Source organism: Schistocerca nitens, chromosome 1 (assembly GCF_023898315.1).
Source record: "Schistocerca nitens isolate TAMUIC-IGC-003100 chromosome 1, iqSchNite1.1, whole genome shotgun sequence".
Classification (NCBI taxonomy): Eukaryota; Metazoa; Arthropoda; class Insecta; order Orthoptera; family Acrididae; genus Schistocerca; species Schistocerca nitens.
The window spans coordinates 631,155,489-631,643,075 of NC_064614.1; the positions used below are offsets into that span (position 1 = coordinate 631,155,489).

The following is a 487,587-nucleotide window of genomic DNA, read 5'->3' on the forward strand; positions in this document are numbered from 1 at the left end:
CCACTTACCTCGAGATTGCATAATTAGAGCTGGTGAACTGTTATGGCTATTGGAAAACGAAGCCTTTCAGAATCACTAACAAATCATATGGATTTTAGCAGTTTACTGGCCTGGAGCGAGGTAAAGGTAAAAGTGAAGGGACGCGAGCGGGCCGGCACGCTCTCAGTCACTGAGAAGGGGTGTGCGGAAGTCGCTGGCTAGGGATTGCAGGAGGGTGACGGGGTGCTCCTCGTATTGAATGGGTTAATGTTATGAAATTACAATTAAATCAAGACCCTAAGCTGCCGACAGGCGTTGATATACACCAACGGGGACAGTTGAATATGTGTGCCCCGACCGGGACTCGAACCCGGGATCTCGTGCTTACATGGCAGACGCTTTACCCATCTTTTTTTTTCATTTTGTTTGATATAGTTCGCTGCGTTTGGTCTGGACGGACGTCACAAGACATCCGTTCAAGTTGATCGTTGACTCCTTGACTCAGATTTTTTTAAAATTATTATTACAGAGAGCACCCAGCCCTCTGGCCTAACACGCTGAGCTACCGTGCCGGCATCCATCTGAGCCACCGAGGGCACAGACAAGGGTCGGTGTGCCAGCCAGCGTGGATGTGGTTTTTAATCGGTTTCCTACGTCACGTTAGGTGAATACCTGGCTGTACACCCGTCCTGCCTCACTTGACAGATACAGTTTACGCAAACACTTAGAAGACTTTCTCACTGTTGCATATAGAATTTACTCAGTTCACTAACAGATGAGGTACACTGATTCCGTGCGGGGAGGGGGATTGGCAATGCTCTATTGATTTTCGCGCGTGTCTTGGTATGTACAGTCGTGGACAAAACGAGCGAGACCCCTCGCCTTTTCGTTATGCTGATCCGCACAGCTTTAAGGTCTGCTACACAGCATAACAGGCAAGGCGACGAAGTGCTAACATAGTGTGCACAGGCGTGAAATTGAAAAACCATCCGAAATTTGTCAGACTCTTTTCAATCATGTTTAAGACTATATTAATGTTGATTATTGTGTTAACCACAACACCTAAATATAAGATATAAATGAAAGAAGAAACGCTAATCAGCATGAACTGCACTAATAAAAATGAATTTCATCTTATAGAGATAACATAACTGTTTTAGTAAGAGAAAGTACCCCAGATCTTTACGAATTAGCAAAATATTATGCGCATTCGGCCGCGAAATGGTCTGTGTCAACGTTCAGAGCAGTCATACTGGATTACCGTTGCTGACCTACCATGAAAGTGTGCAAATTTAGCAATGCGTGAAGATTCATAACGAAATTCAGCTAAAAATCATTCAGTGCACACTTAATTCAATTATTGACAGAAGCGGAAAAAGTAGGCAGTAACAAGTATGATATTCTACAAGGGTTTCATATAGACATCCACAGGGCGTCGATACAGAATTAAGGTAGCAAAAAACGTATTGGGGGTGCGAGAATTTCTTAAAATTCCTTTACTGGTAGTCTATCTGCCTCCATGGAGATTTGAACCGAAAACAAACCAGACCTCCCTTGCAGTAGCAAAGCCCTTTCCCTACGCTAGCAGACAACCCAGGCAAACAGCCCTCTATTATTACCCCAGACATGAATAAGCGGGAAATTTCGAAATGAAAATGGCAAAATGATCTGCAGTTTCTGTTGCATAGAGCTTTCTGGACTCAAAAACATGAATTTTCTACCTTTATGCCACCGATTATGTGACAATCATTCGAGATGTTTATCGAAATAACAAAAAACTGTTATTAGCGAGTAAATTTTGTAGGATAATTCTGAACCACCCCAAGAAATAAACAGCGACGTAGCTGCCAAACGTATTCTACAATGTTTAGAATTCTCCATTAGACGTGCCACAGCCGGAAAACGTTCATTAGTCGCAGTGTTCCTTAAGGTAGCTAGCAATGGGAATTCTCACACATCTAAAACGCGGTGGCATTAATAGTGGGATCTGAATTACCACGTGTATAGGGAAACGGGTTTTATTTGCATTCCTGTAAACGTGATTTGGATCGAAAGCGTAGCTACGATTGATATGCTGATGTATCGACTGCAATTGGAACATTTCGAATAAAGAGTAGGGGAAATTATTATGCGGCCCTCATCTTCAGTAACTGTGGTAGCTATTTTCGTTGTTAGGATTTCGTCACGTAAATCGGTGAAAGTGGAACCCTACTAGTCTCACTTTCTTGACCGTCTATCTGTCTACCCAACCCTTAAAACCCGTTTACCTCGAGTACGGATGGACATAATAAGCGGAAATGTATCGCACTTCCTGCGATATACGGTCCCTTGGTGGTGAAAAAAGTGAGCTATGTCAACTCAATCTAAAGATACGGCCGTTTATGTAAAGCAAATTTACGCGAAAGGTAAAAAAAATGGCTCTAAGAACTATGCCACCAAACTGCTTAGCTCATCAGTCCCCTATATCTATAACTACATAAACCCACATAATCTAACACACATCCATGCCCGGGGAAAGATTCGAACTGACGGCGCAAGCAACCACGCGGTCCGCGATATGACGCTGTTGAGCGCACGGCTAACCCGCGCCGGCAAGCTGTTAATGTCATCTGGTGTTGCTGTTATTCAATTCTGGTGAATGATTTTCTGCGCAGTCCATTTAAGAAAGAATAACTAAAGTATTTTTGATGTTACGGAACAGAAAGGACGCCTAATTCACTTCCCCTTGTCTTTATTCATGATGTTAGATTCGCAGTCTGAGCATACGTACTATCCATAACCACACTTTAGATCCAAGTCATAGTCACAGATATGCGAATGCAGCACATTGGCTTATACTTGAGGTATTTCGTTTCCCACGAAGTGGTGGCAGATGATTCTGTGGCGTCTTCGAAGAGCGAGTTTCTCCAGTGCTAGCTATCTCAGCACATCAGCTGAGCGAACTTGCAAGTATGCACTTCGTCGCCTTGCCTTGTCTATTGGTCTGCATATTTCCTTTCTGGTAGCATGAGAGAAAAAAATGTACCCTTTTTTCCGTTTTCTCGACTTACCCGATGATGATAGTCGACTGAAACCCATAATCTATTTGGAAAAATAGTGCTGTCCAGACAGTTCATTCTGTGTAAGTGCTTCTGTAATGTGGTTACGTTTACTGGAGAATCTGTTTTAGCTGTTCTAGTGTGTCTTTTAGTTTCTATTTAGTAGCCAGTTTTTCGTTTTTAATGCCGCTCGCTGGTTTTGTATTCCATTTCGCACTGAGCAGTGAGTTCAGTTTCCTAATTGGTTTTTCTCATACATTGTTTTTCCAGGACGCAATATTTACTCCCTTTAAGCTGTTTGACAACATTTCATGAAGTCCAAAGATATGCTCCATGTATTGTTGTTTTCTTACTTCTTCTTCCCATTACATAGTGACAGACAAAGACTGTTTCTTTGATACTTTTTATGGACTAATTTAACATTTTCGCCGATGTTCACTTTCCTCTTTAATATCTGCGTCTAGTTAGGGACGTATTAAATTCAGATACACATCCCACAGCCCGACTGTTCTGCCCCCATTTTGTGAAACAAAACGAGGGAAGCTATTGCGTGCCTCGAATTAAAATGGAGACAGACATCTTTTATTCAGTTTCATCACGTGACTGAAACAATATTATGCTTCAAAATTTTCTGTTAGCTCACAATCTCGCATTTCTGCAAGTGCAACTGGTAAACATCATGCCCACTGCTACCGTTCCCAGAACCATGTCTCTCTAATGACTATTCGCTATTAAGACACGGTTCCCTTATGGAATGCCATATATGGAATCTTATGGTATTACGTCAGAAGACTCAGTGCAGAAATTTGTAAAACAGTCTAATGGTTAAAAAATTGTATTCGGGATGAGCGTAGTTTAAACCCCACTCTATCCATCTCAGGAAGGAAGGAAAATTAGGGTTTAACGTCCTGTCGATAGGATGCCATTAGAGGTAGATGGTTCAGTTTGTTTGGTTGAGTAGGGACGGGGAAGGAAATCAGGATAGCCGGATGGGGATTTGAATCCCAGTCCTCCAGAATGCCGGACCTGTACATTCCCACTGAGCCACATCGTTCGCTTCAGTCGTGTCCATTTAGATTTTCTTTATTTCCGTTAAATCAGCTGAGGAGAATGCCAAGGTCGATATACGAAAAGGTCACAATGCTATGCAATGACCTCGAGATCAACAATACATTTCCTTCTTTTCATCCTACCCACGGTAAAACTCTGTTCATACTTCTGGTTTTAAGGAGACCACGAGTAACGAAAGATAGCGACAACTTATCGTTAGGCAGTTTTGTTCGTTCCGCACAAATGCGTCCACTTGCTCGGGAAATGTCGAGGACGGCTGCCTGGAGAGACGAAAAGCGCGGACGCGTGCCTCCCGGCCCACAGAGCCAGGCGACCTCGCGCTCACCACTGGCGGTCCCCACCGAGCTCCCGGCTCGCGGCCCCGCCGCCCCGCCACGCTTCACGGAGACCCAGTCGCAATTTCGCAGATGCGGGGGCGGCTTTCATTCACATTTCACTCTGTGCCGCTCCTTCCCTCACTGCTAGCCTTTCGCTTCGGACCGCCTTCCCTTTTTTGCTGAATGTAGGCGAGTAATGTAGTGCCAGTGACTGCATTCCCATTCTTTCACAAGATTTATCAAGTATTTACGTCCACACTTCCTCGCTGTCCTCGCAGACAATTCTTCTTTCTTTCACTTCAACATCCGAATACTAACAGCAGTTAGTAGAGCCATAACCCTCAGCAGCGCATAGCGTGGCTAAAAGAGACAGTATTGTCGCTGCAATACCAATAACACTCATAAAATTGCCATGTAGTTATATGAATCGACAACAGTGTTTGCGCCGGCCGGGGTGGCCGAGCTGTTCTAGGCGCTACAGTCTGGAACCGCGCGACCGCTACGGTCGCAGGTTCGAATCCTGCCTCGGCCATGGATGTGTGTGATGTCCTTAGGATAGTTAGGTTTAAGTAGTTCTAAGTTCTAGGGGACTGATGACCTTAGAAGTTAAATCCCATAGTGCTCAGAGCCATTTTTTGAACAATGTTTCCACGAAGGCCAATACCTGAGCCCGATAATGGGTGTGTTATACACCCAAGGGAAAAAGACATGTAAACAGGCAGAATACGGTTCTGCGGTCGGCAACGCCTACATAACACAACAAGTGCCTGGTGCAGTTGTTAGATCGGTTACTGCTGCTACAATGGTGTGTTATCAAGATTTAAGTGAGTTTGAAGGTGATGTTATAGTCGGCGCACGAGCGATGGACACAGCACCTCCGAGGTAGTGATGAAGTTGGGATTTTCCCGTACGACCATTTCACAAGTGTATCGTGAATATCAGGAATCCGGTAAAACATTAAATCTCCGACATCGCTGCGATCCTGCAAGAACGGAACCAACGACGACTGAAGAAAATCGTTCAGCGCGACAAAATGTAACCCTTCCTCAAATTGCTGCAGATTTCAGTGCTGGTCCATCAACAAGTGTCAGTGTACGAACCATTCAACGAAACACCTTTATGAGCTTTCGGAGCCTAAGGCCCAGTCGCGTACCCTTGATGACTGCACGACACAAAGCTTTAAGCCTCGCCTGGGCCCGTCGACACCGACACTGGTCTGTTGATGACTGGAAACATGTTGCCTGGTCGGACGAGTCTCTTTTCAGATTGTGTCGAGCGGATGGACGTGTACGGGTATGGAGACAACCTCATGTATCCATGGACCCCGCATGTCAGCAGCGTACTGATCAAGCTGGTGGAGGCTCTGTAATGGTGTGGGGCGTGTCCTGTTGGAGTGATTTGGCATCCCTGATACATTTAGATACGACTTTGACAGGCGATACGTACGTAAGCATCCTGTCTGATCACCTGCATCCACTCATGTCCATTGTGCATTCCGACGGACTTGGTCGATTCCAGCAGGTCAATGCAACAAACCACACATCCAGCATTACTACAGAGTGGCTCCAGGACACTCTTTCGGGTTCAAATACTTCCGCTGGCCGGCAAACTCCCCAGACGTGAACATTATTGAGCATATCTGGGATGTCTTGCAACGTGCTGTTCGGAAGAGGTCTCCGCCCCCTCGTGCTCTTACGAATTTATGGACTGCCCTGCAGGATTTATGGTGTCAGTTCCCTCCAGCACTACTTCAGACATTAGTCGAGTCCATGCCATGTCGTGTTGCGGCGCTTCTGCGTGCTCGCGGTGGCCCGACACGATATTAGGCAGGTGTACCAGTTCTTTGGCTCTTCAGTGTATAAGCACAACTATAGAAAGCTATTGGTGTAGCACAGTACATGATGTGTACACATGAATGTTTTTAAGCTAGAATCCCTCCTCAATATCAATGTTGAATTGCTACCATAACCAGAGAATGATCATCTACGTTACTCGGTCATCTGCGTTACTTGCGCCGGCCGAAGTGGCCGTGCGGTTAAAGGCGCTGCAGTCTGGAACCGCAAGACCGCTACGGTCGCAGGTTCGAATCCTGCCTCGGGCATGGATGTTTGTGATGTCCTTAGGTTAGTTAGGTTTAACTAGTTCTAAGTTCTAGGGGACTAATGACCTCAGCAGTTGAGTCCCATAGTGCTCAGAGCCATTTGAACCATTTGCGTTACTTGCAGCGGAGAAACTGAGTTCTTACAGATCAGAAAGAAAATATATTAACGTGGTAACAGAAAACAGCAGGAGCTACATGGTACGAATGTGCGGGATGGGAAAGACCAAACGTCGTTCGGCAGCCGTCTTAGAAGTTTGCTACGAACGCAAACAGAGCTTCATCACAGATTTAACCGAATTTAAAGTCTACTTGACAAACAAAAGCTAAACAAATCCAAAAAGAGTACAATGAAACAAATGAAAGAAACATACAATAAATTTGAAAGTAAAATTTAGTCTGTCGATCTCAGAGAAAAACCTAAGAAGTGTTGGGGGTAAGTAACCGTAACTGAAGATGACAGGCAAAGGAGCGAAATTCTGAATTCGGTCTTCAGAAACTGTTTCGCTGCGAAAGATCGTAACACGATACTTTTAATCATGGTACAATCGCCGAAATGTCAGATATCGCGGAAGAGATAATCAATTAAAATCGCTCAACGGTGGAAACCTATGTGGACCAGATGAGGTGCCAGTGTGATTATATAGAGATTATGTGAAAAACTTGTTCCCAATCTAACAGCACTTCATAGTAGCAAGGACAGGTAACTAGCGATTGGAAAAAGGTGCAAGTCATTGGCATTAAGAAGTAGGATCATCGGACAGATGCACATAATTATAGCTCTATATCACTGACGTCACTCTGTTGTAGAATTATGGAACATGCCGCAAGCTCCAAAAGGCTGTTTGCAGACTATGCTGTTGTCTATAAGGAGGTTGCAAAGCTGAAGCTTCTAGCGAAATGCTGTTAAAAGGGGCATATGAGTGCGCAATGCTGTAGCCAGGTCCAATACAGCAAGTGTGAAGACCGTCACACCTGGGACAAGTACAAGAGATATAGCAAGACCGACGATACACATTCCATTAGGAAGAAATGGCACACTTCTGCAACGAAATACGGCCTGTCCTTTAAACAAACAGAAGCTTCAGTAGCAAAGTGATCGTCTGCAAGGGTGCCAAAAACCAGGAGCAAGTCTCCTACACGAACTGTCGATATACATGCCATACATTGTTGCCCTAAGTGAAACTTCAGAGTTCAACAACACATAATATTTTGCGACTACAATTTAATACGGCGTAACTGGCAAGACGGCGGAGGTGCTGCGGCACCCTGGACTCGATCTGACATCCACTTCCGTGAATTTCAACTGCAGGCTCTGACTCAAGACTTCCAGACATTGGCAGCAAAAGTTAAAGACGGAACCTCAGATCCCTGTGCCAACCACCTCTTGCTCAATTGCAAAGCGGCGATTGGTGTAATTTCGCTAGTAAACTTGCAGCTTCTTTCATCATATCGACCAACTCGCTCCACTTTATACGGGAAAGTCTTGTTAATAACTGGAGTGGACCAGAACTCAGCACTGCCACAGAAGACAACCACTGAGTTACAATAAACGATAGTAAAAAAATCTATGTAGAAGGAACTTGTAGTCTATTTAAACTTGAGCGCTTCCTGCTTTCAATTATTAGCGTCTTGGAAAGTGTGATCTGTTTCTCTCAGACCTGATCACTTCCCCATAGGAAAACAATGAATTCGTCTCTACCATAATAATGAGCAGAAATTAGGTGAGGCATATTGGCCAAGGAACTACCACCATGGAAGTGCCGGTGAGCAATTTTGACCCAACGCTGTTTGCCAAGAAAATCTGTTAATTCATCTCTATCATAACAGTACCCCTCCCCCCCCCCCCCCATGAACCAAGGACTTTGCCGTTGGTGGGGAGGCTTGCGTGCCTCAACGATACAGATAGCCGTACCGTAGGTGCAACCACAACGGAGGGGTATCTGTTGAGACGCCAGGCAAACGTGTGGTTCCTGAAGAAGGGCAGCAGCCTTTTCAGTAGTTGCAGGAGCAACAGTCTGGATGATTGACTGATCTGGCCCTGTAACACTAAGTAAAACGGCCTTGCTGTTGTGGTACTGCGAACGGCTGAAAGCAAGGGGAAACTACAGCCGTAATTTTTCCCGAGGGCATGCAGCTTCACTGTATGATTAAATGATGATGGCTTCCTCTTGGGTAAAATATTTCGGAGGTAAAATAGTCCCCCATTCGGATCTCCGGGCGGGGACTACTCAAGAGGACGTCGTTAACAAGAGAAAGAAAACTGGCGTTCTACGGATCGGAGCGTGGAATGTCAGATCCCTTAATCGGGCAGGTAGGTTAGAAAATTTAAAAAGGGAAATGGATAGGTTAAAGTTAGATATAGTGGGAAGTTCGGTGGCAGGAGGAACAAGACTTTTGGTCAGGTGAATACAGGGTTATAAATACAAAATCAAATAGGGGTAATGCAGGAGTAGACTTAATAATGAATAAAAAAATAGGAGTGCGGGTAACCTACTACAAACAGCATAGTGAACGCATTATTGTGGCCAAGATAGACACGAAGCCCACGCCTACTACAGTAGTACAAGTTTATGTGCCAACTAGCTCTGCAGATGATGAAGAAATTGATGAAATGTATGATGAGATCAAAGAAATTATTCAGGTAGTGAAGGGAGACGAAAATTTAATAGTCATGGGTGACTGGAATTCGTCAGTAGGAAAAGGAAGAGAAGGAAACGTAGTAGGTGAACATGGATTGGGGCTAAGAAATGGAAGAGGAAGCCGCCTGGTAGAATTTTGCACAGAGCATAACTTAATCATAGCTAACACTGGTTCAAGAATCATGAAAGAAGGTTGTATACATGGAAGAACCCTGGAGATACTAAAAGGTTTCAGATAGATTATATAATGGTAAGACAGAGATTTAGGAACCAGATTTTAAATTGTAAGACATTTCCGGGGGCAGATGTGGAACCTGACCACAATCTATTGGTTATGAACTGTAGATTAAAACTGAGGAAACTGCAAAAAGGTGGGAATTTAAGGAGATGGGACCTGGACAAACTGAAAGAACCAGAGGTTGTACAGAGTTTCAGGGAGAGCATAAGGGAACAATTGACAGGTTTGGGGGAAAGAAATACAGTAGAAGAAGAATGGGTAGCTTTGAGGAATGAAATAGTGAAAACAGCAGAGGATCAAGTAGGTAAAAAGACGAGGGCTAGTAAAAATACTTGGGTAACAAAAGACGTACTGAATTTAATTGATGAAAGGGGAAAATACAAAAATGCAGTAAGTGAAGCAGGCAAAAAGGAATACAAACATCTCAAAAATGAAATCGACAGGAAGTGCAAAATGGCTAAGCAGGGATGGCTAGAGGACAAATGTAAGGATGTAGAGGCTTATCTCACGAGGGGTAAGATACATACTGCCTACAGGAAAATTAAAGAGACCTTTGGAGTAAAGAGAACAACTTGCATTAATATCAAGAGCTCAAACGGAAACCCAGTTCTAAGCAAAGAAGGGAAAGCAGAAAGGTGGAAGGAGTATATAGAGGGTCTATATAAGGGTAATGTACTTGAGGACAATATTATTGAAATGGAATAGGATGTAGATGAAGATGAAATGGGAGATATGATACTGCGTGAAGAGTTTGACACAGTACTGAAAGACCTAAGTCGAAACAAGGCCCCGGGGGTTGACAACATTCCATTAGAACTACTAACAGCCTTGGGAGAGCCAGGCCTAACAAAACTCTACCATCTGGTGAGCAAGATGTATGAGACAGGCGAAATTCCCTCAGCCTTCAAGAAGAATATAGTAATTCCAATCCCAAAGAAAGCAGGTGTTGACAGATGTGAAAATTACCGAACTATCAGTTTAATAAGTCACAGCTGCAAAATACTAACACGAATTCTTTACAGACGAATGGAAAAACTGGTAGAAGCTGACCTCGGGGAAGATCAGTTTGGATTCCGTAGAAATGTTGGAACACATGAGGCAATACTGACCCTAGGACTTATCTTAGAAGAAAGATTAAGGAAAGGCAAACCTACGTTTCTAGCATTTATATCCTTAGAGAAAGCTTTTGACAAAGTTGACTGGAATACTCTCAAATTCTGAAAGTGGCAGGGGTAAAATACAGCGAGCGAAAGGCTATTTACAATTTGTACAAAACCCAGATGGCAGTTATAAGAGTTGAGGGACATGAAAGGGAAGCAGTGGTTGGGAAGGGAGCGCGACAGGGTTGTAGCCTCTCCCCGATGTTACTCAATCTGTATATTGAGCAAGCAGTAAAGGAAACAAAAGAAAAGTTCGGAGTAGGTATTAAAATCCATAGAGAAGAAAAAAAACTTTGAGGTTTGCCGATGACATTGTAATTCTGTCAGAGGCAGCAAAGGACTTGGAAGAGCAGTTGAACGGAATGGACAGTGTCTTGAAAGGAGGGTATAAAATGAACATCAACAAAAGCAAAACGAGGATAATGGAATGTAGTCGAATTAAATCGGGTGATGCTGAGGGAATTAGATTAGGAAATGAGACACTTAAAGTAGTAAAGGAGTTTTGCTATTTGGGGAGCAAAATAACTGATGATGGTCGAAGTACAGAGGATATAAAATGTAGACTGGCAATGGCAAGGAAAGCATTTCTGAAGAAGAGAAATTTGTTAACATCAAGTATTGATTTAAGTGTCAGGAAGTCGTTTCTGAAAGTATTTGTATGGAATGTAGCCATGTATGGAAGTGAAACATGGACGATAAATAGTTTAGACAAGAAGAGAATAGAAGCTTTCGAAATGTGGTGTTACAGAAGAATGCTGAAGATTAGATGGGTAGATAATATAACTAATGAGGAGGTATTGAATAGAATTGGGGAGAAGAGGAGTTTGTGGCACAACTTGACTAGAAGAAGGGGTCGGTTGGTAGGACATGTTCTGAGGCATCAAGGGATCGCCAATTTTGTACTGGAGGGCAGCGTGGAGAGTAAAATCGTAGAGGGAGACCAAGAGATGAATACACTAAACAGATTCAGAAGGATGTAGGTTGCAGTAGGTACTGGGAGATGAAGAAGCTTGCACAGGATAGAGTAGCATGGAGAGCTGCATCCAACCAGTCTCAGGACTGAAGACCATAACAACAACAACATAACAGTGAGCAGAAAGTAGGTGTAGCATATTAGCCAAGGAACTACCACCATGGAAGAGCTGGTGAGTAATATTGACCCAATGCTGTCTCCCCTTGAGCTATGTGAAAAACTTATAAATGCAGTTAACAAGGCAGTAAAAAAAAAGAGAGTCCAAGGTGCTACTCCAGGCGGGTGTAAATGTAAATGAATGTGCGCAACGGAAAATAATAAACGCTAAAATGATGATTTGGACCTGTCTGCCTACCCCCTGAAGCACATCTTAGGATCTCTTAATTCTTTTTAACATATAGATTACAATGTAAACATAAATGAGTGACTAAGGCAACTAACACTACTAAATGATAAACGTTGTTTCTTATTATACATTTATTGTAGATTTAAAAAAACACCCGTTATTACAAATGTCAATATTTGCTAAGTAAAATTATTAATCAATTGCCAACTCTGCCCCTTTTTATGGCCATGCGATCTAACATAACTAACGCGTCATGACTGACATTATATATGTATCAAACACTAGAAGAGATACTTCCAAAGATGATCTACCGTGGTATGGAACCTCAGTGGAAATAAACTAACGTGTTCACAGCTGTAGCTTTATAGCCCAAATAAGCCGAAGCAAGTTGCGATACACCGTATGTACTGCGTCCGTTGCGTCGAAGTGATGTATCTCGTACTCGTCTGCGACGATGGAAGACCTCCAGCACAAAATAAACTCTTTCAAACACTAGGACGGTAGAAGGCGGTCCTCTGACTAATATAATACTGTGTCCTCCTCTCTGTGTTCTACAGATGAGAAACGCGAACTCCCAGCCACAAGGACGGAGTTCAGATAACGTCTCAACGTGAAGTATAGGCAGAAGAAGTGCTCTCAATTACTGAACGCTGCTTACTCAACGACGGCTTCCAACCCGGAGGTGAAGTCCCGAATCGTATAGTTTCGCAACAGTACAGTGCCTAACTGTACTACCTATAAACTCTACTGAGAGCAAAGATAGCAAGTCCGTCTGTACCAACAAAGCTGTTACTGAGCGACCGTCACACACGGGCGCTCAAAAGAGAAGATCTCGTTTCTCCACCACTGGCTTCCCAGCTCGGCTCCCCACCCTCGTAATTCCGAAAACGAATCATATGCCCGAAACCACGGAATGTTCTCCCTCTTTACAGATTCTTCAGAACGCCGACCAACCATATTTTATGATTCTTGAGTTTCTCCCGGCGTATTTGATAATCAAAATATCCATGGGTGTACTGCCGGTCTACAGTGTCCAACGGGCACAATATTTCGGCGATCATACATGTCGCCATCATCAGGTGAACTGACGGACTGAGCTCCTGTGAACGTGCCGGCACGGAGATCCGTACGCTATGGCTGCTCAGAGGGAGGCTCCCTCTGAGCAGCCATAGCGTACGGATCTCCGTGCCGGCACGTTCACAGGAGCTCAGTCCGTCAGTTCACCTGATGATGGCGACATGTATGATCGCCGAAATATTGTGCCCGTTGGACACTGTAGACCGGCAGTACACCCGTGGGTGTTTTGATAATCATATTTTAGTCTTTTGTCGTCCAGCGCGGAAAGTACAATGGTACGCTTCTGAGTAAAAATCCTTGGAAATAACCCAACCTGCGACGTTTCCGAGGTGCCGCTTCTTCGTTCCTCTCACCTGCGTCCAAGATTAGCAAAGTTCCCGGTTATCCCTCCGGTCCTGCTACAATAGCGGCCGGCCGTCACCCTATTGTGCTCCAGAGCTCAGGTGCCACGACGTCCGTCTAGCTACTTCCTGTTTTTAAGCAGGAGCAACAGCTGTGCGCTCCTTCCAGCCCAGTTGGCCGGAGTGGCCGAGCGGTTCTAGGCGCTACATTCTGGAACCGCGCGACCGCTACGGTCGCAGGTTCGAATCCTACCTCGGGCATGGATGTGTCTGATGTCCTTAGGTTAGTTAGGTTTAAGTAGTTCTAAGTTCTAGGGGACTGATGACCTCAGAAATTAAGTCCCATAGTGCTCAGAGCCATTTGAATCATTTTTGAGCCTTCCACCCAGAACTTGAGCTCTGCCTGCCGTTTCATCTCCTCTGGCGTTCCAACCTCTACTAGTACAGGCAATCATTCGTTACACGATTCTGATAATAAAGACAATCCGTCACCTTTCATGCAATAAGCGTTAACAATTATTTACAAGGCGTACGTGACAATATCAGTCTCCTTTAAATATTCATATATACGATGTACAACCTGTCAAATGATACCTAATTGTGGTTGTAGTTCAAGGCAAAGTATGTGGATGAGTGTTTGTAAGGTGCGAAATTATAACCACCTTACAATACCCCCACCTAACGAACTATTTTGTACTAGGATGGGGTAAATCTTATAGTATTATCTCATCCAGTAAAAAATTGTATAACCATCAATTGTCTGTACAAGCGAACTTCCAGCTCTCTTAACCCTGTGGTGCATGAATTTCACTGCAGTGTACAACTTTCAATGATCAATTCTCTGGCACTTCCAATGAGTCATGAGGCCGCAAACGCACGCAGGACACAACACCAGTAGGGAGTGCTCACCGCGTGCACCTGCAGCCCCAGGACCGATCGAAAACGCCAAAGAAGCGACCACCAACAACTGTCCACTGCAATGGACGCCATGCGCCACAAGGTTAAGGTTAGGTTAGGTAAGTGTTTAACGTCCCGTCGACAACGAGGTCATTAGAGACGGAGTGCAAGCTCGGGTTAGGGAAAGATTGGGAAGGAAACTGGCCGTGCCCTTTCAAAGGAACCATCCCGGCATTTGCCTGAAACGATTTAGGGAAATCACGGAAAACCTAAATCAGGATGGCTGGAGACGGGATTGAACCGTCGTCCTCCCAAATGCGAGTCCAGTGTGCTACCACTGCGCCACCTCGCTCGGTCCACAAGGTTAAGATACCCTTGAATCCTTCTACGTCACTTCCACATCGGCCGACGAGCGTTTGCTGGTAGGAAATTGGCAGCTTCATGTAACATAATCTTATGATCTCAGCCGGTGTGCATGAGTCGTCCAAATACTGATTTTTTTTTTCGTCAAATTTTCAAAATACTTCACCGGACTACGGAACCCTGAACTCTCCAAGTCTCTGCTCATCTTTATTTCCTGCTTGATCCTGTCCTGTGTCTCCTTGGACCAGTATTTGTTTAAAAATGCATCACGAAACTCTTCGTATGACGTGCACGTTTTTGCAATGTTTCGCATGCATTCGGCCGTTGTTCCCTCGATATATGAACATACGAAGTCCACTTTGTACGTCAGAGGCCACTGAGGAGGTAATGATAAATCAAATTGTCCAATGACAGTTTTCCGGTGTAAAACATTACCCTTGTCTTTATAATGCTGAAACTTTCGTACAGAGGTAAAATACTTAAAATCGAAAATTTCATTAGAATTTCTTCCCGCTCGGCCTACCACATTCTCACTTGGCGCTAACGTTTCCTATACACCATTACCTTGGGCATCACCTCTTCTATTCCTTGCCACGTTTTCCTCACTGGAAAAATGTACCGTGGTGCGCATTATCGGATAACAATTAAGCGTATGAAATATTTCATTGCTGTTCTCCGTATTCGCAATTTGCGATCCAGTCATGCCCTGTGTAGACGCGGGGCCCATATCTCTAGCGATATTTCGTTGCTCTGCAGACACGCTTTCAGTCTGCAGTTTGCGAGCAACTCTTCTTACATTCGCGCACATTCTAATATCGTCATATTGTTACAACTCGTGCCCTGTTGTCCTACTAAGCGCGTTTTCGCCCTAGTTAACATGGATTGGTCCCTGATAACAATTCTCTCTTAAAATACACTCTATTTACAATACCCACATTTATTATGTAACGGTGTGTAAGATAAAAATCTACAACAAAGAAGCTAAACTAATGGCAACGTCGTGAACGAGCAGTGTTGTTACAATACAAGCAAAATACACTGACAAATGACATCCTAAATCAATAAATTGCAGCCAGCTGGCTGAAGCGCAACGTCTCTGAAAAGCAATACAATAAAATACACTAAGATTATTTTTAATTTTATCGCGTGAATTTACCACTGCAAACTATCACGCAAGCTGGTGATCACTACAATAACACCTAAACATTATAAACGGGAAAAAAAAATTTGAAAATTTCCGAGGTTTCAAACCACTTTATGACTACTATCGGTCATGACTACTACTCGTGAATTTGTGCATGTATGGAATGGAAATGTCGCATTAGCTCAGTTGTAGGTAAGCAGTTAGCAGACTTCGGTTCAGCTGTGGGATATTGGGAAAAGGTAATCAAACACTCATGAGAGGCACTCTAGGACATCGCTCAAGTTGTTAAATCCTTATTGAATAGGGATAACTTTGGGTATTGAACTTCTACAAAAGAGGACACGAATGGTGATAGCGGTGACAGACAATTAAGCCACGACATTATACTTACGAAATTCCAAGAACTACAGGCAAGTGAAGAATATAGGAATATACTACAACGCCTTACGCACCGCACCTGTAGAGACGACGAAGAGAAGATTAGACTTATTGCATTAAGTAAAGGTATTTCGATATCCTTCCCGCACTCCATATGCAAACTGAACAGGAATAAACGCTAAAACACGGTACAATGAAAACTTCCCTCATCAACAACTTCAGAAGTGGTTTAGATGCAGACATAGATCTCAGTTGGCAGTCATGATCAGCATATCTCTTGGCCACCCAGCACGTACGGGATATAATTCGATGTTATCTGGCGCAATTTGCTTTGCCGGAAGCATCCGTTGACCTAGTGGAAATAAAATGCTACACTGTCTGCAACATATTTATGGTGGCCTCGATGTTTGATTAAAGGAGTACACTGCAGCAAGACCAGGATATACAAGATGGTGAAATTACTTTTCACTTAATTTTGTGCATACGTGTAGTATCATCTAATTATGGACACACATTGTATACAGCATGTACAACATGTGAATAAACCTTCATTCAGGATACTCGTTTATCAGTTCTTTACTGGCGAGTAAAACAAAACGTCGCTTGACGATGGCTATTACCCAAACAAAACTAGTGATGCAGGGAAATGAACGAGGTAGATTAATATAGGTTAAGTTTCGTCACAGTATCTATACACTTGTCTAGTAGCCTGTTTCCGTGACTGTCTACTTAAAATACAAATACACTCCTGGAAATGGAAAAAAGAACACATTGACACCGGTGTGTCAGACCCACCATACTTGCTCCGGACACTGCGAGAGGGCTGTACAAGCAATGATCACACGCACGGCACATCGGACACACCAGGAACCGCGGTGTTGGCCGTCGAATGGCGCTAGCTGCGCAGCATTTGTGCACCGCCGCCGTCAGTGTCAGCCAGTTTGCCGTGGCATACGGAGCTCCATCGCAGTCTTTAACACTGGTAGCATGCCGCGACAGCGTGGACGTGAACCGTATGTGCAGTTGACGGACTTTGAGCGAGAGCGTATAGTGGGCATGCGGGAGGCCGGGTGGACGTACCGCCGAATTGCTCAACACGTGGGGCGTGAGGTCTCCACAGTACATCGATGTTGTCGCCAGTGGTCGGCGGAAGGTGCACGTGCCCGTCGACCTGGGACCGGACCGCAGCGACGCACGGATGCACACCAAGACCGTAGGATCCTACGCAGTGCCGTAGGGGACCGCACCGCCACTTCCCAGCAAATTAGGGACACTGTTGCTCCTGGGGTATCGGCGAGGACCATTCCCAACCGTCTCCATGAAGCTGGGCTACGGTCCCGCACACCGTTAGGCCGTCTTCCGCTCACGCCCCAACATCGTGCAGCCCGCCTCCAGTGGTGTCGCGACAGGCGTGAATGGAGGGACGAATGGAGACGTGTCGTCTTCAGCGATGAGAGTCGCTTCTGCCTTGGCGCCAATGATGGTCGTATGCGTGTTTGGCGCCGTGCAGGTGAGCGCCACAATCAGGACTGCATACGACCGAGGCACACAGGGCCAACACCCGGCATCATGGTGTGGGGAGCGATCTCCTACACTGGCCGTACACCACTGGTGATCGTCGAGGGGACACTGAATAGTGCACGGTACATCCAAACCGTCATCGAACCCATCGTTCTACCATTCCTAGACCGGCAAGGGAACTTGCTGTTCCAACAGGACAATGCACGTCCGCATGTATCCCGTGCCACCCAACGTGCTCTAGAATGTGTAAGTCAACTACCCTGGCCAGCAAGATCTCCGGATCTGTCCCCCATTGAGCATGTTTGGGACTGGATGAAGCGTCGTCTCACGCGGTCTGCACGTCCAGCACGAACGCTGGTCCAACTGAGGCGCCAGGTGGAAATGGCATGGCAAGCCGTTCCACAGGACTACATCCAGCATCTCTACGATCGTCTCCATGGGAGAATAGCAGCCTGCATTGCTGCGAAAGGTGGATATACACTGTACTAGTGCCGACATTGTGCATGCTCTGTTGCCTGTGTCTATGTGCCTGTGGTTCTGTCAGTGTGATCATGTGATGTATCTGACCCCAGGAATGTGTCAATAAAGTTTCCCCTTCCTGGGACAATGAATTCACGGTGTTCTTATTTCAATTTCCAGGAGTGTAGAAAACACAATGTAATAAGTAATCAACTTTTTTCTTAGCATGTTTCGAAGACTTTGCTCATCATCAGCTGGCAGTTCCACTGTTAAGTTGTGCATTGATGTTCCAGATACTTCTGGTTAAGTTTGTAAAAGATAAATACTCTCGTGGAAATCAGACAACGCACAGCACTGCAAATATTCCGACGTCATTGGTTTCCTGGGAGCAATGCATCTAAATTAAACAGCGGAACTGTCAACTGATGATGGAACCAAGCCTCCGAAACTCGTCATAGATTTTTAAAAAATCTTTAAATTAAGTGACTGGTTACGTTGTTTTTATTTATTTATATTTTACGATGTCTACAGCTTCTGTGCAGTTTGAGATTACACTTGAAAGCGTGTGTGCTGTACCGGCCTCTGTTGTCAGCGGCGTCGCGCCTCGCTGACCAGAGACAAGACAGGAGACGGTCGCAGGCGCCACCCACGCCCGCAGCCGGCGAAAGTGTTTGCACTGCGGGCCGCGACTCGCGCCGCACGGCGCTTGCGCAACACGCCGCGCCCACCTCGACCACTGGAGCAGCCGGGTTATAGGCCGGACGCAGGGGCGCCGGAGGTCTCCACCGGCTGCCATTCGCCGGAAGCCCGCTTCCAGCTCCTGGCGGCCTGTTTCATACCTAGTGCTAGCTTTCTAGTTCTTCCCCTGCGTTGCTAGTTTGGTGCCCGGCCCTAAGTTGGAGGTAGCTAACGCACACTACATTTGATTAGACACAAATTTAACCAAACCACGATGCTCAGTAGGCTGCTCTAGCGGTGTGCTAAATAAGATGTTGTGGCGCGGGATTTTAAATTTGTAGCTGGACTGCAGGCATGTACCTGAAGAGTCAACAAAACCTTAACTATCATACATAGTTTATTTTTTCGAATTGATATTTCAAAGTATGTGATTACCCATCGTATATCTCGCTTATATCCACCAACCCTAAATTCAGTACAGTATGTCATATATAAGAATTGTCTCCGCAATATCATTTTCTCAATCGATGTTGATTTACCAATAATCGTCTGTCCACAAAAATGGAATTACAATTTCGAACCTACGTATTCTAAATGGTCGCAGTGCACCACGTGTGGCGATATAAGCGCTGTATTATTTGAGAGATACATAGGCAAGCGAGTGTTCCAGGATTTACCCCAGTTCACTGCTAATACCGTCCGCCTGCTTAGCTCAGTATGCCGGCAGGGTACCTCAGCATGTTCGGTCAGAGGATTAGCTCCGCTCTGTAATATAAAAACAGAGTGAATGGATCAACGGCGCACTTGAACGGATGTTAAGGAACATCCGCCGCGAACAAATGCAACGATCAATAACAAACAAAATGAGACCAATTAATTTTTTTTTTTTTAATGTGGTAACGTGCTTGCCTCCCGTGCAGCGGGCGCGTGTTTGATTCCCGGTCAGATTGGAGATTTTCTCCGCTCGTGGACTGGGTGTTATGTTGTTCTCATCATCATTTCATCCTCATCACCGGCTCGCAAGTCGCCCAATGTGGCATCGACCGATATAAAGACTTGCACTGGGCAGCCGAACTTCCCCGAATGGGGCCTCCCGCCTAACGATACCAGACTCTCATTTCATTTTTTTAGTGCTACTAGCGCCACGTCATCATAACGCGTCTGTGCGTAGCATACAAAGTATTGCGCCATAACCTAAGTATGAAATTAAAAATTACTGTTGCTTTTCCAAACTTCGTCAATATATGCTTCAGTATATTAATGTTAAAATTGTTAAATTTGAAGATCATCAGATGAATGTATTTCGCTAAATACATTGTTTTCGAGAAAAAACAAGTGGCTCTAAATAATAAAGCTAGAAAGCCAAAAATAGTTCAGAATATGCAAATGTATTTCAAAATCAACTGTTACAAGTCTCAACTTGATCGGAGCGATATTTTGGCCAAAATCGGCGTTTTTACGAAAAATTGAAGGCCCAAAATATTGGAATCAGAAAGATGAAAATTCGTATAAAGCTTCAGTTTGATATAAAATCATTAACTATGTAACTTCATTGAACTACCTCTAATAGTTTTCACGTAAGTTACTAAAAACTAAATCTGGAACAAAAACGTCATTATTTGTAATTGGTTAAGCATCATTTATATTAATAATAGGAAGTTCTGATTACAGCACTTGATTACATCCATTAAATAACAAGTCTATAACAAGTTTCAACACTTTCGTGTAAATAAAAATCAATACAAGATCTCTTAAGCATGTGATTCAGAGATAGTCTGTATTAACCTTCTCGATCTCGGACTTTATTGTGGTCATGTCTGCTTTGATATTAGTCACGTCTGTTTGTATTTTAACTAAACTCGATATCTCTGAATTTATTGTTTTCATGTCTGCTTGTATTGTTTCTAAACTTGACAATTTTTAATTTAATGTGTTCGAATTGGTCTCGAAACTTGACATTTCCAAATTCATGTCTGTTTTCATTGTTTTCATGTCTGTTGGTATTGTTTCTGTTAAGGCTAGAAATAAGGCTTGCATATCTTCCCTAGTCACTTCTGCCCTACGCCTGTCAGCATCTGCATCTGTACTATGTGTACTACTTCCACTTAAAAGATTCCTTTACCTTGAGGTGTCATTAATTTCGTCTACTGTAATCAACGTATTGTTTGTAACGAAAGGTGCCATATTCGCGGGTGTCAAATGCAACAATGGCATGTCGCTCCAGCAACCAAATAATAACCACTTGACAATTCCAAACCACTCATTGTTACGTTTTACAAATGCAAGTCTACTACATTGGTATTTTGATTTTGAAATGACATTTCGTTATCGTTTTGTCCATCCATTATGAAAATCTTTATGTCCTGCAGTTACCAAAATTATTATTTTTTCTATTTGGATTTTACTTCCACACTATTTGTCGCACAACAGAATGCATGTACGGCTATATGTAATGGTAATCTCAATTCTCGTTCACACAATATGCTTTTTGTACTGATAAAGAAATGTCATTCTCTCTACTTGATTGCAATTGTGTTCACCTCTGAAGCTGTAGGTTCTGGATTTTAGGAAACTGGTGCCTGGATTTTCTAATAGCTCTGCTAGGAATCCATTCTCTACATGCATTGCGCGTTCCCACCTTATTGTTGTGTTGTAACAGGTACTTCCCTCTATTGTACTCTTAGTTGTTCATTCTTGGTATTGTTGTCATCTTCCTTCTAATTTATCTATTTTTTTCAATTAGTATTTTTCCATTATTACATTACTGTTTCCAACATGTCGTCAGAGTACATGGAACATAAAGAAGTTATTAACATACTTGTTTACACATTGTCTTAACAATACTAATACTTACTGTTTTGCCCACTACGTATCTTACCTGTCATTTGTTGCCACTTTATAATATAATATTAAAAATATAATGATTAGATATATGTATATAATGACTTTATTTTTCCGGCATGTCGGACAATATGCTGAACTATGCCTGTGAATGGGTAAAGAATCTTTTCGTATTAGTTCCACATAGATGAAATAGTCTTTCTCTCGCTGTAGGTTTATGCTTACCAATTAATAATACTATGTCCGATCACCATATCCACCTACTAAATCTTGACTGTGTTCATAATGTTGTAATTGGATCTTCGTTACACAGGTGGGCTTCTTGGATTTTTATGTATGACAGTACTACTTAGGACAATGACTCATACAACTTCACTGGTAAAATAATGCTATATCTTCCTTCAAGCACATCAAAAATACAGACTTTTTACTTATTCTTGCAGACCATAGCGGCCACCGCTGATTACGCTCTAAAATAATGTGCATCTACCTTCGTTCATTAACAGAGAGCGAGTCTCTCTTCTTACCGAGGAACAGGAAAAACATCTGTTTTTTTTTAAACATTTGAAAATCAAAAATACATGACGGTAGGTGCAGGCTCAATACTGGGCTACCACTTCACATTTTCTCTTGTCCTTTGAAGAAAACGAAAACATAAAGGAAAGAAATGCTAGAGGTACATCATAATTTCTTCAATCTCTTCATCATCTGCGGAGCTGGTTGGCATATAAATTTGTACTACTGTGGTAGGTGCGGGCTTCGTATGGATCTTGGCTACAATGATGTGTTCACTATGTTGTTTGTAATAGTTTATCTGTGCTCCTATATTTTATTCATTGTTAAACCTACTCATGCATTCCCATATTTGATTTTGTATTTATAACCCTGTATTCAACTTACCAGAAGTCTTGTTCCTCCTGCCACCAAACTTCACTAATTCACTTTAAACTATCCATTTCCCTTTTTACATTTTCTAACCTAACGGCATGATTAAGGAATCTGACATTCCACACTCCAATATGCATATACTACTCAACAAGTTTAGTAAATACATCTAGGATGGCAAATAGGAAGCATACCCCTCCTGTAACCACAAGGAGGCTGCCCATTACATTGACGGATATAAGATCATGTGTGGCTGATGGAGAAACATGCAGCATCAGTCCTGTTAACCTTTCTTTCACAAAGTTTGTCCTTCGGCACAGGATACACTTGGCTAGCTGTTTACCAAAAGTAGCTCTGTCTTTTCATAGTGAATGTTCTGTTTTAGAATCATGAGTCATGTTGCAGCTTCATAATATCCAAATAACAGGTTGATCCAGTTGCTAAGATCATCCTACATTTGCTGCAGTATACAGAGCTTTCTAGGTATTCTGATTGGTTCAGATACACAGTGCCCCATTCTATAACTTCATTAAGTACATATAGCCTCACTTTCTCGATCTTCAAGAAGCATATTCTGTAGGCATAATAACCTAGTATCATTCGATTGATACAGAGCTGTTACCTGGAGCTTTGCCTCATCTTGGACTCATTTGGTATATTTTAAGTAGATACAGTTCTGTCTCTTTGCTCTCTGGGTGGTCCAGATCTCCATCAAACATTCCAAGAGGAAGACATTGCACCACACTTGGAACCACATTGTCCTTGCTGGACACATACTGTATAGTACAATCAAATTGCCAAAGTGCAAGTACCCAACTTAGTAGTCTGGTACTCAGATGACAACAGTGGTTGAGGAACATTAGCACCTTATGGTCAGTCACAAATGTTACCTGATGACATAAAAGGTACTACCATAGCTCTTCCTCTATCATGCTGAAGTGTTGCTCACAATTGCTTTTCATATGGCTCACAAAACAAATCTCATAGTGATCCTTTTGTCCACCCTCACCATGTTCTTAATTACAATTGAGTCTCAACAACATAGCGTAAGCTATTAACTGCCATGAAGAACCTTTTAGTAAAGAATGGATGGTGTAGTGTAATGTTCTCAGCTCACAAATTCTTTATGGTCCGAAACTCACTCTCATGCTCTTCAGTCCACAGAAGATGGCATTCTTCTTCATCAATCATAACAGACGAGTGGTATTTCTGGTGTAATTGTTTACATATTAACAGAAAAATCCTGTTGACTCTAAGAACACTCTTAACTGTTGCTGATTTCTGGGCAAAGGAAACTGGCAGATAGCTTCCAAGTTTTCCTCATCTGTATGTAGTCCATCACTAATCAAAATGTGAACTAGAAATTTCACTTCCTGACAAGTGAATTTGTGCATCCCTAGATGGAGGGCCATGCCAATCTGAGACACAGCTTGTAAAATCTCTCGCAGATGTACACGTTTTTTTGAAACACTATGAACACATCACTATGTCATTGACATACAAGGTGACTTATCTAGCAAGATCTGGACCCAAAACAACATTCAGCATATGGATGAATGTAGCAACAATTAGATTTAATCCAAATGGTAGCATATTTGTAGCTTTTATTGTTGACTAGGAATGCTGTATAATTCCAGGATCCCTTCCTTCAGTTGCATATGACAAGTATACTTCACACCTTCCCAATCAGGTCTGAAAGTCTTCTGCATATGGATATATCATCTGGTACAACTGCTACTGCTGCTCAGAGCTTAGGCAACTGCTAACAAGGATTCTCTCATCCAATTCGTGTCCTTTGAGAGGCATTGCAAGTGTACCTGCCACTTGGTGCTGGTCTCAGGTAGTTCTAGAATCATAGCTGAAGGGTGCCCAACCCGTGCTTCATGAACACACAAATGTTCACATAGAAGCAGTATAAACTACAACCACAATCAGTTAACTTAATTTTGTGACTGCATCTCGTCTTGTGTGTACATGGGTGCAACTCAGTCTTCCTGATGCAAAAGTGATGATGTCCTTGCATTCTCCACATTGCTACAAGACTTCTACCTACTTTAGAAATCAGGCTTAACTTATTAATTTTTAAGTAGAAAATTTTGTGGTATAGGGTGCTGGGGGTGTAAGATTTGTATCTACTTTTGAAATCAGGCTGGATGCAGCATTTTTTAAGTAAAAAATTTTGTTATACAGGGTGCAGATATTTTTATTGGTGATGGAGGACAGTGTAGTGAAGAACATTACATCTCTATTTACTTCATTTACAGACTAATAATTGCAGCTATTAGCAGCAGTATGTTTTTAGGTTGGTTAGTTCCTCCAAGCATATGTGGCAAAAGCATGCCATTAATGCTTGTTTTCCCCTAGGCAGCAGGTCTTGTGTTGGAAATGTGGACGCTTGGACACCAAATGGTTAGTAAATACTGGAAGGTGTAGTCCACTTAGTTGTGCAGTAATGATTGCACAGAATATTTGAGTGATGTGTTTACAGGAGACTTAGATGCAGAGAAAAAACAACTGACACACTGAAGTCGGTACATATTAAGGTAACAATGATCACAATATTCACACATAATATCCTGTATTTTCTGAAGCAATTTTACAGGTATGTACAATACTGAGCTTGACGTTGCTTCCACAGGCACGGACATAACCCAAAGCTTTCCACAAAGATAGTAGTTCTAAAAACCCATTTGTGTCATGATACTCAATTACATAAAGTTAACTGCAATAACAATGACAGGAATAAAAATACAAATTACTGAGACATAACAGTGAATTAAAGGCTTCTGAAATGTTGTAGGCAATTTTGCATCAAATATGGTGGAATCTCGCATAGCGAATAATTCATTCCATAATCTTACTCATAGTGTGGAACAATCATTAAGAGAAACAATTTATCCTTTAAAATTAATGTAAAATATGCAAATGCATTCCATGCAGAAAAAGTACTAATAGTTTTATCTTATTCATGCCATATATTCAAAGAAAATTATACATACAGTATTACGTACTTTATTATTTACGATACGTAACTAAATTCTTTTTTACTAGAAAGCTATATATGGTCACTTGTTTCTGCCAATGCTTCAACACTTGGTGAAAATAGGACACAGCATTATCATCAAATAAATTTACAATGCATGTAGCCAATGCTTTATTGGGGTGGTGATTTTCAATGCAAAATGCAACCTATTCCTATTCTTTCAGCATTTTTCGTGTTGCACCAGAAGTTTGCTGCTTTGCTGTTACCGCCTCCTCCTCCTTCTCCTCCTCCCCCTCCCCCTCCTCCTCCTCCTCCTCCTCCTCCTCCTCTTCTGAAGAACTCCTCTCCACAGCTTCCTCTTGTGGACACAATGCAACTCCATAAGCTCTTCGGTGGTCATTTCTTGGCTGTGATCTTCCACAAGCTCATCACTATCATTGTTACCCAATTCTCTTCTAGTCCCATGCTCTTGGCCAAAGACACAATCTCATTGACTACAGGCTCTGACTCAGATGCCTCAGAGTCACATTTGACAATGAACTCTGGCCAAAGCTTCTTCCAAGCAGAAGTTCTCTTGATAACTCGTTCTCATCCCTTTTCAATCATCTTGGTGCAGGCAACGATGTTGAAGTGATATTTCCAAAATTCCATGAGACTGAGATTTGCAGTTAAGTCAGCTGTAAGCAATGCTCAAAGAGTTCTTCAGTGTAGAGCTTCTTAATGTTAAAAATAATCTGCTGGTCCATACACTGGAGTGACAGCATGGTGTTGGGAGACAGAAATTGGATTTTGATTAATTGAAATTCTTCAAGGAGGTGGTCTTGTAGGCCTCGAGAATGGACAGGAGGGTTGTCCATAACAAGCAAGGCATGGAGTGGCAGATTCATCTCAACCAAATACTTTTTGACTGAAGAACCAAACACTTCATTGACCCAATCACAAAAAAGATCACGTCACTCAAGCTTTATTGTTTGACCTCCACATCACATTTAACCTCCTGTTCTGGGCTTTACACTTCTTGAGGCTGGTGGAGTTTCTGAATGCTAAACAAGCAGCTGTTTAACTTTCAAATTGTTGCTTGCATTGGCACAGAATAGCAATGTCAGATGGTCTTTCATTGGCTTGTGACCAGGCAATGCATTTTCCTCTGCTGTTATAAAGATACATGTCAGCATCTTTTTCCAGAATAGACCTGTCTTGTCACAATTAAAAACCTGTTGAGGGAGATAACCCTCAGAACCTATGAGCATCTTGAAGTTATTGATGAAGTTCACTGTTGCCTTTGTGTGAGAGCTGGCTGCTTTGCCATGTCTCACATTGTTGTGGATGACTGTTTTTCTCTTAAACTTCTCTAACCACCTACAGCTTCCCTTAAACACTTCTTTGGCTGCTGATTATTCTTGCGTCTTCTTAACAAGGTCGGTGAAAGTCATTCTTGCCTTCTCATAAATGATGTTCACATTAATAGTGTTGCCTTGCAATTGTTTTTCATTTATCCACATAAGGAACAATCTTTCGACATCATCCAGAATATGAAACTGTTGTTTGGATACTCTTGTCATTCTGTTTGAAGCATCTATCTCCTTAACCTTGTCCTTGTTCTTGAGGACAGTGCAAGTAGTTGATGTAGACTGATTGTATGTGTGTGCTAAATCAGCAATGCTCACCCCACAATCACATTTTTCAATGATTTTACGTTTCATTTCTAAGGTCATTTTCTTTCTGTATGGTTGTCTTCTAAGGTTATTAAAATTTGCACACAAAAGAAACTGTGTGAACAGTAGTTTAGAAGAATGCATGATCACAAGCTGCACTAAGATGATAGCAGAATGAGTGCTAAACTCAGACTGCAGCACATTCTAAAGACATAGTTCGTATGCTGCTACCAACAAGGAAAGATGTCCATATTGTTGAACATTTCCCCCACCGCGTGCAAACAGCTGGTGATGTCACATTAAATCGTCATCACTTGTTAATCGCTCATTAACCAAGTAATTTTTTACAATCTGTTTTGCTCATTATGCAAATTGCATGTTACGGGAGGTGTTTGCTGTACTTTTTACTAAGTTAATTGTTTTTCCTTAGAAAGGATCTGAAATCTAGATTCTGGAGTGTGTTTATGTTCTGACAGTGGTGAAATGTTTTCCAATAGGATACCTATATGATATTGCAGTAGTTTAATGACAGAACAATTAAATACACGTTTTCAAGAGTACAAGTGTTTTACTGCAACATATGTGTATGTATTTCAAAGCTGAAAGTAGTTCCCTGTGAATAAGTAGAATGTGCAGTATGAGTATTGTAATCTCTGATAAGTATGTGCAAGCTCTGCCAGCCATGCACTGAGCAAACATAAGCAGGGTGTAACATCTTATAAAGTATCTTTGAGGTATGATTCTGCCACTGTGTTTCCTGAGTCTTGTAATAAGGCTACCATCCATACCTTAAATGATGTGCTACTGGTTACAATCTAAATTCATAAAAGATATTGCTTTGATATATAAACAACTTAATGATTCTGTGTTGCAGTGGTAATAGTTACTGTTGTGGCTGTGCCCTTTTGTAAAGTTTTGTGATTCCTGTCTGGATAAGGGGACGGGGATGGACGGTTCCCTCTCGCTACAACACAAAATGCACACATGATTAAAAGCATTTTATTACAGGAACCAATTGAGTACTTAACTTCACTGACCTCCAGTCTGAAGTTCAGTAGTTAACAGCAATCCAATAACGTGTAATAAGTCTTGTGTCTTGTCCATGTCCATATCACAACTATATACAATGACCACCGTTCCCTCACAGCTAGCTAAGGTGCGAGGCAACGACTATCACTGTGGAAGACTAGAGCACAATGCAACATATTGAGGTGCAATGCGAACTGGCTCCCAATGTGATGTACTGAGTACTGAGATTGTTATTGAATGATTAAGACAGCTCAGGCGGTGGTGGCGGTCTATATGCACACTGCCCAATGGGTGTTATTGGCACTTAGCCTGGGAGCATGTCTTTGTCTTCTCTTGTCATAGGTGTGCATAGTTCAGCACCTGCTGTACAGTGTTTCCTAGTTGCTGATGAAGGCATACACCAGCACAGTTATATTCATTAAAATGTTTCGTCTGTGGAAATACTGTTTAGAACAATTATTTGAAGCATGTGCAATAAAAGTTACAGTAGATACCTCCCCAGTAATAGCAGTGGTAATTTACAGGATACCTGGAGCTAACTTTATGGTCTTTTTGGTTAAAATAGAATTATTGTTTTCTGCTTTATTTTCTAAAAAATAATGAAATTATCATCCTTGGGGACTTTATTGTATACTTTTTAACTGAAAACAACAACAAAGTAGACTCCAACACCTCATGAATTCATAAAATCTTCTTCCAGTAGTTGGCTTTCCCATCAGAATCACACCTGAGAGTCAGACTTTGATAGACAATATATTTATAGATTTAAGTAGGTACCATAGCTTCATTGTCACCCATTGGACTTTCTAACCATGATGGATAACTCCTCACTGTACATGACAGCACACCCCTCAAGAAATTAATCCCCACCTGGAAATCTATTAGGACTAGTGAACACTGGAAGTCTTTAAACACAAACTGCATCAGATGGACTGGAGCCCAGTATACAGGGTGGATGACATTAGCCCAGTATACAGGGTGGATGAGGTTAGCCCAGTATACAGGGTGGATAAGGTTAATGCTAAATTTAATGTATTCATAAATGAGTTCTCAGCCATCTTTGAAGAGGTATTTCCAAAAACGTTTCTTAGAAGCAATGCTGGTACATCACTGAACAAATCCTGTATCATGAAGGGAATCAAACAATCATGTAAAACAAAGAGTGAACTTAATACATTGCAGTTAGAATGTCTAAGGACACAATGAAAACTGGTCATTATAAAATTTACTGCAAGATACTAAAGAAGGTAATATAAAAATCAAAAGCACTGCGCTATGAGCAAGAAATTGATAACTTTCATGACAAAATGAAGACTATTTGGAATATTGTTTGAAGGGAGACAGGGAAAACCATAAGAACTTTTAAAGAACTCAAATTAAACATGAAGGAAATCCAGTACCTGATCCCAAAAACATAGCCAATATTTTCAACAACCACTTCTTGTCAGTTTCAGGACAAATAGGCTGGAAGGGCTCTGTTAATGAAGATCTGAGCCATAGGCAAGAGACTGTGCCCAAACATACAGGTAAAATTCATATTAGACCTGTCACAGAATCTGAAATTAAAAGAACAGTCATCTCTCTCAAGAATACATATAAAACAGAACTTTGATTCTATTTAGTGATGTACTTAGGCACAATTTCAGTGTATCCTTACTACAAGGAACTATGCCTGACAGACTCAAATCTGCTGTCATAACACCATTTTTCAAGAAAGGTGACAAAACAAAAGTCACAAATTACAGGCCAATTTCCCTTCTAACTGCTTTTTCAAAGATTATGGAAAAATTTATGTATACAAGAATTTTGGAACATCTAGACAAATATAAAATTCTCAGTAAAAGTCAGTTTGGTTTCCAAAAGAGTCTGTCAGCCAAACAAGCAATCTATGCATTCACAAATAAAGTTTATTTATTTATTATTTATTTTACCTGTCTTTGAACATTAACATGCAATCGAAGTCATCAGAAGAATTACAGCTATTTGTAAATTATGTTTTACATGACAAAATATTACATGGTAAAAATATAGCACTGTTGTACCCTGTCAGCATTAACATGCAATTGATGTCATCGGAAGAATTATAGCTATTTGTACATTATGTTTCATATAGCAAAATATTACATGGTAAAAAATATAGCAGTGTTGTACCCTATTAGCTTATAGCTGCCTTTACATCTATATCTATACATTACAGTAAGCCTTAACTTATCGATAAATTAGGTCATCTTTGCAACTATTCTGAAATTCTTCTATACTATAGAAAGTATTTTCCTTCATCCACACTTTGGTTTTAGTTTTGAAAATATCCAGTGAAACCAATTGAGCCTGTATGGGTAAATTTTTGAATTATTTTATGCCTATGTATTCATAGCTAGATTGAGTTTTCTTAAGCCTGGTTATGAGTATATCAATCATATTTGTTTGTTGAGTATTGTGTTGATGAACACATTGCCTTATAGTGTAGTGGTTTAAGTTTTCTTTTATGTTTAATAGGCAACAATATATGTGAAGAGATGGGACTGTGAGAATTTTTAAGTCTTTAAATTAAGGTCTACATGAGGTCTTGTTGTCAGTGATTCCATAAAGACATCTAATTGCTTTTTTCTGCCAAGTGAAAATTTTTTTGGCTCATGGGGAGTTACCCCATAAAAGAATGCCATATTGTTTATTTTTTGTTTATTCATTTATTTGTCCATATAAAACTCTTTTTCAGATATTGGACAGAAAACATTTTTATGTTATTGGTTTATCAAACATCAAACATACATTATTTAAATTTTTATAACAAATTGGATTTATACAGTTAATAATTACAAATTTTTTAAATACTGTATATTTATAACTTATTTCTACAATTAAAGATACAAATTACATTTTTTATATCTAAAAACAAAGATGATGTGACTTACCAAACGAAAGTGCTGGCAGGTCGATAGACACACAAACATACACACAAAATTCAAGCTTTCGCAACCAATGGTTGCTTCGTCAGGAAGGAGGGAAGGAGAGGGGAAGATGAAAGGATGTGGGTTTTTTGTCCATCCGCACATACACAGACACAAGCAGACATTTGTAAAGGCAAAGAGTTTGGGCAGAGATGTCAGTCGAGGCGGAAGTGTAGAGGCAAAGATGTTGTTGAAAGACAGATGAGGTATGAGCGGCGGCAAATTGAAATTAGCGGAGATTGAGGCCTGGCGGATAACGAGAAGAGAGGATATACTGAAGGGCAAGTTCCCATCTCCGGAGTTCTGACAGGTTGGTGTTAGTGGGAAGTATCCAGATAACCCGGACGGTGTAACACTGTGCCAAGATGTGCTGGCCGTGCACCAAGGCATGTTTAGCCACAGGGTGATCCTCATTACCAACAAACACTGTCTGCCTGTGTCCATTCATGCGAATGTACAGTTTGTTGCTGGTCATTCCCACATAGAAAGCTTCGCAGTGTAGGCAGGTCAGTTGGTAAATCACGTCGGTGGTTTCACATGTGGCTCTGCCTTTGATCGTGTACACCTTCCGGGTTACAGGACTGGAGTAGGTGGTGGTGGGAGGGTGCATGGGACACGTTTTACACAGGGGGCAGTTACAAGGGTAGGAGCCAGAGGGTAGGGAAGGTGGTTTGAGGATTTCATAGGGATGAACTAAGAGGTTACGAAGGTTAGGTGAATGGTGGAAAGACACTCCTGGTGGAGTGGGGAGGATTTCATGAAGGATGGATCTCATTTCAGGGCAGGATTTGAGGAAGTCGTATCCCTGCTGGAGAGCCACATTCAGAGTCTGGTCCAGTCCTGGAAAGTATCCTGTCACAAGTGGGGCACTTTTGTGGTTCTTCTGTGGGGGATTCTGGGCTCGAGGGGATGAGGAAGTGGCTCTGGTTATTTGCTTCTGTACCAGGTCAGGAGGGTAGTTTCGAGATGCGAAAGCTGTTGTCAGGTTGTTGGTGTAATGGTTCAGGGATTCCGGACTGGAGCAGATTCGTTTGCCACGAAGACCTAGGCTGTAGGGAAGGGACCGTTTGATGTGGAATGGGTGGCAGCTGTCATAATGCAGGTACTGTTGCTTGTTGGTGGGTTTGATGTGGACGGACGTGTGAAGCTGGCCATTGGACAGGTGGAGGTCAACTTCAAGGAAAGTGGCATGGGATTTGGAGTAGGACCAGGTGAATCTGATGGAACCAAAGGAGTTGAGGTTGGAGAGGAAATTCTGGAGTTCTTCTTCACTGTGAGTCCAGATCATGAAGATGTCATCAATAAATATGTACCAAATTTTGGGTTGGCAGGCCTGGGTAACCAAGAAGGCTTCCTTTAAGCGACTCATGAATAGGTTGGCATACGGAGTTTCAAGTTCCTCACTGGAACATGACTCTACTGATTCTTATCTAGTTTACGAAACATATATATCTTTCTGTTTGCGTCAGTTGTCCTTTGTACTTTGGTAATCAATGCTGCCACAACCTCATCATGGTCACTGATTCCAGATTTGATGTGGACATCCTCAACTAAGTCAGGTGTCTTTTTTGCCATTAGATCCAATATATTTCCATCATGAGTGTGATTCCTAACTGTCTGTTCTAGGTATTTTTCAGAGAAGGCATTAGTAAAGTTTCACAGGATGTCTTATCACACCCATCACTAACAATACTGTAATTTTCCCAATTAATTGTTGGATGATTAAAGTCTCCATTGATGATTGCAGTATGATTCTGGAACTTATGTACAAGTGAACTGAGGTTTTCTCTAAAGATTTCTCTTAGAGCAGGAGGTGAGTCTGGTGGGCAACAGAAGGTTCTAATTATCATTTTATGCCTACCCCTGATACTGATTCTTGCCCAGACTATCTCACATGCAGCCTCAATTTCTACATTGGTGAATTTGAGTTTCTTGTCTACCGCAGCAAATACATCACTCCATTTTCCTATCATTTTGATATATACTTAAATTTTCCCTAAATATCTCACTGCTATCAATTTCAGATTTCAATAGTTTTCTGTATCCAATATTATGTGAGCTTCACTGCTTTTCATGAGTGCTTAAAACTCTGGCATTTTGTTGTGATTGCTTTGGCAGTTTACCATTAGGTTTCAATACTCCCATCTGTGGGAGGCATTTCTTACACAGATACTGCTGTGTTTCCTACAACTATCTTTATCTGGATTTGATAGAGAGTCACCTAATCAAAAAAAAAAAAAAAAAAAAAAAAAAAAACCTTGTGTGCACACCACACACAGTCAGTTACCTGAGCAGCAGCCTCTAATGCATAGTGCACACCTGATCCATTCAGGGGGCCCTACAGTTCTCATCCCTATGATGCAAGTACAGGAAAGCACAGCCTAACTTAGCATAGAACATTCAAAGTCTCTTTCAGTCCTTCCACTTGACTCAGAACCATCATCAGTTCTGCAGAAAATGCTGCAAATTGTGAGCTTCGTTGAAACTCTATGTGCAAGTCTGGTTCTTTCAACCTTCTCTGTCAGTGACTGGAATGACCCAAGGCTGATGTCAGAGCCCAGATAATCGGCATTATTTGTTGAAATGTGAACCATAATCTGCAATTGGTGGCACCCTGTTCCTTCAGTGGCTGCTGCAGTAGCCTCTTCAACATGTTGAATGAGGCCCCTAGGCATACATTCTGAGTGCACCTAGTGTCCTTTCCTGTCCCTTGTTGCCATTTCTCTAAGGGATACCATCATTCACTGTGTATTTGAACTGCCAAAGATTTTTAGACCCCTACCCTTTTGTGTTTGGCTCCTCCTGACACCAGACAAAAGAGCTTTCCTCAAAACAGGTCAAGTGAGCCCCACTGGCTCAGTTTCAGTTTCACAGAAAGACAGCACTCAATCTTGTTGGTTAGAGGGATTGGTACAACACCCTGAGTCCTCCCTGGTCCCTATCCACCCTTTACAGGATGCCCAGATCTACCATTGACATGCCACTCACTGTCAAGTGGATGAGTAATGACAGATCCAATGCTTTCTGCAGAAGAAACAGGATCCGCAGGAGAGGCTAGTACTTGAGATACCTCTTGTACAGGTATCACAGGTATATAACTCTTGGGTGTTCTTCCAACACACCAATTCACAGCAACTGCCAATTGTTTGACAGTAGTCAGGGCGATTTACAGCTGCTTACAAACGTCAACCAACTCATCCCATGTTCGAGAACAGCATTCACATGGACTGCATTTTGGCTGGTGCAGTGTCGGTTAAATCATTGGCTGACTAACTAGTATTATTAATAATATCTAACAGCAAAACTATTTACAAGATTAGATAATTGTGAAAAGATCAGCCTGCCAAGCAGTGGCCAATGTTTTTGTATAACATCAAAGTACCAGTATATATGTGTACATATACTCTTTTCTTCACATTATTATCTCTTCACGTTTATGTTCATGAAGTATACAAGTACTCAAATTTCTTTTTTGATGTGTCTCTCTTGTAATGCTTATAGTGTATTATAATTGCCTTTGCAAGTCCAACACACCATCAGGAGGTATCCTTATTGATGACCAATAATCAATAACATGTTTCTTTTATGTCGTTGTGCATCATATCTCACTTTATATGCTGTCTAGTAACATTATGTAATGTATTGTTGTGTGAAGAACATGAATACGTATTAGCTATAAACGCTTTGCTATATCAGTAGGTTCATGAACATGTGTTTATTTGCCAAAGTAATGATTTGAAATATTTTCTAAGAAAAAACATCAGAGACCTAGAATTAATCATGAATAATATGGAGACATCACTCCAGATAAGTAATAACATGTGAGACCTATCATGAGCATCTTCTTGCACAAAGGAGCATCTGTCACTAATGTGACAAAAATCTGGGTATTAAAGAAAAAGGTAAAAGGAAGGAGAGCTCAGAATTTGACAGAGAACAACATGTGAACAATTTTTCATATTAGCATTGACATATCTGCGGAGTAGATTATAAATGTCATTCTCTAAAAATGTAAGGCATCTTGTCCATAACTTTCATATTGTATAAATACTTGTTAATACATTGATGATTAAATTCCACAATTGCGTATAATATCTCATATATGTAAGCAATGCAAAGTACAAGTTCAAATTGAAACAATCAGCAATACTAGGTACACCTTGTGATTGCCTTGCCTCTTTCCCCAGGAATATTCCATGTATATACAATTATCTGTAAATATTAGAGTAACAGACAAATTTACAACACACTTCACTTGAGCAATAATGTACATAATGTTCATATTAATGTTCTGCCTAAGACATAGAATACTCTTGTGGCATATCTACGATGATGCTGTCATTTTGATCATTGGCTGCAAACTGGGCCAAGTGTTCCTCCACTTAACTGTCAGTAGACCTTTGATTGCAGTAGTGTAATGAAGCTCTAAGAGGTGTGGCTAGGCTGGTGTTTGTTGGTGCAGCATGCAGTGACTATACTTGCCAACCTTGCTTCAGCATCCCACTCTTTGGATGACACCACGTTATCCTCATCTGATAGTGTTATTTGGAAATAAATGAATAAAGCTGTTAAGTAGTGTGAAAGCATCATTGTTGAGCTTGGGCTAATTTCAGTGCATAATTAAGACAAAATTATGAAATGTACTCTGCATCTACAGAGCTAGAGCCAACTATATACAAACACCTTCTCTTGTACATATATATCCATAATTATAAACTCAATTTATACTGAAGTATAAGGAGCATAGACATGTCATGAAACAATCAGGTTGGATCAGTTTCAAGTCCCATCAATGTGTGAATAATCATCATGTAATTTGATTGCATAATAAATGTCTGAAAGCAATATTCAATTCATAGAATCTTAGACTTGTGTTGTGGCAGACTTTGTTAAAATCATAAGTTATGTCCATTAGTAATAAGTGAGCACAGTACCAAAATGTGATAATGTACTGATAAGTTATTAAGCATTTTGATAATGTGAATAAAACGTCAATCCATGGTTCAACAACATTTTCACATATTCCATGTTTGTTTGAATCTGTAACTCATGGTGTTCAATGTTAGATAGAAAACAAAATGAATGTAATTGCATCTTTACTTGACTAATATTTTACCACAAGAAAATTCATATTCTGTAATACTTCTGTTGTACGCATAATACCCTGGTTGCAGAACAGTTTATTATACAGTATGATGACATATGGCTTCCATAGTTTAAAGTTAGTAAATAACTGTCTGAGTATCTGAATATAATGCATAGGGTAATATAAATCCAGAAATAGAACTGTTATGTTGTTTGTTGTTTGAGATATACATTCCAATCTAATTAATCAATACCTCCTATCACTCCAGAAAGTAATTTTAGAGCTATGTTATTTCCAGTAAGTTAAATATACTACCCGACATTAACTCATAAACAGGGTTCCATAAATTATATTTGATATGTATTCAGTCTGGCATGTACAAATTTCATTGACTGAATACATTAATCACTTGTTTGGCCTATACTTGAGAACTGCTCATCAGTGTGGTATCCGTACCAGGTCGGGTTGACAGAGGAGATAGAGAAGATCCAAAGAAGAGTGGCGTGTTTCGTCACAGGGTTATTTGGTAAGCGTGATAGCATTACGGAGATGTTTAGCAAACCCAAGTGGCAGACTCTTCAAGAGAGGCGCTCTGCATTGCGGGGTAGCTTGCTGTCCAGGTTTCGAGAGGGTGCGTTTCTGGATGAGGTATCGAATATATTGCTTCACCCTACTTATGCCTCCCGTGGAGATCACGAATGTAAAATTAGAGACATTCAAGCATGCACGGAGGCTTTCCGGCAGTCGTTCTTCCCACGAACCATACGCGAGTGGAATAGGAAAGGGAGGTAATGACAATGGCACGTAAAGTTCCCTCCGCCACACATCATTGGGTGACTTGCAGAGTATAAATGTAGATGTAGATGTAGAATTGTTTGGGCTTCAGGTCAGTGGTAGTCAGGAAATCATTGAGTTAAAATCAATTTGTTGAAAATAGTTTGCTAGACACTAAGCAACAAGATATACAGACATTTTATTTAGTAACTCACTGATATAAGCAAATGCACCAGTCTGCTTTTCATAGTTAGTGACAACTAGGGTACTAGCACATATCTATACTGGATCTTCATGTTAGACTTTCTGGTAGGTATAAATGTAGATAGTAGAAGTGTATTAAGTGTGTTTTGTATCAGTAGATATTTTCATTTCACTGTGAATGCATTTACATATAATATATTAAACTTCAGTATACAAATACGGGCATTCCACCCTACCACTGAGTCTGTAGTTACTTGAACAATAAATGTGAAGCTTCGTCAGGCAAGACATATAAACGTAATTAACAACTTGTGGCTTAAGTCCAGTGTCTTGTGTTACAACACAGATAATCAATTTCTGAAGCCAGATTAAGTCAAAAATAGCGTAATCAATATACAGCATCATTCTAGAAACATTACTAAGGTATAACAGTGTATTGTTGAAGTCGAACAGGATGTAAGAACAGAACAGAAATAAAAATAAAATGGAGAAAAGATATGACGTTGGAAATCAAAATTCAGACGAAACTATCACATTGCTAGGGCTACTGTACATGCCACACACATAAGTGCACAAAATTGGTGTGTTCCCATGAGGGTTATATCTTTCTAACATAGTATAAATTCATTGTGTATGTGCATTTAAAGATCTTTCAAGATTTACACTTTTAGATATTTTGGTTCTGATAAGAACACTGCCAGCTTGCTTATAAGGTTTCAACTGTGTTATATCTCTTAGTTCAATTTCCCTGATTTTCTACAAACCAGACTATAAGCATTTGGATGAAGATTTTCTAAAATTTCAGTTGTCCAATATAAATGTCACAAAAAGTCAAATAGCTTTGTCATTAGTTTTCTCAATAACAAGATTACCTGTGATAAAGTCTATCACCTTTACCCTCTTTTCATGTCTTTGCTTTCTTTTGTTGTATTTTCCTATCTCTTCCCTTCTGTGAGCAGTAAGACTTTTACATTTTGGGTACTCTATCAATTCATTAAATCTTAGCTTGATCGATAAGTTAGTAGCATTTTTGTTTTGGATGTTGGCATTTTAGTTTGTATGGGTTTATTTTATTGATTGTCATTCTTTGTTTGTAATTCACTGTTGCTATTTGGTTTACATATTGTCATTTTGCCATTTGGAGATAGTGAGTGGAGCTATGAATGCTAGAAAATGGACTCTCAAGTGGATAAATTGGAACATTTCTGACATTCTTCCGTTTTAGTTTAATAGAGGGTTGACAGCAATATATTCAGCCAGAAACATTTGTGCCATGTATGGGAATAATGCTGTCAGACACAGCACGGCAAAAAAAGTTTTCTCATTTTAAGGAGGACCATTTCGAAATTAGTGTCTTTCCATGTTCAGGAAGATATTTGGGTTTTGACAAAGATCATTTACACACATTAATCCGCAATGATCCTAGAACTGACAAATGTGATGAACTGTGATCATTCTATCATTGTGTAACATTTCCATGCAATACGGAAGGTTCAGAAACCATGCTCCAAGCCAAAATCAGCAGTTGGCTATATGTGCATCTCTACTTGTTCATCATCAGTTGGCTCATGAACAACACCAGTCATTCCATCCTGCATCATTACTGATGATGAGAAATGGCATCTTCATGTGAACATAATGGAAAGAAAGGAGTGGTTAATTCCAAACAAAGCAGCAACTCCCCATACAAAGATCTATGTGTCCTCCACAAAAGATGATGTTGTGCTTCTGGTGGACTGTGGTGTACTACAAATTGCTTCCCCAAACTGTAACCATCACTGCTGACATTATTGTCAACAACTGAGACTTATTGCAGATGCAGTTCGAGAACAACGACCAGTAGGACTGCATGAAGTGATGCTATTCCTTGATAATGACTGCCCGCATTTTGATAGACTGGAATATATATATATATATATATATATATATATATATATATATATATATATATATATATATATATATATATATATATATATAGAGAGAGAGAGAGAGAGAGAGAGAGAGAGAGAGAGAGAGAGAGGGAAACATTCCACGTGGGAAACATATATCTAAAAACAAAGATGATGTGACTTACCAAATGAAAGCGCTGGCACGTCGATAGACACACAAACAAACATAAACATACACACAAAATTCAAGCTTTCACAACAAACTGTTGCCTCATCAGGAAAGAGGGAAGGAGAGGGAAAGACAAAAGGATGTGGGTTTTAAGGGAGAGGGTAAGGAGTCATTCCAATCCCGGGAGCGGAAAGACTTACCTTAGGGGGAAAAAAGGACGGGTATACACTCGCACACACACACATATCCATCCACACAAGCAGACATATTTAAAGACAAAGAGTTTGGGCAGAGATGTCAGTCGAGGCAGAAGTGCAGAGGCAAAGATGTTGTTGAATGACAGGTGAGGTATGAGTGGCGGCAACTTGAAATTAGCGGAGATTGAGGCCTGGTGGATAACGGGAAGAGAGGATATATTGAAGAGCAAGTTCCCATCTCCGGAGTTCGGATAGGTTGGTGTTAGTGGGAAGTATCCAGATAACCCGGATGGTGTAACACTGCGCCAAGATGTGCTGGCCGTGCACCAAGGCATGTTTAGCCACAGGGTGATCCTCATTACCAACAAACACTGTCTGCCTGTGTCCATTCATGCGAATGGACAGTTTGTTGCTGGTCATTTCCACATAGAATGCATCACAGTGTAGGCAGGTCAGTTAGTAGATCACGTGGGTGCTTTCACATGTGGCTCTGCCTTTGATCGTGTACACCTTCCGGGTTACAGGACTGGAGTAGGTGGTGGTGGGAGGGTGCATGGGACAGGTTTTACACCGGGGGCAGTTACAAGGATAGGAGCCAGAGGGTAGGGAAGGTGGTTTGGGGATTTCATAGGGATGAACTAACAGGTTACGAAGGTTAGGTGGACGGCGGAAAGACAAAGACACTCTTGGTGGAGTGGGGAGGATTTCATGAAGGATGGATCTCATTTCAGGGCAGGATTTGAGGAAGTCGTATCCCTGCTGGAGAGCCACATTCAGAGTCTGGTCCAGTCCTGGAAAGTATCCTGTCACAAGTGGGGCACTTTTGTGGTTCTTCTGTGGGGGATTCTGGGCTCGAGGGGATGAGGAAGTGGCTCTGGTTATTTGCTTCTGTACCAGGTCAGGAGGGTAGTTTCGAGATGCGAAAGCTGTTGTCAGGTTGTTGGTGTAATGGTTCAGGGATTCCGGACTGGAGCAGATTCGTTTGCCACGAAGACCTAGGCTGTAGGGAAGGGACCGTTTGATGTGGAATGGGTGGCAGCTGTCATAATGCAGGTACTGTTGCTTGTTGGTGGGTTTGATGTGGACGGACGTGTGAAGCTGGCCATTGGACAGGTGGAGGTCAACGTCAAGGAAAGTGGCATGGGATTTGGAGTAGGACCAGGTGAATCTGATGGAACCAAAGGAATTGAGGTTGGAGAGGAAATTCTGAAGTTCTTCTTCACTATGAGTCCAGATCATGAAGATGTCATCAATAAATCTGTACCAAACTTTGGGTTGGCAGGCCTGGGTAACCAAGAAGGCTTCCTCTAAGCGACCCATGAATAGGTTGGTGTACGAGGGGGCCATCCTGGTACCCATGGCTGTTCCCATTAATTGTTGGTATGTCTGGCCTTCAAAAGTGAAGAAGTTGTGGGTCAAGATGAAGCTGGCTAAGGTGATGAGGAAAGAGGTTTTAGGTAGGGTGGCAGGTGATCGGCGTGAAAGGAAGTGCTCCATCGTAGCGAGTCCCTGGACGTGCGGAATATTTGTGTATAAGGAAGTGGCATCAATGGTTACAAGGATGGTTTCCGGGGGTAACAGATTGGGTAAGGATTCCAGGCGTTCGAGAAAGTGGTTGGTGTCTTTGATGAAGGATGGGAGACTGCATGTAATGGGTTGAAGGTGTTGATCTACGTAGGCAGAGATACGTTCTGTGGGGGCTTGGTAACCAGCTACAATGGGGCGGCTGGAATGGTTGGGTTTGTGGATTTTAGGAAGAAGGTAGAAGGTAGGGGTGCGGGGTGTTGGTGGGGTCAGGAGGTTGATGGAGTCAGGTGAAAGGTTTTGCAGGGGGCCTAAGGTTCTGAGGATTCCTTGAAGCTCCGCCTGGACATCGGGAATGGGATTACCTTGGCAAACTTTGTATGTGGTGTTGTCTGAAAGCTGACGCAGTCCCTCAGCCACATACTCCCGACGATCAAGTACCACAGTCGTGGAACCCTTGTCCGCCGGAAGAATGACGATGGATCGGTCGCCTTCAGATCACGGATAGCCTGGGCTTCAGCAGTGGTGATGTTGGGAGTAGGATCAAGGTTTTTTAAGAAGGTTTGAGATGCAAGGCTGGAAGTCAGAAATTCCTGGAAGGTTTGGAGAGGGTGATTTTGAGGAAGTGGAGGTGGGTCCCGCTGCGACGGAGGACGGAACTGTTCCAGGCAGGGTTCAATTTGGATGGTGTTTTGGGGAGTTGCATCATTAGGAGTAGGATTAGGATCATTTTTCTTCGTGGCAAAGTGATATTTCCACCTACACCCGTACCCTCTGCTGGATACTTCCCACCAACACCAACCTATCCGAACTCCGGAGATGGGAACTTGCTCTTCAATATATCCTCTCTTCCCGTTACTCACCAGGCCTCAATCTCCGCTAATTTCAAGTTGCCGCCACTCATACCTCACCTGTCATTCAACATCATCTTTGCCTCTTCACTTCCGCCTCGACTGACATCTCTGCCCAAACCCTTTGTCTTTAAATATGTCTGCTTGTGTCTGTATCTGTGTGGATGGATATGTGCGTGTGTGCGAGTGTATACCTGTCCTTTTTTCCCCCTAAGGTAAGTCTTTCCGCTCCCAGGATTGGAATGACTCCTTACCCTCTCCCTTAAAACCCACATCCTTTCGTCTTTCCCTCTCCTTCCTCTCTTTCCTGATGAGGCAACAGTTTGTTGCGAAAGCTTGAATTTTGTGTGTGTGTTTGTGTTTGTTTGTGTGTCTATCGACCTGCCAGCGCTTTCGTTCGGTAAGTCACATCATCTTTTTATATATATATATATATATATATATATATATATATATATATATATATATATATATATATATATATATATATATATACGAGGGCCGTTCAGAAAGTAACCTCCGGTTGATTTAAAAAAATACACCAAGATAAATAAAAATATTTTAATATACACTCCTGGAAATGGAAAAAAGAACACATTGACACTGTTGTGTCAGACCCACCATACTTGCTCCAGACACTGCGAGAGGGCTGTACAAGCAATGATCACACGCACGGCACAGCAGACACACCAGGAACCGCGGTGTTGGCCGTCGAATGGCGCTAGCTGTGCAGCATTTGTGCACCGCCGCCGTCAGTGTCAGCCAGTTTGCCATGGCATACGGAGCTCCATCGCAGTCTTTAACACTGGTAGCATGCCGCGACAGCGTGGACGTGAACTGTATGTGCAGTTGACGGACTTTGAGCGAGGGCGTATAGTGGGCATGCAGGAGGCCGGGTGGACGTACCGCCGAATTGCTCAACACGTGGGGCGTGAGGTCTCCACAGTACATCGATGTTGTCGCCAGTGGTCGGCGGAAGGTGCACGTGCCCGTCGACCTGGGACCGGACCGCAGCGACGCACGGATGCACGCCAAGACCGTAGGATCCTACGCAGTGCCGTAGGGGACCGCACCGCCACTTCCCAGCAAATTAGGGACACTGTTGCTCCTGGGGTATCGGCGAGGACCATTCGCAACCGTCTCCATGAAGCTGGGCTACGGTCCCGCACACCGTTAGGCCGTCTTCCGCTCACGCCCCAACATCGTGCAGCCCGCCTCCAGTGGTGTCGCTACAGGCGTGAATGGAGGGACGAATGGAGACGTGTCGTCTTCAGCGATGAGAGTCGCTTCTGCCTTGGTGCCAATGATGGTCGTATGCGTGTTTGGCGCCGTGCAGGTGAGCGCCACAATCAGGACTGCATACGACCGAGGCACACAGGGCCAACACACGGCATCATGGTGTGGGGAGCGATCTCCTACACTGGCCGTACACCACTGGTGATCGTCGAGGGGACACTGAATAGTGCACGGTACATCCAAACCGTCATCGAACCCATCGTTCTACCATTCCTAGACCGGCAAGGGAACTTGCTGTTCCAACAGGACAATGCACATCCGCATGTATCCCGTGCCCCCCAACGTGCTCTAGAAGGTGTAAGTCAACTACCCTGGCCAGCAAGATCTCCGAATCTGTCCCCCATTGAGCATGTTTTGGACTGGATGAAGCGTCGTCTCACGTGGTCTGCACGTCCAGCACGAACGCTGGTCCAACTGAGGCGCCAGGTGGAAATGGCATGGCAAGCCGTTCCACAGGACTACATCCAGCATCTCTATGATCGTCTCCATGGGAGAATAGCAGCCTGCATTGCTGCGAAAGGTGGATATACACTGTACTAGTGCCGACATTGTGCATGCTCTGTTGCCTGTGTCTACGTGCCTGTGGTTCTGTCAGTGTGATCATGTGATGTATCTGACCCCTGGAATGTGTCAATAAAGTTTCCCCTTCCTGGGACAATGAATTCACGGTGTTCTTATTTCAATTTCCAGGAGTGTATACATCTTACAACTACATCTTTGCACTATTTTTCTACATAGTCTCTATAGCGATTGAGGCACTTATCGTATCTCTTCACAAGCTTTGAAATTCCTTCTGCATAAAAATCACCCACTTGTGCCTGTGACCGCATCTTTGAGCTCTTCGTCGTCATCAAACCGCTGTGACCCGAGCCATTTCTTCAAATGCATGAAGAGGTGATAATCACTTGGTGCCAGGTCTTTTGCATCAACTGTCTGAACGAGTTTGTCAGTCACCAATGATGGTCTACCACTCCTCTCTTCATCATGAACGTTTTCTGGTCCACTTTTAAATAAACATACCCATTCATGGACAACTCCTTCACTCATAACTCTTGGTCCGTACACAGCACAAAGCTTACGATGAATAGCTGCTGCAGAATATCCTTTGGCTGTAAAAAACCTTATGACAGCACGCACTTCACATTTGGCGGGGTTTTCTATTGCAGCACACATTTCAAACTGCCACAAAAACTAAACTAGCACAGGTACGACGTTCACTCGACCACGGCTTGATGCCGAATGACCTGTTGAGTGCGTGAACGCACAGATGGCGTCGCTACTCCCCCCACAGCCCGCACTGTGACCAATCGGAGGTTACTTTCTGAACCGCCCTCGTATATATATATGAGTTGTTTGTGAAGTTATTCTGCATCCACCTTATTCACCAGACATTGTGCCCTCAGTTTTTTTATCTTTTTCACTCTCTATGGAATAACCTACAGGGAACTTCTTTTCTGGAAGAAAATGTGCTCCAAACATGACTCGATTACTCCTTCACCTGAAAACCGCATGTTTTCTAGAGTAACTGATTTGAAAAGTTACTCTAGCATTGGTACAGTGTTGTAAATAGTGAAAGAGAATAAATTATTGATGACTAAAGTCTCTGTTATGTGTATCTGTTGTGTCAATCAAACTCATGGAAATACGCTATGAACTTCTGCACCAAACCCCAGATTGGCAGGTATCTTATCATATAAAATCGCATAAGACGAAAAACTATTAGATGAATATTGTAAACTGTTTAAAATATCCTAAAAGCTACTCACATATTCAGCCCAGCTGGTATGATCCTTATAGCAGTAAGAATTTCTCTGAAATATCTTTCTGTTGGTTTAGAATTAGGGTAGTATGCAAAAATAAGTATATGTTTTATGTTTTCATCTTTTATGAAGTCTTTCCACCTCTTTTAGAAGTAAACTGCGATCAAAAAGTACAGGTTTTGGAGTACTTACATTCTGAAAATAGTCTCTACTGATTTTCAAGATGATCTTTTTGCTTGTAGCTTTCTTCAACTTTATAAATTAAGAGAGTAAATCAGCTACAACAAAAATGTGGCTGTACCCTCCTGTTGTCTGAATAAATCCATTCCCACCTGATCTATCTGACTTTCTAGCATTATGTTTTGCATGTAGCCTCTACATGTTTGATTACCAACTTTCGCACATTGTAATCTGTCACAAGTGGCTAATTGGTTCCTAACTCTTTGGATAAGGTTATAGAAATAAAGAGTGCTTCAAAAATAATATACAGATTTTGAATGTGTTTATTTATTAAAATGTAGGACATGCAACTATGAACCTTGGGACACATATTTACGAATCTCTCAAGTTTAGATTACAGATGTTCAATTTGTCCTTCACCTGTGACACAAACAATATCATATTGACACTCGAATTTGTCCCCTACTTGGGTAGGCATGTCTATTGTCACTGATGTTATGCCAGTACAGGTCCTGTTCTTCAATTCTTCTAGGTTCTATGATCGTATTGAGACATAATTGTTGTCCTTAATGAAATCCCACATGAAGAAATGGAGGCCAGCTGAGAAGTGTAAGTCACTGAACATTTGACAATTAATCCAACAGCTCAGTGGAGTTTCATTCAGATATTCACACACTTGGCGACTCCAGTGAGGGGGTTCACCACCTGTTGAAAATTGAATTTGTCCTCAATTAGCCTCGGAAACAGACAGTTTTCTAACTTAGCGAGAGACTACTGATCATTGATCATGTTTCCATCAAATAAGACTGGGCTGTAAACAGATGAGTGAGATATCACACAAAAGACTTCGGCTTTGTGTGATTCTTGTACATGTTCAGTGCGTGCATATGGGTCCCGTGGGCTCCAAATTCGAACATTGTATTTGTTTACTTTCCCACTTAGGTGGAAAGTTACTTCATCATTGAACATGATGTATTGTGTGAAAGGGTTAGTTTCAGTACCATATTGAAGCTCATCAGAAAATGTCACACATTTTCATTTGTTGTCATGACATATATCCTGTAACATCTGTAACTTGTAGGGCTTCATAAGCAACTGACATCTCAAAACATGTCAAATTGTTGTTTGCAAGCAGTTGTAATTCACAGTGGCACCACAAGTTGATTTTGTAGCACTACAATGGAAAGTGGTTTGAATTTGCGTGACATTACCATCAGAAACATGAAAGCAACCAGGACTCTGTCCTTTACATAACATCCTGTGTCTACAAACTGTCAATACCATCTGCAAATGTTCCATCCATTTGGAGAATCAGCTTGGTACCTCAACCAGAAGAGTCCGTGCCCAATCACAGAATTACAGTTTGCAAACTTGAGAACACAAAATCAGTTCTGCTGTGGAGTAGCTATTTTGCAATATGTGATTGTAACGAAGCAAACAGAAGACAACCAACTTCTGGCAAGCAAACAGAAGACAACCAACTTCTGGCAGAAATGAATAAAAACTATGCTACATATTTGTTGCTCCAATAACTGAGTCATGGTGGAGCAATCAACAGTTTTAACAACACAATTCTTCTGTATTGCATGTATTCTTTTTTAAACACCCTGTAATTTTTTTTTAATTTTCTGAATATAATTTAAAACTCCACAGTGTCTTAAACTCTCATGTACATGCCTTATAAAGGTATCAGTATACTCTTCTGGCCAACACAGTTTCCAGATATCAATTTATGGACTATTTCTCCAAAACAGAATTCCCTTATAAGCTTTATAGTACTGTCCTATTATTTCTTTCCCTTTCTTTGCCAAGTACCTTTTTACAAGCTTCAATTTCCTTCTCATCCTTGATTCACTGTATATACATAATTTTAAAATTCAATTCCTGTCACTTTCACCATGACTGTTTTCATTTCCAGAGCCCCTCAACCCCCCCCCCCATCCCCACCCCACCCCCCCACCACCATCCCGGAAAAATAATTGGTAATCTATTGGCAATCTTGACAGTGCATCAGTAGCAAGATTTCCCTTCCGTCCTTCCGTTGATGTATTTAACTATTTAACTGTGTAATCAAACAGTTGTAGAAAAAGTGCAATACTGTGATATAATTTGCTTTTCTGTTGGTAACATAAAGTCTTATGACCAGAGTAAAAAGTCCTTCTCGGTTACAAAATACTTTTCATATCTCTGTGAAGACCTACTTACAAGAGCTGTGGTGTGAAGTTCTACTTTATCATCTGTCACATTCTCCTGGAACAGATGAGCCCCACTCCTGTATCTCTGCTATCAGTCATCAAGTAGAAAGGTAATGAAGACCTGGTCTATGTAAAATTTCACAATTGCAGAGCTGTGTTCTTATCTCATCAGAAGCTTGTTGACAATCTTTATCCCATTCCCACATTTTATTATCCTTTAATAAATTGTTTAAACACAATGCTTTAAATGATTGAGTTTTAATACATTTTTCTATAAAAATTTACTCACCTGAAAAATGATTTTTACTCCTTCTTATTCCTTGGTTTTTCTAAATTTTTCTATGACTAAGATTTCATTTCATTTCCACGCAAAATTCCTTTTTCATCATGGTGTGGTCAAGAAATTTTAATTGTGTCTCTGTAAACTTACACATTTCTAACTTTAAAGTCAATCTTCCTTCCCTTAACTTTTGTCCTACTTTCTTAGAGTACCCAGATGTTCTTCCCAACTTCTCCCTGTAACCAGTTTATCTTGCACTGAATCTCCACCTTCATGAAACCTTCTGTGACACTTGAAAACAACTCCTGGAAAGTGCCTCACTCACACATGCTTGCTTATGCATTGTGCATGTTTCACTAGGGGTTCCCCTGAGTTTAATACAGAACTTGATGTTCACTCTTTGCTCACAATCAGCATCTGTTGTGTTACTGTAACTAATGCACCAAGAACCCAAACAGTGTGTTGCTAAGCACAGCCATGCACAGTGAGAGAGAGACAAGGCCAAGGTCATTTCAAGGATGCACCAGGTAACAAAAACAACATTAGTTCCTTTATAGTATTTCTGACTCATAAATAAAAAAAAAACTTTCCTGTAACTTTTCTGACAATGGGAGTACAGTAGTTACAACATTGATCTTGATTTTCTCAGATGGATCCTAGCTCCTCTACCAAATTAAAATGTGACACACTCAGTACTTTTAACTCTGTGACTGCATCTCGTCTTGTGTGTGTGTGGGTGTAATTAAATCTTCTCACTGCAGAAATTATGATATCCTTAGATTCTCCATGCTGCTGCAAGATCTCTGTCTACTTTTGAAATCAGGCACAACACATTAATTTTCAAGTGAGCAATTTTTGTATTTTCTGAAACTGTTTTACCACTATATACTAGGCTGATTGTGACACCAGTTTCTTATACTTAACACTGCTCTGGCACTGCTCAACATGGCTTCCAACATGCATCTTAAATAATTTTACAATAATGATTTCCACTGTTGGTTTTATATGTCATGCAAAATTGCAATTACTTTTTTTAGGCCTGTATAATGATTACAGTGGTGAGATAAACATTGACATAACCTAAAGTTTTCCATGGGATTATAATTTTACAAATCTGTTCACTTTGTGATACTCAGGTTCATGAAGTCAATTACAATAAGAATACAATAACAATTATTATTAAGATATCATGGTGAACTAGAGGTTACTATCATGTTTTACATAATTTTGTACCAAGTACTTTTTACTAAATTAATGCATTTTACTCAGAAGGGTCATGAAATCTAGGTTCTGTATTTTGTTTATGTTCTGACAATGATGAAGCATTTTGCAGTATCATATTTTCATGATTATTTTGCCAGTTTAACCAGAAAATAGTTAAATACAAGTTTTCAACAGTACAAATGCTTTACTGTAATGTACATGTACCAATACAGGGCCAAAAGTTGTTCCCTGTGACTAAATACAAGGTGCAGTTTGAGCACCATAATCTCTGATTGGGTGCAGTATCAGTACATTTGTTTTGGCCATCCCCTTTCTGTCACATTCCAAGGACTAGATTTCTTCCACCTATATTGACACAAACTTCATCGTAATTTCAGTCTATTACTTCATCTGCAAAGCTGCTGAAACTAGGTAACCCCTTGGGTGGACAGTTCTAGTAACAACTGCTTGTTAAATGGCTTTGGCCTTTGATTCTAATGTCAGTTGCAGGAAAAACTCCTAATTTCACTCTCTCTTTTGGGATGTTGAAATACAATTCTGAAATTGTGGTAATAACTGCACCTAAATCAACAAAAATATTCATACTAGTTGCTGATCATTCCAGCACTATCCAATGTCTTCGATAAGCCTGCACTGTCAAACAATTCTCTTCAGAAAGAAGATGCACTAATGAGTACTGTGGGCAGCTACTCTCCATTCATGCATCATGTGACACAGTGAGCAGGAGTAACTTGAGTGTGTTTCTTAGTTTCCCTTACTGGTGCCCATAACAGCTTCTGTCACAGTATATGGAGTGCAGTGTATGGAACTTTTTGGTGGTGCATGTCACCAGTGAGCAGACTTCCATTTCTTACATCTCACATTCTTGAATTGCATGAATATTACATTCCACTTAGTATGGTTCTCATGATGGTGTTGTTATTGTTGCTTCCTCCTAACTAGTTTTCTGACCCACCAGATATTGCTTCTGTTTGTGACTGCCAGTGATGAGGGTTTCGCCTTCCCCAGAAGAAGAGTGGTGGCCCCAAGCGAAGCTTGTGACCAATTATTTATGCAATGTAGTCCCTTCTTAGTGGCATACTGCCACATTTGCTCCTTCTAAAATTCATCAAATATGGACAATATTTCAAGAGACTTCTTGATGCCCACACCAGCATTCTTTGATAGATGAGCAGGATAATCTCCTCACTGTCTATCAGCAGATCTAAGTGATGTACTGCAAAGACTTTCCACAGACAGAACTCTCTGAAAGTTTCTCCACTAGGATTGTACAGCAGTCCATCATTAGCACATATCTGACTCTTTCCTGACGTGTCCAAATCCAATACTGTAGCAGGAACTTCTTTCCTCTCTCGTCTGTACACAATCCTTACAGTACCTGTCTGTAATGTACATCCACAGGCTTGCTTTGGATGTCAAGTACTGTTCAAATAAATCCATCTGCTGTTGTGGACTGACTCATATTGTTTCAAACCAGACATCAAAATTGTGATGAAATTTACAGGGTGATTTGTTGAATTTATTTCTTCTGAATTTTGCTCAAGGTTTAGAAATGTTTATAGGGGTGTGCTAGGTCAGAAAGTCATCTACCAGTCACAACAATCATTCTCAATCAGAAGGTTGCTGGTTCAAAGTAACTGCAACTGTTGTCACTGTTTCAGTGAAAATAAATGAATTAACTTGGGGCCTACTCTCTTCTTCTGGGAAAGACAAAACCCTTATTTGTGACAGTCGTTTCAGATGCTACACATTGAGGTAGCAGTCTGCTGACAAGAGCAGCTACTAGCTGGGCATCCCTTCCACATTGCCTGCCTCTTTGACCTTCCGACACAGGGGACCCAGTTACTTCAGCAACCAACAGAGATGTAACCCCACAAAGTTCTGAGATGCATTGATCCACTGTGATACTCTTAATCTCAGCATTTAGTTTATCTGTCAGATTTTTGCTTAGTTCACTATATTCACCTCAGTCTGTTCATTTATCCCATTTTCAGCTCATCTAATTGATCTGTTTCTTTCTCAGTCATTGTTTAAATTGAACATAACTCCTCAGTATATCCCAACATAACTACAATGACTTCATCCACCTGGTCAGCCAGTGACTCCAGGGCGCAATTCTGTACAACTTCTTTATCAACAATCAAGATGACTTGCTGGTCTACTCCCATGAAGCATACAACAGTACTTACTCTCTTTCTGATGCAGCTAGAGCCTCCCAGTTAACCAACAGCTTCTTATCTACCAACGCTCATTGCATTTTTAATCCCTGAGCCTGTATGTCTAACCTGCTGTTGAATTCATCAAACAGTGCCTGAAGTGTTTCAATGAACAAATTTTTCACGTCTAGGTCACATTTGCAAATCTAATTTTGCACCTTGTGTAGCTACTTTTACTCTCTGTGAATACATTGTGGCCATAAACTGAGCAAACACTGTTTGATCTGCTTGCAAAGTGGTACTCAGCTTTTCAATGTTACATGTGATGGTCAGCAGTACAATGGCTCCTATGACTTCAATAGAAGGTGTCACACACAAATGGTCGTGGAGGATGACATTGCACATCTATCAGGCATAATGGGTGTAGATACAGATTAGGGGGCCCTATCAGCTAGTATAGTGGGTACAGCAGGCAGTGACACATTGCCAGTTCAAAGGCTTATTAGCTAGCCATAAGCTTTTTGCTTTCCTTTCCTCTCAAAAACTGTTCAAAAACTTGTAAATCTTATATGGTCTTTCCCTAACTGTTGCTTCCTTTCCTTCTTTCAAATAAGTAATACCTTAACTCTGAAGAAATTCTCCTGTCACCATGACCGTAGCTGTGCTAGACTTCTTGTCTTACTGAAAGTGTTTCTGCTGAAACTTCCATATGAATATAATGGAACAGGTGGGATGAATACAGACAAGAAGCACTTAGTAATATTTTAACATAATTTGAATATATTCTTCTCTACAAATGAAAGTTAAGGCAACCTTTCAATTTTGGGACACACTAATCCACAATACCATATTAGTCATGGAAATAGCCTGATCACACGTGGTAAATTATAGGAACAGAAAAAGTATTATAAAGATCATGAAGTTTACTTACTCCACCAATAGTACGTTAGAAACATAACAACAAGATGGCAATAGACCAATTAACTACTGTGGTTGTGTAAGAAACAAAGAAAATTGTTAGAATTGCAATTGCATCTAGGAGAAAACTGCAGAGAGTTAATGTGAGTTGTTGACTAGCAGTGAGAGTTCAAGGGTTTTGTTGCAAGTGGTGGTATAGAGTGTAGTGCTTACTAATGCATCTATGGCATGTAGTTGGGCAGAAACCCCTAGTGTCAACCTCAGGCCTGTGTAGTCTACTCTTGCATATGTCAATGCTTTTTTCTTATGACCTGATGGAATTAATAGTAAGCCTGGACTCTGCACGGGTGACTCCAGTGTAATGGAAAGAGCATGCCCTTATCTAGCATGACGGTGGACTGCTGTGCTGTGCCAATGTACATATTGACAAGAAACAAATCTGGCGAATAAGGAAAAATGAGTGAGAGAACTTGAGTTAGTGAGCCAAGTGAATGAAGAAGAATGCAATGTCAGCAGAAGTTTTTTAACCTTAGTAGACCTCCACAGCTAAAAATACAGTCCCTGTTGCCAACCTTACACAATAGCTGTACTGATCCACCCTTGTTACGTCTTTACAATGTCTGCTTGTGTCTGTGTATGTGCTGATGGATATGTGTGTGTGTGCGCAAGTGTATACCTGTCCTTTTTTCCCCCTAAGAGAAGTCTTTCCGCTCCCAGGATTGGAATGACTCCTTACCCTCTCCCTTAAAACTCACATCCTTTCGTCTTTCCCTCTCCTTCCCTCTTTCCTGATGAAGCAACCGTTTGTTGCGAAAGCTTGAATTTCATGTGTATGTTTGTGTTTGTTTGTGTGTCTATCGACCTTCCAGCACTTTCGTTCGGTAAGTCACATCATCTTTGTTTTTAGATATATTTTTCCCACGTGGAATGTTTCCCTCTATTATATTCAAAGTTTATTCTTTCAAATACAAAAGCTTTACAGGTAAAAAGTAAGAACATAATCTGAGAGCAAGTGCCCACTGCACTGTGCTTATATAGAGGAAGGCACAGGTAGAAAGTGCAATGGATATTGTGCCATATGCACCAGTCACATGGCCCACCACAGGTGGCTTCTGGTGGCTGGCCTACACAGATACAGTTGGTGAACTATTTGAAGTGCTGTGAACTAGTGGTCTAGTGAAGCCAAGTATTACATACAGGGTTATAACACCCCTCACCCTTTGGGGTAAGGGTGCTCTTCCAATGTGGACATCAAGACAACTGTTAAAACAACCATGGTCTCTGCAGCAGATGCCCCAAGAGATGATGGTGGTGGCAGAGGGAGATTCCGGGCTGGAACTGGTGAGTAGGAGCAGATGTGGTGTGCCCGTGGAACATGTAGTGGCCACTCCCTCATGAAGTACCATAAAAGAGGACTGATGAGAAGAGTACTGATAGCATCACAATGTCCAGGTCCTCAATGTGGTAGAATTGTGCCTATGGTGAAGGTGTCAGCCATGCAGACGGGGACACAAGGGATGGTGAAGGTCCTGCCAGCAGTGAATCCATAGTGGCAGTGAAGGAAGCATTAAGGGAAGGGGGCCTGCTCCAGGCACTGGGGCCCAGACCCTGGAGGAGAGGTGGGAGGCAGCAACATACACAAGGTGGTTGCGCCTGCCCCTGCAGCAGGGATGCCTCGCAAGGTCTGGACAGGCACTGAGGGAGGAGCTGAAGGTGGTGGCAGTGGATCCATGGCCTTAACTTTTTTTTTTTTCAATTCCCCCCAAAGGGGGCGGGCTGGCAGCAGCTTACTACGCTGCTCTACAGCCTTCACTATGGTGTGAGGATGCAGATGGTCACAGGGCATGCCACCAGCCCCCTTCACTGGTGCACACCATGCAGAGACAATGGGTGCAGCAGCTGTGGACTGGTGGACTGTGACTGGAATCCACTTCAATTGATGGCCAAACCCCTAGACAAGTTTGTGAAGCCAAGAGTGAACCACAGTGAGGCCATACTAATAGACATTGGTGGGGCAGTATGAGAAGATGCAGGAGCTCAAAATGGCTCTGAGCACTATGGGACTTAACATCTATGGTCATCAGTCCCCTAGAACTTAGAACTACTTAAACCTAACTAACCTAAGGACAGCACACAACACCCAGCCATCACGAGGCAGAGAAAATCCCTGACCCCGCCGGGAATCGAACCCGGGCGTGGGAAGCGAGAATGCTACCGCACGACCACGAGATGCGGGCATGCAGGAGTATTTGTGGCCTTCAACCATGGAGCATCTTGGCCGAACTCTGATCTTTCACCAGTGTAAACCTGTAGGAACTCAAGAATTGTGTCAAGGCATTGCCTCTGGAAGAGCTTGCAACATACTTCTTCATTTTAAGCTGGAATGTGCAGACAAGACGTTCTGCCTTGCCTTTAGATTGGGTGTGAAAAGGGGGAGCTGTTATGTGGTGAATGCCTTGAAGTGCAAGGAAATGTGGAATGTCTGGGACACAAACTGTCAATTGTTATTCATTGCAAGCATATAAGGCAAACCTTCAACAGGAAAAATTTTGGAGTGGGCCAAAATCATAGCGACATTTGACATCTAAGGACAGAGGATAAGATACGGAAATTTAGAGAAAGCATTGACAGCCAACAACCAGTAAGAATTGATGAAGGGTTGTGCTAAACCAACAAACCTACTGATGCTGCAGTCCAGGCCATGGAGAAAGTGTCACCTGCAGTGCCACCTGTTGGGTGGCATACTGAGAGCAGGCTATATCAAGACACAATGTTGCTGATGATGCCAGGTCAAAACATGTGATGATATGCAAGATCCCCTAGCCCCCTCACCCCAGTGTCCCTGATATGGGACCTGGAGCTCATCCCACTGTAGAGTGGCTGAAATCACAACCCTGGGTGACAGTCCTTCTGTATCTAAGATAACAGCACCATCAAATACTGAAAAATGGTAATAGAAGGCAAAATAGTTATGCAAGGTCTCAGAAGCACTGGCCAGAGATCTGTTTGGCCAACCATGCGGAACGAGGTGAACAAAACTTGACGCAAAACCAGATTGGCAGTGACAGCAACTGTGATCCAAGAGCCAATAATAGAAAACCCTTCCTCTGTGTGTTGTGACTCAACATCTTAAGTGAAAACAAAGGGGTTCATCCCAGTCAAAAGTGGGATCCAGGCCCCACTGAAAGACAGGAAAGCAAGACAGAAACAATGTACAACGTTGGAGACAATGTACTGTTTTGTCAGGCAACAAAGCAGAAGGATTAAAGAACGAACCCAAGGGATTGTGGTCAATAATCAGATGGAACTTAGATCCATCGAGGGAGAAATGAAACTTTTTGAGGACATAAAATGGTAGCAAGCACTTCCTTTTCAACTTGGGATTAGCATTGCTGAGTGGGTTGAGTGTTTTTGATGTGTAAGTTATTGGATATTCAGATCCATGCTCATAACAACATGCAAGAATGGCCCCAAGGCCATACTGAGAGATATCATAGCCAAAACCAGGTGATGGTCAGGATGGTAAACAGCCAAACAAGGAACAGAGTGTAATTTAGATTTCAAAAGTGTGAAATCACTCGCAGGTCAACATCCATCAAATAGTAACATTTTGTGGAGCACCTTATGGAAGGATGGGCCAATGTGACCTCACTTGGAATTAATTTTTTACCAAAAATGAGTTTTTTATATTGGTATGATGAAGCAGAGCCTGGACAGCGGTGACATGATGATGTAAATGTTTATCGCCATCCTGATAAACCTCAAATCCCAAATACACAATGGACAGGTGGAAAAAGTGGGACTTGACCAGGTTGCATTTCAACACTACAGTGTGCCAAAGTGACATAAATTATGTAAATGTTTCTCCATGGATGCACCCATAGTGATGTCACTGAGATAGTTGATTCAAACTGGAATGGATATTGTTAGTTATGCCAAAATACATAAAAAAAATTGCCAGGGCACTAGCCACACCAAATGGAACAGATATTGCTACAACTCAAAGGGCATGTTAATCACAAGGAGCAGTTTAGAATCCTTGTCCAATGCAATCTATAAACAGGCTTCAATTTTGGAAAAAGCTGGCTCCCAGAGAGTTTAGCTAATAACATACTGACAGGGCAATGGTTGGGTGTCAGTGATAGTCTGAGCATTAACTGGAACTTCAAAAGTTGCTACAGAGGTGAAATGACCAGTTGGTTTTTTAACATCACGAGGGGTGTAGACTGATCACTAAATGTAATAATCTGTATGACCCCAAATTATATCAAACTGCCCAGGTCTGATTCTTAATCATGCAAATGCTGCTTTTTGTATCTCAGCAAATGTTGAGTAGTGGGAAATTGCTCTGGAGATTCCAAATCCACATAATTTTGTGAGTTCAATAAATTCACATCTATCCCCTTGGCCACTTGTAGTCTGAGCACTTTTTCCATCACCCACATTTCAATTAACAGTTTGTTATGAGCTGTAAGCACTGGAGACACACAACTGACATTCATGACCATATCCACAGGAGGAAGGAGGAAGGGAAGCAGGGAGGGAACAACACACAGACTGCTTGTCCTTTTTCCCTACTGTTGTTGCAAGCTGCCCAGCACTTATGGCATGCAGCCCTGTCATGTACAAAACAGTATGGGAAAGATGGGTGCATGGAGTGCTGCGATTGCTGTTGTTGTTGTTGGTTGTTTTGGGGGAAGGAGACCAGACAGCGTGGTCATCGGTCTCATCAGATTAGGGAAGGATGGGGGAGGAAGTCGGCCGTGCCCTTTCAGAGGAACCATCCCGGCATTTGCCTGGAGTGATTTAGGGAAATCACGGAAAACCTAAATCAGGATGGCCAGACGCGGGATTGAACCGTCGTCCTCCCGAATGCGAGTCCAGTGTCTAACCACTGCGCCACCTCGCTCGGTTGCGATTGTTGTTGTTGTTATGGTTAGCATTTGGCATGTTGCTGTCCAGTGTGGCATGAAGGCCGCTTTTGTATGGGTGCCACATGGTCCTCCCCCTGAGAATTAACTGACATTCAATGACCAGGAACATGAACCACTGTGGGCACACCAAGCCTCAATCTGATCATCCATAGTATGAGATATATAGAAAGATTGACCAATATTTAACACTTCAGCCAAAGAGGGATTCTTGCACTCTAGTGCATGTTGACACACCTCCTTGTCAGGAGCCAACCAAATGATGGTACCACAGACCATAAAATCTATATAGGAATCAAGATGAGCATCAATAACAAACTACAGCTGTGACTAAGGCTGAGGAGTTCACCTGGCCAAGAAAGGTAGGACTGCTTGGACTGTTTGTGACAACAACAGAAGTCCACACATGCTGCAAAAACATGTGTGTTTATGGTGATAATTTGGCAACAACTTACAGATTTTGTCGAACAAAAGACAGGTTCCTGGAAGGGGCTGACTGGACAAATATCTGGTAGATTTGAGGAGAAATCCAAGAAAGGAACAGAGCCTCCAAAAGCAAGAAAATGTTTCCATAGCCAGTCATAAGCCTCCCAGTTTTCACCCGCATCATTGCAGAGGGAGGGGGGATAGGCTGACGGCATGGAAGCCTGCAACCATAAGAGCCTGCTGTTGCTTGAGGAGGGATTTGAACACTGCATCTAAGGCCAGGAGAACCAAAGGAACAACCAAATAGACTGAGCACACAGAGGTGAGCATCTTACTCATTGCCGAGTGCTGATCACACTGTGCATATATAGAGGGGGCTCCAGTGGGCAGTGTGGTGGATGCAGTGCTGTGTGCCTTAGTTATGTGGCCCACTGCAGGTGGCCTCTGGTGGCTGGCCCACACAGATGCCATTGGCAGACTATTTGCAGTGTAGCACTCCAGCAACCTGGTAAAGTGGCTTGTGTCCCGGTATTACATACAGGATTATAGCGTATGGTTTTCCCTTTCTATACTTTGTCTTTAGTATTAGTAATAACTGTTAAATCATCAGGGAATAATGAGAATTCAACACTGATATAGCATACAGAATTTTATATGTTTGTTTCTGTGAAAACTATGTATGTCAGTCTGAGAATTCTGCCTAGAAAAAACTAATTGTGAAACACCTATACATTTTATAAATGCTCACATTTTACACCAACCAATTTAACTTTAGATGTAATATTTGTAAAAGTCTGGTAGATTACTTATATTACAGACTGCAACATGCATTTTGTTCTTCAAAAAAATTCCTCCGAAATTCAGATGCATCTTATACTCTGGATTAATATAAAAATGTCCAGTGTTTGGTTTAAAATCCCCACCAATGTTAAAAATGGCTATATATTTGATGCTGTGAGAAACCTATCTGTTGTCTGGCAACAATGGGTTGGGGATTGTTTGAGGAAGAGACCAAACAGCGAGGTCATCGGTCTCATTGGATTAGGGAAGGATAGGGGAGGAATTCGGTCGTGCCCTTTCAAAGGTACCATCCCGGCATTTACCTGAATCGATTTAGGGAAATCACGGAAAACCTAAATCAGGATGACTGGATGCGGGATGGCAACAATGGATTCAACATGCAGCAGCAGTGCACCTATGAGACAAACATGAGTTGTGGGAATTCACATGCTTACTAACACTATCTCCCTCTCACCCCACCATCACAAATTGAGAACACTGTCTAGCTTATGGTGCTCCATTACAGCCTATGGTTGAACTGAAAGTGATTTGTGTTATCAGTAACAGTTTACGTTACTAGCTAGTTTCATAATTGAAAAAATAAAAGTTATTTATATGATGTGGGCTGTAAATTGAAAGTAATAGCATATGCAGAAGAATATGGAAACAGAGCAGCTGAGTAGCATTTCAACCCTCCACCAACAGAAAAACCTTTTGCAATTGGTGGGCCAGTAAAGATGAACTGACAAAAATGAAGAAGACTAAATGTGCAAATAGAGGACTAAATGCAAAATGACCAAAACTAGAAGATGGTGTATTGAAATGGATTGAAGGACACTGTCAAAATGGCACTGGAATTAATACAAAAACAAAATAAATACTCGTAAGCTAGTGATACACTAGAATTTAACAGACTTTAAGAGTGGAGTTGGTTAGTGCTACAAGTTTATGAAGCATCATGAACTTAGCATGCAAACCAAAACCAAATAATCTCAGAAAAATGGCACTAGAGTTTCCATCACTTTATTATCCAACCTTGAAGGAAAACCAGTGTAGAACTAAACCAAATAGCAAATATGGGCAGTACTCCTTTGCCATTTGATGTGCCAAGTATCAGAACTGTTGCCATGAAAGACGCAAAAACTGTAATTATAAAAAGAAGTGGACATGAAAAAATTCGCTACACTTGTTGTCCTTTCATTTTAAGATAAACTTAATCCAATGATCATTTTCATGTGCAAAACAATGACAAAACTTTCTTAAATACCACCAGGTGTTGCTCTTCATGCACATGACAAGGAATGGATGGATGAGGCAGGTATGAAATTGTGGATTAACAGAGTGTGGGAGAGAAGGAAAGGTGCTTTATTGAAAAAGAGTTCTCTTCTTGTGCTTGATCTGTTCAGTAGCCATTTGAAAAATTCTGTAAAATACAGAGCCTGCTATTATTCTGGGAGGACTTACTTCAAATGGCATCCTCTTGCTGTCATAATAAATAAACCATTTAATGTTTAAATGAGAGAGGAATGGAACAAATGGCTGATGGATGAAATCCAACATAAATTCACGCCAAAGGGAGCTTTAAAATGATCTATAATCAAACAAGGTTGTCAGTGGGCAAAACAAGTATGGTATAGAATGAGAAAAGACAGTATTGTTTAATCTTTCAAGAAGTGCAGCTTAAGTAATGCTCTCAATGCCAGTGAAGACCATCTTATTTACAAAGAGAACAATGATGACAATGAAGAGCAAGATGAAGAAGAATGTTCAGATGAAGATTTTTCAGGGATTTTAAAGATCAGTTCAGTTTTACAAAATAAGAATTTTTTTAGTGTGGCTTTGCAATCTAATAGTAGGAATCATAAAAATGTTATTTTAAAAAATTGCCTAAAAATTAAGATGCATCTTATAGTCCATAAAATATGGTAGTTATCTGGTCTTTATGTCCACTCTGAGCATTTCTGTATTGCCAGAAACAGTCTGTCCACCAACTGAATCACAGATCTTCAAGTTTACAAAATTGACAATCATTCTGGGAGGTCAATAGGTTCATAATGTTGTGTTTAGATTCCCTATCTGTCTTGCGCAGAATTTACTTCTCTTGAAAGCCACTTGGTATTTATCTAACTCTCAGGCTTCCTGTTGTGCTAATTAGCTTAGTAGAATTTTCGAAAACATTTTTTGAGTGACCTACAAAACAGATAAGCCTTTGTTCTTTGATTTTTCACAATCTCACATATTATGAGCCTTTTGGAAAGCAGAAATCTCTCTCTCTCTCTCTCTCTCTCTCTCTCTATATATATATATATATATATATATATATATATATATATATATATATATATATATATAACAGAGGGAAACATTCCACGTGGAAAAAATATATCTAAAAAGAAAGATGATGAGACTTACCAAACAAAAGCGCTGGCAGGTCGATAGACACACAAACAAACACAAATATACACACAAAATTCAAGCTTTCGCAACAAACTGTTGCCTCATCAGGAAAGAGGGAAGGAGAGGGAAAGACGAAAGGATGTGGGTTTAAAGGTGAGGGTAAGGAGTCATTCCAATCCCGGGAGCGGAAAGACTTACCTTAGGGGGAAAAAAGGACAGGTATACACTCGCACACACACACATATCCATCCACACATACAGACACAAGCAGACATATTTAAAGCAAATATGTCTGCTTGTGTCTGTATGTGTGGATGGATATGTGTGTGTGTGCGAGTGTATACCTGTCCTTTTTTCCCCCTAAGGTAAGTCTTTCCGCTCCCGGGATTGGAATGACTCCTTACCCTCACCTTTAAACCCACATCCTTTCGTCTTTCCCTCTCCTTCCCTCTTTCCTGATGAGGCAACAGTTTGTTGCGAAAGCTTGAATTTTGTGTGTATATTTGTGTTTGTTTGTGTGTCTATCGACCTGCCAGCGCTTTTGTTTGGTAAGTCTCATCATCTTTCTTTTTATATATATATATATATATATATATATATATATATATATATATATATATATATATATATATATATATATATATATAACAGAGGGAAACATTCCACGTGGAAAAAATATATCTAAAAAGAAAGATGATGAGACTTACCAAACAAAAGCGCTGGCAGGTCGATAGACACACAAAAAAAACACAAAAAAACAAAAAACACAAAAAAACACACAAAAAACAAAAAAACACAAAAAAACACACAAAAAAACACAAAAAACCACAAATATACACACAAAATTCTGTGTGTGTATATTTGTGTTTTTTTGTGTGTCTATCGACCTGCCAGCGCTTTTGTTTGGTAAGTCTCATCATCTTTCTTTTTATATATATATATATATATATATATATATATATATATATATATATATATATATATATATATATATAACAGAGGGAAACATTCCACGTGGAAAAAATATATCTAAAAAGAAAGATGATGAGACTTACCAAACAAAAGCGCTGGCAGGTTGATAGACACACAAACAAACACAAATATACACACAAAATTCAAGCTTTCGCAACAAACTGTTGCCTCATCAGGAAAGAGGGAAGGAGAGGGAAAGACGAAAGGATGTGGGTTTTAAGGGAGAGGGTAAGGAGTCATTCCAATCCCGGGAGCGGAAAGACTTACCTTAGGGGGAAAAAAGGACAGGTATACACTCGCACACACACACATATCCATCCACACATACAGACACAAGCAGACATATTTAAATATGTCTGCTTGTGTCTGTATGTGTGGATGGATATGTGTGTGTGTGCGAGTGTATACCTGTCCTTTTTTCCCCCTAAGGTAAGTCTTTCCGCTCCCGGGATTGGAATGACTCCTTACCCTCTCCCTTAAAACCCACATCCTTTCGTCTTTCCCTCTCCTTCCCTCTTTCCTGATGAGGCAACAGTTTGTTGCGAAAGCTTGAATTTTGTGTGTATATTTGTGTTTGTTTGTGTGTCTATCAACCTGCCAGCACTTTTGTTTGGTAAGTCTCATCATCTTTCTTTATATATATATATTGTGCAATCAGAGATATTGTGAAACTCAACTCTCTTTGTCCATCTGCAGAGCTGCCCTGGTTGCTTCAGTGTCCCATGGCTTCTGGAAGGCACACAGTCCATTATCACACTATATTTATGTTGCAGAGTTATGTAGTATCAGATTAGCTTTGAGACTGGATCAAGATCTTTCTTGTAGATCTAAGTCAGTATTTCATTTCTAGTGGGGTGAAATCGATAGATCTGACATTAACTTCTGACGTACCATAATATTCTGGGGCAATTACTGTTCGTGATGTATATAAATTTTCCCAAGGATCATGCCAGAAGCTTGATCAAGCTGGTCACTAAAATGGTGCTGCTGCATTATTATGAGGCAGTGATAACTGTCCCTTACTGTGACATGGGGAAGGATATCCAGTTGCAAGTATGGCACAACCACTCTCCCATTCGGACATTAAGGGTTTGATCTGATGGGGCAAGGAACGCAGGAGTCTGCCAGAGGTGTTCCAAGCTACAGCAAGATAGATGATGTTGAGGAAAACTCTTTATTTTCACATCAAGCCAGAACAGATACAGGTACACACCCTCATTTAGTGGGTGTAGGTTAGCATCAGTCGATGGCATCTTCATGCTGGTGCAGTGGAGGCAGTCATTGCTGAAGACTATTCACACTGCTGGGAGGCAGTATGCTGACACAGCACTGAGGTTGTGCTGATGGTCAGTTTGGGCAGCATACATTCTATCTTGGATTTTTCATTGTTTGATTTTGTTCTTGCAGATTGGAGTGACTGTGCTTAGCACATCCAGCAGAGTCACATCCATGTTTTAGGGGAAATAGATGATGGAGAAGACAATGATGATGTAAGTGAACATAAGTGTTGGGCCCTCAGGAGGAGATGGGTTCCCTTCTCTATGTATGACTGGTGATCACAGGGCTCGAGCACTATTTCCTGATTTTCATTCTTCTGTACTGAATTATTTCCTCCACTTTTCTGTGCACTCTTTCAAGTTATTTTCTTCTAGAACTCTATCCTCTCTTCACCATGTAGAAAGTTTGTTGTTAAGCAACAAGTGTAAAAATACTGAATGTCATTAAGTATAATCTCACAGTGTTTTAATGGAAAATTTATTTGCATTTAAGGCAGAGAAGTTAGAATTTTTCTTTTGTTTTGAAAATGGGACTAATGGCTTATTGTTTTTGATTGAATAGATTTCAGAAAATAATAACATTTTATGGTGCTTTATACTTCTGTTTTGTCTGGTTCCATAGAAGCTTAGATGCCTGAACATCATCATCATCATCATCTGCTTGGGAATTTGCCCTACTTCAACACGGGGTCAGCCTTGTTACTATGGAGTTGGCAATGTTGGTGTAGGAGGGTGGCTGGATGCCCTTCCTGTCGCCACCCCATACACCCCCGGGATGGAACTAGTGTACCCCAGTTGCCTGTGTCTACTGTAAGCCATGAAGTAGAGCAAACGTTTTCAAATGTCTGCAAGTTGTGTAACTGAGGCAGGACATGTGGACCAGCCCAGTATTCACCTAGTGGGATGTGGAAAACTGCCTAAAAACCACATCCAGGCTGGCCGGCACTCTGGCTCTCATCGTTAATCTGCCAGGCAGATTCAATCAGGGGCCGGCACACCTACACAAGTCCAGGAAGCAGTGCATTAGCGCCCTCAGCTAACCTGGTGGGTAAGCTTACATGTTTGAACATTGAGTATATTTAGGAAATTATTATGCTTTATTAATGAATTTTGACTGTATGTAGAAAATTTTGCATTCTATTTAGAAGAAAATAGACATATTGTGGATTATCTAAGGCAAGTAAGAAAACATGCTTGATGGTGTATTATTGTCATATTTTAGAATTACAGTCAGAAAATTGGATAAGACTTTCATGGAAAAACAAAAACCATTACTAATATTGGTCTTGGCAGAAAACTTTTAATGGTATTTTGTGTGTTTTGGCAATGTTATCTGCTGTCCCATTGAAATGCAGGTTGATTAGGTTTGTTCAGGCTACTAATGAAATTTTGTGTGCTATATGATCTGAGAGTACCTTCTGTGAGTAAACTGGAGTAACACTGAAAATTGTTTGGTTAAGATATTGAAAGTTTTGAATATAAGCTAGAGAGTTATAAATGAAATTTGAATATACTATTTTCAGATTTTTTTAAAATGATGAGATGATGTGTTGAGAATTATGATGCAATGTTGGAATTTTTCTTCATGTGCTCTGATGTTGTATTGAATGTTGATGTGAAGTGTATATTGTATTGAGAAATTATGAAGATACGGATGGTATTGGTAATGATATTATTATTATTTTTATTATTATTATGTGCGATTGGACCCATACGGATCACGCAAAGCTTTTCCGATTCAATTTTTTAATTCTCCAAACTTCTCTCATTCTTTCCCCATGAATTCTCTTTCTTTCCTCTGTCCATTTTGTCCCCTGTCTCTTGCAAACTTCATTCTCGGGTTGTACTTTCCAACTATTGATTTTTTGCCTGTATACATTTCTGTTTATAACTTCTGAAGAATTTATTTGTGCATTTGCTAGATCTGTTTTGGTTTCTTGTATCCAGGGTATGGTTTTCAATTTTTCAATGTATATTAAAATTTTGTGGGAGAGTCTGGGTGTTGGGAGTCTGTGGATATGACCGTAAAATTTTAGTCTTCTTTTCCGGATGTCTGCGGCGAGGTTAGATAATTTTTCTGTAGTTTTCCGAGACTGTAACCTGTATCCATCTTCAGTTCTTTTTGGGCCAAGAATCTTTCTGATAATTTTGCGTTCCTCTTTCAGGATGCCTTCCAGGTCGCCTTTTCTATGGAGTGTGAGTGTTTTGCTGGCATATAGTGCTTCGGGCTTCATTACTGTATTGTAGTGTCGTATTTTTGAGTGAATGGAGAGACACTTTTTATTGTAGATGTTGTGGGTTTTCCAGTATGCTCTTTTCAGTTTTTGCAGTCGAACTTTTTGTGCAGTTTTCTCTCCCCCTGTGGGTTCTAGGACCTCACCTAAGTATTTAAAGAATGGAACTCTCTCAATTTGTCCATATTTTGTAGTCAGTTTTTGAGTTTCAAATTTTGAGCAGATGAATTTGGTTTTTTGGAAGGAAATTTGTAGCCCAACTTTTTCGGTGCATTCTTTGAGAATGTCTATCTGTTTAATTGCTGTGGTCTCGTTTTCTGCTAGAATGGCCACGTCATCTGCAAATGCCAAGCATGAAATTTTAATACCATCTTTAGATCTTCCTAGTTGTATAGGCTTCCAGTAATTTTGATTCTTCAGTTCTTTTTCCGATTCTCGGATGACTTTGTCTAAGACAAGGTTGAAGAGGAGTGGAGACAAGCCATCACCTTGTCTGACGCCGGTTTTGATCAGGAAGGGCTCTGATATTTCACCCAGGAATTTTATCTTAGAAGTTGTGTTTGTGAGCGTTTCTTTGATAAGGTTTAGGGTTTTCGGATCGAGTCCTAGCTCCTCAAGGATAATAAAGAGAGATTGCCTATCGATTGAATCATAAGCCTTTGCGAAATCAACAAAGGAACAAATGATCGGACTGTTTCTGACTGCTTTGTATTTTAGTGTTGTCTTCAAATTGAAAATTTGTTCTGCACAGGATCGGTGAGGGCGAAAGCCAACTTGGTATTCACCAATACTGTGTTCGAGTTGTTCTTGTGTTCGTTGAAGAAGACAAGCTGAGAGGATTTTATAAGTGACTTGGAGAAGGGAGATTCCTCGATAGTTGTTTATATCTGCCATGTCTCCCTTTTTATGCAGTGGATGAATTAGGGCGCATTTCCAATCTTCTGGTAGTTTTTCTGTCTGCCAAACGTCTGTGATGATTTGAGTGAGTTCTTTGAGGGAATTTGGTCCAAGATTTTTAAGTAGTTCTGCAGTGATATTATCTTCTCCGGATGCCTTGTTGTTTTTCAGTCTATGAATATGTCTTTGGATCTCCTCTAGTGTAGGTGGTGGGGATTCTGGATTTGTGTAGACAGCAGTTTCTTGAGGGAATCTTGAAGAAGGTTCAGGGCAATTGAGGAGTCCGGAAAAGTATCTTGCCAGCTCCTCACAATTTTCCCAATTTGTGAGCGCTAGTTTTCCATCTGGTTTTCTGAAACATAGATTTCGTGAGCTGTATCCATTGATTCTCCCAGCAAAGGTCTTATAGAAGTCTCGTACATTATAGTTACGGAAATTTTCTTCAATAGACTCACACTGTTCCTTGAGGTACTTCCTCTTGACTTGTCTGATTGTTTTTGCCACTTGTCTTCTGGTGTTGTGGAAGTGATCTAGATTTTCTGGGGATTTTTTACTGTTATACTTCAGAAAGGCTTTCTTTCTTTCTTCCAGCGCTTTTTCACATCCAGAGTCCCACCAGGGGTGTTTTGTGTTCTTTTTCAATGGGATCAGTTCTTTTGCCTTCTTTGTAATTTTTGTTCGAAATTTTTCCCAAGAGTCAGCTGGTTCCTTTTCCCACTCCTCCTTCAGATTGGTTTCTTTGATTGTTCGTGTGTCAAATTTCATCATGTGTGTTTTCTTCGGATAGCATTTTTTTGGGGTGAATTTCACTTTAATGCGTGTTAAGTAGTGGTCTGAGTCAATGTTCGCCCTTCTGCAGACTTGGAAATCATGGATCTCTTTCTGTACGAAATAGGAGATGGCAATGTGGTCAATCTGATATTCGCCGATCTCTTGTATGGGGGACCTCCAGGTCTTTTGTTTTCTAGGTTTTTTTCTCAAAGATGTAGACATTATTTTTAGATTATTTTGTTGGCATAGTTCAATAAATCTCAGTCCGTTTCTGTTGGTGAATATGTGTGCTGGATATTTTCCTACAGTTTTTTGGTGTTCTTTCTCTCTGCCAATTTGTGCATTGAAATCTCCCATTAAGATTTTGATATCATCCCGGGGAATTTTGGCCATGACATCTTCAAGTTTAGTCCAGAATTTTTGAGTTTGTAGTTGGTGTTTTTTGTTGTCTATGTTTGTGGGTGCATGAACATTTATCAATGTGTATTTCTTGTTGGCGCACTGGATACGCATGGTCATGAGGCGATTATTTATGGAAGAGACCTCTCTAATTGAGCCTAATATATTTCTGTGTACCGCAAATGCCATGCCCAGGAGTGGCGTACCATTGGCAATTCGTTTGTCAGTCTTGCTCTTGAAGATGCGATAGTTTCCATAGTCTATTGTATTTTCATCCGTGAATCTAGTTTCTTGTAACGCTAAGATCTTAATTTTTTGTTGGTCTAGCTCTGTTACTAAGTTGTGTAATTTTCCAGGTTGAATTAGGGTCTGAATGTTAAAGGTACCAATGTACATGGGAACCTTGGGACGAAGTTTGCTTGAGAACTCTGATCGTGATGGCCCGGGTTCCCCAGAATCCGAAAACCCAGTTGTCGTCTGTCGACGAGTGGATTGGTTACCACCTGGGGTAATTCTGTCATTACTCTCACGAATCATGATAGCTTGTAAGTTTTGGTCCAGTGTTTCCACTGGGTGTTTAGAACCAGGGATTGTCAGTTCCTGGAGCATATAATACAGCCGCACCTACTAGATGGACAGACGCTGACCTCGCTGCCGCTCGACTCGAGTACAGACGCATTGAGGATTTGGAATGTGAGATTTTTTTTCAAGGTTTTCTCCTATAGATCCGCCGTGTTCTGCGTTAACAGGGTCACCTTGTGTAGGATATTATTTATAATTATGCTAATGATGCTGATGTCAGTATTATGAATCCAAAATGTGGTGATCCATATTCATTTGTGTCATGCAATACAAATTTGCAGCAGGAAATAAGATGAATGTGATGAGATAACTGCAGGTGTGATAAATGAAATATATGAGCTACAATCAATAACATTACATAAATGAAAACATGTTGACAGGGTAATGAAAATTAATAGAAATTGTTAATTATGGAAAACATTTTGTAAAATAATGTTGCTGCTGACCATAAACAAGCAGTTGATTCCTCAAAAGAACTGCACATAAATTAGAAATGGAACTTATTAACACAGGAAAGATATTAAAAATTGAACAATGGAAAAACCAGGATGGAATGTGAAAATATTGTGAAACGGAAAATTGCTACTCACCATATTGTGGAGATGCTGAGTTGCAGATAGGCACAACAAAAAGAGCATCACAAATATAGCTTTCGGCCAGAAGTCCATCATCAGAATTAGACAGCAAACACACACAGACACACTCACACAAACACAACTCACACACATATGACTGCAGTCTCAGGCAACTGAGGCCTCAATGAGGTACTTAAAAACCCCTTATTTGTCCAATTCTCAAGTACTGCACATCATTATGGGCTTTTTATCAGGTAGTGTTACTACATATGTAAAGAAGAACAGAACATTTAGTGAAAGTGTTGGCTCGCAAGCAGGTGACTGTCATGAAGATCCTCATAAAACAACATATTAAGCCCTCTCACATACATCTCACAAAATTCAAACTCATATTGTGATGCTATGACCTTTAATTAATTCCAAAGAAGTTCTCTGTTCAAGGTAAAGTTGTTTATAAAAAATGAAGGCAGTATTCTGTAACATTTTCTTTTAATGGCATTTATTCAGCAATGAGCACATCAGTGGATGGTTATCCCAAATACAAGACATAAAACAGTTATTTTCCACACAAAAATATGGTTTTGAAAGGTTCTTATACGCAATTCTGGTCAGAAACCTTAAGTGGCAAGTGACATTCACAGTCAAAAATGGCCTTCACCTGTTACATACTGAGCATCACTGGTTACTGCCAACAATACAATGTCAAACCACTCAACTCTCTTTAAGGGAGTGCACACACTCGCAAGCAGTATGTTCATGGGCCACTTGGGAGAAACTGATGTGGGGAGCCTCACCAGAACATTCTGTGAACTGCATAGTTTGCAAGTGCACAGACATTTCAGTAAGCAACATTGCTATCCTCAGTGAACCTGTGCCTAAGTGCTCCTTTGTACACACACAAAAACAAATTAGCTCATTCACAAGAAATGTACACACTTGTGAGCAATGTAATTATAAGGAGCTCATGATCAATGTAGCTTGCAGGTCTGTATGTACCTTAATAATTTTACAGATAATTTGCATTATGTTGGTGGTTCAGCAATATTCATTTCTGTCAGCACCTGCCTTCTTTATTATTGAGACTATTACAGTATTTTTTAAGTATGGAGGTATTTCCTTGACTCATGCTTTGCATACCAGGTGTATAGTTTTGTTACTGTTGGTTCTCCCAAGAATATCACAAATTCTGAGGGTATGTGGTCTACTCCAGGAGGCTTGTTTCAACCTAGGTATTTCAGTGGTCTGTAAATTCTTCTCATAATGTAATTTACCAATCTGCTCCATATGCCTGCACCTCGTAAGTCTCATGGAATCTTTGCTTTGATCTCCTTTCTGTATTTATTTATTGTGATGAATGTTTACTAAAAGGTGTACACAACACTATAGAAAAGATTTTCATTTCTTTTAACATTTATTAACACACAGTTTAGTTCAATGATCAGCATTGCAAACTATAATACATCTATAACTTGAAAAATGTTTGGTCCCTTCACAGGTGAAAATGATTAACAAAATAGTTGTACATATTATTGACTCGTCATGTAATTTACCAAACTGACACAAAAAAAACTGATATAGGCATGTGTATTCAAATACAGAGCTATGTAAAGAGGCAAAATACAGCACTGTGGTCGGCAACATCTTCATGTCTGTTTTATAACTGGTAATCATAGGACAACGGTCCACTGATCTGAGATTACTTTCTTGAATAAACATTACTCAGTAGTATTCTCTGGTGTCATCTGTCAATGCCTGATGTTAGAATAAAACCTTTCCACCAATTACTCATTTATCCATTATTTAATATTTCTGTTTACCTTATCAGTTCACAATTCTACCCAGTGCATAGAATATCTGATTGCAGGATCAAAGGCATAGTTTTCTTTTTTTTTTTCAGCGAGTTAGCTGCTGGGCATGTAAGCAGATGTGCTCGACTCTGTGACTACATCGAGCTGGTCTTTTTTAAACGGAGGCACACGTAGCCCAAATACGTGAGATTCAAGTAACTGTAACTAAAGTCGCCACATCACGTGCATCCTTGTCGTCAGTGTGCCCCACATGTTTCGCTGTCTACCTAATTTTCAATATCCTTCTATAGCATCTCATCTCCAATGCTTCAGTTGTCTTCTTTTCTCAATTTCTCATAGTCCACGATACATTAGCACACAATGCTATGTTCCAGATGCATATTTTCAAAAAAAATCTTTCCATAAATTAAAATTGATGTATGATAGTAGTAGGATTGTTTTGGCCAGGAATACCCCCTTTGCCTGTACTATTCTGTTTTTTATGTCCTCCATACTTTGCCTGTCATGGGCTATTTTGCTTCCTAGTTAGCAGAATCCCTTAACTTCATCTGCTTTGTGGTCCCCTATTTTGATATCAGCTTTCTCACTAATCACCTTTCTGCTACTCCTCATTACTTTTGGCTTTCTTCACTTTACTCTCTATCCATGTTTTGTGCTCAGTAGATTGTTCACTCCATTCATTTATGTCCAATAAAGCTTCCTCACTTGAACAGCAATAACAATGTCATCAGCGAATCTCAAAGGTGCATTGACACTGTGCGTCTTGCGGCTGTATCTTGTCCTATACATAAGAAAGGGCACCCAGAGTGAATACATGTGTGAATGATAACCAACAACAACAGCAATAGATGACTCAGGAGCAACTCCACCAGAAGAAAAGGAAACAACAGCAAGTGAAATGCACAGTGTAGCAAGCAGATGGAAAACAGTGCCTCCACACCATCTGAAAGATTTTTTAACATCAAGCACGAAGAGGAGTAGGCCACCACTATAAGTACAAGTAAATGTGTAACAGTACTTCAGCAGAATATACAATCCATAAAAAACAAAGTTCAGCAATTAGAAGTAAATTTACAAACATTAGACAGTTAAGTTGTGTGTCTTATGGAATACTGGTGCAAAGGGAATTAAATCTCATATTTAGCCTTAGCCCCATATGAACTTGCTTGTTTCTACAGTAGACTCTCTGTGAATGGTGGGGGTTCATGCATTTATGTGAAGAGAGGTATTTCATTTGAAGACAGAAATTACCTTATTGTATTAAGTGCTGGTAAACATTTTGAACTCTCAGCTACTGAAGTAAAAGAACACAATATGTCAAAAAAATTTATGGTAATTTGTGTGTACCAATCACCAAGTGGTGATGTGAATATTTTTTTCTCAAAACTAAATCAGACACTAGCTAAGGTATCTTGCTCAAAAACAAGCATAATCATCTGTGGGGATCTCAATATCAATGTAATGAAATCAGATGACGTCAGCCATGCCTATTTAAATGTTTTGTATAGTTATGGCATGACTTCACTTGTACACTGTCCCACTAGAGAAACTGAATAGTGTTCAACACTGATAGACCATAGACAGGAAAAAATGCTATATACATTTTCAAGATCTAGGCTTATCAGATCATTTGTGTCAGATATTAAAAGTAAATTATTGTACAGAAAAGCCCCCTAAATTAAAAGTGTACAAAAGGCTCTTCTCAAAGTCAAACCTGCATGAATTTTCATCCCAGATGCAATATGAAGGGTGGGAGGAAGTCTACACAGGAACGAATGTGAACAAATTGCTTAATACTTTCATGTCCACTTTTAAACTAAAATTTGAGGAAGCATTCCCCAAAACTTTCCATACCTATGTAACTTCAGAAAAAATATGTGGATAACGAGAGGGATCAAAAAATCCTCTGAAACTCTTAGGTATCTCTCTTCAATCAAAAATAGACAGAGTGACCCAGCCTTTTTCCAATTTTATAAAAACTACAAGAAAATCTACAGAAACGTACTGCTAAAAAACTCACAAACCATAAAATACCATTGCAGGCAGAAAACAAAAGCAAAGCAGCCTCTAATATTATCAAACAGTAAACAGCAAACACAGGGCAAAAACTTTTGAATTCACAAATTAAGATCAAAAACAGACAAGTAAACCAACCAAAATTAATAGTTAACTTTGTAAATGTGTACTTCAGCAGCATTGTTAAGAAATTACAACAGAACTTTCCAGACACGTATGTCTCACCCACCCAGAACCATCCACCAAACTCAGTGGCACTCTATCTGGCAACTGAGGAAGAGGTCGCACAAGTTATACATCAATTAAAAATTAAAAAATCAGCTGGTCTAGGTGAAATCCCAGCTTGTGTCCTTAAAGGATGTGAAAATTCCATAAAAGCTCCATTAACAAAAATAATCAATGAATCTTTCAAATCTGGCTGTTTTCCAGAGCACCTAAAGCAACCAAAAGTAATACCTATACTTAAAAATGGTGATGCAGAAAATGTAGAAAACTACAAACCAATCTTCCTACTGTCCACCATTTCCAAAATTATTAAAAAAGTAATGAAAAATAGGTTAATGCAGTATCTAAAAGAGTTTAACCTTATTTGCAAAGAACAACATGGTTTCAGGCCCAAAAGAGGTACAGAATCAGCTATTGCACACCTTACAAAGGTCATGATTAAGCACTGGATGAAGGTGACCATGTGAATGGAATTTTCTTGGACTTATCAAAGGCATTTGATACAGTGGACCCATAATTTTATTACATAAATTAGAGTTATTAGGTGTAAGAGGTGTGGTTAAGAAGTGGTTTAAGTCCTACCTAGAAAGTCGGATGTAGCATGTTGAGATTTCACATACTTCAGAAGAATTTCTAGTAAAACACTTATCAAACCCAAAAAAATATTAAGATAGGTGTCCTGCAAGGTGGTATATTAGGTCCAATCCTTTTTCTTATTTACATTAAAGATTTCTGCAGAGTATCAGATGTTGGGAAGAAATACTGCTTGCTGATGACAGCAACACAGCAATCACAGCCAAAACTCTGACACAGTTGACAGAAAAGGCTAATGCAGCCCTCAAAGATGTTCACATGTGGTCACTGAAAAATAAAGTAGCTGTAAACGTAAAGAAAATTAATTGTATGTATTTCCAGTTGAATAAAAAAATGATGATAAATTAACAATTAATGATGATGTCATGGACTGTGCAATGGATACCAAATTTTTGGGATCGAAGGTAGATTGTCAGTTAAAATGGACAGAACATGTAAGAGATTTAACAAAGAGACTATCCACAGTATGTTATGCTCTATCAATATTTGTACCAGTGTGCAATATTTCATGCTTCAAAATAACATATTTTGGAAAAATACACTCAATCCTCAGTTATGGAATCATGTTTTTGGGGGGTTGGGTTGTTCGGGGAAGGAGACCAGACAGCGAGGCCATCGGTCTCATCGGATTAGGGAAGGAAGTCGGCTGTGCCCTTTGTAAGGAATCATCCCAGCATTTGCCTGGAGCGATTTAGGGAAATCACGAAAACATAAATCAGGATGGCTGGATGCGGGATTGAACCGTCGTCCTCCTGAATGCGAGTCCAGCATGTTTTTTGGGAACAAGTGATGGGAATATTCAGTCTGCCTTCAAGGTACAGAAAAAAGCTGTACAGATAGTAACAAATAGAATCTATAGAGCCCACTGTACTGATTTATTTAAAAAACTAGAAATTCTGGCTGTCCAACATTTTCCAGACTGTAATGTATGTAAGGAAAAATATTCATCTATGTGCTACAAACAGCTCAGTACATGACCACGAAACTAGATCCAGCCACTACTTATATCTAAACGGAAAAAACAAGTCCAGAACACGGAACAGTATTCTATATAAAGGTCTAAAACTGTACAACAGACTGCCACAGGAAATAAAATGTGTAAATGAACTTCATATCTTTAGCCAAAATCTAAAAACATATTTATTTGACAAAAGTTGTTACAAAGTAAATGAGTATTTAGAATAATTGTAGATAGCTATTAGGTAGACACAGATACCACATACACCTATATAAAGCCACAGCATATGGCTTAATTATAAATATTGTAAGGATTGATCTGTAAACATTTTAAGAAATAACGTTATAAGAAACCACGAATGTTTTAGTTCACAAGACACAATTGACAACATCCATACAATTTGTATTGTTGTACAGATGAATAAACAATTCATATTGAGGACGATGCATGCAATGCACCTACCGGTGCACCGACTGCTTTCGTGTGAGGCAAGCACAATCGCACACTGACTAGATGCACAGGTGTAAATGCACCTTAACGTTGATATCCGACCGATCACCACTGACACGTAGATCGCTTGAAAGATCATTTCCACCAAATATGCTCTTTTTGGTAGAGCAGTAATAAACTCAGTTCGAATTTCACAGATAATTTACACAGAATGTCAGTTGAGATGGAATTTCTCAGACATGGAAAGTAAAACGAATGACTTTTTCCCTAATCCTAACGATACACTCCAGCTACATACATCAAAGCAAATAGGGACTGATTCCGTTTACTCTAGGGTCGTGGGTCTTAGATACCAGCGCAGAGTTGATAGAGGAAGAGTAACCGGCTCTACTTGCGGTGAATTTGATACAACGTTTGCGATACAGTTCTCAGAAATGTTGTTTAAGTCAGTGATGCAGCTTGAGACGTGCCATTCTGTATTGTCTTTTCTTATAGCTTCACACTAGGCGCAATTATAACAAGGATGCATGACGTTAAGTTTTTCTGTGTAGATTAGGTTTATTACTCCCAGCGAATCTATTTTCCATTTAAATATTATTGTGCATTGAGACATAGTTGTGTTTCAGATTACGCAAATGTCGTGAGGACGGCGTTGGTCAGGAGAGCGTGCATGAAGATGGCGCGACGTCTCAAGGAAGTTAAGAGTCTCCTTGTGCCATCTGGTAGGCGCTGCGCCAACCACTGACTACAGAAAAGCAAAGGGGAAGACGTCCCATTACCTGTAGGAAAAGAGCTGATCACCACAATCACCGATTGTCATTATTAACAGTGTTAAAACCTAGTGTAAAGAGAATATTCGTCGCGCACTCCTTTATAAGTCTATTTTAAGATAAAGTTGGCGTTCAAGTCTTGCTAGAGGGAACATGTATTATGACAAGGGCGGAAACTAAGTGCTTCTTTCCTCCTTTCCAGATTAATAATTTACAATTACTCTGAACAAGACGATGTATCTTTCAAATTTAACAGTTTAACGATGAGTTGGTGAGAGAATAGTTGAGAGGAACGTACGCCTGCAACATTGACCAGCATATTTTTATTCTGTAGAAAAGTAATGGAGGTGATTAATTATTTGACCATAGTTAAGTATTCTGAATTGAGCATTTCGGAATTACGACTCGTATAAGTACCCTGGTCTTATTAGAAGTGAAATACAAATGGCAGCCAAATGAAAACGAGACAGATGGGAAAAAGTAAGTAAATTGTTTATTATTTCAAAAGTAGTTGTCATAACTGTTAAAACAAATATCCTACTGTGAGACTAGACGGTCAATGTCTTCATGGAAAAATGTTTGCGGTTGCCTACGAAACCGTGATTGTACCCAGGCATGCACCTCTTCGTCCGAAGCAAATAGATAGCCACAAATGTCTTTCTTTAGGGCTCCAAAAATATGGAAATCCCGTGGGAAGAGGCTGGGACCGTATGGAGATGTGTAAGGCCTCCCAGCGAAACTTTTGCAGCGTAATGAAAACGTTGACAACAACTGGGCGGGCATTATCCTGCACCAGAATGATACTGTCAGTCAACATTCGTTGGCGTTTGGACTTGATGACGCACCTGAGTTTTTACTAAGTGTCCACATAACGCTGCATGTTAATTGTGGCATCGCGTTCCAGAAAGTAAATGAGCAGCGGTGCTTTGCAATAATAAAAAAAAGTCATCACCATGACTTCCCTGTGGTCAGCGTTTGCGGCTTTGGAAATTTCGGTAGGGGCGCTTCCATTGTTGGCTCTGGCGCTTGCTCTTCCTGTCCAAATGATGATACCATTCATCGCTCGCGACGGTATCGGACAGGAATCAATATTCTTCATCGTGATAGCGTTCCAGATGCTGCAACGATGTAGATATTCTGTTCAACTTCTGCTCTTTCGTCAGGTTGTGTGGAAACTACTTCGTACAGATTTTCCGGAACTTCAGCTGCACTATCATTATGGAGTGAGCGGTACCGTGGCTGATACCCAACATGGGCCGAATGCCTTCTACCGTCCGCCTTCGGTCATTTCTGACGGCAGCAGCCATTGCAGCAATGACGGAAGGGGTAGTGGGGGTAGTGACTAGGTGAGAATGCCCTGGCCGACTGCTGCCCTTCTATAACATCTGACCTCGACATCGTTTGTTCCGCGCATAACATACTGTTTTCGCTAGATACAGCAGACATTCGGGTGTGAATTGCACTTCCTGACACTTCTTCTGCAGCCAAAAACCGCACTATACCCCGATGTTTCTCATTCGCGGCCTCCGTAGTAAAGTCAGACGCACACACTACTAGTTGACCTCACGTCGAGAACATCTAACAGACAAATGGCATAGTAGTGAAGGTTCGCACTGTTCTTTCCTGGTTCCGAAAAGCACGAGCATACCTACCCGTATTAGCAAAATAAACAGTAGGCCTATAGCTTATGCGGTTAACTTAGAAATGCGTAACACCGCCCTCCCGTGTGCCATTACGTTATAAATTCACAGCTTCGAGTGGGAGTTCTTAAATTTTTATCAGGCATGTGACAAACGCTAATTGCTGTCAAAGTACTTTATGAAACTCATGATGTATAGCTACAAGTTTACATTTTACAAATAGCTACAAAGCGTTCTATATTATATTTGATAATGAAATAGAACATCCTATGTAAGAAATTGGAAATGGCTGGTTCTCTATTTTCTGGAGCAGGAACGGACAGAGACAGAAAAAAAAGACACCTTTAAAGTTATAAAGATTTATTCAGCGATTTCGAAAATGTGTAGTGGTAAGATCCTTGAGAGCCATCATGGCATGAACTAATAATAAAACTGGAAAATAGATGCACCGTACATTAAGGTCTCCTTACGTTCCGTTCGCTGACGGAACGTGGGGAGTATAACTACGTTTTCTGCGATTTGTTAATCTCATCTCGGTCGAATTCCAGAGCAGCTCCTTTAAATATGGCCAGGAATAATTGCTGCCGCATCCTTCTCCAATTCGAAGTTGAGTTCTCTGCTTAATGATTTTATAGTCGAATGAGTGTTAAGCTCTACAAATACTTCCAGGTTTTGTGTTTGATATCCTATGTTACTGACCCCACAGAGTATTCGAGCGCATCCTTGTCCATTTCGAACTTGAGTTCTCTGTTTAACGACTTTATAGTCAAGTAAGTGTTAGGCTCTACAAGTAGTTACAGGTGTTTGATATCCTATGTTATCGACTCCACAGAGTATTCGAGCGCAAGTAGGAAATTGACTTGTCGGTAGTTCATTCGTAGACGAACTGCAGTTTCCATGTTATAGCAAGGAATCAAAGCCCATCATTATCTGGACTTCAACGTTTTTTGTAGAACCAACTGGTGGTATCATTTTCCTGTAGCAGGAAAGTCCCTGGTTAGTCTAAAACCAGCACAGTAAAACATGCTTAGCCCATTATTACTACGAGGAAGAGTTATTCTTGGAAGAGGAAAGACGTCAATAGCGTCGTGAGACACGTGGTTTCAGTAGAAATATTTTTTAAAATGCAGTCCTGACGTAAATGCAACCACAAAATGCATATACGAACTGAAAAAGAATCGAGTTTTTTTTTTATATATATATATATAATTGTGGGCGAGCTGTGACCACTAATCAGCAAACAGTCTCTTCGTTGCTCAAAATGGAACTTCCAAATGTCACGAATTAACGATCAAGGAAGAAAGTAGCCCTTTAAAAACTGTAGCCACGACAGTAAGACTAAGAATGTGGAATACGTACTCCCTAAGTACAACAAAATTTGGAGGAGGGTACATCCAAGATGATTATCTGCTGGGGAACTGTGTCATTTAGTCGAAAAAAATCAATGTGCTTAAATGCGGGAGGTTGTGTTGTGTGTCATCGGAGACAAAATTCTAAAGACTATATTCCTTCACGTATGACAACGGAATATGATGTTTCGGTGCTATGAGAAAAAGCAGTATAATAAATGTTCATTTTGCAGAAACTGCAGTGACGCGCTCTTTCCATCAAGCGTTACGACAATGGCAGCTAAAGAAGTAGGAAACGTAGGATAAATTTCCAGTTAAAAATTAACAGTGCTTTCTTTAGCAGTTCAAAAATGGTTCAAATGGCTCTGAGCACAATGGGACTTAACTTCTAAGGTCATCAGTCCCCTAGAACTTAGAACTACTTAAACCTAACTAACCTAAGGACATCATACACATCCATGCCCGAGGCAGGATTCGAACCTGCGACGTAGCGGTCGCACGGTTCCAGACTGTAGCGCCTAGAACCGCTAGGCCACCCCGGCCGGCTCTTTAGCAGTGTTATACTGACACCACCGAGACTAGGTTTTGCCTTTGCTGCTTTGCCTTTGCTGTTTTGCCTTTGCTGCTTTGCTCGCTTTGAGCGAGCGTAATGGTACAAGAGACCACTACCAAAATCGTATCTCATCGTTTTACAGCAAAAAGCATATAAAGCTGTTAGATTAGATGATCTGAACCTGGCTATGTGGGCAACAACGGTCAAAAACGTCACAGCCTAGCGGGGGTTCCATTTCTGCTATGTCAAAATAAACAGACAGGTTGTATTTTCACAATATGTCTGATATTAAAAGCGTACATAGGCTTTGTCATTTTATTACGAAAATAATTTTTTTGAGACATTTTGAGCGTAGCATTTCGTCTGAGAGCATTTTCAAAATCTCAACAAATTTTATCGGACTGTTTTACAGGGACCCGGTTCAATATTTTTTTAAACCTCCTGAATGGCATCAGGATCACAAAAATACTGTTTGCGGACATTGTCACCTATAATGCCAAAAACGAAAAGAACATTCCGGGGCTTCTTACCCTCCTGTGATGAAACAAGCCGGAATCTATAATGTTTTAATTGCTGGTGGATTATTTTTACTGCATATCTCACGAGACATTCCAAAAACATTCTGAGATGTCTGAAGCAAATATTCCATATCTTGTGTAAACATGGTGTTTAATAAGATCGATCTAATATATGAAAGATGTTTTTTCCCGTCTACCAGGAACACCGAACATAGATTGTGCGAAAATGTAACATTAACAGATGTTCACAACTCAGGACCTCAGCATGTTAGACCTTCGGATTTCTTGAAAAAAATTAAAATGAAAAATATAAAGAAGCTCTGGTCAAATTTTTAAGTAATAATTGGTCACAACAGGACATGGCCTAGATCATCATTAACAAAACCATCCATATTGATCACGACATGTGCTGTGAATATTGGATTGAAAATGGCATTGTTAATCAAACAATTAACGAATCCAACTTGTCAAGAACAGACCGGGCAGGTACCAAGATTGTGTACCATGTTTGCCATATCAATCAACGAGGTCTATTCGATGTTTTGACACTGACGTTTTAATTATATTTTTTGGGAATGTGGAACTTGTAGGAAGTTTCGTAAATATTCGGATGGATGTTGGTGATGGATGATCCCAACCGTTACATTGCCGTTACGTGTTTGCATGAAACGCTGGGATCACCGCTAGTAAAATCTTTACGTGATTTTTCACACTATGACCGATTGCGATTACAATCCCGTATTCTAGTGGAAGGGAAAAATAAGGCTATTGACAATGCTGAAAATTCTACACGCTACTAAAAGACTTTCAAAGACTGTACAAATGGACAGTCTTAGAATAATTCATGTGCAGATTATACAACGAAAAAGTAAATTAATGATGTCGATTCGGCTAGATTACATATTTTTACAAAAACACATAAAACCAAAAGTCAGCACTCTTTCACAACTCAAAATCAGTGTTATTTAATTAAGCGCCTCCAATCTACCGCCGTGTAAAACAGAACTGGAACAGAATTTATTGAGCACAAGATATATTTTTGCAGATATGGAGCAACGTTTATACGAGAAAGTTAACAGATCTAAACCCCACAAATTTCGGTTGGTTTGACAAAGAGGGACATTTCGATTTTTCTTGGTTCGTCAGTACCCAACTACCAGAAATGAGCTACATTATTTTAGAAGAAGACTCAACATCCACATAAGGTACAGTTGACATGAATTTTACTGTAAGATTTTTTATAAAGAAAAGACTAATTATATTTCTTTTCCAGAAGAAAACATTCAAGATCTTGGTAGAGACCTGGAGAGTAATTTTGATGCTGGTGAAACAGATGATGAGTCGGACAGTGATTAAAAACATTAACATTTTTCTGTTTCATATAAGGTGTGTTTTTCAAATTTCACCCCAGTTTCCTTTTGTTCAGTCAGTCTGTTTAAAAAACCCTTCAATTTCATCACGTCGATTTCAAGCAAGTTCTTTATTAATCATCTCAGGATTTGAGGGTTGCAGCTATTTATCGGATTGCAACATACACTTCCATACGCCTCAGTACGATCTTTTATTGTTTTTTATAGCAATTTTTTCCATATCTGAGCAACCAATTTTACCGTGTCCAACAATTTTCAGACGCAATGTTTCGTTACCGATTAGTAAACTTTTTTAACATTTTCAAAACGATCTCAAAACAGTAGGTGCTCATATTTTCTTCTAAAAATGACTTTTTCAGACGGTTTACAAGTATTTTATTCTTGGCCTAATTTTCTATTTATTCAAATGGGTTCCTAGATTTGCGCTACACTACAGGTGTTTGAAAAACATGTTTTCGATACCACACATTTGTTATTCAACTACGCTCCAAAAATCAGACGTATTTCCATGACAGTTCGGTAAAATTTGCTGACATTTTTGAAAATGCAGTCATATCAGATGTGACGTGAAAAATTTCTAAAATTAGCATTTTTTATCGATTTCATATGGTTTAGGCTGTATTACTGTAATTAAAAAAAATTTTCGTGGGCTGTCATACTATAAGTATTTATGTGAAATGTCGCAAGGAATGTGGGGAACATGAAGAAAGCATTACTTGTAAATGGCAATATCTTTGTTTACACTCGAAAGTGAATATGACTGCAACTCCTTCCAAACGAACTTGAATACTGGACTAACTTGCATTGTTTTTCAAGAGTAAATCGCAAGTTTGTGCAACGTACAATCTCTGCATTTTCACTAGCCTCAGCTTTAAGGGGAGTACAAAAGGTGGTGTGGGTATAAAATGTCGATTTTTATTTTTTATGGCAAATTGTTGTTTGGAGTTTTCTCTTTCATTTGATGTATGTTTCATTGATTTTGGATGACTTTAAGTATTTTTAATTTATTTTGAAATAATTTACTGCACAAATAATTTCTGTAAGTCTCATGAGCCCTTGTTCAGTTACAACAAGATATCTCGAGAAATAGTTGCTGCAGAAGGCGGTGATTTGTGTTGATTTATAGTATAGCTCCTGATGCATAGGTTGGCTGTACTGGTTGCTGTGACATCACGTCTCGTTTTTGGTACAATGCACGGTATCATCCACTTCTGTAAGATGCATTACACCTTTTGTTGTGTATGTTTAGATGTGTTGTTCATTCAGTAGCTTCTCTCTTTAATTGACTCCACCAAAGGGAGTATTTAAAAAGAGTCATATTCTGTTGGAAGTTTACATCCAGAGAGAGGTTAGGACAAGCAACACTGAACAAAGTTTTTCACCATTAACAAGGGAAACTCCCCAACGCACCCCCTCAAGTTTATTGGTAAAATGGCCCATTGCATAGCCCAACAAAAACTGAACACAGATCAGGCATGAAAACAAGAAGAAATTGTACTGAACTGTGAAAAAAGACGCAAAATAGAAACAGTGGACGGTCAAGCTCAAGCTAGGCAACATCGAGTGGCTTGCAAGTGCCTTGTGTGGTCACTGTCTTGGTCTGTGAAGCGAGAGATACGTAATAACATCTCCCTCAAGCTTTTTGTTTCACAAGTTTATGAACTGTCAGTCTGGTCATTGACATGTATGCACTTCTGTAGTCTTGGTAATTGTCATTCTGTACACTGGTTATAGAATATGAGTCACATGGTAAGAATATATTGCTGTCGCAAGTAAATCTGATGAATAGTGAGAGCAGTCGAGATGCAGCGTAGACCTCTCACAGAAATCAGAACGACAAAGAAACGGGTATGAACTAGGTTGCAACGAAGGAATTCAAGAGTCAAAAGTTCCAAACTGAGGCTCAAGAGGCATAACAGCTGGTACTTTTGTTGAACAAATACCAGGTACATACGTCTGAAGGTCCTTTCGTTAGATGTCGCTGCTGCAAACGAACGTTACAAGACGACACAGAAAAAAATTTAGATACAGCGAACAGACATGTCAATAACCGGACGGACAGATCATAATTTTGTGAAAAAAGTGGTCAGTAAAGAGATTTGAACCCGAATACCACCCTTCGCAGTCCAACACCGTGACCACATAACCGCGACGCCACGGGCACACAGAGTTGCTCGATGTTGCACACATTGATTTTGGGCCGTTCACTGCTTCTATTTTACACCTTTTCTCCACAATTCAGTACACCTTCTTCCTGTTTTCGTGCTTGATCTGTGTCCAGTTTTTGACAGGTCATCCAATGGCCATCTTACCACTAAAACAGTGTACAGTGAAACCAGTGCCAGTGATATCGGTTTAATATCAGCTTTCAGTGGTGGAGAGATTATAATTTCTGAAAAGTCTTCAAAAGAAACAGTTTAGTTCTTAGTTTGAAAGTCTCTTGTTCGATTTGTGAGCGTAAGGAAGAATTATGGATATCTGAGAAATGTAAAAACAATAATCTTTTTGAGGCAAACATCACGTCGTTCTGTGGGCTGAGATGCATTGGTAATGGCCATAGAGCGGGAAAAACTTAGCGTGCTCTTATGAATCTGTCATACTCCCCTACTAATGTTTCAAGATGCACAGATACTTTACGGAAAACAATAAAAGTAACTGCAGACGCATCAATGAAATTTACAACAGTGGAAGCAATTGAAGCAAATGACGGTAACAACGACATTTGCATAGCATTTGAAGGATCATGATAGAAAGGAGGCCATCGATCTAAAAATTCTTGGTTCAAATGGCTCTGAGCACTATGCGACTTAACTTCTGAGGTCATCAGTCGCCTAGAACTTAGAACTAAGTAAACCTGACTAACCTAAGGACATCACACACATCCATGCCCGCGGCAGGATTCGAATCTGCGACCGTAGCGGTCGCTCGGTTCCACACTGTAGCGCCTAGAACCGCACGGCCACTCCGGCCGGCAAAAATTCTTGTGCAGCTGCCTTAAGTACTGATAATGGAAAGTTGCTTGATGTTAAAGAATTGTCAAAACATTGCCATGGATGCCCAAAAGTGGGTACCGATAATGAAAAGAAACAATTGCATGAACACAACTGTCAGTAACATGAGCGATCCAGTGGAGGAATGGAAAGCACCTCACCTGTGACGATCTATCAGTACTGTCAAGAACAATGTACCATTTAATGGTGCTGGTGATTCCAGTTCATTCAGATCAATAACTGACGGCCAGCCCTATGGTGACGTAACACAGCAAAAGTCAGAATGTGTCTATCATGTGCAGAAAAGAATTGGTACGTAATTGCATAAAATCAGGTAAAACTCTTCGATCAAAAAGCTTGAAGATGGCAAGACTATTAGAAGACATTTGACTGACAAAATTTATGAGCTAAGTGAATACTATGGCCAAGATATTAAAAGAGTACAAAGAACTTGGAAGGAGTGAGTAAAGCAATATGGGCTACGTTTCTCCACAAGACTTCAAGTGATGAGAGAACCCAATACGCCACAGGTGCTCAACTGATTGGTGTAAATACCGCAAAGCTGATGCAGCAAGAACCGAATATACCCACAGAAACACCATCCCTGAAGCTGTTGGACCAGTAATACAGCCTGTATATAGAGATCTAGCACATCCAAATCTTCTGGAGAAATGCTTCACGGGACAAAATCAAAATGTAAATGAGTCTTGCAGTAATGTTGTATCGACCACAGTGACCATAAACCTATTTGTGAACTTTAAAACACTGAATAGTAGGAACAATGATGCTGTGATTACCTTCAGTGATAGAAATGCAGGCAGAATAAAGGTTCTGAAACAATTTGGAATTAAGTCTGACTGTAATACAAAAGCAATCCTGCAAGAACTGAATAGATGGCGAGTCTCCAAGGCAGAAATTATGGTCAAAAATAAAGCAGAAGCAGCAAGGCTCCTCAGATGGAGAAAGATCTTATCCTCAAGAAGATAAAGATTACAAATCTGGAGAGTTTTAGGATGTCTCTTCATTAAATAATCAATTTTTCTTTACTTTAACTTTCAGATGCGATTTCTGAAAAACTACTTTTTTGCAGTTGTGTCCCATTCTCTCAGAAACTACTTAAGCTCAAGCTTTTAAATTTTTACCTGTTATTGACAGTTGTACTATGTTCATTTGGATCTACACTGTTAAGAGTTAGCACTCATAGTTTGATCATAAAAATCCCTTCCCCCAAATCAACCAACCAAACTGTATTTTTTTAAAATTATATAAATTCTTAAAACCTTCAATAAAAATTTTTTATCTTGATTTGTAACAAAGTTAGATACTTGGTACTAGATCGGAGAACGTATATGATATGACTCTACATCCTGTTAAAGTTTGTCAGTGTAAGGAAGACAGAAAAAAGAAAAGTAAGAGAAAATGACAAAACATTCCATCTGATTGGTAAAGTAGGAAAATTGGTAAATACGATAGGAAATAAGCGTTACTGCTGCTTAAGACAAAAGGACACATAAAGAAATAAGACCAGAATGGCTAAGAGACAAATATTAAGAAATTGAAAATAAGTAGGACCAGAATTGGCTAAGAGAGAAATGTGAAGAAATCGAAAATAAGTAGGAATAGTTATTTTGTGATTAGGGAAGGCTATAGCAAGTTTTGGAAAAGGAAAGGTGGTAATATGACGAGTGCAGACGGAGAAACACTGTTCGGTACTATGTAAAGACAAGTAAATGCAAAACTGCTTATGAGGAGGGGGGAGTGGTAATACACCGTCGTGTGATGTTAGAATAAACCTGATGCGAAATAAGTTAGTATTTCAGTTAGGCAGTAAGCATGTGATGCCACTGAGAAGGATTTCAGTGAAAGAAGACATCAGGTATCAATGAAATACCTTACACATTTTAAAAGTCGCTGGAGGATTCAAGAGTTATAAGATTACTTGTTATGATGTCCAAAATGAATGAAATAGGAAGTTCCATAAAAACATCTCCCTCACACTACTGGAGAATGCATGAACGAGTAGCTGTTAGACTTGCCACAGGATTAGCTTGATATCAGAAGCATGGTAACTATCTATTAAAACAACACGTAGAACAAAAAATAAATTAAAATTAGTAAAATGATCAGTTCAGTTCAAGAAAAGATAACGTATCTGGGAACCGTTCATAACAGAGAGAATGAAGAAAAACCAAACCATTTTCATGGAATCTGCAGATGCAGAGAAAGCTTTCGATAACTTATGACGGGAAAAAACGTTCAGAAATCTCAAGAGAATAGCAATGAAGCACAACGCATGGAATATTTTACAATAGTTCAGAAAACCGAATGGGAAAAATTTATGAAAAGAGTCAAAGGCAAATTTGCGATAAAAATGATAGAGAAAAGGTTATATTTTGGCACTGTTGCTATTATTTAATCTGCTGAAGAGACAATGACAATCATGAAAGAAAACAAGAATTAACTATCCCTGTCCATCCTATTCATCATCCTATCCATCCCATTAACTCTCTGCCCATCCACCGACTACTGAAGATGTCTTCCGTTTCCTCACCATCATCCTCCAAAATATCCACCTTCTCCAACAGCTGCATTCCCTACAGCAAATTTCTCTTGCTGTCCACTCCGTTTTCGATGTCAATATCCAAGCCACCTACTTCTGAAAAACAGTCCACTTCGTTTTCACCCATCTTAACATCCTTATTTAAACCTCACCAACGCCTACCCACACAACCCACTCCCTAGGCATCCCATCATGGTGTGACAGCAATACAGCATCCTCTATCACAATGTCCACTCTCTAGCCACCAAGCCCCATTCAATGTATGCCCTTTCCCAACACAATGTTGATACCTTCATCATGAATAAAATGTTTCTCTAAGCATAGCACATGATCCCAATTTTTCCCTACATCCTCCATCATACAGATTATCCCATTTCCCTGGCTAATCTCTTTCTCCTGGCCAGAAGTGGATTGCAGATGACCACCACAAGAACATCCGTGCATGGTCACAACTCTTACTCATTAATCCTTAGATTCTTCTTTAATCCCGAACTGTTACCTGTTCTACTATCTATATCCAATGTAATAATTCCTTCTTCTATTATTTTCTGCCCACATTGACCATACCTTTTCCACCTGTGTTATTGCTGCTGACCTCAACATCCATAGTAGATCCCCTGCAGAACTCTGGCTGTAATATCAGTTTATAGACTCCCTCCAACATAACATTATCTCCATCCCATGGCACACCTGTCCTGGAAGCAACACCACCCCAGATGTTATCTTAGCATCTCCAAACCTTCTTGGACACCTCTCTGCAGAAGTTCTCGATCCATATGGAAGTGACCACCTCACAATATCTGATACACAACTTCATTCCCATGCCCCCCCTCCCCAACCCAATCTTCATCCAAATGTTATCCATGACTACTCCCATGCCAGCTGGAATGCCTACCAGGAATACACAGCTACCCAGACTGGAAGCCATCCACTAACATCTAGCAACCTGACTATTGCCCATACCATGGCCTTCCTGCAAAAGACCTTACCACATGCAATATCTGCCCACATCCCCAGCAAAGCCATACATCCCTATGCTTCACTCTCCCCCACAAGTCCTACTCCTTCTCCAACAATCCCACTGTTTATACTGCTTCTTCATAAGGACTCACGATTGGATACACGCATTCACCACAAGCAAACACAAAGACACAACTGAAATTTACTAAATGCTAAAAATCGCTGGGACTGGCACTAGACACGCACCAGACTCAACGCTACACTTCCCATTAAGTATTGGAAAGCATTCCACCAACTCACTGACAGTCATTCTATCCCACAATACCTGTTCCTCCGTAACAACCGTACCTGACAACCTGAGCAAAGCTAACCACTTTGCATCCTGTCTCTCCAAAATCTTCTTCATACCCGATGAATGTCATTTTGATTACTCCCTGCACCTCACCCATCTCCTACCCTCTCAACTTAACAGACATAAATCCACTATTTTTGTCTCCATTCTGGTTTTTCTTTTCAAACTACAGGCTTACACAATTCCAGTTCATTATATCTGCCTTATAAGATGCTTCCTCAGTAATCACCCATCCTTTTTCAACATTAACAACACCAACTCCAACACCTTCTATCCAACTGCAGGTGTGCCCCAAGGATCTGCCTCCTCTACACTGCTGATATGCCCAAACCACCTTCACCAGTCCATCTTCTTCAGTATGCTGATTACATCACTCTCAATTCTACACACCAAAATCCCAATAATCCCTCCAATCTACATAAATGGCTTCTCAAGATATCAACCCTTCCGAAACCCAGGCAATAATTATAGGATGCACCACCCACACCTACCATCTCCATGATTTCTACCTTACCATTTTTGACCATCCTAACCAGCTAACTAATACTGTAAAATATTTTAGACTAACCATCGATGTGCAGATAACATGGAAAGTTCACTTATTAACCATCCAACAGAAAGCCAAAAACAGAATTAAATTCCTAACTTGTCAAACTTGGGGACTGCGCCCCTCCACTGTTCTCCACGCCTACAAAACGTTGATCCAACTCATCCTTTGCTATGCAGATGTTGCATGGATCTCTGCCCTACCAAATTTCTATAAGTTCCTCCAAGATCCTGGAACATCATACACTCCACCTTGCTTTTCCACATTAGTTTACCTTCCATCACAAGGATCTTTTGCCAACTCATCAATTTCAACCTCTCCTCACTCACACTGAACACCTCTGAACAACATACACCGTTGGCAAACTTGACTCCAATAGTGCTATAGTTTCCCCTCTACTTTCCAAACCTCGAATACTTACACTCCTTTACCAACACATCCCACCATCCCTACATTACGTATCCTCCACATACTCTCCCAAGAAAACTGCAATCATCTCCCCCTCCCAGATCATGAACTCTGCCCTGACATGTACTCTAAGTCCACCCCACCCATTCCACCTCGTCAGGGTACCTCTCTCTCTCCTCCACATATTTTCTTACCCCCTTTTTTCCTGTACACCTTTCTTTCCCTACCCTCTTTCCCTGCCAACTTTTAGCCTCACTACTACCCCCCTCTTCTGTCCCAACAGCTTCTCCTACCCCATCGATACTACGCACCAGTCTTCCATCCTTATACCACTGTAGTCCTACCCTCCTCACCGACCAACCTTTTCCTGTGCAACGACGGATTTCCTATTTCAGGGCAGGTCCTTTAAGTTTTAGTGCCAGGAAAGTGTTTCTTTTAAATATCAGTGTTTTGACACCATGTTTTACATGCTTTTGAATTGCTCCTTTTGTATTTTTTTTTACCTTTTATTACTACCGTTTTTGACTGCAAGTGCAGAAAGACATATCTCTTGCATATATAAAAGGTTCAAATCTATATTTCACTTTTAAAAAGTTTTAAATTCATTGTAAATATCTCATCCTTCTGTTTCTTGTTGTTTTTCTCATTTAGTTTTTGTTGTCAATTAGCTGAAGATCAGGTTGACTGTACCACAGACAGCCTCCTCCCCCCCCCCCTCCCCACTATATAAGGTGCGGGAGGATGAAATAACAATAAAGGAAGGGAAAAAAGAAAATGGCTCTCTGATGTTTGGTTATGCTACATTTTTTGGTGAATTTTACAAGCATAGTAATTAAACTTTCTTTTCAGAGCCACCACACAAGTGTCCCACCGCCAGGAAGACGAATGTGCTTCTCTATATTTTTTCAGTTATCTGCAGAACGCATGTATGCTGCCACAACAGGAATCGAAACTTCTATGCTCCACTTCGCGTAAATTGTCGAATCAGTAGTATGTGTGTGGTACTTGTTTGTACAGAGCTGCCACCGTTGAATGGTGTTCTGACTACAGGACAAGTGTGATTTGTGTGTCTTACACGGTACAATGGTCCAAGTGGCCGATGGGTTGGCCCTGCCCCAACTTTTGGGAGTGGCAGTGGTGCACTGTGACTTGGCTCTTACTTGTTAGTGAGGTACCGCAGATAGGGTGGGTGTGGATGGCTCGACCAGTCTGCTGATCATGAACTTTGCGACCCCGTAATAGGGAGCTCTCTCTGGCAAGTTATTTGTTTACATAAAGACGCAAGGGTACCTACTACACATCATATAGTTTTAACTTTAACTTGGGAGAATAAGTTGGGGCAATGGCACAGGGGCATGTCCGGAAGGCTCTTTCCCTCCTCCAGTGTTTCTTTAAAAAAAACTCAAGTGGAGAATTAGGAGAACGAGTACGCAGTGACGATGCCCTCTGAGTGAATAGTAGCTTGGGGAAAATATGTTAAGTATGATAATTGAGCTTTGTCTAACAGACAGGCCTGGACCGGACCAAACACAATTTGTCTCAGGAAATCAGATAGATTGTCGTAGTGTTCTAGCTCTTGGACCCTGACATCTCAGAACCTGTGCCAGTATTACCGGTATCGCATTCTGACATCGCAGAGCATGTCCCAGTATTCCAGGTCTTGGATTTTAACATTGCATAGCTGTACCAGTATGCCCTGGTCACCAAGGTGGATCGCCATTTTTTATTCCAGACCAACCATCTTGGATTCTGGCATCATAGGGCCTATACCAAGTATTCCACGTCTTGGATTCTGACGTCACAGAGCCTGCCCCCAGTATTCCAGGTCATCCAGCATGCGCCATCTTGGACTGTTGAACTTCCCACCAATTTATACTTAGGATAACTGGAATTCCTCAGATGTGGGAGGGTGTAGGGGTGAGGAAAATTCCATGACTCGTTGATGACGATTGTGTACTTACTTGCCGGCCGGTGTGGCCGAGCGGTTCTAGGCGCTTCAGTCTGGAACCGCGCGATCACTACGGTCGCAGGTTCGAATCCTGCCTCGGGCATGGATGTGTGTGCTGTCCTTAGGTTAGTTAGGTTTATGTAGTTCTAAGTTCTAGGGGACTGATGACCTCAGATGTTAATCCGTCACCTGCTCGCTCGTAGTCGTTTCCACTGCGCTATGACTGATTACTGCTACTAGGGCCGTGATTTAATCTTTCGTCATAATTATCTAAGCAGCAGATAAGGAAGCTAACATGGAGAACAATGAAGAGGCAATTAACCAATTCTAAGGTTAATTTCAATGTTTATTTTGCTCTCTTGTCTCAGAAACGAGATGAATAAGGAAAGGTTAGAGGCTACTTTTAGTTAATGCCTTCCTGACAGAGCCCAGTTTCACTTAGCCTACTCCGCTAGAATCTATTTTCAAAACGTTAGAAAATCGACAGGCATACTTTCAGTTAGCCTAAACTCCGAGGATCTATTCTAGATACTAGCAGGTTTCTTTCAATTAACGACTTTCCTGCCAGGGTGTATCCTTCCCACATCCTAGGCAATTGAGCAACAATAGACTTTCATAGTGTGCTTCCAGGTGTTTTTCTGAGTTATTTTCTCCATTTTATGCACAACATTTCAACGACCGGACCAACGTCTTCAGGTTCTACCAGTTTTGCTGTTATTTGTGCTCACCGTCTGGATTCCAGTCACACTGTGAACAGTTGTTGGTCTGACGCTGCTATTTATAACCGAGTTCGATTCCCAACAGCTATTTGCCCGTTGATGCTCTTTTGCTTTTCAGAGCTCGCACTGATATTCCTTGAAACACATTAAACAGATCGGGGTTTTATGGAAGAGGTATAAGGGCTTTCCAGCGAAACTTTTACAACGTACTCGACAGAACAGGTACGCTATCTCCGAGAAAATCATGATGACCTTTTACTTTGACTGCAAGATACCGCTGCTCATTGACTTTCTGGAGCACGGCGCCATAATGAATGCGCAGTGGTATGCGGCCACTTTGCAAAAAGCTGAAGTACGCCATCGAGTCCAGACGCCCAGGAATGTTAATGGGCGGAATTATTCTGTTGCAGGATAATACCCACCCACTTATTGCCAACGTTCTTCACATGACGTTGCAGAAATTTCACTAGGAAGCCCTTACATGTCCTCCATACAGTCCCAATGTCTCGCCATAGGTTTTCCATATTTTAAAAGAAAGATATTCGTAGCCGTCAATTTGCTTCGGAATACGAGGTGCACGCCTCGGTTCAATAATGTTTCCGCGGGAAATTGCAAACGTTTTTCCATGAAAGCACTGAACGTTTTGGATAAACGTATTAACAGTTCTGGCGATTACCCTTTACGTAATAAAAAGTCTACTTATTTGTCTCTATTTGACTTGTTTTCATTTGAACGCCCCTTATAAAATCTCGCAGGCCATCACATACATCACAGTTGATAAATGCTGAGAGAATTCGCGTTTCTCAGAATATCAATGCAAGCTCTGATAAAAAGGGCGTTGTAGGTGTCGGAAACCGAACTTGGCTATTAAAATAGCGACGTGAGATAAGAAAAAATTCACAGCCTGGTTGGAGTCCAGGCAGCGAGTACAAATAACAGCAAAACTCGCAGCAAACTTAAGAAGACGGCTATGTGGTTCGTCAAAATATTGTGTATAAAATGCAAAAAAACAACTGAGGAGTATACCGGGAAGCAGGCTGTTATGTTAATCAATCGCGCCGAAAAAACTTGAGATATCAGTAAACTTGCAGTCAGCTCACCCAGCCAGAATGTGAACTATAGAGGTAAACTTTCAATACAATACTACGTTTTATCGTTTTGTAAAGTACACAGTCTTACATTTTTGAGCATTTAAAGCAAGTTGCCAGTGTTTGCACGACTTTGAATTCTTGTCAAGATCTGACTGGACATGTTTGCAGCTGTTTTTCAGACAGTAGGTCATTACAGACAACTGCATCATCTGCGAAAACTCTGAGACTACAATTAATATTGCCTGCAAGGCCATAATGGACAACATGAACAGCAAGGATCCCAAAACATTCCCCAGGACACAGCCGAAGACACTTCTACATCCGTCGATGACTCTCCATCGAAGATCACATGTTGCATCCTCCCAACCAAAAAATCCTCAGTCGATTCATAAATTTCGCTTGATACCCCACACGATCGTACTGCTGGTAATAAGCGTAGATGTGGTACTGGGTCAAATGCTTTTAGGAAATCGAGAAATACTGCATCTGCATGAGTTCCTTGATCCATGGCTTTCAGTATGTCGTATGATAAAAGTGCGAGTTGGGTTTCACAATACTGACACTTCTTGAAGCAGTGAAACACGTGACCATAAAACCAAATGGGTACCTTTGCATTCGCCGGGCCCTTGCTGTTGTGATCGCCTGACTCTGAACCACCTCCATCTTCCTCTGCAGCTCCATCACTGTTGTGGTCGCTCACCTCTGGTACTAATTTTATGTTCACATCCTCTTCTTCTAGTTGAAATACTAGAAGATTAATAAATTTACCCAACATTTTCCCCCGTGGCCTAGGATCCAAACAACCAAGTTTGTATCTATTGTTAATAAGGCCAGTTTAAGTTAGTAAACTGTTCCCCCACCCCCACCCACTGAATAATAAAATTGTAAGATTTCTTTGAGACTAAGCTACGTATCTTTATCTATTTAGCATGAAACTTCAAACAACTAAAATACAGCATAAGAGCATGCACACAACAGAAAGGACAAGTTATGTTTAAACTCGGGAATGCTAGGAACGTACAGCGGCCTCCTGCAGTAACATAAATGATCTGGTCACGTGCTGCTACAGGTGACATCTAAAACAAGATATGAACACACATATAACACTAAAATACAATTATTTTAGAGTCCATACTCGAAGAGTTAAAACCCGCCCCAAGCTCAGGAATCTGGATGAACAAATAAAGAACCTAAATCCTAGCATACTTTAGTTAAAGAATATCTTGTGCACTGCTAGAAGCTTTACATTTCTTTAAAACAAAGCTTTAAATTAAAATACACGGCATCTACTAAATGGTGACGCAATAATCACTCAACAGTTAATTTGCTTTCAAGAAAGTAAACACTAGCGGTAACTGTCGAATGCCAACAGTTTACGATCACTGTCGTGAATTAATGAGCTGATGATTCCAACTTGCAGTAATTAATTGACAATCTCTTTCAGTAAAACACGGCACCGCTTAAAACCGCTTTGTAAAATGTAAATCACTAAAAGACAATTTAAATGTAGAACCCTCTTTTTTAATGCAGTCAGCACATTGGCTAAAGAACGTAACATACAAGAAAGATATTAACGTAAAACTAATAAAGCTCATTGCAATTGAACACAGAACGATATCCCACTCAATCAAACCATAGACAAGAAACAGAGTTTATATCACAGACATGCAAATGCTCACCATTATAAATGCATAGTCATGTTTGTCTGTAGCCGACTTAATACAATAACTATCCACCAGGCAAAACACCTCCCAGCGTGAAGACATCTAAAGGCGCATAGCACCCACGGTGCACAACATTTTGCGGGCCACACGACGACACAGCCCGGTGCGGTTACAACGGCTGACTCAACTCCAGCCAACGTGGAGGACGGCATATCTCAATACAAGCCCGCGCAAGTCTGGTAAATGACACTTCACACTGATACACATTCTAGACATCATGCTGCCAACATAGCTGTCGTTACATATGCATCCATACACATTGCTCGACCCCGACGGCACACTTTCGCGCCACACCATGAAGTCACCGTCCAGAGGCCAAGAATCGCGCGGAGTACAGCAAGCCGCTCGGTCCGGACCTTGACATTCGCTTACCCCTCCAGAAATACACCCCCAACACGCGCTCTGCGTCTCACCCCGTCATACTTTCGGTGCACAACGCCAGCCACCTAGAAGCAATCGAAAAATCGCGCGAGGGAAGCCAAACAATCTCTGGAATTGGTTACACACCGTCTCAGTTGGAAGCAATGAATTTAATGTGTTGTATCCATAAATCACTTCAATATCGCTTTAAGTTCTTGTATTATCAGTATGCTTAAATTCACATCTGCATAAAAACTACGACACACTTCTTTAACAAAGTCTGTAAGAGCCATGAAATTTTCTTAGCTTAAATATAGGAGGTGGACAAAAACATGGAAACACAAAAAAACAACAAATTTCCATGTCTAATACGGTGTAGGAAACCCGTTGGCATTCAAAACAGCTTCAAGAAGTACCGGAATGAATAAATACAAGTCCTGTACGGTTTCTGGCTTTCAATTGATTCTTATAGTTCAAGAAACGACGGTGAAGATGATAGCAATCACGCACCCTCCTCTCCAAAGTAGACCACAAAGGCTCAATACTAGTTCGATGTGGTGAGTATGGTGGCCAGGGGAGATGCGAACATTAATCCTCGTGTTCATAAAACCAGTCCCGGTCGATGCCAGCTGTGTGAACATGGACCCCGCCGTGTTGCAACACAGCATCGCCGTTGGGAAACAAAATCTGTTGCATGGGCTGGACCTTATCAGCGAAAATGGTGGCTCAACCCTTGGTAGTAAAGCGATCATTCGAAGTAATAATGGATCTCATTACATATCACAATATGGTTGCTCAAATCATCACCGAAACCCCGCCATTATTCAACTCTTGAGACGTAAAATTGGCTAGAAGTTGCAAACAGTGTGCAACAAGACTAATCCTTCCATTGCTCCATAGTCCAGGGTTTATAGCTCCTCTACCACGTTTTCCTACTATGGGCATTTGCGCCACTGATGGATGGTTTTGAAAATCCAGCTCTCGCTGCAGCTCCTACCTTACGGAGCTGCTCTCGTATGATTTTGGTGCCGGCAGGGTTCGCGAGTGCAACCTCTGTCCTGCAGTTTACTTTTGCAGCTGTCGTCCGCTTATTTTTCATTAAAATCCTATTCACTGACCGTCTGTCACGGTCACACATTTTTGTCCGCGTTGGCTTTATCGGAAGATGTTTTTCCGCTTTCCTTGTATGTGGTATAAATCTTCGGTACAGTGCCTCTTGAAATGCCAAACACTTCGGCTACCTTGGTTATGGAAGCTTCCACCATAAGAAAACCAAAAATTTGCTCACTTTCGACACAATCTTCGACACTGTGCACTCACTACTACACAAAACGCTGTTCTGACCGCAACATTGCAACGCATTGAGACCATTGCACAGTTGCCATTCGTGGTCAAATATAACAGCGCAACCTGTGGGCTTGAGTAGCATCTGCACCTATGTTCAAGCGCGCATTTCCCGCGGTGTTTCCATATATTTGTCCATCCACTGTATAGACTGGCGTGATGATGTAACATTCTAAGGCAAAGGTGACCTTGGTACCTTTCTCCTCCCAATTTACATAGCGAGCGACGGATTTCTATTTCACATACTATATATGTACTGAATTTTGGAAGAAGCACGTTTACCGTTTTTTGGGTAAATATCTGAACCACTGGCTATTTGCTGACTGGTCGTATTCAGTACCGTACCGTTCTGGCTGTTTTAACAGCGGAAAGTTCCACGGGACTGGAAAAAGGCCCAGGTCATAGCAATCTACAAAAAGGGCAGAAAATCGGATGCACACAATTACCGGCCAATGTTACTGACATCGATTTGTTGTAGAGTCATGGAACACATTTTATGTTCGGACATAATAACCTTTCTAGACTCTGAGAAGCTCATCTGCAGAAACCAGCACGGTTTTAGGAAACAGCGGTCATGCGAGACACAGCTGGCCCTCTTTGTGCGTGATATACAACAGGCTCTAGATACCGGCTCCCAGGTTCATGCCTTATTTCTCGATTTTCGAAAGGCGTTCGACTCATTTCCGCACTGTCGCTTGCTACAAAAAGTGCGCGCTTACGGTCTATCCGATGACATATGCGGTTGGATAGAAAGTTTTCTAACAGACAGGGGGCAGTACGTCGTCCTGAACGGGGTGATTTCAACAGAAACAAGCGTAACTTCAGGTGTGCCCTAGGGCAGCGTAATAGGTCCTCTGCTTTTTACGATTTACATAAACGATCTGGTTGATGGTATTGACAGTGGCCTTAGACTGTTTGCCGATGATACTGTAGTCTACAGGAAAGTAGCATCAGACGAAAGTTGCGAACAAATCAATGAGGATTTGCAGAAAATAACTGCGTAGTGTAATGACTGGCAGTTATCTCTCAATATTAGTAAGTGTAAGCTACTGCGTATAACAAGGCGAAAATCCCCATTAATGTACGAGTACAAAATAAATGCCCAGTCTTTGGAAGCGGTAACGTCCGTCAAGTATCTGGGTGTGACTATTCGAAATAATCTCAAATAGAATGATCAGATTACAGTAACGGTAAGGCGAACTCTAGATTGCGGTTTATTGGTAGAATCCTGAAGCGATGCAGTGCTTCAACAAAGGAAATAGCTTACAATACGTTAGTTCGTCCAGTCTTGGACTATTGTTCGTCTGTATGGGACCCTTACCAGTTGGGTCTGATTCAAGAGATTGAGAAGGTCCAAAGAAGAGCGGCAAGATTCATGACTGGTACATTTAGCCATCGCGAGAGCGTTAGAAATCTCATAGAAAGTTTGAAGTAGGACACACTTGAAGATAGATGGCGCGCTAAACGGAAGGGGCTGCTCACTAAATTCCGAAATCCGATCTTCACCGAGTATGCAGAGCATATATTATTACCACCAACTTTCAGATCGCGCAATGATCACCATTCAAAGATAAGGGAAATAAGAGCTCTTACTGAGGCGTTCAGACAGTCGTTTTTCCCTCGCGCGATCCGCGAGTGGAACAGAAGGGGAGAAATACGATTTTTGCGCGAATTGTGCCCTCCGCCACACACCGCTTGGTGGCTAGCGGAGTATATATGTAGAATACTACAGATAGTGTGCCTCTGCAACTGAGTGGTGCCGGCCAGTGTGGCCGAGCGGCTCTAGGCGCTTCAGTCTGGAACCACGCGACCGCTACGGTCGCAGATTCGAATCCTGCATCGGGCATGGATGTGTGTGATGTCCTTAGGTTAGTTAGGTTTAAGTAGTTCTAAGTTCTAGGGGACTGATGGCCTCAGCTGTGTTCCCATAGTGCTCGGAGCCATTTGAACCATTTTAACTGAGTGGTACACATGTCTGAATACCGTGTGAAGGATCCAGGGTCAAGTTCCTGTTTTGCCAGGGATTTTCCTTCATCGGAGGACTGAAACAGGATCCACTCAGCTTCGAGCTGCCAGTCCAAGAGCTGCTTCAGTGAGAAGTAGTAGTTCCAAGGTTTGAAAAGCCGAGGAGAGTGGTGTGGGGAACCTATGCCCCCCCATACCACAACCCTATAACGCCACTTGATGACGTTGCGGTGAGTCTACATCGCGCAAAGAATGGTTCAGATGGTTCTAAGCACTATGGGACTTAACATCTGAGGTCATCAGTCCCCTAAATGTAGAACTACTTAAACCTAAAGATATCACACACATCCATGCCCGAGGCAGGATTCTAACCTGCGACCGTAGCAGCAGCGCTGTTCCAGACTGAAGCGCCTAGAACCACTCGGCCATAGCGGCCGGCTGACATCGCGTAAGCCTCTGGGCTTTATCGCGAAGCTAAGTTATACTTTTCCCTACGTTTCATATGAAATACATGATATCTTTAATTATGTGTTGTCTGCGGATATTTCCGCCTACTTATGAGCAAACGAGAAAGTAGCGAGAAGGGAATAGTACAAAAAATCACAAAAAGGTTACGTGTCACTAACATATGGTACCTGATAGACTCATTTGAAATACTCTGTATCCTTCATGTGGATTAATCATCCGGCAGTGGGTACTGTACGCGTACGTGCGCTGGCGACGAGTGGTAAGACATATGGTCTGCGTCAGATATCCTTGTGCGGACACAGAACCGGTTGTGCGGTAATCTCTCGTGCGCGTGTCGGCGTTCCTACGGGACTCGGACACCAGCAAGACTCGCCTGCTGTCCGCCGTACTCTGGTGTCGGCGGAGAATTCTAACGAGAAATGAGCGTACCGCAGAAATGCTGAACAAAAGGAGACCTCGACACCAATTACACTGGCGTATCCAGCAGGGTAGAGTCGAAACAAAATGAAGGATCAAGCGACTGAGGCAGGCTAGTGTGTGCGCATTTACATCTTTAATCTTTCACAACCAATATTTATAGACCCGTAAATGGAGGGGGGGGGGAAGAGGAGAAATAAAAAGATGGCCGTTGCTAAACGTTACGAGGACAAGCCTTCGTCTACGTTGGATAGTATTATTACTTCAAATGTTCAGTTGGATGGCTGGTCCTGACGCCTTACGTCTTGTCTAAGAAGAGTAATGCGAAGAAAAACCTCGAAACCTTTGAAGGATCGTTCCTAGTATGATACAGTGAATAGCGCCGCTGTCCTGATCTACGCTTCATACTGAAAAGGCTGCAAGAAAGAGGATAAAAGCCGTTCACAAGTTTAGAAGCTTTGAGTTACAATGACGATCCCAAGATTCGATGGCACAACATTGACACAAAAATCATTTCATTTTTGCAAATATGATGATACACTGAAGAGCCAAAGAAACTGACACACCTGCTAACATCGCGTAGGGCCCTCGCGAGCACGCGGAAGTACCACAACAAGACGTGGCATGGACTCGACTATGTCTCATGTAGTCCTGGAGGGAATTGACACCATGAATCCTGCAAGGCTGTCCGTAAATCCAAAAGAGTATGAGGGGGTGGAGATCTCTTCTAAACAGCACATTGCAAGGCATCCCAGATATGCTCAATAGCGTTCACGTCTGGGGAGTTTGGTGGCCAGCGGATGTGTTTAAACTCAGAAGAGTGTTCCTGGAGCCACTCTGTATCAATTCTGGAAGTGTGGGGTGTCGCGTCGTGCTGCTGGAATTGCCCAAGTCCGTCGGAATGCACAATGGACATGAATGGATGCAGGTGATCAGACGGGATGCTTAGTACGTGTCATCTGTCAGAGTCGTCCACCATTACATGGTCTCCACCACCTTGAATAGCCCCTGCTGATATGCAGGGTCCATGGATTCATGACGTTGTCTCCATACATCCATCAAATTCAAATGGTTCAAATGGCTCTGAGCACTATGCGACTTAACTTCTGAGGTCATCAGTCGCCTAGAACTTAGAACTAATGAAACCTAACTAACCTAAGGATATCACACACATCCATGCCCGAGGCAGGATTCGAACCTGCGACCGGAGCGGTCGCTCAGCTCCAGACTGTAGCGCCTAGAACCGCACGGCCACTCCGGCCATACATCCATCCGCTCGATACAATTTGAAAGGAGACTCTTCCGACCAGGTAACTTGTTTCCAGTCATCATCAGTTCAATGTCGATGTTGACGGGCCCAGGCGATGCGTAAAGCATTGTGTCGCGCAGTCATTAAGGGTACACGAGTGGCCTTCGGCTCTGAAAGCTCACATCGATGATGTTTCGTAGAATTTCGGTGAATGGATTGCACACTGACACCCGTGGACGGCCCAGCATTGAAATCTGCTGCGATTTGCGGAAGGGTTGCGCTTCTGTCACGTTGAACAATTCTCTTCACTCGTCGTTGGTCCCGTTCTTGCAGAATCTTTTTCAGGGTGCAGCGATGTTGCAGATTTGACTTCTTACGGGATTCTTGATTTCGCGGTACATTCGTGAAATGGGCGTACAGGAAAATCCCCACTTCATCGCTACCTCGGAGATGCCAATGTCCCATCGCTCGTGCGTCGAACACAATCTTCAAACTCACTTAAATCTCGATAACATGCCATTGTACAAGCAGTAACCGATGTAACAACTGCGCCAGACATTGTCTTATATAGGCGTTGCCGACCACAGCGCCGTATTCTGCCTGTTTACATACCTCCGTGTTTGAATACACATGCCTATACCTGTTTCCTTGGCGCTTCAGTGTATTTTGTAGAAATGTCAGATCACAGAAAACTATAGTCTCCGAGTAACTAAAAAATCAGGAGACAAGCTCTGGCGAACTGTCACGATTGCGGAGATGTAAAGCTGCATTGTGTTGTAGATAGTGTTAAAAGATTTTATCATAACAGTTAAGAATGCTGTCAATTGAACTGTAGCATATAACATTTCTGACATTAGGAAATGCACTGACGGAAAAAAAATTTCAACACCAAGAAGGACACGTGAGACATGAGCGACAGTTGTTAGGCGTGGTTCTACATCTGAAACATGATATCTATTCAAATTTCGTGCTAGTCGCGTAAGAACGTTAGTAGCGCCACTATGAGAATGAAAATCAGGTTTCCTTTAAATAGATGCAGTAACGGTCGTGAGCGTTAGTTGCCCTTGGGATTGGACCCGGTTAGTAAAGAATGCATTTAAGGGGATACGGAATCACCTATCCCCGCAATGTTAATATATGCCTACTATAGGGAACATTTTCTCACAAACTACTGGAGACAGAGAGGTAAAAATTTTACTGTATGTGCATTCATATGTTACAACAATACTGAAACAACAGTTTATTGTCAAAGTATTTTCTTACAGAGATATTGTACATTTATTTTTAAGTAAATTTTTTCCATCGCTTTTTACTAGACTATCACCCCTAAGTCTTTTGTAAATCAAGTAATTAAAAAATCGTTGTTTCAGTATGTAATAGGGACCTATGTCACTACGTCATAAAAATTTCAGACTTCTAGGTTGACCAGTACCTGAGATAATGTTCCTAGATGAAGTAAAAAGTAAACTTACGGGAAACGGAGAAAGAAGATTAAAACATTCCTGATCCGTAGCTAATACCCCCTTCACAGTCTTCATAATCATCTTCAAGTCTTCTTTTGGCACCCCTCTGCACCTGTCTTGCTTTTTTCACTAATGTCTTGATTATATTATCAGCATGCCTTAGTCTGTGCTGATCTAAAAAGAACATAGCACGTACCGTACGGGAACCAACACACATACCCAACTTTTGAAGGACCTGGCATTTAGTTATATTTCCAAGATTGAAGGTTGCCACAGCATCATACACACCAAAAAGTAGTTTATTAATTCCGACAAACACTGTTTTTGGGAGACGATGCCATATCACACTATTCAAGCACTCGTTGGGGTTCTGCGTTTTTCCGTGAAGACATTTCATCAGAATACTTCTGTCAGCCAGATCTCTGAAAATGGGCTTTATTTCTGCCATGATGGCTGATGGTAGACTGTGGTGGTGAATGTATTTCTCTCCTCTTGTTAGTCCCCTATTGTATTTACACCAGCTGTTTTCACCTTTGGGGCACAAACCATGCTGTGGATGCTCATCCGTGGATGCGGTGTGGAAATATAAAGCCCATATGGCTCTCCTCATTTCTTCAAGATTGCCTGTATTTTGCCTGATTGCAAGGCCATAGCAGTTCTGAATGTGGTCTATTATGGAATCAGTCAATCTTCCTCTGCCATCCAAGGTTTTCCCATCATCTAGTTTTTTCCCTTTCATAACTGATTTTAACCTTCTCAGCCTGGCACCCATTCTCTTCTGCACATGTCCTATACATTCAAGTTTGCTTATATTTACACTGTTCCCATATGGTTTGCTTTCCAAAACTTCTTTGAATGCTTTAGAGTCACCATCTCCCAGATATTTGACATAGCGAACATTATACCACTGTGAAGAGCGCAATACCCGATCTCACAAATACAGGGCGTTTCAAAAAGAAAGAGCAGATTTCAAACATTTATTTCTCAAAAACTACAAATGATAGAAACACAATTCCAACGGTCCTTCACTCAATATGAGTACCAAATGTTACACAACAAATATCAAAACTGTACCTCAATATGAGCACCATTTGTTACACGACAAATATCAAACCGGTATCTCATTTCTTGCCACACACGACGCAACTGGTCTTTAGTTACCGAATTCACGGCCGCAACAATTCGATGTCGTACCTCTTGAAGAGTAGCGGGCATAGGTGGGACATAAACACAGTCCTTTATGTACCCCCACAAATAAAAATCGCAGGGTGTAAGGTCTGGTGACCTGGGAGGCCACAGACGATGACATTGATCTTGTGCTCCTGCTCTTCCAATCCACCGTCCTGGAATGGTGTTATTTAGGTACCGTCGTACAGGTTCAGAGAAGTGTGGTGGGGCGCCATCTTGCATGAAGATGAAGTGATTTGAATCTTCCTGAAGTTGAGGAAATAGCCAGTTTTCTAACATGTCCAGGTAAATGGTTCCTGTGATAGTTTTCTCCATGAAAAAGAAAGGTCCATAAACTTTGTTTACCGAAATTGCACAAAAGACGTTAACCTTTGGTGAGTCTCTTTCATGTTGAATAACGTCCCTCGGAGTTTCACTCGCCCAAATTCGTACGTTATGCCGATTAACTTTACCAGAAATGTGAAACGTTGATTCATCTGAAAAAATTAATCGTTCGGCAAAATTGTCCTCTTCCATGTCCTGTAGAATTGCAGTTGAAAAGTCGAACCTTTTGTTGTGGTCGTCAGGACGCAATGCTTGCAATAACTGCAGTTTGTACGGCTTCATGTGCAGACGGTTACTCAGAACGCGCCATACCGTTGTTTTAGACATGTTTAGTTCGTGACTTGCCCGTGCCGTGGATTTTCTAGGGCTCCTTTCGTAAGCTGCACGGACACGCTCGACATTTTCATCCGATGTGCGTGGACGACCCGTGCTTTTTCGCTTGCAGATGCAACCATCTTCTACGAATCTGTGATGCCACTCATAAATTTGCTTATGACGAGGCGGCTGTTTGTTGAATTGACGGCGGAATGCACGTTGCACACCAACAATGGACTCTAACTTTGCAAATTGCAGCACACAAAATGATCGTTCCTGTGGTGTCGTCGCCATTTTCCTACAAACAAACGCCAGCGCCACTGCGGATTTGCATGGAACTTCTGCGCGGACCATTGAAAAACTTTGAACCTTTCTCTGACAAGAAACGTTTGAATTGTGTTTCTATCATTTGTAGTTTTTGAGAAATAAATGTTTGAAATCTGCTCTTTCTTTTTGAAACGCCCTGTATATAAAAATAAAATAGTTATAATTGTAGTAGAGCTATGTATGATACGTCATTTTAAAGAGGAAACATGGCAGAATATAATACGCCAATAAAAAAAATTCGATTTTTTAACCCAAAATCCGATTCCGTATCCCCTTAAGGCGACAAAGACGCCGTTATCAACACTTCACCGAGATTGAAACAGAGGCTCGATGCTACTCCTGCGATATTGCAGAAAGACTTGGCAGAATGGCGCCACTGTACATAACTGGCAGCGGAGGTCACGAGAATATAAGGCCGCAGGAACACCGGACTCCGGCCGGCCGCAGGAACACCGGACTCTGGCCGGCCGCGTGCCGCTGCCGAGAGGGAAGGCGATCGCGTTGGGCGTATGGCTTTGGCAGCAGCAATCTGAGCAGCACTTGGCTGCGCACTGACACAAATAACTATTACAGATCAGTTAGTCAAGGACAGCTCCGAGACAGAGGTCCTGTAGCGTGCATTCCACTACCCCAAAGCACCGCCATTTACGACTTCAGTACTGTCAAGCGAGAGCTCATTGGAGGGCAGGATGGAGGTCTGTGTTTTCTGAGGAAAGCTTGTTCTGCTCGGTGACAGTGATGGCCGTATGTACGTTAGGAGGAGGCCTGTTGAGGCCTGCAACCAACCTGTCCGCGTACTAGACACACTGGACCTACAACTGAAGTTATGGTCTGGGTTGCGATTTCATGTGACAGCACGAGCACTCTCGTGGTTATGACACGCAGCCTGGCTGCAAATTTGTACGCCAGTCTGATGATTCGATTTGTTATGTTGTCATTCATGAACAGCATTCCAGGGTGTCTTCGACAAGATAACGATCGTTTACATACCATTGCTGCAACCGAAAATGCACTGCAGTGTGTCGACATGTTGCTGTGGCCTGCTCGATCGCCTCAAATGCCTCCAATCCAGCACGGCAATTTCAGCGTCATCCATAAACAGCATTAACCTGCCCTGTACTGACCGACCAAATGCAACAGGTCCAGAACTCCAGCCATGAACTGACATCTGGCACCTGTATAACAGTAGGGGAACAAACTGCATTCTGTCCCACATTCCGGGCGCAAGTATACATTCAGCGGCAAACCTATTGTTCTCTTTTAATTGACAGGTACTTAACCTATCGTTCTGCTAAGAGGATTAAGACTGCCTGGACTAAGTCCACATTTTGTTTGACAGGTTATGACCTCCAGGGGATAATCCTTCCTTTGGACTGACAGGTCGTTAACCTAATGCTCCCCCACCCCTCCACTTTCTCCTCCATCCCTCTGGGAACTCCCATCACCAATACAAGCACACTATTTAAATCAGTTTGATTGACTACTTAATTAAATCGATCAGTTAATTAAATCCACGCTCTCAGAAACCCCCCCCCCCCAGCCCTCCCCTTCCAAAAACTGCGGGGAAAAAGACTCAGTTAATCGGCCATTTGGTTCAAAATGGTTCAAATGGCTCTGAGCACTATGGGACTTAACATCTGAGGTCATCAGTCCCCTAGAACTTAAAACTACTTAAACCTAACTAACCTAAGGACATCACACACATCCATGACCGAGGCAGGATTCGAACCTGCGACCGTAGCGGTCGCTCGGTTCCAGACTGTAGCGCCTAGAACCGCTCGGCCACCCCGGCCGGCCGGTCAGTTAGAGGGAAATCGATTTACGATGATCCTTCTTCATAATAAAACTGATTTTCAACAACAATTTAGGCAATGTGGGGAATATTGTTTATTTATGGCAGTGTATAGAATATAGTTTATTTACTTACTTAAAGAATTTGTCGGCAAATGGACTTCACTGTATGGAATACTATTTATTTAAACAGTTTGTGGGTGACAAGGCAGTATGGAATATTTAAACAATTAGGACGCTGTTTTATTCTGATTGAGTATGGTAACGCTGATTGGCTTAGTTTATATTTATTGCTGGAGTCGGGTATGTTAAGGCTTTTATTTTTTATTTTCCTCACTCTTTGAAGAACACTGGTGACCAAGCAATGACGGGAAAATCAGAACAATTACGTATCTAAAAGTTCATGACATATTTCTAAATCCACCACCGCTTTCTGCAGACGGACAAATTACGAGAATTTCAGCTGCAAAATATTTTGTACAGATCGAGAAACAAACATACATATTGAACTGACAGTTAAACCATGCAAAATGGGTCTACAATCATGAAAGGAAAGAAGTGCAGTATAGTAGCCACCATTTGAGACTTCCAGTGTGTTTGTCTGTCGTCAGGACGCCGCCACAAAGGACAAAACAGCCCAATGTCCTAACTACAGATCAGGGAAGGAAATACCACCGACCACAGACTAGATATCGACCTCCTTTGATCTCGTGCCCCCCCCCCCCCCCCAAACAAAGCGTCAAGTGGCGGTATTATGTTGATCTGCAAATTCCAGACTCACTTTATGTCTCTGTCTCTCTCAAGACGTCACTCCCTGTTTGTCTGTCTCAACCAACGTATCCCAATACGAAGATGGAGGTTTTCATCTCTCCTCAGAATACTGTATTCCTGTTGCCTAATGCTAGAAACAAAGGGAAATCTGTCGCATAATCCGTTTGCACTACCGCGTCAGATTAATTGTTTAACAATTTGCAGAAATCATATAGATCGCTTAAAACACTCATCTTCACCTTACGATGATCCACTTCATAATAAAACATATTTTGAGGGTTTGAGAATCACACGCAAACATTATGCTAATCAGGTAATGAAATTTCCATCACAAATAGATCGTAGCGCTAAATGTATCTAAGGGCTTGTATGCACCGACGTTTGAGAGTATAAACACCCTCCTCCACCACTACGTTTCCACTAAACATATCTGATGACTAAAAAATCCTGCCCATCCCACAAACTCGCGATCACGAAGCGCACGCGGTCCGCTGTCTACAGCACAACATCCGTCCGCACCGGCCAAGAGAGAGAGCCACGTCTGAACGCATGTGTACATGCATTACAACTATCGGAAACAATAAATTGATCAGTTGGGGACTTGACATCTTGATTGGGTTTTTAAAAGTACTAAATTTGTTCTCTCCACTACATTCAGAAGGAGGGAGGAAGGTGCGTGATACAGTAGAGATAACAGTAAATACCACTGCAAGATAGATCCCATGCGATACATTAAGAAGCAGCAAACACAACACACTCAAACAACGATCCGGTCCGTGGCAATAAGTTCTCATTCCCAGATGTCAGAAACAGCCTTCAATCGGGAAACTGATGTCGCCATTTGGTTTTTTCAAGCGAAATAGAATTCCTAAATTGGTTCTCTCTACAACATTCAGAAAAAGGAGGATGAGAAAGGTTCGAGTGTGTGATTGGATAGAGACAACAGCAAATACCTCTTCAAGACAGAGTCCTCTGCAGTGTAATGAGAAGCACTAATCACGACACACTTAAACCACGATCCAGTCCGTAGCAATACTTGTCATGACTAGATATCGGAATAGCTGGAATCACACGCACACCCCGTGTGCTTCTGTCCTGAGGTCCACACGTACTGTGTCCCCCCCCCCCCCTCCACCCCCCAGCCCCCACCCCTTGTACAGTCGTGGACAAAACGAGCGAGACCCCTCGCCTTTTCATCATGCTGATCCGCACAGCTTTGAAGTCTGCTAAACAGCATAACAGGCAAGGCGACGAAGTGCTACCAACATACTATGCAAGTTCGCTCAGCTGATGTCTGAGATAGCTGGCACTGGAGAAACTCGCGCTTCGAAAACGCCACAGCATCGTCTGCTACCACTTCGTGGGAAACGAAATACCTCAAGTATAAGCCAATGTGTTGTATTGGCATATCTGTGACTATGACTTCGATGTAAAGTGTGGTTATGGATAGTAAGTATTCTCAGATTGCGAATCTAACATCATGAATAAAGAAAAGGGGAAATGCGCATGTATGCCAGAGTGCACCATCCCATATCCGGGGATGATTGGAGTGGTAGCAATTCGGATGTTGTCAATACGTCCATATTTTTGAACCTTCTCTCAAACAACCTACACACGTCCGCTTCTGTCGCACTCACCCAGCATATTGGTCTCTTCGCCAGCCCTCGCTGCCGCGGGCTGGATCAGAAAGGTAGGGTCATCCTCTCTACACGTCAAATCCTGAGCTAATCGGTTACTTCCGACTGGTGACTCCTCGTGACAGCCCTTGCAGGCAGTCACGGTGCACTGGGAAACAAGCAACTGCAACTTGGATGTACGCAGTAGTTCTAAATAATTCCACCCCGACATAGACCCATCATTTCAAAAAACCTACTTTACCCAACCTGAAGCAATGATGTTGTTGACAACAGACCTCGAATTTCTCACGCAAAATGTAGATTCCTTCCGTTTACACGAATGATTTTCGAAGATAGAAGAAATCGGATAATACAGGGGCTTTCAGCTCGCTAAAGTATTGTTACTTGTTGTGAAAATTCTGTACACGACTATGGCATAGGCTGTATTCCCTCTAAGCATTCTTTCATCAGATAAAAAATATCTTCCCTTATCTGTCACGTCATGCATCACAGGACTAGAATATTAGAATCATTTTCGGCTCATGATGTACTGCTAAGATCTACCACCGTCACAGGACGCCTCCCCACTTTCGAACTGTCTCTTAAGGTAACCAAATATCTCGCCACATACAAAATCTCTTAAGGTAATAACGCAGAGAAGTTGTAATTATAAGTTTTATACTACGTATCACTTTATAAATTCGGTAACACATCTGATTTTATTACGATGGTTGTCTCTCCCTGTATAGGTGGACGAATGAAATATTGTTAAAAGATATCGCCGCAACGAAAAAAACACCAAGTGAATAATCATATCCGTGGCGCCCTAGTCATCACCTACACCTGCCAGGCGGTATGTCACTGATATCAAATTGATAGGCTGATTCATTATATTGATTATCAGAGTCACTTTGCATGGTGAGTAATTTTTATTTTTCAGTAGTCGGATTACACTCACCAGGTAGTTCAAATGGGTATCCCTCGATGGAAGGACGATGGTCTTTTCAAGAAACACTGTTGAGAACCGACATTTGAAGCTGACCACAGAAGGATTTTACCCCTAGCAACATACCTTACGCGCAAGGACCGCACTATTAAAAACATTATCACAACGACTATGTTACCATCACCCTGCATAAAAAGCCGTCTTGGTTCTACGCAAGTCGCTGATAGTGTTACGCTTTCTGGTAGAAATGCTGTATGCGATTTGGAATCAAGTCTTTCCATTCAATCACAAACCTGCGTTGGATCCTGTGGAGACGTCTTTTAATGATAATAGGCACTCCTGGTATGTTCCCGCGGTCTAGGGGTGCCGGCACGGTAGCTCAGCGCGTTCGGTCTGAGGGCTGCTCGCCCTCGGTAATTAAAAAACAGAGTAAAGGAATCAACGATCAACTTGAACGGATGTCTTGTGACGTCCGCCCAGACCAAACGCAACGAATAATACCGAACAAAATGGAAGAAAAGGGGTAGAGTCTTTGATTCATAATCAAAATGTCTTCGGTCCCGGGTTCGAATCCAGCTGCTGCTTAAATTTTGATTAATAATCAGCATTGGCGGACCGAGGTTCAGGGCACTCTCTTGTCCTAGGGGTGGAAGAACCAGCAATGATCAACGGCATGAGGATTCAGAAGGCAATGGAAACCACTGCATTCAGGATACGTCACGTGTATCCACAGGACATGTGGCCTGTAATTGAAGTGTCATGATGATCTCTCCATTGGCAAAAGATTCCGGAATAGTCCCCCATACGGATCTCCGGGAGGGGACTGCCAAGGGGAAGATTACCATGAGAAAAAGATTGAACAACCAACGAAAGGATAACGTTCTACGAGTAGAGGGGACTGCCAAGGGGGAGGTTACCATGAGAAAAAGATTGAATAACCAACGAAAGGATAACGTTCTACGAGTCCGGGCATTGAATGTCAGAAGCTTGAACGTAGTAGGGAACCTAGAAAATCTGAAAAGGGAAATGCAAAGGCTCAGTCAAGATATAGAAGGAGTCAGTAAAGTCAAGTGGAAAGAAGACAAGGATTTCTGGTCATATGAGTGTAGGGTAATATCAACAGCAGCAGAAAATGATATAACGGGAGTATGGTTCGTTATGAATAGGAAGGTAGGGCAGAGAGTGTGTTACTGTGAACAGTTCTCTGACAGGGTTGTTCTTATCAGGATCGACAACAAAGCAACACCGACAACGATAGTTTAGGTATACATGCCGACGTCGCAAGCTGAAGATGAAGAGATAGAGAAAGTGTATGAGGATATTGAAAGGGTAATACAGTACGTAAAGTAGGATGAAAATCTAATAGTCAGGGGGAACGGAATGTTGTTGTAGGGGAAGGAGTAGAAGGAAAGATTACAGGAGAATATGGGCTTCAGACAAGGAATGAGAGATGAGAAAGACTAATTGAGTTCTATAACAAGTTTCATCTAGTGATAGCGAATACTCTGTTCTAGAATCACAAGAGGAGGAGGTATACTTGGAAAAGGCCGAGTGATACAGGAAGATTTAAGTTAGTTTACATCATGATCAGACAGAGATTCCGAAATCAGATACTGGATTGTAAGGCGTACCCAGAACCAGATACAGACTCAGGTCACAATATAGTAGTGATGAAGAGTAGGCTGAAGTGTAAGACATTAGGAAGAATTAATGCGCAAAGAAGTAGGATATGGAAGTACTAAGGAATGACGAGATACGTTTGAAGTTATCTAAGGCTAAGATACAGCAATAAGGAATAGCTCAGGAGGCAGTTCAGTTGAAGAGGAATGGACATCTCTAAAAAGGGCCATCACAGAAGTTGGGAAGGAAAACATAGGTACAAAGAAGATAACTGCGAAGAAACCATGGGTATCAAAAAATACTTCAGTTTATCGATGAAAGGAGGATGTACAAAAATGTTCCAGCAAACTCAGAAATACACGTCGCTGAGGAATGAAATAAATAGGATGTGCAGGGAAGCTAAGACGAAATGGCTGCAGGAAAAATGTGAAGACATCGAAAAAGAAACGATTGTCGGAAGGACAGACTCAGCATACAGGAAAATCAAAACAACCTTCGGTATAATTAAAAGCAGGAGTGATAACATTAAGAGTGCAACGAGAATTCCAATGGTAAATGCAGAACAGAGAGTGGATAGGTGGAATCTATTTAGAAGAGAGAGGGGATCCAGTATTAGAATCACAATTTAAAAGAGCTTTGGAGGATTTAAGATCAAATAAGGCAGAGGGGATAGATAACATTCCACCAGAATTTCTAAAACCATTGGGGGAAGTGGCAACAGAACGACTATTCACGTTGGTATGTAGAATGTATGAGTCTGGCGACATACCATGTGACTTTCGGAAAATCATCATCCACACAATTCCGAAGTCGGCAAGAGCTGACAACTGCGAGAATTATCGCACAATCAGTTTAACAGCTCATGCATCCAAGTTGCTTACAAGAATAATATACAGAAGAATGGAAAAGAAAATTGAGGATGCTGTGGATGATGATCATTTTGGCTTTAGGAAAGGTAAAGACACGAGAGAGGCAATTCTGAAGTTGTGGTTAATAATGGAAGCAAGACAAAGGAAAATCAAGACACGTTCATAGGATTTGTCGACCTGGAAAATGCGTTCGGCAGTGTAAAATGGTGCAAGATGTTCGAATTTCTGAAAAAAGTAGGGGTAAGCTATAGGGAGAGACAGGTCATACACAATATGTAAAACAGCCAAGAGGGAGTAATAAGAGTGGACGACCAACAACGAAGTGCTCGTATTGAAAAGGGTGTAAGACAAGGATGTAGCCTTTCGCCCGTACTGTTCAATCTGTACATCGAGGAAGCAATGATGGAAATAAAAGAAAGTTTAGAGGTGGAATTAAAATTCAAGGTGAAAGAATATCAATGATACGATTCGCTGATGACATTGCAATCCTGAGTGAAACTGAAGAAGAATTACATGATCTGCTGAACAGAATGAACAGTCTAATAAGTACAGAGTATGGACTGAGAGTAAATCGAAGGAAGACGAATGTAATGAGAGGTAGTAGAAATGAGAACAGCGAGAAACTTAGCATCAGGATTGATGGTCACAAAGTTAAGGAATTCTGTTACATAGGCAGTAAAATAACCAATGACTGACGGGACAAGGAGGACGTCAAAAGCAGACTAGCAATGGCAGATAGGGCACTTCTGCCCAAGAGAAGTCTACTAATATCATATATCAGCCTTAATTTGAGGAAGAAATTTCTGAGAATGTACGTCTGGAGTACAGCATTGAATGGTAGTGAAACATGGACTGTGGGAAAACCGAAACAGAAGAGAATAGAAGCATTTGAGATGTGGTGCTAAAGACGAATGTTGAAAATTAGGTGGACTGATAAGGTAAGGAATGAGGAGGTTCTGGACAGAATCGGTGAGGGAAGGAATATGTGGAAAACACTGATAAGAAGAAGGGACAGGGGAATAGGACATCTGTTTAGATATGAGGGAATGGCTTCCATGGTGCTAGAGGGAGTTGTAGAGGGCGAAAACTGAAAAACTGTACAGGGATGAAGAGGTTAGCACAGGAGAGGAATTCGTGGCAGGCCGCATCAACGACTGATGACAAAAAAAAGAGCCACTAGTGAATCATATTCGTGGCACTCTCATATCTCGAAACGAGTCACCTTCTTCGAACCAATCTGCTACAGTAAAACTCCAAATTGGTTTTATACAGTCCCTATGCATTTTGTAACTGCTCCTCAGTCTCCCACCGCCACCACTGTAGATTTGCACATGTGATCGTTCCAGTTTAAGTCGGAAATTTGACGTCGCAACTGATTTTTTCAAGCACTATAGTCTTTCTAAATTGGTTCTCTCCGCACATTTGAGAGCGGTGTATCTACACCTTCTGCAACCCGTGTAGAAACAGGGTGAGTTAATGTGACAGGACCATGTTTTGAGTACTCGATGGAAAAGGGAAGACATTGTCATAGCTCCGCCAACGGTGTTTCGTGAGAGAAGATTCAAAATGATGGACGTTTGCACTGGACGTATTGATAAATCCGAATTCCTACCACTCAGATCATCCACGGATTGGGCTGGTGCACTCCGGCATATACGCGCGTCCACTACTGCGACTGCAGCCGCAGCGGAAATTTACACTGACCTCTTTATGTGGCGCTGGCAGCGTACGTGGGGTGGGCGCTCTGCATGTGGACCTCGGGACACAAGTGCGCAGGGTGTGCGAGTGTTTTCAGCATCTCCGACATCTAGTCATGACAACAACTGCTATGGGCTCGATCACGGTTTAAACGTGTTGTGTTTATTGCTTCTCAATACATTGCAGTGGAGTCTGTCTTACAGTGATATTTGCTGTTGTCTCTATCCTATTATGCAGTAGGCCTTCCACCTTCCGACTGTAGCGGTGAGAACCAATTTAGGAATTCTAACGTACTTGAAAAAATCTGTCGCGACGTCAAATTTCCGACTGATAGCGACCTCCGACATCTAGCCACGGCAACTAATACTACTACACGTAGGATCGTGGTTTCAGTGTGTCATGCTTAGTGCTTCTCAATGCATCGCAGTGGACTCTGTCTTGGAGTGAGATTTGCTGTTGTCTGTATCCTATCACGCACTAGAACCTTCCTCATCCTCCTTCTTCCGAATGTAATGGAGAGAACCAATTTAAAAATTCTATTTCGCTTGAAAAATTCCAATCGCGACATCAGATTCCCGATTGAAGGCGATCTCTGACATCTAATCATGACGACTTATTGCCACGGACCGGATCGTGGTTTAAGTGTGTTGTGTTTACTGGTTCTCAGTGTATCGCATGGGATCTGTCTTTCAGTGGTATTTACTGTTGTCTCCACTGTATCACGCACTTTGCTCCCTCCTTCTGAATGTAGTGGAGAGCACTTTTAAAATCACAATCGGGACATCAAATTCCAGATTGATCACATTATTGTTTCCGATAGTTGTATTGCGTGCAGGTATGCGTTCGAGTGTGGGTCTCTCTCCCTGCTAGCACGGATGGGGCGTATGCTGTAGACCGCGGACGGCGCGCGTTATGATCGTGAGTTTTATTATCTGCAGGATTTTTCTTTTCCACCAGGTATGTTTAGTGGAAATGTTGTGGTCGAGGAGGGTATTTATACTCTCAAACGTTGGTGCGTACAGGACCTCGGATATACTTAGGGCTACCATCGATTTGTGATGGATTTTTCGTAACTTGATTTGCATAATGTTTGCGATTGATTCTCAAAAGTTCAAAATATGTTTTATTATGAAGAAGGGTCATTGTGAGGTGGAGGTGAGTGTTTTAAGCGATCTATTTGACTCATGTAAACTGTGAAACAATTACTTAGACAGGCTAGTGCAAATGGACTATTTCACTCTATTTTTGATGTCGAAATTGCGTCAGATTTCTCTTTGTCTGAAGCATTAGGCAACAGGAATACAGTATTCTGAAGAGAGATGAATACCTTCATCTTCGTATTTGGAGGCGCTGGTTGAGACAGACAAACAGCGAGTGGCCTCTTGAGAGAGAGAGAGAGACATAAATCGAGTCTGGAATTTGCCGATCAACAGAGTGCTGCCACTTGATGCTTTGTTTGGGGGGCACGAGATCAAAGGAGGTTGATACCCGGTCCGTAGCCAGTGATATTTAGTAACGTGATCTATAATTAGGACATTTGGCTGTTGTGGCCTTCGTTACGGTGCCCTGACGATAGACATACACACGGCAGACCCCAAGCGGTGGCTACTGTACTGCACTTCATTCCTTTCATGATCTGTAGACCTCTTTTGCAAGGTTTAACTGTCAGTGCAATATTTATGTTTGTTTCTCGATCTGTACAAAATAGTTTGCTGCTGAAATTCTTGTAATTTGTCCATCTGCAGAAAGCGGCGGAAGGTTTCGAAATATGTTATGAACTTTTAGATACGTAATTGTTCTGATTTTCCCGTCGTTGCTTGGACACTAGTGTGTTTCAAAGAGCGAGGAAAATCAAAAATAAAAGCCTTAACATCCCCGACTCCAGCAGCAAATATAAACTAAGCCCATTCAGCGTTTCCTTGCGCAATCTGAATAATACAGCGTCGCAATTGTTGAAATATTCTATACTGCCTTGTCAACCACAAACTGTTTAAATAAACAGTATGCCATACATTGCAATCCATTTGCCAACTGATTCTTTAAATAAATAAACAATATTGTATACACTGCCATTAATAAATAAACAATATTCAACACACTATCTAAATTGTTGTTGAAAATCTGTTTCATTATGAAGAAGGATCATTGTAAATCGATTTCCTTCAAATTGCCGATGAACTGTCTTTTTCCAACCAATTTCCGGGAGAGGAGGGGGAGGGCGGGGGAGTTTCCCAGAGCTTGGATATAATTAATAGATAGATTTATAATGTATTCCCGAAATGTCATTACTCTTCATTAATTATTTTTTGATGTTGCAATTTTTACCGTCAGTGCATTCCTAACGTAAGAACGTACCTTAGCTGGAATGGATGTAAACGAAACTAATAACGAATTCTCCAGGAGACGTCATCAAGCATACATCTGTGCCATGTCCCGCAACACAGCTCCTAAGACTTTCTAAGCTAGTGACCCACAAATTTCGTAGAAGGCGCTGCGGAAATCCTGATGACGAGTTAGCGTTAACTAGCAGTGTGTGAGCGCTTATCTTCACTCCTTCCAGAGCAGCCTCTTCCATTCTTGTGACCGTACAGGTGCCGGAACCGCGCGTGCTTCAGCGGTGCACAGATATCCTCGAAATAGAAACCGCTTCACACACACGCTTCTCAAAAGGAGAGCAGAGGGGCCTTTTGCAGCGAATCGTATCTTCCCGTGTGACGAGTTGCAGGGCTATCTGTTTGACGTAGACGTGAAACTTGGATTATGTTGGGCTAGTGGCAGACAACGTTAACCGCTTATTCAGCGTGGACATTTAAAACACTGGGAGAAATTCACAAGCTTACGAATTTCTTTCACGACTGTACAATGTCGGCATGAAATATGAAGAAAAAAGAACGGAAGCGAACTTTATACCACAGGCAAGGAATGCAAGAGAGTGGCTGTGAAGTTCATACGGCAGAATTGAAGTATTAACAGATTGATAATTGGCACTGTGTAGTAAGTCTTGTCTGACAGCTAAATCAAATGCATAAAGACAATGTCAATTGACTAGAATAGCTGAGGTTTCCGTCACAGATGGCGCTACTTCTCCCCAATTGCACCCCTCCCCACCCTACCTCCAGAACCACCACTACCGGTACATTGGTAGATAAAGGCAAAAGATAGCGAAAACAGTGTACTTGAGCTGTGTAAAAATTCAGGATAGCGCAAGTAAATGGTTTATCCTAAGTTAAAAAGACTGGAAAATACCACCATGAAAGTTCCCCACTCCCTTCTTTCCTGAAGATAGTGATCCTCACGTGTGAGTTTCCTCGTGGGAAATCGCGTGGTTTGGTTCTGATTATGGCTTTATTTTTCATAGTTTTCCAAAAAAAGTGTTTCCTCGTTGTTTTTTCTGTTGTAAATATTACACATCTACATATATACTCGACTAACCAACCAAGCGGTGTGTGGCGGAGGGCACAAGTCATACTTCCCCCCTCTGTTCCACACGCGTATCGCGCGAGGGAAAAACGACTGTCTGGACGCCTCAGTACGACCTCTTATTTCACTTATCTTTGAATGGTGATCATTGCGCGATTTGAAAGTTGGTTGTAATAATATATGCTCTACATCCTCGGCGAAGATCGGATTTCGGAATTTAGTGAGCAGCCCCTTCCGTTTAGCGCGTCGTCTATCTGCAAGTGTGTCCCACTTCAAACTTTCTATGAGATTTGTAACGCTCTCGCCGCTCTTCTCTGGAACTTCTCAATCTCTTGAATCAGACCCAACTGGTAAGGGTCCCATACAGACGAACAATACTCTAAGACTGGACGAACTATGTATTGTAAGCAATTTTCTTTGTTGAAGGACTGCATCGCTTCAGGATTCTACCAATAAACCGCAGTCTAGAGTTCGCCTTGCCCGTTACTTGTGTAATCTGATCATTCCATTTGAGATCATTTCGAATAGTCACATCCAGATACTTGACTGATTTTACCGCTCCCAAAGACTGGGCATTTATTTTGTACTCGTGCATTAATGGGGATTTTCGCCTTGTTATACGCAGTAGCTTACACTTACTAATATTGAGAGATAACTGCCAGTCATTACACCACGCATTTATTTTCTGCAAATCCTCATTGATTCGTTCACAACTTTCGCGTGATACTACTTTCCTGTAGACTACAGCATCATCGGCAAACAGTCTAATGCCGCTGTCAATACCATCAACCAGATCGTTTATGGAAATCGTAAAAAGCAGCGGACCTTTTACGCTGCCCTGGGGCACACCTGAAGTTACGCTCGTTTCTGTTGAAATCACCCCGTTCAGGACGACATACTGCTCTCTGTCTGTTAGCAAACTTTCTATCCAAAGTCATATATCATCGGTTAGACCGTAAGTGCGCACTTTTTGTAGCAAGCGACAGTGCAGACCTGAGTCGAACGCCTTTCGAAAGTCGAGAAATAAGGCATGAACCTGGGAGCCGGTATCTAGAGCCTGTTGTATACCATGCACAAAGAGGGCTAGCTGTGTCTCGCATGACCACTGTTTCCTGAAACCGTGCTGGTTTCTGCAGATGAGCTTCTCAGAGTCTAGAAAGGTCATTATGTTTGAACACAAAATATGTTCCTTGATGCTACAACCAATCGACGTCAGTGAAATTGGCCGGTAATTATGCGCATCCGATTTTCCACCATTTTTATAGATTGCTATGACCTGGGCCTTTTTCCAGTCCCGTGGAACTTTCCGCTGTTCCAATGATCTCTGATAGATGATGCATAAGAACGGTGCTATATTTGTAGCGTAGTCAACATATAATCTAACGGGGATACCGTCTGGGCCAAATGCCTTTCTGGCCCTAAGGATCTTAACTGTTTTACAATCCCGGATACACTAACCACTATGTCAGCCAGCCTTCGATAATTGAAAGGGGGAACGGTGCTGCAGTCCTCTACCGTAAACGAGCTTTTGAAAGCTAGGTTTAGAATTTCGGCCTTCTGTTTATCATCATCCGTTACATTACCCGTACTGTCAGCAAGAGAAGGTATGAATTATTTGTAGCGTTCATAGATTTTACGTATGACCAAAATTTTTTGGGGTTATTTTCAGAATCTGTTCAAATGGTTCAAATGGCTCTGAGCACTATGGGACTCAACTGCTGTGGCCATCAGTCCCCTAGAACTTAGAACTACTTAAACCTAACTAACCTAAGGACATCACACACATCCATGCCCGAGGCAGGATTCGAACCTGCGACCGTAGCAGTCGCACGGTTCCGGACTGCGCGCCTAGAACCGCGAGACCACCGCGGCCGGCCTTCAGAATCTGTAGATAAAATATTGCTTTCAAATTCGTTAAAAGAATCTCTAATTGACCTTTTGACGGCTGCTTTCATTTCGCATAATTTCTTTTTGTCAGTGGGGCAGTGACTACGCTTAAAACGACTGTGCAAAATTCTCTGCTTCCTCAGCAACTTCCTAATATGTTTATTGTACCAAGATGGGTCCTTTCCCTCCCCTATATTTTTGCTAGGCACATACTTCTCTAGCACGTGGTGGGCAATACCTTTAAATTCCGACCGAAGATGCTCAATATATTTGTGTCCTGCTGTGAATTCTTGGAGATGACTGTGAAGATATTCATTAATGACATTTTTATTTGCTTCCCGAAACAAGAAAATTCTAAGCTGGTTTTTTTTCCCAACTTCCACTGACATAGAAGCCATTTGCTAATACCTTCTTCTAGATTAACTTCCTCAAAAAGATCAGGTCCGTTTGTCGCCAAGATATCTAATATGATCCCATCTCGAGTTGGTTTTCTAATCAATTGCTCAAGGTTGTATGTTGAGAGCCCTCCTAGAATAACTTCACATGAGTCTTTGCTTCTGTCCCTTGTGGCAAACGTGTAATTTTCCCAGTCAATGGATGCCAGATTAAGGTCTCCACCTATAAATAATGGTTAATTTGGATATACATTTCCAATGTACTCAAGACTTCCCCTGAACGTTCTGCGACGTTTGTCACGGATGCTGGTGGTCTATAAAAACATCCTAATACAATGGTCACAGTTATACTACGTCCAACTTCTGTATCACGTTACTACTTCTTCACGACTTCGAGTCCTAGAGACAGCAATTTCTAATAAAATCACAATTTTTACACTTCGCTTGTCGCATCACCCATAAATGTTTTCAACAAAAGAGCTAGGAAACAGTATAGAAAATATAGGGAAAGATATTCGAGAATATAATTGAAAGAAGAGTCTAGAACCGTGTGTTGTATGAAGAACTGTATGACTTCAGATCAGAAAGACCATAGTAGAACTAATTTTTGTAGTAAGACAATTAAAGAGCACTGTTACGATTGTCAAGCGAATGTGGTGAGACCTTTCCTCGAGTTTCCTCGATATGAAATTAGAATTGGAGATATTTAAATTATTGTGTATACATAACATAGTGGGAAGAATACACGATAAAATTTGTAGAGATTTGGGGAGGGGGGGGGGGGTACAGAGGGCGAAATTCAGTACACAAAGCAACAATGGCTGTAACGTGGCTGGGCGCTAGGTCGAACTGAGCTTAGACTACAGATTCGGATACGTCATTTCATACAGCTGCTTGTCAGACTTCATCAACGACCGGCGAATGGTAGCGCACCAGTCTCTCTGCAACCAAGGACCTGGAGGAGGACGCAGCCGCGGATGAGCATAATGACGATGTGATCATTTGGAAACAGGCTTAACAATATTGTGCCAGTTCAAGCTGTCTAAATTACGGGTACACTATGTGCGACAGAGGTCTGTGAGATACGTTGCATTCAGAAAGTGAGGCGAGATGAAATTTAGGCATATCGTAGTCTCATGTGATGCCCAGTGTGAAGTAACATAAAATAACGCTCTCTAAAAGTGCAAGCTTGATTTGATACCATTTAAATTTCTCCTTAAGTCCTCGTATTACCAATTCATTTTCGTAATCTACCTGGCTGGGACTTAAGCAGCAGCAGCTGTCAGGAAACTCTATAAGATGGCTATTTTTTGATGATGTTATTGGATGTGTTAAAATTTATAAGGAAAATGATGTATTTGAAGAACTGTGGTCAGAGAAACAGTTGTTAGGCAACAGTATCTGTGTCTGCGATAGCAGCACTGTGAAATGGTTGAATCTTTGACAGCCAATAGTGGAAAGCTGCGGTGTGCAGCAGGCGCATCTCTTTTCGTTGAGCGTAGAGTGTAATGCATGGACGCATTTTTGGAACTATGCGAGTTGTAGATTTATTACCAGGAGGAAAGATGACTCAGAACAATGGTTGGATAGCATACGGACATAAGAAAGGTTTTGAAATGAAGAACCAGGTGTTATTTGATGAGGTAAAAAGTTTATTTTTATTATTGTAGACATGTATTGTTGGTCCACTTAACCCTCCTCATAGTCGAGTTTTTGATAATTATTCTATTGGTTGATCTTCTGAGTTAATTTACAGTACCATGAAATTTATTAGATTAAATGAATTTTCATATGAGAGTGTATAATTGTTTTCTTTGACAAGTTCCCTCTTAACTGAAACTTGAGAACTTAAATGATGAGTCATGTGTTTCAATGGCATGCCATGTCAAGATTATGAACACAATTTCCCTGGACCAATTATAATTAGTTTTTTCAGCAGTATTTGTTGAGTTATTGAGGAGTCGTTCTGTGTTGCTGTTTCTGCCAGTACTTCATTTTGCAGGTGAGATTCATAATACGTGATCGTTTCCTTTGCGCAATTTAGGTTCTGTCAGTTTATTTTGACAGGGCCATGTGCCTGTGAAAAAATTTTACATTATATATATATATATATATATATATATATATATATATATATATATATATAGAGAGAGAGAGAGAGAGAGAGAGAGAGAGAGAGTTACGTTTCGTTCTTCAAACAGTTCGCACTGACCAGGCCTACTGAGCGTGAAATTATTGGTGTGCTTATTTATTTGCTTATAAATGAGGTCGGTTTTCACACACACACAGTATTCTTTTCAATTGCATGTAAGTGATGTAGCTTTGAGCTCAGTATTACATTCAGGTTGTCAGTTCACATTCACAGATTTGTATTTAAGATGACACGCACTCAAGTAAAAGGCTACTTACTTACAACTCCGATCCGAGGAAACATTTACAAACACGGAAGGTGTTTTTATGAACTCTTATTGTACTATTAATCGAGAATTGGTATCGCCCTCAAGGAAAGATACATATTTCTTCAGGTAAAGTGCTGGCTCTTGTAGAAGGTCTTCCTTCTTCCATCGTGACATTTACTAGAGCGGATACTCTGGAGGATGCGGCCGCGGACTAAGACGTTGTGATCATTTGAAAACCGATTTAACAGTCACACTTTTCATCATAAATATTTGATAAGAAATTCAAAAAGAACGTGACTCTTTTCAGTGCCAGTGAGCTAGAATCAAATTTTGTACTGGCATAGTAAAAAATTTGACTCTAGCTACACTTGTGATAATACTGCAGCATAAATTCGTTTATCTTTAAGTATAAAGTTAAGATGAATTCCACGAACGGTAACGAACTACTTCCCTCTAGAGACATGTATGATGTGGTGCGCTGATCAATAGCCAAGACTACTCTAGTTTCGATCGTTACAGGGAATCTTTTGTAAAATACGGTCCGGTCGTGGGCATATAACAGTTATGAAGTAATAATATTAATTATACTACGATCTTATTATATACCGGATTTTCCATTATTCCTGTTACAGGCTTTTAGGGAGCATAGAACGCTCTCAGTAGATAAAGTTGTGATAAGGAGTCCATGTCCGGAAATGTACCGTTTAGACGTAAAATAAATAACTTTCAAATCTGACGCTTCTTCGTACGCGCACAGCGAAGACAATGAATGAGCTCTATCGTGTGCGCTCTAAAGGAGCCGACGGCTTGGGGAATGTCTCGAGTGCTCTTCGTTGGGTTCTCGTCTACGCGACGAAGAACGTCCTCTTCAAAGTCAAGACTGCGGCGTGTCCGTGGAGCGCTTTAACCAAGTATACTAGTTGAGAACGTACAGGGGGAGAACAAAAATACGGAAACACAATAAACACAACACATTACCATGGATAATGTTGTTGGTATTCAAAACAGCTTTCAGTCATCTCGGAACGAATAAATACAAGTACTATACGGTTTTTAAGGGAATCTTGTACCATTATCCCTGCAAAAAAGTGGTAAGTTTAGGTAACGATGATGGAGGTGCGTAGCAATCATTTACCCTTCTTTGCAAAGTAGACCACAAAGGCTCAGAAACAATGCGATTTCGTGACTGGGGTCCCAGAGGATGTGTGACAGTTCATCTTCGTGCTCATAAAACCACTCAAGGACGATGTGAGTTGTGTGAACAAGGGCTCTGTGTAGTCGAACACAGCATCACCATTGAGGAGCAAACATACTATCACTAGACGGATCTGATCAGAAAAAATGGTGACATAGTCCTTGACAGTAATGCGGCCTTGCAGTGAACCTATGACGCCAATGTAATACCACGATACGGCTGCCCAAATCATCACAGAATCCCCGTCATCTTTCAACTTTTGGGACGTAAACTCGGCCAGGAGTTGGAAACAATGTGAAGCAAGACTCATCCGACCAAATGACTCTCTTCCATTGCTGCATATTGCAGGATTTATGGCTTCGGCATCACGTTTTCCTTTCATGGGCATTCGCATCACTGAAGTTTAGTTTTGGAGTTCCAGCTCGCCCTGCAATCCCCTGATTACGGAGCTCCCTTCGTGTTGTTTTGGTGCTGACAGGTTTCACGAGTGTACCAGTCTCTTCTGCAGTGGCCTTTGTAGCTATCATCCTCTTATTTCTCGTCACAATCATCTTCAATAACCGTCTGTCAGGTTGACTAAACATACAACTTGGTCCGCATTGTGACTTAGTGGTTATGTTTTTCCGCTTGCCCTGTATGCTACATAAATCTTTGATATGCTGCCTCTTGAAACATCGAACACTTTGGCTACCTTGATCACGGATGCACTTACCATGAGAGCACCATCAATTTGCCCAAGTTCGAAGTCACTTAGTCACGACATAATACACTCAACAACTGCACAGACCGCTGTTCCGGCCACAACTGACGCAGCGCATTGAGGACACTGCACTGATGCCGTTCGTGCTCCAATACAAACGCACAACTTGCAAGGTTGGCTAGCCTCTGCATTTATGTTCAAGCATACACTTCTCGCGGTGTTTCCACATTTTTTCCAATCCAAGCACCAGTTTCTCGCAGCCATTTTTGTAGTGGAAAGAAAATGGTACGTGATGTCATAACTGTAACAGGGATTGACGGCGGCGTCCTGTTCTCAATTTGTGTGCGTAGAAGCGGGAGACTTGAAAGCTATCCTGTCTTCAAACTTGTTTTATACCCAAACGATACGTCTACAGACAATCTCTACACCCCTACAAGCCTGTCACAGGAATTGTGAAACGCTGTAAGTACCAAAGCAAACGTGAGCACAGCACGTTCACGAAACACTTCTTTTATAGATTCTAGACCACAATACTCCTTTCTCCATCACCGAGCCCGAACCCTTACGCCCTAACAATAGCCAATACAAACTTTTCCCCATAAACGCAGTTGGTTACATGAAGGAGCGCGGTCTAGAGTCTATGAAAGACCACTTCCTACAACAGTCTGGCACTACACCTGAAGATGACGAATTAATGTAAATGTTAGTTTCAAACGACACTGTTCCTCAGATGATAACTAGTAAGATTTCATCGGCGAACTCCACCAAGTTAACTTGCATTCTCAAGGTTTTAGTTTCTGTCGGTACACGTATTCCATCGCTCATTCCCAAAAGAAAATGACTATGTCGGCCATTCAGTCGACCTATAAAACGGACGTCACTTGCAAAATACAAGCGTCCACCATCCTGTATGATCTGCAGTTACTACCCACACACGATCAAGGAGGATTTGCAGATGTGTTTGGGCAGTTATCATCATTTCCTTGTGCCTTTGTCCCATTTCAACGCGGGGTCGGCCTTGTTACTATTGATTTGGCGTTGTTAGTGTCAGAAGGTGGCCAAATGCTCTTCCTGTCGCCACCCCCAGGACAGAATTAGTGTACTCCAGCTGTCTGTGTCTAGTGTAATCCATGGAATAGTGCAAATGTGTTCAGATGATTGCTAGTCGTGTAACTGAGGAGGGACGCGGAGACCAGCCCAGTATTCACCAAGCGTGATGTGGAAAACCGCCTAAAAACCACACCCAGGTTGGCCAGCACACTGGCCCTCGTCGGTAATCCGCCGGGCGGATTCGATCTGGAGCCACGCGCCTACCTGAGTCCAGGAAGCAGCGGATTAGCGCTCTCAGCTAACCTGGCGGGTGTTTTAGGGCAGTTATCGTTTTACCCGAAAGTAAAGGACCAAACATAGAAGACGCAGTAATGTCTCATCATACTATTACCTTCGGACATCCCTGCACCCTTTGAACAGAAATGTGCTCATTGTCACTCGCTCAAAATAGCAGTTACGTTTATTGACTGAATCGCCAGTAGTCAACAAAGCCTTGACTGTTCCATCATTGTGCCAGGACGTCGGACTGAACGATTTTTCTTAAAATCTTCCATGAATGAATTAGTACATAGAGATGAAAGATGGCAAAACCTTTAATATGTTCCGAATATTGGTTATAAAATAAAATTTATGTGGAGATTAGTGCATGTTTCAATCCAGGACAAACATGCACGATACAACAACAATACACTCAGCAATAGCAGTGCAGATATATGTCTTCAAAGGCCGAATAAAAAGCCACATAATGAATTATATGGTTCAACGTGATCCTTTTGGGTTTAGGGGTTGAGGAGGTGGTGGTAGTATATTCAACTGGCACAGAGGTTCTCATTTAGAAACTCCATGATATCCTGTCGTACCTTGTATTGTATGTTAACCGGGGGCCTAGAAACGACGGAGAGGCTCCGTCCCCGCCGCAGTGGTCCACAACCCCACGGCGGTACCACAGTCCACTTCACCCCTCCGGCGCCCCACATCGAACCACTCATTCAGGGTTAATGTGCAGTTTGTCCCCCGGTGCCCCCCCCCCCCCCCGCCCCCCCAGGGAACGTCTCACACCAGACGAGTGTAACCCCTATGTTTGCGTGAGAGAGTAATAGTGGTGAACGCGTACGTGGAGAACTTGTTTGCGCAGCAATCGCCGACATAGTGTAGCTGAGGCGGAATAAGGGGAACCAGCCCGCATTCACCGAGGCAGATGGAAAACTGCCTAAAAACGATCCACAGACTGGCCAGCTCACCGGACCTCGACACAAGTCCGCCTGGCGGATTCGTGCCGGGGACCAGGCAATCCTTCCCAATTCGGAAAACAGTGCGTTAGACCGCACGACTAACCGGTCGGACTCTCATACCTTACCTTACACTCGCACTCTTATATATTAATTTATCTATGTCTGTGAATCTGTTGTGTCCACTATAACATCTGCGACGTATGCCTTTCGAATTTCACAGTCGATAATCAGCTACTGATACAATTTATCAGAATACTTTGACTCGGAGATGTTAATACAGCTTAGCACTATTGCTCATATTAAACAGATTTTATTATTTTTTGTATTTGGCCCGTTGGATGTGAACACTACAACAAATCATGATTTTTGATACAATTGTCGCATGTATACAAACAAACATAAAAAATAAAATTTCAGAATACATAAAACAAGTAGCTGAAAGTAAATATGTGCAAGTACAAGCGCATGGGAGATTACTCCATAGATGGCCTAAAACCGGCACTCTCAAGCAGATCTTACACGATGCAGGGCATAGGACAGAGCCGACAGCAGAGAGAGTTGTCTGTTATTTGCGTCTCTCTACTGTCTCATTTGCAAATGACGACTGGTAACTCCCATTTCTGGAGATTACGTGTGAATCTTCCGAATGAAAAACGTAGGCGATTGAGAGAACGCCACGTAGTCCACTTCTGTTGCTGGCCAGGAGAGAGATTTTCAGATGGTTGTGTTCGTTAGAGCTGAGGCTCCGACATACTCCTGTGGATGTCAGAATGATTCGTATCTGTTGGACTGGTCGATATTCAGATCGTTCCCCATGAACTTATGTACATACATTAAGTGAAAAAGGCGTTGTGCGATAGGTAACTAATAGGAAAGGGGTAACGCTGGCAAATACTGTATGAAACATAGGTTTGTACCTCACAAAAAATAAAATAACAAACAGGTAGTTCGCCTATCTAGGGTTCACATTGATCATTGTATATTACAAAATTTCCTGCTAGCATACAAGAATAACAAATTATTACAGGGTTTGTTCGATCACAAGAAATGCAGAAAACAAGAAAATTATCAGTAACTGTAAACATCAGTCAAAGATAATCTAACACGTGAAAATCTCGGCAAAGAGGGTCAGGGAAATGAGGGAAGATAGTAATCTGCACATAAGAAGAGAAAAACCTCGGTGGTCATGCAGTGATTGCCCGAATCCACCAGGCGCCTGGAAAAGCATACACGCAACTAACATTTCCGACTGAGCCGTAATGAGCTTCACTCGCGAGAAGTGTTGGCTTCCTCTGTGTGGCTGATCCTTACAGCGCACCTAGAAACGCACTTTAATTCCCGGGCCCTTTCTGCCTAAGCTGCACTCGCTAATCTTATTAAACACTCAGATGTGTGGAGCGTAGTGGGAGCGCGGTCTACTGCATATTATGACACATTAGCTCTCCGTCGGATCTCCATGCGAAGTCTCGTCCATAAATCTCTTCCAAGCCTCCTAATGTCGCAAGCCGAAGTGCGTTCTCTACCGACACCAAGTTCTTTCTTCAGTCTACAAGTGTTCCTAGTTCTCGTGCACATATGAAAACGGCTCTTGAAAGTGCTGGCTAATGATATTCTTGTTAATAAGAGACCAATCTCCCCTCCTTGTGGAAGTTTTGCAACATCGAGCAATCGTTACACGCCGAGGCACATAGTGTTTAAACACTTCTGAGTTACTTCCCCACTCCTCAGCCAAATTTAAAGTGTTAGCCAGTGCGATCGCCTCCATGTCAGACTTATCGGAAACTGGCCTCTTGACTTCTCCTGCTCTGCAGTTTGTTTAGATTATCCAATGAGATACTGTCATACAAAAGCTCTCGCACAGAAGTCCTCTTACAAAATCCCTCTTACAACTTTTGAGGCCAGATGTTATTCACCTCACATAAAGTGGCGGCAGAAAGTCGACCCATGCTTTACAAAGAGAAAAGAATTCCAGGTCACAATGCAGCTCAACCACTTCTCGTGGGCCACCAAAATTTTTTTCTGTTACTGACTGCACCTCGGCCGTACGGGGTAGCCACGCGGTATAGGTCGCCTTGCCACGGTTCGCGGTTAGAGTCCTCCCTCGGGCATGGGTGAATGTGTAGTCCTTAGCGTAAATTAGTTTAAGTTAGAGTAAGTAGTGTGTAAGCCTAGGGACCGATGACCTCAGCAGTTTGGTCCCATAGGAACTTACTGCCCCTCGCAAGGCGACATTTCCGCACAATACAAAGTTCCTTTGAAGTATATTTTGGACGGATGGCCCTACTTGTAAAAACTGAGACTCTGTGCAAGTGCAGGTTTTCCTCACGATACGTTAATTACTTCTGTAAATGTAGCCCTGGATCCCATGTTGTGCAGACCACATTATGCGAAAACTGCAGGAAAGCAGCATGCAAATGCCAGCCCAGACAATGATTGGGTCACTGTCCACTGTCCAGTACCTGATCTTAGCAGTCGCCTCGCCAAGCGCTTTCCCTTGGAAAGGCGGGCCCAATCGTACTGAACTACAAAGCAAGTTACGTGCAAAACAGCTGTCAGGAAAGAGAAGTAATTAATGTAAAAGTCCACGACTCACATCTGGCAATCGCTGTCATTATAAATGAAAGTGTTACTTATTTTATTAATTGACAGGATAAGGTTAAGACAGTAACGATTTTCACTCAATTATGAACAGCACATGACACGTGCCAGTCAGGCAAAGGACTACCGCGTATCAGTTGATATCAGTTGACTTCAGCGAGGACCATTTACAGGTTCTACTTTCCAGATATCGATTCTTGCTTTGTATGGAATCGTTTGCAGGATTTTGCTGATTCTCATGAAGCTTTTCCTAAACCTCAAACTATGAGCTATTGGTATATTAAAAATGTAATGTATGACTGGCCTTGGTGAACAGTTTTGGACTTTTCAGACAGGCAGCAACCTCACGACGGATATACGATAAGCAATATCTGCCATCTGATATATTTTGGCAAGTTGTGCCGGCTGGAAACAGCCAGTAATAAGCCTGCACTTCTTATTCGGAGATTGTCGATCTCTTTGGCAGGGGAAGAACTGTACCAGATAAGGCATGCGTGTTCTGCTGTGGAGTATCAGACTGATAATGCAGGTGTTCTCAAAGTTCATGGCTGAGAGCCTCATGCACTACCAATTACCTTCCAAAGGATGTTATTTCTACTTCTACAACGTTATGTAACCCTGTCCACCCTGAGAGAAAATTTCTTAAAACGTCATCTGATATGTAGCAATTACCATACATTATTACGGGTAGAATCAGGTAAAAATACTGAAAAAATTCGCATAGTGATAGTTCGTTCAAGAAGTCACCAGCATTATCGCGCTACTCAAAATTCAAACATGTATAAAATGCAAATACGATTTCATGGAAGTAACTAGAAACCTTACACACCTTAAGTGAAACATTCTCAGTCTAAAATGATGCAGGAATTTTCTTAAACTAATGAAATGTTGGAAAACAGAATGCATTTATTTCGCTAACGCATGGCTTTGTCTTGTCGTTGAAGTTTTTAATGACCTGTTGCGCTCTGGTGGTCACAAATAAAACAGCTGCCAAACGGAAGCCGGGAGCTCGCACAATCGCTGCAGTCTAGAGTGACTCAGAAACGTGATGCAGCTGAACCACGAAAAACTTGTAACCGAACCCGCACGATTGTGCGGGACAGAGTGGAAAGGGTTGTGTGTCAAGTTGCTTTCAAATGCGACACCTAAAGATTTTTAGATACAGTGTAGCACTGAGTTGCATTCCTCGCCATGAGATACTAATTTTATGATGTGCCTGCCTGTGTTAACAATGGGAAGCACACAATTGGGTTGTAAACGAATTTGGATAAGGCGACTGTTACTGTATTAAACAGCTTCTTCAAAGGACCTGTTGCGTGAATTTCTACTTCTTTTAAGAACTTTGCCTGAATTGTCATATCCATATCATCTACATAAAAAACACTACTAGTGTGCTCTGGAAATGACTGGTAAGAACATGTCAAAAAGAACAGGGACCAATAACCTCCCCTATGGTAACCCATTTTGCAGATATTGCCCTGAAGGAATACATAGAGCCTTCGAGTAATTCCTCATGGAGTTAGGTGAAACTGTAGTCCTTGAAGAGCCTACAGATCTTTTTTATTAATATACGATAACTGACAACGTCATAAATAGCTACCAGGGTGAATAAAGCTACACCTGTTTCGCCCCCATCCTCTACATACTGCGTTAGATTATAAATGTGATAAAGAAATGTGCAGTTCTTTCCTAGTCTGAAACCTGCTGGTTGGTGACATCGCGTGCTGTAAGCGATGCAGCAACATTTTTCCAAAAGTTTTAAGTAAATGACCGAGTAGTTATTTCAGTCTACACCTTTTAGCGTCTGCTGATGGCTTACCTAGCTTCAGAATCAGTATCACACATTATTTTTTGATATGCAGTGTTTTGAGGCATTTATTACAGAGTAAAACAGTACATTCTCTTACTTTTTTGTGCGAAATGTGTATCTATTCCCATGATCTACACTTACTGCTGTACCATTCTCGGCATTGTCAGTGGCTTCTACGTTTACTTCACTTACACTAAAAGGCTGCATTAGTTCATTAGTTTCATTGTCGTTAGTCCGCTTTAATTTACTGTAATATGATGGGCGGACCTAATCTTTTAAACGTTTTCTAACAACACATGAGGTTCCCGGTATGATAAGAATCTACCTAACTACAGAACCAGTGGCGCACGCAGGACTTTTTTTTCGGGGAAGGGGGCGAACTTGAGGAATTGGTAAAATTTAATAATCGGAACTGAAGTAATAAACACTATAATGCCATTAATACAAAGACAGTGACAAAATAGCACTTACAGAAGAAGGCGACGAGGCTTCTTCGACTTTTTATCCAGTACTTCATCAGTTTTAATTTCTATATTTTTGTGAGTATGCCTCAAGGCCAGTCCATTTAATCTGTCCACTACCATTGTGTACCTTAAGTAAGTCTTCAAATGCCGCGATGTTGAGACTGAACGTTCTGGTGTAGCTGTAGTTACTGTCAATGTGCAGAAAAGTTTCAGCACCTCGTGAATGCAAGGACAAATAATTTCATGACACATATTTAAGGGTGTAATAAATCGGTGGTCATTAATTGAAGTAACTGAAGAACTTTCTGGTTAAGGGAATTTCTGCTCCACATCTTTAGTTCATCGAAGAAAGTCTCTGAGAATGCATCAGCATCATTAGGCCATTGGTTTACTATAGCATCAACAGTAGTTTGTAAGTTTTCATCTGATGCTCGCACTATGTTTTTCCACTAACACAGTTTGAGTGGTTTTTTATGATCCCCTTATGATTTAAAAATCTGTCGTTGAACTAGCTGATGAAATAGTCTATGAAAGGAAGAAAAATTGAAAGCCTAAAATCCTCTTCAGAACTCTCTGTCCCGAAGTTAAGGCGCTGGGTTTGCTTCTCCGTGTTTCTTGGAATTTCCAGCTTCATTGCAGTTAAGGTCAGCCACATTTTCTGTCTCCTTGTACACTGGATGGAAACGTGATCGGAAATCTTCCGGTTTTTTTCTACATTCTCACACAGACCTACCCTTATATTCATTTTAGAATCGCTTGTTTGCTATGTTCGCCTTCTCATGGACCGGAAGGCGTTAGTGCGTCAGATCGCCGTCGTTGTGAAAAAAGCAAGTCTGGAGATAATCCAAAGAATTTCAGGCCATATCCTTGCTATATACGTCTACAAATTATTCTAGAGAATGTTATTGACTTATCTGCAGCGGATAGGCACTTGGTGCATGGAGTGGCAACTGACCCTTAACATAAACAAATGTAATGTATTGCGAATACATAGAAAGAAGGATCCTTTAGTGTATGATTATATGATAGCGGAACAAACACTGGTAGCAGTTACTTCTGTAAAATATCTGGGAGTAAGCGTACGGAACGATTTCAAGTAGAATGATCATATAAAATTAATTGTTGGTAAGGCGGGTGCCAGGTTGAGATTCATTGGGAGAGTCCTTAGAAAATGTAGTCCATCAACAAAGGAGGTGGCTTACAAAACGCTCGTTCGACCTATACTTGAGTATTGCTCATCAGTGTGGGATCCGTACCAGGTCGGATTGACAGAGAAGATAGAGAAGATCCAAAGAAGAGCGGCGCGTTTCGTCACAGGGTTATTTGGTAAGCGTGATAGCGTTACGGAAATGTTTAGCAAACTCAAGTGGCAGACTCTGCAAGAGAGGCGCTCTGGATCGCGGTGTAGTTTGCTGTCCAGGTTTCGAGAGGGTGCGTTTCTGGATGAGGTATCGAATATATTGCTTCCCCCCTACTTATACGTCCCGAGGAGATCACGAATGTAAAATTAGAGAGCTTCGAGCGCGCACGGAAGCTTTCCGGCAGTCGTTCTTCCCGCGAACCATACGCGACTGGAACAGGAAAGGGAGGTAATGACAGTGGCACTTAAAGTGCCCTCCGCCACACACCGTTGGGTGGCTTGCGGAGGATAAATGTTGATGTAGATGTAGAATTAACGCTATACATCAAAGCCAATCTTCCTACACGCTAAGCGGATTTTCGAGCAGGTAGAAGTTGTTACGAAGAAGCGCTGTCCCTCACAACCTGTACTGAGAAAGCTTCCAAAACAAGAAGAAAAGTGGCCTACGATTCAGTCTGGATTGAGGGCTACTGCTTAAGCTAGCTAGAATCATCAAATGGAAACAGCCTCACTCTTTACTCAAAAACATGTTATAAGAAAGGAAAATCAAGGTTTCTACTTCGTGGCATTAACAGCAAGAGCATGGTTCATATCTTTATTAATACAATGCAATAATGATGATACAAAATACAATACAAAAACAATAGATGCTACAATACAATACAATTCAGTATGATGATAAAGAATAACCCACCACCTAATTAAATAGTAGGTCTTTTTATGATAGAAAAACCAACAGCAGCTTGTACTTAATTGACTGGCACAAAGCTATGAGCAAAGTTAATCTAATCTGTTAATCTACTCTAGTGCTAATCTACTCTGCAGCGTTACAATTGTGCCAGATGATCAACAAACCTACTTTTGTGGCCTGCTTACCGAGCTAACCCTAGTGAGCGTGCCCTTGGCACTCGGCTGGCCGAATTACTTAAAAACCGCTGCAGTCCCTACCCGTGTTAGTGGTGTTAGTGTTCTAAGTTCCACTTACATCTACTAGTAACTAATATCTAATTGGAAGTGCAGATGTCTCTTTTGGGGAATGATACACCTGCCTGCCTGGTCCTGTAGTGCGGCGGATCCCGGTCGTAAGAGCGACCGGCCAGTTCCGCACCCGGCGGTATTGCGCAGGTTCACCTCAGTCTTCATTGGTTCTCGTGTTGGTATCCACTTTTGTTTCTAATAAAATCCCTCGTTATCTTTTGTGACAACAGTGGGAGCTATTTGTAACAACACAAACAGAGCAAAATATATGGGGGGGGGGGGGGGGGGGAACCATACAAAATACTGACAGAGAAGATAAAAACCCCACTAGTTCTGGGAACGCTAAGGCAGGATGACGGCACGATGACGAGGGGATGGAGGAATACAGCGGAGTTTCTGCTGTATAAACTGCTCCCTGACGACGTTATCGATACAGACACACAATATCATGCAACACTAAGAGAAAACCTACACACACCATACAACACTGCAACTGTCACCTGTCCTTTTGCGCAAGAAGAGGTTGCGCTAGCAATCTCAGAGCTCAAAAACAAAAAAGCACCTGGACCAGATGGTATCCACTCGGAAACACTGAAAAAACTAGCACCGCAGATCACCCCGTTCCTAACAACGTTACTGGACGATGCCTTACGGCTGGGCAGGGTACCTACAGTATGGAAAACCTCCAAAGCAGTCATTATTAAGAAATCAGCGGACAGGGATCCTTCAGATCCAAAGACTTACAGGCCAATATGCCTAATAAACACTCTAGCAAAGTTCCAGGAGAAGCTACTGTGTGTGCGTCTGCAAACACACAGAGCTCTCACGGGTATGAGCCAACACCAGTTCGGCTTCAGATCTGGCAGATCAATAGATGATGCCATCAACCAGGCCCTGCACATAGTTAACACCACAAAACAGAAATACGCCATGGCCGGAGCATTTGATAATCTTTGGTGGCCAGCACTGTTTCAGAGGCTAAGACATCTGGAGGTACCGCAATCACTGTACAATAGTTTTCTGGACTACTGTAAAGACCGAGTAGTCGAATGGCAGATGGACAGCCGGAAAGTAATTAAAAGAATTACCAAAGGCTGTCCTCAAGGGTCGATCTGCGGCCCCATCTTCTGGGACATAACGATCGAACCCCTCCTACAACTTCTGGATGGGGATGACAGGTCAGACGGAATTGTCGCCTACGTAGATGACCTATTAGTTGTAGTCACTGCAAACAACAGAGCCCAGTTAGAAGAGAAAGCCAGTGGATTACTACAAACAATTACTCAGTGGTGTCACAACAACAAACTCAGGATAGCCGAAAACAAAACAACATACACTTTACTGAAAGGATCACTCCAAAGGAATCCTTCGGTTAAAATTGGGGACACAAACATCAAACGAGCAACCATTACGCGCTATCTTGGGGTACACATAGATGAAAAATTGAATTTCCACGAGCACATAAGGCTAACAACAGACAAAGCAGAAAAAATTCTCCACAAACTGGTGAGGCTAAATTCAAAACAGTACAGACTACCTCTACCAGTCATACGTACAAACCACTGTGCGCTCTTCGAATCAGTACTCAGCTTTGCAGCTAGCACGTGGGCACATAGACTGAACGTGGTCACCAACAAAGCATCCGTCAGACGAGGGCAGAGAAGTGTCCTACTTAGGCTATCTGGAGCCTTCGGTACCACCTCAGTGGATGCACTGTGTGTGGTGCTCGGAATATGCCCCATAGATATCACGATCAAATACAGAGCTGCAAGGTACTGGTTAAAGGTGGGGAGACTAGATAAGGTACACACAATAACCGGTGTGCCCATAGAGACGATACGTCACCTTAAAAGTTGGCGTTTGGATACATGGCAAGGTGAGTGGGATGTAAGTGATAAGGGACGTAGACTGCACGACTTCCTCCCTGACATAAGGGAGCGGTTGAGAATGAGACATATCGATCCCAGCCGCGGTATGGTACATTTCTTAACCGGGCACGGACCTTATCCCACGCACTTAAACCGCGTGAGTCTGAGGCAGACAAAAAAAATGGTTCAAATGGCTCTGAGCACTATGGGACTCAACTGCTGAGGTCATTAGTCCCCTAGAACTTAGAACTAGTTAAACCTAACTAACCTAAGGACATCACAAACATCCATGCCCGAGGTAGGATTCGAACCTGCGACCGTAGCGGTCTTGCGGTTCCAGACTGCAGCGCCTTTAACCGCACGGCCACTTCAGCCGGCTAGAGGCAGACACCAACATGCACATGCGGGGAAGAAGGTTCCCCAGAACACACTGTCTTTTTCTGCGGGCAGTACGCGAACAATAGACATACACTACACTTAGATTACAAAGATACAGACATAGATATATACACAGCAATAAGAGACGAAGAACAATGGGCACAATTAAGCGCACTGACAAACAGTATTTCAAAAACAACACATGAAGAGTATAAGCGGACACGACATCACAGACATGCCTATGTGCAGCGTAACAGAAATCTACAGAGGATGGACAGCGATACCCACAGTGACAGCGAAAATAGTGACAATGAGGAGGAACAGGAGGAGGAAGCTGAGATGTGAATGTAAATAAGCAAATTTCTGGCAATCTAGCCAAGAAAACACCAAATGCTGTACATGGATGCGCACCTAATGTAGTTAATACATAGGATTAGTAACAAATAGGATAAGAAACATTATTTCTCTACTAATAACCATTTGTGTGTGTCTGTGTGACTGGCGGTCAACGGCTCGATGAAACCATTCCGAGGTATTCACCGTCAGTCACACTCGGTGATGGTACTAACAAATCTCTCATCTATCCTATCTTCTTTTTATATTCTTCTTAAAAACAACAAAATTTTATTTATATTTCAACCTCAAATTATTGTTATTTTGAATCATTCTTTGTAAATGTTGTAGATAAAACAAAAGGAAAGAAAACTGTAAAAAGATGAAAAACGAAAATTGTAAGATGTACGACCTGTTTCAAACATCAGGTAACAGGTCTATAATTTGGCAATAAATAAATAAATAAATATCTTTTGTGATATCCTGTTTGCCAAACTGCTGAGGACATTAAAAGTGTCAGCACATCGTATTAGTGCATATGAGTCGCTATTCGGTAACTGAATTCTTCATTCATGCGCCACATCACCATATAACGGGCAGTCATAGATGATGTGTTCGGGTGTACCATCCTGAGCGCCACAGTCACACTCCGGCGTCGGCTGTTTGCCAAATCGACAAAGGTATGTCGGATATGGTCCATGTCCTGTGAGAAAGTGCAGCAGGCCCCTGCTAGGCTCAAAATAGCTCATCCCTAATCTTTCCTTGACGTTGGGCAGCAATTGGAATACCCTTCCCCAGTTTCCTCATTTTCCCATAATTGTTGCCATAACTCATCCCCCCCTCTTCTAACAGCAAATTTATCCCCTACCTGTACCCCCATGATTTCCCTAGTCCTTTCTATCTTCCCCTTGGTGACCCAGTACCACGCTGTCTGCTCCCTTATCTTTATGTCTAATGGACATAGCCACATTATTACCAACCAGTAAAGGGCCCCCGGAAGTCGTTCGGTATGCTCCAGCGGAACGCAGTAACATGTTCCGCTGTACCCTTCTCACAGTCGTAGCAGGCATCACCCTCGTGAGCCTGTGTGCCCAGACCCCGCCCGCATATCCTACTATTGACATGAGAATGCTGTTATGATATAGTTTGATTAAATTGGTGGTAAATGGAATCTTTTGTGACCTATATTTATAAGATTATTTAGGACTTCTAGGGCTCGTTGTGTTATGGTGTCTATATGTGCGGTATAGTTCCATTTCTCGTCAATTATCACTCCTAGATATCTCGTCTCGCGGCGCCGAAGAACTGGAGTTCCTTCTATTCTAACTGTTGGGTTTCTGATTAGAATGCCTTTCAACAGTAGGTATGTAGATTTATGTGGTGCAACCTTCATTTTTGCATCTTGGCGCCACTCAACAAGTGATGTTATTGCTCGTTCCACTTTTCGCTCAAGGTCTTCACGGCTACGGTCGCCAACCAACAGGAGGAGGGCGTCAGCGTAGGCTATCACGTCTAGCACGTCAACGCAAAGTTGTAATCTCTCCAGTAGTGGTTCTATGTTCACCTCCCAAAAGAGTGGCCCCAGAACACATCCCTGGAGGTACCTCTTCAAGATGGTTTTACATATCTTCCCGCTAGGCGATGATAACCAGACCTCCCTGTCCATGCAATAGCTCCTCAGACAGCCATAGAGGGGCCCTGGACACTCCTCACGCAAGCGGGAGAAGAGCGAGGGCCACCACAGGTTGTCAAAGGCTCCACTGATATCCACCATGATGCCTACCACATATTGCGCGGGGCTAATCTGCAGACCTCAGCCGCCAGGGCAATTCCGTCTGACGCCGATCGCCCCGGCCGGAAACCGAACTGCCTGTCGCTCATCCCGCGCAGTATCCTGTGTGCTGTCAGTCTGTCAGACAAAAGCTTCTCTAATAATTTCCCCAAGATGTCCAGGAGACACATTGGCCTGTATGACTTGGGTTCCGTAGGGCCCTTGTCTTTTCCCTTCTTTATAATGTCCACGTTTGCCCTTTTCCAAATCTTTGGGAATTTTCCAATCCTAAGACATTCACTGAATAACCCCGTGAGAGGTGCTATCAGCTGAGGGTCGAGGAACTGTACAACCTCCGCTACTATACCGTCTGGTCCTGGTGCCTTTCCCCTTTTGAGTGTTTTTATGTGTGCAGCAATTTCTTCCTCTGAGAAAGGATACACCATGGTGGCATTGGTGTACTCTTCCTCATCTTCCCTACGGATGTGTTGTTGGAGTTCATTTTCCCCGTTTTCCTCGTCATCTGGCAACAGTGTGCGCAGGAGGACTTCAGCAGTCTCCTGCCAGGATTCTGTCATTCGGTCACCATCTCTGATTGTTAAGAGGACCGCAGGAGATCTTATCTTCTCTCTGTCCAGCTTGTAGAGGACTCCCCAAGGGTCAGTGGTTAGCTGATTGAGTACGTACCCCTCCCAGCTGTTCACCCTGGCTTCCTTCTTTTTGAAAGATTTCTCTCGTTTCTCTGTATTGCTGCAACCAATACTGTTTTTCTCACCAGACGGCACTTCGCTGGTAGTACTTTGTCGCCCGTCTCACTGACTGGCGCATACGTTCTAGGGCGGCAATCCATGGTGATGGAGAGGCCGCAACGGCTCTTCTCCTGGTTGGCACAGCAGCTTTTAGCGCTCTAACAACTGACCTAACCAGTTCTTCGGCGTACCTGTCGACGTCTAAGTCACCCTCAGGCAACGGAGGAAAGTCACACTCTCGAGCTAGACATTCCCAATCCGTTTTGTTGAAATTGTACTGGGTTTTCCACCCCAGGTCCCAGCGGCACTCCTCGTCACTAAGATGGAAAACGATGTTCCCTTGTAGTGACATAATCTAAGACTTGCCCGTTTTTGATATGGCTGATGGCACTAGGTGTTGCCAAGGTGACATCTATGTTAGTCCCTGGTCTGCCTCCTCCTGTATAGGTGGGGGGGGGGGGGGGGGGATTTCCTAGCACGTTTGCCACTACAAGCTGGGAGGCCATAATTAACTCCACGGCCTTCTCGCCGTTCGCGTCCCTGATGCCGCTGTACCACAGAACCACAGAGGGGATTTGGCATTCATATCAGCCGTGATAATAACCTTTCGCCCTCGCAACGCCGTGGTGGCTCGTATGAGGTGGTCCAGGAAATCCTCGAAATTTCCTCCATATTGGAAGTACATGTTTATGCTGTATACTGTTCCTACAGGTGATTGTAACTCCACGACGTTGCAATGACTATTTGATAACTACATTATTATTGTGGCCCGCAGGGCCTTTTTTGGTACAATTATGACTGCCTTGGACTCTTCTCCAATGGAGATTACCTGCCAGGTGGTGGACTTGAAAGATATTTCCCCAGCTCCTGCAGGCAGAATACATCCAGTCTCCACTCCCCCATTACCTTCTGCCCCTGCGTGTGCATGGTACACAGACGCCTGGTTTAGTGCAGTTCTTTCTCAAGTGATCTTCAGATCCACATCTGGAGCAAGCCGGATTCCTACTGCAGTATTTGTGTATGTGGTCCCCACAGTTGTGGCAACGAGGTACCACGAGGTAGTACTTCACATTTAACGAATGAAACCCTATGTATACTCTGCCCATAGCTGTTAATTTCCCCGCAAAGTCCCTGAGACTTCAGCAACATGATGAACTACATCCCGGTCCCTTGGTCCTGTTTTGAGTCTTAACCCAAAGTCTTTCGCAAAAGTCTCCTGAATAATGGCTTGCCACAGGGTCCGGCACTGGCACCCATTCTTTTCAGTTTGTATATTGCCGAAATGCCAGACACAAAATGAAGTAAATTTGCGTGCGCGGACGACCTGACCGTCGCATATCGAAGGAAAAAAAAAATCAACGACCTTGACAAGATATTGAATGCAGACCTGGAAGCACTCAACATCTACTATTCCAAGTGGCATCTACAACCAGATCCTAATAAAACGACCAGCGCTATAGTACACCTTAGCAATAGAGGTACAAATAGGAAACTACAACTCTCTGTGAATGGCCAAAGCATCAGGCATGAGGCTAAGCCGAGGTATTTTTTGGGAGTGAAATTAGATCGCACTCTGGCATATATCTCACATTTAGAAGATACAAAACAGAAGCTAAAATCCCGTATGCTATCGTGTCGAAACTATCTGGAACGACGTGTGGTGTGGAGCGAGCACGCTGAGGATTTTATCATTAGCCCTTGTCTACAGCGTAACTGAATACTGTTCGCCACTCATGGTCACCCCATGTGCCTGGCTCCCCGTCCTAGAAAATGTAGAGCCCCTGAAATTAGGCGACCATAGTTAGCCATAAGATCATAAAAAATTAACCTAAACAATCTGGAACTCCCTACATACCAAGAATCTCTAACAGACTTAATTCCAAGACATCTTCGTGGAAAACTGGAGAAGAACTCCAAGGCTTCAACTCGAAGACAGCTTGGAAAGAACTATGGGCTGCAAGTGCACATAAGAACCGAAATTTGGTGGACGAGCCCAACAAGTAGATCGATGGATTCAACCTCCCAAGGAAATTGTGGACAGCTTTGAACCGTGTCGTGTTGGTAGGTGTGAGCAACTAATGAACAAATGGGATCTATTGGAAAGTTCTGGGTGTGAGTGCGGGTAAATCCAATGAATGGACCATTTACTTGTGTGTAAGTGCATGGTTATGAGAGTGATCTGAAGGGCATACACATACTTTCCAACAGAGCCACAGAGTAGCTCAAGAATACTTGTAGTGTTGTGTAGTATTATAAAGAGATGTAAAGAATATAAACGTAGGCATCTGCGGCCATTGTCACAGTCAATAAGCTTGTTCTGGGTCTGAGACCGCATAGTCAGTATGTAAAACTACCGACATTTCGGCCACTGTTGCAAGTGACCTTCTTCAGGGTGTTTTTGTGTGCTGCTGAATGAGAGAACTTTGTTTCTTATATACCTGCAGACGTGGCTATTATCTAATTGATAGTATTTCACGACGAATACAGGCATGGATTAATGCAAGAGGACGTGCTACTGGGTATTACAGGTACCGGTGTGTACAGCAATCTGGACCACCACCTCTGAAGGTCTTGCTGTATGGTGGTACAACATGCAATGTGTGGTTTTCATGAGCAATAGAAAGGGCGGAAATAATGTTTACGTTGATCTCTATTCCAATTTTTTGTACAGGGTCCGGAACTCTCGGAAACGAGGTGATACAAAACTTTTTTTGATGTGTGTATTAAATTGAAAAGATTTAAATATTGCCTATTTCACCTCCGGCAGTCTTTTGCGTGTGGCTCGAAATGCTCAATAATCTGTAGGTTCACTTATAACTGGTCGGACAAGCTGGTTCTTGGACGGAACGTAAGGCAGAATATACCACTTGCTGGATCCGTTTCTAAGAAAGCTCTATTAAAGCGAAACAAATTTCGATTGGTGAGGGGCTCACTTTAACACGATCACAGTGAATGCTGCGATTGTTTCCCACTGGAGACTATCAATCTAACAATCCCAGTCGTCCACTCAGTCGTCCGCAGCTCGTGGTCGTGCGGTAGCGTTCTCGCTTCCCGCGCCCGGGTTCCCGGGTTCGATTCCCGGCGGGGTCAGGGATTTTCTCTGCCTCGTGATGACTGGGTGTTGTGTGATGTCCTTGGGTTAGTTAGGTTTACGTAGTTCTAAGTTCTAGGGGACTGATGACCATAGTTTTAAGTCCCATAGTGCTCAGAGCCATTTGAACCATTTTTTTTCCACTCAGTCCACGAGCTTCGAGAGATGACAAAGCCTCTCCCCACTCCGTAATCAGGAATGTACGTCAGCGAGCAGCCTTAAAGCTGCGTGTTGGCTGCCCCCTGAGCTGTCACGCAGCACGTGACAACGGCACAGCCGGGGCCTTTTCGTGCGCACAGCTCTCTGCAGGCGATTGTTCTCAGCCGCCCCCCTCCTCCCCATCCTTCGACGTCACCACCTCTTCCTTTGTTATGCTTCGTGCCCTCGAAATACATCGCGCGAGTACCAGGACGAGTTGCTCTCAATGCGTGAACCAAACAATAACGAGTAGGCTGGTACGTATTTGCGATGCTCCCTCTTCTCCGAAATCCACCGCTTTGCCGTGTGGTCTAGGGTAACATATTTAACAGAGGAATCTACCCACTACAGTAACTCCTGGAGCTGTAGTTTTAACGGATCGTTCTACTGCAATGATTGTATACCAAAAGTTGTAGAATGAAGTTTTTCTCTGTACAGGGACCGACCCAACAAAAAGGTGTGTGTGTGTGGGGGGGGGGGGGGGGGTTATATAAGGAGGACAAGTTCTTCCCCGAAAGTCGAAGAATGTGCGATAACGCAAACATTTTATAAATTTACAGAAGCGTACAACAATAAGAAATGAAAATACTAACGAAACTGTTTAACAGATGCGGTCCCTGAAAGGTCAAACCAAAAACCTCTCCTACTCAAGTAAATTGGAAAGGCAGCAAGAATGGATATTTAACACAGTGATTTAAGAGTAACCTATGCCATCGTGCACATTATATTTTAAAGCAATGATGAGCCAAATTGTTTTGTGCTCAGACAGTACGAACTGACAAAGCAGATATTCATTCCCCGCCTTTAGAAAATAACTTTCGTTAAACGATAATCTGAGTTTCAATAATAAGGAACAAAATTTCAAAACGTACTTGGTCAAACGTGTTTGATACTACTACTATCTATTTCTTGTACGCTCTTCAACGCCACTTTTACTGACGGCTGTATTATGAAGTAAGCTCTGGATTTTTAGTCTAATTACGACGTCCGTGAAGTAGAAAATCTGCGAAAAATTTTATCGTAAAGAGTTGTCAATCCAGCCCTTGAGACCTTGACTGCAAGTACCAAACCGATCTATTTATTAGTTTCACCCGAGTGCGTTTCACATTACGAATGTGTAGTTGCTACCTGATACTACTTCCTGGTAACAATGGGCGAATAACAGCGACCCTGCCTGAGTCAACATTCTCGCTTTGAGTTAGAGGAATTGCTGGAGTCTGCTAGCCTTACATGTTTCGTAGGATCTTCTGCGTTGGTACCCACTAGGATTACCACTGAGAGGACACAGAGATCGTGGACAGCTGTCAGTAGATGAAGGAGGAAATGGAAATGACGGTAAATTTAGCGCACTATTAAGATTCTCAATCGAGGCAGCAGACGTAACTCTCAGAAAACATCTTGATAGTGCAGATGCTACTGCAACGTATCTGATAAAAGGCATTCTAAATGAAATTATTGACACTGCCCGTGATTCAGTGTGCAAAACACTTGTTGAGAAAATTAACATATCTCAGTTTTTCATTGTGCTGGCCGATGAAACTGCTGATATTTGTAGGACAGAACTGCTTGCGCATTGTGCTCTGTATGTTGATAAAGACAAAAGTTTTCATAATTCGTGAAGATTTTCTCAGGTTTGTTTTCGTTTATGATCTTCGTGGATTCGCTTTGGCTGATGTTTTCAAAGAAAATATTCATGATCTGAGATTGATCCCGCATTGGGTTTCGATGGGCAGTAGTCATGAGCGGCGTGTTCAACGGATGTGCTGCAGAATTGCAAGAGTTCTAACTGCAGGCAGTTTACACTCACATTAAGCTCTTAGCCATTGATGGACTGTTTCTGCATTCCTTAAGGCTTCCCCTAGGAAGGGAAAAATGTTGAAGGATAAAGTATGAGTATTACAGGTTCATGCCAAAGCAATAAGAACGAAGCTCTTGAAATTCTGCGAGACGCAGTGGGCAGAAAGGCTGGATGCAATTTTCTTGTTTGTCGAACTATTTCCTCTTGTCGCAGAATATTTGTGCGAAATGCAAGAATTCCCAGAATGAGAAACTTCAAGCCAAGCGTTTTAATTTTTGGAGAGCAATACAAAAACCGACATTCTTGGTGTCGGTGGTTGTAGCTGTGTAGTTCTAAAGCAGCACTGCACATCGACCAGCGCAGCGCCGCGAAACTGCATTAAGAAGGCGCTGACCCGCGAGCACCGATGGAAAGAGCGGCAGCGACACACATTCAGGAAAGTTTAGCGCCCCCTGTCAACGCTGATTTAAGCAGCCCTCCCCCCCCCCCCCCCCCCATCGCTGGTCAGCCCTGTTCGGTCGCAGTCTTCAAGAGCATCAGCACCAAGTAACAGGAAGACGTTACCTAGCCTCCGTTCTGTGAGTAGTAATAAAGTACTTGCAAGTAGGAGGCACAGGCAGTTAGCTCATAAAGAGAGGTTAAGTTTATATTCTTTGTAGAAATGAAGTGTCCTTCAAATTAGAAAGTGTTTTGTACATATGGTTTTGGATTTCTGTTACCTGCCATCGCAGCTTCTCTCCTTCCTTTCTGTGTCGGCGCTGACTCTCACAGTTGCCAACACAACAGTAGCTGGTTAGATTTTTAGCCTGCCAGTTTACTACAATAAAAATAAGCTGACCTTGATATGAGTGAATTATTTACTCATTCGGCATTTACAAAGGCATTCATCACATAATGCGTTAACTAAAATATTCTGATAGCTCAGTAGCGAGATAAGATACTCTTTACATGTCAAAATTTTTCTGTGTTTGTGACTGCATTGTCAATATGTAAAACTACCGACGTTTCCGTCACTGTTGCAAGTGACCTTCTTCAGGGTGCTTTTGTTTACTGCTGAATGAGAGAACTTTGTTCCTTATATACCTGCAGACGTGACTGGCTCTGAGCACTATGGGACTTAACGGCTGAGGTCATCAGTCCCCTAGAACTTAGAATTACTTAAACCTAACCTAAGGACATCACACACATCCATGCCTGAGGCAGGATTCGAACCTGCGATCGTAGCGGTCGCGCGGTTCCAGACTGTAGCGCCTAGAACCGCTCGGCCACCCCGGCCGGCTGCAGACGTGACTGTTAACTAATTCTGATTAGCTGGTAAGGATGAAGGGGAGGGATGTTACTGGCACACCTCAGCCGGCGCATGTCACAACTGACGCCTACTTTCCACTCGCCGATTTCCACCAATCACAAGCAGTAATGCAAACACCAATCCAAACGTCGGGTTTCCACCAGTCAGACGAAATAATAAAAACATCAATAAAGAACTAACATCAAGGCACTGCTGATCCAGATCGTCACACTCCTCAACGGAGATTCGGCGTAGATCCCTCATAGTGGTTGGTGGGTCATATCGTCCATAAACAGCTCTTTTCAATCTATCCCAGGCGTGTTCGATACGGTTCATGTCTGGAGAAGATGCTGGCCACTCTAGTTGAGCGATGTCTTTATCCTGAAGGAAGTCGTTCATAAGATGTGTACGATGGGGGCGCGAACTGTCGTCCATGAAGACGAATGCCTCGCCAATATGCTACCGATATGGTTGCACTGTCGGCCGGAGGATGGCATTCACGTATCGTACAGGCGTTACGGCGTCTTCCATGACCACCAGCGGCGTACGTTGGCCCCACATAATGCCACCCCAAAACTGCAGGGAACCTCCACCTTGCTGCACTCGCTGGACAGTGTGTCTCAGGCGTTCAGCCTGACCGGGTTGCCTCCAAACACGTCTCCGACGATTGTCTGGTTGAAGGCATATGCGACACTCATCGGTGAAGAGAACGTGATGCCAATCCTGAGCGGTCCATTCGGCATGTAGTTGGGCCCATCTCTACCCCGCTGCATGGTGTCGTGGTTGCAAAGATGGACCTCGCCATGGACATCGGGAGTGAAGTTGCACATTATGCAGCCTATTGCGCACTGTTTGAGTCGTAACACGCCGTCCCGTGTTATTCAACATGGTCTCGTCGCTGTCGGGGTTCCTCTGAGCCATACACCGTAGGTAGCGGCTATCCATTGCAGTAGTAGCCCTCTGGCGGCCCGATCAAGGCACGTCATCGACATCGACAGTTCCTGTCTCTCTGTATCTCCTCCATGTCCGAACAACATCGCTTTGGTTCACCCCGAGACGCTAGACATTCCCTTGTTGGCCGGCCGAAGTGGCCGTGCGGTTAAAGGCGCTGCAGTCTGGAACCGCAAGACTGCTACGGTCGCAGGTTCGAATCCTGCCTCGGGCATGGATGTTTGTGATGTCCTTAGGTTAGTTAGGTTTAACTAGTTCTAAGTTCTAGGGGACTAATGACCTCAGCAGTTGAGTCCCATAGCGCTCAGAGCCATTTGAACCATTTGAACTTCCCTTGTTGACAGCCCTTACTGGCACAAAGTAACAATGCGGACGGAATCGAACCGCGGTATTGACCGTCTAGGCATGGTTGAACTACAGACAACACAGGCCGTGTACCTCCACCTTGGTGGAATGACTGGAACTGATCGGCTGTCGGACCCCTCCGTCTAATAGGCGCTGCTCATGCATGGGTGTTTACATCTTTGGGTTCAAAATGGCTCTAAGCACAATGGGACTTAACATATGAGGTCATCAGTCCCCTAGACTTAGAACTACTTAAACCTAACTAAGCTAAGGACATCACACACATCCATGCCCGAGGCAGGATTCGAGCCTGTGACCGTAGCAGCAGCACGGTTCCGGACTGAAGCACCTAGAAGCGCTCGGCCACAGCAGCCGGCCATCTTTGGGTTTAGTGACATCTTTGTCTGTGATACAATATCCACAGTCAACGCCTATCTTCAGGAGTTCTGGGACCCGGGATGATGCAAAACTTTTTTTGATGTGTGTATTTGTTTACCTTCGAACATTTGTATCTCAACAAAAAGGACAGCTAACGTTTAGGAGCGGAGCATGCAACTTAGCCATCAGATGATTTCCCAGACGAAGATTTCTATCACCGTATACCGTTATAAATATGTAACACGGAAGTCAATCCAAAGGCTTTAAGATGAAGATTAATCGTTACTTTCCTTAAACGTTTGTGTCTTTCAGGTACTATTTCTGTGTCGGTTACAGCGATATTTCTTTATAAGCTAATTCCCAAGTATTATTATTAGTCATTCTGCCCCAAACAGAAACAGAAAGCTTCCCAATAGACTTAACATATAAAATTTTTAAAGTTCAGAGTCATTACTTTATTCGAATAAATGTTTCTGTTGTCGGGTGACATACGAAGACAGAGATTTATTGATACAGGCTGAGGCAAATAAAAGTGGTCCTGAGAGAGTTCCAAGGTACAAAGAAACACAGCAGAGGAAAGTACTAATCTGTCTGTAGGAGATGTTAAAAGTGTCCAACATACATCTCTTGGTACTTCTGGACCCTGATCGGCAAGTTGTTGAAGACGCCTCGGAGATGGACTTCTGGAATAGCTGTAATCTCATCTGAAATTTTCTGCTGCAGTTCTTGAAGGCTATGAGGGTTGTTGCGATAAACCTTAGACTTGAGGGCTCCCCTCATGAAGTAAATGCACACTGACAGATCAAGTGACCCGGGTGACCAGCTAGGGCCGCGGCTAAACTGACTTCTGCTAGCTACTCTGTCAGGCGTGAAGACTGTGTATATATGCTCCTTGATTCGGCCGGCTGTATGAGCAGTTGCTCCATCCTGTTGGATATAAGTGAAGGTCTTTTCCTCCTCCGTTAATTTTGCCACAAATGGTTCCAAAATGTTGGCAATGTAACGTGCCGAAATCAATCTCTGATGAAAGAAGATGGGACCAGAGTGGCATTTGGACACTGCACAGCAAACCTCAACCTTCTGAACATGCAATGGTGTTTCGTGAAAGTTACGCGGATTCTCCGCTGCCCAGAATCTGTGACTCTGTGAGTTGACATAACCGTTTAGGTGAAACTTGATTTCGCCAGACATAAAGAACAGATCCATGTCCAAGCCATCAATTGTCATATCAGTGAACAGCCACTCACAAAACTGGAAGCGCTGAGGAGCATCCGTTGGTTTAATGCATGAACAACAGACACTCGTTAGGGATGAATGCGTAGTTTCAGGTGGAGCATTCTACTCCTTGATCGATGTGATATGCCGGTCTCTTGTGACCGGTGTCAGATTGATTTGGTAGGACTCTGAAGCATTTTCTGGTCAACTGCAGCCTCATTTTCTGGCATGTGGGCACCTTTCGGAACGTTTTTTGACTTGTTCAAAACAGATCCTGTCTGACGCATGGCACCCTTTTCTGGCACTTTGACGCCATTAAACTTCTCAGCAAACAGACCACACCGTTTCCACGACGTTGTTGTCACGTAACTTTACACTCCACTGCGAGTACCATCGTCCCCTTTGCACTGCTCCACTCACACTGGCACAGCCCGTACTACGCTCTGAACCTGTGTGGATAACATGGCGGGCGTACTCGTGGTGTGCGCGTCACGGGGTGTGGTTATGCACATACATTCACTTCACCCCAGTCGTATCCACACGTCCTGGCCACTTTTATATGCCCCACCCTGTATAATAAACACAAAGATTTCTGTGAACTGATTTAAATTATATATCAATGCGTTTTCTCTCGGTGAAGTCAACTGACAAAATTTTCTTGCCCTGCTCAGTCCGGAACCGCGCGACTGCTACGGTCGCAGGTTCGAATCCTGCCTCGGGCATGGATGTGTGTGATGTCCTTAGGTTAGTTAGGTTTAAGTAGTTCTAAGTTCTAGGGGACTGATGACCACAGATGTTAAGTCCCATAGTGCTCAGAGCCATTTGAACCATTTTTTTTTCTTGCCCTGGAAATTAAACCACACTATCTTATAGACTTAAACTATACCGAGCTTTGAGCCGAGTAGGCCAAATTAAGTTTTACAAAGGAGAAAATCGAAAATTCCATTAAACCGAAGCGATAACCGATTGCGAGACATTTTGATTACTTATGGTTAACATATCAACAAGCCCAACACAAACAAGAGTAAACATGGACAGTGTCCGTGACAAACTTGCAGATTACTTTATGAGCAGAGAGTTACAACTATTAAGCGCAGTTAAAAAATATGTCACCTTGCCCTACATCTCATTCAAAATTAAGTGTATTTTGTATCCTTAATCGTTTAATAAAAATGGAAATGTGATACTTATTCAATTTCTTAATCATTGTCTTTATGACGCTAACGAATTGCATTCTTCTACGAATAATTTTGGCTCAAAAAATTCAGCGAAAACTGGATGACTGGCTTCCACACTTTAATGATCTCGAGTTTGTATATTTGTTACATTTCATGTTCTGTATTGCTGAACGTTTCTCAATTCACGGATGAAATCTTCTTTATTGACTTCCATCTCCCGCCAACAATGTAAGCTACTCAACCGTGCGACCAAATGCCAATGAGTAGCGGCACGTCACACACCGACTGCTTATAATGAGGCGTTACCTGTTGCTTGGCTCGTCAGCGGCGCCACTGACAAGGGGAGGCCGCCAATTGTGAAATTCAGATTCGATTCATACTGCGCATAATAAAAGCTCATGGACAGAGGTGTAATGTGGCAAAGCACCAAGATGCACTTCTCAGCCGTTGTCGAGAAAATCGACTGTTAAAAGAAACCGTAGCGGTGAAATACTCTCTACGATTAGTAGGTTTCTACAGCGTCGTGGCACAGCGGTAAGCGCTCGGTTTCGTAATCCGAAGGTCGCCGGACCGAATCTCGCTCCGTGTAACTTTTTTTTAATTAGTATTTGTTTTTTGTAATTCAATTACAAAAAACAAATACTAATTATATATATATATTATATAGAATTCCCGGCAATCAGTTGCAACAATTATGCATATAATAAGTTATTGGAAGTCGTTTATCGTAGAAAAACTGGCGACTTCGAACATGATTATGTTTTCCGCAAACAAAGTTGTATTTCACAAATGTTATTGTCTTATTGTCTTCATAATGTTTATCACGTATAGTTAACGGAAGGCGTAGAAACGATATTCCGAAACGAATACGTATAGTGTAAGTCAAACGTTCGAATTAGAATAGAGACCCCACGATATATATATATATATATATATATATATATATATATGAATTACAAAAAACAAATACTATAAAAAAGGTTGCATGGCGCGAGATTCGAGCCGGCGACCTTCGGATTACGAACCCGAGCGCTTACCGCTGCGCCCCGACGCTGTAGAAACCTACTAATCGTAGAGAGTATTTCACCGCAACGGTTTCTTTTAACGGTCGATTTTCTCGACAACGGCTGAGAAGTGCATTTTGGTGCTTTGCCACATTACACCTCTGGCCATGAGCTTTTATTGTGCACAGTATGAGTCGAATCTGAATTTCACAATTGGCGGCCTCCCCTTGTGAGCGGCGCCGTGCGAAGAATGCGATTGGAAACAATGTCCCGCCAGTGCATCCTGCATGACTAATGGCGTCTATTTACACCAATACTTCCCCAGCGCAAGTCGTACCGAAGAGCACTTCTGACTGCCGCCTTGTGAAGAGGCAAGTGCAAGTGAAGTAAATAAATAGCAGTTGTTTGTAATAAACAAGCGCGACTACAGCTGTGTTTATGTGTCTGTCTCTGTTACTTTCATCCTTGCTGTCAACTGGTTGTACATATGATGATGTTTGGTTTGTGGGGCGCCCAAGTGCGCCGTTATCAGCGCCCGTACAAATTCCAAATCTTTACTCAGTCCAATCTCGCCACGTTCACGAATGATGATGAAATGATTAGGACAACACAAACACCCAGTCCCCAGGAGGAGAAAATCCCCAATGCGGTTTGGAATCGAATCCGGGACCCCATGATCCGGAGGCAGCAATGCTAGCCACTAGACCACGAGCTGCGGACGTGGTTATACAAATATGATTATTGTAAGGGTCTTTTTGTAAAAAACATTATGCATGATTAACGATGTTTCCATGCCTACACTGCGTTCCGGTCCTGATGCGCTATCCAATACCGAGCGGTCGCCGTATCATCCTCTGCCTTACAGCGGCATTTGAATATCGCTTTCTCGGCTTTGTCCGCTTCTCAGACCTTGGACCAGCTACTTCTCACGCAAGTAACTCCTCAGTTGGCCTCACGACGCTGATTCACCCCATTCCTGTCTCCCCAATGAGGAAAACTGTCTTGCAGTACGAGACACTGATCCAGGGTCCTCCGCATGTCAGTTAGACGAGCTGATCACTCAGATACGGAAGAGGCCACGGTGAGTCTATCTAATGATTTATTGTAAAATCATGTGCAGAGCCGTTTTTGGTTTTCACTGTTCTATCGCACTAGCAAATTGGCTTATAGATTAACTTTCTGTAATGGAAGAATACTCCAACTGGTCGACGAAAGAGATACAAATATTATTAGGAAAAGTGATTACAGCAATATGTCACTTGCGAATTAGAATAATAGGTAGTTCTCTGAAGATAAAGTGAAATGTCTACAGAAAAATCAGAAGAAATAAAAAATAACATCTCTGAAGATAAAGTGAAATGTCTACAGAAAAATCAGAAGAAATAAAAAATTAGCATGGTCGTCGAAAGGAAAGATTGAGTATACATAAAATTGAAAGCAACTTTTGATGAAATTGAAAGCAAACGCGTCAGCGGTAATACAGCAAAACTAATTCCACTGTTAAATGGAAAGGTGAAGGCGGATAAGGGGGGGGGAAGTGAACTGAGGGCCTCTGTGAAGGAAAGAATCTGTATGTTGCCGTCATAGAAGAAGTAATGGGCCTTACTTAGGAGGACGTAGTGGATCAAGTTTAAGAGGCAGAGTTTGACAGATTTCAGCAAGACTTACACTCAAACAAGGCAGAAGGCATAGGAAAATCACTGGGGGAATTAGTAACTAAACGATTATTCGAGTTTGAGTACCGTATCTATCTGATAGCCCACGCAGTGAAGGAATTCTTCTAAATTGGGAACAAAACAAAGTGTGACGGGCAAAGAAAGAGGATACAAGAAGCAGACTGGCGTAGGCAGTGAGGACATTATTCGCTAAGTCGTATTCTTAGCCCTAGAGACAACAAAATAAACATGATGAATATAAATCGTTGAGTCTAGCTTACAAACAAACGTACTGCTTGGAAATTCCCCAATTCTTTGTCCCTCGCAGTTTCCAAATGAAGAACACCTTTAGCATGAACCAAACTGATAGTAATTAACCAGTTTCAATCTCATTATAACCAATTTGGAAGGTGGAGCAATTAATTGATGAAATTAATTAACTTACATTTCAATTTGATATCAAAATTGCACCAGGAGCCTCAATGCCCTACTACTCTCGACTACCCAAACAACGCTTACTCCTGATTAGTTCACAGATCATCCATTTACTAAAGTAATATTGTTTAATCAGTAAAAAGTTGTCGAAAACTTTCACGATCAAATGCTTGTAAATTTAGTTCTGTACATTTACTTGTACACATCACGAAAAGTTGTGTAGTCTCAATCTATTTAGGAGGATATGCTACACTGAACATGTGCAACACAAGGTGTTATTTGATATAACTGCTTGCATACGAATCAGAAAGTGAAAAAATTCGTATACAGTTTACGTTGCCCTGTTTGAGGGACCACACGATGGAGTTACACAGTTTGGCTGGTACTAGTGGTTGAGTGGAGTTTGCCTTAACTTTACAGGACACGGTGTTAGCTAGATCTACAGTAGTTTTCTAAAGTTCCGTAATAAAGTCGAGTATATCGCTTGACAAGTGAAACTCGTGGGTCCCGTCAGCGGTCCTTGCTTCCCGTTGACGTCACCGTTCTGTTGTGTTGTGTTAACGGCAGCCTACATGGGGTAGTAAGGTCCTTGTGCTGGTGCTGGTAGTCTTTGACCGATGTTGCTGGATAACACAGAATGTTACAGTTACATTGCCTGTTCTCGGATTTCGGGCGTGGAAATGAAGGGGTTACAGTGTGCTCGGTGCACAATACGGAGATCCTCCCTTGTGATGCTCGGATGTGGCCGACTGGAATCTTGATGTGGAGCCCTCACGGTCTCATGTAAGCCAACATTGCATCATTGTCATACCTAAATGCCTCACAAATCTAGATATTGCACGATTCGACAAGGCGGCCAAATGGAGACCCACAAATTCTGTCAAGGGCTGACAACGCTGTGTTAGGCGAGTACACGACACCTCCATATCCTCCCCGTTGATCAATCAGCATATGACGCCTGTCACACACGTTGTATGCCCTACTAGGCCTGACACGAACAACACTAATAATCACTGGTGGCCATTCCGTCTGTTACAGAGAATTGAAACTCTAATCATTTTCATGTTTGCCAGTGATGTATATGTGTATGAAGATGCATTGTCATCCGACCACGTCTGCTGGGTGCTTCACTGTTTTGCAAGTAGTATATATGAAAAATGCAGAAATGAAAACAGCTTTGTTCATTGTTCCTATTACGGAACTGTTTTAAATATCCACGGGAAATTGCAAATAAGTTTGTGTTTGTATCAACAAATAAAGACCTACTCTTTTCAGTAACTTTGCGAACGATATATAGATAACCAATTAATTTAAATAAATATACATAATCTATTGTATGATGCATTCTTACATCTTTGTACTTAAAGTGAAAAACACATTACTTAAAAGCTCTATACATTATTCATACCAGGAATTTTGTGTCCACGTTGTTAGGCACGTGCAGTAAATGATCTGTACAATTTTACAATATACTTGCACTTTCTTTTCTCAATACCTGATCATATTATTGACAAAACTATGTTTCCAGGAATTAATGCTAAAAAGTCAGCTTTTGTAGCTTCTGGTCCGTTCTCTGACAGTAAAAAAAGTGTAAAAAAGAGAAAAACAAAACATGGAGATCTTATCACGTTAACTTTTAACGGTTGTTTCCGTGTGCAAGTTGCACTGACTAGCTGACGCGAAGATGTATCAGCATACAGGTTCGAATCCTGCCTCGGGCATGGATGTGTGTGATTTCCTTAGATTCGTTAGGTTTAAGTAGTTCTAAGTTCTAGGGGACTGATGACCTCAGAAGTTAAGTCCCATAGTGCTCAGAGCCATTTGAACCATTTTTTGAATCAGCATACATCGTCTGTCCTCATTGTGCTAAAAATAACCTCGTCTTAATTCATAACGGTGTGTAAATTGGCATCTCAGTGACTTGTTTAAGTTAAGGATTCAAAAATTCTGGTTTTATCCCTGGCTGGTGCAGCATTTTCACTTGTACTTAATGCACTTCCACAGATTTGCACCTTATTTATCACGTCAGATAAAGACAGATGTATATCACTTGAAATAGAAGCTATCTGCTGATATGAGCATATCTGAAGGGGGCGAAATTCAGTCATCTCTCGGTCGTCGAGGTTTAGGTTTTCATTGTTTCGTCTAAATCTGTTACGTCTTGGTCCTTATAAAAATAGTGGAGCACCTTCGAGTACATCAATGACCAATTTTCCTTTATATATGATAGTTGATTCAATTCTCTTGGCGACGAAGATTTTTACCCACCTTTTCCTCTAAAAGCAAAGTGCCCGGGATCATATAACAAAAAAATTTTTAAGTTTGAAATCAAAATTTCCAACAGGAATCTGACGTAATAAGACTGGCCATCGTAGAACTGCCCCGCAACAACGCCTGACGCACGTAGTAAAACCCACTCGCGTCATATCTCATGGTGCACATAAAAAGCGTTCCGCATTACTTAAGAAACTAGTCTCGGACAGCTGGTCCTCTCAGCTCTTAGTGTGCTTCTCGTTTTCTGATTGTAAGTGATCCCTCACTAATGGCCGAGAGAGAGCAAAAACAGCTGGATGTAGGTGACAGAAAAGAGACCGACACACCGTAGCTGCGCCTCTCTTTCGCTGCACAAGTGGCAGGAAAACAAATGTGCGAGGCTTATTGATGCTCTCAGTATACCGGAGGCTATAACACGAAGCTCACCAACCATCACACCAGCTTTTTTTATTTAGTTCGATGGTGCTAACAAAGAAGTAAGTGCCATTCACGGTTTTTTTATGGGAAAGAGCTGGAGTTCATAGCTCTAATTAAGGAATTGTTCTAGTTCGCCGAGAAAACTGTAAACATTTTGCTGTTTTGTTCACCGAATGTTGTATAGCATAAAAAAGACTCTATTCTTTTCAGTAGAAATTATGAATGGGTGCGCAGATCTCTGAAATGAAACACGATCGTCTTCCCTGAAGAAGTGCCAGGAGAAAGGAAATCTTGGGACATTAAATTAAACTGACGCTCTCTCTCTCTTTCTCTCTCTCTCTCTCTCTCACACACACACACACACAAGCACACACACACAGAAAGAGAACTCGAGTTTAGCCGTGTCTGTTGTGTGTGTGTGTGTGAGTCAAAGCGCATTCGGAAATACCCTTCGAGAACTCAGAAAACCAGATGACGGACAGAGCAGCGTATATGAGAGCTATTCGGAAAGTAAGGGACGATAGCTCGTGAAACGAGAACAACAGTGAATATCAGAACTGTTTATTTGCAGCAGTTAACTACACTTTCCAGCAGGCTCTATACAAACAGCTGTTGACAAGTCTTCGAAGGAAGCACTCGAACAATGAATTCACGGTATCCAGATACTGATGGCTCCAGTATGTCAATATCTATGCATCAAAATTTATTTACATGAAGTGCATATGGGGCCTGAAGATGGCATATTGAAATGCCGAAACAGGTTGTCAAAGTAAAATAAAATAATTTCTCAAAAAGTGCTGCTGTTTGATAATTTTCCTTGGTAAATATTTCACCAACCGTTGTAAGGCTTTTAACGCTTATTTGTTGCTCAGTTTTCACAGCCCGCACTGATCTGCCTTGAAACGCACATTCTCTCAGGGTTTTCCAGCTTTGATGGATGAGCTGACTAGCAGAGCTTAATAAACTTCGTGTCACAACCCAAGCCTGTCTTAAATTGAAAAGATGAAAAGTCTCGTTTGAAACGTTGAAGACGATCGAGATCTCCAAAAGAGGGTTGTGTATCGAATATGGGATGTTTTACGTGGGGAGGACTATTAGGACAATCGACGAGAATTACAAGGAACATCAGCGACACATCCAGCTAAAACAATCAAGCAAATCAGCTGCCTCGATTGTAACCATGTAATGGAGTGGACACGAATTTCGTAGTGCAAACATCAAGTTTCTGGGGCAGTAGAATTAAGGGGTATACCAAAACACAATCTAGGAAAACCTAATAAACCGGGAAGGAGATTTCAATCTAAACAAAGCTTGGGATCCGACTCTAAATTTATTAAGATCTCGTCAGCCGTCTCATCCAGCAGAGCTGGAAAATGCTGAGATAATGTGCTTTCCGCACAATAAGGATGCCGTCTCTGAAAAATAGTTGAACAAAAAATGAGCAACAAAGGCCGTACAACACTTTTCAGTCTGGTACTGGCCGTCGACCCGACAACCTAAAATTTGTTCATCATAAAAATAAACCTGATGTAAACAAATACAAAAGCAGTGGCAACGTACACTGGTGTTGTTACGCTCTTGGAAGTAGGTCGTATTTATGTATTAGGCATCTTCTTACTGCTTTACGGTAAATGAAACTTAACAACCATCAACGTTTTTCTTACTCATACTTCAGCGACGTAACTTTCATTTCAAAAAACGTGCACAGTCGCAGTCTGCGTGGTGCTGTGCTCCGATTGCCGTGTAGTTGATATGTAGGGTGAAAATGGCTGACGCTGTTCCCTGCTCTGTAGTGAAACACGCATATGGAACATCGTTAAAATTGGTGAAAAACAGATTATTCTCAGTTCCTCACAAATTTACAAAAAAAATCAGCATTGAAGTTTTCCGCTGACTTTATATACAAATTTTCTCAGGCTTTTGTAAATCGGATGCATAGCTGAATCTACGAGAAGAAGTTAAAATCCCGGCGACCGACATTCTCGGCATTCACTTGTCCATTGTGAGTAGTATCGTATATGTCAAGATCATCAACGACGCAACATGTGAACGGATCCTTCGGGACGAAACAGGGCCTCCGTTTCTGCCATGCTGATGGCAATGTGGGGACTGTACACGTCGATTATTCTGGCATGGGACTTCGCACGATCAGAATTTTCGAACTTCCTTTCGAACTACCGGCGGAGGACGTCGTGAAAGCGCTGCGCCCCTACGGCACGGTCCATGATCATATTGCGGAAAAATGGACGCAATTCCAGACATATCCTGTGCTGAACGGAGCCCGCCAGGTCCGAATAGAACTTAAAAGACATGTGCCTTCATATCTGAATATCGGTGGCTGCCGTGCCATCGTCATCTACGATTGGCAACCAAAGACCTGCTCTGGTTGTGGGAAGGAGGGACACCTCAGATCAGAATGTCTCCAACGTCGAATCACTCAACTGCCGCCGGCTGACGCAGACCCGCCATCGCAGCCGACGCTGCTTCCCGTGACTTATGCAGCAGCCCTCACGACAGCTACCACTTCACCACGACAGCCGACATCCACTGTTGGGTCGCGGCTCCATCCTCCAATACAGGGCGATGACGACACACCCGTTCCACAAGCTACGGATTCAATTCCGATGCCGCCGCCCCCGTTGACGGATAACAACATACATGACGATAGCATGGCCGTAGAGTCGCTTATTGTGCCTACGGCTGCCTTTGTGCCGGAACGTCGTGAATTTTTGCCATCGTCTGACACAGAAGGACACACCAGGAAGCAACGCTCTCCGAAGCGACGGAAGCGGAGGCGTAGAGCAACTTCCGAACGGGATGCGACACAGCCTCCAGAGGACGACGACTCCACCTTCAATGACGACGCTACCACAGAGGCAGCCGCCATTTGCTGCAGTGTGGCACCACCGAACGGAACTGAGGACAAACCACATATACCTTGGCAAAATCGGATGCCGATATGCAGGACAGATGCTGCCCACCACCTTCTGGAGTGCAAGCACCCATGCAGTGTCCTAAGGAAGCTAGGGAAGCCGATCTTGCTTTGATTTCCCCGACGTGGGCAGATGACCACGACGACGACGGAACCATGCAAGTTACGCCAACAGGGCCCACGCCATTGGTGCCGGCTCTCTAGAAAGGACGGCAGGTGAGGTTGGGGGGGATGCGGAGCTGTCAATACAGTCAGAAGCGTCATAGGTAATTCCAGTCTTAATGGATAACTTAACACCTGCGGTTCGGCAACAAGCTTATCGTATCGCCACGCTTAACCTCAACACGATACGAACGGCAGTGAAGATCCAGTTGCTGCGTGAGATGCTTCGTTCTTCGGATGTTGACATTGCCCTGTTGCAAGAAGTGTATATAGCGGCCCTCCCCGTTTTCTACGGTTATGTGACATATATGTCACCAGCGGACCGGAGTGGCAGCGGTACGGCAATACTAGTGCGCGACGGAATTGCCATCGAAGAAGTGACTTACCTTCCGTCAGGAAGGGGGCTGGCGATCACAGCACTGGGCACACGCATCATTAACATTTACGCTCCATCAGGAACTGACCAACGCCGCGAACGATCGCTGTTCTACTCGGAGGATATCGCCCCCCTCTTTATCGGCAGCTTCGATCAATATATCTTCGGCGGCGACTTTAACTGTGTGCTACACCCCAAAGACCAAGTCCCACACTTCTCGACTTGTCAAGAACTTCGGCTCCTGGTTCGAGATCTGCTTCTCACCGACACGTGGGAGACAGTGCACGGTGACCGTCCCGGGCAGACGTACCTTACTAGTCACTCAGCCAGTCGCCTAGACCGCATTTATGTCTCACGAGCTCTAGCGCCGGGAGTATTGGACGCCGAACGTTGGCCGCTTGCCTTCTCCGATCATAGCGCTTTCATATGCACACTCACTCTACAACAGCAGCGGATATGGCGCAGTCGAGGACCCTGGAAGCTGAATGTGGCACATCTTCAAGCCCCGGAATGCCGTCGGATTGTCGCCAACATATGGCTGGATTGCGAACGTCGTCTTCCCCGATACCCTTCGACTCTAGCATGGTGGGTAAACTGTGCAAAACCAGCGTTTCGGCGTGTGCTAACTCAATTCGGTAAAGATATCGCAGCTTGGCATCGTCACACATTGGACTTTTATTACACGATGCTTCGCGAACTCGACAGCCAACCGCCATCTCCAAACCGACAAATGGAAAGCCGCCGAATTAAAGGTCAAATATTGTCTCTTACGAGGAAACGTTTGGAGGGGGTCGTCGTGCGATCGCGACGTCAAGACCGAGCGGAAGGAGAAAATCCGTCTATGCATCACATCGTGCTCGACAGCCGCCGACGCCGACAGCAGTTGATCACGGACCTCGTATTGCCAGATGGTAGGGTCGTAATGACTCAGGCGGCGGTTACAGAAGCCTTTGCAGATCACTATCGCCGGTTTTACGACGAGGTGAATACAGAGGAAGAGGAAGCGGACGATCACGACATACTGCAGCACGTGTCGCACACCCTCGACAATGCAGCAGCGGCGACGCTGTTAGGTGGAATTACACGGGACGACATCGAGGACGCTCTTAACAAGGGAGCACTCAACAAATCTCCCGGGCCAGACGGACTGCCACTCGAGTTTTATTGGACTTTCCGCGATCTAATGATGCCCCGATGGATCATCATGTACTGATGACCCCCGGTTCCCACGTGCCACCTGCATTCGTGGAAGGTCTCCTTATACCGATACACAAGCCTTCCAGAGGTCGGACGGTCGAGGACTACAGGCCCATTACAATGCTCAACTCGGACTATAAAATCTTCGCCCGACTACTCGCCAGCCGCATAAAGAAGGTTCTGCCCCTACTCCTCTCAATGGAGCAAACGACACAGGGCGGAGTGACCAACATGCAAACGGCAACCAGCGAATGCAGGGATCTAATAGCCATCGCCACATCCTGTCCGAGCTGCTCTGATCTCCATTGATTTCGACCACGCCTTCGACAGAGTTCACCACAAGTTCCTACTGTCCGTTATGGCCAGCATGGGCTTCCCGCCTGACTTTCTCGACATCTTTCAGCGCCTTTTCCGTGGAGCTGCATCCCGTGTACTGGTGAATGGACGGATTGCGGGTCCATTTCCGATCCGACGGTCAGTTCGCCAAGGATGTCCACTCTCCATGATCCTTTACGTGATCGCACTCGAACCACTTGTCGGAGGGTTGAAAAACAGGCTCTCGGGAATGTCATTGAGGGGTCACACCTTTCACTGCAGGAGATATGCTGATGACCTTCTATTACTTGTCCGATCTGGTGACGAGGTACGCTCGGTGATACAATGGATCAATCGCTATGGATTGGCAGCGGGCAGCCTCATGAATGTGGCCAAGTCGGCAGCGATGCCCATTGGGAGAGGTCTACAGGAGGACGCTTTAGCCCCACTCCCACTAGTTAACAAGATCCGGTTCTTGGGCATAACATTTACACAGGATGTGCGCAGCACGGCTGCCATGAACTATGGACGATTACTACAGGCCATACGCACAGAGGTTCGCCGGAACTTACTTCGACGGATGGACCTCCTACAGCGTGTGGAATACCTCAACCTTCACGTGGCGACTAAGATGATCCACATGGCCCAGGTCGTACCGATACCGACAGCAATGGCACACAGATTGCAAGCAGCGTTTGGATATTACCTTACCGCCGGACACCTGTTCAAAGTCCGCTACGAAACACTCATCCTCCCTCCGCGTGATGGCGGACTGGGACTTATAAATGTACGAGCGAGAGCTACAGCGTTATACTTGTGCACAATGATGAAACTGTGGACCCACAAAGATGCTTCCCTTACGGGACGTCTGTTAGAGGAATTGCTGCCGGCGTCTCTTCTGCCACCTGTCACGGTTGCGCACATTACACCCTCACTCTCGCACCTCTCGGCATTTATTCTTGAGTATAGTTACGTGCACCCAGACCTTCCCAACACTCGCACTCCCAAGGCGAGAGACGTTTACAGACTGCTGCTAAGGTCCATCCCTTGGAATGTGATTGAGAGGAAGAGCCCTACGACCCTATGGCCTGCAGTGTGGAGCGCGGTCCAGAAGCCGTTCCTCCCCACGCGGGTACGAGCCGCGTGGTACCAGGTGGTGAACGGGAAGGTTGTAACACGACAAAGGCTGCACGCTATTGGGATGACGGATTCCCCCCTTTGCCCACGTTGCCACCTCGTGGATACTGACGAACACCGCTTAACATGGGGATTGGCGTTAGAGGTATGGCTGCTAGTGCAGAAGATCCTCGCCTGCTACCTACGTATCGCGCCTCGCACAATTGAGCCACGGCTCCCCCTTTGTCCAGAGGATACTTATTTCCCACCTGCGAAGACTCACGCTCTCACATGGTTTAAAGGCATATCCATATACTACCTCTTTCGAGATAATGAGAAGATGGTGCTTGATTACTGGCAATTTCTCCAGGACAGTCATAGCACACTTGAGTGTACACCCCGATACCGACAACTATTTGCGAACTATTTGCGCAGTGTCTTCGATAACCCCCCTCACAGTTGGGGAGTACCGGGCAGAGGATGACCGCTGACATGGGGCTCCACACGCTGCAAAATGTTGTACCAATTTGGAACATGGAATCTGTACGCAGATGGGCCATGCACATGGAATGGCGTGCGGGATTTGGTTACATTTTTCTTTCTTCATTATCTATCATCACACTATTAGTTTCAAATTCTGTTTCATTGTTTAGAAGGAACTCTTGTTATGTTGTTGCTACGGATGTAATTTTCTAATAAAAAAAATAATAAAAAAAATCAGTAGTGCAGTAGAACGATAATCTGTGATAGTCCATAGGTCGCTGCTTCAGATCTCGATTCGATTTTCTGTTTTCATCTTTTAAATATAAAATTCGTCAAACATACACTACTTAACACGTATCTAATCATCATTCTTACGAAAAATGCATGTATTCTTGTTTCTAATTACATACTGAACGCAAAATTCCAGTTTCCATTGCAAATATAAATTCTTGATTACACAAGATAGTTTAAATTAAGAAAATAACAGAAATTAAATTTGAGGACAAAAATGAAAAATCGGACAGGCTTTATTTGGACTATATCCTTGTTCTATACCAGAGACATGGTCTCACATGAGCCAGAGTGATAAGCGTCATAGAAACATGGAAAACAATAATTTTCAGAGCATCGAGCACACGATACAAATGCAGCATTTTTTCAGTACCACTGCGACATGAACCCAAAAGTACTGATCTGGAGCCAAGTTATGGGATTTGTTGCGAGAAATAACAAGACATTTAAGCTGCCAGACGTACTGGAACTAATGCACGAATCTTTGTCAGATGTCGCTATCGAACGCTGGCAGCCTATAGAACTGTACATCTTAAAAGAACAGGAGAAAATGTGGCGAATGGATAACTTCACGAATTCTATTGGTGATCGACTCGTTTATCAACGTGACAGATGACAGTTCCAGTACCGAAACTTATTTCTCGGATTCGGATATGGAAGCAGCTCAGAATTATCAGACGACAGACTGTAATACATTCCATGGATTCAACATTTAACTGTACGCTGAAACCCCTGCAGTACGCTTTTGAGTCACACATAGCCCGCGCAAAAAAAATTCCCTGCTATTGAGTTACTAATTTTCAAATTACTCTCGTTTTTAATTACAATCCAAGTTAGCTAAGAACGAGAGCGTGTTATGCTTTCCGACTGGTCCCATAATAAACATGCGGCATTGTTGGAATTTTGCTGAATATTATTTGATTCTGTTAAAAAATTAAATGACGTTCGAACCTTTCGAACCTATATTGTTCCTCTGCTCGTGTCTTTTTACATCTTAACTGCAACTGCTCACATCTCAACAGGTTAGGTGGACCACTTGGCTGGCCTGTGCTTTCCAAGTTAGGTGGGCTGGTAAAGCTGCTGTCCCATACTGTAGCATCTTCCAAGTGATCCTCTGACGGTGCCAGACGAACCCTCCACGTCGATGCTGTGGCAAGAGTGGAAGATGGGCTAGAGGTGCGTGTGCCCGTAGTTTCACTGGTAATAACCGGTTGCAACAGTTCGTGTTGACACAGTTTGTCTCACAAGCCTTCTTATCTGTGCTGTATACGAGCTACCACTGCTGCTCTTACAATAGGACGATCAAGGAGGGCGTCTGTGCTATGTGGACGTCCAGAACATCGTCTAGGGGTGTGAGGATGTGCACGTGACTGCTGATACCAGCATCGTTGCACAACTGACACGGCTCGTCCAGCTTATGTGGCAATTCTCCAAAAGAACCATCCTGCCACTCGGGAGGCCACAATTTGACCCCTTTCATACTCGCTCAGTTGGCTGTAGAAACACGAGTGCGTCTCTGAGAAATGATTGCCTGCTTGCTTCAGGCGTTTGTCAACACACCGAGCCTTCTGGCTGGAAGCATACCCTATTACAGGGTAGACACAGATGGCGCTCTGGTAACTATGGCTCTCCGCTATCAGTTGGCGGACGATTTTGGAACCATTATCGGTACATCTACTGTCCTCCTGGTAGCACATGCCACCTTCGAATCAAAATCGGCGTTGTCTTCCAAGGTGTACAAATCTTTTTCGGGCAGTGTAGTTAAAGAAACGACTAGTAAATCATACGTCTCAGATCTCCTAGTAACAGACAGACTCCAACTTTTCGAATAAATTATCTTTGAGAAGAGCACCAGTAATCATTAGGCTGTAATACCATCAATGACCACAGATATTACAGGAATGTTAATAAAGGTAGCAAAATGTTCTTGCTTAACAAGAGACAATAAAAAGCAATATTTGTAGGCCGGCTGTTGTGGCTGAGCGGTTCTAGGCGCTTCAGCCTGGAACCGCACGACCGCTACGGTCGCAGGTTCGAATCCTGCCTCGGGCATGGATGTGTGTGATGTCCTTAGGTTAGTTAGGTTTAAGTAGTTCTGAGTTCTAGGGGACTGATGACCTCAGATGTTAAGTCCCATAGTGCTCAGAGCAATTTTTGAATATTTACGGGTTTCTAGATCAACCATCCTAAGTTCACCGAAAACTGCGACTACATCTATTTTTAGATATGTTTGTTGTAAAGTACGGGATCTATGATCCTTACACAAATAAGCTATCCTCTGAAGTATTTACGACATTATATTCTTTTCCAAATTTGTTTATAACATAACACATATTTGCGAACTACTTCAGGAAAGTACGGCATCATGAAAATTTCTCATCCTACAGATCCCACTTTATAAAAAGCTATGATAAATCCTTTCAGAGCGTCTGGCTGCAATTGTTTACATTAACTTTTAATGTGTCTCAGTTGCAACAAATATTTTTCCCAATGGAACCTGAGATACACATTTGTGAATGTTCAGCCCTTTCGTCACACGCAGGTACTTCCAACTATTGGGCATCACTGTGAAAATATCAGCAAGTCAATGAAGCAGTGCGTAGCAGCTCGTCACCACCAGAATAAACGGTTGTGGTTGGTTCGCTATATGTCACTGTATAACTGAATATTGTTATTGTTATTTTGCACGGTAATTATAGAATGATCATTTTATTTACTACAACAGAGGATATTTCATAAATATTTACTTCAGTTCATAAAATGAAGTAAAGTGCACAAAGTACCTTTTGAAAACAGGTACATATTTTTGCATAAATCTTGCATTTGAAATCATTAAAAAATCACCTAAGAGCATTAACACACAAAGAAAAAAATTGTCTTCTTCCAGAAAAAATTCAGGTCTGAAAGCGTTAAAAGATTTTGTATCTATGAGAAATAAAATTTGATTTCATGATTTCCATATTATTTATAACAAATGCCATGTGGACTTGATTATTTTCCAGATATAATTCAAGTGTACCAAATGGAAATTCATTGCTCACTTGAAAAAGAACGCAGACAACTCTTTTTGTATAGCAAAATAAAAAAACCTTGTGATGTGATATATCTTGAAATTGTGCACTCTATCTTACGACTGTATCAAATATTTTAGTACCAATTTATCCTCAGATTTTTGTAATCATAAAAATATTTCTTTTAGTGGATGCTTACTGGTTGTAGAACTGGGTGTTATTATACAATATTATTTTCACAGTATAGCTTCTAGAACATTCTGAAAAACAGTACTATGAGTATAGCACTAAACGCGCACCAAATGAGTCAGTAACTGGTAGTCTTGGGCAGTCGGGAGTTGTGGGCCAATCTGTCTGCAACTCGCATCTGACTATTCTCTGTGAGCGCTAGTAGTATGCGTTTTGTTCTGAATAGTGTGACGCAGGAAGCTCTCTTCTTTGTAATAATTTGTATGTAGTGTTTTACTTATACGATCAGAAAAATGTGAAATAAAATGTGAATAATTATTAAACAATAGTGCTTTCACTGAAGGATTCACAGACTGATGACCCAAACATCCACTAGTAAAACGACGAGCACTGCACTCTTAACAACGGAAAGATGAGTTCTTACCTTACGATAATAAGATTCATCAAATTTAATTTTCAGTGTCTTTTCTTTCTGTAATTTCTAAATGTATTACATTAGCAAACTTACAACCTCAAAAAGTGCATACATTTTGATAAAAACTGCAAAAACTTTTTATATTTTTGGAATGATGCCACTTCAAGACACAGGACAGAAATTGCAGAATATCTGAGTAATTAACATCAAAAATTCAGTTCGGAGGACGAAGAACGGATGGATAAAATACGAGAGCATTGTCTAAACACCTTAAACCAGAATGTGACGAGCAAGATATTGAAGGTTGACAAAGATCCACAGTGCTTCATTAGTCGTGTGAGACAGTTGCTACGAAAGCAAAGAGAGTATTATTACAGATTAAGAGAAGTCAAAACCTCAAAATTTGGATTCTGGAAACAGATCTTGCTCTTTCGACCTTGGTGGTATTAGATTGCGGTGTCCGAGGGTGTCTTTCATTTTCACTCTCTAGTCTCATCTTAGGGAAGGGGGTCTCTTTAGGTGTAATGAAGCCAACCCTCCCAGGAGAGTAAACCTTAATGCCAAATTGCGGTTCTCCAGGTTGGGGGTTGCGTCAATGAACTAGCACATTGTTGCCCATAAAAACTTTATAAGACTCCAGAATCTAAAGCGAAGCTTCGGAACTTGGATGGAGAAGCATTACGACAATTATTGGCAAGGTAAAGGACACTGAGAGTTGGTACATAGAACGTTCAGTGTATGTCAAGTGAATATACCGAAATGGAGAATGAAATGATTCGAGTGAACGTGGCATAATTGTTTTGTCTGAAACTGAACAAGGAAATCAGAAATTTGGAAATTTAATCCATTTTTGATTTGGAGTTGATAGACATAAACGGGCAAAGCGAGTGTTTCCAGTCTAATTAACGAAGCTCTGAGCACTTACGTCAAGGACTACGCATTTTTATACGAAAGAATTATCACTGTCACCATCAAGTTATACGGATTTGAAACGGTATGATAGGAGTACGTGCACTGAATGATGGTACGCCACAATAAACCAAAGATCATTTCTATCAGAAATTAGACTACATACTCAACGATCAAGATATAATAATACCAGGGGATTTTATTGCAAGAGCGGAGTCACAAGCAAACGATGCAGTGGTAGGAAGATATGCATAAAATGTAGGTAATAGTTCTGTAGAAAATCTTGCAGAATTATGTGACGAGTTTAAGTCGAGTATTCCGAACACGCATTATTAATATAAATATATTGACAAATATACACAGGAAAGATTTGATTATATCATTACTAAGCGAGAATCAAAGCTGGATTGTTCAAGACTATAAAGCCACGCGGCGAGCCACTGTGGATGTGATCAGTACTCAGTTTTATTAAAGATGACATACGTTTGGGAGAAAACCATCTACAATTGGACACCTAATTAGCCACAGCAATGAAGAGAAAGTGGAGGAGGAAGGATACGAGCTCATTCTCTCGAAGCAGTTCGTCATAAAGGATTTATTTCAATGAAGATTAGAGTGTGACTGTATGAACTAAAAATGATGGCAGAAGACGACAACATTGAATCGGAAAATAATTCCGAAAATTGTTCAAGAGGTACTGGGGACTGAGTGTAGATGAGAAGGGTCCTCCATGGATGTCGGACGACCTTAAGAAGATGATTTTGGAAAATAAAAATTTATTCTAAAATTGGTTATCTACTGAATCATCTCAAGATAGACATATTTACCAGACAATGAATTAGGAAATAAGAAACAGCATTAATTCATAAAAGAACAATATTTGGGAGTAGAAATGCATACAGATTGAGAGTTTAATAGGTGGATCACAAGCGACAGAAATGTGGAAGACGATTACTGGCATGAAGAAAACACCGGTAAACAAAGCAGTATCCCTTTAAGGGGACGGAAAAGTCATCATACAGATCTTCTAATTGAAGACAGACCTCAGTACACAAAAGAGGGAGAAGGTAATACTAAAGAAACTGTTCGAAGTATGACGGCTACGATAGAGGAATTGAACAGTGCATTAACAACAAAATGAGGAATGGCCGATTATCTGGTCCTCGAAATACTCCTGTGGAATTATTGAAAACTGGAGGGCACCATTTGAAGAAAAGGATAATGCATCTTGTTAACACTTGTTTCAATGATTAAAAATCCATCAGAGTGGAAAATATAGTATATGGTTTCCAGTTAACTCCTCGATGAGTCGCTTATTTTGCAAAATTATGTATGGGAAAATAAGATAGAATGTTGGCTAACATAATGGAGAAGACCAGAGTGGGTTCAGAAAGAACAGATCCTACACAAATAATCTCTTTGTTTTACAACAGCTAATGGAGAAATTTACGGCAGTGGGAAAGGAGTTACAAGTTGCCTTTGTGGATTTAGCAAAGCTTACGTCACAGTTCCTAGAGCAAAACTGTGGGAAACTTTGGAATATATAGATATGGAGGACGTTTTTGTTACTGAAACATACAGCGATAGTAAGGTGCAGAATGAAAGAGGATCAGAGCTTCCAGAACCTATTAATGTCACGAAAGGGCTGAGACAAAATTGTAGTATTTCATTCGTCTTGTTAAATTTATACGAGTATGTAGAGGTGGCTCTCCGAAGACAGAAGAACAGCTGTGAAGGAATGGGAATCATTGTTAATTATGTACAGGTGTTTTCGTTAAGTTTCGCTGAGATCAAGTCATTGTAGCACAAGATGAATGCGATCATGAGTTCATGATACGACTTTCATAACAGGAATATGACAAATGACTACTACAGATGAGTCTAACAGAAACCGAATATCTGGTAGGGAATAGTGGCACTAAATTTGAGGTTCACACCAATGACGAAGCAGTTATGCGACAGGTGGAAAAATTTAAATATCTAGGGGCATATATTGACAAAAATGGATTGGCTAAACAGAAGTAAAATAAATAATACAGCAAAGCAGAAAAGTAGTATGGGGAATGAATTCTTTTCGGTGGGACATGAACATTTCTAACAACAATAAGAAAAGAGTAGGTAGGCTAATGGTTAAATCTCTCCTATGCTATGAATCAGAACTACGAATTTTAAATGCTAAAAAAGACCAATAGCTGCGAAACTGCGAAAATGGATTTCTTACGAAGGAGTGCCAGAATATCAAGAATAGCGGAAAGAAACTAATGATGAAATAAGAGCTAAAATGAGAGCAAAAGAGACAGTGATAGAACTGAAATAAAATCATCACAGTGGTATGGGCGTTTGTAGACAACACCAGACATCGGAGGCCAAAGAAAATTTTTGAACGGAAAGCGCGGTGTACGCAGAGAGGATGCCATGAATAGAGAGGCTTGGAGCAAGATAACACGAATACAACAAAATATTATTAATTGAGCTCTGTATTAATTAATCCTGCTATAATAATAATAAAACTCCTCCGTCACACACCATAAGGTTGTTTGCGAAGTATACATGTAAATGTAGATATAATTCTAGGTTACTTACAAGGGAACCTCCCCATCGCACCCCCTTCAGATTTAGTTATAAGTTGGCACAGTGGATAGGCCTTGAAAAACTGAACACAGATCAATCGAGAAAACAGGAAGAAGTTGTGTGGAACTATGAAAAAATAAGCAAAATATACAAACTGAGTAGCCCATGCGCAATATAGGCAACATCAACGCTCTTAGGAGGGCCGTGGTCCCGTGGTTAGCGTAAGCAGCTGCGGAACGAGAGGTCCTTGGTTCAAATCTTCCCTCGAGTGAAAAGCTTATTTTTTTATTTTCAGTTTACGTGACAAACTCTTATGTTTTCATTACTTTTTTGGGAGTGATTATCACATCCACAAGAAAACCTAAATCGGGCAAGGTACAAGAATCCTTTTACCCATTCGCCAAGTGTACAAGTTAGGTGGGTCGACAACATATTCCTGTCATGTGACGCACATGCCGTCACCAGTGGCGTATAGAATATATCAGACGCGTTTTCCTGTGGAGGAATCGGTTGACCTATGACCTTGCGATCAAATGTTTTCGGTTCCCATTGGAGAGGCACGTCCTTTCGTCTACTAATCGCACAGTTTTGCGGTGCGGTCGCAAAACACAGACAGTAAACTTATTACAGTGAACAGAGGCGTCAATGAACGAACGGACAGATCATAACTTTGCGAAAATAAAGAAAGTAAACTTTTCAATCGAGGGAAGGCTTGAACCAAGGACCTCTCGTTCCGCAGTTGCTCACGCTAACCACGGGACCACGGCAATCCTGAGCTTACGCTCTCCTTGATGTTGCCTATATTGTGCATGGACTACTCAGTTTGTATATTTTGCTTATTTTTTCATAGTTCCACACAACTTCTTCCTGTTTTCTTGATTGATCTGCGTTCAGTTTTTCAAGGTCTATCCACTGTGCTAACTTATAACTAAATCTGAGGGGGGTGCGATGGGTAGGTTCCCTTGTTAGAACGATTCGGAGCATGCATTCCTCAAGGCGCTGGTGGTGTGAACTACACGGTGGGATTTTGCGTCATCCTGTTGTAATATGCCTTATGGTACACTGGTCATGAAGGTCAGTACAACAGAATTTACAATTCTTGCCACATTATAACGGTCTGCCCTGTTTTACGAAATTTCCTGGAGCTTATAAACAGTTGGCACGCTTTACAATACGCTTCCACTGTAATCGACGAAAATATACTAGCCTGTAATTTTCCGCACACTGAATATAAACTTTGATGTTTGATGTGTCATAGCTCAGTACAGGAAATAAGTATACCACAACACCTGCCTGGCTGACTACTACTTCAGATGTCACATCCCTTCTACCAAAATCAATATCTACATCTACATCTACGTGATTACTCTGCTATTCACAATAAAGTGCCGGGCAGAGGGTTCGATGAACCACCTTCAAGCTGTCTCTCCACCGTTCCACTCTCGAACGGCGCGCGGGAAAAGCGAACACTTAAATTTTTCTGTGCGAGCCCTGATTTCTCTTATTTTATCGTAATGATCATTTCTCCCTATGTGGGTGGGTGCCAACAGAATGTTTTCGCAATCTGAGGAGAAAACTGGTGATAGAAATTTCATGAGAAGATCCCGTCGCAACGAAAAACGCCTTTGTTTTAATGATTGGCACTCCAGTTCACGTATCAAGTCTGTGACACTATCTCCCCTATTTCGCGACAGTACAAAACGAGCCGCCCTTCTTTGAACTTTTTCCATGTCAGCCGTCAGTCTCAACTGATGCGGATTCCACACCGCACAGCAATACTCCAGAATAGGGCGGACAAGCGTGTGTAAGCAGTGTCTTTAGTAGACGTGTTGCACCTTCTAAGTGTTCTGTCAATGAATCGCAGTCTTCGGTTTGCTCTACCCACTACGTTATCTATGTGATCGTTCCAATTTAGGTTATTTATTATTGCAATCCCTAAGTATTTAGTTGAATTTACAGCCTTCAGGTTTGTGTGATTTATCGCGTAATGGAAATTTAGCGGTTTTGTTTTAGTACTCATGTGAATAACTTCACACTTTTGCCGCGCGGTATTAGCCGAACGGTCTGGGGCGCTGCAGTCGTGGACTGTGCGGCTGGTCCCGGCGGAGGTTCGAGTCCTCCCTCGGGCATGGGTGTGTGTGTTTGTCCTTAGGATAATTTAGGTTAAGTAGTGTGTAAGCTTAGGGACTGATGACCTTAGCAGTTAAGTCCGATAAGATTTCACACACACATTCACACTTTTCTTTATTCAGGGTCAATTGCCACTTTTCGCACCATACAGATATCTTATCTAAATCATTTTTCAATTTGTTTTGGTCATCTGATGACTTCACAGGACGGTAAATGACAGCATCATCTGCAAACAATCTAATAGGGCAACTCAGATTGTCTCCTATGTCGTTAATATAGATCAGGAACAATAGAGGGCCTATAATACTTCCTTGCGGAACGCCGAATATTACTCCTGTTGTACTCGATGACTTTCCGTCTATTACTACGAACTGTGACCTTTCTGACAGGAAATCACGAATCCAGTCGCACAACTGAGGCGATATTCCATGGGCACTCAGTTTGGTTAGAAGACGCTTGCGAGGAACGGTCTCGAAAGCCTTCTGGAAATCTAAAAATATGGAATCAATTTGACATCTCCTGTCGATAGCACTCATTACTTCTTGAGTATAAAGAGCTAGTTGTGTTTCACAAGAACAATATTTTCTTAATCCGTGCTGACTATGTGTCAATAAATCGTTTCTTCGAGGTAATTCATAATGTTCGAACCCAATACATATTCCACAACCCTACTGCAAATCGACATCAGTGACATGGGCCTGTAATTCAGTGGATACTCCTACTTCCCTTTTTGGGTGTTGGTGTAACTTGAGCAGTTTTCTAGCCTTTAGGTACGGAACTTTCTGTGAGCAAGCGGTTGTATACAATTGCTAAATATGGAGTAAAATGAAGTGCAGAAAGCCTCCAACTTGAGAGAATGTACATATGCATATATCTGACAGTTTGTTTTTCTCCTTACACCTGACTAAACTGTTACATGAAATATCTAAATATACAACTTTTATAAGTAATGTTCTAGTGATTGTTGATGTATAACTATTAGCTACCGAAAGTCCATGGGAGGACGAGTAATGCAAACATGCTTTATGTAAATTTTATCCACAGACTAAATGAGCAGAATGTATAATTCCTGACATTCGTTAGACTTGTGTCGCTAAGACTCCAGAGCGGTGGTAATAATAAATGTTAATTGCTGCTTGGGCTTGAAGTATGTAGAAATACAAACTGTAACAGAAATTAAATGATTTGTAAAGCTGATAGTACATGTATAAAATAAGGAATAAATTACCTCGGTAAGCAATTTTAATTTAAAGCAGCTAATGGCTGAGCGCAGAGGTAAGTTATATTTCACGACAACTAATTTGTGAAACATATATACCTAACATATAAATTAATATTGTTAGTAATAATCTTAAGTAATATGAACGCTGTTTTGCTATATAGTACTCCTTAGACTGATGCCAGATAAATAGATTAGTTTTGGCATGATACAGCAACATAAAACGGTTCGGAATGTTGCTAGCAGATTTCAGAGATGTAACCTCTGATAGTTCCTGCTTCGTAATGACTACAGCTTATTTAGTCTCTAGACTCGAAGCTCTCCTGTTCCGGTAATATCTCTGAGCTGCTACTAAAATGGCGAAGGCTGCTCCATAGATTTTCAAAATATTCACGAAGCTGAAAATAGAACATTACTGCACATCCGGCGCGCTGTTCCCTGGTAAATCACACTGTCAATTGAACTTTGTTTCGAAAGGTACGGGACGGTGTATGAAGGATGAATATTGCGAACAAGGAATTTTGAAATTCAACAATGGAGGACTGCTTGACTATCTAATTAACTAACAAACCGTTCATTTATTACTCTTCTTAGTATTAATGATCGGAGGCATGATCCTTACACTAATAAAACACAGCTTGAAACAAACCCGTTCACAGTCCTGTGCACATAACGCAGTCAGTCCACTTCCACTTGAAATGCTTTAGAACCATAAAATTCACTTTCTCTATTGAGGCCTACAGTGATCACGTAAATTGTCCGTTTTGCTGCATGAGTGAGCTATGATGTTACAGCGCTCTCGTAACCTGACAGCTGTGTATGTTCGACGGCTCTTCGATGCCCTTTTCTTTCCGTTGTTATGTGCAATGAATCTTCTAAAATCTTCTTGCTTGACTCACTTCCTTCTTATGTTATTTTCTACTCTTGCTTTTCCTCTTCTGCGTCGAGTTATAGACCAGTTCTTCATCTTAGAGAATAAGAAACAATAGAAATAGTAGTGCAGCAGTCGCCTTCTAGATGTTTCCACGTTAGATTCGTATTTCCTAGTAAATAATGACATTCTCACTCTCGAAATTTCTATTTCTGCTCCTTCCGAATTCCTCCTTCCGACACTAACAAAACTCTTCTTTTCTTCAGAATTTAATGACACTCTCCCCGATTTTTATCGCACCCGCGACCGAACATCTCCAATCTCAAAACCACCTCGAACAGACTTTCTCCCGCCCTGAATTGTCTTTCGAAAAGATCGTAAAAAATTAGAACATTGATTACATCCTACCGGTACCGAACAGAGCTTGCAGAAGTACAAAGAGAAGACACAAAAACCACACCGAGATAATAATACAACCGCAAACAAAAACATCAATTTTTCAAAAATGGTTCAAATGGCTCCGACCACTATTGGACTTAACTTGTGAGGTCATCAGTCCCCTAGAACTTAGCACTACTTAAAGCTGACTAACCTAAGTACATCACACACATCCGTGCCCGAGGCAGGATTCGAACCTGCGACCGTACCGGTCGCATGGTTCCATACTGTAGCGCCTAGAACCGCTCGGTCACCCCGGCCGGCCATCAATTTACAAAATAATTTTTCAACACATTTACATACCTAATATCATCAAATGACTCAATAAAGTTCAAAGAAACCAAGAAAGATATGTATAATTTTACATTGCTTCCTAAAAGACGTTGAATTCGTGAAATACTGCCACCAGGAAACCAGACGAGGGGCAAAGTTTGTCCATCACAGCATACTACCGAGCTTTGTTTCCCTTCGGCAACAACAAACTCAATCATGTTGCCACATCCAACAACTCTCCACAGTCCGCATCTCGTGGTCGTGCGGTAGCGTTCTCGCTTCCCACGCCCGGGTTCGATTCCCGGCGGGGTCAGGGATTTTCTCTGCCCCGTGATGACTGGGTGTTGTATGCTGTCCTTAGGTTAGTTAAGTTTAAGTAGTTCTAAGTTCTAGGGGACTGATGACCATAGTGCTCAGAGCCATTTGAACCATTTGAACTCTCCACACCATGTTTCAAGACTTCCCAACATTACCAAGAACCGCTGCTATCTGTGACCTTTCACCAGGTCGTTTACAGGCAAGTGAAAGTCGGTCTGATCGCCAAAAAACGAAGCGAGACTCATCGCTGAGCATCACAGAATGTCACTCAGTGTCCCAGGTAACGACTGACTCTACACCATGTAAATCTCTGTACTCTATGGGGGATGTCAACGACAAATATATGGAATTCAAGATTTCAACCCAGCTTTCAGAATTTTGTTCCCGACGGTTCTTAATGACGTTCTGCTTGTAATCTCTGCCTAGACTTCAGATGCTGTCATCCACCATTTGTCAGAATCAGTGAGAAAATCTATGAGCTCGTCAAGTTTTCGCCTTCGTGATCTGATCGATACAGGTACGGAATTAGATTGCTCCTCAGAAGACAGTGTTAATTAAGTTGAGCAACGGAATTTAAATATGAGAAGATCGTCGCAATTTAAAGAAAGGGGCCCTTAGCACTGTGTCCTGAGTGGGTTCCAATCAACTTTCTGTTAATTCTAACCAACCACAAAAGAAAAATCAAGGAGTAAAATATATTCATAATTTATTCCATAATTGACATGTTAAATATGGAAAGTGTTGAACATTGACTATGAACAGTTCTGAATCAAGTAAACTTAGGTGGTCATATTAATTATTATATCTCATTTTTGGGAACGCTGTGATGTGGATGGTGCAGTAATTTCATCAAGCCAATCCTATCATCCGTATGCTATCACGAAGCTAAACGAGAAGTACGCAGTGACTGCAGGGCGAGAGGATGACAGTAAGTAAAGGGAAGCGGGGCAGAGCGACCAATCGAGGGTTTACAACTTCTAAAAAGTTAATCAGTTAACAAGCCTACTTGGTCTTAACGGAGTCAGAAGTGGCCTGCGTCGAGAATTAATAGGGTCAGCTCGAGGGGACCCTCTGTCTCTCACCACAGTCTGAATTTCAAGTGTCCTCTCTCCCCGTCTATTGAGCCGAAGTGCTCTCTGTCATCTCCATAGCCTGGGTGTCGTCTCCCATTTCCACCAGTTGAGTCCTCATTCCTGGCAATCTAAAAATGCTGCTCCTCTCAGTCTGACAGCTGTTTTTCACGCGGCTAAAATTTTCGAACCAATCATCAAACTTACCGGAACACTGACCAATAGCATGTTTTTCTACTGTTTTTCTTTCTCCCTTCAGTGGCTCCATAAAACTATTCTCCCAATCAACTGTGCTATTGCCGCTCTCGATCTAAAAAGTGGGACTGAAGAATGGTACTGAAGAACTACGTAACAGATCGTCCACCAATATAGGAGCGTGCTTTTCGTGCCGACGCGTTTTAACCACACCGGGAAAACAAAAAGGAAAAAAGTCCTGCTTCCTCGGCGTTGACTTGACGGGCCACAAGCCACGCAATAAAGTCGGATTCTGTGGTGTTTTAGGTATGTTTTCTAAAGGTGTTATCTGCCGCTGGGGCTTATCCTTTTGCAAACCCAGAGATGCCGACAGACCTTCTCTGAAACCCCTAACACCACCGGGCAAGTTGTTCTCATCGACTTATGGGCGCGTGGTATGGCCACCAGATTAGACTGGGGGAACAGGAGGGTGGCCCTCCGCCTCTCTTCTGCACTCGCTCTCCCCTGACAGCATCTTGTCCACCTCTCAGCACCATTACTGCAGCACGTGGGAAATCCATTCAGATTATAAAAGAACAGATAGTTAGTAGTGCCATTGCAATCACTGCCATATCCCTCTTTTAAATTCCAAGTGTATCTATCGAGTTTAATTGTCATGAAGACGCTAATTCGTCCCATCACGTTTTACACGTATGATATGTGGTTACCCGGAATGGTGAGTCACCTCCCACCAGTTACACCAATCCTACGGTATTCTCGTGATGTAGTCCTTCTCTTCTTGCACACTCTTATCTTGATCCCATCTCACCACCGCCTGTTGTGCACCCATTGCACTATAGCCAACAGTTTGTGCGATCTGTCAGTATGATGATCTCATGTCCCTCATGCCAGTGATCAAACCTTTCTCGAGGCCTGAAAGATGAGCAGCACATTCACCTCCTCTTGACATGCTGTGTTGCGGTCCAGTAACGTTAGACCCACGTAATAGCCAGCGTACACTCATTCCATTCTTCATCTGTAGCAATGGCTTTTTTCTGTGCTGAAAATAGGCTGACGTAAGGATGAAATATTACTAAACGCATTTCACGGGCACTGGCATACAGGAGTATCAGTTTGATGGTGTTCGGCCAAGCTACTAACGGTCCAACACTTTCCATTTCCGTATATGTGTCTACTAAGAATTGTTTCTTAGTTTGAAACGTAATGAATACTGTCAAGATGAACAACAAATGTAACTGTTTTCGACATTATTACCCTAAACCCTCTAAATAATTACCTCGCAATTTTAAACTAGAGATAAAGTGAAGCAAATTTCCAACAAATTCCTATACTGGGGCAAGTGAGTGTTAGCTCTATGTAACTCAAAAATTGACAAAGAAATAAATTTATCTCCCTATCCGATTTGAATTGCTTCTAGTTTTACCAGTTAGAGGATTAATTAATGATTTGGTAGATAGTTAACAGTTATGTGTAAATAAAATAATAACATACAGGTGCATTTCACTCTTGTAAGAAATTCATAATGCAGTTCCAAAAAAATAAGAATTAACTGTGATGACACACTTGAACCAAAAGAAAGCCAAAAAACCCGGGATTAGCAGCAACAGAATTGCTCGAACACTGTGCCTCAGGGGAGTGTTCTGCTAGAGAGCCTATATCTAGAGCGCCTATGTGCAGGCTCTCTAGAGAGATCTAACCGCTGTTTTCTCGACTTTGCACGTGCACTCGGTGCTCGAGACAGATGCGTACGAATTTTTTGCCCGTTAAGTGTTAATGCATCCCGTATGAGGTCAGCCCCGCGAGCGACCGCTTGGCCTCTTTCCGATCTGTGGCCGCCACTCCTCCGAACAACGTAGTCGCTGTCCAGGCAGTCGCTTAGGGGAATCTAGGCTGGACGTTAGCTTCTGTAAGTGAAGCGCATCTAATCGGCTCTTTTCTCCTTTCCTTATAGCCTGTACCCTTAGACACTTCTTTCTTAGAAGATATGAATTAAAAATCATTAAAGTAAAAAAGTAGCATGAAGTAAGCATATGTTTTTTATTGTGGCGTAAAGTGTTTCCTCGTATAACCGCATTTATTCGACACTCCCAGTAGAATGTAACCCATATTATCTTGCTGGCCACTTTTTCCTCCAGTGGCTCAAACAAAAATCGTAGCACTGTTCACGGAAGATTGCTGATAACGTCATTATTTACAAACATAATTTATGTCTGATATGTTAGCTTAATCCCAGAAACTAATGACGTGAGTTTTGCAATTAGTGAAAGATATACTTATGTGGCAAAAAATATAAAAGCGTAGTCAAATCTTTTTCACTGGCGTCACTAAATGCACCATAACACATCTGTTTGTCGTAAGACTACGTGTTGCAGTCTTGTTTGGAGTGGAGGTATCATATGTTTTCCCCATTCATTATGCATATCTACAACATTGCTCCTCCTAAGTTATCTTTTCTGCTAATTCTAATCTTTGCTTGTTTCTGGCCACGATTGTTCCTCCAAATGTCAATTTAATATTTCCTGGAGGGCCCAGCAGATATTCTGTTAAGAAGTGTCTTCTTTTCATATGAGTGTCCATAAACTTATTTCTCACCTCCTCACTATTGAACTTCCTCATCTCATACTACTGTACATACTTCAACTGGTCTTTTATCAGTGATGCGGCGCTGTGGTAAGGCACTTGACTCGCATTCCGGAGGACGGAGGTTCCTATTCCCATCTGGTCATTCAGATCTAGGTTTTCCGTGGTTTTCCTAAATCGGTTCAAATGCCGGAATGTTTCCTTTGAAAAGAACACGTCCGATATCCATTCCGAGCTTTCACTCCGCCTCTAATAAGCTACATGTCTAATGACATCTTTCTCACTGGTTTTTAAACATACTTCCGTATCATCAAGCTTCAAAATCCTACAATTTCTTATTCACTGTTTTCCCATGGTCCCTGTAAGTTCAGCGCCTTTTTGAAATTGCAAACGATGGTTTACGTTCACTGGTACAGCGGTATTGTTTACAATTTTAGTACACGTTCAGTTACTTCATTTTACACTCAAATTCATTCCCAGATGCCTGGTTACTTGGTAGCATAACAATGCTGGAAGTATAGTTTTGCGTTTGTAGTACTTTTTATTACCCTTACACTAAGTGATTCCCAACTGTTATGAGACCACTACCCTTGAATGCAAGCAAATAGTAGTTGATACCCCCATTTCTCCTACGTTCCCCCCTTCATCATCATTAGCGACTAACTACAATTTAGAACGAAAAATCAATCGAGTTACAATGTATGCACTACGCTTTGTAAATAACTCGATTGCTGGACTCTTTACTCCTGAACTTGTAGAAACTGGAAGGCTTCAGGCTGCCGACACTTCACGTGTGACCACCGTCACTAATAATAACAACGATAATAATAACAATAATAATAATAACAATAATAATAATACAGTAATAATAATGTGTAGTCATTGCAGGAATGTAGTTGCATTACATAGTTACTGTTTTGGTTTTGCTGTCAATGAATTCGTTTATATGTCGCGAAGTCAGTATCGGGATATCGACGGTAAGATTTGCCAGCGACAAAAGGAAGTAAAACCAGAAAATTTTAAAGATTAAATTTTGTATTTAACCATGACTGCTAGAATGAATTGACACATTTAATTCAAAATTGGCCAGTTGTTCATTTGAAGAATACTGTTTTTCAAGCAGTCATCAAATTCCTCTTGGTCTTCATGGCTAAACAAATACTAAAATTGTAACTAAATGTATGCTACGGTGCTAGACAGTTCCTATAATTATGCGTAACAGACTTTCTCTTCTTTTTTTAAGAATTTTTTAAAATTTTAAATGTCGTGCTGTGAAATGTGCTGAAATTTATGTTCAGACACAACATTTATGTCACAGACATTAAAACAAGGAAGCATTCTTGATACGATTTACTGACTTGTGATGACTGCGTTGTGGCATGTGAGCGAACGTTTCAACCCAAGGTCCAGTCGACAAATGCATAATCAGAGACAGGACACGAGAGAAGGATGGGGCGGGAAATCGACCGCAGCCTTTTTTAAGGACTCATCCGACTGAGAGACGTGAAGCCTACGCAAGGTAGCTGGAATGTAGCCCGTTTCTCCCAAATAAGAGCTCTTCTCGAATGAAGCTCAGTCATTTGCCATAATGCACAATTAACGTATCCTTTTTTCAGACATGACACAGATCTCTATATTCATCGAATCGTTTATACGGTGTCTTCTTTTCGTAGTTTACCTGTAAGTGAATGGTTTCAGTTTTTTCTTCTTCAGACATCTAATTATCCCATACTCTTTCAAAAATTATGTTCTCACTTCACCGCCAGATATAATTCAAGTAGAACGCGTTTCTTTTAGGAAAATGTATTTGTCATCCCCAGTCTGTTATGTTAGTGCGATCGAATTATTAAGTTGCATAGTTCTTTCACTCTTATACTACCCCTTCCTCCCCCCCCCCTCCCCGTTCCCGCTCCCCTCACCGTCTTATGTTAAGCAACAGAACAGTGGAACTATGGTGCAATAATGCCATAATGCCTTATACGAGTATGTTTGCGGTCTGCACTACTTAGCAAAAACTTGACATCATGTTCCATGCCTTGCCCAATACGGTATATATTATGTTTTGTTTGGAAGCAGTTAAGGAGGAAAAATTTAACATATTTCTTCTTTTTCAGATTTATGAAGACAAAATTTGTAACCGAACAACGTGCATTTCAGCAACGTTAAGGCCTCTCTTAAATTATGTTTTACATTAGCAACTGCAAAACCTTTAAAATGTGTAACATCCACACAAGGTGCGAAACATTTTTCATAAAATATGTGTCAGAGGATCTTCTCCCATTTTACCATTTGCTTCGAAATATAAGATAAATGAACAAATGATTATGTTCTGACAAGATGAATAAAACTAATGGTAATTTGTGATACAGTTTGCTTCAGAGTAATTCAATAGCACATTTGGACATGTTTTTGCTCCGGTTCCCTTTAAACTTGAAAAGACTTGAGTCCTTCCGAACAGATTTGTTGATGTTGTGCACATTACGGCCTCGATGGAACCACGCTTTTTTCAAGTTCATTGCATTAGTGATAAAACTGCACTTTGTAGTTCATAGGCACTGCAGTATGCCGTAAGAATGAAATACGACTGTAACGTATTCACTTACCAACCTAGAATATGTGACAAAGCTATTATATCTCTAGGCACTTGACTCTTCTATAATCAACCAGCTGTATTCGAGATATATATTCATAGTCTAATACAGAAAATAGGAAGGGGTGGGGTGAGGGTGTAGATCACCCATCAGGCACTTCCGTGTCTCCATAGACTGCAAATGGGAAAATTTCAGAATTGAGAGCTGCAGGTAAATAATAACCAGGAAAAGTCAAAAATAGAGCTGCAAAGATCGGGAGTTTGAGAAGGACAATACTGCTCTCGAAATAGACATAATATTCTTATTCAGAGATAAAGAGAAAACTAAAGGAAACGAGTGATTTGAGACATTATTCTCGTGAAGTAGCATCAACACTAAGTACTGAATTCAGGAATTAAGTACAGTGCTACAAGTTTAAATTTGTGCGTTTTTGAACCATAATCGTGATAACTGTTAGAGAATATTTAACATTGCTATGATTGTTTGCCTACGTGAGAGGCATACGAAACAGTGCTGTCAGTCCTACGAAATGTTACTGAAACACATGCACACTATCAAATAAATATCCTTATCTAACATTTGAGGAAATTAATGTTGTAGACATTCATGGGAAGGAGGTAGAACTGATGAGGAATAAAGATGGCAAGATACCCACTTTCTCTTCCAGTTAGATGCTCTAATAATAACTGATTTGTAGGCACAACAAGAATCATAAATATACCTTGAGAGTTAAACGGCTTCACGTCAATAAAAGACTACACAATTTCGTCGACTACACTATAGTTAACCAAAAACAACAAGTGATAGTATCGTGTAATGGAGTCAAGACATCAGCTTCGATACCTTTTTATTACTCTTTAACATAAATCTGTTAAGTTGGCTTCCATAAAGGAGGGCTGCATATCAATAAGATCATAGAATTTTATAGTCAGACTGAATCATATCTAGACCAAAGACCCGTCAGCAGGAGTTTTGGATCAAAGCGGAGAGCTATGCGCCAGATTACTTGTGAAATTGACATACACATTTTAGTCCAATAAAGAAATAGAAAAATTAAGTAAAGCCCAAAAATTTGGAACAGTCGCAAAAGAGAAAACCGCGCTTACTTAATATTATCCAACAATAAGTCATAAGTTAACTGTTGCTGTAGTTTCTACGTGCAAGTGCCATAACTGTTATGAACAAATCATTGAAATAAGACTTGGAAAAAATATCAGACGTAAAAGAATGTACACAATAGCAAAAACAATTTAAAACAAATAAAAATATGTTCTTAGTACTGAACATAAAATTTATGGATTTATCAAGATTGGCTATGTTGGTATGAAACTTCTCCGTAAACAAGAGAAACAGTTCGCTGAAACTGTATGGTTAAAACATAACGAACAGTCGTGGATTCTGTCTTCCCGGAAACATCGACACGCTAACAGTGATCTTGTGCAGATTGCGCATTCATAAATAGCACAAACTCAGAGAGTGCAACCGACAGAGATAAACCTAGATTACTGGTTATGTAAGGGCTTTTGACTGTATACGGAGAGGTTTTGTATGAGAGATACTAAAACAAAAAGGGTACCAAGACCACTTTATCAAAACTTCCAATACTCTATGAAAACATATGTTTATAAACTGTTACCAAAGAAGGAAACAGAAAGGGGGTGTACGGTGTCTTTCGCATTATTTGGTACTCGTATCGCCGCAGCTGTCCGTCACTGATAATCACTTGTATGTAAAGACTTTACCCGTGCAAAAATAGTTTTAAATACAATTTTATCAGTGATAATGTAAATCTTGCTTACACTAAAGATCGTCTCCAGAAGTAGCTCATTTACCACAAATTGCTGTAAAAACCTATAATTTTAAAACTTCAGCTCATAAAAGAGTAGAATTTTCAAAGTTAAGGGTGCCATCAGATTAAAGACAATAATAATTAAGAAGACCTTGGAAAATCTTTTAGTTAATTGAGTTCTTTAATTGCCTCTGAGGAAAAGAAAGACCAGGAATCCAAATGTTCAAAGCTTCACCTGATTTGGAGACACATTATGGCTACACCATGCCTAAAAGACAGAAAAGCTAAATCTGAAAGTAAGCTAAACCAGTTACTTCTGGACAACTGCTTCTATTCCACAGCAGAATTATTGTTTACAAATTCACAAGTTCTTTAGTGCAAGAGCATTACATAGTTACTTCTTTTGTTAAACTAAAAAAATCTCTTCTATTACGTTAATTTCACCATGTAACTGCAGTAGTTAACTCTCAAACACTACCGGGTCATCAAGTCTCAGATCCACATCCGAAGGAAGGTGTATGAGCAGCAGTGTTGTATGTGCCGAGAAATGGCACTGGAGCACAATTTGTTGAACAGGAACCATATACAGGCCGTTTCCAGTCGGCATTGACACTCAACCACCTGACACAGAATATTTTGAAAGTATAATTTTGTCATAATTCTCCATGAAATCTTGCGCAATACGTAAAGCTGTAATAAACGTATTCTCACTCAGTATTATTAATAATGATAGCCTTCGTAGAATACCGATCCGGCAACATGGAAAGTGACTTTCGATAAGTTACCTAATTATCTAGATTACGGGATTGGAAATCCATGTTACTAGCACGACAGATAATAATACACGCTGGTAGATAAGCTCCCATTTGCACAGAATTACGTAACAGCTGAAAAATGAAAATACGAGGCGGTCATCAACCTGGAGATTGGTTTGACCACAACAGTACTTTACTCAGAATGGCCTGCATGCCCTTGCCCGCTCAGATCTGCTAACGAACTTATCAGCCAGCTATCGAGGGACTCACGAAATGTGATTCAACCTTTTTCTTTATACTGACGTTCAACGGCAGGATTATGTGGACGAGTGGAGCAGTCAACTGACCGCCAAAATCTAGTGTTAGCAGTTTTCTTGGGGAGACCACGCAAGATAAATCGTTAATTGCACGAACAATGAAACAGAAACAAATGCTTTCTGGCGCTCTACTGTCGGTGATCTATGGCCTCTTTTCTGTGCCAGTGGTCTTCAGATAAATAAAAGAAATAGTTGTTTTCTTAACCAAAGATATGTGATTATGTTTCATAACAGTAGTTTTAAGTTAACTTAAGTGTTTATTTGCAAGTGAAAGATGCAGATTGAGCAACTACTTGTATATGTCCTATCTTTTATGAACGTTCTCTGGTTCTTAGGTAAGCAATTCTGAACTTTTTTGATAAGATTTTACTTAAATGGGTGTCACAACTTGACATTTATTGTCTTCACCTTCTTGTTACGTTAACCGAGAGAACATAATGGGAACTGTGGAGCTTGACAGCGGAGTGAAGTGTTGGAGTGGGAAAAGAAAGTAAATGGTGTGATAGTGATGGCACTCTGTTAATGGTTGTGTATGTGTGTGTGAGTGTGTGTTTGTACTTCTTTTTAGAGGTATATCCTTTCTAGTTACTTGCGATTTATTTTATTATTCTTATTTTAAGATAAGTTTCGGTTTTTTTCTGGTTCGCCTTTGGTAATTGAGTCTTTTTTTATTTATGGCTCTGTGTGAAATACTATCCCTGGAGAATGAAGACGATTTTTCTTCTTATTATGATATAAGGCTGCGGCTTCTGTTTTCATTTCAAGACAGTACTGGTTTCTTCTATTAAATGCTCTGCGTATGTGGAATGAGTACATTCACTCTTCAATGCTCTTATTCATTCTTCGCGTCTAATGTTAAGTTTTGTGGCGATCACACCAATATATTGGGAGTTGTAGCGATTATAGTTCAGTTCATAGCTCCCTGAATTGTCTCTGATTTTAGTATATTTTGAAATGTACTACCTTTATTAAACGCAGTTTGAATTCTATGGTTTTACTAAAGATGTTGCTGGTTTGGTGAGCTCGTTGTGACATTTTATTCTGGATCAGATTTAGTTCGTGTTGTGAGATAAGCTTTCCGGTGTGAGAGTACATTGTGATTTATGATCTTGCCTCGGGCATGGATGTGTGTGATGTCCTTAGGTTAGTTATTTTTAAGTAGTTCTAAGTTTTAGGGGACTGATGACCTCAGATGTTAAGTCCAATAGTGCTCAGAGCCATTTGAACCATTTTTTTGTTATGCTCTGATAAATATAATTTGTTCTTATTTAGGCTATATTCTGCTTATATCTTTTAATGTTATTTCGTAGTATTTGCTCTATCTTACTATTGCATCCATTGTTTTTTGGTATAATATTCAACATGTTTAGCTCTTCTTGATAATTTAATGATTTTAGTACGTTATGCACTGTTTGGATACCAGATATCTGATGGTTAATTGTTTTTGAGAGAGTCGATGGATTTTTTTCTGTACTATCATTTGTATAAATATTTCTTTTCGAGGTATTTGTTTCTGGACATTTTGATTTTGTAATGGAGTAACATACTATTTCTTTTCCATTTCTGTGGTGAATTGACTGTCGTGATGTATGTTACTTACCTGCATGTGTATATTGTTAACTCGTTCCCGTGATTTACCAGTGATATTTGTAGACAACTGAAGATGCCTGAAGCAGTTACACATATTTAGCGAAAAAATAATAGTAACAGTAATAATTATTCTTATCTTCAAGGTAAAGTGCGACGAATTAGCAATTTAGGAGCAACGAGTGCCAATATTAAGAATATGATATTTTCCAAGATGATCGAAATCGTAATGTGAAGTGCGAATTAAAACTACGAAAACCGATTTATGTTTTTGGGTAAGTATGAGAACCATGCGTGTGCGACATGATAGTCTAGCAGGCGTGCTAGCCTAGTCTTACCCCAGCTCTGCACATGTAATTTTCTGCTGTTTGCCTTCGTCTAGTTCATTCTGGTTAAAAACTCTTGTAACGGAAGATTTCGACTGCATATATCAGCGCCAACTTTTTCCTGATCCAGTGGTGTATTTATTCAGCGTTTGGTTTCTTTGCAGCAGGCAACAGTCCATCGATGATTTGGATACCCTTCCTGTTGCTGTTGTCAAATACCATCAGTTGTCCGAAGGGAGGAATTCGTGCCGCCATGTCTAGGTGCATTATTTAGATCTTTTTCAGTATCTACTGTGCTTCTCAAGTGGAGATGGGGATACGACAGGGATTTGTCTTGGCGAACGTACAAACGCGTCCTGGAGCACTGGACAAACGCATCCTGCCCAGTGCCCCAGGGCTGGGTCACCTACTCTCGCCAAGTTATCACGCCATGCGTTAACACATGTGAACAACTACTTACTAATAATTGCTGGTTACATACTTCGCAGTCTTTCGACACAAGATTTGGATGGACTTCACATATGAGTCTTCGATTTCACTCTCCTTTATTTCTAGTAAGGCACTTCGCCAATTCCGTAAATAGTCACTGGAAGGAAGTATGTCTCTAGCATCGTAAGCTACTAGTTTTAACTGTGCATGAATTCTAGGCGTACACGTTATTTCAAGTTTCCTGTTTCGTATACTATGCTCGAAAGAAGTCCAGTGATAGAGTTATGCCTGTAGAATGTGAATCTATAAGGTGATTGTGCAAATCAAATAATTTCTAAGCAGTTTTTGAGTGAATCGCAGACTTCTCCATATAGACATTACATCGGTGTTTGCAGATATTCAGCTTTTTTGATCAGAGAATCAACGTTTTGGTTATTAAGGTCATTGTAACCCCCGCCCCGCTGCCCCACCCCCTCAACCGACACCGTCCAGAAAATTTCGAGATTGGATTAATAAAAAATAGAGAAACGTGAAAGTGATGGTTTTAATACGTCATATGTTCTGCACAGCCTTACTCCACTTGAGTACGACGCACAGAACGTTCGTACAACCATGCGCAACTGTTAGAAAAATCATTATTTGGAATGCTGTTCAATCCGGAAGTGTCTTGAAGTCCCTTATGTCTTCAAAGCGTTGACCCTTCATGTGAGTTTCTGTACTTTATCGTCTTATTGTAGATTCGTATTGATAACACCAAGTCTCGCCACCTGCAAGGAATTTTTCAGAAAAGAATTGTCCGTGTTTTACGTTTCATCAAGTCGCCGCAGGAACCCATGGTCGCTCTTTTCTTTCGGGAGTCAAGGTGCGTGGGACAGACTTCGCACACACTTTTCTCTTATTCACACTCTGTTTAGAGAGGCTATTCTACTGCGATTTGTGATCCAACAACGTTGTCACACCACAGACGTCCAATACTTGACACTGCCTGCAAATGAGGCACTGGTCGAATGCACATCTGTTGTTTACAGTTGTTAGTTCAAGCTATCACCACAGTTTCTGCGCTGACGTCGCTTAGCCTCAAGTTCCGCTGTCAACAGCAGGTGTGAGGCAAAAATCATTATAGAAGATCTAAACCTTTATGTTTCCTTGGTCTATTTTTCTTGTTTTTATGTGCGGCGTTTAAATAAGAAAAGATGTGCTTAATTAAAGTTGACCCCACATAACCAACGCAGAGGACGGAATTAGGCTTGCTTTCATACACACACGCACACACACACGCTTATATATTAACATCTACATCCTATCCTATCCTATCATCCTATAGAATGTAACAACACAGGGATTATGCTATGCACTTCTAGCTATTGGGGTAGTGTTATTAAGGTAGCTGCTGAAATTAAATTAGCAAGTAATTTTATAAACAGAAATGGTGGTTTCTGTTTAAATTCTGTATAGAATGGTTTGTGATGGCGCTAGTGTTTAGAGTGTATGTGAGTGTTACCTTTCCGAAGTTTCTTGAAAACCGAAGTTTCAAAATTCCCTTCACAGTGCTTACTTCTTGTAGTTATGTCTTGAAAATGGCAGGGTATGCTCCTGTGGAAAAGCCAGCGGTTGTCGACGATGTCGCCAGGCAGCATTTCTGTCAGTTACACGGAAGGGAAAAAAATCGCATCATTAAAAAGGAATTGTACGACGTAAACGAAAGATGGGAGGCGTGTTTCTACATCTGAAAGATGATGTCTGTTCAAATTTCGCGCCAGTCGCGTAAGAGTAGCGCTAGTAGCGCCACTATGAGGATGCAAATCAGTTTTGCTTCACATACAAGCTGTATAGTCGTGAGCGATATTTACCTTTGAGACTGAACGTGCTGAGTTGACGTTAGTTAAGGATGCCTTTAAGGCGACAATGACGCCATTATCAACACCCCACTGAGTTTGAGCGAAGTCGTGTAATAGGGCTGCGAGAAGCTGGATGTTCCTTCTGCGACATTGCAGAAAGACATGGCAGGAATGTAGCCACTGAACATGACTGCTGGCAGTGGTGACCATGAGAACGTACGGTCACAAGAAGACCAGGCTCCGGACGGCCGCGTGGCGCTACCGAGAGCGAAGACCGTCATGTTTGGCATATGGCTCTGGAACATAGTACGGCATCTCCTGCAGCAATTTGAGCAGCCGTTGGCACCACAGTGACACAACGAACTGCTACAAATCGGTTACTTCAGGGACAGCTCCGAGCCAGAAGCACTGTTGCGTGCATTCCACAGTCCCCAAATCACCGCCATTTGTGACTTCAGTGGTGTCAAGCGAGAGCTCACTGGAGGGCACGGTTGAGGTTTGTTGTGTTTCCTGATGAAAGCCGGTTATGCCTCGGTGCCAGTGACGGCCGCGTGTTAGAAGGAGATTTGCAATTACCTTCTCTGGGTGCTAGACTTACTGGATCTAAATTTGCCCGGAAAGGTTCCATGATAATAGCGCTGTGTTTTCATCAACATTCGCATTTAAGCTTCCGCCTTCCATTCGCCTACACAAATATTGATTTTGGGTGTTCTGTCCATTTCATATAGCTTCTATTACTGCCTCTAATATTTGGAGGTTGTGACGAATTAAACATGTTTCCTTCTAATCTTGTAACCGAATGTTATCTGGCGCTTTCTCTTTCTTATGAGATGTTGTTGTTGTTGTTGTTGTTTTCAGTCCAGATACTGGTTTGATGCAGCTCTCCATGCTACTCTATCCTGTGCAAGCTTCTTCATCTCCCAGTACCTACTGCAACCTACATCCTTCTGAATCTGTTTAGTGTATTCATCTCTTGGTCTCCCTCTACGATTTTTAGTCGCGCTGCCCTCCAACACTAAATTGGTGATCCCTTGATGCCTCAAAATATGTCCTACCAACAGATCCCTTCCTCTAGTCAAGTTGTGCCACAAACTTCTCTTCTCCCCAGTTCTAATCAATATCTCCTCATTAGTTATGTGATCTACCCTTCTAATTTTCAGCATTCTTCTGTAGCACCACATTTCGAAAGCTTCTATTCTCTTTTTGTTTAAACTATTTATCGTCCACGTTTCACTTCCATACATGGCTACACTCCATACAAATACATTCATAAAAGACTTCCTGATACTTAAATCTATACTCGACGTTAACAAATTTCTCTTCTTCAGAAAAGCTTTCCTTGCCATTGCCAGTCTACATTTTATATCCTCTCTACTTCGACCATATTCAGTTATTTTGCTCCACAAATAGCAAAACTCCTTTAAGTGTCTCACTTCCTAATCTAATTCCCTCAGCATCACTCGATTTAATTCGACTACATTCCATTATCTTCGTTTTGCTTTTGTTGATGTTCATCTTATATCCTCCTTTCAAGACACTGTCCATTCCGTTCAACTGCTCTTCCAGGTCTTATGAAATAGCATGTCAAAATTGTGCTGTAAAATGCAGTGCGATGTAGAGCAAAACAAGCAAAAAAATCTAATTGCTTCCAAAGACACTCCCCTCCCAGCAGAGGACATGTAGGCAGCACAAGGCTTGAGAGTACCCCAGCGAACTTTTGCACCCACTGGAAAAGACATTTCTCTGGGTGAGCTGGGAATAGCTCTCACAATAGCTGCAGCCGGCAGGTGTGGCCGAGCGGTTCTAGGCGTTACAGTCTGGAACCGCGCGACCGCTCCGGTCGCAGGTTCGAATCCTACCTCGGGCATGGATGTGTGTGATGTCCTTAGGTTAGTTAGGGTTAAGTAGTTCTAAGTTCTAGGGGACTGATGACCTCAGCATTTAAGTCCCATAGTGCTCAGAGCCATTTGAACCATTTGAATAGCTGCAGTTTATTCGAGTATGATGACAGAGAACACATGTTCTAGATCCACCTCCCGTGCCCGCATGCAATGTAGTACTGTCCGCTGGAGTAGCAGTTTATTTACTAACAGTACACGAGCGTGACGCAAGGAAAGAGAGAGATTTTAAATGGGGACTCGTAAGACTTGGCATAGGTACAGCGACGCTGGTGCACCCTACACCGCTGCAGTCGGCAGTCCTCGCTGGTGGTCACCGTGTGGGGCGGCCCCGCTGCGCGTAACATACAATTACATCGAAAGACTTAACTACCGCCCAGTAACGCTACAGCTCCGCACGTTTTTGTCAGAATGGGTGCGGCTATTAAGCTACATCAGGTGCTAGTCAGTTCTTACGAATAACATAGCCGGCTGGTTTGTGATTGCTTGCGAGATTGCCCATCTTTCTACGTTCTACGAATTTCTGCGTTTGTAATATCGTCATGTTATATTTTAATAATTTGGTCACCGTCTGCTCCGAAATACTTTTGAAAATGGGAGTGGATGGCATGCATTTAAAACCTGGTAAGCAAGTATGCCTCACCTACAGAACGAAAGAGATCTGCACTGGCTTTGTCCGTGCATTTTTCTATTTCCAAATATATATTTGGTTTAGCCTGTACCAGCGTGGGAAGTACGTCGGTAGGAGTGTGTTTTCGTAGCAGTCTAAAACTGCGATGAGCTGTGCTAATATCTATCACAGTACTGCATTAATACTGCATTTCGTCTCCAGCAGGGTGAACATCGATTTTCGAGACCTTAGTGGTGAGTAGCTCAACGTATCTCGCAAATCAACTGAAGACATAAAGTCTGAAAATGAGTCCGTAACTCGCAAAATTAACCATGTACGGATTAAATTGGTCGTCATAGCGCATGATGCTGTCATTTTTCTACCACTACATAGAAAATAAATCAGAATTCTGAATATTGCAGCTGGAAGAGAACAAAGAGATAGATGCACCGAACTGAAGGAGAAACTATCCATACACTCTTTCGCCAGGAACCTGCTAGAAAGGAAGTGCAACATTGTTGGTAGAGAAAAGCTCTCTGCTTTCCTTGGAAACCAATGTTATTTGTGCGGTCGGAACCCGTTATAGAACCTTATGTTAGTACCAGCAATCGATAGGTAAAAATTAGATGACCGTAAATTACAAAAGTAAGAAGTAAAAATTCGAAGCGAGTCAGTTTGGTTCAATTGTATGTATTTCTAAGGGACCAAACTGCTGAGGTCATCGGCCCCTACTACTTAAACTAACTTATGCTAAGAACAACACACACAAACACACACACACACACACATGCCGTGAGAGGACTCGAACCTCCGGCGGGAGGTGCCGCACAATTCGTGACATGACGCCTCAGACCTCGCTGCCACTCCGAGCAGCTGTCAGTTTGGTAACATGTGCCGGATTGTATAGTAGCTAGTAGTATCAAGGGCACAGAATATTCAGATATGAACTTCTCAGAATAGTAAATGTTATACTACAAAATATTTCATTAATCGCAATTGAATGACTCAGAGGATGGTTTGAAAAAGAATAAATACATCCGAAACTAGTCACCATTAACTCAACATAACTTTTCACTCCCCGATGTTTAAACTTGGATGACTTTTTCCTTCTGAGTGTTTTATCTTTGTGGTAATAACGGGGGGTTGTTAACGGGATGCGTTTCTCAGATAGATGCTCTACTGACGGTATCTTATTTTATGCTTCTTGCGTTACATATTAATGATATTTACTATATTTACTAAGGTTCTTTATGCCATAGTGCTTCATCCTCTGCACTATTCGCTCTAATGCTCTGCCCCTTATTATTTGTTGATTACTTCTCCTCTTCATGGGGTTAGATTCTGTGACTACGAACGTTGGAGGCGTCTGCGTGTGCTAATCTATGTGACACTACTCTAAGTAATTTTCATTTAGGTTTACTTTTATTGGCCTTCCTTAATTTTGTAATTGTATAGATTACAATGATGCTTTCCTTCCTATGTAGTATCACCTGAAGATGCTGCAATAACACAGCGAAACCGATCCTGTGAAAATATCATAAATTTAACAGCTGTGCAGTTTTATTCAAGTTCGATTTACCACGAGTTTCAGCGGCTGTGGCGGCCCTTGTTGTAAAGTTGAATATTCTATAAACATTTTTTTGCAAATTATGGGACTGTTCCTTTCAACTAGAAAGATGTCGATTCCCCTCCCGAATCTTACTCAGCTAGCTTGTCTGTCCTTACTGACATGAAATGCTACGCTCTAACCTCCCTATGTTCAGATCATCATCTCAGCCAGAGAAGAGATACGGAAGGCACTCTGGTAACTCTTACTAAACATATATATAAACCTGATTATTTTCGTGCTGCGATACCTCTTCAAATTTCTCATAATCAACATCGTAAAATTTTCTGATGGGCATGGTTCAGTCTTATCTTGGTAGACGTGTATCTCGAGTTGTTTCCCTTCGAAGCACAACACGGCACAGTGATAACGTACTTACACACACACTACTTACTCTCTGCCTACGACATCTGTTGCGCGTAGTAACCACACGTTAAAACAGTCACACCCCATGGACTCACACCGGTCGGAGTGGCCGAGCGGTTCTGGGCGCTACAGTCGCACGTTCGAATCCTGCCTCGGGCATGGATGTGTGTGATGTCCTTAGTTTAGTTAGGTTTAAGTAGTTCTAAGTTCTAGGGGACTGATGACCTCAGAAGTTAAGTCCCATAGTGCTCAGAGCCGAGCCCATGGACTCACAGACTGTTAGGCACGATAACATTAGTCTGCTAACGGCTGTGGTAACTGAAACCTATGGCTACGCTTCTTAATAGGACCAGAAGAATTCTCCAGTACTCTAAAGACGACAAGAACAGTTCATTGTCAGCAATGATTGTCCGAACAATGTACTGCAACCAAGCTTTCCTTCTAGCCAAACAACTTGTATGCTCTCTGGCATCTTGAAGCATCATATTATTGTCTAATGTTTCACTTCGACAGTATTTGAATACTGGATTGCGAGAATAGGCTGCTCCACTTTATGTTGGGGCGTAATAGACAAAGTTCAGCTTTTAGCTTTGTGCCTTGGACTCATCATTCGTTTCAAGTTGGCATGTGTCTTTACTACTCACAGGCAACAGTGAGATTGGTCAAATGACTCTATATGGTTCCAGAGACCTTTTAAAGTCCCGAACATCTATGATGTATACATATGCTGACTGATGCGGTGAATGAAAAATTGTAGCACGTCTAGAAACCGAAGTCGGGTTACCCGCTCACTAGGCAGATGTGCCGACCACTATGTCACATTGGCACTGTTGCATTCACAACTGCACGCACTACCTTAGCATGCTTCCCTCCTCAATCCAAAAACTCACATTCACGCCTCAACCCATTTGCTATTATCCCTGAACTTGGGATCGTTGGATGCTGTGGTGCTATTCCATTAGAGTTGGAGAGCCTCTGCTGTGCAGTTCGAGTTAAGAGGAAATACCAAGTGGACTGAGGCGTAATGGGAATTTGGATTAAGTAGGGAGGCGTGCTAGGATAGTCCGTGCATTTTAGTGAAGCCACTGTGTCAGCGTGGCATGTGGTAAGCGCATCTGCCCAGCGAGCGGGAACCCGGGTTCGAATCCCGGCCTTAGCACAAATTTTCATTCGTCGCTACAGTCTGCATACACACGTCAGTGAGATTGGTGGTGGTCAGTGACACAGCAGGTACCGTGTGGTGTGAACTTGACGGAGGTCACGTTGCCGAGCGATATCGCGGCGCGATAGCGATCGGTAAACACAGCTGCACTATCTGGCGCCTCGGTGGTCGCATCGGCGGCCGGCGCGGCCTCGTCCCCTTTCACGGCGCTCTCCGCCAGCCCGGTGCCTGGTGGGAGTCGCCGCCAGTTGGCGCTGCCGCTGTGGCCACCGGCGCCGCCGCAGATTCTCGCGGGCCTTCCTCGCGGTCGCACGTCCCGCTCTACTGCAGCTCACCGGCCTGCGCATGCGCTGTCTGCTCCTGCTCCTCGTCACGGCGGCGGGTGAGTTGACGGCACCTCTCGCGGCCACGCGGCGCCTTATCCGCTGTTGTTTACGTATTGTTCGAGGAGGGCGGTCGATGAAACCTGTGGATTATCTGTGGTCTGTTTCCGTCCTTTGGTTCCGATACGCCGTGGCCATTTCTGCTGAGCCCTCGCCAGGGATCAATAATATTGTGCAATATTACTGAAGTTCTCCTTTGCAATATCGTCATTCCGATTGTTGGACGATAAAGATGCTGTTGTACGAAAAATTAGATTCAAGGAGCGTTAAAGATAACTCACGAAAAGTTCTTGAGAGAATCGCGGTTGATCGATAAAGTAAAAGATTTTATGTGTTAATGATCCAACACCCGATATATTACTTAAAATAGTTGCCCCATACATTGGCACCTTCCCCTCCCCACCCGTTGCCCAGAGTACGGGGTCTTTATTCAGTACTCTACATCTACATCCATACTCCGCAAGCCACCTGACGGTGTCCTACGCTTCTAGAAGAGATTTCTAGTGATTCTGCTAAATCTCTCGCTTTGTCGAATGTAGCACATGACTGATCGCAGCGAGACAAAACTAAGCTTTAGCAACACCTTCACAGTTGTTTGTTTGTTGGTTTTAAGTATCAAAGTAATCTACTTATAACAAATACGGTTTTACGTATCAAAGTAATCTATTTAAAACAAATACTGAACGGATAATAATCATTCTCCATAAAATTTAGTTTCTTTGGGAAGACACATTTCGAAACTGACCAACTCCTTTATATCAAAAATGACAATTTTTTAGAGGCTTGCCTCATTCTCACCTCCTTGCGTACATTTCTGCGGACGCCTATATTCCCATAATCAAAACAAAATAGAACAGACAGAATTCCACCAACTCAGCGCTTATCTATTACGCCACGATACCTTGCTACTGGCAGTTCTTTCGAAGACTTGAAATCTGTAACTTTAGTTCCACAATGCAGTAAATGATACATACTTATGGAAAGCCGGCCGCGGTGGTCTCGCGGTTCTAGGCGCACAGTCCGGAACCGTGCGACTGCTACGGTCGCAGGTTCGAATCCTGCCTCGGGCATGGATGTTTGTGATGTCCTTAGGTTAGTTAGGTTTAAGTAGTTCTAAGTTCTAGGGGACTAATGACCACAGCAGTTGAGTCCCATAGTTCTCAGAGCCATTTGAACCATTTGAACCATACTTTTGGAAACGCGTCATGCAATAATACTAGCACTAAAGCTATACACTTTTCATTGATTTTTTGATTTTGGAGATTTAAGAAAACAAGTTCGAATTACGCTGAAGCGCCAAAGAAACTGGTATAGGCATGCGTATTCAAATACAGAGGGGCAGAATATGACGCTGTGGTCGACAACGTCTATCTAGGGCGACAAGTGACTGACGCCGTTGTTAGATCCCTTACAGCTGCTACAGAGGCAGATTATCACGATTTAAGTGAGTTTGAACGTGGTGTTATAGCTGGCGCACGAACGATGGGATACAGCATCTCTGGGGTAGCGATGAACTGGGGATTTCGCGAGTATACCGTGAATATCAAGAATCCGGTAAAATATCAAATCTCAGACATCGATGTGGCCGGGAAAAGATCCTGCAAGAACGGGAACAACAACGACTGAAGAGGGTCGTTCAACGTGACAGAAGTACAACCCTTCTGCAAATTGCTGCAGATTTCAATACTGGCCCATTAAAAAGTGTCAGCGTGCGAACCGTTCAACGAAACATCATTGATTAGGGCCACTCATGAACCCTTGATGACTGCACGCCACAAAGCTTTATGCCGACCTGGGCCCGTCAACACCGACATTGGACTGTTGATGACTGGAAATACGTTGCCTGGTGGCACGAGTCTCGTTTCAAATTGTATCGAGCGGGTGGACGTGTACGGGTATGGAGACAACCTCACCAATCCATGGACCCCGCACGTCAGCAGGAGACTATTCAAGCTGATAGAAGCCGACCGGTGTGGCCGTGCGGTCCTAGGCGCTTCAGTGTGGAACCGCGCGACCGCTACGGTCGCAGGTTCGAATCCTGCCTCGGGCATGGATGTCCTTAGGTTAGTTAGGTTTAAGTAGTTCTAAGTTCTAGGGTACTGATGGGCTCAGATGTTAAGTCCCATAGTGCTCAGAGCCATTTGAACCAAGCTGATGGAGGCTCTGTAATGGCGTGGTGCGTGTGCAGTTGGAGTGATGTGGGACCCCTGATACGTCTAAATACGACTCTGACAAGTGACTCGTACCTAAGCATCCTGTCTTAACACGTGCATGTATTCATGTCCATTGTGCATTCCGACGGACTTAGATAACTTTAGCAGGACAATGTGACACCCCACACGTCCAGAATTGCTACAGAATGGCTCCAGGAACTCTCTCCTGAGTTTAAACAATTCCGCTGGCCACTATGCTTCCCACACATGAACATTATTGAGCATATCTGGGATGCCTTGCAACGTGTTGTTCAGAAGAGATCTCCGCTTCCTCGCACTCTTACAGATTTATGGACAGCCCTGTAAGATTCATGGTGTCAGTCCCTTCTGCACTACTTCAAACATTAATAGAGTCAATGCCACGTCGCGTTGCGGCACTTCTGCGTGCCCGCGGGGGCCCTACACGATATTAGGCAGGTGTACAAGTTTCTTTGGCTCTTCAGTGTATATACAGTCCCACCCAAAGCATGGCGTACGTGTTCTTCGAGAAAAGTCAGCTATATTCTGACCTTCAATGGAGTGCATGTCTCTGATGGGCTGAGCCACGATGTAAAGGCGTGACACATTTACAACATTTTTCACTATCTAACAAGAGTTTCTTCCATATATTTGCATGCTATTAACAGGAACATCTAAAATTAAAATTTTTTGTGTTGTAGGTACAAGTGAAATTTTAAATGATTAAGTACCAGAGATGGCAGATACGTAGTTTCGTGATAGGTGAAAGATGATTAGTTGAGCGCAGTTAGGTCAACAATGTCTGCCAACAATGATGCCCCAGGATGATTACAAGTCGAAGTGTGTTCCCCTCCAAAAAGTATAGTTGCTGTGAGCTAACAATTAAAAAAATCAGTGTTGCCTATGACACGAAAATACCCTCCTATATAGTACATTACGAACAGCCCTAATACCTCCTTAACACTACTCGCCAAGTATGAGAATTCAAAGGAGCGAATATGTAATATGTATCTGCACGGTTCATACTTTTCTCTACATAATTCTAAATCAAGTTGTTTGTAACTGCAACCGAGAGGCGAAAAGAGTTTATTTGCCTTGGTTACAAATCTAAATCAATTACCTGGAATCTATTGGATTTCTACAGCTGGTACAATAATTACGTGTATTGTGGACATTGAGTATGAAAATAAGAGAGAACTTTTAGTGAATTTTAGTGTCTGAATGCAGTGGTTAATAAGTTATGGATTGTAAGTTTCTGAAAGTGAAACATAATTAAAGTAGGGGCGTCTTGTGATACGTAAATTTTGTGACGAAGCTTTCCACAAACAAACAAAAAGTGTCTAGCTAGTCGTGTTGAATATGAAACCAAAACTATCGGTCCAACGGAGCTACGTGTCTATCGTTTTGTAAACGTGGGCTAAAGGGGAGGAAACAGCCATGTGCCAGCAGACTGGCCTTTCCATTCTGAATATGTTTTTAGAGAAACTGGGCGACTCACATTAGTTACTGTTAGTGGTTTTCCGTTTCTCTAAGTTTACCGACTACAGTTAAAACAGTACTCTTAAACGGTATTAGTTCCTGCAATATCTCACACTACTCTTACCATTTTCGTGATGTGATTCGCTAGAACCTTGGTTCGGAATCATGCTTTGTGTGGGAAATATTGTGTCCACGTTTCGCACGATTTTACTGAAAAGAAATATTTCGTGACATCTTGCGCGCATGTGCTACCCGAGAGCGCTCTGAGACATTGCTTTTTCTTCCGCCGAGGGTAACACTTTATGTAGTACCAGTAAACTAATCTGCACACCTCATTTCCTCAGAATTTCCTTCACAGCTGTCCCAACACTTCAGATACGTCGAATCAATCTTGAATTTATTACTACTTCTGTACCATTCTTCGCGAATTTGTAAGCGAGGGCAAAGATTTAACGCAGTGACTACTCTGCCAAACGATACCTTGGCGCGCGTTTGATGCCGAAAAGGGTAGGCCCTAATAATATTCAAGACTACATAGAAAATAAACTATGAACGTTATCAGCCAGCAGATAGCGATGGACGTGCACGAGCGCGTGTGTATGAGCAAGCTTGCACTCTGGTTTCAAGGAAAATTTGGAACTGGGGTCGCGTCTGCATGAGATCTCGCATATTTTTGATCGCCACAGTGCTGTGCTTGATCACCACCTCAGTAAATTACGTTTCACTTAATGTGCCTAATGAAGCTTAATGTACAATTCATCTTTTGTTATATTTACCTGTCAATAAATAACGTTTGAAGTGCTCAAGCAGAACTCGGTTGCACATATATTTAGTATATGTTAAAACTAAGTAGACAAATTTGCAATTTTTCATTAGAAACTGTAGTGGACTGTTAAGGCAGCCAGTCCACAGTGAAGTAGCCGAAAGGGCACGCGTACACACACGCCGACTGGCGCGAAGTCTGGAACAGTATTCGTAATGAATGTGATAAAGAAAAGAACGTAGCTACTAGAACACTTAACTTTTATATTGTCCTTTGGTATACAGCATTCTGGATGATACAAGTGAGACTCTATCTTGAGGTACAGTCGTGGACAAAACGAGCGAGACCCCTCGCCTTTTCGTTATGCTGATCCGCACGGCTTTAAAGTCTGCTACGCAGCATAACAGGCAAGGCGACGAAGTGCTACCAACATACTATGCGCAGGCGTGAAATTGACAAACTATCTGAACTTTTTTAGACTGTATTCCATAATTTCTAAGACTATATTAATGCTGATTAGTGTGTTAAATACAACACGTAAACATAAGACAGAACTGAAAGAAGAAACGCTAATTTGTATGAAACGGACGAATAAAAATGAATTTCAGCTTATCCAGATAACAGACAAAGAACCCCAGACCGTTACGAATTAGCAAAATATTATCCGCATTCGCCCGCGAAACGGTCTGTGTCAACGTTCAGACCAGTCATACTGGATTACCATTGCTGACCTACCATGAAAGTGTGCAAATTTAGCAATGCGTGAAGATTCATAACGAAATTCACTTAAACATCATTCAGTGCCACACTTAAGTCAATTCCATTATTGACAGAAGCGGAAAAAGGAGGCAGTATCATGTATGAAATTCTACAAGAGTGTCATATTGACATCCACAGAGCGCCAGTACAGAATAAAGGTAGCGATAAATAGTATTGGGTGCGCGAGAATTTCTTAAAATTGCTTTACTGATATTCTACCTGCCTCCATAGAGATTAGAACCGAAAACAAACCAGACCTTCCTTTCACTATGCTAGCAGACAACCTAGGCAAACAGCCCTCTATTATTACCCCAGACATGAACAAGCCGGCAATTTCGCAATAAAAATCTGCAGTTTCTGTTGCATAGAGCTTTCTGGACTCAAAAACATGAATTTTCTTCCTTTATGTCACCACTTATGCGACAATCATTCGGGATGATTATCGAAATAACAAATTACTGTTATTAGAGAGTAAATTTTGTAGGATAATTCTGCACCACCCCAGGAAATAAACGGCTACATAGCTGCCAAACGTATTCTGCATTGTTTCGAATTCTCCACTAGACTCGCCACAGCCAGAAAACGTTCATTAGCAGAAGTGTTTCTTAAGCTAGCTAGCAATGAGAATGTTCGTACTTCTAAAACGCGGTGGCATTAATACTGGGATGTGAATTACCACGTGTATAGGCAAATACATTCTATTTGCATTCCTGTAAACGTGATTTGGATCGAAAACGTAGCTACGACTAATATGCTTATGTATCGACAGCAACTAGAACATTTCGAATAAAGAGTAGCGGGTGTTATTTATGCGGCCCTCATCTTCAGTGTTTTCGTTGTTAGGATTTCGTCACCTAAACCGGTAAAAACGGAACCCTACTAGTCTCACTTTCTTGACCGTCTATCGGTCTACTCAACCCTTAAAACCCGTTTACCTCCAGAACGGGTGGACATAATAAGCGGAAATGTATCGCACTTCTTGCTGTAACCGGTCCCTTGCTGGTGTAAAAAAGTGAGCTTCTATGTCAACGCAATCAAAAGATACGACGGTTTATGTAAAGAAAATTTACGCGAAAGGTCAAAAAATGGCTTCAAGAACTATGCGACCTAACTGCTTAGGTCATCAGCCCCTAGACCTAGAACTACTTAAACCTAGCTAGCCTAAGGGCATCACAGACATCTATGCCCGAGGTAGAATTCCAACCTGCGACTGAAGCAGCCGTGCGGTTCGTCACTGAAGCGCCTGGAACCGCTCGGCCACCGCAACGCGGCGAAACCCTACTCACCTCATGTATAATGATAATATATACTGTCTAGTGAGGATAAACTGTATTCTCCAGCAACTCAGATCGTTTGATCACGGAACTTTTACGAAGCTACATTCAAACTTTGTCGAAGTCGTCTGCAATATCCATTACAAACACCCTAGGAACTTCGTATGCGATATCCACTTCTGAATACGCTGGCAGATAATGCAGTACTATAACAAGTAGGTGGGAACTTATTGTTATTGGTCCATGCATGACACTTTATTTCAATATCACTTTAACGCGCCTAGGTGTTCGTATATGGCTGAAATTAATGAACAAAAAGTAAATAAACAGTAAACAACTTCGATGTTCAGATCAAGTGAAAGTCACATGTCGTAATTACAACATAATTTCGTTGTTACATCTACATGACTACATCAACAGGATTTCTTTGCAATCCGGACTTACGTGCCTGGCAGAAGGTTCGGATTATTTCTCTACCGTCCCACTCATTAACAGTGTGCGGGAAAAGGGACTACTTAAATCTTTTCTTGCGAGCCTTGAATTACATTATTACTATGGTTTCTTCTTGTGTAAGTACCCTAGGAAATAATGTTTTGGCATTCAGAACATATGGTGGTGATTGAAATTTCGTGAAAAGATCTCGTGGCAACGAAAAACGCATATGTTTTCATGAATGTTACCCCAACTCGATTATCAAATCTGGGATCCTCTCTCCCCTATTTCGTGACATTACAAAGCGTGCTACCGTTCCTTGGACGTTTTTGCGTGCACAGTCAATCACGTCTGTCAAGGATATTATAGCAGTGGACGGACAAACGTAGTGTAGGCAGTGTTTTCAGTTGGCCTGTTGCGTATTCTTAGTGTGCGGCCAATAAAACGCAGTCATTCGTTTGCCTTCCCCACAAAAGTATGTTTTCGATCTTTCCAGTTTAAGTTTTACTGGGTACTGAGATGAACTGACAGTGCTTCGACTTGTGTTTTGTCATGTAACCGAAAGTTAATTATTGTTATTGGACGCAGCTTTCGTGTTTAATGTATTCCTCAGTCAACAACAGTAGACTCCTCGTACACCACACATAACTGTTTCAAAGTATTAAATTGTTACTGATCTTACCATGTTGCAGTGGTCATCTTAACTTGCCGTTTTGAAAAAAAGGAAAATATTTTAGCGAAATGTAGCAACTAAGAAGCGGAGTATCCAAACAAACAAACGTTTCCGGTTTAAGTAGTTGCAGTAGGTCTACTACACAGTAACGTAAATTAGGAGCAAAGTCCATAAGTAGATCCTCATCAGGAAAACCAGCCCTCATAATGCAAAGTGCAACTACAACAAAGAAAGTTTCCAAACATGTCAATGAGTAGTCGAGGAAAGTGGACGCATTCTGTCTACTGAATCCCAACGCACGCAATTTACGAGGGGGCACGCCAAGTGTCAGACCCCGATCTTGCTTTTAACTACGCTTATTGAAAGAGGGGACAAAATAAGCTTAAACTCTACCGCTTCTGAGAAAACGACGGTCAAAGTGTTCAATGTGTTGTTGCTATAGTGTAGATACCGCTTAGCGGTTAAGGATTCAACTGAAGCGGTGGCTCTGCGGCTACCATAGCGACTTCGGAACTTTGCGCTGCGAGTTCGAAACCCGGTTTTTCCTTTTTTCCCCCCTCACTCTCTGAATTATCTACGAATGTTTATTCCAATTTATGATGAAACACTGTTGTCGTTATTCGTCAGTTAATTTACTGTGTAAAGAAATAAGTTAAAAAGGGAACACACAGTGCGTAGTGGGGCGATCACTCTGTTGTAGAAATAATTCAGAAGCCAAGATCGCTTAAATACTGTCTACTGGATAACCGGTTTCAACACACTAAAGGTGCCATTATCGGATCTAAATGTAGATTAACATTGATAAACCATTTGGATATAACGATACATGAGGCAGACGAGATGATTTTATATCAGCTTGTCTCATTCGTTTATTACTTTTTTAATTCATTAATTACACATAAAGTTAATTGTCGAGTAATGACAACATTATTTCAACATAAATTAGAAAAAAAAAATTCGAAGATAATTCTGATAGAGAGGCAGGAAAATAAAATAATTAAAAAACCCAATATGGTCTCGAACACGGGAACCAATGCTAAGAAGGAACGACGGTAGCCACTGAGCCACCGCTTCAATTGCGTTCTCGGCTGCAGAATGTATCTACACTAGAGCAACAGCGCGTTGATAACTTTGGCCGTCGTTTTCTCGGAAACGGTCGAGTGTCTGCAGATAAGCCGAAACACAAGTTCGCTTATTTTGTCCTCTCCTTCACTGACAAGGGGAGGCCGCCAATTGTGAAATTCAGATTCGATTCATACTGCGCATAATAAAAGCTCATGGCCAGAGGTGTAATGTGGCAAAGCACCAAGATGCACTTCTCAGCCGTTGTCGAGAAAATCGACAGTTAGAAGAAACCGCTGCGGTGAAATACTCTCTACGATTCATAATTTTCTACAGCGTCGTGGCGCAGCGGTAAGCGCTCGAGTTCGTAATCCGAAGGTCGGCGGATCGAATCTCGCTCCATGCAACTTTTTTTTTTTTTTAGTATTTGTTTTTTGTAATTCAAATGTGTGTATAAACACACACACACACACACACACACACACACACACATATATATATATATATATATATATATATATATATATATATATATATATATATAATTCCCGGCAACAGGTTGCAACAATTATGCATATAATAAGTTGTTGAAAGTCGTTTGTCGTGGAAAAACTGGCGACTTCGAACATCATTATGTTTTCCGCAAACAAATTTGTATTTCACAAATGTTATTAATTGTCTTCATAATGTTCACCACGTATAGTTAGCGGAAGACGTAGAAACGATATTCCGAAACGAATACGTATAGCGTAAGTCAAACGTTCGAATTAGAATAGAAACCCCACGAACACAAATTTGCTGTGGCAGGTATGAAATATAAACTCCGTTAATCGCTCGTTACACTTGAAGGACAGATGTTGAATGGGCCGAAACGAGCCGCCGCATAACAGCGTAGTTGCCTGCTAACTTCGAAAGAAGGTAGATGCGGTCCCTAGCACAACTTATAACACCGTCGAAAATCAGTGCGGACGTGAGAGCTTTGGTACACCCTGTTAAACAAACGGTAAAATGGAGGCGGTACAATTGGAGAGCGATCCGCCTTCACCAACATGCATAAGCAATTCATTAATAGTTTATATATATATATATATATATATATATATATATATATATATATTTGAATTACAAAAAAATAATAATAATAAAAAATGTTGCATGGCGTGAGATTCGATCCGGCGACCTTCGGATTACGAACTCGAGCGCTTACCGCTGCGCCACGACGCTGTAGAAAATTATTAATCGTAGAGAGTATTTCACCGCAACGGTTTCTTCTAACTGTCGATTTTCTCGACAACAGCTGAGAAGTGCATCTTGGTGCTTTGCCACATTACACCTCTGGCCATGAGCTTTTATTATGCGCAGTATGAATCGAATCTGAATTTCACATTTGGCGGCCTCCCCTTGTGAGCAAAGTTTCGGGACAATCAGCCTATGACACTTGGCGAGTTCCCCTCGCTCGTCGAGTCGCTTCTTACGCCCGGCGAGAATTATGTATGCCTCCGAGTAAACTGCGCCACCTGGAAACACGGCGAGCGGGGATAAACACGTTTTCCTTCTTATAAGGCAACCCTCTACAGATAAAATTCATGAAGTGTTCTTCAGGTTGCCTCAGATATTTCAGAAATGTTTCTTGCGTCAGGCCTGCCGCATATGCAAAACGTAAACATTTCATTTCATGTAATATTTATCAGGATAAGACATGACAAGAGTGGACCAGTCCCTTCTGAGAAAAATTAGAGATTTTAAGTTGCTCCACTATGTAATGACACGGGTATGGGCTTGCGATCTCTCTTTTATGCCATCGATTTCCGTGTTACACATACTTGGCCACTGCGTTGTGGCTGCCATCGTGGAGGAGGCAGTCTGTTTCCTGCCAGCGCTGTTTCCGCAGCCAATATTAACCGCGACGAATCATTCAGTCAACGCTAAATGGCCCATCTGGCTGAGGCAGACAAGGGCGCTATAATAGAACTCCATGCAGAGGGATCCTCAAATGCCGACATAGCAAGAACTATGGGTCTTCACAAGTCGACGGTAGCCAGGTGGATCAGACGAAAGGAAGAGAGTGGTAACTTGAATGGGAGGCCTCATGGCCGTCGCCGCAAAACAACAGCAGCTCAGGATCAGCAGATACGCCGTTTCAGTGAGAACCACCCATTTGTCAACGCACGACAAATTCAGCAAACTTTGGGTCTCAATGTTAGCAGTAAGACCGTCACTCCTCGTGTAAGGGAAGGTGGACTGAGAGCAAGAAGCGCTGCTGTGAAAGAGACATTGACTGTTTCCCAAAGAGAAGCTTGCCTTGCTTTTGCTACTGAAAATGGCGACAAACCTCTCCAGTTTTGGAGGCGAGTGATTTTCACGCACCAAAAAGTTTTCTCTACGGCATCATCCGGAAAAGTACTAGTTTACCGGCCTAAATGTGCTAGGTATAATCGAAAATATATTTACAGTTGCCGAAGGAGTGGCAGGTTGTCGGTGCCGGCCGGTGTGGCCGTGCGGTTCGAGGCGCTTCAGTCTGGAACCGCGTGACCGCTACGGTCGCAGGTTCGAATCCTGCCTCGCGCATGGATGTGTGTGATGTCCTTAGGTTAGTTAGGTTTAAGTAGTTCTACGTTCTAGGGGACTGATGACCACAGATGTTAAGTCCCACAGTGCTCAGAGCCATTTGTAGTCGGTAACGGTATGGGCGTGGATATCGGCCGAAGGGTGTGGGCTCCTGTGGGAAGTGGAAGGAAGATTCGATGCGCGCAATTACATATCAATTCTGGAGAACGTGATGTTGCCTGCTGTGGCAGCAAGATTTGGCGATGATCAGATCATGTTCCAACAAGATCGCTCGTCTATTCATATGGCACGTGTGGTTAAGAGGCGGGTCGACGACCATAGTAATATTACTGTAACGGAATGGCCACCTAAAGGAGCTGACACGAATCCCATTGAGAATATCTGGGCAGAAATGGTCAGAGTAATACGAGAAAAGGGCAGTCACCGTCGACTCGCCGACAGCTTTCTGATGTGATTCATGACGCTTGGAATGAGTTACTTGAATCTCCTAGTTATGTGGCTCGAGTTGTGGGCTCAATGCCCAACAGACTTCGAGCTGTTGTGGAAGCCAAAGGAGGCTTCACCAATCAGCTGTTTCAAGCTTTGTTTCTTTCTTCTTCGTCTTTTTTTTTTTTTTTTTACTTACAGACGTATATTTTATATAATTTCAAGGAAACGCAGTAAATGGAATGTGGACTGATTTTTGAGGCTTCATTTTGTGACGGCTAAACAGTGCTGCATCATGGGACCCGCTATTTGTCCACATGTGGCTGAACATCAGAGGTGTAAAAAATTTTGAGGTGCCGAAGTTCTCTGGAAGAATAACGTCTTTTAGACAAGGAGATGATTTTTAGTTCATTTCATTTTAACCATTCACACTATGATTTGACATTCTAATCTTTGATTTCATTTTATTATTATGTATCTTTTCTCCAGTGAAAGTCAACGGTAGTAAGTTTCAAGATATGAAGAATAACTGGAAGTTTCTAATTTGTGGAAAGCGTATTTAACAGTTAATATTTTCGACAAATCTGTAGTTATAGGACATATTAAGAAGCGAGTCAAAAATGGCATTGTAGAATGATCAGGTTGGTCTCTAAAGGGTAACGACGATAAAATAGCAAATATGAAACTATGGGTAACAACTATTGTTGATGGTGAGGAGCCATAATCGATATGTCACTTTTCCGTAATTGTATTTCTGAAGTTTATCGTCAATCCTAGGACTGACACCGATACTCTGTTTTACGTAAAGAATACAACCTTCAAAATTTATTTAGCAGCGCAGAATATTAAATCACAGTTTATAGATCAGGAACATAATCCAACTGCCTTTAATTTTATTTTCACGGATGACATTGAGACAGTAAATAACAAGAGAAATAAGAAAACTCTCAGAATCAATATAGAGAATTCAAGTATCATGTGAATTCAAAAGTTTGCTATAATAGCGATTAATTGCTTTTTACAGACCCCTTCATGCCTACGTTTTCCGTCAGACAGACAATGTTTGAAACTAGGACTAACGAGGTAAACAATTTTTCCACAAATTGTCAAATTGGAAGTCGGAGAGCCAGTTACATAAATTACGATGACAACAAACGTTTTTCAAGTAAACTGATCACAGGAGGCATCCAACGCATTTATTGTGAGTTACATGCACAGTATGTAAACTGGCAACGCCACCAACACACAATACCACTAACAAGGGAACATCCCCATCGCACCGCCCTCAGATTTAGTTATAAGTTGATACAGGGGATAGGCCTTGAAAAACTGAACACAGATCAATCGAGAAAACAGGAAGAAGTTGTGTGGAAGTATGAAAAAAATAAGCAAAATATACAAACTGAGTAGTCCATGCGCAAGATAGGCAACATCAAGGATAGGGTGAGCTCAGGAGCGCCATGATCCCGTGGTTAGCGCACGCAGCTGCGGAACGAGAGGTCCTTCCGTCAAATTTTCCCAGGAGTGAAAAGTTTAATTTTTATTTTCAGACAATTATTATCTGTCCGTCCGTCCGTCCGATGCGAGGTAACCGCGCCGTAGTATGATGACGCTACACCTAAAAAACATCGAAAGACATGACGTCAGTCGACTATAGCGCACGGAAGAGAGAGTATTCCTGCTAATGAGGCTCCCTGGCTGGCAGTTAACTGTTCGCTACTTTGGACGAGAGTGCATTAAATACGTGCGATGCATTGCGTGGGCAATATGAATCCAGCAAATATAGCTCGTGACTCCAATAACAATGTCAATGAATATTTTCCGAACTGTAAGGCATCGGAAAGTTCCTTAAGGGATCGAACGATTGTCGAACATTTGTATGATTATTTCCTACATTTGTTGAATAACAGTACGTGTGGTGATGATTGTCTGAAAATAAAAAAAATCAAACAACTAACCCGAGGGAAGCCTTAAACCAACGACCTCTCGTTCTGCAGCTCCTCACGCTAACCACGCGACCACTGCGCTCCCGTGCTCAAGCTATCCTTGATGTTGCTTATCATGCACACGGACTATTCAGTTTGTTTGGTTTGAATATTTTTTTCATAGGTCCACACAACTTCTTCCTGTATTTCGAATGATCTGTGTTCAGTTTTCAAGGCCTATCCACTGTGTCAACTTATAACTAAATCTGAGGAGGGTGCGATGGGAAGGTTCCCTTGTTAGCTATGAAACAACTGTAGCAAAACGGAGCATCCTCGTTATCCATGTGATGGATAAGACGACTAATTCGCAACATAAATGTCAATGTAAGCATCAGTTTCTGTTGGAACGTGCTTCCCGGACCAAATAACATACATTTCCTACGTCTTCAATGCGAATCATGTAGCAAATGTAATTTAAAGGACATAAAAATATCGAGTGAATTTACTAAAATAATTATGAACCACTTGAATTTGCATTCAACAGGCAATGTTCAGAAGTCTGGTGTAGGAGTACTGCATGCTCTAATTCGAAACAACAAAAATCAACAGAGTAACTATTATTGAACGTCATCAGGTCACTCATCGAGCATTCCTATGCAGTACTGTTACTGGTGACGTGTTATGATGCCTTTATCGTTAACTTCCTAAGAAGAAATGAAAGGCTGAGCCCCACCAAAAGACGTAAACTCGAGGAAAGAGTTGCGTGAACATATTATTTTACATCTGATAAATCCAAAAGTGTGTTTTGGGCTACGAATTCTGCCCCCAGGGTGTGTGCAACACAGCTGGAATTTGTTGCCAACAACTGAGACACCTTTCGGTCACAGTGTAAGAAAATCGAGCAACAAAACTACATCACCTGTGCTACTGCATGATAACGCACTATGTTGATTTGAGAAACAAAACTAGCCAGGAGATTGATAGGAAAGTCGTCTCTCAGGCACATTTGTATTGATAGGGAAGTCCTCTCTCAAGCACTTGTCCCTCTCGTCATATATTTGTAAAATTTTACCTTTCCCACTCTAGATCGATCAACCGTCAAGGCAATTCATTTCTAGACGAAAATACTTTTAAAACTACTCTTGTTTATTGACATCGTTAGAACAAGTAGGTTTCTACAGGCGTAGAATTTGTAAACAACTTTAGCATTGTCATATCGTTTTAGATATCGTGAAAGAAAATTCTGCTGCTAATTAATTTCTCTTTGATAATTACTGTTGCGTTTAGTAAACTAATGGAAAATGCAATTAAAATATTCACTGTACTAATACAAACTAAAGTCAGCTTAATACAGAAACATCACGACGGCAGTCTATCTTAATAAAGCATTAAGTTTCTGTGAGACAATTGGGCTTATTTTAACACGAATTAGTAGGATATTACAGACTTTACACTTAGAAAAGATCTGTATTTATTTCATTTCCTGTACCATTCGTAAGTGTTATGAAAATGGGGCTTTTCATAGATAAAATTATGTATTCACAACAACAACAAAATGTCGGCAGAAAACAAAAGTGGCATTATGAATCTGGCAGTACCGTAAGGTTTTCACTCTGACACTAAGAGTTACTGAAAGTAGCAAGAAGAATTTTGCTCGAGCGTTGTCTTACGATTCCCTTATTAAGTTTTTATCTGCCTGCTTGTAGCTGTGCTACAAAAGAATTAAAAATCTGGCTTTCAGCAAGTCTCGAAAGGCGAACAAAAGCAGCTTGCACCTGGTTACTAAGCATGTTACCTGGGGACTGGTTTTTTCTTAAAGCGGGAAGACATCCTTTTGTGGTTCAATTGGCAAATGTCAGTCAGACGTGTGACGTTAGTCTAAGCGTTTCGGTGTGTTGAATTTGTTCCAATGATTTTTCTACACGTTTTTTCTGTCCCAAATAGAGTTGAAGTCTCCCATTAGTATTTTCACGTCATCTTGGTGAATTTTGCTCATGGTATTTTCGAGTGTGTTCCAGAATGTTTCAACATTGTCGATGTTTTTCTTATTTTCGATGTTGGTGGGTTCAAATGGTTCAAATGGCTCTGAGCACTATGGGACTTAACTGCTGTGGTCATCAGTCCCCTAGAACTTAGAACTAGTTAAACCTAACTAACCTAAGGACATCGCACACATCCATGCCCGAGGCAGGATGCGAACCTGCGACCGTAGCGGTCGCGCGGTTCCAGACTGTAGCGCCTAGAACCTCTCGAACACTCCGGCCGTCGATGTTGGTGGGGACACGTGCATTGATGAGTGTATATGTTTTACTGGGGCTCTGAATGACCATAGTCATAAGTCGCTTGTTGACGGGCCAGCCGCGGTGGCCGAGCGGTTCTTGGCTCTTCAGTCCGGAACCGCGCGACTGCTACGGTCGCAGGTTCGAATCCAGCCTTGGGCATGAATTTGTGTGATGTCCTTAGATTAGCTAGGTATAAGTAGTTCTAAGTTCTAGGAGACTGATGACCTCCACTGTTAAGTTCCATAGCGCTCAGAGCCATTGGAACCTTTTGATTGTCGATCGGTGTGATTTCTTTGACAGAGTTGATAGATCGGTGTTCGAGAAATGCAATGCCGAAGATTGGTACGCCTTTCGTTACCTTTTGTTGTATTCTGCTCTTGAAGATGCAATGGTTTCCCTAATGCACGGTTTCATTGTCAGTTAGTCGTGGTTCTTGAAGTGCAAGGATGAGAATTTTTTGTCGGTCCATTTCTTTTGTGAGATTATTTAGTTTTCGTGTTTGGATCAAGGTATCGATGTTTACTTTTAAATGCATGTTTTTTGCTTGTAGGGAAATTTACCAGAGATCTTCGATATTCTCTGTCGTGCTAACCTGGACTCCCCAGAATCCGAAAATCCAACTGCCGCCTGTCGACAGCCGGGTTGTGTACCACCTGGGATAAAGTTGACTTTGCTTGCATAGTTTACGTTTGCTTGTGTTTCATTGGTTGTGCTTGGGTGATACCAGGACCGGACAGGACCAGAGGGTGTTGAAGCCTTTGAAAGCAAATATTTTCAGCCAAGCTCATTGAGCTAACACGGTGACCAGAGTAACGGTGATTTTCACTCAGACGTGTCTGGATTTTGCGTTCAACGGATTGAGTAGCCGTTCAGGATTGTGTTAGTATTTGGTTCACCCCTAGTATTTGATTTCCTCGGTACCACCCATATGGGGGAGGGTTTCCACTATCCGCCACACGCGATTATTATTATTATTATTATTATTGTCATTATGTCTCAGCAAATCCCATATGGTGTATCTTCCCACCACTGAAATAGATGTGTATTGTTCGATTCAGTATTTCCATCACATAAATGTGGTTTATAATTACGTTACATTGCTACTAGTAGACATATTTCTCACTTTTTCTTAGACAGTTGCTACCTGTTACTCCATCATAGGAATTTATGTGCGAAGCATTGTTGAAATACAGACGTTCAAATTATCCGATTTCTGTAATTTCATTTCGATACCAGATCGTTCTAATCGGATTCAGCCAGGTAGTCTTAATGTGGATATCCGACCACGACTGTCATCATATGATAGACTGTGTAAACCACATTCTTTATCGGACTGTTGAATATAGATCACTTATCTATGACAGGACCTGAATTCTTAAACACTGTGGAAAATAATAATCCGATGTGCTTATTACAAATACGTTATTCCAATATAAATATGTGAACTAACGAGATAACAGTTTATTTACAGGAGCAGAACTAATGTTCAAATGTTCAAATGTGTGTGAAATCGTATGGGACTTAACTGCTAAGGTCATCAGTACCTAAGCTTACACACTACTTAACCTAAATCATCCTAAGGACAAACACACACACCCATGCCCGAGGGAGGACTCGAACCTCCGCCGGGATCAGCCACGCAGCTCATGACTGCAGCGCCCCTGACCGCTCGGCTAATCCCGCGCGGCTACTAAAAGTATACTCGTCCACAAAACCCATGTGGACAATTATCTGATAATCGGTCAAGCTTTGCTTTGTCGCAGCTCTTTAGGACAAAAGAATGGACAGCTCCCTGCTTTTTGCGTTTCCGATAGCGCCTACGATAAGAATCTGGTTTCATATTATGTTTCAGAGCCGTAAACTGTTTATTTTTTCTTCTCATACTAAAACAAAAGCTATGATATGAGACGAGGAAATGACTTATATGCTTCTCAGGAACTTAAGTTTTTCGCGTTAATTTTCTCACTTCATTCTAAAACAAGGGCGTTAATATGAGAAGAGGAAATGAAATATACGCTTCCAAGACATATTATTTCCTTGTGTGCTACTACTGCATACATGAAAGCCCTGCAGTTAATTTTTGTATGTTGGATAAATTTTGATATCACCTCACATTCCTTTGTGAGAAGGTTCCTATTTTCTTAGGATTCAAATAGAGTGGACATTTCATCACTGGTTAATATTCTCATGACTAATGACATGATACCCGTTGCAATTGCTCCATGGCACCTGTGAGTAGAGTCTCACGTTGGTTACTATAAGAACACGCAGGCAGTGATATCCGCTCACTGCAGTCAGAGCCAAGGTGATTTCTTTCTGTTTATGGCGAAGCGTCTGCTGCAGTGTCCACGCTCAGCCGACATAAACAAATCGCGGCGCCATTGGGCAGTGCTGATCGCTGCGCTTGTCGCAGGCCTCGACAACAAGAGCGCACTCTCTGCTAACGATACTATGGAGTTAATACATCTTACTTAACGTAATATGCAGGACGTGGGTTAGGTGAAAATTCAGTTTGTAACTTCCCATCGCATTAACATACTTTACAGTCATATTTGATGCCCGGTTGTCTGTCTGATGTTAATAGTATTGATTCAGATTGTGCATTAACACGAAAACTCACTCACACACACACACACACACACACACACACACACGCACACACTCATTGATTCCAGTGAGGGTGACAACTACTGTGTGTTGAACAACACATGCACCAGTCAGTTCCTCAGTTGGCGTCGAGTGGATGAGTTTTTTCAATTACCTTGCATTGCAAGAATTGTATGTAAGAGCCTGAAAGTAAATGGACTTGTATCCTAAAGAGCTACGACAAAGCAAAGCTTGACCGATTATCAGATAATTGTCCACATGGGTTTTGTGGACGAGTATACTTTTAGTAGCCGCGCGGGATTAGCCGAGCGGTCAGGGGCGCTGCAGTCATGAGCTGCGTGGCTGATCCCGGCGGAGGTTCGAGTCCTCCCTCGGGCATGGGTGTGTGTGTTTGTCCTTAGGATGATTTAGGTTAAGTAGTGTGTAAGCTTAGGTACTGATGACCTTAGCAGTTAAGTCCCATACGATTTCACACACATTTGAACATTTGAACATTAGTTCTGCTCCTGTAAATAAACTGTTATCTCGTTAGTTCACATATTTATATTGGAATAACGTATTTGTAATAAGCACATCGGATTATTATTTTCCACAGTGTTTAAGAATTCAGGTCCTGTCATAGATAAGTGATCTATATTCAACAGTCCGATAAAGAATGTGGTTTACACAGTCTATCATATGATGACAGTCGTGGTCGGATATCCACATTAAGACTACCTGGCTGAATCCGATTAGAACGATCTGGTATCGAAATGAAATTACAGAAATCGGATAATTTGAACGTCTGTATTTCAACAATGCTTCGCACATAAATTCCTATGATGGAGTAACAGGTAGCAACTGTCTAAGAAAAAGTGAGAAATATGTCTACTAGTAGCAATGTAACGTAATTATAAACCACATTTATGTGATGGAAATACTGAATCGAACAATACACATCTATTTCAGTGGTGGGAAGATACACCATATGGGATTTGCTGAGACATAATGACAATAATAATAATAATAATAATAATAATCGCGTGTGGCGGATAGTGGAAACCCTCCCCCATATGGGTGGTACCGAGGAAATCAAATACTAGGGGTGAACCAAATACTAACACAATCCTGAACGGCTACTCAATCCGTTGAACGCAAAATCCAGACACGTCTGAGTGAAAATCACCGTTACTCTGGTCACCGTGTTAGCTCAATGAGCTTGGCTGAAAATATTTGCTTTCAAAGGCTTCAACACCCTCTGGTCCTGTCCGGTCCTGGTATCACCCAAGCACAACCAATGAAACACAAGCAAACGTAAACTATGCAAGCAAAGTCAACTTTATCCCAGGTGGTACACAACCCGGCTGTCGACAGGCGGCAGTTGGATTTTCGGATTCTGGGGAGTCCAGGTTAGCACGACAGAGAATATCGAAGATCTCTGGTAAATTTCCCTACAAGCAAAAAACATGCATTTAAAAGTAAACATCGATACCTTGATCCAAACACGAAAACTAAATAATCTCACAAAAGAAATGGACCGACAAAAAATTCTCATCCTTGCACTTCAAGAACCACGACTAACTGACAATGAAACCGTGCATTAGGGAAACCATTGCATCTTCAAGAGCAGAATACAACAAAAGGTAACGAAAGGCGTACCAATCTTCGGCATTGCATTTCTCGAACACCGATCTATCAACTCTGTCAAAGAAATCACACCGATCGACAATCAAAAGGTTCCAATGGCTCTGAGCACTATGGAACTTAACAGTGGAGGTCATCAGTCTCCTAGAACTTAGAACTACTTATACCTAGCTAATCTAAGGACATCACACAAATTCATGCCCAAGGCTGGATTCGAACCTGCGACCGTAGCAGTCGCGCGGTTCCGGACTGAAGAGCCAAGAACCGCTCGGCCACCGCGGCTGGCCCGTCAACAAGCGACTTATGACTATGGTCATTCAGAGCCCCAGTAAAACATATACACTCATCAATGCACGTGTCCCCACCAACATCGACGGCCGGAGTGTTCGAGAGGTTCTAGGCGCTACAGTCTGGAACCGCGCGACCGCTACGGTCGCAGGTTCGCATCCTGCCTCGGGCATGGATGTGTGCGATGTCCTTAGGTTAGTTAGGTTTAACTAGTTCTAAGTTCTAGGGGACTGATGACCACAGCAGTTAAGTCCCATAGTGCTCAGAGCCATTTGAACCATTTGAACCCACCAACATCGAAAATAAGAAAAACATCGACAATGTTGAAACATTCTGGAACACACTCGAAAATACCATGAGCAAAATTCACCAAGATGACGTGAAAATACTAATGGGAGACTTCAACTCTATTTGGGACAGAAAAAACGTGTAGAAAAATCATTGGAACAAATTCAACACACCGAAACGCTTAGACTAACGTCACACGTCTGACTGACATTTGCCAATTGAACCACAAAAGGATGTCTTCCCGCTTTAAGAAAAAACCAGTCCCCAGGTAACATGCTTAGTAACCAGGTGCAAGCTGCTTTTGTTCGCCTTTCGAGACTTGCTGAAAGCCAGATTTTTAATTCTTTTGTAGCACAGCTACAAGCAGGCAGATAAAAACTTAATAAGGGAATCGTAAGACAACGCTCGAGCAAAATTCTTCTTGCTACTTTCAGTAACTCTTAGTGTCAGAGTGAAAACCTTACGGTACTGCCAGATTCATAATGCCACTTTTGTTTTCTGCCGACATTTTGTTGTTGTTGTGAATACATAATTTTATCTATGAAAAGCCCCATTTTCATAACACTTACGAATGGTACAGGAAATGAAATAAATACAGATCTTTTCTAAGTGTAAAGTCTGTAATATCCTACTAATTCGTGTTAAAATAAGCCCAATTGTCTCACAGAAACTTAATGCTTTATTAAGATAGACTGCCGTCGTGATGTTTCTGTATTAAGCTGACTTTAGTTTGTATTAGTACAGTGAATATTTTAATTGCATTTTCCATTAGTTTACTAAACGCGACAGTAATTATCAAAGAGAAATTAATTAGCAGCAGAATTTTCTTTCACGATATCTAAAACGATATGACAATGCTAAAGTTGTTTACAAATTCTACGCCTGTAGAAACCTACTTGTTCTAACGATGTCAATAAACAAGAGTAGTTTTAAAAGTATTTTCGTCTAGAAATGAATTGCCTTGACGGTTGATCGATCTAGAGTGGGAAAGGTAAAATTTTACAAATATATGACGAGAGGGACAAGTGCTTGAGAGAGGACTTCCCTATCAATACAAATGTGCCTGAGAGACGACTTTCCTATCAATCTCCTGGCTAGTTTTGTTTCTCAAATCAACATAGTGCGTTATCATGCAGTAGCACAGGTGATGTAGTTTTGTTGCTCGATTTTCTTACACTGTGACCGAAAGGTGTCTCAGTTGTTGGCAACAAATTCCAGCTGTGTTGCACACACCCTGGGGGCAGAATTCGTAGCCCAAAACACACTTTTGGATTTATCAGATGTAAAATAATATGTTCACGCAACTCTTTCCTCGAGTTTACGTCTTTTGGTGGGGCTCAGCCTTTCATTTCTTCTTAGGAAGTTAACGATAAAGGCATCATAACACGTCACCAGTAACAGTACTGCATAGGAATGCTCGATGAGTGACCTGATGACGTTCAATAATAGTTACTCTGTTGATTTTTGTTGTTTCGAATTAGAGCATGCAGTACTCCTACACCAGACTTCTGAACATTGCCTGTTGAATGCAAATTCAAGTGGTTCATAATTATTTTAGTAAATTCACTCGATATTTTTATGTCCTTTAAATTACATTTGCTACATGATTCGCATTGAAGACGTAGGAAATGTATGTTATTTGGTCCGGGAAGCACGTTCCAACAGAAACTGATGCTTACATTGACATTTATGTTGCGAATTAGTCGTCTTATCCATCACATGGATAACGAGGATGCTCCGTTTTGCTACAGTTGTTTCATAGCTAACAAGGGAACCTTCCCATCGCACCCTCCTCAGATTTAGTTATAAGTTGACACAGTGGATAAGCCTTGAAAACTGAACACAGATCATTCGAAAAACAGGAAGAAGTTGTGTGGACCTATGAAAAAAATATTCAAACCAAACAAACTGAGTAGTCCGTGTGCATGATAAGCAACATCAAGGATAGCTTGAGCACGGGAGCGCAGTGGTCGCGTGGTTAGCGTGAGGAGCTGCAGAACGAGAGGTCGTTGGTTTAAGGCTTCCCTCGGGTTAGTTGTTTAATTTTTTTTATTTTCAGACAATCATCACCACACGTACTGTTATTCAACAAATGTAGGAAATAATCATACAAATGTTCGACAATCGTTCGATCCCTTAAGGAACTTTCCGATGCCTTACAGTTCGGAAAATATTCATTGACATTGTTATTGGAGTCACGAGCTATATTTGCTGGATTCATATTGCCCACGCAATGCATCGCACGTATTTAATGCACTCTCGTCCAAAGTAGCGAACAGTTAACTGCCAGCCAGGGAGCCTCATTAGCAGGAATACTCTCTCTTCCGTGCGCTATAGTCGACTGACGTCATGTCTTTCGATGTTTTTTAGGTGTAGCGTCATCATACTACGGCGCGGTTACCTCGCATCGGACGGACGGACGGACAGATAATAATTGTCTGAAAATAAAAATTAAACTTTTCACTCCTGGGAAAATTTGACGGAAGGACCTCTCGTTCCGCAGCTGCGTGCGCTAACCACGGGATCACGGCGCTCCTGAGCTCACCCTATCCTTGATTTTGCCTATCTTGCGCATGGACTACTCAGTTTGTATATTTTGCTTATTTTTTTCATACTTCCACACAACTTCTTCCTGTATTTCGAATGATCTGTGTTCAGTTTTTCAAGGCCTATCCCCTGTATCAACTTATAACTAAATCTGAGGGCGGTGCGATGGGGATGTTCCCTTGTTAGTGGTATTGTGTGTTGGTGGCGTTGCCAGTTTACATACTGTGCATGTAACTCACAATAAATGCGTTGGATGCCTCCTGTGATCAGTTTACTTGAAAAACGTTTGTTGTCATCGTAATTTATGTAACTGGCTCTCCGACTTCCAATTTGACAATTTGTGGAAAAATTGTTTACCTCGTTAGTCCTAGTTTCAAACATTGTCTGTCTGACGGAAAACGTAGGCATGAAGGGGTCTGTAAAAAGCAATTAATCGCTATTATAGCAAACTTTTGAATTCACATGATACTTGAATTCTCTATATTGATTCTGAGAGTTTTCTTATTTCTCTTGTTATTTACTGTCTCAATGTCATCCGTGAAAATAAAATTAAAGGCAGTTGGATTATGTTCCTGATCTATAAACTGTGATTTAATATTCTGCGCTGCTAAATAAATTTTGAAGGTTGTATTCTTTACGTAAAACAGAGTATCGGTGTCAGTCCTAGGATTGACGATAAACTTCAGAAATACAATTACGGAAAAGTGACATATCGATTATGGCTCCTCACCATCAACAATAGTTGTTACCCATAGTTTCATATTTGCTATTTTATCGTCGTTACCCTTTAGAGACCAACCTGATCATTCCACAATGCCATTTTTGACTCGCTTCTTAATATGTCCTATAACTACAGATTTGTCGAAAATATTAACTGTTAAATACGCTTTCCACAAATTAGAAACTTCCAGTTATTCTTCATATCTTGAAACTTACTACCGTTGACTTTCACTGGAGAAAAGATACATAATAATAAAATGAAATCAAAGATTAGAATGTCAAATCATAGTGTGAATGGTTAAAATGAAATGAACTAAAAATCATCTCCTTGTCTAAAAGACGTTATTCTTCCAGAGAACTTCGGCACCTCAAAATTTTTTACACCTCTGATGTTCAGCCACATGTGGACAAATAGCGGGTCCCATGATGCAGCACTGTTTAGCCGTCACAAAATGAAGCCTCAAAAATCAGTCCACATTCCATTTACTGCGTTTCCTTGAAATTATATAAAATATACGTCTGTAAGTAAAAAAAAAAAAAAGACGAAGAAGAAAGAAACAAAGCTTGAAACAGCTGATTGGTGAAGCCTCCTTTGGCTTCCACAACAGCTCGAAGTCTGTTGGGCATTGAGCCCACAACTCGAGCCACATAACTAGGAGATTCAAGTAACTCATTCCAAGCGTCATGAATCACATCAGAAAGCTGTCGGCGAGTCGACGGTGACTGCCCTTTTCTCGTATTACTCTGACCATTTCTGCCCAGATATTCTCAATGGGATTCGTGTCAGCTCCTTTAGGTGGCCATTCCGTTACAGTAATATTACTATGGTCGTCGACCCGCCTCTTAACCACACGTGCCATATGAATAGACGAGCGATCTTGTTGGAACATGATCTGATCATCGCCAAATCTTGCTGCCACAGCAGGCAACATCACGTTCTCCAGAATTGATATGTAATTGCGCGCATCGAATCTTCCTTCCACTTCCCACAGGAGCCCACACCCTTCGGCCGATATCCACGCCCATACCGTTACCGACTACAAATGGCTCTGAGCACTGTGGGACTTAACATCTGTGGTCATCAGTCCCCTAGAACGTAGAACTACTTAAACCTAACTAACCTAAGGACATCACACACATCCATGCGCGAGGCAGGATTCGAACCTGCGACCGTAGCGGTCACGCGGTTCCAGACTGAAGCGCCTCGAACCGCACGGCCACACCGGCCGGCACCGACAACCTGCCACTCCTTCGGCAACTGTAAATATATTTTCGATTATACCTAGCACATTTAGGCCGGTAAACTAGTACTTTTCCGGATGATGCCGTAGAGAAAACTTTTTGGTGCGTGAAAATCACTCGCCTCCAAAACTGGAGAGGTTTGTCGCCATTTTCAGTAGCAAAAGCAAGGCAAGCTTCTCTTTGGGAAACAGTCAATGTCTCTTTCACAGCAGCGCTTCTTGCTCTCAGTCCACCTTCCCTTACACGAGGAGTGACGGTCTTACTGCTAACATTGAGACCCAAAGTTTGCTGAATTTGTCGTGCGTTGACAAATGGGTGGTTCTCACTGAAACGGCGTATCTGCTGATCCTGAGCTGCTGTTGTTTTGCGGCGACGGCCATGAGGCCTCCCATTCAAGTTACCACTCTCTTCCTTTCGTCTGATCCACCTGGCTACCGTCGACTTGTGAAGACCCATAGTTCTTGCTATGTCGGCATTTGAAGATCCCTCTGCATGGAGTTCTATTATAGCGCCCTTGTCTGCCTCAGCCAGATGGGCCATTTAGCGTTGACTGAATGATTCGTCGCGGTTAATATTGGCTGCGGAAACAGCGCTGGCAGGAAACAGACTGCCTCCTCCACGATGGCAGCCACAACGCAGTGGCCAAGTATGTGTAACACGGAAATCGATGGCATAAAAGAGAGATCGCAAGCCCATACCCGTGTCATTACATAGTGGAGCAACTTAAAATCTCTAATTTTTCTCAGAAGGGACTGGTCCACTCTTGTCATGTCTTATCCTGATAAATATTACATGAAATGAAATGTTTACGTTTTGCATATGCGGCAGGCCTGACGCAAGAAACATTTCTGAAATATCTGAGGCAACCTGAAGAACACTTCATGAATTTTATCTGTAGAGGGTTGCCTTATAAGAAGGAAAACGTGTTTATCCCCGCTCGCCGTGTTTCCAGGTGGCGCAGTTTACTCGGAGGCATACATAATTCTCGCCGGGCGTAAGAAGCGACTCGACGAGCGAGGGGAACTCGCCAAGTGTCATAGGCTGATTGTCCCGAAACTTTGCTCACAAGGGGAGGCCGCCAAATGTGAAATTCAGATTCGATTCATACTGCGCATAATAAAAGCTCATGGCCAGAGGTGTAATGTGGCAAAGCACCAAGATGCACTTCTCAGCTGTTGTCGAGAAAATCGACAGTTAGAAGAAACCGTTGCGGTGAAATACTCTCTACGATTAATAATTTTCTACAGCGTCGTGGCGCAGCGGTAAGCGCTCGAGTTCGTAATCCGAAGGTCGCCGGATCGAATCTCACGCCATGCAACATTTTTTATTATTATTATTTTTTTGTAATTCAAATATATATATATATATATATATATATATAAACTATTAATGAATTGCTTATGCATGTTGGTGAAGGCGGATCGCTCTCCAATTGTACCGCCTCCATTTTACCGTTTGTTTAACAGGGTGTACCAAAGCTCTCACGTCCGCACTGATTTTCGACGGTGTTATAAGTTGTGCTAGGGACCGCATCTACCTTCTTTCGAAGTTAGCAGGCAACTACGCTGTTATGCGGCGGCTCGTTTCGGCCCATTCAACATCTGTCCTTCAAGTGTAACGAGCGATTAACGGAGTTTATATTTCATACCTGCCACAGCAAATTTGTGTTCGTGGGGTTTCTATTCTAATTCGAACGTTTGACTTACGCTATACGTATTCGTTTCGGAATATCGTTTCTACGTCTTCCGCTAACTATACGTGGTGAACATTATGAAGACAATTAATAACATTTGTGAAATACAAATTTGTTTGCGGAAAACATAATGATGTTCGAAGTCGCCAGTTTTTCCACGACAAACGACTTTCAACAACTTATTATATGCATAATTGTTGCAACCTGTTGCCGGGAATTATATATATATATATATATATATATATATATATATATGTGTGTGTGTGTGTGTGTGTGTGTGTGTGTGTGTGTGTGTGTTTTTATACACACATTTGAATTACAAAAAACAAATACTAAAAAAAAAAAAGGTTGCATCGAGCGAGATTCGATCCGCCGACCTTCGGATTACGAACTCGAGCGCTTACCGCTGCGCCACGACGCTGTAGAAAATTATGAATCGTAGAGAGTATTTCACCGCAGCGGTTTCTTCTAACTGTCGATTTTCTCGACAACGGCTGAGAAGTGCATCTTGGTGCTTTGCCACATTACACCTCTGGCCATGAGCTTTTTTATGCGCAGTATGAATCGAATCTGAATTTCACAATTGGCGGCCTCCCCTTGTCAGTGAAGGAGAGGACAAAATAAGCGAACTTGTGTTTCGGCTTATCTGCAGACACTCGACCGTTTCCGAGAAAACGACGGCCAAAGTTATCAACGCGCTGTTGCTCTAGTGTAGATACATTCTGCAGCCGAGAACGCAATTGAAGCGGTGGCTCAGTGGCTACCGTCGTTCCTTCTTAGCATTGATTCCCGTGTTCGAGACCATATTGGGTTTTTTAATTATTTTATTTTCCTGCCTCTCTATCAGAATTATCTTCGAATTTTTTTTTCTAATTTATGTTGAAATAATGTTGTCATTACTCGACAATTAACTTTATGTGTAATTAATGAATTAAAAAAAATAATAAACGAATGAGACAAGCTGATATAAAATCATCTCGTCTGCCTCATGTATCGTTATATCCAAATGGTTTATCAATGTTAATCTACATTTAGATCCGATAATGGCACCTTTAGTGTGTTGAAACCGGTTATCCAGTAGACAGTATTTAAGCGATCTTGGCTTCTGAATTATTTCTACAACAGAGTGATCGCCCCACTACGCACTGTGTGTTCCCTTTTTAACTTATTTCTTTACACAGTAAATTAACTGACGAATAACGACAACAGTGTTTCATCATAAATTGGAATAAACATTCGTAGATAATTCAGAGAGTGAGGGGGGAAAAAAAGGAAAAACCGGGTTTCGAACTCGCAGCGCAAAGTTCCGAAGTCGCTATGGTAGCCGCAGAGCCACCGCTTCAGTTGAATCCTTAACCGCTAAGCGGTATCTACACTATAGCAACAACGCATTGAACACTTTGACCGTCGTTTTCTCAGAAGCGGTAGAGTTTAAGCTTATTTTGTCCCCTCTTTCAATAAGCGTAGTTAAAAGCAAGATCGGGGTCTGACACTTGGCGTGCCCCCTCGTAAATTGCGTGCGTTGGGATTCAGTAGACAGAATGCGTCCACTTTCCTCGACTACTCATTGACATGTTTGGAAACTTTCTTTGTTGTAGTTGCACTTTGCATTATGAGGGCTGGTTTTCCTGATGAGGATCTACTTATGGACTTTGCTCCTAATTTACGTTACTGTGTAGTAGACCTACTGCAACTACTTAAACCGGAAACGTTTGTTTGTTTGGATACTCCGCTTCTTAGTTGCTACATTTCGCTAAAATATTTTCCTTTTTTTCAAAACGGCAAGTTAAGATGACCACTGCAACATGGTAAGATCAGTAACAATTTAATACTTTGAAACAGTTATGTGTGGTGTACGAGGAGTCTACTGTTGTTGACTGAGGAATACATTAAACACGAAAGCTGCGTCCAATAACAATAATTAACTTTCGGTTACATGACAAAACACAAGTCGAAGCACTGTCAGTTCATCTCAGTACCCAGTAAAACTTAAACTGGAAAGATCGAAAACATACTTTTGTGGGGAAGGCAAACGAATGACTGCGTTTTATTGGCCGCACACTAAGAATACGCAACAGGCCAACTGAAAACACTGCCTACACTACGTTTGTCCGTCCACTGCTATAATATCCTTGACAGACGTGATTGACTGTGCACGCAAAAACGTCCAAGGAACGGTAGCACGCTTTGTAATGTCACGAAATAGGGGAGAGAGGATCCCAGATTTGATAATCGAGTTGGGGTAACATTCATGAAAACATATGCGTTTTTCGTTGCCACGAGATCTTTTCACGAAATTTCAATCACCACCATATGTTCTGAATGCCAAAACATTATTTCCTAGGGTACTTACACAAGAAGAAACCATAGTAATAATGTAATTCAAGGCTCGCAAGAAAAGATTTAAGTAGTCCCTTTTCCCGCACACTGTTAATGAGTGGGACGGTAGAGAAATAATCCGAACCTTCTGCCAGGCACGTAAGTCCGGATTGCAAAGAAATCCTGTTGATGTAGTCATGTAGATGTAACAACGAAATTATGTTGTAATTACGACATGTGACTTTCACTTGATCTGAACATCGAAGTTGTTTACTGTTTATTTACTTTTTGTTCATTAATTTCAGCCATATACGAACACCTAGGCGCGTTAAAGTGATATTGAAATAAAGTGTCATGCATGGACCAATAACAATAAGTTCCCACCTACTTGTTATAGTACTGCATTATCTGCCAGCGTATTCAGAAGTGGATATCGCATACGAAGTTCCTAGGGTGTTTGTAATGGATATTGCAGACGACTTCGACAAAGTTTGAATGTAGCTTCGTAAAAGTTCCGTGATCAAACGATCTGAGTTGCTGGAGAATACAGTTTATCCTCACTAGACAGTATATATTATCATTATACATGAGGTGAGTAGGGTTTCGCCGCGTTGCGGTGGCCGAGCGGTTCCAGGCGCTTCAGTGACGAACCGCACGGCTGCTTCAGTCGCAGGTTGGAATTCTACCTCGGGCATAGATGTCTGTGATGCCCTTAGGCTAGCTAGGTTTAAGTAGTTCTAGGTCTAGGGGCTGATGACCTAAGCAGTTAGGTCGCATAGTTCTTGAAGCCATTTTTTGACCTTTCGCGTAAATTTTCTTTACATAAACCGTCGTATCTTTTGATTGCGTTGACATAGAAGCTCACTTTTTTACACCAGCAAGGGATCGGTTACAGCAAGAAGTGCGATACATTTCCGCTTATTATGTCCACCCGTTCTGGAGGTAAACGGGTTTTAAGGGTTGAGTAGACCGATAGACGGTCAAGAAAGTGAGACTAGTAGGGTTCCGTTTTTACCGGTTTAGGTGACGAAATCCTAACAACGAAAACACTGAAGATGAGGGCCGCATAAATAACACCCGCTACTCTTTATTCGAAATGTTCTGGTTGCTGTCGATACATAAGCATATTAGTCGTAGCTACGTTTTCGATCCAAATCACGTTTACAGGAATGCAAATAGAATGTATTTGCCTATACACGTGGTAATTCACATCCCAGTATTAATGCCACCGCGTTTTAGAAGTACGAACATTCTCATTGCTAGCTAGCTTAAGAAACACTTCTGCTAATGAACGTTTTCTGGCTGTGGCGAGTCTAGTGGAGAATTCGAAACAATGCAGAATACGTTTGGCAGCTATGTAGCCGTTTATTTCCTGGGGTGGTGCAGAATTATCCTACAAAATTTACTCTCTAATAACAGTAATTTGTTATTTCGATAATCATCCCGAATGATTGTCGCATAAGTGGTGACATAAAGGAAGAAAATTCATGTTTTTGAGTCCAGAAAGCTCTATGCAACAGAAACTGCAGATTTTTATTGCGAAATTGCCGGCTTGTTCATGTCTGGGGTAATAATAGAGGGCTGTTTGCCTAGGTTGTCTGCTAGCATAGTGAAAGGAAGGTCTGGTTTGTTTTCGGTTCTAATCTCTATGGAGGCAGGTAGAATATCAGTAAAGCAATTTTAAGAAATTCTCGCGCACCCAATACTATTTATCGCTACCTTTATTCTGTACTGGCGCTCTGTGGATGTCAATATGACACTCTTGTAGAATTTCATACATGATACTGCCTCCTTTTTCCGCTTCTGTCAATAATGGAATTGACTTAAGTGTGGCACTGAATGATGTTTAAGTGAATTTCGTTATGAATCTTCACGCATTGCTAAATTTGCACACTTTCATGGTAGGTCAGCAATGGTAATCCAGTATGACTGGTCTGAACGTTGACACAGACCGTTTCGCGGGCGAATGCGGATAATATTTTGCTAATTCGTAACGGTCTGGGGTTCTTTGTCTGTTATCTGGATAAGCTGAAATTCATTTTTATTCGTCCGTTTCATACAAATTAGCGTTTCTTCTTTCAGTTCTGTCTTATGTTTACGTGTTGTATTTAACACACTAATCAGCATTAATATAGTCTTAGAAATTATGGAATACAGTCTAAAAAAGTTCAGATAGTTTGTCAATTTCACGCCTGCGCGTAGTATGTTGGTAGCACTTCGTCGCCTTGCCTGTTATGCTGCGTAGCAGACTTTAAAGCCGTGCGGATCAGCATAACGAAAAGGCGAGGGGTCTCGCTCGTTTTGTCCACGACTGTACATGCAACGTTACAAATGGTTAATGGCGCCTTGCTAGGTCGTAGCCATTAACTTAGCTGAAGGCTATTCTAACTGTCTCTCGGCAAATGAGAGAAAGGCTTCGTCAGTGTAGTCGCTAGCAACGTCGTCGTACAACTGGGGCGAGTGCTCGTACGTCTCTCGAGACCTGCCTTGTGGTGGCGCTCGGTCTGCGATCCTGACAGTGGCGACACGCGGGTCCGACATGTACTAATGGACCGCGGCCGATTTAAAGCTACCACCTAGCAAGTGTGGTGTCTGGCGGTGACACCACAGAAACAATATGCAAATGATACTATAGTATCTATTGAATGATACTCGCTGACTCTTGCTTTTTTCTTTCTCTCGCTACTGTGTTGTTATTCATTCGCAAAAAAACTACCTATTGTGTTCGTAAGAAAAAGAAAGGTTGTTCGGTGTTAAAAAAATTATCAGGCACACCTTTGTGTTCCATTTTCTAACAACTCCTCTATTTGCCGCTATGTCTAGCACAGAAGTTACAGGACTCGTCGACTTAGTAATGTTAGGTCATTGTTCGTGCTATTATCTTAGGTAGAATGAAATCTCTTTAAGGAAGCAACTGAAAATATTCACGGATAATTGTTCGATTGATCATTGCCTCTAGATATTTTACTCCTCCTACATATACGCAAGTAATGTTCGTAGCAACCACAGGATTTAGAAATTTATTTTCACTAGGCGAGTAAATACTTGCTCAAAAGGTACTGTTTCCACTAATGCTTATGTTCCATCTGTTGCTAGCTAACTTCGGTCTTTCGGGCTGCAGGAAACTGTCCTATTGTCAAATGCCTGAGGAACACTTCTTGCACTATGTTTTAAAACATTACAAAACAGGAAACAAAGTTACCTTCCAAGACAAACGTCGATTAGCTTATCTAGCATAGTGTAGCACATGGTCGCAATGTTACGTCAATCAGGTGCTGTAAGGTTGACATCTGCGATACATAAGTCTGTTATAGAAATAGTTTTAGCAACACAAAACAATTATTAAGTATTTATTTATTAATTTCGAATGATATATTAGTCTTCTCAAGAAACAATATTTCCTAATTTAGTAAATTATAATTTAGTATATCGTAATTCTCGGTGATTAGACCAGTTTTTCAACAGTCTCCTCGATAATAATTACCAATATATTTTTGGTAACACTGCAGAATGTCATCGCACATGACGTGTTGCAGAAAAAAGGCAAGTGCGGGTCGGATATAATACCTGTTTCTGTAAAAGGCGTTTTTCCCCAAGCAGAACACTTAGTCACAATGAAAACACTCGCCCAACATATTTGAAAACTACTGTGCAACTAGCTTATATTTGATGTCAGCAGCAGAAAATTTCAAACTGATAACGAAGATCATCAAAAAGTAACCAGTCACAATTTTTTACTTATTATATTTCACTGCCGGTTTATGGGCCTATGCTCCAAGATCAGACGGTAATCAAGTACGTTTTGTAGTTGTCTCGCTTTCATTTCAGTCAAGTACTAAACCGGTTCCCCAGCCGAAGTCGCTAACGCACGCGACCGCGCTCGTCCTAGAAGTACCCAATTCGAATCCTGGTGACAGAAGAAATTAGCTTTTTTCATTCGTGTTGCTAGGATGGCTAGGTTCTGTGCGTGCTGTGTACGGACACAGGAGGAGCTGGCCGCAGTTCGCCAACAGCTGAATGCGCTGTTGGCTATGGCCAATCACCTTCAGGCTGCTGCCTCGGGGTGTAGTGGTGGCGGAGAACCTGACGCTTCGCATGGGACACCTCGGGTGTCACTTCTTTTGCCCACTGCTCTGCTTTCGAGACAGCTCCTTGTGCACCCGACACGGTGGATCCGTTGTCTCCTCACAGCAGGGTGAGTGGCGGTTTGTAACGCGTTTACGCCGCTCGAGGCTGAGGGCCAGTGTGGAGACTGGTCGCCTGACCTCGCCCTTTCACCCTGTGTGTGGACAGCTGGCCGCTCCTTCAGCAGGAACCGAGAAAGCACAGGGGGGAAGGGGCTTATAAGTTATTGGGAGCTCCAATGTCAGACGCTTTGTGGAGCCCCGTATGCAGATAGCGTTCGTGGCTGGAAAGAAAGCCAACGTGCGCTCGGTGTCTGCCGGGGGTCCTCATCCGAGAAGTGGAGGCGGTCTTACCTGTGGCTATCGAGCGTCCACGGTGCAGTCGTCTGCATGTTGTAGCTCACGTCGGCACCGACGACGCCTGTCCTATGGGTTCTGAGGCGATCCTCAGTAAAATGATTTTTTTAATTCTTTTGGTTTATCTTTATGTTAAAGTATTTATTTATAACTATTTTTTTGATCCCCCGTGCAGGGAGCTGGCGGAGCTGGTGAAGACTGCTGGCCTCGCGCGCGAGGTGCAAGCTGAGCTCGTAATTTGCAGCATCATTTCCACAGTTGGTCAGGGTCCGTTGGTTTGGAGCAGAGTGGAGGATCTCAACCAATGGCTTTCTCGACTCTGTTACAGTCTTGGCTGCAGATTTATAGACACGTTATCTTGTGCAGATATGTAGGACTCCCCTTGACACGTCAGGGTTGTACTACACAAAGGAAGCAGCTACTCGGGTAGCAGAGTACCTGTGGAGTCCACATGAGGGTTTCTTAAGCTAGGCAGTAGATTGAGGTGCTCTGGTGAACACTCGCCAGTCAATATGCAGCAAGGAAAGTCAAATGGCATTCAGAATAGACACACTTCGACTGTCACAATTGTATGAGTAAACTGTCAAAGTATTCATAATAAAGTTTCCGAATTTACTGCCCTCCAGGAGAGTTCTCGGGCTCAAATTATTCTTGGGACTGAGAGCTGGCTGAAACCCGAAGTGGAAGGCTCTGAAACATTTAGCGAGTAGTGGAACGTATGTCGGAAAGACAGATTAGAGGCCATAGGAGGTTGGTTGGTTGATTTGTGGGAGGGGGCCAAAGAGCGAGGTCACCGGTTCCATCGGATTAGAGAAGGATGGGGAAGGAAGTCGGCCGTGCCCTTTCAAAGGCTCATCGGGAGGGTTGACAAAAATATCGTCTCTGTTGAGGTCGAACTTAAGTGTGAAGTCATCTGGTCGTGTATAACAGGTGTAGATGAAACCAAGTTAATTGTTGGATGTTTTTACCGGCCATCCTATTCTGCTGTGACACTTCCAGAGTCATTCAAAGAAAGTGTGCGGGCAATAGCGCTTAAATACCCAGATCATGCAGCACTAGCTGGAGGCGACTTTAACCTACTGAGCATAGACTGGGGTGTCTTTGGATTCATGCAGGGAAGTACAGACACAGTCATGCGAAATACTTTTGAACACGTTTTCTGAAAATGTTTTTGAGCAGCTAGCTCGGCAGCCCACACCCAGTGGAAATATCTTAGACCTTGTAGCTACAAATAGGCCGGACCTTATCAAAAATGGTTCAAATGGTTCTGAGCACTATGGGACTTAACATGTGAGGTCATCAGTTCCCTAGAACTTAGAACTACTTAAACCTAACTAACCTAAGGACACCACACACATCCATGCCCGAGGTAGGATTCTAACCTGCGACCGTAGCGGTCGCGCGGTTATAGACTGAAGCGCCTAGAACCGCTCGGCCACCGGACCTTATCCACAATGTCAATATAGAAAAGGGATCAGCGATCATGATGTCATTATAGCAAGTATATAACGGAAGTTAATAAACCAGTCAAGAAGGCTAGGAGAGTGTTTCTGCTAGATAGAGCAGATAAGCAATTATTAACATCTCACTTAGACAGCATCACTTAGTTCCAATAAGATGGATGTAGAGGAACTGTGGGTAAAGTTTAAGGAGATTGTAGACGTGGATTGTTATGTGCCTAGTTAGTGGATAAAGTATGGAAAGATCCACCACGGTTTAATAACGAAATTCGGCGGATGCTGAGGAAACAGACGCTATTGCATTCTCGGTTCAAAAGGGAACGGATAAATGACAAGCGAAGATTAGTAGAGATTCGTGCGTCTGTGAAAAGATCTATGCGCGAAGCAAACAACTACAATCATCGTCATACCTCATCAAAATATCTGGCAGAAAACTCGAAAAAAATCTGGTCGTATGTAAAATCGCTAAGAGACTCTAAAGGCTTCCTTATTGGTCAGTCTGGTATGGCAGTTGAAGATAGCAAAACGAAAGCTGCAGTCTTATATTTCATGTTCAAGAAATCGTTCACGCACGAGAATCGCACAAACATACGTCTTTTGACCATCGGACAGACTCCCGTATGGACAACTTAGTGCTAAGCATATCTGGCGTAGAGAAACAGCTGAAAGATTTGAAAGCAAATAAATCATCAGGCCCATAACCTACTCCGAACTTTTCTTTTGTTTCCTTTATTGATTGCTCAATATACAGATTGAATAACATCGGGGATAGGCTACAACCCTGTCTCACTCCCTTCCCAACCACTGCTTCCCTTTCATGGCCCTCGACTCTTATAACTGCCATCTGCTTTCTGTACAAATTGTAAATAGCCTTTCGCTCCCTGTATTTTGAAAATTTAGAGAACCGATATTTGAAGCTGACTGCCGAATGATTCTACTGCCGCATACATACAATGCGCACAAGGACCACGAAGATAAAATACAAGAATTAGGGCTCATACGGAGGCGTATATAGACAGTCGTTTTTCTCTCGTTCTATTTGCGAGTGGAACGGGAAAGGAAATGACAAGCACTGGAACAGGGTTCCCTCTGCCATGTACCATACGGTGACTTACGGAGTATCTACGTAGATGTAGAAGTCTTTGTCGGTAAAGACAGGATAAGTAGCGGCCTAAAGTTCCTGATCAGCAGACATTGGGCCAATATCCTGCTAACTCTAAACTTCTCCAGTGTCTCATTGAATGTAGCCATATGGCACTGTTGATGGTGATTTATCTGTCGGATGGTGAAGATAAACTCGATAGCCTGCTTGCCGCTATTAGAGACCGAGTACACTCGATCTTTTCTCTATCGTATCATCATGCGCAATACAGACTACACACACTCATCTGTCACCCACAACTAACAAATGTATTAGCAAATCAGATATTTACTGAAACCATTGGGAGCTAAGAAATACAACGTTTCCAATTTGATGCCTCATGTTCTCCCAACCAACAATTCCATACGACTGTTTCTTTGTTACAAATTACTTCCTTTTGAATTTGAAAAAAACTTAAGCTAAAAGTACTGTCAATATCATCGTCTACCTTTAACACTCAGTTATTGCTTTCCTTCCTTTCGTACTCCGTTTGAGATCATACGCAGGAAGAACTAGCGGCATGCCTACATAGTACTCCGAATGTCCATAATTTGACTGTCAAAAACATTAGGCAAGATGTGTAAGGAAGTAGCATACTTCTTGAATAGAGCTGAAATACCTGTTTCTGGAATTGTGTCAATGTGTGATTCTACTGTATTTTCTACTATATTTCTGTAGCGTCTCCATCTAGAGTTAGTCGAACATTTTCTGACGCTGTTGCACTAACCATGTCTGTGACGAACTGGGTAGATATTCTGCCTCACTCCCGTCAATACCAATTGCTGAAGATGCCAGACTGACGATCAATATTCAGGTATTACTCAGTTCTTTGAGAGATCTGCGTCGTGGAGGAAATACACATCCTTTAGATTCTTGCTCTCAGTGTATTTGCCATCTCCAGAAATAGATATATGTGGTTGTCGCTTCACCTTAAATCCGTTTGGATGGATAACTTTAGGTATTTTTCGGTTGTGATTGGGTCCATTGCAGGTTTTACAGATACAGTAAAGTATGCCTGTTCCTAAACTCTGCGGTGACAATTTTAGGGAACATTTGTCACATGCAAGGTTGCTACTTTGACCTGAGCAAACTACGCCGATTATTAAAGACATAACAATGGCGTACACCCTCTGTTACGTGTAACAACATACAACAGTACCTGATCTTATCTTATTTGTGACAAATTTAATATAAATGGAAAAGACCCACAGCTAGGACTGTGTAGCAAATTGTGTGTAATTACCGCGAAGTATTTATTAAAATGCAGTGTCACACTCCACTGTTCAGGGTCAGTACGACTTGTCTGAATACAAGAAGCTGCGCTGCCTTGCATCAACGCCATATTAGCGTACAGACTGTTCCGTGACGAGGATACAAACTTGTAGGAATGTTGGGAAGTAACGACTTGAGGTGAGGAACACTAGTCCCGAAATGGGTCATATGTCAGACTTGTTACGAAATTACTCGCTGAAATATGATTACCTACGAACGGTTGTTTATTCGCAGTATTAAATTGACTCAACATACACATCATGAGCGGTGGGGACTGGAAACTCAGCTGATGGACTGCAGATTGCGTGGCGTGTGTGTTGATAGTCAATCTAGTGTAAAACTCTGTACGACTCCAATCTGCACTTACAAGTTGAAGGATACAGCCAATCAGACGTAGTGAAATGGCCTTGTTGCTGGTTACGAAATTAACGTGAAAGGAAACTGTAATGAAGCTTACGGGTTTTAAGCAGTCCAGCAGAAGAAATCCAACTTATACTATATTTACGAAATTGCTATCTCAGTTAAGGAAAGTTGGGCAAACGGTACCACAATACGACGGCCGGCAATGATAGCAACTGCACGTGCTTAGCAGCAGCAATGTTCGCTAGCATTAGTAAGAAACCTTCAGTCGCCACTAAATAGTTATACGTGAAATGAGTCCCACTCTTGATCCATGCGAAAGTAATTTGTTGGCTGTATTCCTGTCTCTGTTTTCCCCTATAGTTCTTTCCCTCTGCTGCTTCTCATATTAACATACACTATGTGATCAAAAGTGTCCGGACGCCCCCAGAAACATGCGTTTTTCGTATTATGTGCATTGTGCTGCCACGACCTCAGTAGTCATTAGACATCGTGAAAGAGCAAAATGGGGCGCTCCGCGGAACTCACAGACTTCGAACGTGGTCAGGTGATTGGGTGTCACTTGTGTCATACGTCTGTATGCGAAAATTTCACACTCCTAAACATCCCTAGGTCCACTGTTTCCAATGTGATAGCGAAGTGGAAACGTGAAGGGACACCTACAGCACAAAAGCGTACAGGCCGACCTCGTCTGTTGACTGACAGAGACCGCCGACAGTTGAAGAGGGTCGTAATGTGTAATAGGTAGACATCTATCCAGATCATCACACGGGAATTCCAAACTGCATCAGGAGCCATTGCAAGTACTTTGACAGTTAGGCGGGAGGTGAGAAAACTTGGATTTAATGATCGAGCAGCTGCTCATGAGCCACACATCACGCCGGTAAATGTCAAACGACCCCTCGCTTGGTGTAAGGAGGGTAAACACTGGACGATTGAATAGTGGAAAAACGTTGTGTGCAGTGACGAATCACGGTACACAATGTGGCGATCCGATAGCAGGGTGTGGGTATGGCGAATGCCCGGTGAACATCATTTGCCAGCGTAAGTAGTGCCAACAGTAAAATTCGGAGGCGGTGGTGTTACGGTGTGGTCGTGTTTTTCATGGAGGGGGCTTGGACCCCTTGTTGTTTTGCATGGCACTATAACAGCACAGGCCTACACTGATGTTTTAAGCCGGCCGGAGTGGCCGAGCGGTTCTAGGCGCTACAGTTTGGAACCGCGCGACCACTACGGTCGCAGGTTCGAATCTCGCCTCGGGCACGGGTGTGTGTGATGTCCTTAGGTTAGTTAGGTTTAAGTAGTTCTAAGTTCTAGGGGACTGATGACCTCAGAAGTTAAGTCCCATAGTGCTCAGAGCCATTTTGGTTTTAAGCACCTTCTTGCTTCCCACTGTTGAAGAGCTATTCGGGGATGGCGATTGCATCTTTCAACACGATCGAGCACCTGTTCGTAATGCACCGCCTGTGACGGAGTGGTTACATGACAGTAACATCCCTGTAATGGACTGGCCTGCACGGAGTCCTGACATGAATCCTATAGAACACCTTTGTGATGTTTTGGAACGCCGACTTCGTGCCAAGTCCCACCGACCGACATCGATACCTCTCCTCAATGCAACACTCCGTGAAGAATGGGCTGCCGTTCCCCAAGAAACCTTCCAGCACTTTATTGAACGTATCACTGCGAGAGTGGAAGCTGTCGTAAAGGTTGCGGGTGGGTCAGCACCATACTGAATTCCAACATTACTGATGGGGAGTGCCACGAACTAGTAAGTCATTTTCAGCCAGGTCTCCGGATACTTTTGTTCACATAGTGTAGATTCGGGCGGACGTCCTTTGAAAGGGCACGGCCGATTTCCTTCCTCAAGTTTGTCAATCCGAATTTGTGCTCCATCTCTAATGACCTTGATGTTGACGGGACGTTAAACCCTAATTTTCCTTCTTTCCAACCTTTTAGAACCGTGGAAGCTATTTTCTGATGCCAGAATGAAATTTTTATTCTGCAGCGGAGTGTTCGCTGATATGAAACTTCCTGGCAGATTAAAACTGTGTGCTCATCCGAGACACGAACTCGGGACCTTCTCCTTTCGTGGGAAAGTGCACCACTGAGTGAGCTACCCAAGCACAATCCATGACCCCATCTCACAGCTTTACTTCACGAATTCGAGCCTCGGTCCGCCACACACTTTTTATCTGCCAGTATATACTTCGCAGCAGAGTGGAAATTTCGTTCTGGAAACATCCCCCTAGGCTGTGGTTAAGTCATGTTTCCGCAGTGTCCTTTCTTGCAAGAGTATTAGTCCCGCAAGTTTCTCAGGAGAGCTTATGTGAAGTTCGGAAAGTAGGAAGTGAGGCACTGGAGGAAGGGAAGCTGCAAGAACGGGTCGTGAGTCATGCTTGGGTAGCTCAGTCGCCGGCACGGTAGCTCAGCGTGTTCGGTCAGAGGTTTAGCTGCCCTCTGTAATATAAACTGAGTGAGCGGATCAACGAAGAACTTGAACAGGTGTCACGGGATGTCCGCCACGCACAAATGAAATGAACATTAACGGAAAAAATGAGATCATAAAAAAAGGTCGGTAGAGCAACTGCCAGCGAAAAGCAAAGATCCAGAGTTCGAGTCTCGGTCCGACACACAGTTTTAATCTGCCAGGAATTTTCTTATTCTCTGATGTCGTAACAGGTATCCCGAGATCTTCTCCCTTCATGTCGGTGTTTTCCGTTTATTACCTTTTTCGGATATTCTGCGGAGAATCTATTCCTCATCTATTAACCTACCAAAGTTTCAAAATCCTTCTTTAGCATCATATCTCAAACGCTTTGGTTATCTTCTTTTCTAGTTTTCGCATAGTCCATAATTAACTACCCTACGTTCGACGCAAGTCGCCGAAGTGGCGTTAAATCGAACGACTTGCACCTGGCAAACGGTCTACCTGACGGAAGGCCCTAGTCACACGACATTTACATTTACTACCCTACGTGAAGTCCTATGTTTGATACTAGCTAGCAGTCTCTTGTCTGTGCTGTCTACATTTTATATGTTCCGCTTCGTTCGTTGTGTGTTAGCATGCTTCCAAGGCAGAATTCATTTAAATAGTCTATTGCATCGTCACTAGTTTTAATGTTTAGTTTACGCAAGTCTCATTTCTGCTACTCCCAATTACTTTCGTATTTCTTCGCGATACTTTTAGTCCACATTCTGCACTCATTAGGTGTTCATTCCAGTCAACACGTCCTGTAATTCTTCTTCGCTTTCATCGCGAATACGAGTAGCAACGTCATCGGCGAATCATCTTTCCTCAGGTCGCCTTCTACCAGATTTTTCCGTTCTTCTGTAAATAATTCGTGTCAGTATTTTACAGCCATGACTTACTAAACTTATAGTTCGGTAATATTCACATATGTCAGCACCTGAGTTCTTTGGAATTAGAATTATTACATTCTTCACGAAGTCTGGGAGTATTTCCTATGTCTCATATATCTTGCACATCACGTGGATTAGTTTAGTCATAGCTGGCTCTCCCAAGGATGTCAGCAGTTCTGAGAGTATGTCACACATTCCAGGGGCTTTATTTTGCCTTAGGTCTGTCAAATTATTCTCGCAGCATCGTATCTCCCATCTCATCTTCATCCGCGTCCTCTTCCCTTTCTGTGATGTTATCTTAAAGTTCATTGCCCTTGTATAGCCCCTATACATATTTTCCCATCCTGATTAGTACTGTTTTTCCATCTGAGCACTTGACATTCATATAGCTGCTTCTCTCTCCTTCAAAGGTCGCCTTAATTTTCCTGTAGGGGATATCTATATATAGACTTATATTTGATCTCTAGCCACTCCTGCTTGGCTATTTTGCATTCCCGCCAATATTATTTCTTAGACGTTTATATTCCATTTCGCCTGCTTCATTTGCTCCATTTTTATATATTCTCCCTTCATGAATTAAATTAAATATCTCCCTTAATACCCAAGGAATTCTACTAGGCCTTGTCTTTTCACTTATTTGATCCTCTGTTGCCTTCAGTGTGTCATCTCTCAAAGCTACCTGTTCGTCAGTGTTCCTTTCTTCTGTTTCAGGAATACTTGCTTAATGCTCCTCGTGAAACTCTCAACAATTTTTAGTCTTCAGTTTATACAGGTTCCACCTACTTAATTTCCTACCTTTTTGCAAATTTTTCTGTTTTAAAGTTCAATTCACAACCAATAAATATTACTCTATCCACATCAGCCCCTGGAAATGCTTTACAGTTTAAAATGTGTTTCCGAAACCTCTGTCTTACCATTATACAATCAATCTGATACCTTCTAGCGTCTCCATGTCTCTTCCTTTTGTACAACCTTCCTTTCATGGTTCTTAAACCAAACGCTAGCGATGATTAAATTATGCTCTGTGCAAAATTCTACTAGGCGGCTTTCTCTTTCATTCCTTTCCTCCAGTCCATATTCACCTACTATTTTTTCCTCTTCCTACTACTGGTTGCAGTCACCCATGTCACTTGACTTTTATTCTACCTTGAGTGTCTGAAAGACTTCTTTTATCTCATCATATGTTTCTTCATTTTCATCATAATCATCTGCCGAGTTAGTTGGCTTGTAAATTTATACTACTGTCGTGGGCGTGGGCTTCTTCTCTATCTTCGCTGCCATAATGCTTTCATTATTTTTCTCAGAGTATCTTACTCACAATCCTACTTTCTTATTCATCATTAGACCTACCCATGCATTACCTCTAATTTATTTTGTATTTATAACACTGTACTCTTATGACCCTGCCCGTCCTGCTACAGAACTACACTAGTACCTAATACATACAGCTTCAACCTATCAATTTCCCTTTTTAAATTTACTAACATACATATCCGATTAAGGCATCTAACATTCCACTTTGCTATCCGTAGATTGCCGGTTTTGTTTTCCCTTATGACGAGTTCGTCCTCAGTAATCCCGCCCAGATTTACGAACGGGGGACTATTTTAACTCTGGAATACTTTACACAAGAGGATCCCATCGTCATTTAAACATACGTAAAGCTGCATGTCCTCTGGAAAAGTAAGGGCTATAGGTTCCCCTTACCTTCAGCCGTTCGCAGTGTCAGAGCAGCAAGGCCGTATTGGCTGATGTTACGAGGCCAGGCCAGTCAATCATCCAGACTGTTGCCCCTGCAGCTACTGAAAACGCTGCTGCTCCTCTTCAGGAACCATGTTTTTGTCTGGCCTCTTCACAGGTATCCCTCATTTGTGGCTTTACCTGCGGTACGACTATAAGTATCGTTAGGCACCTAACTACCCCACATCTGAAGTGTCTATGGTTCATCGCGCAGATCTGATTTGGATAAGAAGTCGTGCCTGGAAACATTCTGTTTCTGTGCTCCAAGAACAAATGAAAAACAACAGGTCCTACTCTCTCGCGTGTGCCGGCCGGGGTGGTCGAGCGGTTCTAGGCGCTACAGTCTGGAACCGCGTGACCGCTACGGTCGCAGGTTCGAATCCTGCCTCGGGCATGGATGTGTGTGATGTCCTTAGGTTAGTTAGGTTTAAGTAGTTCTAAGTTCTAGGGGACTGATGACCTCAGAAGTTAAGTCCCATAGTGCTCAGAGCCATTTGAACCAATCTCTCGCGTGTGACGGATAAAAGATCAGTTCTGGAATTTTCTGTGGCATCGATACTTATTATATTTGTTACTAACCAGCAGATGTGGCTAATACGCCCAATGACAAGGAGCAAAGAAACTCGCCGTATCCCCGAGTCACACTGTACAGTCGATGCCTCCCATTTAGAGTACCTTCTCACATGTTTGTCCCTGTGCCATGGAAAAAGTGAGTTTTCGGACATGACGTCCAGTTAGAAATAATTATTCGATCCCCAACGCGGCTTAATACTAATTTAGAAGCGCACTATACAACATACAAAGGTAAATGAAAAAACACCAAAGGTACTCTTGATTACTTGTGAAGATTTCCAGGCGTTTAGGACACACACAGTCTGGATCTCAACAAAATTTGTTTTTTTCGCATTTTGTTTCCATTTTAAAAATTGTTAGGATGAGCACAGTCTTCAGATACGAAGATTTCTTTATCTCCTTAAGTAGGTAATTTCAGGCATTTGAACTGCAAGAAATTACTCTCCGTTTAAACACCCAGACGCCTGGTCGCGAAGGCATAGTCTTTTTGTTAGCATGGAATATAAAGATAGAACTAATGTTATGTACTCTCGTAATGACAAATTCAAAAGAGATAACGCAACATATACACTCTAAGACAAAAGAAAGCTACGCAGCAGGAAAGAATTATCCGAATGGGACGGAAATCGGCAGATGTGATGTACATGCACAGGAAAACAAATTATTACTATTTTAGAAAAATTGTATGATTGTTCAAGAGAAAGAGCTTCTCGAATTGAGCAAGTCAATAACGCGCCAGCCCACCTCTGGCTCTTATGCAAGCAGTTATTCGGATTGGCATTGACTGATAGTTGTTGGATGTCGTCCTGAGGGACGTCGCCTCGAATACTGTCCAATTGATGCCTTCGATCGTCAAAATCCCGTTATGGTTGGAGGGCCCCGTCCATAATACTCCAAATGGTCTAAATTGGGGAGAGATCCGGCGACTTTTCTGGCCAAGGTAGAGTTTGGCAAGCGCGAAGACAAGCAGCAGAACATCTCGCGGTGTGCGGGCCAGCATTATCTTGCTAAAATGTAAGCTCAGGATAACTTGCCACGTAGGGCAATAAAAAACAGGGCGTAGAACATCGTCGACGTACTTTTGTGCTGTAAGGGTGCTGCGTATGACAACCAAATGGGTCTCTCTGTTAAAGAAATGACACCCCAGCCCATCACTCTTGGTTGTCGGGCCGTATGGCGGTCGACGGTCAGATTGCTATCCTACCAATGTCCAGGAAGTCTCAAGACACCATCTTCTGGGGTTCAGTTCGAAACGGAACTCATCACTGAAGATAATTCTACTCCAGCCAATGATATTCCAGGCCGCATGTTCCCGACAGAACTGAAAACGTGCTTGTTGGTGTACAGAGGTCAATGTTCGTCGGCACAAGAGGCACGTGAGCTCGGACCCCTTTCTGTGAGCTGCCTATTATTGGTCCTTGTAGTCACTGAAGCACCAGTTGCACGTCTGGTCACTGATAATGATGAATCCGGGACTCTGTGTGCCTCTCTCACTACTCTCTCACAACCGCTCAGTCCTCACGCTCCGTTGTCTCTCTGGTTCGACCGCTTCTTCCTTGCCGCTGTGTTCGGTCATAGTTTACCCAACTTGTACGGATCAGCTGCAGTGGTATAGAGTTTAAGCCGAAGTACGTAACATAGATTCGTGAATGTGCATTAGAGAGACTTATTTTCAGTCACGGTGTTTATTTGTAGCAAGGAATATTAAATTAAAAATAAAGCTTTTGAAATACAACAAAATGGTTAGAAGAAAAATGGCATTACAACGTTTAATAAACATTTGTGATCGGGTCATAGTCCATAATGCATTAAGATTACAGAACGTTATATTGGAGCATGCTGCAAATAAACAAACAACCCGACGACACTTCGTCACGAGATTAGGGTATTATAACTTCGGGGTCGCTGAGGCTGGCAGCAATCTACAACAGTCGACAGTCGACTCGAAGTGTTCAGAAAGGCGCTGACTTCTAACGATGGGTTCTTGGGGATGAGGGAGGGGGCTGCAACCAACTTATGGCGCCCTTGCTATAGATAATCTATTGGGGAATCATAACATACTAATTTATGCAGCCTACCAATTATATTTGCGGACCGAGGTGCAGACTCATAACATCAGTAGCGGCTCTTGAGCAAAAAAGTTTGACGACCGCTGTCTTGCTGTCGGTGTGTGCTTCGCGGCTTGTTGCTACGACATGTCAGCACACAGACATGTCAGCACACAATGGCCGTCGGCTGCCACTCGCAGAGGCCTGGCTTGGGGGCTAGCTACTTGCGTATTCCAGTAATTCGCCAAGGGGATCTGCCACCGCAATCGCGGCAAGCTAAAAGGTTTCCTCCGTTGACAAACGGCCAAGGAGGAAAAACAAGGTGCGTCACGCACAGATAAAGCACACGCTATTGTGTGAGCCTTTTTAGGTAGCGCTACAGCCCGCTATCTGTGGCCCAGAGGAGCGCTCAGTCCAGATCAGGACGGTGGCAGTACCTGGCTGTGGCTCACGATGGAACGATACACCAAAATAAGCACATCGGAGTAAAAATTACACTGACGGAAAAAATAACACAACACCTTCAAGCACAAAGGCATTTTATTTACGAATGAGGTGATAAGTAGTTCATCATTGTAGGAGTATATTGTAACGAATTCAGGAGAAATGAAACACTGAAGTCACAGTAAAGCCTGCCCAAACTGTCGCATCATTACACAGTGGACACTCCTCTGGAGGTAATGCAGGCCTGTATTCTCGCGTGGAACCTATCATAAAGGTGCCGAATGGCATCTTGCGATAGATTGTCCATAGCAGCTTGAGCCCTTTGTTGCAATTCGACGCTGGCTGGCTCTTGCAGGCCCAAGAAAACGAGTGAACCCGCTTCACGATGTTCCATGCAGGATCACGGGGATAATAGCCTATGCAGTATAGCGGGCGCTGATGACTTCACCCTGCAGAAATACCAAATGTGACCGCGAGTTTGATGGTCCCCTACACCACGAGTCCTTGGATGGGACGTGCGTGTCGTGTGTGAATGCACTCTGGAACAAGCTGCTTACTGGTTCTACTTCATACAGAAGTATTTTCATCACTCGCATACAGACAGAATGTACCCTCACCACTGAAGGGAACAGAGCGCCTTACCACTTTCCAGTGAACTCTTTTATTGCACCAGAGTAGCCCTGATTTTTGGTGTCGTCGCATCAGTGGTAACCTGGCCAAATTAGTGCGTGTTCTTAGTCCTGCCATAACCGTCCCTGATGACACAGCAGCTGCAATAGTGCGTAGATTTCGTCCTTGGATTTTGTTCGGTCGGCCGCTGTTGCTCGCGTAATTCATCGACCTTGATCTGTGTGTAAACTACGCGGTCGTCCAGAACTTGGTCTACGGGTGTTACCACTAAACTGAGCACGGTTACTGCCTGCAGAGCCAAAACAGAGGGTGCACAGACTGGCCTCCCGAGCGCCATCTGATTGCCGATGACCATCACAAATGAATCACCAACACTACAACCCCTCAGCTTGCCGATATCATAGTCTGGCCCTGAACACTGTCTTTGAGGGTGCTGCATTTTTCCCGGCCTCTAATACTTCAAGACACTAATACTTAAAATACTCTACTACCGTGTTACACCGCCTCTAGGCTTGATAATGGCCTCAATTCGACAAGAGAGAATGTACGCAAGTTTCGTGAAGTTTGCCGGATCCAGCTGAAAGCACTCGTTGATAATTAGGTCCCGTAGAGCTAGCAAATCGCGGGGATGTTGACTGTTACATTTTACGTGCTGTTGCAGAAAGTCCTAGAAATTTTACCTGGGCTCAAGATCGGGTGATTTATGTTGCCAGTCAAGGTGCGGTAAGGTGCCTAAGCGTTCCTGTGAATACAGGAAGGTGACCGTGCAGGCTTGGGCACATGGCTGTTGTCATCTTGGAATACATGAGTATCCACGGCACACACATCATGAAGATGTAGAAGAGAGGAAAATACTTGATCACCGACAATCTTGAAATAAATATCATGGTTTATTTAATCTGAATAAAAGTCCCCAAGATGTGGTACGAAATGATCCCAGACAGATCCAGCTCTATCACCGGCATGAACCATATCCTCCACGTACTGCATCTTAAATATCTGATTGGACCATCAGTGGACTCGACGCCTTCCGTCATTTGCTAAGAACCAAAATGGCAACTCGTTGTACCACACTACACTCCTCCAGTCAGCTAATGTCCAGTTCACGTAACGCTTGGCGCACTGGAGACATCAACCTTCATGTACCGCTCTGAAAAACGGCCTTTTAATGAGTACCCGACTCCAGATTCTCATTGCAGACAGTTCCCTTCGCAGTGTTCGTTCGGAAACCGGTCGGGACGGGCGTTTGTCAACTGCGGCAATTCCTGTCGGGTTTTAAACAAAGTCACTGCCAAGCTGTGATGTTAGTCTTTGGTCCCTATCGGCTACGATCTTTTGTGCGATCATTGTTCTTACACCGTGGTACATGACAAGTGGTAGACCATTCTTTGCGTACACGATGGACGGTCATTCACGTCAGCGGATGACCGTCACAAATGAATCACTCACAGTACACTCCCTCACTACGCACATATCATCCTCTAGTGCCTCTGAGAACAGTCCTTAAGAATTTTGCATTTTTTTCCGGCCACTGATACCCATAATAAACTTCCCAAATTTTTAAAAAAATGTGAAAAGTGTTTTTGTTAACTACAATTCCACTAGTAGTTGAAAACAGCCACCAGCAACTAATTTTAACAGCAATTGTAATATAAACGTGAACAACCGTCTAAAGATAAATCTGTCGGTTCGAAACCGGTCACGACGATATTTGTGTAAATAAGTAGTATTATTAACAGTGCCTGGTTACCATTTTCTTCTTTGTAACAATCAACTTAAATTTTGTACACAGCCACGGTCTCAAAAATATTGGCTTTCGACACAACGGCAGGCAGAAAATTTTTATTCCCTCAGTGCTGAGACGTCATTACGATACCTACAAACTTTCTTCAGAGTTCTCCCACCTCTATTCGAGGGAACATATCGATGCGGTTCACGCTCCAGACTGACCGGCGAAAACAAGCTGACAATTAGCTCGCTCCCTTTGTTTTGATCTCTCTGCATCTGCTGCATCAACGATCGAAGATCTACAGTCGGTCAGCTCTGAAAAAACCTGAACAATAAGAGTTCTCGCCTAACCTTGCCATATTTTCACACTGCACGGGAATTTATGAAAGTATTCATGTGCAAAAGATAACAAGCATGATATGCACTGAAGAGCCAAAGAAACTGCTACACCTGCCTAATATCGCGTACGGCCCCTGTGAGCACGCAGACGTGGCATGGACTCGGCTAATGTCTGAAGTAGTGCTGGAGGGAATTGACAACACGAATCCTTGCTGGGTAGTCCATAAATCCGAAAGAGTAGGAGGGGCGGTAGAGATCTCTTCTGAACAGCATCCCAGATACGTTCAATAATGTTCGTTTCTGTGGAGTTTGGTGGCCAGCGGAAGTGTTTAACTCAGAAGAATGTTCCTGAGGCCACTCTGTGGTAATTCTGGACGGGTGGGTTCCGCATTATCCTGCTGGAATTGCCCAAGTCTGTCGGAATGCGCAATGGACATGAATGGAAGCAGGTGATCAGGCAGGATGCTTAACTACGTGTCACCCGTCAGAGTCGGATCTAGACGTATCAGGGGTCCTATATAACTCCAACTGCACACGCCCCACGCCATTACAGAGCCTCCTTCAGCTTGAACAGTCCCCTGCTGACATGCAGGGTCCACGTATTCATGAGGTTGTCTCCATACCCGTACACGTGCATCGGCTCGATACAATTTGAACTAGACTCGCCCGACCAGGCAATATGTTTCCAGTCATCAACAGTCCAACGTCGATGTTGACGGGCCCAGGCGAGGCGTAAAGCTTTGTGTCGTGCAGTGAGACTCTGGGTCCTAAAGCCCATATCGATGATGTTTAATTAAATAGTTCGAACGCTGACACTCGTTGATGGCTCAGAACTGAAATCTGCAGCAATTTGCGGAACAGTTGCGCTTCTGTCAGATTGAACGATTCTCTTCAGTCGTCGTTGGTCCCGTTCTTGCAGGATCTTTTCCCGGCCGCAGCGATGTCGGAGATTTGATGTTTTACCGGATTCCTAATATTCACGGTACACTCGTGAAATGGTCGTACGGGAAAATTCCTACTTCATCGCTCGTGCGCCGACTATAATACACATCCAACCTCAATTAAGTCTTGATAACCTGCCATTGTAGCAGCAGTAACCGATCTAACAACTGCGTCAGACACTAGTTTTATATAGGCGTTGCCGACCGCAGCGCCGTACTCCGCATGTTAACATATCACTGTATTTGAGTACGCAAGCCTATACCAGTTTCTTCGGCGCTTCAGTGTACTTGGTAAGAATAAAAATATTCTGAATGTGTTACTCTGTCTTGATGTGGAGATCGTCGTCATGACGAAGGCCACTGGAAATAGTGTTTAGAGTACAACAGAGCATGAAGCGGTAACTAAAACAAAAAAAGATTGTTCAGACTGTCTTTGGTCACATATGCCTGAGCTCATTTACCTTTGCACTTGAACAATAAAAAATTCTTGTAGTTAAAAGCAGCCGCGTATATCTTCGGAGCCTGAGTCGAAATTTACGATTTGTATTGGCCCGACGCTGCAGTCTGGAACCGCAAGACCGCTACGGTCGCAGGTTCGAATCCTGCCTCGGGCATGGATGTTTGTGATGTCCTTAGGTTAGTTAGGTTTAACTAGTTCTAAGTTCTAGGGGACTAATGACCTCAGCAGTTGAGTCCCATAGTGCTCAGAGCCATTTGAATCATTTTTATTGCCCCGATTCTAAACTCTCCGGATACGGATAAATCGTTAGTTAGCCGCTTAAAATAGCGCTCCGATCGATTTGGAACGCTGTAAATGGTGTCGAACTGGTACCAGACGGTCATGTGAACCTCCATGGCTAACATAAATAAGTCATGTACTGGAACTGTAGTCAATAAAAACACTTTTCACGTTTTTTAAATTTGGGAAATTTATTATGAGTATTAGTGGCCGGAGAAAAATGCAGAATTCTTAAGGTCTGTGTTCAGTGGCACCAGAGTATGATATGAGCATACTGAAGGATTGTACTGAGAGTGATTCATTTATGACGGTCATCCGCTGTTTGGACTCTACAAGCAGTAACTGCGCCGAGTTTGGAGATAAACAGTGTTTCCATCGATTCTTCGAGGGTATAAGCATGCACCACATCTCGAGAACATGCTCTTCCTGTTCTATTAGCGATCTGATGGCGCTCAGGTGGCCCGTCTTTGCACCCTCTGTTTTGCACAAAGACCGTACGCCGTCTACTAACGCAAGTTAGAAAGATTTCTCCGTGGTTTGGCACCTGGATCAAGTGTAGGGACACGTACTCAATAGCACCGGAAAAGCGTTTTCTGAAAATTTGATATTTAGAACGTGTTCCATTTCCACTCTTCAGTTGGCCATACTAATTGAAGGGGTCGGCGGAGAAAGCGCTAACCCACAAGAGCGTGTTTCGAAGTGATGCGTGTTATATGTAGGATTAAATTAAAAAACAAGAACGTAAATACAATAAGATAAAACGAATTTTGTAACAGATTGCTCTTTCTATCGAAACTCATGGAAAAACGTTACCAGAATGTGGTGCGTTCGAAAGCACGACAGATAATGTTATTAGATTAATCCTTACTAAAAGAAGGGTTTGCACTATTTTCCAACGATCTCTGCTATTCTAAGGAGGATCTATGAACAAGGGTTCAACATTCGCAAATAATAAGCGATTAAGTCAAAGGGCATTGATCGTATGTTATAAAGAGTAATTAAAAGAATTTCATGTAACCTCCAGCTTAATGCAGCCACTTCAATTTGATACTACTTCGTAAACTTCCTTGTTAGTTCTCCTGCTTGTGTATTCGGGCTGCTTATTTGGCTTCATGGACGATTTGACCCGAAGTAGATCTTCAAGCACAAAAGAAAAATGCAGGTATTTTATGGGGAATCGAACCCAGGAACTCCACTTTAACAGCCAGCAACAGTAACCACTCCATTACAATTACAGAGGCAGTCTGTACCTCTCGTGATGTGGCGTTGTCACAAGCTTCTCGAAAAGTAGGAAAAATATCTGTTTCTTTCTCCAATCTTCTCACACAAGCATACAGATAACTGCACTGATCCTCATAAAGTAAGAAATTAATGAAATCAGAGTAGAGAAGAGCTAAAGTTGAAAGGCTAAAGTGCTTGCTTAAACTCGAACATAACAGATACAATAAGTACTCAACAAAAAAATTATGTCAAGTAGTAATTTCCTAATCGTTGAAGAGATCAGGGTGGTACTGTGAAAAACGGCGGAAAGCGTTTTAAACGTGGATGTTGACCTGAACAAAAAATAGCGCTATATTAGGCGTGTTTCGTATTTTTGCTGCTAGCAATCTGGAAAATTTGGACATTTGTGGTAAGGTCTTATGAGACCAAACTGCAGAGGTCATCGTTCGCTAAGCTTACACACTACTTAATCTAACTTACGCTAAGGATGACACACACACACACACCCATGCCCGAGGAAGGACTCGAACCTCCGACGGCCGGCCCGTGTGACCGAGCGGTTCTAGGCGCTTCAGTCTGGAACCGCGCTACCGCTACGGTCGCAGGTTAGATTCTTGCCTCGGGCATGGATGTGTGTGATGTACTTAGGTTAGTTAGGTTTAAGTAGTTCTACGTCTAGGGGACTGCTGACCTCAGGTGTTAAATCCCATAGTGCTTAGAGCCATTTGAACCAGTTGAACCTCCCACGGGGCAAGCCGCGCGGACCGTGACAAGACTCCTTTAGTACGCTCGGCTTCCACGCGCGGCGCTAGCAATTTGCCTTCTGGTTGTACATCGCACTGACAATAAATCATCTCATGTTCGGAGTGAGTTATCTGGACAGATGTGTAATTATCACACTATTCGAAATGAATCACTCGTCGTAATTTGGATGATTTATCGTTATTTAATTTTGTGTCCAGACCCCCGTATTTTAACTCTTTGTGTATCGCATTTACTGAGGCACAGATGGGGAACAGACCCAGAATTTGTCTGAAGGATCGAGGAAAACCGCCTAGTTAACGCAACCCAGGCCTGACTCATCTCTTGTCAGCACCACAAGCTATCATACTGCGCATTAGCTATACGAGCAGTCACATGGTGCTTCTCGAAAAAAGGGGACATTTTGCGTACACTTTCCTTTACCAGAATGAAGTCTGTAGTAGATCGCTCACTGTAAATATGCAGTGCTTTAAATATTGAAAATAATGGCAAGAGTGAAAATTACTGTTTCTTCAATGTATCGCCGAAGCTAATTGTATTAAAAGCTTATCAGGAATGAACACAGGAATCAGCCGCGTATCAATCTGTATTTTATTGCAGGCATTTGCTAGATTTCAGCTACAGTATCGCCATCATTAGCGCTCTAAAGAATAAGAAAACATGAGAATCAAACATTTGAATTGATTATAGTAAGAAGTTTGTTCTCTACTGAATCCGCAGCTTGCTTAAGGTCATATAACAACTTATTTTACTTTTTACAAAATTAGGTGCGAATTTTTTATTTCTTGCTGATTACGTCAATTCACGACAACCTTGTTTCGGCATATGTAACATTATCAAGTGACCCTGGCTATATTTATACGTATATCTTTTTATTTTATGTCTATGTAGCAGTATTATGAGATCTTATATCATACACACGTCTAGATGGAGTGACGTCCAAAATTATTTTAAGTACTAAGTTCTTTTATATTCTATGTTGTTAACATAGGTCATGAATTTACTTTCTATAGAAGAATAATAGTGAAAGTTCGTGTCATTTTTTGACAGTTGTAAAATGGTAGATTGTTCCATTGTCAATGTAATGGTACTATGACATTTTATCTTACGTTGTACTTACGTGTATATGGAGTGACGTCCATAAATCATCTTAGAACATAAATTATTTTATCCACTATTTTGTTAACATAGGTCTCGTCTTTACTTTCTATAGAAATTTCGTGATTTTTTTTTTTTTTGACAGTTGTCACAAGAAATTTCCATAGAAAGGAAGTACGTGACCTATGTTAACAACGTAGTACATAAAAGGACTGCCGGCCGTTGTGGCCGAGCGGTTCTAGGCACTCCGGAACAGCGCTGCTGCTACGGTCGCAGGTTCGAATCCTACCTCGGGCATGATGTGTGTGCTGTCCTTAGGTTAGTTAGGTTTAAGTAGTTCTAAGTCTAGGGGATTGATGACCTCAGATGTTAAGTCCCATAGTGCTAAGTCATTTGAACCATAAAAGTACATAAGAATTTATGGACGCCACTCCATCTAGATGTGAGGACAATATAAGATAAAATTTCATAGTTCTAAGACACAGACGTAGAATAAAGACATATAAATGTAGTGTCAACAGGAACACTAGATAATGGCTCATATGCCGAAAAGAGCTTGTCGTGAACTTGTGCAATCAACAAGAAAAAAGCAGTTTGCAACTAATTTTGCCGAAAGCATAATTAAGATATCAAGAAGCATTTCGCAGTTTTAAAGCTTGAAAATTACATGGTAAGAGAAACATATAACTTAGTAGAGGTGATATAGATGCAGAAACCTTGCATAACCACTTGTTATAACGACCTTAAATGTAATCCTCAGGGCCGGCCGAAGTGGCCGTGCGGTTAAAGGCGCTGCAGTCTGGAACCGCAAGACCGCTACGGTCGCAGGTTCGAATCCTGCCTCGGGCATGGATGTGTGTGATGTCCTTAGGTTAGTTAGGTTTAACTAGTTCTAAGTTCTAGGGGACTAATGACCTCAGCAGTTGAGTCCCATAGTGCTCAGAGCCATTTGAACCATTTGTAATCCTCAGACTGTTCAACTGCTAAATACTTCTTGAGGTATTCAGTATAAATGTCTGATTCCTATGTGTTATTACTTTTAGCACAAATGATGGCTATACTGCAGCTGAAATCTAGCTAGATCAGCAATAAAACATAGATTGATACATGACTGCTGTGCTCACTCACAGTCGCTGAGCATAGCTGTGCTTTGTTTACGAGTGGATTCAAATGTGTTACTATGACACTGTCTAAAACAAATAAAAGAAGTGTGGAGCAAATGTCAGTCACGTTTTTCTATATAAAAAACCTCGTTTTTTTCCAAATGAAATTATGTATTAAGCAAATGGTTCAAATGGCTCTGAGCACTATGGGACTCAACTTCTGAGGCCATTAGTCCCCTAGAACTTAGAACTAGTTAAACCTAACTAACCTAAGGACATCACACACATCCATGCCCGAGGCAGGATTCGAACCTGCGACCGTAGCGGTCTCGCGGTTCCTGACTGCAGCGCCTAGAACCGCACGGCCACTTCGGCCGGCCTATTAACCAAAATGTAATACAATTTGTCATTTATTGGGCTAAGTGACACACACATGCCTCCATTGTTAAAGGTGTAAAAGGATATTCACGCACATTTTAGGCCACAACAGACATATGAATTAATTTGGCTGAGCTGAACTAAGATTTGCTGAATTATGTTATTAGAGTGGAATGTGAATTTGAGTGACAGTGAGGAAATAGAATTCTTTCGAGCAACGATAATCCGACCAACTTCGCAGAGTACATTTAATTCTACCGTAAGAAAAATCTTCAAACATTCAATACATCGCTCATAGCTTCAGCGAAAAACTCTTTCCAGGAGAGGAAAGTATGGCGTTACTTTTATGCGCGAATCGATCTTCGCTTCTTGTGTGGAAGGTTTTGGCTTGAACTGTTGGTGTTAGCGGGATCCGCAGCAGTTACTGATTAGTAACTGATCAACTACGCATCCAACGGATGCTTGCAATGTCCTGAAGATGTCAGCATGACATAGGTAAATCGGCCAAATGCCGCTTGTAAATAAAGTAAAAGAAAAGAATACCTCAAAGCTTATCTTTGTACGTAGTCTACGTGTCGACATACACAAAATATAATTAAGGTCCCTGCGATAATTTTACGATATCATCTCACGTCAACACGTAGTTTGTCACAAGTGGTTTTAAAAAACGTTAGACCGACTGACGTGTATACGTTAGATTACTACTTTATTAACTGTCAGATGGAGTGAGAGGAAATGGTGTTCAAGGCAGTGAACTCAGATTCAGGAGGAATGAGGATTAATTTCCCACCCGACCGTACTGAGTCAGTATTTCCGTGGTTTCCCTAAATCGAGTGAGGTGAATGCCTGAGTGGTTCCTTGGATATGTTTGACTTCCACACTCTTGTCGTATCCGAATACCTGTGATCCATTCGTAATAACCTCGTGGTCGGTGAGATGCTAAACCCTAAGAACTCCTCTGTTCTATTTTGTTACAAGGAAAGTTAAATAGCTTAAACGCAAAAATACCCTGGAAAAAATCATACTATGATAGAACACACTTTTTTTTCTTTTTTTTAGTTCGCTTCCAAGCAGCTTGAATCAGGTCAGATCTCTAAGACGTAACTGAATATTGGCCTTTCTTCTGTCGAGAAGCAAAGTAATGAGTACGGTGGACTGGATTTAGTGGCTAGTTCCTCGCAACTGAACATCGCTCTGTCCCTTTTAAGCAAACAAGCAATAAATACTTAACCTTATTTCTTGGTATTTGCGTCTGTGACATTTTATATTCCGGTTTGCCTCGCATAACGATGAACTTGAAATGGACATGTGGTTGATGCTGGATTTAATCCGTGTGCTACACATACCTACGTACTTAAGGAAAAGGAGGTGGGGATTACGTAAATAAGCTCGCACGAAAATAATCCAACAGCACGATAGACCGGTTATACACGTAGGCAGAAAGGAGAATACGCTCTGTGACGTCACTGAAGCTGCTTGTGAAGCGCCATGTGAAAGTGATTCATTAATTTATCAGCAAATAATGCTATCAATAACAGCGAAGAAATGAGACAAAAATGAGCCCGATCTACATGCTACAAAAGTTTCGCCATCAGCTCAGGAAAATGAGATCGCGAACTGGGTTTTTCCTACAAGAGAACAAGCTTTCGAAAGAAAAAAAAAAACAGCCAAAACCAAGCCAAGAAGAGGAAAATTGATTTCGCCTTTTTCAATAGTGATGCTAAAAATAAATTCATTTTTACGTATAATTTTCCATGGTATGATTACACGTGGTAATATAATCCAAGAGTATCGGAGGAATTGTGAAAATATTGATACCAGTAATTATACATGTTCCAAAATTCTACAATAAACCGACGTCAGAGATATAAGCCTATGGTTTTGTGGGTCTGTATGAAAACCTTTCTTGAAAACGGGAATGGCCTGTGCTTTTTTCCAGTCATTAGGAATGCAATCCTGTATCGTTCGAAAATAGTATTAGCGGCGCGCTGCTTGACACAATGATATCGATGAAATAATTCTTATTGACCTTTAAAATTTGTCCCAAAAATTTTGGCATCCGGACATACTCGCGATTTTTTATGCTCAGAGAGGAGGAGACAGTAGCAGTAGAAAACAGACGGAAAAGTAATAAAAAGTGGAAGATAGTAGACAGTGGTTGTGTTAACGGGAAGAGCGAAGGAGACATGGCAGTGTGAGAGGGAAAAAAAGGAGCACAGAGATAGGTAAAGAGTGAAGCAGACAATGCTATTAGAAGAGGAAAAAAGAGAAGGAGAAAGTGGAGTGAGTGAGAGGGAGCGATGAAGAGAGACAGAGTATGTGACAAGGACAACGAGGAAGAGGAATTTAGTGACAGTGAGAAGAGAGATCAGCAGTAGGAAGAAAGAAATGAGATATTCGCTTGTGTGGCCCATTCCTGAGTTCGAGTGGTTCAGTTTCTCATCAGCACAAATTACAGAAAGACATAGAAGAAATTCAGAGATGTGCTGCTAGATTTGTTACCAGTAGGCTCTATCATCATGCCAGTGTTGCGGAAATGTTCTTTGAACTCAAAAGGGACACCTTGGAAAGAAGATGGGCTCTTTTCGCGAAACACTATTGAGATAACGTAGAGAACAGGCAGTTACGGCTCTCTGCAGAACCATTCTACTGCAGCCAACGTAAATTTCCGCTACGGATCACGAATATAAGGGAAATTATTGTTCGTTCGGACGCATATACACAGTCCTTTTTTCTCGCTCCATTTGCGATTAGAACGGGAAAGAAAATTAGTAGTAGTAGTAGTAGTAGTAGTAGTAGTAGTAGTAGTAGTGCAAAGTACTCTCCGCCATGTACCGCATGGTGGTTTACAGAATACGTACCGAGATGTAGACTGCTTAAGGTTTCATGCGGATGGTGTCAGGAATGCAACATTTTAGCTCAGTGCCACAGAGATGCGAGAAACATTGGTCGAAGCACCATAGTTGCCCTCAGAATCAGTTTGTTTCAGATTCTCATCCAACCATTTGTTCTTAGGTTTTGTACGGTTTCCTCGAATAGTGGCGGATAAATCCAAGACCCTTGCCCTCAACAAGGTAAAACCTGAGTCATCTTCTCACTAAGACGTAACCTCGATGTCAACTGTACGTTAGTCGCGCGGGATTAGCCGAGCGGTCTAAGGCACTGCAGTCATTGACTGTGCAGCTGGTCCCGGAGGAGGTTCGAGTCCTCCCTCGGGCCGGCCGGAGTGGCCAAGCGGTTCTAGACGCTACAGTCTGGAACCGCGCGACACTACGGCCGCTGGTTCGAATTCTGCCTCGGGTATGGATGTGTGTGATGTCCTTAGGTTAGTTACGTTTAAGTAGTTCTAAGTTCTAGGGGACTGATCACCTCAGATGTTAAGTCCCATAGTGCTCAGAGCCATTTGAACCATTTTTGAACCTCCCTCGGGCATGGGTGTGTGTGTGTGTGTGTGTGTGTGTGTGTGTGTGTGTGTGTGTGTGTGTGTGTGTGTGTGTGTTTGTCCTTAAGATAATTTAGGTTAAGTAGTGTGTAAGCTTAGGGACTGATGACCTTAGCAGTTAAGTCCCATAAGATTTGACACACATTTGCACATTTTTTTAACTGTACGTTAAATTGTCCCCCTCTTACTTCTAAGTAAAATATCACTCGATTTATAACTGAAAAACATAGAGAATAAAAATGATATGGCTCCGTAGTAGCTTCTCCAATACTGTTATACTGTTAATCAACAATTAAATCAGCTGAATACCTTATCATTGTTACTGCCATTGGGGAGAGTCAATGAGTGGTAATGAGGTCTATTAAGTAACTAAACCTATAACGTCCGTCTGAAAGACTGCGAGAAACTTCCTGGGATTTCCATTGAGAGTACGCGTAGTGTTGATGGCGATCTACCGTTGTTAGTTCATATCTACCAGTTTATTTGAAGAAATCAAAGTATGTCCGTAGCTCCATCCTGAAAACTACGAAATCATGAATAAATTGCAATTGAAACAAAACACCATGTTATATGGATGGTGCATCCGACGAGTAATACATGATACATATGGACTACTGCATTATGGACGTATACGCGTCTATATGTTGTTCGTGTAGTACAATCGCAGCAGCACGAACTGACAAAACGTTGAGTCATTCTGCTGAAAGTACTAACGTTCGATCTAGGCGCTCAGTAATGAGCCGCGCGACTGCTACGGTTGCAGGTTCGAATCCTGCCTCGGGCATGGATGTGTGTGATGTCCTTAGGTTAGTTAGGTTTAAGTGGTTCTAAGTTCTAGGGGCCTGATGACCATAGATGTTAAGTCCCATAGTGCTCAGAGCCATTTGAACTAACGTTCGAAAACAGCGCTAAGTTCTTTCGCGCTACCGTCCTGTAGAAAATTGTCCTATTGATCCACCGCTGCTTCGTTTCTTAGTTGAGATGTCATCACTTACAGTGTTGTAGTTCGAGTGGTATTCATTAGATCAGTGCTCTGCAATACCGATCTCACCAGGGAAAATGAGGGGCTGCAGGAAAAATGAGGGACGTAAAAGGTTTACAGTCACGTCGACGCATCGTTGTGGATATCAGAGTTCAAACTGAACCATCTCCACGACGCTCAAATATCTGGTCAGGTAAATGATTAATGCAAGGACTTATGAATAAAAAACGGGAACAGTTACTACACTTTACCCTCAGTTTGTTTTTGAACACATGACTGAATGTCTAAATCGGGAAACGTGCACTCAGACGACAGTTTAAAAGAACAGTCCTGAACTGCAGAATAGTGCTGCTGCTAATTAGGAACACAATATTACTCCCATTAACATACAGTTAAAGATTTCTGCATTCTGTTTGTGACTTTTGGCTTAATTGACATCATTCAGGATAATATCGCGTAGAAATCATTACGAGAGACAAATCTAACAGCGATATTTAAAATTATTTAACAAATCTTTTTAGTGCGTAAATAAAGTAAGTTGGTGATCACTTCATTACTGGCATGTACGAGCACGAAATGAATTTGAGGCTGTATTCAGGACAAATAAATTTGCCCTTTCAGTGAGTTGCTAAGACTTTGACGTATCATTTCCTGGCCGCCTGTCCTAGTGTGCTAGTTCTGTCCGCTGTTGTAGTCGCCTCCGCCGGTTTCCAGACGCAAGGAGAAGAGAGTATTTTTTCTGCCTGGAGATTATATAGGCCAGCCTTTTTCTAATCACCTTGCATGGATGGCAGTCTTCCCAATTTTCTTCCCTACGAACTGAAAAAGAACTGTTAAGATGAATCACATAGGCAGTAATTTTCTACTGTCAAATTCTCCATTGGCATATTCTTACACAGAGCCAAAGAAACTGGTGCACGTGCCTAATATCGTGTAGGGCCCCGCGAGCACGCAGAAGTGCTGCAACGCGACGTTGCATGGAATCGAATAATGCCTGAAGTAGTGCTGAAGGGAAATGACACCATGAATCCTGCAGGGTGGTCCATAAATCCTTAAAAGTACGAGGGGGGTGGACATCTCTTCTGAACAGCAAGTTGCAAGGCACCCCAGATATGCTCAATAATGTTCATGCCTGGTGAGTATGATGGCCAGAGCAAGCGTTTAAACTCAGAAGAGAGTTCCTGGAGCCACTCTGTAGCAATTCTGGACGTGTGGGGTGTCGCATTGTCCTGCTGGAATTGCCCAAGTCCGTCGGAAACCACAATGGACATGAACGGATGGCAGTTGATGGTTGGAGTGCTGAACATTATCTGCGTATGCAGTAATGCTGCCGGCCGTTGTGGCCGAGCTGTTCTAGGTGCTTGAGTCCGGAATCGCGCTGCTGCTACGGTCGCAGGTTCGAGTCCTGCCTAGGGCATGGATGTTTGTGATGTCCTTACGTTAGTTAGGTTTAAGTAGTTCTAAGTCTGGAGGAGTGATGACTTCAGATGTTAAGTCCCACAGTGCTCAGAGCCATTTGAACCATTTGAGGTAATGCTGGCAACTGATGTGTTATGAATGGGGATTATATCAAACTGTACCTCATCAAAAGCAGCCTGAAGTAGTCTCACTGAAGCGTTGAAACTGGTAGCGACAAAATAAAATAAAATCATAAGGACGGCTGTAGATGTTTTTATTTGTCATGAATGGATGCAGGTGATCACACAAGATGCTTACGTATATGTCACATGTCAGAGTCGTATCTAGAGGTATCAGGAGTCCCATATCATTCCAACTGCACACGCCCCACGCCATTACAGAGCCTCCACCAGCTTGAACAGTTCCCTGCTGACATACAGGGTCCATGGATTTATGAAGTTGACTCCATACCCTTACACGACCAACAGCTCGATACAATTTGAAATTAGACTCGTCCGACCAGGCTACATGTTTCCAGTCATCAACAGTCCAATATCGATGTTGACGGACCCAGGCGAGCCGTAAAGCTTTGTGTCGTGCAATCATCGAGGGTACACGAGAGGGCCTTCGGTTCCAAAAGCCCATATCGATGACGTTTCATTGAATAGTTCGCACACTGACACTTGTCGATTACCAAGCTTTGAAATCTGCAGCAGTTTGCGGAAGGGTTGCACTTTTCACATTGAACGATTCTCTTCAGTTGTCGTTGGTGCCCCTCTTGCGGATTCTTTTTCCGGCCGCAACGATGTCGGAGATTTGATGTTTTACCGGGTTCCTAATATTCACGGTACACTCGTGAAAAGGTCGTACGGGAAAATTCCTACTTCATCGCTACCTCGGAGATGCTGTGTCCCACCGCACGTGCGCCGTCTATAACACGACGTTCAATTTCACTTAAATCTTGATAACCTGCGATTGCAGCAGCAGTAACCAATCTAACGACGTCAGACGCTTGTTGCCTTATATAGGGGTTGCCGATCACAGCGCCGTACTCTGCCTGTTTACATATCTCTGTGTTGGAATACGAATTCCTATCCCAGTTTCTTTGGCGCTTCAGTGAAGACTCCTAGTCCTGTCTTGGTCCACTTGATGCATTTACTCCATCTTCTTCTTTTTTTTTTCTTTCTTTTTCTCTGTCCTCTAATGAAGTGGCTATCAGCTCAGAGACGGATCGAAACGTTTGGATTTGACACCACGTTGGAGACGTGAATACCCCTGTCGCGGGTTGTATATGAAACCCTACATCTATGACATACTAATCGGTATGCATGTGACAGCACGCGCACCTAATATGTTCCAGAAGAGCTGCACATAAAAACAGGATTTTCCGGTGCTCATACCTCGGTTTTTAATGGTGGTAACAGGTATGGTCAAGAGTTTTGGATATACCTTGGCCTAGGGCCCATTTGCATACCCAGCACAAAGATCGTCTCAGTGTCACTACCCTGCAGCATAAGGTCAAAGTATGAATATTACATACTTCCTTCTGCTTAGGCAAATGGAGCAAAGCGGTTGGCCATTTTTGCTTTTGATGTGGACTGCGATGAGTTTCATAGAACTCATGGGCGCACCATTAGTTCATGGCTGGTTCCTCGCAAAGCCCCACAAATACAATTTTTTTACGATATTTTCGTCGCGAGGATTCCAAAACGGCTGTGCACACCAGATGGCTGAAATTTTTACCATACATTCCTAATAGCGAGTTCTGGAAAAAAAAAACTTGTAAATCCATTCCTAATAGCGAGTTCTGGGAAAAAAAAACTTGTAAATTTTCTGAATATCTTTATCTGTTTCCAAGATATGGCGGTTCAAATTTACCCTACTGTACACGTAAAATACGCACACAAAATGCGGTGTGAAGCGAAAATGTAATTTATAAAGTGATGCAGCGCGGAGAAATATGCTGCAAAGTGTCTCCTTTATCAACTGAGAACCCCATGTTGTACCGAAGCACATGCAAAGATTTTTTGCACATAACATCCGTTCTGAGGTGTAAAATACGTTTTGCGATATTTCAATTTCATACAAGTAAATTATCTAAATTTTACTGGCCAATATATTTCTTTTCGTATGAGGAACCAGCGAAAAAATGCTCTTATCAGAGCCAAAAAAATGCGAATATGTTCCTGTTTATTTAAAACATTGACTGAAAAGTGGGATACTAGCTACCTCATTCTGCCTTCCTCAACACCTTTAAAATTTTCCCAAAAATTTTGGCATGTGGACATACTCGCGAATTGTTATGCTCAGAGAGGAGGAGACAGTAGCAGTGGCAAAGAGACTGAACAGTAATAAATAGTGGAAGATAGTAGACCGTGGTTGTGTTATGGGAAGAGCGAAGGAGACGTGGCAGTGTGACAGAAAAAGAGGAGCACAGCGCTAGGTAAAGAGTGAAGGAGACAGTGCTATTAGAAGAAAAATAAAGAGAAGGAGAAAGTGGAGTGAGTGAGAGGCAGCGATGAAGAGAGACAGAGTATGTGACAAGGACAACGAGGAAGAGGGAGATAGTGACAGTGAGAAGAGAGAGTAGCAGTAGGAAGAAAGAAATGAGTTATTAGCAATAAGAGAGAGCAAGACACACACAGTGACTGTGACAGGGGACGTAGTAGTACAACAGAAAGAATAGGAGTGTAGCTGTGACACACGAGACGACGACAGATAGAAACAAAGAGGCAATGACAATTAGTTGTGCTGAATAGTGAGTGAGAAAGGGCAACTTGGCGCGGATGGGTAAGAAAAAACTTACAGCTATTGACTAATGGGTGTGAGCGAATTACATTTAGGACAGCTTGTATGATTGAGAGGTGAGTTCATGTTAAAAAGAGCGCGAATATATTCACATGCCAAATTTTTTGGAAAAATTTTAAAAGGTGCTCAGGAATGGAGGAGGAGGCAGCTGGCACCCTACTTTTCAGTCAGTCATTTAATAAAGAGGAACATATTCGTCTTTTTTGTGCTCCGATAGGAACATTTTTCGGCTGATGACAAATTATTCAATGTCTATGCTCTGACGTCTGCAGTTCTTGCCCTCAGATAGTATCCGTCACTCCTGGAGAAGCACATCACAGCCACTTAAAGGCGATACTGTGTACTGCGTTGTAGAAACTGTTTCTTTGGGGAGCGTAATCTTATCTGCTTGCCCCGTTGCGAGGCAGTGACACGGAAAGGCGATTGAATTAGCGCGGCGCGCCTTTCCTTTCGAGGCGCCGGCGGCGGCCCGCAGATCCGCGGACCATTTCCCTCTGCGCGGTGACGCAGCGCGGCGCAGCTCTTCTCTTATCGCGCCTGTCTGGACGAGAGGCGCGGGATGATCTGCTGGCCGGCCGCAGGCGCCGCAACAAGTGGGCTCTTGTCCGGGATCGGGCGGCGGCCGAGATAGCCGGCCAGCAGGGGCAAAGGGCGGCCACTCTTCTGCATATCCTCCGCGCGCATGCAGCCTCACGCACACTTATCTTGTCATTTCTAGCGTTAGTTAATTTCTTGAAAAGCCTGGCACACACAGACAGCCACAGCACCTGCAAAAAATTGATACATAAAGTTATTATGTGTCAAATCCTATCACACACATCCATGCCCGAGGCAGGATTTGAACCTGCTACTGTAGCGCCTAGAACAGCTTTTTTTTAAATTTTTTTTATTCCACAAAAACAGTAACAAAAATGGCTACAATTAAATGACATAAATAAGGTGACAGATAATTGCAGTCATAAATTACAGCATTCAAAGAATGAGTCTTTAGCAGCAGCATAATTTAGCACCTTCACTGTCACCTTCAGCTGGTGGCAGTTCAGCATGCACATTTTCTTCTTCTTCGGCTGCCGGTTCCTCATCATCATTTCCCAGACCCAAATTAATCGTTCAGTAAATCCTTGATGTGTGTTCCTTCCAGGGTAAATTACGTGACAGAAGAGCAGTCCCGAACAGCGAAATCGCAAAATACTTCACTGCCTTGTTATTTTTATCAGTTCCAGCCTTCTAAACGCACCCATAGAGAGTTCAAGATCTTCTTTTATATCAGACACCAGATGTTTGTCGCCATATTCTTGTATCTGCTGTACTATTTTACATGTGTGACTTGCAAGTGAGGTTAGGGTCGGGAACGTGACCCAACCCATTCCCTCTCAACTAGGAATCCAGTTCCTAACCTATACCCATTCTGTTGAAGACAATTCGAGGCATGTTACCATATTTCTTATTGTGATTCTGATATTTAAGTATTTTCTCAAATTCATTTTCCATATACATCTTGTATTCAGTATGTTCATCGCTCCAAATATTGTTAAAAACATAACTTGTATATTTGCCCATTAACCAAATCATTGCGATATTTTTTGCCTGAGGGTAGTAACTTTCCTCTGGTCTGAAGAAAATGTTAGTCGGTACGTTGTTTGCTGAAGTTCTTGTTATTTGAGCAATTTTCTCCCTGGTCCACCTCCAGTTTCGGCTTCAAAATAAAGAAGGCTGTACTTGGTGAAAAGTGTGTTTATCTGAGAGAACAGTACGTGGTTCTCACTAGCGGCACAAGGCGCTTCTCAGTTACCCGCAACTTCACTATTGTAACAACAGAAAATGGTGGCTTTGTTACCCTTTCCACAATTACTAATACAGCTCATGTTTTTAAACAAACAGAAAATAGCGTTCGACAAAACTGGACACAAACTCTGTCTGTGCGTGGGTTGGATATCATGGACAGACAACACCTTAATGCTATATGGAATTTTTCTAAGCTCGTCAAGATGTCTGTGTAGTGTGCAGACGACGCCTCTTAGCGACGACAACTTTGTATATATGACCTGCGGCAGAAGATTATGGAGAACCATTACGATCCCAGAACTTAGCATCAATTTCCAGTAGTAGTGATCCTGTTCCCGACCCTGGGAACGACGAGCAACCGTTTCAAACACGAGGCGGAAAGACCACAGTGTAAGCTACAAGAAAATTGTCGTCTATTTACAGTCCGGTATTCGACGTATTTTTTTCCAAACGTTACACTGGCAGAACTTTGATAGTCCATCTTATGGTAGGGATATTGCTCCTTCAGATTTCCATTTGCTTTTACGTATTAAGAAATGACCGTGTGGTCAACAGTGATCCAAACATGCAGACACATATCTCACATAATGCTTCCAATCTGATGTAAGGAAAAATTCATCTGCTATTTCAGCGTCGATTTGTGTTGGTTGCACGATGTGTCTTGGCTAATGTGGAACTGTCTGCTTTTAACATTTCACCGATACTCGAGGGAAGAGCAGGCAGCATTAGTACTAGTGGAAATGTCAGTATTTTGCATTTATTATTTTCCCAAGGCTAACAGAGTAGCCGGCCGAAGATATCGCGTTCCATTTTTAGGGCAGTTTGTTTATCTCATTCACTTGAACTTTGGAAGTGCACTGTGGTGCGAAATTAAGAATTTCATTTCGTGATATCGGTTTCTCGAACCTTCCACTAAGAGAATTGCATTCAGAAATAAAAATTAACTTTTGTTGCTTTCCCAGTGACTTACCGGTAAATGGCTCTGAGCACTATGGGACTTAACTTCTGACGTCATCAGTCCCCTAGAACTTAGAACTACTTAAACCTAACTAACCCAAGGACATCACACACATCCATGCCCGAGGCAGGATTCGAACCTGCGACCGTAGCGGTCGCGCGGTTCCAGACTGTAGCGCCTAGAACCGCTCGGCCACCCTGGCCGGCGACCTACCGGTAAGCAGGAAATCATTAACATCTGAAAATACCGCTATACTAGAGGAATTGTTAAATAAAAGATGTTATCCATACTGTCATTAACTGGATTGACGATATTTATAATCGCTTTAATAATGCTGTGATGGACTTGCACTTTCCGAAATGGACGGCTACACGGTTCCGCCGTCACTGGCTTAGAAAGAAAATCGCGACAATCTGGTCTACTTTTCGCAAGGCAGCCCTGATCCATCGTGATAGCAATAGAATTATCTACATTTTATATGTAATATATAAGGACATTTCTTGAGGGCAATTTACTCACATACGTTTACCTGTTTCCACGTGGAGACCGTGCGTTATTGCCTGGAAAAAGGTAGGAAACCTTACTTTGGCGTTTTACTTACATCTGTTACTCTTGATTGGTGCTAATTTTTTTAAGAAACTGCGTGAGAGTAATCATCGAAAAAAATCCTTTACGCACTTTTTAAATAAAAATAGCTGTGCAGGGATAAGGGACGGCAACTCGAGCACGTTTTGTTTGTTTACACATCACAGTGTATAAAATATTCGTTTTATTAGGAAAATCGAAGAGGAAAGATCTTGTACTAGTTTTAACTGTTGCTTAAGCTGCAAACGATACACTTAAAATGTAACCGCCGTCGCAAAATCTTTCACACAGTTCGTTGCGGCATTCCAGTATCGGGGCTTGCGCGGACGTTTGAATTTTTGGACTGTGTACGAAGCTTTCCGTCACCCTCTCCACGATTGCATATGCCACACGTGGTAGACCGCTACTTTTCTGTTTAGACACTGGAAGCCACTGTGGGAGTGACTGCTCACACTCACGGCCCTCGACTAGTTCAGCGGAGGCTCCAGCTACTGAGCACTCGGCTGCCGCTGCATTCCTGCCTTGTTCTTGTCTGCCAAGTGCATTTATTCTTCTCATATATTTTACTTCCCGTATTTCAAATTGAAGATGCGCAACTCGGAAAAGTATGTTTTTTCATATGTCGATTATGACTGATGGGGTAACACGCTATGCTTAAAACATGCTGAAAATTTTACAACTCTGTTTTCAAATGAGTCATCTCTTAACTACCGCTGCACTAACTAGACTGTTTTCTTTGTGATTCATTCGACATTCGATGCCACAAATGTAGGATTTACTGAGATGAATGTACAAGGCAGTGACAAAAATATGGTAACATCAAATACGTAATACATTACTGTGACTAATACGGTGTAGCAAACCCGTTGGCATTCAGAACAGCTCCCACTGGTCTCGGAGTAGCTAAATACAGGTCCGGAGTAGTTTTCAAGGGAATCTTACACCATTCTTCCTGCAAAAGTGACTCAGTTCAGGTTACAATAAATAAAGACTCAATAATATTGAGAGCTGGTGACTGCGGCGGTCAGGGAGACGCGATAATTCATTCCTGTGCTCATAAAATCAGTCCTGTGCTATGTCACCTATGTGGACAGGGTCCCTGTCGTCTTGGATAACAGATTCACCATAGTGAAAGAAACATTGTACCATGTGATGGTCCTGGCCACATAATTCTTGGCTGTAGTGCCACGATATGACTGCCCAAACCATCATCGAACCTGCGCCTTTTTTCACTGTTGGGTCGTAAACTTGGCCAGAAATTGGAAACAGTGTAAAACGAGACTCATTCGATCAAATGACATTCTTCCATTCCCCACAGTCCGGGTTTCATGGTTTCAACACAACGTTTCCCTGTTATGGGCGTTTGCGTCACTGGTGAGTGGTTTTGGAATTTCAGCTCGCTCTGCAACACCCAAATTATGGAGCTCCGTTCGTGTTGTTGTGCAGCTGACAGGGTTCGCGAGCGCGATATTCAGTTCTGATGTGACTTCTGTAACTGTCATCCTCGTATTTTTTGTCACAATCCTCTTCAATGACCGTCTATCACGACCACTCAACACACACTTACGTCCACGTCGTAACTTATCGGACGATTTTCTTACGCTCTCGCTGTATGCGGTATAAATCTGCAATACGTTGCCTCTTGAAACACCAAACACTTCGGCTCCTTTGGTTAAAGCAGCACTCACCATAATAGCACCACAATTTGCCCGCGTTCGAATTCACAGAACACTATTCTGACCACGAGTGACTCTTGCAACGTATTGAGGACATTGCGCAGGTGTCGTTCGTGGTCAAACACAACAGCACAATCTGGAAGCTTGGCTAGCATCTGCATTCAAGTTGAAGCATGCATTTCTCACTGTATTTTCATCGAACCTCTGTATGTCTACTCTTTCAACTGTTTCATAATCGTCTACTTCCTAGCCACCGCCTCATTGAACGAACTAGGCTCACTAGATAAGTAGGTAAACACAATCGTCTTTGTAGCACCTTCACGAGCCTTGACAATAATTGTAATTCGTTGTGGAACAGACAGATTTCTGGACGCAGAAGACGTGAAATAATATTGCCGTAACAACTCACGCAGATAAGTAGGACGAAAGGTGCGTTACTCAGCGAGGTCCGAAGGATGTTAACCTGCGTCCCAAAAGGTTTAGGTCAGTTCAGGTATTTGACTGCTTCTGAATGTCACACTTACCATAACTTACCTTTAATCTGATTCACGGTACAAATTAGATCTTTGAACCAAAAATGTAACAGATCTTACCTTCTTTGTTAAGCTAGTCATGAAACGAACAAATGAGGTTTATAGCAAGCGCAGGCATCGGCCACCGAGGATGTAGCGACCATTGTAATGACTGCACAGATACAGCGCCACAGGTCAGGTATTTCGTCATTGCTCTGGCTACTATCACTCATCAGCCGCCAGCACCCTCGTACATTCCTTGCTGTAGCGACAATACGTTACCGGCGACACTCTAAACCAGTAACGTGTTATCACAGCAACGAATATCAGAAAACGCTCGTGGCTGATGAAAGTAGCCAAAGAAATCACTAAATACCTGACCTGTGGCACTTTATCTGTATAGTAAACAATGTTCAGTGAACTACAGTGAAATGTTTAAATATACACTACTGGCCATTAAAATTGCTACACCAAGAAGAAATGCAGATGATAAACGGGTATTCATTGGACAAATATATTATACTAGAAATTACATGTGATTACATTTTCACGCAGTTTGGGTGCATAGATTCTGAGAAATTAGTACCTAGAACAACCACCTCTGGCCGTAATAACGGCCTTGATACGCCTGGGCATTGAGTCAAACAGAGCTTGGATGGTGTGTACAGGTACAGCTGCCCATGCAGCTTCAACACGGTACCACAGTTCATCAAGAGTAGTGACGCGTATTGTGACGAGCCAGTTGCTCGGCCACCATTGACCAGACGTTTCCAATTGGTGAGACATCTGGAGAATGCGCTGGCCAGGGCAGCAGTCGAACATTTTCTGTGTCCATAATGGCCCGTACAGTACCTGCAACATGCGGTCGTGTATTATCCTGCTGAAATGTAGGGTTTCGCAGGGATCTAATGAAGGGTAGAGCCACGGGTCGTAACACATCTGAAATGTAACGTCCACTATTCAAAGTGCCGTCAATGCGAACAAGAGAAGACCGAGACGTGTAACCAATGGTACCCCCATACCATCACGCCGGGTGATACGTCAGTATGGCGATGACGAATACACGCTTCCAATGTGCGTTCACCGCGATGTCGCCAAACACGGATGCGACCATCATGATGCTGTAAGCAGAACCTGGATTCATCCGAAAACATGACGTTTTGCCATTCGTGCACCCAGGTTCGTCGTTGAGTACACCATCGCAGACGCTACTGTCTGTAATGCAGCGTCAAGGGTAACCGCAGCCATGGTCTCTGAGTTGATAGTCCATGCTGCTGCAAACGTCGTCGAACTGTTCGTGCAGATGGTTGTTGTCTTGCAAACGTCCCCATCTGTTGACTCTGGGATCGAGACGTGGCTGCACGATCCGTTACAGCCATGCGGATAAGATGCCTGTCATCTCGACTGCTAGTGATACGAGGCCGTTGGGATCCAGCACGGCGTTCCGTATTACCTTCCTGAACCCACCGATTCCATATTCCGCTAACAGTCATCGGATCTCGACCAACGCGAGCAGCAATGTTGCGAGACGATAAACCGCAATCGCCATAGGCTACAATCCGACCTTTATCAAAGTCAGAAACGTGATGGTACGCATTTCTCCTCCTTACACGAGGCATCACAACAACGTTTCAGCAGGCAACGCCGGTCAACTGCTGTTTGTGTATGAGAAATCGGTTGGAAACTTTCCTCGTGTCAGCACGTTGTAGGTGTCGCCATCGGCGCCAACCTTGTGTGAATGCTCTGAAAAGCCAATCATTTGCATATGACAGCATCTTCTTCCTGTCGGTTAAATTTCGCGTCTGTAGCACGTCATCTTCGTGGTGTAGCAATTTTAATGGCCAGTAGTGCATCTATCTTTTGGGAAAAATAATGGGCTCTCGGTACACCTGCGACGAATTGTACTGAGCGGATCGTTGAAAGTTAGTTAATCTGTGATAGTCAAGTTCACCCTAAGTTTTTATTGCCCTCATCCTAACAGATAGATAATTTGTCCGATTACTACCTAACATAGTTTATTTCCAAACTGTGTATACCTCGTTGAAGTGGCTGGAATGACGAGACTGCAGAAATGTCAGTGATGATTTAAATGCTACTTATGACAGCAGTCAGTCCTTTTGTCCACAATACCGCAGAAGTGAGTGCAGTCATATAGCCGTGCTGTTCCAGAGGGGTGGGAAGGGCGCTCTGCTGTGTGTGTGTGGCACTTGTTCCGAGCGCTGACGTCTAGCCGAGAGAAGGCCTTGCGCTTCTAACGGTTCTCGCGTAAAGGGAGCCTTATTTAGAAGTATTCTCTGCAGTTCGGCCGCAGAAGGCGAGCAAGAGACGGTCAGATAGGTGTTTACAGCTGACGTCGAAGTGGAAGCTCGACGCATAGCCTGTGCATTTCAGCAACTCTTGAGTAGATCACAGGTGATTCGGATGATCAGACCGCAAGATTTGGTAGGAGCCTATAATACACAATCCACTATGCAACTCTAACCCTAAAATATTTGTGGTCTCTGCTTTATCACATTGTAAAAGTGGGAGACTAAATGTAATGCAGTAAGTGGGTACCGCGTAAATTGTGCTATTAAATTGTTCTGTAGTACTATAGTTCAGCGAGAGAATCTTTGACTGCAAACAACCAGTTTTTATTAAAAATTTAGCCGGCCGCGGTGGTCTCGCGGTTCTAGGCGCGCAGTCCGGAACCGTGCGACTGCTACGGTCGCAGGTTCGAATCCTGCCTCGGGCATGGATGTGTGTGATGTCCTTAGGTTAGTTAGGTTTAAGTAGTTCTAAGTTCTAGGGGACTAATGACCACAGCAGTTGAGTCCCATAGTGCTCAGAGCCATTTGAACCATTTTTTTATTAAAAATTTGATATAATGTCTTCATTGTTAAGAGGGACATTAAATAATTGAAGAGACAAACTGACGTATTTGGGAACAAAAGTTTGTAAATGGGATTTTCATAATTTCAGGTTGGAATAATTGAAATCAGCTAAGAACAGCTGACGAGTAAGAATCGTTTTGTTTGTAATCTCTATATTGCCTTAAATGATAGCGTGTCCTCTTGAAGTTTACACATTAGTTGAACAAGTTTCAGTGATGCGTTTTTATTTTCCTGAAGGTGAAAAATGGCTAAAATCTTTTCTCGAATGATTTTTTCGATATGATGGAAATTGTATGAACCGCTTTAAAAAAAACCGCTTTAACAACATTATCCATTATTCGTGAAGACCGACGCATTGGAGTTGAACATATGGCAAAAATAGCTAATAGTTGCAGTGAGCGTTGGCACAGCTCATAACGGTATCAGCAGCAAGCTCAAGTACAGCAAAACAAGTGCTGGATGTGTCACGAAAGAGTTAACGCAACAACATAAGGAAACAAGACTCAGAGTGCGTACAAACTTGAAAGAACGATGTAAAACGGGAGGTGACCCTTTTCTAAGGAAGATTTTATCGTGTGATGAAACTTGGGTTCACCATTTTGAACCTGAGATGAAAAGACGAAGCATGGAATAGAAGCATACCAGCTCACCAGTCCAAAAGAAATTCAGAACGCAAACATCAGCGGGAAAAACCATGTTGACCGTCTTTTGGAACCCCCAAGGTATCGCCTTACGCTGAACAGTGCCTACTTCTCAGACATGCTGATGAACAAAGTAAAGCCAGCAATGAGAGTAAAGCCCCACACATCTCAAAGATCATGGGAATGTCATCTTTCTGTTAACAACAAACCATTTTTAGAATGCACTCTTTTCATCCGCACCTCTTGCCTTAATTTCATGCATCGCAATAGTTACATAAACGTAGTCTTTCCTCTTCAGCTCCTCTGGCACGTTGGATGTGACCTTCCTGTGTGCTGCTCGGAGCATGCAAATATCTCCAGAGGAAACCTCCAGACGACGTTTCCCATACCAAACACCGCCAGCGACCACCGCCGTCAGAAGAGATCACGATTATCCTCGTTTTTCACGCAACAGATATCAGCCTTGGTTTCAAAGCCAGACAAGTGCTGCTACTTGAAACTGAAAACCAAATACATCAGCAAGATACCTGAGTGTGTCCACTGCGTCACTAAGTATTCCAGTCCAAACCCTCAGTCACTGTTGCTGCGTGAAGCTGCTTTAATAGCTGTTCCATTGTAGCGGTGTGAAACTGCTGTCAAGAAGCCGTGTGTGACTCCTGGTGGTTACTGAATACTATTATATTGCGTTGAAGGCAGTATGATTGGCCTGCTCTAAATAAATTCAGCAAAGTTGTTGGAATGTAAATGGAAGGAAAGTACTTCAACATTCGTCACATCGAAGCTTCGCATGTCGTTCTTTCTCGTAGGCAATGTTTACGAAAAATTGTGGTAATAAACATTACCAGGTGCCGTACGGTGTGTGGAATTGTTGAAACGTACACATACACCAGTATTCACATTTGGTTCACTCAAGATCCTTATCTGCAGTCATGGGAAAAAAGTCACCAGCGTATAAATGTAGAGAAATCACAAAAGCAGATCTGTCTGGTTTGATGAAGCCCGTCACGAATTCCTCTCCTGTGCCAACTTCTTCATCTCAAAGTAGAACCTGCAACCCACGTCCTCAATTGTATGCTGTGTGTATAGCAAAATGGTTCAAATGGCTCTGAGCACTATGGGACTTAACTTCTGAGGTCATCAGTCCCCTAGAGCTTAGAACTACTTAAACCTAACTAACCTAAGGACATCACACACATCCATGCCCGAGGTAGAATTCGAACCTGCGACCGTAGCGGTCGCGCGGTTCCAGACTGTAGCGCCTAGAACCGCTGGGCCACTCCGGCCGGCTGTGTATAGCAATCTCTGTCTTCCTCTACAGTTTTCACTATCTACAGCCCCGGGAGTAGACAACATTAAATTAGAACTACTGACGGCCTTGGGAGAGCCAGTCCTGACAAAACTCTACCATCTGGTGAGCAAGATGTATGAGACAGGCGAAATACCCTCAGACTTCAAGAAGAATATAATTATTCCAATCCCAAAGAAAGCAGGTGTTGACAGATGTGAAAATTACCGAACAATCAGTTTAGTAAGCCACAGCTGCAAAATACTTACAGACGAATGGAAAAACTGGTAGAAGCCAACCTTGGGGAAGATCAGTTTGGATTCCGTAGAAATATTGGAGCACTTGAGGCAATACTGACCTTACGACTTATCTTAGAAGAAAGATTAAGGAAAGGCAAACCTGCGTTTCTAGCATTTGTAGACTTAGAGAAAGCTTTTGACAATGTTAACTTGAATACTCTCTTTCAAATTCTGAAGGTGGCAGGGGTAAAATACAGGGAGCGAAAGGCTATTTACAATTTGTACGGAAACCAGATGGCAGTTATAAGAGTCAAGGGGCATGAAAGGGAAGCAGCAGTTGGGAAGGGAGTGAGACAGGGTTGTAGCCTCTCCCCGATGTTATTCAATCTGTATATTGAGCAAGCAGTAAACGAAACAAAAGAAAAATTCGGAGTAGATATTAAAATCCATGGAGAAGAAATAAAAACTTTGAGGTTCATCCATGACATTGTAATTCTGTCAGATACAGCAAAGGACTTGGAAGAGCAGTTGAATGGAGTGGACAGTGTGTTGAAAGAAGGATATAAGATGAACAACAACAAAAGCAAAACGAGGATAATGGAAAGTAGTCGAATTAAGTCGGGTGATGCTGAGGGAATTAGATTAGGAAATGAGACAATTAAAGTAGTAAAGGAGTTTTGCTGTTTGGGGAGCAAAATAACTGATGATGGTCGAAGTAGAGAGGATATAAAATGTAGACTGGCAATGGCAAGAAAAGCGTTTCTGAAGAACAGAAATTTGTTAACATCGAGTATAGATTTAAGTGTCAGGAAGTCGTTTCTGAAAGTATTTGTATGGAGTGTAGCCATGTATGGAAGTGAAACATGCACGATAAATAGTTTGGACAAGAAGAGAATAGAAGCTTTCGAAATGTGGTGCTACAGAAGAATGCTGAAGATTAGATGGGTAGATCACATAACTAATGTGGTTGTTGTTGTTGTGGTCTTCAGTCCTGAGACTGGTTTGATGCAGCTCTCCATGCTACCCTACCCTGTGCAAGCTTCTTCATCTCCCAGTACCTACTGCAACCTACCTCCTCCTGAATCTGCTTAGTGTATTCATCTCTTGGTCTCCCTCTACGATTTTTACCCTCCACGCTGCCCTCCAATGCTAAATTTGTGATCCCTTGATGCCTCAGAACATGTCCTACCAACCGATCCCTTCTTCTCGTCAAGTTGTGCCACAAACTCCTCTTCTCCCCAATTCTATTCAATACCTCCTCATTAGTTATGTGATCTACCCATCTAATCTTCAGCATTCTTCTGTAGCACCACATTTCGAAAGCTTCTATTCTCTTCTTGTCCAAACTATTTATCGTCCATGTTTCACTTCCATACATGGCTACACTAAATACATATACTTTCAGAAACGATTTCCTGACACTTAAATCTATACTCAATGTTAACAAATTTCTCTTCTTCAGAAACGCTTTCCTTGCCATTGCCAGTCGACAGTTTATATCCTCTCTACTTCGACCATCATCAGTTATTTTGCTCCCCAAATAGCAAAACTCCTTTACTACTTTAATTGTCTCATTTCCTAATCTAATTCCCTCAGCATCACCCGACTTAATTCGACTACATTCCATTATCCTCGTTTTGCTTTTGTTGATGTTCATCTTATATTCTCCTTTCAAGACAATGTCCATTCCGTTCAACTGCTCTCCCAAGTCCTTTGCTGTCTCTGACAGAATTACAATGTCATCGGCGAACCGCAAAGTTTTTATTTCTTCTCCATGGATTTTAATACCTACTCCGAATTTTTCTTTTGTTTCCTTTACTGCTTGCTCAATATACAGACTGAATAACATCGGGGAGAGGCAACAACCCTGTCTCACTCCCCTCCCAACCACTGCTTCCCTTTCCTGCCCCTCGACTCTTATAACTGCCATCTGGTTTCTGAACAAATTGTAAACAGCCTTTCGCTCCCTGTATCTCACCCCTGCCACCTTCAGAATTTGGAAGAGAGTATTCCAGTCAACATTGTCAAAAGCTTTCTCTAAGTCTACAAATGCTAGAAACGTAGGTTTGCCTTTTCTTAATCTTTCTTCTAAGATAAGTCTTAAGGTCAGTATTGCCTCACGTGTTGCAACATTTCTACGGAATCCAAACTGAACTTCCCCAAGGTCCATTCGTCTGTAAAGAATTCGTATTAGTATTTTGCAGCTGTGACTTATTAAACTGATAGTTCGGTAATTTTCACATCTGTCAACACCTGCTTTCTTTGGGATTGGAATTATTATATTCTTCCTGAAGTCTGAGGGTATTTCACCTGTCTCATACATCTTGCTCACCAGATGGTAGAGTTTTGTCAGGACTGGCTCTCCCAAGGCAGTCAGTAGTTCTAATGGAATGTTGTCTACTCCCGGGGCCTTGTTTCGGCTCAGGTCTTTCAATGCTCTGTCAAACTCTTCATGCAGTATCGCATCTCCCATTTCATCTTCATTTACATGCTCTTCCATTTCTATAATATTGTGCTCAAGTACATCGCCCTTGTATAAACCCTCTATATACTCCTTCCATCTTTCTGCTTTCCCTTCTTTGGTGAGAACTGGGTTTCCATCTGAGCTCTTGATATTCATACAAGCTGTTCTCTTTTCTCCAAAGGTCTCTTTAATTTTCCTGTAGGCAGTATCTATCTTACCCCTAGTGAGACAAGCCTCTACATCCTTACATTTTTCCTCTAGCCATCCCTGCTTAGCCATTTTGCACTTCCTGTCGATCTCATTTTTGAGACGTTTGTATTCCTTTTTGCCTGCTTCATTTACTGCATTTTTATATTTTCTCCTTTCATCAATTAAATTCAATATCTCTCCTGTTACCCAAGGATTTCTACTAGCCCTCGTCTCTTTACCTACATGATCCTCTGCTGCCTTCACTACTTCATCCGTCAGAGCTACCCATTCTTCTTCTACTGTACTTCTTTCCCCCACTACTGTCAATTGTTCCCTTATGCTTTCCCTGAAACTCTGTACAACCTCTGGTTTAGTCAGCTTATCCAGGTCCCATCTCCTTAAATTCCCACCTTTTTGCAGTTTCTTCAATTTTAATCTGCAGTTCATAACCAATAGATTGTGGTCAGAGTCCACATCTGCCCCTGGAAATGTCTTAAAATTTAAAACCTAGTTCCTAAATCTCTGTCTTACCATTATATAATATATCTGATACCTTTTAGTATCCCCGGGATTCTTCCATGTATACAACCTTCTTTTATGATTCTTGAACCAAGTGTTAGCTATGATTACGTTATGCTCTGTGCAAAATTCTACCAGACGGCTTCCTCTTTCATTTCTTAGCCCCAATCCATATTCACCTACTATGTTTCCTTCTCTCCCTTTTCCTACACTCGAATTCCAGTCACCCATGACTATTAAATTTTCGTCTCCCTTCACTATCTGAATAATTTTTTTTTATCTCATCATACATTTCATCAATTTCTTCATCATCTGCAGAGCTAGTTGGCATATAAACTTGTACTACTGCAGTAGGCGTGGGCTTCGTGTCTATCTTGGCCACAATAATGCGTTCACTATGTTGTTTGTAGTAGCTTACCCCCACGCCTATTCTTTTATTCATTATTATACCTACTCCTGCATTACCTCTATTCGATTTTGTATTTATAACCCTGTATTCACCTGACCAAAAGTCTTGTTCCTCCTGCCACCGAACTTCACTAATTCCCACTATATCTAACTTTAACCTATCCATTTCCCTTTTTAAATTTTCTAACCTACCTGCTCGATTAAGGGAGCTGACATTCCACGCTCCGATCCGTAGAACGCCAGTTTTCTTTCTCCTGATAACAACGTCCTCTTGAGTAGTCCCCGCCCGGAGATCCGAATGGGGGACTATTTTGCCTCCGGAATATTTTACCCAAGAGGACGCCATCATCATTTAACCATACAGTAAAGCTGCATGCCCTCGGGAAAAATTACGGCTGTAGTTTCCCCTTGCTTTCAGCCGTTCGCAGTACCAGCACAGCAAGGCCGTTCTGGTTAATGTTACAAGGCCAGATCAGTCAATCATCCAGACTGTTGCCCCTGCAACTACTGAAAAGGCTGCTGCCCCTCTTCAGGAACCATACGTTTGTCTGGCCTCTCAACAGATACCCCTCCGTTGTGGTTGCACCTACGGTACGGCCATCTGTATCGCTGAGGCACGCAAGCCTCCCCACCAACGGCAAGGTCCATGGTTCATGGGGGAGGACTAATGAGGTATTGAATAGAATTGGGGAGAAGAGGAGTTTGTGGCACAACTTGACAAGAAGAAGGGACCCGTTGGTAGGACATGTTCTGAGGCATCAAGGGATCACAAATTTAGCATTGGAGGGCAGTGTGGAGGGTAAAAATCATAGAGGGAGACCAAGAGATGAATACACTAAGCAGTTTCAGAAGGACGTAGGTTGCAGTAAGTACTGGGAGATGAAGAAGCTTGCACAGGATAGAGTATCATATAGAGCTGCATCAAACCAGTCTCAGGACTGAAGACCACAACAACAACAACAGCTCCTATGTATTCCTTTCCTCTCTGATCCTGCGCAGAACCTCCCCATTCCTTGCTTTATCAGTCCACCTAATTTTCGACATTCATATATGGCACCACATCTCAAATGCTTCGATTCTCTTCTGTTCCAGTTTTTCCCCACAGTTCATGTTTCACTACCATACAATGCTGTGTTCCAGACGTACATTCTCAGAAATTTCTTCCACAAATTAAGTTCTATGTTTAATACTGGTAGACTTCTCTTGGCCAGGAATGCCCTTTTTGCCAGTACTAGTCAACTTTTGATGTCGTCCTTGGTCCGTTCGTCATGGATTATTTTGCTGCCTAGATATCAGAATTCCTTAACTTCGTCTACTTAGTGACCATCGATCCTGATATTAAGTTTCTTGCTGTTCTCTTTTCTGCTACTTCTCAGTACTTTCGTCTTTCTTCGATTTACTCTCAATCCATATTCTGCATTCATTAGATTGTTCATTCCATTCAGCATATGATGTTATTTTTCTTCACTTTCAATCAGGATAGCTATGTCATCAGCGAATCGTATCATTAATATGCTTTCACCTTGAATTTTAATTCCACTCCTGTAGCTTTCTTTTATTTCCATCATTGCTTCTTCGATGTACAGATTAGACACTAGGGGGAAAGACTACATCCCTGTCCTGTACCTTTCTTAATCTGGGCACTTCGTTCTTGGTCTTCCACTGTTATTACTCCTTCTTGGCTCTTGCACATATTGTATATTACCCGCGTCTCCCTGCAGCTTACCCTTATTTTTGTCAGAATTTCGAACATCTTGCACCATTTTACATTGTCGAACGCCTTATCCAGGCCGACAAATCCTATGAACGTGTCTTAATTTTCCTTTAGTCTTGCTTCCATTATCAACCGCAACGTCAGAATTGCCTCTCTGGTGCCTTTACCTTTTCTAAAACCAAACTGATCGTCATCTAGCACATCCTCAATTTTCTTTTCCATTCTTATGTATATTATTCTTATCAGAAACTTGGATGCATGAGCTGTCAAGTTGATTGTGCGATAATTCTCGCACTCGTCAGCTCTTTCAGTCTTCGTAATTGTGTGGATAATATTTTTCCGAAAGTCAAATGGTATGTCCCCAGATTCATACATTCTACACGCCAACGTGAATATTCGTTTTGCTGCCACTTCTTTCAATGATTTCAAAAATTCTGATGGAATATTATCTACCCCTTCTGCTTTATTTGATCTTAAGTCTTCCAAAGACCTCTTAAATTATGATTCTAATACTGGATCCTCTCGCTCTTCTAAATCGACTCCTGTTACTTCTTCTATCACATCGGACAAATCTTCCACCTCACAGAGGCCTTCAGTTTACTCTTTCCACCTATCCGCTCCCTCCTCTGCGTTTAACAGTGGAATTACCGTTGCACTCTTAATGTTACCACCCTTGCTTTTTGTGTCGCCGAAGATCGACTTTCCTATGTACTGGGTCAGTCCTTCCGACAAACATTTAGTTTTCGATTTCTTCTCATTTTTCATGCAGCCATTTCGTCTTAGCTTCCCTGCACTTCCTACTTATTTCCTTCCTCAGCGACTTGTATTTCTGTGTTTCTGAATTTTCCTGAACATTTTTGTTGTTCCTTCTTTCATCGATCAACTGAAGTATTTCTTCTGTTACATAAGGTTTCTTCGCAGTTATCTTCTTCGTACAAATGTTTTTCTTTCCAACTTCTGTAATTGCTCTTTTTAGAGATGTCCATTCCTCTTCAACTGTACTGCCTACTAAGCTATTTTTTATTGCTGTATGTACAGTCTTGGAGAACTTCTAGCGTATCTCGTCAGTCCTTAGTAATTCCGTATCCCACTTCTTTGCGTACTGATACTTCCTGAATAATCTCTTGCACTTCAGCCTACTCTTCATCACTATGACGTTGTGATCTGAGTTCATATCTGCTCCTGGGTACGCCTTACAGTCCAGTATCTGATTTCGGAATCTGTCTGATAATGTCTGAAATCTAAGTGAGATCTTCCAGTATCACCCCGCCTTTTCCAAGTACACCTGCTCATTTGTGATTCTTCAACAGACTATTCACTATTACTAGCAGAAATTTGTTACAGAACTCAGTTAGTCTTTCTTCTCTCTCATTCCTTGTCCCAATCCTATATTTTCCTGTAACCTTTACTTCTACTCCTTCCCCTACAACTACATTCCAGTCCCCCATGACTATTAAATTATCATCTCCCTTTATGTACTGTATTGCCCTTTCAATATACTCATACTTTCTCTGTCTCTTCATATTCAGCTTGCGACGTCGTCATGTATACCTGAAGTATCACTGTCGGTGTTGGTTTGCTATCGGTTCTGACAAGAACAACCCAATCACTCAATTGTTCACTGTAACACACTCTCTGCACTACGTTCCTATTCATAACAAATCCTACTCCAGTTATAACAATTTCTGCTGCTGTTGACATTACCCTATACCCATCTGACTTGAAATCTTTGTCTTCTTTCCATTTCATTTCACTGGCCCCTAATATATCTATACTGAGCCTTTGCATTTCCCTTTTCAGATTTCTAGCTTCCCTACCACAGTCAAGATTCTGACATTACACATCACGACTCGTAGAACGTTATCCTTTCGTTGATTATTCAATCTTTTCTCACGGCCACCTCCCCCTTGAAGTCCCCTCCCTGTGATCCGAACAGGAGACTATTCCAGAATCTTCTGTAGGTATGAAGCTAAATCGACTGATCGAATGTAAAGGTTATGTCACCGTTTATAAGATACATTTTTCGCAGTGTATGTAAATGGGCTTCGGAATCCTAAGAAGTGGTGACTGTTCTACTTTATTTCGCCGAAAGAACGAATAAACTGCTAAAATCTAGAACGGTAAACAGCATTACTTTATAAAAATATCACTTACTGCAGACTTAACTATTTTATTTTCCTGCCTCAGAAGATAGGTGATGAGATATTGACAATATCATTTCACTGTCCGAAGAACCAAATTACTTGCCAGAGTGTCAAATCATTAGCAAACTACATCAGGAATTTATATAAATACAAATACACAACCATCATTGTCGACTCAGACAGCAAAAGAACGATAATAACGTTTTCAACTGTCACTGGGATGAAATTGAGCACTGCAAAAGTCCGTATGGAATTTGGACAGTAGATTGTCGTTGCTTGGCAGATATTACCATTCCTAATAATATTATAGATGTCCGGTTAGCATCCGACGAATGCAGCGCTCGAAATACGATTTACTTTGCTATGGGAACGATAAGTAAATTGTTATCGAACGCCGGCCGGGGTGGCCGAGCGGTTCTAGGCACTACAGTCTGGAAACGCGAGACCGCTACGATCGCAGGTTCGAATCCTGCCTCGGGCATGCATGTGTGTGATGTCCTTAGGTTAGTTAGGTTTAAGTAGTTCTAAGTTCTAGGGGACTGATGACCTTAGAAGTTAAGTCTCATAGTGCTCAGAGCCATTTGAACCATTTTTTGTTATCGAACAACGCATTAGTGAATGTGAAATATGTGGGCCATGTATATCCAAATGTTAGACATCCTTTGCAGCCTCACTTACTGCCCATGTGGAAAAAATAAGGATATATTCAAATGTTATATACATACATTATTCTGAATTTGGATTAGTCAACGAGCTTTCAGACCTAAGATCTGATTAGGAAAAATCTGCGTCAGAATTACTATGGCAACTCACCTGTGCCACTTTAAATTCAATCCGCGTTAAATGGTTTTTCTTTACTGAAAACCAAAAGAGAGATGACATCCGAATGAGGAACTAAGTGCATTGCAGAACGTAAACAGGTTAACAGTGTTCGCAGTAAGAATAGAAAAAGAAAGTATATTGATGTCACATCTTCAGTAAAATGAAGCTAGGTGTAGATGTATCAACACGAAAACTAATGGATTTAGACGATTTGTGCGTAAAGCATTTTGGATATCTGTTCATATACTGTCATGCTATGTAAATATCGAAGATAATTTGAAAAACAAATGTTACTAGGTACGAATTATTTGTGATGTTTTGAAACTAAACTACTCAATTATATCTTTAAAGTAGGCACTACGAAACAGCCCTGTCCCCTGTACATAATAGGCACGCGCCTGCACACCCACATGTTTGTGTTACTCATTACACAACCGTCAGCTCGTCCTGTTCACGGATGAAACAGGTGACAACAGCGTCGGCAGACTGCTGCTGTTCGTCTACAGCAGTGAAGCCGTAGACAGTAAAGATGCGCCTGGGATGAGTGCTTACGAAAGGAGTTATTCGATTTGGTTGTTGTGGTCTTCAGTCCTGAGACTGGTTTGGTGCAGCTCTCCATGCTACTCTATCCTGTGCAAGCTTCTTCATCTCCCAGTACGTACTGCAGCCTACATCCTTCTGAATCTGCTTAGTGTATTCATCTCTTGGTCTCCCTCTACGATTTTTACCCTCCACGCTGCCCTCCAATACTAAATTGGTGATCCCTTGATGCCTCAGAACATGTCCTACCAACGGAACCCCTTCTTCTTGTCAAGTTGTGCCACAAATTCCTCTTCTCCCCAATCCTATTAAATACCTCCTCATTAGTTGTGTGATCTACCCATCTAATCTTCAGCATTCTTCTGTAGCGCCACATTTCGAATGCTTGTATTCTCTTCTTGTCCAAACTATTTATCGTCCATGTTTCACTTCCATACATGGTTACACTCCATACAAATACTTTCAGAAACGACTTCCTGACGCTTAAATCTATACTCGATGTTAACAAATTTCCCTTCTTCAGAAACGCTTTCCTTGCCATTGCCATTCTACATTTTATATCCTCTCTACTTCGACCATCATCAGTTATTTTGCTCCCCAAATAGCAAAACAGTATTATATTATCATATGAAACATGTCAGCCAACTTCTGTAGCTGTAGGTATCAAAAAGGTTCTACATGTACGCATGTCCACCAAACGACGCATTTAACTAACACAGTGCTTTTTATTTCATTTCTAAACCGGTTTTAAGGAATATTTCAGTCCTTTGCATAGAGTATGTACATTTATTTACGAGGAGAGTGAAACAAATTTGCCTAGAAAACGACGAAATGTTTAAAGAGTTGGGGATCGTTTGAGAGCCGAACCGGATCCCCCACTATCAGGAGTTACAGCAACTAATAAGTGACAGAAAATCAAAATACGAGGGTCATTCAATAATTAAAGAGACTAGTTGGTCTGGATAAAAAAGCGTTTATTTTCACAAAACAATACTTCATCTACTTTTCAACATATTCCACTTGAATATTTATGAACTTGTTCCAACGGGCTACAAGCGTTTTTACTCCGGCTGCAAAGAACTCTTTGTCGTTATCTTTCCCAAAAACTTTTTCACGTCCTCGTTGCCCTTGAACCTCTTCCCACGTAATGCCTCCTTCAGTGCACCAAACAAATGAAAATCACTGTGCTAAATCAGGACTGTAATGGGGATGAGGCAGTACTTCCCAGCCCATTTTGTCGATGGTTTCACGGGTTAGTTGAGCAATACGAGGACGTGCATTGTTTTGCTGGAGAATCACACCTCTCATCTGACATCCACGACGTCTTTCTCTCATGGCTGGCTTCACCTTCTTTAAAAGCAAATCCGAGTAGTATTGGCTGCTCATTGTACGCTGCTCTTCGAGGTAATCACAAAAAACTGGACCTTCAGCATCCCAAAACACCGTCAACATGGCTTTTCCTGCTGATGCTTGGGTTTTGAATTTTTTCTTGACAGATGAGTTGGTGTGCTTCCACTCCAAGCTTTGTCTTTTTGATTCCTGCTCATAATAGTGAACCCAAGTTTCATCACAAGTTAAAATTTTGTTGAAGTGCTCACCTTCTCTTTTTTAATGTTCCTTTGGCTCTCTGAACACTCTCAACCTTTTTTCCTTGTGTCGCCGCGTCAACTCCTTCGGGATCCATCTTGCACGTGTTTTGCGGTACTTCAGCTTGTTACAGATAATGTTATGAACTGTACCAGTACTAACTTGAACCTTATCAACTATCATTTCCACAGTCACACGACGGTCGGCACGAATATTGTCATCAATTCGACTTTCAAGTGTGGCAGTTGAAACTGCAAGTGGTCGGCCAGAACGGTGTTCGTCGGTCACTGAGTCGCGACCATTTTTGAACTGCTCTGCCCACTTGTAAAAATTTGCACGAGTCATACAACCGTCACCGTTAACTTTAGACAATCTACAGTATATATTCACTGGTTTCTCACCTTCAGCAAGTAAAAAACGAATAACGGAACGTTGTTCAACTAATGTGGACTTTTCAAGCGGACTCGCCATCTTGAAATGTATATTTGAAGTTATAAACAAAACAATGTTGATACATCAGCTGATCAGGGCTCATCCCATTGATGCCAACGTAAAGCCATAAAAGTACCATCCTTGCCCTAATAACAGTTTTTTCCCCAGCCCAATTTATCTCTCTAATTATTGAATGACCCTCGTACAAAGAAATAATTGGGAATTTCAGTGCAAAAATAAGAGAAAAATTAAAGAAAATTCTTGGGTGGAAAACTTTGGATATGATGTCTACGTTATTAAGTAGACTTATCAGGCAGGATGACAGAAATTTACTTCATAAAGTGTTGTTAAAGGAAAAGGAGGTATAAAAGATTTACATAAGTAAAAATGTTAGCATTTTGGAAAGTGTAGACTATGAAGGTGTAGGTGAAATAAGTAATCATTTAAGGAAAAAATGACAGAAACAAAAAAATGTTAAATTGAACAAGACAGTTACTAAAAATAATGCAGAGGTTATTGGGAATATGATAAGCTATGCCAGACTAAAAGCAAAAGACATCAGAATTTCTTCGAGAGGACATGAAAAATACAATGGTAATTTGGTAATAAAATCAACTGAAGACAATAAGCATCCGAAGAACCAAAACATAGCTTAGGTAACAACACATTTGATGAGTTAAGATGACCGATACCACTGTACCCAACAACAGAGAGGAAATTTTTACAAGTATTTGAAGATTTTTCTAAATGTTTATGTCGGCCCAGAGGTGAACCACAAAAACAGATGGTTAATAATGAATTCTGAAAGTAAAGCAAGATATGTGTTAAACCCTGTGGGGTATGAAGATAAAAGACTGGAAGAAACCCAATACAGAAATAACTTGCACAATTGTTTACGGAACACCTGCAGAGGAAGACAATTCACAAAAAATCCATAGAAAGGAGACAGACAAGACATAAAAATCTTCGATCCATCATCTGCATAATGCGAAAGACATTCATTAAAATAACCATCAACCGCGTAAAGAAACACTGGATTTTAATCAAGCTAAGGAACAGGCTGGCTTCGAAAGTGGACAGCACGGTAACGTCACCTTGCCTCGGATTCAAGTAAATTTAGAAACTGTTTTACTCGTTTTGTACAAAAACTGTACTAATATCCCTTGAGCAAGAACTCGTTGATTAAACCAATGTTAGCGCACACCAGTGCTATAGCTTCTATCAGACTTCATCAGAATTGTGAAAAATTCAGAACTGCAATAGGAATCAAGTATGGAGATTCCATACTCTCACGTAGAATTCATAATTGTGTACCAGTTACGAGGCAGGGTCGCCGGTAGGAACCAATACTTCAGACTGAAAGCAAGTTTGTCGAGCACACTCGGGGCCGAACTACTTCCTGCTTCAGCAGTGTATGCTCCTCTTTATACATACACAGAATGTTCTAACAAATTACAGTATTCGGTAAATAAGTTAAGTCCCAGAATCTTCTCCAGGAATCAGAAGCATTTGTAGGAGGAGGGTGATCCGCAACGCACCAGCCAGCGACCACAGAAGGTAAATCACGGCGTATGACATGCACCATGCGAAGATATCACCCAAACTAGTCCTAGAGCAACTTTTCTGATCCTCAAACTAAGAATATCTTCAAGGAATACATATTAATGAAACAACTTGTTGAAACAGTACGTCTCATCAGACTAAAATAACGTATAATGGGGGCTCGGACTTTCAGTGCGAAAACCGTTCAAAAACTGAGGGTTGCTCAGCGTACAATCGGAAGATACATTTTGGGAACTGCTGCGAGAGAAACAAAGAAATGGATCGGTGAAGAAGATTGGGTTTAAAGCGTGTTTACAAGACTAACGTAAATGGTGGTGGCAGTAGGCCTACACGTAACCACCCGAAATGACGGTGGACGTACCAAGGAATTTGTTTGCTGGATTCCAAGAAACTACCCAAACGACAACCTAACGGAGGGTGCAGGTGACGCAGGAAAAGTAGAGGGGCCATGTGGAAGCGCACAGCAGAGTGCCGCAATGCATAGCAAAGGTTTGTATGAGACTTTTATCCAGCTGTGGATGTCAAACGCCTGCCTCTGTGGTGATAACTGCCATGTTTTATACGTTAATCTGTCGTAACAAAAGGATGTAAACTTTTAACCTATCTTGTGCTAATAATAGCACCATACATTGGATATTAACAACATGAAGTCATATGAGCGGGTGATTAGCACAGAAAATAAACCAAGTGATCTTCCAATAGATGAAATAAAAACTCCAACTGCTACGAAGAAACATTAATAAAAAGGGGTGTATAAGAGCAAACGGGCTAAGATGATTTCCTTATAAATAAGAAATTTACTGGTAACATTTGTAGTCCTAGAAGTAAAGTAGTACTGCCTCAAAATGTACAGTTGTTGCGTGGGACTAACTGGAAGTACAGGTAAGACGAGAACATTCGGTAAGAAGTGAAGGAAAGCTAGAAATGTTCGGAGTATGGTGGTATCTTGGTGGATGTTAATAGACATATGAATTATGAAACGTTATAAGGAAGTGTTAGATAGAGCACATCGATTATAACATCTATAAAATCTTTACGAAGCGTATTATAATGAACGATGCAGAGTGCATTTTGTATTACATAGTGCTGAGGATGTAGGTTGAAGCGTTAATGAGGAGACGGGGAGATTGTCAAATGCTAGGAAGAAATGTAGGCTAGCTTTCATATTTATAAGAAATGCGTCTGAAGTGAAAATAAAAATTAAACTCAACGTTCTGAATGTGAGCAATTAAGCTCAGCATACTCTGTAAAGAGCTACCTTCGGTGGCAGATTATAAAAGAAAGGTAACTGGTAAACAGCTTGACAGTTGCCAAGGAGCAATCATGTGTTGTCTTTATTCACACTGATACTTCACCATCATAAGTGAATGCAAATATCTAGAGCATATGCCGGCATCATTTCGAGATATGACACAGCTTCCCTTCCTTGTACGGAAACAGGACGCACTAACTTGTTTCATTTATCTATGACAAGGACTACCATTACTCCCGCGATCCCTAGAGATTGGTATAGCGTGTGTCCAGCACTGCCAGTAATGCCCGATATACCTCTCCTGACATTCACATCTTTTGTTAACTGTTCCTCCATCAACGGCAGTTGTAGTTTATGAAGGATTCTAGGTGATGTTATCCACTGCGTTAGTATGTTTCTCGAGACGGTTCCACACATGCCGTGAGGGAATCAGGAGGGACGAATGTGCTGAACACCCTGTTCGCGCGATGTCCTCCCTAGCAGTGTTTCAGTAAAGCGAGTGTTTCCGTATATACACTATGCTGTGCACGTGAACCTCGCTGTTTATTATCCCCTGTCAATCAGTGAACGTTCAGTATCCACTACCCTTAGTACAACGGTGTTCGTACATTCGGCACAATCAATACGCTTCTGTGTTTTCATGAGAGAGTAGTATCTCGCTTCGTGGAGAAGGCTCTGTGTGTCCTGGGCATATATTTGCCCCCACGTGATGTCCAGTTGACTGGGGCGCTACCACGGACTCGTCAGTTTACGAAGCATTTGAAGAGTCCGGAGACATGTTGACTAATGCGGATTAGTTGAGCCTCTCGGGATGATGAAAGGACGCGGCAGAATAAATAATCAGAATGCAGTGTGTACGGCTGACTACCCGTCAAAACATCTCCACACATTAACAGAGAAACACGGCATATCGTTTCACCACGGCGTCACCACAGTGTACTACAGCGAGCAAAGACTGTTTTAGCCGGCCGAAGTGGCCGTGCGGTTAAAGGCGCTGCAGTCTGGAACCGCAAGACCGCTACGGTCGCAGGTTCGAATCCTGCCTCGGGCATGGATGTTTGTGATGTCCTTAGGTTAGTTAGGTTTAACTAGTTCTGAGTTCTAGGGGACTAATGACCTCAGCAGTTGAGTCCCATAGTGCTCGGAGCCATTTGAAAGACTGTTTTCTTAAGATGACGAGTCCTTTTGCCTAGCCCTTATCGACGAGAAACTGCTTTCTTAAATTTTACGAGAAGTAGGATTTGTTAGAATTCATATGATAACTTACCTTAGGTGTTAATACATGTCTTCTGTTATACTATATTTCAGATTTCCTTCTCTTCTAATGACCTCATTGTCCATGGGGCATCAAACACTTATCTTCCTTCCTATTTCTTCAGATTCTAGAGATCTGACCTAATCTAGTACGCCCTTTCTTTGTCTTTTTTTTTTTTTTGTTGAAGAAAGAAAGATATGTATCAATCCGTTGTGAAAGAAACCATTACAGATGGAAAAGCGATGTAGACTTTAAGGATATAGAGGTGCATAGTACGTGATAAATTTGGCAAATCACTGTTAGAGGGGCCATACCGGCATTGGACTCACGAGGTTTAAGGAATCAATCATCTGGTGCCCTTTGAGGATATCACAAGTATTCGCAAATACAATATTACATATGCAGCCGTTCAACTACGTTTTGAAGGCGATGTAAGAGTCGTGGGATCTTAATTCTGCCAGAAATTCCTCAGCAATTACCCTACAGTCTCAAAGGAGGTATCTTTTCAAAATTATCTAGAGTAATTTTCTGGTATACTATGCGTCAGTTGCAACGGAAAGTAGGTTAATGGTGGTGGTGGAGGTAAGTTCCTATGGGACCAAACTGCTGAGGTCATCGGTCCCTAGGCTTACACACTACTTAATCTAACTTAAACTAACTTATACTAAGGACAACACACACAACCGTGCCCGATGGAGGACTGGAACCTCCTATGGGGGGAGCCGCGTGAACCGTGGCAAGGCGCCGTAGACCACGCGGCTAATGATGTTATATGCCAAAATATGAAAGCTCTTCATCTTTCCCACAAACCATCCACCACTTCCTTTGAGTCTGTCTTAAGTGTTTCCACCATATACTTCAGTAAAAGACTTTCTCTGAGGCCCCACGTTGATACTCAAGTAATAGACGCGGTGTAAGAATTCTCCAATACAGGAATATTCAAGCAAACGCGCAAAAAATTGAACTGAACATCTCAGATTCTCGTGAAACAATGGCATTACGAAGATGAAATAAATAACACTGTGTCTAGTTAGACACCTTTTGTGGACATAACTCGGTAACACGAATATCGTAAGAATAGTTTAGTGCTATTGTAAAGAAATGGTTCTCTTACTCTTCCGTATTGTCGTTGCGATTATTAATTTGTGTAACAATAGTAATAGAAATACTCTGGATATACAAGAAAATACTATAATGTGAATTGAATCTGTAAAACGTATTGATTTCGATGTTCTGTTCATTGTAACCCGAACACTGACGGTCATACGTAAGTAATCACAAATAAATTTCAACTATCAAAGAAAGAAATGCTTAGGAAGAACGTGAAAATATGAAGGCGTTTATTACGCACTACTGTAGTAGCCTGGCGTTCTCTTAACGCATTTTTTTTCTGTCGTTTGGTAAATCTATTGATGTAGCTATCCTTTACTAATCCTATCGTTCCCTATACCGACAATCATGATTTGCTGCGATATCTTCACCAGTTTGTTCCATAATGTCAAAGACACTCATCGACAACCCTGATCCCTAACACTATCCAAGAATTGAGCATTAAAAGTCAAGACATTAATCACGCATTTACAGTTTACAGGAAACCGACAACAACTGGTGCCGTAATTCTCAACATCCACAGGCTTCTAAAGAGGCTGGTTTTCGTAGCTTAGTGCACAGGGCTGTCAATTCGCCAATGACCAGGAAAATAGCCTGAAGCTTGATGTCATAAAAAGATAAAAAAGTCTGAAAAGTCGGGAGACTGTAAAATACACTGCACGTTCTGCCTTGCAAAGTATATTTCATATACGGCAAGAACATTTTTCGATCAAATACAAGGAACATAAAGATGCATTCAGACTGCGTAACTACAACAGTTCAGCTCTTGCGAACTTCATATATGGTTCAAATGGCTCTGAGCACTATGGGACTCAACTGCTGTGGTCATAAGTCCCCTAGAACTTAGAACTACTTAAACCTAACTAACCTAAGGACAGCACACAACACCCAGCCATCACGAGGCAGAGAAAATCCCTGACCCCGCCGGGAATCGAACCCGGGAACCCGGGCGTGGGAAGCGAGAACGCTACCGCACGACCACGAGATGCGGGCGAACTTCATATATGAAAAAGGCCATCTCCTTAAGGAAATAGAAATCATACACACAGAAAAGAGAGGACTAAGTCTCGACTTGCTAGAACAATTAGAGATTGTCTTCTACGAAAAGAAGATTAACAATATTTGCAACGCGCAAGTGAAAGTGTTTGGCATTTCTTAACGACTTCCTAAAATTATTTTGAAACGGATGAATAATTAAAATTTTCAATACAAGCTGAATGTCGTAGGCAACACGTAAGTAACGTCTTTGAAGTGGAGGGGGGGGGGGGGGGAGTAGGGGACTAATAGAATAGCAATATGGTTGAGCCCAACAGCTGTGCGTACGAAGTAATGCAGCTAGCATGGCAGTTAACATCAACCCCTGGATATCTGGAGAAGGGTCATGAAAGCCGCAAATGTGTTGTGGACTTAGTGTTTTAAAATTGAATATAAACAATCACAACCGCAATATTTTTTTTTACATTTTTTATATAGGGTTACCGGTTTCGGGCTGTTTTAGACCATCTTCCGACCCACTGAGCAGACGCTACACCTCCACGAGCGCTCCAGTTAGGTGTAGCGCTGCTCTGTTCACAGCATTACTTCGTACGCACAGCTGTTGGGCTCAACCATATTGCTATTCTATTAGTCCCCAACTCTCCCCCCCCCCCCTCCACTTCAAAGACGTTACTTGCGTGTTGCCTACGACATTCTACATCATAGAGTGGGTCTGAAAATGTCTAAAACAGACCGAAACCGGTAACCTTATACAAAACATTTTTAAAAAAGTTTATTGCGGTTGTGACTGTTTGTATTCAAATTTAAATAATAAAGCGCTGTATTCCTGAGAGACATGTTCTCAAAAATTAGTGTTTTAGCTTCATGAGCTAAGTTTGACAACCTGATGATGAGAGCAATGTCTCGCCAAACGCTTTGTTGAGTGGTGTGTAGGACAAAAACTGTTGAATGCTACCAGTTGTTGCTGCTTCTCTGTCCCTCCCTGAGTTCTAGCAATCAGCGACTATTCTGTCGACTAATCGAGTCTCGGTATATTATTTTCGCAATATTTCTGGCGAAGAGGGCGAGAAACGCCTTCGAAATGCAATGAAAGTTAAAAGCGATAACATTCGTAGCTTTATGCAGTTAATCCTGTATCTAAGACGTGGCAATGGGCATTTTGAGTGGACAACGAGGCTAGAGTGGCCTTCATAAGCCGTGAAAGGCGTCGTCGAAGTTCTGCGTAGATTCGTAGAACTGCGGCTCGCTTGAACAGCCCGCGATTCAGGTTGGGGAGAGGCTGGACAACTATTTCCCCGTAGCGCACAGTGCTGCCTTGTGCCGCCGGGTGCGGTCAATGCGCGCCGGGTCGCCGCCCGGCCTTGGGAGCCGGTGTGCCGTGCCGTGTCAAGGCCGCGTCGCGCCAGGCCACGGTCGTTGACGAAAGGAGATGATGCTGAATATTTTGTGCACACGGTGTTCCACATCTTGCACACATTTGAAGAACGTCGCAGTAAAACCTCCACAACTTGCTGAATGAACAATATTCACCGCTCCTCCTCTTAGTAGTAGTAGTAGTAGTAGTAAACAGTGGATCAGTTTTACAAGGAGATTGAGCATGCCATTTTGCTACAGTTGAAGTACACAAACAAAACATAGTTCATTTATACTGACGTTTCCATACTTAAGGATTTACTTAGACAAGGGTGGTCGGCCGTGGCCTCATTGTAGGAGTCACCCAGGGAAGACCTAAATCAGGACTGTCAGACTGAGATCGGATCTCCTATGATCCGGCATACAAGGCCAGCCTGTTTAAAACAACGGAACTTAATTTGCTGTATCCCCAGTGAACAACACAGATTTTTTTTTTTTTTACACGCAACTTCTGTAACATGAAAAACTAGGGCTGTAATGTTCGTTCATTTATCAACATCAAACACCGCGCACACAGTACATACAATATTTCATAATGTAGCACTATACACACCATCAGTTGACGTCAAGACCATGGGGACGACGTTTGGTTTCGATTTTGTTACCGAAACTTCATTTGTTTGTCTGAAAAACTGAATCAGCATCGCTCCGTAATGAGCGGATGTTGACCCTAGAAAGATTGTAGACCTTTGGAGTAAAGTTTTCCAGAAAAAAACTCATAGTGTGAAAGTTTGTTGAGAAATCACACATGTTTTTTTCATTATCATTCCTGCTATTGTTTACTTGTTACATGTTTTACTTTGTTCTTTCAGTAATTCATTGTACAGAATCAATCGCTTAACAGTTACATTTTAACTGCCTTTTTAATGACTTTGTCAACGCGATCATCTGGCAATGTAAGAAAAATGTTACAGCATATCTCTCATGGGTAAGAACTACGACGTCAATTGAAAACTTGACCAACAGGAATTCATTACATTTCAGACCTAGTGGATAAGCACTGGCCGAGCGGTTCTAGGCGCTTCAGTCTGGAACCGCGCGACCGCTACGGTCGCAGGTTCGAATCCTGCCTCGGGAATTGGATGTGTGTGATGTCCTTAGATTAGTTAGGTTTAAGTATTTCTAAGTTCTAGGGGACTGATGACCTCAGATGTTGAGTCTCATAGTGCTCAGATCCATTTGAACCATTTGATACGCACCGATCAAAATAAAATCCAAGTGTGATATATAAGGGGATCGTATTTTTAAAGTTACGGAATTGATGCCATACTACTGTCTATATGCGATATGCTCTAATGTCTTTTTATATTGCCAAATGATTACAGTGTTGATTGAAACAAGAAGTAAGCAGTGCATTTTCCGATCTGCTCATTCTGTTGGCTTACTGTGACGTTCTCGAAATCATCTTCCGTTGTCGAGACTTCCAGCTGCTACTGGAACACCGATGCGTCATACTGGAGATAGAAGCATTGGCATTTGAGTCAAGACCTGGCTCGGTGCCGAGTTGAGGGCACGGCCCGAGTCACCAGCCGCTTACGCTTTCGTCCGTAGCTCTCTCTGTCTCGCTCTTCGCCGAGCGGCTTCCAAGCTCCATACTGAACTGACTTCGTACGTGATTGCCCATCCTCTTCCTCGAGCTTACGTCTCACTTCGTTGTGGTAATGTTTGGAGCCTCACTGTGAGCTAGCCTCTTCCTTTGACTATACACTGAGGTGACAAAAACCATGGCATAGCCACATGCACATATGCGGATGGCAGTAGTATCACATACACAAGGTATAAAAGGGCAGTGCATTGGCGGAGCTGTCGTTTGAACTCAGTTGATTCGTGTGAAAAGGTTTCTTACACGATTGCCGCCGCGCGACGGAAATTAAGACTTTGAACGTGGTATGGTAGCCGAAGTTAGACGCATGGGCCATTCCATTTCGAAAATCTTAGGCAACTCAGTATTCCGAGATCCATAGTGTCAAGAGTGTGCCGAGAATACCAAATATCAGGTGCTCTCTCTCACCACGGGCAACGCAGTGACAGATGGCCTTCACTTAACGATCGAGAGCAGCGGTGTTTGCGTAGAGTTTTCAGTATTAACATATAAGCAACAATGCGTGAAATATCCGCACAAATCAATGTGGAACGTACGACGAACGTATCCGTCAGGGCAGTGCGGCGAAATGTGGCGTTAAGTCTATGGGAGCAAACGGTCGACGCGAGTGCGATTGTTAACAGCACGACATCACCTGGAGCACTACCACTGGGTTTATGGCCATATCGGTAGGGTCATATACGACTGTAAAACCGTGGTCTGATCAGGGGGGTCCCGATTTCATTTGGTAAGAGCTGACGGTAGGATTCGAGTGTGGGGCAGATCCCACGAAGCTATGTACCCTAGTTGTCAACAAGGCACTGTGCAAGATGGTGGTGGCTCCATAATGGTGTCGGCTATGCTTACATGCAATGGAATAGGTCGTATGGTCCAACTGAATCGGTCATTGACTGTAAAAGGTTATTTTCGGCTACGTGGAGACCGTTTGCAGCCAATCCTGGACTTCAGTTTTAATGGATGATAATACGCAATAACACAGGGTCACAATTGTTCGCGATTTGTTAATTACATTCTGTATAATTCGAACGAGAGATTTGACTAGTCGGGTTGCCCGATATGAATCCCATCAAACATTTATGAGACATAATCGAGCGGTCAGTTCGAACACAAAATCCTGCCCCGGCAACGCTTTCGCAGTTATGGACGAGTATGGAGGCGGCATTGTGCAATATTTCTGCAGAGAGCTTCCAATGACTTGTCGAGTCCAAGGGTTGCTGCCCTAAGCCGGGCAAAAGGAAGTCTCTCCATCTCCACCACCTCTCTCTCTCTCTCTCTCTCTCTCTCTCTCTCTCTCTCTCTCTCTCCATCTCCACCACCTCTCTCTCTCTCTCTCTCTCTCTCCATCTCCACCACCTCTCTCTCTCTCTCTCTCTCTCTCTCTCTCTCTCTCCATCTCCACCACCTCTCTCTCTCTCTCTCTCTCTCTCTCTCTCTCTCTCTCCATCTCCACCACCTCTCTCTTTCTCTGTCCATCTCCACCTCCCTCTCTCTCTGCCCATATCCTCCTCCCCCCCCCCTCCCAGCGCACATCTGTGTCCATCTCCTCCTACCCCATCGCTGTCTGCCTATCTCCTCCTCCTCCTCCTCCTCCTCCTTCCCTTCCCCCTCCCTTCTCTCTCCACATTATTACGCGCACCGCAATAGAAAGCTGACGGCTCTAACTCCCACAGTATTTCTTTCCAGATCGTAAATAACATTTGTACCAAATTTGGCTGAAATCGTTCCGGGGGTGTAGGATGAATTTTTACCAGTGGATTTTGCCCGAAAACGCAGACGTCAGATATGTTTCACATATACTGCACGCGTAACTGCACACACGTGCAGTTTCATTCACTTGGCTTAATGTTTATGACATCATATCTCCTGAACTATGAGCTGTACAGCGATATAATTTTGTAGCCACATCCAGTGGTATAGTTGTCTACTGTTTGCGACATGTGTTGTGAACAATCTGTTAGATTTTTGTAGGTACATTCACGGACATGACTGGATACTGTCTACAAAATGTGTTGCGAATAATAAATTAAAAGGTCATGCATGATGCGACAGTTTTCCACGCATTTCTGTGTTCATGACGTCAAATCTCCTTAACAATGTGTCGTAAAATAATATAATTTTGCTGCTAAATTCATTGGTATATGTGAATACTGTCTGAAAAATGTGTCGCGAATACAGCTAATAGTAAATAAGTAATAAATTAAAACGTCGTGCTTCATGCGGCGATTTAAGCGATAAACATTTTTCAGTTCATTATTTTGTGCGTGGGTTGTCAGCGATAAGTTTCGTAAATATTTGAAATTATGTCCAAAGTGTGTGCGAAGTCACTAAGTCGTCTCATTCACATATACTGGATGACTTAAGTATGGCTATTCGCGTGTCGCGGGCTACACTTTTTTGAGTCCAGCACCCTTTTAGAGGTAGGTGGTTCTTACCCCCACAGCGATGGTTTCCAGACAATAAGTGAGATGTGTACAAAGTCTGGTTGAAATAGGTACAGTGGTTTAGGAGGAGACCTGGAACATACGTACGTACATATATAGACGTATACATCTATTTTTATAATATATCTCGATTGATCTTCGGCATTTCTAATTACACCACTTAGAGTCGCTAACGTTTCATGATAGGAGTGATCCTTGACAGTAACGTGGCACGACTCTTCTATCTTAAGAGCATGGTCGGCGGAGGACAATACCATAAAGGTTCGTTTACAGGGCTGCACCAGTTTCTAGCTCAGTATCTGGAGGTTTGCAAAGTTCCGAGTTAATCGGTCAACAGGCTTCGTATTTTCCTACAAGTGCGTGGTGGAAAATTTTCCTGCGCTCGCTAAGTGCCTCTAGCCACTAACTTTCTATTCCATGTTTCCAAAAGACGCAGTACTTAGCTTATACTGGCAAAATTATCTTGCATTTTCATTGTTTTGTCAGTTGTCGTAGTTGCTTTGTCTGTATATAACAGTCAACACCAATTGCATTGTTTTAGTTTCTGCTAAAAGAAGCAGCAGTTCAATGACTGACTAAAGAAATGGCCAAGACCTTTTTTATCGTAGAAGAGTATGCTATGAGCCCCAGAATTTATCGAAAATGTTCCTATAATTCGCTGTCTCTTCCCTAATTCCTTGCAGTATTAATTGTGCTGTTCCAAATGAACGTGTGTGTGTGTGTGTGTGTGTGTGTGTGTGTGTGTGTGTGAGAGAGAGAGAGAGAGAGAGAGAGGGAGAGAGAGAGAGAGAGAGAGAATTCGTAAGGGACCAAACTGCTGAGGTTGTCGGTTCCTAGACTTACACACTAATTAAACTAACTTACGCTTTGCTAAGAATATCACACACACCCAAACCTGACGGAGAACTCTAACCTCCGGTGGGAGGGGCAGCGCAATTCCGCGTGGCTCCAAATGTATGTTCCCATATTTACACGTGTTGACTTCTTGCGGATGTGCAGCATACCACTCAGTTTTCTACAATATTTAATATTGTGGAAGGCGTACAATTACAAACTTCACTCTTGGACTTCGTTTAAGTGCAGAAAGAGACCGCCGCTTTCCCTAAACAACGTAATTAAATTTGTGGCCGTCCTAACAGTACATCACATTCTCAGAGTTCTGTTATCCGTCTTGGATGTGACTTTAGAATAAATGAAGACAGAAAAAAATAGACATTTATCGGTAAGTTAGTGAAACTACCTCGGTAGAGAATGTGCGCACAACAGAACAAGTGAGAGCTTGGCTCAGGCGATTATTTTCACCTGGGGCCGTAAACGTTAGTTATGCAATCACTGTAGACAATTAGTCCCACGCGTGACATTTCCTTGACGCAGGCTGTGTTCATGTGGAGCAACGACAAGGTTTGGGTACGCAGTCGACCAGCAGATCAAAATCCCACCGAATTCATGCCCACATGCCCTCGTCATATCGTTTCAGCAACCTTCATTAGCACATCGTCCTATTTTAACGATGTTAGACTGCGTATCGATTTTTTATAATGGTTTTCGAAAGTTAAATGTTCAAGAAGAGACTAATTGCTTGCCCACAAGCCCATTGTTTTCAGGAAGATATCTAGTGTACTTGAAAGAAATTATTTATCATTAAACTTCCAATAGAAAATTGTATCTACTCCATTTACAGACAGAGTGAACAGATTTACATCGGCGAAGTCGTAGATTTACAGCCAGTCAGAAAAGTAAGAATGCCTCGTTTGCTGAGGAAAGACTATGCCATTTCGAAAATTTCGGCTTTTGAAATACTGCGTTCAGTTTATACGGGGAGTTCGGAAATTACCGTTACAAACTTCTATGAGCTGTCCGGAAATGTACCGTTTCCGTGCTGCAGCCATTTGAAAACATGTTTGCTATGTAGATATGCAACAGGGTGGTCATGGTGGGCTGGTTACGCTGGATCCGCTGATGTCATTTGACGTCCATCCCACGTCTCTGCCTGGTTCGAATCTGAGTGTTAGAGCAACATGCTTGATTGCACGTTTGCAGAATACACCACCACAATCCTTCTGAATGGCGAAGCTCACAGTAATGGAAGAGCTGCACGTCGCCTTTGTGCAGATCATTCACCGCAACATGCGACTCCATCGCATACCCTTTTCACCACAATTACCCATCGGCATTAAGAAAGAAGTGTCTTCATCGTCAGCAGTCGTGACTGTCGTGCTCCAAGGAGACACCACCACACACCCGGTTGGAAGAGGCCGTACTGCATTACGTTGAAGAGAACTCGTCAACAAATACACGAGTAATTTCTTTGGCTATTACTAAATGGAATTGTAAAATAAGTGATGTACTGGGTCACGCTAATCAATTACTTGTAAAACTGGTCGCGTTACCTACATGTTTTCAAATGGTTGTGGCATAAAAAAGGTGCGGTTCCGGACATGGGTTCCAATTCAAAATATTATATACTCAGTCCACTCTACAAGTCTTAGAAGTTTGTTTCGGGAATTTCGGAACACCCTGTATTTTTAATGCTTATAGCCACTCACGACGCCAAAGGAAAGCTTCACAAACGTTTGACTGCCGTACCTGCGTCCTGTCTTCGTTTCACATATGCGTGACTTCAGAATTTATTTTTCCGCTTTGGGTATATCTTGACTACAAACATTTGTTCTTCTGAACAGGAGGTATATTTATATCGTCACACATGGACAGCCAGCGGCAAGTTTGTCGAACGGATGAGTAAAGGCTGAAGGATACTGCACTACGGATAACACTTGGATGTTCTGAGGATAACGTAATTCGGCTTTGTTGGAAGGTGGGAACAACATTACGTTGGACACGTCACGTCATGAGTTACCTGTTGCTGGTGCAGATATCATATCAGTCGCGGTCGTACGCCTCTAGTCGGTTAAGATAATGTCGATCTCCGCCTACTACAATATTCCTGAACGCATGCTGGAGCATATACTTTTATGCGTCCACGGTTCACGGCTAGTTGGTGCACAAATTACACTCTATATTCCGTGAGGACTCAGACACCGAGAATGGCCAGAATGAATCCAAACTAAGTGTATGTGTAGAAGCGAGTGCCAGCAGTAAGTGAATAAGACTGCAGATAGATGTCGAACTCACTTTTGGATCCAGGGTTTACGCTACGTCTGGTACTTGGAAACAACTTTGTTCCATTCATTCGCACTACTGTCTGTTGAAGACAGTAATGCCCACCGTAGCCTTCACTTTACAGCATACATTCAATAGTGCTCGGTTCTCTCTGTTTTGTTTTGCTGGTAGTGGCAGTTGTACATTAACAGTGCTACACAGCAGGTATGCATGATTTACCAATGAACAGGTGGCTGATAACGTACCTCTTGTATGGGTTCACAAAATGAAATGGAGGTGCAGCACAATGACGCTATGATGAGCTATTCTAACAATAACACCAAACACGTCAGAATACTTTTGCTTATGTCCTTATGGAATTACAGAAAACTGGATTCGTCCGTGTTTCACAGAAACAAAAGTAATTCAGATGACAAAACGAATACATTGTAATTACTGTATTACTAAATTGCGAGGCCCGGTGACCACCGGGCCCTTACATCAAAATACATAATGTGTTGAAAAATTTTGTAATTCCGCATGTTGAATTAGACCAATTGTCTCGGGTGTTGAATTAGACCAATCGAATTTCGTTGTGACGTCGGTAAAAATGTTTGGAAAGTACAGTGCTAGTCATATCGGATACTTAGGTTGTTGTCAGCTGCCGAAAATGTTAAGTGTTTTGATAGTATCGGTGGTTATTTCATATAAAAATGGATTAGCGAATTTGTATTAAATTTTACTATAAGAGCAGAATAAAATGCACATAGGATCTACAGATGCTGCATATCGCTTTTTATCAGCTTTCTAATGAGTAAAACAAGGGGTTTACGAGTCGTATAAGTGTTTCGAAGGAGGCTGTGAAGGCCTGGAAGATGACGAGCGCTGCCGACGGCGATGAAATCGTGGAGAAAGCGAAATATCACCGCATCTCAGTTAGAGATTTGTGTTGGCAATTGAAAAGGCTCGCGAAATGACATTTTTTGAAGGTTTGTGTGCGAAAAGTGTGACAACAAAATTTATTCCAAAACTGTTTAATTTTGAACTAAATAGCGCCAAATGCAAATTACTCAGGATTCGCCAGACGAAGTTAACAACGCCGTAGAACTACTGAAATGTGTCATAACAGATGATGAAACACGAGCTTACGGATATCACGTCTAGACTGAAGTTCAATCTTCCTAATGGAAGCATTCTAGATCACTAAGCTCGACAGGTGCTGCCAAATGTAAAGGTTATTCTCATTGTGTTCCTCATTTTGTCGGCATAGTGTATCCTGATTTCTTGTCACTAGATCGAAAGACCAAAAGAGTACTACTTTAACAATCTCAACATCGTTTACGTGAAGCTGTCCGAAAGAAAACAGGCGCATTTGTGGCGAAATACCACGATAACGCACCTGCTCCCACTTATTGCTTGTTCGTGAATGTTTGGTGATAAACTGTGCTGTAATGATGTGACTTTTTAGAAAAAGTTACCAACAATAAAAAAATTAAAATACCGACGTTTTAGAAGCATCGCTGACAGAGCTAAAAGCTAACCCAAACATAAAGTTCCATAAGTGTTTCGGGGATTGGAAAAAATCACTGGCGTAAGCGTATAACAGCTAATGTGGAATATTGTGAAGTGAATAACACTGATGTAGACGAATAAATAAAATTCTTTCCAAAAACAAAACAAAAAAATTTGAACACATCTCGTATGTAAATATACACGGTCCAGTGACATTAATGTCACCATCTCATGTGTTCGACGTCAGCGGGCAGTAACCGCGCACAGTCTGCAGGGGGCACCACTAGCAGTGGAGGGTATATAAAGCGCACTGGTGTGACACGGCAAAATAGTGAAGTCGTTTTCGTAATGCGGTAACGGAACGTCCGAAAAGTAGCGGTCATTGGCTTTCGGGCCGCAAGGAAGCATTTCCGAAACGTCTAAGTTTGTGTTCTGAAACGGCTAAATAAGTAAACTGTTAGCGTGCCGCCTTGGTTAAAATATACCGTGCATGGCAAAATGGCACTATCAACGGCGGCTGCGGAGATGTGTACGGGCAACAAACGTGCACCTGTTGAACAACCGACAGTCCAGATGAACCGAGGGGCAACGTTGTTGGGTATCGGCCTCCACATCACGCGCCTGTTTCATACAACCATGCTGACTGCTGTGCATCAGCGACGTAGTCTGAAATTTGCAAGCCAATACCGCAACTGTTTGTCCACTGGGTGGCTACATATGGCCTGTTCAGATGAGTCACTTTTTATGCTCCATCGGACAGATGGCCGTTGGCGTGTACGGCGTGAAACTTCTGCAAGGAAACACCCTGTAACAACCGTCAGAAGGGTCCAGACCGGAGGCATTCTCTGGGTGATCTCGTCATCCTGGAAGGTACAGTGGATCAAGATAAGCATGCATCCAGTCTTAGGAACCTTGACCACCCCTACATGCTGCTTGTTTTCCTCGGCACTATGGCATCTGCCAGAAGGGCAATGCAACGTGTCACTGGTCTCACATAGTACGGGCGTGGTTCAAAGAATACCAGGGTGAGTTCACCGTACTCCCGCTGACACCAATCTCCCTGGATTTAAACCCAATCAAGAATCTATGGGACCACCTCGATCGTGCTGTTCGCGCCACGGATCCTCAACCGAGAAACCTACAGTAGCACAGTTGGCCACGGCATTGGAGTCGGCATGACTCCACATCCCTGTCGGTTCCTTCCAGAACATCACTGACTTTCTTCCTGCTCGTATTGCGGCGATTAGCGCTGCAAAAGGTGGTGACTCAGGCTTTTGACAGGTGGTCACATTAATGTGACAGGACACTGTATAAACGCCGCTGGCAACATGGCAGCCTGTGCATAGAAGACAAACGCGAAATTTGATGGTTGGTGACGTCGCTGGAGACGACAAGCTATCTAGACTATTTTATATTGGAGGCAGTCTTAACATCAGCTCCTTATAGCCTGAGATACTGATGCTCGTGTACATTTCATCGAGATAACGCTCCGTCACATGAGGTGAGGGATGTACTGGCCTGCTTTGAAAAAGGACGGCTAGCACTTCTATAGCTTGCTGACACGTTGCCACTCGTTGTGATACGGCTGGTTGACCACTTGTTAGTCATACCCGTCCAAGAAACACATTCGGTAGTTTTTAGATTCTCATACCAACTGTGTGGACGGAGGTACTGCAGAAATATCCAGCTTTCCTTTGTTTCCTTGCTACGACGTTTAGTGACACGCGTGGAGTCCCAACACGCTGAATTCTTACCATCTGACTGTTACGTACACTTCTGTAATCAAGACCATGGCGGTACTGTCATCCACATAATATGTGGTATAAAATTTATATCAGAAGCTTGTATTCTTATTAACGCCCTAATTTTTATAAATGTTTGGGTACCTAATAGTGTACGAGTTGGCAACTATTCGGTTTATACCACACATTTGTATTATGGTTAGTTCATGTTCCCTTTGTATTCTAGCAATCTGCATAATGCCTGAGGTTTCAGAACTTTTCTGAGGCAGTGTTTCTATTTTGTTTGTTGGAATGACAACATGATATGTCTGCGGAAAGAGACCCATGTATCTGAGATTTACATTGTGACAGCGAGGATTGGGCAGGAAACAGCTTAACAAATTTATTACTATACTGAAATGTATCAGTGCAAAGTTTTCCAGTCATTGATGACTTGATGATGTTAAGTCTTTGAATCATATTTACAATAATTATTAATCTAGCACGTATCTGTCACAAAAAAGCGAAAATGGAATAATTATTTATCTTGTAAAAATCCCTAAAGGTTTTAGTACGAAATTCCGTACAAATATCATACATAGTTTTCAAGAAAGTATATACAGAATAGTGTAAACGATATAGAGAAAATTATGAAATAATGAGTACCCTTCTTTGTATCTTTAATATTTAACATTTAACTATATTCCGGGTTTGAATGCTTGCCTGCTCTAGTTGCATTAGCAAACAAGGAAAGAAAGGTTTTATGGTTGATAAAGTTTCATTATTACTGAGTTACTTTTACGCTGTACTGTTTGGCTTGATTTTATTCGTAAGCTGAGTGGAACTGAGTGATATGACATGTTAATTTAATCCATTTTAAGTGGTTTACGCATTAAATTGTATATATTCGGGTATGTTAACAAGACAGATTTGTTTGCCTACGATCAAAGAGATTGTCACTATCAGGATATGTAACAGACGGATTCTTCATCGACAGAATTGCTGCATCTGCGTGTAACACAGTTGCATGCTCTCCAAATTTACTAACAGTATTACAGTCCGTCAGAAAGGATAGTCCTTTTCTTTCTCAGCATCTAGGTCAGACGTAATGTTCGAAACATTAAGATAATTTACAAAAAATTTCAGGTGTTTGTTGGATAGCAGTAATAAGTGTTTCACAGGCGCTTGGCGAAGCAACAATAATTGTTATGGAGTATCTAAAAGAATCACAAAGAAAACGATTACAAAGTTTCTGAAAAATTTCACACACATTTTAAACTAGAAATGCTTCTCAAATAATCCTATTTATTCCAAAACAATATCCACCTCATGCACTGATTGCTGAACTCCATAGATCATAGACACGGCACACTAATATTAGTTTAGGAAGAGATATACCGAACGGAGGACGTGGACTCTTCGTTGGACTCATTGAAACAAACTTCACCGAGGCCGCTACACTTGCTGGAAAGACTTCATGGTCTCAATGTGCAACACTCAAACGGGAACAAGGATTGTCTCTGAAAGATCTGTCAGAGAGAGGACTGAAACGGTGAAAAGAAGGCTGCTGCCCTACCGAGAACCTGGACGCGTTCTTTCCCACCACTTAAGCAGCCTGCCGTATGCTCTGGACATGCACGGAGCTATAGCGGAAATTCTTTCCTTAATTATATTCCTGGAGCTTTCTGAAAACGAAACGCACTGTCAGTTCCCCTGGGGCTCTTATCGAAATTCCTACAGCTTCAACAAAGCTTCTAATTCGCTTCTCTGGTGTTGTATGTGCGTGCATTTTTATCGAGCTCACTTTAGGGCACGGAATGAAAAAGAAAGAAACGGTACCGCGGCCGTGGCAGTGAGTAGATTTCCGGCTGCTGACGCCCGGCGCGTCGCCTCACGGAAGGCCGCCGCGACTTCGCAGAAAGCTGAGCGCTGTGAATGAAGCCGAGCGGCAGGCTTCCGCAATGCGTACAAGGGAACGAGCCGGAATGTCCCTGACTCAGGCAGTCCACACACTCACGCTTCACGTGAAAAGATCTGCACGCGGTACACAAATCAAACATGTGTTACTGAGTTATCACTTGTAAGCTGTTTTGTCGAAAACTGAAATGCACTGAGGTGACAGTCACAGGATAGCGATATACACATACACAAATACCGGTAGTATCGCTTACACTAGATACAAAAGGGCAGTGCATTGACGAAGCAATCACTTGTACTTGACCTCAGCTCGCTCCCAAAGGAGATTACCCCAGCTTCGGTATACCGCTCGCGGTTTGTTGAACTTCGTTCGAAGTTCATTAGTACGATCTTCAGTTACACAGATGGCTCTAAGACCAATGACGGTGTCGGGTGTTCTTTAATTGTAGGGGCACACAGTTTCAAATACCGGCTCCATGGCCATTGTTCGGTCTTCACAGCTGAGCTATTTGCCCGCTGTCAGGCTGTTCTTTACATCCACCGCCACCGACATTCTGCTTATGTCATCTGCTCTGATTCCCTGAGCGCCATCCAGAGCCTCAGTTATCCGTATCCGGTTCACCCTTTCGTGCACCGGATCCAACGTCTTGTCAGCGCATTTTATCGCTGTGGCATGCCGATTGGTCTACACTTACTGAAAACAAGCTTCGGACCTTGAAACCTCTCCCCACGGCTTGGACGGCCTCTTCACGCCCTTCTCGGCGGGATGAGGTCGTTTTGGCCCGATTACGGATTGGACACTGCCGGTTCAGCCACCGCCATCTGCTGACGGCTGCGCCGGCGCCGTTCTGCCCGTGTGGGCAATTGCTGACGGCACGCCACATTTTAACGTCCTGTCCGAATTTTAATACACTGCGCATTGATCTTGGCCTGCCATGTACTCTGGATGAAATTTTAGCGGATGACCCAGGAGCAGCTGCTCGCGTTCTTCGTTTTATCCAGTTGACAAACCTAAGGACATTTGATTATGCTGTTTTCTTTTAATCCCTTGCCTGTTAATGTGTCTTTTATAGTGTTGTCCTTTTTAGTTGCTGTTTTCACATTGTGCCTCGCGGTGCATTCATAATTTAGTCTGGGCGCTAATGACCACTGTAGTTGTGCGCCCTAAAACCACAAAAAAAAAACTCTAGTGATTCGTGTGAAAAGGTTTCCAACGTGATTACGGCCGCACGATAGGGATTAAGGGACTCTGAACGAGGAATGGTAACTGGACGCATGGGACATTCCATTTCGGATATCGTTAGAGAATTCAATATTCCGAGATCCACAGTGTCAAGACTGCGCCGAAAATACTAAATTTCTGTCATTACCTCCCACCACGGGCAACGGAGGAGCCGACGCCTTCAGTTAATGACAGACAGCAGCGACGTCTGCGCCGATTTGTCAGTGCTAAAAGACAAGCAATATTGCGTGAAATAACCGCAGAAATCAATGTGGTACGTACGACGAACGTATCCGTCAGGACAGGGCGGGGCAATATGGCGTTAATGGGCTATGGCAGCATTCGACCGACCCGAGTGCCTTTTCTGACAGCAGGATATCGCCTGCAGGTCTCTCCTGATCTCGTGGCCGTGTTGGCTGGACCCTAGATTATTGGAAAACTGTGGCCTGGTCGGATGAGTCCCCATTTCGGTTGATAAGAGCTGATGGTAGGGTTCGGGTGTGCCGCCGATCCCATGAAGCCGTGGACTCAGGTCGCTAACAAGGTACTGTGTAAGCTGGTGGTGGCACTATGATGATTCGGGCTGTGTTTACATTGAATGGACTGTCCTCTGGTCCATCTGAACCGATCATTGAGCTGAAATTATGTTCCGCTACTTGGATACTATTTGCAGCCATCCGTGGACTTCATGTTCCCAAACAAGGAGGGAGTTTTTATGGATGACAATGCGCTATGCCACGGAGCCACAATCGTTCGCGATTGGTTTGAAGAAAGTTCTTGACAATTTGAGCGAATGATCTGACTACGCCGGCCAGAGTGGCCGTGCGGTTCTAGGCGCTGCAGTCTGGAGCTGAGCGACCGCTACGGTCGCAAGTTCGAATCCTGCCTCGGGCATGGATGTGTGTGATGTCCTTAGGTTAGTTAGGTTTAATTAGTTCTAAGTTCTAGGCGACTGATGACCTCAGAAGTTAAGTCGCATAGTGCTCAGAGGCATTTGATCTGACTACTCAGATCTCCCGACGTGAACACCATCGAACAATTATGGGACATGATCGAGTGGTCAGTTCGTGCACAAAATCCTGCACCGGCACCACTTTGCAATTATGGACGGCTATAGAGGCAGCATGGCTCAATGTTTCTGCAGGGGACTTACCAACGTAACTTGTTGAATTCGTGCCACGTCGAGTTGCCGCACTACCCCGGGCAAAAGGAGGTCTGATAGGATATTATGAGGTATCCCATGACTTTTGACATCTCAGTGCAATATGAAAATATAGGTTAATTGTTGTTGTTGTTGTTGTTGTTGTGGTCTTCAGTCCTGAGACTGGTTTGATGCAGCTCTCCATGCTGCTCTATCCTGTGCAAGCTCCTTCATCGCCCAGTACCTACTGCAGCCTACATCCTTCTGAATCTGCTTAGTGTATTCATCTCTTGGTCTCCCTCTCCCATTAATTATTACACTAAAGTAAAAACTGCAGCTAGCCACTATTAATAATGCTGTTTATTTCGAACAAACAGTGCTGCCGCCAGAATCGACAGGTTCATCGATTGATGGCTTTTCGCATTTAAAATTACATATAGCTAACCCTGTACAAGTGCAGATCGCTCATTTTAGCTGTGATGGAGGTTTCTTCTGAAGTTCAGGAGAGAGTTAAGTCTTACCTGCCTTTCAGCGAAGTATGCAATTCTTCGAAAGCGGTCAACAGTGCAATAAAAAGATGCAGGATTTTCTATGTAACGAAAACTAATGCATTTTACCTTAGGAAGTTGTTTCAGTTCATCGTTAAGTCCTATTACAATAAAACCGTCCTTTTTCTTGCATCTTTTTTTGCTGTAGGGCAACACCAACCAAAGCAACGTTTGCCACACCCAAAATCAGCGATCAGCAGTTGTACAGTATGAGCTACGCGGAATTTTAAATGTGGACAGCCGTTGGCGATGAACCCGTCGGTTTGAAACCGGTAATGGTGCTATTTATACTAAATGAATACTTTTGTTTTGAGAAAGTGTATGTTGTAATTGCATCGGCTATCTTCGATTTGGTTAGTGCCTCGCTGTTCAGTATCCCACCCCGTCAGTCCAAAAAGTTTCGAGGCTGGATTAAAAAAAAATAGAGTAACATTAAGAGCGTGACTTTAATCTACATTTACATCTACATAGATATTCCGCAAGCCACCGTACGGTGCATGGCGGAGGGTATCAGTGGCGGAGGGTATCAGTATTAGTCATTTCGTTTCCTGTTCCACTCGCAAATACTGCGAGGGAAGTACGACTGTCTATATCCTCCGAATGAGCCCTAGTTTGCGCGACCGCCACGGTCGCAGGTTCGAATCCTGCCTCGGGCATGGAAGTGTGTGATGTCCTTAGGTTAGTTCGGTTTAAGTAGTTCTAAGTTCTAGGGGACTGATGACCTCAGATGTTAAGTCCCATAGTGTTCAGAGCCATTTGAACCATCTTTTTGAGCCCTAGTTTTTCGTATCTTATCTTCGTGATCCTTACGCGCGATGTATGTTGGCGGCAGTAGATTCGTTTGGCAGTCAGTTTCAAATGCCGGTTCTCTAACTTTTCTCGAAATGAACGTCGCTTTCCCTCCAGGGATTCTCATTTGAGGTCCCGAAACATATCCGTGACACTTACGTGTTGTTCGAACCTACCGGTAATAAATCGATCAGTCCGATTCTGAGTTGCTTCGATGACTTCCTTCATTCCGACCTGACACGGATCCCAAACACTCGAGCAGTACTCAAGAATAGGTCGCACCAGCGTCCTATATGTGGTCTCCTTTGCAGATGCACCACTCTTTCCTGGAATTCTTCCAGTAAACCCAAATCGACCATTCGCCTTCCCTACCACAGTTCTCACATGCTCGTTCTATTTCATATCGCTTTGCGTCGCTACGCCCAGATATTTAAACAACTTGATTGTGTCAAGCAGCCTTATTAACTTACATTTTTCCATATTTAGGGCGAGCTGCCATTCATCACACCATCTAGGTATTTTGTGTAAGTCGTCTCGTATTTTCCTACAGTCGCAACTTCGATACCTTACCGTACACCACAGCATCATCAGCAAACAATCAGAGATCGCTGCCCACCCTGTCCGCCAAATCATTTGTGTATGTAGGAAACAACAGCGATCATGTCACATTTCCCTGGGGCACTCCTGATGATACCCTTGTTTCTGATGAACATTTGCCATCAAGGACAACATACTGGGATCTTTTACTTGAGAAGTCTTCGACCCACTCGCGTATCTGTGAACTTATTCCACATTCTCGTGCCTTCGTTAAAAGCGTACAATGGGGCCCCATGTCAAATGCTTTATTGGACTGCGTAAAAATTGGATCACAGCTGTGCGCATCTGTATCTGTTGTGTGCAGTCGTTACTTCAAGCTGCACCCATAGTTACAGCACTCATGTCGGTTACACGCGAGCAATAAAATCAGTGCCGGAACTTCCATATCTTTTTCTACATACACAAAAACCTAAAATTCTGATCATTTTCGTATTCTCAAATGCCACTCTGAGTAAAGATATCAAATATATTACCACCTAAGGAATTTATTAAAATCGTAATATTTCAAATGCGTGTGATATCAACTCTGATGCTTTTTTAGAATTGTTTTTCTAGACGTGTTCTACGTTTCCTGTGTTGAAGATTCTAGAGTCAAGTTTAATAAATAATCACAGTATTTAAACACTGTTCCAGTTATGCGTACTTGAAAGCAACTGCTCAACTCCCACTGTCTTATTTGACCTTCATTATTTATTTCAGAGTGCAACACTGGATTTGTTACTATTTCAAAGTTTCTCATCAGTACTCCTGTGCGAGAATTTTCCTCTTTCTTCAGACTACCACACCTGTCTTTTAACAGAAGCTTCGTGCGTACAATTTTGATGTTACTACTCATACCACAAATTTATCCAAACAGTGTTTCGTTCTCCAGCACACTGAGTTGCTTCGTTTGTTCCAGTTGTTCCTCAAATTATTCACATTCAGCACATTACGAAATCCGATTTAGGTATCTTAGTGTGGGTGTATCTCCGTTTTAAAGTATTTACCAAAGCCAGACCATCAGTTTAAGTCTTTTGAACCTTCATCTAGGAGTAGCAAAAGTTGCTCCCTTAGTGTCTCATAGACTGCCGCACCGAGATACGCTTTATCTGCCCACATAAGCTCCATTACTGCCGGAGTCTCGTGTTATACTTTTCGACAAAGACAGGGCGAGCATTAAACGTAGAGACATTTCTGTTACGATGCTGGCAACTTGTGGCACTGCCGCTGATGAACAAGGATCAGAGCTATGACGCGAAATTTATATCGCGATGGTGGATTGAAGGGATGTGATGAAACCAGTAAGTGTAGCTCGTAACGAACCACCCGCGAGGGAACAGAAATGTCATAAAGTGTCCAGTGACAATGATAAGAAACTGCTGGCGCTGCGCTGTCTGAAGTAGGGAGGTAAACAGGTGACACATTCCAATGCGTCATCCACGCCCGTCGTCCACGGTATCAGCAGTGATCCTTCTCGATAATATACTGGATTTATCTTTCAGTGGCACGCCTTTTTTTATATATCATACGTGTGGTTCACTGACAGAAGAAAGCTTTTCAAGCTCACCCCGGTTTGGCGAGTGTCTTACGTGTAAGTGTTTAACACTGATGATCTCGTATGCAGTAAAGGTCGTACTAGTACTTTTGTTTATGATTCTATGTCAGTGTTATTTTCCTGATGGTTTTGTGAATGACGTTATCACTTATAGTGCTCTTGTTGATGCTGTTGCTTTTGTTGATGTCGGTGTTTTTGTTGGTGTTGGTGGTGTTTGTTTTTGTTAATGACAGCGACGACAATGATAGAAGGGAAAAGGCAAATCCAGTGCCGGCGCATAACACGCTCCTCTGTAATAACGTGGAGTAACACCAAAAGGAGGAGCGGGGGTGGGAGGTAGGGGGTAGGGGAGAGCCGAACTTAAAGTCTCCCATCACACATACAGCGAAATTCCATCACTCCATGAGTAAAAATGGAATTCTGGATTTTGTCACTGGACATTGGCTCATCGACTGGCAGTCAGTAAGTGTAGACCACTACCATTCCATTCCTTACTGGTAGTGGTAATGGAATCTACCACTAGATTTCGAATATACTGATTTCAGCTTTGGCGATGGAGGCAGATAGTAAGTAGTAGGGCAAAGACGGTTCTGGTGCATTTTATTTGTGCTCATTGCTTATGTTCAGAGGCACACAAATATTGAAATGCAAACCTATTGCAATGCTAATTGATTTGTGAACCCCTGGGGGTTGATTTGAGATCCTTGGAGATAATCCATCCTTCTGAGAAACCCCCACCCCTCCCCCTCCTCCTCCCCCAGCCTCCTCCTCCCCCAGCCTCCTCCCTCCTCCCCCAGCCTCCTCCCTCCTCCCCCACCCTCCTCCCTCCTCCCCCACCCTCCTCCCTCCTCCCCCACCCTCCTCCCCCACCCTCCCCCCTCCTCCTCCCTCCTCCTCCCCCACCCTCCTCCCTCGTCCTCCCCCACCCTCCTCCCTCGTCCTCCCCCACCCTCCTCCCTCGTCCTCCCCCACCCTCCTCCCTCCTCCTCCCCCACCCTCCTCCCTCCTCCTCCCCCACCCTCCTCCTCCCCCACCCTCCTCCCTCCTCCTCCCCCACCCTCCTCCTCCCCCACCCTCCTCCCTCTCACCAATACAAGCACACTTTTGATATCAAATTAATTGACTAATTAAATTGATCAATTACTTACCCACTCCCCCCTGGGAAACCCCCAACTCTCTGTTCCCCTCCCCACACTTCCCTCCTCCTGACCCAGAAAAAATTGGTGTCAAAATTGCTCGGTCTGTGCAGAGCTGTTGGTGTGGAAGGTGCAAGTACTACCCTGTACAGCAACTACATGTCCTAATTACATAATCACACTGCTACAGATTGGAGGTGTTGTGTTTTTGAAGGTGTTGGAGTATTTTCGCTTGTGTCCTCACCTTTACATACAGAGATCAACTGAACTAGTGCACAATGCCACCACCAGAGAACATCCCTGGGACTGCTACGGTCGCAGGTTCGAATCCTGCCTCGGGCATGGATGTGTGTGATGTCCTTAGGTTAGTTAGGTTTAAGTAGTTCTAAGTTCTAGGGGACTGATAACCACAGCAGTTGAGTCCCATAGTGCTCAGAGCCATTTTAGAGAACATCCCACCCATTGCCTCCTCCCTCCCCACCCTTCCCAGAAGAAATCTGTGGGAAAAATCGCTGGGCTGGTATGCTGGAAGGATACTATGACAGGAAATTCAACTGCATTGCAGGGGGTTTAATACTGTTTGGTTGATTTATAAAACTGAATTTGTTACCCAGACCATCACTCCTGGTTGGTGGACCATATGGTGGGCACAGTCAGGCTGATAACCCACTGCTGTCCAGGGCATCTCCAGACCCACCTTCAATAGTCATTGCAGCTCAAGACGAAGTGGGACTTATTACTGAAGACAGTTCTACTCCAATGTGATTCCAGGCCCAACAGCTAGGAGTGTTGGTCTGGGGTGCGATTTCTTTTCATACCAGGACCCTTCTGGTTGTCATCCATGATACCCTTACAGCCCAATGGAACGTCGACGATATTCTATGACCTTTTTGTTGTCCTTCATGGCAAGCCATCCTGGACTTAAATTTCAAGATAATGCATGCCCGCAGGCAGCAAGAGTTTTTCCTGCTTGTCTTCATGTTTGCCAAACCTTACCTTGGACAGCAAGGTAGTAAGATCTCTCCCCAGCTTAGAACATTTGGAGCATTATAGGCAGGACTACCCAACCAGCTCGCGATTTCGACGATATAATGTGCCACTTGGACAGACTTAGGCACAATATCCCTCAGGAGGATAACTAAAAACTCTGACGATCAATACCAAGCACTTAACTGATTTCCTCAATTTGTGAAGTTCTGTCTTCTGAATAAACACTCCAATTTTTCTGTAATTGTAATCATTTTTTTGTCTAGACATGTACGTAACATCTGCTGAATTCTGTCTGATTCGGATGATTCCTTGGTGGTGCTTTATTTGATTTTATTATATCTATTTATTTATTTGATGAGAATGAAGGAGAGTTGATAGTTAAGTAAGTATCGACTTCAAGAGACAATGCAATAGGCCAGTCGAAGAAGGGAATATAAGGCTGCCATCCCGCCATTTTTAGAGTTGTACTTGAGTCATGTAAGATCTTTATCAAATGCCTGGAAATGTGGGTTACTCCCCTTGACATAGCTTTGTTACTTTCTTTGGGATTTGGATTAATAACGAGTAACGTATTATAACTGAGGTTGCTAGGCTACTCTAAAATAACAAATAACATATTATTTCAAGGAAGATTTGTTGTTGTCTCTCTAAGGAAAACACATTAATTGAACTTAGTATGCTTATACTATAGTATGACCTCACAAGACTTTTGTAATGGAAGTATGTGTAAAATGAATTATTAAGGAGGTGAGGTTATCATCTAATGATGTGGCTCTGTTTGTACAAGCTATTATAGCAATAAGATATATGAACTTCTTGATGATGTCAGACTCATTAGAGGCTGACCACTCTACTGGGGTGATGAATGAAATGACTTGTATACAGTCATGAAATAATCCTGTCATTTGCTGTAGTAGTTCAGAGAAACAATGAAAACTATTCACCAGAGTAAGGGTGGTGATCTGAGCCCTTTTCCTCCAGAATGACAGTGCAGTACTTAACCAAAAATTAGCAATGACCACCATCTATGTAGTGGATCCCAGTTCCCTACTTGAGCCAGTAGTCTATTTCTATACAGTATTTTGTGCCTACCTTGTGTGAGGTAACAGGGGAGTTGTGGTGCCCTGAAAATATTCTAAGTTTGGAGTTGGCGTGGCCGTTCAGCAAGCTGGAGCTCATCAGCAGCCGCGTGGTGCTGAACGTTAGGCGGATAAAGAGGGGTAGCCCCAGCGCATGGTCCAGGCCGACAGCATGGCTGAGAATTCCAAGTTGACGCTGTGTCGAGGAATGGGCTTTGTGTCGATGAAGGAAATTTGTATGCCAGGAATGCCAAAGATGGCGGACTTTCTGAAACCATAATGGCAGACATTTCACAGTTCATGTAAAAATTAATAATAGCCAGAGGAATGACGATAGGTTAAAAAGAAACATGTACATTAATATTTTTTGGACAATGATTCTGATGGTGTGATCAGATTTTCAATATCTTTATTAGTTTAAAGTTCAGTATCGGACTGTAGATTGTACAAGTAACACCCAGCAACGAATTTCCAAAATCTAAACAGTTCATCCGATTGTGTCCATCGAAGTCTTTAGAAAGCTGTTAGTGTAAACCTAAATTGGTATGAATTACAGGCATGTAACCTTAATAGTACATGAGTTATTGGAGGTCAAAGTGGTCAATACAATTGATTACGTCAGGCCATAAGTACTCCACAGTTACACGAAAAAACGGTAGCAGCATGCTTATAAATGTATTTATTCGTCTATATCATTTTTATATCCGATATATACTATTCATGAAGAAATTGATCAAATATTTATTGTGCCTTAGAAAGCACAGACACATTAGGCTACTGGCTTCTCTCGTTTCTATTCCTTTTATATATGTTTATTTAATTTGTTTATGTATTTATTAATGTATGTTTGAGCGTGTTTATGGTCCAGCTGTTGGAATATTTATTTAATTTCAAGTTATTTAAATGTAAATCCAGTGTTTTGTATGTGTTTCAATATGTTTGTGAGTGTTCGTTGGCTTGGAGACATGGCGGGTGCGCTCTAGCCAATCACAGCGATCGTTACTACGATAGGAGACTACCGAAGTTAGTGGAGAGACTGTATGGAAGTGGGGGAGTACTGGACAGGAAGGTGCGACGGACGGTCGCAGGAAATACTTGGATAGTGTGGAGTAGTTTGTGTGTGGTTGCAGGAGATGTTTCGTAGTGCCGACTTGTGTGCTTGTGAGATTTCCGTGGCTTCTGCTGTGAAGACTTGGTATGCGTTTAGATGTGAACATCTTGCGAGCTATGTCTTTGCTCGTAACTAATTACGTGAAGTAGGAATCTATTGTTTCCCTGTTATTCAGCTTATATTTTATTTAATTGCTGGACCATCGACACCAATAAGTGTTTTGCAGTAATAAACGGAATTCTTGAAGGTACTGCTGCTATCGTACTCATCATTTAAAGTCGTTAAAAATAGTAACTGCAGATTTTATTTCATTGCAATCTTTCATTTATAAATTTCTATGTTACATTCAAAATTCGCAGTTGCCGAGTGATAGGAACCTTTGACCATTCGATTCATGTGTGTATTCATATTGTATACTGTAGACTCAGCAGTGTTTGGCTTGTAATGCGGCAGCTACGTATCCCAGCTCCTAGATAACGAAACCAGCCAAAACTTTTAACATTTCAACTCTGAGTCTGAGGGTACGTAGTCGAGGGTCACACTTTTTTTTTAAAAAAAAAAAAAGCCCGCGCTTGGCAGATACATTTTCCCCTGCTTCTGCAATTTATTAAACACTTTCAAATGGTTCAAATGGCTCTGAGCACTATGGGACTTCACATCTAAGGTCATCAGTCCCCTAGAGCTTAGAACTACTTAAACCTAACGAACCTAAAGACAAAAGCAAAACGAGGATAATGGAATGTAGTCGAATTAAGTCGGGTGATGCTGAGGGAATTAGATTAGGAAATGAGACACTTAAAGTAGTAAAGGAGTTTTGCTATTTGGGGAGCAAAATAAGTGATGATGGTTGAAATAGAGAGGATATAAAATGTAGACTGACAATGGCAAGGAAAGCGTTTCTGAAGAAGAGAAATTTGTTAACATCGCGTATAGATTTAAGTGTCAGGAAGTCGTTTCTGAAAGTATTTGTATGGAGTGTAGCCATTTATGGAAGTGAAACATGACGATAAATAGTTTGGACAAGAAGAGAATAGAAGCTTTCGAAATGTGGTGCTACAGAAGAATGCTGAAGATTAGATGGGTAGATCACATAACTAATGAGGAGGTATTGAATAGAATTGGGGAGAAGAGGAGTTTGTGGCACAACTTGACAAGAAGAAGGGATCGGTTGGTAGGACATGTTCTGAGGCATCAAGGGATCACAAATTTAGAATTGGAGGGCAGCGTGGAGGGTAAAAATCGTAGAGGGAGACCAAGAGATGAATACACTAAGCACATTCAGAAGGATGTAGGTTGCAGTAAGTACTGGGAGATGAAGAAGCTTGCACAGGATAGAGTAGCATGGAGAGCTGCATCAAACCAGTCGCAGGACTGAAGACAACAACATCAACAACCACAACAACAACAACAACCACCTAAGGACATCACACACATCCATGCCCGAGGCAGGATTCGTACCTGCAACCATAGCAGTCACGCGGTTCCAATTTGAAGCGCCTAGAACCGCTCCGCCACCGTGGCCGGCAAACACTTTCAGGCCTACATTGAATTGTACTCACATGTCGCTAAACTGTGTTCTGAAATGGGTTGCATCATGATGGTGCAAAATGTAGAGCATCCAGAGCTAGACATGATCGCCTGACGAAGAACAGATCTCGATGCGAGACAAGTACGTTGCAAAGTAGTCCCAATCAAGGTCCCACTTACTGAAATGTCTAGCAAAAGTTGTTCAAAACGGGGTAGTTTAAGCTAAGATGTTACATTATAGTCGTCAGACATGAGGCGACACAGTTTCTCTTGAAAAAGAAAATTAGTGCCGCCCTTCAGTCCAGGTCGCTGGAAAATCCACTTTTAATCGTCCGGACTGACTTGGAACATAGTCAGTAGTTAAAGCTATTGTACTTTGCAAAGCTGAAAGTGAACTTAGTGTTTCCTACCCCTCCTATCTAATTAATTAATTAGGGTGGGAATAAGTAATGTTCCTGCTGTGACACATTATGGCGTCGGACACGCTGACACCTCTAAATTATTCCTCGCGAATCGCTGCTGGTCGTCTACGTCGACGAGCTCGTAACGGGAAGGGCCGTCACATCAGCAAGTTCCCCAATTCCCTATGTGTTGATGTCCCAGCTGGTCTTCATCTAATCCAAAAGTCGTGGCTCCATACAAATAATTGAATGGCAAGCGGAAAAATCTCAGCATTACTTTAAATGAAGTCTCGAAATAATGGGTTGCTACTTTGTTTTTTAACAGTAAAATCAAAAAATGCGAGTAGGACTCCTGCATCGAGCGCTCCGTGAAAACTTAATTATGTATAGGCCTATAGATAGTTCATACATCCCGGAAATCTAGAATTTCGTCGGTTTGTGCCTGTAATCGATATCGTTACTGGGATTATATGAAAATATGTGACACAAATGGTAATATCTTTTGAGTGGCAACGCCAACGGACCATAGACCTTGTACGTGATATAAATTTCAACTTGATATGTCTACCCGTTCCCGAGAAAAAGGGTTCGTAACAGTCGGTCGGACACAGACAGACAGAAGGACCACAAACTGATCCCACAAGGGTTCAGTTTTTATCGACTGAAGTACGCAATCCAAAAAACAGTCTTTAGAACCAGTCTATCGGTAATACCTGAATGGAAGTTCTCGGATTCTAGTCACCACAACGACAACCATTTCAAGCTTAAACAATTATCTGCACATGAATTAATAACAGTTCGAAGAGGAACACTCCTGAATTCCCATATAAACTTTTTCCGAGGCATTTTTGAACTCACTAAATCACTTTTACGCGAAAACATATTCGGTTCTCTACATACGCAGTATGTGTGTACGAAAACTAGCTAGAGACAGGAAGTGAGACATCTTCAGTGTTTCGCTCCTGACTTCCCAGGGCGCGTTTCTAACTGGTCCGTTTAATCGACCAGTGACGGACAGTCTCAAATACAATTCTAATTAAAATGTGAGCTTGTTTTTGGAGTTACTGAAATCATACTTAAGCTGTCGGCGTGGGTAACGTCAATAATGTAGTTAGTCGTATATAAGTATTTTAATAGTAATAGACAAAGTGGAGCACTTGCCACCAACCCTCGCGGTGTGAATCACAGTGTTCTCTGTATGTTCCATTAAGACAAGGCCCCTGCCCGTGTCTCACCGATCCCAACTGCTTGCTGGCAATTGGCAGCGTAAGCCTTTCGGCACTATACGAGTATGATGAAATCTAATGAATTGTGGATCGTCATGGGGCATAAAGGCAACAAACCGATTTTCTGGACTGTATTTTGTACTCACCGTCAAACAGTTAGCTAACAAATGTATATCGTGACGTGAAAATGTACATCGAACGGGACTCTAATGCGGAACTATGCCTTTCTCGGGCCACATGTCACTGCCAGACTCAAGAGTTCAGTTCGTCAGTCCATGTCTAACGTCAGTACCAAACTTCATGGAAGGTCTCCACGTCTCAGCAAGTTTGGCACATCCTGGAGGAAATACAGAGTGGAAAATTACTTGCGTCACGTATAAAGTAGGTTGCTAGATATTTTTCACAGAGTAAACAAAAGCTATATTTGTAAATTTACATTTGTTATGAATAAGACAACGTGTGTGTACACTTTTAGAAAGAACACTGCGATCACCCAAAATGTAAAATTCTACTTTGGTCTTTTGGCTCGCCTTTTACAGCTGAAGGTGTTTTCGTTAGTAACTCATCTTACAGAATTCCTTTCTTTCCTCGAAGGTAACAGTTCATCCATTCTGAAGCCGATGTTCTGTAAAGAAATTTAGTTACAAAGAAGACATAGAAATAATGCCCTCATGTATGAAAAAAGCTCAACAGGTTTCTCTCATACTGTTTTCTGTTGTCGGCAGCATTCCCTTGTCGATCGGTATGTAGCCAACGCTACATACCGATGCTACCGTTTCTATTACCAGGGCGCCCACCATAGCGTCATTTACATAGCTGGCTGTCACGAAGGAGCTCCTGTGAAATAAAAACATTGCTAGTGCCTCTTCATCATGCTCCAAGGAAGCTTACTTTGCTCCCAAACATGCGCAGTACTAGGTATAACGTAGTGCAAGCATTCCGTGTGTGTATCTTTTCTTTCCTGCACGGCTAGTGTAAATCTGGCTCGGAACGACAGTGGTGAGTTTGGAGAATGAGGCTGAAGGATAGGAATCCGAGAACTGGATCAGAGTATGGTCAACATCTAGGATAGCCGCATAATGCGTAAAATCCCAATTATTCTGTAAAGATTGACTTTTGACGAAGTTTCATATTACTGATGACGTAAATTACATTAAGAGTTTGATGTATAGCGATTTATTACGGAAAATCGTATTTTGTTAGATTTAATTAAGATTTTCACCGAGATGCACGTCCTTAAAGGCAATAAAGCGATTGTTCGGCAAGCTTAGAACATTCATTACAAAATTTTGGGACCGCAAGTGACTTGTTAAAGATATTGAACTCAGGCTAATTCGTTTAATAGAACTATTAATATAGTCGCGGGGTCTGAGGCGTCTTGCCACGGTTCATGCGGCTTTCCCCGTCGGAGGTTCGAGTTTTCCCTCGGCTGTGTGTGTGTGTGTGTGTGTGTGTGTGTGTGTCTTGTAATACATCTATCCATATAAAAAGACAGGATTATGATTTCTAAAGTAACTATGTGTGACTTTTACGTAACAGGAACAATTAACTTTCCAAAACATATTTAAAAAATAGTGAAACTTAACTCTGGATCTGTTCTTCCGGTTTTTCCTCGAAAATAGTATATCATTTTGAGATTGACGTTATCTCGATCGCATTTGTTAGGGCATTCGTTTATTAATAGCACTAAATGCAGTAGAGAAGTGAACTCACAAATAATCAGTCCGATGCCAAAATCTTGATGAAGTGTAATAGTGAATACTGACATGAAGCTTACGGTAGGAAGGCTTGTTAAAGCATTCATTATGAAAGAACCAAGTTCAGGATATCTTTTTAAACTGGGAACAGGAGGGACCATTTCGCCAGACGGGCTGAAAAATGTACTTTCGCGATGCTGTAATATGTTTCAATGAAGTTTATGAACGCACAGTTTATGGTAAAATGGCTCCAGATAATAATTTTTGTGTCTTGAATAATCAGCTGTATTATCGCCCATTCTATAACTCTATAAGAGGTGTCTGGAAGTTTAAATTATCAGTGTACAACCTAAAAGCTTCTCCGTCACAATATAAGGAAGAGGTAAGACTTCAAAAGAAACCTTTAGACTGTCCTTACGACCCGCTATCAGTTACATCAAACGGTGGATGGTATTGCAGTTTCTTACTGCCACTTACATTCAATATGAACTACACTGCGGCGTATTTTTTCTAATTAGTACCCCACATCTCTCGGTGGGAAAGAAATTCATGAGTTATCGTACAATGCCCTTATTACCTGGGCTGATTGTTCCAATTTGTTGCCATTTGCCATCATACCAACAGAAAAATTAGGGAATCATTCCGTCTGTGTGTGCTTTCTTGCTCAAAGTTAAACCTCATACCGTTCTTCAAATGGTTCAAATGGCTCTGAGCACTATGGGACTTAACATCTATGGTCATCAGTCCCCTAGAACTTAGAACTACTTAAACCTAACTAACCTAAGGACAGCACACAACACCCAGCCATCACGAGGCAGAGAAAATCCCTGACCCCGCCGGGAATCGAACCCGGGAACCCGGGCGTGGGAAGCGAGAACGCTACCGCACGACCACGAGATGCGGGCCATACCGTTCTCTCAATGTTTTCTCATACTCGTTCACAAAGTTTTAACTTGGATTATAATGATATTAACGGCTAACAGGTAAATGGAACATGACGACTCCAGTAAGTTATAACGGATGGTGATCTCACTGGAAGTGAGAGAAGTATTTAATGTCTTGGAACGAAACACCTCTTGTCTAGCAGCCACTCTCTTCCAAAATGAATGGTATTGTTTGGTGGCGATGCAAAGGGAAAGTGTCTTTCGATTCCCTAGATATTGTTTTAATGAGATTGAGAACGCCATACACTGAGAAGTGTGTCCGACAATTATGCTAAGCGTGCTATCTTCTGGTGAGTTTCTTAAAACTTGCTAACCCATGGTTAAGAATTGGCCACTGCTCATACATTACTTTCGCAGAACACTTAATGAACCAGAATCGCTACTCAATAAATACTAAAACATTTACCGAGCGAGGTGGCGCAGTGGTTAGCACACTGGACTCGCATTCGGCAGGACGACGGTTCAATCCCGTCTCCGGCCATCCTGATTTAGGTTTTCCGCGATTTCACTAAATCGTTTCAGGCAAATGCCGGGATGGTTCCTTTGAAAGGGCACGGCCGATTTCCTTCCCAATCCTTCCCTAACCCGAGCTTGCGCTCCGTCTCTAATGACCTCGTTGTCGACGGGACGTTAAACACTAACCACCACCACCACTAAAGCATTTACTTCTACTTATAAGGCACTAGCAGGTGACAATGATATTCACCTGTTAATGAACACACAATACTATGCAGTGAAACACTCCTCAGAATAGTGACAAATTTCTCAAAATAGGATTAAAAGACTCCAAAAAACATATTTACACACACATGGGGATATATATAAACACTCTCCCCCCCCCCCCTCCCTCTGCCTCCATGCTTACCGTGTTTACCGTAAAGTGTACGGAAATCACCAGAATACCACCTCAGTTGTCTAATTTTCGATGTTACGTCTCATTAAAAATAGCCTATCAATATCTTATCTCTGTAAATGTTATTACGAGTGTGCATTAATGGCATTCACAAAAATCAAAACAAGCTGACATTAATATGCCCAATAAATACACGCCACCTTTCTTTTAAATATTTAGCATCACCCAAATGCAGCTTATCGGCCTAATTTGCGGCTATACGATCGTCAGGCCGAAAATACACACATTAAAGATGGACTCGTTTGCATAATTTTACACAAAAAAAAATATTCGAAAGGGTTACCTAATATACCGAGATCAGTTATTACATACCGCGCTTTATGTTCATTTATGTTTAAAAGATGGCGAAACAGTTTTGTCTACTTCCACATTATCGATTTATATCGAATTCCTTTATTTTTATTAAAGATTATCCGACAGTGATTGCGAATACATGAAATACTTGTAAGCGTTTTATTTCTCTAGAATTACGTTTGTAGGGGCGGGCAATTTCAAAGACAGACGGCAGATTAAAGCAGGCCGAAGGGTACCATTAACTTACTATTTACTTAATGCAGGTTGTAAAAGGTGGCTCTGACGCCAGGTAGGACAGTGTTCACCGAAGGCTGTTTGTATGGACAGGTTGAAGGGACGCCCATCACGAGTCAACACATCGCAAACAGCAGGTAGTGCTGGACAGCTGCAGAGGAGTCATTGGAATTGTGCACGAGATGACCGCTGCATCCACATTCTTGAAGCAGTTTTCTGCAGTGGTGGCATCTCAATGTATAGTAAAGGTCCTGGAAGACGCAACGATGAGTCTTGGGCGGAGAATGCGATGGCGCCAGTTTGCTCATAAGAGAGCAATATACTGGTGGACATTCTGTAAAAGCTGTAGGCATGTATGGTTCTTTGCTCTCAGTAGAACACAGCAGACGCTCCTTTGAGGCACCCACAGGACAGAGCCAAACCATTCCTTTCTTTAGCTGTAGGTCTTTGGACGTGAAAATGTGGGACTTTCTTTGGTCAGCCTGGTGTGGCGTAGTAGTTTTGGAAAATTATTGGCTCAAATGGCTCTGAGCACTATGCGACTTAACTTCTGAGTCGCCTAGAACTTAGAACTAATTAAACCTAACTAACCTAAGGACATCAAACACATCCATGCCCGAGGCAGGATTCGAACCTGCGACCGTAGCGGTCACGCGGTTCCAGACTGAAGCGCCTTTAACCGCACGGCCACACCGGCCGGCTGGGAAAATTATTGAGATGTGGGACGACACGCCAGGAGAATTGACACCTGTCATTGGATACTGCCCGTGAGAGGCTAGGACTGGTTCTCACAGAAGGAGCAAACGTTATAGGGGAGACAGGGGGAACTAAGGACTTCAGCCAGTGCTAGTGAGAGAATTGCTTCGAATTCCACTAGCAAAATTCGTTGTGATAAATAGTCTTTTCACTTTGCAGTTCCAACTGAAGCGCGATGTAATATTTTCTTTGGGTTGCTTTCTGGGACTCACAGGCAACGTCAGACACAGTGGCCGCCGACAGCAGCACTGACGAATAACAGAACGAAGCTGTTGAAAAAAAATGGTAAGATCTGAAATCGGCTTCGGCGTGTATAGGTCGCAATGTACTCTGTGAAGGTTTGATTGTTAATGAGCCCTTCTGGCATGTGTAATTTTTCGAACACAAATTGTGGCAGATCGCAGAAACGGATCAGTGTGCTAATAATGTAGTAACCTATCTATCGGTTGCTTGTGTTAAATCTCCGCCAACTTTAGTTACTTGTAACTGTTTCATGTTCTTGTGATAATTTTTCAGTGAATAGAATGTTATTAAAGACGTTCGTGTCACATTTCAGTGCAACTACTGCTTTAGTTTTGTGTGAGGATTTATAATAAACAATAGAACTTATGGTAACTTTGACTTCCATTTATTATGTCCCACGTCCGGTCATGAAATCAAATTACAGTTTCACTAGCCGGCCGCGGTGGTCTCGCGGTTCTAGGCGCGCAGTCCGGAACCGTGCGACTGCTACGGTCGCAGGTTCGAATCCTGCCTCGGGCATGGATGTGTGTGATGTCCTTAGGTTAGTTAGGTTTAAGTAGTTCTAAGTTCTAGGGGACTGATGACCACAGCAGTTGAGTCCCATAGTGCTCAGAGCCATTTTGAACAGTTTCACTATTCCATCATCCTTTATAAGTCCGTAGGGCCATAATTTAGCGTTAATAAACAATCGTTGCATAACAAAGGTGGTTTATAGTCTTCGTTGGGCATCTACGTACCGATACATGCTAATTACCTAAAGGCCTAGGAGGGGAGGGGGGGGGGTAGTTCATGTTTCATCTGCGCATCCTCTACTACCCCTTATTGTTGTAAACGTGTAAACTGCTCATGAACGCTGACACTGTGAGAGCGCAGAAGCAGCCACTCAGTGAAAAAATGTACTGTCAAACTCTGGGTCGACGGACACTAGATGCTTTTTGTTTGGAAAATGCCTTCTTGTTGTGTCTCTACTTTGTCTTCATAACAGTGGAACTGCGAAGGTTTCTTATCGCTGACTCGGTGGATGCAAAGACGACGTTTCAGTTACTATAAACTACACAAATCTCTCTCTCTCTCTCTCTCTCTCTCTCTCTCTCTCTGTGTGTGTGTGTGTGTGTGTGTGTGTGTGTGTGTGTGTGTGTGTGTGTGTAAAAACAGCAGTATTAAGATGATCTCAATGGGGGAACAATGAGTGTAGCCACGTACCGCAGAAGACATACTGATGTGAATGAATGGTACGGGGCGTCATTGGCATGAAACATCCTTGATGACTTGAAAATCTTTCTGTCCCTCTGTCGTATAAGTGAAATTACATGCTATTAACTCAGAAGAACTATTTACGTCACTCCCAATTCTTGAATATACGTAAACAGTGAAAATGTGATAATGACATATTGGCAACTACCAATCGAGCAAATATTTGTAATAACTGTTCTCAAAAGCGGTGTATGAGGATACGACGCAACTTAGTGGAACAGGCCAGTAGGAGAATTAAATAATTCTGTAATCAGTTAAATTGAACCGTTGTGTATTATACGTTAAAGTCAGCAAGCCTGAAACAAAATACTTTGAAAATCCTTCAACAAATCGTTGTCGGTAAGTGGCCTGTGTTTCTTCTTAGGAGCGAGTTTGACTTACGATCTCTTTCGTTAACCTGAGACCCTGTGTAATTCCAGCGAGGTCCATTGACGTATGACGCTGGCCTTATCTGGCTGACTAACCCTGTTGTGTGTTAAGAGTACTTTGTCACTGATGACTGTATGGCGATGGCCACATGCCAACAATAAAGCGAAAGTGTAGCTCATAGCAAAAAAGCTAAGAGCACGGAAGAAAGGAAGATATGATTTGAAGTCTGTCGAAGACGTAGAAACCGACAAAAACGGATCACAGAAGTGGGACTTGATTCTATTGTTTTCATTGCTACTATCACTGGTTACATCAATCGTTAAATCATTCGTTGAAAGAAATCAGCTTAGGACTTGTCGTTACATGACTTTCAAATAGAAATTAAAGAAAAGATGCCAACAGCTGCTACGTCACCGCACGGCAGTTTATAACATGGGACAATAGTGAAAATACTAGCTGGTGCATTCGTCATTGTTTTCAGCTCGCGGCACAGATAATGAAATGTCGCCACATGTCATCAGGAAATGATAAAGTGTGCTCTTTTCCCTGTTGTCCATACCTCCTATCTAACCAGCGGAACATCATCTGCTGCGCGCTGCAGCGATCCTGTGTGAAGTTAACTGCCACCCGCTTCCGTAACCTACGGAATGAATTATGGCTTCAACATTCTTGCGGGATCTCAGCGTCTTAAGTTCATTCTTTTCTCAAGAACGAGTGTAAAATATATAGTTCTTTCATGGACGTCATGAAGCTGAGAAGACACGATCTCGAAGCGATAAGAACAGAAGTACACTACTGGCCATTAAAATTGCTACACCAAGAATAAATGCAGATGATAGACGGGTATTCATTGGAAAAATATATTATACTAGAAATTACATGTGATTACATTTTCACGCAATTTGGGTGCATAGATCCTGAGAAATCAGTACCCAGAACAACCACCTCTGGCCGTAATAACAACCTTGATACGCCTGGGCATTTAGTCAAACAGATATTGGATGGCGTGTACAGGTACAGCTGCCCATGCAGCTTCAACACGATACCATAGTTCATAAAAAGTAGTGACTGTCGTATTGTGACGAGCCAGTTGCTCGGCCACCATTGACCAGACGTTTTCAATTGGTGAGAGATTTGGAGAATGTACTGGCCAGGGCAGCAGTCGAACATTTTCTGTATCCAGAAAGGCCCGTACAGGACCTGCAACATGCGGTCCTGCATTATCCTGCTGAAATGTAGAGTTTAGCAGGGATCAAAGGAAGGATAGAGCCACGGGTCGTAACACATCTGAAATCTAACGTCCACTGTTCAAAGTGCCGTCAATACGAACAAGAGGTGACCGAGACGTGTAACCAATGGCACCCCGTACCATCGCGCCGGGTGATACGCCAGTATGGCGATGACGAATACACGCTTCCAATGTGCGTTCACCACGATGTCCCCAAACACGGATGCGACCATCATGATGCTGTAAACAGAACCTGGATTCATCCGAAAAAATGACGTTTGCCATTAGTGCACCCAGGTTCGTCGTTGAATACACCATCGCAGGCGCTCCTGTCTGTAATGCAGCGTCAAGGGTAACCGCAGCCATGGTCTCCGAGCTGATAGTCCATGCTGTTGCAAACGTCGTCGAACTGTTCGTGCAGATGGTTGTTGTCTTGCAAACGTCCCCATCTGTTGACTCAGGGATCGAGACGTGGCTGCACGATCCGTTACAGCCATGCTGATAAGATACCTGTCATCTCGACTGCTAGTGATACGAGGCCGTTGCGATCCAGCACGGCGTTCCGCATTACCCTCCTGAAACCACCGATTCCATATTCTGCTAACAGTCATTGGATCTCGACCAACGCGAGCAGCAATGTCGCGATACGATAAACCGCCATGGCGATAGGCTACAATCCGACCTTTATCAAAGTCGGAAACGTGACGGTACGCATTTCTCCTCCTTACACGAGGCATCACAACAACGTTTCACCAGGCAACGCCGGTCAACTGCTGTTTGTGTATGAGAAATCGGTTGGAAACTTTCCTCATGTCAGCACGTTGTAGGTGTCGCCACCGCCGCCAACCTTGTGTGAATGCTCTGAAAAGCTAATCATTTGCATATCACTGCATCTTCTTCCTGTCGGTTAAATTTCGCATCTGTAGCACGTCGTCTTCGTAGTGTAGGAATTTTAATGGCCAGTAGTGTAAGTAAGCGGCTTCACTAGCAAGTACGGTTGCTAGCTGAGACAGGTGTAATTTTATTGCCTGTAATCGGCTGACCTGCTACCGAGGGGGGCTGTGCCTGATGCAAAAATAGCACAGCGATTCTGAGCTCCTTCCGAACAAATGGAGGACTTCTGCCATTAGTTGTTCCGCATTTCTGTGCTGAAGCTTGAAATCTTTGAACATATTTGCCGGCTGAGAGTTTACGCTTAAATGGTAGTACACTTCGGTCAGGTGAAATGTGAGCCACGCGATGATGGCAGCATTCTACCCTGTAGTGCGGCCTGAGGATTTTGTCAAGTCGACGCAGAAAGCAATGTTCAGTCGCATACTTGTTAGCACCTGAAAGTGACCTATTGGCCTGAAAGTTTTGAGCAAAATAATGTCGATAAGTTAGCAGCTTTGGTAGGAACAGTGTCGTCAACCTTCAGATAACAAGGCAACGCTCATAGCAGTCGGTAAAATCTTCCTTAAGTTATGGTCCCAATTGTTTAAAAGATATTTTCAAGTATAACCACCACAAAGGTGCAAAATTTTTTATGCTGCAATTTGTTACGACAACATGAGCTCACCTAGCAGCGTTAAAATTTTTTAAAATTGTGTATGTCATATGTCTATAATTTTAAAATATTTATAAAATTTTCAACGTCTCCCAGATGACGACGTACTGTCGAAGCTGATGTAGAAAAACAGATAATCGTGACGGTCATACACCAGAATGACTCAATCTTTAAAGTCCATTTTATCCTCCACTTGGAGGTTCGAGTCCTCCCTCGGGCGTGTGTGTGTGTGTGTGTGTGTGTGTGTGTGTGTGTGTGTGTGTGTGAGTGTGTGTGTGTTTGTCCTTAGGATAATTTAGGTTAAGTAGTGTGTAAGCTTAGGGACTGATGACCTTAGCAATTAAGTCCCCTAAGATTTCACACACACATTATCCTCCTCTTGGAAAGAAATAGACCTACTAAAGGTTAAGGCACAAATAAAACCTACTCTCTTTGCTTGTAATATTGTTTGAAAATGTACTTGGGCAAGCTACATATTGGTGTGTGCACTCCTCTTTGTCTGTAATGATTGCAAAATTCAGTGGGTGCTGATTCGGGTTTTGACATCACACTAAACAGCTAACCTGTTCTTCCTGCAAGGTACGTGAATGCAACTATTGACATGCTGTACCATCGTATTACTATTTCGTTTCCTGTGAAGTACACCAGGAAAAATCAATCTAATCTTATCACGTTGTAGTACTGGTTCTCTGGCGAAACGTTGGATTTATTTATTTATTTATTTATTTTCGGTACACCAATGTTCTGACTGGTTTGATGCGGCCCGCCACAAATTCCTCTCCTGTGCAAAACTCATCATTTCAGAATAGCACTTGCAACCCACGTCCTCAGTTATTTGCTGGATGTATTCCAATCTCTGTCTTCCTCTACTATCTACGGCTCCCTCTAGTACTCTGGTAGTTATTCCCTCACGTCTTAACAGATGTCCTATCACCCTGTCCCTTTGTCCGTGTTTTCCACATATTCCTTTCCTCTCTGATCTTGCGCAGAACCTCCTCATTCCTTGCTTTATCAGTCCACCTAATTTTCAACATTTATCTATAGCACCACATCGAAAATGTTTCGATTCTCTTCTGTTCCGGTTCTCCCGCACTCCATGTTTCACTACCATATAATGCTGTGCTCCAAATGTATATTCTCAGATATTTCTTCCTCAAAAGAAGGCATAAGTTTGATACTAGCAGATTTCTCTTGGCCAGGAATACCCTTTTTGCCAGTACTAGTCAGCTTGTGACGTCGTCCTTGCTCCGTCCGTCATTGGTTATTTTGCTGCCTAGGTAGCAGAATTCCTTAACTTCGTCCACTTCGTGACCATCAGTCCCATTGTTAAGTTTCTTGCTGTTCTCATTTCTGCCACTTCTCATTACCTTCGTCTTCCTTCGATTTATTCGTAATCCATATTCTGTACTCATTAGGCTGTTCATTCCATTCAACAGATCCTGTATTGCTTCTTCACTTTCACTGAGGATAGTAGCTTCATCAGCGAATCTTATCATTGATATCGTTTCATCTTGAATGTTAATTTCACTCTTGAACCTCTCTTTTAATACCATCATTGCTTCTTCAATGTACTGATTGAACAGTAGAGGCGAAAGACTACATTCCTGCCTTACACCCTTTTTAATCCGAGCACTTCGTTCTTCATCTTCCAGTCCTATTATTCCCTGTAGGCTTTTGCACATGTTGTATATCACCCGTCTCTCCATATAGCTTACCACTATTTTCTTCAGAATTTCGAACATCTAGCACCATTTGAAATTGGTGAACGCTTTTTCCAAGTCAACAAATCCTGCCGTCCGTTATCAACCGTAACGTCAGAACTGCCTCTCTCGTGCCTTTAGCTTTCCTAAATCCAAACTGATCGTCATCTAACAGATCCTCAGTTTTCTTTTCAGTTCTTCTGTATATTATTATCAGCAATTTGGATGCATGAGCTGTCAAGCTGATTGTGCGATAATTCTCGCACTCGTCAGCTCTTGCAGTCTTCGGAATTGTGTGGATGACATTTTTCCGAAGGTCGGAAGGTATGTCACCAGACTCATACATTCTACAACGCCCGGTTTCCCGGGTTCGATTCCCGGCGGGGTCAGGGATTTTCTCTGCCTCGTGATGACTGGGTGTTCTGTGACGTCCTTAGGTTAGTTAGGTTTAAGTAGTTCTAAGTTCTAGGGGACTGATGACCATAGATGTTAAGTCCCATAGTGCTCAGAGCCATTTGAACCATTTTTTTTTTCATACATTCTACACACCAACGTGAATAGTCATTTTGTTGCCACTTCCCCAATGGTTTTAGAAATTCTGATGGAATGTTATCTACCCCTTCTGCCTTATTTGTTCTTAAGTCCCCAAAGCTCTCTTAAATTCTGATTCTAATACTGGATCCCCCATCTCCTCTAAATTGACTCCTGTTTCTTCTTCTATCACATCAAACAAATCTCCTCCCTCACAGAGGCCTTCAGTGTACTCTTTCCGCCTATCTGCTCTCTCCTCTGCATTTAAGTGTGGAACTCCCGTTGCACTATTTATGTTACACCCTTGCTTTTCTACATGCTGAGTCAGTCCTTCAGAAAATCATTTCTTTTTCGATTTATTCACATTTTTCGTGTAGCGCTTCCCATTTATTTCGTTCCTAAAGGACTTGTATTTCTGTATTCCTGAATTTTCCTGAACGTTATTGTACTTCCTTCGTTCATCGATCAACTGAAGTAAGTCTTCTGTTACCCATAAGATTTCTTCGCAACTACATTCTTCGTCGCAATGTTTTTCTTTCCAATTTCTGTGATTGCCCTTTTTAGAGATTTCCATTCCTCTTTAACTGAACTGTCTGCTGAACAATTCCTAATCGCAGTATCTATAGCCTTAGAGAACTTCAATCGTACCTCCTCATTCCTTAGTACTTCCGTATCCCACTTGCGTCTTGATTCTTCCTCACTAATCTGTTAAACTTCAGCCTACTCTTCATCACTACTACATTGTGATCTGAATCTATATATGCTCCTGGATGTGCCTTATAATCCAGTATATGATTTCAGAATCTCTGCTTGACCATGATATAATCTAACTGAAATATTCCCGTATCTCCCGGCCTCTTCCAAATATACGTCCTCCTATTGTAACTGTTGAACAGAGTATTCGCTTTTACTAGTTAATATTTATTGCAGAACTCGGTCTTCCTCTTCTCTCTTCCTAACACTAAGACCTTATTCTCTCGTAACCCTTTCTTCTACTCCTTCACCTACAACAGCATTCTAGTTCCTCGTGGCTATTAGATTTTCATCTCACTTTACGTATTGGAGTACCCGTTCAATGTCCTTATATACTTTCTCTATATATTCTTCAGCTTGCAACGTCGACATGTATACCGGAACTATTGTTGTCGGGGTTAGTTTTCGTCGATTCTGGTGAGTACAATTCTATCACTGAACTGTTCACAGTAATTTATTCTCTGTCCTACCTTTCCATTCGTAACGAATTCTACTCTCATTGTGCCATTCTCTGCTGCTGCTGATATTACCCTATATTCATCTGACCAGAAATCCTTGTCTTCTTTCCATTTCACTTCACTGTGGCCCCTAATATATCGAGTTTGAGCCTTTGCATTTCCCTTTTCAGATTTTCAAGCTTTCCTATAACATTCAAGCTTCTGACAGTTCACGCCCCTACTCGTAGAACGTTATCCTTTCGATAGTTATTCAGTCTTTTTTTATGGTCATCTCCCCCTTGGCAGTCCGCTCTCAGTCATCCGAATGGGGAGCTATTCCGGAATCTTTGGCCAACGATATCTCATCACGACATTTTTTTCAATTACAGGCCACATGTCCTGTGGATACACATTCTTTGACTTTACTTCACTGGTTTTCATTGCCTTCGGAATCCTCATGATGTTGATCTTTGATGGTTCTTCCGCCTTTAGGGGCAGTTTCCCACCCCAAGGGTATACCCTGAACTGTTGTCCGATCCTCCGCTCTCTTTGACAAGGCCGTTGGCAGAATGAGGGTGACTTCTTTTGCCGGAAGTCTTCGGCCGCCAAAGCTGACGATACGTATTCAAAATTTAGGCGGTGGCAGGGTTCGAACTCGGGACCGAGGACGTGTCAATTAGTAACCAACGACGCTAAACACAGCCCAATATTTCATCGCAGGAACTGACTGACATCTTCAGGTGTGATGATGAAATATTGCGGGGATCTCACAGCGACATCTGACGTTTCGCCCGAGAACCATTCCTACAACTAGTCCATGGGGAAAACCTCAAGCAACACAAATCTTATTTTTATTAATTAGTTCTATACATCCGCAGTTGCTATGTAGCACGGTGTTTATCGTATTTAGTATCGTCAATCATCAAAAAGTTGTTTTCCACTGAGTTATTAGACAGCCTTATCTTACTGTTTAGCTCAGATTTCAGGATTTTTCATTCTGTGGAAGACCTCTCCATCAACTAGGTCTGAGAATACAGCTGAAGAGCAGACTCCGCAACAGAAAGAGAGCTTACGGCATCCGTGTCAGAACTTCCCTTAATAGACAAACTAAAAGCTAGCAGCCGCAGATCTCGATTATTACAGAAGTAGTGTGTTTAATTTCAAATACTATCGTTTGTTGTGTTATGGTATTCCCTTCTCACAGATACTTCGATCCATCAAACACAAAACACTATTTCGTGCACAAAGTAAAAGTTCACATTGCGTCAACTGATTTCAGTACGTATTCAGAAATCGCATGGAAGATGAGAACTGTATCCTAGAAAAGACCGCCCAGTCCTCTAGCAAATGAGCATCATGGAAAATAGAAAGTTTCATTTTGTTAATTAAACTGATTAGCTAAGCGAGACCACAGACTAACTGAAATACTGGAATTGACACTGTCCCCTTCTCCTTTCTTCCAGATCACCGAGCCTGTTTGGCACCAGCAGAGCCAATTGTCAGTTCAAGCTTCGGAAACCTATAGGACTAGCTCGAGCCCTGGCTGAACAGGAAGAGTTCTCTCTGTGAGAACTAGGAAGTGAAAATTCGAGACCTGTTTCGGTGCACTAATTAACTTGTGACATCATAACCGATGCAGTTTATACCGCGCCGCCAGTGTGAGAATGTCACAGGTGTTTGTCAGATGTTTTGTTATAAAGCATCTAACACTTTTCCTTATTACATAATGACATACCGTGGAAGACAGTCTAATAACCACACATAGGCTGGCCTTGGCAAAGGAGGGATTGCTTCAGAATAAACAAACGATCAGAGGGGGGAGGAGGGGGGGGGGGTTGGGAGCGCGTATGATCCTGACTACATCATTTCACTGATTCGCATGCCAGTGGGCTGCGCCCTAACCTACATTATCAGATCAAAGTTAGTGGGTTTAACTATTTATTCAAGGAATAAAAACAAATTTAATGTTAAAGTCACTGGAGACTTACAATTTTCTCAAGTCGAAATAACTAGCGAATTATCCTTTCACAACAAATTTCAACTACAAAATAAATAAGTACTCTATTCTTATGCTTATACTAAATGAGAAGCCTCGTTTCACTATCGTGGACTTTTTTTTTAAATACTGCGGGACGTTCTTGTTAATATGGAGATGTTGTGTCTATAAGCCATTTAGAAGGAAGACTCCTCTTATTTAAGTAAACATATTTATATCATCTTCTTTCACATACGAAGTAACTGACGTTATCCATGACACAAACATTGTAAACTATGATTTTCTTCTCTTTATTGTAAAAGTATGGTGGTCAAAATGTCTGAAATTTATGAGAAGATACGAGACTATGACAACTTTTATTCGCTTAGTCATTTGATACAGTACTTTTAAATGGTAAATGTCTGTGTTAACAGCCCACATCTGGAACACCCCGTTTTACACAACTGACACTTCGGCGTCATACTCACGAAAATTCGCTAACTGATTTCTGATATGGCTACTTAAAATTCAGTCTGAAATTATTAATTCACTAATTTGTCGGTATAACAACTGAATGTAAGACACTTTAGATAGTGAAAATGGTGATAAGCCACACACACCTTTTATTGTGTCCACCGGCCGGTGTGGCCAAGCGGTTCTAGGCGCTTCAGTCTGGAACCGCACGACCGCTACGGTCGCAGGTTCGAATCTTGCCTCGGGCGTGGATGTGTGTGATGTCCTTAGGTTAGTTAGGTTTAAGTAGTTCTAAGTTCTAGGGGACTGATGACATCAGATGTTAAGTCCCATAGTGCTTGGAGCCATTTTTTTTTTACTGTGTCCACTAAATCATAAACCCTTCTGCAAAAGAAAAGGAAAAGTTCCGTATGGCCCACCCATTAACATAATCGAATGATACACACTTCTGGAGGTTGTAGAGGGGACGTAGTAGATGAAATTTTACATAGAAACCCCTGTCCGGAAACATCATCCAACGACGCTACAGAGCGTCAGAGTTATGGGCGCCTGCGCCTGATTCCGTGATGAAGTAACAAACTTTCAAGAACGATGGAGACGGATAAATGCATTAATCTGAGTTAAGGGTCCGTGGTTCAGAAACGAACGACTCGAAAGTTAACAAGCGAAAATAATTCTGATGCCTCTGACAGTGGAATACATGTACCGATACTGCTGCTAAGAATGTAGGGAAGGCAACTTTCAGAGACTGTAGTTGGACCAGGACGAGAAAAAATGCCTAGTAATCATGGACTCTAAAACCCATAACTGAGGAACAATGATCAGTTGTTCATTTTCGCTAGTGTGAAACATATCTCCTCTGTTGAACAAGTGCTCATAGCTCTTAAGGTATGCATTTTAGAGCTCTTGTTTACTAGATATTGTTTCTTGTTTTGGTCCATACTACCATCTCTGAAAGTTTTGTACCCCACAATCTTAGCAACAACAGTACAGTATTCCACTGTCACCGATGTCAGAACGGTTTTTGCTTGTAATTTTCGACTCTTTCGTTTCCGGTACAGGGACCCTTACCTCAAACTGATATTTTTATCCTCCTCCATTATCCTTGGAAGTTTGTAACATGATCATGGAATCACGCTGTATGTACATACATTTACAGGCGACGGCGCCTATAACTTTGACGCTCTGTAGCGTAGTTGGATGTTTCTGGACATGTGTTCAAACGTAAAACTTGATCTACTAAGTCCCCTCAACAACCTCTAGAACTATGTAACATGAATTGTAAAACCCCCTGTATGTATAGGATAGAAAATATTTAGTATATACATTATCCAGTGTTCCTGCCGTGCACAAGGGAGAGACTTACTAGGCTATAGTATTATGTCTTTTATTTGAAAGTTCTTGCTACGGCAAAAACTAGTACTCCCAATATCACTGGTTCAGCTTTAGTGTCTGTCTCCAGCTTTCGACCCCAGAACATATTTTTATGGTAATCCTCACGTGGTCCCTTACCGTTAAACAGAATGTGCAGATTACTAATCTAGACAGTGACATACTTCTCCGCGATCACAGCTGACGTCAGCGCTACCAACCTTAGTGATGTCAGTGTCCGGCGTCAGCAGTAGCGGTACATTCCGGCCTGCACGAGTCCACTTTCCCTCCGCGGAGCGTATAAGCTGTGTTATTTGCGCCCGCTCGCCTACTAAACGTCCGAGGTGGACAAAGAAAACGAGCTCATCGTTCTGTCTTCTGAAAAGTTTTCACCTAAGGCATCATAATATAGTCCGTACTTTCAATCTCGCGCGGACGCTAAGATGAAAGCATAAAGGTAACTGACGCCGTAACTCACAAAGGAAATCGTTCGACAGTAGAAAGGTAATTCGATCTGATGGTTTTCCCATTAAAATCTACGTCGAATATCCAGAGAACCGGTCTCCGCTCCAGCATATATGTATTACAGGTTCCTTCCAGAGCACGATTGGAAGATGGGCGCCATTCGTTTGACACCTTAAGAAAAGCAACGAGGCAGGTGCTCAGACCTACAGACCCGTGTCACTGAAGTCAGAATGTTGAAATGTAGGTAGCTGAAAGTGTCTTCGTTTGCTATGATGTGTCGGCTGCTTTTGACATCAGCTCCAAACTTAGTACCCCAAAACAAGTGCAATGAACTTTCCTTCTTGAGTTTCTAAATTTTGGTCCGATGATGGCAATAGCCGAAATTTCGTAATGAGTGAAAAATATTAAGCAATCTGGACGACAATAATTCACACAAATTTATAATGGTTGCAGACTTATTTAAGGAAGTTATTGCCTTCATTAATGTGCTGCAGAATTGTAGACATTCGTTCTGGAGGTCAAATAATGCCTCCGTCTGATTCTGCAAGGATTTCGCAAGCACCTGTCGTATGAGACACAGCTTTCTCTGTTTGTTCACGGGATTCAGAAGGCTTTAGATAGCGGAGGCTAGGTTGGTGGAGCGTATCTCGACTTCTGGAAGGTCATCTGCGCAGCTCCGAACAGTCTGCTTGTAAACAAAACGCAAGCTTGCAGAATTCGGAAGAGGTGTGCGACTGTCTTGAAGACTGCCTGGTAAACAGAACTAGTACGTCGTTCTTTACGGGGGAGTTATCACCAGAAACGATAATAGTGCCCCGTGTACGAGAAAATGTTACTCAGCGTAGCAAAAATATTCGTAGCTCAGTCTGGCCGTTAGCTGACATTGGACTTCGGTACAAGAAGATACTGAGGTTATAAAATTGTTGCGAAATGCAGGAATTCGTGAAAGAACTGACAGCTGATTCTTAAAATAAGTAGGAAAATGCAATGTGTAATTAGCTATTTCGATCAAAATTTCCGGTACCTTACATTACGCTCAGGCGCTGGGATCAGTCCCTACCGTAGAGTATTTTCGAATATCTATCCTGAGCGATTTAGTGCGAAATGAGTAGATAAACCTAGCCGTGGGGACGTCAGATGCCGTATTTAGCCAGATGCAGGCACCTCAAGCACCCTAAGGAAGTTTAATTCACCCACGAAGCAGTCTCATATATAACCCTCGTTCGACCAATTCTTGGCTATTGCTGTCTGTCTGAGACGTATTTTAGATTAACGTAGGATATACAGTAATTTCAAAGTGCTATAAGACTCGTAACAATTTTATTTAGTCAGCATAGAGCGTGACAAATATTCAACGAACCCCAATGGGACAAGCACAGCCTTACGTATTGCTGAGTGTTTTTCGCAAAATTTAGACAGCACGCTCCAAGTACTCATCCTGACCACCTCCAACATACATCTCTCGTAACGACTGTGATAATAAAATTACAGGAATTCAAGTATGTACAGAGAAGTACCGACAATTCTTCTCCATGTTACTTTGCGGGTGGAACAGAAGGGCAGAATACGCTTCTAAGTTATACGTCGTACTCTGTTTACCCTCATCCACAGACAGCACTTTTCTTGTGGAATACGAACGTAGATATAGAAATATATTCACCTACAACAGGACTCTAACAACGAGCACTATTTGCTGTTGTAGCCCATCTTCAGAGACAGCACTTCCAGCTAAGACTAGAAATGGAAGTTAAGTGGCATGCGTCAACCATTCAACGGAAAATGAAACAGAGTGATGAGTAACAAGGAATGTAGGTTTTGTTTTATACAGCGACTTAAGCTCTTTGACTGCCACTTGCATTCTGCAGAGGACATCTCTTGTGCAGCTGGTTTTGTCATTACCACACAGAGAGGATACTTTGTAATCGTACGCTTTATATCACAACGTGTCTTTCACAGAAACAAGCAGAGCCTTAGTTTTGTTCAGAAAACGTACGATAATACTTAAGTCGAAGAAATTCTTCAAAAACATGGGAGACGTGAAATGTGTTTAATTAAACATGCCGGCCGGAGTGGCCGAGCGGTTCTAGGCGCTTCAGGCTTGAACCGCGCGACCGATGCGGTCGCAGGTTCGAATCCTGCCTCGGGCATGGCTGTGTGTGGTGTCCTTAGGTTGGTTAGGTTTAAGTAGTTCTAAGTTCTAGGGGATTGATGACCTCAAATGTTAAGTCCCATAGTGCTCAGAGCCATTTGAACCATTTAATTGAACATTTCTGTTTCCTCTTTTTGATTCTGTAGCTAAGCACTATGTAATACTTGCGATCTTAGGGTTATCTACAGGGAATAGCCAGTGCTTTTAAGTCATTTTTGAGTGTTCCAGTAAATTCTGAAGCGAGTTGTTACCACGAATAATAAGAACATGTTGCCTCGGTTTTTGGCATTATCGGAGGTCTGTCGAGGGCTGCAGATAGAATTCTCTAACGGAAATGTGAGATTCCCGGTTTGCAGTCGGTCTGAGATTAAGTTACAGATTTTTCGTAGGCTTAATTCTACGGAGCAAGTGTCTTTCATTTGTGGTGATACTGTATGTTGTATACGTAGGAAATGCCATCTTGGAACATGGTGCATGTTCTACTTTAAGTTTTAGGTCCCCCTGTAATTGATCGTATGATCGGAGGAAAATGTGTAGAAAAATAGACAACTGTCTTGCATTACTAATGTACCACGTCTTACTAATGTACCATTTCGGCGAACCACGTCAAAGTGACCAGAGATGGTAAGGAACTTTTATGCAGTTTTGCAACAAAAACATTTCCGCTGGGCACATCCGCAAGCCTTGTGACGCAAATGGTGCCAGAGGCGTCCGCAGCGACGCCCACTGCTGACATCTAATAGCGGGGTCGCCTCGTGTTGCACTGCCATGCCTGGCAAAAACCGTACTGTCCGCTATTCTGACCAATCAAAGCCGCCAGGCACCAGAGACAGTGGCTCTTAATAACTACGCCAAGTTTGGATTCAATCCGCACACTTTTTACGTGATCGATACCAGTGTCGTTGATCGCATTTAAATCTTGCCCTGGAAGTTTAAATGAAATTTCGTGCAGATCGAAATTGCCTCTTCCTAATGTAAACGTATGTTTCACAGAAGATGTGTACCGCATACCAAGTGAGACATAAATCTGAGGTCATCAGACCATAGAAATGGGCCTATTGCACTCATTCCTCCATTTTACCAATATCATCTCCACCTTCTCGAGAATGATATGCCTTACTTCCGTTAAACTCACTCAGTGTAATGCTTAGAGACTGATCATAGGTACTCACAAGTACAAAAGTAACCTCACTTCACTTCACTACGAGTTAGTTAAATTTGCCTCTAGCCTCATTATCGTCAGCGACGGAGGTTTTCTTTTCATAAAAGTAACTTTCTGTAGCTTTAATTTGTCTGTAATTCTCCCAAATAATCCGAGATTTTCACACTACATAGCATTTGCGAAGCCTTTGAGGAATGTGCCTTATTTCCTAGTGAAGACACTGTCGAGGCTTAACTCACTAGCCCTTGCCGTCTTTGTTTATCATTTTTGACACCTGCATAGTTTGAAATGGCTTTCCACTTAGTTAAATTCTTTCATTTTTTTCACCAGTTTTCTGACTGATTGTAAAGACCGCCACGAATTTCTCTCTTGTGCTAATCTCTTCATCTCACAGTAGTACTTGTACACTCGTCCGCAATTATTTGTTGGATGTATTTCATTCTCTGTCTTCCTTTACACTTTTTACCATCTACAGCTCACTCTAGTGCCATAGAAGTTATTACCTGATCTCTTAACACACGTCCTATCGTCCTTTCCTTTTCGTCAGTATTTTCCGTGCGTTTCTTTCTTCGTCGATTCTATGGAAAGTTTCGTCAACCTAACGTTATCAGTCAAGCTAATTTTCGACATCTTTCTATAACACATCTCAAATGCTGCGATTGTCTCCATTTCCTCTTCCCATGCAGTCCATGATTATAACAAACGTATATTGCCAGAAATTTTTCATCCAATTAAGGCCGATGTTTGTTAGCATTACACTTCCTTTGCCCCGAAATGCCTTCCTTGCCTGTGCTACTCTGCTTCTTAGGTCGTCCTTGCTTCGTCCGTCATGGGTTATTTTGCTTCCAAAGTATAATTCCTTCACTTCGTCTACCTCGTGGTCATCAATTTAAATGGTAAGTTCATCGCTAATCACATTTCCGCTACTCCCCGTTACTTTCGTCTTTCTTCGGTTGACTCTCAATTAGTATTCTGTGTTTAGTAGACCGCTCATTTCGTTAACTATGACCTGTAATTCTTCCTCGTTTCCACTCAAGGTATCAATGTCATCTGCGAATCTTATCATTGGTATGCTTTCACCCTGAATTTTAAGCCCACTGTTGAATCGTTCATTTTTTACTGTCACTGCTTTCTCGATGTATGGATTGAATATAGATTGAACAGTAGGGGTGAAAGACGGCTCCGCTGTTTACAGCCTTTTTGATCCGTGTTACCTCTTGGTTCTCTGACATATTGTATGTTACCCGTCTTTCCCTATAGCTTACTCCTATTTTGACCAGAATTTCGAACATCTTGTATCTTTTTACATTGTCGGACGAGAAATCCTATTCTGGTGTCTTCATTTTTCTTTAGTCTTCCTTTCGTTATCACTCTCAATGTCAGAACTGCCTCTCAGTGCCCTTATCTTCCCGAAAGCCGAACTCATCGTCATCTAACAGATCCCCAGTGTTCCATAGTTCTTTGTGTTATTCTTGTCAGCAGCTTGGTAGCATCAGCCGTTAAGCTGACTGCGCGATAATTCTGTCACTTAACTGCCCCTGCTATCTTCCGGATTGTGTTCGATGATATCTTTTTGAAAGTCTGATGCTAAGTCAACAGATTCGTAGATTCTAGAAATCAACTTGAATAGTTGTACCTTCTCCTAATGATTTCAGAAATTCCGAAGAAATGTTATCTATCGCTTCTTACGTGAACACAAGTCTTCCAAAGCTCTATTAAAGTTTGATTCTACATACTGAACATATTCAGCTGAAACCAAGGGATGAGAAGACGGGTAACGAGTTGCAATTTGGCGCTTCTATTCTGCCGCGCGAGTGGCCGCACGGTTAGAGGCGCTATGTCACTGCTGCGCGACCCCTCCCGCCGGAGTTTCGAGTTCTCCCTCGGGTATGGGTGTGTGTGTGTGTGTTGTTCTTAGCATAAGTTGGTTTAAGTAGTGTGTAAGTCTAGGGACCGATGACCTCAGCAGTTTGGTCCCTTAGGAATTCACACACACATAGCTTCTATTCGGTAATCCACTCCATCGAAAACCACAAAAACAAAGATTGATAAGCTCAGGGACATCCTATAAGCCTCCTAATACTCACTCAGCGAACACTTATAGCCTGTACGATGAATAAATCCCTATATGAAACAGTAAGCTACACCGTAAAATGTTTCTCCTTAGCATCTAGCACCGGCAATCGCCGAAATTAGCCCAAACGTTCTGGCTTTTCCATGGAGTTCGTGACTTAGGCCAGGTGGAGAAATTTAAAGGAAAGAGAAAGGGACATAGGCAGTGGCATTTTCAGAATAGTTTAGAGTTTTATGAAATCAATTATGTTAACTTACTAAAACACGCGTAAATCACCACATCTGAGAAGGCAAATCCCTCATTTAGCAGGCGAGAGCTCTAGCGCAGCTATGAGCTTTTAGTTATACAGCTTGAAAATTCTCCATTTGCAGAGCTGTGTTTAGTGCTTTGTTTGTCACAACATATGTCATCGATCATCAGTAATAACAAGAGCCGCATGATGCACTCACTATGCACCTGCGTCGTAACTTAAACTACTTGCTGCCCACCATCGTACACATCCCGCTCCCTCACCCCCCCCCCCCTCCCACAAGCTCCTTCTTTCCCACCCTAAAATTTGCAAACAATCTGTCGCACCCTCTTTAGGACCCTTAGGACAGACTGAATGAATTCCTACCTATTCCCTTATTCTTAAGGCAAAACCATTTGGATATAAGGCACCTCCACGTTCACAAACTTAAAAAAGGTACAAACACAGATGTCCAGTTGAATAAATTACTGGTATTCAATGTTTGGCACATCACTGGTAAACAGCTTGTTCACACAGCATACTTCTGTGGCCTATTCCGAGCTGTTGCTCATGTATACGACGCACCTGAAAGACTTTAAATACAGAGAAAATCGATCATATACGAAAGAGTGAAGCAGAACAGTATCGACTCCCGTGAAGTTCTTAAAAGCGTGAAGGACCAAAGAGAGCAACGAAGACTTGAAGAATAGCGGTTATAGCCTTGAGAACCATTAAAGCACATTAATAAATAGTATCAATTATCCCGAACTCGGGACCTTTGCCTTTCGCGGGCAAGTGCTCTACCATCTGAGCTACCGAAGCACGACTCACGCACGGTCCTCACAGCTTTACTTCTGCCAGTATCTCGTCTCCTACCTTCCAAACTTTACAGAAGCTCTCCTGCGAACCTTGCAGAACTAGCACTCCTGAAAGAAAGGATATTGCAGAGGCATTGCTTAGCCACAGCCTGGGGGATGTTTCCATAATGAGATTTTCACTCTGCAGCGGAGTGTGCGCTGATATGAAACTTCCTGGCAGATTAAAACTGTGTGCCCGACCGAGACTCGAACTCGGGACCTTTGCCTTTCGCGGGCAAGTGCTCTACCATCTAAGCTACCGAAGCACGACTCACGCCCGGTCCACACAGTTTTAATCTGCCAGGAAGTTTCATATCAGTGCACACTCCGCTGCAGAGTGAAAATCTCATTCTGGAGTAGTCAATTAGTTTACATAAACAACTGTTCATTCCCCGCAAGTGTTGCGATCATTTAATTGGAGAGTTTAATGAAGAAGTACCTTGTGACACAGGTATTTAGTGAAAACGAATAAAATTTAATAGTAGTGATACAGAAACAAACCTCTCCTACTATGATCTTACTATTGTCGATGTTGATGTAAAAAACGGGTTAGTAAAAATACACCAAATGAAACCTAGTCGATTTGAATAAACATTTGATAAATGCGAAATCATCTCGCTCATGTCTGTAAAAATGCACAAATTGTTTGATAAATGGGTATTATGAGCTACATATGCTGGCGATGAAAGGTCACCTGGGATCACGAGTGACTCTGGGGTGAGGAATTCGCCACTTGCCAGCGAAGACTCAACTGCGTCTCGGTTACGTCTTCGCGTCATTTGCGGCAGCTAACGAGGAAAGCCCGCTGGTTATCAGCGCGGTCCTTCAGGGCTTGTATATGCTGCTCTCGCTGACACGACTGACCTCGCAGATCGACGGCGCCTTTGCCGTTTGCGTAGTGGCGCCCCGGAGGAATTCCCTGTGCACGCACGCGAGCTGGCTGCCGTCGCAGACCCACTTCTCTTAACTCGTAGCAAAAACTGACCGCATACCACTGACGCATTGAAAGTCAGGAGAAGCTCACAAACCGAGTGGCTCATCCAGCTGCAACCCAAATGCATTCGCTTTTAATCTTGCTGTTGTGTATTGCGATCCTCCGCTGTGTGAAATTCTGTAGCCAATTTTTAAGTTAGCCAAAAATCACATTTGAAAGTAGTTTCTCCACTGGCTCTAAGGCCATAACACACTCTAAGACCAAAGAAAACCGTCGGAGGTTCGAGTCCTCCCTCGGGCATGAGTGTATGTGTTGTCCTTAGCGTAAGTTAGTTTAATTTAATCAGTGTATAAGCCTAGGGACCAATGACCTCAACAGTTTGATCCCATAGAACCTTACCACAAATTTCAATTTCAAACAAAAGAAAAAGAAAAACGAAGCACAACGAAGGAATAATCCGAATGGAACTGAAATCGGTAGATGTGATTACATGTGCATACAAACAAATGATTACAATTTCGTAAGAACTAGAGGATTTATTCAACAAAAAGCTTCACAAACTGAGAAAGTCCACCTCTGACCCTTATACACGCTGTTATTCGGCTTGGTACTGATTGATAGAGTTGGTGGATGTCCTGAGGGATATCGTGCCTAAGTCTGTATAATCGTCAAAATACTGAGCTGGTTGGAGGCCCGTCCATAATGCTCCTAACGTTCTCAACTGGGGAGAGAGCCGGTGACCTTGCTGGTCAAGGTAGAATTTGGCAGGAACGAAGACAAGAAGTAGAAACTCTAGCCGATTGCGGGTAGGCATTTCTAGCTGTACTGTAAGTCCAGAATGGCTTGACATGAAGGGCAACAGAACTGGGCGTAGAATACCGTCCACATCGGTGTCTGGTGGGTATTCCACTGGTGTCTGGAGCGTCTCCAGATACTTTTTCGATCTAGAATCTCATTGATTGGTGTAGAATTGTTTTGAGTGATGAGTTCCACTTCGAAATGACCTCTGATGTCCAGCGAAGACGTGCCTGGAGGCGCAATGGACCAGCGCCCATCGTACGGCCTGAAAGCCAGGAGTCAGAGTCTGGGATGCCAATCATTTTCATAGCAGGACCCCTTTGTTTCTCTTCTGAGGCACCCTTACAGTTCAGCGGTACGTCGACGATATTCTGCGTCCTGTTTGTTGCCATCCTGGGCTTTAATTTCAGCAAGATAACTGCCGCCGGCACACGGCGAAGGTTTCTACTGCTTGCCTTCGAGCTCGTAAAACCCTACCTTGACAAATAAGGCCACCGGATCTCACCCCAACTGAGAGAGTTTGGAGGGTTATGGGCAGGTCATTCGATCAGCCCGGGATTTTGTCGTTCTAATGAGCCAAGTAGACAGACTTAGGCACGATATTCCTCAGGAGAGCATCTAACAACGCTGTCATTCAATGCCAAACAACATTCAGTTTCCTACAAAAAAAGTCCTATTCATTTATTAAAAATATTGTTCCAGCTCTATAAAATTTATGTTTGTCTAGTAAGGACGTAGGTTAAAAACAAATATTATGTTTGTACTACGTCTAAGTGCAGTAAAGGCGTAGTGAGGGATAAATTGTGTTTTGTGGCTGTAGTAAGGCGTGGGGGGGATCGGGACGGTGGGGTAGACGTGCGAGGGGAGATAGGTCGCCAGATTGTATTCAGGCACTTCCTTCCTTCATAGTCTGCAAACTGAAGATAGATCATGTCATTTCCCACTCTATTTGTCCCTCTATGTCACAAGAAGCAACTGCAGGGTGTTTCACGAAGTTATACCCCCTTATGAATCGTTTATTTTCCACAAAATGAGTTAACAGTGCATGGAATATAGATACAAGTTACTAATAACGCTAACGCAACAAACGTATGTTGATCGAATCTACGTAAATCTCTGCACACTGTTCTGTGCTGCTAGAGATGAAATACTTTATATAGCCGGCCGGAGTGGCCGTGCGGTTCTAGGCGCTACAGTCTGGAACCGAGCGACCGCTACGGTCGCAGGTTCGAATCCTGCCTCGGGCATGGATGTGTGTGATGTCCTTAGGTTAGTTAGGTTTAATTAGTTCTAAGTTCTAGGGGACTGATGACCTCAGATGTTAAGTCGCATAGTGCTCAGAGCCATTTGAACCAACCAAATACTTTATAGATCCTTAGTCATACCGTATGGCAGCTGTAGTATTCTTCCAGGAAACGTTAATTCCCCTAACATGAGCGTTCCTTGCTTTTCAGTTTAGTGACAGCCTATACCTTCCCAATGAGAAAATAATTTCATTGAGCTCGCGTTTACATAGTGGTGTTATTTTTCTTAATTATTTTTTATTAATGAGTACTTATTTGCAGTTGTTAAGTGAGTTATTTACTTAAAAAATCTCAACAGCTGGAGCTGTCAGCTGCGTACCACACTGAAGAGCCTGTCCCAGGTGTAACATGTACTCGACAATGCCGATTTCAAAGTCTCCACTATCAATGACGAATACTTTTCACAGAATGATGACTATCAAATTCATCATCCAGCCTCAACTCTCATATCTGAAGAGGACCAGAGGCTTAAAATTGTCTCCCCCTGCAACAGAAGTAGATCACCTAGGTACTATGGAACTTCAGATATTTCAGAATAAGTGAACCACTGCATTACAGCAGATTACTGTTCTAGGCTTGAACACGATCAGTCCCATTCCATCAGACATGTTCTATCCATCTTGCAAGGTATGCTGTGGGTATGTGATAAGTGGCTCCGCCGGCCGAAGTGGCCGTGCGGTTCTAAGCGCTGCAGTCTGGAACCGCGAGACCGCTACGGTCGCAGGTTCGAATCCTGCCTCGGGCATGGATGTGTGTGATGTCCTTAGTTAGGTTTAACTAGTTCAAAGTTCTAGGGGACTAATTGCCACAGAAGTTGAGTCCCATAGTGCTCAGAACCAGCCATAAGTGGCTCCACTCAGTGTAGCCAACTCTACAAATGCCAGTTATCCATGAATGGAAAACATTTTTGCAATCCACCAGTAACACAATGATGAGAGAAGTGCAGTAACTTTCTGGTCATTCATTAATCACCACGGGGGGAGTAAAACACAGTTACAAGGCTTTATAGTACATTGTCAGCGGTAGACAGCAGCAAGGTGGCACATTTCCCTCAAATACTGCTATAGGGGTTACTGACAACGTCACACTTACAAATTTAGCACTTCTCTGCCACTTTTTACGGGAACATATTTTACGTAAAAGGTAACTTAACAACAGCAAATAAGTGCTTATTTAATAAACTGAAAATAACTCTGCATAAATACGTGCTGGGTGAAGTTATTTTGTCTTAAGAGAACTGGAAAGTAAGTGCTGGGGGGGGGGGGGGGGGCGTTTAAACTGTAGTATTGTGTAGTCTGACGGGAAAATGAAAACCGAGCAGCGCTCGTAGTGAAGGAAGTCGCCTTTCCGGAAGGACTCTACAGCTGTCGTACGGGATAACTGATGACTCTGAATCGATTTTCCCTCTAGTAATGAAAGTGTGCAGAGATTTACGTAGATTCCGTCCATATGTTTCTCGCATTAGTGTTACTAGTAGCTCATATCTGCATTCCATGTAGTATTAACGCATTTTATGGAAAATAAACAGCCTCCCTGACATATTTACACACTACATCGCCAGTTATTCACAAGGCGCGCTTTGGAGGGGCGGTATAACTTTGCGAAACACCGTTTACTGTCTTTTAGTGACGTAGTGGGGTAAATCGAGTAGGAAATCATCTGATCGATATTCAGTTTGTACATCTATAATGAAGAAGGGAAGTGCATGAACACTATCTGTGGACCTCCCTTCCCTCGCGCTTCCGTCCCAGACACTCCAATCCCCGCCCCCCCCCCGCCCCCTGCCCCCTCCCTAACCTCTTACACACTTGGAATACAATGTATCCCTTATTACGGTTCTAGTGCACTTGGACGTAGGACACACATTTAATATTTGTTTTTAACTAACTTCATTTAAAGATAAACATTAGCTGTATATCATTAAAACATTGTTAATAATCTGCTATTTTTCCATCCTATGCAACGCGGAAACTATTCGTCCCGGAGAAAAATGAATAAGGAGTCGCAGTTTCCGAGGTATTCAAGAAAAACATAAAAAAGTGACCCTTAAAAGCCTCCACCCCCCCCCCCCCCCTCCACGCCACACTGCAGCGTTCACACCCTATCGGTCAGGATTTTTAGTATGTTATTCATGGTAGTCCCTGATCACTGCACAGAAATTTGCGACTACAAGAATTTTTTCCTCGTATTTTTTTCGTTAATTGGTCTATAAAGTGATTAAAATTTTTCGGGCAGATCTAGGGGCTCGTAAAATTTATGCAGGAATTCAGCAACTTAGAGAAAATTTCGACAGTTGCGCTCGTGGACTTTAACTCTGAACAGCAGAGCGGTTAAAAGACTTGTGAAATTTCCTCATAGCTTCGTGGATTTTAACTACGAACAGCAGCCCGCGTTTAGATACTTCAGAAATTTAAGCGTACCATTGTGGACTTTGAAAATTTATCCGCGACTGATTTGCCGAAGTTTAGCTTTGAATAGCAACATGGTGTGCCGGACTTAGTGCACTCTTGATCGAGCTATTGATTTAGTGTGTCATTGCCCGCATTGTATTAAGGAAAGATTCGATAAACATTTTCGTTACTGAACAGTACGCAGCTTAAGTTAAAGACATTTATTTATTACGCAAGTTATAACTCCACCTGCGATTTAACAACGTTACAGGAGGTCAACAAAGTAATTTGACAGACGTGTGGCCGGCTCTTAGATACACAAGCAGCCAACGAACTTTAGAACTCGGTCACGCACTTCAGAGGACCATGTTGACACATCTTTCATGCGTGATATCAGAAAAAAAATTACAGTAATGTACGAAGTCGAGAGACGCGAATCATGTGTCGACAGCTTCATGCAGACCTAAGGGCTGTATGCAGCCGCCATTCATGCCAAACGTGTAGTAAAGATTCTTTTGATGGCGAGTGTACGACGGAAATTTGCCTGATGTTATTGTTATACAGCTGCAGTAGCTCTCTCATACAATCAAAGCGCAAAACAGTTGAAAGCGAATTAATTGGTGTCATTTCTGTATCAGCAGAGAGATTCACAGGGCATTGTTTACAGAAAAGGATATACGTAGACAAGATAGAACTGTGTGCATTTAAAGGAAAAAACATACGAGAAATGTGTTCGATAATGCAGACCACTCGCAACAGATCACGAGTGTGCACGTTTTCCTTCAAATGAGGGGGTATTTCATCTCCCGAAGTACTGTCTGTTCCTCCTGGCACAGTCCGCATATGTTCATAGTTTGCAGTCAAGCGCGTCCTCTGTGCGAGCCGGCACGTCCAGCTCTGTTGACTGATTTACTAACTTGTTTACCACAGTGGTTGTTTTCAGTGCTGTACTGTGTCGACACAAAAAAATCATGTGGTTGTTGGTGAATAGCACTGCAGACATTTACTTGAAATACCAGCTGCTGCCCTTATTCACGTCACATATTAGCTACCAACGACAAGGACACTTTCAAAATCAGCTACTCAAGTGAACTTCGCGCCGACTAACGCAGCTGAGTGACTAGCTAGTAGCTAACGGAGTGCGGATTCTCTTCGCACAGTACATAGTGAAGTGGTTATCGCTGGTAAGCAACGTCACAGATTTGAACACATTTTAAAGTTGACTAATGTCCCTGTTAGAATACAGCACTGCCTCACTGCGCTGTGACCCCGAGGTCAGTGCACACCTATTTCGCTCATTTCCTGTTCTGATTCGTCACGGCGAGGTAATCTTAGCCCGAGGCGCTGGACAGGGTGTGTGCCTCGTAAAACTTAGTGTAGCCGGACCTATGTTCACATCTATTCTTCATAAATTGGTAGCTTATTAGCACCTGTGGATACCCTTACATTAAATGAAAATGGTATTTCTTACATCGGAATACTTACCAAGTAATGAGGGAAGTTACACTTACCGTCTATAAGCAATGTCCCACAAAACGTCGAACATTATACAGGGTGAGTCAGGAGGAAAGGTACGTGTTTTGACGGGTGACGGGTGATGTGAATACATGCCCTATTCCGAAGGGTTTCTGAGACAGAACACTTTCCATGTACATTTCTATTTATTTTCTGTATTATTCATTGACATTGTTTACAACGTACCACAGTAATACAGAGGAAGTTGAGACGAACATTTTGATACAGGACGCCTGTGGTCTATCAAGTCGGAAAACTAGCTCAAACTGGCCTACAAAAAGCACCTAAGGTACAGCGCACGAGGGTCGCGCGAGATTTTCAATATTCTCGCGATCTCTCCGCGCAAACTGTTAGTCCTAGACAAAAAATAATTAGGACCTTCTTTTGTAGCAAATTTAATTTAGTTTAATTGTGTACTGAGACACGTTTTCGTTGGAGTGTGCGGTTTTCGAGTTATTAAAGAAGAACGTACAAAAGTGATATTAAACGTGTTCTATCTCGGAAACCATTCGCAATAGGGCATATGTCCACATGAAGTTTTTTGTTCAGAATCACTAATACCATCGCATCTCAAACCGAGCACCTTTCCTCCTGACTCTCCCTGTATTTTTGCAAGTGATTTTACGCCACTGCGTGCTATGGTGTAAGAAGTAAAACAGTCGTAAAATTTTTATGTAGGAAAATATTGAACTAAATGTTTTCAATAGAACAGCTTGTTTAAAGCTACTGTAAAACTCTTACAGCATGTGTGGTGATACTAACTTTGCAGTATTTTTTTTTCAAAAGAGGTTGTAAGTTTTTCATTGTCGCATACAAAGTTAATAACAAAACTAAAAATGCGTTACACCAGCAGCCTTTGACCTCAGATGTACCACTTGTTCGACATCTGTCCACCAATGAAATTTAAAAGCTACTTCTTCAACCATTAAAATGCACTCTTTTTAAGAGTTCTCTAATTGAATTGAAATGAGAAAATTTTATTATTATTTGTATACCCATATTAGCTTCAGTATTTCGGTAGATAAAGTTATCACAGTCCAAAGTCGGTGTTGACGGGCCCTGGCGAGGGGTAAAGCTTTGTGTCGTGCAGTCATCAAGGGTACACGAATGGCCATATTGATGATGTTTCGTTGAATGATTCGCACACTGATATTTGTTGATGGCCCAGCACTGAAATCTGCAGCAATTTGCAGAAGGGTTGCACTTCTGTCACGCTGAACGGTTCTGTTCTGTCGTCGTTGGTCCCATTCATGCAGGATCTTTTTGCGGCCGCAGCGATGTCGGAGATTTGATGTTTTACCGGATTCGTGATATTCACGGTACAAATGTGATTTGGTCGTACGGGTAAGTCCCCACTCATCGCTACCTCGGAGATGCTGTGTCCCATTGCTCATGCTCCGACTATAATATCAAGTTCAAACTCAATTAAATCTTGATAACCTGCCATTGTAGCAGCAGTAACCGATCTAACAACTGCGCCAGACACTTGTCTTAAGTTTCCTACTAGAAACTTACTGTAAGTAAAGTCAAACATTCTACGTCGTGATGGTGCAGTCAGACTTGTGGCTATTTGTTTGTCATGAAAGGCCAATGTACGGTCGCTGAAACTGTAAATCATGTTCCGCTTTTGCGACACAGCGTCACAATATCTTCAACAGCATCGTGAGACTCTGTTCAAGTACAAGACTTCTGGAATATGCGATAAACGGTCGTGGTCAAATACAGTAATTTACTATCTGCTATCTGATGTAGCGGAAAATCTCAAACCATGACATATTCAGTATTATCTCCATGAAATTGCGAAGAAGGCTGTACCACAATACGTAGATCGCCCCCTGGAATTAGACTGATTTGACACTCCTACTAACAGCACATTGATCTTTAGGCTCCTTGCACACACCAGGTGCCTATTCTTCAGTTTGCATTTTGTTCCGTATTCACTCACTGAGAATTCAGAACATAGAACCAATGGCCGATTTGAAACAAAGTTTCATGTAAGTGTTAATGATTGTGAAACAATCAGGTACACCATTATCAGTGACACCTTAAACGATAACCAGTGTGCCTCATTAATCTCTTTCCGTGGTAGTGTGCCTGGACTTGCTGATGCTGCCCTCAATGCAGGAAGAAAATAGTTGTTCTACGGTTTCGCTAGTCTGTAGCCTGCAGTGCCTACAATCTTGCTGACATACATCATTTGAAAACGTCGGCCAATCATTAGGGTAACCTGTTGTAACGGTAACACCGGTCACCTTAAACGGCAATCGATGCTAACTTTATACCTCTGGGAGAAATTTTTGAAGAATTGACCGTGACCATAACCTAATGGAAACAGAACAATCAACCTGGGATTCGTTTCCGAAACACTCCAGCAGAGTGTAAGATACAGTAAACTGGTGGGTCAGGAACAGTAGTTCTCCCAGCACAAAAGCAAGTTGTAACATTACACATTAAAACCAGTCGCTAGCCTAATTAGACATTCTTGCTTGAGGCAAAATGATAAAGCAGAAGGCAGTGTTAAGGCTAACCTAACCTTCCTTGACACACGCACTAAACTCTTTCCTTATATCCGTTCATACTACAACACATTAACCTAACCTTGCAGATAAATGCGTAGCTAACAAACAAATGATCAATGAAATAGTGAACAGTAACATATGCCTCTCAGCAACACGTATATTAAATGAACTAGGTGCATCTCTTTGTAACACCAGTTACCGACACACATGGCCTAGTAGCAATACTGAACAAGGAAAAGCTTGAAATGATTCTGAATTTAAATCAGGGAGTCTGCTAATGATCACAATCTATAGCTTCATTGCTTAGTACAGGGTCCCTATGTCTGCGCATTAACCAACTTGCATTAGAATAGATAATACAGTAAATAGTTCTTTCTTAAACTCGGTTTGACGCAACTAAACAAAATGCAAATCTAACAACAGTGGCTCTTAAGGAGCCTTTGCATTGCTTCATTAACCAACTAGCCTAGTACATGAGGACCCTTAAACTTTCATAGTTTAAAGAACCATGCTCATTAACAAAACTACACCAGCTTGTATGAGAAATGGTAAGTATTCTTATCATTACTTATTAATTTAGTAAAGCACAACGAACTATAACTCTTTAAATAGCAAATGTGCTTTGATAAGCAGTCTTTTGACCTACTCAAAAGTATAATTGGCTGTACAAATGAAAACACAACATTAAATTCAAGCTCAGTTACTTTCTCATAATAAATCAGGACACTCGAAATTAAATTCACTAGTATAGGATTGCTGTCCAGGTTTTTGATTTGGGATAATCACGGGTGTAAGATAGTGTTTTTAGCAACACCACTATTATTATTAAAGTTAACCAAATTTCACAAATACCTGGTCCATTTTCAGTGCTAAATATAAACAATTTAGCGGAAGGCTGGTTTCACTGGTGGCGTAATTTGCAGTGGCTATTAACCTGGTGGCGATGCAATCATAGCAGTGCTATTGGGTTCCCTCTGTTACATATCTTCTTGGCGTCGAAATTGTATTTTTAGGGCCACAAACCATGCCATGATAAAGGTATCGCCAAATGCAACATCCGAGGCTCACAAAAATTGCCCTTAAGCTCTTCTGGCCTCAAAACTCCAGGAATATGAGCCGCAGGCATCCGCTACTGCTAACGAGATGTTAACCACAGCACTGCTCAGCCCAGATTCCTTACCCGTCACAAAGGACGAGTTGCCACTTGCGCGTCAACCACACCCTTTCCGCTCCGCCAGGCTACTTCCATAGGTGCGGGGCTTCTCCACATCTTTTACATTCAACCCTATGTTCCCTAACCATGGACCAAATCATTTACAGTACATTACATAACGATCATTCCATTAGTTATTTAAATCCACATGCATAATTTAAACAACAACGTTCAAAAGTTTACATAACTGAAACATGTGTACATGGTCAAAAAATTTCCATGACAGATACAACATTATACATAATCAGTACTACAAATTGATATAGAATTATCGAAACAAATACAAAATAGGCCAAAATAGGTGTTACACTCTGATGATAGACAGTTTACCCTTCCCACCGATCTCTCTCTTACCACCTCCACCATCATCCCCAATGTTGAAACGTAAGCTTGTACTTCGTCCGTCATTAGCTGTCAACTGTTACACATCAAAAGTAAAATAACGAAATAACTGAAAAATGGAAGACACTTCCAGCGGTGTTTTACATTGGTGCAGTAAAACAATGTTTTATGGACATTTACGCCTACATTATATAGGGGGAATAAATGAGGACAGATATATTTGTCTTCAGCAGAATTCGTTACAGCATTCCTCACTCTGTCCGCTCGTAATTGAAACAGCGGTTATCGTGCCAAGGACGACAGGTCTCAGTCTGATTAAATGTAGTGTAACGCAAACAGGTTCTCCAGCCTTTGTCGTCGTTATTGTTAGCCGCGTTATTACTGTTATCTCGTCGTCTACACTCCAGTTTTTCTCATCTCTTCTTTAGAGATCGACGATGGCTCTCATATGTACGAATGATGTGCAATTAAGGATTTCTTGGCAAACTTGCAAAGCCTTCTGATACGCATGTTTTGTTACAAAATCATCCTTGTTTCTTACGCAACGCTTGACGCTCTCTATTTACACTTTTTGTTGATGTCCTCGAACTTTTAAGCAACCGACTGAATTTGGCCATTCAACACATTAGCGGCTAATGGAACAGTAGGCGTAATTAATGTGTTTCCTTCAGATGTAGGTATAGACATGGTGCAATCTGGGAATTTTACCAAGTTCTGACGATTATGTCCGCCGCTCGTGGTCTCGCGATCGCGTTCTCGCTTCCCGTGCACGGGGTCCTGGGTTCGATTCCCGGCGGGGTCAGGGATTTTTCACCTGCCCCGAGATGACTGGTTGTTGTTGTTGTTGTTGTTGTTGTTGTTGTTGTCGTTGTCTTCAACATACCCATTACGGTCGGAGGAAGGCAGCGGCAAACAACCTCCATTGGGACCTCGCCAAGTACAACGGTGCGGGTCTCCCGCATCGTTCCCTTACGCTCTGTCAAGAAGCATGGGACTTCGTTTACATTTTCCATGACGACTACTGAGGCGGTTGTTTAGTAGCGTACCTCGTTCCGTGCTGCGTGTACAAAATTCAGTGGGCTGAAGAAACGAGAGACACGAAAACAACTATAACCATCTCGCAATTTCTTATTTTAAATACATTTCTAGAGAGAGTTCGCTTCAATCCCTATACAGAAACTGTTGTCACGAGGTAGAAGAAGTAATGCGGGAGTTTTTTAACCCATTACTGTTCACAAAAATCGGGCCAAAGTCAGCTAAATAGATAATTAAAAATATCTCACTGAATCGCAATAAAATAACATTTTCTCTAGTGAATGTCACGGTGCCTCTTGGTGACTTCGATTCTCAGATGATGCACACGTTTTTGACGACTGATATATACCATATCTGTGGCCAATAATAGCGAATGCCTAGTCTGCATGTTTGTATCTACGTTAAACTGAAACACCATTACGAACTCCTTTTAATTTCCTTTTTGTCAAATACGGAAGGAAGTAAGATTAAGCATTAAAATCCCGTCGACTACGAGGCCATTAGCAACGGAGCACGAGCTAGAATTGAGGGAGAACAGAGGAGGGAAATGTTCGTGTCCTCTTCAAAGCAGCCATCCCAGTACTTGACTTAAGCAATTTAGGGAAACAATGGAAAACCTAGATTGGGATGGACTGAACAGGATATGAACCACCGTCCTCTCACGTGAGAGTCCCGTGTCTTACCACCACGCTACACCGCTTCTCGTTGCCCAAACTTTATTAATTCAGTAAGTATCATTACGGCGTGTACTACATTGTGGAGCGAGTTTGGCTCTCTCCCATCCATCGCTCATATTCGCGTTTTTGTTCATGTGGCAAAAACACTTTAAAAATGGATCTGTTGGAACGATGTACTTACAGCGGCAAAATCTTTTTTTTTTTCTGCATCAATCTCGTAAAACATCGGTGAATATTCTTAAAATTTAAATTAACTCACTCTTTGGCATAATGAGATACTTGGTCACAAGATTACGTCGGTATACTCCGGGGACGTAAAACTAATGGATCAAGACAGAAGTCTCTGCGTAGAGTACAATAGAGGGATTTCGCAGTATTATTATTCATGGTTTTTCTGATATATTCATAAATGTAAATTGAAAGATGTAAATGTGTGCCTCACCACCCTCCTTAATCTCCCTTACCTTGCCCTTTACGTCATTAAGTGAAACGAAAGAAGGCAGCAGTATGTCTCGAACTGCGCAGTACTGTGCATTCCAGGAGTTTAAGTACTGCAACACTGCAAACTTCGAGTTACGAAGAACTGGCGAGGCATTGTTTCACAACCTATGAACGGGTCATTGATGTTTGTACGCTGGGACACTAGCTACCTGTTCAACTATCTTTTTACTGTCTGACTGAGATCTTCCGACGTTGACGATCAATATGGATTGTGTCCACGAAAACCTTAATAATTTTGTTTTATGGGCAGTTTTTCTTCGATCTTCAACAACGCAATCGAGCTGGACGATGGTTTCGGTACCAATGAACTGTAATTTGTCCCTAGAGATAATGGTCTTCCGTCTTATCCTCGACGAATTTCGATTCTACTTCTCGTAATAAGGCGTACACGTTTGTATTTATTGTTCTACCTACATAGGAGACAATGTCTTCCTACATTTGGTTGTATTGAGCAGCTCTCTCTTGCAGTTTTCCTTTAGCAGCACATCTCATTGCTAGTATGCTCTATCCCGAAACAACGTTCTCCGGTGTTACTGTATTTCGTGTTTGAGTCTCTGCTTGGCTTACAGCAGAATGAAAATTCGTTGGCTGGTTCCATAAAACTGTAAAATGAATTAATTACATCTTTCACGCGTTTATACGCTCTAAGACAAAAGAATCGAGGCACCACGCAGAAATTATCCAAATGGGAAGGGAATTGGTAGGTGTGATGTACATAAACAGACAAAAATTAATTACAATTTCAAAAAAATTGGATGATTTATTCAACAGAAAGAGGTTCACAAACTGAGCAAGTCAATAACCCGTTAGTCCAGCTCTGGCCCTTACGCAGGCAGTTATTCAGCTTGTAACTGATTGACAGAGTTGTCGGATGTCCTCCTAAGGGATATCGCGCCATATTATGTCAAAGTGGCGCGTTACATCGCCAAAATCCCGAACTGGTTGGAGAGCCCTGTCCATAATCCTCCATACGTTCTCAGCTGGGGAGAGATCCGGCGACGTTCTAGCCCAGGTAGGGTTTGGAAATCATGAAAACAAGCAATAGAAACGTTTTCCGTGTACGGGCGGGCATTATGTTGCTGAAATGTAAACCCAGGATGGCTCGCCATGAAGGGCAACAAATCAGGTCGTAGAATGTCGTTGTACCGCTGTGCTATAAGGCTACCGTGGATTACAGCCACAGGGACTCTGCTATGAAAAGAAATGACATACACAGATCATTACACCTGGTTGTTGGGCCATATAGTGGGCGACAGTGAATTGGTATCCCACTGCTGTCTGGGGCGTCCTCAGACACGTCTTTGCTGGTCATCGGGGCTCAGTTCAAAGGGGGACTCATCACTGTAGACAATTCTGTTCCAGTTAGTGGGATTCCAGGCCGAATGGACTCTACACAGCATCTTGAATAGTAGTTTGGTTGCCGCTTTACCCAATGATTTTAGAAATTCGAAAGGAGTTTTGTATCTTCACTCATAAGGTATTTCAAATGGTTCAAATGGCTCTGAGCACTATGCGACTTAACTTCTGAGGTCATCAGTCGCCTGTAACTTAGAACTAATTAAACCTAACTAACCTAAGGACATCACACACATCAATGTCCGAGGCAGGATTCGAACCTGCGACCGTAGCGGTCGCTCGGCTCCAGACTGTAGCGCCTAGAACCGCACGGCCACTCCGGCCGGACTTAAGGTGTTTATGAACGCATATATCTGACAACAGTCCCAGATTTCTAGTACTTTTGGAGGCTCAGATTGACGTGATGTACGACAAACAATGGTCCCGTTCCAGGTGGCGTTTGCATTGCGCAGTGGTGAGAGTGAATGAAAACTCGGCATTGTCAAGGTAGATAATGTACTGGCAAAAAGGAAATCACTAGGTCAAGTGTAGTACAGTGTAGGATGTGTCGCAACTTGTGGGTCGTGCCGCGCCTGCACGGGTCGCAGCCGGGCCAAGGCGAGGCTGCGACGCTCCAGTTGGCGTCGAGGCATCCACAACGCCAGCTGCTGACGTCAGCGGCCGGCGAGGCGTGCGGGCCAGGCTGCGGTGCTGGGCTGCGTCTGGTGAACGGCACGATCGAGAGGCCGCTGCAGTCGGTCAAGAGCGCAGCCTCCCTACTATCTGCTTCCTCAGTCCGAATCACTTCATTCGCACTTCCTCTAATTGCGTTCGCGGTCAGCCGCACAACGCGTATTAAGGAAAACCCAAGGAAAAGTCTGACGTCATCAAAATTTCGAGATAGACTACCGCGAAGTTTACGTACCTTGCCTGATGTACTAACCGCAGCACCTCATTTTGCGTCCACGTGTACGGTATTCATTTTATGTCCCAAGGTTGTCCGCTTCGGAAATGCAGTCAACTGACAAGGGTCAGAGCTCCACACACATCACGGGTATTCCTACTGTTCTGCTGTGTCCTTGTAGTAGATAGCGCGCCTGTTCTAAGTTAAGTCGTTGCTTTGCAATGGTCACAATCCGTCGCCGTGCTCAACCTTGCCCCTCCAACGATAAAATTGCCACTGCCTCTATTGCGTCCCGGAATCTACATGTGATCAAGTAAATAATAATTCCATATGCTCAGCGGTCTAGTGCAAGTCTTGCAAATGGACTCCACTTCGGCAACTTGAACTTGCGTGTCCCAAACGTAGCTCCCGAGGCAATTGAGTCTCAATGTAGACAAGTGTAATGTGCTGCGAATACATAGAAAGAAAGATCCTTTATCATTTAGCTACAATATAGCAGGTCAGCAACTGGAAGCAGTTAATTACATAAATTATCTGGAAGTACGCATTAGGAGTGATTTAAAATGGAATGATCATATGAAGATGATCATCGGTAAAGCAGATGCTAGACTGAGATTCATTGGAAGAATCCTAAGGAAATGCAATCCGAAAACAAAGGAAGTAGGTTACAGTACGCTTGTTCGCCCACTGCTTGAATACTGCTCAGCAGTGTGGGATCCGTACCAGATAGGGTTGATAGAAGAGATAGAGAAGATCCAACGGAGAGCAGCGCACTACGTTACAAGATCATTTAGTAATCGCGAAAGCGTTACGGAGATGATAGATAAACTCCAGTGGAAGACTCTGCAGGAGAGACGCTCAGTAGCTCGGTACGGGCTTTTGTTGAAGTTTCGAGAACATACCTTCACCGAAGAGTCAAGCAGTATATTGCTCCCTCCTACGTATATCTCGCGAAGAGACCATGAGGATAAAATCAGAGAGATTAGAGCCCACACAGGCATACCGACAATCCTTCTTTCCACGAACAATACGAGACTGGAATACACACCGTCAGGTGGCTTGCGGAGTATAGATGTAGATGTAGATAGGCGTAGCATCCTTGACTACTAATAAAAATGTTCTAGGTCTCGAGTTCTAACCATACCGCGGCTTAAATTAAGTTTTCCGGCATAAGAAATTACCTTCGTTCTCCCAACGTCCTTGTCAAAGAGGGAGGAGGAGCGGACAGAGGCTCGAGTCACTCTGTCAGCCTTGGGGTGAGAAACTGCCCCTAAGAGGGCGCAAGAATCAGCACTGATCAACTGCATGAGGATGCAGAAGGCAATGGAAATCACTGCATTAAAGACACACAATGTGCACCCAAAGGACCTGTGACCTGTAATTGAAAAATGTCACGACGACCTCTCCGTTGGCAAAGAGTTCCGGATTAGTCCTCCGCTCGGATCTTCTGGGGGAAACTGCCAACGGGGAGGTGACCATGAGAAACAGATGGGATAACCAACAACACGTAACATTCTACGAGTCGGAGAATGGAATATCAGGAGTCTGATTAGTAGGAAAGCTAGAATATCTCAGAAGGAAAATCCAAATCTAGATGTAGTGAAATGAAATGGAGAGAAGACAAGGATTTCTGGCCAGACGAATGTAAAGTAATATCAACAGCAGCAGAAAATTGTCGCTTATGACCTTTGTTGTTTTTCGCCTTAAAGCAACGAAAAACAGAAAATTATATAACTAGAGTAGGATTCATTATGAGTAGCGAAGTAGGGCAGAAGGTGAGCTACCGTGAACAGTTCAGTACTCGTAATAGGGTTGTTCTCATCAGATTAGACAGCTAACCAACGCCGACAAAGATAGTTCAGGTATACAAGACGACATCGTAAGCGGCCGATGTAGATATAGAAAAATTATATGACGATACTGAACGGGTAATTTAGTACGTAAAGGGAACTGAAAAACTAATAGTGGAGGTGGAACGCTGTTGTAAGAGAAGGAATAGAAGAAAGGGCTACGGGAGAATAAGGCTTGATGGTAGGAATGAGAGAGAAGGAAGACATACTGAGATCTGCAATAAATTCCAGATGGCAATAGCGAACACACTGTCCAAGAATCGCAAAAGAAGGAGGTATACTTGGAAAACACCGGGAGACACAGAAAGATTCCAGCTGGGTTACGTCTCGGTCGGACAGAGATTGCAAAATCAGATATTCGATTGTAAAGCGTACCCGGATGTAGATATAGACAGATCGCAATTTAGTGATGATCCAGAGCAGGCCGACGTTGACGAGAATCGTCCGAAAGAATCAATGCAAAAGGAAGTGTGATACTGAAATACTGAGGACTAACGAGACCCTTGTCAAGTTCGCTAAGGCTGTGGATACTGCGATAAGGAACACCAGATAAAGCAGGTCAGGTGAAGAGGAGTGCACATCTCTAAAAATGGTAATCACCGATGTTTGACAGACAAATATAGGTACGATGAAGGTAACTGCGAAGAAACCTTGAGTAGCAGATAAAATACTTCAGCTGATCGACGAAAAAAGGAAGTGCAATAATGTTCACTTAAAGACAGGAATAAGTAGCAAATGCAGGGCAGCCATGGCAAAATAGCTGCAGGAAAATGTGAAGAAATCGAAAAAGAAATGACTGTCGGGTGGAGTGATTCAGCATTTAGAACAGCCAGAACAACCTCGCTGTAATCGTTTGATTAGCTCTTACATTGACCGCTTTTCTGACAAACAAAACACTGTGTTGCTCTCATCCTATACTAATTGTCCTGCCGGTAGACGGTGATACCCCAGGGGTTGTGGAGTGGACACACAGATTTCTGCTCCGTAACATCGACTTTTGAAGCTGGAACCGCCATTTCTCCTTTGTGTATCTCCTTGCTTCTCCTCAAGAAGCTTCCTGTTAGTCTTGTCAGTAGGCCTAACTTTAATTCCTTGTTGGTATCGGGGGTCTAACCAAGGTCCTCCGTATGACAGTCACATAAGCTGATCCCTTGGCAAAGAATTTGGATACAGATATACTCATAAGTTATTTTATTATGTCTTAAAAAACTTTTTTGGCTGCCACCTTATTTTAAAGTTTTATTTAATGCATGACCTGGTTAAGGATCTTAGGATTCCATTATCAAATGCATGAAAACTACATGTTCTATGCCCGAAGTAAGCGATGAGATACAAATACTACATCATATCTACTCTTTCCAGATCTATGGAAAAACCGAGCGAGATGGTGCATTGGTCAGCACACTGGACTTGCATACGGGTGGACGGCTGTTCGAACCCTCGTCTGGTCATCCAGATTTAGGTTTTCCGTGATTTCCCTAAATAGCTAAAGGCAAATACCGGGGTGGTTCCTTTGAAATGGCACGGCTGCTTTCCTTCCCAATCCTTGAAACAAAGCTTGTACTCCGTCTCTAATGACCTCGATGTCGATGAGAGGTTCAACCCAAGCTTCCTTCTTTCCCTAAGAAAAATTAGGATTTGTGATCTTCAGTCATTACCAAATGAAACAACTAGGAATAATATAGAAAAGCAGTCCCGCTATTGGCAAGTATTTTTTCACAATAGTTCACAATGAGGTGATTGTTTTAGATGCATAACTTTGTTATAATAAGTACAGTAAAAAAATAAATTGAACTTAATTCGCAAAATTGATTTGATAGCGATGTCAGCCTTGCCGACCTGTGTGACATGAATAATTCATTCCATCTACTACCGGTACGCTCCTGATTTGAGACCTGTCACTACACCTCGATCAATGTAACTCAGTGATTGACAGTCGCGAATGGGAGGAGGATATGTTGTCGGTTGACATCTGTATGCGCAAAGCATGGCTGCTGCAGTAACAGCTGGACGGAGGAGGAGATTAGTGTTTAACGTCCTGTCGACAACGAGGTCATTATAGACGGAGCACAAGCACGGATTAGGTAAGGATAGGGAAGGAATCGGCCGTGCCCTATTGAAGCAGCTGGACATTTCCGTTCTGAATACATTAAAGCTCTTCCCGTTGATGGGCAGTACTCTTGTTTCTTTATGAGGATGGCAATAGTCTTCCCATTTTTCTGCTCGCTTTCGCTACTAGTTTAGGGCATTTTGTCGTGTAAAATAATCACGTCGCCAGGAGAACCAATGCGAACAACGAGAACTAAATACAATTGTTAACGTTACGAGCCGCAAGCAACGTCTGCAGCAACTGGCTGCTGAAGCAGCAGAGCGATATGACAACGGTGAACAGAACTGAATGCGTGATCACTCGTTCTCTGATTGGTTCTCGCTATGATTGTTGTATTTTAAACAACTATCTGCCAGCAATGTTGGTATCGTCATATAGGTTTTATGTGTCTGTGCTCACAAAGTATCCTGATTCGATCACTGGACCAATCATTTTACACCGCTGACTGTCTCCTTTACAGAGAAATTTTTGAAGCTCTCTCGAAATACCAGAAGAGAAACACCTCAAGCTAACAGTAAAAAACCATGTGAGACGAAAAGACACGCAAAATACACAGTCCAGTCACATCAGTGTGACCACCGTCTACGTTCGATGTCAGAGTACCATAACCAACACGACGGCAGGTGGCAGCACTAGCAGAGGTGGGTATGTTAAGCTTGTCGGGGGACGTTGTAATCAGTGCAGTCGTTGTCGTAATGTGAAAACGGAGCGATTCCAAAAGGGCATGATCACTGGCTTTTGGGGCAAGGATGGAAGTTCACTACTGGCCATTAAAATTGCTACACCACGAAGATGACGTGCTACAGACGCGAAATTTAACCGACAGGAAGAAGATGCTGTGATATGCAAATGATTAGCTTTTCAGAGCATTCACACAAGGTTGGTGCCGGTGGCGACACCTACAACCTGCTGACATGAGGAAAGTTTCCAACCGATTTCTCATACACAAACAGCAGTTGACCGGCGTTGCCTGGTGAAACGTTATTGTGATGCCTCGTGTAAGGAGGAAAAATGCGTACCATCACGTTTCCGACTTTGATAAAGGTCGGATTGTAGCCTATCGCGATTGCGGTTAATCGTGTCGCTACATTACTGCTCGCATTGGTCGAGATCCAAAGACTGTTAGAAGAATATGGAATCGGTGGGTTTAGGAGGGTAAACGGAACGCCGTGCTGGATCCCAACGGCCTCGTATCATTAGCAGTCGAGATGACAGGCATCTTATCCGCATGGCTGTAACGGATCGTGCAGCCACGTCTCGATCCTTGAGTCAACAGATGGGGACGTTTGCAAGACAACAACTATATGCACGAACAGTTCGACGACGTTTGCAGCAGCATGGACTATCAGCTCGGAGACCATGACTGCGGTTACCCTTGACGCTGCATCACAGACAGGAGAGCCTGCGATGGTGTACTCAACAACGAACCTGGGTGCACGAATGGCAAAATGTCATTTTTTCGGATGAATCCAGGTTCTGTTTACAGCATCATGATGGTCGCATCCGTGTTTGCCGACATTGCGGTGAACGCACATTGGAAGCGTGTATTCGTCATGGCCATTCTGGTGTATCACCCAGCGTGATGGTATGGGGTGCCATTGGTTACACGTCTCGGTCACCTCTTGTTCGCATTGACGGCACTTTGAACAGTGGACGTTACATTTAAGATGTGTTACGACCCGTGGCTCTATCCTTCATTCGATCCCTGCGAAACCCTACATTTCAGCAGGATAATGCAGGACCGCATGTTGCAGGTCCTATACGGGCCTTTCTGGATACAGAAAATGTTCGACTGCTGCCCTGCACAGCACATTCTCCAGATCTCTCACCAACGGAGAACGTCTAGTCAATGGTGACGACCAACTGGCTCGTCACAATACGCCAGTCACTACTCTTGATGAACTGTGGTATCGTGTTGAAGCTGCATAGGCAGCTGTAGCTGTACACTCCATCCAATATCTGTTTGACTAAATGCCCAGGCGTATCAAGACCGTTATTATGGCCAGAGGTGGTTGTTCTGGGTACTGATTTCTCAGGATTTATGCACCCAAATTGCGTGAAAATGAAATCACATGTCAGTTCTAGCATAATATATTTCTCCAATGAATACCCGTTTATTATCTGCATTTATTCTTGGTGTAGCAATTTTAATGGCCAGTAGTGTACTTCCTAAACGAAAAAGTTTGTAAACCATTCGTGTGCCGCCGTGGTTAAAGTACATTGCGCATGGCAAACGGCTTCATCCAAAACCGGCGCCGAGGTAACTGTGATACACCATGGGGCATAGATGAAAGGAGTGAACAACGGTTGCGGAGGTGTATACGGGTGAATAGGCGTGAAACTGTTGTGCAGCTATCCACCCAGATGAACCAAGGAGCTACCAATAGTGTCGCCTCAAACGACGGTGCAGTGGAAGTTGCTGAATAGGGGTCTCCACAGCAGGCGCCTGGTTCATGCACCCATACTGACTGCTGTTCATCAGCGGAGGAGGCTGGAATTTGAACTCCAGTACCGCAACTGGACGTTCTCTTACTGGCGACAAATGAATCACATTTTATGCTCCATGGGACAGATGGCCTTTGGCTTGTACAGCATGAAACGTTTGAAAGCGAAAGGTCCAGTCCTGAGAAGAAAGTGTTATAGTTTAGTTTATGTTTTCATCAATCTGGAAGGCACTGTGGATCAACATAAGTATGCATCTGTGCACGCAGTTTGTTGTCCTCGACACAACGGCATATACCAGCCGAACAATGCAATGTGGCAAACAACTCGCAATGAACGTGCGTACTTAAAAAAAAAATGGTCAAATGGCTCTAAGCATTATGGGACTTAACATCTGAGATAATCAGTCCCCTAGACTTAGAACTACTTAAACCTAACTAACTTAAGGACATCACACACATCCATGACCGAGGCAGGATTCGAACCTGCGACCGTAGCAGCCGCGTGGTTCCGGACTGAAGCGACTAGAACCGCTCGGCCACAGCGGCCGGCCGTGCATACTTCGAAGAGCACCAGGATGAGTTTACCGTACTCCCCAGGCCACCAAACGCCCAGGATAAAATTCAATCGACATTCTGTGGGACCATCTCGATCTGGATGTTCTCGTCATGAATCTTCAAATGAGAAACCTTGCTTAGCTGGACATGGCACTGGAGTCGGCATGGTCCCCTGTTGGTACCTTCCAGAACGTCACTGACTCTCTTGCTGCACGTCTCGCAGAGGTCAGCGCTGTAAAAGGTCGTTATTCGTGCTTCTGTCGGATTAATGTGAGTGGACAGTGTAGTTTCCTCGAAGAAATGGCCGGGTCCATTCCTGGAACAAAAAACTTCTAAACTTCTCTCGCCTTCTGTTAACTCTACAAGCTATCATGGGGCTGTCACCAAACCGTAACACTCGATTTGTCAGTATCGCAATTCTAGCCTTCTGAAATCAGAGGGCAAAAGCTCCTTATCTTTTCAGAAAGCTAGCCAATACTCTACACCCCATAGTCTACCACCGAGACGTGGAATCTCCGACTCAGAACAATTGCACAAAATTCTTACCCATCGGCCTTCAACTGAACCGCCACTGTGATTAAAGATTACATTTTGCCTCGGAATGAGGTTTCGGTTAGATTTGGCCCCTCCTCCGATAATTACGCCCCTGAAAAGTAAGATAATTACGCCCCAGCTTATTTGATCAGAATATTAGAGGACTGAGTAATAATGTAGAAGAGTTTGCTGTCTGTGTAGAAAATTTAGAACTCTGAAAAGATAGACATTGTGTGCCTATCTGAGCACCACATAACCACAGGATTAGATAAGTTACATATAAAGTATTACACTACTGCAGCTTACTCATGTCGAAATAACATTGGAAAAGGAGTTGTTACATACGTTAAGACAAAACCCAAGTTCAAAAACATTGAGTCAGGTAGATTTTGTAGAGATCAGCACGTAGAAGTCTGTACTTGGGAATTAATAGCGAAAAATAGTTCACTTTTAATTGTAAATGTATAGAGATGCCACTGGGAAATTTTGAGCTATTTATGAGGAATCTGGATTCCTTACTATGCTATCTGTTGGACATCAACAAGCAGTTAGTAGTCTGTGGTGACTCCAACGCAGATTTTTTAAAGGATTCGGATAGGAAAAATTATCTGGGAATGTTATTTGGACCCTAAAATTTGTTCTTAACTTTCCAAATCGGTTGGATAAAGGCGGTAGGACCCTGATTATAATTTTTTTTCCTTTAATGAAGCTCAGAGTAAGAAAATAACAAATGCTGTTTCTGATCATGAGGCACGGCTAGGATAAATAACATAGCGCCTTAAAATATGGATACTACTCAGTGAAATCAGTTAGGAAATAATGAAATAATTAAATGTTTTTAATAATAGTTTACAGGAGAGGACATGAGATGTAATTCATAATGAACCAAATGTTACCATAAAATTTAATCTACTCCATGACACATTCATATCATTATTTGAAAAAGCTCTGTATTTAAGGTAATCAGAAAGAATATTAAACAGCTGTGTAAAAAACTATGGATCACTGGAGACATTAAAGTATGTTGTGAAAGGAAAAGGGAAATGTATCTTTTGGCAAGAACACGTAGGGATTCTGCAGTAATTGCACACTACAAACATACTCAAAATTACTAAAATAAAAGGTTATTAAAAATCAAAGAACATGATGTCACAAATCAATAGTTCCGACAACAGACTTAAGACTATATAGAAAGTGGTGAAACAAGAGACGGGGCAACCAACAACAGAACAAAACTTCACTATTATTGAACTAAATGGAAGGGCTATGAGTGATGAGTCACAGATAGCAAATGCATTTGATAATGATTTCTTAAATACAGTGAAAAGCATAGGGACAACAGCTCAAGAGTATTTTAGTATCCTGAAAATTTAACTTTCATGAAATTCAGTTGTATGAATGTATCACCAACTTCTCCTTCTGCAGTTAAGAAAACTATACATTCTCTCAGAAATAAAAGCTCATCTGGTTTTGATGGTGTTTCTAATAGAGTACTAAAAATTCGTTATACAATAAACCTAGTCTTACCTGAAATATGTAATGCATCACTAACTCAAGACGTTTTTCCAGAGACTGAAATATACCGTTGTTAAACCACTCTTCGAGAAAGGTGATAAGAGAGGTGTCAGTAACTACCGACCTGTTTCACTACTGACATCGTTCTCCAAAATTTTTGAAACGATGTATTCTAGAGTAGTATCTCACCTTACCAACAATAGTATCCTTAGCAAAACACAGTTTGGGTTTTAGAATGTTTGCTCTACTGATAATGTCATTTACACGTTCACTCACCAGATTTTACAAGCTGGTATTTTCTGAGACCTCTCTAAAGCATTTGACTGTGCGAATCACAGTATTTTATATAAACTGATGATTTATGGGACTGATAGTATAGCCAACCAATGGATCATATCATATCTAACCAAAAGAATGCAGAAAGTTGTAGTTCGTAATTCAAGCAGTATAATCTAGAGACACAATTCTGACTGGGGAGAAATCGCGTATGGGGTTCCCCAAGGTTCACTCTTAGGTCCACTACCGTGCCTCACACATGTAAGCGATATTCTGTCTAGTATACAATAAGCAGAATTAGCTCTTTTTGGCGAAGACACTAGTATTTGTAATCAGTCAAAGCATATGTACAGAAACAGAAGAAATGGTAAACAAAGTTTTAAAAGTATCTTCGACTAGTTTTCTGCAAATGGTCTCACCCTCAATTTTAAAAAGGACCATCACATTCAGTTCTGAAAATCCAGAGGTACTACACCAATGATAAGTGTAACACATGGTGAGGAAATAATGAATATGGTGGAAACTTCAAAGTTCTTAGGGATCCACATTGATGAGAATTTAAATTGAAAAAAATCACATTTTGGAACCTCTAAAACAACTTAGTTAAGCCACGTTTGCACTTAGAATCGTAGCAAATATCGTAGAGAGACAAATCAGTAAGTTGGCATATTTTGCATATTTTCATTCAGTAATGTCGTACGGAATAATGTTCTGGAAGTCTTCATTGCTCAAAAACGTGCTGGAAGAATAACATGTGGTCCTCACCTGCCGTCATCTAATCGACATCTGTTTAATGATTTGGGCTTCTGGCTACTGCTACACGGTATATTTATTTCCTCATTAAGTTTGTTGTGAATAATCCACCACAGTTCAAAAGGAACAAGGAGATGCATAATTACAATACCAGTAGGAAAATGATATTCATCACTCCACATTAAGGTTGTCTTTAGCACAAAAAGGGATGCACAACGCTGCAAGAAAAATTTTTGATCGCTTAACCAGTGATATAAAATGTCTCACAGACAGCAAAGTAAAATTTGATAACAAACTGAGAAAGTTTCTACTTGACAACTACTCCTATTCCGTTTCTATTATTGTAATGGGTTAAAGATGGTAGGTCGGAATTACTGACATCTGTATAGCTTTTTTCCTTTTGTGAAGAAAAGAACAATCCTTAGAAATGTTGAATGTAACTGTATGTACAAATTAATTTGCGATGTGAATGTAAAATGACTCGTTCAACATCATTACGATCTATTGTGCAAAATTATCGATGGAACATGTAAGTATAACATCCAGCTAGGCGCCTTGTTTCTGCTATTATACATTATAATACTGAGAAAAGTTTGCACTGACGTAATAGGAGACACTTTTGCTTAGTAAATCTTCCCAAAAAGACAGATACGCGCAGCATAGAGAAAATGCAGCTTCCTGTTACGATGGAATCGCCCTTTGGCTACGAAAGGACCCCTCTCACCTACAGCATAAATGTACCGATCGCTTGCTGCTTGTTTCTACAATTGAAAAAGTTTTCCCTCGCATAAATCTTAGTGATTATAAGTTTAAGTTTAGTTTTGTTTTGACGCCTGTGTGATGCTTGGATCATACCTGGAACTCCTCGCCAATGTGGAGCGTATTTTTGGGCCTGTAAATAGAATACATATTCTCTGTAAAAACGTGGCTATATGATGGCCATTAGCAAATTGGATTGTTTTAAAACTTTATCCACAACAAAGTTTGATAAATATAATACAACAACATAAATACTATCCACTCAGAAAAATCTTCTATGGAGTGCAACGAAATGTCCATTACAGATGATTTCAGTTTATTTTTAAAAATTTCTTTCTCTGCCAGCAACTTTAATTAATAACGGAGATGGTCAAATATTTTTTATGGCTGCGTATCTGGCTACTCATAGTGCAACCTTACGATTAAGTTGTGGCTAACGGAGACTGTTTTCGTTCCTACTATCAAATTTATGAATGGTACCATTATTTTCAATTTAAACCTGATTGTTCAGAAGAAAACTGCAGACGATAGTAAATACATCGTGGGGCTGTTGTTTGTAAAACTAAATTTTTAAACAGTAGATTACGTGATGTTAGAAAATGGACACCACATGTTATCCATAAACTACGTTCAGTGTATAATGAACTGCTACGTCGTAGAGAAAAATTAATTAAATTGACCTTTGTTTTTGACACAGGTAAGACAGGTACTGCATTTAAATCCTTTTTTGAATTTTTGCCTAGATGCATAGATTTTAAAATTTTTGACCTAACATGAAAATCTGTGAAAAAATTTGCCTATAGACGAATATGTTTAGCCGGCCGCGGTGGCCGATCGGTTCTAGGCGCTTCAGTCCGGAACCGCGCGACTGCTTCGGTCGCAGGCTCGAACCCTGCCTCGGGCATGGATGTGTGTGATGTCCATATGGTTAGTTAGGTTTAAGTAGTTCTAAGTTCTGGGGGGACTGATGACCTCAGATGTTAAGTCCCATAGTGCTCAGAGCCATTTGAATCATTTTGAATGAATACTGTTTCTTCGTGGCTACTGTAAGGAGAGAACGGGTTAGATACAGGATGAGTTGGCGATCGGAGGTTTCCGTTCCTCCGGCTCTCAGAAAACGCCAGGCAAAGTCGGAGAAAACTGCTACTCGTCGCAGCTAAAGTACTCACAGCCGCGGTAAGATTTTCTGGAAACACTTTCAGAATGAGAAGGTTTAACAACAGAGGCAGTATGATATCTTCTTACTAACAAGCCGGTCGCTTAGCGAACGTCTTTAACACAAAAGCTGACGGCGAAATATTTCGCGGCGTCGTTCGGACCGTGATAGTAGCACATTCGCCCAATTACTGTTAATTTGCGAAGAAATCACTATGGACTGGATTGCTAAATACACTAATCTTTTTATGAAGGTCCGGGGATCCAACATCAAATAAAAGTTCGTAGACGATATTTACCTTCTTTTTCACAAAATAATTTTTTTATTCTTGATAATTGCGATTACAAGTTGTATCTCCTCTGCGCTTCAAGTTACGTCTACACGCAGACTACTTATCTGAACCCCCCTCCCCAAACAAAAAAACGGTGTACAATCGCCATTTCTTATCTCCAAAATTATGAAAGGCGTAGAGATGCTCTTTTTTCACATCAAAGATCGTTGTCGTCTCAATTAGAGTAGCGCATCCTCGTTGGTATTCGCGGCCGGAATATTACAATAATATTAGTTAACCGCTCTGCTGAGTTATTTATTGATTTTCACGTTATGTTTCATTCACAACAATTAATAAAAATTTGAGTCTCTATTGCATACGCACATTCAATAAATAAAGTATCCTTTTTCCCTTCACATAACAGATATGACGCAATTAATATAAGTACATTACTATACACTATAGAACCGTCAGTTCACGTTACGTAGGCGTATTACAAGTGGACACCAGATATAGCATGTTTCTGTGTAATGAATACTTTGTGTTTGTGAGAAACTGCCTCAGAAAATTGAGTACAGCATGAACGAACGGAAGTATTCAAAGTAAGCTAATGTGATGCTTTCATCACTAAAATAAGTAATATAATCTTTATTTGTCTAGGTCGGTAGTTGAGAAACTGGTAAGCCCGATTCGATTGTGCTAGAAATCCTGTTCAGATCATAAATATTGTTACAGAGTGTATCAAATGGTTCAAATGGCTCTGAGCACTATGGGACTTAACATCTACGGTCATCAGTCGCCTAGAACTTAGATCTACTTAAACCTAACTAATCTAAGGGCATCACACAACACCCAGTCATCACGTGGCAGAGAAACAGAGTGTATCACGTTACATGTTGTACAATCAAGTACAGAGTGAGTTTTAATGATTAAGTACTTGATTGCACAAAATGTGACGTGTTACACGCTGTAACACTTTAAATTCGCGAACTAGACAAATAAAGGTTATATTGAAAACAAGATCATGATCATGTCAAGCCTCATAATACCAAAATAAGAATTAAATGTGGAGCAAATGTTGCTGAACCCAAGTGTTTGTGAAGATCTGTACTAGGTGTTTTACGATTCAAGGTCTCATCAAGACGGCCACCCTGAAATTTTGGACAATCAGTTTTACATATTTGCTTCCCAGTTCAGTCAACGACGGGAAATTAGGGGGAAAATCGTGTAGTCTCAATTTTTTGTACAGTGATAGAAGGAAGTGTCATGAACAGCATACTAACAATCTCCAGCGGTGAGGTGTGAGCGTATAAGCACGAAGCTCAGTGAAATTGCTTTAGACAACTTAAGGCACCAGTGCAAGTTATGCCGGGGAGGTATAGTCTGTCTGCAGAATGAAGAACGAGCAGCACCCGTGGCGGAGGAAGTTGTCTTTCCCGGAAGAACGCTACAGGTGTCGTACAGAATGACTAATAATGTGCAGAGATTTACGTATATTTTGTCCATGTTCGTAAATTCATATGTTTTTCATGTAGTGATAATGTACTTCTTGGAAAATAACCCCCCCCCCGAGTATTTCTGAACACTGTGTCAGTTAGCCGAAAGGCGCACTGCGGAGGGACGGTATAACTTTCATCAGGTTACCTTCTATTACGAACGTGGGTGCACTCAATGACTGTGATATGGTTTACAAATGATGGAGTAGAGCAATCAGTCGTCCTTTTTTGCAGATTTTATTTGGCAAATCTAGATCTCGGCTAGTGCCTGCCATTATCAATGCACTATTTCATAGTATCAATGCATGTCAGTTCCGTGTAGTTCGGGCGTCTGTAGCCGAAATCTAGATTTGCCAAATAAAACCTGCAAAAAAGGACGCCTGATTGCTGTGCTCCATCATCTGTAAATCGATATGACTTTGTTAAGCACTCTGTAGTTGCTTCTTGCGACGTAGTAGGTTAGATAGAATGGCGAATAGCATGTTTATTCATGCATGAATGAGAGACGTGCATGATCACAATCCCTCGCCCTTCTACTCTCTATCCCTACCCCCCTCCAACCTTTATCACCCCCAGAACACCATTTATCCATTAATCTGGCTCTATTGCTCTCAGACGTGGTACACACATTTAATATTTGTTTGTAACCCACTTCGCTTAGCAGAAAAAAATAATTTTATTAAAACACTATTGTTAATAATCTGAGACTTTTCCATCCCTGCAATGCGGAAACTGTTAGTCATAGAGTGAAAAAATGAATAACTTTTTGTAGGAAATTTAATGTACTTTAATTTTGTACTGAGAAACATTTTCTCTAGATCCGATATTACAATGCAATATCGTATTTATCCTCCGAAACCCGGCAAGCGACTTTCAGTTACAATGTGTCCTCTACACAGGATTATACTTAAGGTATGTACGAGTACAGATTGTAGACACATGGTTGAAGACTTATTCTGGCCATGAGTCGTGCTCGGGTAGCCTAATAGTAAGACTTCCGCTAGCGATAAGCGGGAAATCCGGGTTCGAATCCCGATCTGTCACAAATATTCATTGTGGTCATTTCATTATACAGCTGATAGTTGTCCTTATTTCTAGCTTCGAATACATTTCCTGTATTTGCGCTAGAAGCCACGCTTTTAGAGTTATTTAAGAAAAAAAATAAAAAAGTGGCCTTTAACCCCCCACCCCCACGCTCACAACCCATTGTGTTGAATTTTTACTATGTTTTTCGTGATACTTCCTCCTATCACTTTACAAAAATTTGTGACTGCAGGATTTTTCCCCCTATTCTACCATTTTTTATCTTCGTTGACTGGACTATTCCACCGTACTGTATTGTTGCTGGTGATGATGCAGCTAATCTCACTGGCGTGTTGTGGTTCCGCAGTGGGCTGCGCCGCCGCCAGCTACCTGTGCTGCCCCGGCGGCGGCGGCCTGCCCGGGGGCCGCACGTGCGACGACGGCTCGCCGCTCAACCTGGACAACTGCTCGACCGCCTACTTCCTGGACGCCGCCGCAGAGGCCGAGCCGCTTGCAGTCGGGGACGACGGACACCTCTTCTTCATCGCCTCCGGCATCAGGATCGACGAGCCCCCTGGCAAGTACGTCATAAATCCGAATATTGTTTTGAACAGCACAGTGCTTTACCGGGCACGGTCCTGTTGGAGCTGGTATGCCGTTGCCTTCCTCCAACCTTTAAACTGACTTGTACAGCCATTTGTAGTTGGAGCTACAGTTTAATGTTGATTTCGAACCACGTTGCAGCTCAGTATTTTTCATGTCAGCAAACACTGCCAGAGGTGAAAGAAGTGAAGGGTGACAGATAAAACTCCTAGGATTGGCTGGAATTTGTAGTCTGGCATTTTACCACTGAGCCACAGAGAGAAACGGCACTCCCATTCGGTTTTGCACTGATTGGTCTGGAAATTAACCAGTTTCTTCACTCGTATTTATCGTAAACGTCTGTTGCAGTGAATAGAGTGCTCATCATGTGAAAAGAATAGGTTTAGACCACGTGCAGAACTGACTCATAAAAAGTATGTACACCAGCAGCTAATAACACATTTATTAAAAAAAATAGCATTACCGTTGGCAACATTTCCCTACCGTATAGATACGAAGCTGGAGTTCTCCCTAGTGACAGGTCGACAGACTCAACAGCGTCTGCACAAACTGCACTGTCCCGCTCGCAGCTGGAGAGACAGCAAGTTCTATCGAACTGCACTCTAATTGGTTGCACTCATACTAACTGGGTGAGTTGGGCACGACTAGCAGTCAAACATGTGTGAACAAGAAGACCCAACTATAATCGTTTTCGAGAAAAATAGAGCTTCAAAATTTCAGGCGTGCATATATACTTTGTATGGTAATTTGTATTCAAGGTGTCAGCAGCCGAGCTAGTAAGAGCTTAGTTTCATAAGTGCGAAATGTCTGGGTCGAATCTTGCTGCTAGTATTTTTTTCATTCTCAGTTAATTTTAAGTACAGATTCATTAGGACATTGTAGATGATCAACATTAATGCCCCTTTTATTATTTTCATGATGTTCATCCTGAAAAACGAAAAAATCATAAAGAGACTGGAATCACAAAAGTATATACGAAAACGTTCAAACAAATCAGTAATTTTATTTACATTTTTTTACATGCATTTGTGACAATTATAATGTGTACTCTATGGAGGCCGCCTCGAATCAGGATGACGCTGATCGTAGAAACATAGCAAACAATAGCCTAGTCATTCCGACGTACAGACGTGTAATGAACGTCAAATGCGGTTATAATGGGAACCTGCTTCCGAAATTGTACAGATTCACCATATTTTTTGTGACAGAGTATGAAAATAATAAATGATTCATTTTGCACATTCATTGCAATTAGAATTACATGGAATGAAAAAAAACGACCGGCAACGAGATCTAATCCAGAAAACTCGCGCTAGTGAAACTAAGCCCTTATTCGCTCTGTTGCGGACTCCTTGAATAGTAGTGACTATTCAAAGTACACTAAGGGACAAAAGTCTTCGGTCCCGGCGTAGGTTCGAGTCCTCCCTCAGGCATGGGCGTGTGTGTTTGTCCTTAGGACAATTTAGGTTAAGTAGTGTGTGAGCTTAAGTCCCATAAGATTTCACACACATTTGAACATTTGAACAAAAGTCTTCGGATACCTCATAATGTTGTGTCGGATTTCCTTTTTCCCGGCGTAGTGAAGCAGCTTGGGTGGCCAAATTATTTGCTCGAATTGTCCAGAATGTTCTGCAAAACCAATCGCGAACAATTGTGGCCCGGTGACATGACATCGTTGTTTGGAAACATGAAGTCCATGAGTGGCTGCGAATGGTCTCCAGTCAATGATCGGTTCAGTTGGACCAGAGAAACCAGTCCATTCAGTGTAAACACAGCTCACATCATTATGGAGCCACCGCCAACTGGCACAGTGCCTTGTTGATAAGTCCATGGCTTCGTGGGGTCTGCACCACACTCGACCCCTAATATACCTCAAACGACCTGCAATCGGGGCTCATTTGACCAGGGCACAGATATCCAGTCCAACCGATAAGGTCGCTAGCCCAGGAGAGGCGTTGCTGTGCTATTAGCAAAGACAGTCCTGTCGATCGTCTGCTGCCATACCATATTAACGCCAAATTTCGAAGCACTGTCCTAACGGGTATGTTCGTCATAGATCCCACAAAATGGCTCTGAGCACTATGGGACTCAACTGCTGAGGTCAGTAGTCCCCTAGAACTTAGAACTAGTTAAACCTAACTAACCTAAGGACATCACAAACATCCATGCCCGAGGCAGGATTCGAACCTGCGACCGTAGCGGTCTTGCGGTTCCAGACTGCAGCGCCTTTAACCGCACGGATAGATCCCACATTGATTTGTATTGTTACTTCATGCAGTGTTGCTTGTCTGTCAGCACTGAGAACTCTACGCAAACGCAGATGCTCTCGGTCGTTAAGTGAAAGCCATTGGCCCCTGCGTTGTCCGTGGTGAGAGGTAATGACTGAAATTTGGTATTCTCTGCACGCTCTTGACACTGCGGATCTCGGAATACTGAATTCCTTAACCATTTCCGAATGGAATGTTCCATGCTTGAAGCTCGTACTACTATTCCGCGTTCAGAGTCTGTTAATTCCCGTCGTGCGGCCATAGTCATGTCGGAAACGTTTTCACATGAATCACTCGAGTACAAATGACGGCTCCGCCATTGCACTGACCTTTTATGCCTTGTGTACACGATATTACGACCATCTGTATATGTGCGTACCGCTGTCCCATGACTTTTGCCACCTTAATGTACTCGTAAGTACGCCTAAAATTTTCAAACTCGATTTTCTCGAAAATAGTTGAGGGTTGGGTCTTCCTGTATATAAACGTCGAAGTCCTAGTCGTGCCATACACACCCTGTCAATATGCACGAAGTCGGTGAGGGGAAGTTCGTAAGCTGCTCTTGTGAGAAAGAAGGTTATTTTCACCTCGGTTACACCTGTACGTAGCGATTTCTTGTGTTGACTAGAGCACAGAAAAAGGGATTTCCGGAAAAAAGCGCAAGCTAAAAGTCGTGAGGGTGGTGGAAAACTTTTTTTTGTTTTGCAGTTCTTGAGAAATATTTTAAGTTGCTGATTTTTATGTCCAGCATGTTGACAGTTACTTTTCTGGAAAAATAGTTGCACTGGAACGATTATGCATATATTGAAGTTTTTTATTGAGAGTCTCACGGGATAGATAAGGATGGATCTCGGGTAGGACAAACTTTATTGTCTGTAATATAACATACAGTCACCATTGATTTTTATTTTACAATTTCCATTACCAACTTTAGCCCATATAAACAGATACTCATCGGCATTTAGTTTCTCCTTCCTTCTAGTACTCAACACAAATGGCATACTGGGAACAAGTGTACCATATGTAACTTTTGCTAAGAGTCCCTTTGTCTCTGCTACACTCCATGTCTTCCATGTAAGAATATTTGCATCTGGGAAAGCTTCAAGGCCACCATAATCACAATGATTGCCCCATACTACAGCAAGTGTGAGCCATGTACTACCTCCAAACACGGCTTGTACATCACATGTAAAGTTCAAACGGAGTCCACGAAATACGTTTGGACCTCCAATTAATTGTTGTTTATTGAACTGTCCAGAAAGATCAATGTCTATCGCCTTCAAAGCACGATAGACAGGAACGCTGCGCCGCCAGCGACGACGGTAACCACGTCGCCGAGGCATTCCATCACATAATGATCTTCAGTGCTGGAAGTTAAACATTTCACATAGCGATCAGTGAATGAGAAACAAAAGACCACAAATACACCTGAGTATAAACCAACTGTTGGTACGAACATACCTTTAGCGTACAAATTAAAGCTCATAGGCACTGGTGTCTAGTGAAACGTCCCCTTAGAAAAATTAGTGAATTACTGTGCTGGTATATCCCTTACGTTATTTGATTTTCAAACAGCTAAGCAAAACTGAACTTCAGACATTTCGCTCTTTACCTATTCTGATCAACACTAAACTGACACACAATATTTTTTTAGCGCAACGCAATCTGACTTTCAAAAATCCCTACAAAAGAATGGCCCTGACTAACATTATCCTATACCTTCCACAAATCACTTACCTCACAAAAATCTTCGTTACTCAAGCTACTGCAACACAGCGAGCGCCACTACTGCCAGCTAAATAAAAGATTCTAACTACTGAAGGCACTAACTACTGATAGGCATAGTTAGCAAATGAAAGATTTTGATAGAGAACAAACGATGTATTTACCTTAATAGTGTTCAAAAGTCATAATATATATAGCAGTTCATGACATCCAGTCTTACAAATTTCAAAACTCCGCCATTTCTCTCCCACATCCACCACTGCTTGCGGCTCACCTCCAACTGCGCAACGCTACGCGCTATTAACATCTAGCTGCCCAACACTAAAATGGCCAACAACAATGCAAACCAGCCACAGACTGCACAGCCAGTGATTTTCAGAGCGCTACGTGGCGTTACCAATATAAAAACCTAAACAGCCTACTTACACTAGTTATTAGCAGTCACAGAAGTTATGAAACCATCACACGTCACATAGTGGGCGTTCCAAGCCCTTATCACGCCGAGATCTGCTGTATAGGTGAATGTAAACAAGAGGCTTCAGTTATTGTGATCGTTTCATAGCTTCCGTGACTGCTAATAACTAGACACTAGTGCCTACGAGCTTTAATTTGTACGCTAGAGGTATGTTCTTATCAGCAGTAGTTTATACTCAGTTGTATTAGTGGTGTTTTGTTTCTTATTCACTGATCGCTATGTGAAATGTTTACCTTCCGGCACTGAAGATGATCATTATGTGATCGAAAATCGATTTTGCTGTTAATAAATCATCAAAATTACGGCCAATGCTGACCTTCCTTCTAATTTTATGGCAGTTTTTTGATACTGTTTCTCGCAGGAACTGAGATGTGTATAATGCGCAGAAGTTTTATTTGACAGTATCCGAAAACTGTTGCACGCCACCTGAAGATCGCTGGTCGGCAGGTTCTGCGTGACGGAGATGTGGCCCAACGGCAGCGTGGCGGGCGCGGTGGTGTGCTTCCCAGATGAAGACGACGTCGGGCGGACGCCGGGCGCCGTGGTGTCGGCGTACGGCGTGCTGCTGCAGGTGTCGGTCGCCTTCCTGCTGGCCACGCTCGCCATCTACCTGTGGCTGCCGCCGCTGCGCGACCGCGATGGGCTCTGCCTCAGCGGCTACATGGGCTCGCTGGCTCTGGGCAGCTTCGGGCTCGGCCTGCTGCAGCTCACCAGCCACGTCATCGGCAACGTCCAGTGCGTCTTCATGGGTGAGCTTCACTCCTACCAGTTTCTATCACATAACGTCCATCGAAGTAGAGGCCGTGTAGGCTAAGTTCAGATGTAACGCACGCTATCGCACGATCGAATTCCCAAATGGTCAGTTGACGAGCGGTAGAGCGCAGTCTCTTTCCGTTCCATACGTCTTGTACACGGATGTCTAAACAACTCTCACCTGTCGTATAATTAAAATAAAACCACAATCACAATTCTGTCTGTGCACACAAGACGTAAAATTGATCAAGATAAACTACAGGGCGCAGGTGACAGTCTGTTACGTTAACACAGAACTTTCTGAAAGTAAATGGTTGAAAATAATACAAGTCTTTAGTTTCATGTTGTTACTGTAGCTCGTTGTCCTGAAATAAAACGGAGTATAATCTTGCCTAGAGGGTGCCTGGATCTTGAAAAATTTTAAAAACAATCTGTTAATCTTCATATTCGGTCGTAATTCAGTCATCCGTCAAAATTATCAATAATGCAGCTCTATCGTATTATCAAAATAATGTAATCAAGTATAAATTAAATTCCTTCAAAATGAAACATGAATTGAAATCACTCTTGAATAAGAGCAAATTTTTTTACATATCTTCATATAAAGATACATATTTCACTTGGGTATAATGAAGACAAATTACATTTCGACTCGTCTCTTCCATTCTCCCCAGAAAGAGTAACATAAACCAAAGATACAAAAGCCTTACACCGACGGATCATAGAGTATCATAAATATCGACATTTTTTCACAGATGACATTTATGTAAATAGTTTACATCGAATAATAATTACATTTTTCTTAAATTTAAATAATCAGTTTTAGAAACAAGAAATTATGGTATTTTAGCAGATTTATATTTTGATAACATCAAAATTCTCTGCTGATAAATGGATGTGGAAACATAGTCACATATGATAATCAATGTTCTTAGTAGAAACTTGAAAATACAGCGACATAGGCTGTGAGAAATAAAGGAAGATGAATAAACGTGTCATGAGAAACACAGGTCTCCAAACGTCGAAATAAATCAATAAACTCACAATGAGAAAATATGCTTTACCAATGTTACAAAATATTATAACAGGTGGCGTATCGTGTTGTACGGGTACATCAGTTCCAGCCGTATCCACGTTCGCTGTACTCCAGAATTACGCAGGTGTAGGCTCGTTGTAAGGGGCTGAGCTGCACCATTCACATAAAATTAGAAAATCGACTGTGTCTGTGATTGTTCGTTCAGTTATCTGGATGAAACTGAAAGACATTCTGATACACCAGGTGAGGAAAAAAATGGACTGAAACACTTCAATTATTCGAAACAGTACGCAGTGTTTCCCATTGTATTGGAGCTCTCGATGGTAAACACGTCACAATACAAAATCAGGAACATTAAAGTTCCTTATGCTTCACTTAAAAACATTTTCTTCTCTAATGCTCTCGCTTTATCTGGTTAGACTTTCTCTCTTACGGAAAAGCTAACCGCTCCTCAGAGATTCCGGTCTATTGGAATAACTAGCGGGAAAACCTTTGGATGTACCGAAACAAGGACCTTTAGCAGAGAGGGCACTTCCCTGCCTGAACGTAGGTGATTAAGCATTTGAGCTGGCGCAAAATTTAATGAGACCCTACAGCCGACTTATGGAAAAAAGATATTTAACTGTCGGATAACTTTAGGACGTTGAAATGTTGAGTGCTTTTCGCATAGTGTGTAATAAGTGGAGAATACTGCATCTCCCATTAGATGTTAGTGTGAATTGTGCCGAACACATTGCAAAAGCGATTACAATACTTAACAACCATGTTGGAATGAGAAATGGATTCGAACATGATACATCTCTGTTGTATGAATGGACTACCCGTCATCAGCAGATAACGTTCTGGATAACTTACCAACTACCTATTGGCCGAAACGAGTAGTCCATATATCTGATTACTGCGATCTGGACAAATAAAACTTCTCTAACAAGAGGATTATATCTTTCATAATAAGAGATGGCTCGCCTGATGACATTGTCAGGAAACCATAATACAGGGTGCTTCTAAAAGTGTTTCCTGATTTCAAAACTCCATATTTATTGATAAGAACATACTATAAACATTGGATGGATTGCAAAATATTCAAAAACTCGTGAAGTTTTAGCTATGCTGTTACAAATGCTCTATGTGACCACCAGCAACAACACGAATAAATCTGGACGATAGCTAAATTCGATTCATAAGCTTTTCGGATTGAATCTGCTATTATGCAATTTATGGTGGCTGTTATTCTGTTCTTCACTTCTTCTACGTCGCGAGATAAATGGAAGATGAACACAATTTCCTTCACATATCACCATAAGAAAAAATCGCATGAGGTCATTTCTGGCGACATTGAAGGCCAAGGATGCTGGGCTCCCGTGCGTCCTGTCCAGCGTTGAGGCAGAGTGTCATTGCGAAACTGACGTACGTTTTTGTGCCAGTTTGGTGGAGCTCCACCCTGTTGATAAACGAAGTCATCGGGGTCCTCCTGAAGTTGTGGAAAAGCGAGTTCTGCAGCATTTGAAGATAGCTCAACGGTGGATAGGGTGCACGGTCCCCCGAGACATTGCCCTGCATTCTTGGCCTCCAACATCGCCAGACATAACCCCATGCGATTCCTTCTTGTGGGGATATGTGAACGAAAGTGTGTTCCTCTCTCCTTCACCTCGTGACATAGAAAACGTGAAGAACAAAATAACAACCGCCGTAACACCTGTAAAAGCAGACACACCGTGTAAAGTTTATGAAGAACACAGCTATCCTCTAGAAGTTGTTGCGCTGTGCTACTGGTCACATACAGCATTTGTAATAACAAAGATTTTGTGAGTATTTGCAATCCATTCCTTGTTTGTAGTATGTTTTTATCAATAAATATCTACTTTTATAATCAGGTCATTCTTTTTGAAACAGCCTGTATTTTGTTAATTTAGGTAGACTTGAACATGCAGAAGATGTGAAGGAAAGTGTACTTGCTAACAATAAAGTTTTATGATCTCCATTTTTCATTTTTTTCTTAATCGTTTCCATGAAAGAGGATCAAAACCAATTCTTCCCAGTCGCGCCCTCTCAAAATTTTATTTTTATACGATTATAACGGAATATTTCAAAATGCTGTGTTTTTCTACTTCAACAATTAATAGCTCGATTTCAGTATTCACTCATTTTTCGCAATGCGCAACAAATAAAAATAACAAATACTTAGAAAATTTCTATTTCAACAATGCATAGCTCGATGTCAGTATTCACTCAGTTCTCGCAACGAACAACAAAGAAAACTAAGAGAAATACTTAGAAAATACGGCTGGTACGACGGAAACGCGCAGTCAGCTCAACAGCACATGGACGCTACCTATCGTTCTAACCTCAACGTGCGTTTCCGTCGATAGATATTTTGGGCTCATGTGATCAGCTGTAAGTTGAATGTTGGATGTCTAAACGTGCGATTGGAAAACGCGAGTCAAATTTCCGTCATGTGAACACAGCCCTACTCGGTTTCCGGAACGAGCTCTATGCAGTTCCACACTGCATCCTAACAAACAGAATTTGAGTGAGCGGATCACATACGAATTTTGTCATTGGATCTAAGAGTTCCTAGCCAACAGAACAGAGCACATCGTTCTTAAATGAGAAGAATCTTCGGATATATAGGTAGTTCTTGTGTCACACGAAGTTTCACAGTTTATCAACAACAATATAGAAGTATTACTACCGGAATGTGGCTCATTATCAGCATCACTGTACCGAAAACCGATGATGTCCCTCTAGTCATGAGCCTAACTGTGCCTTCCTGGATGGTGTATTCACTTAGACGCACCCGTCATTCATTATGCGCAGTACTTCCAGGTCACAGTTTGTCTTGCGCTACGGCAGTTATCGCTGATTAAGCACTATCTTTAAGGTCCAGGAACCTATGCATCTGGCAATGCATTCCTATCTGTGTGCAGTAAAATGCACTTCGGTGTACGAGCTTAAAAGTGTCTCACGCAGGAATTGAGAGCCATCGTCTTGGTTTTTGTACTTAGAATAATATTTTTGAGAACATAACAATTTCTGGTGAGGGATGAAAAGGGGAGTGAGAGAGTTGAACGTTATAAAACCCGGTGAGAAACTGCAAAGAACTTCTTCAGTCGTCCAATACGAAATATGATTAACATTAGGTACTTCATTCATAGTTATTGATACGACATAATACGAATATGGTATCCCATTTTACCATGTTAAGGCCAATAATTCCCCTGTCACTAGTTCATAGGGCTGGACTCACTGCGTCAAATGTAAGTTCATTAATTCACCTCGTTTTCTTTCCTTCTGTGTTTCTGTTTGTTCTCGAGTACTTTTTAGTTACTTTCATGTGTTCAGTACATCAGTTTCTGAATGAAAGAGTTCCTAAATAAATGAGTGTATTATTGGGTAATCTGCAGTTAATAGGGCTTCGATGCATTATGCGCAAAGGAGGAACTAGATAGGTTGAGGAGGGTGAAGGGAGGTGGGGAATGGGAACTGGCAGTTGGCAAGAAGGTAGCTAGGAAGAGGAGGTATTCAGACAGTTTTACTTTGCATACATGCAATAGATACGACCAACTGTCAGAGTTGAGTGGAGAGGAGCCTCGTGTAGCCGTAGATGTAGGTAACTTGCAGCAGTCCTTAGCAATTAGGAGGCCTAGGTTAGTTGCAAAGTCTAGCAGAAAGAAGGTTCTGCTGCTAGGTAGTTCCCACGGTAGAGGTGTGGGCCAGCAGTTGCAGGAAGTGTTGGGGAGTTAGTACCAGGTCACCAGCATTGTGAAGCCTAGTGCAGGATTGGTTCAGATGACTGAAAGCATAGGGGAGTTATGTACGAATTTTACGAAAGAGGATCAGGTAGTGATAGTGGGTGGAGCAGGGAACAGTCTCGATAGGGACGGGGAATATGATGTCAGTGGTGACTTGGTTAAGATAGCTACTCAAATTGGTGGCACTAATGTGCATTTCGTGCAACTGTTTCAGCGTCATGATCGGCCTCACCTTAATGCGGCTGTTAGGCGCGTTAATGTGGGGCTGGGGAGGGCACTGATGGCGGAGGGCATGGATCACATCTCAGTGGTGCCAGTTGGGTCTATCAGTAGATGGGGTTTCACTAGGCATGGCCTGCACCTCAATAGGTATGGGAAGGGGAGGCTGGCTAAGCTTATTGGTGACAGTGTAAGTGGGTGGTGGTGGTGGTGGTAGTGGTATCACTCATGGAAAAATTCCTGTAGTAGTTGGTGTTAGAGCTGCACCTTTTTTAGACTGAAGTCAGCTGATACGTATACCTGCTTAAAGGAAGTGCCTCTAACTAAGGGCTCACCTCCAGAGGATGTAATGTTTCCAAGTAGAGAAGGAATTAGCATATTTCATCAAAATATAAGAGGTATTAGAGATAAAGTTAGTGAACTGCTAATAGATGTTAACTCTGAAACTTTTGGTATATCAGAGCACCACTTAAATAATTTGATAATTCAGAGGCTTCCTCTACCAGGCTACAGATTAGCTGGCTGTTTCTCAAAGAGTTCCTTGCGGGGTGGGGGAGTGGCTCTGTACGTAAAAAAACAGTATTTCATCTGAGTACATAGACGTATCACGATACTGAACTGAACAGATATTTGAAAGTTGTGCAGCATTAGTTGAATTTAGTGAAACTAAACTTCTAATTGCTGTTGTTTATAGGTCCCCTAACTCCGACTTCAGAGCATTTTTGCTTAAGCTAGAGAGGGTTCTTGATTCACTTTGTAGGAAGTACCAGAAAGTAGTTATATGTGGTGACTTCAATATTAATTTTGTACATGATTGTGCAAGGAAAAGGATGTTGGTAGATCTCCTAAATTCATATGATCTGATGCAAACTGTGTTTTTTCCAACTAGGGTGCAGGGGAATAGTATCACAGCCATAGACAATATTTTTATTCATTCTTCATTACTAGATGGGCATTCTGTTAGTAAAAGGGTCAATGGGCTTTCAGACAATGATGCACAAATTTTAACATTAAAAGGTTTTTATACTCAAACCAACGTCGTATTTAATTACAAACTACGTAGGAAAGTTAATCCAACAGCAATAGAGAGTTTTTCAAAACTTGTCAAGGAACAAGAGTGGCAAGATGTTTATAGTGCCGATAATATAGATGACAAATACAATGCTTTCCATAACACATTTCTCATGCTCTTTGAGAGTTGCTTTCCATTAGAACATTCTAAACGGGGTACTAGCAGTAATGGACAGCCCGGTTGGCTGACTAGTGGGATAAGGATATCATGTAGAACAAAGCGGGAATTATATCAAAATGTTAGAAGTAGTCACAATGAAGCTACGGTGGCCCATTACAAACAGTATTGTGAGGTGCTTAAAAATGTTATTAGCAAGGCAAAAAGTATGTGGTATGCAAATAGAATAGCTAATTCACAGGATAAAATTAAAGCCATATGGTCAGTTGTGAAGGAAGTGTCTGGTCAGCAGCACAAGGTTGATGATATAAAGTCAGTTCGCAGTAATAATATTTCTGTTACTGATAAATCAGATATATGTACAGTATTTAACAACCATTTTCTGAGCATTGCTGGTGAATTAAATAAAAATTTAGTTTCTACAGGAAATCATATAAATTTCTTAGCAAATGCCTTTCCGAGCTTGACGTCTGAAATACTCCTCTGTGACACAGACAAGAGGGAGATTGAGTCAATAATTAAATCACTGAAGACTAAGGACTCTCATGGTTATGATGGAGTGTCTAGTAGAATATTAAAGTACTGTGCTGCACATGTTAGCCCTGTATTAGCCATATTTGTAATTTTTCCTTTAGGAATGATCAGTTTCCTAAGCGATTAAAGTACTCAGTAGTAAAGCCGCTTTATAAAAAGGGAGAAAGAGATAATGTAGATAATTTTAGACCTATTTCTATGCCATCAGTGTTTGCAAAAGTTATCGAAAAGGCTGTGTATGTAAGGTTAATTGATCATTTTATATCACACGATTTGCTATCAAATGTACAGTTCGGCTTTAGAAGTCGTTTGACAACTGAAAATGCTATATTCTCTTTTCTCTGTGAGGTACTGGATGGGCTAAACAAAAAGTTTCGAACGCTAGGCGTATTTTTTGATTTAACAAAGGCATTTGACTGTGTTGATCTCACAATATTGCTCCAGAAGTTGGATCATTACGGAATAAGGGGAGTAGCTCACAATTGGTTCACCTCTTACTTTAGCAACAGGCAGCAAAAGGTCATTATTCACAATGTTGATAACGGCTGTGATGTGGGATCTGAGTGGGGTACTGTCAAGTTGGGGATACCCCAGGGATCAGTGTTGGGACTGCTCCTGATCCTTATTTATATAAATGATATGTCCTCTAGTATTATGGGTAACTCTAAAATATTTCTGTTTGCTGATGACACTAGCTTGGTAGTAAAGGATGTTGTGTGCAACATTGACTCGGTTTCAAGTAGTGCAGTACATGACCTCAGTTCATGGCTTGTAGAAAATAAACTAAGATTAAATCCCAGTAAGACTCAGATTTTACAGTTTCTAACACACAATTCAACAAAACCCGACGTTTTAATCTCACAGAACGGGCATATGATTAGTGAAACTGAACAGTTCAAATTCCTAGGTGTTCAGATAAATAGTAAGCTGTCGTGCAAAGCCCACGTTCAGGATATGGTTCAAAGACTTAATACTGCCATTTTCACTATTCGAACGGTATCGAAAGTGAGTGATACTTCGACACGTAAATTAGTCTACTTTGCATATTTTCATTCACTTATGTCGTATGGTATTATGTTTTGGGGTAACTCTTACCATTGTAGAAGGATATTTTTGGCTCAGAAACGGGCGGTTCGGGCAATAAGTGGTGTGAGTTCACGAACCTCTTGTCGACCTCTGTTCACGAGTCTGGGTATTTTGACATTGGCCTCTCAATATGTATATTCCTTATTGTCGTTTCTTGTTATCAATATTAGTTTATTTCCAACAATAAGCAGCTTTCACTCTGTTAATACTCGGCAGAAACCAAACCTCCATTTGCGCCGGACTTCCTTAACTCTTGTGCAAAAAGGTGTGCAGTAAACTGCTGCATCCATTTTCAATAAGCTGCCACTCGAATTCAAAAATCTTAGCAGTAATCCACGCGCTTTCAAATCGAAACTGAAGAGTTTCCTCATGGGTCACTCCTTCTACTCTGTCGAGGAGTTCCTTGAAAAATTAAGCTGATTCTCATTGTAATGCTGATAGCGTTTGCTTAAACTTATGGACTGATTTTCTTTCAGGTTCATGAACATTTATTTTTATCTGTTATTACTTTTATGTTGTAAGCTCATGTACTGACACGTTCCATGACCTTGAAGATTTTCTCCTCAATTTGGTCCTACGGAACTTGACATGTAAATAAATAAATAACATTATGGCTGTCTGCAGATAGTAAACGCCAATGGTTTCATTAGTAATCCAGCCAATGTTTCAAGTAGTTTCGTAGCAGCTCACACCCGGTTCCCTCGCGCGGAGTCGACCTAGGATTTCCTTCCCGTAATCTTCTACGCACTGTGCAGTAGACAGAGCAGTCGCAGCCAAACTGGTAAACAGCTCCTGGAGGGAATGGTCCCGTTTAGCCACATTTTTTAAACGTACATACTATTTGCGGGTATTTAAATGATTAGAGCTGTAATGTTCTTCGACGGATGTCTGGCTACAATACAGGAGGATCGCTATATTGCACGGCAAGCACATCGTAACACCGTCGCAACTGCGCGTGTTAACCGACCACAAGCAGTGGAGCAGTGGACACACTACATCGGGTGTCGTCTCGCGCCTTGGGTCAGAGACTAGCAAAGTCCAGGCTACTGAATCATTGTATCACGCATACGGTACAGTTGACACCACAATATAGGCGGGTGTTTTTGAAATGGTGCCGTGCCCAGGGAGTCTGGACTGCTAGAGAGTGGCGTCGCATCGGTTTTGACGTTAAATCATGGATGACCAACTTCGGTGAGTGTGGTGGTGCCGAGGGGAAAGGACACATTCTGCTAACGTTTTAATGAGACATAAAGTTGCTACATCTAACGCCAAGATGTGGGGAGCCACATGACATGATTTCAGGAACCCTAGGGTAATGATCGAGGGAGCTGTAAAGGCACAGAAGTACCTCTCAGACAACCGGTACATTCTCAAGCGCTACCGCTCATCAGACACTATCCTAGTGCCATCTTTCAACGCTGTTCCGCACACGGCACATCTCTCTTTGAACTAAATGACTCCCTGGACCAGCAAGCTCCTCCATCTGTACTAATGGAACAAGCTGCACAACTTCGTCCCAGAGGCAATATCCTAAGCTAGGTGCCCCAAGTGGCCGCAACGAGTAGTGACAGTGCTGTGTAGGAATGTTCCAGCTGTGCTGCCTCTGGCGCCTCTCCCAGCTTGGCGCCCCAAGCGGCTGCTAGTGTCGCTTGGGCCTTAAACCGGCGTTCGCGGAGTGTCTTGCGGAAGTTAGGTGTTGCCTGTGGAGTGCTAAGCGAACCAATACGTGTGATCCAACAGTAGATTTGTTGCTCACAGCAGTTGACTGTGACGGATGCGGTTTTCCTCGAACCCAGGAACTCGCAATACACTCTTGACTCGGTGTAACGTGGAAATAGAGCCTACGTTACTCCGGAAATGTCGGGTCCTGGCGATCGCATGCGCTGGTACTCTACCTCTTGCCCATCCTACGGTTGCCGTCCGGAGGCCAGTACGCGAGCTCTTACCAGCGCACGGTTTTATAGACCGCTATCGGTTTGGATAGTGCACGACCTAAATTTATGGCTTGACTCGTTATTATCAGAGAGGTCGATCGTATGCTATCGCTCTTATAGGCCATAGATTTATTACAGAATTGATCCTTTAACCCTTTTAATAAATATACAAGTCGGTGAGCAGATAAATCTTGAAGGATTAATTATGTTGTCGAAACTAGATGATTCTAGTTTCAACACAATAAATGTTTTTAAATCATGTTCACGCATTCGTGAATCGTGGCCTCACATAAATAACGGTTTTCAAAGAAAAAAATAACTAAACAATAATAGTAATGTTTGTAGTGCCATAATAGCATCGAATGCAGAAACACGAACTAGCAAAGTTCATTTAACTGCAGATTAATTCACACAAATCAACAACAGACAGACATTCAAAGTCGGAAAATGCAGTTTCCCCACTATCGATCGCAATGTAAAATAAAATTCGGAACCCTGAATAATCACTGCGAAAAACATGCAAAAGTTTGTCATACACGAATATAAATATCAAGTGCAGGTAATAATTATAGTTCAGTTGCCTCAAATCCCGTAACCAAAGTTACACAAAAATCATTCACCGAAAACACAGTCAAATAATTTAAGAGCACTGACAAGTTAAAATATTTAATTCCGCTCACAAAAGTATTCCAAATCCTGCAGAATCTTGCACGTACGTGAGACTTACGCGGCTGCTGGCCGCATGGCCCCTCGACTGACTCAGCGACGACCGACCGACCAGCACACAAAGCCAACAAACAGACCAACGTGGGCCCTGCTGCTCGCCCTTACATATTTTTTGTGGGCTCACACACTGCTGGATCCAAGGTAGACACTTAAATAATGACCAACATTCTAATTTAATGAGTTATAATTAAAGTGCAACTACTCACAGACGTCCAGTGTGGGCCATAACAATCGTACGTCAGCGAAACTTGGTGGATTATTCTAAGGCGTAAATGCGGAACCGATTTTCGCTTTAAAAAATTTAGTTTCAGTTTTGGCCACTAGGGCATGTCTGGCGCTGTGAACGCAAGAAAAAGACCTATAGAAATGTTTCCATATGTAATGGATTAGAAATGGGACGTGGGCAGAAAAGGTCAAAGAAGCGAAAATTAGCATATAATCTTTTAATAAATTCGGGTGTAATTCTTTATACACATGCGTTTAAAAATCAGTTTGGTGTGGTGTTTACTGACGTCGTCAGCCTTCATTTTACACTTCATACGATCGTGTTGCTCCAGGGTTCCGTTGTTTCTAATTTCATAATCCATCACGATTAAAACAACTTTGACTTTCTTAATATGTATCCTAAAATTTTGCTTGAAGTGGCAAGGAGCTTATCTCATAGTTGCAACTTTTTTGGTGTACTTGGTTTTTCCATATCTTGTTTGTAAGGCATTGTAGTTTCGTTGGAAATATAATACATCTCTCTTTCATTTCAACCACCTTAGCGGCCAACGAGTCGTCTCCAGCCTTCAGCCAAGTGTGCACGCTGCGGCCTCGCGCAAAACCCGGTGATCTGGCGCTCAGCCCTCATTTTACCGCGATATGGCTTCTGGTGAAGGACAGATTCAAGATATTCAAATCACTTAACACTCAAAACTATTCTGTTCGCGGTGTCTCTAAATCACTTCCTCATAAATGTAACTACATAAAATGTTAGTGCTGGAATGCACAGTGATATCACTACTACTAAAATATTTATAGTAAAGCTTAATCGAAATCGACATATAAACTAGAACTGCATAAGTTTTCCACGGAATAATTTCATTTAATCAAGTAAAATATAAAATTGACGTGGAGCTCCCATTTGACGGGAACACTTTGGAGATTTGCAGTCACTTCTGGCACTATAGATGCGACAGAGATGTAACATGTCACGGAAAATTTTGTTTAAGACTTAAATCTTCGGTCAGCTCTTCATAAACAGGGAAATAGAAGGATCAGGGTAGTTGGATCTACCACGTCAGCGCTGTGTGTCATCGAGGGTTATCTTTTGCCCGTTGATGTCAGCAATAATTCTTGTTACAAATTGGCAGTACAAACTGTCAGTTGTAATAACAGTGATAAAGGAGTGAGCAAATACGTAAAAGATAAAGATTCAATAAACAGAGACCGAAAAATAAACTGGTATTATCACAGCAGACTATATTACGATAACAGTCAGAAACTATTTCGTTTGTCAAATTGTAGTCAAGTGATGAATATCTTGAAATTGCTCTTCAGCCATTTTGAGTTATGTTTTCTGTGATTTCATTAATTGCTAAAGGGATATGCCGGGATGTTTCCTGAGGAAAGCAGCTGCCGCTGCCTTCTCCATCTTTCTCTGGACTGTGACTTCTATGTCAAATCGGAATTAAACTCTAAAATACCTCACTTCCTTAATTTAGACATTCCTGCACTAAGCAGAGGCTCACGAAATAGCAGTGGTCCGTATAGGTAAAAAGCAAATGCTGTTTTTTTGTTATTCTCAATTGACACCGCACCATTGTTTTTCTAGCCCATAACAAGTGGACAGAAAGCTATCAGAAGACATACGTCATTCTGCTCCACACATTTAAAGAAAAACTGTTGTGTATTGATCTGACTACAATGTGTATATCGACGTTGCGAGTTGGATAGCTTATGTTTACTAAGGTGTGTTTCTTTTCAGGCTACCTATTTTTTTAGAACTATCTAATTTATTACGAATCCTCATGAAAATATGACATGAATAACCCTTGTTTTATTTTATTTTTTAGCTTTCTTCACGTACTACTGGCTGTTGGCGGCTTTCTTCTGGCTAAACATCGTCGCCTTTAACGTCTGGCTGAGTGTGACGTAAGTAGAGATTTTAGAAGTCTCAAAACAATTAAGCAAAATTTCTGTTGTCTTTCGACACTGATTCGCTTGCTCGTCTACTCCCTGCCTCTAAGCAGCGGCCAACAAATTGTTTCTTTGGTGCTGTTAATTCGAATTTGCGGCAAAGCGAGGAAGCAAATATCAGTTACTTACCTTCTTGCCACATACTACGGACACTTGAATGTACAACAGGTGAGAGGTAATTTTATCAGGTCATTCACTTCTAAGAGCTGGAAAAGAAATGAGCGCCTAAAGTTCAAAAAATTAATTATTTCGCGTTGCAGTGGGCAATGGGGAGAGAGACGCTCTGCGTAAGTACGTTCTCCACAAAGGGTTTAGGATCGGTAATAGCGCAGCAGCAGCAGCAGAAGGTACATGCAAAGGGCATGCTGATCTCATATGCTGAGGATGAATCGAAGCAAACAGAAAGTATCTATTTTGCACTGTGAATTAGCTAACATACCTTACACAGACCTATCGAAAGAGTCTCCAGTATTTCAGTACACGTTTAATAAATTATCACTAGTCTGCATGGTACCAAAAGACTGAAAACTAATATGTGATACTACCTCAACTTTTTATGCTGGTTCCAAATCTGTTTTCAGTTTTTTCCTGTCACATACAGTTTTGCTTAATCTGCTTCAAAGTATATTACTGTGCCAGTAGATTATGCGTATCGTTGGAGGGAAATTTTGTCAGTACGGCACTGTATACCTTTCGGTTGCTACATCTGTTGATGCTAGTTGTTATTGTGTGACCTTGAAAGTGTTGTTTATCTCACAGGCTTGCATTACCAGTGCTATATTTTGATTATTCTGTATATTTAAGACACTATTAATAGAATAGTTCGCCTATTGTTTGTACTTACTACATTGTCAAAACGCAAGTGTGTGAACGACCCAAATGTTTTCTGTTGCATTTTTGGAAATTATACAATGCCTAAGTAAAGAATGGTTAAAACAGAGTTTGTGAAAAAAGCTTACCATGTTTATTTTAAAATGAAACTTGGTCACCAAGACAAGTGATGAGTGCCAAAGACAATTTGTCGCTATTGTGGTGAGGATTGTGGAAAAAAAAACACGCCATTTGCGATTCCATTGGTGTGGAGGTAGCCTAAAAATCACCTTAATGACTGTTACTTATGTTTAGTTAATGTTAAGGGGTGCAGTTCCAAAAATAAAAAAAGTTGTGTATCCACAATTTGATTCAGCCATTAGGCCAGTTGCACATGGAGAAGATCTGATTGCTCCTCTTCCTCCAGCTGTTTTAGAGAAAATGGCAGAAGACGATGAGGAAAATGAAGTTGATGCAATTACCGAAGACGATAGTGATATCTACCACCCTGAAGACGACTATACTCCACAATTATTCTCTCAGAGCGAGCTTAATGATCTCGTACGAGATTTGAATTTGCATAAGGAATCCGCGAAATAGCTTGGCTCCCGGTTAAAAAGTAAGAATCTTCTGGAACCAGGTACACATTACTCATGGTACAGACATAAAGAGGAAGAACTGGTTTCTTTATTCTCACAGTTTACTGCAGTAACGCAAACGAGTTAATGCACTTCTCTGGCACTGAACATTCTCCTGCCCAGGGGGATTTTTTCAGACTCATCAACGAGGAGCCTGAATGTGTGTTACTGTATAATGGGAACGTGTATGGGTCCATTCCTGAAGCCCATTCAGTTCAACTGAAAGAAGCGTATGAGTAAATGAAGATACTCTTAACAAGAATCCATTAAGAGGAACACAAATGGCTTATTGTGGTGACTTCAAAATTATTGGAATAATATTAGGACAACAAGCTGGATTCACAAAAATGCCTTGCTTTATACGCGAATGGGACACTCGGGCACATTTGAGAGTGAGAGTTTGGCCAGAGCGGAGAAGTTTTGTGCCTGGAACTAATAATATCCTGCAAGGTCCGCTTGCAGAAACACAAAAAAAGAAACTCTTGCTTCCACCACTACACACACAACAGGGCTTGATGAAGCAGTTTGTAAAGGCTCTGTCACACAATGGACGCTGCTTCAAGTAACTTTTCAACGAATTTCCCTTCATCACAACGAGACAATTTTTGTTGGTCTCAGATAAAGAAATTGATAAAGGATGAAGATTTTGATGAGACGATGAAGAGGAGAGAAAAAGACGCATGGTCCGCCTTCCGATCAGTTACTGAGAACATTCTGGGAATAACAAAGATCCTAACTGCAAGGCATTTGCTGACAAAATGTTGCAAAATTTCGAGAAGATGGGATGTAATATGAGTTTGAATGTCTACTTTCTACACTAACGTGTCGACCACCTTCCAGAACAGTTGGGACATTATAGTGAAGCGCAGGGTAAACGTTTTAACCAAGATATTAAGGAGATGGAGAGGAGGTACCACGGGAACTGGAAAGCAACTATTATGACCGAATATTGTTCGATGTTGAAGAGGGAGAGTCATCATATACAAGGATCTGCAAGGAAGTGAAAGAAGAGAAAGTTTAAAAATTAATGAAACACTGTTGACTTCATGTTTTTAGACAAGGTAGTCAACAAATAAATTAGGGAGATTCTGTAGAGTATATATTAAATGTATTTTATTTTTTTAAATGTGCTTAGGTTAAAAACTCGCCTTGTTTGAAGTGGTGCTTCAATAGATTTTTGGGCTCAGAAGTAAAAATCGTCAAAATATTAGTCTTATTTGTTGTAAATACCTGACGCGACAGACAAAAACGGAAGTTATTTCTAGAATCAGCATAAAATATTGATTCATGAACACTTATATTCAATAAATCATCTGACAAAAAGTTTTAAATGCAGACTAGTGTTACCTATCTGGCTTCTGAGGCTTCTGTTCCTGTTAGTGACATAAATAATAATGATTATTGTAGAAAAGTCTCTCTTCTTACCGCACGTAGGTAACTGGAACCTCTGAGGTAAATAATATGGTTCAAATGGCTCTGAGCACTATGGGACTTAACTTCTGAGGTCATCAGTCCCCTAGAACTTAGAACTACTTAAACCTAACTAACCTAAGGACATCACACACATCCATGCCCAAGGCAGGATTCGAACCTGCGACCATAGCGGTCGCGCGGTTCCAGACTGTAGCGCCTCGAACCGCTCGGCCACTCCGGCCGGCGGTTATTAATATTAACTTATACAATTATTTAGTTTTCTTATAATTACATCTCATGCGGAGTTAAGATTTGGTTGAGACGCTAGACTATTCGGAAAGATCCCCTGCAGCCATTTTTGTTTCCCGTGGTTTTCCTAAATCACTTAAATGCCGCAGGAAGTATTTTGAGTAGGCCACGATCGATTCCCTTCCCTATCTTTCTTCAGTCAAGCTAGTCACATTTCTAACGATCATTTAAATAAAGAACTTTTTAATATAACCCCTTTCTAAAAAAAGACTAAAAATTATAAAATAATTTCTCCTATTCTCATACGGGCTGTTAAGCCCCTACGGATAGTTCTGAAAATTTGTGCTTGTAATGTGTAATAGCTTTGATAATACATACAAAATTTAAAAACAAAAACGTGCGGCAAATACTGTACATAGTGTTCATTTTGACTGAAGACATAGAAATATCTCGAAGTTACACATCGGATCAAAAAACAGGTATAATCCCAATTTGTTTGTCTCCGAGGGGGACACCCAATGATACAACACTCGGATCCCCCCTCCCCCACCCGCCCTCACTCCCCGTGCGTGGTTGGCGGCTGTCAGCTTCGAAATCTTCAATGGGAATCGCCGATTTTTATTGCTAGTTATCATTCTACGGCAAAATCTTCATAGGCCTACTTTTCGTCTTAAGCATTTTCTTTGTTTCGCCACAGATGGCGCAGTAATTGGAGGAATACAAATGGGTACACAATTGTAATTTACGAGATCCTCCTCAATAGCCCCTGAACGTCCAGTGGCACGTGGGACCCAACCTCCATGCTGCGAGGGTAGGACAGGCCAGTATTTCATAATTTCGTATTGGAAACCCCGTTCGCAACATTGTATTCCTCCGACATATCGAACATAGACTACTCAACGCGCCACTGTGGCCGTGGCTCGAGGTGAACGCTACTCTATTTTTCCAATTAGAATAATGTTCAAACGTAGTACCACAAACTTCAAATGGCTCTGAGCACTATGGGACTCAACTTCTGAGGTCATTAGTCCCCTAGAACTTAGAACTAGTTGCCGGCCGCGGTGGCCGTGCGGTTCTAGGCGCGCCAGTCCGGAACCGCGCGACTGCTATGGTCGCAGGTTCGAATCCTGCCTCGGGCATGGATGTGTGTGATGTCCTTAAGTTAGTTAGGTTTAAGTAGTTCTAAGTTCTAGGGGACTGATGACCTCAGATGTTGAGTCCCATAGTGCTCAGAGCCATTTGAACCACTTGAACTTAGAACTAGTTAAACCTAACTAACCTAAGGACATCACACACATCCATGCCCGAGGCAGCATTCGAACCTGCGACCGTAGCGGTCTCGCGGTTCCTGACTGCAGCGCCTAGAACCGCACGGCCACTTCAGCCGGCCACAAACTTCAATACACTTAGTGATCCCCTTTTCAAATCACTGTACGCGGGACAGAAGCATATTTGCGGTAATATCAGCACAGGCGTTTGCGATGCCGTCGACCATGTCTTCACGGCCTATTGGAACTTGCTGGTACACCATATCTTTTAAATATACCCTCATAAAGAAATCCGGTGACGTCATATCCAGCGACCTACCGGGCCAATTAATAGGGTCACCTCTGCTGATACAACGGCCAGTGTAAGCACGGTTTAATTCCTCTCGTACTTCAATTGCGTAATGCGCAGGGCAACAGTCATGCTGAAACCACATACGTTGTCGAACGTCCAGGGCAACATCCTGCAGTACTACCAGTAGTTCCTGCTCCAAAACCGTTTGATATTTGCATCAATTCAACGTGCCGTGGATAAAATTCGGACTAATGAGTTTGTTCCACATGATGCCACACCATATGTTAACCGACCAAGGGCATTGACTTGCCATAAACAATGGCCATTGTGTACACTTCAGTAATGCATGTTACGTCGGTTAACGCTACCATGGTTTGCGAATGCAGACTCAACGGAAAATAGTACCTCGGCAGAGAAAGTGGGGGCCGTTTGCATTTGTTGACGTGCCCATTCACAAAACACTATCGGTTACGTAAATCGGCGCCATGAAGTTCTTAATGCAGTAATGTGGATGATACTTATGACGATGCAGTATTGTAACAATATCCAATGGTTGTGATGCACTGCCGCTGGTAAAGCTATTTAATTAGCTTGTCCTGTAACATGTGTGCTTCGTTTCCTTTTGCCGTTCTGTACGATGCCATCAGACATAAAGGCGTTCACAATCTTGTAAAACAACGAACGTGAGCGAGCTTTATCTGGAAAACGCTCGGCCTACAAGGCCATAGGCAATAGCAGCCTCGATATTTTTACTACACTCTCCGTAAATCAGGATCATTTCATTTTTTCTTCTGTGGTTGCAACATTCATCGTCCACTTGCAAGTTTGGTCTCGAGATGATAGGTAGATGTGCAGGCAATGAACACTGCACAAGTATTGTAATGTTTAGAGCCGCTATCTGTTCTACATCTGCACAATAACGTGAGCTCCGACCGCAGTGCCTGATATGATGGGTCGCTGCACGATAACGTGAGCTCCGATCGCAGTGCCTGATATGATGGGTCGTAGTTCGCCACATGGCCACGGTGGTGCGTCGAGTAGTCCCCTGTTCGGTATGTCCAAGGAATACAAAGTTGTGAATGGGGTTTCCAGTTAGCAGTTATGAAATAGTGGCCCGTCCTACACTCGCAGCTTGGAGTTGGGATCCCACGTGGCATTGGATATTCAAGAGCCATTGAGTAACATGGCGTAAATTACGTTTTCACCCATTTCTATTCCTCCGATTGCAGCACAATCTCTGGCAAACCGAAGGAAATGCTTCAAAGAAAACGTATGTAGATTTTACTGTACAATCTTAATCTGTGATTAAAAAAACGGGGGTTTCCATTGAAGATTTAAAAAGTTGGCCCCCGCCACGCACGCACAGGGTGGGAGGTCGAGTGTGTTATAGTTGGATGTGCCCCTCTGAGCCAAACAAATTGGAATCATAACTTTTTTTGATTCGGTATGTAGTTTTCGAGACATTGAAAAGTCTTGTTAAAATGAACACTCTGTAGATAATTTATGCATGAAAAGTTAACCTAACTGTCTCGCAGTTTTATTTCCCTGCAAACGGTATGAGCTGTTGTGTGATTTTTCAACGATAGCTACTCTGTACAGTCCTTACTGTTATTTATTGCATGCGCCCCACGTTTTTCGATTTACATTTCACATGTATTTTCATATCCATTAAAAATTCACAAGCATTTTCAAGACATCTTCATGGGGGTTATAAATCTTTTTGGGATTATGAGAAATTATTTTATACTTCTTACTCGGTTTTAAAATGCATTATATTAAAAAGTTTTCTATTTAAATACTTATTTTTTTGTTTTCTTACCCTGTGTATGTGAAATATTTCAATAATTTCACACATTTTGATGAAATTACAACACATACATTTGGTAAATTTCAGATTTCTTTCAGTTTCCGTTCACTTGAATCAACCAATATATTACTTCTCCCTACGTAAATCGAAATACCGTTAAAGTAAAAATTATAAAGGATAGACCTCACACGGGGTCTTACCAGCAATCTTTCAGACCGCGAAATATTCGCAACTGGAACAAGAAGAGGGTGGAAATAGCAGCGATACAAAGAGCACCCTGTGTCCCACGGCAGACAGAAAGCGACATAATATTGCGTTGTCATCCAGTTCTGAGCTATATTGAAAGTCTCAAGTCGTCTAGCTCATTGAGACGTTAGTTTGAAATAAATTGCAAAATTTGTACCGAACAGACAGAAAAGGTACATTCTGCCACACACCAGACAAGAAAGTGAGTTAATTTCAATGATAATGGTAGCAAAGACAAGCGTAAGGGCAGATTTCAACTACAGAGTATGACAGCAGTGCCCATAACGCGAAGAAGTAAAAAGAGAACAAATTAGGTAAAACTGTGCAAGAAGAACTAGATAAATTGTTACCACTTACTGTCAATGGTGAAGGTAACAAAAGTTTGAAATTAGCTACTTTTATGTCAATTTTGTAATGCCATTTGTAGAACTTTATGCACAGAGTATATCAGAGTTAATTGTAAATACTCTAACATTATGCATGGTGTCTGTTTGTTCTAAGTCGTATCTCCCTACCACTTTCGCGCAACGACGCTCTGAGCGTGTTTTTTAGGGAATTGACTAGTTTGAACCTGGGACCTGTTGCTGGTAAGGAGACGCCAGACCACAAACGACATGTAGAGTTCAGAAGAGTTCAGTGAGACTAGCGATGATATAATCAAATACTTAATGATTTCAGCGTCAGCTCCACTGCACTCCCTGTAAAAGAATCTTAATACTAACTAAATTTAGTGGAAGGGGTTCAAGGCTTTCCTATTTTTAGTTAGCTGGTAAAATAACGTCGAAAAAGCAGTTAAGTTTACCATTGGAAATTTTATTCTACTCACAAAACATTATTTATAAATTGCACTATCGATAAAAGGAAATGTTTTAATACAGGATGATACAAACCAACTGCGTTCAACAAAAATGTGAACGAATATTCCCTGAGTGGGTTTCAAAGTTCTACAATGGATCGAAGGATGACCTATGCCATATCACATCTATAATCTAGATTTAAGTTAAGTTTCATAAAAGAGAAAATTATCAAAATGGTCTACAGTGACCCTCAATTATCTTTAATTACTTATCTAACTTGTTGTAAATTACAGTGGCTGACGTGGCTTCTCAATAATTATATAACAGAAAAATCATCGCGCTCCAGATTTTAACTTCAGGTAGCAAATGTGAACACCAAGAGATTTAATTGACGATCGACACTAGTATTACGTAAAAAAGGGATGAAACAGATGAGACTTTTGCAGTTCTGAGTGAAGTCTTATGCGCTCAAAACTGCGGCATCGCGTGCGTTCATTACCATGTCGGTGTTTAGGCAGCATCAGGGGGCGGCGGGCGGCGCAGCTCCACACCTCGCCGTCTCGGAAGCAACTCTCTCCTAACTTCTCCTTACTACAATTTACCGAAGTTGGTTTAAAAAAAGCTATCTGGCTGTGTTTTCAACTGACCAATCAGGGTCTCAGTGTTAACCTTAACCTCCGCCTACAAAAATTCTGTCTATCCAGTGAGAAATGTTATACTTTTCGTGGTGGTGCAATGTTTTTAACGTTTGCAACGCAGCAGAGACGCGAAAAAGTCTCACGCTAAAACTTGCCGCTGGTGTGGCCCTTTTAGTGTTATCGTAAGATCTATACTGTTGTTCTGGAGGGCTCTATCTTTTAACATGGGCTGGGGGTGGTTCTGGCGGTCGGCTAGCGACTTGGGTGTCCGTCCCTTATCGTAGGGCGTCCTAGCCTACACGATTCTGCTCTCGGTTTCTGTTCTCGTTTCTCCCCTCGGAACTGCGTCTGTTTCACGGTGGGAAGGTATGACCTGCATTTAGGCGTTCTTGTGTTAGTCTGTGGTATTCCATTTGCTCACTCGTTGATCGTATTACTTTGGTTAATTTAATGTCAGGATTTATTTGGACCCATGTAACATACTGCCGGATTTGCTATCATGTCAGGGTTTTCATGGAAGGTGTTGGATTTGCCTGACACCTTACAATACGTTTTAGAGAAATACACGGTAAAGCCACAATGATGTGACCACCTGTCAAAAGCCTGAATAACCACCTTTTGCAGCGCAGACCGCTGCGAAACTTGCGGGGAGTGAGTCAGTGTGGTTCTGGAAGGTACCGACAGGCATGTGGAGCCGCCTCCGGTACTGTGGCCAGCTGCGCTAGGTCTCTGGGTGAGGATCCATGGCGGTCGCACAGATTCTCGATTGGGTAGAAATCCGGGGAGTTTGGTGGCTATGGGAATACGGTAAAGTCGTCTGGGACTCTTCGAATCACTGCGAGCTGTGTGACACGTTGCACTGTCCTGTAGATGACATCGTGTCGAGGAAAAACAAACCGTATGTAGGGGTGGACATGGTACCCACGGATAAATACATATTTGTGTTGATAGATTGTGGCTTGCATAATGACGAGCTCACTCAGACCGTTGTGCTACCTCTTCCGGCCTGGAACCTTCCACGTTGTGTCCGATTCACTTGCAAAGGCCAAATGTCGCCACTCAGTGGACGTCGAGTTGCGGACTGGCGTGCAGATTCCAGCCTTCGTCGCCGTTGAACAATACGTCAATATAGGTGCGTGAACCAGGCGCCTGCTTCAGAGGCCCATACGCAGTTCGCTGAACGATAGTTGAGGAGACTGTTCGTACCCCCTTGGTTCATCTGTGCGGGCAGTTGCTCAGCAATCGCGCGTTTATTCATACACACACTTCTTCGCACCACAGTTACCTCGGCGCTAGTTTTGGACAGCGTCATTTTGGCATGCATTAATCACAGTAGCACGCGAACAGTTTACAAACTTAGCCGTTTCGTAAATGCTTGCACCCTAGATGGGAAAGCCCTTTTGGATGTCAGATAAATCGCTCCGTTCCCTCATTACGATAGCGACTAAACTGTTTTCCCGACCACTTTGACCCACTTTCTGTACCCACCACTGCTAGTGCTGCCACCTGCCGTCTGCGAGTGGTTATTGCACGTCGACGTCGAACATGACAGTGGCTGGATTTATGTGACTGTATGGTGAAGATTTTGAGTGTCACTTCCCTCTGTGTTTTTGTACCTACACTCGTTTTCCATTCCCGCAGCTTCTTGTTCAAATTAGATATATGGAGCTAATGAACTAACAATTTATGAATGAATGAATGGAAAATAATGTCGACAACTCAGGAAATTAACTTCGTCTTGAAAGCGTTGTAGTATTATTTAGAGGAAATGAATGTTATTGTATCTTAGTTTTCTAGGCGCACGGTAAAGGCTACATACGTTTCTGAACGAGCCCCAGTCTAATTACGTCACTACGATCCTTGTGCGATGTCTCTATAAGGAGAGGAGACAAGTTTTTACAATTCTGTGCGTAGGTGGGGTAGTGATATTTGAAATATAGTTGTTCACGCGGTGCATGACCCCTTATTCATAAAATATAGACTTGCTATTCGTTGAAACATTTGTAGCGTTCTCCAGTCGATTAGACAGACTTGTTCCATTAATCACGTTGATGTTCCTAGAATACCGCCGAACACTTTCACGCCAAAGAACAATAGTCTCCCTTCAACATCACAATTTTTCCAGTTCCTCCAACATGACGAAGATCTCGAAACGGGCTATTAGTATTAAAGAACGGGTCACACGTTTCTTTCACGGGACGCTTTCTCTCTCCAGTCCCGTCTTCATCATTGCAACATATGTGTGATCGCCCGTTTCGCTAAAGTTTCGTCAAGATGTGAGACCGGTGCTGTTGCTTCTACTACAAGGAAATACTTGTGCACATATGTTAGTTACTCAACGAAACAAGGATCTCTGAAAAAGTATTTATAATCACCTAAAAAATAAAATTATTGAAAATAAGTAAAGTAAATGAAATACTGCCACTAAATAGTAAGCAAGATCATGTAAGATGGCCGACGCAAGGAACACATTTTGAATAATCTGGTACAGACTAAGAAGTCTTACTTCCAAAACGACACATGGACGTAAATACTGTCTTAAAATGAGATGAAGTTTCTGAAAGTGTACCTTTGAAGTGAATCGTGACATGCAGAAGAAGAGTTTGATGGTGTCTGAGATGTGTTGTTACATAAAATTGCAAAGTAAATCGATATATTAAAGGGAAATGAGACTATATAGTCAATACGTGGATATTGCCAAAGGATAAACAGAAATGCATGACGATTTCAAAGCAATCGGAAAAAATGACACAAAGTAAAGATAATGACGCCACAATGAAAAAGTCAGCACTATTCACAGAAATTTTACGTTCATGTATTCGACCTCAGCTGCCGTACAGGTTTATCACTCTTGATAATATTCAATATAGAATTCTAAACATATGACACATTACTGAATATTCTTTACGCTTATTAGTTGCTAAGGATTTGTCTATTTACAAAGTTTAGAGGCAAATGAAGATGACGGCATATTTTTGTTTCAGACGTTGACATTTGTTGTTTGAGTTTTCATGGCTTCCTTGAAACTGAAGATGTCTAGCGAAATTATTATATTATTATGTTTCGCGTCACGAAGTCTTCGGGCGAAAGGAGCTTCAATTAGCTTTAGGGTGACGAAAGTCCGCTGGAGGAAATGTCAATGTTTCCTCTTAGCACGCAACAAAAACTTGTACAAATCTAATTTGCAGGTTCCTCTCTCTAACCTTCTTGCTCTCAAGTGTTATTTACACATATTCATAACAGGCTATAATAAACTCTCTTCGATAACTCAGTCTACAAATTTTTCTTGAAAGAAATGCTGTTCATTCGGTTTCTAAAACGATGGATGAGTCGTTTAATGCTGTAAATGGATCCTATGATTCATTCGTACCTAAGGAAAATCACATGTATTCAATCTTCCACAGGATATAGTATCAAGACTGTGTGGCTGGTGGTATTTTTTGGTATTATTACTCTCATTCATTTGGGAAAACGTTTTCGGTCACAAGAAATTAATGAAACCTATATACGAAGAAATCAATATCGCGGGCAAATATGGTACATAAGGAGAAAAGATAACAGAATGATTTGAAACAGAATGTGAATGCACATTTGAGCACATAAAACGCATCGGGGGAAACATCAACCAGAGACGGCGACGGTCGCGTGTAGCGATAACATTATAAGCCGTAAATACAAGAGAGATATAATGCCAGACAAGTAGCGAGGCTAAGAGAGCGATAAAAGGAGAGGATTTTTGGAAGGGGCAGATAGCGCATAATTAGAACCAATGGGATGGTGAGGGACCTTCGACAACACACTATTCAGGGACTGGCGGGATCGAATGGGAGGACTGAAAACTCAGAGGCAGGACGCCCCAGCTCTCTGGGCGTCCTGCTTGCGAGTTTTTTTTTTTCATTTTTTTTTTTTCAGTTCTCCCATTCGACCCCGCCAGTCCCTGAATAGTGTGCTGTCAAAGGGCCTTCACCATCTCATTGGTTCTAATTATGCGCTATTCTTCCAAGGCTAAGCGGAGCAAAGGAGATCAGAGTACGAAGTTGGTAGTAGTATTAAAAGGGGCAGCCGAAGAGACTAGTCGGGCTGGTCTAAGCGGAGTTATCTGCAGTGATTTCAGAGCAGCTGATGACACCCTATTCGTATATCTAGGGACTTCTGCATGTCATGTCATGGGTGCGGCCACAGATAGTACTGACAGTTTCATTTTAAATAGACGGAATGGTGCTAGTTATTCACTGTCTTTGTGTGAAGACTCGGTCTTTTCGTGCGTACAATTCCTTTAGAGCAAGTATATCAGGAGTAGATACTGTTTTCTGAACAAGGTCAGAAGTTATAAAACGTTCATAGTGTTTGTCACATCAGTATTTCTTCCTTCTGTATTAAGGGAATTTAAACAACATAGTCCAGTCAAGACTCCTTCTCACTAAAGCCATCTGGCTATTTTCCATCTTCTCCAAGCTTGACGCCCAGTCCCAAGCGACACTCACGTTTGGGATGTGACTAATGGTTCACATGGCTCTGAGCACTATGGGACTTAACATCTTAGGTCATCAGTCCCCTAGAACTTAGAACTAGTTAAACCTAACTAACCTAAGGACATCACACACATCCATGCCCGAGGCAGGATTCGAACCTGCGACCGTAGCAGTCGCGCGGTTCCGGACTGCGCGCCTAGAACCGGGATGGGACTAAGTCTGTGCACCGTTCTGCAGTCGGCACACTCCCGGTTAAGCGCGGGACGTTAAATCCTCTTGTACTTTACACAAGTCAACGTCTGTGGACTCACAGTGAAGGAAAAACGTGACCAGGCCGCTCGCCTATTTCGATCGCTTTTTGACATGCGAATAAGTTGTAGTGCGCTGTCTCATGGGTTCTAAGTCTTCCGCAAATGGCTGGAGGTAGACCACGAGAAAGCAAGCTCTCATCCGAAACTGGCGTCATGCCTGATGTGCCCATTAGAATGTCTTTTAGCTAGTGAGTTATACTTACCCTAAACGATTTTCAAGAAATTATGTGGAACACTGATTCATATTCGGCGAATCTGAGTCAAGCACCAACTAAATTTGGTGCTCAAACCACTGCGGTACGATTATAGGTGAGTGACGAAGACAACTGTCCTGCTGGAAAACGACAAGTCCGATACGTAAGATATCAATCACATAGGATGTATATGGCTTAAACAGTATTTACGTAGTTGACAGATTTTATAACATAATTTATTTATTTTGAATAGCCCTGGAACATTTACTGCTGCAATGAGGATACGTACGTCTCACGGCGCGCGTGTGTGTGTGTGTGTGTGTGTGTGTGTGTGTGTGTGTGTGTGTGTGTGTGTGTGTGTGTGTGTGTGTGTGTGTGTGTAGGGCTTATCGTGTAGCTTACAAGAACGTCCACGTGATGAAATAGGAGGCTTAGACTAAATCGTCGACAAAAAAGCTCGTTTACATTTTTAGATGAGGCACTCACGACGTTACCGCACCCACTGCAATTTTTACTAACATCTTAGTGACAAGAGTGGCACGCGAACGGGTTTCTACCTGTTGTCGAGTGCATTTGCAACAAGGTACGGTAGACAGTATGCTTCGAAACCACCAACCACAGCATTCTCACCTGTATCTTACGTCACAGACAAATGCTTATCCCGCTGTACAAAACAAGTATACCTCCGATGACTACGTCCTCAAATCCTCTACCAGCTTCACTATCATTTTCTGGTATACATTTCTTCCCGAAATCGATGTTACTTTTGGCCAAATTCGGTGTTACTTTTGGCCAAATTCGATGATGCTTTTTGCCAAATCCGGCGCAGTTTTTTTCAAATTCGGTATTACTTTTTTGCCAAATTCGGTGTTACTTTTTTGCCAAATTCGGTGTTACTTTTTTGCCAAATTCGGTGTTACTTTTTTGCCAAATTCGGTGTTACTTTTTTGCCAAATTCGGTGTTACTTTTTTGCCAAATTCGGTGTTACTTTTTTCCGAATTTGGTGTTTACGAAATTCGATGTTATGTTTAGTTAAAATTTGTGATTTTTTTCCCAAATTCGATGTTATTTTCACATAAAAGTTTGTTACATAGTAAATGAACAGTTATTTTAAGATTGCACGGGAACCTCAGATATGAAGTCAAAATGTAATTTTAACATTCAATAACTGTCATTACAAATATTAGTAAACTGTCTTCCTCAGAGCCGGCCGCGGTGGTCTCGCGGTTCTAGGCGCGCAGTCCGGAACCGTGGGACTGCTACGGTCGCAGGTTCGAATCCTGCCTCGGGCATGGATGTGTGTGATGTCCTTAGGTTAGTTAGGTTTAAGTAGTTCTAAGTTCTAGGGGACTGATAACCACAGCAGTTGAGTCCCATAGTGCTCAGAGCCATTTGAACCATTTCTTCCTCAGATTTACGAAATTTTTAAATTACAAATTTCGCGGAACCTCACACAAACCGCCGATTTCGCGTTATTTCATTAAAAACCGATATTTTCGCGATATTTTTCATGTCATATTTTCGCGAAATATTCCTGTCCCTACTAATGGGCTAAAACCGCTGTCGTCTTCTCCTGGTCTTTCTGGGTACTAAAAGAGCTTCAATAGCTGTGCTGTCCGGTGAGACCTTCCGCTCTCTCTGAGAGTAAGGGCGGTCTGTGGCAGCACCTCCTGAAAAAGGAAGCCTGTGCACGAGTCCGTGACGTCATCGCGCGTAGTCCGAACCATGTTTTGACGTCACGCAATAAGTGCACAGGATCAGTTTCTTTTGGTAGGTACAGCAAGGTGTTCGGCACACGGTCACATCACAGGCTCCAGGATATGATTCTATACTTCTGTTTTGCTTTCTTCGTGGCGAATGTTTGCGTGATGGCACTGCTTGTAGGGTATCTACATCTACATGACTTCTTTGCAGTTCACACTTAAGTTCTTGTCAGAGGGTTCACTGAATTACTTTCAAAATATTTCTGCACTGTTCCATTCAAATAGCATGCGAAAAGAACCAACACTTAAATCTTTCCGTGCGAGATCCGATTTCTCTTAGTTTATTATGATGATTATTTTTGTCTATATAGGTGGGAGTAAACAGAATATTTTCACATTCGGAGGAGAAAGTTGGAGATTGAAATTTCATAAAAAGAACTCGCCACAACGAGAAACACCTTTGTTTTAATGACTGCTACTCCAACTCGCTTGTCGTATCCGTGACACTCTTTACCGTAGAACAAAACGAGTTGCCCATCTTTTGAGTTTCACGGTGCCCTTCATCTGACCTTTCTGGTAAGGATATCATACCGCGAAGCAATATACTACAAGAGGATGGACAAGCATAATGCAGAGTGTATCTTAAGTAAATTTGTTGCATCATGTAAGTGTTCTGCCAATAAAACGCAATCTTTGGTTCCGCTTCCCCGCAACCTTTTCTATGTTGGAATACTTTAAGTTATTCGTAATTTCAATCCCTTGGCATTTAGCTGAATTGACAGTCTTTAGTGGTTTACCGTCTAACCGAAATTTAATGAATTCCTTTTAATATTCATATGGATAACTTCACACTTTTTGTTGTTTAGACACAACTGTCACATCCCACGCCATACGGATATCCTGTGCAAATAATTTTGTGATTGGTTTTGAGCTTTTGATGACTTTACTAGACAGTAAATGACAGGATCATCTGCAAACAATCCAAGACGGCTGCTCAGATTGTCTTCTAAATCGTTTGTGTAAGTTTAGAACTCCAGAGGGGCTATAACACTTCCTTCGGGAACACCAAATATCGCTTCTGTTTCACTCGATTACTTCTCCTAATTTATTACGAACTGACAGGAAAGCACGAATCCAGTCGCACACGTGAGGCGGTACTCCATACACAATTTGATTAGAAGCCGCTTTTGAGGAATGGTGCCAAAATTCTGGAAATGTAGAAATAAGGAATCAACTTGAGATCCTCTGTTTATAGAATTCATTCGCAATGTTCGAAAACATTGTATGTTCCATATCCTACTGCAATTCTTAAGTCATTGATATGAGTCTGTACTTAAGCGGATTACTTCGATTTCCTATATTGAGTATTGGACTTGTACAACTTTCCACTCCTTAGGTACGGATTTTTCTTCGAGAGAGTGGTTGCATTTGATTGGTAAATATGAAACTATGAAATCAGCAGACTTCGAAAGGAACCTAACTAGTATAAAATCTGGTCCGGAAGAATTGCTTTTTTAAGTAATTTGAGTTTCTTTGCTACACCAAGAGTATGTGCTTGTGAGTTGCTAAATGTTGGTAGCTGTTCTTGGTTCTAATCCTGAAATATCTGCTGTATCATTCTCGGTGAACTAATTTCGGAAAACTGTGTTTAGTAACTTCGCTTTAGTGACACTGTCGTCAGCATTCCTATCATGCAGTGAAGGTACTGATTGTGTCTCTCCGCTGGTATACTTTCCACATGACCAGAATCTCTTTGCATTTTCTGGAACACTTCGATACGGAGTTTCATTGTGAAAAGTGTTAAAAACATCTCGCACTGAAATCCATGCTGAATTTCGGTTTTCTGTAAAACGTCAACAGTCTTGCAGATTTTTCATTCTTTTACATCTGGCGCACAGTTTCCGATGCTTCTGCTAGTGTCGTGACCTCTGTCCTGACCTGATCTTTGCACCTTACGGAATCTGTTCCGTCTCGTATTAATTTATTTGATATCTGTCTCTCAGTTTCCGTCAATACCATCTCTTTGAATTTAAGCCACATCTTATCCACGATTCAGAAGGAGGGAGCTGTCAAACGCTTTTTTCTGCTTTTTAAAATAGATATATCTCGCCTTTGTTTTTTGTAGTTTGAATGTTACGGTATTCAGCGTCGCTGCAGTGATTTTGTGGTCACTGATTCCTGTATCCGTCACGATTCGGGGTTATTGATACTATTACTTACAGACAATATATTATCGCAACCATTTACTCCTCGAATGGGTTCTCGGACTAACTGCCCAAAATAATTTTTGGATAATGCATTTAGTATAATACTGGACAATGTTTCATATCTACCATCGATTTTAAATACCTTTTTTCGGCATCATAGCGAGGCTAGATTTAAGTCACCACCAACTACAATTGTATGAGTGGGCACCTATTCGAAAGAAGACTTTTTACAATTATACCATGTGAGACGGTGTCGGTAAAAGGAATCAACTTAATTTTTTCCGACATCCGACATCCTGAAACACGCCAAGACCAATTCAGTTTAATCTATCATTTTTGTACATCATTAGGTCCTTGGTTTAAACTTCGGCTGAATTTATTTCCAATTTCGGACAACTTCCAGACCCTATAACTACGTAAGCTTCAGCGCTTTCTATTAGCACATTGAGCTCTGGTTCTTTTCCAACACGACTCGACAGTTCACAACTACCGGGTGGACAAAATAAAAGAGGCCCCATGTCTTATAAACAACTTACAGACAATTCAATCGTTTACTATAAATACAGAATACAGAGTAGTAAATTAATATTATTATTATTATTATTATTATTATTATTATGAAAAACAATTTACTGAACATTCAGTAGGTCAGTAGTTCACAGGAGTGCAGAAAATGTTCACCATAAACTTCGATATACAACTCAGCACGTCTCAACATGTTTCTGAAAACATTTGCCAATTCGTTTGGCGTGATTTCCGCAATCGCATTGCGAATGTTTGTTTTCAACTCTTCAATTGCAAGCGCTTTGTCACTGTAGACTTCACCCTTTCTGTTTCTTAGCACATCATTAGCACCGACCTAAGAAAAATATGCAGTTGGCTGCAACCTCTTCAAGGAATCCGGAAGGACCCCTTCCACATCTGGGATGACTCTCTCGGTATGCACACAGAGTGCACACTAGACGTCTTCCCTCGCTGCCATATCCCTAAGGAGTTCCATCACGCACCTACCATGGGAGCTCCCAAACTGTCCTCTGTGAACGCTTGGATCTTGCAGACTGAGAGGTTTCCACTGAAACAGTGAAAACGACTGCATCTGGCTCAGGGTCTATAAGACAGCGGCTGAAACCTGCTTTTCAGACAAACTGTGGAGTTCTTTAGAGTGGTCCCCCAGAAAGTCTTTTGCCGCGTGCAACTCCTTGAAACGACGTCCCATTCACTGCAGGGGAGTAATCAACCACAATGCGCACAATAACTGGGGACTGACTGGGGGGACAAGGGAGATTGCTGGACCTTCCTTCGATGCCCACGTCCGGCCCCTCACAGTGATGCCCATCTGCAAACAACCTCAAGCTGCTTTACTGAAGACGGAACCACCTGGAGCTGTGGGCCAAGGGTCACCAACTCAGCTCACACCCAAACACACCGTTCACAGTCTCTGACCACACCAAAGACAGTGGAAAACTGCAGTACGTAAACATACGAGAAATTTACGATTTGACTACAAAGGTACACAGACAAATCTAAATTAGCAACACGCTTCTTCTTATAAGCTCATGAAATGAACACGCAAACAATCTTACCTCCTGATGCTGGTTGTACAAAGATCGGCGCCTGTCTAGTATCAAGACAACTGCGGTTTAGCTGTGGGTATAAGAGGAGGAAGAGGACAGGTCAGCAGTTTGTTAGTAGCACGAATAGTAACTTCACTGAACTCCACAGCCCAGCACACTTGCCCCATGGCGAATCGAAGGAGTGTGTAACGGTGCGGAGGACCATCGGGTGGAATTACCCTATTCAAATTACAGGCTTCCCTCCCGCCTCCGTAGCCGAGGCCGCTACCGCTCGCTAGTATAACGCCGCTAGATCCAGAGATATTCGACCAAACCACGGTGTGGACGTAACATTTTATAAAATCTCTGTTTCTTCCAGTCTTATTTACTTTCTAGGCTGATGCTTCTGTTATTAATCTTTAACACAGAACCGCACTTGATCAATAATAATATACTGACGGCAAAAAAATCCAACACGGAGAAGGAGTTGTGAGACATAAACGAAAGTTGGTATGCGTGTTTCTACAACTGAAAGATGCCTATTCAAATTTCGCATCAGTCGCATGAGAGTGGCGCTAGTAGCGCCACTATGAGGATTCAGATCAGGTTTGCTTTAAATACACACGCTAACGATCGTGAGCTTCAGTTACCTTTGAGATCAGACGTGGCGAGTTGATATTAGTCAAAAATGCCTTTAAAGCGACAAAGACGCTGTTATCAACACCTCACCTCACTGAGTTTGAACGACGTCGTATAACAGGGCTACGAGAAGCTGGATGTTCCTTCTGCCATATTGCAGAAAGACTTGGCAGGAATGTAGTCACTGTACATGACTGCTGGCAGCAGTGATCACGAGAACGTGCGGTCGCAAGAAGATCGGATTCCGGACGGCCACATGACATTACCGAGAGAGAAGACCATTCTGTTCAGCGTATAGCTCTGACGCGTCATACTGCATCTGCAGCAGCAATTTGAGCAGCCGTTAGTAGCACAGTGACACAACGAACTGTTACAAATTAGTTCTTTCAAGGACAGCTCCGAGCCAGAAGCCCTGTAGCATGCATTCCACTGATCCCAGATCACCGTCATTTGCGACTTCAGTGGCGTCTAGTGAGAGCTGATTGGAGGGCACAATGCAGGTCTGTTGTGTTTTCTGATTAAAGCTGGTTATGCCTCTGTGCCAGTGATGGCCACCGGCCATGGTGGCCGAGCGGTTCTGGGCGCTACAGTCTGGAACTGCGCGACCGCTACGGTCGCAGGTTCGAATCCTGCCTCGGGCAGGATGTTTGTGATGTCCTTAGGTTAGTTACGTTTAACTAGTTCTAAGTTCTAGGGGACTGATGACCTCAGAAGTTAAGTCCCATAGTGCTCAGAGCCATTTGAGCCAGTGATGGCCGCGTGTTGGTTAGGAAGAGGCCTGCAACCAACCTGTCTGCGTGCTAGACATACTGCACCTACACCTAGAGTTATAGTCTGGAAAGCGATTTCTTATGACTGCAGGAGCACCCTCGTGGTTATCTCACACACCCTGCCTGCAAATCTGTACGTCAACCTGGTAATTCGACCTGTTGTGCTGCCATTGAAGAACAGAATTCCAAGGGTTGTTTTCCAACACGATAACGCTCGCCCACATACTGTTGTTGTAACCCAACATTTTCTTCAGGGTGTTGACATGTTGCCTTGGCCTGCTCGATCACAAGATTTGTCTCAAATCGAGAACGCACGGTACATCATGGACGACAACTTCAGCGTCATCCGCGAACAGCATTAAGCGTCCCTGTATTGACTGACGAAGTGCGACAGGCGTGGAACTCCATCCCACAACTGACATCCAGCACCTGTAAAACACAATGCATACACATCTGCATGGGTGTATTCAAGTATGGCGGTTACACTGGTTATTAATGTACCAGCATTTCACGTTTGCAATGTCTTATCTCGCGCTTTCCTGTGGTCTTGCAGTGTTAATCACTTAAATATGTATTCTCGAAATTTAGTTAATCTTCATTAATAATTTTCTAGTTCTGCGATTTTTTCCGTCAGTTTATTTCGAAATGGTGAAAGCAACGCATATGTCATAGGTAAGTGTATTTTGTGCGAAACCTTATACAAATGCGAGTGCGCTTCTAGACTTCCGCCTCGGCAAGACAGCTAAGCGACGAGAGGAAGCTCTCAGCTCCTCATTTGGTTTCGTGGCAAGTGAATTTGACTCACCAGCAGAGATTTGTTTTGCCCGTATGAGTGCCTAACCAGTAGCAAAAAAGACACGAAAGAAAAAATAATAAGAAATAGTGAGTGCTGCATTAAACCACAAATATCAAGCAGCCGGAGAAGTGCGATTACGACGAAACCTTTATCGGTGGCATTCAAGAGGCGGAAAGGAATTAGAATACTCTTAATCAACACACTGGGGCAGTAATAACCACAATTTTGTACCACCTCCGTTGCCAAACAGTTTGTCCCCACTGAGAAGCAATTTAAAGGAAAACTCTGCAAATTTTTTATTCAAGTCTTCAACGTAAGAAAGAGAAGCAAGAAGATTCTATTTGTCATAATAGAATCAGCAAAAATGATTATCGCGTTAGTTAACAAAAAAAGACCCGGTGCAGGAAGAATTTGTCCACAACAGAATTGGTGTTTTTAACACTTCTTTACCTTTCTTTATCAAAAAGGAGACAATTTTCTTCAAGTTACGTAGAAAACAAATTTACATAATTTGAAAACTCCCTTAAAGATATGAGAAAAATTCTGTGTTCTACTTTTCCCTTCTTAAAACATAAAGAAGAGGACATAATGATATACTTCTCAATGGAAACTTTAACTGTGTTAAGTCAACGTACAAAAAGAAGACTGTCCATTAATACACGGCAACAAGGCCAACAAAATACTTCGGTTTTATTTTCGTTTTACAACAAAGGAGTATTATTTTCTACATGTCAGCGCATTATCCTGTAAATGCAGCACCCACTATTCCTTATTATTTTTTCATTCGTGTCTTTTCTGCTATTGTTAGGTACTCGGCTGGACAAAACCGATCTCTGCCGTTGAGTCAAATTCACTTGCCACGAAGCCAAATGAGGAGCTGAGAGCTTCCTCTCGTCGCTTAGCTGTCGTATCGAGCTGGCGGAAGTCTAGAAGCGTACTCGCATTTATACAAAGGTTAACGTCGTTTCCTTCGGTAACGAAGGATCCGGGTTAGATTCCCGGTACCTCCCCGGATTTTTCTGAGTTAGGGAGACCTGTAAAAGAGCCCACTCAGCCCAGTGAGGCTAAGTGAGCTGCTGTTTGAATAAAGAACCAGTGGTGTCATCAGGACTCGTGTACTAGCAGAAACGGCTAGAGGGACGGGCGACATGCTGATCACATTTACGGCGATCATAGGTCGCTCCCCGTACTGCCTTGTACGCGACAGTCGACCTTTCGGAACAAATGTAACATCTAACCTGTGAGTGGTATTTACGTTTATTCACTAAGAAGTTTCATTAAACAACACTTCCAAGTTTTCCTAGTTTTTGGTGAGTAGGAGAGTGTTCTCTGCAAACGTAACAATTGGCTTCTGTACCCACTTTTCTTCCATTTTCGTCATTGCCTCTTCAACATGTTAAATAGTAATAGTGTCAAATTACAACCCAATTTCTATCATTTTTGTCGCTAAATTGTCACTGTTTGATCTCTTCATAAATTTTTCACGTGTTGTTTCCTGATATATTGTAAATTATTTGTCTGCCTCGTACTCGGTCGCTATTCTCTTCAGACTTCTATTTTTCTCCCAATATAAGTCATTGAAAGCTTTCTCCACATCTGCGGGTGCCTTGAAAATGACTAGAGTTTTCTTTATTCTCTCTGTCAGGAATGCTTCCTAGATGCGTTCTACCTTTCCTTGAGCCGATCTGATCATTTTATTATTACTTTTTGGTTTTGCTACTTAACGTGTTACTCTAGTCAACAGTTACCAAGCTTCAGATACCAAGCTAATCCTATGATATCTCTAACAATTGCCCGTTCATGCTTTCTTCGGTGATGTGAGGAAAATTTTTCTACAAAATTTCCTGTTTCATTCATTTTGGACACCAGAACAAATGATGCCTCACTTTTATTCTACTATCATGGTATGATGTATTTGCGCCCTCGTCCCCTCGCCTCGTACAGTGTTTCACATTTACTTCTCTTTCCGCCGTACTGAACAGCAATTATCCGTCTGCACTTTGAATATTACTACCTTTTCTTTTCCAAAAGTTTATAATCTTACTTCACCTCAAAATCACTCCTCTTATTTATTTTCAGCTTCAAGTTTCTCTTTTACCCATTCTGGGCTTGCTTCTTTGCTTTTCCCTTTGTCTTAAGCGACCAGTACCGCTAATTCCCTATCGCATTTAGCAATTATCCTACTTCATCGCTAAGATAGAACTCTGTCATTTTCTCAAATTTTACTTTTTTCTGTCTCCCTTACGTTGATAAGACTCTCCAACTTTAATTATCTGATTCCCTTCCTGTCTGACAAAATTATATACTTTTAATTCTGAGGTCGGTGAAAATGCAGAGATCCTACGTTGCGGAAACTTGCAATCTACTTAGTGCAAGATGTCGCAGTATTAAAGTAACTGAAGTTCGTTTGGGAGGAGATGCAGTGCGATTTCGTTTTAAGTTCAATCAAAGATATTGGCATCTACAAGCCGGTTTTCAGTAACGCATCATACGTCTTTCGCATATTTCTTACATTCCACAAAAGTAGGCTAGTTAAGTCGCTCTGCAGCAAAGACTAAAAACCTGCCTCGGCGATGTCAGTATTACACTACTAGAATTATTTCGCAGTTTTCGTAAAGAAGGCGCTGCCTATTTGTAGTAGGAAATCGAAGCAGTGTTGACTAGCCACTGTCAATAGACGCTTGAAGGCAGAAGCTTGTCACTGCAGTTGCTAGTAAATGAAAATTTATTAAACTCATTTTCACATAGCACTGTAACATCCTATTGTCATACGAGAAGGAATCTAGTGCCTTAAAATAGTTTCTCCACAGACACAACACAATGGCTCGCACTGAAGTTCATTGGTTCTCTCTCTCTCTCTCTCTCTCTCTCTCTCTTAACGTCACAGTTCCCCAACAGATAATCGTCATGGACCAACAACTTTTGTAGAACCTACGTAGTACGTGTTCTACATTTCCCTTCTTATTGTCATTGCTGCATTTATTGGAGGGTAATTTTGTTATTGCTCCATTATCCGTGACATTAGAAAGCTCCATTTTGAGCAATGGAGAGACAATTTTCTGAGTAGCTTCCTCATAATTGTAAAAGTATTTCATTAGTTTGTAGTCCGTATCTGCGTTTCGTGGCTGCACGTATGTCAGGTCTGAATCTGAAAAAAAAAATCTACAGAAACCACGTGGCTCTCCACGCTACTGACGTATCTCATCTTTCGAGCATTATTCTTCTTCTTGCCAGTAATGCACTAAACATGTTTTACTGTGCTACCTTTAGACTTATCAGGGACTTTCCTGGAACAGGAAAATGCTACCAACTGTTGGTTCCACGAAGAACGTTAGCGTCCAGATGTCATCATTAGTCACTTACGAACAAAGCAATCCTCTTATTTCTGGGACTCCTATTCGGCACAACACATGTACATTTTCGATCAAAAGATAAACCCGTAGTGCCCACTTAGCTCCAGTGGATGCACAAAGATATAGAAGTTCTTTGCTGTTACCGCCTGCGTGCTGAATATTATCATTAATACACCTTCCTGGTTTCATACAAAAAAAAGTTACTGTCGTCTGCCAGTTTCCCCAAAACCTTGGCTTTTATCCGGTGTACAAAAATTTTGGAAATTTGTGGTAAGGTCTTATGGGACCAAATTGCTGAGGTTATCTGTCCGTAAGCTTACACACTACTTAATCTAACTTAAACTAACTTACGCTAAGGACAACACACACACACACACACACCCATGTCCGAGGGAGGACTCGAACCTCCGACGGGGGGAGCCGCGCGGAACGTGACAAGGCGTTTTAGACCGCTCGGCTACCCCGCGCGGTCAACCGGTGTACCGTTCTTGCTATTTTTTCTAGTTCAATCTAATACCTAAACGTCAGGTTGTACCCATAAATTAATGACTGAGACGATAGTGTTACCTACTACCTTTGACTTTTTACACATTGAACAGTTATTTGTGAAGCAGTATTATTACCGAATCTTTATAAAACGCCTGTCGTGTACAAAACCTTACAACTGGCCTCTAAGGTAACGAAATGTAAGATTTCATAATCCGAGGGTCGTAAAAATTAGTGAGTGTGTCAGACTGATGTGAGTTACTCTGTACAATGCCTGGGAATAAAAATATATGCAGATTTGTAATGGAACGATAACAAAGGGTCCATTTAAGTAAAGGACAGGCTTCGATGTTGAACCCATGGTCTAGCGGTAACATCTTTGACCAGTAGTCAACACGTCATGGGATTCAGGTCCAAACCCAGCCACTGCATAAATTTTGAATAAAAATCATCAGCAATGGCAGCCGAAGACTTCCAGCATAAGACGTCACCCTCTCTCTGCCAACGGCCTTGTCAAGAGGCCGGAAGAGCAGACAGAGTTTCAGGGCACTTTCTTGTCCTTGGGGCGGGAAACTGTTCCAAATAGGCGGAAGAATCAGCAGTGGCATGAGGTTGTGTACTAGAAGGCAATGGAAACCACTGCATTAAATACATGTAATCCGTATCCACAGGACATGTGGCCTATAACTGAAAAGTGTCATGATGATCTCTTCACTGGCAAAAGAATCCGGATTAGTCCCCCATTTGGATTTTTGGGAGGAGACTGCCAAGAGGAATGTGCCCATGAGAAAAAGATGCAATAACCAATGAAGATATAGTATTGTATGTTTCGTAACATGGGATGTCAAAAGTTTGAATGTAGTGGGAAAGCTAAAAATGTGAAAATGGAAAAGCAAAGGTGCGGTCTAGATATAGTGGGAGGCTGTGAAATTAAGTGGAAAGGAGGATTGTGGCCAGAGGAATATAGGGTAATATCAACAACAGCAGAAAATGGTATAATGGAAATAGTATTCTTCATGACAGTCTACGTTCTCATCAGAATCGACAACAATAGTTAAAGTACACATTGAGTAGTGGGGCAACCTCCATTCTGGGGCGTTTTGTTAGTGCAGGTTGCATACATTCAGAGGCAAACTTGACTTATTTACGACCTCCTCCCCCTCCTCTTAACCTAGGTTGTTTATGACTCTCTGGGGACAATCAAACCTTCCAAGAGAGCAGACCAGCCCTCCGCTTCCCCCTATACCTCCCTTGCCCCTCTGGAAACCTCCAATCCTCCCTCTTCGCCGATACAAGCACACTTTCAGACTTGAATTATTCGAGTAGCCCTCTCCCATTCTATCAATTTGATTCGCTAATTTATTAACTCAATATATTAGTCAACCTGCCCCATCTGATAAATTCCCCAGACCCCCTCCTATCGCACCAGGAAATTGGCGGGAAAAAGATTTATTCGATTGGCTATTTGCTGGGAAATCGATTGCAGTATATGGAATATATTTAAACAATTTCTGATAGACAAGGCAATGTATGGAGTATTGTTTATTTAAACAATTTGTGGGATACAAGGCAGTGCTTGAAAAAAGTTTATTTGTTTAAAGAATTTGTCAGAACATTGAGTGCAGTGAATGGAATACTGTTTATTTAAACAGTGCTGTGTGGATTATTTAAGCAATTGTAGTACTTTTTTAATCTGATCACACAAAGAATACTGTCATGAAACACTCACTGCAAGTAATTACACTGTTAAAAATCTTTCAATCCCATTTCTGCACTCATCACAGGGCAGATGTGCTAGCTGCTTTCGGGATTAGCCAAGCGGTCTACGGCGCTGCAGTCATGGACTGTGCGGCTGGTCCTGGCGGAGGTTTGAGTCCTCCCTCGGGCATGGGTGTGTGTGTGTTTGTCCTTAGGATAATTTAGGTGAAGTAGTGTGTAAGCTTACGGACTGATGACCTTAGCAGTTAAGTCTCATAAGATTTCACACACATTTGAACATTTGAACCAGCTGCTTTCAGTATTCCATCGACCACTGTGAGCTGCTGGACCGCCAGCCACCTCACATATTACCACGTACACTGTGCTGGCTCATGTGGAGTGCAGATCAGAAGTAATTGCTGAACAAAGCATCAGGCGGCGGCAACTCTTTGATACTGATACCTGGAAAATTCCTCTCAAAACATGCGCTCGCACTCGCTCTCTCTCTCGCTCTCGCTCTCTCTCTCTCTCTCTCTCTCTCTCTCTCTCTCTCTCTCTCTCTCTCTCTCTCTGGTAGCTACTTCCTGCCCAGAGAGTGTCTTTCGTGGGCCACACTAACTGCTCTTCTGTCCTGAACAAAGTAGAGGATGCATGGTAAATCCCCACCTGTAGATGTCTTAGAAATATTCTCTCTTTCTGTCAGACTGATTGACTAATTAATTAAATTGATATCCTTTGTGTGCAGGCAGTTTTTCCTTGTATTCCATTGGTGGATACTAGTACTGGTGTATGTGCAGGATTCGATCCCACAACTGCCTAGTTTCCAAACCCTACTCATCCCCCTTTCGGATCCCCCCCCCCCCTTGCCTCCTGTTGGCGGATAATGGCACAGTCAGGTCATAGGGCAGGAGGTCCATTACATTGGAGATAGCTAAAAATTTCAGATTTCATCTCAATTGAATGCTGTGTCCATAAGCAATTTCTGGATGGATTGGACTGGTGTGTGTTTCCAATACCACTATCGGAAACGATAAATTGATCAATCAGGAATTTGATATTGCGTTTGGATTTTTAAAGCACTATCGATTTTTAAGAGTGTTATCTCAGCTAAACCAGAATGAAGAATGAAGAGGAAGGGGTCTACTGTATGACAGGATATTAACAACAAAAATTACCTCTACAAGACACAGTGCACTACTATGTATTGAGAAGCAGTAAACCACGATCCTAGAATATGTCACTGCTAGATGTTGGGGCTCGCTGAACACACTTGTACATACCTGTACCTGTACCATTGTACTGGATGGAGACAGACATCAAGGAGCCAACCATTCAATTTACATGGGGGGGAATAATCATCCAGCGCAAGCATCCCTCATTTTGAATCTTCTGACGCAACACACACGACTGCTTCTGTCGCCACTCACCAAGCACACTGGTCACTTCTCTAGCCCCCAATGCCGCGGGCAAGAGCAGACAGGTGGGCGCATTCTTTGTACCTAATCATCTGCCACAGGCTGAGCTGAACCGTGACTTCCGGTCGCCGATTCCTTGTGACAACTCCTGCCGCCAGCCACGGCACACTGCGAGTTAAGCAGCGGCTTGGATATGAACAGAAATTCTAAGTAATTCCACGCCGACATAGACCCCCCCCCCCCTCCGCAGTTTAAAAAAATCCACTTTAACCAATCTGAGACAGGGATGTTAACCATACACCTCGAATTTCTCACGCGAAATATAGATTTCTCCCTTTTCTACGAGTTATTTTCGAAGACAGAAGAAATAGGGGCATACACACGTTTTCATATCGCTTTTATAAGTATCGTTACTTGTGAAAATCCTGTACAACACTATGGCATAGGCTATATTTCATCTAAGTGTTTTCTCATCAGGTAAAAAAATCTGTTCAAATAAACTTAACATCTGCTACATCCCGCATCACAGGACCAGTGAATATCGAACCCATTTTTGGCTCATGATGGAGTGCTAAGATCTATCTCTGTCACAGGATGCCTCCTCACTTTCGAAGTTCATACTACGTATCACTTCATAGATTCCGTTAAATTCCATAATACATCTGCTTTTATTCCGTGATTTCAATCCCCCTACACAGAGACAGACGACCACCGTCCGGAAAACTTCAGATCAAATAAAGCAGAAGGGATAGATAACATTCAATCGGAATTTCTAAAGTCATTGGGGGAAATGGCAACCAAACAACTATTCAAATTGATGAGTAAAAGCTATGAGACTGGCGACGTACCACCAGACTTTTGGAATGATATCATCCACACACTTCCGAAGATAGCAAGGGCAGCTATGTGCGAAAACTATCGCACAATCACCTTAACGTCACATGCATCCAAGCTAATAACAAGAATAATATACAGAATAATGGGAAAGAAAATTGGGGGTCTAGAGAACGACCAATTTATCTCTAGGAAAGACAAAAGAATCAGAGGCAGTTGTAACTTTGCGCTTGATAATGGAAAAAAGAATGAAGAAAATCAAGTTACGCTCATAGGATTTGTCGATCTAGAAAAAGCGTTCGATAATGGAAAATTGTGCAAGATGTTCGTAAATCTTAGAAAAATAGGAGCGAATTACAGGGAAAGATGGATGATATACAATTTGTACAAGAACCTAGAGGCAACAATAAGACTGGAAGACGAAGAACGAAATGCTCAGATTAAAAAGAGCGTAAGGCAGGCATGCATTCTTCTGCCCCTACTGTTCAACTATACGTCGAAGAAGCGATGACGGAAATAAAAAAAAGTTTCAGGAGTGGGATTAAAATTTAGGGTCACAGGATATCAATGATAAGTTTCGCTGATGACGTTGCTGCCCTCAGCGAAAACGAAAAAGAATTCCACGATCTGGCGAATGGAATGAGCTGTTTAATGGGTATAAAGTGTAGATTGAGAGTAAACCGGAAAAAGGAAAAGTAATGAGAAGCAGCAGAAATAAGAATAGCGAGAAACTTAACATCAAAATTGGTGGTCACGAAGTAGATCCTGCTACCTTTGAAGCAAGGATGACACAGAAAGCAGACTAGCACAGGCGAAGAGTGCATTCCTGATCAAGAGAAGTCTACTGGTATCAAATACAGGCCTTAATTTGATGAGGAAACTTCCGAGAATGTACGTTTGGAGCACAGCATTGTGAATCATGGACAGTGGGAAAGCCGGAACAGAAGAGATTCGAAGCGTCTGAGACGTGGTGCTACAGAATGTTGAAAATCAGGTGGATTGATAAGATAAAGTATGAGGAGGTTCTCCACAGAATCAGCGAAGAAAGGAACATAGGTAAAACACTAACAAGAAGAAGGGACAGGGTGATGTTAAGGTGTCAGAAAATAGCCTACATGGTGCTAAAGGCAACTGTAGAAGGTAAAAAATGCAGAGGAAGACAAGAATTGGAATATACCAGCAAATAATTGAGGACATAGGTTGCAAATGGTAGTCTGAGATAAAGAGGTTGGTAGAGGAGAGGAATTCGTGGCTGACCACATCATACCACTCAGAAGACTGCAGACTCAAGAATTAAATTTGTCATTTTTTCTACTTCTTCTACTAATGTAAGTATGCCATGTAGTGTCCTGTTTCATTACCAAATATAATGCAGTACTTTTTGCAGCTATATATATTAGAGTTTCATGCAGTACTTTAACAGCAGTTACTATTTTTCACATGCTTGATATAAATTTCCGAAGTCCCATTCGAGCCTGTGTATTTATTACGTAATCACACGCGGAAGTGCGGTATTACGCTTTTCTGAATTATCCTTTCACATCTATGCTGTCAATAATATAGAAAATGTTTGTCCCCCAAGTGAGTGAAATCGTAATACTTCTGACTTCATCACCTTCTACATAATTATACACCTACATGGCTGCTCTGAAAATCACGCTTAAGTGCCTGGCAGAGCGTTCATCAAAACATCTTCACACTAATTCTCTATTATTCGACATTCGAACATCGCGCGGAAAAGACGAACACCTATACATTTCTGTGCGAGCTCTGATTTCCCATATTTTATTATTATGATCGTTTCTCGCTATGTAGGTCGGCGCCAACAATTTTTTTTCGCATTCGGAGGAGGAATTTGGTAACTGAAATTTCGTGAGATGATCTCGATGATCTCGCCGCAACGAGAAACGCTTTTGTTTTAATGATGTCCACCCCCCCCCCCCAAAAAAAAAAATCCTGTATCATGTCCGTGACACTCTCTCCCCTATTTCTCGATAACACAAAACGTGCTGCCCTTCTATGAACTTTTTTGATGTACTCCGTCAATCTTATCTGGTAAGAATCCTACAACGCGCAGCAGTACTAAAAAAGAGGACGGACAAGAGTAGTGAAGCAGTCTCTTTAGTAGATCTGTGTCATCTTCTGCTGCCAATAAAATGCACTCTTTGGTTCGACTTCCATGTTTTCTTCCCAATTTAAGTTGTTCGTATTTGTAATTCCTAGGTATTTTGTTGAATTTACGCTTTTTGGATTTGATTGATTTATCGTATAAACTAAATTTAACGGTTTCCTTTTAACACTCATGTGGATGACCTCACACTTTTCTTCATTATTTAAGGTCAGTTGCCAATTTTTGCACCATACAGATATCGACATCATTTTGCAATTCGTTTTCATTATCTGATGACTTTACTAGACGATAAACGACAGCATCAATTGCAAACAACCTATGACGGCTGGTCAGATTGTCTCCTAAATTGTTAAAGTAGATAAGGAACAGCAGGGGGCCATAATAATACCTTGGGGGACGCCAGAAATCACTTCTGTTTTACTCGATGGTTTTGCGTCAGTTAATACGAACTGTGACATCTCTGACAGGAAATCACGAATCCAGTCGCACAACTTGTTTGATATTCCATAAGCATGCAGTTTGATTACAAATCACTTGCGAGGTACAGTGTCAAAAGTCTTTTGTAATGCCATAAATGCGGAATCAATCTGAAATCCTTTGCCGACAGTATTCAACACTTCTTGAGAGCTAGTTGTGTTTCACAGGAACGACGTTTTCTAAATGCGTCTTGACTACGTGTCAAGAAAGCGTTCTCTCCGAGTTGACTCACAATATTCGACCAAAAAGAGATCACTTCGTTACTTTTCTTCAGAACGAAAATATGCGAAGAACGAAAATATGCTGGTCACTGCTAAAAGAGTGTGGTCCTCTCTATTGTTCTCTCACCAAACCAACATCTGACATCTCCAACTCATCGAAAACATGCGAAATTTGAAAGATAATCGTCTTTTTCTGACTGATTGTACATTATCAATCTGGAAAGTCTAATGCTTTTGAAACAAGGAAGAGTTGGTTTCCACCTTTGTTACAATATGTGCTCCCTCAAGCAAAACTTGAACTCTACGTTCTCTTAAAATGAAATTATAACGAAACGCATGACAATGATTAATTTTACAATCAGTTTTAACAGTGTTCATAATGGCAATCGGTGATTGTGGTGATCAGCTTTTTTCCAGCAGTTTCTCTTTGCTGGTTTGTAGTTTGTGATCGGTGGTTAGCGTAGTGACTACCGGATGGTACAAAGAGTTCCTAACCTCCTTGAGACGGCACCTCGATCTCGCAGCACCCATAGACCACCCGTTTCTCACGCACACTTTCCTTACCCACGTAACGTATGTGTCATTTGAAATACGCAAAGGCTCAATGTACATAATAAACTGCGCAAGACAATTAAAGGATCACTTTTCTGAAACCCTGTAATCGTCTCCCATTGCGGCGCGCATATGCAAATAAAAAGCCCGAGCTCAGAGATACATGTGAGCTGTAAGGTGGGTTGATGATGATGTCACATTGTCACCAAACGTCATTGCAATTCTGTCCAAGGCCACCGTAGACGTTTGGGAAGGTCATTACTCCCCTTGTTACACACATTTCACCCCTGTGTTTCACGCCTAGCATTGAAATCACGCCAGTTTCTTATGGATGGTCGGAGACGTTCGTCTAAAAGTGGGCAGGTAAAACACAGTAAGGTAATTGTAGAAACGATTGGTATTGTACTTCTAAATTGTCGTAACTGTGTAGGGAGAGAATCAGAGCTCCAAGCCCTAATAGAAAGCACTGAAGCTCAAATAGTTGTAGGTACAGAGAGCTGGCTAAAGTCGGAAATAAGTTCAGCCGAAATTTTTTCAAACGATCTACCAGTGTTCAGAAAAGATAGATTAAATACAGTTGGTGGTGGAGTATTTATTGCTGTCAGAGGTAGTTTGCCTTGTAGCGAAATTGAAGTAGATAGTTCGTGTGAAATAGTATGGGTAGAGGTTACACCAGACAATTGGACTAAACTATTAATTGGATCATTTTACTGACCCCCCAACTCAGAAGATATAGTTGCTGAACAGTTCAAAGAAAACTTGAATATCATTACAAATAAGTACTCTGTTCATACAATTATAGTCGGTGGTGACTTCAATCTACCCTCGATATGCTGAAAAAATAATACGTTTAAAGACGGCGGCAGGCATAAAACGTCATCCGAAATTGTACTGAATGCTTTCTCAGAAAATTATTTTGAACAATTAGTTCATGAGCCCACTCGAAGCGTAAATGGTTGCGAAAGCATACTTGACCTTTTTAGCAACAAATAATCCTGGACAAATAGTGAGTATTGTGACGAATACAGGGATTAACGACCACAAGGCAGTTGCTGGTAGGCTGAAAACCGTAACAACTACAACCATTAAAAAGGAACGCAAAGTATATCTATTAAAAAAAGCTGATAAAAATGCTCTTAACGCCTTTTTAAGAGACAGTCTTCACTCCTTCCGATCTGATCATGTAAGTGTAGAAAAGTTGTGGAATGTTTTCAAAGAGATAGTATCGACAGCAATTGAGAGATATATACCACATAAATTAATAAGAGATGGTCCTGATCCCCCATGGTACACAAAATGGGTCAGATCATTGTTGCAGAAGCAACGAAAAAAAGCATGCCAAATTTAAAAGAACGCAAAATCCCCAAGATTGACAAAGTTTTACAGAAGTTCGAAATATGGCGCATACTTCAATGCGAGATGCTTTTAATAATTCCCACAACGAAATTCTGTCTCCAAATCTGGCAGAAAACCCAGATCCTGGTCATACAAAAGCACACCAGTGGCAAGACGCAATCAATACCTTCACTGCGCGATAACAACGGTGAAGTCACTGATGACAGTACCACTAAAGCAGAGTTATTAAACACGGTTTTCCAAAACTCCTTCACAAAAGAAGACGAAGTAAATATTCCTGAATTCCAATCAAGAACAACTGCCAAGATGAAAACATAGAAGTAGATATCCTCGGAGTAAAGAAGCAGCTTAAATCACTTAATAAAGGCAAGGCCTCCGGTCCAGATTGTATAGCGGTCGGGTTCCTTTCAGAATTTGCTGATACAATAGCTCCATATTTAGAAATTATATACAACCTCCTGCTGGCAGGACTCAACAGGACCAGCCATACCTCTGAGGATGTCCAACGTAGTATTGGACGAAACGTTAGGAATAGAAGTATTCCATGGACCACGGCCATATAACCCGGAAGAATTACCAACAACAGTACCATCCGGTTGTGAAAGCCTGAAGTACCTCGAAGAAAACGATTTATTGACACATAGTCAGCACGGATTCAGAAAACATCGTTCTTGTGAAACACAAGTAGCTCTTTACACTCATGAAGTAATGAGTGCTATCCACAGGTGATGTCAAATTGATTCCATATTTCTAGATTTGCAGAAGGACTTCGACGCCGCTCCTCACAAGCGTCTTCTAACCAAACTGCGTGCCTATGGAATATCGCCTCAGCTGTGCGACTGGACTCGTGATTTCCTGTCGTGCGACTGGACTCGTGATTTCCTGTCAGAGGGGTCACATTTCGTAGTAATAGACGGAAAGTCATCGAGTAAAACATAAGTAACATCTTGCGTTCCCCAAGGAAGTGTTATAGGCTCTCCATTGCTCCTGATTTATATTAACGACATAGGAGAGAATCTGAGTAGCCGGCTTAGATTGTTTGCAGATGATGCTGTTACTTACCGTTTTGTAAAGTCATCAGATGACCAAAATTGCAAAATGATTTAGATAACTGTATGGTGCGAGAAGTGGCAATTGACCCTGAATGAAGAAAAGTGTGAAGTTATTCACATGAATACTAAAAGAAATCCGCTAAATTTCGATTACGCGATAAGTCACACAAATCTGAAGACTGTAAATTCAACTAAATACTTAGGGATTACAATTAAAAATAACCTAAATTGGAACGATCACATAGACAACGTTGTGGGTAAAGGAAACCACAGATTCATTGGCGGAACACTTAGAAGGTGCAACAGGTCTACTAAAAAGACTGCTTACACCACGCTTTGTCCGCCCTATTCTGGAGTATTGCTGTGCGGTGTGGGGTTCGCATCAAGTGGGATTGACGGATGACATCGAAAAAGTTCAAAGAAGGGCAGCTCGTTTTGTACTATCGCGAAATAGGGGAGATAGTGCCACAGACATAATACGTGAACTGGAGTGTCAATCATTAAAACAAAGGCGTTTTTCGTTGCGACGAGATCTTCTCGTGAAATTTCAGTCGCCAGTTTTCTCCTCCGATTGCGAAAACATTCTGTTGGCACCCACCTGCATAGGGAGAAATGATAATCACGATAAATTAAGAGAAATCAGGGCCCGCACGGAAAAATTTAAGTGCTCGTTTTTCCCGTCGCCGTTCGAGAATGGAACGGTAGAGAGACAGCTTGAAGGTGGTTCATTGAACCCTCTGCCAGGCACTTTATTGTGAGTAGCATAGTAATCAAAGTAATCAGGTAGATGTAGAACAATTAAAAGTCCTGATACCGCTTAACAAACTAGTCAGAGACAATCGGTGTGAAACACAACTGTCAAAAATAATCTAAAAGTTGCTCATAACCCTAGTTATCGACGTCTTTGAAGTGTGCACTATGCTCGTTACTGGCTGATACTTTCTTTGCGTTCCTAGACGTAGTATTCCATACTGCAGATGATGATGATGATGATGATGATGATGATGATGATGATGATGACGATGGCACTTGTGGCAAATCATCTACAGCTCCCTTAAATGGCTTAACATGCCCCATGTGGATAATCGAAGTTTTCATCGGCATCTGCATCTTTAAAAAACCGTTAACCGGCAATGGAGTTTCCACCACTTGGTACAGTTCGTGGTCTCGGGTCAGGAATTCTTTCATTTTGCTCTTAGGCGTGTGTGCATGCGGTACCAAAACCCCAGCAGTTTCCACGCGAGTTGTCCAGTCTGCACGGGACACTCTAAAGCTTTCGTCATCCTAGTGAAGATATGAGCTGAAAATGGGGAAATCCATTGAGATAAGCGACTCTGACAAATGGGCAGATTATTATTAATCGGAGCTTGTAAAAGAGTATTTCGGAAACGGCGAAGCTGGTCAAATGTTCATGTTCTACAGTCGTCTGCATTTGCGGAAAGAGGTAGGAGGACAGTTATCTATCTCTAGGTGCCAAATGGTTGGATTTTCACGACTCTTCACAGAACGTGGGGTTCGGAGGCTTGCCTCCTCTGTAAAGTAGAACAGATGATAATCTTTGGCATCTCTGCCAAAAGATCACGATGCTGGTGCACGCACAAGTGTTTCGGAGCACACCGTTCATCGTATAGTGCTGAAGAAGCAGCGCTGCAGCAGACCACCCAACCTTGTGTGTTCACATTAACACACCATCGCTCATCACAACATCACAGCCCCACTCCTACCCTTAAATGTTTTCACCTTTTTCAACATTGAATTTACATAGTACACTCCTGGAAATGGAAAAAAGAACACATTGACACCGGTGTGTCAGACCCACCATACTTGCTCCGGACACTGCGAGAGGGCTGTACAAGCAATGATCACACGCACGGCACAGCGGACACACCAGGAACCGCGGTGTTGGCCGTCGAATGGCGCTAGCTGCGCAGCATTTGTGCACCGCCGCCGTCAGTGTCAGCCAGTTTGCCGTGGCGTACGGAGCTCCATCGCAGTCTTTAACACTGGTAGCATGCCGCGACAGCGTGGACGTGAACCGTATGTGCAGTTGACGGACTTTGAGCGAGGGCGTATAGTGGGCATGCGGGAGGCCGGGTGGACGTACCGCCGAATTGCTCAACACGTGGGGCGTGAGGTCTCCACAGTACATCGATGTTGTCGCCAGTGGTCGGCGGAAGGTGCACGTGCCCGTCGACCTGGGACCGGACCGCAACGACGCACGGATGCACGCCAAGACCGTAGGATCCTACGCAGTGCCGTAGGGGACCGCACCGCCACTTCCCAGCAAATTAGGGACACTGTTGCTCCTGGGGTATCGGCGAGGACCATTCGCAACCGTCTCCATGAAGCTGGGCTACGGTCCCGCACACCGTTAGGCCGTCTTCCGCTCACGCCCCAACATCGTGCAGCCCGCCTCCAGTGGTGTCGCGACAGGCGTGAATGGAGGGACGAATGGAGACGTGTCGTCTTCAGCGATGAGAGTCGCTTCTGCCTTGGTGCCAATGATGGTCGTATGCGTGTTTGGCGCCGTGCAGGTGAGCGCCACAATCAGGACTGCATACGACCGAGGCACACAGGGCCAACACCCGGCATTATGGTGTGGGGAGCGATCTCCTACACTGGCCGTACACCACTGGTGATCGTCGAGGGGACACTGAATAGTGCACGGTACATCCAAACCGTCATCGAACCCATCGTTCTACCATTCCTAGACCGGCAAGGGAACTTGCTGTTCCAACAGGACAATGCACGTCCGCATGTATCCCGTGCCACCCAACGTGCTCTAGAAGGTGTAAGTCAACTACCCTGGCCAGCAAGATCTCCGGATCTGTCCCCCATTGAGCATGTTTGGGACTGGATGAAGCGTCGTCTCACGCGGTCTGCACGTCCAGCACGAACGCTGGTCCAACTGAGGCGCCAGGTGGAAATGGCATGGCAAGCCGTTCCACAGGACTACATCCAGCATCTCTACGATCGTCTCCATGGGAGAATAGCAGCCTGCATTGCTGCGAAAGGTGGATATACACTGTACTAGTGCCGACATTGTGCATGCTCTGTTGCCTGTGTCTATGTGCCTGTGGTTCTGTCAGTGTGATCATGTGATGTATCTGACCCCAGGAATGTGTCAAAGTTTCCCCTTCCTGGGACAATGAATTCACGGTGTTCTTATTTCAATTTCCAGGAGTGTATTTTGTCTCTGGGCATTGCACTCAATTACATAATATATACATGTACAAAAATCTCACATATGTAAAATTAATATTCAAATGATGCACCAAGTGTTCAAAATTTCCCGTTACAAACTTCTAGGACTTGTGGAGGGAGTGAATACATATTTTGAAAAGGAACCAAACAACATCGTCAATTACGATTGCAGTGGGCACAGGACCATCGAGATTCGCCTGTGGATCAATGTAAACGTGTCGGCTCTTCGAATGAATCACATTTTTGCTACGCTATGGGAGGCATTCTCCTGCGTTTGCATGGGGCCTGTGGTAGGTTTGAAGAGAATTATAGTGAACTCACGTTGATGTCTCGGCGACCAACTTCGTCTCATGTAAATCCTGTGAACCCGTCCGCGACGCTGTTGGACGCCATCACCGCGTACGCAGATCAGCAGCCCGTTATTCACGCGAATTACAGGACCTGTGCGTAGACGTCTAATGCCATATACTTCCACAAAAAAAAACCTACCAACAAACTGTTGGATACCTGATACGCAGAATCAGTGATGTATATCGTTCCAAAGATGGACTAGCAACCTATTATGCAGGTGGTCATAATGTTTTGGCTGATTAGTATATTACCTCATTACCTCTGCGTTGACTTTGGGATTGTACGCAGCGGTTGCGTAATTAAGGTACGCAGGGGAGCTGTCGTGATTACTATTCACAAAACACCTCAACATTTTAGAAATTATAGGATGAGCTTTGTACTCCCATTGGCTTTGAGAGGAGAGGGCTTGTCCTAAGCTTGCAGATGTGAAGCAGTCGATACAAATATTTTATCATCGTAATCAGTACTATTCTGGGGCGTAACGCTACAGAAGCACGAGAGGAAATGTTGAGACAGCGTTGATACTGCGGTTAGTCAATTCAGTCTCCGTCCTTTGAAATATTAGTACGCAATCGTTGACAGTTCAAGCTCTCTCCACATCTTGTACAAATATAGTTAAATTTTATGTCCCCAGTTATAAAACTCTCGCACAGTCAATAAGATCGTCAAGCGTTGTTACTATGTTGTTCAGACACGTTCTTTCCGTTAGCTGTAGACTTTGCAGAAAATTAATTCAGCTTAATTATGTAACATTAATTATATACCATTTGGCTTCTACTACACGCACTTTTCTATACAAAATAATTGACTTTATACGTTTTCTAATCATCTTTCACCAAAATATTAACACACCATCGCTCATCACAACATCACAGCCCCACTCCTACCCTTAAATGTTTTCACCTTTTTCAACATTGAATTTACATAGTATTTTGTCTCTGGGCATTGCACTCAAGTTACTTAATATATACATGTACAAAAATCTCACATATATAAAATTAATATTCAAATGATGCACCAAGTGTTCAAAATTTCCCGTTACAAACTTCTAGGACTTGTGGAGGGAGTGAATACATATTTTGAAAAGGAACCCATGTCCGGAAACGTCAGCCAGCGACGCTACAGAGCGTCAAAGTTAAGGCGCCTGCGCTTGTTAAGTGTATGTATATACAAGATGATTCCGTGATAATGTTACAAAATTTCTAGAATGATGCAGTTATCGAAAGTTACAAGCGTAAACCGTTCTGATATCTCTGACAATGATATGCATGTACTGGTACCGTTGTTGATAAGATTGTAGGGTAGGTAACTTTCGAACGTGGTAGTATGGGCCAAAAGAAGGAAGAAATATCTAGTAAACATGGGTCCTACAATGCATACCTGACGAGCTATGAACACTAGTTCATCTTCGCTACTGTGAATCACATGTCCCCTGTTGAGCAAAAGCTCATGGCTATTTAGGCGTGTGGTTTATGGCCCATGTTTACTAGACATTATTTCCTTGTTTTTGCCATACTACCACGTCTGAAAGTTGCCTACCCTACAATCTTAGCAACAACAGTACCATTACATGAGTTCCACCGTCAGAGGTATCGGAACGGTTTCCGGTACAGGGACCCTTACGTCAGATCGATACATTTCTCCATCATCCTAGAAATTCGTAACATCATCGCAGAATCACCATATATTTGCGTATATTTACAGGCGCTGGTGCCTATGACTTCGACGCTCTGTAGTGTTGTTGGGTGACGTTTCCCGACGTCGGACATGGGTTCCCATTCAAAATACCGGGTAATCAAAAAGTCAGTATAAAATTGAGAACTGAATAAATCACGGAATAATGTAGATAGAGAGGTACAAATTGACACACATGCTTGGAATGACATGGGGTTTTATTGCAACCAAAAAATACAAACGTTCAAAAAATTTCCGACAGATGGCGCTTCATCTGATCAGAATAGCAATAATTAGCATAACAAAGTAAGACAAAGGAAAGATGTTCTTCACAGGAAATGCTCAATATGTCCACCATCATTCCCCAACAATAGCTGTAGTCGAGGAATAATGCTGTGAACAGCACTGTAAAGCATGTCCGGAGTTATGGCGAGGCATTGGCGTCGGATGTTGTCTTTCAGCATCCCTAGAGATGTCTGTCGATCACGATACACTTGCGACTTCAGGTTACCCCAAAGCCAATAATCGCACGGACTGAGGTCTGGGGACCTGGGAGGCCAAGCATGACGAAAGTGGCGGCTGAGCACACGATCATCACCAAACGAAGCGCGCAAGAGATCTTTCACGCGCCTAGCAATATGGGTTGTTTTTCTTTTTCTTTTCTTTCTTTTCTTTTTCTTTTTGTTCTAATAAAACCTCATGTCATTCCAAGCATGTGTGTCAATTTTTACCTCTCTATCTACATTATTCCGTGGTTTATTAAGTTTTCAAATTTATACTGACTTTTTGATCACCCGGTATTATGTACTCACTCCCCTCTACAAGTCCTAGAAATAAAGGGAATTTCCGGACGCCCTATATAAAAATTAATGTAAAATGACTATGAAAAATAATAATAATCACGCGAAGAAAAGCTGCCTCTCAGAGTCACTCTTCCCACTATTTCTTAGAGTTGCGTGAACAAGTTCCAGTCCGTCCAAGTTGGCGCATTTTAAGCTAGGCCGTTTCGCGCCCGCAGACGGAGACAGGTGCGCCTCGGCGGGCGCCCTCTGGTGGCGGCGCTGCTGTGCTACGGCTGGGGGGCGCCGCTGGTGTTCCTGTGCGCCGCGCTGGTCGCACACCACGCGCCGCCGCACCACCACCTGCTGGCGCCTGGCTTCGGCGAGCGCCGCTGCTGGTTCACCACGCAGCACCAGTCGTGGTCCTACTTCTTCGGCCCGGTGGCTGCGCTGCTCGCCGTCAACATGGTGCTCTTCCTGTGGGCTGCCGTCGTGCTCTGCAGGACGGAGCCGTCCACGGCCACTTCGCGGCCGCACAAGACGCTGCGCTATAGGTACTTGCGGCCACAGCCCTAACACTTTTCGTCTCGTTCTCGTCTCAAGCCTATTTTACACGATCGACTTTCTAGCCTCAAACAATCGTACAGCAGCGCCGCTGCCGTGTTGCTCCTGTACTGAGATTCGCCTCTAACGAGAGGTCGTTTTTGTTTACACGTCAGCCCCAAAATTATGTGCTTCGTGGGAGTTACCTGATTTTCATTTTGTCATCGAAATGGTGAAAGCGAGGTTATGAGGGACCATCCTTCTTACAAAACGTCACAATACATTAACATAATTTAGGAACTAGCCATTATGATAGTTTGTGTTCAAATGTGTGTGAAATCTTATGGGACTTAACTGCTAAGGTCATCAGTCCCTAAGCTTACACACTACTTAACCTAAATTATCCTAAGGACAAATACACACATCTATGCCCGAGGGAGGACTCGAACCTCCGCCGGGACCAGCCGCACAGTCCACGACTGCAGCGCCCAAGACCGCTCGGCTAATCCCGCGCGGCGATAGAGTTTATTAATAACCAAAACAATATTCATAGTGTACATTCTTGGCAAAGGCCATGTGGTAAATTCACCACACTGCTGAGAACTGAAAAAATAGGAGAAGCGTCCTCCAAACATTTCAGTATATCGACACTTATTTCCTCGAGATAACATATACATGGCTTGGAACTTTAATAGTGTAATCTCGCCTCCGGCCATCCTGATTCAGGTTTTCCGTGATTTCCCTAAATTGCTCCAGGCAAATGCCGGGATGGTTCCTTCGAAAGGCACGGCCGACTTCCTTCCCCGTCCTTCCCTAATCCGATGACCTCGCAGTTTGGTCTCTTACCCCAAACAACCCAACCCAACCACTTTAATAGTGGCCCTATTTATTTACAGCTCGTACAAAAAAGATAAGTGTTTCAAAGTTTTACTGACCTTCAAAGTAGTTACCAGCATCATGTATAGCCCGTTGCCAGCGATGTGGAAGTCGTAGGATACTCTTAGCAGTGCCAGTTGTGTTGACAGTTCGAGCGGCGCTGTCTATTGCCGACGAATTTGTAGCAGTTCTGAAGCGAATGACGAAGTGTTTCCTTCAGTTCAGAAATCGAGTTGAACTCACGAGGGCTTAAGTCAGGGGAGTGCAGTAGGTGGTACAGCACTTATCAGCCCCATCAGTCAAACAAATCAGTAACAGCTTGCACTGTACGTGCTTGAGCATTGTCCTGCAAAATGATGGTAAAGTCCTGCAGAAAGTGTCATCACTTCTGTTAGTAAGCTGGTCATAGGTTGTGTTCCAAAAATGAACAGCACTGCTAAGAGTATCCTACGACTTACACATCGCTGGCAACGGGTCATACACACTGCTGGTGACTACTTTGAAGGTCAGTAAAACTTTGAAACCAGTATCTATTTTGTACGAGCTGTAAATAAAGAGTTGCCTCTATTAAAGTTCCAACCCTCCTACATAGAAACACACAAAATAATTATAAGCCTGTAAAAAGCGCCGATCTGCTTTATCCCAAGTACCTTATCTTTCTAATTGCCAAATAAGATCGAAAAATAATTTTGTCATTCAGTATATCTGGAAAAGCTCTAACAAAAAAAAGTTAATCTACGTGCGTTCTTATTCATTTATGCATAGTGTATGCTTTTTCATTGTCTATGTATTCTAAAGTCCAAACATCTATTCGCTTTCAGATATTTGGTCTTCATTTTGGGAGAACAGCAGCAGCAAAAATATTAAATCCTCGTGTGAACTCCGTAATGTGTCACGAGAGAAAAGACAACAGTACAGTAAAGATTAAGCAGACACAAAAGTACCAACTCCACTTCTTTAATATGAGTAAGCACAGCACTGTGTTTGCCGCAGTCTTCTGTTTATGCACATGTGCAGTGTGCAGCACACACAGATTTTTAGAATTCTACACTCGGCATGAATCAGTTCACCGTTAACGTCACTGACCGACTTGTGACCTGATCGGCAGTTGAATTTATACATACAAGTGATGTGCCCTCGCCACGAGCAGTCAATTTTCACCAGAAAGTCGCTTTTGTAAATTGAGCCTTAAGCAGACTTCGAGAGGAAACCTGCAGGCGTAGAAATGGATTTCCGTTTTATGTGGAACAGCTAAGAAACCAAAATACCAGGTGTTTCAAAAGGAATATCGAGGTTTTAAGGCTTTGTAGCATTCGACTTAAAAGTATAAATAATACATCGAATGAAAGAGTAACTCAAACAGTTCGTTTTAAGAGTATTCAATGTCAGCACCATTCATCACACAGTATGTATAGAGTCAATAGGCGAGTTCTTCCCAATCCTTGATCAGTGCATCTTTAGTAATTGTTGCAACAAATTCAATCCTCTTCTTATGTTGGGTAGATTAGCTGGTAGCGGAAACATGTACACATGATGCTTTATGAACCTGTAAAGGTTAAAACGCATGGCGTCAGGTAGGTTGAACGTGGAACCAATGAGAAACAAGCTCTGTCATCCAGCATCTTGCGGCCAATCCAGCGGTCGTGTACATCGTTCAACTAATCACGTACTGGTTTATGCCAGTGATGGGGCGCACCATCTTGCTGCAAAATAATCAGTGGTTCAGATTCTTTCAGTTGAGGAAAGAGCCATAGTTTCACCGTTTCAAGAAACACCAGTTGCAGTTGTTTCAAAATAAAAGAAAGGCTCATAAACTTCCCGCCGCGATACGGTACAAAAAACATTCAGTTGCGGAGAGTCTCGCTGCAACTGTACCATCTCGAGGGAGTTTGCCGATAACCATATGCACACACTGTGTGTTCACATTAAAACTTAGATAAAATGTCAATTCATTACTGAAAACAACTTGATTCAAAAAATCTTCGTCGTGAAGCAACATTTTGTTTGCAAAGTAGGAACAGAAACTATTGTCTGTAGCCTTTTGAGCTTGCAAGAACTGCAAACGATAAGGACATGTTTGTAAGTGTGACGTATTAGTGGTTTCTTCATTCAACTCTGCCTTTCTTGTGTTGTGACCTGATACTTGTGAGTGTTTCGTATCGAGCAACTTAACCTCTTGCCTGTGTTTTCATTCCGTGCTGACCAGTTGCAGCTGTAGCGGCGCATCTAAAGCTAACAAGGGAACCTCCCCATCGCACCCCCCTCAGATTTAGTTATAAGTTGGCACAGTGGATAGGCCTTGAAAAACTGAACACAGATCAATCGAGAAAACAGGAAGAAGTTTTGTCGAACTATGAAAAAAATAAGCAAAATATACAAATTGAGTAGTCGATGTGTAACATAAGCAACATCATGGACACGATGATCTGAGGAGCGCCGTGGTCTTGTGGTTAGCGTAAGCAACTGCGGGACGAGAGGATCTTGGTTCAAGTTTTCCCTCGAGTAAAAATTTTAACTTTTTTATTTTCTAGCAATTGACGTGTGTCAATTATCAAAGTTCAGGCACTCACACAATCAACTTCGCTCTCGAAAATTCCAGGACATGTTCAGATTTGCTTGGACATATGCAGGATTTGACGGTCTACACACGGAAATAATTGGAAAACGTTACAAACGTATGTTTTGACAGAGCACAGGGAAAACTGTGTGACTGTGAAACTGTTGCATTCATTTGTTGCAGTTTATGTGACAAACTCTTATGTTTTCATCACTTTTTTGGGAGTTATTATCACATCCACAAGAAAACCTAAATCGGGCAAGGTAGAAGAATCTTTTTACCCATTCGCCAAGTGTACAAGTTAGGTGGGTCGACAACATATTCCTGTCATGTGACGCACATGCCGTCACCAGTGTCGTATAGAATATATCAGACGTGTTTTCCTGTGGAGGAATCGGTTGACCTATGACCCTGCGACCAAATGTTTTCGGTTCCCATTGCAGAAGCACGTACTTTCGTCTACTAATCGCACGGTTTTGCGGTGCGGTCGCAAAACACAGACACTAAACTTATTACAGTGAACAGAGACGTCAATGAATGAACTGACAGATCATAACTTTGCGAAAATAAATGTAGTAAAATTTTCACTTGAGGGAAGACTTGAACCAAGGACCTCTCGTTCCGCAGTTGCTCACGCTAACCACGGGACCAAGGTGCTCCTAAAGTGACACTTTGCTTGATGTTACTTATCTTGCACATGGACTACTCAGTTTGTATATTTTACTTATTTTTTCCATAGTTCCACACAACTTCTTCCTGTTTTCTCGATTGACCTGTGTTCAGTTTTTCAAGGCCTGTCCACTGTGCCAACTTATAACTAAATCTGAGGGGGGGGTGCGATGGGGAGGTTCTCTCGTAAGTACTAATTAATTGTTTGTGTATAGTGGTTTATTTAGGAACTTTAATAGTCTTCAACCGGTGTTCTTGGTGTTTTCTGGTGAAATAACTTCAGAACCACCTTTTGGGAACTGTTTTCAGCTTTGTTACTGTGTCGTTAGACGTTTGATTCTCTTTCTGTATTAGTCTTTTGTTATATTCACATTGGTTGTTTATTAATACTGTTAATAATAGTAGTTACTTCCCTTGTAGAGTAAGTTTGTGATTATTGTAGTCAGGTTTTTAACATCTTCTTATTGTAGTAGCGGAACTTAGAAAAAGTAAAATTTTGCCATGAGTGAGAAATGTGGGCTTTGCCGTAGGTTCGTGAGTAGTGGATTGCGGTGTGAGACTTGTTCGAAGTATTTTCACTGGGGGGAATGCAGTGGGGAAGCAAGTGGGCATTCTGGTGAGATCCTCTCCTGGAACTGCAGGTTATGTAGCAAGAGTAAGTTGATAGAGGAGCAGAAGCGTGAGATCTGTGCCCTTCAGGTGCAGTTGAAAAACGCACAGGAGGAGCTAGATAGGATGAGGAGGGAGAAGGGGGTTGGGGAATGGGAGCTGGCTGTTGGCAAGAAATCTGCTAGGAGAAGATTTTCAGATAGTTTTACTATTGGTGTTTACAATAGATGTGACCAACTGTCAGTCTAGTGGAGAGGAATCCCTAGTAGCTGTAGATCTAGAAAGTATGCAGCAGACCTCAGTAGTTACGGTGGCTAGAACAGTTGCAAAAGTCGAAGAGGAAGAAGAAGGTTCTTCTGTTAGGTAGTTCTCATGGCAGAGGTGTAGGCCAGCAGTTGCAGGAAGTGCTAGGGAGTGAGTATCAGGTCACCAGCATTGTGAAGCCTAATGCAGGATTGGCTCAGGTGACTGTTAACATAGGGGGGTTATGTAGGGATTTTACTAAAGAGGATCAGGTAGTGATTGTGGTTGGGGCTGGTAATAGTATTGATAGGGATGGGGAGTATAACATAGATGGTGACCTGGAAAAGATAGCCACTCAGACTGGCAACACGAATGTGCATTTCGTGGAACTGTTTCAGCGTCACGATCGGCCTCATCTTAATACAGCCGTCAGGCGTAATAACATGAGACTTGGGGGTGCGCTGATGACAGAAAGCATGGGTCACATTTCAGTGGTGTCTGAGTCTATCAGCAGGACGGGTTTCACTAGACATGGCCTGCTTCTCAACAGGTATGGGAAGGGGAGGTTGGCAAAGCTTATAGGTGACAGCATAGGTGGGGGTGGTGGGATCACTCATGGGAAAATTCCGGTAGTTGTGGGTGTTAGAGCTGTACCTTTTTTAGATTGAAGTCAGCTGATAGGTATTCCTGCTTAAGGGAAGTCTCTCTAACAAAGAAACCACTTTCGACAAAGCTTAGGTATCCGATTAATGAGGGAATTAGTATATTTCATCAAAATATACAAGGTATTAGAGATAAAGTTAGTGAACTGCTTATAGATGTTGACTCTGAAATTATTGGTATATCTGAACACTTCTTAAATAAGCAGATAATTCAGAGGCTTCCTTTACCAGGATACAGGTTGGCTGGCAGCTTTTCAAGGAGCTCTTTGCAGTGTGGGGGAGTAGCCATGTATGTGAAAAACGGTATCCCATTTGAGTCAATTGATGTTTCAAAGTACTGCACTGAAAAGGTGTTTGACTGTTGTGCAGGTGTGGTTAAATTTAACAGAGCTAAACTTCTAACTGTTGTTATTTATAGATCCCCAGACTCCGATTTCACAACATTTTTGCTAAAGCTAGAGGTGGTTCTTGGTTCACTTTATAGGAAATACAAAAAGTTAGTTATATGTGGTGACTTCAGTATTAATTGTATAAGTGATTGTGCAAGGAACAGGATGCTGGTAGACCTCTTTAATTCATATAATCTTATGCAAACCGTATTCTTTCCAACGAGAGTGCAAGGGAACAGTAGAACAACCATAGACAACATTTTTGTTCATTCCTCATTACTAGAAGGCAGTGTGCGATTTGCAGGGGGGGATGGGGGGGGGATTTCCTCCCCCCCCCCCTCTGCATCAGGCCACCCCCTCCTCTGGTTTTAGTTTATGCATCCCAACCTGGGATGTTTATTTCCCAAGCACTGGAGTAAAACTTTACATATAATTTAAATTTGTGGAGCCGAACACTGAAAGTTTTTAATAAGTCTTACTATTAATATTATTAATATGTTTGTTTTCTATCATCAGAATAAGTACAACATTTTCACAAATGTGCCTCTACTTTTTGAATTTCCCTCGTATATCTGTACCTGTATGAAGATGATTTTGTAAGTAAGCTTTACCTATAATGTACTTTTAAAGATATAACAAGGGATGGCTTTTCTGATAGTGCATACGCGTCAATAGTGAGTTTCGGCATTAACATCTATTTATAAATAGCTGTTTAACCTTGCGTAACGCCACGGTCCAAGCTAGTAACATATTTAATTCTACTAACCCCCTAGGACATCCCCCCCCCCCCCCCCCACTGGTAAAAGCACAAATCGCACCCTGCTAGAAGGGCATTCTGTTAGCAAAAAGGTGAATGGCCTTTCAGATCATGATGCACAAATTTTAACTCTAAAAGGTTTTTGTGCTGCAACACGTGTTAAATATAGTCATCAGCTGTTTAGGAAAGCTGATCCAGTTTCTGTAGAGACCTTTGTAAACCTTATCAAGGAACAAGAGTGGCAAGATGTTTATAGCGCTGATACAGTAGACGATAAATATAATGCTTTTCTCAAGACTTTTCTCGTGCTCTTTGAAAGTTTCTTTCCGTTAGAACGTTCAAAACAAGGTACTAGCACAAACAGGCAGCCTGGGTGGCTGACTAGAGGGATAAGAATATCTTGTAGAACAAAGTGGCAATTATATCAAAACGTTAGAAACAGTCAAAATCTAAATGCAGCAGCCCATTACAGACAGTATTCTAAGGTGCTTAAAAATGTTATTAGGAAGGCAAAAAGTATGTTGTATGCAGATAGAATAGCTAAGTCTCACGATAAAATTAAAACCATATGGTCAGTTGAAAAGGAAGTGGCTGGTCTGCAGAGACAGGTCGAGGATATAGAATCAGTGCTTAGTGGGAATGTCCGTGTTACTGATAAGTCGCATATATGTACACTATTTAATAATCAGTTTCTGAATATAGCAGGTGAACTAAATAGAAACCTAGTCCCAACAGGGAATCATATAACGCTCTTAGAAAAAGTGTTCCGAGGCTGTTACCTGAAATGCTCCTCCATGATACTGACAAGAGGGAGATTGAGTTAATAATTAAATCACTAAAGACCAAGAACTCCCTTGAATATGACGGGGTATCTAGCAGAATACCGAAGTATTGTTCTATGTATGTTAGCCCAGTACTTAGCCATATCTGTAACTTTTCCTTTAGGAGTGGTCGGTTTCCTGACCAATTAAACTACTCGGTAGTGAAGCCACTTTATAAAAAGGGAGACATTCATAATGTTGACAATTTTAGACCTATTTCTATGCCATCGGTGTTTGCTAAAGTTATCGAGAAGGTTGTATATACAAGGTTACTGGAGCATTTAAATTCACATAATTTGCTGTCAAATGTTCAGTTTGGTTTTAGAAATGGTTTAACAACTGAAAATGCTATATTCTCTTTTCTCTGTGAGGTTTTGGACGGATTAAATAAAAGGTTGCGAACGCTAGGTGTTTTCTTTGATTTAACGAAGGCTTTTGACTGTGTTGACCACAAAATATTACTGCAGAAGTTGGACCATTATGGAGTAAGGGGAGTAGCTTACAATTGGTTCGCCTCTTACTTTAAGAACAGAAAGTACAAGGTAATTCTCTGCAATATTGAGAGTGGTAGTGATGTTCAGTCCCAATGGGGCACTGTTAAGTGGGGCGTTCCCCAAGGGTCGGAGCTGGGGGCTACTGCTGTTTCTTATGTAAATGATATGCCTTCTAGTATTACAGGTGATTCAAAAATATTTCTGTTTGCTGATGACACCAGCTTGATAGTGAAGGATGTTGTGTGTAATATTGAAACAGTAACAAATAATGTAGTTCATGAAATAAGTTCGTGGCTTGTGGAAAATAATTTGATGCTAAATCACAGTAAGACTCAGTTTTTACAGTTTCTAACTCACAATTCAACAAGAACCGATATTTTGATCAGACAGAATGGGCATATTATAATCGAGACGGAACAGTTAAAGTTCCTAGGCGTTCAGATAGATAGTAAGCTGTTGTGGAAATCCCATGTCCGGGATCTTGTTCAGAAACTAAATGCTGCTTTATTTACCATTAGAACAGTATCTGAAATAAGTGACACTTCAACACGAAAAGTAGTCTACTTCGCATATTTTCATACGCTTATGTCGTATGTTATTATTTTTTGGGGTAATTCTTCTGATTCAAAGAGGGTATTTTTGGCTCAAAAACGGGCTGTTCGAGCTATATGTGGTGTAAGTTCGAGAACCTCTTGTCGACCCCTATTCAATAGTCTGGGAATTCTGACATTGCCCTCACAGTATATACTTTCTTTAATGTCTTTTGTTGTTAGCAATATTAGCCTATTCCCAAGAGTTAGCAGCTTCCACTCAGTTAATACTAGGCAGATATCAAATCTGCATGTGGAATGCACTTCCTTGACTCTTGTGCAGAAAGGAGTACAGTATTCTGCTGCATCCATTTTCAATAAGCTACCACAAGAACTCAAAAATCTTAGCAGTAGCCCAAACTCTTAAGTCTAAACTGAAGAGTTTCCTCATGGCTCACTCCTATTCTGTCCAGGAGCTCCTGGAAGAGCTAAAAAATTAAGCAAATTCCAGTGTTACATTGTTGATTTTCTTTATTTAAACTTAAGACTTGTCACCTGAATATGTTTTTTTATATTTCATTTTATCTGTTTCTAATATTGTTATAATTTCATGTATTGACTCGTTCCATGACCATGGAGACTTCTCCTTTATTTGGTCCCACGGAACAATAAATAAATAAATAAGTAAATAAATGTCTTCTTAAGTCTCCATACAGATGTCACTCTTTGAAAAATAAATGTTCTGTTAGAGTAGATGACATCTCTAAGAAGTTATTAAAACAATGTGGAGCAATTACAGCTGATGTTTTGAGTCACATTTGTAATGCATCGCTGACTCAGGGTATTTTGCCAGACATGTTAAAATATGCCATTGTCATGCCTCTCTACAAAAAGGGGGAAACCACAGATGTCAATCATTACCGGCCTGTATCCTTGCTTACTGTATTCTCAAAATTTTTTGAGAAAGTAATGTACTCAAGAGTGGTTAGCCATCTCAACAGTAATGGGATACTTAGTAAATCACAGTTCGGATTTCAGAAATGCTGTTCCACTGAGACAGCAATATACAATTTCACTATCCACATAAGTCTTTAAATAGTAAAATGTCACCAATAGGAATATTCTGTGACTTATCCAAAGCATTTGATTGAGTGAACCATGACATTATGTTAGAGAAATTACAATTCTATGGTATAAATGGAACAGCATATGAGTGGTTTAAGTCATATCTACAGAACAGGAAGCAAAAAGTCGCTTTATATGCTTCAAGTGATTCAAAGGAGTTTGCCACTTCATCTAACTGGGGTGAAATTACATTAGGTGTTCCACAAGGTTCGATCACGGGTCCCCTCCTATTCTTGATATATGTGAATGACCTCCCTTCTCATGTGAAACAAGATGCTGAACTGACACTGTTTGCTGCTGATGCAAGCATAATTATTAATCCAGTAAAAGAAAGTCCGATAGAAAATGATACAAATAAGGTCTTTGGAAAAGTCATTAATTGGTTTTCTGCGAATGGCCTTGCTCTGAACTTTGAAAAAACACAGTACATCCAATTTTCTGCTGCAAAAGTAATTCCTTCAATAAACATAACACATCAAAAGAAGTCAGTAGCCAGGGTACAGCATACTAAGTTTTTTGGGCGTACATATAGATGAAAATATTAACTGGAAAAGTCATATTTTGGATCTTCTAAAGCGACTAGGTTCAGCAACTTTTGCAATCAGAATAATTGCCAATTTTGAGGATGTAGAAATTAGTAAAGTAACATACTTTGCATACTTCCACTCTCTGATGTCATACGGAATAATATTCTGGGGCAACTTAACACTTAGGCAAAAGGTATTCACTGCTCAAAAGAAAGTAGTTAGAATAATGTGTGGGGTTCATAGTCGCACATCTTGTAGGCATCTGTTTAAAAGGTTAGGAATTCTTACAATTGCTTCACTGTACATTTACTGAGCAATGAAATTTTTTCTCAACAACATGGACCAGTTTAAAATCAACAGCGACATTCATGAATACAATACCAGAAAAAAGAAAGACCTATACTATCCTTTACTTAACCTATCTTTGGCACAGAACGGGGTAAAATATGCTGCTATAAAACTGTTTGATAAATTACCAGATGAATTAAAATGTCTGACAGACAGCAGTAATAGTTTCAAAAACAAATTGAAATCGCACCTCCTTGACAACTCCTTCTATACCCGTAGATGAATTCTTGAATATGAGTAAATAAATCTGGAGATAAATTATATGCATTTTGTGCCATTTAGTGGAATGGGATAGATAATAGAAATATTTAGGTATAAGGCTATAATGCAAAAAAAACTTGTTTCCTGTGCACATTTCTTGTGCATTTGACACGTTTCACATCATAACGGTTTTTCCGTGCTATTGATCAATGGAACACGTAACTAACTAATTCACGACTATCCTTTCGAAACTGATTTCTTGGGACTACACACGAAACACTCTCTCACTCGTTTAACATGTTCTCGAGTCACTCTTAGATGTCCCACGCTCTTCCCTTTGCAAAGACAGGCAGTGTCCTCAAACTAATGATACCATCCACAGATGTTATTACTAGCAGGATTACAATGACATTTACGTGGAATGCACGTTGCACTGTTAACAACATATGCATTCCTTGCAAACAGCAAAACACCACTAGTCTCTATCTTTGCTATAAGTGCTTTCTAACGGAAACAGTGAATGCATAGGCGCACAGGTGTACAAACAAAATTGTGTTGCTCTTTCATTTGATGTATTATTTATAATTGTTAGTTGGATCATTGGATGTATAAAAAAGCTACAAAGTCTTAAAACCCCAATATTCATTTTGAAACATGTAATGTAGAGGGGCAGGAGGGGGGGGGGGGGTGTCGTATACCATACATCAGATGTAAATGGAAGTTTGCATCAGTTGTTGGTAAGAACAAAAAAGCAGAATCAAATAAAAGAAATCAAAGTGATATGAATTTTTTCATAATATAAACACCAACAGCACAATCTGTCACGGAACTGCATCTTGGTGGTAACGTTTATGTATTTTTTGTCATTTTGTAGAGTAGTATAAACACATCACTTCTAAATAGGTAACAAATTTGTATGTGTTAATGATATACAAACTTTATCATCCTGTACAATGAAACAATCATCTATTGCTCCGGTAAAAAACACATTCAACATTAAGGATTTGTTCTCCCCACTTACCTCCACAGTCACTGTTTTACGTACAAAAACGTGAAAGTCTTTTCACCAACCTGGAGATTTACCAACAGTTAAAAGAAGAGTGCCTTATCAAATGGTATCCCTTTCGCAGATGTTTGGTGAATGACAACATATTCTGTCCTCAAAACCAAAACATGTCTTTTGTCACTTTCTATGCTGCTTCAGGTCTCGTCTGTAAACATAGCGATTCTCCATCGATCTATAGTCGGTTAGGTTAGGTTAACTACACTGTCCGGTTCAATGCAAACAATCCGATGAGATGAGCAGTAAGTGCTGCAAGCATGACTGGCTATCTCACTTACATGATACCTTCCTAGAGTAATTTACCCCACACTCACCCTTCCGATTGCATCAGTGAGGCCAGATCGTAGTTGGAATGGTGTAATTCTCCTATTTCTGAAAGAGTTACATCCTCTCAAGTATAGGCTTTCACCATCTTTGGCTGTGCCTTCTGGATATTGAACTTTTGTTTTTCATAGGTTGTGTCCATAAGTTCTAACCAGAAGTCAACCAACCTGGACAGTTCTGTTTGAGTATGACCTACTCGTAATTTCCAGTGGCACTCTGACGCAATTCATCCAGTGAAAATGCATCATTTGATCACTCTACTCTGAAATACGCAGTTGTCGACTTTGATCCGATGACACGGACTGCAAAGCCTCTGCTTAACATGTGTTAGTTTAGTGATAATATACTCGAATTTCGTGGTAACAGATTGGTGTCTTATCAAGTTTTGTAAGTCTTCGTTAATTCACAGAAACCAATGAAGAGACAATCTCTAAAATAATGTCATGAAAGTTAATCGCGTACCTATTAGGCGCAGTTCACATTGAGGTGATACAACACGTGAAATGATATGCAATACGATATGCTATTCACGGTATGACGCAGCAAGAAACCGCATCAACGGAGCGCATGGAAAAACAATTGAAGCAACTTAACTGGATCACAGTGGGACGACAGCGATACGTCAACGGGATATAAGTTCTCCCTATGCTTCCGCTAATGTTTATTATTGTACATTCCGGCCAGTCGGTGCGGGAACTTGTAAACAGAAAGCTTTCTGACAAATCGCCTAATTCCGCCGTAAAGCAGTGGTGTGATTAAGAAACGGAACAAAAGTTATTAAAATATGGCTGCGGATTGGCTGTAAGAATAAGTGAGAACGTAAATTCGCGACAAAAAAATCCTATGTTTCTCAAATATTTATACAGGTTAGTTACGTGTCCTTATGTGATACTCGCGAACGTACACTTCGTTCAGAGGCACGCACGGCCTGTACCTTGTGGCCTATGTAAAGAAAAGTTGAGGAAAAGTACATCTATTTTATCTTTAAAGAAATAGACTGGATCGGACTTAGTGAAAGTAAAATAGTTACAGGTGCCTGGTCGCGGCTTACCTTGACCTAAGAACAAAATTAGATATTAGTGGTGGGCAGGAAATCGCGTATCTGTTAGAAATCGCAGTGACTGAGAAGTCACAGATATCACAGTAGCAACTTTACAGAATCTAACTGCGATTTCAGTCACAGTTAGCAGTCGCAAGTAGTATTTCACATTCAAAGACGTGAGCCATCTATTGGTCGAATTTAGCACTGCTTTCTGCGATTTCAGTGACAAGTCGCAACTAAGAGTCGCAAGTAGCAACTAAAAAGCGCGGTTAACAGTGGCATCTGTTGGGCAAAGTTCGTACTACGTCCATCTCTGCGGTACGCTATGGAGTCTAACTGCGATTTCCGTGACAAGTCGCAACTAAGAGTCGCAAGTAGCAACTAAAAAGCGCGGTTAACAGTGCCATCTGTAGGCCAAAGTTCGTACTACGTCCATCTCTGCGGTACGCTATGGAGTCTAACTGCGATTTCCGTGACAAGTCGCAACTAAGAGTCGCAACTAGCAACTAGAAAGCGCGGTTAACAGTGCCATCTGTGGGTCAAAGTTCGTACTACGCCCATCTCTGCGGTACGCTATGGAGTGTAACTGCGATTTCCGTGACAAGTCGCAACTAAGAGTCGCAAGTAGCAACTAAAAAGCGCAGTTAGCACTGCCATCTGTTGAGCAAAGTTCATACTACGCTATTCGCTACCGAGTCAAACTGCGATTTGACAAATCGCAACTAAGAGTCGCAAGTAGCAACTAAAAAGCGCAGTTAACATACTTTTCCTAGTGTCATCTGTTGACCGACGTACGTACTTCGTTATGAGAGCCTTGTGCCTCACGAGATCGATGTGCTGTGTGTGCATATGAAGGGCTTATTTCAATAGTGGTACAAGTCCATTTTTGTTAATTTTGAGATATAGAGTCGTAAAGTTAAATGAGCGCTGAAAAATCTGCAGTTGAGATACCAGAAATATTCAAGCATATGGCTTCTTGCTAGAGATGAACCTTTATTTATGTTTGTTTGGATCACTAATTTTAGAAGCATTATAGACAGAAAAGTGGAGGTAATGGACTTGTACCACTATTGAAATAAGCCAAGCCTTTCATATTATATGACGACATGCACATTCAGCATCAGTTATGGTTGGTCAAATATTGCTGTGACTCTGAATGTATTATATTAATAAGAAGCAACATTGCCATTTTCTCGTGAAAATATCAAGTAACGTAACAAATGTGTTTGATTCTGCTTCCAATATGACAGTTTTGGTTAATACTCCTCATGCCTACAGGACTTTGCAATGTTAACACAGCAGAACTCAGACATCTGTATAAGTGTAGAGAAATGAAAACAGTCATATGAATGCCTCACTTTTGTTCCGACACAGTTCAAGACTCGGGAGAAAAGTTTTACACCTGGTGTTCTACAGGGCAACTTCACACACAAGAACTTTTTGCCGACACTACTACCACCTACATAAGTAAGCTTTTCCTGTGTTACTTTCAAGTAATGCACTTAAGCTATTCCTGATTTAACTGGAAGATCTGTACTTCTCACTTTCATATCAACAGCCTCAAAATGCATATTGTAGACTTCGGGATATGTTACAGGTCAGTGTCACACCAAGATTGTGGAGAAAGGGGGCGGGGGGGGGGGGGGCGGCATGTCGCTCTCCAACAAGTGTTTACCAATAAGTAAGTGGCGGAAAATTATGGGTATAGGACGGCTTAACATATGGAAAATGAGATTTTTATTATTCACTCACTGTATTTGACATTTATTATTCCTTTAAAATCGCACAACAACTTCAATAAAACACAGCTTAATCATTCACACACTTATTTCACAATTGTTTCACTTTTAAACTGCAAATCCTCTAAGAGCTGTCTTGAATCTTCACGAGTCTCTCCCAACAGCCTTAATGTGGATAGATACGTACAGCAACCAGTAATCAGAGTCAGAACTGCGTCTGCAAAAACACAAGGATTATTAAACAATTTTTGCTGTCATTAATTACTAGAAATATAATTGACAGAGTAGATTGCTAATATTTGCTATAATGAATATCACATTTGCAAGAACGATCTCACTGAAGTAATTAAGTCCATCGAAACGCATAGAAACTAACCTCTCGTCTGACGAAAACGGTCTAAAGACGCAGTGGCAATTTCTTCAGATCTGTTGACAATGATGTTTTGAGTTATCACTTTACTGAGTGACTGAAATGTAGTTCAGGTACCTGTGAACATAACAATATGTTAGAATTCATTTTCTAAAGACGAACTATTACGGTACTGTACGGCTACTTACATATTAATTACACTATTAATATTTTCACAGTTGTTTCTTTAATACAAAATTAAAGCCAACGGAAGAAAAAACGTAAAACATACTTGCCAATGACAGGTTTGTTGTGATGCAATTTTCCGTGTTGACAGATGTAACTTTTTCATACAGTAGTAAGTCGCAGAAATCGCAGAAGTAGCAGAAGTCACAGAAATCGCAGAAGTAGCAGAAGTCACAGAAATCGCAGAAGTAGCAGAAGTCACAGAAATCGCAGAAGTCACAGAAGTAGCAGAAATCGCAGAAGTAGCAGAAATCGCGGAAGTAGCAGAAATCGCAGAAATAGCAGTGGCGGAGGGATACACGACCTATGTTCCTTAACTGCGACTCTTAACTGCGACAAATCGCAGTTAAGAATAACAGATACTGAAAAGTAGCATTCACAGAAATCACTGATATCGGAAAATCGCAGTTTAGCCCATCACTATTAGATATGGTGGCCACAAAAGGAAGTAGATAAGTGCATTCACGTACCTCTGTTACTATGCAGCGTCGTACTATCTTATATGAGATTTTGAAAAGAAAATTTCCAAGAAATAACTTCACGGGATTCGTTGGACCGTCACTGAAAAACAGTGTCGATACGTTTTTATACGGTAATTATTCAGCATATTGCACACAACACATTATCATACGTCCTTACAATTCGACTCACAGATAACGAAAGACGACTCTTTGTCGAGAAAAAAAACTGAAGGTGAAGCGGTTCTTTATTTTTCCACGCTATCCCTTCCTACAGCTTACAGAAGAGAGAAAAGACAATAAACAAAAAAATGAACATTTAAATAGTTCTTCAGGGAAAAAATTATTATATTATGTAAGGAAATCTTACGTTGAACTAACATGTTCCGCATCATTACAAAATATCGTATTCATGATCTATGGAAGCAGCATTAATGTAATGTAACTCAATCGTATCGCCCGGCGCAATACAGTGCTGATCGCTGCACGCAACTTGTATCGTACAATACACTCCGAAGGAAATTTCAAGCCATCTGAAGTACCTCAAAAAATTATTTTTACATAGATGAAGAAAAGCTACAGCCGTCTTCGTAGTTATTTTCTCGGTAAAACTGTAACGTTTGGAGTAAATATTGAAATTCGTCGCACATGTTCACTACAAAGTCTTTCAAATTGTTTTGAGGAAACTATTCAATAAAAAGAATTTTCTGCCTCTTAGTCTGACACCACAGCTTAAAAAGGCATTTGATTTCTTGTCCTTATCGCCCGAAATAAGTAAAACACCGGGAAATGTAGTCGGTGGCCAGTTCACGATTGGTGTCATAAATCTCTGCGTACGCAATTTAGCTAATATATCAAAACTGACTTTAAGGGTGGAAGGAGAGCGATGTGTGTTTCCATTCTTGGGAAAATTCGGAGTTATATTGTAGGTTTCAAGGTTGGTAGCTTTGTGACACACGCGGCTACGTCGCCACGTGCTATGTACTATGCAGAGTGCAGAGCTGCATCATGTTTCTCTTTTCTTTTTCTTAAGCTGCCGATACAAGACAAAGCTGGAAATGAAAAACTTACTGAAATGGAAAGACTGCGGAGTCATCGGCTGCTGATGCTGACTAGATGATGTTTTTCAGTGCATGCCCCCGATTTCGGGAAACTTTGTGACAGGCCTAAAAGAGATCTGAAGATTACTTCTGAATGAGTGACCGGATGAAGCCGAGGACATGTCGGGCTTCTTCCATTTCTTCAAAAATATTGGCCATGCCTACGAAAAGCTCGCCACTCTGCGCTACACTATCGATAGTGACTACCTCAAGCTGAATCATATGCTACCTAGCGAAACTGGACAGTTGTAAAAATAGTATTCTAGGTTTATTAATTTGTAATACAATTAATACCGTACCATACTATGTTATCTTACAAAAAATAAAACAAAAAAGAGGAAAATCAGAAATCAGATTTTTATCGAGTAACTTCCTCAAAAATAAGAGTACACGGTGAGGAACACACACAAGTCCCAACAGTGATTTCTAATTTTGTTACTCGACAATTAAAATTTTTACTGAGAAAACAACTACAAAGACGGATGTAGCTTTGCTTCATCTATGTAAACCAATTTTTTCGTGAAGCATATCAAATGGCTTGAAATTTCCCTTGCCGTGTGTAGCCACGACACAAGTTGCATGAAGTGTCCAGGACTCCGTGTTTCTCGTAGCGACACGATCGAGTGACATGCCAGTGTCGTATCACAGTCGTGCCAGTGTGAAACAGTTAATATGCTTCCGCTGATTAGGGTGGCTTCTATGTCGTATTGACCAGTTGCAACGCATATCGTATCCCCTCAGTGTGAACTGCACGTAACACCACACAAACATTTAACTTGTCATTATTAACGTGCAAAATCAATATCAAGTATACCGTTTCCTTTTTACATTTTTTACCGAGAATATTTCCCATTAAAATATCAAATGAAAGGACTGTGGTGTGCTCTTTTTTGCAGAGTGTATAGACATTTATTTATCTATGTTAAATAAGTCAGTTTATTTGATGATAGATTTATTTTGTTATTCGGACTAAGAACAAAATGTATATTGATTACATTTATAGTCTATAACAATTACACATGAGTATTGGACTTTAAAGTAATATTGAGTGGAAGGTTTAGGTGTGCCAACTGTGGGAATGAAATCAAATTATAGGCCTATTATAATGGTTTGTATTTCCATAAAATTTCTTATTCTGGACTGTGGTTACACTGATTGCAGCTATCCCTTTCATTACATACTGAAATAATTTCCTTCACAAGATTTTTGTTGTTGTGGTTTTGAGTCTGAAGATTGGTTTGACGCTGCTGTCCACCCTGTTCTATCCTGTGCAAGTCTCCTCATTTCCAGATAACTACAACAACCCACATCCATTTGAACATGCTTACTGTACATGTTTCTTGGTCTCCCTCTACAAATTTTACCCCCTACATTTACCTCCAATATTAAACTGATAATTCCTGGATTCAGAATGTGTCCTAACAAACGATCCCTTCTTTTAGTCAAGTTATACCTGCAGTTTCTTTTCTCCCCAATTCTGTTCAGTACTTCCTCATTAGTTATACAATCTATCCATCTAATCTTCAACATTCTTACGTAGCATCTCATTAGTAAGGCTTCTATTCTCTTCTTGTCTGAACTGCATGTCATCCACATTTCACCTTCTGTAGAAGCCTAAACACTAAATACCTTCAGAAAAATCATCCGAACACTTAAATTTATATTTCATCTTAACAAATTTCTCTTCTTCATAAACTATTTCCTTGCCATTGCCAATCTATGTCTTATATTCTCTTTACTTCAGCCATCAGTTATTTTACTACTTTTCGTGTCCCACTTCTTAATCTGATTCCTTCAGCAACACCTGATAGAATTTGACTAGATTATGTTAAACTCCTCCCAAACAGGCCATGAAGGCCCAATGGCACCGACCGGCCGCCGTGTCATCCTCGGCCCATAGGCACCACTGGATGCGGGTATGGAGGGGCATGTGGTCAGCGCACCGCACTCTCAGCCGTATGTCAGTTTCCGAGACCGGAGCCGCTTCTTCTCAATCAAGTAGCTCTTCAGTTTGCCTCACAAGGGCTGAGTGCACCCCACTTACCAACAGCACTCGGCAGACTGGATGGTTACCCATCCAAGTGCTAGCCCAGCACGACAGCGCTTAACTTCAGTAATCTGACTGGAACCGGTGTTACCACTGTGGCAAGGCCGTTGGCTTATTACGTTATCCTTGTTTTACTTTTTTTTAATGTTAATTCTGTATCCTTCTCTCAAGAGACTACTCTTTATGTTCAACTGCTCTTCCAAGTCATTTGTTATTCTGACTGAATTACAATGTCATTGGGAAACTTCAAAGTTTTTATTTCTTCTCCCCTAACTTTAATTCCTTCTCCACCTTTTTCTTTCATTTTGTTCACTGCTCGTTCAGTGTATAGATTGAATAACGCCGAGAATAGGTTACAACGCTGTCTTCCTTCTCAACCACTGAATTCCTTTCATATCCTTCAGTTTTTATAACTGCTGTCTACTTTCTGTACAAGTTCTGTATAACCCTTTGCTCCCCTTGTTATACCCCTGCTACTTTCATCATTTCAGAGAGTGCATTCCAGCAAACATTGATAAAAGCTTTCTCTTAAGTCTACAAATAGTGTAAACATAGGTTCAACTTTCTTTAAACTATCATCAGGGTAGGTCATAGGGTTAGTATTGCCTCACAAATTCCTACATTTCTCCGGAACACAAACTGATCTTCCCCAAGGTCGGCTTCAACCAGCTTTTTCATTCGTCTGCAAATAATTCATGTCAGTATTTTGCAAGCATGATGTATCAAATTGATAGTTAATAGTATTGACACCTGTCAACAGCTGCTTTCTTAGATGTACTATGTTCTCCTTGAAGTCTGAGGGATATTTTTCCCATCTGATAGATCTTGCACATCAGGTGGAATAGTTTTGTCATGGCTGGCTCTCAGAGGGTACAGCAATTGGAGGGAATGTCATCTATTCCAGGCCCCCCAGGGGATCCACAACTCTTTTGTGGATACGTGCGTAGCGAGCACGGGACCCCGAGCTGATGTGGCCTTCCTTCCTTTCCGGGCTGCATACCTTCCCTTTCCGCATCCTTCCCCATCCCCCATCTTCGCCCCCCCCCCCCTCACCTCTGGCTCTTTCCTTCCTTTTCTCCCCCTCTGGGGGAATGGTTTGTGCCTACGTCCGGAGACGGACGCTTGTAAATGTACCACATTCTTCGCCTTCCTTACTTGTAAGTCTTCGTCCTTCCTTTGTCCCTCTCTTTTCCTTACCTCTTCTCTCTACCCTTTTCTCCGCTGCGGCGTTTGAGACCTCTTCTTTCCTTTCCCTTTCTCTTTCTTCCTCCCTGTGCGTGTCTGAAGGCCGACCCACGCACTTCCATGCGTAGCCGGTGACGGGGTAACGCGTAATTCCCCGCCCCGGGTAGACAGGTAGGACACGTACGTACCCCCTGGTAACGGCCAGGCCCAGGGAGGGGTGATTACCCGAGCTGATACCTTCCGAAAGTGCCGATTGGTCCCTCCGTCCGTTTGTCGGGAGGTGTGACCTGAGGTGTGAACAATCACCTAAGGCGGGAGTGCCCTCAGAGGGGGCCCCCACAAGGGAGGAGCGCGCCATCGGAGACGCCGGTAATCATGGGGGATTCTTCCGCAATGGTTTCCTCATCTTCCACTAAGTCTGCTCACAAACGTAAGTTCACTGAGTCTCAACCACAGTCAGTTCTTCCATCGTTGCCACAGTTCCTTGTTGTTTCTCGGTCTGACGAAGGTCACGACTTCTCCACAGTCAACCCTTTCATAATTCAGAAAGGTGTCGACGCAATTGCAGGTCCTGTAAAGTCTTGTTCCAGATTACGGAATGGCACCCTGTTGTTAGAAACACACAGTGCCCTCCAGGCACAAAAATTGCTGCGTACCTCACTACTACACACTTTCCCTGTCCGGGTGGAACCGCACCATACCTTAAATTCCTCGCGTGGAGTTGTTTATACACGCTCCCTCGATGGACTGTCTGACGAAGAAATTCAGCACTACCTGTCAGACCAGGGCGTAACGGCTGTTCATAGGGTTATGAAAAGGGTTGACACGAAGATCATTTCAACCCGCACTGTCTTTTTGACATTTGACAAAGTGCAACTCCCATCGAAAATCAAAGCAGGCTATGAGATAATTTCCGTTCGTCCTTACGTCCCAAACCCTACGCGTTGCTATCGGTGCCAGCGATTCAATCACACCAGCCAGTCCTGTTCTAATCCGGCCAAATGTGTTACGTGTGGCAGGGATGCCCATGAGGGTGCTTGTCCACCTCCATCCCCTCGCTGCATCAACTGTATGGGTGACCACGCTGCTTCCTCTAGAGATTGCCCAGTTTTTAAGGACGAAAAGCTCATCCAGGAAATAAGAGTGAAGGAAAAGGTGTCGACCTTTGCTGCTCGGAAGTTGTTCGCCAGTCGACAGCCCACCGTGCCTCAGACAGGCAAATACAGCACTGTCCTTGCTTCTCCTCGGCCAACAAAGGAGGCGGCCACGCAGACTTGCGACCTCACCTTTAGTGCCACGGTCGTCCGATCGGCCAGCGCAAAGATCGCCCGTTCAACTTCACCACTTTCGCCTGCCCACTCTTTGGCTCACCCTTCGTCGGGTTCTGCTAAATCTCGAGCCCAAAAGTCAGACACCAAGTCTTCGAAGAAAGAGCATACTCGTGAAGAGTTTTTACGTACGGCAACTTCACCACCATCGGTTCCTCCTTCCTCTAAACCTCATACTTCCAAGAAGGCTCCAAAGAAACCCAGTTCCTCTCCTTCTCCGCCAAGGCGTGTCCCATCCACAGCGCCACCTGGCGGAAATCGCCCTCGGCCGTCTTCTGTGTCGCCGAGGCGCACTGCTGGTGGCCGGTCAACCGGCCGATCGCTGGTGGCAGGAGCTGCTCCTGACCAACCTATGGATCAGGATCTTCTGCCTTCGGCCGAATGCCATTCCATGCTGTTAGTCGCAAGCTCTGAGCAGTCGTTGAGTTGACAGCACCCTTGGTCACATTCCTCCATTTTCTGTTCACCCTATGTCCATTATCCACTGGAATATCCGCGGCATTCGAGCCAATCGGGATGAATTGTCGATCCTCTTACGATCCTACTCGCCGGTCATCTTCTGTCTTCAGGAAACAAAGCTGCGTCCTAATGACCGCTTTGTTCTCCCTCATTTTCAGTCCGTCCGATATGACCTCCCCTCTGTGGAATGGAAGGCACTCCAGCCCATGGAGGACTCATGATTCTTCTCCATGATACTCTCCATTATCATCCAATCCCCTTAGACAGTTCCTTTCAAGCTGTCGCCGTCCGTCTTTCCCTTTCTGGATACACGTTCTCTCTTTGTACTGTATACATTCCATCGTCCACACCAATGGCACGAGCTGATCTCCTTCATCTTCTTGGTCAGCTTCCACCCCCCTATTTGCTGGTTGGGGACTTCAATGCCCACCACCCGCTTTGGGGATCTCCACATCCTTGTCCACGTGGCTCCCTATTGCTAGACGTCTTCCACCAAGCGGATCTAGTTTGCCTCAACACTGGGGTCCCCACGTTTTTGTCTGCCTCCACGACAAATTTATCTCATTTGGACCTTGCGATCGGTACTGTTCCGCTTGCTCGGCGCTTCGAATGGTTCGCCCTTGATGATACACACTCGAGTGACCACTTTCCATGTGTCCTTAGGCTGCAGCCTCAACTGCCATATATGCGCCCGCGACGCTGGAAGTTTGCCCAAGCCGATTGGACACTTTTTTCGTCTCTAGCGACATTCGATGACCGTCGCTTTCCCAGCGTCGACGATGAGGTCACACATATTACCGACGTTATTCTTACAGCTGCGGAACGTTCCATTCCACGCACCTCCGAATTGCCCCGGCGCCCCCCAGTTCCTTGGTGGAACGAGGCATGCCGTGACGCAATCCGTGAGCGGCGACGTGCTCTTCGCATTTTCCGTCACCATCCTACTTTAGCAAACTGTATCCGCTATAAGCAACTCCGTGCGCGATGCCGTCGCGTCATCCGCGATAGCAAGAAGGCAAGCTGGCAATTCTTTATTAGCTCCTTTAACACCTTCACTCCCTCCTCGGAAGTTTGGAGTCGGCTTCGACGGTTCTCAGGCGCGCCTAGTTTCTCCCCGGTCTCTGGGCTCACTGTCGCGCATGATACCTTAGTGGACCCCGTCGCAATTTCTAACTCATTGGGTCAGCACTTTGCTGAGATTTCGAGCTCTTCAAATTACCCGCCAGCGTTTCTCCCGAAGAAACGTGCAGCGGAAGTGCGACCTCTTGCTTTCTCCTCTCAAAATCGCGAAAGCTACAATACTGTTTTCTCCATGCGGGAACTCCAACATGCCCTCTCTTCTTCTCGCTCCTCCGCCCCTGGATCGGATGGTATCCATGTCCAAATGTTGCTGCATTTATCAACCCATAGTCTGCGTTACCTCCTTCGCCTTTATAATCGAATTTGGACCGACAGTACCTTTCCCAGACGATGGCGGGAAGCTATCGTCGTTCCCATTCCGAAACCTGGAAAGGACAAACATCTCCCCTCTAGTTATCGCCCCATTTCTCTCACGAGTAGTGTCTGTAAGATTTTGGAGCGTATGGTGAATTACCGTTTAGCTTGGTGGCTGGAATCCCGCAGTCTTTTAACACCTGCCCAATGCGGATTCCGAAAGCATCGCTCTGCAGTTGACCATCTTGTTGCTCTCTCCACTTATATCATGAACAATTTTCTCCGGAAACGCCAAACAGTCGCAATATTTTTTGATCTGGAGAGAGCATACGATACCTGTTGGAGGACAGGCATCCTCCGCACACTGTTCTCTTGGGGCTTTCGAGGCCGGCTGCCCCTTTTTCTTCGCGAATTTATGGCAGAGCGAACATTTAGGGTGCGGGTGAACACTACTCTCTCCCGTACTTTCTCTCAAGAAAACGGGGTACCCCAGGGCTCCGTGCTGAGTGTTGTACTGTTTGCCATCGCTATAAATCCAATTATGGATTGTCTCCTTCCTGACGTCTCGGGCTCCCTCTTTGTGGACGATTTTGCGATCTACTACAGCTCTCAACGGACCAGCCTTCTTGAACGACGTCTTCAAGGATGTCTCGATCGCCTCCACTCTTGGAGCCTCGAAACCGGCTTCCGTTTTTCTCCCAGTAAGACCGTTTGTATTAATTTTTGGCGACGTAAGGAGTTTCTTCCGCCCTCCTTACATCTAGGTCCTGTCAACCTTCCGTTTTCAGACGTCACTAAATTCTTGGGTCTTATGTTTGACAGAAAACTGTGCTGGTCCTCCCACGTTTCCTATCTTTCGGCTCGCTGTCTGCGAACGCTCAACACCCTCCGTGTCCTGAATGGTACCTCCTGGGGAGCGGACCGAGTGGTCCTTCTCCGCCTCTATCGCGCCTTAGTGCGCTCGAAATTGGACTATGGAAGCATCGTCTACTCCTCTGCTCGGCCGTCTATTCTTCGGCGTCTCGACTCTATCCACCACCGTGGATTACGTTTAGCGTCTGGAGCTTTTTACACTAGCCCTGTGGAAAGCCTTTATGCTGAGACTGCTGAACCTCCGCTGTCCAATCGGCGAGCGGTCCTTCTGAGCCGTTATGCTAGCCATCTGTCTTCCATGCCTGCTAATCCAGCCCACGACCCTTTTTTCGACGCCTCCTTTGATGTAGGGTATGCAGGCCGCTCCTCCTCCCTACTACCCCCGGGAGTCCGCTTCCGTCAACTGCTCCATTCTCTTTCCTTCCGCTTTCCTAAAACCTTCTTGACAACTTGGGGTACAGCACCGCCTTGGCTTCGTCCCCGGATCTGTCTGCTCCGTGATCTTTGTCAATTTCCCAAGGATGGTACGCCTTCACTTGTTTATCGTCGGGCATTTGCTGCTCTATGTGCACAAATGACAGACGCCACCTTTATTTACACCGACGGCTCGAAAACATCGTTGGGTGTAGGGAGTGCCTATATTGTTGGCGACGCCCCAAATCACTTTCGGCTTCCCGACCAGTGTTCTGTTTATACTGCGGAGCTTTTCGCTGTTCTCCAGGCTGTCCACTACATCCGCCGCCATCAGCGGATACAGTACGTAATCTGCTCAGATTCTCTCAGCTCTCTCCTCAGTCTCCAAGCTCTTTACCCTGTGCACCCTCTGGTCCACCGGATTCAGGACTGTCTGCGCTTGCTCCACCTGGGGGGCGTCTCGGTGGCGTTCCTCTGGCTCCCGGGACACGCTGGTATCTGTGGGAATGAGGCGGCTGATATAGCAGCCAAGGCTGCAGTTTCTCTTCCTCGGCCAGCTATTCAGTCGCTTCCCTTCACCGATCTACGGAGCGGTTTATGTCGCAAAGTTGCTCATTTATGGCATGCGCATTGGTCAACACTTCCCCGCAATAAATTGCGGGAAGTGAAAGCCCTTCCTTGCGCTTGGACCTCTTCCTCCCGAACGCGTCGTCGGGAGGAGGTAATTTTAGCTAGACTCCGGATAGGGCACTGTCGTTTTAGCCATCGGCATCTTTTAAGCGGCGATCCTCCCCCACTCTGTCCCCACTGCTCTCAGCTGTGGACGGTAAGACACCTTTTAATTGAATGCCCCTATTTTAATCCGTTACGCTCCCGTCTACAGCTATCGCCTGATCTATCGTCGATTTTAGCAGATGACACGCGCTCAGCCGACCGCGTTCTCCAGTTTATTAGTGACAGTGAAATGACGTCAGTCATTTGAAGTTTTATCGGGGACCATCAACCCCTCTCTGTAGTGGACTTTTAAGCCTTGTTTCTGCTTTTCGTGTCCAATTTTTTGAGTTTTGTTCCCATTTTTGCTGTTTTCCATTTTCAGTTTTTATTCTCTCCTCAGTCGCGGACCGGGCGCTAATGACCATAGCAGTTTTGCGCCCTAAAACCAAAATAAAAAAAATAAAAAAAAATCTATTCCAGGGGCCTTGCTTCGATTTAGGTCTTTCGGTACTCTGTCACATCCTTTTTGATGTATCATATCTCCCATCTCATCTTCATCTTTCCTCTTCTCTTTCTATGATACTGCCTTAAATTCATTTCCCTTGTATAGTCCCCTTACATATTCCTTCCACTTTCCAGCTTTTCATTCTTTATGTAGTACAGATTTTCCATCTGAGCTCTTAACATTCATGCAGCTGCTTCTCCTTTTGCAGTGCTCTTTTTCATATACTTGTAGGTGGTATCTATCTTTCCCCTAGTTACAAGTACATGCTTCGATACACTTGAATTTGTCCTCTAGTCATTCCTGCTTAGCCATTTTAAACTCATCTCATTTTTAGACATCTATATTCCCTTTCACTTGTTCCATTTGATACATTTTTATATTTTCTTCTTTCAACAATTAAATACAATATCTCCTGTGGTATCCAATGATCTCTACCAGCTCTTGTTTTTTTTAACCATTTGATCATCCTGCTGCCTTCACTATTTCATCTCTGAAAGCTAACTGTTCATCTTCCACTGTATTCTTTTCCTTTGTATCGGGCAATCATTTCCTAATGCTCCCTTTGAAACTCTCAAATGTTTATCCAGCTCTCTTCTCCATAATTTCCTACTTTTTGCACAGTCTTCATTTTTAATCTGCAGTTCATAATCAATAAATTAAGGTCAGAGTGCACATCTGCCCCAGGAAAGGTCTTAGACTACGAAATCTGGTTCTGGAATCGCTCTCTTACCATTAAATGATCAATCTGAAACCTTCCAGTTCTCCTGGTGTCTTCCACATGTACAACCTTCTTTCATGATTCTCAAACCAAGTTTTATGCTCTGCAAAATTCTACAAGGCTGCTTCCTCTTTCATTCCTTTCCCCCCTGTCCACATTCTCCCATTATTTTTCCTTGTCGTCCTCTTCCTACAGCCAAATTCCAGTCACCTATCACAATTAAATTTTCCTTTCCCTTAGCTGTCTGGATAATTTATTTTATCTTTACCGAGTGAAGTGGCGCAGTGATTAGCACACTGGACTCGCATTCGGGATGACGACGGTTCAGTCCCATGTCTGGCCATCCTGATTTAGGTTTTCTGTGACTTCCCTAAATTGCTCCAAGTAAATGCCAGGATGGTTCCTTCGAAGGGGCACGGCCAACTTCCTTCCCCATCTTTCCCTAATCCGATGACCTAGCTGTCTGGTCTCCTCCCCCAAAACAACCCAACCCATCTTTTCTCTCATGATATAGTCTTTAAATCTCTTCATCTGCAGAGCTATTTGGCATATAGATGCGTACTTCTGTGGTGGGTTTTGGCTTTGTGCCTGTCTTGTCTATGATAGTGCATTCATATGCTGCTCATAGTAGGTTACCTGCATTCCTATTTCATTATTTATTATTAGACCTCTACTCCTGCATTACCTTTATTTGATTTTGGAAAGTCCGGGGTGGAATGTAATAATGTACTGTATTTGATTTTGTATTACAACCCAGTACTCACCTGATCTGAAGCCTTGTTTGTCCTGCCACTGAACTTCACTAACCCATACTATATCTAACTTCAAACTATCCATTTGTATTTTAAAAATTTCTAACTTAGGTACCTGATTAAGGACTCTAACTTTCCACACTCTGATCTGCAGAGTGGCAGTTATGTTTCTCCTGATAATGATATACTCCTGTGTAGTTGCCACATGGATGGAGATCTGGGTGGGGTACTATTTTACCTCCAAAACATTTTGCCCAAGAGGATGCCACCTGCATTTAACCATGCAGTCAGGAAAAGTAATGGGTAGTTTCCCCCTTGCTTTCAGCCAATCACAAGCTTAGATTGAAGAAAAGAATACAAATTGTATTAGGAACAGTCAAATGAAAACAAGACATTTAAAAAATAAGTAAACTTTATTATTTTAAAAGTAACACATTAATTCCACTGTGAGCTAAAAAGGTCAGAGCCTTCATGGAAAAATGTTTGCGGTCGCAGACGAAACTATGATTGTACCCAGCCATACACCTCTTAGTCCAAAGCAAAATGTAAATCAACAACCATGTATGCCTTTCTTCATGGCTCCAAAAATATAGAAATTGCATGGGGAGAGATCAGGATTGCATGGAAAATTTGTAAGGGCTCCCAAGTAAAACTTCTGCATTGTAGCCGAAGCAACCTTGACAACATGTGGGCGCACCCACAGAAGTTTTGCTTGGAAGCCTTTGTACGGCCTCCTTACAGTCCTGGTGTCTCTACATGTGGTTTCCATATTTTTGGAGCCCTGAAGAAAACACTCATGTCTGTTGATATGCTTCAGATGAAGAATTGCATGGCTAGGTATAATCATGGTTCCATGGGCAACCACAGGCATTTTTGCACAAAGGCACTCACTGTCATGTCTCAAACTGTGATAAATGTGTTAACAATTATGGTGATTACTTTTAAAATAATAAACAGTTTAATTATTTTTTCATTTGCCTCATTTTCATTTGACTGCCCATTATATTTAAATATTTATTAATAAAATCACCAGCTCAGAATGAAAATAGGCTCATTGTATTAACAAATTTCAGGGATCACTTTCTTAGACATTATTTATTACATTGAGGCACACACAAAAAATTGATTTTCAGATGTTTGAAGATGTGCTTTAGTGTTTTTCATTACCAGATGAAGTGCTGCAGCTGTACTGACTTTTGGAGGAGACTCACTGCACTGCACCACTGAGATAGCTGGCATTTTCAGCTGGCTGCGTGCTGCTTGTGAGAAGGAGGTTGGCTCATCAAAATGGACTCTGGGTGTACTGAACAATCTTCCAGCATATGTTAAAGTGCCACACACAAGTTGCAGCAGTAAAGTGTGACACGTGACACAGTAAGAGTGTGCTCTCTCTCTCTCTCTCTCTCTCTCTCTCTCTCTCTCTCTATCTCTCTCTCTCCCCCTCACCCCTGCATTCTGAAAATCTATCTGCACTGTACATGTCAGTACATTACAGTCATAAAATGCAGCTCCAATACACCATACTAGGCAAGGTGTCAGTTTCATTTCTAATAAACTGATTTTGTACAAATACTTTTTGCCCATCTTACTTTATTTTCGTATTTTACTTATTGTAATCAAAATATCAGATTGTCATTTTGCTGAAAGGCAATTGTGTGAACATCTTCTCACAGCACTGTTTGCACCAACTCTCAGAATTACTTTAATTTAACTATAAACATAGTTACCAGTTGGTTGAATCCTGACTCTGCAGAATCTTGGATTGTCTCACAGTTTAGTCCCCTAAAACACTAAATACTAACTAAACCTATGGTTCTGTAGAACACCCTTTTAGAACCATTGATCTAGGGGATACCCAGTAGTTTTTATTGACAAACTGAATGCAAATTTCATGTATGATATGATAGGGACAAATGATGACTGCCACAAGAGGACTTGGCGAGCATGGATTGCCATGACTGATGCTCTTAAGAGTCATAGAACCAGTGTTGCATTTAGATGTAGTTCTATATTCAGTATTACTACTAGTGCCATGTGCTAAAAATCTTTCTGAAAGTAGTTTCGCACTAAACCACTAAAGAAGAAATGTTGTTATTAGAATCATCTTCACGCGCAGCATTTATGATACAGCTTATTCTACATTGGTGAATATGATTTCAGGGCAAGTTGCAGTTCTTTAAAATAACTGGTCTTTATGTAGATTTACATCATTATGTTACATTTGGATAGATGTAACCATCCATCACATGGACACAGGCATTGGCAAACACTGAATAAATATTTTTTTGTAATCTGATAAGTGATAGTATACTCAGTTAACATAATCAGTTAAATACATACATGGTTATGAATATGTAATTTGGGACATCAGAAGGAAACTCGGAACTCATCACTTATGTGAGATATGATAGCTGCAGTAGGCCGGGGAATGGAATCGATGTGACCTGTTGAAGAGTGATCATGCACTTGACCGAAGAAATTTAGGTGATCTTCAAAACGAAAATATCAGTAGGATCAGATCTAAATGAGGGTTCTGCTTTTTTCAGAATAAAAATCCAACATCTCAACCACTGTACCACCTCATTCAATTCCGTCTGTTGTAATCTTGTACACTTCATCTTGGCCCAAACTCTTTGCCTTTACAAATGTCTGCTTGTGTCTGTGTATGTGAGGATGGATATGTGTGTGTGTGCGAGTGTATACCTGTCCTTTTTCCCCCCTAAGGTAAGTCTTTCCGCTCCTGGGATTGGAATGACTCCTTACCCTCTCCCTTAAAACCCACATCCTTTCATCTTTCCCTCTCCTTCCCTCTTTCCTGATGAGGCAACATTTTGTTGCGAAAGCTTGAATTTTGTGTGTATGTTTGTGTTTGTTTGTGTGTCTATCGACCTGCCAGCACTTTCGTTCGGTAAGTCACATCATCTGTGTTTTTAGATATATTTTTCCCACGTGGAATGTTTCCCTCTATTATATTCAATCATCTTTTACTTTTATTTTTACTGGCAATAATGATATAGTAATAAACTGACTCGCTCCAGTGGAGGTAGCGCATATAAATTTTCTTTATGGTTGGATGTTTTAAACCTAGGGGGACATGATATGAACAGTGCCAAGTGCAAAGTGGTGTTTGTGCAGCACTAACAGGTGATCACTCTCTTTAATGTGTTTATGGATGAATCCAGTACTCCTGGAGGGTGCATCACCAGTGGTGGCCAGTTGCTGGAATAGCAGATTTGGACGAGATGTACACCTGTTTGCCACATATTAGAAACATTCTAGCACAGAATTTGTCAACACATGTGGCTTCCTATTTTTAATATGGTACTGCTCTAGAAAGTGCTATTAGATTGTCTCAGTTCCCTCATATAAACCTCCCCATTCCTGTTTCTTTAAAGACTTGAACTCCTATATACAAAACAGCTTCAAACGTTTGAGTTCAGTATTTTATGTGAAGAATGTATGGAGAGAAAGTTTAGAAAAGCATTGTTGACAGTCAGTAAGTACTCTTGTTATGAAACATTGAATGAGTATAGTCAGTTATTTGTGCTTCATTTTAAGGAAAAGCTTGTTTGTCACGCATCTCAATATTTGACATCATACCTCCTTAACTTGCACCATACAATGATATAATTTTGCAAGTACATTCATTGATATATGTAGATATTGTCTGTAAAATGTATTGTGAAGTCAGTTGTAAAGAAGGAATAAATTAAATGGCATACCTGATGCCGAAGTTCTACTGCATGAACATCACAAATATACTAAGCGGTAATCATTTTTTTTTTTCTATTATTAATTTGTGGGAGATGTCAGTGGGGAAAAAAGGCTGATGTTGTGTGTAAAGGTTGTTGGAAGTTGCTAAGTGCTCTCATTCTCAGATCTATATGAATATTGTCTGGGTAATTTGCACCCCGTGATTTACACTGCTTCAAGATGACAGAGCCTGTACGTGCAATTACCTGTCTTACCATGTTAAACCTTTAGCATAAGATTATACCTCTTAATTAGTAGATTATGACTGCTTTTTGAATTATATGAAACACTGAAATCAAATTTTTGTTGCCCCTGGAACACATTAGATAGGCAATCTGCAACTAAGACTGTGTGACAATGCACCCAGTTTGCCATTTAGTCATATGGATCTGAGGCGGCCACTTATGCTCAGGTAATGTACAAAACTCAGAAATGTATCACTTTCACAATTTTATTCAATTCTGATCTGTGTGAACTGAAAACACTTTTTGTGACAAAGTAGAATTTGATATTTGTTGAGCATATAGGTGTTATAGATTTTTTTGTGCAATTAGTGGGAATGTACGTTGGCAAAAACCAGCGACAGAAGTGTGACTTTGTTTTTTCGGGATAACTGCGATGGAATATGCAGTGACAAAATAATCTCAGTACTTTTATTTTATTTTTGTTTGGAATTTTGTCAAGCTGGGCTCAGGGGAACGAGCATTTTGGGTGCATAAAAAATGAACAGGAAATCTTAGTAAAACCTATGTACTTGAATAAAATACATGAAAAAACAAATAACAACTCACCATTAGTCTTCCAAAACATTAAAAATACTCCATAAACCCTCCTCCTCCTCCTCCTCCTCCCCCTCCCCCTCCCCCCCCTCCCCCCTGTAAATTATCATATGGGTGACCTTAGTTTCTACTAAAATCATTAATCACTGTTATTGGAGTTTACACACAGACATGATGATTTCTCATAACTAATTCTCACAATTGCTAAAAGACAAGCCTGAATATTTGAAGTCATTATTTGTTGAACTCTCTTCAATTTAATAATGGCAAAATGCTAAATTATATGATTTCAAGTACTACTTTACCACAATTACTATACTGTTCCCAAAAAAGCACTTCCTACTGAAACAGTGTAACACAGTCATATTTTTTCATAGATTTGTTTCACGTTGTTCTTTACGTATATAAAGAGAGAGACTCAAATTACATTGCAAACACTGGCAAAATTATATTTAAAAATTAATAAAAATCTGAATTGCATGACTTGTACTGACTGCTTACAGAAAATTGTCTTATTTAAATTATTACAGTAGTGTTGCAAGTCCTAAAAGCTTCGCAGAAGTAAAGAAGAAATAATTCGATGATAATAGCTCTTTGAGCTGCCATAGACCAAGCTTAATACAGCTGCTGTACCATTTTGAATGTTACATCTGTTGCAGATGCCAGCTGTACACAAAGCTGTCACTCATCATGGGTGTCACATGGCTGTTGGAGGTCATCTCATTTGCCACTGGGACTGATGGATTCACATGGTATGTTTTCTTAACATCTGCTGTTGTCTTCACATTCTAATGGTTCTGCTAATGTTCTTAGATGTATTGTTTATTATTTGGACCAGTTGAGATATCAATTCAAAATATGTTTACCTGATGTCCTTTTACTGGCACCAAAACCCATTCCACTGAATTTGTTCCTAATTTCACAAAAGTAGGAGATATGTGCTCTCCTCTGTGTCTGCTGCATCAGTTCCAGTACAAAAGTAAAAGAAAACAAGGATTTTCATGGAGTAACGTGCTTTATTTATATTCATACAATGTAAACATCGAACTGGCAGATGGGTTAAAGGGTCTACATCAAAAGTTAGTTAGTTTCATAATCCATCTATCATTTTGCATGATAAATCATAATGAAGAGGAATGAGTCATTTTACATTCACTCCACGATGTGAGTTAGTAAATTCCTATCTACCACTTTTACACATTACAGTAACAGAAATTCTTCTGCAGAATAGGAGGAGTTGTCAAAAAGAAACTTCTTCAGATTATTTCCAAATTTTGCTTTGCTGCCTGTCAGACATTTTATATCACTGGGCGAGTGATTAAAAATTTCAGCATTGTGCACCCATCTGTATAGGATTATTTACAATAAACTTGATGAGGAATAAATATACTGCAAACCAGTAGTCACAAAACCCAACTCCTCAAACAGATGTCTACAAGATAATCATGGGCAAGCACCACATATTATTCTTACAGCATGTTTTTGAGCAATGAAGACCTCCTTCCTTAAAGATGAATTACCACAGAATAGTACTCCATATGACATTAATGAATGAAAATATGCAAAATATATCCACTTCCTGATATCTCACTTCACGAGATTTCCAATGATTCTGACTGCAAATGTGGCTGAACTGAGTTTTTAGGAGTTTCAAAATATGCTTTCTTGAGTTTGTTCTCATCACTATGGACACCTAAGCATTCTAAAGTTTCCATCCGATTTATTATTTCCTTACCATGTCATACACTTATAACTGATGTGGTACCCCTAGATGTGCAGAACTGACAATGTTGTGTTGAGGGCAAGACCATTCACAGAAAACCAGTCAATGATACTTTTAGGATTTCTTTTGTTTTTGAATATATGTTTAGATTGATTACAATACTAGCAAAATCTGCAAACAGAACTAATTTTGCTTGCTGTATATTATACAGAAGATCATTTACATATTGAGGAACAATAATGGATCTAAGCTTGAGCCTTTGGGTACCCCAGGTCCAGAAGCACATCAAATTGTTTGAATTACTAAGTACAACTTTTGGCATTCTTTTGGTTAGATATGATGTTGTCCATTGTTTGGCTGTACCATCAGCACCATAAAACTTAAATTTTTCTAGGAGAATACTGTGATTCTCGCAGTCAAATGCCTTAGACAATTTACAGAAAATACAAATTGGTACTTGTAAAATTTTGGGAGTGAACATCTAATGGTATTCCCAGTAGAGCAACTCTTCTGAAATCCAAACTGTGATTTGGTGAGTTTATTATTAGCTCAGCATATTACTGCTGCTAAGATGAGAAACGAATGTGAGTCAAATGAAACCCTTAAATTTGTAATAACAAATACATCATAGACAGATCTCCTAAAAAATCATCTGTGGCCTGCAATCAAATCAAAGCAACGTGGATTGCTGTCAGCAGGTGTCCTTTTACAACATGACAATGCAAGCCTCCACACTGCCCATACAACAGTTGCAACAATCACAGACCTGCATTTTTAGTATCTTCCTCATCCACCATACTCACCAGACCTTGCCCCCAAGTGATTTCCATATGTTTGGACCACTCAAAGACACAATGTCAGGAAAGAAGTTCCGTTCTGATGAAGAGGTATGCCACGCAGTGCATGAGTGGTTGCGCGAACTACCAAAAGAATTTTTTTCTAAAGGAATTTATGCACTTTGTAAGCATTGGAGGACTTGCCTTGAGCATGGGGGAGATTATGTTGAAAAGTGATACAGCTTTGTACAACTTCTGCACAATAAATAATATTTAAAAAAATATTTAAGGTTTTCATTTGACTCACCCTCGTACTATTCTGGACTAGATTACCTTCTCAAAAATTTTGGAAAATGATATCAGCAGTGAAACAGGTCAGTAGCTATTGATATATCTCTTATCACATTTCTTAAAGAGAGGTTTAACAATGGCATATTTCAGTCTCTCCGGAAAAGTGCTTTTAGTTCCTGATGTATTAAATATTTCAAATAAGACCAGGCTTACTATATGGAAGCAAGTCTTTAATACTCCATTGGAAACAACAGATAAGCTTTTATTTTTGAGAGTATGTATAATTTTCTAAATTTCATATAAAGAAAGTGATGATACTTTCATATGATTAAATATTATGAGAGTTTCTTTTTCAGTATAAAGCTGTGATTTTTTCCCCTGAACTGTTTGTCCCCATGCTTTCTACTGCACTCCTAAAAAATCATCTGTGGCCTGCAATCAAATCAAAGCAACGTGGATTGCTGTCAGCAGGTGTCCTTTTACAACATGACAATGCAAGCCTCCACACTGCCCATACAACAGTTGCAACAATCACAGACCTGCATTTTTAGTATCTTCCTCATCCACCATACTCACCAGACCTTGCCCCCAAGTGATTTCCATATGTTTGGACCACTCAAAGACACAATGTCAGGAAAGAAGTTCCGTTCTGATGAAGAGGTATGCCACGCAGTGCATGAGTGGTTGCGCGAACTACCAAAAGAATTTTTTTCTAAAGGAATTTATGCACTTTGTAAGCATTGGAGGACTTGCCTTGAGCATGGGGGAGATTATGTTGAAAAGTGATACAGCTTTGTACAACTTCTGCACAATAAATAATATTTAAAAAAATATTTAAGGTTTTCATTTGACTCACCCTCGTACTATTCTGGACTAGATTACCTTCTCAAAAATTTTGGAAAATGATATCAGCAGTGAAACAGGTCAGTTATGTTGAAAAGTGATACAGCTTTGTACAACTTCTGCACAATAAATAATATTTAAAAAAATATTTAAGGTTTTCATTTGACTCACCCTCGTACTATTCTGGACTAGATTACCTTCTCAAAAATTTTGGAAAATGATATCAGCAGTGAAACAGGTCAGTAGCTATTGATATATCTCTTATTACATTTCTTAAAGAGAGGTTTAACAATGGCATATTTCAGTCTCTCCGGAAAAGTGCTTTTAGTTCCTGATGTATAAAATATTTCAAATAAGACCAGGCTTACTATATGGAAGCAAGTCTTTAATACTCCATTGGAAACAACAGATAAGCTTTTATTTTTGAGAGTATGTATAATTTTCTAAATTTCATATAAAGCTGTGATTTTTTCCCCTGAACTGTTTGTCCCCATGCTTTCTACTGCACTTAAGAAATAATTATTAAATAGATTTGCTACCTGTGACATGTCATTTATAGCCCTTCCATTCAGTTCAATAGTAATTTTTTTCTGTTGTAGTACTTGTTGTGTCTCTAGTTTCACTACATTCTGTATAGCCTTAAGTCTGTTGTCAGAATAACTGATTTCTGACTTGTGTGCACCTTTCTTAATTTTTTGAATAGTTTCTGCAGTGTGTAACTACTGCAGAATCTCTAGTTGTTCTTACCAACAGATGCACTTCCCTTTTCCTTTCACAAGATACTTTAAACCCTCTAGTGATTCACGGTTTTTTACATGGCTGTTTAATGTCCTCTCTGGTTAGCTTATGGAAAAGCTACTTTCAAATAATGATACAAATTTATCATGGAACAGATTAAATTTTATGGTATTATTTGGTTTCATGAACACAAGCCCTCATTCCTCTGAAGAAGAACACCAAACACCCTTGTTGGGACACCGACTGTGAGAATGCACTCGTCACTAGGAAAGTTGCATATCAGAAATACAATAGCAAAAAATCCCCAGAAAATTTACAGGCTCTCAATGAAACACAAAAAACAACCGCAAAAATTATCAGACAAGACAAGAGAAAACTGATGAAAGAACAGTTGGACTCCACAGAAGACAACTTCTGTAACTACAACACTAGATTTCTACAGGACGTTTTCAGGGCAAATCTGAGGACACACACCACCAAACCTCTGATTCAGGAAAAGTGATGGAAAATTGGCACTGACAAATAAGGATAACTGCAAAGTGCTGGCACAGTATTCCTCAAAACTTCTAATTTACTAAGAACCCACAGAGAGATTCACAGAGGAAGAACCAACAGAGTAGCACACAGACTCACTACCCCCCCGATACAAGAGGATGTCCACAGATAAATCCTCAGACTCGAAAACAACAGAACATCTGGTGAAGATAGTATAGTGGCCGACCTACTGAAATCCCTCAGACCAAACTCGCTTAGAGAACCCACACAGATTATCACATGCATCTGGACATCAGAAAAGCTGCTAGATGACTGGAAATGCGCACTGATTGATCCATTACATAAAAAAGGCAACCACACAGATGTAAACAATTACAGGGACATTTCCCTGCTATGAGTCACATACAAGATCCTTTCAGCATGCCTAGTCAGAAGGACACATAACCAACTGGAACACAAGATGGGCAAGTACCAGGCAGGCTTCCGACCTGATCGTTCCTGCACAGAACAAATCTTCAATTTGAAGACTATGCTGAAAATCAAAGCCATCAGAAATACACCAGTCATGTGCACTTTTGTTAACTTTAAGAAAGCATATGACTCAGTTGACCTCCACTCATTGTTCAACAATTTATATGAACAAAGTTTGGACAACAAGACACTGCGACTGATCAAACAGACACTGACAAACACGACATCAAAAGTGAAATTTAGGGGGAAAATCTCTGAACCATTTCAGATGAGGACAGGTGTGCATCAAGGTGATGGTCTCTCACCACTCCTCTTCAACCTAGTGTTGGACAAAGTAATTAAGGTATGGAAGAAAGAGCTGAAATTACAAGGATACTGGAAGCCAGTGGGACTAGGATGACCCAAGGATGAACTGCAAATGGGCTGTTTAGCCTTCACGGACAACCTGGTGCTACTTGCAAACAACGAAACCACAGCAGTCAGCCTGGTAGAAGGACTCAGAGTGGGCAGGAAAAGTAGGGCTACAGATTTCCTTCCAAAAAAACAGAGTTTTCAGCATACTGAATTTAAACACAAAACATGGAAAGATCAACAGAGTAACACATTTTAAATACCTAAGGGAAGTGCTCGAACTGACAGGAAAGGAGAAAATTATGCAAAACACCAGGTTATTGGAGATAGAGAGAGCCTTATACAAAACACAGAGTATCTACAACAAAAAGCGTCTGTCCACCTCCATCAAAATTCATCATTTCAATACTGTAATCAAACTTGAGGTGCTACACGCCTGCGAGACACTGATGCTACACACCAAGGGCAACTTAGAGAAGATCCTCACAGAGGAAAAGAAAACTGTTGGACCAAAACTCACAGATAAAGGATACAGGCTTCACTACAGAGACACCACAGAGAAGTTGTCCAACCTTGCAGCGGACATCAGAAGAAGGCTACTAAAATTTTATGGCCACATCAGCCCACAGACAAAATTGTCTGTAGAGAAAAGATACACAAGTGGGAAGTAATGTTAGAGAAGGCAGGACCTAAAGACCAAAGTGGTCCGAAGAAAGGAAGAGGGTGTTTAGTGAACGAATGAAAGAATACTGGAAGAACAAGTAGTCATTAATGCTTTGTGTGCTCTGATAAAGGCCTGTAATGTTTGTAATACTACTACTAAATCTAAATAATAATAATAATAATAATAATATTTTAAAATATAAGAGTATAAAACATAAAACATTAAAGGGCAATGTATTAATTAATAGAAGAATACTGATGTTAAATGCCATGAACAACATACTGAGTAAGCAGCAACAGCCGGCTGAGACACATGCAGAAACAGGGAAGTAACAGATTTTGTGACTTTTACGAGTTCCTAATGAGGAAAGAATTTTATAATGTCATCTGTATGCTTTAATAGTTCAGTTTCTTGTGTTTCTGCGTGTAAATTTAATATCTAATAGCCACAGTTCCTGTGTTGGAAAGTAAACCAATTTTGCAACATATTAAAAGTTCCTAATCAGGGGCAAATTATTTAGTTTCACCTGAGTGCTTTGGTAGTTAGGTTCTTGAATCTCTGTGTAATAGTCTAATTTATTAGATACAGTTCCTATGTTTTTGTCAGTGCCTACAGTAGAATTCTGCAGCATGTGCACATAGTCCATTTATCTGGGTAGTTTAGTTTTCCACAGTATTTAGTATGGATAGGAACTGTTATCGTTGTGTGTGGGTGTGAGCCGAGTTGGTAACACTTTTCTCCTAACTACAGGCTGTGATGGCTTTGGTTACACAGTTTGAAGCTGCAGTGGATAGGCACCACTGTTGTGGGCCGGCCATCCAACAGACGTCCAGCATGTCGGAGTCCTCCGATCGGTCCTCACTACTGGCCAGCTCAGTTACTGCTCGCACTGAGGTTGACCCCTCATCTGTGGTCAAGTGGGATGTTGTTCTGGTGTAGAGCAGGCAGCAAAAGACTTCCCAGGGGGCTGCACGTAAGGCCTACCCGGTTAGTCTGACAAACAGGTTCCAGGTGCTGTCTGTGGCTGACACTGTCGCTGAGCCAGATGCTGTCACCTGTCCTGTTTGAGAGGAAACCTCTCAGCCTGCAAGATCTGGACAGTCACAGAGGGTGAGATTATTGACAGTTGGGAGCTCCAACACAAGGTGCGTTATGGGACCCCTTAGGGACATGGCTCCAAGAAAACCAATGTGCACTCCATGTGCATACTGGGAGGAGACATTCCAGATGCTGAATGGGTCCTCCTTGATGCCATGAATAGCACAGGGTGCAGCCAACTGCATGTGGTGGCTCACCCCGGTACCAATGATGTGTGTCACTTTGGATCAGAAGATATTCTCTTTGGTTTAAAGTGGCTAACAGAAGTGGTAAAGGTTGTCAGTCTTGCTTGCAAGATGAAAGGAGAGCTGACCATTTGCAGCATTGTCGATAGGACCGATTGCGAACCTCTGGCACAGAGCTGAGTAGAGGGTCTGAATCAGAGGCTCAGACGGTTCTACAACCATGTAGCCTGCAGATTCCTTGACTTGCACAAAAGGATGGTTGGGTTTCGGGCTCTGCTGAATAGGTCAGGAGTCCACTATACACAGGAGGTGGCTACATGGGTGGCAGGGACTGTGTGGTGTGGAGTGGGTGGTTATTTAGGTTAGAGGTCCCGGGAAAACACAAAAAGGGGTTCAGTCACATAGGGTGCAGGCTGAACACAGGAAGAACGTAGATACAGGGACCATTGGTATAACAGTTGTAAATTGTCACAGTTGTGTTAGGAAAGCACCAGAGCTTAAAGTGCTAATAGAAAGCACTGATGCTCAAATCGTTATATGCACTGAAAGTTGACGAAATCTGGATATAAGCTCAGCTGAAATTTCTACAAAGAACCTAAGGTGTTCTGAAAGGATAGGCTGAACACGGTTGGTGGTGGCATGTTTGTTGCTGTTAGAAGTAGTTTATCCTGTCGCAAAAATTGAAATAGATAGTTCCTGTGAGTTAGTATGGGCAGACATCATTGTTGGCAACCAAAATAAAATAATAATTTGATCCTTTTACTGACCTCCCAACTCAGATGATAAAATTGGTGAAAGATTCAAAGAAAACTTGAGTTTGATTTCAAACAAGAACCCGACTCATACGAGTATAGTTGGAGGTGACTTTAATTTACCCTCGATATGTTGGCAAAAATACATGTTTAAGTCTGGAGGTAACGCAAAAGACATCCAAAATTGTGAAAAATGCATTCTCTGAAAATTATTTCAAGCAGTTAATTCATGAGCCCACACGAATAGTAAAGAGCTGTGAAAACACACTTGACCTCTCAACAACAAATAATCCTGAGTTAATAATGAGCATCAAAACAGATGCCGTGATCAGTGAACACAGGATTGTTGTAGCAAGATTGAATACTGTAACCCCCAAATCCTCCAAAAATAAACGAAAAATATACCTATTCAAAAAAGCAGATAAAAATTCATTTGACACTCCCCTGAGAGACAATCTCCACTCTTTCCAAATTAACAATATAAGTGTAGACCAGATGTGGCTTGAATTCAAAGAAATAGTATCGGCAGCCGTTGAGAGATTTATTCCAAATAAATTAACAAATGGTGGAACTGATCGTGCTTGGTACACAAAATGGGTCAGAACACTGTTGCAGAAACAACAAAACAGACATGCCAAATTCAAATAGATGCAAAATCTCCAAGATTGGCAATATTTTACAGAAGTTTGAAATTTAACGCGGACTTCAATGCAAGTTGCTTATAATAGTTTCCACAACGAAACTTTGTCTCAAAATCTGGCAGAAAATCCAAAGAGATTCTGGGCTTATGTAAAGTATGCTAGGGGCAAGACGCAATCAATACTTTCTCTGTGTGATAGCAATGGAGATACTATCGAAGACAGTGCTGCCAAAGCATAACTACTAAACACAGCCTTCTGAAATGCTGTCGCAAAAGAAGTAGTAGTAAATATTCCAGAATTCAAATCAAGAACAGCTGCCAACATGAGTAACGTAGAGGTAAATATCCTCGGAGTACCTAAATCACTTAATAAAAGCAATTCTTCTGTCCAGACTGTATACAAATTAGGTTCCTTTCAGAGTATGCTGATGCAATTGCTCCATATTTAACAATCATATACAACCATTCGCTCAACAAAAGATCCGAACCCAAAGACTGGAAAGTTGCACAGGTCACACCAGTATTCAAGGAAGGTAGTACAAGTAATCCAATAAATTATAGGCCCATATCATTTATGTCGATATGCAGCAGGATTTTTGGACACACATAGCATTAAAACATTATGCAGCAGTATTTTGGAATACATATTGTGTTCAACATTATGAATTACCACAAAGAAAATGGTTTATTGACTCACAGCCAACATGGATTTAGAAAACATTGTTCCTGTGAAACACAGCTAGCTCTTTACTCGCATGAAGTGTTGAGTGATATTGACAAGGGATTCCAGATTGATTCCTATTTCTGGATTTCCAAAAGGCTTTTGACACTGTACCACACAAGTGGCTTGTAGTGAAATTGCGTGCTTATGGAATATTGCCGCAATTATGTGACTGGGATCATGATTTCCTGTCAGAGGTCACAGTTCGTACTAACAAGGGAACCTCCCCATCGCACCCCCCTCAGATTTAGTTATAAGTTGGCACAGGGATAGGCCTTGAAAAACTGAACACAGATCAATCGAGAAAACAGGAAGAAGTTGTGTGGAACTATGAAAAAAATAAGCAAAATATACAAACTGAGTAGTCCATGCGCAAGGTAGGCAACATCGAGGAGGGTGTTAGCTTATGAGCGCCGTGGTCCCGTGGTTAGCGTGAGCAGCTGTGGAAGGACAGGTCGTTGGTTCAAATCTTCTCTCGGGTGAAAATTTTAATTTTTTATTTTCAGATAATTATCAAAGTTCAGGCTCTCACACATAATCAACTTCGCTCTCCAAAATTCCAGGACATGTTCAGATTTGCTTGGACATATACAGAATTTGACGGTCTACGCACGGAAACATTTGAAAACGTAAAAAACATATGTTTTGACAGAGCACAGGGGAAAACTGTGCGACTCTGAAACTGTTGCATTCATTTGATGCAGTTTATGTGACAAACTCTTATGTTTTCAGCACTTTTTTTGGAGTGATTATCACATCCACAAGAAAACCTAAATCGGGCAAGGTAGAAGAATCTTTTTACCCATTCGCCAAGTGTGCAAGTTAGGTGGGTCGACAACATATTCCTGTCATGTGACGCACATGCCGTCACCAGTGTCGTAAAGAATATATCAGACATGTTTTCCTGTGGAGGAATCGGTTGACCTATGACCTTGCGATCAAATGTTTTCTGTTCCTATTGGAGAGGCACGTCCTTTCGTCTACTAATCGCACGCTTTTGCGGTGCGGTCGCAAAACACAGACATTAAACTTACTACAATGAACAGAGACGTCAATGAATGAACAGACAGATCGTAACTTTGCGAAAATAAAGAAAGTAAAATTTTCACTTGAGGGAGGACTCGAACCAAGGACCTCTCGTCCCGCAATTGCTCACTCTAACCATGAGACCACGGCGCTCGTAAGCTAACACCCTCCTCGATGTTGCCTACCTTGCGCATGGACTACTCAGTTTGTATATTTTGCTTATTTTTTCATAGTTCCACACAACTTCTTCCTGTTTTCTCGATTGATCTGTGTTCAGTTTTTCAAGGCCTATCCATTGTGTCAATTTATAACTAAATCTGAGGGGGGTGCGATGGGGAGGTTCCCTTGTAAGTGACGGAAAGTCATTGAGTAAAACAGAAGTGATTTCTGGCATTCCCCAAGGTAGTGTTATAGGCCCTTTTCTGTTCCTTATCTATATAAATGATTTGGGAGACAATCTGAACAGCCCTCTTACGTTGTTTGCAGATGACGCTGTTGTTTATCGACTAATAGTCATCAGAAGATCAAAGCAAATTGTGAAATGATTTAGAAAAGATATCTGTATAGTGAAAAAATTGGCAATTGACCCTAAATAACGAAAAGTGTGAAGTCATCCACATGAGTGCTTAAAGGAATCTGTCAAACTTAAGTTACACGATAAATCAGTCAAATCTAAAGGCCATAAATTCAACTAAATACCTAGGAATTACAATTACAAACAACTTAAATTGGAAGGAACACACACAACATGTTGTGGGGAGGCTAACCAAAGACTGCATTTTATTGGCAGGACACTTAGAAAATGTAACAGATCTACTAAGGAGACTGCCTACACTCTGCTTGTCCGTCCTCTTTTAGAATACTGCTGCATGGTGTGGGATCCTTACCAGATAGGATTGACAGAGTACATCAAAAAAGTTCAAAGAAGGGCAGCACGTTTTGTATTATTTCAAAATAGGGGAGAGAGTGTCACTGAACTGATACAGGATTTGGGGTAGACTCATTAAAACAAAGGCGATTTTCATTGCGGTGGAATCTTCTCACGAAATTCCAATCATCAACTTTCTCCTCTGAATGCGAAAATATTATGTTGATGCCGACCTTCATAGAGAGAAACAATCAGCATGATAAAATTATGGAAATCAGAGCTCATACAGAAAGATATAGGTGTTCGTTCTTCCCGTGCACTTTACGAGATAGGAACAATAGAGATTTGTGAAAGTGTTTCAGTGAACCCTCGCCAGGCACTTAAATGTGATTTGCAGAATATCCGTGTAGATGTAGATGAATGCATAATCTGTATCTATTATATAATGAGGTTGTCAATTCTAATGGTGGTCTACCATATTATGCCAAATTGGTCAGATTAGATTAGATTAGATTAGATTAGATTAGATTAGATTAGATTAATACAAGTTCCATGGATCATGAATACGATATTTCGTAATGATGTGGAATGAGTCGAATTTTCCAATACATGACATAATTAGGTTAATTTAACAACATACTTAAGTTAATATAACAACTTTATTTTTTTGTGTTTTTTTGTTTTTCTTTATTTTTTTTATTTTTATTTTTTATTTTTTTTAATATTTTTTTTCTTAATTTATATCTAAAAATTCCTCTATGGAGTAGAAGGAGTTGTCATTCAGAAATTCTTTTAATTTCTTCTTAAATACTTGTTGGTTATCTGTCAGACTTTTGATACTATTTGGTAAGTGACCAAAGACTTTAGTGCCAGTATAATTCACCCCTTTCTGTGCCAAAGTTAGATTTAATCTTGAATAGTGAAGATCATCCTTTCTCCTAGTATTGTAGTTATGCACACTGCTATTACTTTTGAATTGGGTTTGGTTGTTAATAACAAATTTCATAAGAGAGTATATATACTGAGAAGCTACTGTGAATATCCCTAGATCCTTAAATAAATGTCTGCAGGATGATCTTGGGTGGACTCCAGCTATTATTCTGATTACATGCTTTTGTGCAATAAATACTTTATTCCTCAGTGATGAATTACCCCAAAATATGATGCCATATGAAAGCAACGAGTGAAAATAGGCGTAGTAAGCTAATTTACTAAGATGTTTATCACCAAAATTTGCAATGACCCTTATTGCATAAGTAGCTGAACTCAAACGTTTCAGCAGATCATCAATGTGTTTCTTCCAATTTAATCTCTCATCAATGGACACACCTAAAAATTTGGAATATTCTACCTTAGCTATATGCTTCTGATTAAGGTCTATATTTATTAATGGTGTCATACCATTCACTGTACGGAACTGTATGTACTGTGTCTTATCAAAATTCAGTGAGAGTCCGTTTACAAGGAACCACTTAGTAATTTTCTGAAAGACAGTATTGACAATTTCATCAGTTAATTCTTGTTTGTCAGGTGTGATTACTATACTTGTATCATCAGCAAAGAGAACTAACTTTGCCTCTTCATGAATATAGAATGGCAAGTCATTAATATATAATAAGAACAGCAAAGGACCCAAGACTGACCCTTGTGGAACCCCATTCTTGATAGTTCCCCATTTTGAGGAATGTGCTGTTCTTTGCATATTATGAGAACTACTTATTTCAACTTTCTGCACTCTTCCAGTTAGGTACGAATTAAACCATTTGTGCACTGTCCCACTCATGCCACAATACTTGAGCTTGTCTAGCAGAATTTCATGATTTACACAATCAAAAGCCTTTGAGAGATCACAAAAAATCCCAATGGGTGGTGTTCGGTTATTCATATCATTCAAAATTTGACTGGTGAAAGCATATATGGCATTTTCTGTTGAAAAACCTTTCTGGAAACCAAACTGACATTTTGTTAGTACTTCATTTTTACAGATATGTGAAGCTACTCTTGAATACATTACTTTCTCAAAAATTTTGGATAAAGCTGTTAGAAGGGAGATTGGACGGTAATTGTTGACATCAGATCTATCCCCCTTTTTATGCAAAGGTATAACAATAGCATATTTCAGTCTATCAGGGAAAATGCCCTGTTTTCTTGCAGGTTATTGGAGGCAACTAAACCATAGTTATTCTGTTAATGGATTATTAAAGCGTTGTATGTAGACTTCTTATTCCATAACTATTCTTTAAGTGTGTTGTGAGGACATTTCTTCGTATGTGGTACCGTATATATCGATTTCTTATAGAATGTTTAATAATTTACCTTTTTCTCCTTTATGAAGAATGGTAAGTTTTTGTTGGTATCATTAACAGAAAGCTTGTCTTTTCTTAAATTAGCACTGAATACCAAGAGACTAGCTTCACTATTCAATAGGAGCAGAGGACCCAGTCCATTCCTCGTAAACACAGCCTACATTATTATGGAGCCACCATCAGCTTGCAGAGTGCCTTGTTAACAGCTTGGATCTGTGACTCCATGGGGTCTCACCACACTCGATCCCTTTTTCTGCAGTTAACTGACAAAGTATTATCTTTTTGGTACTGGTGTTCAAAAAGCTTTTGTCTGCAAGCACAGATCAGTTTTGTACTTTTAACTCAGAAATTTAAGAACCCAAATGAGTAAATTCATGTGCTGCTCTCCTGTTCTCTCAGCACTGTTTTTTGCCTACCTTGTATTTGATAATTCAGTAGTAAAATCTCATTCTTCGAATGTCGGTCATGTTGCCATGTAACTTTGCTCTAATGTAAGTGGCTGCAAAATCCTCATATGATACAAATTCGTATGATGTCATGCAAAGCAGTAAACCCATGAATTTTTCCTGTTTCATAGTTGCATTAAAGATCTGTGTTTAACCTTTGTTACAAACTGTAAATACTATATGTATTTCAGCAAGAAATGGAGACATTAAAAGTTGATAATGGGGTCCATTCTGCTGGGGAAATATCATACAAACATGTGCTCTGCTATCAAAAGTTTTGGAAACAATGCTTCTTTAAACTTGCATGTGCATTTCACTTACTATCTCATTGAGATGATAGCAGATGTTTCCAGAATGTTTGATAGCAGATGTGTTTGCTAATTAAATTTACAGTTGTGTTAATAGAGACTCCCTCTAGAATACAGCCATTCCAGAAATACAAAACAGTAGTAAAGTGTCTTGTAGCCCACTTCATGTATCATATAAAAATAGTGCTTGGCAGCAACTGATCTTACCAGTTGCCCTTACTGTGCCGGTCACATCTGTCTATACCAATACAATAAGCAAGGCCACACCCAGCAAGGGCAAGAGAGAGCAGTTCATTACTCATCTTCCTCCCTGTTCCACATCCATAGAAAGAACTTTGCGAAGTGAACCGTTACCCTACTCCACGAAACACAGATGTGTCAGTCGATACAGTATCAATCTGAAGACAGTAAGAAAAGGTACCAGTAATGAATATCGACTACCAGCAATTGTAGTATGACACTCCCATATAGATGAAGCAGGGATGAGCTCTATTTAAGGACCTTTAATTACTCTGTGGTGTTTTTTTTTTTAAATAAATGAATGACTGTTTTACATCTCCCTTGCTGCTGCAAAGGAGACACACTTCTGTTTTACCTCTAATAATGACTAGATGCCTTCTGCATTGCAGGTGTGGCAACCATTTTGTAATGTGTAACATTTATGTAAATATCATAAAATATATGTAAGTTAATTCAGCCAGTTGTTCTAATAATTTAGTGAACCTTAAACACCACTATATCAAATACTTATTCATGTTTCTCATTACAGCTTTAGATTGTGTGTGGGACTATCACTGTATGCTGATAACAAAGAGATGCCTTCTCGAATGTTTAGTTCTGGGATTTCAAAGTATGATGCTTTCAAATTATTCTGTCATTATTTCAGTTTCAAGTAACATGGTCATGGCATCCCATTGTTAAACATGCAATGGCACACCTGCTAATATTTTCTCAATAAGATTACAGGTCTTCCAGCCAATCCCACACACTTACGCAGTTGCATAAGTAAGATGTTTCTTAATATCTTATCCTCCCCATTTGATCTAAACTTTATTACAAACACTAATTATGAAATCCAATAGCCAACCACTAAACGTTTCATGGAATTCTGGTAAAAATCATTGCCCTGTTTTCATGTCATCCCTTCTTAGTAAAAGAACAGATGTAAACTGATGAAATACGCAAGGGAGAAAGATAAAGATATAGTAGCAATAGCAAGTCTGAATGATTCAGAAGTTCCTGTGCCATAATGCCTTTGATAATATAGGACAGCTCTACAGTTGGAGGAGGAGATGTCCACTACTTAATATGTAAGCTTATACTCCATTGGAAGACTGTGAAGTTTCAGAAACAATATTTGACACACTGCCGAGAGCCTCAACAGTATTAAGTTCTTTGGTTATGTGTTGTACAGCACAACAGAGCATATGTTTCTGTGTTGTGTTTTTTAATTCAGAATGTTCAGTATTATTATGTATTAACAAGTGGCAGCTTCACATTATAAACCAGTCATAAGTGACTCGCCACATGATGCCACCTCACATTGTTGTAAGATTTAGAATTTTTTTTATAAAGCACCATTGTCCGTAAATAAAAACTGCTGTTTACTAATGCGCTATCTGATTAAAAGTATCTGGACACCCCTGTGTAATGCGGAATTGACCACCAGATGTCATGAGAAGCCAACCCACATATAAAAAAGGAGGCTGCTCAGGAGACCTTAGAGATTTCGAATGTGGGAGTAGTCGGTGAATGCCATATGAGTACAAACTGTGTCAGGGGCAGTATAACCTTCTGAAACTGTTTGGTATGTGATTTTGAAATGGAAATGCAAAGGGACAACCACAGCTGAACCAAGACCAGGCAGATTTCATGTACTGAGGGAAAGGGTCTGTCACATTAAAGAAGGTGTCATAAAAAATCCGCATGAAATCAGCAAAAGAAATCACTTATGAGTTCCAAACTGCTACCATCAGTTCAGCTAGCGCAATGACTGTGTGCAAGGAGTTAAAAAGAATGGCGTATAATGATCAAGTGGCTCCTTGTAAGCCATACATTTCTGTTGTCAATAGCAATCAAAGTTTGAGGCAACATAAAGAGCAACACAACAAGACATTGGATGACCAAAAATGAGTGAGTTAGCAGATGAATCACTCTGTGGCAATCGGAAGGAAGGTCTGGGTCAGGCAAATTCCTGGAGAACATTACCTGTCAATGCCTGTAGTGCCAACATTGCAGCAGTGATGTAACAGTATGCGAGTGTCTTTCATAGTTAGTGTGTACTTATGAAAACACTAAATATAGAAGGGTGTGAAAACATTTTACAGCATTGTGTAAAGTGGAGGAACAGTTCTGAGACAATGATTGTACCAGCATGACGAAGCACACTGTCATAAAACAGCATCTGAGAGACAATGGTATGTCGATAATAATGTTCCTGAAATCAACTGGCATGGGCAGAGTCCCAATCTGAACCCAGTCAGACACATTTGAGGTAACTTTGAATGTCAGCTTTTCTCCATATCCCACTGTCCAACATCACTACCTTCTCCGATTTTGGCTCTTGAGAAAGAATGGGCTGCTATTCTTCCACAGACATTCAGACACCCCAGCAGAGTTGGAGCGACCATGTTTATGTCTACTAATAGGTGTCCAAATACTTTTAATCAGATATCATATCTTGACTAGAGCCTAGCTTTTGGTATGCTGCCAGGAAAGCCGATTAACTGGCATGGGTTGAGTACTACAGGAACAGTTTCTGCTGAGGTTTTAATTGCTGATGTGCTGTTACAGGTTGGTGGCAGATGTGTTGAACTGCCTGCAGGGCGTGCTCATCTTCCTGTTAGTGGTGGTGTTCCGGCGGCGCGTACGGCGTCTTCTGCTGGCCCACTGCCCTGCTGCCCAGCGCTGCTTTGGCATCCAACCCAGTCCACTGTCCCAGACAGAGTTACCCTTGGAGGATGAGGAGGACTGCGACGACACTGATGTTGCCTCTGATGATGCCAATGAATTCAAAGCTGCCCACGTCCGCACCAACGGTCACAGCAAGTGATGCTCTAGTTAGGTCCCAATGGAATTTAGCAAGGATGCGCGGCTGTTACAAGAATTATTGGAGACCTGTACGACCCACACATTCGGTTTATGAGAGAACGTGGGGGGCAAAGTGAGCCTCTACACAACACTCTGGTACCTGCTGGTCGTCTGTCATCACTGAATCTCTGTAAAACTCTCATGACTGGTGCTGTGTCACTGCCTATTTCTTTATCAGAGACAAGAATGGCATGAAATTTGTGTATTGAACTGTTGCAACAAGTTGCTTTCATCCTTCCTGAGAATAGTCTGAGTGCTAGGAGTATTTGTGCAAATAATCTGGCAGTAGGAATTTTGCCTCCTTAATGATGCAGGTGTGATTAATTTATTCATACAAGTTCTGTAAATGCTGCTTCAAAGAACTTAAAGGAATGTGTAATGAGTCACAGGATATATCAACAGATAGCAGCAGCCATTGCAGGCTTCTTCTGTAAAATATACTAACAAATAATAAGGCTATTGCTAATATCCAATGGAGTATGTTGCTGCCACACACAATTTATAACCAAAATCCAGACATTTAAAGTGTTGTATACAAGCAATACAAAAATATTCCAAGTATTTTATGTACAGCTTACAGTAATCCTCTCATTTTACACCAATTTTGCATGTCATCACAATAAAAATTCCATTTGAAAGATTTATTCCTGATATGTAGTGACAATTCAAAGCCTTTAACATGAATGATATGTTGCAGTAAATTTTAATGATCATCCGCATAAGCAGCCAAGCAATTTACTTAGCCTTTATAGGAAATAAATATTCCTATGGGACTAATTTTGTATTGGAATGTGGATTTGGTGAGTTTTGCAATGAACCTGAGGGAAGTTGAGGTGTCTTGTATTCCTTCGACACACTGCTAATGTAGTATAAATATGTCATTGATGTTATGGTTTTCTCTGTACGTACAGATCAACTGAAAATCTGTCATGGTAATTAGTGATTTTCCTTTGTATCAAAGATGAGTTAACTGCAACTTAATCTGTTTTTTTTCCCAGAATTAAATATGCAACCTATTTATCTATTTATGTGTTTTGGGTGAAGTTTAAAAAGTGACAGCATATTTTTACAAATTAAAAATCAAATAACACTTCTGGTCCAATTGGTATTACCAGATGGTTTGTCTGTACCAGTACATCTTTTTTTTTTTTTCTTTTTACATAATATGAAATGTCATTTGTCAAAGGCTGACCAATGTGTTTTACCTTTAGTTAAAAATAGCACTTAAGTTGAAAAGTATCCAAAGTGAAAAGGTAGTCACTGAAGACACAAAAGTATTAATTTTCCATAACAGGTCTCTCAAAGGGATTTTTTAGCCTCTTAAAAATGATACATTGTGAAACAAGTCAACAAGTAAAAAGTTTCGAATATATTTTATACACAAAGCTGAAAAATTCTGCATTTTTGTGTTCAGAGGTACTCAAGCTGCACCAGCTTGATGCAGTTTTGCTGATAAGGTCAGGATGTATACAGTGTACAAGAAAAAAGCATCAAATCTGGGCAACCTGTAGCAAATAATAGAATTTAAAGTACAAAGCAACTAGGGATTATTTTGTTGGGCGGTTTTCTGTTGTGTGTGACACATGTGAACACTGCATATGGAAAAAAATATTATGTACCACAGAATGGAAAAGAAAGAACACCATGCAGAGGAAAAAAAAGATGTTGAGTATCACATTTATTGAATAGTATAAAGAGGAAAATAGCATATAAATACTGAGTCTCATTCATTAAATTACTGTTTGATGCAACCATATGCTGCCACACAAACATTGCAGTGTTGTGTAGTTCCACTGATAGCTTTTACATAGAATATAATGAAATGTACATGAGGGATCTAAAATATGTCTTTAGAATAAGAGTCTTACGGTATACAGCTGAAGGGGAGGAATGCAGTTAGTCAGTTTATATTGTCAGTAACCATTGCATTTTCTTAACTATCATTTATTAATTTCCAGACAGTCATCTTAATTGATGCATTTAAGACATTAAGATTCACACAAAGGAAAAGTAAAAGCATGTCAACTGTTGTGTTTATAAAGAACATGCTCCCTTATTTTGCTTGCACAATTATGAAAAGTAGCTGGGTGTATCTAATTCTTACCAAAACAGACAATTTGAGCTTACAGCTTGTTAAATTCTATTAGCAAGGACAGTACTAAACGTAACTGTGTAAATATATGGTACTCAGATTATTTTAAGTGGCTGATTATTTCCCTGACTGTGTATTAAAAGTGAAGTCTTTCTTATGATTATGTCCAAAAAGGGCTAAAGAAACATAAACTTGATTCGGATGACTGTGGGATCACTCCAATTGATATGCAGATAGTCAACCAATATGTTATGCCAGTGACACACAACATTCAACATACAGCAGATGTATAAAATGTTCACAATCTTCATCTGCTGAATGTATGGTACAACTTCTTGAGATTACTTGCAGATAAATGCATCTACTTATGTAGATTTATATATACCATGTAAAATATTATAACATAAATACTCACATATGAACATGTAGTTGATATGTATTTCAAAAATAAAACTTTAATTTTCATTATTGAGCTTCTCTTTCTCTCAGTCATCAATAGTTCTTATAAAATTTATCAACAATTTATTCATAACAATTTCTTTTTAGCATCCACCATGAGATGTAAACATTTAAAACAGTATCATTTTGCTACACTCCTTACTTTATCACTACCGACACTCCTGCTAAGTGTGGCAACATTGCACTCTTCAGATATTAATAGTTCACCAGTCAAGTCAGAAGTCGATAAACTTAACAGTTGCTGTGATATATAAATTTACTTTAAAACTCAAAGTTTTCAGTCTTTAATAAGGAATTACTTCATGGAGAATTTGTATGACAAAGTATACACATCACAGAAAGAAAACAACCAGACAAGCATCTTATTTCCAAATAGTAAAAATGTAAGGCATATACTATCAGAAATGCGTCAGATTTTTAAAATTTTAATATTTTTGTATTAACAGTAAACAGCTATTATGGTGCCTGAGTGTGATGGAATGATTTAACAGTGTACATGAAGAACATCTCCTGAAGTTTTAAGTAATTAAGTATGTATGAGCATATATATAATGTCGTGCAATCACAAGATGGATAGTGTTCACTGTGTGAAAGGCGTTTTGTAAAACGGACATTGTTATATTGATGAAGAAATATCAACAACATAAGGAAAAGAGAGATTGCTACTTACTGCAAAGATAACACATTAAGTTGCAGACAGACAAAATTAAGACACTTACACATTAGCATTTTTGTGTTCAGAGGTACTCAAGCTGCAGATAGCACCAGCTTGATGCATCAGAGAAAAAGAAAAACTCTCACCTTTCATTCACACAAGCAAGCACACATGACTGCCAACTCCAGCAGCTCGGACCAGACTGTATCTTTCACATGGAATGGAAGCAGCAATCTAGAGGGGACACTGAAAGGGAAGAATAGCGGTGTATGGGTGGGAGGGGAGAGAAATGTTATCTGATGGAGTGTGTATGGACTAGGCTGCTAACAGGCACTGTGTCAGAAGGCTGTGGGGCAGGGAGGTGGGGAAAATGGAGCAAAAAAGAGGAGTATGTAAAGATATGTGGGTGCATTGGCAGAGGATGGCACACAAAGAGGGTGGGAGACAGAGTAGTGAGGAGGTGATAGGACAAAGGGATGGAAACTGTTGGCTGGTGGATGTGGGCCAGTATGTTGGGATAGATAGAGGTGGGGCAATTTCATGAGTAGAGAATGTGTTGTGGGGGTAACTTCCATACTCTCAGTTCAAGGAAAGCTAATGATGCAGAGGAGAATCCAGATGGCTTGGGTAGTGAAGCAACCATTGAAATTAAGCATGTTGCGTTCAGCTGCATATTGTGCCATGGGGTGGTCTACTTTGCTCTTAGCCACAGTTTGGTTGTGGCTGTTCATCGTGGTGGACAGCTGGTTGGTAGTCATACCAATATAAAAAGCTGTGCAATGATTGCAGCAGAGCTGGTATATGACAAAGATATTTTCACAGGTGGCCTGGCCTCTAATGTTGTAGGATAAGCCTGTCACAGGATTGGAATAGAGTGCTGGGTGGATGGATTTGGCAGGTCTTGCTCCTGAGTCTTCCACAGGTTTATAATCCTTGTGGCAAGGTGTTGTGATTGGGAGTGGCTTAGAGATGGACTAGGTTGTTGTGGAGGTTGGGCAGGCGATGGAACACGATGTTTCTCAGGTAAGATGTCCCTCCTTTCAGGGCATCATGACACGCAATCAAAGCCCTGACAAAGTATGTGATTCAGTTGTTCCAGCCAGTGACGAGGGAGGCACAACTCTGTAGATGGTTCTTGGGGGTGGTGGGAGAATTGTGGGTGCGAGAAGTAGCACGGAAGATCTGTTTGCTGACTAGGTCTGGTGATAATGCCTGTCTTTAAAGGTGTTGGTGAGACCCTCAGCATACTGCATAGGTAATGGGTTAGGAGTCTGATGGCTTACTAGCTCATTCCTCATATACCTTACTAGCGATATCCTAATTCACAACTACTTCTCCTTTTAAGGTAAAGTATACAAACAAATCCGATGCACAGCCATGGGCATTCACATGGCAGCCTCCTATGCCAATCTGTTTATGGGCCATCCAGAGGAGACCTACCCAGCGTCCCAAACTGCCAAACCCCTAGTCCGGTTGAGGTTCATTGATGGTATCTTTATGATCTGGACTCAGTGTCAAGACACTGTATCCTCATTCCTTATCAACCTCAATGCCTTCTCTCCCATTCACTTCACCTGTTCCTCCACAACCTAGCATGCCACCTTCCTGTATATTGACCTTCTCCTGTCTGATCAATCCATCTGTACCTCTATCCACATTGAACCCACCAACCACCAACAGTATCTACATTTTACAGCTGTCATTCCTTGCAAACCAAAAAATCCCTCTCACACAGCTGGCCACCCAGGGATGGCATATCTGCAGCGAGGAGAACCCATTTACCCAGTATGCTGAGCATCTCACCAAGGCCTTCACAGACAGGCACTATCCTTCCAGATACAGTCAGCAAACAGACCTTCTGTGCCTTTTCTCCTCACACCCACAATTCTCCCACCACACCTAAGAAACAGCTATAAAGGTGTGTCCCCTTCATCACCATCACCCAAGACTGGAACAGGTGAACTATATCCTTCATGAGGGCTTTGTTTACCTATCATCATGTCCTGAAATGAGTGACATCCTACCCAAGATCCTTCCCACCCTTCCTAAAGTGGTGTTCTGTCATCCCAACCTCCAAAACATCATAGTACATCCCTATGCCACTCCCAGTCCCAGTCCCTTGCCACAAGAATCGTAGCCCACTGGAAGACTTGGATGCAAGACCTGCCCAATCCATCCACCCAGCAATTCCTATTCCAATCCCGTCACAGGCTTAACCTCTTCGATCAGAGTTACCTTACGACATATTCTCTGCTCATGAAATTATCCCACCTCAATCTATCCTAACATACTGTCCTCCCACCCTCCAGCCAACAGTTTCCACCCCCTCTGTCCTGTAACCCCCTTCCTATTCTGTCTCCCACCCTCTTTGTGTGCCACCCTCTGCCAATGCACCCACCCATCTTTCCACACTTCTCTCTTTTTTGCTCCATGTTTCCCACCTTCCTGCCCCACAGCCTCCCGATGCTGCACCTATTAGCAGTCTAGTCACTGCACACTCCACCAGATAGCGCTCTTCTCTTCCTCCACCCGTACACTGCTATCTGTTCCCCTTCCTTGATCCCTCCAGACTGCTGCTTCCATTCCACGTGACAGATGTAATTGGGTCCAAGTTGCTGCAGTTGGTGGTCTTGTGTGTGTAGATGTGCTTGCTAGTTAAATGAATGGTGTGGGTATTTTTTTTATTTATTTATTTTTTTTTATTATTATTATTAATTTTTTTTCTCTTCCTTTTTCTGACAAAGGCTTTGGCTGAAAGCTAATTTGTAAGTATCTCTTAATTGTGCCAGTCTTCAGCTCAAGGTGTCATCTGTTTGTAAATTAGCAATTTGCCTTTTCCTTACATTGTTGACATTCCAACCTGGAGTTCCTTTGTTTGATATCTTTACTTCATTTCTTCAGATATGTAGAAATTTTGTTATCTAATGCTTGTCTCACTTTCTGAGAGCCCATAATATGCTAGATGCAATGACAGCAACAATGCTCATTGGCCTTAGTTTTTTTTTTTTTTTTTTTTTTTTTTTTCACAGTCAGCTAAGCAGAAAAGAATGTGGTCCTGGGCCCCAAAGATGGTAAAATGGCTAAATGAAAACATTACTGACCTGTCAGGATCTAGTTTTTGTAGAGAAAGGATGTCACTAGTTCCTCTGTAAAGTTTTCGTGAAGTGTTCCATAATGGATTTTGTAGCTTTGCTTGGGTGAGTGATATTATTCATCATCCTAGACAAGGCTGCAGAGTCATGGAGATTGCTGGGTTGAGTGAGTAATGAGAAACAAAGTACCTGTGCCACTGCATATGTGAACCTAGTGCTGAGAATGTAATTTCAAACTTCGAAGTTAAAAAAACTGTATGGTACAGAACAACAGTAGTAATAAAGGCTGCAATAGATGTTTTTGGAGAGGGTAAACGGAAGTTATTCATAAAGAAGAAACAAGAAAATTGAAGAAAGAAGAGAGCTATGGTGAAATAAGGTTCACTGTGACACAGAGCTGCAGGCAGGCACCACTACACAGTGGCTGTCAGCTGGTGCAGCAGATCCATGCCCTGCAATTTTGATTGTGAAGGAACCTGACCATCTTCTTTGAGAGCTTGTGAGTGGTTGCCTACATTTTTAGTTGGTGATTCCACTGTGTGGTCTTGCCAAGCCATCACATTACATCCAATACAGATTGGAGGTAAGGGTCGCCTTCATGGGCATGCTGGGATTAGGAAAACTGGCAGCAGGGAGAGAAACGATAATTTTATACCTATAGTAATGTGAAAAGTGATTAACTATGTTTTAGTGAGTGTGACAGGAACACTTCAAAATAAACGTGTGTATGGAAATAAGAAAGTAATTTGGTACTAGTAGCAAATTTACAGCAATTTTCTCCTACTTTTGGTATAGGGACGGAACCAACTTTGCCTGAAAATGCAGATATGGGTGACAGTTTCAATTTTGTTGTGCATGGGTTGAATAATTCTAGTTCTGTAATTTATTAAAAGAAGTGTTTGCTAGTTACAGGATGATGAATTAAAGAGAAACAATGCAAGTAATGTTAAATTTGCACAGCTTCCTTAAATGAAAGGAAAAGAAGTGATACATCACGAAAGTAAACAGGAAACTAGTCAGGAAATGTTCATGACATTTATATTAACAATGAATAAAAAATTTGGTTATGTGAACCAAATGTTAATACTTGGCTAAATGGTGGTTCTGGTAAGATTTGTAACAAAATTGCAATAAGTCTGGTAAGATACACTACATGATCAAAAGTATCTGGACACCTGACTGAAAATAACTTACACGTTTGTGGCGCCCTCCATCGGTAATGCTGGAATTCAATATGGTGTTGGTCCTTGATGACAGGTTCCACTCTCACAGGCATACATTCAATCAGGTGCTGGAAGGTATCTTGGGGAATGGCAAACTATTCTTCACGGAGTGCTGCACTGAGGAGAGATACTGATTGTCAGTTGGTGAGACCTGGCACGAAGTTGGTGTTCCAAAACATCCCAAAGTTGTTCTATAGGATTCAGGTCAGGACTCTGTGCTGGCCAGTCCATTACAGGGATGTTATTGTCATGTAACCACTCCACCACAGGCCATGCATTATGAATAGGTGATCGATCATGTTGAAAGATGCAATCGCCATCCCCGAATTGCTCTTCAACAGTGGGAAGCAATAAGGTACTTAAAACATCAATGTAGGTCTGTGCTGTGATGACGCCACACAAAACAACAAGAGCTGCAAGCCCCCTCCGTGAAATCATGACCACACCATAGCAACACCACCACCTCCAAAATTTTACTGTTGGCACTACACACGCTGGCAGATGACATTCAATGGGCATTCGCCATACCCACACCCTGCCATCGGATCACCACATTGTGTACCGTGATTTGTCACTCCACACAATGTTTTTCCACTGTTCAGTCATCCAATGTTTACACTCCCTACACTAAGTGAGTCATCATTTGGCATTGACCGGGGTGATGTGTGGCTTACGAGCAGCCGCTCAACCATAAAATCCAAGTTTTCTCACCTTCCGCCTGTCATAGTACTTCCAGTGGATTCTGATGCAGTTTGGAATTCCTGTGTAATGGTCTGGATAGATGACTGCCTACTACAAATTACAACCCTCTTCAACTGTCGGTAGTCTCTGTCTGTAAACAGACAAGGTCCGCTTGTACGCTTTTGTGCTGTACGTGTCCCTTCACATTTCCACTTCACTATCACATCATAAACAGTGGACCTAGAGATGTTTGGGAGAGTGCAAATCTCACATACAAACGTATAACACAAGTGACACCCGACCACGTTCGAAGTCAATGAGTTCTGCGGAGTGCCACATTCTGCTCTCTCACAATGTCTAATGACTACTGAGGTTGTTGATACAGAGTACCTGGCAGTAGGTGTAGCAGCACAATGCACCTAATATGAACAATGTATGTTTTTGGGGGTGTCAGGATACTCTTGACCACACAGTGTAGATAATTTGGTTGCAATTTTAAATAATTTCAAATCTGTAGTAAATGTAAAGTAGAACACCAGGCTTTTGATTTATGTGACACTGTAAAGAAAGTGCAACCAACGTTTAATGCTGTGGAGTCTGTGTGTAAAGGTAAATATGATGTTCTCAGCTGCAAGATCAATAACAAGAGACAGAAATGTGTGCATTTGGAAGAGAAAATGATAGTTTGCATTGATGATGTAGAAATCGGAATAGTAAAGTTAACATAGCAGAGGGTACTTTTTATTGGCAATACCTTATGTCATTTCATTTCATGTCATTATCTTCCTGTATATCATTTACATGATGTAGGAATTGTCACAACAAAGTTATCATACTAGTAAGTACTACAGACATAATAATGGAATATCACTTTCAAGGCATTTTTTAAAAGCACAAATTTAGACATATAAATTAAAATTTTTGGCAATAAATTTACACACAATCAAAGTAGTCATCTACACCATAGAAAGTTTTGCTTAAAAGGTAATTTTTAAGCTCAGTCTTAAATTTTACTTCATCTATTATTGCCTTCATGTACACTGGCAGAGCATTGTAGAGTTTTATTCCAAAATAACTTACATGCTTTTGGGTTTGTGTTGTCCTTACCCTTTCTACATACAAATTCTTACGAGTTCTAGTATTATAATTATGGCAGTCCTCATTTGTACGTAGATTTTTCATATGTGCTCTTGTACACAGAATGCTTTTAAAAATATACAGTGATGGTATTGTGAGTATTTGCAGTTCTTTGAAAAGGGGCCTACAATGAGTTCTTGGAGAGTTGTGTGTTATGATTCGTATAGCTCTTTTCTGAAATTTGAAGATATCTGTTAAGCTTGATTTAGTTGTACCCCAGAACACTATGCCGTAAGACACGATGGACTGAAAGTAAGCAAAATACACTAGTCTAGTACAGTCTGTGCTGCATACTCTAGATAATATCCTCAATGAAAAACATGCCGAATTGAGTCTTTGGGATAAGTACTTGAGATGGTCTTTCCAGCTTAAGTTTTGATCAATGTGCATGCCCAAAAACTTTGTGGATTGTACACTCTCTATCTTCTTATCCATTAGTTTTAACTGGAGGTCCATATCTTGAGCTGCTTTGCCATACTGTATATAATTTGTTTTACTTAGATTAAGTGTTAACTCATTAGCATCAAACCAATGTTGAATATATTTCAGGACTATATCAGTTGTGATGGTTAATGATTTTTTATCATCACTTATAATTATGCTAGTGTCATCTGCGAACAACATTATTTTGGTAGAAATATTAGGATTTTTTATGTCATTTATATAAAGCAAGAATAATAAGGGACCAAGAACACTGCCCTGTGGGACACCTATTTCCAATTTCTTTGCATCTGAGACCCACTTGATATTCTGATTTTTATGTTCTGCGATGATTTCTACTACCTGAGTAGTGCATGCTTCTTCTCAAAAGTTTGTTAGCTTTAATTGTGTCATGGCACCGTAAAAATCTTAAGTACGGACATACTTTACTAAAATGATTGACTCCACTGCAAAGTGCAAATTAAAACTGTGAAGTTTGTGGCATTATATCCAATTTAGTTAAACACTCCAGTACTCATGGAACTGTTATACAAAGAAAACAACAGAAAGTTAGCAGTGCCTCTGAGCTTGAAAAAATGAGTGAAAGATGTTATGAAAATGTGAGTACTAAACTGGAAAGATAACTCCATGAAGCTAAGTTGTAACAAAATACATCACAGATGCCACGATAGGTCAGGGCACACTTAAGTTGTTCCACTAAATAGGAGAACAGAAATTACTGTTTACCGATACTACATGTCACTGAATAGCTGTCAAACAGTACTAACAACCCAAAATACCCCTTGCCAAGTTTGGACAAATGTCAAATGCTGTCAAAGTTTTCCACACAAAGACGTTACAAGATGCTTTGATTCTTTCTTTCAGTCTTTATTAGTCATGCAGCATTTGTACCTGCAATAGACTTCAACAGCACATTTACTTATCAATATTACAAAATACATAATGACACTATTTACATTGTTGTATTTGATATTTCTAAAAATTCTACTAAAGAATAAAATGGGTTTGCTAGCAAGAAGTTGTGTGGCTTTTCCTTAAATGATTTCATTAGTATGTTTCTGACATGTTTACACAGTTTGTTATATATTTTGAGTGGCACGTAGATATGATTATTGTTTGTTTTTGCTAGTCTGTTCTCGAGTAAGAGCAGAGTAGTATTCATTCTTTTATTACAATCAAGTCTTTGATTTGATACACTCAAATTTGGTACTTCAGTGAGTATGTAATTGACAGTTTCTAGAATGTATAAATTAATTACAGTTAAAATCTTTAAAATCTTATGTTTAGTGAACAAAGGCTTACAGTGAGTTCTGCTAACTGCTCTTGCCATTAATGTATTTTTTTTTTTTTTTGCCACACTATTAATGTGTGTTTAAAACAGACTGAAAAAAGTTCAGATACGCTGCCCTTACATATTCAAAAGTGACACATGACATTATTCTCTTCAATAAGTTTATTATTATTGACAATCTAACATTTACTTGTTCTAAGTGGGTGCTCCATGTTAGTTTGTTGTCACATGTAATGCCTAAAAATTTTGCATTTTGTTTTTCTATTTTTGCAGTCTTTGATAGATTGAACCACATGTTCTGTGTCTGATTTACATTTAATACTAAACCATTTGCACTGAACCAGGATGTTGCTTTCACCAAATCCATTCTTTTCACAAGGTCTTCAAATACATAGTTTACAAACAGAAAAGAAGTATCACTGGTGTGCGTACATGTCTTTACATTTGTATTATCTGGTAACTTATTTATTTGTACCAGAAATAGAAGAGGTTCTTATTTTGATCCCTGTGGCACTTCATGTTGAATCTCAAGTGTGTTTGGTAACTGACCTCCTGAACTCATCACCTGCTTTCTTTTATTGTGGTACGGTTTCATTAGTTTTAGACTTTTGCCAGAAATTCTGTAATATTCTAGTCTGGACAGCAAACCATGCCGGTCAACACAGTCAAAGGCATTACTCCGATCATAGAAGATTACCTGTGTAGAAGCATGGTCCTCAAATGCTCGTAAAATTTCTCTAACTAATAGTTCTACAGTTTGTGTATATGATCTTTCTTTCCTGTAACCGAACTGTGACATACTGTACATCTTTTTCTCTTCTAGGTACTCATACATTTGTTTATTCATGGTGTTTTCAAAGACTTTGGTTAGTCCTGGGATTAGTAAAATTGGCTTGCAGTTCGCAGGTTCAGTTTTGCTTCTCTTCTTAAGACAGAAGTCACCTTGGATAATTTGAGGGGATTGGGAAAAGCACGTTATGTAAGACACAAGTTTATACAGCATATTAATGAGGCTACAACGTAATATATTATTTCTTTCAAATTGTCAAAAACCCTGAAAAATTCATGTAATATAGACAGAAAATAATAGCAAAAAAATAATAAAATGAAGACATTTAGTGCTCGGCAGCGTCTTCTATTGACAAATAAGGTCAAACTTCTGTTTTATGTATTTTCGAAATTTGTAGTCTATGCATAAATTTGTAAGATCAGGGCTAAAAATATCTTTAGTTTACATTTATTGCAAATAATGTTTACCTCACTTCTACATCCTTACTTGTCCACAGCTCGTGGTCTAGTGGCTAGTTTTGCTGCCTCTTGGACCACGGGGTCTCGGGTTCGGTTCCCCGGCCAGTTGGGGATTCTGTCTGCCTGGGGACTGGGTGTCTGTGTTTTACTCATCATTTTATCATCATCATCATTCATGACAATGAATGCGTACATGACTGCATACAAAACTGGACTGTGAAAAAAATGGAACTTTGTACGGGCACTGATGACCACGCAGTTGAGTGCCCCACAAACCAAACATAGATCTTACTTGATGTTTAACTTCACTTTGTACCATTTTCTTCCTATTGGCATTTTCTGTGATTGCATGAGCCAACTTGATGTCTCACCCCTTTTCATCAATTTCAACGTATACAGCAACAATACAGATTCTCAACATTTTGAATTCACACAATCAATCAGTCACAAACAATATGCTTGGTCACAATCAAGGAGAGGTCAGCTACTACCAGTGAGTGAGCTTTCATAGGCCAGCTACTTGTTATGTCACTCAACAACCAGCCCAGCCACCACATTACAGGTTATACAATCTGCAAAAATGCTACAGAGAGAATGCCACTTTGAAGATGAGCAGAGAGACACTGGCTGTTTAACTCTGAGTGCAACACAGAGTAAAGACACTACACTGTAATTAAATTAATTAAGCATGGCTAGAAACAATGTAGGAATTTGTTCAATCTTATCGCAGCCATCAACACCAATATCAGGTTTTTTTCTAGTTCCGAATATAGATTATGACATTGAATATAGTGCAAATAGGATGCAGGTGGTTCTACAAAGCACATTAAAGGAGTCTTTTTCCACGAGTTTCGTCCAATAAAGGTAAAACATTTATTTTTAGTACCTAATTATTACACTGAAATTGCAAGTTTTTAATTTTAAATTACATTTTTATTCTAGAGGCAGGTACAAAACATAATGAAAGTCAGGCATTGGTATTTTTTATCTGCAAGGATACATGTGACCTTTTCATGGGTTACGGAAGAGCTGCAACATAATTTTAAAGTACCTGGTGCAAAATGTTTAAAAAACATGAACAATATGAGGCTTATGTAGCTAAAGCCAGATCTAGATTGTAAAAAAACAAAAAAAATTTTAGGTGTGAGAGCCCTTTTTCTACAAAATGGCAAAATGTTTATGTTATAGCTAGCCACTTGTGCACAACAAAAGAAATACGAGCTGAATACATAACAAGAGTCCTTAAGGATATTTTTGATAATTGGAATGTATCACAAACTAAAATTCTTACTGTTGTGATAGATAATAGCAGTTCTATGTTAGTAGCCATAAGAATATCCATTGGTGAACAGAAATATTTGTCATGTTTTGTGCATGCGAAAAATCTGGTTGTTGAAGAGGCTTTAAAATTACTTGGCATTACAACAGTTATATCTAAAATTCAAGAAATTGAGTTTTGGATTAAAAACAGTGTTGCGTAGTCAGATAAATAAAAATCAAATGCAAAACAATACTCCCGAAGGTTCACTTTTGAAACTTATTGCCAATGTTAAATTAAGGTGGAACTAATGTTGGAGTGCTTCTTACATTTGGGGAAAGTGATATCTGAAGTCATAGTTGATACTGTTTCAAAAAAAAAAAAAAAAGGCTCTGAGCACTATGGGACTTAACATCTGTGGTCATCAGTCCCCTAGAACTTAGAACTACTTAAACCTAACTAAGCTAAGGACATCACACACATCCATGCCCGAGGCAGGATTCGAACCTGCAACCGTAGCAGTCGCGCGGTTCCGGACTGAGCGCCTAGAACCGCTAGAGATACTGTTTCAGCACACTACATTCCATCAGTAGTAGAAAGGAAAACACTCAAACAACTTAGTATTTTTAAAGCCTTTTGAATATCTGACAAGAGATATGTCTGGACAAAAGTATGTTACAATGTTGAAAATTATAATAATAATTAATTTTTTGTCAACAGTATCTCACCAACTGTCAAAGAACGGAAGGATGTTTTATCAAGAAAGCTGAAAGAAAAGTATGGGTTAATTCAATTTTGCTCCTCATCTGGATCCAATGTTTAAAAACAAACATTTTAAAAATCCAGCAGCATGCAGGAGAATCATACAAAAACTCAGAAGCATGC

The 487,587-nt window shown here is 41.9% G+C and overlaps 1 protein-coding gene across 1 annotated transcript; it reads left to right on the top strand.

Moving 5' to 3' along the window:
• Positions 1 to 191,686: 191,686 nt before the first annotated feature.
• Positions 191,687 to 475,685, top strand: LOC126257778 (probable G-protein coupled receptor Mth-like 10). The gene is made up of 7 exons (XM_049955589.1): positions 191,687 to 191,820; positions 364,201 to 364,414; positions 369,351 to 369,652; positions 382,190 to 382,268; positions 422,940 to 423,254; positions 455,993 to 456,085; positions 472,829 to 475,685. The coding sequence occupies exons 1-7, from the start codon at positions 191,784 to 191,786 to the stop codon at positions 473,085 to 473,087; spliced, it is 1,299 nt and encodes a 432-aa protein (XP_049811546.1). The 5' UTR covers positions 191,687 to 191,783; the 3' UTR covers positions 473,088 to 475,685.
• The last annotated feature ends 11,902 nt before the right edge of the window (positions 475,686 to 487,587 follow it).

Bases quoted from the DNA above. Each gene is read 5' to 3' on its own strand.
- LOC126257778 (XM_049955589.1), top strand. From the start codon at position 191,784: ATGCGCTGTCTGCTCCTGCTCCTCGTCACGGCGGCGG. The intron at 364,415-369,350 runs GTACGTCATAAA...GCTGGTCGGCAG, and splicing joins ATCGACGAGCCCCCTGGCAA to GTTCTGCGTGACGGAGATGT. The intron at 382,269-422,939 runs GTAAGTAGAGAT...TCGCGCCCGCAG, and splicing joins AACGTCTGGCTGAGTGTGAC to ACGGAGACAGGTGCGCCTCG.